Source organism: Equus przewalskii, chromosome 1, assembly GCF_037783145.1.
Source record: "Equus przewalskii isolate Varuska chromosome 1, EquPr2, whole genome shotgun sequence".
Lineage (NCBI taxonomy): Eukaryota > Metazoa > Chordata > Mammalia > Perissodactyla > Equidae > Equus > Equus przewalskii.
The window spans coordinates 184,177,374-184,715,857 of record NC_091831.1 but is presented as its reverse complement, the minus strand read 5'-3'; the positions used below and the strand labels follow the sequence as shown (position 1 = coordinate 184,715,857).

The window sequence follows — 538,484 nt, the reverse complement described above, 5'->3', positions numbered from 1 at the left end:
GTTGACTCGCCAACTCCACCTCTAACTCCCCCAGCAAGTGAGCTATAGCAGGAAACTGGGCATGTAGGGCTGGCGCAGGCTAACTGGATGGTCCCGGAAGGGAGCAGGTGCCTTCCCGACCCTGCTTGGGGACCACAGCACATCAGCCTGGAACAGACAGAATTTAGTTTCCATGAAATGCTCTGAGATGGCACCAGGATACCCTCTGTTCTGATTTGATGTTCCATGAACAGAGTTTGCTTATTTCTTCCTGGAAATCTTTTATCAAAAAGGAACATCGGAAAATTACAGAATGGATTGTTTTAAGATGAAAAGTGAGGAACTACTTTTGAGCTCCCAGTTAACAGAATTGTAGTAGTGGCAGAGGATTGGACGTGGCTTCCCACAGCCTCCTACCACCCAGGGAAAATCAGACATGAGTTATCTGCAAATCAGCAATCTGGGTGCCAAAGGTTACCAGAAGCTTTTAAATAAAAACTTAAACATATATGACACCAAGTCTAACAAAAATGAGAAGCACCATTGTTAGTGGTTGGAAAGATTATGGAAACAAACCTGTGGTTAATTTTAGACTAGTGGATTCTGGCGTTAACTCTGGAATCGAATAATTTCTTTTTAAATCCCTTCTCGCTCCCGCTCCTCACACTCTCTCTAAACCGTCAGAGAGCAGTTGGTATTATCTTTACGTCTATATGGGAAAATCTCTTTCAGAGAACAAAATCTCTAGGAATTTGTCCTGCTGCCTTCTGATGGGTTCTTCCATCTCTGGCCTTGACAAAGCTCTCGGTAGGTTCACCTGGCCATTGCTGGGAGGTGCTGACAACCTCTCCTCAAAGCTGAAAACTGGATTTTAAGATCTTTCTCTTCTGTCATTAACCTCATTGCTTTCTGGTCCTAATAGCTTCTTTTCATAGAGAGAAAAGAAAAATCTAGGGTGTAGATTCTCCGAGAGAGAGGATTAATCCAGTTCAGAGCTCTTAACACAAGTGTGGTGAGTATGCACACCCAGTGTGCAAAGTATTCATGTCTTAGGAGATGTGGTTACATCTCACCATGAACAGTTCGTGCCGTCAGTAACTAAACACGAGCCCAGGCTACACACGTCCATCAGTGCATGAAACAAAAGCCTGTTCGTCAGGAGTCTGTTTGTGGGTGTCGACACCTTGTGGCTCTTGCGTCTACCTGGTGAGGAGGTTGATGGCAACGAGGAGGCCCTCGTCTTGGCCCGACAGCTCTCCTGCATTATTGAGCATGCTAGTCCATGTTCCTTGGAGTCTTTAACACTAACATTCCCCAGATTATATACGTTACCTCGTCCAAAGCTTCTGCTCCTTTCTCTAGTCTGCACTCCACTTAATGACGAGTACAAACCATTGCCCACAGAGGAATACAAGAGTCACACAGAGCCGTTTGTCCTTGTTACCCCGTGTCTGTGTAAGTATCCTTATCCCTCCTTTCTCACCACCAGACTCTCTTTGTCCGAACCCCTCCTCCCTCTGGCCCTGACCACTGTCCGATTAATAAATTCTTGGGTTTTCCCTGTATGACCACAATGCTCCCTACTTGGTCCTCCTGCCTCCCGGCTCTCTTCTAAGCCACGCCCAACAGAAGTGCATTTCTAAGATGAAGAGTTGAGCACGTCACTGCCCTGTGTAGTTTTTCAGTGTCTCCCCCCCCCCGCCATTGTTTACAGGATACCAGGCCTTCCGCAATGTCGCCCAACTACGATCTAACTTTATTACCTAACCTATTGCAACCCCACGTCTACCCACTCCACACCCATCTTTGTGGCAGGTTCTCTGGGGCTGTGCTCTTGTCTCCTCTGCGTCTTAGCGCATGCTCTTCCTTTCGCCGGAAATGTCCTTATTCCCTTCTCCATTTTGTCCACTGGTGACCTCTACTTGTCCTTCCAGACTCTGCTTCTCTCAGAAGCCTTCCCCGACCTTGCCTGAGCCGCTGCCTCCTGCTCTGTGAGCGCATGGGGCCCTCTCGTCTCCCCTTGAGCACTAACTGCATTGTTTTGATGAGTTGTTATATGCCTGCCTCGCTCGTCACTATTTGAGCCCCTTAACAAGATTAGCACCTTGTTCTGTCCATCTCCGCTGGTCACATAGCAGGTCGCTAACAGACGTTTGTATAATGAAGAGGCTATATTGGCAGAAATTCCAAAACCGCTTTTGTATTCCTCTGGGTGCCTGTGGAGGAGGAAAAAAGGAAGTTTTTGATATGAGAAGTCAGTCATGGGATAAGAAACAATAATTCCTCTATTTTTTTGCAAAGTGTCTGCAGAAAACCATGGTGAACTCATACCAAATCTCGAGTATTTGTTCTATGGGTGACCCCAAAGAATCCTGGTTCCGCATCCGCACTGAACTGATTACAAAGAGGCACAGCTGGGCAACGAGGTAATTTAATAGATAAAAAGAAATAGAAAAAAGGAAAGAAAGCTGTTCTGTGCTTGCATTTCTGGATGAACTTTAAAGAGACTAATTTATGAGCCAGTAACACTTTTCACATTCCCTCCCACCGTCTCCAGTTTTTGCCTCTTCACAGCGGCCCCCGAGCCTCCCACAGGCCAGATCCCAACCCTTCCTCTGCTCTCTTTATAGGACAGCCGTGTGCGTGTGTGTGTGTCGCGCTCAGGCCCAGCTGGTTCTTTCCCACTCGGATCGATTTCCCTTCTCTGGCTACGTCCCCCTGCTTCCCATCCACGTCTCGGCTTTGGTTTTGCTCCATCCTTTCTTACTCTGTGGTGTCAGTGGGGAGCCATACACTGCACCAGCAGTGCCCTCCTTGAGTGCAGGCGTGGGCCAGGATGAAGAGAAGAGCAAGGTGGGGATAAAAAGGTGAATTTGTGGATTAGTAAATAGCGTCCACTCATAGAAATTCACGATACGTTTACTGGTTTGCTTAATTGTTGTGCCAAATAGTAATCAAGGAACAGTAAATGAATCATTGAGCTATTATTTTACCACAGAAAAGCCAGAATTCCAGGCATTTCTTGGATTGACCAAAGAGAACAGAAGTTTCTCTAAAGACTTTGTCAAAAAAGGGCATAATCTCGATCTGATCTGTGTGTCACAGGACCCTTCCCTCCCCAGACACCTGAGCCCACCCCCAGCTGTCAGGAGCCACAAAGTCTGAATCACGTGGGCGCAGAGAGTCAGGGGTGGGGGCAGAACTAACCTTTCTCAAAAGAGGGTGGCCGACCCTCACAAAGGAAAAACGCCTGTGGCTGTCCCATAGCCCAGTGCAAATGCTAGAAGGGCGAGGGGTTTGCAGAGTGATGGCCAACTCTTCGTCCGTCCGGAGGGCAAAGTGTGAGGGCCTTGATCTCTTTTCCCTTTGCCCTGGGCAAGGCCAACTAGGGGGTTCGCAGACTAGCGTGCAGCCCCCAGGTTCTTCTCTGATATTGCCTGAAATGTCACCAGTAGTGAACTCATTTGGGCTGTTAACTGGAATGTGTGCATGTATGTGTCATGTGCATAAAGTCCCAGGGAACTTCAGTGACGAAGGACTTCAAGAACCTTGCTTTCCTAAACCTCACGAGAAAACAAACGCCGTGTTGATGGGGAGAAAGGGGGAGGCTGAAGGTAGAGAGAGGCTGGGAGGCTGGAGGAGAGCTCGCTGGGAGCACCAGGTCCCGTGAAGACGACACTGGGCGTGGAGACGGGGAGGGAGGCGGAGCCAGAGCTGGCAGTAGGTGAGAAGAGGCCCGCACGTGGAGGCAAACAGCTGTGCCCGGGGGTGGCTGGGCCAGTAAAGTAAGAACAAGCCCAGACACTCCTGAGCAGACGCTGCCCGCCCTGAGTCTGAAGTTCTGGTCTTCCCATGAGCAGAAAATGTTCCACACCTTCCTCCAGTGGAATTCGGAGCCGGACTGTCGACTAGTGTGATGAAAGAGCTTAAACCAAATGCATTATTACCATTAAGATCAGAAACGGCAATTCTGCAGAACACAACTCAACCCCTCCAAAAAGTCTCTGAGGAACCATACAGAAGATCAGGACGACAGAAAATGGGCAGCAAGATGAAGCGGGAGTGAGCCAGAGCCCGACGGGGCGAGAACTCGGGCAGAGTGAAGCCTGGGAAAGCCGTCCCCAACAGGAACATCAGGACGGACGGACTGGAGCCTGCGAGATGCGGATCACGCGAGCAGAGCATGTTGAAGCGTCTGAAAGGAAAGCTACACAGTAGCAACTGCAGCAATTCGCAGGCAGGACTAGATTTTTCTGTGCCAACACGAAGACCGACAGGGCGATCTGTTTTGAAAGTAGACAGGCGGCAAAGGACTGGAGGAGGAAGGCAGATGTCTGCAGGCGTCTGTCCTTGTGTCTGGTGAAGAGCATTCACAGGCGCTTCTGACCTGGTCTCCCAGCTCCACTTTCCTCCTACGTTTTAAGGTTCTCACTGTGAATTTTTCTAGGTTGGAATTTCGGAAACAGAACCATGGGCATCAAGGCAGGAACGGCGCCGTTGCGCGCCAGGAGGCGAGTCCGTCCCTCAGTCTGTCACAGCCCCGAGGCCCACGGCGAGCCGGTCCCCGCTCTGGATGCTCTGCGCCCTGAGCAGGTTGTGTGCTCTCAGAACACACTCGTTAGCTTTACGTGAACCCAGACAATTAGGCCCCCGCGGAGGAAAGTTGTGAATCCTACCGCCCGCTTTGAAAATACGAGAACATACATTTTACAGAGTTCTAGGAGAATGAGCAAATAAACCGCCAACGCTGCTTAAAACATTCCCCGAAACGTCTTCGGAAATCAGAAAGTGAGAAGAGGGTATGGCAAGGAAAGAACGTGATACTGACGTTGGAAAGGAAAGACCCTGGAGTCACCAGCCAAGTGAAAAGACCAAAGCAGGAGGAAAAACCTGCTCTTGACTTCTGCGGTAATGAAGTCTCATATGCAGAAAGTTCTTACAAAGTTTTGTGAATCGATTGCTCTTCCTACAAATCTGTGAGCTTGGAAGGTGCGTTTTTAGTAATGCAAAACATTTGATATAACTTCCCATGAAATCTTACTTTCAGTTACTTTAGTAAGAAGTTATTCAACATTCTTTAAGTATTACTTGTATGGTTATGCAGGGAAATTTCATCAGAGAAGAATTTGTGGTATAAATTTGGAAATCTCGAATCATTGACTTGGCAAACACAATCAACAAATAAGATTCCTTCGCAAATTACTATTCTTGGTAGTATGGTTTTCTAACAGAAAATGGCCGGGTTGGGTGCAGCCGTCTCCTCCGCCATCACCTCGCTTGCATGGTTAGAGCTCTAACCGTCCCGTCACCGCGTTCGTCCCTGTCCACCCTCCCCCACAGCTGGAACTCTCCAGGACGCAGGGCTGTACCTCTCGTCCTTCCCACAGTGCTCAGTGCCCAGCACACAGGAGGTGTGCAATCAGTATCTGTTGCCTACAGAGCAAAGGCAGAGGCACACCAAGTGAGGTGCAGAGGTTAATTTCAGCAGGAAGATTATAAGCCAAACATCTATAGGTTTATTCACCATTAAAAACAATTGAGTCCTATATTATCTCCTTAACAAGCAAGTTTGTCATCATTTATACATTGTCATTATGTCATTATTTATACATTGTCAGATGAAAAGAGTGGGTTACTTGCTCAAGATTGGTTACTGTCATTGATGCCTTCTCAGCTCAATTTACCTAGACCACAGACAAGCCATTTGTTTGCTATTAAAATATTTATGTATATTTCATCCAAACTCCAAATTTTTGCATCTAGAAAGTAGAGTTATACTAACTGAAAATTGACAGCATAAATATGACTAAAAACCCCGCCAATATCCTATAAACACATCTGGCACTCTGATATGAGTGGAAAACGATATTATCTGCACCCTTACTTAAAGATTACATAAATCCATGGTTTTATATCTGAAGAAGGTGGCAGCAATAACCTCAAATAATAGAGTCAAGAGGGAAAAAAGTTGGACATGCCCACAGCTGAGGGGACACCACCAGCGAAAAATAAGATTTCAAGGAAGAAATTAAAATGCTCAGAATGAATGGATTAACTTAACTGTTATCAGGACAAACTCGCATTTTATTCTGGAATAATAGTTTAAGGAAATTCTTTAAAGACTCACCATTTATGACAACCATCCAAAGGGGGAAAAAAAACCCCTTTCTACTCCTCAACTTCCAGAAGACAAGAGAGTGCTTGTCTCGGCCTGCCAGGGTCTTGATGGCGCCTGGTGCACAGTGAACTCTCACTAAATCTTCGTTAAATGAATGAATGAACTTTACAAGAATAACAGAAACTCACATTCATACTTATAACATCTGTAAATGGTGAGGTTTAGGACTAGTGAGGGAGAGAGGCTGTGAGCTCTGGCAGTGATGGTGGGACCCAGGGCACCTCAGAGCCACGAAGACATCCATGCAGACTCCCGGGGGAAGGGAAGTGAGCACAGGGCATCGGCTTCATCTGTCCACTCACTCTGACTGTCAGCTTAGCTCCCCACTCCAGGGAGCCCACTTCCCAACACGAGGGACTAATTTCTCCTGCCGGGATGGGGAACGGCGTTACTTTATAACACACCCCAGGGCTGAGGGAGGAGAGACCCATCCTTCCTCCTGCTCCGGACTCAGGTGCCAACGTCCCCAGGCTGCCTCTTCTTCTCATGATCGATTGGGATGAGACACAGTGACCGTGGGCGCAGGGGCCCAGGAGAAGCACTTCTGCTTGCAGTCCGTTCCCTTCTGACCGTCCGAAGCCAGAGGCCAGCGAGCTCCTCAGCCTCGTGGCTGCCGCGGGGACAAGAAGTGTCCACAGGAGGCAGTTTTCAGGGACAAACAGAAGAGGAAAGGAGGGGGGGATGGGAGGTTGTTTTTCTCAGGGGAACCATTTTCAAATGAGACCTCTGAGAGGAGAACCGAGAGCCAAATGAACAAGAGACAACTTAATTTACTTTTAAGAGGGAGAAACATGAAAACCTGGTTTTAAAATTAAGGGGAAACAACAACATCTGAAAGGAGGACTCAGAGGAGGGCCAAGAGGGACGATGTCGTCTGCAAAGCTCAGGGGGAGAATTCTGACCTTGAGCCGTATTACTGTCTCCTGGAGAAATAACCTTGTAGTTTAAAAATGGTGGGAATATTACTGGAATTGGTCACTTAAAGGCATTTACTTTCACTTAAAATTGGGTGTAATTTATACATTCAAACACACGAGTATTTATTGGAAACTTATTAGGGGAAACGAAATACTCAGTCTTCCATCTCTTGGAGCTCGTGAGAGCCGACGATCGGAACTGAAATAGTCAACAAATAGACGCAGGGTGCGTCTGGCAGCATTAGGTCCTGAGAAGGAACAGCAGTGTAAGGGGAGCAGAGAGCACTGGGTACTGAGTGGGACGGTCCAGGAAGGCGCCGGGCGTCCCCTGGTGCCCACCTCTCCCCACCCTTCCCAGGTCACTCCCTCTTCTTTGCTCCGCTCTGTGCTCCTGGTTTCTCCGGGATGTCCCCAGTCATTCTTGGCTCCTGCCACTCACGCCCTCGTGTGTCTCCCCTCACGCTGACTCCACTGACCATACGACTGACAGAGTGCGCCGAGGCGACAGTGGTGATTTTTGAGGCCAGGTCGTGAGAGGCACAGTGACTTCTACCGTGGCCTCGTGGGGCACTCGCTCTGGGGAAGCCGGGTGCCGTGCTGTGAGGACTCAAGCAGCCCTGTGGAGATGCCCACGGGGGCAGGGCCTCAGATTTCCTGCCCACGACCAGCCACTTGAGTGAGCCCCATGGAAATGACCCTCCACCCACATGAGCCTGCGAATGACTGAGGTCTTGACAGTAATCCCACGTGAAACTTGGGGCCAGAGACATCAAGACCGACTGCCCCCAAATTCCTGACCCACAGAGACTGTGAGAGGCGACAGCTGTGTACTGTTCAAGCCGCAGCGTCGGCGGCACTGGGTTATGGAACAATAGGGAGCGTGACTAATACCCGTGCCCCTTACCTGGCACCCTGGACTCCTGTTCCAGCCGCGTCTGGCCCACGCTGGGGAAGCGAGGTCATCGTGTTTATTCCTCGGCCTTCAGCTCTGGTCCTGCTCCTCCCGCGTTGCCACAGCCCCCTCTGGGCTGCCCACGGCCTCCAGGGCTGCAGCTCTGTGTGCCCCCCCCCCCGGTATTGTTTCTTCCCTTTGCCCTTCAAGCCCAGGCTCCGCACCAGATCCTGCTGTTGGTTTCCTTAACCCTGACTCATCTCTGGAACTAGTCCCTTCATTCTCCTAAAAATCGTGTGTCTTCTCTTTCCTACCAAGACCCAGGCTGGCACAAAGTTGTCCTGTGGAGAGGACACTTGGAGACGTGAAGGAAGTGAGGGCGGGGGGCTCCCATGTGTGGGAAGAGTCCTCCAGCAAGTGCAAGACCCCGGGGAGGGAGTGCTTGGCGAGTTGAAAGAGCAGGAGGGGGCCAGCGCCACGGAGCGAAGGCACAGACAGAGTGTCAGGGTGTCAGAGGGAGCAGGCAGCGCCACACCAGGTGGAGCCCGTGGGTCACACTGTACCTGAGAGCTGTGCATGCCACGGCGGGCGGGGTGGTCTGAGCCACGCACGGCATGCTCTCCCGCATCCTGGGACGGGATGGAGGGGGCCAGAACGGACTGGGGGACCAGTCAGGAGGCTCCTTGAGAATCTGGAGATCAACGATGGCTTGGATATGGTGGGCGACAAAGGTGGAGGGAGAGATTGAATTCAGGATGCATTTTGAAACCAGACCTGTAAGGATTTGCTGCTAAACTGAATGAGAGAGAAGTAAGAGTGAGGAGGCCTCTAAAGTGAATGATGGATGCTGGAGCCGGTGCCTGAGCCCAGCACAGTGTGTGTGTGGGGGGGGGGGGGGGCAGTCTGGAGGGGAAGGAGGGCGGAAATCGAGACTTTGCTCATTTCATCTTCAAAAGAGGAAAAGAGTAACGTTCTGCTGTTTCAAAAAGAGGAAAACGAGAGGTTTTTTTCTCACTTTACAAAGGATGCACATTCACGGAGTGGCGTTCCTATCTCCTGGCTGTTGGGCTTTGCGGTTGGAAGACTTGAAATCAGGTAGGTTCTCCAGTCCAGTCATAAGTGTGATCAGTGATGGGTCATTTCTGGCTCCCCAGAGGTCAGACTGAAGAAATCCAGGAGCCGGGCTGACCCGGGGTCTGGGGCCCCTCTTGTCTATTCTAGGACATGGTCTGCCTAGAGTCGAGGATTGTAAGTGTCACGCTTGTAAAAGATAATCTCACTGGTTAACCTCACATGATTTTCTTTTTTAAGTTGAAATATGACTCCCCTCAGCCCAGAAGCAGATGTGGCCGGAAACAAGACTCAACAGACGCTTCCGTTCCTCTGGGCAGCCCCCCTGCCCCACTTCTTACCATAGAAGCAGAGCTGTGCGCCCCGCCCCCCAACACCCACTCTCCTTGCACAACGTGGGCACCTGCTTCCCTTTGCAGACCTGCAGCTCCAGAGGCAGCTGAGCAACGTGGCGGAACTTGAGCTCACAGACCTGGGGGAGACCAGGGGCCCTGTGCTGGGGAGGGGCTGCACCCGGCTGTGGTGTCAGCCAGGTTGTGCATACCTAGTCCTGCAGCCCGCTTCGGGGGCCAGGACACGGTGTCTTGATGCCAACAGGCATTCGTTGTCGCTGTTGTTGTTCTGTTCAGAAGGACCTCTGTCTGCAGCTTCTGTCGGCCTCCGGGAAGGGACAGGGCTGCTGCGGGAGGAGGATGCTCCCTCCCCCTCAGTTGCCATGGCGACTCTGAGGCCTGATTTCCTGGTTGCCATGTAAATGCAGTGGGATCCCAGCCACTCGCCACACAAAGACCTCGGTGAGAGCAGCGAGGAATCAAAAGTCCTGTTTACAAAGACGGAATTTCATCTCAAGCCTTTTACTCACATAAAAGAGAGGAAAGGAGCCACTGTCGTCAGACACGGTGCTCCTTCCGGGGGGCGGACGGAGTGCGTCTCCCCCTCGCTGGAGGGAAGACTGGGAAGAAAAGGGGAAACCCCTCGTTTGTGGGCGAGGAGCTGGCCTGGGGACGGGAAGACAGAAGACTTCTCAGGAGGCCCACCGAGAAGAACTCTGAAATATTTAACTGGGGCGGAACAATTGAGTTGGATTGAAAACCAAACCAAAAACATGGATCTCGTGGACAATTTTTAGAATTACTTTTATTTGTGTAGTTTTATAATTTTAGAATTGAGATTCCAAAGGCTCTAATATTTGCTTGATGATCAATTTTTATTTCTATCCAATAACTCTGAAGAAATGACAAAATGCAGTTATTTCTCTATTTTTTTATTGATTGGTAACACCCTGATAAAACCGCATGCCAAAAATTGACTAATCCAGATTTCTATGGTTTTTATAGCGTGGGTGTTTTCTGTGTTTAATAATATCTATAAAATCACTGGCATATAAAAAATGTAAAATCTGTATATTTTGCCTTGCTGTCTACATATATGCAAACAAAACGTCGATAACTTATCTCCTTGACTTTTCATCATATCTTAGAATCAAATGTTTTAAAATTAATCTGTTGTTTCTTTTCCAAAAAACATCTCTCTGCCTTTTGACAAAAGCTTCATATAAAGGTTTGAAGAACGTAATCAGGCAGAATTTCCATAGGTTTACTGAAAATCCCACGCAGAGAGCTACTGGTGTTTGTTGTTCATTTTCGACAGCTGAATCAGAGGTCCCTCTGACGGCCTGTCTTGTGGAAGGTTGGGCCGTGATGAGGTAAAGTGTCCCACATCCTATAGACGCTGGAGAAGTGATGCCAGAGAGAACCTGCCAGGCCTGGGGTCCCCCAGGGCACAGAGCCCGCAGCCCCCGGCCCCAGAGCTGCCATTTCTTGTCTTCTCGCTGGCGTTCAACTGGTCTCGAAAGCCAGCATGTTCCAGCCCGGTCGGTAGACGTCACACAGGGTAGAAAGCCGAGGCGGGAAATTCAGAGCTCAAATAGTTTTGCAAAATGTGAGGCTCCAGAGCACTGAACAGGCTTATTTACTGCGGGACTTCTCAGAGCTTTGGATTCAATGGCAACTCTCGTGAATCCGTGTCGCCCAGGTGGATCTGACTGCTGACCAGTGTCCTCACAGAGCGCCTCTGAGTTCTTCAGAGCACACTTTGAGGATACTGGGCCAGGTTTACCCAGGTCTAATTATAATTTAAAGACAAATGGATTTTTATTTGATTTAAAGCACAAAATTTTAAAAAGTGATGGGCTCTGTGTGATACTCTCCGTGAGCCCGTAGACAAGCAGATTCCTGAGATCCAGGAGAAAAAGGAAGAAAAACAGAGTCTACAATAAATCAGGCGTCTTTCAGGATATTTATTTTAGCCCTGAGCACATGAGCACATGTTGCCCTTTTCCAGAGTTGATTATAGCTCCTGTGTGTCTAACGGGTGAACTTCTCTAACAATAAACCACACAAGAGGCCCCAATTGTTTCAGCAAAAGTCGTGGCAAGGGGCCCAGAGGACGGACGTCGAGTGCTGGGAGTGATGTCTCGGGGGGTCGGGGGTCAGCTGGGAGTTGCTGTGGATTCTCGTGGGAAGAGGAAATCTCTCCAGCGGGGATTGGGGCTGTGACCACGCTGACTCGTTACACGATGGGCACCTCCAACCAGCTGTGAAAAACACGGCAGTGGCCAGCAACTCACCACCCCCGAAGCCGAGGAGGAAAGCGACGAAGGAAGGCTGCTCCCGCTCCACTCTCTGATCCTTCGAGAAGGAGGGAAATCCTGTCAGAGAGCAGACGCACCTCTGCCCAGCCTAGTCTCGCCTGCCCTGGGGAGCCGGACAGGGGTTTGAACCAAACAGGAGACGGTTAAGAGGGCCTGGCTGTTTTAGCAAACAGAGGGACTGAGGAGTTCCGGGTAGAACGAGATGTTAAGGGAGCTGGCCGCCCAGAGGGAAGGGAGAGCCACAGGAGCAGGTGGGAAGCAGCCGTTAGAAAGACCACGGGGCCATGTTTTCACCTCAGCAAGTTGAGTGTCTTCCATCCAGTGGGTTCAGTGGCTGGGACAGCTGTGTAAACAGCATGCGAGCACAGATGGGGGAAACGAGAGGAGGGGGCATAGGGACGAGAAGGATTTATTTTGCTGGGGTTTCCAGGAGCATCTTTAGAACAGAGGTGGCGGTTGAGATGGCGGCTGAGGGCTGAGTGGGAGCAAGGGGCTTTGCCGTGAGGCAGTGCCTGTGGGGCTTGAGCGCGGGACGGAGCAGCCGGTTCTGGGAGCCACGAACGCCTGGCAGAATGAGAGCTGGCGGCCGGGTGCAGGGGGGACACTGTGACGGGGGAGGTCGGGCCAGTTTGGGAAGTACCTTCCTCCACATTTCAATCAACATGGAAAAATGAGGAACCATCGAAGGTTTTAGCCAGAAGGTCACTGCATGACCGGGTTTGCATTTTGGAGAAACCCTCGCAGGACCTCGTGGGGAGGCTTTGAAAGGGCATCAGCGGAAGGGGAGAGCAGAGTCGATACACAAAATATTTGAGTGGTTTCCATAGAGCTAAACCGTCAAGTGTCTAGAAACGTCTGGGAGGAGGCACCAAGGGGAGAAGAACAAGAAAGAGGAATGAGAGCTACTCTCCAGAGGAAACAAGCAGAGCAATGGTTGTGCTTTTTCTGTCCACGCAACAGTTGTTTATTCGCATTAATATACAGGCGACATGTCTTCCTTCTCTGCCCTGAAGACTGCCCCTGCGAGCTACAGTAAGAACCTGAGAGAAGCACCTGAGACAGCTCAGCTGATTATGCCCTAACTGGATCGTTTGTCTCTTCTGCTTCGTAACAACATGGTGGGTCTCGTGCCGAAGGCCTCCGTCGGCTGCTTCAGCAGCACCAGAGGAAGAGGAATCTTCTTTCTGCCTTCAATTCCGGCAAATAGCTGTGCTCTGTGAAAATGGGGCCCGTGTGGGCCACCCCTCAGCAACACAGGCCAAACCACCATCTTGTCACTTTTGGACCCTGAGCAGGTCCCTGACCACTGTGGGACCCCAGGGCACGCGCTCCCGGCAGGAACAGCGAGGGGCCAGCTTCTCAGCGCTTCTGTGAGGTCCGCGGAGCCCCAGGGCAGCTGCAGAGGACCTGCCTACAGTCAGGCAGGCAGCCAGGCAGCTGACTTCAGGTTTTCAGAAGACTTATTTGAAGACATCAACTCCAGACTAAAGGATTCTAATTGTGCCTTCTGTCACGAGTCCCTCTGTCTAGACCAGATGCTATCAGGACTGTCGTCTCGTTTCTGAATGAGCTCTCCCGGTCCTGGCTCTGAAGAGGAGGGTTTCTCAAGGACCTCAGTTTCAGTGCAGTTTAGGTCAGGAGAGGGCAAATGAGCGTGACATCATGGTGTCCCTCCAGGTGAGACGAAAAAGGAGACTTTTAGACAATGGGAAATGGCAGATTGTGGGGTAAAAACTTCCGTGAGCAGAATGTTCGGAGACGTCGTGTTTCCCTTGATGAGATTTCCGGCTGCTGTGTGCAGAGTTAACTCACATGAAACATCCTTCTTAAATACGCTGTATTTCATGTATTGTCTGTGGGACACAATTTATTCTTCGTGACAGAGTGTGCATTGTCGGGGCGCCATTAGGACCACCACTCTCTCCTACAGCCCTGAAGAAAAGCGTCTCCTGGAATCGTGCCTGCCTGTGTAGGCTGGGCCGGGTCCAGTTTTCACAATAATTTCCTAATTCCTCCAGAGTGATTTTCTCCTTTGCCTCTCATTTCTTCCTATTCTTTTTCTTCCATGTGCCTTAACATTTTGCTTGTCCGTTTTGTTTCCCTTTAACAGTTCTGTTGAAATGTTACCGTGGTCTCTGAAGACAGATTACCTGGGTTCAAATTGAGACTCCCCCGCCGACCTGCTGTGTGGCCTCCCCGTGCATCAGTGTTCTCATCTGTGAAACGGGTACAACAGGATCCTCCTTGTAGGGCCACGGCCAGGATTACATGAGTTGATGCAGAACGGCGGGGGGGTGCGCTCTTCCCAGTGGAGCCTTTGCACGTGTGGCATCCAGACCAGGGACCCGTCAGCACCCCGGGGGGCTGTGAAGTGCAGGCTCCGGCTCCCTGCCAGGCTCCGGCTCGGTCAGAGAGAGGGCCTGTTGTGGCTGATTCCTGCCGTGGCACGTAAGAACCGCTGCTGAAAATCAAAGTTCTGGCTCCTACGGTGCTGTCCTCATCCTCCCTCCGTCCTCTCGAGTGTCCCCACGTCACGTCGCCTCACAACAGTGAGTCTCTGGGTTTGGGCGTTCGGTTGATTTCCCACCGTGATGGATGTCTTCAGACTTCCTGGCTTCTGACTTCCCAGACCCGCTTCGGATCGTTGTGGTCCCTCCTCAGGGTCCTTCTGTGACTCCGCTCTTGGGAAACACGTGTCAGACACACGAGGGCTCCCGTTATTCTGCTCTGCTCCGGTAGGCGGTAAGGTTTCAGGCGCTGCACGGGGTGACCGAACCTAGTTTCAGGGCTGCGAACGCTGCAAGGCGGGGAGCCTCAGGGACTGGTTACATGTTGTAATTCACGCGCTGCCACTCACTCAGGAGAGAGGCGAGGGCTCTCCCCTAGCATGAGGCGCAGGAGTCGGCTGACGGCAGTCCCTTGCAGTGGCATCGACAGTCGCACTGCTCTCCTGGATGCGTGACCCCGGGTCAAAAGGGCAGACACAGCTTTCTTCTCTCACTGCTCACCGGATCCAAAGCCTTCTTCAGCTCCATCCAGGACAAGTCCTGGGGCCCCGGAGTGAGTGATGCCCAGGCACAGCTTGAGGACCAAGGCTTCAGAGGCAGACATGGGGGAGGACTACGGAGCAGCATTTACAGAGGGCCGAGTCCCCCAGGAGACGGGGGTGGGGCGGCTGTGGGGCTGACCCGGAGTGGAGACCTGAGGCTGTGCCCACGGGGAGGGGCAGTCAAACAGCTCAAGGAGCTGCTTCTGATTCTTGGTTGAAGGTAGAGTTTGTGTGGAACTTTGCACCATGTCACCGGGCTGTGACTGATGGAAAGATGCCCACAGACACAGCACAGAACCTGAAGTTTCTCCACGACAAAATGATAAGGGATAGAGAAAGTTCTGGAGTCAAGTAAAGTAAAGACAGGTGGCACGCCGTCAGGTTCCAGGTTCTGACAATGACATGTAGCTGCTGAGGAAGCTGCCCAGGTGGACTGAGTCCACCAGACAGCAGAAACGCAGCTCGCCCGTTCTTACAGGGATTTTAATGCCTTCCTGGGTCCTCCGCGGCTCCCTGGTTGCCAGATGTAAGTAACTGATAAAAGAAAGTTAAGGTAAAATTTGTATATAGCAAAATTTACCCCTTTAAGAACAGCTATGTAAGTTTTAGCGAATGCACACGGTTGTGTAACCACCACCACGATCAAGGTGTAAGACAGCCGCATTGCTCCCCAAGTCCCCTCCTGCCCCTTTCCCACTTGACACCTCCCAACCTCTGGTCCCTGGCAGCTCCGGGTCTGTTTCATCCCAGTGGTTTTGCCTTTTCCAGAATGTCAAGTAAGTGGGATCATACAACGCATAGCCTCTTGCGTCTGGCTTCTGTCGCTCACACGATGCCCTGCAGATCTGCGTGTTGTGTGTTTAGTGGGTCCTTAGTTCCCGAGCATCTCGCTCTTCTGGTGTTGAGTGTTGTGTGGAAGTTGGTATGACAGCACGTACGTATCCAGAGTGGAACATTCAGAAAGGATACAGGAGTCCAAGGAGGGGCTAGTTGAGTGATTGAGTGAAGACTGTTTGAGGTGGGTTCTTAATTTATTTTACTTAATCAACACCTGTACCTGTGTGCTGTGCGTCAGACACTGTTCTAAGTGCTTTACAAGTAATAACTCATTTAATTCTCCGCCCTCAAGGCCAGAGCTGTTATTCTTTTATTTGACAGATGAGGAAACTGTGGTACACAGAGGGGACGTCACTCGCCAAAGGTCACACAGTAAGTGATGGAAATAGGATTTAAAGCCAGGTTGTTTGTTTGCTCTTTTCCTGCCCCAAATCATAGCTGCCTGTCAAACGCTCACCCACTGTAGTAAAGAGAAGTAAGGGAAAAGTCACAGTCTGGCCATTGAGGGAAAGTGGGCTTGCTCAGAGCCCTCAGTTGTACTAATTTGTACAGTAGGAACAAAAATAACTCCAGATCTGGAATACAGTTGTTGACTGTTCAAAATTTAAATTTAGAGCATCTGCAGAAACTGCAAATTTTCTATAAGTGGGTGAATCTGCCTTGATTTAGTAAATGATCTAATGTGGACCAGCACAAAACACTAAACAGAAAATGGCAAAGCCCCACTCAGAACAGACAGTGAAAGGAGACAGGTATGCAGTCGAGCCCATTCATAACATTAATGGAGCACCATGTGCCCACCATTGCCCCGGTATAGGGAACCACTCTGAAGCTCTTTGTATGAATTACAGTTTGATGTGTTTATATTTATGGTTAGATTTATTTAAAAGTACAGAGTTCTTTTAATAGTATTGATGAGGTTCCTAACGTAGTCTTTTTATGCAATGCTAAATTTAAAGAAACTTCCTAATATGAGTAAGCATTTGTACCTAATAGATTTGACTGGGAAATGGCATCAAGATCACAGCACTCAAAATGAACAGAATGAAACAAGTCAAAAAGGCACGATGTTCTTCAGTGTGTTACGCTCACCTGTGAAAGAAGCCCTGAGTCAGAAGCACAAATCAATACCTATTCACACCTCAGAGTAGTTAAAATCAAAGAATGACAACATCCAGTGTTGGCGAGGACGTGAAGGTGCTGGAACTCTCATTGCCTGCTGCTGGGAATATAAACTGGTACAACCCCTCTGGAAAAAAGTTTGGCATTTTTGAATACCCACTGAAACTAAACATGCCTATAACCTATAACCCAACAATCTGATTCCTGAGTATACAGCCAACAAAAATGCGTGCTTCTGCCCAGAGGAAGGCTATAAAAAATATTCTTAATAGCTTTATGCATTATTGCCAAAAACTGGAAACAACTCAAACGTCCTTCAGCAAGGGAATAAATAAGTTATGGTGTACTCACCCAAGGGAAGAGTACACAGTTTTCAGAAAGACTCCTCTACGAGCAGCAACACGGACGTGTGCCACAGACACAGTCGTGAGCACGAGAGCGCACACTGTATGATCCCATTTTATGAAGAAAAGGCAAAACTACCTCACAGTGGTCGATGTCAGAACACAGTTACCTTAAGCAAAGTAAGCTGGACAGAGAAAGACGAACACCATATGATCTCACTCACGTGTGGAAGATGAACACACAGGGATAAAGAGAACAGACTGCTGGTCACCAGAGGCGGAGGGCGAAAGGGGTAAAGAGGCACATAGGTATGGTGACTGACAAAAATTAGACTATCAGTGGTGAGCATAACGCAGACTAACCAGAAAGTGAAATAGAATAATGTACACCGGAAATTTACACAATGTTATAAGCCAATATGACCTCAAGAGAAAAAAGTAAAACCCCTGGTCACCCGGGTTAGTGGTAATGGTGGCCAAGTGGAAAGAGGCACGGCAGCGCTCTGGGCGCTAGAAATGTTCGACGTCTCAATCTGGGTCATGGTGACACACACATCCTCATGTGTAAAAAGTCATTAACCTGCATACTTAAGGCTTCTGCCCTTACCATTGCATGCTGTATCTCAATAAAAAAAAGTAAAACAGTTTTCTTTCAACAATAAATACACTGTAGCGAGAGAAGCAAGGATTGTGTGAGTCAACAGATCTGGGTAATCATGAGTTAGGTTGAATTTGAACAAATTTCTTCATCTCCTTGATTTTAGCTTCCTCATCCATGTAAATGGGATTAATAATAACCACACTTCAGGATTGTGTATATCTCATGAAATAATGAATTTTAAATTCTTCCATATAATACATGCACAAAGTACTGTTAAGAGCGATGCTGCAAACTTTGGAAATTAGTAGGTCTTTTCAGAGTGGAGCAGGGTTGTCCGGAGACCTGTTTGGGGGATTATCTGATCCTCTGGGTGGATGCTCTCATCTGACTTGCCATTTACTATCGATTAGTATATTTACAACTTTGTAAGTGTAAAAGTTGACTTGTAGAAAATTGCTAGCATGCAAATGATTCTTGTCAAAGAGCAATGCAAATTAACTTTGTCCAGAAGAGGAAAATGATTTCTAGGTTGAAAAGAGAACCCCAAGATTATACTGGTTCTGCCCCCTAGGACATGAATCGGTTTTGTATCTAAATTACAAATTTTATACAGCATCCCTGCTTGTTTGTCAGCCTCCATAGATACCTCCATCTTTCTAGTTCTTTTTGAACTATCTTGCTGGTTCCCTCATTAATGACTTGGAAAACCTTTGACATGAGCTGCTGTATAACAGAACAAGAGACTCTCTCAACTGCCCGCCTGACAACGCTGAGCAGAACACTCTGCTCACACTAAGTGTTCCGTCATTCTAGCTCCAATTCTCAGCCAAGTTTTCCTTTCTTCCAAATCTAGGCATGGGAAACAGTATAAAGTGAGGTATGTTTCTCTGATAACAGGTTTCCTAATTAATTTTTGTTCTATTTCATCAATGTTAATGAGAGATCGTTTAAAGGAATAATACTGAAAATATTTTACTGTGTTTATAAGACCAAGATTTTCATCACAGGTTGGCACTGAGTCTTTTCTTTACTGAAAAGTGGTAGCTGAAGGGCAGGAGTGGATAATCCTATAAATTTGCCTTACAATGTTTTCCTTCCGGGTGCACCTGTCTGAGAGCATGAGCAGGAACATGGACGATGGAAGCAGGAGGAGGTTAGACCGGACGTATTTAGTGGTGAGTGACCACTGGGCGCTGGTGAGGGTTGTAGGGGGAGAGGACACTGGGGAGGCAGGTGATAGATTGGGTTAACATATTTGTATGACTTTTGACAATTCTAAAAGCATTCTCATACACATTAGCTCCTTAGACTCTCAAAACAACCCATGAAGTGTGTTCTTCCATTTCGTATAAAGGAGACAGAGGGAGGAAGAAAAGCACTCGGATTAATCAGTGACAAAGCTGAGAGCAGCCCAAAGTCCCGTGCTGGCTCCATGGCACCACACGGCCGCCACGCGCCCACCTCGTGTGCCTGCAGCACTGCTCTCCCTGCACCTCGTCCTGCAGCTCCAAGCCTGGACGTTCGTGCTTCCTGTTAAGCACCTGTCAGCAAGAGATCTGACAATTGGCAAGAGTGATACTTAGAAAGTGGTAGGAAAAAGAAAAACGTGAGATTTCGGCTGATTTTCTACTTTGTTAGATGTCCACATTTACTCCCAATTCTGAAAGGAAGCATTTCACTCTGGGAGCCTCACCAGCCTGGGTCTCTCCTTTCCTGGGAAGATGGAGGGCAGGGACAGGAGAGACAACCCTGGAAGTCTGCCTTAAAATGTTCTCTTGGGGTCCGTCTACGTGTTTGCAGAGGAGCAGGGAGGCCAGGGAGGGTGGGTTAGACGTTGAGGTGCCTGCCTATCTCGGACCCCCGGCGGGTGAGGTTCTGGAGCTGTGCGCAGGGAGAGGGACCCAGAGCACAGTCTGAAAACCCATCTTATTTACCATCTTATTTTCCTGGAGCCTGGGACCTCTGAAATGTTACAGGCAGAGAGCTGGGACGTCCAGTCTGCATAGAAAAGGAATTTTCACCTTCTCAGGATGAAAGGAAAAGAGTAATGCTGAAAGAGTAAGAACCTGGATGCCTCCTCCTCCTCTCCTGTCCAAGTTTCCTGACGCTGTCTGTCTTAGCTGATTCGATCAGCTCAGTGTCCTTCCTGCTCCCGTGGTAATTACTGAATCTCAGCCTCGCTCGGCCCTCAGCCAGCCTGGGGCCCTCGATAAACATCAGCCCAGAAGCCTTCTCCCGTCCGCTCTGCTAGCTCCTCGGAGAGAATTAAACACCTGACGGGGGCCCACGCGGGATTCTACAGCTCGCCTTCCGCTGATTTGCTGCCACCGCTTCCGCGAAGACCCTGCCGACCCCTCCGGCTCTGTTCAGCACGGAATTTATCCTCTTCCGTTTACACAGCAGCTGGATGGGCATTCAGGGTCTCCTGAAACCAGGCATATAACAAAGAGTTGTAACTCAGAGCTTAAAGGAAAATGGGTCTTTTTTGACATGGCAGAAATAGATGGAAGGCTCTAAAGGGAATGGAAAAGAAAATCCATCTCCAGAGCATTCGCATCCTAACAGGGACATTCAGGCCACGTACCCAACAGCTCTGCATTCCTCACAGCCCTAGCTGTGTTCCCAGAATCCGCTTAGGCGACCCCCCTATGCTCTCCTTCTCCCCCTGCAAAGAACTCTCCCAGATCCCTGAAGTGGCTTCAGAAGCCTCGGTGTTGAGTGGCCAACACCCGCTGCCACTGGCACCCACAGGGCACACGGGCACGGAGCATGTCGCACAGGAAGGGGCTCTGTTGGACGGGCCGGCTGCTAGAGGCAGGAGCATGGGCACCCCGCCAGCCTTTCATCTGCCCCCTCCCGGCTGGTTGACAAGCTCTGTTGTCAGTCACCAGGAGAGGCCCAGCTGCCACGTGGCTCTGACCACGCAGGGCCCCTGCAGTGCTGGCCCAGGGTCTGCACACAGAGCGCCACCAGGCACGCTCCCGAGGATTTTTTATACATAGAAAAATGGGTTTTTGCATCCTTCTAGTTAAGAAGATGAGAATTCTCTGAGGTAATTGCTGCTTTCTTTTCTCCTGCCAGCTCTAAAATGCCGTCTTCCTCCTTCTCCAAAAGCCTCAGTGTGTTATTTATTCAATGCACTTTCTGAACAAAGTCAACATTCTGCGAATCTTTTGTCTGCCTGTTTTTTTGGGCTTTTCCAGTAATTGTCCAGAGAGCAGAGTGTGTTTCTAACTCAGCTGGCATTACGTGATGAGAGTCTTGAAGGCGTTCTGATGCCCGTGCTGAGTGGGTCTCAGGCCAGCCCCTGTAGGCTGTGAAAACACAGCATGTCCCATGTCACCCACACAGCCACTGACATCACTGCACAAAGAGGGACAATGGCAGGGGGACGCGGTGGCTGTGCTGACGTGACAGGAACTGCATCCATCGTCCCAGTGGACGGCACACAGGAGAGATGCCGTGATGGACTGGCTCCAGCAACAGGTGGGCGATACCCTGTGGAACGTGCATTCCTGGTAGCTTTTCTAAAAATCAATATTTCCATTCTTTACGCCCCTCAAATTCCACACAGCTCATTCTCTCTGCCTGAAATTCCACAAACAGTGATTTTCATTGCTTTGACTTAAGGCTTCCTGACGATTGGTAAGCAATTCCTGAGGAAGGTACACGTCAGGTGTTATCAGTCATCTCCACCTGCTTGGGAACAAGCTCTGGGCTTTTCCTATAGAGCGCGTGTCAAGGCGGCAAATATTACTGTATCTGTATTCACAGTCTCCCACCCCGGGCTCTGAGGACTCTTTGCTTCTTGCTAGAGGTAAGAGGCAGCAAGAACTCGAAGTTGCCTGGAGAGGTTAACATGATTGACGTCAGAAGTTCACAGACCAAGAAGAGCTGGAGGAGCGTTTTGAATGGGGGAGACCAACCACTGAAAGAGAGGTTTTCATGGGACGTTCACTCAAGAACACTCAAGAGGGGAGGCTTGGGAGGAGGTGTGGAAATTGCTGTGAAGAGGGCCGAGGCGAGTTTTCCATGGAGTCCCCCAGGACTGCATTTATTAGCTCATTCTATGTTCTTCTTCATCCAGAGCACTTTCCTCCCAATTGTATAAGCTTCAGACCTCATAAATCTGCACCTTGAGCGGGTCTAGAGCGAAGTGAGTGATGTTAAGAAAAATTTTCCAAACCTCAAAAGGCAAAATGACGTCCTTGTCACACTAGGGCCCTGTCTAATAGGACTTCCTAAGGTTCATCTAATTCAGAAGGGTGTAGGGTTGTCTGATTTACTGACTCCCAGTTACTAATTAGACCATTTTACAATTTTGTAATGATAGTCCTTAAACTTTGCAGAAAACTTTTAATGCAAATGTTTTTGCCTATTCCTACGGACAGCATTGTGTCGCTGCTAAAATCGATGTATTGAAGCCATAACCCCCAATATGATGGTATTTGGAGATGGATCATTGGGAGGTTACTGTATATAAGTGAGGTCATGAGGGTGGGCCCCTCGCGATGGGATTAGTGCCCTTATAAGAAGAGACACCAGAAAACTTTCTCTCTGCCATGTGAGGACGTGGGCAGAAGGTGGCCATCCTTGAGCCAGGAAGGGAGCTCTCGCCAGAACCTGACCTGCGGGTGCCTGATCTTTGACTCCAGCCTCTGGAACTGGGAGAAAACAAACGTCTGTTGTTTAAGCTGCCCCATGTGTGGGATTTTGTTACGGCAGCTCGAGTTGACTAAGACGCCTACAGAGAATAACTTTTTCCCTGTAGAGATGCAAATTATTTCTGAAAGTCAAAAAGAAAACCCCAAAGATAATGCTTTATTGCCCTGTGGTAAATAAATTTAGTTTTGTGTCTAACTAACAATCTTATTTCTACATTCACTTTTGCTTTCACTAGCTATATATGCATTATATTCTCTTATCATCTGTGAACTGGCTTCGTCACCATATTAATGAGTTAAAATAAAACTTTGACACACTCGCTATGCATTTGTATAAGAACTGTGTTTTTAATTTTAAAAATAATACTTTCGACAGTGAAGAAAATCTTTGGGAATTACGCCACGTGTTGTATAACGTATTCCACTGTGGTATCTCTTTGTGAGACTTCATCAAGATTTAAATTGATTTTTAGAAAAACAATCCTTCCTGATTTCAAACTACACTACAAAGCTATAGTAACCAAAACAGCATGGTATTGGCATTAAACAGACATACAGACCAATGGAACAGAATTGAGAGCCCAGAAATAAACCCATGTGTATATTGTCAACTAATATTTGATAAGGGAGCCAAGAACACTCAATGGAGAAAAGACGGTCTCTTCAATAAGTGGTGCTGGGAAAACTGGATATTCACATGCAGAAGAATGAAACTGGACCCTTATCTTACACTGGTCGCAAAAATTAACTTAAAATGGACTAAAGGCTTAACTGTAAGACACGAAACTCCTAGAAGAGAACGTAGGTGGTAAGTCCTTGACTTCAGTCTTGGTGATGATTGCTTTGGATTTGACGCCTAAAGTACAAGCAACAAAAGCAAAAATAAACAAGTGGGACTACATCAAACCAAAAAGCTCTGCTCAGCAAGGAAACCACCAACAAAGGGAAAAGGCAACCTAACAAATGGGAGAAAATATTTCCAAACTATATATATCTGATAAGCAGTTAATATCCAAAATATATAAAGAATTCATACAACTCAGTAACAACCAACCAAATGATTCAATTCAAAAATGGACAAAGAATCCGAATAGATTGTTCCAAGGAAGATATTCGAAAAGCCAAGTACATGAAAAGGTGTTCAACTTCAGTAATCACGGAGGAAATGCAAATCAAAACCACACTGAGATATCACCTCACACCTGTTAGAATGGCCATTGCCAAAAAGACGAGATAACAAATGATGACGAGGACGTGGAGAAAAGGGAACACTCATACACTGTTGGTGGAAATGTAAACGGGTGCACCCACTATGGAAAACAGCAGGGAGGTTCCTCAAAAAGTTAAAAATAGAGCTACCATATGATCCAGTAATCTCACTTCTGGGTATTCAACTGAAGGAAACAAAAACACTAACTCGAAAAGATGTCTACACCCCCATGTTCATAGCACTATTATCTACAATAACCAAGGCATGGAAATAACCTGAGTGTCCATCAACGAATGAATGGATAAAGAAAATGTGGTGTATACATACACACACACACACACACACACACACACACACACACACAAGAGTGGAATATTACTCACCCATAAACAGAAGGAAATCCTACCATTTTCGAAAACATGGGTGGATCTTGAGGGTATCACGCTAAGTAAAATAAGTCAGACAGAGAAAGACAAATACCGTGTGATCTCACTTATATGTTGAGTCTTAAAAAAAAAACCCACCAAACTCATAGAAACAAAGGACACATTTGTGGTTCCAGAGGTGGGAGTAGGGATGGGGACCTGGGTGAAAGTGGTCAAAAGGTACAAACTTCCAGTTACAAGATAAATAAGTTTGGGGGTGTGATGTCTAACATGACGGTATAGGGACAATGCTGCATGGCGTGTTGGAAAGTTGCTAAGAGAGTAGATCCTAAAAGTTCTCATCATGAGGGAAAAATTTTTTCATAACTGTGAAGTAAATGATGCTAACTAACCCTGCTGAGGTGATCATTTCACACTATATTTGTGTGTCAGACCACCATGCTGTGCCCCTTAAACTTACACGATGTCACATGTCAGTTATATCTCAGTAAAACTGGAAGAAAAAATAAGCAACCTTTTGGATGTTAGACTGTGGTTTGTTTTGAGTGTAATACTGTGTCTGGTCCTGGTCATGAGATATTCAGTTCCATTAGGGATTCTCGAGATTATCTTAAATCTGAGTTTGGGTCAATGTTTGAGGCCCCCTCCCCACAGGCCGTAAAAGGAAGAGGAAAAAGCACCAGGTAGCGTCTGACAGCTGAGAGGAAAGCGGTGTTGCTCGTGCGACATATTCGTCTCGTGACCCCTTTCACAGCAACGCGTCTCCTGAGGGCTGTGGTCTCTGACGCTGAGAGTCCAGGTTTCACGGGTCGAGGCTGCCCTTGCCGTCCTCGTCATCCGTTCATATGTACCGGGCACAGGAAATGTGCCAGCTAGTGTTCAAGCCCCAAGGATGACACCGTGATCTAAACAGGTGACAATGCTGTCCTGTCCTCACGGGGACCACGTTCTTCTGGGGACACACGCAATAAACACACAAAACATAAATTCAGTACGTCGGATGGTGATTAGGGGTTGGGAAAAATGTAAAAAGCGGAGAGAAGGGAAGCCCGAGGAGGTCGGCTGAAGCACTAGGCAGGTCGCCTCTGAGGTGTCACGTGAGGGCCGCGGGAGCAAACAGCCTTTGGAGTTGGGGACCCAGCAGGGCATCTGCAGGAAGGACTTTCCGGCAGAGGGAGCTGGGGCGCACCGGATACCTGTGAGGACAGCCAGGAGGCCCCGTGGCCCATCTGCTGTGTGCTGAGGACAAAGGAGGCAGTGGCAGGACTTGGGTCAGAGAAGGACATGAGGACAGAGGGGCCGGAGGCCTCGTCTGCGTTTTAGGAGGCAGCTTTGCTCTCAGTGAAATGGGCACCTTCAGGAGGGTTTCTAGAGCATGATTTGCCATCTAATGTTGGAAAGAATCCCTTTGGCTGCCACGCCGAGACCTGACTGGAGGAGGGACAGTGACGAAAGCAGGGAGACCAGTCAAGAAGCTGGTGCGATAACTCAGGTGAAATTTCAGCAGCTGGGACCACGTGGAGGTAACCAGAGTGGTGAGAGGCAGTTGGCTTCCAGGTCTACACTGCAGGCTGCTGATGAGTGGATGCAGGTCTGAGGGTAAAAGGAGGGCCTGGGGATGACTCTCCAGCTGTCGGCTGGAGTGACTGGAAGAGTAGACGGGGCTGCTGTGTCCTGAGCTGGGGGAACTGCGGAGGGTCCCTGTGCAGGTGCGAAGGGGGCCCCATTTGGAACCTGTCAACACTGAGATGCCCATTGTCTATCGAGTGAGACACAGGAGGCAGCTGGCGTGTGGGAGGAGTTCATGAGACAGGTGTTTCCTGAAATGTGAACCTGGGCGTCCTCAAGGCCCAGAGGGTCTTCCGAGCCGAGAGGAGAGAGAGCGCAGTAAGGGAGTGAGCACAGACTGAGAAGGGACCCAAACACTGAGCCCTGAGGAACCTACTGTTTAGAAGTCGACACAGTGAGAAAGGCCAGGAAAAGACTGAGAAGAAATGGCTGACGACGGAGGAGGGGGAGCAGGAGTGTGGGGTCCCAGAAGGGAAAGAAGAACGTGCTTCGAGAAGAAGGGAGCAACCTGCTGTGAAGCCCCACCTACGGATCAACGTGGGCGGACATGAGCACTGACCCCTGGCTGCAGCAGTGGACGCCTCTGGGGGTCTTGATGAGACTAGAACTGGGGGACGGTGGTAGTGAAATGCTGACGGGAATGAGTTCAACAAAACAGGAGCAGAGGGGCGGGGCGGGGCGGACAGACAACTCTTTGAAGGGATTTTACCCTAAAAGGGAGCAGAGGACCCGGTGAGGGGCGGAGGGTGACGTGGGGTCCTGACGGGGTCTGTCTGAGATGGTGGGAAACAGCAGCTGGGCATGCGAGTCTGTGGTGCGTGGTGAGTCAGGCTTCACTAGGACAGGGCTGCCTTGTGAGGACCCTGGCGTCAGAGAGACGGGTAACAACGAGGAGCCTCGGACTCTGAGCTAGACGAGGGGCGGGACGGACAGAGAAACGGCGGTGGATCAGCGGCTGGTACGTGTGTGAAAGAGCTGCTGGAATCAAAGGATATTTGGAGCAGGGGAGACGGGCTGGAAGGTCAGCGGATGGTGACTGAGACGGAGAAGGGGTGGTCTGTGATGAGTCCGGGATATGCCCACGGGCGGGGACAGCTGAGGCACGAGGACCAGGCCCTGGTGGAGGGAGGCGGGCGGGCGGGATGCTGCTCAGGGCCAGCAGGTATCTTGCCATCTGGCTGACGGTTTAGGGCTGGCGTCTGCTCTGGGGGATCAGCGTCGTCATCTCAGTGGTTCCATATTGTCCACATTATTCCCAAGCCCAAGCCACTGGGGCTCAGCACGGTGGCCCTTGGTCTCCCTGAGAATCGTGACAGGAGTATTTGGGGAGAGCGATGCAGGCTCAGAGCCCTCAGGGAGCAAGGGTCTGCGAGGACCACACACCCAGACCTTAGGCGGATGGAGGAGAAGCCTCGTGGGTCCCCAGCCCCGAGCCCCAGGCTGACCCTGAAGAAGGGTGAGCCGCGCAGGACCGCAGGGCGAGAACGACCCATGGAGAGGGGTTCCTGGAGGAGGAAAAAAGGTCCGAAGACAGTACAATCAGAAACAAATCTCGCCCGCTTCACAGTTTGGCCCTGGACCAGCCCCAGCCGTTGGCTGCACAGTCAGCTACACCTTGAGGCCATGAGAACGCTAACTCCCACCTGGGTGAATGTCGCTCCAGAATTCTCGGTGCAGCCGTGAGTCAGACAGAAACCATAAGCAAACCACTGAGCCCAGCAAAAAGGACCCGTTTTCTTCTGATTTGCTGTCGTCTCCTTGATTAATTCCTTCCTGCCTTTCTCCTCCTGCCTCGCTTGTCAGTCACACCAGGATCAGCAACGGCTAGTTGCTTTCAAGGCTCTTCTGACCCTGCTTCCTCCGTGATAACCACTGGGCCCTGGAACCACCTTCAGGTGCCACATCCTGCCGGGCGGAGGTCCAGGGCTCTGGAGGGGAGGGAAGCGCTGGGCGAGAGAGCTGATCGTAGACCAGGCCCGGCAGCCACCCGGCCACCTTCAGGCTGCTTCCCGGGCTGGTGGCCTCTCTGCCTGACACAAAGCAGCCTTGCAGACTGTGGCTTTCACTGCACGGTGACTCGGCTCCCCTGGGGAAGGTGCCAGGGCCGTCTGCGAGCATCAGCCACCACGGCACCAAATAACTCACGTTGAGGAAGCCAGTCGTTTCTACCAAGGCCTCTCCTGCCAACCGTCCACGGCCGCCGCTCCAAAGGCAGACGGCGCCCCCAGGCTTCTTCACCCAAACATCGGTCTTGTGATGTTCTCTCATCTTCTGCAGCTTTAAGCTCCCTCCTCTGCTCCCCACTCTGAGCCCTCTCTCCAAACCCTTTACCTTCCACCACACCCTTGGAGCCACCTTCCTGCAGAGAATAAATGCTTCGACATTTTCTTCCTGGCGATGCCCTCTGACCACCATAAATGAAAGCCTGCCTTCTTCCATGGGCGCTTCCTTGTGCTTCCCTCTCCAGTGGAGGCTGTGCTGTCCCCAGACAGGAGCCAGCGCTGGGGTCAGGAGTCACCAGCTCCCTGCTGCTGGTTCCCACCAGGTGTAAAGGCCGTCAGAGTTGATGCCACTTGACGTTACCATTTCATCTCCCATTAAAGCTGAAGATCTAGATACGTGGTCTGGGTCCTCACTTTTCTCATCAGGCCCATATCTGGACATAACTCGGGGATATTTAGACGTATGTGTGGATGACTCTCCAACATACTCGTGTTTTGTTCCTTACATGAGGGCTTTTCAAGGCTCTGTTATGGTCTGCAAAGTCTTGATGTCAGAGCATACCAGTCCCTCTCTCACCACACCTGCTCTTCAAGGGACGGCCAGGACTGAGACTCCTTTCTCTCCTAATTCAGTGGTTGTCAAGCTTTAGAAGCATCAGAATGACCTGGAGGACTGGTTAGGACACAGATTGCTGAACTCCAACCTCAGAATTTCTGATTAGGTCTTGGGTGGGCTGGAGAAGGCGATGCTGATGCTGCTGGCTTGGGGACCACACTTTGAGAAGCACCGTCCTAATGTGTGTGCCTGATGGTTCCCAACTGTCTTCCTGTTGACATTGCCTGGGGAGCTTCATAAAGTAGGGATGTTTGCATCTGCATTGCTCCCGCCTCCCCGGGGTTGTGACCTAATTCACCTGAAATGTGGCTTGGGCTTTGCAGTTTTCAAGAGACCCTCAGGTGACTCTATGCACAGGTAAGTTTGCGGTTCATGGCTGGTATCAACACCCCCTCACCTCCTTCCTCTCCCACGCCTCCTGGAAGATGAGGTTAATCATCCACACCGGGCCTCCGCCTAGGGATTCTGCGGCATCCTGTGTCAGCCTCCTCCCCGAGGAAACTGCAAACCAGCGTCAGGCCGTTTTCTCGTTGCTCCCAACACCTGCCTTCAAGTACGGCAGGAGAAAACCACCCAGCCTTCACGCTCTACGGCTCATCCCAGCTGTGCTCCTTCACTGATCTTTAAACTCATCCTGGGTTCTCTCTCATCTCCTCTCCCTCACTGGAAACTCCACGACTCCACCTCTATTAACCCTTAGATGACCTTATCTCCTGCTTCATCAAGTAAAGTTGGTTCCATCAGGCAGGACCTCTTTGGATTTTATACTCCACCCAAGTAAATTTATCTGCAGCCACACCCTTTCTTCCTTCTTGTTCCCTTCATCTCAGAGGATGGTGGGTCCTTGCTCCAGGTCAATGTCGAGGCCTCCACCGTCCCACACGAACTGCCACACTGGCTGGCACTGAGGCTGATGAGTGACGCACGCTTCCACGCCCTTCATATCCTCTCTCTGCGGCCTCTGGACCCTCTGCTTCAGCTCCACCTCTCCAGACTCTGACTCCCTCTCACCATCCAGCCTCCAATTATCAGTCTTGTCCCCACTGAGGGCTGATTCAGGAGAAGGAGGAGATTCTTCCAGATGCCATCTTTAAAGGTGTTCAAATTTGGTATTCAGAATTTGGGTTCGTTTTCTTTCTTTTCCGCTTCCTGACCTGCCACATGAAGAGGGAACTCTCCTTGCACCGTCAACGCTGCTCTTCTCTTTATCTCTAGAGCCTCACTTGTTTGCGCAGCGTGCCAGGCATTAATGAGAAAGCTGCCTCAGAAGCATAAAGCATTATATTAATGACTCTTTTGCTTCCAACATGAATTTACGGCTCAAGAAAAGGCAAGCGCGTAGCTCCTGCTGGCATGATGAAGAGACGGACCCAGCCGCCCTCTGGGAAACCAGTTGTCGGGGGATTTGAGAGTCTCCTATTCACATGGAGACAACTCCAGCAGAGGCAGGAAAAAAAAGAAGGAAAATGACGAAAACGCACACAGGAAGCCCAGGAAGGAAAGAAGTCAACCGGCAGACAGAAGAGAGTTGTTTGCGCAACTAATAGGATTAAGTAGAGCTGGTTTAGAAAGCGCCACATTGGTCTGAGGCCCAGGTGTCGGGTTGGGGCTCCACCACCAGCTGATTAGGAGCGAGTTCCTCCACTGTGGCTCGAAAAACCCAAACAGCAATTCATGGCAGAGAACCACTGTTGCTGCTATTCAGGATACAAAGCAGGTCAGGAGCGATAACAAGGAAAGCTGTGGTACTAATTTTCCTCATAACATATATTTAATATAATATTAAACATTATATAAAATCATATTATGCATATATAATGTTAAATATTACATTTGTATAAAATTTCCTATTTTGCCATAATATAAAAACAGGTGATATCAAAAGCATGATTTTAAAAGAAAAAATTGCTAAATTGGACCTTATCAAAATTAAAAACTTTTGTGCTTCAAAAGACATCAGTATCAAATGCAACACATTAAAAAGATCCTACACCATGATCAAGTGGGATTTACTCCAGGGATGCAGGGATGGTTCAACAAGTGCAAATCAATCAACATGATCCACCACATTAACAAAATGAAGAGGAAAAATCACAGAATCATCTCAATAGATGCAGAGAAAGCATTTGACAAGATACAGCATCCATTCATGATACAAACTCTGAATAAAATGGGTACAGAAGGAAAATACTTCAACATAATAAAGGCCATATATGACAAACCCACAGCTAATATCATTCTCAATGGAGAAAAACTGAAAGCTATCCCTCTAAGAACAGGAACCAGACAAGGATGCCCACCCTCACCACTTTTATTCAACACAGTATTGGAAGTCCTAGCCAGAGCAATCAGGCAAGAAAAAGAAATAAAAGGGACCCAAATTGGAAAGGAAGAAGTGAAACTGTCACTCTTTGCAGATGACATGATTTTATATAAATAAATCCACAAATATTAGAAATAATAAATGAATACAGTCAAGTCACATGATACAAAATCCACATACAAAAATCAGTTGCATTTCTATACACTAACAGTGAAGTAGCAGAAACAGAAATTAAGAATACAATCCCATTTACAATTGCAACAAAAAGAATAAGACACCTAGGAATAAATTTAACCAAAGAGGTGAAAGACCTATACATTGTAAACTATAAAACATTGATGAAAGAGACTGGAGACAACACAAAGAAATGGAAAGATACTCCATGCTCTTGGATTGGAAGAATTAACACTTAAAATGTCCATACTTCCTAAAGCATCTATAGATTCAGTTCAATCCCTATCAAAGTTCCAACAACATTCTCAGAGAAATAGAACAAAGAATCCTAAAATTTATATGGAACAACAAAAAACCCCGAATAGCAAAAGGAATCCTGAGAAAAAAGAACAAAGCTGGAGGTATCACACTCCCTAATTTCAAAATATACTACAAAGCTATAGTAACCAAAACAGCATGGTACTAGCACAAAAACAGACACACACATCAATGGAACAGAATCGAGAGCCCAGAAGTAAACCCACAAATTTACGGACAGCTAATTTTAGACAAGGGAACCAAGAGCATACAATGGAGAAGGGAGAGTCTCTTCAATAAATGGTGCTGGGAAACTGGACAGCCACATGCAAAAGAATGAAATTAGACCATTACCTTACACTATGCACAAAAATCAACTCAAAATGGATTAAAGACTTGAAGGTAAGACCTGAAACCATGAAACTTCTAGAAGAAAACATAGGCAGGACTTTCTTTGACATGGGTCTGAGCAGCATACTTTCAAGTCCCATGTCTGACCTGGCAAGGGAAACAAAAGAAAAAATGAACAAACGGGACTACATCAAACTAAAAAGCTTCTGCACAGCAAAGGAAACCATCAACAAACAAAAAGACAACCTAACAATTGGGAGAAGATATTTGCAAACCATACATCTGATAAGGGGTTAATATCCAAACTATACAAAGAACTCATACAGCTCAACAACAAAAAAAACAACAATCCAATTAGAAAATGGGCAAAAGACCTGAACAGAGATTTCTCCAACAAAGATACACAGATGGCCAACAGGCACATGAAAAGATGTTCAACATCACTAATTATTAGGGAAATGCAAATCAAAACTACAATGAGATATCACCTTACGTCTGTCAGAATGGCTGTAATTAACAAGATAGGAAACAATAAGTGTTGGAGAGGATGTGGAGAAGGGAGCCCCCACATACTGCTGGTGGGAGCGCAAACTGGTGCAGCCACTATGGAAAGCAGTATGGAGTTTCCTCAGAAAATTAAGAATAGATCTACCATAAGCTATCCCACTGCTGGGTATTTATCCAAAGAACTTGAAAACACAAATGCATAAAGATACATGCACCCCTGTGTTCATTGCAGCCTTATTCACAATAGCCAAGACTTGGGAGCAACCTAGGTGCCCATCAAGGGACGAATGGATAAAGAAAATGTGGTATTTATACACAATGGAATACTACTCAGCCATAAGAAACGATGAAATCTGGCCATTTGTGACAACATGGATGGACCTTGAGGGTATTATGCTGAGTGAAATAAGTCAGAGGGAGAAAGTCAAATACCATATGATCTCACTCATAAGTAGAAGATAAAAACAATGACAAACACATAGCAACAGAGACTGGATTGGTGGTTACCGGAGGGGAAGGGAGGAGGGCGAAAGGGGTGATTAGGCACATGTGTGTGGTGAGGGCTTGTAATTAGTCTTTGGGTGGTGAACACGGTGTAATCTACACAGAAATCGAAATGTAATGATGTACACCTGAAATGTATATGTTATAACATTTATTGGTTATAAACCAATGTTACCACAATAAAAAAAAAGACACCATTTAGAAAATGAAAAGATAAGCCACAGACTGGGAGAAAACATGTACAAATCATCTGTCTGTGAAGGACCTGTCTCCAGAGTTGTGAGATAATAGAAAACAGATATGGGTCCTGCGTCTGGTTCCTGACACAGGGCTCCTGAAACTCCGGTAATTTCCTGGGTGGTAGGAGTGTCTTTTGTCCTAATGAGATGATTCTGGGTGGGCTGCTGGGTTGGGGCTGGATAAGGGAAGACCAAGACACCCTCGGCCCACCCTCCCCATTCCTTGGGCAGGGAGAGGGGCTGGAAACAGTTAGTGATTGCTCAGGCCTCCATGAGGAAGCCTCCCTTATAGCCCAATATTGCGGGTTCCAGGAGCTTCCTGGTGGGCAAACCCATCCACACTGGAGGATGACTCACCCAAGCTCCATGGGGACGGAGCTCCTGTGTCGCGACCCTCCCAGGGCTCGCCTATCTCCCCATCCAGGTGTTCACCTGACATCCATCACAGCGTTTAATAAACTGGTGAGTGCAAGCAGGTGTTTCTCTCACTTCTGTGAGCCACTCTAGCAAATTAATCAAAGCTGAGGAGAGGGTTGTGGGAACCTCTGATTTGCAGCCAAATCAGACAGAAGTTGTGGGTAACCTGGGGACCACCTATTTGCGATTGGCATCTGAAGTGGGGTGGGAGGGCAGTCTTGTGGGACTGAGCCCATGATCTGTGGGATCTGATGCTATCTCTGGGTAGATAACATTAGAATTGAGTTAAACTGTAGGACGCCCAGCTGGTGGTGTGGAGAGTTGTTTGGTGCAGGGAAAATAATCCACACATTCCATGATCAGAGGTGTTAGAAGTGAAGTGTTCTGTGTGAGCAGAAAAAGGAACACACAGGAGATGGACTGAACTGACATCCTTCCCTACAACAAGAGGGAAAGGCTGGGTTTTCATTTTAGTGATGTATAAAGAGCTCTTACAGTTCAACAGTAAGAAGATAACCCAACGTTTTTAAATGGCCAAAGACTGAACAGACATTTCACCAAAGAAGATTAACTAATGGAAATAAGAACATGCAAAGATGCTCAGCATCGTTGGTCATTAGGGTAATGCAAATTAAAACCACAGTGGGATACCGTTCCTCACCCACTAGAATAACTATCTATAGTCAGAGAGACAGACCCACCACATGTTGGCGAGCATGTGGAGGGACTGGAGCCTTCATTGCTGGTGGGAATGTGAGACGAGACACCCACTTTGGAAAACATTTTGGCAGTTTCTTAGAAGTTGAGCATAACTTACCATATGATCCAGCAATTCCACTCCTAGGAATCTTTACGAGAGAAACGAAAACATGTCCACATGAAGATCCAGATGTGAATGTTCACAGGACATTATTCATAACAGCCCAAGGTGTAAACTTTCCAAATACCCATCAACTGTGAATAGAATAAACAAAATATGGTAAATCCATACAGTGGAATAATAGTCAACAACTAAAATGAGAGAACTACTGATTCATGCTGCAAAATGGACAAATCTCAAAAACATTGTCCCGAGTGAAGGAGGCCAGACACACCTGACTGCGTGTTGTATGTATGACTCCATTTATACAAAGTGTTTAGGAAAGGCAAGTTTATAGAATCAGAAACTGATTAGTGTTGCCTGGGGCTGGGGGTGGAAGCTGTGATTAACTGAAAATGGTCATGAGCAAACTCTCTGGGGTGGTGGAAATGCTGTAAAACTGGATTATTTTAATTATACCTCAATAAAGCCATATTTTTTTAAAAGTTAGCAATTCACACTTCTTTAAATTACCAGTGAATGAAATATCCATTTTAATTGCTAGAAATAAAACATGAGTAAAGACTTTCAAACATGGTGTAAGACATAGCCACCCTTCCCCCACCCGAGGGCCGGTCTTCTCCTGCACACCGGGAGAGAGGCTTCTGCGGGATTTGGGGTCCGTGAAGATGGTCAACCCGCGCTTGACCAGTCTGATATGAGGAACTGGCCTTAACACGCAGACTCCAAGTTCTGTTTTGCTCTCTTCTCACTTCCCCTTACAAAGGAGAGGAGAGCAGAGGCCGGGGCTATCCACAAATCGGGTCATCATTCTTGAATAAGGGAGCTAACTCATTGTTTACCAAAAGCCAGTTATTTTCGCCATCATCATATATTAACTATGGTCAAAGCTTGTCTTGTTCGTCCTTAAGGACTGTCAGACACGCCTGCAGTGTTTTCTCGTGTGGGCTTGCACTGAGGCGTGGTGGAGCAGCAGGACGTCTCCAACATGCCCTGAGCATCGTTCATGTGCGAGGCGCTTTGTCAGGCTTGTGAGCCACACAAGGACGATGCAGCCTCCACGCTCAGGGACAGAAAGCTAGGAAACTGTTATTAGTAAGCAACTGGTAAATGATAAAAAAGCATCATAAAATCGGGTTGAAAACCCCAAAATGTAAGACGAAGGAGTTGCACTATGATTTGGCTTCAGTTCCTTGCAGCTTGAATATTCTTCCATTTTTTTAGAGAAAAATATGGATAGTTTGTATATAGCCTGTGTCCTGGTAACTTAAAGATTTGTTATGTTTCTGTGACAACTACTTATTTAGTGATTTTTTTGGTCTGTTTTTTAAATTGCATGGATTACAAAATTGTTTCATTTCCAAGTCAAGATCTCATCAGTAAAGCTGAGCCAAACGTGTGTGTGTGTGTGTGCAGCTGCAAAATTTTCTCTCTCTTTCTTTTTGCTGATGCACTAAGTTCTGAAAAATGACGATGCTGCTATTATGAGAAGTCAAGTCCTTCTGTTATGATGCTGCAAAGGTCATGGTCGTATTTCCCGGCACCATGCACGGCACGCCAGCTCACCCCGGCCCACCAAACAAACAGACGTGCTTGGCAAATGGTGCTGGGAGCTGTACTTGAATTTCCAAACAAAACCCAGATCTGTTACGGGACGACAGACCACCCTCATGTACTGACACTTGACACACACCCGTGGGGGAGGGAACGGCCTCGTTTGTGATTCCTTTCCTGTTGGAAAGTCACCCCGACTTTGAGTAAATATATGAATTGCCCCAAATTAATGATGGCAGCCTAGGTTTTTGCAGATAAATTTGCATTCAGTTTACACAGCTATATAGTCTTTAAAATACTTACCAACTTGTGGAGATGAGTCATTGTTTAACATAGGGTCAGGCTTGAGGTTTGGGTATGAAATGGTGCAAATTGAAAGGACGTCTTTCCCATCCCCTCTCATTCCATCTCCTTTTGTTTATGGACCTCCAGAGAGATGCAAGCGGCAGTGTCACAACCAAGCATTGCTAAATTAACCCTTTGCACGTGTGAATGCTCTGGGGCTGAGAGGTCCCATAAGCACGTTCTCGCTTTTTCTATTTGCACCTGCACCAGCCTGACGACTTCCAGAAATGGGACTCTTCCTACTTCCAAGGCCTCATATTTGGCCCCACCCTGCCCCCGCCTCCTGGAATGCCGTACCCTTCACTCATGCTCCAAATTGCATTACAAGGTTTTACTTCATCAGAAACATCCTGACTTCCTTTTAGCAATCTTGTTTTGAAATGCCATACAATACAGAATATTGTTATTAAAAATCATGCCTACCCAACTGTTTAATTCTGGGGAGCAAAAAATCAAGTGAGACCTTTATTTCACATGAAATGCCCAAATAAACTCCAGTAGCTAGAAGCACTATACATGAGTCCATCAAAACACAAAAGTGTTAGAAAGAAAGACAGGTAAATGCTGTCTGACTTACGGACAGGAAAGCCCTGACTGAGGTTACAATCATTGGAGAAATCATAAAGGAAAATACTGAATTGACTACATAAATGGCCAAACCCATCTATAAGTAAAAGTATTAGTAAAATTAAAGAGTACACAACAAGCTAAGAAAAAAATCAATAAAAGTTAGCTTTCTGATGCTGGGAACCTATTTAAATCAATAAGAGTAGTATTTCTACAAAAAACTAATATCCTGAAGTCATAAACAACCAATCTATAAAAGAAGTCAATTTATAAACGGCCATTCAAAAATGTTGAAGGCTTCAACCTCATTAGCAAGGAAAGTAATAAAAAGTGAAGCTACAGTAAGATCTGAATTTTTTCCCCCGAGAGTTGTCAATCTGATAGACAATAACTTCCCAGTGTTGGGAGAAAGTGCAGGGAGAAAGGCCTTCTGTTTGGTGGGAGCTCAGACTGGTAAAAACCTTCTGGAAGGCATTTTGACAATATGTGTCAAATGTCTTTAAAATATTCATATGTTTTGGACCGGCCCAGTGGTGTAATGCTTAAGTTCACACACTCCGCTTCAGAGGCCTGGGGTTCGCCAGTCTGGATCCCGGACGCAGACCTACACACAGCTCATCAAGCCATGCTGTGGTAGGCGTCCCACATACAAAACAGAGGAAGATGGGCACAGATGTTAGCTCAGGGCCAGTCTTCCTCAGCAAAAAGAGGAGGATTGGCAGCAGATGTTAGCTCAGGGCTAATCTTCCTCCTCCTCAAAAAAAAAAAAAAAAAAATATATATATATATATATATACATATACATATGTTTTGACAGATTAATTCGACTACCAGGAATTTATGTTGTGAAACACACACAAATGTACATATAAGAATGGTATGTTATTTACAATAATTTCTAACAATTTGCAAGTGGCCTTTAAGTCCATCATTAGTGGAGTTTTGCATAAAACCGTACCGTGGATTGTAATGCAGTTATTAAATACTTTGGAAATCTTTCAAATGACATGGGAAACTGTTTCAGACGTCATAATGGCTAAAGGAGCCTGCAGCAGCATGAAGTGTGGTTCAGCCACGGAAAATTCGTTTTTAGAGAGTGTAATAAATCATGCAAAATATTAGTAATGGTACCTAAGAGCAGTGGGATTGTGGGTGATTGTTATTCTTTATACTTTCTGAACTTATGAAATTATCTACCATCAGTGGGCATCTGTTTGTAATAAGAAACACAAACATTTTTTCATAATGATACCATGAATATTTAACAATACGAAAAATTACAATATTCAACATTCCATGATATGACTGCCTCAAACTAAATAGATTCTGCACAGCAAAAGAAACAATCAACAAAGAGAAAAGGCAACCTATGGAACAGGCAAAAATATTTGCAAACCACGTATCTGATAAGGAGCTAATATCTAAAATATGTATAAGAAAGTCATACAGCTCAATAACAAAAAAACCAAACAATCCAATTAAAAAACAAATGGAGGAACTGAACAGACATTTCACCAGAGAAGATATATGAAGGGCCAACAGGTACATGAAAAGATGCCCAACATCACTAATCCTCAGAGAAATGCAAGTCAAAACCACGATGAGTGTCACCTCACACCTGTCACAATGGCTCTTATGAAAGATAAGAGATGACAAGTGCTGGAGAGGATGCAGAGAAAAGGGAACCCTTGTGCACTGTTGGTGGGAATGCAAACTGGTGCAGCCACTATGGAAAACAGTAGGGAGGTTCCTCAAGAAGTTAAAAATAGAACTACCATATGACCCAGCTATCCTACTTCTGGGTATACATCCAAAGGAAATGAAATTGCTATCTTGAAGAGATATCTGCAATACAATAGCCAAGACAGAAATAACCTAAGTGTCTATCAACGAATGAATGGATAAAGACAATGTGGTGTATATGTGTGTGTGTGTGTGTGTGTGTGTGTATGTGTGTGTATACACAAACAATGGTATATTATTCAGCCATAAAAAAGAAGGAAGTCCTGCCATTTGCAACAACATGGATGGACCTTGAGGGCATTATGCTGAGTGGAATAAGTCAGACAGAGAAAGACAAATACTGTATGATGTCATTTATACGCAGAATCTAAAAAAGCCGAACTCACAAAAACAGAGACTAGAATGATGGTTACCAGGGCTGGTGGTAGGGGTGAAGGATATAGGGAGACATTAGTCAGAGGGTGCAAACTTGTAGCCATAAGAAGAATAAGTTCTGGGGATCCATTATTGACAATACTGTGTTGTATACTTGAAAGTTGCTGAGAGAGATTTTAAATGTTCTAACCACACAAAAAAAGGTAACTGTGAGGTGGTAGAGGTGTTGACTAACACTATTGTGATAATCATTTCACAATATTTACGTGTATCAAATCATTACGTTGTATACCTTAAACTTACAAGATGTTATATGTCAATTACATCTCCATAAAGCTGCAAAAATATTTAACAATGTAACAAATTATGATATTCTTAGTGGAAAAGCAATGTTCAAAATTACAAGTGCAATATGATTATGCTTAGGTAAAAAGAAATCTTACTCATGGAAGTAAAGATAAGAAAACACACCCAAATGTGACTATAGTTCAGTGTGGGCGGTAGGGCTGCAGGTGGCTTTTTTCTCCTCTTTTCTGTGTGGATCGAAATGTGTTAATGAGCTTTTGTAGTATGAAAATGTTCTCGACCATCTGCCGGATAATTCACGAGCAAACACTGATTTTGTAGCCACTGTGTGCTAGGCCCTATGTACACTGGCTGCTGGAGATTCCAAAATTGTTATGGCAGAGTCTTTGCCCTGGAGGAAATCACAGCCTACTGTAGGTGATGACGAAGGAAGTGCATGATTAGAAGATCTACTCTTAAGTTCTTACAACAGAAGAAAAGGCTGGGTGTGTTGGTGCTGTTGGATCCCAGAGGCAGAGCAACGAATTCAGACTGGCTGGGAGGGGTGTATGCCACATGAGGGGCATGCATGATGAAGGTTTGAACAAAGAGTTGAGGATGTCACATATTCAGGTGGCAACATCTTAGTATGGTGACTGTCACATAAAATGTGTACACAAAAGGATTCTAGGATGACGTGCCAGCTCCTGGCTGTCAGATTGCCGGTGTTCTTTAAAAAGACGGGAATCCCACTTTAGGGCAAGAGGTTGTCTCCTGTCTCGGCCACGCTCGGTGCACCTGTGGAGGCGTCTCATAGTACGTGGAGTTTGGAGAGAGACGAGCTGGAGTTAGAGCAGAGGTTTCAGTTGTGAATTTGGATGAAGGGCCCAGGGAGGACCCAGGAGAGTGAGAACTGGAGCAGAGAGCCTGGGACAGGTGCAGAGCGCCAGAGAACCAGAGCCAGCGACCTTCCAGCCACTCTGTGTGGAGGGCAAGTGAGGCCCGGGGAGGAGAGGGGTGATGCGGAAGCAGATGGGGGCTGGCAGCGTGGTGAGGGGAGGTGGCGTTACGGTCCAGGAGTGTGTCACTAAGGTCAAGAGGAAACCCACGCGTGCCAGAGTGTGGGGTAGCGGTATGAAGACAGCAGGACATGGTCCCCACCCTCCCTGAACGTAAATGTGACGGGAGACAGGCCACCCCCGAAGGACCAGCTGAGGATCATCTGCTTCTCTCGCACGTCTTCCAAACTCAACTCATGGTCACAGAACGTAAACTGTCAGTGCCCAGCTGCCAGCAGTGGAGGCCTGGCCATCTGAAACTGGAGCTCGGATAATGTCACTGCCAAGAGGCTCTTGTCCTCTGTCACATTCAGTCACACCTCAACTGCTCCGCCGACGACCCGTCAGATGCTCTCTATTCCCAGCCGCCCGGGACACCTGCCAGGACGATACTGTCACCCAAGAGCCTCTGGCACGTTTATCTGTCTTCCCAACAGAAGAGCGGTGTCCATCTAAAGGACAGGTGACACAGATCTGCTTCCTTCAGGCATGCAGGCCGCGATTCCTGGAAGCTCGCCTGGAGCGAGAGGCAGCAGCAGCAGGCCTGCGGCACAGTGTGCAGACAGGTGGTGCGGCCCACGCCGTGGCTCCTGCAACAGCGGTCTGCACACTTCTCTAGTACTGACACCGTGTGTGGTCCCCAGGCTGTGCTTTGTCCCCCGTGTAAACTGTGGAGCCTTGTAAGATGGGTGATTACATCTGCTTTCTCGTCGCCCTGCAGACCCTGGCGCACAGAGCTTCACGCAGCTTGGTGCCTCTCCCTTTCCTCCTGCTCTGAATCCAGATGTGATGTATGGAGCTTGAGGGGCTATCTCGGGACCAAGAGGCGACGGACGCGAGGGAAAGGTCAAGAGCATCAATAAGTTTCTAACCATGACGTCACCTGGCTGCCAGATCCAGGCCAGCAGCCGGCTAAAGCAATAATTTATGTTATGAGAGAAAAATAATGTTTTGGCCTAAGCCCCTTGTAAGTTGGGTTTTCTGTTTCCTGCAACTGAATGCAATTTATGTAGCACCTGGCCGCCGCCTCCTCCCTGGAGAACCGGTGTTGCTCAGATGTCTGTCTGTCCATCCTCTCCCGAAGTGCTGCGGGTGAGGCCGATGCCGGCCCAGGCTAGGGTGGCCCGCACGGCCATCTGAGCTCAGGAGCCAAGGAGGCATAGGGGTCAGAGTCTGTCCGGGCTTCTGGGGAAGGCTCAGTGACAGAGGAGCAAGAAGAGTCTGTCTCTCTCCTTCCCAGGAGGATGCGTCCAGGTCGGGTCCCTGGAACCACTTCTCCCTGAGGATGACGCCAACGTGAAAGGCGGTGGGTGAAGACACCACGTAACCCAGATCCTCGTCGACACTGCTGCCCCTGAATCGACCAGCCCTAACGGCTGCCGGCCCCCACACCTCTGTGCTGCCACGGCATCAGCTTCTTTATTCTTTAATGCAGTTTGAGGTGTGGTTTTGTTGCTTGCCCTGAGAGAGTCTCTACAGATAATGAGATATTTAGAAAGTCCTGTTTGTGATCTCTAACTCCAGCTTTGTCTGAGAACAGGTAGATCAAGCAGCAGCCTGTGCGTTCAGCATTTTCAAATGCTGAATCTCGTGGCATTTTCTCCCTCCTGGAGGTGGAAGCTCCACGAACAGGGGACAGCTCAGCTCACACTGTGTCCCGAAGCAGACGCTGACTTTATCCTAGTCAACCTGACCTGGCCCGAAGAACGCTCTGGTTTATTAAACTTGTGTCTTAAGTAGGACAGAGAAAATGAGCCAATAACAGTAGACGGTCTTCTCTCCGTTGGGGTCTTGGGGGACATGGGCCAATGAGATACCACACCCTCACTTCTGTTGAGACCAGAGATTCTTTCATAGCGGGAGCGGGGGCTCCCCCAACCCTCTCCCAGTCCCCTCTGGGACCGTAAAGACGGGGACGCCTGCGAGTGGTCTGTGGTTGGTGCAATCAATACTAGCAATTAACACTGTCTCAGAGTCACTTCATCCCTAGTTGAGGGACGCCTGCAACCTGCTGGGTTGGCAGCCAGCACAATGCCGGGCGCACACAGGCCCCCACAACCGCGTGTTAACGGTGAGCGAGGAGGCTGGACAAGTGGCACTGTTTCTATACTCCCTGTTAATGTGACACATTGTCCTCGGCGTCTTGCTGAAGCTCATTGACGAATTAGCTGAGCTGTGCAGGTGGTCTGGGGAGACGCGGAGCAGCTGTCTGAGGTCGCTGAATCATTCCAGACACAGCCTGCAGCGCCCCCCAACCCCTGAGCCCAAACACCAAGCCCAGGACGTTTCAGAAGCTGGGGGCTGGAGGAGGCCGCTCCCCAGACACTGCTGAGGGATTCGAACACTCTGCTGGCTCCAGTCTCTGAGTCTGCGTGCTCCTCTGAGAAGAAGGCTGTGTGGTCTCCCACCGTTGTCATGACAAATCCTTCAGAAATGAACTGGAAACGTTTCCGGGATGAGCCACATCCCCCTACACTCACGGGGAGGAAATCTGAAGGGTGCACCCAGAGAAAGCTCCCAGAGGCCCACCTGCCCTGAAGGCCCTCTGAGGGCCGTGTCTTCCGAGGGCTTGGATGGTACACTTACTCTGATGTTACACCGTTTAACAAGCAGCCACCATCCAGACTCTATTCCCACTTTCAACCCTGAACATCCTCACCTTTTCTGAGAGACGTCACCTTCCGTGATGCCCAGGGCCCAGCACGGGGAGCACAGCGAAGAGCTGACGGCACATTTGTGGAATCGATGAGCAAACTGCGTGGACACGGGAGTGGGAATGGATGTAGAGGGTGCCTGCTCTGCAAGCACCTCACATCTAAGGCAGACGGTGGTTCTAGCTCACAAATCTGATGAGAAGCAGTGGAATGAGGGGGAGGATGTGAATGCCGGCGCTGGGAGGGTTTTCAGTCTTGAATACATCATCATCAATGAACACCACTATTTGTTGTTTATCTTACAGAGAGGAATTGCTGGCACGGGATTGGGGCCACATACACAACATGGCACTTTATTCTTACAATGACCTTATGTAGTAGGTATCATTGTTGTCATTCTTTTCTAAAGATGAGGAAAGTTAGGACCCAGGCTTGAGTAATATTCCTCCAGTCACACAGCTGGGGTGGTCTCTCCATGTGCCTGATCTCTTATAACCTGGTGGGGTGACCAGGGTTCCTCTAAGAACCTTATGGATCTGAAAGGGACACGAGAACAGAGAGACCTGAATCAGGGGGACCCCTCGAGGGTGTCAGAGCCACACGGATCTCTACGGGCTGTTAGCATCCAGTGCCGCGGTGGTGGCAGGTACATTGTCCACTTGCCAAAATAAGACATTTTCAACTCTTTCCCTGCAACAAATAGCTCTAATGCTTTCATCCAAGCCAACAGAAACGCTAGACCGTGTATGCAGAAATACGCCAAGGAAGAAGGCTGGGCGGTAAGTGCTCACCCTGAGCTACGACGACGGCATCACAAGAGCAGCCTCAGATCATGTTCCCAGGGTGAACGCCCGCCCGGCCCACAGCGTCGCTCTGGAGGCGCGTGTTCTGAGCTCTGTGCTGGGGTTTTCTCTTCTCGCAGAATGCCCATCAGCCCCACCACCGTCAGCCTGAATTCTGCTCTTCCCTTAATGTTAGCTCAATGCTACTCACGTGCTGGCACACAGTGGTAATTCTAACAGCGCTTTTCAAGTGCTACTTTCTGAGCCCTTACTGGACGCCAGACTCTTGATAAACTCTGTAATTGTGGCTTGATTGCCACGACAGTGCTGCGTGGGAGGAACTACTGTTAGTCTGTAGGTGAGAAAACCAAGTCACAGAGCAGCTAAGAGGCCCACGACCACCTAGCAAGGAGGAAGTAAAAGGAGAGTAATCTCTTTTTATTTATCAGTGAACCATATTTTTAAAAAACTGATTCTACTTTTGGGGCACTTAAAATAGGGTCGCTGGTGCTTTATTTACCAGGTGATTGTCCTTAAGACACCAAACTGCCAAGATTCAAGGAAACGTGTCCACTCACAGTGACGAGTCGAGTGACGCTCACGTGGATATGTCGCCTTCCGGAAACTTCTGTTTTCAAAGGATGTCTCCTTTCCACGTCGTGATTACCTGTTTCGATGCTCAGCGAAAGCACTAATTCCTCAGTGCAGCTCGAGGATGCAGCCTAACAGCTGTGGGATGGTTTTAGTTTTATCACAATGGGTGGTTGTGATGCTCCGGGAAAGATTCAAAACTTTAACATACAGTTTCCATGATAAAAAACATTAAGTCATGACTTTAAAGAATATCTAATGACATGGAAATAAGCTCATGACATAGTTGATAAAACATGGTCAATACCAAAAGCATAATATCAGCCCATAATTTAAATGTAAAATATTCACTTACAGATACTTAAAGAACCTGAAGTATGTGCAGTAAGTGTTAGAGGTTAGCTGTAGGGGGGGAGCATTACGTGGTTTTCATTTTTTTCTTTATACTTTCTTTCATTTTCCAACTTTTCTACAATGAGCACGTATTGCTTTTAAAATCAGAAAACAACAACAAAGAGCATTCTCCAGCCAAAGGAATGAAGGCTGTTTGGGGAAATGGCTAGGTCCTTGTCTGGGGCAGGAAGAGGGCAAGGTGAGCCTTGACATGTGGTTGCTCCAGTAAGTTGGAAATGCTCAGACTAACGGGATTGTGTCACAAGTTTCCAGGAAGCAGCTGGAAGGGCTCCCGCCGGCCAAATTCGGAACAATTAGAGCATCAAAAATAGTAATGAGTATAACTAATGGCAACACACTGAATAATAGCGATGAGGAAAAAGAGAGAGAAGGACAAGCAAGCAAGGAAGACACACTGGACAAGAAATGCTGACATAATGATAGGAAAGTACCCACTTCAACCCCCAGCGTAATAACTAAGGCAAGAATGATCCACAGATGCTAAAACCCTCAGGCAGAGGCTTGCTGAGGGCTGGGTAATGTCACTGCACAGACAACATGTTTGTGCAAAGAGAAAGATGCTCCTCTAACTGGGGAGAGATCCGGCAGACCCTATCTTAGCAAAGGATGGAACTGCGCAGTGAGCATGGAACCCGCACAGCGCCTGCTCCTGACAGGATGCAACGGGAAGCTCACAGGATGCCTGAAGCCTCGGCAGACGTGTTTAACCTGAGTGCCCTCGAGTCTCTAGACCCAGCTCCGTCTACATCACAGGGGATCGGGGAGCAGACACAAGGGAACGACACCGTGAACAAACCTTGTGACGAGTCCAGAACACAACGTGCTCTGTGAGACGACTGTCTCGGGTTCTTCAGGGAGTCAGTGTAAGAAAAAGGGCAGCATTACTCTTTTACAAAATTAATAAATTTTATTTTCTAGAGCAGTTTTAGGTTTACGGAAAAATTGAGCAGAAAGCACAGTATCCCCTTATACCCCCTGTCTCTCCCTGCAATTTCTCCTATTATTGACATCCTGCATTAACGTGGCATATTTGCTACAATCGATGAACCAATATTGATACAATGTTATTAACCAAAGTCCCCAGTTTACACTAGGGCTCATTATCCGGGTTGTATGCTCTCTGGGCTTTGACTAGCACATAATGACATGAATCCACCATTACAGTTTCATACAGAACGGCTTCAGTGCCCTAAGCACCCCCGTGCTCCCATTTTCTTCCCTCCTACCCCACCTCCCGCGCCCCTGGCAACCACTGATCTTTCTGCTGTTGCCACAGTTTTGCCTTTTCCAGAAGATCGCAGAGTTGGAATCACACGGTGAGCAGCCTTTTCAGCTTGGCTTCTTTCACTCAGCGATAGGCATTTCAGGTAGAATTACTCTTAAAAATGACCAAATATAGTAATATATAAACTCAGATTGAATCCTGATTTTTTATAAAAATGGATGTGAAAGACATTCTTGGGACAATTGGGGAAATTTAAATATGGACAGGATGTTAGACGACATTAATCTTTTCTCAGACGTGATCATGGTATTTTGGTTAAAAAGAAAAATGTCCTTATTCTTAGGAGACACAGATGAAGTATGTAGACACAAGGTATCACAAGGTCCGCACTTATCTTCAAGCTCTACAACAAATGTGTGCGTTTGTGGTGGGGGATCGAGAGGGAAAACATTACCACCCCGGAAACTAGCAGGATATGCAGGTCCTCAGTGTACTTTCACTTCAACTTTTGCATTTGTTCAACATTTATCCCTTAAATATTAGAGAAGTTGCCTGTCTTTGCTGGGAAGTCTCTTTGGGGCATTTCTCCGGAATCATTGACTGTGTTCCTTGATGTGACCCTGAGTCAAGACTCCTCACCTGGTAGGGGTTTGAGGCTCAGACAAGGTAGAGGAGACATGTTGACAGCAGCCCCAGGACTTCACAGGTGCTGCGTGTGGGTACCCCACAGAAATCAACAAACAGAAGTGCTGGATGCAGCTGAGATTTCCACGGACTTAAATCAAGCTCCCAAATGAAACGCCCTTCCCGCACTACTGCTAACCTGTCGGGTCTAAAAGCCATCGCACAATCCCAAGTCACAACCTCACCCTTCGCTGATTTCTTTTTCTTCACAGCTTCACCCACCCGCCATCCTGTAAACTCACTCACTTATGGTCTCTCTTCCCTTTGGACTCTAAGCTCCTTGGGGTTTCAATAACCTTAACTCCTCAACTTAGCTTTTCAGGACCACTTTTGTTATATTCACAACTCTACTACCAATATCTAGGACAGTGCCTAGTACCCAGATGGCCCTCAGTAAGTTTATCAGTGGATAGACAGTTGTTCCCAATTATTCACTATTATGAAATAATGCAGCAATGAAAATTCTTGTACATACATTCTTAGTCATTTGTGCAAGAGTTTCTCTAACGTACGTTCCTAAGAGTTGCATTGTGGGATAAAAGGGGTGCACGTCTTCAAACGGACTGGATATTGCCAAAGTGTTCTCCAGAGGGAGATAATTTTCATCCCTGTGAGATGAGACATACGAGGGTTCCCGTTTCTTTTCCCTCTTTCGTTCTCTCACTTGTGTAGTCATTCAGCAAATCTTTTTTGAGCACCTACTGCAGACCTGGTATTATCCCAGGTACTGAAGACACAGAAGCAAACAAAACACAGCCCAGCCTTCCACGGGCGGCTGTTCCAGAGAGGCCAGGGAGGAGGCAGACAGACAGGGCACAAATCACTACATATGCCAGGCGGTTGTGGGTGTTACAGAGAAAAAGAAAGTCAGACGGACAGTGACCAGGAGCACTGTCTCAGGTCTGGTGGCCTTGGCCCTGGGGGCAGAGACGCAAGCCTGCCTCAGGCCTTGAAACGTAATGGAATGTGCTTCCTGGATTTTAACGTTGCTTATGACCTGTGAGCCCCTTCTACGTTCCAATTCTCTCTATCATAATAGGAATGTCTGTAACTGTCATCCTGTTCCTGTCCCACCATTGTATTTTGGAAGCAGATAACTTTTCTAGTTTCATAGGACTGAAGACAGAGAGGAATTTTGCATCAAGATGGATCATAGTCTGGGGCCGGCCCTGTGGCCTAGTGGTTAGGTTCGCATCCTCTGCTTGGGCATCCCAGGGTTTAGCCGGTTCGGATCCTGGATGCAGACATGGCACCGCTCACCAAGCCATGCTGAGGCTGCATCCCACATGCCACAACCAGAGGCACTCACAACCAGAATATACAACTACGTACTGGGGGGCTTTGGGGAGAAGAAGAAGAAAGATTGGCAACAGATGTTAGCTCAAGTGCCAATCTTCAAAAAAAAGAAAATCACTGATGTGATTGGCCATAAAAAAAAGATGGACTCCAGTCAGAGTCTGTCCTATCCCTCCCCATGAGATGATTTAGATGAGAGATATGGGACTTTTGAGCTAATAAAATTTCATCCCAGCATTATTCACAATAGCCAAGATGTGGAAGCAATCCAAGTGCCCATCAAAAATGAATGGAAAAAGAAGACGTGGTGTATATATATATATATATATATATATATATATATATGCACAATGGAATACTATTCAGCCATAAAAAAAGACAAAATCATACCCTTTGTGACAACATGGATGGACCTTGAGAGTATTATGTTAAGTGAAATAAGCCAGAGAAATGCAAATAACATATAACTTCACTCATTTGTGGAAGATAAACAAACAAATACATAGGTAAAGAGGACAGGTTGGTGGTTACCAGAAGGCAAGGGGGTGGAGGGGAGGGCAAAAGGGCTAAAGGGGCACATGTGTACAGTGATGGATGAAAACTAGACTATTGGTGGTGAGCACGATGCAGTCTATACAGAAACTGCAATATAATAACGTACATCTGAAATTTATACAATGTTATAAGCCAATATGACCTTAATAAAATAAATTTTTTTTTAATTTAAAAAATAAATATTGAGGGGCTGGCCCAGTGGCCAAGTGGTTGAGTTTTCTAGCTCTGCTTCATTGGCCAAAGGTTTCGCTGGTTCAGATCCTGGGTGTGGACATGGCACTGCACGTCAGACCATGCTGAGGTGGCGTCCCACATGCCACAGCCAGAAGGACTCACAACCAAAAATATACAACTATGGACCGGGGGGCTTTGGGGAAAAAAAGTAGAAAGAAAAAAAAGATTGGCAACTGTTGTTAGCTCAGATGCCAGTCTTTAAAAAAAAAAAAACTTTTTAAAAAAAAGAAAAAATAAATATTGATTGTTGTAAAACATTTAGATGAGATTATGGTTTCGAATTGATGCTTCAATGTGTTGAGACTTTTGCTAATGTTGGAATGGGGTGAACGTATTTTGCCGTGGGAAGGACACGAATCTTTGGGGGCTGGAGAGAAAACTGTGGTAGGCTAAAAGATGGCCCCTCAAAAGATACCCGCATCCTAATTCTGGGAACTGGTAAATTTTACCTTATTTGAAAAATGGGTCTCTGCAGACGTAGTTAAGGTAAGGACCTTGCCATGGGAGAACACCTCGGCTTATGCGGGTGGGCGCCGTGTCCGATTATACGGATCTTTATAAGACAGGAGGGAGGAGATGAGGCACAGAAGCAGAGGGGGCAACGAAGCCCAGGGAGGGACTGGAATGACGTCTTCACGTCGGGGAACGCCGGCCATCAGAAGCTGGAGGGACAAGGAACACTTCTCCCCTAGAGCCTCAGGGTGGTGGCAGCCCAGCAGACACCTTGATTTTGGCCTAGAGATGCTGATTTAGGTTTACAGGCTCCAGATCTGCGACAGAAGTTTCCATTGATTGAAGCTGTCCAGTCTGGGGTCGTTTGTTCCGGGAGCCCCAGGAAATTAATTCAGGAGGTCAAAGAGGCCACGCTTCATGCAGCGATCCTTGAGAAGAGACCCGAGGAAGCCAGGGAGCGAGCCTCAGGCCATCGAGGAGGGTGTGCTCTGGGAGGACTGTGCTCCAAGTATTCAAGGAATAGCAACGAGGGCGGCGCAAGGACTGGAGAAAGAAAAGAGGAAGCAGGAGGAGATGAAATCAGATGGCTGAGTCAAGGGACAGGAGGTGTGCCACGCCTCGCAGACCGTGGTGGGCCCTGGAGCCTGTTGAGCAGAGAGTGACACGGTCCAACTGAGGCACAAACCCTTCCTGGGTGCTGTGTGCAGAAGAGACTATGGGGGTCCAGGGTAGAAACAGAGCGACTAGTTAGGAGGCTCTTGCTGATGTCCAGGAACGAGACGATGGGGACCTGAACGTGGACCATGAGCAATGGGAGCAGGGAGAAGCAACCAGATTAGGCACTGTTTCAGAGAAACCAAGATTTGCTGATGGCGGTACGTGGAGAGGGAGAGAGAAAGAGGAGTCGAGGAGGACTTGACCCAGTTTTTGGCCTGAGCAAACTGAAAGACTAGAGTGATCATTTCTGAAATGAACAGACGGTGAGGAGAGCATATCTGGGGTGAGGATGAAGACTTCGCTGTGGACGTGCGGAGTCTGAGACGCCATCAGACACTCAGGATGCTCACAGGCAGCTGTTTATCCGAGTGTGGGGTCAGGGGTGACTGCCAGGCTGCAGACGCAAGTCCACAAGTCGTCAACAGAGAGGAGGTATTGACACCTCAGGACGGACAGAGATCAGTAAGCAGAGGACACAGGACAGAGGAAGCGATGCCTGCAGAAGTCAACCCTGAGGCACGCCGGCATGAAGACATCATTAGGAAGAGCTGAAGAGGTGAACGTGGTTGTCACCGGGGAGCAGGAGTCAGGAGAGAGAAGTAGGACGAGGGGCTTCAGGATTTTAGTTATAAAGCTTTAAGTCCAAAATAATTTTTAAGTGTGTGCATATAATATTTCTAACAAAAAGTTAACCCCCCCAAAAGAAAACGATAAGCATTCTGTAAACAAGTGAACAAAATTTCTTGAGAATCGAGTCGAGTTGGCTGAGGCCCGAGCACTGGACGCTGGGCCTCTCAGGAGGGATCATCAGGAGTCGGGGTTTGGAGGGGGGGTCGTCAGGCGGAAGTTCACGCAGGAATGGGAGAAGAAGGGATGGAAATGGCTCGTGTTCTCGTGGTTGCAACGGGCTTTGAGGCTCACAAGTTTTAATTCCAGGCCGTCAAACTTCTCCATTTCCTTTGTGGTTTGTATTTATTTCGTGTCCTCGTTAAGAAGGCATTCCTACATTTTCTTCTAAAAGTTACTGTCTTTTCTCTTATTACTTTAAATAGAGATAAATTTGTTAAAGTGAAAATTTTATTTTAAAATAAAAGATGATGACACTTCAACTTTTTTCCCACAGTTTTATGACTTCCTCGGACAAAAGGTCAAATCATTTTTTCTCAAAGAGAGGATGTCTATTAAAGGTTCTTTTTTGGGGATGTCTCATGGGGTAATTTGAAACAGCTCTCTAGCAAGTTTAAAATATGGACGTGTGCATTGCATTTTTATGGGACGATAGTTCCCTTGAAGGAAAGAAAAGAAAGTATATTCTCGTCTTCACCGATGATCAGGAAACCTTTATTCTTAGAGCTAACGCTATATTGTAACGTCGAGTCCCAGAACCCATTGCTCCTTGAAGTGTGGTCCACGAATGAGTAGGTCAGCCTCACCTGGGAGCTTGCTAGAAATACAGACTCTCAGGCGCCCCCAAACCCACTGAATTAGAGTCTGCATCTTAACAAGGACTCGGGTGAATCCTGTGCTTGTGGAAGTTTGAGGAGCGTGGGCTCTGATGTGGGACAGAGAAGTGGGTAACAGGTAGCTCTCATAATTTCCCTCTTCTGCCTGTGGTTCTCAAACTCTCCTGCGCTTCGGAGTCACCTGGGGAGGTGTAAGCGCGCTGACGTCTGAGTCCCACTCCCAGACGTTCTGACGTGTTCGCCTGGGGTGCAGTCTGGACACTGAAGTTTTAAGGCTCCCAGGTGATTCGAACGTCCCTGTGAGGCTGAGAAGGCCGTCCCGGGAAGCCGTGGGTTAGCAATTCTTTCGGCTGCAAGTGAGAGCAGGCCCCAGCGTTCTCACACGCCGCCATGTGGTAGAGACGCTTGAGGAGGTGTAGAAATCCTGATGCCCCGCCGGCTCCCAGAGGCGCTGATGTAGTTGTCACGGGCGCGGCTGGGTGGCCGACGTGGCCAGGTGGGTTTAGGAGCTCGCTCGTGTTCACCAGCATCAGCTCCTCTCTCCCTCTGCCTTCCAATGAGTGGACTTCACAGCGCTCTTCACCCCTGCGTGGACACGCACCTAAGCTCCTGCCAGCGGAGTGCGAGGAGAAGCAGCTGTCGCTCTGCACCGGCCCCATAAAACTTCTAGGTGTGCTCCTCACACCCGCCCTCCTTCCTGGTTAGGGTGGTCGTGCCGGGAACAAGCTCGGAAGGCACCTGCTGAAGAGGTCTCTCGCCAAGAGCTCCTCCGGGAAGGTGTGAGGAAGGGCCAGCCTCCGGCCTGCAGCGCCCAGCACAGCCCATCCTGTGGCAGAGGAGCCACCATCGGAGGGTTTGTGTTACCTGGGCCCTTTGCCATTTACAACGAGTGACGCATCAGACGCCACCCCTTCTTGTCTTTGTAGTACCCTGCAAGGCACTGTCCTCGCGTGCATTTTACAGACGGGGAGCTGAGACATGGCTCAGGAACCCGCTCAGCTCATGTAACTAGAAGGAGGCCGAGAACACACTTAACACCAAGCTCTTCTTGTTTCAAAACCCAGGCTCTTAATCACACACCGTCTGTCTCCCCATGGAGTTTTGAAATTACCAGCAGTCATGGTGGGAAAAATAAAGAATTGTCAGAGTCTGTGGTTCAGGTGGGCCCGTCTGTGCTTTGAGGACCGGATGCTCGATTCTGCGTTCAGGGGCTTGTGGGTCAGGATTTCAGCCGCTTGCGTCTGGCTCGGCGCTCAGGTCTCCCGCCTGCCTCTCCTCACATGTGTCCTGCACGTGCACAGCTCTGCTCTGGCTGCTGCTACGTTAGTCTTCCCTTCCTGGAAAGCAGTCTTCTCGTGTCATCTCCCTGCTCGACGTCTTCAGGACTCACCAGTTAACGTTCAGACTCCTCAGCTTGGCACGCGGTCCGGACCTGACTTCCCGTGGTTTCTGTCACAGGCACTCTGCTCCAGCCAAAGGCGCTTATCCCATTTACTGACCCGTAAACTTTCAGGGTAGGAAGGCACCTTAAGGTCAAGCAGTTCAATAGCCACCTGTGTCAGTTGTCTCTGGCTGTGTGACAGGCCATCCTAGGACGTAGTGCCGTAAACAGTGGGGTGTCATTTCTCACCATTCTGGGGATTGATGGGGCTGTTCTCCTGTTGATCTCCCTCAGGTCACTATTATGATTCCATTTGGCTGGCCACTGGGCTGGACTGGAGTCATCAGGGCCTCTCTCAAGTGATGGGGGGCCTTGTGCTGCCTCCGGGGTGCCTCCGTGCCCTCCAGTGGACTCCCTCCACGCGATGTCTCAGTCCCCCAGGCTTTTCCTCGTGGCCTCTCTGTCCAGCAGTATAGTCTGGACTTCCTTACATCTGGCTTCCAACAGAGAAAGGCAGAAGCTACAGGGCCTCTTAAAACTTAGGCCTGTATCCTGCAAAATGTCACTTCTGCCACATTCTGTTGGTCAAACCAAGTCACAGGGCTGCCCAGATAGACGCCAACTCTTGAAGCGGGGAGTGGCAAAGACCCTGGGCCATCTTTGATTTCCTCGTGCCATCTCATTCCTTCTCCGTAACCCCCCTCAGTCTCCCACCTCCGCACCATATTCCTTCTTAGTACAACCACACACAGGGTTTGAGGAGTGGGCTCCAGAGCTGGACCTGTCCTTGTTTGAATCTCAGCTCTACCTCCTCCCTGCTCTGTGAGCCTGAGCAAGTCACCAAAACTCTCTGTGCCTCAGTTGGTCAAGCGTAGATTGGAGGGGGGTCATAGAGCTGTTGTGAGAACGCCCAGTGCTGGAGCAGCGCCTGGCTTCAGGGAGCACCTCGTAGAAGTCACCTGCTGCTACCTGGTGGTCTGTTCTCGGGAGCTGGTGCAGAATGCACAGGAGTTGGGCTGGGCCTGGGGTTTAAGGCCGGGCGTTGGGAAGGGACACACACGATCCTGCAGGAGCCAGCCTGGCACCAAATGCCTTGACTTAGCCGATTACGTGAGGAACATTCCAGGGGAGATGTCTACGTGCCTCTCTCTCAGCTCCTGACAGCGCTCTGCCCATGACAGCACCCCCATCTCTGTGCAGCTGGAACCCACATCCTACGCCCTGAAAGGTGAGCTCATAGTTGCCTGCAGTATCTCCTGCTTTAGGGTGCTTCCACTCCAGCCTCTGGAGCCCCAGGCCCCATGGCCCACACATCTCTTTCCACAGGCTCTACAGACAGAGGAGGAGCTCGTCCGCAGGATGCCGGGTCCTGGCCACCCCCGTCTCGGCCCACAGCACACTCGCACAAGCAGCCGTGGTCACAGCAGCAGCATCTGGGCAGCTCCGGCTGGCGCGAGGGAAGGCAGAGCTGGGGGCCCACGGCCCTGCGGGGGGCAAGGGGCCAGGTCAGCCCAGAACCGGGCAGTGTGCATGCTCTGGCCTCCCTCCCCGACCACTTGTCACGTTCCGCGGCTGTGAGTCTTATTTTCCAGTTCTGCTCTGTCACAAACAGGTTAATCACTGCTCTTCCTAAGAGAGAGAGGAAGAAAAAATGACTTAAATCCACCGGGAGCTGAGAGAGATCATCCTAATGCATCGGTTCACTTGTGACTCTGGGCAAGATGGCCGTTTGTCTGCCGTGTTCATCCGGAAGGTCAGTGAAAAGACTTCCTGCCATTATTTATTATTTGTTTCACGGCACAAAGAATGCAAAGTGTGGAGATGAAAGCAGCACGTGGAGCTTATGCCTAAAACTCTGAGATAAATTCATTTTGTGTCCTCTTGCCTTCAATTCAAGTAATATTTGGAGCACCAACCACGGGTGCAGCCCTGTGCGAGGCCCGGGCGCTAGGGAGGGGACCCAGGAAAGGGACCAGACGTTTATGGAGCCCACGCTCCTTTCCCGGCCCTCTGACAGCACAGGGCTCCTAGCAGGCCCTGGGAGTCCTCTCTGTCCTCAGCAGCGTGTCCCGCAGACGTGGGGACATGTGCACAGACATGAGCCAGTCACATAGTCATGTCACCCATGGTTTTTTCCACTGTATTGAAGTATGATTGACAAATAAAAACTGTATACATTTAAGGCGAACAATGCGATGTTTTGATATATGTACCCATTTTGAAATGTTTAACGCAATCAAGATAACTAACATATCCATCACCTCACAGCTACCATTTTCTTTTGCTAACAACAATTAAAACCTACTCTCAGCAAATCTCAAGTAAACCACACAGTATTGCTAACTACAGTCACCATGCTGCTCTGGAACGTATCAATCCTGCACACCTCGAACCTGGGACCCTTGACTGACATCTTCCCACGCCTCCACCCCCAGCCCCTGGAAACCACTGTTCTCCCCTCTACATCTGAGTCCGACTTCTTCAGAGTCTGCATGCGAGTGACATCACACAGTTTTTGTCTTTCTGTGTTGGCTTATTTCACTTGGCATAATGTCCCGCAGGTTCATCCACATTGCTGCAAATGAGAAGATTTCCTACTTTTTACAGGCTGAATAATATTCCAGTGTGTGTGTGCACTGAATTGTCTGTATCCATTCAGCTGCGGATGGACACGTAGATTTTCCCCAAATCTGGGCTATTGTGACTAGCACTGCAATGAATAGAGGAGAGCAGGTGTCTCTTTGAAACACTGATTTCATTTCCTTTGGATATATGCCCAGAAGTGGAACTGTGGATCACGTGGTGTGTGTATATTTAATTTTTGAGGAACCCCCATACTGTTTTCCATGGCGGCTGCACCAGCTCACATTCCCACTAACAGTGCATGTGGCCCCCTTTTCTCCACGCCTTCAGCACTTTCCTCTTGTCTTGCTGGTAACAGCCATTCTGACGGGTGTGAGATGCTGTCTCGTTGCAGTTCCCTGATGACAAGTGACGTTGAGCCCCTTTCACATACCTGCAGTCCATTTGAATGTCCTCTTTTGGGAAATGTCTGTTCAGGTCCTTTAACCATTTTTTAATCAGATTGTTTGTTCTCTCTCTTTGAGTCGTTTGAGTTCCTCACATGCACATTTTGGATATTTACCCTTACCAGACACATGGTTTGCAGACACTTTCCCCCTTTCCGTAGGCTGTCTCTTCACTCTGTTGTTTCCTTTGCTGCACAGAGATTTTTAGTTTGATGCAATCCCATTTGTCTATTTTTGCTTTTATTGCCTGTGCTTGTGGGGGTCATATAAAAAAAATCATTGCCCAGACCAATGTCAAGAAGCTTTTTCCCTATGCTTTCCCCTAGTAGTTTTACAGTTTGGGGTTTTATGTTTAAGCCTTTAATTCTTTTTGAGTGGATTTTTGTATGCGGCATGAGGTAAGGGTTCAGTTTTGTTCTTCTGCATATGGAAATCCAGTTTCCCCAGGGCCATTTACTAAAGGGACCATCCTTTCCCAATTGTGTGTTCTCAGCACCTTCTTGAAGATCAGTTGACTACATGCATGGATTTATTTCTGAGCTCTCTATTCCATTCCATTGGTCTAAATGTCTGCTTTTATGCCAGTACCAGACTGTTTTGGTCACTACAGCTTTGTAGTATATTTTGATATCAGGCAGTATGACGCCTCCAGCTTTGTTCTCCTTACTCAGGATTGCTCTGGCTTCAGATGAGATATTAACATTAAGAAATACTTTGAGGCTAAAGAAGAGTGTGGATTGTAAGTGTGCGCTCCTGTTGTCACAGAAGCCTTTCTCAAGGAGCAGCGCCCTGGATTCTGCCTTGAATCTAGAGGTTGAGGAGCATGGTCTCAGAATCCAGACTCAGGTCCTGGCTCTACCACGTCCCAGCCTTGTGAATCTGGCAGGCTGCTCGACTCTCTGTGCTTTGCTTTCTTCATCTTTACAACAGACATGACTTACATGTACTTCACAGACTGGTTGTGAAAATTAAATGAAGATAAAATGCTTGGACTAACCACATCATTAGTGCCATCCAGGTGCTAGATATTAGCATCCTTTTCTTTTATCGGCAGAGAGGAAGGAGGAGCAAGAACACTGAAGGCTGGTGGTAGAGGAGGACGTGAGCCACCTGCCCCGGGACAAGAGTCACCAGCACGGGCTGCCTCAGTCTCTCCATCCTTTGGTTTGCATGGCTCCTAGAACCAGAGTGTGTGGGACATGGAGAGAAGCAGAAGGACACAGGGTCAACTGGGGTCAATCTCTTGCATCCCGTTGACATTCTTCAGAGGTTCCAGTGGGGTTTGAATTGCTTTCCATCATTCTTGCCCTGAGAACTGCACTTTGTTGCAATGTGGCCTGGGGTGGAGCCTGGCCCAGGGGCTTCTGGTCATTTCCTCCTCTCTCCTCTGAGCCCTCGGGCTCCTTGTCTGAACCCCTTTCCCTTTAACTGCTGACACAGCCTATGCCGCGGTGTGCTCTCTTCTGCGTGCGTCCTGCACCCTGATAACCCCGTGAGGGTGGAGGTTGGGCCTTGCTTGCTTTGTATTCTGGCCACAGGGCTCCACACAGAGCAGCTGGTGATAATTACTGCTGAAATAAGGAAAACAGAATTTTCTCGGGTCAGTGAAAAGCCCACTCCTTGGAGAGGAAATTTCCAGCTTTCAACAGTGGAAGTCTTAGGGGCTTAATAATCCAGATCTCGAACATGATTTCTGTTCATCCCAGGAACCAAACAGGCACCTTTGATTTGAAGGTAAAACATGACTACTTGTTTTCCTTTCATTTCATCTCCTTTCAGACACTGGCATTGGGCAGACTGGAGAAGCCTCAGCCAGCAGTGGGCAGGGAATGAATGCCCCTTCCAGTTCCTCTTGGGGCTCAGCTTCTCATCTGAGTGCAGGGCTGTTGGGGCAACCGGCTTTCTGGTCAGGCAGCTGTGAGGGTAACTGCAGGGCAGGGATGGATATCTTATGACGAATTGCACTGTCAGCCTGTGATGCTAAGAAACCTCTTCTCTGCGCAGTATTAAAAAAACAGCTCATCACTCATATTACAGTTTAGAAAATATCACGGGAGTGGAACAGCTCAGATAAATTTTGGATTTCAGTTACCCCTTCCAAGGCTATCATTGCATAAGAAATTCTGACAATTCAAAGTAGAAGCTTAGAGAAGTAGCTTAATATCATTTAATTCACTCCTTCCCACTGACCCGGGGCAGGAGGGGCTGACACACAAAGGCGAGTTTCAGTGGGTCAGTTGAGAGAAGGATCCAGAGAAATGAGAGAGAGGAGGTGAGTCCCATCAACAAAGCAAAGCGTGGCCTGTGTGCTGGAGGCCGTCTCGAAGCTGGAGGCTACAGAGCAGGGTCATTCCTGGCTGCACACTGAGACATCAGACTTTCCCTGTTTGTTTTCACTTCCACTTTTTACTGAAATGTGACCTACACTCAACGAGTGCACTTATCTTAAGTGTAAAGGCTGACAAATTCTTACAAGGGCACCTACCTGTTCCCGCCATCAGATCAGGAGAGAACATTTCCGGCCCCCAAAGCCCCCGGAGGCGACCACTCCCCTGACTTGTATCACTGTGGACAAGCTCTGCTGCTCTTAAAATTCATATAAACAAGATTATGCAGTACGCACTCTTATGCATCTTCCTCTTTTTGATGAATAGAATGTCTGTGTGATTCCTCAACGTTGACGCATAAATCGTTTATACTTCTACATTATATACAGTGTACACATTACACACGCTGTGTGGTCTCCGTGCGTATGAAGATGTCACAGTTTCTTGGCTCTACTGTGGACAGACATTTGGGTTCTTTCCAGTGCGGGGCTACATGAATGAAGCTTCTGCCAATAGTCTTGTACGCGTCTCTTGGCGCCATATCCACCCAGTTCTCTTGGGCGTCCACCTAGGAGGGGAACCACTGGGCCACAGGAAGGCACGTTTGGCTTTAGTAGATATTTTCAGACATTTTCCCAAATGGCTCTATCAATTTATATTTCTACCAGCAATGCATGAGAGTTCCAGTTGCTCCATGTCTCCTCCAACAGTTGATGTTGTCCAGTTAAACAAATGTTGGCTTAGAAAGCTTTTAATAGACACCACTTACTTTCTGATGGTGTCAAAATGTTTTCAGCCTCTCTTGTTTTCCTCTCAGACTGGTTCCAACACCCTCCCAGGAACTCTGTCTCCTTTTCATGGGAAACAGTGAGACGGGTCAGCGATGGAGTCAGTGCTGTGCTCTGGACGGACCGTGACTTTCGGCTGCAGCAGCGACAGAACCAACGCAGCAGGTACACAGAGCATACTCAGCCAGGGACTCGGCCCCCGGCAGGCATCTGGCAACGTCCAGAGACATTTTCACTTGTCGTGACTGCAGGGGGAGGGCGGGTGCCACCAGCATCTAGAGGGTAGAGGCCAGGGACATTGCTAAATATCCTACAACACACGGGACGGCCCCCACCACACAGAATGATCTGCTCCGAGTGTCAATAGTGTTGAGGTCGAGAAACTTTGCCACAGAGCGTTAGCTCCAGTCGATGCCTTCACCTGACCTGCTCTGACTCCCTCCCTTTGTTTTTAAAATATCCTGTTACACACATAGTAAGTTTCCAACCCTTTTGTACATGCCACACATACATATCCATGCTGTGTATATATTCCTATCAATCTGACCTCTCGTGTTATACATTATCACACCAAATCCTGTATTTGGTTACGACGCTGCCCAGCATGGCAGGTAGTACCCCACGCCCCATAAGGGAGCACTGAGGGTGCTCTGATGGCTGCACTTCAGGACATAGGGTGGCTGACGTGATTCACAGACAGAAGGCCTCAGTCGAGCTTCCTGGCCAGGTGGTGGTCACTCCCTTCTCTTTTCTCCTTTCTCCCTTCCTTCTCGACCCCGAGTTCAGGTGTCTGGGAGTTAAGTCCAAGGAGTGCAGAGTCCATGATCCACTGCCTGGCATTATCAGAGGGCAGCACCAGTGGTCGGAAAAGAAACGGAAAACCCGCCCTCTCCCGGGGGACCGTGGGGGTCCGAAGGGCGTACGGCCCACAGCACAACAAGAAGAGCCCCTGCTTTGGAGCCATTTTTACATTTTCCTGTTAATAGTGCCATTTTTTCATTCCCTCCTCATTTTTTTATCATCTTTTTTTAAATAGACCTGCAGGAAAGTGCACATACCCTGTGTACACCTTGAACTTTAAACACCCGTCACACCTTTGTGACCAATGGCAAGCAGACTGAGGCCCACCGTGACCAGCAGGCAGAGAACCCCTGCACCGCTGGGCACTGACCCCACCAAGAGTCGCAGATTAGTCTGACCAACTTTTACAATTTAAATAAATGGAATCGTTCCGTATGTGCTCACGTGCGTCTGGTTCCCGCCACCCGACACCGTATCTGTGAGATTCATTCACACAGTTGTGTGTCAGTGGATCCCTCACTCCTATAGCTGCATAGCTTGCAGTGTGCGAATAGACCACACTTTCCCATCCTACTGTGGATGAACATTTGCACAGTTTCCCTCTGGGGCCGTTGCAATCAGTGCTCTTATAACCATTCTTGTGAGTGTCATTAGTGGACGTGTGACACGTGTGCATGGCTGTCGATTCCTGGAGTGGAATTCCTGGGCCATAAATACGCAGCTGTTTACTTTTAGAAGGTAACGCCAAACAGGATTCCGAAGTGGCTGTGAAAGTCACATGCTCGTCTTCAAGGCAGAGGAGTCCCATTTGCTCCGCGTTATCCCCAACACTTGGTGTTTCAGCCACACTGGTGGGTGTAGTGCGGATGCAATGTGGTTTCAGCTTGCATTTTCCTTGTGACAAAGGAAACTGAAGGTCCTTTCACATATTGGCCATTTGGAAATCACTTTCATGAAATGTCAATTCTCTGCCCTTTATTTTTAAATCTGTGGTGCATTCTTCCCTGTTCTCTGTATTCCTTTGGTGTGTAAAGACTTCCTCCTCCCCTTGCCCTGACCCCGGGGAGTCTTTCTAACTTTAGAATTTTTAGGGTAACATTCTTTCATTTTATTTCTGAGGCTATGCTAATTCACCCTTTGTTCCTTTTTTTAAAATGAGTGTTTTCTTTTATTTGAATGATCAGTTGTTAGGGCACTAAAGATATAAAATAAAGGACTCATTTCTGCAAATCTTAAAATGTAGAAGCACAAACCACCAGGGAAAGCGAGGCTGCACAGACGGTTTGCTTTGGGGGCAGGTATTTCAACTTTAAACCAAACCAGAGACAGAGAAATCTGTGATATCGAGGGGTTTCTGATAAAGCTTTGACTTGATTAGTTTAATTTGAAATGTGATTAAAATGCACATCAAGATTTTTTGGTGAAATGCATACGAGATTACAGAATGGAAGGTTACTTTCTTAGCAATCTCACATAGAATGATTTCTACATAAGCCTTTATAGGGCAGTCTGAGTCCATAAATACTGATTATAAAAAATACCTACATAGGTAAATTGAAGCCCATTTCAGTTAAAATTCCACATTCAGCTTATACTAGTTCAATTGTTATCTAATGTTTTTGCACACAATTTTCATTCCTATTTTTTAAGTCTCAGATATTTTGTATGGGGGCCAACTGAGAAAGCTAGGTCGCCATTGTTTTGATGTAAGTATCCACATTTTCTGCTCCCTGATAACACACCGTGCCTGCACCCCCACTGAGTCTATGTTCTGTGGGAATCGTATAGCTACCACGGATAAACCTCGCCAGTGGAAATTTGTTCCAAGTTTCACATGGACTTGTCTTAGAAAGTCCCTCACAGAGAGCCCAGAAATAAACCCATGCATATATGGTCAGTTATTTATGACAAAGAGCCAAGATTATACAATGGGGGAAGACTGTCAATAAAAGATGCTGGGAAAACTGGACAGCCACACGCAAAAGAATGAAACTGGACCACTATCTTACACCAGACACAAAAATTAACTCAAAATGGATTAAAGACTTGAAGGTAAAACCTGAAACCATAAAACTCTGAGAAGAAAACATAGGGAGTACACTCCTTGACGTTGGTCTTGGTGATCGATGATTTTTTGGATCTGACACCAAAAGCAAAAAATAAACAAGTGGGGTTATATCAACCTAAAGAGCTTCTGCTCAGTAAAGGAAACCATCAACAAAATGAAAAGGCAATCTACAGAATGGGAGGAAATATTTGCAAACCATATATCTGATCAGTGGTTAATATCCAAAAAATATAAAGAACTCATACAACTCAATAGCAGAAAAACCCCAACAATCCAATTTTAAAATGGGCAGAGGATCTGAATAGACATTTCTCAAAACAAAATATACAGATGGCAACAGGCATGTGAAAAGGTGCTCAACATCACTAATCATCAGGGAAACGCAAATCAAAACCACAATGAGATATCACCTCACTTCTGTTAGAAGGGCTATTATCAAAAAGACAAGAAATATTGAGTGTTGGCGAGGATGTTGAGAAAACGGAGCCCTCATACACTGCTAGTGGGAACGCAAACTGATACAGCCACTATGGAAAACACTATGGAGGTTCCTCGAAAAATAAAAAATAGAACTACCATATGATCCAGCAATTCCACTTCTGGGTATACATCCAAAGGAAATGAAATCAGTATCCTGAAGAGATATCTGCTCTTCCACGTTCACAGCAGCATTATTTACAACAGCCAAGACGGAAACAACCTAAGTGTCCATCAGTGGAGGAATGGACAAAGAAAAAGTGGTATATACAACAGAATATTATTCAGCCACAAAAAAGAAGGAAACCCTGCCATCAGCAATGCATGGATGGACCTTGAGGGCATTATGCTGAGTGAAATAGGCCAGACAGGGAAAGACAAGTACTGTGTGATCTCATTTCTATGAAGGATCTAAACAGCCAAACTCACAGACGCAGAGAACAGACTGGTGGTTGCCAGAGGCAGGGGGTGGGGGTAGGGGAAATGGGTGGAGGGGTCAGAAGGCACAAGCTTTCAGTTATAACATAAACAAGCCCTGGGATGTAACGTACAGCATAGTGACCGTAGTTAACAACACTGTATTGTATGTTTGAAAGTTGCTAAGGGACTAAATCTTAAAAGTCATCATCACAAGAAAAAATATTGTCACTGTGTGAGGTGATGGATGTTAATTAAACTTATTTTGGTGATCACTTCACAATACATACATATACTGAATCACTATGTCATACCCCTTAAACTAATACAATGTTACCTGTCAATTACATCTCAAACAAACAAACAAAAAGAAAATCCCTCAACTGAAATAAAACAGATTTTTTAATTGTTAGAATATATGTTTTACAGAACAAAAACTTTCAATTAACTAATCATTGCTTTCTTGCTTCCATTTAAATATCTTTACCTCATTATCTCTGGTTGCTTTTCAGACCGTTAGGTCACTAAAGCCTGCTTTTGAGACAGAGATTATTCCTCCCCCAAAAGTCAGGGGAAATACAAAAAAATTAAATTAGTGATTAAGGCTATAAGTTAATTAATACAATCATTTGGCTTAGTTATTTAAAGTCCAGTTTTTTTTCTTCTAGCACACTTGAAAATACGCTGTCCCCCAGCTATCAGAATTGTACTGCGATCTGTAATTGTTCACTGATGGATTTATGGCTCTCACGCACAGAGAAGAAACAGAACCTCAGTCCAGCGAGAATCATTCTGTGCCGACACAGACACACCACCACGTGCACTCACACGCCCCTGCCTACTTTTGAAAGACAGCCTCCTTAATATTAACAACAGGATTTTTGTTTCCAATTAAGCAGTTTTAATAATTCTTTTGAGACATTTTTGTCTAATGAACAATCATTTTTTAACCTTACACTCTTTGAACACTATCATTTTGTTTTTACCATTTTAACCATTTTCGAGTGCACAGTGCAGGGGCATTAAGTACATTCGTATTGTCATACCACCATCACCACCATCCATCTCCAGGACATCTTCATCTTCCTGAGCTGGAACTCTGTTCCATTGAACACTGACCCCGCTACCTCCTCCCCAGCCCCTGGCACCCCCTATCTGCCTCGTCTCAATGAGTTTGCTCGTCCAGGACCCTCATACAGAGTCCGCCCCTGCCCCTCCGTCCCTGTGCACAACGCCCCCATCACCATCAGCTCCTTCCCTCGTCCGTGCAAATCTGCCAACTGGCCCCACGTCCACGCCCGCCCCTCGGCAGTCCAATCTCCGTGGGGTTCCCGAGACCCATCTCTTAAAAATGTTCATCATACCACATCACCTCTGTTCTCATACCTCGAAGGGTTTCTCATTTTACTCCCAGAATAAAACTCAGTCTTTGCCGTGCCCTGTGGGTCATGCGAGGCCCCATGGGATCCATCTCTGGCTGCCATTCCATCTTCTCTCGGCTCTTCTCGCCCTCATACCTCTGGTGCATCCACACCGGCTTCTGGGATGCTCCCCAAACCCACCCAGAATCCTCCCCTCAAAGTCCTGGACCCTGCTCCCCCTCAGGGGGAACACTCTCCCCCGGTTTCCACACAGCTCACTCCCTCACCGAGTTCAGGGCTCTGCTCACACCTCACGACCTTATGCAGAATCTCCCCTCCCAACACGACGGCAGTTTGCACTGTATGAAATTGCCCGTCTCGTAGGTCAAAAATGGTAATTATCCATTTCAGTTGGCCCAACATACACACACATAACACTGTTGTTCTTCCCTGTCATCCTTTACATACTTATGGGTTTATTGCTTATTTATTGGCTGACTGTGTGTCCTCCCGCGAGTGTAGGTGTCCCTAGGCAGCAGCCCACACTGCTCACCTCTGGACAGGACCTTAAATAAAGAGGCATTCATGGGTCCTCCGCTGTACCCCCCTTCCCGTCCTGCCCTCTGGTGATAAAGCTCATGGACCTGCTCCCGGTGCAGCCCCGCTGCATCTCTGGGGGCCTGTCCCTTTCACTCCCTGTCAAGAACCACACTCACATCCTCAGATGTCATTTCTGAGATCCAGCCACCCCTCTGGCACTTTCTCTCTCAGACTGTCTGGTTATGGGTTAAACTGCACTTTCCTCCGACCTCTGAGAGCCGTGGATGGACCGTTAGGGCCCAGGGCAGAGCCTCTCTGGACGGTTTTCCCAGGCATTTTCACCCCCATGTGGAAGGCGCTCCCTGATGCCCAGTTCCTGTACTTCTGCTTCAGGAACCACTTCCTCCGGAAAGATTGGAATTAAATCCAGAAGAGAAGTTCCTCTCGCTTCTTCCTCCTCCTCTGCAAACTGAAATTATCAGCAAGACAAGGTCATATATCTATATATCGTATGTTCTGCTTTTAGAGAAATGAGATTTCCAGGTGAGACTCGGAGGACTGAGTTCCCAGTACTGCTATGACTCGCAAAAGTGTCAGTTCTGTGGTCTTTCTAGGGACACATCACTCAGAGCTCCGTCTTGCTGAGCTGAGGCTGTTATGCTCACTATGTTACGACAGGTGCCTCCCAGACCATTTCCTAGTGGAGGAAATCTTCAGTTACCAACAGGACTCTCCCCGAGGAAGGCACCAAACACTGTAACCCGAGTTCCTAATTATACTTGATTCAAAGCGTTTTGTGAGAGCCAGTGTTAATGAAAAAAAAATCAATGGAACTCGTTGAAAATGGTAAGGCAGACTTTATTCAGGCCCATCATGAAGACACAGGGACAAACGTGACGGGATTTTACAGGGAGAGAGAGACTGGGCTCAACTCTGAACACAGCCTGTGCAAGTGGGAACTCAGCCAAGGAGCGGGGTGGGGTCAGTGACGGGCTAAGAGGAAACATCCGGGGTGAGTTGGTTCTGGCTAAGCCGACCTGACAGGACGCTTGCTGAAGGCAGGCTGGGGTCAGACATCACTGGGGGTGGTGGAGGGTGAGGAACCCGATCAGACCTCGAGGGTGGGGTGCTGGTTAAACTGACTCAGCACGGTTCTTGCTGAAACTAGATTTTAGGGCCTGGGAGAAGGTTGAGGAGCTTGAGTAAAGTTTGGTCGAGCAAAGATTTCGCCAGGTTGCAAAAGGGGGTGAGGAATAGCACAGAGAAGGGGTCGAGAGCCCGGCTTTGAGGTCAGACACACTTGTCTTAGAATCCTATTGCTCTCATGTGTATTAGGAAAACAGAAACCAAGCCAGTAATTTTAACAGAAAAGAATTCAATAGAGGGGATTGGTTAAATGGGTATCAGAGGCCTGCAGAGGTAAAAGGGGGACAGCGGGGCACCAGAGAGAGGGTGGCTTTGGGAAGCAGCCCTGCCCCAGGGCCAGCGGAACAACGAGGACAAGTCCAGAACCTGGAAGCTCAGAGCAGGGGCCCTGCATGACCGGGACCAGGCCCCTGGGAAGCGGGTGCCAGTTGGCTGATGCTTGTGTTTCTGATGGGCTGGTTCTGGGAGTCCGGAAAATTCCTGCAGCTGGGGTGAAAACCTCTGACTGGGTGATGCTGACAGAACCAGGAGGCAGACTGGAAGAGGCCGGTGCTGCCCCCCGCATCCCGCCCCAGCATCTCCTTGGAGCACAGAGCCACAGACAAAGCAGAGACGTGGTCTGCAGAGTCCCAGCCTCCACCTGTGTAGTGGGGGGGAGCCTCCTCTCAAGGTCACTGCAAGGACAAAATGAATGGAGAGCAAGGGTTTCTCCATGAGCGCGTCGACAGGCGCTTCTGATCTGACTGTGTCTCTGACGCCCACCTTCAGCCGCACTCCAGCAGCCGGAGGGGACAAGGAGAGGCAGGCAGGAAGGTGGAAGGAGAGAAGGCCGGGCCCTGTGGACTACCCCCAGGCTCCTTGGAAGGATTTTCCTGAGTGGAACAAATTACGTGCTCCGGGCTTTTGACGACTCCTGGGGTTGTTATGATTTCTGCAAAATCAAGGGAATTAGGAAGAGCAGCTGGAGGTATGTGATCATTTTCTAAGAAGTGACAGCTCAGTGGCTTGGCAAGGGATGACAGCAGGAGGTCTTAACGAGTGAGACCCCAGATTAATCCCGCCTTGTTTCTCCCTTGACTGATTCTTGCCCTGTGTCATTGGCCGGCTCGAGCAGCTGTTCCAACTGTGTAATTAAGTTGGCTCCACGAGAGCTGAGCAGCTGGGTCAGGACCGGTCGTCCCGGTGATCGTTGGCTGCCAGGCTGAAGCTCGAGCTAACCTTCTGAGCTGCCGTGGAACTTGTGCTGCCCCGTCTTCGTGGCAGCCAGCAGCTGGAAACGTCACTGGTGCTCAGGCTTCGACCTTCGTCAACAAACTCAAGGAGGGGTTAAGCCCAGAGGCAGCCTGAGACCTCCAACCACAGCTCCAAGACCAGCCGTCACTGTGATAAACAGAGAAGACTAAATTTTGTCCAAGGAATTGAAGACGTCAGGATGGTGTCCGCCCCGCAGGCAGGAACATCCCCCCTCCACTGTGGCTCTCCCTTTGCCCTTGGGCCTCATCTCCTTCCCGGATAATGAAGACAAACTCTACGTGACCCAAAGGGGTCACTTTCTGGAGGTGTAAATTGAAATATGCTGGCTGTACAAACTTATGAAATTCGTTTTGCTGGTGGAAGAAATCTTAATTAAAGAGCTGGTTTGAAACGTGGAGAAGCAATAAGGCATTTTCATTATGTTTGCCTTGGCACCAGCCACCGAACTTCAATGATTGAATTTCTGTTTTTCTTATTTAACGGATGACATTAGATTAGTTTTCCCAAGAGGTTCATTTCCAAAAAGTTAATGAAGTCAAGCTAAGTATATGCGGTAGATTATCAGGGTTTCTCCCTAGAATCACCGATGTCCCACAGTCCTGGATCCTACTTTCTGTTTGGGGACAAGACAAGATTTATCAGAAAAGCTAGTCCTTCTTTTCATACTAACTGGCTATGTCCTCCACACTAGGAAGTCACTTAACCATCAGAATTAGCGACCACAGCACCTCGCCCGTCACCTCCAAAGGAGTAAATTTGCCACAAGATCAGGTTCTATGTGACTTTCCATAATAGAGAATTGAACAAAAGCAATAGATTTAACGTATGACAGTCAAAGCTTGAAATTTAAAAACTGACATGTAGTAGCCTAGTCTTACCAGAGAGTGGGACAGGGTTCCAAGTACTTATTGAAGGAGGTAACAGAAGTAAAACTTAATTTTGTATAAAATCTTTCTTTTTAAATGTGAGGCTATACCCACCCTCTCTTCCATCAGGCTTCTTGTGGAAAGAGCACACAATTTGGGATCCAAAGCCTTGGTTCGTTGGTCTGCCATTTCCAGTCAAGATGGAATAGCAGGACCTGGGTTTACAATTCCTGCCTGAAACAACTAAAAAACTAGAGAAAAAAATGAAACAATGGTTTTCAAAATACAGACATGAGGAAACAAAGGACGATGACTCTTGATAGATGGCAAAGAATGAGGTGAGCCTTGCAGCCCCTCCAGAGTCCACACAAACCTATGCAACACCGCAGAAGCGTTGTTTGGAGAAACTGAAAAGCTGATTCTAAAATTCGTCTGGAATTGCAAAGGACCAAGAACAGTCAAAACAACTTTGAAAAAGAAGAACGGAGCTGGAGAGCTCACTCTCCCCGGTTCAACACTTATCATCCAGCTGTAGTCACCAGACAGCACGGTGGTGGCATAAAGACGGACGCGGAGATCATGGAACAGAACAGGGATTATGGAAACAGACCTACCTGTATCTGGCCAGTCCATTCAACAAAAGTGCCAAGGGAAGCTAGTGGAGACAGGACAGTGCTGGAGCCACCAGACATCCACCTGCAAAAAAAAAAAAAGTAAATAAAAAAGAACTTCAATACACATCTCACATCATGTAAAAAATAACCAAAACGGGTCATAGACCTAAAAGCAAAACCCAAAACCATAAAACCTCTAGAATATGTAGGGGAAATCTTAGTGACCTCGGGTCAGGCAGAGACTTCTTAGCTACGGCACCAAAAACATGATCTAGAAAAGAAAAATTTGATACATTGGACTTCTTCAAAATTCAAAACTTCCACTCTTCAAAAGACGTTATTAAGAGAATGAAAGGCAATCTACAGAATGGGAAAAAAATATTTGAAAAAACACATATCATAAATATTCATATCCAAAATATGTAAAGAACGGATATTCCATTTCTGGGTGTTCACCTGAAAGAAGTGAAAGCCCAGGTCTATTAGGTGGACTCGTAACCAACGTGCACAGCAGCTTTACTGGATGTAGCCTCAAACAGAAATAATTCAAACGCCCGTCCTCGGGGGAGTGGGTGCATAAATTGCTGTATATCCACATAAAGGATTCTTCCTCAAGAACAAAAGAGAATGAACTACTGATACACACACAGCATGGATGAGCCTCGAGACCAGTGAGCTGAGTGAACAACCAGACAAAAAGAGGGCACGCTGTGTGTTCCCATGATACAGAAGTGCATAAAATGAAAGCTCCAGTGACAGAAGGCAGATCAGTGGTGGCTGGGATGGTGGTGTGGGGGGAGGAAAGGGGATGGTCGGGGGAGGGGAGGGGAGGGGAGGGGATGGTGGTGTGGGGGTGAAGGGGATGGTGGTGTGGGGGGATGGTGGTGTGGGGGGATGGTGGTATGGGGGTGAAGGGGATGGTGGTGTGGGGGGATGGTGGTGTGGGGGGATGGTGGTGTGGGGGGATGGTGGTGTGGGGGGATGGTGGTGTGGGGGTGAAGGGGATGGTGGTGTGGGGGATGGTGGTGTGGGGGGATGGTGGTGTGGGGGGATGGTGGTGTGGGGGTGAAGGGGATGGTGTGGGGGGAGGGGGGGAGGAATGGGGAAGGGGCGGAGGGTTTCCAAAGGGGCCTGAGGACCTTTAGAGGGATAAGGGACATGCTCATTATCTTGGTTTTGGTGATTGTTTCACCATTTTATTCACGTCAAAACTTACCAAATTTTACTTCAAATGCGTTCACAGTCTGTAGTAGGTCAACTATACTTCAGGAAAGTCACAGCTGTGTGATCTGGAACAGGTTTCTCGCCCTCTCTGCGCCTGTGCTCCCTCGCGGCCCACGGGGGCAGTAACAGTAAGCACCTCCCGAGCCGCTGCACACGCGAGACCCGCGGCCACAGCCCTGGAGCAGCGTCCACGGCAGGAAAGCGTGTGGTCGGCCTGTGAAGGGCCTCATCCCATTCATCCCTCCGCGCGCTCTCTGGTCGCATCTCGACTTCAGAAATGGAAGGGCAGGACTTTGGAAGCTAAGGTGGTTGAGTCTCTGAGACGCCTTTACAGACCAAGTCAGACGGGGCCCAGGGACCGCGGAGCAGCGCCCAGGCGGGGCTGAGCAGGCGGGTGCGACCTGGGCCCTGGCATCAGGGGACCCCACGCGCCCCAGCCGCCGGCCTGCGCGTGACCCCCTCACGTGGTAGGAGGTCATGACAAGGAAATAAACCCGAAGAACGAAGACTCGAAGCTCCGAGTCGGACCTCGCCAGATCCTCACTCGCGCAGCGGGTCCGACTGCGCACGGCTGCCCCTGGCTGAGCCGTCCTCGCGGGGACGCCGCCCGCAGGGGTCGCGCGGGGAAGGAAGACAGGCGCCCGGGCAGCGCTGGGCGCGGGAGGGGGCTCAGCAGGGCGGCGGTGCAGCGGGCAGCCCCCACCCCGACCCCCGACCCCGCCCCGTGAGCGGCCTTCCGCTGTCCTCTGCCGCCAGCCCGCCTGGCAGGTTCGACACCAGGCGTCTTAGCCCTCAGTCGGGGGTCCTTGCGCAGGTCGCTTTCTTAAACCACCGGGAATCAGGGTTCGTTTATTAACCAGGGAAAGCGGCAGCCGGAGAAGAAATCATACTGGTCGAGAGGTCAGGAAGAGGCCCTTAGGACCCTTCTCCGATGCTGTGCATCACCAGTTCAGTCCTGTGTCTCTGTGCGGGCGCATCCTCGACTGCTGTTCCCCCGGAAACAGACGGTGTCCGGAGCCTCAGCCTGGCCCCGGGCGGGCGGGGCAGGATGCTGTGGCCGCTGAATGGTCGTCGTGGCGGCCCGCGGCCACAGGAGGGCACACGACTCTGTCAGAGAAGAAGGGATGGAGAGGCGGGGCGTCTGAACAGGAGTGTTTCAAACCCGATGAAAACGCCTTAATTTTAAAAAGCGGCCTCCCTCGCCCTTGGAATAGTGAGACAGCCGAAGAGCACAGGAGATTCTGCTACAGACGGAGAAGGGCCCCCGGGAGCCGCCTCCAGGCTGCAGGACTCGCCTCCCGGTCCTGCCGCCTCCCCTCCCCTCGCGGCCTGGTCAGAGCTCCCAACTCCCAAACGGCTGCACGAGGGCCCTCTGCCCACCGAGGGTCTGTCGGAGCCTCCACTAGACTTTGAGAACCCTGGGCTCCCCTCCACGCCCACGGGGACGTGCGTGTTCCTCCCCCTCCCGGTGAGGACCTGCTCGGGCCTGTTTCCACGGTTCCCCAGCTCCCCACGCTGCACGTCCGCTTCCACGTTACCGCTCCTGCCCTCGTGCGCACGGCTGTGCGAGCGGGTTCTAATCTCCATGTCCTGCCGGCTACACCCGGCCTGGCCCGGGGGTCCCGCACGCACGCAGCCCTCTGCCCACAGGCAGACCTGCCGCGCTGGAGAGAGACGCAGCCGCTGGAGAGCAGCTCGGGCTACAGGCAGCGGCCAGACCGGGGGCCTCGCGGGCCGTGGGAGAGGCTGGGCTCGGCTCGGGGTGACGGAGGGGACCACGAAGAGTTTGATGGAGACGGTTCCTATTTGAAGCGGATCGCTCTACCCTGACGTGGAGGACAGATAAGGAAGGATGTCCCTGTGTCTAGGAAACCAGCTAGGACCCCATTGCGGCAGGTCAGGCGAGGGGCGATGGTGGCCTGAGCAGGACGGTAGTAAAAGGAACAGAGAGAGGTATGCAGGGCCCATCAGAAGGACCCCATCAACCAACAGAGTGTGGGGATCCAGGGCAGCTCCTAAGCTCTGGCCTACGGGAGGAAGGAAGCGGTGGCCTCAGCAGGAAGGGCTGATTAGAAGGAAGGTGAGGATGTTGGTTGGGTCTGAAGTGCTTGGAGACATCCAGGCGAGATGATCCCCAGGAGGCAGACACACAGAGGTGAAGCCTGAGGGAGGCCGAGGGGAGTGATGTTTACGTGGGAGGCAGCAGCAGGTGAGCACAGCTAAAGCCAGGAGCCGGCAGGAGGCTGTCCTGGAGCAGAGAGAAGAGGAGGAAAAGCAGTGCGTCAACGCTGATCCCTTAACGTCGACACGTAAGGCGTGAGTGGCGGAAAAGAAGCTTTTGGAAAGAGAAACCCATGAAGGAGGCAGAGCTGAAGGCCAGAGGTATAAGGAGCAGGGAAGCACGTTGTCATGGACGCTGGACGATCAGAGGCCCTCAGGGAGCAAGGATGCAGTGGCTTCAGACGCAGCAGAGGCTGGCAAGATGAAGACGGAGCACTCACCCCGATACTGGGTACCAGGGAGCTGGCAGAGGGCGAGGGGGTGGGCTGGAGAGTGAATGGAGGCTGAGAAGGTGGGGATGGAGAGGGCACAGCACCTTCCGGATGGCCCCGGGGGAAGGGGAGGAGGGGTGAGGGATGCGGTGGCCACTGACGGGGCAGGACCGTGCAGGGCTGAGCTGGATGGAGGGCAGAGCAAGCTTTGTTTCTGCTGGTTTCTTTCTTAAGTACATGCACTTTTTTGTGACTTTCTATGTTAAGTCATCTTAGGTTCACAGGAAGCTGCAAACAGCCCGAAGAGGCCCTGTGGACCCATCACCGGCTTTCCCCAGTGGCGGTGCCTCACATGACGGCAGGATACGTTGTCAAACCAGAAGTGACATGGCTTGGATAACCTGCAGACCTTACCCAAGGTTCCCAGTTTTTACACACACTCATATGCGCGTGTCAATAACTCTCTGCAACTTTATCACCTGCGTGGATGTGAGCAAGCACCACCACAATCCAGTGCAGGACTGTCCATCACCACAGAGCACTCCCTCGAGATGCCCAACCCCGCACCCACAGCTCTGCTCAGCATCCGGATCATTCTGTCGTCCTGAAAATGATCTATAAGTGGTACCACATAACATGCAACATTCGGAGCCTGGCTTTTCCTCGATTCCCAGAAGGTCCTTGAGATCCATCAACGTTGTTGCCGGTGTCGAGAGTCTCTGTCTTCTTGGTACTGAGCCGTATCCCCCTTATCCCATTATATGGACATACCACAGTCAGCTCAGCCATTCACCTCCTGGAAGGCAGTTTGGGGCTTTACAAACAAAGCCACTGTGATTGTTGTGTGGAAGTTTTTGTGACATGAGTGCCCATTTCTCGGGCATACGTGCCCAGGAGCACAATTGCTGCATCATCTGCTAAGTGTATGTTTGGTTTCACAAGAAACTACCAAACGATTTTCCAGAGGACTGTACCATTTTGCATTCCCAACGCCAATTTATGACACAGCTAGTTTTCGATACTCTCACCAGCATTTAGTATTTTCATTTTCTTTTTTTTGTTTTTCACTGAGGAAGATTCACCCTGAGCTAACATCCACTGCCAATCTTCCTCTTTGTTTCTTTTATGTGAGCCTCCACCACAGCAAAGCCACTGACAGATGAGTGCTGTAGGTCGGCACCCAGGAACCTGGCCCAGGCAGCCCAAGCAGAGTGTGCCGAACTTAACCACTAGGCCATGAGGCTGGCCCCTATTTTTTATTTCAGCTGTTCTAAGAGGATTATGGTCTAGGAAGCCTTAGTTTTGTTGTGTTTTGTCTCTTGTGGGTTTGTTTAGCAAAGGAGAGCCTCTGACGTGTTTATGGGCCGAGGGGGAGGATGGTGCAGCGGTGATGAAGGCCAGGCCAGGGAGAGGTGTGGACATGGTCCTCAGAGGCTGGAGGAGAAGGGGTGGGGGACAGCGAGCTCTGAGAGCTGGGCTGGGCGGGGCCTCATCCTCTGAGATGACAGGGAGGGTCTGGGGATGGGCAGAGCTGTCTGCAAGTGAGGCAGCTGCAGAAATGGGGTTAGAGATGGGAGGCCCTGGGGGCCTGGACCCTGGTGGGGCGGCTGGGGCTCTGGGGTCACGGGGCCTGGATTCCGCACCAGCTCCACCACCTGCGGGCTCCTTGACCTCGGGCACACGTCTGACCTCTCCAGAACTCAGGCTCCTGTTTACAAAGCCCTCCTCCCTCGTGGGATCATTGCGAGAATTCAGTCAGATTCCGGCACTCTGTGAGCGGAGCGAGGGTGGCGATCGCGCAGCAAACCCAGGAGCTCCACGTGCCGCACGAATCCGCGGTCCAGAGAGCTTGGTAAGTTTCGGCTTGTGTCTTTCCACTGCCTCCCACACGACGGAGCGACTAGAGCGAGGGCCGAGCCTCTTGGCCGGTCCTCCAGCATCCGCTCACTGCCTCGGCTCCGGGGTCTCCTGCAGCTCGCGGGACTGCGTGAAAGGGCGGCCACCGTCCACCGAAGGCAGCTGGCGCTCCGGCTCTCAGGCCGCGTCCCTCCACCACCGCCCCCCGTCTCTTTGCCACCCTTGGACGCCGACGAAGCTTTCTTTACGATGGATCACCAGACAAAGGAATGACGGCGCCTCGAGTTGGGCTCTGTCTCCCAGTTCTGGAAATGCAAAGCGGGTGACCATTCACCATTAAAGTCGAGCGATCCATTCTGCGGGGTAGAAATTCCCAAGAACCGAAAAGGAAAAGCAGAGGCCGCGCTGTTGCGGGCGAGGCTTCCTTAAATCCCCGTTTCCAGGCCCCCGAGCCCCCCGGAGGGACTGAGCCCCGGCACCTGGACCCGGTTCCCGGGGATGCTGAGCGGGCCGTCCGCACGCAGACAGCGCCGGGCGGCGGGGGCCGGCTCGCGGGTCGTCAGCGGGGTCCGGGGCCACCGGGGAGGAAGGGCGGCGCGCCGGGACCCTGAGTCTGGGTGCCAGCTTCTTACCACCCCTCTTTTAAAACAATCGACGTATTGCGCAAACACCCGCCGTCCCGCCCTTGCCCCTCCTCGCGTTCCCAGAGCCGCGGAAACGCCCCTGCGCGCCGCCTGCTGAAAGGAGCGGGAGGCAAGCCGGGCGCGGAGGCCCGCAGACTGCCCGCCCGGGGCTGAGGCCGCGCCAGTCTCTGCAAGCAGGGGCCCGACTCGTCCCCACTCGCAAAAGCCGAACGCCCCGGGTTCCCTCGCGGACCCCCTGCTGTGACCCCCGGCGCCCAGGCTGCGGCTGCGAACACCAGGGTGCGCTCCTGTGCCCCGCGCGCCCGTCGCGCGCGAGTGCGGGGGGGGGGGGGGGGTGCGTGCGTGTGCAGGGGGGTACGTGCGTGTGCAGCGGGAGGATGCGTGTGTGCACGGGCGTGCTGGGGGAGCCTATGAAAAAGCACATCCTGGCCTGGTTTATGGAGGCTGACTCTGGGGTGAAGGGATTGGGCCGAGGAATCTGCATTTTATGCAAACCCTGTGAGCGGATTTGGTGCAGGTGGAGCCGGTCCACTCTGATGACAAGGCTCTGAGCAGTGGTCCCCAAGCGGAGCCTTGGCTTTGTGCCACGCCCAGCACCAAGCAGGCAGAGGGTCAGGCCCTCGTGCCAGCCACCTCAGCTAAGACTCCTCGAGCGCCTGCTGTGCCAAGAACCCGCCTGGGTACCGAGGTGGAGGGGCAGCAGGATCTGTGGGTCGTGGCCCCCGCAGGGCGACATGCTGGTGGGGCAGGCAGGGGCCGAAGAATAGCAAGTGGTGAGTCAGGGCGTTAAGAGCTGGGGAGCTGGTGGTGCCCTCAGAGAAGGCAGTCGGGGATGTGGGGGAGACACGCTGGGAAGCCCGTTTCAGGGGGTTTAGGGGAGAACGTTCTGAGGGGGGAACGAAGAGAAGGACCAGGGCGGCCTGTTCCGGGCAGAGAGGACCCGGAGTGGTCTCCGCCAGGCCCGCCAGGGCCTCCCGCTGCAGAGCCCTCGCTCATCGAGAAGCCCAGCCTCCATCCAGCATCCAGCGGGAGACACCGGTTCCTCAGGACACGCATGTGAGCAAGAAAGACATGGTTTCCACCCTCACGAAGTTTATGACCTGGTGCAATTCTTAAGGCTTAGGCTGTGCTGACCTTCAGCTTCTAAGTTTACCGTTTCTCCGTCATGGCAACTCTGCCTTAGACTTGGGTTAGCACGGCCCTGATGGGGAGGCTCTGTGGCTACAAACGCAAGACCCAGTGGGAAGATCACCTGCAGGGCTGGGTCCAAGAGCCTGAGTGCAGCATCTGGAGCTCCCATAAGATGCATGCATCTGCTGCTCCCACGCCCATGTGGGAGAGAAGCTGCCCTTTGCTCTCCAGCACTCTCTTCCTATAGCCCAGCTCTGGTGGGAAGAAGAACGGGGTCCCCACGCAGAACTCGCACCTCCCAGAATGGCCTCAGCCCTCACAGGCCGCCGTTTGGGCGCCATCTCTCGGCGCTGAGGGACTGCCCCACTTCCCAGCCCCTGGAGGCTGCAAAGGGGAGGAAGTAACTGTCTGAACTCCTTGCCTTTCGAGGTGTCCCTGAGGATGGTGGTGGGAGTCAAAGCTCCCAGTCTGCAGGAGAGCTCTGCTCCTCCCCCGGGAGCACCTGCTTGTCCTGGGGCAGGAATTCACCACCGACAGGTGCTGTCAAACCCCAGCACAAAGCAGACGCTCACCCCAGAGAGTTCCCTCTGCATCTGAGTTGCTGATAAAGGAAGAAGAGAATCAGCTAAACAGGGAGAGCCGGCCTGGGGCCGCACGCAGCAGGGGTGGCCTGGAACCCAGGGGCTTCCCAGGTGGTGGAGGTGCCCCCTGGGCCCCGCCCCGAGGATCTGACCAGGGCCTATGCTGTGAGGCCCAGAAATAAAGCCATGTTTCACAAAAGGTCCTTCGGAGCTTCTGAGAATCATCCAGGTTTGCTAACCCCCGAACCAGGGGGCAGACTGACCAACAGTCTCCCATCAGCCTCTCCTCCCATCCTGATGTCCTCCGTCCCCACAGCTCCCTCCAGACACCAGGCCTCAGGTGCCATCTTCTCCCCACTCCTGTCGTCAGCCCCGGAGGCTGCGGCTGAAACCCGAGTCAGCCTAGCCCTGTGCTCTGCCTGGTGGTGGAGCTGTTGACTTGGGCCGTCCCTAAAAAAGCTTTGGGTTACCAGGCACCCGTCTGCGGGCTGTTCCCACGGAGTGACGGGGGCCAGATCACTTTCAGTGGCATCAACCCACCGGGTGGTACTCGGGAGGAAGTGGGGGGCCACTGCCTTCTGGGCTTTCACTACAAACCGCTCCCGGGGCTCCCAGAGCCTTTCCATCACAGCCCCACACCTCCCAGAACGGCCTGTGCGTGTCGGAAGAGCCCGCATCCTAAGCAACAGGCTCAGCACCCATGCCTCTGGTCACTCAAGACATTTCACAGCCCCCTCCTCATTTTCCTGGGCACTCCTTGCATTTTTTTTCAGTTCTGAAAAGTGTTCCTGTAAGACGTCCCCCCATTCTGTGTGTACACGAGCTGCCTGTCCCCGTGCACGTGTGCCTGTGCTCAGACGACACCGACGTCTCTGTCCTGCTGCCTGAGACCCTTCCCTCATCCTCCAGCTAGTCCCCTGCCGTGGGGGTCTTGCTCCCTCGTCTGGAAGGGCTCTTGCAGTTCCCTGTGTCTGTATCACTGTGGCATCCTCTCCGGTTTATGAGCGTAGTATTTTCTCTCTCCAAGCATATCAATAATAGGTTGTTTTTCTCCAAAGTCTTTTTACTCCCTGCATTGTCTGTTTGTTTTTTATGCAAAGAATATGGAGTGAAAACAAACAAATAAAGAGGACAGTCTGATTTCCCCCCATTGCTCTCTCTCCCCTGTTCAGAGTTTCCCACAGCGCGGTTTGTTAGATGTCCTCCTAGGTCATTTTTCGTACCCTTATGTACATTTCAACACGCTGTAATTACGAGCCTCGTCCTTCTCACACTCCACCAGGGGGCTGCTCTGCACCTTGTGTTCGCGCCTAACAACACGCACTGAAGGTCTTTTAATGACTGTACACCTAAACCACTTATTCTTCTTCTTATTTTTTTAAAGATTGGCACCTGAGCTAACAATTGTTCCCAATCTTCTTTGTTTTTCCCCACTTTTTCTCCCCAAATACCCCCAGTACACAGTTGTATATTTTTGTTGTGGGTCCTTCTAGTTGTGGCATGTGGGACGCTGCCCCAGCACGGCCCGATGAGCAATGCCATGTCCGCACTCAGGATCCCAACCAGCAAAACCCTGGGCCACCGATGCAGAGTGTGCGAACTTAACCACTCGGCCACGGGGCCGGCCCCTATTATGATTATTCATGCCGAGGAAGAGTCACCCTGAGCTAACATCCGTTTCCAACCTTCCTCTATTTTGTATGTGGGACACCAGCACAGCATGGCTGATGAGTGGTATAGGTCCGCGCCTGGGAACAGAACCCAGCCTGCCAAAGTGGAGCGCACTGAACTTAACCACTCGGCCATGGGGCTGGCCCACTTACTGCTTTTAACTACTGCAAACTACCACAAGAAGATCATGCCAGCGTTTATTTGACACCTAGGTCATATTACATGTTTCTCTTTTCAAATCAATACCGTTGAGTCTTTTTTTATACGTTTTTATTTCTGTAGGATGAATATCTAGAAATAAATTGCAGAGTTGCAAGCTAGCTTTATTCAAAAGTGTCCTACAACATGTGGTACTAATTTATACTCCTATAAAAAATTATGAAAGGATCTATTTTTTCACACTTTTACAAACACTGGATATTATCAATTGTTTTAACTTTTGCCAATTTTATTGGTCAATTTGCCAACAGGCAAAAAGTTATCAGTATATTAAAGTCTGGTTATTGGTGGGGTAGGACAGCTTGTCATGTATTTATTAACTGTTTTTTGAATTTCCTCTTCTGTGAATTGCCCCATCACATTTCCCCATATTTCTACTGTGTTGTGTTTTTCTTACTGGTTTGTAGAAGCTCTTTATAGACTATAGATGCCAATTATGTGTTTGTTATGAAAGTTGCAGGTATTTTCTCCTTGTCTCTCGCCTGTCTTTAGGGGACTTCTATTTTTTTAGTATAGAGGAGAGTTTTTAAAACATTTTTGTACTCAAATTTATCACCTTTGTTTTTTGTGACTTGTGAGTATTGTGAGTTTAAGAAAGCTTCCCCCGCCCCAAGTTTATACATCTATTTTTCTCGATTGCCCTCTCATACTTTTATAGTTGTAATTTTTTAATGTTTGGCTCTTTAACTTATTTTTGCGAATGGCACAAAGTTGAGGTCTAATTGTATTTTACAAAGAGCAGCTAATTTTTCCGGCACTAACCATTGACTAATCCGTCCCTTCCCTCTGACCTGAAATGCCGCCTGTTTCGTTTGCCGAGTCCCGTTTACACACTGGTCTGCTTCCAGACTCTAGATCGGGGATCGGCAGACGACAGCCTGAGGGCTAAGTCCCGCCTGCTTTGTAAATAAAGCTTTACTGGAACACCACCAGGCTCATTTGTCGCACGTCGTCTGTGGCCGCTTTCATGCTACAAGGGCAGGGTTGAGTGGTTGCAACAGAGACAGCCCCGTGGCCTGCAAAGGCCAAAATGTTTACTCTTTGGCCCTTTCCTGAACAAGTGTGCCAGTCCTAGCATCAGCATCCTTAGTAACAGGAACCCCACGGTGAGTTCTGCATCTGGAAAAGTCACTATGTCCTCATTGGGTCTGTATTTCAAAAAGTTCCTGGCTGTTCCTCGTAAATGTCTTTGGGTGAATTTTACCTTTAATTGATTATTGATGTGGTTGGGTTTAAATGTACCAACTTTCTATTTTTCACTTGTCATTTTGTTCTTTGTTCCTTTTTTCCTCTCCGTCTGCCTTCTTTGGGGCTTAGTCATTTTCATTATTCCATTTTCTCTCTTACGCCTCTACGTTCTGTTTATTTTTAGGGGTTGCTTCAGAGTTATTGTATACGTCTTTAAGCGTTCACGGTCCACCTCCGAGCAGCGCTGCACCCTTCCAGCCGTGCACGCTTCATTTCCCTGCCCTGGTCCTGGTCCTGCCGTGGTCACACATTTCACGTTTTACGTGTGTTATAAAGTCCATAATACATTGTTTTTCTTTTAAATGGTCAATTATTTCTTAAAGAGATTTGAAATATGAAAAAGATTGTGTTTTCTGTTTACCCACGTAGTTTCCATCTCTGTGGCTCTTCATTCTCCGTGGAGATGAAGTCTTCCGCCTGGTATTTTCTTTTAGCCCGAAAGACGTGTACGAACTTTTCTGTGTAGATCCGCTGGTGTCGAATTCTTGCAGCTTTTGTAGGCCTGACAAAGGCCTTATTTCATCTTTGTTTTTGAAAGAGACTTTTGCTGGGTATGCATCCTCTGTTGACGGCTCTTTCCTCCCGTGTTTAGGAGGCTCGCTTGTTGGGCTGTGGGGCAAGACCAGAGGAACTGTAGTCTCGGGAACACCCTTCTGAGCGCTCCGTGAGAGGCCCGTGCGTCACGGGGTTTTTCGCTCCGGCTGGTGGGGCTGTGCCAGCTCCGGAGTCGCTCGCTCCTTTCCCCTGGTTCTGCCCCCACCCTCCAGTTTGCTCCCCTGCGTGTGTGGATCGGCACTCAGCTGCAGATGGGGCCTCCTGTAGGTCTCCAAACCCCTCGCCCCGTGGCCTCCAGGATCCTCGCCTCCCCCAGCTCTCCACTCTGCCCCCTCAGCTCAGGGAGACCACCAGGTCTGTCTGGGTTCCTCTTCCCTGTGATGGCTGCAGTAAGCCGGGCAATGACAGGGCTCACGGTGTGCTTCCCTCCTTCGAGGCTTACTCTACCGCACTGCTTGTTGACTGTCTAAAAACATTTTTTATACAGAGTTTGTCCTGGTTTTTAGTTGTTTAAGGTGAGAGGTAAAATTGGCCCCTATTACTCCATCATGGTTAAAAGGTTTCATTTGGGATTTTGATGGGAATCGATGGGAAAAGTCACGTTTACATTGTGGAGTCTTTCCTTTTAGGCACGTGGTGTATTAGTTTCTTTTGGCCTTCTTTTAATTTCTCCAGTGGACTCTATGGTCTTCCCCATTCACAGTGACGTTGCATTTAAAGGCCCCGATGTAGGCCCCTTAACTGCTGTGTTCAGGGGTGGAGTCTGGAGATGACCCTGGGCCTCGCTTCGTGGAGTGGCTCCTAGGCCCGTCCCCTCCTCCGTCTCTGTAGATCCCGAGAAGAGGGCCTGGGTCTGAGCTGAGGTGTCAGCTTCGGCCCAGCCGGCTCCTCCTGGATGGCAGAGACAGGCTGGGCAGCTCTGGACGGCGCCCGGGGTGAGGAGGAGAAGCAGCCATCATGGGACCCCAAGGTAGAAGCTGGCTCAGAGCGGCTTCGTTCTGGCTTGCCTGAAGCTTGTGTCTACTTTTCTTTATAGCTGGGCATGGAGGTACCCTGAGCAGTAACACCTGCAGATTGAGATGCTGGTCTCCTGGGGGTACCATCGTCTCCAGCGGATTGTGGGGCTGCTCCTTCTACCTTATTTAAACTCCAGGCCTCTTCTTTGATGGATGGTTACCAATGCACGGAAACGAATCACCTCTAATAATATCCTAGAATCAACAGGCATTCATGGGCTAGCATTCATGGGACGTGCTCTAAAAATCAAGCCAGCGATTTAGAAGCAAACTTGGAACGGGGCTCCTTCCTGAGGTGGGACCTGTCTGTTCCTATGAAAGCCATCTCTGGGCTTAACAACAGTAATAAATTAGACCCTAACTGACGGCAGTCGACACCAGGTGGACAAGCTCCCATCCTCAGTGAAGCATTGGTTAGTTACAGCCGCGCTGTGTGTACAGACCTCCGACTCATCTCCTGAGTGCACAGCTCCATCGCCTGCAATGCTCATGGCATCTGAGCAGGACTTTTCGGAGGTCAGGCTCCTCCATTCACTCAAAACACGTCTTAAGGATCGAGGGCTGAGTGGAACTGAGCTTACTCATCTTCATCGCACCTTTGTGTGGGGATCAACGTGTGTAAAGCATCAGAGAAAATGACGAGGCAAATGAAACAGTGACAGGGAGGAGATTTTTAAATATCTTACTGTATTCACGTGACCCCACCCTCATACTGAGCCAGTCGCATGCATGCAACGCCCTGGTGTCTAGGATGTGGGTCTGTTCCTATTCTCACTTGAACACTGCTTCACTCTCTGACAGCTGTGTTGGCAAAAAGACAACAATGTCACGCTCACAAAACACAATAATCCTGGACACTCTGGAGACCCAACCCGTCCCCAGAGTGGACCAGGCTAGCTCAGGAGCAGACAACCCGGCTGGTCTGTGTTGCTGGGGCTCACCTATGGACAGGTGCACATCAGCGTCACCTGCACACCTTTTAGTAGCACCACGCCCATCCGAGACCAAGTAGGCCGGCAGCTCTGGTCTGCGCCCAGGTGCGGCTGTTTTGAGTTCTCCAGGTCATTCTGATGTGCATCCAGAGTTGAGAACCACCGTAGTGGACTGGAGTGGTTGTGGCCATCGCACCAATTTTCAAAGTGTTCATGCAGAGTAGATTTAATTCATAACTCATAACGTAGAGCAGTAATTAACTCTTCAGTCCTCCCAAGAACATTGCCAAGTAGGGCAAAATTGCCTATTCCTCCAATATTTAGCTTGGGAGGTGACAGCCTTGTGTGTGTGTGTCGGGGGCGGGGGCACAGTCCTGTTATTCTGCTTCCTGCACAGCGTCTGAATCTTTTCCTTTTTCTCCCTGCTGCCATGCCGTCTTCAGGTCCTCGTCATCCTCTAGGCTGGCTGCTCCCTCCCCGCCTTCTACCAGCCCTGCTTCCATGATTTCTCTCAAACTCCAGACACATCTCCTTCTTCTTCCAACCCCCTTCAGTGGCTCCCTGCTGTCCACAAAAAACTCAGTGTCCTCATCTGGGCACCCAAGGCCGTTCATGACTAGGCTGGAGAGTCACCACTCAAGCCAAAGGTCCCTTCATGAGCCTGGGTGTCTCAGCTTCTCCGCCTTTGCCCATAGAGCTTGTACCTCATCCATCCCACTGGAAGGCCCCATTCAAGGCTCTTCCTCGCAGTAAAACCTTCTCTGACCTTTCCCCTCCCACTTCCTGCCCCACGTCTTCCCTGCCTGTGCCAAGGCGAAACCTCTACAAGCCTTGTGTGTGTGTCTGGCAGATAGCGGGCGTTCAAAAAACACTAGTGCGTGAACAAGTTTCCTTTATCACAGCATCAACACTGTGAGTCCGTCTTCCCTATTGGAGCCTGAGCTTTCTCTAAGGGCAGTGGTAACGCTGTACGTAGCAGAGAAAGCAAAGCTTTTGGGGACAGATTTGGGTTTGAAACTCGGCTCCATCACTGACCAGCCGTGGGTCGTGGGCAAGCTGAACTTTTCCTCAGCTGGACAGTGAGGGTGCAGCTGCCGGGAGTACTGTGCAGAGCAGACACGGCGTGCGTCAGTTCAGACACACAGTCGGTGACCACGTATTTTCTTCCCTTTCCTCTAGTTTACCTGCAGTTTACCAAATGCTCTGCAAATTCACGAGTAACACTCCACCAGAAAGCGTTTTTTGGATTGTATGCTTCCAAATGACCGAATGGTTCGGTTCTATGAAAGTTGAACGTTTGTTAGATTTGAAAACCCCCCTCTCCCCAGCTGGTCATCAGGGGCTGTCATACCTGTTACCTTGCTTCACCCCAACAGTCCTCTGCATTATTACTGCTGTTTTATAGCCAGAAGCCTGGAGCACAGAGAAGGTACCGGGTTTCCCTCTGCAGGAGAGCCGGGCTCTTCAGAGCCCCGTCCGTGGACCAGCTCCGGGCTCGGTCCCCTGTGCCACACCACCCTCACGTGTGGTCTTGTGGATGCACGCTTTTAAATGCGACCACTTATTTTTTTTGAAATTAAAACCAATGCTCCAACGATGATTGTTCTAAGGGCAAAAATTAATTTTAACTTTAACAATGGAAACTATTATGTTTTACGAAGTAGGGCCCTCGCAGCCCACAGTTTGGGATGAAGAGCGCTGGCCACACTGCCCCGCAGAGCCTTGTTCCCTCACGTCCAACTTGAGAGTAACGAGGACCTGCCTTATGGAGACAGTCATGGCCGCTGACGACGTTCCTGCCCGGACGGACTGCACGTTGGACGGTGGTCCATTGGATTATAATGGAGCTGGAAGTTCCTGTTCCCTAGCGACGTCGTAGCCGTCATGACGTCGTGGCGCACGCGTTACCGTGAGTCTGTGGTGATGCTGCTGAAGTGTGAGTCGTATGGAAGTAGAGCACACACAGTTACGTACAGCACGTCACACTTGACAATGATAATAAACGACGGTGGTACTGGCTTATGGATTTACTATGTCATACTTTTATCATTATTCTAAAGGGTATTCTGTTTTTTTTAAAAAGATTGGCATCTGCACTAACATCTGCTGCCAATCTTTTTTTTTTCCTTCTTCTCCCCAAAGCCCCCTGGTCCATAGTTGTATGTTCTAGTTGTTAGCGCTCTGGTTGTTCTAAAGGGTATTCTTCCTACTTATAAAAAGTCCCCTGTAAAAACAGGACACGTGTCACACGGGCAGCAGCCTCATGCGGCGTGTGTTGACTGTCTCTTGTTTATGTCACTTCTCTTGTGACTGATTTAATCTGTGTTGTTTTGTTCATCACGGCCCCCAAGTACATCAAATCCACTGCTAACGTTGCCAGTAAGAGGCCACATCAAGTGTCTGACCTGGAAAAATGACATTAACAGCGGTTAAGGACTATGAAGGTGGAAAATCAGTGATGGTGATTGCTCACCAGTTGGACATGTCCCATTCCACCACAGCTACGATCCTGAAGGAAAAGGACAGAGTTATGGAAGCTCTTAAAGGGTCTGCTTCATTGAAGGCAGTGAGACTGACAAAAATTTGAGAAGGACCTTTACCAGACCTGGAGGAACTTCTAATGACCTGGACTGAAGCGCAGACAGTAGCGTATCCCTCTCAGCACCACGACAATCACAGAAAAAGCAAAATGGTGGCAATGCTGAAAGACAAGACTGGACCAACTACGATGCTGAATTTACCGCTAGCTCTGGGTGGTTTAAACCATCCAAGAATCATTATTCGTTACAGAATGAGAAAGTGAGTGGTGAGTCTGCGAGTGCTGATGTGAAGGCAGCTGAAGGACTTTTGGAAACTCTAGATAAGCTGATTGTAGAGGGAACTTTCTTGCCAGAGCAAATATTCAATATGGAAGAAACCTCCTTATTCTGGAAACAGATGCCTGAAGGGACTTCCATCCACAAGGAGGCCAACTCAACGCCAGGTTTCAAGGCTGTTAAGAACAGGACAACTGTCGTGCCTGGGGGCGATGTTGCAGGCTACTAAATTAAACCCATTGTGATCTGGCACAGGGAGAACCCCAGGGCCTTCAAGCATAGGCACACACTGCCAGTGTACTACAGGAGCAATAAGAAGTCATGGATGACCCAGCTCCTCTTCCAAGATGCCCTCCTGAATTGCTGGGCCAGCAAAATGGAGGAGTACTCTTTGGAGAATAATGTACCTTTCAAGATTTTGCTTATTGTTGATAATGCTCCTGGACACCTTTCTTTTGTTGATGATCTCCACCCCAATATCAAAGTCATATTTCTCCCTCTAAACACCACCTCTTTGATCCAACCAATGGATCAAGGATTATAGCAGCTTCTAAGGCCTGCTACCTGAGGAGGACCTTTGCCCAGGTTATTGCTGCAACTGAGGAAGACACTGATGTGATTCTGGAAGGATTACAACATCTGTGATTGCATCAAGAACCTTGCTTCAACCTGGGGTAACATCACCAAGGAGTGTGTGAATGGCATCTGGAGAAGACACTCAGGAAATCTGTCCATGGCGTCAGAGGATTTGCCGAGGATGAGGCAGTGGCAAAAGGAAACGAAGCTGTGGCTGAGAAGGCAGACAAATTCAACCTGGGCGTGGATGAGGATGACGCTGAGGGGCTCCTAGAGGTGGTTCCCGAGGAACTGACTCATGAGGAGTCATTGGACCTGGCACAGGAATGCTTAGCCGAAGAAGAGGCAAGAAAAAAGGAAACTACAACAAAAATAAGAAGAACCTCCAAGAAAATTCAGTGAAGCATGTAGCAGCAGCTTTTCAGACCTCACCAAGCTCCTTGAAAAGTTTGAAAACATGGACCCAACACCAAAAGGTTTTCATTAGTAGAGAGGAATGTTTGTGGTGCATTATCTACTTAAAAGCAGATCTATGATGAATAAGGAAACAAACCAAGCAAACCACCTTGGACATTTTCCGAAGAGTGACATCTCCTCAAGAGCCTCAGGCAGGCCCTTCAGGTGTTCCAGAAGAAGGCGTGTTATCATAGGAGTGGACCGCTCCATGCATGTTACTGCCCCTGAAGACCTTCCAGTTGGATAGGATGCGGAGGGGAAGACAGTGCTACTGACGATCCTGACCCTGTGCAGGCCTAGGCTAATGTGCATTTGTCTTAGTTTTTAACAGAAAAGCTTAAAAATTAAATAAAAATTTTAAAAATATAAACAAGCTTACAGAATAAGGATACAAAGAAAATATTTTTGTACATCTATACCACGTGTTTTAAGCTGTATTACAAGAGCCAAAGAGTTAAAAAAAATTTAAAAGTTTATAAAATAAAAAAGTTAGTCAGGGGCCGGCCCGGTGGCACAGTGGTTGGCTTTGCGTGCTCTGCTTTAGCAGCCCAGGGTTCTCACGTTCAGATCCCGGGCGCAGACATACACACTGCTCATCAAGCCATGCTGTGGTAGGCATCCCACACACAAAAAGTAGGGGAAGACGGGCACAGATCTTAGCTCAGGGCCAGTCTTCCTCACCAAATCAGCTGAAGTTAACTTATTGAAGAGAAATATTTTTTTATGTTTCAGTGTAGCCGAAGTGCAGTGTCTATAAAGTCCAGCGTCCAGCAATGTCCTAGGCCTTCACATTAACTCGCCACTCACTCACCGACTCACCCAGACCAAGTCCTACTTACAGTAAGTGCTTTATTCAGGTGTACCAGTGTTTACCTTTCATGCTGTGTTCTGACTGTACCTTCTCTAGGACAGATTCTCACCAGCAGGTTACAGCTGCCCACAGCACGCAGTGCAGTGACAGCCGTGCAGGTCTGCAGCCCAGGAGAGCAGGCTACACCAGAGCCTAGGCGTGGAGCCGCTGGACCACTTGGCTTGTGTCCATGCGTTCCGTGACGTCCACAGTGACGGGACCACCCAAGGCCGTGTGACTGCACAAGGACCAGGAGGAGCGGAGGCTGGCACACGGCCTCCTCCCACACGTGGAGTAGGGGCTGGCACACGGCGGGGCTCGGCTCCGCATCACCATCATCACCGGGGGGGCGGGGGGGGGGGGCACCACCCCGGACCTTCCGTGTGCTCTGTCACAGGAAAGAAAGTCAAAGGGAACACTGACTCTTTGACGCTTTCTGCCTCGTTGAGAACTCTAACAATAAAAAAGGCACTTCAAAGACAAATTAAAGTAACTTTATTTACTGCTAATCTTACCATGAAATGCCTATAAGAATAGTTACAAAATAGTGCAGTTTTTTACACACTTTGGTGCCATCCTGACACGATGATCCTTTCACAGAAAGGACTCTGACAGTTCACGCAGAGATAAAGCTCACTGGTGCAAACACAAATGAAAACGCGTGGAGGCAACATCTCCCACGTCGGGAGGCTGGCTGGCAACGCATGTTAACAAACGCAGAATAAATAACAGCTTTACACTTTTCTTTTCCTTTTTTATTTTTTTAAAACAATTTTCAAATACAAAAATGTAGATATTCAAGATGGATTTTCATATACATATATATATATATTCCTGCTGCAATCAGTGGATCAAAAAGCAAAAGTGTCCTTAGCATGTTTCATCTTTGAAAACCCACAAGACTATTCATAAACCCCATTACAAGGAGGGTGTGCAAGACCACCGACGATGCTGGCAGAGCCCGGGAGCCCGATTCCGGCTGGAGTAGAGAGAAGGAAGTGCAAGCACGACCCATTTAATTAAACAGGGTTTTCTTGATCTTTGCAGGAACCAAGAGCCAAGAAAACGCCCCACATTATGATCTGGGCTCTTTAGAGCCAAACTTCACCAGGATTTCTTTCCAGCATCCGTAAGAAATGGTGGTTATGAGTGACTCACCAGTGAAACAGTCATTAGATGATCCTGTCATCCTTTATACAGAGACAGACACGTCCGTACAGCCTGAAGCTCAAACTTTGGTTCTCTTAAAACACTTGCTAAAGCAAAATAATTCATGACTACAGAACTTTTTTGCCTTCTGAGGTGTCAAGTTAAAGTCCTCTGACCAGGCTCGAGTCCACCAGGCCCTGTGACATCCACGTGGGGACACGAGGTGCCACAGGTGGGGCGTGCTGACGATCTCCATGTGTGTAATACTGACTCCCACCGGGGGTAACACTGCAAGTCTGCTGTACCCTAAGTCTATTTCTTTGTTACCTGAAAACAATTTTGTATAAAAATATGACTGTTTCTTTAGAAAATAATATATAGTTTTTTTTAATAAAACCTGGTAGATAGAAAAAATGGTATATTAAAATATGGTAAACAAATGTAAAATACTTGGTCATTAAAACATCCCGTAGAAAGACCTTGTGCTGAGCAACGCGCTCTGCGGAGGCTCAGTTGCTCTCCCGACCTGGTTGCCCTGGACGCCTCGCAGCAGTGGCAGAAACCGTCTCAAAACTGGCCCTTTCTCAAACACTAACATCTCCCACACACTTCTGCTTCAAAATCCACGAGAGACGCCCTCTGAACCAGTGGCTTCCAACTCTGCCGCGTATGAGCTCCTTCTGGAGAACTCTGAAAGAAGAGGCGATCCCACCTGGGTCCCACCACAGGACACTGAGCTAATTCACCCAGGATGGGACCCAGACATGGCTATTTCCTTAAAAGCTCCCCAAATAATTGTTATGCAACCAGGGTTGAGAATCACAGGAAAAGACACGTGAGGAAACAGTTGTTCTTAACTCTCCATCAAGTGATTGTCTGCAGGCACCACGCATTCCATGACACATCCTCCGTATTAGACAAGAAAAGCCGTGTGGACCAGACAGCCATGGAGGCGAAAATAAAGAGCGGCAAGCTTTGCACACATACAGACACACACAGCCTAGTGGATTTATGTATGTGTTACGCATACATGTAGTTAGGGCATTGTGGTTAAGCAGAAACTACCGTTACCATAATTCGTTCTTGATTAAAAACGAACACCAAGCACAAACATTTTCTAAGACGTTTCTGTAGCTGTAACAGAAACTGGTTTTGAAACGCCACAAGATACATTAAGACATGAACACAGCTGATGGGTTCCTTGGATGAGGACTCAGCTGAGGCCTAGAGCTTTCTGGGAGAGGAGGCCGGGTGCAGCCGGCTGCGAAGGAGTCATGGCATCACAGCGTGCCGTCCCCTGCTGACTGCTGACTCACATCTCCCTCCTGGGCGATGCCTCCGTACAGCGACTCTTTGGCTTTCGAGAACCACGTGACTGTGACGGCCTTGCGAGGGCTCTCTTTGGGACAGCCCCTGTGCGCGTCAACGGTCTCCCCACAGAAAGAGGCGACTCTTCCTCCTCCTCCCTCAAAACATGACCATTTCACGAGGGAGCGATAAAAAAATTACCAGCAAACATCTAACAACATGTTTCACGTGATAAAAAACGTGACATTACAGGCAGCTGAATGAGAAAACAAGACGGCGACCGAACGCACCGCAGCTCGATGCTCTGAAGGCTGGCTGACCAGCAAAGGCACTCCCGCGACAGGCTGTGAACTTCTGGGCGCCGTCTAGACGTCCCCTGCAGTCCCTGCACCTATGCACGGTCCTTAAAGTGCAACTGTCCCAAGGCTTTTGTTTCCGTCACAAATATCGTAAAGAAAGAGGGTGTTTGGGGGAAGGAAATATGGCACAATGATGAGCAAAGCAGCCGCCCGCGGCCCCCGCGGCCCCCAGCAAAGGGCAGGCCGCCGTGTGGCTGCCGGGCCGGTGCACTTTACACAACAAACTCCGGAACGTCATCGTGAGTGAGGTCCAGAGAGAAGTACTTGCTGGCTCTTTTGACGGGCAAAGCGTCCTGGATGTGCACGCTCTGCTGAGCCAAGCAGCTGCTGCAGTAGAGGCCCTCCTGGCCCAGGCCGTGGCCGCACCCAAACGTGTAGCTCTGCGCGGTGTCCTGGCACAGGCCGGCGATGCGCAGGAAGTCCTTCTGGTAGAGTCTGATGTCATCCAGGCTCAGGCTGTGCCGGTCAGTGGAGCTCTTTGGTTTCCGGCAGACAGTCTGGAAAGTAAGGGAGGGAGCAACAACTTTAGGGGGACAGACTAAAGGGAAAGCAACGTCCCGGTAAAGAGGGAGGCTGCAAAGTCTAGAAAGGTATAAGGAGTCCCCACGCTTCAGAAAGCGGTTTCCAGCCTGAGTCTGTGGGGAAACACCGACACCGCCAGCAGCAGCGCACACTCACAGAGCCTTCCCTACGTGCAGGCCTGATCCGCACCAGCCACTCATGCTAACCCACGGACCCGCCCACAGCCCAGGAGGCCAGAGCCCCACTCGACAGACGAACAATCCACGGCACAGAGGAGAAGCATCCAGAATCCAGTGTCGGCAGCATCTCAGAAATCGAGCAGTGGCCAGATGACCGGGCTGGCGGGTAAAGACCCTGCCTGTTTCCACTAGGACGCAGCATTCACCGTGGCAACCCTCCCATGCCGAGGGCTGTTATCATTTTAGTAAGAAAGGGGAAAACAAGCCAACGATTAAGAAACACAGTCTGAAGAACTGTTTTATAAAAGCCAGAATTCCTGGGTAGAAAAACAGTGCAAAGTGTTTCTGGTGCAGAAAAGGCTGGGAGGCGAGTCCCAGAACGAGGAGGCAGCTCCTGGACCGCGGAGGCCGCGTTCTGCCGCCAGGGAGCACTCAGGACTCGCCATCCCAAGACGGGTCCAGGGCCACACAGAAACAGGGCAGCAAGTGGCTCTCGTAACCCCACGGAGGGAAGATACTGCACAGGTGACTGAGGGGGCTGGCCTTCTCTCTCACTGTCTGCCGCCAGCACAGAGGCCAGCTGTGCGAGAAGATGGCTCCCCTTAGCTGGAGGGAAACCGCCAGGAGCAGGCGTCAGAGCCTGAGCACAGACAGTTCACCAGGGTCTCAGATCTGAGAACAATGTCTCACTAGGTGTCACATCTGAGCGTGGTGTTCACTAGCATGTCATGTCTGAGCACGGACAGTTCACTAGGTATCATGTCTGAGCGCGGCGTCACGCTAGGTGTCACCTCCCAGCAGTCCCTGAAGCTGGCGACCTTCCAGGACTCACAGTGACTGCACACGTGGGACTCATGGGGCATCACCACATCCCCGCGGGATGCACATGATGTGTCTGCATCTTGAGGATGTGAGCCCGCCCCTCCGCTGTGCCCAGCACACGCGTGTACAGCAGGAGCTGCTTGAGTGCAGAGGCGGTGTGCAAACCACACAGCGTGGTCCTGATGCTCGCACTCCACACAGCGCTCTGAGAAATCACTCACTGGAATTTTATAAGATGTCAGGTTCACATTACGGCTACTTAAATGGAAGTAAGAGAAAGAAAGGACAAATGAGAAGAAAGAGAAGAGAAAAAAAGCAAGGGCAAAGAAAGCCAGAACGGAAGAGAAAGAAACAGAGGAGAGACGCACAGAGGGTGGAAACAAAAAGGACAGAGAGCCAGAGCTCAGGGGGGGACGTGAGCCGTGGGGCGCCACACGCTGCAGCCGTGGGTCAGAGCATCTACCTCGCCTCCAGCTCCTGACGGCGTCACAGAACCAGTGAGCACAGGTCACCCAACGCCCTGTTCCCCCCAGTTGCTGAGATCAAGAGCACACAGTTCACCTAGGCCAGAGGCCAGTGGCTTCCCGCCCACATGAAGTGTGCACCCAAGGACATCATTTACCCAAATAAAGGTCAACGTGGAGATAAATGGAACCAGAAAACAGAACGGAAATAAACTCAGAGGAAAACTAGAATGTGTCTATCTAGTAAGAAACATTTCCTTAGGGTTCTAAACCTTCACTTGTTTAGGTACACGTGCACGTTAGGGTCCTATTTAAAACTGTCTACAACTTCGCCTCCTGATCTTAATCCGTCAGTGCCCCCCGTACCTGAGGGAGAGAATCAGTGCTCTGGCCTCGAAGCTTGACGACTGTTTCCGAGGAGCTGGACGTGGAGGAGCCAATTTCTTTCACGATCAACCCTAAAGCAAAACAGAGAGGAAATGAAGACTGCCGACGCCCACTCCTTGCGCCCTGTCGGACGCCCGCAGGCGAGGACGGAGGGGCACAAGTTCTCGGAGCTCATCCTGGCTAACGGGGAGCCTGCAGCACAGATGTCCCGAGCGGATCCCACCAGTAAGAGACCAACATGGGAGGCCAGGGGGAAGACTCTGTTCTGATCCCCGGGATCCGTGCAGCCCATCATGCCGTGCTCACATTTTGGAAGCAGGATCCAGTGCTGACACCTCCCTACGTGACTGTGGCCAGGGAGTAAACTCCCAGAAAAAGTGTTTCAGACAGTAAACCTGCCACCAAGAACTGGAGACGGAGAAGACCACGGACACTTTCCCTCAGATGGCGGGAGATCCTTAAGGCCGAACGGTTCCTTAAGCAAAGTGCACCCCACCTTTTAAAGCAGCACCTTGAGTAAGTGCTGGCCTTTACTCGGCCTCTGCTGGTTTCCGCCCCTCAGCTCCTCAGAAAGCCTCACCGTGACTCAGGGTCTAGTACAGACTCAGTGTCACATGAAGACGCTCCCGTTTTATGTGCAGACAGTTTAAAACCTCTCGGGTGATGCTCACGTCTGGCGGGTACACACTCTGCTTTGGCAGAGGGTCCTTCTCTGGAAAGAGCCTCATCTTCTAAGAGGCATTAACTCTCGAACAAACCCCCACAGGCACGGCTGGCACCTGCTCTAGTTCCTCCTGGATTTCCTGGTAAATGTTCCTTTGGCTGCCAAGCCTGTACACAGTCTGCTCTAGAACCCAGACCCGGCCTAGAAAGGTCAGCACCAAACCCGGTGCTTGGAACACGGAACCAGCTCGAGGCAGCTCCCACAGAACAAAGACAAGCAGCGTGCGACATCGCTACTCAATCAGCTCAGTGTAGCGCTGTCCATGCACCTATAACGTGCGTGTAATTGTCAAGTTATGGTTTAAAGACACTGCAGTCTATCTGTAAGGAAAACGTGCAATATAACACAGCAAGTGGGCAAAGACGGCCAAGTTTGGTCTAAGAGCTCTGAGTGTGACGAGGCGACCGGGCGCCGGGCCTGTGGGGAGGCCCTGGAGGCCGTGTGCTGCCGGGTCAGCGACCGCAGCTCTGCAGCAACAGCTCCTCCTGCTCTCACAGACTGAGCCCAGCGTGACGGGCCCTGTGCGCGCCTGCCCGGCACGTGCGGAGGCTCGCTATCAGAGACTGCGGGTCTGGACGGCAGTGGCAGCCCAGCCCTGTGCAGCAGGGTCTGTCGCTCAAGCAAAGCTGCAAGTCACAGAGCAAGAAGCACCCAGGCCACTCGGCAGTGCTGGTTCCCAAGGCAGAGACTAACTCGACGGGCGACAGGAGCAGTTAGGAGTGATGGTTTGGAAACGAACAGATACTGCCGCTATTTTATTTAAGACAACATCTTTCATTTCATAGAAATATACATTGTTTTATATTATATAGGTTATGCGACCCTGTAAGAGGGCTGCCGTGAAGGAACTGGAAGAATGCATCAAATATGGAACTTGCGAGTCTCTTCATGTCAACCTTTTGGACCCTTTCTCCTCAGACTCCTGTGCCCAGTACGACGCAGGGGTGAGAAAACACACACAACTCTAGACCTGACGTCTGATTCCAGCCAGCAAGGGCACCGTGCTCCCCAGTCTGCAGGTTCCTCTGTGAGGAGGAGGCGGGTCCACCCAGGGCACCGTGCTCCCCAGTCTGCAGGTTTCTCTCTGTGAGGAGGTGGATCCACCCAGGGCACCGTGCTCCCCAGTCTGCAGGTTTCTATCTGTGAGGAGGAGGCGGGTCCACCCAGGGCACCGTGCTCCCCAGTCTGCAGGTTTCTATCTGTGAGGAGGAGGAGGATCCACCCAGGGCACCGTGCTCCCCAGTCTGCAGGTTTCTATGTGTGAGGAGGAGGCGGGTCGGAAGGGTCCAGATGGATCACGGGATTCTCTGACGACTGTTAAGGCAGCACAAACGGAGACAAAGCCCCTCACAGGAGTGCGTCTGAGCGCAGGGCGGAGCACAGTAAGCCTGGCCTGAGCCCTCTGCCTTCCTGGCTCCACAGGGCACTGGGTCCTGCAGTCGACCGCACAGCCTGGACAGGCTCTTCCTGTCCTGTCCCTGGTCCGCAGCCGTCGCCCCTTCTGTTTCTGAGGCACCTGCTTCTCAGGCCAGGACCACCCGCCTCCCAAGGACACGAGCTTCCCAGACGAGCTCACCCGAGTGTCCGTTCAGCTTCCGTGACATGAGCATGTCCTCCGTGATGTAGATGCACATGTCCGGGCTGACCTCCAGAGACTCTTCGTGCATCTGCTCCAGGTCCCTGGGGTCATCAACCAACATCTCTATTTCTGACACAGAAGAAGACATTTGGTGACATGAAGGGACGTGGCCACCGTAACCCACAGCCACATGCGGAAGAGGCTATGTAATTACGCACATTTACAGACTTGCTAAGGAGCCTCTACAATAGCAAACTCCAGGGGCAGTTCTCAACTAGATGCTACCTGCTCTCTTCTTCACCGGATTGCTGTGTTGTCTACGTGTCTGCTAATGACACGACTTGACTGTCAATTATTCTTTACTTGTTAAGAAAGAAGAGGGGCTAGCCCCGTGGCCCAGTGGTTAAGTTCGTGCGCTCTGCATCAGCAGCCTGGGGTTCACTGGTTCGGCTCCCAGGCGTGGACTCAGCACCGCTCATCAAGCCACAGTGAGGCGGCGTTCCACACAGGAGAACTAGAAGGACCTCCAACTAGAACATGTACAACTATGTACTGGGGGCTTTGGAGAGAAGGAAAGAAAAAGAGGAAGACTGGTAACAGATATTAGCTCAGGGCCAATCTTTGAAAAAAAAAAAATAGTCTATACTTCCTAAAGCAATCTACAGATTCAATGCAATCCCTATCAAAGTTCCAATGACATTTTTCACAGAAACAGAACAAAGAATCCTAAAATTTATATGGAACAACAAAAGACCCCAAATAGCCAAAGGATTCCTGAGAAAAAAGAACAAAGCTGGAGGTATCACACTCCCTGATTTCAAAATATACTACAAAGCTATAGTAACCAACACAGCACGGTACTGGCACAAAAACAGATACACAGAGCAATGGAACAGAATCAAGAGCCCAGAAATAAACCCACAAATTTACGGACAGCTAATTTTCGACAAGGGAGCCAAGAGCATACAATGGAGAAAGGAAAGTCTTTTCAATTAATGGTGCTGGGAAAACTGGGACAGCCACATGCAAAAGAGTCAAAGTAGACCATTATCTCACACCATGCACAAAAATCAACTCAAAATGGATTAAAGACTTGAAGGTAAGACCTGAAACCATGAAACTTCTAGAAGAAAACATAGGCAGTATGCTCTTTGACATCAGTCTTAGCAGCATATTTTCAAGTACCATGTCTGACCGGGCAAGGGAAACAAAAGAAAAAATGAACAAATGGGACTACATCAAACTAAAAAGCTTCTGCACAGCAAAGGAAACCATCAACAAACAAAAAGACAACCTAACAATTGGGAGAAGATATTCACAAACCATATACCAGATAAGGGGTTAATATCCAAAATATACAAAGAACTCATACATGTCAACAACAAAAAACCTAACAACCCAAATAAAAAATGGGCCAAAGATCTGAACAGAGATTTCTCCAAAGAAGATATACAGATGGCCAACAGGCACATGAAAAGATGTTCAACATCATTAACTATCAAGGAAATGCAAATCAAAACTACGAGATATCACCTCACTCTGGTCAGAATGGCTATAATTAACAAGACAGGAAACAACAAGTGGTGGAGAGAAGGGAACCCTTGCACACTGCTGGTTGGAGTGCAAACTGGTACAGCCACTATGGAAAGCAGTATGGAGTTTCCTCAGAAAATTAAGAATAAATCTACCATATGATCCAGCTATCCCACTGCTGAGTATTTATCTAAAGAGCTTGAAAACACCAACGCATAAAGATATGTGCACCCCTGTGTGCATGGCAGAATTATGCAGAATAGCCAAGACTTGGAAGCAACCTAGATGCCCATCAAGAGACGAATGGATAAAGAAGATGTGGTATATATACCCAGTGGAGAACTACTCAGCCATAAGAAACGATGAAATCTGGCCATTTGTGACAACATGGATGGACCTTGAGAGTATTATGCTAAGTGAAGTCAGTCAGAGGGAGAAAGTCAAATACCGTATGACCTCACTCATAAGTAGAAATAAAAACGACGATAAACAAACACATAGCAAGGGAGATTGGACTGGTGGTTACGAGAGGGGAAGGGGGGAAGGGCGGAAGGGGTGAAGGGGGAGGGGGGAGAGCGAAAGCAGTGATTAGGTGCATGTGTGTGGTGATGGATGGTAATTAGTCTTTGGGTGGTGAACATGATGTAACCTACACAGAATTCGAAATATATTACGACGTACACCAGAAATTTATATAATGTTATAAACCAATATTACTGCAATTTAAAAAGTAATTAAAAAAAGAAAAATAACAACACAGATGCACACAAATGCTGTTTGGCTGGTACAGGCTCTAGGTCTTGCTTAGCTCCCGACACAGAGTTAAGCGGCCCGGTGCAATACTCGCTAACTCTTCAATGGCCTGGGCTCCAATCGTTCCTTTTTTGCAGAAGTTCGCGACATCTCTGTCAGTATCAGCACATCCACTCGTGTCCTAACTGACGCCTATTTACCTGGGAGTCGGAGACGCAGACACGAGGTCTGCAGGACTGACTTCCTCTCTGCTCACATACACTGCTGGACTCAGAACCCACAACCGCGCCCCGTGGTGACAAAGGGCCATGACTGGAGGGGCTGCGTCCACACACAGCAGCAACTCTGCCCTGTCACTGGGGAGCCGGCAGCACAGCCCTTCTCTACACCACCCCTAGCAGCTCTCCAGACATCGAGTCTGCAGAGCCAATATCTGGAACCCACCAGGAGAGGCAAAGAGCAGGCAGCGACCGTGGGCCACGCCGGCGGCTCGGGCTGGAGCTTACCGTCGTCCTGCGAGCCCTCCTCCAGGTGGTCCTTGCCGCCACTCTCCACCCCCGAGGTGTGGGAGCTGCCGTGGCTGGTGGTCGAGCTGCAGGTCTTCAGCTTGCGGTGGACGGCACCGCTGGAGTAGCCGTCCTCAGGCCCCGCGTCCCGCGGCTTGGTGTCGGCCTCAATGCCCGAGGTGTGGGAGCTGCCGTGGCTGGCGGTGGAGTGCCGCGACAGGCGCTTGTGCCTCGCGCTGCCTGCGCTGCTGCCGCTGGCCCGGGACCGCTGCTCCAGCGGGCCCATGTCGAGCTCCAGGCTGTCGCTGATGTACGACTCCCGATACTGCTTCTTCTCTGTGTGGGGAGGACACAGCTCGTCACCCAGTGACCAGGACAGGGGCGGCTCAGCTCGCCCGAGTCCCTGGGCCCAGAGCAGGGACAGTCACCTCTGACCCCAGTGCCTGGCAGTGCCCACGGTTCTCACAGGAGCTCAGCTCAGGACGCCCGCAGGGGAGCGAGGACCTGGACACAGACCTGGGGGCCCCGTCTCAAAGCTTCGACACCAGAGAGAGCTGCTCCAAGTGTGCGGACTGTCAGTGGGCCAAAGAGAAGCGAGCAGGCAGCTGAGAACACGCACTGAGAAGCTCAGGGCTGTCGGACGCTGCCACGACAGCCGCCAAGACTCTCTATCTCCAAAAGCATCCGCCCACGGGGACGAGAAACTTCAGCCTCTGGTCCTTCCCCACACAGAAGCTCAGAAGCACGGCTACCGAAGACTGTTCAATTCACACACAGGCCAGGGGTCCTTCATTTGTTCATTCGTTCAGTTTGGCCCACTGCTAGCTTACCTCTAATTGCTAAATATCGTTTAAAGTAAAACTATTCTTCTGAGAATTTCCTTCAAAAATTTCTAAAATTTGAGTTTTCATTAATGAAGATTGCTTTTCCCCATCTAGTGTGAATGAGCGAGGCTTTATCATCTATTGAGAAAACAAGTGTGAAATCACTACTGTTTTGACGATTGACACCCATGCGTCCTGACTGGTGACACTGCTCTTTGGTTTAACACGTCAGTGCTGGTCGTTACCGCAACGTGGCAAAGTGCCTCCTACCAAACTCAGCTGACCGCCACACAGAGGCAGAGCCACAGCTGAGCTGCAGGCGGACAACCGACACAACACAGGACTTCTGTGTGTCAGGTCAGAAATGAAAACAGAAACAGTCCAGCTTCCTGGTACTAATACTGATGAGAAATAACACATTAGAACAATGTTAAAAACGAAGAGTGCGTTTGGGGACGGTTAAATTGATATTATTTCAGAAACTGCTAACTAGCAAACTAATTGGGCTCTCAGGGGCCTGTTACTGGATGCAATTGTCTTGTCTCTTGGTTAAGTGAAAAACACTTGCACTCCTGATGTCTGAATCTAGCTCTGAAGTGTGATCACCACAGGCTCCCCAGAGAGGGAACGAGAGTCAGCACAGAGACGATACGCTCTCCAGGATGCAAATGGAAAAAACGATTGAGAAGGCTGTGTGTACATTTCTGGGCTCCAGTCCATTCACGAAAATTCTAAGCAATCAGGCTGAAGCACAAGGGTGACTGTGTGCAGCCACACAGAAGGCAGACGGGACTGGACATCAGAGCCCAACACACACACGGCTGCCCACGAAAGTGATCCTCAATAGCCCCTCTTCCAGGGCCGGACCGGTCCCAACGACTCCTGTCTTGTGAAGACAAGAGGGGCGAGATGAAGATGGAAGCTGAAGGGCTTTGCAAATTCTCGTACCATTTCTGCTCACTGTTGTACCAGAAATAATAGCCATGGGCTCTTGGAAGGGTGGGAGGAAGAAAAAGTAAAACAAGCTCTGCTGTGTTGGCGTTCTAAGACAATCGGGACCCGCGGGTCTAAAAACTCAACAGCCCTCCTGCCTGTTCACAGACACCCTGGTCCTCCCGACCTCGGGACAGGCTCGGGGCGACACGGGCTATGCTGACTCCCTGGTCTCCCCCTCCAGGCCTGTTTCCCCCCTCACAGAGCCCAGGTCAGGGTGGCACAGCGTGGCGCTCCACGCAGCCGTGTCTGCTCCCTTCACGGTGCTGTTTCACCCAGATCCACCGCAAACATTTAAGAAGCTTTGCACCACTCAGTTTCAAACTGAGAGAAACATCTAAATAACCCTGAAATTTACTCTAAGAAATGCGAAACGCAACCTCTCCTCCCCAGTGAGCTGGCGTCAGCAGTGCAGGTGATGGACTCTGCGGGAGCAGCCGGACAGGCAAACCCCTCTGAGGGGCGTGTGTGACAAGACGGCAGGTCCGCCCTGCTTCTGCAGGACACGCGGGTCTAGGGGCAGCCTGTCTCAGATGCGGACCCAAGATACGAATCTGCGTCCTCATGTCCACACGAACACCCCAAATCTCGTCTGACTGAATTACCAAGACTGTCACGACGTGACTTTACAAAACACACTGAAGACAGTAAAAAGTACACAAATGTGCAAAGTAGCGTCATGGGTCGGCAGTTGGAGTGTGTGATTTGGAGCATCCGCAGGGCGCCACAGCTGAGATGAGCGCTAACCATCAGGGTGAACTGCACAGCGGGAGTGGGGTCAGAGGCCCCTCTCCTGCCCCCTCCATCCTCACCATCACCCCCCTTGTCAGGGCCGCAGACTCCGGAGCCCACACGGTCTGCTGCGTTCTGAGTCAGCAAAGCTCCCCCAGGACCGGCTGACAAAACGCCGACGTGAACATCCCCTCCGCCCTGTCTGCATTCTCCCTGGGCTGGAGGTGGCCTCTCAGCAGTCGATGGAGGCTGCAGGGGCTTCTGCGACCTGCTTCACTGTCAGTGTGACCCAAGGACCCAGGATTTCCTGGGGACAGTAGCACCCAGGTGGGCCACGCAGTGAGGAGGACAAACCCTGGCTGCACCCTCACATAGTGGCTTCACACCAGGGAATTTCAAGCCATGCGCGGGGAACCGTCAAGAGAGTCCTGGCGGGGCACTAAAGATGGGAGCCACAGGCACTGTGGACAGGGACGCTGCACTGGGCCTGGGCGTCCCCTGCCATCAGGAAAGCAAACAGGAGCCCGTGTGGACCAGGCCCGCCGCCCCTGCCCCACTCTAGGAAAGCGGCGCAGTGGCTGCACGGTAGGCCGCGGCGGCAGGGCCCACGTGCCTCCCACCCAGATGGCCCCACCTTCGCTTTCCTCCAGCTTCCGGACGTGGCGCAGCACGGGCTGCAGGTTCATGTAGAGGCGGTGGCTGTTGCTCAGGAGCTGCAGGAGGTGTCTGGAGCGCAGGGGGCAGCCCGTGTAGTAGATGAGCTTCCTGGCTGAGGGCAGGCCGTCCGGCAAGATCTCAAATTTCTTACCCTGTGGAGGGAAAGCGCGGATCGGATTTGGGAAAAAAGCTCTGATTTGCCGAGGTCCCTCCATTATGGTTCAGAAACAGGCTCCCGACTCAGAAGAAAGCCAGGAGTCAGTGCCCAAGAGCCGTCCAGACGACCAGCGTGATCGAGGGGCCACTTTCCTGACGGGAGATTGCCCACCCGGACAAGCCTCATGTTCCTCCTTTCTTTGTGTATTTTTCCAATAATTTCTGAACAATGCAACATTATGGGTTTTAATGACACTAGATGTTCACAGCATTAACTGTAATTCTTTGAGCCCTACCAAAAACGGCTGTGGCTGTCAGCGTAGAGAAACAGTCAGGAAAAATCAACTTTGCTCTGACAGAAGAAAGTGTACCATTTCCAATATTCTAAAAATAAAAGTATTTTTCCTGTTAAGAATTGTAGACCTTTCTTTATAATGACGAGTTTCAAAGAGTCAGATACTAATAGAAACATCTTTTTATCTTTGCTCAGAAGAAGTAACTTCCAGAGGGAGTGGCCGACCCCACACCGAGAGCAAGCTACCCTCTGATTACGGCTTTCCGCTTTCCCATCCCTTGGCTGCAGGCTTTTTAAAATAACTCCACTTGAAGAACCCATCTACTGCTTTCCCACCACATTTCTTCTGCAACCAGAATAACCAGGGTTATGCAGTGGGAACCAGACACACAAATTAAACTCAGCAATTTCTTTGGCTGTAAGAATCTTTGATTTTAGCTCCACTTTTTAGCGCCACAAAGATTGATGAGTGCCCAGGATTACAGCATATGCGTAAGAATATAAGAAAGCTAACTATCTTTGTCTTCGATTTTTAAAAAATATCAACTTTTGTGCCTGGGACAATATTGTTTTATAAAAAACAAAAAATAATAAAAGTCCACAAAAACAAACAACTAAGTAATTTATTTTAGTCCGTTATTTTAAACTTACCACAAACACCAACTTTCCAACATTCGTCCAGGGGAAATCGTAAAGTAATTGTTTCTCTTCATCTACGTTCTGTGGAAAGAGTTATAACGAACAGAGTCACTGAGGAAACTGACAGACACTATAAAATGGCCTAGCGTCTCTCCAGACAGCTGAGTCACAGTAATTAAAATCCAAAAGAGGTCCCCAGCTCTCCCTGGAGACGTGCAGACAGTAATTAGAAGGTGAGTGTACAATTCCGTAGCTTTTGGTTCCTCAGTGGCTGCATTAACTGGCCTTTTCCCAGCGGTCTTTCCCCTTCTGGCCTGTCCCTAAATTTAAACAGCCAGCCCCACAGCCTCCGGCGTTCCAGAGACGAGGTAAGGCGCTCTGACTTTCACAAGCGGATATTCCGCCTGCACCAAAGATAGACAGCCTTGTTTTCTCCCAGGTCTCACAGAAACATGCATCCTTGGTCCCCTACTGATGGCTGCAGGACAAACCACCCCACCTGCAAAGGTGACAGTTACTACCTATGCACGGGACAAGCTGTAGCAGAAAAGGGGAAGAGAAACTAAGACGTCTGGTCAGGCACTGTATTAAAATGCCATTTTTCTCCCCACCACAGAGGATGAAAGAGAATATTTAAAATCAATGACACAGAAAGGAAAACGTCTGATGGTAATGACCTGCTAGTGATGAGCCGGGCCCATCCTCCGCTTGCTGCTGCTCTGCGTCCGGGAGGACTAATTACTGCCAAGCATCAGACTGCACCCACGTCCATCCCGCACCTCCCGTGCCTGTGCCAGACAGACAGGAAGCGACCACCAGCCAAGGCCAGAACGGGACCAGCAAACTCAGCGCAGGACCGCACAGGCCGTATCGACGTCAGCCACAGCGGACACGTCTGACACTCACTTCCCACCCACTCACCTGGAAGATCTGGATTCCACGCATGGTCAGTCCAAGGGTCAGAGAAGCTTCAAGTTCCCTTTTATCCTGTAGGAATAAAACTGTGTGAGAAAGTGTATTTTTCTTCTACAATGGATAATTCAACACCAAAGAAAAGAAACAGAAAGAGAAACTTCAGGATTGGAGAGTTTTTGACTTAAAATAACCTTGCTCATCTTTCTGCATCCTGAGTTTTTTACGAGGTTTAAGAACATCGTGAGCATGCATTAAATCAATAACGGTAAACTCTACTTTTAAAATCTCTAAGATTTCAAAGCATTAGTGTTCTTACTATATTACATACATTTTCACATCTGACAACATTCTAAATACTTATGCTATTGCGAACTCCAGTAAACAACTATTTTTGCTGCATTTCCATCATTCTTTTTTACCTTCCATCTTACACTGAATCTTTTCTCAGACATTAGAATCTGTCAGTTATAGTCTGAGATGCACTAGAGTTTACATGTTTCAAACAATGTAAATCTGCAAGGTCTGAAGCCAAAATTAGAGGCAAGCCTGAACACTGAAGGCTCTCTCATGAGGACAGATAATAAAGCTGTAAAAGCTCTACATCAGTTACTGTGGAAAGAACATTTATTTTTACGAAGTTCAATTATCACTTGCCAATATGATACACATCCTACCAGCTAAACAATAAACTATAAAAAATAAACTATGAGCATAAAGGAAAAAGTTCCACAATTAAGAATTACTCTGAAATTTGGCCACATCTTTTAAATGCTCATCTGTAATAAGTGGGTAAAAGTATGAAGTTCAAAATGGAAGATAAAATTACTAAGTAACAAATATTTTCATTATGAGATTTTGCAATAAAAACAATAAATGAATATGGACAGATCTTTCTTACGTTTGGGACCAGTTTTCTCGTGACCATCTTTAGAAGACACCCTCACGTGGCAGAGGAATGAGGAGACAGCCCGTTTTCACTATTGGGCTGTTCTCTCCAAGGAATGTACTCTACGTCAAGACAGCAGCCTCCCTTCAGGGCTGCTCTGAGTGCACCCTGAAATGAGACTGCTCATAAAAAGGCCGGTGGTGCGCATATGAGGCGTCTGTCACTGCAAAAGGGGTGCAGACGATTTTTCCAGAATGTTTCCTGTCCTCTTTCCACCTTATTTCCATTTTACAAGCAGGTCTTAAACAAAGCAGTTTTAATGGCTGCCACTAGATTTCTCCAATAAACGAAAACTCTGCCCATGAAGCAATAATGTCGACATCCCTACTTCACCCAGTTAAATCATGAATCATCTCGTTCTAAGCAGACAGAGAACTGTATCGTGTGACCTACAGATGTAGATTACTTTAAGCAAATTGGAAAGATTAATTTTGATACAAAAGATAAATTGGGGAAACGTACTCACTAAAGAATTCCTCACAGGATTCTTTAAAACGCTAAGCTTCCCTAACAAGTAAGAAGCAATGACTCTCCCTGGAGCACTCACGAAAGTGCCAGGCCCTCCCTCCGGTTCTCTGAGCTTCATTCTCTCACAGAATCTTCCCAACCCTGTGACCTGTTTGGAATGACGCCCACACAAGACACGGCCCAGCATCAGTCACATTTGCCGAGGATCCCAGTAACTGAGCGGTGACACATGGCTTCTGACTCAGAAATGATGCCAAAGCCACACTCTTTCCAAAAGATCATTCTAAAATATAAACCAATTGCCAAAAATGTCATTTAGTTGCATTTTCTCATATAACCTGAGGTGTCACATCTGAAATCTCTTAAGGGGAAAAAAAAATAACTCAGTCCTTTCAGAATTCCGCCTAAGAGATCTTCTGGAACTCAATGTGCTTCCCAGGATGACAGGGTATTAACAGTGATCTCCTGGGGACTGAAGAGAAAAAAATACCATCCTCTGGCTCCTTGTTAAGCTTTCTGAGCCGGCCAGGAAGATCACCCAGCAACACCCACCACGTCCAGTCCAGGGCATGACGGTCAAGTTATGCAACCTTGCCACAAGGGTGCAGCAGAGACAGCAAGCAAGAGACAATGCAGTGGCAACAGCAGCTGAACAGCGTGCTGAGGTGGCACGGCTTGAACGCCTTCTCATCCAACCACTCCTTTAGTCTTCAACAATCCGCAGAGGTAGATAGGTCACCATCCCCATTTAACCATGGGGAAACTAAAGCACAGAGAGGTTAAGTAACTTGGCTAAGGTCACAGAGTAAGAGGCGGACTCCCTCCTATTTGGCAGGAGTTCTTGCCAAGCAAGTGACACTTGTGAAACAGGGAGATGCGTGGGGAGGGGAGGGGAAGAGAAGAGGAGATGGTAAACAGTGTGAGTGGTTCCCTGCAGAGCCTGGCCCAGCTCTTATTTGGGTGTGTGACCTCTGACCCAGGATGGGAAAATGAGGCTAGAGAGACACAGGGCACAAAAGAGGGTCACAAAGTTCGGAGAATGAGGGGCACGCGGGGCCTGTGTAAGCCCAGGAAGGCCCAGGTTGAATTCTGGCTCTGCCACTTCCTGGTGTTGTGGGCTCTGCTCATGTGCTCATCTGTGAAACGAAGATCACCGTTTCCATCTTACAGAGTTGCGAAAATCTTCAAAAAGATAAATATACAGTGTGGCCCATAAACACAGCACCCAACAAACCCTGGCTGCTGTGTGATGTTCTCATGATTAATAGAGGCAATGCAGGCTTCACTTTGAGGAATACTGAAAATTACCCATCAAACAAGTGTCAGATGTTACTCCCCGAGGAAGAAATGCAGGTTCGGGAAGGAGAAAGATCACTATTTCGTAATCACTGAAAGGCCAGGTCACAACCTGCAGCCACGTTATCTAATGTGAGAACCATCAAGAAGACCGGCTCCCCGGTCCCGGGCCCCTGGGGAAGGCTCGCAGACCCCAGACTGGCCCACAGGAGAAACAGCGGTGCACACGAAACTCATAAGAAGCCGGCCAGGAATGGACGGCGACTGTCGACACAAGCTGCGTCTGCTGGCGCAGGCAGGCCCCCAGCCCCGCACCTTGTACAGCCTGTAGTAATGCACGGCCACGTCGTCCAGCCGCACGGCCTCCTTGATGTACTTGAGATGGGCCTCGGAGGCCGTCAGCGCAAACTGGTCTCTGTGCATGTTGGGGATGTGCTTCAGGATGTAGTCCTTCCCCCTCCTGGAGACCACCTGTCGGAGAGAGGGGAGCGTGGGACACTGCTGGAGCGACGTGAGGACACCCTCCCCCCACAACGGCCAGAGGACCAGGACCCAGAATGGGCCATGGAAACGGGCTGGTTTCCAGACGAAAGTCTGGCTTTTGCTGTTTTCACCGTGTGTTATTAGGCTGAATCAGCTCACAGCAGAAGCTACAGAGTGAATTTAGCTGCAGCACTGTGTGCCCAAGAAGAAAAACCATGAGAAATGGGAAAAGATGCTCCCTTGGCTTTAAACTCACCAAGAGAAAAACAGGCAAACCTGCAAAATTTGGTACAGATAACTGTTTACACTTGCAAAATTACTGGCACCGTGAAACACACATCCTGTCAGCACATCCTCAGGTTCTGGAAACCACTTGATTCCTCTAACCCTTCAGCCATGGAGTGGGAGGTTCTAGACGCTCATCCCAGGAAGGCGGGGCCCTGGGAGGAGTTCCCTGCACCGTGTGCTTTTTGCCTAAGAGGCTGATAGGAACACTCTATTTGAACAGTGATGGGAAAAGAGCCCTGTCCAAAGGTTCACTGCAATTCACTGTGGCTTCGATTTTCACAGGGCTGGAGCCCGAGCTGTGAGATGCCAGCAACACCCAGCACCCAGTAGCTGCAGGCGAGAGCAAGGGGTCAATTACCTAAGAGTCTTAACTGGTTCCACAAGGACTTACAACATATAGAAAGAATTATGCGAAGTGAGCAAGAAGAGGAGTGCTTAAATTCAAAATTTTAAAAGTTAGAGAAATTTTAGTTCTAAAATGTTTTTACAGATATCGACATTTTGTTTCTTCCTATTAAATTAAATGTGATCAATTGTTGACCAATTATCAAGTTTTGCTGAGGACTCAAGTTACAGATTTTTCTTTGTAGACCCCTTTTACACAGAGAGTGTCTAAATCAGTATCTGTCAACCTTTTTCAGGTCAGAGAATACACAGAAAATATTGGTAAGGGCACTGAAGCAGAGGGTGTAGAGACCCCACAGTCGAGGGAGCTGGGATTCAGCCCAGGACTGGCTCTGATCGAAACGAGCGAGATTCAGTGAGTCCCTGACGACAGCTAGGGAAGGTCAACATGGCGGACTGTGGCCCAGCAGACAGTGACACTAAAAGCTGGACACCTTCCGCGCTTTCCCTTTGACAGTGGAGGCACTGTCCGTCAGTCGACCTCAAGGAGAAGTGCTCCAGACACAGAGAAGGTCAGGTCCACACTCGTCCTTTAGTTCACCAGGGGCAAAAGACGAACAGATCGCTTGATATTGAGATGTAATGCACTTATGTCCAGGGTCTTCTTGAGCCCAGTGGAGGGGCAGCCGGACAGTCTGCCCAGAGGGAACATGGCTGAGTTGAGCCCTGGAGGAGGAACGGGAGTTGGCCAGGTGGACAGAGAGAAGGGCCTCACTGGCTAAAGGAGCTGCAGCAAGAAAGGCCAGAAGCGCGAACAGTACAGGAGTGAGGGGACACAGGTCATGCTGGACGCTGCTGGAGCACGAGTCACACTGCATGACAGCCAGGAAGGAAGCGGAGGGCTGACAGGGACCACCACCTGCAAAGGTCCTCGGTCGTACTGGGAGCCCGGGCCTCCCTCAGCGGGTGACAGGGAGCCCCGAGGGTTTAAACCAGAGCGAATCCACTGGCCTGCGAGCTGTGGACAGAGGCTGAGGCAGGGACAAGCCTCCACAGCAGCGCGAGCGCAGACGCAAGCCGGGAGTGCAGACGGGAGAACAGGGGGCCGGGAGCAACAAACATTTGGGAGGTTAACAACACGAACACAAGAGCATTCTGTTTCTTCAGCTGGGGGTGCGTGATCAACATCAAGGGTTTACGTCAGAAGACACTCTGGCTGGAGGGGGAAGGGAGAAAGGGGACACAAGGAGATGTCCACGTGGCTCTTGAGTTTCCGGGTGCCGCGTGCCGGGCAGCGCCGCTTGTCAAGAGTGGGATGGCAGAGGCAGGGGTACCGAGAACTGAGGTGGGAAGACGGCTGGACCATCTTGAGCGTGAGGGCCTACGGCAAACAGCTGCCTCGGGGACCAGGGAGAGAAAGGGCTGTGGGCGCGGCCAGCACGCGCGGTTGTTAAAAGTCTTCGCTTGGATGAGGTCTCCCAGGATGCACGTGGTTGAATGTCAAGTGCAGCCGAGAAATTCAGGAAAACAAGCTAAAAGTGCCCACTGGATCTGGCAATTTAAAAGCCACTGTGACCTCAGGGACACACCAGGAGTGGAGGGTGGGGAAGCAAGGCAGACCAAGTGGGCTGAGGAGTCCGTGTGGGAAGCGAAGAAGCTAAAAATCAAATAGACGTCATGTTTTCCAGAAGCTTTACTGAGAAGGGAAGGTGAGCGACAGCTGCTCTTTCCCTCCTCCTCCTTCCTGAGGATGGAGAGGCGCGAGCCACACGTGTGTGCATGTTCTGACCGAAGAGAGAGAGTCAGAGCAGAGGCCTGGGGGAAGGATGGAGACCCAGGTGCACAGGGCGGCTGCAGACGGCAGGGCTGGAGGGTCGGCGCGGGAACAGGCGGGGTCTGCTGCTGACACCAGGTGGCTCCTCCAGAGCGAGGCAGTCAGAGCAGGGGGGCTGACTCGCACTGTGTTCTCAGCACGGGAAAAGCTGAGAATGAGCGCGCCTTTCAGGAGCAATGTTTTCTCCTTTCAAAGGGGAAAAATGCTGCTCGAACTAAGAGCATATAAGAGGTCAAGGCCGTGCACATGCCACGAGAAGGCTGGCAAAGTGCAAGTCCCACCATCCTGAGGAGGGACACAGTCCCTTCCCCGTTAACCACAAGCAGACGGAGAACGTCAAGAGACCGTGTGCCCCACGCTCTCAACCGCTATCGTGAAGGGTTCTGCTAGCCATAAAACATGTGGGGCCCCGTTTCTGGAAGCAACGTGAGCAGCAGCACAAGGAACCAGAAACGTGCTAGAGAAAACACTCAAGCCTCCAAAAGCAGTGCCTACCCAAGACGGGAAGTACGCCTCTGGCTCAAAGTACTTTCCGTAGTGCTTGTTCCTTTTGAAGTTCCCCAGATCGGCCTGCAGGGCGAAGGCGGCCAGCAGGAAGTAGGCCTCCTCGCGGAGCACACACTGAGAGCGAAGGACTTGTTTTCTCAGGTGCCAGTAGTAGTAGTACCTCGCTGCTCTGTCACTGGGAAAACAAAAGAAAACAGAACTCACATCTTGATGGAGCAACCCAACGGCTGCAAACAGAACGCCAGTCCCACTCCCCTCTGTGACAAGGGCTCTCTGTTTCTGCGCCCTCCTCCCTCCCCACACCCCACTCCCGACTCATGGAAGAGGGGCAGGTTCAGGGAGTCAGAACTCCAAGTCAGCTGCCCAGGCTGCAAAAATAACATTTCCTAGGGCCTACAGCATTCAATTCATTCAGAGAACGGAAAAAAGGCCTGCACCGTCCACTGCCACATGGAAGCACTGCATTGGACAGCACTGGAAGAGCAGCCCAGGGTGTGTCATTGTCTTAATCTCGCTACAGCGCTGCTGTACACATGGCAGAAATAAGCACAGACCCGAGGGGACCACCCGGCTCTCATGTTTTGCTTTTCTTTTCTGTTTTATTTTTCAGCTGAGCACATTACAATACTTTAAGGCCCTTTCAAAAAAAGTTTCTGTTTATATGCCCTTCTACAAAAAAAGTTGCTTAACTATAAATAGTCAGTTTTCTTCTCTCAGAATGAATGAACTGGAAGCTTTCCTTAAATCTTTTTTTCCCGTTACTTTATGGGTGTGTTTTTATAGGCATGTGACAATCACGACACTCCTCACGAATGGAAATACCAATAATGCGCTCATTACAATCCGCTGAGGTCAGAAACACAGTCCCCATTAAACACGCTGGGTCAGAAGTGCTGACTGGGCAACACGGTCACTTCCAAAGGGTCTCACAGGCAAACAGGCCTTTGTGATCAAAGGAAAAACAAGGAAAAAACGTGTGCGTGTGCGTGTGTGAGTGTGTATTCGATGAGCTTATCTGCTCCCTATTATTTTAGGCTGAATGTTGACCTGGGAGCCATAGCTCATTAGTCGATGGTGATAAAAACACACGGGTCTATTTCACCCGGGGCACGTCTAGGTATGAAGAGTTACAACACGGCGTCTGTGCGATCTCTCCCTTGGGAGGGAGCAGTTTCCAGAGGACTTTGTTTATAGTGCTGACCACAGTGTTTGGATAACTCATCCCTGGGGAAAAGGGCAGAATTACAGGATGAATTAAACGTTCATTAGCCCCAGGGGGTTAATTAGTGGCTCAATAATATATTTTCCTTCTTTCCAGGGCATTCCATACTTACTAGGTAAACTGAGTAAAAATTTTTACATAAACAGAATAATTTAAAAAGTTTCTCAGCCTTTTAAAAAAATTCTTTCTGGACTAATATTTTTTACTTCTCAATTTGCATGTGGCAATCCTGTAAATATTAAGAGCAAATCTCACCAATAAATCACTAGCCAGATGCACATCTCTTGGGGTTTCTCAAAGTTTAAAAATAAACAAGTAAAACACAGAGTTCACACTTCCAGTATTTTCTATCAGCCAACAAAATCCCCTCTGAAAGCTCCCCGGCCCTGAGCTGCTGAAACGACGCACTCTGAGTCTGCCCAAGCATAGCACCACTCCCGTGCCCACCGCCAGGAAGAGCCAGCCTCCCGCCCTTGCCAAACGGCGTCCATGATTCCCAGGGGACGGCCCCAGTGGGCGCAGCCTTAGTTTTACAGCTGCTGCCAAGAACAGAAGCCAGACCCCAAGGTGACAAGAAGACCAGGTGCTATCAACACCCAGGTGTTGTCACGGGGGGAGTTCTTGCTCCTGCCCCCGTCCCCACCCCAGAAACCAGGAACATCCTTCGGTCTAGTTCCCCACTCTTCACACAAGGGCTAGTTGCCTCTTGAATGAAGTGTCTTTTTGGTGACTGGTTTGTTACTGAAAATGTGAAGCACAGAAAACGGGAGCCAGCGATAGTCAACATTTTCATCGATAGTCTAACTATAATTTATTCTACAATATTTACTGAGTGCCTCTGTACCTCAGTAGCGACTGAGGATACGTGAGTTTGCAAATAGATTTTTTAAAAATCTTCGCTCTTATGGAATTTATATTTTAGTAGGTGGAAAAAACCCATAAACACGAGTACTTTATTCGGCAAATCAGGAGATGAGCGCTACGAGGAAAGAAAGGTGCGGAATCTCCTGCCCGTGTACCTGATCAACCTGCCATTTTCCACGTAGTACTGTACCCGGAAGTGGATGATCATGGGAGGCCCAAATTGGTCAATACCCTAAAACAAAGACATAAAAGATCAAGCTACTTTTAGTTTCTTCAAAAATGGGTTTCAAAAGCAACAAAATACCACTTTTTGAACACTGAAAGGTTTTTTCTACTTGTAATGAGTGGCGGCTTGCCATGGGTAGACAGCGGTCCCGTCTGCATACTGGGTTCGTGCAAAACCAGGAAGTTCTACAGCCTCGACCCAGTGCCGAGTATCACCCCCTGCGATGTCAGCGACAACACTCGGGATAGAAAAACAACACCAGTGGGAACTGCTCCTGCTCCCCCTCGCTCCGTCCCCTGTGGTGACCATTTGCTCCTCGTTACAAGCGTTCCCTTGTTCCTGACATTCCACATACCAAATGCTAAAACGCTGTTTGTTTATTTAGACAGTCATGTTCCTTACTCTGTCGCTGGCTCTGAAGCAGCCTCCAGTTTATTCCAAGAATTCTTAAATACAAATTGGAGGGTCGGATCAGATACTGAAAGTTTATTCCTGGCTTACTAGGGTGATGCTGGAAACACTGGGTAAATCCCCCGTGAAAGCAGCCCCATATAAATGGAACATGTGTTTACTAAAGAAAGCTCCAGTGTAATAAAGCAACACGGTATCATACGTAAGCACAGTAAAAGGAGATGTAAAAATTACTGATAACGTCCAGAACATCAGTTTTGACAACTAACATAGTTACAGAAGAGGAACAAATACTTTTTCCATGCCTTTCATTTCAAAGCACATCCCAAGACTACTAAAAGGTTACGCGCCAACACTACTTTAGCAGATATCTGAAATCTATTGTTACATGCTATAAGCTATTAACACTTCATTGACGTGACATTTTAGAACTTATAGTTCATTTCCTTTTCCCATTCTCTACTGGATAAAGTATTAAGATATTTTTCTAATGTATAACAGCTGAAGTAAACCTTTTAAAAAATCAAAATAATTTTGTTCACAAACGTCATCTCACCCAGGTGACATCGTGTGGGCGTACCTTGCTGGCCTCTTTCTTCCATTCTTTTGGACAATACTTATGAAGCTTTTGTGACAACTCCATGTACACATGTTCATTATCTGCACAGTAAAAAAAGAAGACAAGATGACAAAGGACAGATTTTTTAAAAGAAAAGAATATACAAATGAACAGGTTTTTTTTAAAAAAGCCCCACAATTTGTGAATGTACTCTGAATTCATACACTACCAACAAAACTCAACAGGAAACTAAAAGACAAAAGGTTCTGTGGGCTAGACATTCGATTCCTTGTGAATTATTTTGCTTTTGTCATACAGAACACATACTATTAAAAATATGTAATAATCAGGGGCCGGCCTGGTGGTGCATCAGTTAAGTGTGCACGTTCCGTTTCTGGTGGCCCGGGGTTCGCTGGTTCAGATCCTGGGTGCAGACCTATGCACCGCTTGGCAAGCCATGCTGTGGTAGGCGTCCCACATATAAAATAGAGGAAGATGGGCATGGATGTTAGCTCAGGGCCAGTCTTCCTCAGCAAAAAGAGGAGGATTGGCAGCAGATGTTAGCTCAGGGCCAATCTTCCTCAAAAAAAAAAAAAGTAATAATTAGGAAAAAAAGCCGGAGTTGGAGACTGTTTTTTCTAATTATTACTTTTTTTTTTTGAGGAAGATTGGCCCTGAGCTAACATCTGCTGCCAAACCATGCTTTTGTTTAGCTCAGAGGACTCTTCTCACAGGTGCAAAACAAGGAAACAGGGCAGAACCACTGTCCGACCTGCTACAGAAGAAGTTAGACACATTCACGATAACGGCCCATTTGCAAGGGAGCAGCCGGACCACGACAAGATGACACACCAAGACAAGACGACACAGCACAAGACGACACAGCACAAGACAACACGCCACGACCTGCACTCCTCTGACACCGATCTTGTGGGAAGAGGAGGAGAATCTTACACCAAACAAGAACGAATGACAAAACATTTCTTCAAGGGATGGTGTTCTTAAGATGCAAATAAGATGCTAAAAGCCCATGTAAAATGATCTAAACATGTGAAAACAAGCCAGTAAAACATAAAGAGACTTTCATATTTCCCAAAGAGAATCTTTTAAGAGAGAAAGATTTCACGAGGCAGGCCGTCAGCACCGCTGTCCTGTACAAGGCTTTCAGCCTCCTTACAAGCGTGTCCCCGCTCTCTGAGCGTCACTAGGGGCACGCTCCTGGAGCCCTGAAGCAAGTGCAGGCACTCTGGAAGGAAGGACACACGCAACCCACTGTCACTCTCCCTGAATTTGGGCGTTCAGCCGGGAAAGTGCCACAGAGAACAGGAAGGGCAAAGCTACTCCTCGCCTGCAAAGGGCATATTAAGTCAAGCAGTTTGAAGAAAGGGATAGGGAAGAGGTCCCAGAGGCAGAAAAGTGGATGTTACTTAAATCCACTTAACAGAGCAACTAAAACCATCTCCCACCTCTCATGCTTCCAATGGTACATGAAATGGACAAGAGCAGACAACCTTGCTGTTGAATCTGACTTGCATTCCTGTCTGAAGAAGCAACAAGGTGAACAGGGCTGAGTGTTCGCCATAAGAGCTCGGTATGTATTCTTAAATCACCACATCTCCACCGCCTGGTGGCTTGACAGAGCTTTACACTTAAGAACTGTCAGGCACACGTCAATCCCGCAAGGCAGGTGGAGCACTAATTTCCATCTGACACGAGAAAACTGAGACTGAGAGACGTCGATGGCGCATCTAAGGCCAACAGCCAGCTAGTGGCAGAACCAGATTGGAACCAGGTCATCTGATTCCCGTCCCGATGCTCCTTCGCCATGCTGCAATCTCTCTTTTAAAAAGGACATCTTAAAAGTTCTTATTCTGAGACCTAAGGAAGTGGTGAACTGGTTTTATCAGGGTGACCTGTTGAACAACAAAGATCAACTGTTGGGCTGCAGGTGTGTAAGAAGGATTAACTCTGAGTGTAGAACGAAAGTGAAGTTACTTAGAATCCACAGGACTTCTTATTCCTCCCAGCCCTTTCCTCCCTCCCTTGAGAGAGCGACTGAGGTTTGTCCTAAGACAAGGAGGGAGCTGAGCATTCATTTTATTGCTCTCATGACCACAGGAAGACACTGAGGGGCAAAGGGTTGATCTGTGGGTTCCTGATGTGCGTGTTCTCTGCCCCACGTTCTCCAGCCTGAGCTATACAGACAACTGGACACAGCTTGCATTTTGGAGAAGGGTTTTGTTTACCAGGCGATCAGGATATGCTTTCCAACCCGGCAGATCTAAGCATTTGATGCTACTAACTAGATTCTCATGATATCATAAGCCTTAAATTTAAACCAATTCTTGTGGTAGAAAATTCATATCTAAGTATAAAATACAAAAGCACTTGACAAAGAGTCTCCTTGAAAAACTGAGCAAAGATAGAAAAGGTTTTCAGCATCTAGAAGACTAAATTAGAGAAATTTAAAAATACGATTTGAAAGAGGCTCATAAGGAATGGCTACAGGCACTCCCAGGGACTCGGCCCCAGCTCAGGTCGTGGGAGAGCCCCCACAGAGCCCTGACTCTGAACCCTCCTCCACACAGAGCACCCAGAACAGACGCACCCCACTCCTCCACGTCCTACGTCCTGACTGCACGAAGGAGAAGGGTACGGAGGGAAGACAGAAAATGTGAGAAAACTAGCAGGTCCCCTTGTCATACTGTATGGTCAACAGCAAGGGAATTCAAACAAAGGAAAGGCAGTTTTATTACATCTAAAAGACATTTAATGTTAACAATTTTTAAACAAATTAAATTACAAAAATACCCAAGATAATTTCCTACTAGCTCCTGATGCTCCCTGTGTGCAAGGAAACAGAAATCAAGCCTGGTTCCTTCAAACGTAAAAGAGCAAACACACGAACTCTAGACTCCTAAAGAGGAACCTATGTTAAGTCCAAACTGTAACAAATACATGACCTAAGATTCCAAATCTTGTATGAAACACCCAACAGTTGAGTTTAAAAAAAGGAATGCTAGGCTAACAATGACGATCGATTTATGAGGAGGATGACAATCACCATTTCATAACAACAGGCCCAATTTAAGTTATAGCTATAAATGTCATTTCCTCAGGGACAGTGGGCTCAACCCATCAGAGACTTACTTTGTATAACGCTGAGTCCAAAGAGGTGACAGTCCTTTAGCCTGAGCAGGTCACACACCTGGACCAGCAACTGGTGACACAGAATTTTAACCTGTAGAGAAAAAAACCCACAACTTGAGCTAACAGTTCAACCAAGTCCACACAGTGGGCCACAAGCAGGCAATTTAATGCACCCTAAAAACACGCCTCGGAAGGACGAGCTGACACTAGCAAAGAACTGCTGGTTTACAGAGATCACTGTACGCTGTGGCTGTGTCAATAACAATTATCACGATACGAATGCTCACGACATGGTGACGAGGTGCAAGTGCCATCTTGTATAAACCTCGTAAATCTTATGATGCATGGACAAGGCCTCACTCTAAACCATGATGCACGAGGATGAATATTTCAGAAGGAACCTACAGCACGAACAGCCTACCCAGGTTATCAAGAGTAGCAATGTGGCAAGCATCTTTACAAGGACAGTTTTCCTCTGGATTTCTAAGCAAAACACTCATATACTGTTCAATGAGGGAATACCTAGCTTTTCTTTATCTTAATTAATCACTTTCATTGGCTCATATCTTTTAAGTACCTAAACTAGGTTCCTTTTCTGAGTCCTAGGATAATTCAAACATCATAAAACCAGATTAATTTGGAACTCTGGGGATAAGCTATTCTGAAAAGTCACATGTTGAATGATAAAACACTCTTCAAAAGACACAGTTTTCGCGCCTTCTCAAATGTTTAATGAAGAGTTTTGGGAGCAGTCATTCTGCTGAGTCTGCCTTGCTGAATTCAGAGTCACTAAAGCTCATCAGTCGGGAGTGACTTTAAGAGACCACACAGGTCAATTTCTTCCTTTTATAGAAGCAGAAAATAAAACCCAGAAAGCCTAAAGTCACGTAGCTAGTAGTGGCAAAGGCAGCACACACAACTTTGCTCGTCTGCATATGACAATATTTTACATGTGCACACTAACCCAAATGCAACATGACAGTTCTCCCGTCAGCTGTCTACAGTGTTGTGGCATTGCCCCTCATTTGTACTACTAACTTGAAAATTCTTTTCTCAATGAAAATGCCAATTACAGTTTATTATAAATTCTAAATTAGTTAACTGAACTAATGACTTTTTATCCTGCCCTAACATGTAGCTCAGATTTGGAAAATAAAAATACGCTGAGTCCTCGATGCCTGAGAGCCAAACAATTCAGAATGTTGACAACGACAACTGCAGTCAGAGCAATGGGTGCTCTGTCTTCCCCACCTTTACAGTTAAACAGCCCCTCGTGGGAAGCAGTGCGCCCACTGGAAGCGCAAAGGCACCAATGTGCGGCCAGAGCAGCATGACCCGCCGCTTAGGGTCCCACGAACCGGGACGCTGTCTTATTTCACACTCAGACACACAGCGGGTGCTCAGGAAACGACTGATGAACAAACGTTGCCAGGCGTCTGCGTCCCCCATGGGCCCCTCACCTCTGCTCTGCTCCACGACTGCTGACTCCTGAGCACATTGGTCTATAAATGCACCATTTAGGGACCTAGGAAGCGTGTCTGTGCACACCCACCAACACCAGTGGGAGAACCCACCTGTCAGCAAAAGGCCATCATCTTCATGCTTTAGACTTTGACCTTCGAGGTTTACATTACCATAATCCCACTTTACAAATAAGCTTCAACAGAATGATAAAAAGTATCGAATGTTACATAAAATTGAAGTCTATACTACAAATTTGAGACTTAAAATGCCATACAGTCTAGGACACCTTTAATCCTTAGTTTTGGCTGTAGTATTTAAAAATGTCACAAACAAAGCACTCAGGATAAAATGTGATAAAAAGTTAGCAGAGAAATTCCAAACCACAAACCTACTTTGTAACTTTGGGTCAAACAAAGCGGCACCTTCCTCCACACACCCCCCATAATTATTATTGTTCCGCTATTTGAATCAAGCATTTGGAGCCCACTGATAACGCCCTTTAACAGCTATCAAGCAAGCACAGTGTTCTTGCTTAAACCGTAATTAAGTAAGGCTGCCGCTCTGAAGTCTCCACCTGCTGTGAAAACAAGCCTGAGCTTTTTGTATTTGCATATTACAAGTTTTTAAGGCTATGTTTTAGCTGACTGTGAGATTTTTCAAGTTCTTTACTCTTTAGGAGCAATGGGAACTTTAAAAGTGTGATATAATATGAGGTATTAAGAATAAGAACTAAAGCATTATATAAAAATATACTCTATACGGAACTTTCTAATAAAACAGCCTTTGATCCTAAATGTCAACGGTTTGTTACTGAAGAAGAACGTTTAATATGCTCCAAAAAAACAGAATCGTCCTCTCTCATCTTAGTGAACAGGTAAACTCTTGGCCACAATTTCTATCACTCAAAGATGCTGTGACTCATATTTACCATGATTTTAATTCCCAAATCTTCCAAGTTTCCATATTAAATATTTATCTGATGATTAAAATAATTTCAAACAGCCCCTGTGAGTTCAACTCATGGAGAATTGAGAATGACCAAAACACTAAATTTACCCCACATGCAGAATGATAAAATTCTTTCAACTCTACTTGTCAGGGAACAAATTTTCTTTGTTTAAAAGATATTTAGAGATGATGAAAAAAATGAGAGCATTAATGAAAAGCTTTGCTACAGTGAAGTTATTACATTCACACTACCCCTCTACAAACATCAACTATCTTCTGAATATGCACGTAACACTTCGTAGAAACAGGCAGACCCGTGGCAGCCCTGAACTAGTTTCCTGGCAGGGAGCGGCCTCTGCCCACTTGGCCCGCCTCTGCCCATCCGCCCGCTAGGGAGGGGTCCGGCCGTGGCGGGGTGGCCACGAGCACGGGAGGAACAGGCCTACCTGGGCTGCACACCCTCCGTCTGAGCGTCATTAACAGAGCACCCTAATGCCATGAGCAGAGAGCTCCAGAAAGTAAAACAAGAGCTACCGATCACCTGCCCATGCGCTGAGCGACTCCCAGGGGCCGGCTCTGTCTCTCAATCCTCGCGACGTCTGGAGGAGGAAGATGATTTCCCCCTTACAGATGAGGAAACTGAAGAAAAACCAACCCACCCAGGGCTGCTGAGGTCACTGAGGAGGGACTCCCACGAGGTCCCTGTGACTCTCAGGCCTCCTTAATCAGGACACATGACTCCACGGCCTGACCACCCGCAGGGACTCCTCACTAACTGTGCCAAGAAGGGAGTGAGGAAGTGGAAAAGCCCTGCAGGAGGGATTAAAACAGCAACAGCAGCTTCTATCATGTGTCAGAACTGCGCTACGTGCTAACCCCGAGTCCTCACAATCATAGCACGGGCATCGTTCCCACTTTATGGTGAAGATGCTGAAGCCGAAGGAGTTCAATGAACTTTCCACAAGTCACTCAGACCTGGGATCTGAACTCAAGCCTGTGCCTTTCAGGTACACACATGTCTTTCTCCTACCATAGAGCCCCTCAACTGCTCTTCACGAAGGGAAGGCGGAAAGGGGGCTGACAGAAGCCGAGGGCCTCCTGTGTGCTGGCTCCTTGGCGGGTCACTGGGACAAGCAAGGAGGGTGAGGGAGCTGACGCATCCGTCCAAAGGCACAAAACTAGCAAGTTGTGGAGTCAAATGCGAACAATTTTATAACATTTCTCAACAATTATGATGATAATTATATTATTATTACTAACAATAACCAATGTTTTCTTTGTGTTTAACAAGGCTGGACCACCAACAGAAGGCCAAAGACACAGTCCAGTCAATGGAGTTCTGCATAGTGAAGAAACTAGATGGTGCTGGTAGACAGGGCCTTGCCTGTCTGGCTGAAGGTTTTAAAGTCTTTACAGGGGTCGGCCCTGTGGGTGAGTAGTTAAGTTCACACGCTCCACTTCGGCGGCCCAGGGTTTCACCAGTTTGGCCAACATGGCACCGTTCATCAGGCCATGCTGAGGTGGCCTCCCACGTAGCACAACCAGAAGGACCTACAACTAGAATATACAACTACATACTGGGGGGCTTTTGGGAGGAGAAGAAGAAAGAAAGAAAGAAAAGGAAGATTGGCGACAGATGATTAGCTCAGGTGCCAGTCTTTAAAAATGAATACATAAATAAAGTCTTCAAGCACCTGTTAACCAGCCCTGGCAGTCTGGTGGTGAAGAGCCAGTGCTCTCACCACGCAGCCCGGGTTCTTTCCCAGTTGGGGAACTGCACCACCTGTCTGTCGCTTGTCATACTGTGGTGGCTGCGTGTTGCTGTGATGCTGAAGCTAGGCCACCAGGATTTCAAACACCGGCAGGGTCACCCATGGTCGACAGGTTTCAATGGAGTTTCCAGATTCAGACAGACTTGGAAGAAGGACCTGGCCACCCACTTCTGACGAAACTGGCCGTGATACAGCACCAGAGGCAGAAGGTGAAAAGATGAGGCAGGATCCCCAGGAGTCCGAATCGACCCAATGGCACTAACATCAAAAACAGCCCCTGTTTCAGGGGCCCTGTCAAACACAGGTTCCTGTGACCTGCCCTCAACTTAGCACGTCGGCACCTCCAGGGCGAAGCGCAGTCATCTGAACGCTTCACAAGCTCCCCAAACAATCCTGATGCACGTTCAGGTCTGAAGACCCCCGACAGGCAGGAACAACAGGCTGGCTATCTTCCAGCCTGTTCTCCAAAACTATCTCCCCAGCTAAGATTTCAGTACAAATTAATTTCTCAGAAAGTTACAGCCTTAGTCTTAGTCTTCCTCACAAAGTCAGACTGGTCTTCCTTCCATCACGTGTGGTCACTAAGGTGTTGTGCCACATCCTGTAGGTGTGCGCACACACAAACACACGTACACATGTTCCACCAGGTAAAAGACAGAAATGGAACTGAGAGAAGGTTCTTAAGTGCTTATGCTACGTGATTATGTATAGTTTTAAAATTTAGTGGCTACCTTTTTATGTGACTGCGTAAAAGAACTCAAACAGCATATTCATGTATATAAGTAAATTAGATTTTGTTTTGTCTCTGACAGAGAGAAATACATTGCCAATTTTTACTAGGTTTTAAAAACCAAATGCTGCAAAAATAACAGACTATCACTTCACACATGCAAAGACAGCTCCAGGCACCCTGAGCAGGCACGCGGCTCACCCAGAGAAGTTTTACCCAGCAGGTAAGGCTCAGTGAAGAGACAGTTTGATGCTCAGACAATCCCCATGAGCAAAAACGAGGTTACGGTAGTAAATCAAGAAACTATGGTGATTGTGAGAATAAAACCAAAACAATTATGATGAGCAGAATTTTTTCCTATCTAAACTCTTTTTTTTATTGAGCTAACACTGCATTACAGTATTAAAGAGACTTGAGGTACACATCACGGTAATCTGCCTCTGCGTTCCCAGCCTCGTGCTCACCACCAAGAGTCTAGATTCCATCCGTCTCCGTCACAGGCGCCCTTCACCCCTTTCGCCTGGCCCCAGCCCCTTTCCCTCTGGCAACCACCAACCTGGTCTCCGTACCTATGTGTGTGTTTTTTGATTTACCTTCTACTTACGAGTGATGGAGCTATTTAATGCCCTACAATTCAGTATAACATTTAGAAATATTCTTTTATACAGCAAGTGAGTTAAAAATATACTAGCATACAGCAAAGAAAACTAACTCAGGGCATGCACTAAGGCAATTTTTTCCTTAATTTCAATAGAACACAATCAGTGAAAGAACGAACATGCAAGTTGCTAACAGGGAGGGGGGCTGCAACCCGCCAGCACCATCACACGGTCTGGTGGTCTCCACCAACCTGGGCACGCACATCTTAGGGCTCACAAGTCCACTCTCGGGTACAGACCCAGAGCGGAGGCAAACGTGCAAACACATGAAATGTCCCCAACAGTTTTAATCACAACAGCCCCAAACTTCAAACAACCCAATATCCATCAATAACAGTTGGATAAACACATTGGGCTTCTCCATACAATGGACTATGTAGGCAGCAATGAAAGAAAGAATTACTGTTCATGCAACAGCAAGGACTAATTTCACAGGCCAAATGCCGAGGGACAGATGCCAGAGACAAAAGAGAACACGCCACATCCTTTCAGCCGCAGGGAGTCCAGAAACTAGCTGTCACTCTGTGGTGACACAGGCGGGAACGTCATTACACTCTGAGTGGCGATCACTGGCCAGGAGGGGTCACAGAGGAGCTTTCTGGGGTGCTAGACATGTAGTGAATCTCTCAAGCTGGATGATGGTTACGTGGACGACACACTTGTAAAATTCACTGAGCTGCACACTCAAGACTCCCACACTTTGCTGTGTGTAAATTATAACTCCATTTTAAAAGGAAAAAAAACACAGGATCACATTCCTCATGTCCAGGTTAACTAAGAGAGCTAACTGACTTGTGACCACAAACAGCAGCTTAGTGCTCAAACACACAGCCAGTGTGTGAAGCTGGCTAGACTCAGGCTACTATTAAAATAAAAATCAAGATGCCTATCTAAAAGCTAACAGTTTTTTACCATTCTATGTGCATAGGTGACAACTCCAAAGTGTTTTACATATCAATAAAAATTATATTTCAGTAAAAAGCTTTAAAGTAGAAAGCGATTTTCTGTAACACAGTAACCAAAACTCTCTAATTTCCCCCCCAGGTGAGAGGATGTTGAAGGCAGCAGCACTGAAGCCACAGCTCAAAGTTCACACCTGTGTAGACTACCATGACACCCAATTCCACCACGTTATTAACGGTCTCACTCTTAACCAAGGCATAACCTGAATACTGTCATTGAATACCATCAATCATTTCAACACTTCTAAAGCAGGATCTACTCACGTTTATGATGATGTTCAGGGACTCGTCGTTGGGAAGGAAAATACACACGCTGCGGCGGTCCTGCATGACTCTGTTGTTGTGGAAGTTCAATTTGTTCATCGTGTTGGGGGCTCTCTGGCGGTCAGGGCTGGGCTCCCAGGCCTCGGCACTCCCCCCAGTTCCGAGCACACCAAAGCCAAACTCTGCTCCTCATCACATGGCCTGCGGGAAAAGCATCACGACGTCCCAGCACTCGGGGTCATAGCTGTAAAAACCCAAGAGGAGGCCGTGAATAAGGCAGCGGGCGCAGAGCAGAGGGAGGCAGGAGACGCAGCATAACCGCTCCTGCGGCTCGGGGACCACCCAGCTCGGAGCCATGGCTGCCCAGCTTGACGCGTGAGGACCCAGGGACGTGCGCTGTGCTGCGCCACTACTGACCACCCCAAAGCTCTCACGGCAGTCAGGAGCCAGACACAGCACGGGCGCTCGCACGGTCCAGGCAGCGCCATCATGGCCGGGCTCGCAGACAGAGGCCTGCCCGGAGGGGCCTCCAGTCCCATGGGAGACAACAAAGGTCCCGAGGGTAAAACGACAAAACACCAACAACAACAAAATTCCCAACCTCTCTCTTTGCTTCCATTACCAGCAAACTCCAACAGACGCCTTGGCTCCTCCACGGCATTCCTTCTCGCACCACTGTGGTCTGGCTTCCACCACTTGCCTTGCCCAGCCCGCTCTGCCTGGGGAAGGAGGAAGCCATGCCCTCCAGGCCCGCGGAATCGCAGGACTTGCTTTCATGGCTCTCTCCACGACGCTCGCCAGGCGGGGCCTCCCCACACTGTCTCTCCCCCTGAGTTTTCACAGTGCTGCTCTCTCTCCTGACACTGTAACCCGACAACGCAGGCTTAATTTGCCCACTTGTTACTTCACCAACCAGTTAATATGTACACAAACATGACTGCATATTAAACCACGTTTGTCTACAAAAGGCTGTGAATCTTGAATATATCTCATATCTAATCAGTTCATTAAACATATTAATTTTTTTAACTTCCCTCAGGTTTGCAATGTAGACTATTTCGTTGGCAAGTAATAAAGATTTTATTTCCAATTTTCCAATAACCACACCTTCAATATCTGTTTCATGTCTCATTGCGTTGGCAAGACATTGCAGAATAATTTTAAAACAGTGGTGGATATCTCCTACCTTTAAAGAGTGTGTCTAGGGTTCATACATTATTGCTATTATAACACTATTCAACCAACATATGTTAAGACTAGTTCCCTCTCAAACCATCAGTAATTATTTATATTGTTCCTTTCCAGCTTTATCTGTAGGATATGTAGGAATTTCCAGGAATATGGAATTGTTTCACCAGGCAGAGAGTATAATCACGCAGTTTTAATAGCAAAGCACAAATGAGGTAGAATCTTGGCCTATCTGCTTAAGGTTAAATGTCCACCTGTTGCCAGCAGGAAGACAGGGGAGAATAACGTTCTCAGATGCCACCATGAGTAAATATAAACTAATACTTCTCTTTAAAGTTTAAATAAAATGCCATCCACAAGGGAGCTACTCAAACTAAGTAAAAACAAACGGCCGTCCCACATACAGTATTTCCTCACCAGGAAGGTGACGGAAAGCCCCTCAGAATGCTGCTTTTCCTAAAGGATGACAGCCACTGCTCCCCACCAGGCTGCAGCCAGTGCGTCACCTGCAGGGTCACTGAGGCCAGGGCCGCAGCTCCCTCCAGGATGGGATGGTCGGCCCATGTGTTCCAGGACCACCAGCCAGCTGCCCGCCAAAGCCAGGCCCACCCAGTTCGACAGTCCCCGAAGCGCTGCCTGAGGTCAGGGCCGGTGCCCCAGAATCACCCGGACATCTGTGACAGCTGCAGACTCCTGAGCACAGTGACATTCCACACACGAGGAACCTCCACGGTCGGGGCCCAGAAAGCTTGATCTTTTAGAGAAGCTGCCCAGGTACTTCTGACACGCAGCCGTGATGGGAGCCCAACTTCAGTTCACACCACGGGGGTGCTGAGTGGAGGGCTGCATGTGACACCTCCACGGTATACGCTGGGAACACAACTTGAAGCACAGAACTGGGGACAAGCAATGGATGCGAAGACAGCACGTCATCATTACAACTGGAAAAATGTCCTCGCATTTTCAAAGGTAAAAATTCCTAAAACAGGTGAAATTTGTGTACTCAGAACATTTTCCTGAACAATGTTACTAGCTGATCCAGTGATAAATAAGTTGGGGAAGCTGGGTATCCTATATACAGCCTCTCTCAGAAATTCAGAACATGTTAAAGGCCCTGAGAAGGCCTTCAGGCAACTTCTTAAATCTGTTTAATAGTTCTCAAACTTACTTGGGCACAGAATACTCCCCACCTCCCAAGAACTATCTATTAAGGTCCCATAGAACAATATTCTCAGATATTCCACCTGAGAAATATAGTTCCAAAACAATCTCCTTGTCAAATGTTATATTTCATGGAAATTTTTTCCCTATGTATTTATATATTCCAACACTTAGGCCTCCTCTCTGCTATTAAAATCTTCTCAAGAAGAAATTATAAGCTATGATTAAATGCATCTTACTTAAATTCAAACCCTTATGACATTAACCCCAGTATAATCCTTCTTATTTAAATCTATACTTCAAACTGAGTTACTCCTACAATTTTCCATTTCTAACTGATAATTTAAGGGGTTTTTTCTACTGACCTACTTTCTAGAATTTAAAAAATAAACTATGGAAAAAACATGTTCTAAGGTTTGGGATGTTTCCAGAGCTTCATTAAAATAATTTCAAAATTTCATTTGAGTACAATTTTTATTTATTTTATGATTCAAACAATGCAGCAAAAAAAGACTGGAAGAGGATTTTTGAAGAAAACTTAATGAAAGCAGAGTCTTTGAGAAACAGTCCTGCTTCACGGCTGCTTTCTCTGTTCTGAGGATGGCAAACCAGACAGGCCGTGGGGGAGACGGGGATTAAGTTCGTACTCCACCCAGGACTGCATTAGAGTGGGTTCGAAGGCTCCACTGAAACAGCAGAATACCCACACCTGCTCCAGGACACAATTTAATTTTCAACAGGGCAGTCTTGGGGAAAAGAATCAGACAAAACGTACGCCAACGTGAACTGAAAGATCAGCCTCTCAGCCACCGGCCACCTATTCTGTGTCCTATGCTAGGTCCCAGCTCGACCTTGGAGGGCACAGCTCCCGCCCAGGGCAGCCTCTCCTGTCCAAGGATCTGAGGAGAGACGACCTAGGCAGAGCAGGCCGCGTGGCAGTGTCCTGTCTCCCAGGCAACAACTGAAGAGCTTCAACAGGGATCCAACCCCACCTGCCTTTTTTATTAATACCCCACTTACAAAGTACGTTAAGCTATCAGATCCCTCACTTGAATTTTAAACCCACATTATTGAAAGTCCCTTATTTCCTGATAAGCCCCCATTGGTTACAAAGTTACATTTCTTTTAAGAATCAGGAAGCTAACCACCTGTGGACAATCAATACTGATTTCCATTTTTTTATAAATTATTGAAAACAACCTTTAAAACTGGGTCACCTCGCAATAAAAGTACAGACTTCAGTTCATTACAGTGTATCACTCCTGGTTCATCAGTTGTAACAAATGTACCACAGTCGTGTAAGAGGTAACAGGGGCATAGGGGAACTCTCTGTACTGTCTTTGATACTCTAGTGTATCTAAAAGTATTCTGAAATAAAAAAAGTAAAAAAAACAAACAACTAGGTCACCAGAAATTTCCTGCCCACATAACACAGCCTTACTTTGGAGGATTCTCAATGCTGAGACTGTCACCCTAAAAAAGTGAAAGATGGTAATCTGATCAGAAGATGACTCTAAGGAGGCAAGGTTAGTAGGCATATTCAACAGTCAAAAGGTACCTTTACTACCTAACAAAAACAATGCGAAAAAGCATCCTGGAAAAGGGGACTGCAGCCAGTCCCACCTTCCAACTGAACCACCCCACATCTACGAGGCCCCAGTGACACAGAGAAGGGCAGTGCCCATTCGCTGAAAGCAGAACACAGAGGCAACAGAAGACGTGCCCCCACACCCGTGAGCTCAGTGTCCAGTCAGGGACACACCACCGCCAAGAAGCCGAAGGTGAGGACGCTGTTCCTGCTCCCAAGAGCATGCGGGCCCCAGTGGGCAAGGCACGGGGAGGCGTGACAGATGGCAGCACTGAGTCCGTGAATGCCGCGGCCAGGATCATCATGGGATAAAGAGCGTACAGTCCTTTTTTGTGTGTGAAGAAGATTCACCCTGAGCTAACATCTGTGCTAATCTCCCTGTACTTGTATGTGGGACACCTCCACGGTGTGGCTGATGAGTGGAGCAGGTCCACACCTGGGATCCGAACCCCCGAACCCCGGGCCACCAAAGCAGAGCACATGGAACTTCAGCCACGGGGCCAGCTCCAAGAGTACAGTCTTAATGCACGGTGCCCTAAAAGGAATATCAAGATGCCTTGGGTAAAATGAGCGGGGTTTCTTTTATGTTCACTCATCAAACACCTACTGTCTGCCACGTGCTGTTGTAGGTGCTGAGTGCACAGCACCGGACAAAGCAATACTCTGCTCTAATGCAGACAGACAACACATACGTAATGTAGACACTGGTATCAGCGACAAAGAAAAACTAAACCCAGAGCACGTGAGAGAGGTGATGGAGACAAGGTGGTCGTGTGGGTGCCATTTCAGACATGGTATCAGAGGAAGCACCTCTGACAAGTCAATATTGAAGCAGATGCCAGAATGAAGAGAGGGATGTCATTTCCGTCCATCCATCCGTCCGTCCATCCATCCACCCCAGGGAAGTTTTTCAAGCAGAAGGAAAGTAAACGGCAAGGCTCACGTACTGTTCAGAAAAGGTGAGGAGCAGCACTGACTAAAGCTGACGTTTACTACATACTTGCTGTGTCAGGTGCCGTTAAGGACTTACGTATAATAAAGAAAACCATCAACTCTTCGCCAAGCTTCCCATTCAGAGGTGGGATCCCTTCCCTCCCCTGGAATCGGGGCTGGCCCTGAGACTACCTCGGGCTCAGGAGGAAGTTTTACTGCTCTCCTCTACCTCATCTCCTCAGATCTCCTCGGAGCCAGGCCACTGGCTACACGTACGTACATTTTTAATCTCCAGTGGCAGGCATACAGGATATGCTGCTAAATGCTGACTGTTCGGCTTACTACACATGTCCTCGGACGGGGAAGATTCCAGAGCAGGGTTCCTTAGCCCTGGCACTATGGACATTATGGGCCTAACATCCTCTGCAGTGGGGCCGCCCTGCGCACTGCAGGGTGTTCAGCAGCGTCCCTGGCTCTGCCCACCAGACGTCAGGGGCACCTCCCCACCTCCCAGTGTGATGGCCCAAACTGTCTCCAGATGCGCCAACACCCCTGGGGAAAACCACCCACTGCTGAGAACCAGCGCTCCACAGGCTTTCTCAGAGCCACAGGCTGTTTTCCATCATCCAGCTGTTGTTAAGTAACGGCACAACTCTTACCAAACACTGGTTTTCCAACTGAAGGCTCAGCAATCGTGTTCCAAACTCAGAAACTGTGCTTGAACCTCCTCCTGAACGTCTACCAGCCTCTGGCTTCAGCACAGCTCTGAGCTGGCCCCGAGGGCCTGGCCGGTAAAGCCCAGCGTGCTCTGCTTCGGCAGCCTGGGTTCAGTTCTTGGGGTGGAACCACACCGCTCGCGAGTCAGCAGCCGTGCTGTGGCAGCAGCTCACACAGAAGAACTAGAAGCTACAACGAGGACACACAACCACGCACCGCAGCCTTGGGGAGGGAAAAAAACAGCTTTGAAGTTCAGGTTCTTGAAAGGAATTCTCAGTGCAGTGTATTACCCAACGTCTCACCTGAGCACACCTCCACCTTCACCAGGCACTCGCTCCTGGAGAACCTATATTTTCACTCTAGTACCTGGAAATACGGAACCTGGCCTGGACTCTGACACCCGACCTTCAAGTTGTCTGTGTGCTCTGTATTACAAGGATTTTCTCCCTTAAGTAGGGTCACTTTTCTCGCCCTGAAGAACAGGTAAGCTGAACACCTTCTACTTCATGGCCTGTTTTGCAGTTACCGTTTCACCTAAAAGAGAACATAGGTGGCATCTGCCAACTGTGTGGAGCCCAGCCCTCTGGAAAGAACATCGGACTCTGCTGCCGTCTCCCGTCCTCCACCCGCTGCTCTAGCAGGCGAGCGAGGGACTGCTGGAAGCTTGCGATCACTTCCCAGATGGCTGGACCTCAGCTGTCTAGAGACAACACGGACAGAACACTGGCTAAGACAGACTTAACCTCCACAGTCAGTCAAACTTGGGTCCTAATCTGGATTCTACAAACACTAGCTTCTCACCTGAGATTCTCCATCTGTAAAATCTGAAATAGTGGCCTCTCAGGATTATTGGAAAGACTGGATGAGATAACGGATAAAGTGCTGATATCACGTTGTTGAGGGGATGTTCATTAAAATAACAGCGAGTCGTGAGTGAGAAGGCACATCTACAACCAATCTACCACTGATCAAGAATCCACATCACCTAGAGATCTGGAATTGAGAGCTAGATGCAGTAACTAAGCTAAATTTTGGGAAGTCTACTTTGGGTTAGGGACGTTAAGTAAATGGGACAGTTGCATTATATTAGGTGGTGACCTCTTTGAAATCTTACGTATTAAAAAAGAGAAAGCATGTATGAATGCACAGGTTCAAATGTGTGTTGGCTGACCACGGGATGGAACGTAGAGGACATCTCTTTTCATTGGTCTGGCACCATCTTTCCACTAGGGAGTGCCCCTGTGCCAGCCCAGATGTTTCCAGTGGGCTATCAATCACAGCGTGCTGTCTACTCTGGACGGTGGAAGAAGATGTAGGGTAGGGATGTGACCCAGGGCTGGCCAAACAGGGTACCCCATTCTCCAGTCACCTTAATTGGTCTAAATGATGAACATACAACCCACGCAAACCCAGAATTCCTCCATGAAATCTGTTATACAAAAGCTGGCCTGGAGGGCTGCTTCGGCATTTGGACTGTTATTTATAAGAACGACAGGAGCCTGGAGGGGCTGCCACCATCTTTATGGGGTAAAAGCCTTGCTGAAGAAGGATGCCAACAAGAAGAAAGCAAAGCTCAGAAGTCTTGACTACGTCACTTGAAACACTGCATCTAGCTGCGTCTGAAGCCAGAAGCCACTCCTAGGAATTCCCACAGTGAGCCAATAAATTATCTTTTCTCTCAAGCTAATACTGCCCCTTTGTAACTGAGCAAGTCCTCTCTAACACAGCCCATCCAAACAAGGAGCTGACTTACCATGTGAGGCACTCACTCACTGATTCACCAAGTGTCTACTACCACTGGCTACCAACATCAATATTTACTTGAAAAAAAATGCTCTACGTTTTAAAGTTTCTCTCTCAAACAAAGGAGACTGTTCACTACGGGTGATATTCATCATTAGCAGAGAAGACCTGGAAGATGGAAGACACCTCTTAATAACTGAAAGGTTCAGGTGGTGGAGCTGCTGTCAGGACACCAGCACCCTCCAGGGGCACTACAGGGGCACGTGACCAGGGGAAGAACGCACAAGTTCACTGAAGGCCAGCAAGGCAGACAGCGCTATCAATTCCTCACAGCAATTTCCAGCAAAAAGAGAACATCTCATCTTGAATGCTAATTTGTGACTGAATAATACAATCTTATTAAAGATCACAATATGTTTTCACAGAATTGTGCTGAAATGTGCTTTTATTGTACTGTCCATTTGTAATAAATTACAGTAGCTGCAAAAAAAAAGTGCTTTTTCTGCAAAGAAAGTAACTGGAAACTATGGTTGATATATAATTTGGGCATTGGTCAGTTTATGGTATAGTTATAGAAATTTTGGTAAAAACAGCTTAGTTTGGGGCCTATTCTATAAATTTGGTAAGGGAAAATCATTAACTAATTACCAAATGTAATCTAACAGAGGCTGTGACCAGACTGTATATGACAAAAGCAGCAGTGATGTCACTTAAAATGCAGTTATTGTAATAACAGTTACTGTATGAAATGTACATATGTAAATATATGTATATTTTATCTATTTTAAATATGTAAACATATGTATTTTACATATACATGTATCTAAATACGTGCCTGTGTAGATACGTACATATACTACAATAACTATACTTGAAACGTAATCACTGAGTCCACAGAAAGCTTGAGTTTGGAGAGAGGGACAGAGCAACAGACCTTAGAGCCTGGACTCTGGAGCCAGACGGCCTGGACGGGACCCCAGCTCTGGCACTTGCCGCCTGGGTGCCCCTGGGGAGTCTCTACTTCTTTGCGTCCATTTTTCTCGTCTCAGGAACGGGACTATTGTGAAGATTATTAAATGCATTACTCATTTACTACCAAGTAACATTACTGTCTTCACATCGTGGAAAGCAAGCGGAAGAACTGCCTTTTGGTAACGGGTGGTGGTCATAATCTATCTATTCTGTCATGAATCACATCCTGAGCCCTAAAATAAATGGTACTTTTCTATTAGCAACTAACACATTATTTCATTTCTGTATTTAGCCAATGAGATTTGCAATACCTTGGGACCACGAATGAAAAAGAACCTTCCAATTAAAGCGGACTTGTACTGGTGCCAAGCAATGCTTATCATCCTTTAAAGAATAAAATTATGTGGCTAATCCTTGGCTACAGAGAAGGGAGAATATGAGAAAGACAGGCAAAGAGCCGTACACTGCAAACAAGGAGAAAAATCAGTGACATCACTGTACTCGTAAGCTGTGGCTGGCACGTAAGTCACTGCAATCAATAGAACTTTGCAGGAAGACTCATAAACATGTTCATGTCTTTTGACCCAATAATCCAACTTCTGGGGGATATATAGAAGGAAGTACTTCAACTAAAGCAAACCACACTTTTGAACAAAAGTCCTCCCTGAACCACTATCCATCAGAGTAAAAATGGGAAAAATATCTAAATAGTCGAACAACAGGAATGCATTAGTAAATTATACTATATCAAAAATAACATCAATAACAAAAAAAAAAATTTATTGAGCACATTATCCCCAAATCACAAATACCTATAGCCAAAAACTACCATTTCAATATGTTTTTATAATAGAACTAGAAGAAATTTAAAAAGCCCCTATTTAAAAAAATAAAGAAAAGAAAGAAAAAGACCCCAGGTGTTCTGCTAGTCAGCGAACGAGCAGAGCCAACCGAATTGAGCCCTCCGGCACTTTGTTAGACTGCACTATTTCCTGTCTCTCACGCCATTTCTAGATTCTGTTCCTTAGAGAGCTTATAATCTCTTTGAAGAGTCAAGATTAACACAGTGAAACAAGAGGAGATAACATGATTGTACGTTAAGTTAAATGCTGAACTGCGTGGTACCACGAGGGTCCTGGATTTGCCAAGGCTGGGAGCTGAGGGAGCACAGCACTCCAGGAGGAGCTCACGGAGAGCAGCAGGGAGAAGGAGTGGCCCAGGAGGGGGCATCACAGGTAAGGCGCCTGGGGGAGGCAGGAGAGGGGCCTGGCCCCAACAGGGTCTGCGCTGCGCCCCACGAACACACACAGAGCCCGGAGCCAGGAGAAGGCAGGCTGGGAGTGCTCCCCTGCACCTGTGGTTCTCTGACTCCCAGTCTTTGCACTTTCCCCTTCTTGGGCATCACGTTCTGCTAGGACCACACTCACTTTATCCACTTGATTACAGAGGCAAAGCAAAGGGAGAAACAACAGCAGTGCTCAGGAAAATGAAAGCACTTCATTTTACCCTTGAACTTAAAAACACACTTCTGAAAGCCCGATTCTGGTACACTCTCTAAAGAGAACAGTAATAAGCATAACTCACTCAACCAACAACTGCAATGGCTTCTGTCCTGGGTTCACGGAAGAAGTGATGGGACTCTTCACAGTTACTTCAAATATCTCAAAAAGCCTGAGAAAACTTGCGTGTTTACCCACAATAATATCAAGGGACATTAAAAGACCATTCACCTAAGGAACTTTAACATCATTTTTCAGTGCCTATTTTGATAACACATTTAGTTTTATGTGTCAGATTTAAAAAATGAAAACAAATGACTTATTTTGATAGACGATCTTTCCAAACATAAGGCCCAAAGAAAGCGAGGGAGAGGAAGATAACAAAAGTGACCCCTAAGGTCGAACAGCTGGGACAGACTTAGGTGCCCCATACACATTTAAACAATCTTAGTGAGAAAAAGAAAGTCGTCCCTCTGTCCCGGCCGTTGTTCAGTGGCTCCCCCCCTCCACCGTGGCCCTCAGCGTGTTCTCTCCCAGATCTGCAAGTCCCGTCTCATTCTTCAAATCTGCAGCCCGCAACGCAGCCAGGCCACCTCATGACACCTGCTCTGACCTTGTGCATCACCCAGCTGCCCCCTTCGGCACTACAGCACTTCCACGGGACAACACCGCCACGCTAAGGCACAGAGATCTTCCACGGGATGACACCGCCACGCTAAGGCACAGAGACCTTCCACGGGACGACACCGCCACGCTAAGGCACAGAGACCTTCCACGGGACAACACCGCCACGCTAAGGCACAGAGACCTTCCACGGGACGACACTGCCAGGCTAAGGCACAGAGATCTTCCACGGGATGACACCGCCACGCTAAGGCACAGAGACCTTCCACGGGACGACACCGCCACGCTAAGGCACAGAGACCTTCCACGGGACGACACTGCCACGCTAAGGCACAGAGACCTTCCACGGGACAACACTGCCACACTAAGGCACAGCAATCTCTCACCGTCGGTCCCTCCGTCCTCAGTGTGACATTCTCTAACTCACGCTCTGTACTGCTGCAAGGGCTCCCCAGTGGCTCCCTCAAAGGACCTGCTCTCGTATTTCTCTGCTTTGGACCACACTGTTTCCTCTGCCTGTAATATCCTCCCTTTATACTATCCTGCCCACCACCCACCTCCAAAAGAACAAAAACCAGGCAGGGGGCCGGCCCGAGGCCGAGTGGTTAAGTTTGTGCTCTGCTTCGGCAGCCTAGGTTCGCGGTTCAGATCCCAGGTGTGGACCTGCTCCACTCATGGCCACGCTGTGGTGGTGTCCCCCACAGAAAGCAAAGGAAGACTGGCACAGATGTTAGCTCAGGGCCAATCTTCCTCAAGCCAAAAGAAAGAGGAGGAGTGGGAATAGATGTCAGGTCAGGGCCAATCTTCCTCACGGAAAACAAACAAAACCAAAACAAAACACAAAGTATCTTCTTCTCCCTGGAAAAGCGAAGATGCCATCCGGGAAGCACGCCAGCAGGGGGCTGAGGGCGCTCCTCCTGCACTCTTGGCACCTGTCCTTGTTGGCGAGTCTCTCTCCCCACTAGGACCAGCATCCCCTCAAGGTCGCGACCTATCAGCATCTCTAGGTCTCTAATGCCTGGGACAGTACTGGGTCTGTAACAGGCACCCAGCACGACGTGCTGAATGATTTAGAAATTCACCAGAAATGTGAACAAATTCCCCAGCAATTAAGATTAAAATTACGTTAAGAGGCAAGCCCTCACCCCCACCGCAGCAATGGGAGTCAGTATTGGCAAGAGCTTACTGAACATTTTCTGTGTGTCAGTTACAAAGAAAAAGGCAAACATTTCTTCTTGTTTTTAAATTTAGCGGCTGAACGTAATAGGAGATACTACTCTCCAACACCGTCAACAAAATACAGTTTCGAGGAAGGTCTCCCTGTGCACCGGGTTAAACCAGCCTGTGTGCAAGCACAGAAAAGATCCTTCAGTTGGGACGCATTAAGCTGCAAGTACCAAAAATATCCAACTTAACCCCGGACTCTGCAGCCAGACTGACTGGGTTCGACTCTCAGCCAGCTACTTACTAGCTGTATGAGCCTGGACAGGTCTCTTCACCCCTCTACATCTCAGCTTCCATATCTGTAAGATGGAAATAACAACAGTATCTACTTTACAGGATGTTGCAAGTCATATGGTATACACTATCTAAGTGTTAACTATTAGTAAACTACTTGAATGATACAGAGGAGTTTATAAAAGTCAAAGTAACTTGAAGCCTAGAAGTAGACAGTGGGCTTGTGGGTGGTTTGATGTGGTGGCTTGCGATGTCACCAGCTTCTTCCTGGTGCCTTGGTCACTTCACGTTAAGGCTGCATCTCTCAGTGGCCACATGGACCAGAACCTGGAGGCAAAGATGAGCTCTGACACTCGCCCTAGCTGGGGGTCTCGGGTCCCAAGCTGCTGTGCAGTGGCAGGGGCATGACCAGCGTCAGCCCCAGGGCCCATCTCGAGAGCTGGAGCTGGGGGTGGGATTCACTTTCCCTGAAGGACATGGACATCCAAAACCTGGGTCCCTCTGGGAAGCTGGGAGAGAGGGGAGATGCAAGATAGGCAGCCCACAAGAAGAGCAGAAGCGATGGTAAAACTCATGCATTTTAAACCACAAAAACTTTATTTTTTCACAGCCATCTGTATTCAAAACTCATATCAGGTTTAGCAACCAGGGACAAAAATTCCTTTCAACCAAGATGAATTTCTAGCATGACACCGCCAACAAAAAGTGCTGTTCTCAGGGAAAATCTTCCAACTTAGAAGCATCTGCTTCTAATTTCCACAATGAAATTCTGATTCCTTCATTCAGGGGACTTCACTCAGTTCCCCCCGACACAGGAACTGAAGTGTTCTAGATAATGGTTTTGCTGTGAAATTCTCATTATCTGGTAGTAATATATGGAATCCTAACATTAACTTGACTTATTTTTCCCCTGAAAGGTTTTTTCCAAAGAGAGCACAAATGCCTTTAAGAAAGATTGAATTAAGCATTTGGGAAGTTGCTAACTTTCTTTTAACATTGCAAAAGGATTTTCCATGTCATTAAATGGTTCTTAACAACAACAACGAAATAAATGTAAAAACTAGAAAGATAAAAGTCCATTGACGATAGAATAAAATGGTACATTAAAACAATTCAGCAGTGACCACTGATGAATAACAGCTACCAGTTAACAAGTACGACTCTCAAAAACACTACTGAGCAAAAGAAGCAAGTTAGAGAAGAATATACACAGTATGCTTCCTTCCTAGGAACAGGAAGCGCAGAAACGGGCGACTCCACGGGGACTCGCCCGGGATATGCACGTGTGTGGTGGGACTGGAAGGAATGCACAGGCAGGATGAGCCCCCAAAGTTTCACGGTGGAGCTGAGGGGGGCTCAGGGGGCGGGGGTGGCTTCAGACAGGGGCAGGAGCCGCAAAAGGAGCTGGGGAAACATTCTTTTCCTTAAGCTTGGTATGGATACAGTGGTGTTATTACTGTTACTGTTTAAAGTGTACATGGATGCCGTAAACACTCTTCTTTGTGTGTATTTCACAATTTAAAAAGTAAAATAAATCAGAAAATGCTGTGAATAACCACACACTTGTGATCAAGCTTCAAAAAGACACACGAGGCAGGACGAGCAGGGAATTCTAAAGCTCGCTACTCCCAACACAAGGGGAGGCCATCGAGGACCCGTGCAAAGAACAGCGGCGACAGACTAAGAGGACCTTAGACAGTGTGTTGCCTACTACACAACTGTTCCCACGACCCTCAAACGGAAAAAAGCCTTGGAATCCTGCTGCTGTCAATGAATTATTCTAAGAGTTTTACAATTCAGCAGCATGTGTATGTGTTAACTTCTGGGTTTCCATCTCCTACTAAAGGGAAAATACTGTAACACAATACAATCAGATGAAAATGTCACCACTGCACCCGGGCTCAGAGGGGACGTGGTCCAAGCCCGTGTTCTCACAGGTGAAGGGCCCGACACTGAGCGAGCAACCTGACCTGCAGGGAGGGCTCCAGTAAACTGGGGCACCTGCGTGCTTCTCCTTCCAGGATCTTTCTTCCCTAAATTCTATCTAAAAACTCCCACGGGTGGGAAACAATTAGTTTAATCCTGTCTCCTTTCAGAAAGTTCACGTTTTATATGTTTAAATAGAAAGTTAGGGGCCAGCCCTGTGGCCGAGTGGTTAAGCTCACACGCTCCGCCTTCGGCGGCCCAGGGTTTCACTGGTTCAGATCCTGGGCACGGACATGGCACCACTCGTCAGGCTGTGCTGAGGCGGCATCCCACATGCCACAACTAGAAGGACCTGCAACTAAGATATACAACTATGTACCAGGGGAATTTGGGGAGATAAAGCAGGAAAAAAAAAAAAAGATTGGAAACAGTTGTTAGCTCAGGTGCCAGTCTTTAAAAAAAACAGAAAAAAAAAAGAAAGTTAAATGATCTCCTGAAGTAAACAGACCCCAATGCTAATAAGACCTTGCCTTCCACCCTGAGAGGGGCAGAGCCACATGTAAACAGGGTTATGAAGCCAGAAAAGACTGAGATGCCAGGAATCCTTAGACACACAAACCATGGGCCAAAATTATTTTGTTAAACAGACACACCCAAGGGAGCAGCATCTGCTGTGAGACACACCCTCACACACACGCACGCTGTGCACGTGCCAAAGGTGCCACACACAGACCCGTGTGAGCGAGGCCCCGTCCAGGCCCCTGCACACTAAGCGAAGGGCGAGAGCACAGCCCACAGGCCTCACGGCAAGGGTCCCTCTGCACATTCCTGCAAGGCCTCCGTTGCTACAAGAGCCCTCACGTAACACCCCTCTGTGGGTTTGCTATGAGCATAAGTCAGAGACAAAGATGTCAAATAACCTCATAAAGACATCTGAAAGTATCAGTGTAAAACATGAGAGAAAATGTTGTACACCTGAAGCTAACATAATATTGTACCTCAACTATGCTTCAATAAATAAAACCATCAGAGAAAAACCATTTTAAACCATTTCCATCCCCCAGTTACAAAAGCCCTTAAGAGAATTAACAAAAAATGTTTATTTTATATATGGCTTCTTTATAACAGTTTCACAAAATATTTACTATTGTTATTGTCATGTAGGGATTTATCTCCAACACATTAAGACACTTACACCAGGGGCCAACCTGGTGGTGTAGTGGTTAAGTTCACACGCTCCACTTTGGTAACCTGGCATTCACAGGTTCAGATGCCAGGTACGTACCTAGACATTGCTCACCAAGCCATGCTGTGGCAAGTGTCCCACATACAAAATAGAGGAAGATGGGTACAGATATTAGCTGAGAGCCAATCTTCCTCACCAAAAAATAAAAAATAAAACACTTATATCTAAGAAAGTCTTCACTAATCAGAGACCAACACTCCAGACTTTAAGAACACCCCTGCACACCTTGTTCCTCTGAGGCACCATCAAATCATTAGCCAATCTACTCTAAGGAGATAGGTGACTTATGCTATTCTGGAGAAACATGAATCTAAGTCTGCTAAGGGGGCTGTGGGGACATCACGGAGCAGGGTGGCCTCCCTGGGGTTTCCCCAGGGGACCCTTCAGTCAGAAGCTGGCTCTCTTCTGCCTCCATCCGGCGTTTAACTCCCTTAGCTCACTTCTGGAAGACAACGACCATGAATCTGGCAGTTCCACCAAGTGTGGGATCTCGTTTTCAAGTGGAACTTCCCAATGCAGTAACATGCTATCTGCCATACACCAATTCACAGGCCTTATGTCTGCAACGCTTCTCAACGGGGCTTTTGAAATAAGATACAAACCCAGGTTAACTCAGTTATTACCCATATATTCCAAAGAGAGTAGAAACGAAAGCCATTTCACAGGGAACCTCTGGGCTCCCCGAGGTGTGAAGTCAACAAAACTCAGTGAGTCACCGAAGAGGTCAAGTTGCCTCCATCTGACCTACCTTTCATTGGATTTTCTGGTTTTGTGATGTGCATCCCCCATACCCTGAATGAATACACTCAAAAGAGAGCATTCTTTCTCAAAGTGATCATCCTCTAATGCTTTGAGAGAGCCCTGAAGTCTGGTTTTTGAAGGGTGTGGAGGAAGGAAGTCAAAATTCCACCTCACCCTACACTAACAAGGTTAATCCTCCATGAAAAATGAAACCATAGCTCAACTTTGAAGGCTGGAGCTAAAAACCAACCAACCAACCAATCAAACCAACGCAGAAACTGCTCTCCCTCCGCTCAGCACTGCCTTTCCACGCGGCTCTCGTGGAGCTGGAAGGCACCCAGTCCTGAGGCTGACCAACAGCCTTGACCCTGGAGAAACCAGACGAGCAGCCACTCCAAGCTGAGCCAGTGCTCAGGGCAGCACCACCGCCCAACACCGGCAGAGCATCACTGCCATCCTCCGCCCTTAATCCTACCAAGAGAAGGCTGAATATGACCAACAGCTGCCTTGGAATCATACCGTCTCAGACCCCGAGGAGAAACTACTCAAGTGATCAAAAAGCACTCTCTAACGGAGCAGTGCCTGCCGTCCTCCAGGACCCGCAGATCTGGAGGAATCTGGTGTTGGTCCTCGTGCGGGCTTTCTAGGGAAGGGTGGACGGGAATTCTTTTCCAGATAATATTTGGAAAGTTTTAAGTTATCTACTGGCTTTTTATCTTCAATACAGGTCTCGATAATGGGGAGATAAAATCCTGAAATTCCCTCTAAAGAGTCTTTTAAAAACATCATCCAACTGAATTAATCTGTGTAGAATTTGGAAATTATTTGCTCTAAGAGTATAAGAAGTCATGACAGTTTATAAAAAATCTACAGCTAACATCACACTTCAGGGTTGAAAGACTGAATGGTTTCCCCTAATACGGAACAAAGCAAAGCTGTCTGCTCTCACTATTCATACTCCAAGTGGGGGGACTCGCTGTCTGATCTGCAGACCTACTATAAAGGTACAAACAGTAATCAACACAGTATAATACCGGCCTGAAGACAGACATGCAGGTCAATGGAACAGAATAAAGAGTCCAGAAATAGAGCCATACATAAAAAGACATTTGATTTTTGACAAAGATGCCAAGGTAATTCAGTGAGGGAATGAAGTTTGAACAAATGGTGTGGAACAATTAGATATCCATACAGAAAAAACTGACCTCAACCTTAATATAAATATTAACTTGAAATGAATTACAGATGCAAATGTAAAAGCTAAAACTATAAAACTTACAGAAAACTTCTAGGAGAAGATCTTAGTGATCTTGGGTTTCTAAGAGCACAGAAAACACTAAACATCGGGGAAAAAAGATGAACTGGACTTCCCTAAAATAAATAAACTGGACTTCCTTAAAATAAATAAACTGGACTTGCTTAAAATAAGAAATTCCGTTCTTTGGAAGTCACTTAAAAATGAGAATGTGATTCTCAGACTGATGAAAGTATTTTCAAAACATTTATCTGATTAAAGATTGAAATCCCAAAGACAGAAACAGCTCTTACAACTAACAGAAGACAACGCTTTTAAAAACATGGCCAAAAGATTTAAACAGTCACTTCACCGAAGAAGATATACAAATGGCAGATAAGCACTGAAATGACGCTCAACATTATCAGTCCTTAGGAAAATGCAAATAAAAACTACAGTGAGATACCACTATGCACCCACTAGAAGGATTAAAATTAACAAGACTGATAATGCCAAGTCTTGGTGAATTTGGAGCAAGCAGAACTCTCAGACACTCCTGGTGGGAACGTTACAGGGGACAGCCACTGTGGAAAGCAATCTGACAGTTTCTTATAAAGCCAGAGCTTCATTTACCATACAGCTCAGATACCTGAGTTCGTAGGTATTTGTCCAAGAGAAGTGAAAAGACACATCCACCGAAGACTACACGTGGACACTCACAGCAACTTCATTCAAAAGAGCTCCAAGCTGGAAACCACCCAGACATCCACTAGTAACAGCTGACAACTGAATACAACGCGACAATGAAAAGAAACTACTGGCAGACGAAACAAACGGCATGAACCTGAAAAGCACTGTGCTAAGCAAGAGACACAAGACTACGCCCCATGGTTTGATTTACGTGAAATTCTCGCAAAGGCAAGATAGCATATTGGTGGCGTGGGACAGCGTGAGGGCAGGACACAGGGGTCTGTGGTGTGGGAGAGGCTGTAGAAAACATCCTGGTGTGATAAACGTTCTTTGTCTTGTGTGACACCAGTTACATGACTCTGTACATTTGTAACTTTACTTTTACTGTATGTAACATATCATGAAAAAGCTGATTTTTAAAAATCTGTAGTGACTCTATGTGTTCATGAGAGTGTCCACATGTTACAGGACCCTCCACTACCTCAAAACCTGTGCCGCGTGACGCACCGTATAAACAAGTGACACAACATCAGCTAAAGTGGCAAAATCCACAGCTTCAGAAAGTTTAAACTGACCTTAGAATTAAAATGGAGGAAGTCATGGTGATTTAGAAATAGACTATAACTTTAAATGATAGTAAGTAAAAATGAAGCTTGGCCTTCCACATTTACCCAAGTTATCACCTAGCAAGAATTCTGGAGAGATGAAAGGAAATTTCTTGTTAAACAACAGTTGCACGGCAGAGTTTAAACAGGCAGTATTTCACCTGCTACGTGGTTTAGCAACAGTTGCACGGCAGAGTTTGAACAGGCAGTATTTCACCTGCTACGTGGTTTAGCAACAGTTGCACGGCAGAGTTTGAACAGGCAGTATGTCACCTGCCACGTGGTTTAGCAACAGTTGCACGGCAGAGTTTGAACAGGCAGTATTTCACCTGCCACGTGGTTTAGCAACAGTTGCACGGCAGAGTTTGAACAGGCAGTATTTCACCTGCCACGTGGTTTAGCAACAGTTGCACGGCAGAGTTTGAACAGGCAGTATGTCACCTGCCACGTGGTTTAGCAACAGTTGCACGGCAGAGTTTGAACAGGCAGTATGTCACCTGCCACGTGGTTTAGCAACAGTTGCACGGCAGAGTTTGAACAGGCAGTATGTCACCTGCCACGTGGTTTAGCAACAGTTGCACGGCAGAGTTTGAACAGGCAGTATTTCACCTGCCACGTGGTTTAGCAACAGTTGCACGGCAGAGTTTGAACAGGCAGTATTTCACCTGCCACGTGGTTTAGCAACAGTTGCACGGCAGAGTTTGAACAGGCAGTATTTCACCTGCCACATGGTTTAGCAACAGTTGCACGGCAGAGTTTGAACAGGCAGTATGTCACCTGCCACGTGGTTTAGCAACAGTTGCACGGCAGAGTTTGAACAGGCAGTATGTCACCTGCCACGTGGTTTAGCAACAGTTGCACGGCAGAGTTTGAACAGGCAGTATGTCACCTGCCACGTGGTTTAGCAACAGTTGCACGGCAGAGTTTGAACAGGCAGTATGTCACCTGCCACGTGGTTTAGCAACAGTTGCACGGCAGAGTTTGAACAGGCAGTATGTCACCTGCCACGTGGTTTAGCAACAGTTGCACGGCAGAGTTTGAACAGGCAGTATGTCACCTGCCACGTGGTTTAGCAACAGTTGCACGGCAGAGTTTGAACAGGCAGTATGTCACCTGCCACGTGGTTTAGCAACAGTTGCACGGCAGAGTTTGAACAGGCAGGATTTCACCTGCCACGTGGTTTAGCAACAGTTGCACGGCAGAGTTTGAACAGGCAGGATTTCACCTGCCACGTGGTTTAGCAACAGTTGCACGGCAGAGTTTGAACAGGCAGTATTTCACCTGCCACGTGGTTTAGCAACAGTTGCACGGCAGAGTTTGAACAGGCAGTATTTCACCTGCCACGTGGTTTAGCAACAGTTGCACGGCAGAGTTTGAACAGGCAGTATTTCACCTGCCACGTGGTTTAGCAGCTCATCTGTCCGTCTGTCTCCCCTCATCAACCAGGCGCTCCTTTCTAGAGGGTGGGTCCACGCCTGGTTCATCACTGAATTTCCAGCAAAATGCTGGCACATAAAAGACTGTTGAATTAAAGAACCAAGAGCAGATGTTCTCATGATAAACTTGGTTTGATTTGCAAAGTCCACATGGAAGTAAAACGTCCTCCAGAAAGGCCGATGGTAGACATGCTTTCATGAGACACCAGCACCACTTCACTCAAGCTCCACAGCCTTCACTCCAATGTAAAGATGCAAAGTTCTAAGGAGAAATCAAGCAACTGTTCACTGTCTCACCTATAAATGCATAATGTGCAATCATTTCAAAACCCCTTTAATTTCCCTTTACAAACCAATCCTACAAATAATATCTTTTTTCAAGTAACAGCTGCTCTGAACAAGGATTGATAGTGTGAAATTTTAGATATATGTTGCTTTCTTCAGACGAAATCCAATGATCTGGAATTTTGTGCCAAGTTAAACGCATTATCACGGGAAGTAGAATATGTTTGAAAAGATTACCCTAGAGTGACACAATTCTCTATGGCATAATCAATGCAAGCTAATTAAGGAACATAAGTTGATTCAGTATCTGGCAGAAACTAAAATTGACTTACAAAAGTCCTAACAAAAAAAGAAATCAAATGTTGCATCATAGTTTGCAAACACTCTGGAAATGTTTTATCAACATGGTGACTGACTGGCAGCAAGAAAACAGCACAGGCCTCAGAGCTGGAAGAAAAGTATCATACCATGGTTTTGTGACAAACTCTATCCGGCAGAGGTGTCTACTCACACAAGTCATCTGCCCCCTCCGCGTACAAGAGGGAGACCATTACTCTGAGGATCAAATAGTAAATAAACATTCCTTCTAAAACTACCAAATGTCATATAAATTATGATGCTGCCAGAAAATCTAGTGGAAGGAAATAAGTGGTCACGTTCCTTTAATTTTTAAGAAAAAGATAATATACAGGAATCACGGTTATTACTCTGATGAACACTATGCACCATTGCCCTACAGACACGTGTGCACACACACACACAACACCTGTGCTTGACTTTAGGGCTTCAGAGTCTCCCCTTCACGGCCTGCAGCCTAGGTGAAGCAACCCTGGCCCAGGCTAGCCCACATGCACTGTAACGACTTCTCCACTCCTCTTTCTCCCGCCGACACCTGTCAGCAGCAGCGACCTCCCAGACGGCTGTGCTTAAGCTCCTGAGGTATGTCTGCACAGGCACCGCACTGACAGAGCACTTTCAAACACAGTACTTCCTTGGAGCAGCATCTTCTAGTCTCCGACAACTCTGTAAGATCCATGACCTCACTCACATATCAGATGGAATTCACCTTCTGAATTGTGATTTGTGCTAACACCAAGCTCTAAGGTAGTCAGAATTCTTAATCCCACTGCACCACTATATTTCCATCTTCATTTAGGAGGACAAATCTCGTTAATTAACATATATATATTTAGGAAAAACTATTTTACTCTACATTTTAGCATCTCAGAGAATTGAAAGAACCCCATTTGGTATTATTCTTATGATTACATACAATTATTCTCATAATCAAACATTTTAAAATATATATATGATTTCTTAAAACTACTGTATGGACCTAATCAATGGCATCTTGATTTGTCTCTTGACGAAAATGTTCTATTTTATAGCTACATTCTATGGGTAATCTTCAAAATTCAATCTTTATTCACAGTTTTGAAAACTTAAATGAAATTTATGTTCTTCAATGCTCCATTAAATCTAACTGTATTACCGCTACAAAAGAGCTACATTTTACTCGTATGTCAGACTTGGAAGATACACAGGTATTCATAAGCACAGTTTTTAGTTTGTTTTATGGGTCAAACTGCTCCCTGGCGTGTGGAGGGTTTAAATTCATAAAGGGAATAATAAAGTAACTTTATTCATATCCTCAGGGGGAAACACACAGACACACAAATTTGAATAAAATGAACTAAGAAGGAGAATGCTCTATACATGATTTTAGTTAATTTCTTTTCTATCAGCCTTTTCATCCCAACATACAACACACCAGTGTCAGATGAAGCAGGAACAGAAAACAGGAGGGCTGAAGAAATAAGGGGAAGCCAAAACTCCTATCTTCAAAGAGGTCACGGCAACAGCAGAGAAGATGGGTGACACAGCAATATAAATTTTATTTAGAAATAATCCCAACTTTTTGGTCTTTTTCCCCCCAATGAGAAAGAAAGGTAAGACCAACATAAACTCTTTTCTAAGAAAATGTGATGTCCACAATCACTCATTCCTGGGCCACAGGGCTAAGCATATCAGCTCAAAAGGTCAGAAGCCCACGTCAAGACAACTCCTCGCAGACAACCTGATCACAACAGAGGACACCACCACTTGTCAAGCCAAGGAGAAAAAAATGCAGGATGGATGAAACGGGCATTTCCAAAGGAAAAAACCTGTGCCGTGGTCACCACAGGAAGCAGAGGAAATGCGTGCACACTCTCCCTGCATTATGCTCACGTGGCACGAGGACAAGAAACCCTGCTCTAAAGCAGCCTGGGAAGATACCCCAAACTAAGGCATTTCAAGAGGGACATCTCCTTCTTGCAAGGAGAAATCACAGATCACTTGTAACACTGCATTCCAATGTTAATTTCTAAAACCCAATCTTTACTTATGGTCTTTTGAACGTTTAAGGAACAAAGTTTTTATTTTTCATAGCCTTTTGAAAATTTAAGCAACAAAATGTATATTTTTCAATGCCAACATTAAATCTGAATACATATCACTGTTATGGGAAAAGTTTTATTTTATTTATATGTCAGACTTGGAAGATAGGCAAATGGGTTTTCCTAAACACATTTCTGTTACATTTTTACAGCTCAAGTGCCTCCCTGACTTGCTGAAGGTTGAAATCTAGATGGCGGTTCTCTTGCCTCATAAAGGTCTGAAAGAACGAAGCTGCATGCTGTGGGGCTTAAGTCAAGAGCCCTTTTCTCCTAGGAGCTGTGGCAGAGTTCAAAGGAGGGAGAGATGTAGTACCTTGTCCGTCCTCAAACAGCTTCCTGCTCCCTGGGAGGATGTAACTCGCTTCCTAACACAGACAAAGCATCACACCAGGCAGAGACATGCCAGCAGGAGCCACCACTACCACACGCCTGGTCTAGCCCAGAAGAAGGGACTCTGCTGAGTAACCACCTCCCAGACCCAAACAAACCCTCACGCATCCCAGCCCCTTGGCAGTTGAGAATATATTTCAAAATCTCAACAGAAAATAGATTATATGTGAAAATGCATTAATTTAGATCCTATATACTGATCACAAATTCCCTGAAAACTTATTGGTCAGAAACGCAAGTCTACATCAAGAATCCATAAGCCAATTAAAGAAAATTTGTTTTATAAAATTAGACAACTTCCATCAGCTTTCCCTGTGAGGTTTTACGCTATGATTGAAATTCACAAAAACTTCTCTTTCCACTTCTTAGACACCAGAAAAAGCAAGTATTTCAGGAAATTACAAATCATCAGTTCAACCTCCTTTTTGCAGATTTAAAATGAATGTGAGCTCAGTTAACGAACACTTGACGTTAAAAAATTTTATTTTAAAAAGATTTATTTGGAATTTATTTAAATTCTACATGACACAACACTTCTTAAAAACTATTCTGTGATCTGATTTTCTTAAATTCCTTTAAGATCACATTTGAAAATCTTGGGTTTATTTGAACTAAAACTTCCTTAAGTATGTTAAATTTTCCGAATCTCCTTCTATAATTACAAGTAACAGGAGTTTCTCAACAGAAATTTCAGAAATGGCACCATCGCAGCTGATCTTTGCTTCAGTGTGACACTCAACTATGCAAAACATTAACTTTACCACTATATTTAGATAGGTTTAGTTAAGTATAGAATTCTATTTTCTTTGGGGAAAAAACTCTTAAAGCATCTCTGACTGTTGTGATAAAAAATATGCAACCACACAAAATTCCACTCTGATTTTTGGCTCACGTACATCATTAACTTTACTGCTGAGGTTTTTCATGACACCATATTACTTCAGCCTAAGATCAGGCTGATAAACCATTAATATTTTTCAGTCATGGGCTTGGAAGTATAGAATAAAGGTACTGTCCATCAGTTACTCTTGAGGGAAAATATCCCTCAAGCCCTATTTAAGAAGTAGATTTTATACAAGATTTTGATATTTTCTAATTATTCTACAGCATCGTTATGGTCACAGATTACCACCCACTGGAAGCTAAATCTAAACAATAGTTAACTTAGTAAATCTAAAATTTGCTGGCACTAGCAAATTATAAGATATGGCTGTTGCCCTCGAGAAACCTCTAACAGAGGTGCGGAGCTGGAAAACGTAAATAAAAAGACAACTGCACAAAGCAGCGTGCGCGAGATTCCAACGACGTGACACCGGCAACGCGCAGCTCCACTCGGTGGAAGAGGAGGTGGCAGGACCCGGACTGAGGGTGTCCCTGTTTGAAGGGACAGCGAGAATTATTCGGCCAGACTTAGGAGCTCTGAGAGGACCCTGGAAAATAAGTGTCTACGACTCAAGGACAGCAAACGCGCCCATGACCACAGGGGCGGCAACAAGGAGTAAAGCCTGCAGGATGGAAAACACCAACGGCCACTTGGTCTCAAGGGTGGGGCAGGAGGATCTTCGAGGGGGACTATGGGGGACTGCAGAGCACACGACCCGTGTAAAAGGGGAAGCAATCTTTCTCCAAAAGATCACAGCCACACTTTCCAGTTTTTTAAAAGGTGTAAAATTCAATTTTTTTTAATGCAAAATTTCTCAATTTTCAAATGCTGGCAAATAAACGTTTCATGTGTTAAAAAACAAAATACGTCTGCAGCCAATCTTGCTGGTGGGCCACCCGTGTGCAGGTCTGGGTTGGCACGTTGAATTCCATGCTAAGAAGTCTGGACTTCATCCTGCAGTCACCGACTTCAGAGACTTAACGTTTATTTCAAGATTTGCTTAGCTTTATACCTCTGCACACTCCAGTTTACCGTGTGCAACACTTGGCACTGACAAATTATTTCACACTGGCCCTGTGTGAGGATTTCTCTGTTACAAGTCAATTATGTTCATTTAACTAACTGTACAGTGACTTACAAGTTTCAGCTGAAAAAACAGTCACAGCGATACTAATAACACAGTGTCGACGTGGCGGTCAGAGAACGCTGACGTGATGCGTATAGACCACAACCCGCTGGAAACACACTTAGAACCACTGGAGCTCCACGTCTCAAAAACACGCTCCGTAACCCACTGCAAATGAAGTCTTTGCCCTTTCCAGCATTTTCCTGTAATTAGCAACTTTCTAAAGACTATTACCATAGTTTCCTTTATTACCAAACACTTGAACACATGTAATAAAAGTTTTAATTCTATCAGTCACTGTAAGCTTTTAACTATCCAAAAACAACATTTACGCATTAAAGGCCTATGCGCTAGCATTTTAACAGGCTTAGAGAAAGAAAAGATAATTAGCATCAGGGACTTGTTGATTTGTCTTGATGACAGTGTTACAAAAAGTCAGTGCTGTAATTCAAAGGTAACTCCCAGAAGAAAAAATTCTTGGTGCATAATTATGATATAAAAACAGCACTCTGAAAATTGCTTCATCGCATGCTTTGAAATAATATTCACAATGACAGCCAGCAACAAATTATAGAAGAAACCTTAAACAAGCCACGCTTCTATTATTTGACTTGCTCTGGCTCTGGGGAACCCCTAACCCAAGCCATCCACTCTGTGAATGGAGGCTTCCAGGCCAGCGGGCACGACTACGTGTGCACAGGTCAGCTCACGTCTCCCTCGGGCCCTGCTGCATCCTTTCCACACAAAAGGATCAATGGGTTGAATTAAAGAACGTGCCTTTATTAGAAAAAACAGAAGACAACACAAAGTGACAGTGCTTCCAGGATATAGTTTTCACCCAGAGGGATTCAATAAAAAATAAAAAACTGCATTTCTATTTCAAAGGAAACAGACTACAATCTCACTCTAGAGCTGCACCAATGACAACCAGGGGAGGATCAGGGCCGCTCACCCTCAGGGCGCCCAGCATTCCCAAGTCCCACCCACCCCGTGCTCCATCCCACATACTGAAACGTACTCACATCCAATACCGAATATTTATATATAACAGAAGAAGCGGAACTAGAAATAAGAGTCATCTTTCATAAGCTTTTCATTCTCTCCTGAGCCCATTCCAGTTGGGTTTTTTCCCTGCCCCGCCACTGATACGCTCTTGTCAAGGTCACCAATGACCTCAAAGTTGCTAATCCCGCGAGCAGTGCTCAGTGTGGCCTCTCTGGCCTCTCAGCAACCCCAGCAGCTGACTCACTCTCCTCCCTGGAGGCTATCCCTGACTTCAGGGATGTGCTTCTACCTTCCCTCGGGGCTCTGGCTGCTCCTTCTCAGTCTTCTTCATGTCCTCCTTATCAGCTCAGCCTCCAAAGACGGACGCGCCTGAGGCTCAGCCCAAGTCCCTTACCACAGGCAGCAAAGTAACTCCTAGTTTCTTCTCCCCACCGTGCAGGTCCACAGAATCAACAACATCTTCCAACAACAACACTGTTACTTAGGGAACGGAGACATTTAATTAGGTCTCCTATGTCGGAAATTTGTGCATAATACCTTTGGCTTAAAATGCTTTCTTAGGAGATTTCTTCTCTCCTCTACAAACTGTCAACACTGATACAACCCAAGGCTTGGTCCATGGACTTCTCCTGTCTACACACACTCCCTAAGCGAACTCATCCAAATTCTGTTGGTGACTTGCAAACTTGTATTTCCAGCTTGGACCTCTTCCTTAAACTCGGGATTCCTGTATCCAACAACCCACTCAACTTCCCCACTTGGAAGTCGAACACAACCTGTTCAAAACAGCTCCTGGCTATCTTTCCCAAACCACTCCTCCAGCAGATCCCATCTGGTTCCGGGCAGCTCCCTCTTTCTGCAGGAAGCCTTGGGTTATCCTCACTCTGATCTCTTACTCACACGCCTCAAACACATTCAGGAAATCTTATTGGTTCGACCTACAAAATAAATCTTGGTCATTCCTCACCACCTCCTCCACTGCTACCAGCACCTCTCAACTGAGTTATTGCCAACGGCTGCCAACTCGTGTCCCTGCTTGCACTCTTGACCACCCGCTCCATCCTCCTATCTCAACACGGCAGCCAGTGATTCCACTAAACCGCCAGTCAAATCACCTTGCTGCTCCGCTCAAAACTCTCCAATGAGTCCCCATTTCACTCAAAGCAAAAGCCAAAGTCCTTACAATGATCCACCAGGCGGGCCCCATACAAAGTGCTCCCAAACCTCTTGGGCCTCCTCCGCTCCGGCTCTGTGGCTTTCTCACTGCTCCTTGACCACACCGCGCACTCTTCCATCGGAGGCCTTCGCCGGACGTCCTGCTGGAACGCTCTTCCCCGGGCCCTCTGCAAGGCCAGCTTCCTCCCTCAAGCAGTCTCAGTGAGTCCCCCCGGACCTCACTGCTTCACACGCCCCGCGTCCCTTCTCCAGCACTCCTAGCGTCCCACACTTGGCTCTGCTTCTTTTTCCAGTCACACTTATTACCTCCTAAAATACTATAAAATCTGCTTTGTTGTGATTATTGTTTGTCTCCTAAGAGGATATAAGCTCCACGAAGGCTTTCTTCTTTATTTTGTTCACTGACTTATCTCCGGGGCCTAGAACTGTGCCTGGCACACTGTAGACATAGGTTATGTTTAATGAATTTAATTAAAAATTTAAGAATTTCAACTTCAAAGTTTTCTTTTAATAGTTGAGCCTTTTACCAGATCCTGAACATTTCTGTTGCTTCTAGAAAAGGCCCTTTGTAACTGAAGAACACAAAGATCCCAGCCTGACCTCGTGGCCCAACACAAATCCAGTGGCCCAAGGGAAGCTAGGGACGTCCCACCCCTGGCCATCAGTGATTCTGCTCCGAAAAACCAGGACTCCTATGAACACTCACCTGGAAATGCCTAATACCTTTCCACACATGGATTTTGTTTCCCCACCCAGACAAGACACACTCTGCAGGACTTGCACAAAGTATTCAACACAGTCTTAGAAACTTCACAAAGACATAAACCCTGTTTTTTGATGAACTTAGGGAACATTTTAAAGCATTAAGTTTACCAAGTTCAAGATGTTAGACAACGCCTAACAGGGCCCAGGGTCATCGGGAGCGGCCCCCTTTAATGAACAGATCAGAATGATACATCATGATTATTCTGGAGCATCCTGTGCCCATTTTGCCCGGGCTTGTAATTATGCTATTTAGATGTAAATGTGCCTTTCTAATGTGCTTAAGTTTGTTTTTCTTAAACACTCCGTTTGAAACTTTCAGGCTATTAATTTCCTTTGAATGAATGGTTTAAAATCTCAAGTTTTGGGCCTCATAACAGAACATTGCAAAGGTCTGACCCACATTCTATAAACTGTGCCAATGGTGGGGGTGGGGCTGGAGGAACAAACAGCAACTCCCCCTTATACCTAATAGCAGCTGTCTCTAAAAAGACTCATGTGAAACCTATGGTACAAGAGCAAAGGCGTGGGCCACAGGTACTCTTTAAGTTTAAAAGCACTTTGCACATTAATCATCATACAGATAAGTTTTTAAATCGGTAGATTTACCTTTTGGCATCTGAAAGGAAATACTTATCTAGCAGGCAGAAGCTGGGGGACCGAGACTGCTGGAAATTAGAAAAGAATTAGGAAATATAACTCACCCAACTGGTGATCAGCAGGACAGGCCAGCTGCCGTTGGCGCAGCAACACACCGCCCACTACCTCTAACTCAGAATACCAGGTTTTCTTGCCCACTTCATGCCATCAAAAAAAGAAAATATAACAAAATCTTGTAAATTGCTTGTAAACTAAGGCTTAGGAGCTTCCAAGAAAACTATAAATCCCTCTGTATGTCGTTTCTTTTTGTGTTAAGTAACAAGAACTAACATTACTTGATTCTGTGTCAGACCAGGCCAGCTGCTTCATAGGGACTATTTCACTTAGAACTCAAACAACCCCATGGGACCGTTACTATTACTGTCCTCATTTTACAGACAGGAGAAAGAGGTTGAGAGAGTGAAGCACCTTCCTGGAGATGACGCAGAGGGGAACAGGGAGCCTGGGCCTGGCCTCCAGAGGCCTGATGGCAAAGGCCTCGTTCACTGCCACATGTCACCCCTCACTTCCGTGCCGCCTTTCACGTTTTAGTCTTTCCTGCACTATTCTGCACTATCTCCACGGGCGGCCCTCTGGGGAGCATGCTTTTCACTGTCTAAGGTCACACGCTCAGCCTTTGCTGCACAAGCAGCATCTCAGTCTTCCAAGCAGGATACAGTTACCGCCTGCTGTAAAACTCCTGCTATTTACCTGTCGTCCACCCTCCTAATGAGCCCAAGTCGAAATTCGGAGCCTTTTCTTGAACCAGGAAAAACGTCCTTTTTCTCTGTTGGGAAATTTCAAAGATACACCTACACCGACAGTTTCCTTTGTAAGCACTTCATCTGTTAGATTTCTCATGACCTCTGTTTCAGGGAAGTGCTTCCTGGGCATGGCCACAGACCACAGCGTCAGAATCTTACTGTTGTTTTAGGTAAACAGGGATGGGATGTTTCAGAGGATATTTAAGAAAAGATAATCTGAAGGGGGGTGGGAGGAGGGGAAAAGTGTGTAGAAGAGGAGGCATAATGGCAGGAAGAGGGGAAAAAAATCTTTTTTTGCAACACCTTCTTAAGAATGAACTATTCTGAAAATATTCAGAAAGCAGTCCTTTGAAATTAGGGTTCATCTAGGTCATTTACGGATCAACAAGGAGTCAGGAGGGCCCCACAACATCACCTACCTGGCACTCATGACCCAGGTCGCCCTGGAGAGCCCTGGAAGGGGCAGAGAGGAGAAGAGGGTGCGCAGGAGCCCCAGGCGCCATCTGGGGCCGAGCGGGCGGGCTCGAGGGGGACTCTGCCTGGCGGGTGCTGCACCACTCACTTCGGGCAGGGCCCAGTCTTTCTCAACAGAGCCCCAGACACCTTTGCAAGAACCGGAAAGGGCACTCCACCCTCCAGGCAGTGGATGACCGCAGAGTGGGGCTGGGTTTGACCCTCGATGGCACCAGTCTAGACAAGACTCAGCGTCAGAAGCAGCTTCTACTCCTGGCGCTGTCATCAGCCGAGACCGTGCAAGTCACTGAAGCTCACAGGGCCTCAGTCCCTCCATGTCTAAGAAACAGTGGGCTGGCTATCACCTAAGGGCCCTCCCACTTCCCAGTTCTCAACGGAAATCCGGCAACATCCACGGGCACGTCTAATGGTGTCCCTGAGGTGCTGGGACACTGTGCAGAGTGGAGCCTTCAAAGTCTTTGTGACACTATATCTCTCTCACATTTCTGAAGTAGTTTTTCTCTTTTAATCTTAAGACTATACTCTCCTTTCTACTCCAAAGTGCTCAATTTTTCTTGAGCCATCAGGTCACACCCCACATATCAGCCCCAGACTACCCAAATGTCCATCAACGGACAGATAAACTAGGTACATCCATTCACAGAAATAAAAGGAGGACATCCTGACACCGGCATCAATTTGGACACAGCACTATGTTGAGCTAAAGAAGACACACAGGGGTCGGCACAGTGGTGCAGTGGTTAAGTGCGCACATTCCGCTTCTCAGCGGCCTGGGGTTTGCCAGTTTGGATCCCAGGTGCGGACATGGCACCACTTGGCAAGCCATGCTGTGGCAGGCGTCCCACGTATAAAGTAGAGGAAGATGGGCATGGATGTTAGCTCAGGGCCAGTCTTCCTCAGCAAAAAAAAAAAAAAAAAAAAGAGGAGGATTAGCAGTAGTTAGCTCAGAGCTAATCTTCCTCAAAAAAAAAAAAAAAGAGAGAAGACACACAAAAAGAACTTAAGATTCAATTGCATTTAAATGCAGTCCAGGAACAGGTTAAAATCAACCTATGGCAATAGAGGTCAGGACCACGGCCACCCCTGGGGCAGGGCTTACGATGTCAAGAGGGGCTTCTGGGCGCTGGCAACATCTGCTTTTTGATTAGGATGCTGACTGCCCGGATATGATCACTTTGTGCTGTACATTACCGATCTGTGCATTTTTCTGGTTGTATGTAATTATTCAGTAACAAGTTCAAAGAAATAAAGTCACAGCGCCCCCACCCCCACCTGCCATCTGTGAACCTGGACAGCACAGTGCTGGTACCCGTGGGGAGAAAACTAACCACATTTCATTTCATGTGAACCAGACAAAGAACTGCTGGAAAAGCTAAGGGAGAAACTTCATTAACTTCCTAAAATCTTCCTTCAGAACTTGCTTGATGTTTATAATTTTCTCCTTCATGTGAAACTGCGGTGATAAGCTAGCACACACTACTGCTTTTTCCTCGGTCGTGATATAACAGAGAAACGCTGTTGCTCAAAGTTCTCTAATGCATGTGTACAAAGGTGAAGAAAGTAGAAAACACCTGAAATATCCCAGGAGAACCAATTTGGAACACTGAGCTTCTAAACAGAGCTCTGAGTCAGAAACATCCCAATCATCACATTAACGAGACAACCTGGCTAGTGACCAAATCCCTACCTTGTTCTGAACTCGCTGCTGGTGAGGCCACACGGGGCGGGGCAGGTGGGACGAAGCTCCCAGACCCGGCCTTCTCCTTCGGCCTGCATCTGGTTGATCTGAATTTGGTTCAGCAGCACAGCTGTCTCCTCCTGAAGTAACACAACCAGCCACAGAACAGTGACTTCTCCCCCTTCCCCGCATTCTAGAAGCCTCTCTGACCAACATGGGAGACTGCGTGCGTGCTCCACTCGAGACATACAGAGTGACCCCACACAAACCTGCATCCGAGGCAACGCCACCACTCAACCTCGGGACAGCCTGGAGCTCAGAGAGCTTGTTTTCACTCAAAACCTTCACCCGTTACTGCTGGAGGGCCTTCTGGTCCCACCCGTGGGTGGCCGACACCAGCTCTCCCAAATGCTGGGGGACTAATTAAATATTTGTGGACTCATTGGGCTTAGACAAAAATGTTTCCAGTCTTTGAACTGGAAAGTGGCCTGGGGTGGGGGACAGTCAGAAGCACCCGGTCCCTGAACATTACTGAATACCAAACGAGTGACTCAACAGGACGGCAGGCGAGGCTCCCAGGGCAAACACCCCTCAGCAGCGCGACTTCATGTGTGCAGACCTCACTTCTAATCCTTCTTTTCTCAGCTGAAAAGATCTTATTTAATTTCTACTTTTAAATAGAAAGTCCTCCCTACTTCAGCTTTGTTTTAAATACTCATCCTTCTAAGTTTTCCTTGCAATTCAATGCCTAGTATTCTACTTCTTCCTTCCTCTCACATTCTCTATTTAACTTGTTCGTACTTATTTTTAAAAGCCCCCAAAGGCTCTTCCTCAGGATAATGCGCAGCTCAAAAAGGCCCCCCAACTACCCCCATATCAAACTTTAATGACAGAGGCCAACAATATCATTTTTCCTTTTTGGGTTTTAAGAAAGATACGTTTTAACCAAAATTTTGCCACTCTTGAAATTCCATCACTAAATCTTTCCTATTCCTCCCTCCTGCCTTCAATTGTTTAACACACAATCACAATGTAATCAAACTCCTAAAATGTGTAATTATATAGCCACACAAAGACTTCCTAGAATATATATAACCTCAAGTGTGCAACACACACCCTTTATAACTCTGGCGTTAGGAGTACAGATGAGAAAACACACTGGAGTTTTCTTAGAAGTGGTGCTGGCTTTTCTTGTTGGTGGGAGAGGAGGATGGAAGACCATCACACAAGGACCGACTGTTGTATCCGAAACCACGGACTGTGTTATGACAGGATTCTAAGGAAGACTATAAACACACTTAAGACATTTTTTCTTTAAAAGAAGAAAGCTGAAATTACATAAAGCAGAGAGAAAGCTTCTATAGTTTACCCACGGAGGACACAACACTGGACCCCTCCAGTTTCCCCTCTTATGAGACAGACAGAGGCTTCATCTACCAAACCAGGGCACTTGTGTGGTTCGTATTAAGGCGTAGTAGGAAAAACCCATCTTTGTATGAATGCAGAAAACTTTCTATCCTCTGGAAGACTTAAAACAAGATTAAAATAACTTGAGAAGGCCCGTGAAATGAATTCTGAACCCAGGAAACCACCTAAGGGATCATGTGTGAACGCCATCTGGGAGCCAGGCAGCCGCATCGACAAAGGGAAAACTTGTTGAGATCATCCAAATCTAAAATTCACATACATTTTTACATCTGGACTGAATTAATCTTTTCTTGGTACTGGCTTTCATGTAATAAAATAATTGTTTGCAGCTTTTGGGGGTTTTTTTAATCCACAGCCTTAGAAATCAAAATGTGCAACATCCAAGCTGAGGACCACAAAGGATCCCTTTATCAAAAAAGCGAGTTGTGAGACAGAACTCACTGACACTAAACTCTGGACCTGACATCTCAGTCCCAAACAATTCCGCCGAAACTTTCATTTCAGGCGTCTGCCACAAAAGGCTACACCAGTCTATTATGTCATAAGTTCTGAAAGCCAAAAGCTCTATAAGCATAGTTAAAAGTGGAAATACAGTCCAGAAACCACAAAAGCTCTATACCCCCCACCCCCTATTCAGCTGGCCTAGCTGAATGCGTTTTTAAAGAACTCAGAGCTAAAAATTATCACCCAGCACAGGGAAACTTGGCTTTCAAAAGCAGTGTCTTCATCCTGGCCCGTACTGTCCTCCTGTAGAGAGAGGGACATGCTACATCCGCAGTTCAAGTTATGTCCTTGGAGCGGGCAGCTTGCTCCTGTTGTCCCCCAAAACGGAGGCGTGGGGGGACAGAGGGGCTTTCGGTCCCCTGGAGGGTTCGGAGCCCCGCAGGTGGGTGCAGTCCGGCAGCGCCAGTCTCAGGCGCTCTTCCCAGCAAGGCAGAGGGGAGCGAGTGCACGTTACCTCCGCCTGCTTTCTGGGGAAGACGTCCCGCGGATCACTCGACAGCAGGCACCCCCCGGGGACCCTGCTCATGAACAACCCCGAAGGTCCTTTTACGTGAAACGCACATCCAACGCTCTGTTTACAAACACCGAGGAGCATCCAGCGCCAGCCGCCTCCCACCGCGGAGGCTGCGTCCCCCGTCGAACCCAGCGTTCACTTCCCGCGCCCCCCGCCCCGGCCGGCCAGACCCCGCCGCCCCGGCGCCGCGGGCTCCGGACCCCTCCCCGAGGCAGCCCCGCGGGAGCAGCCCTTCTGGCGACACATGCAACACGGAAAACTTCCCCACAAAGTTCTGGTGCCGCGAAGCACCGAGCCTGCAGTCGCAGAGGAAATGACTGACATTCTTGGAAAATGAAGCCACCAGCGGCCTCTCCAACGGCGTCTCCGAAGCCCCGAGCTACAGCCTGCGGCGACGGGGAGGGCTCCGCGCAGAAGCCCGATCCGAATCGACGCTCGTGAAGCCAGTCGACACGCGCTGCGGGTCCGCAGATGGAACGCCGGAGCCCACGCGGAAAGGGGGGGCGGGCGGCCCCCGGCCGGAGCAGCCGGGGCGCGGAGGGGCCCTCGCCCGGCCCGGCCCCGCTCCGCCCGGCTCTGACAGCCGCCCGCCCGCGGAAGGCGCCCGCCGGGCCGCGTCCCGGGACGGCCCGGCCCCCCGCCAGCGCCGCCGCCGGCCCGAGGTCGCCCCGCGCAGCCGGCGCCAGGAGCCTCGCCCGGGGCGGCGGGGACCCCGGCCCGCGCCCCCGCCCGCGGCCGCCCGAGCGCCCGCCCCCGCCCCGCCTCCACCGGGGCCCGCCGAGCCCGGCGGCGTGGGGCCCGGCCGAGGAGACCCGCGCCCCGCCCGGCCGGCAGGGGGCACCGCGCGGCCGGGGCGCCGGGCCGCGTACCTCGGGGAAGCGCCGGAGCACAGGCGCGGGCTGCGCAGCGCTCAGGCCGCCGCTCCTCCGCCGCCGCGCCGCTCCTGCGCTCCTGCTCCGGCTCGGCTCCTCCGCCCGCGCCCGCGCCCGCCCCGCCCCGGCTCCACCCCTTCCCGCCCCGGCTCCGCCTCAGGCTCCGCCCCTGCCCCTGCGGCTCCGCCCCGCACCGCCCGAGGCTCCGCCCCCGCTCCGCCTCCGCACGGCCCAAGGCTCCGCCCCTTCCCCCGCCCCTGAGGCTCCGCCCACGCCTCTAAGTCCCCGCCCACCGAAGCTCCGCCCACGCCCCGTGTCGCCGCGCCCGCCCCACCCCCTGAGGCTCCGTCCCGTCCCCGCCCCTTTCCGCCCGAGGCTCCGCCCCCGCACGGCCCAAGGCTCCGCCCCTTCCCCGCCCCTGAGGCTCCGCCCACGCCTCTAAGTCCCCGCCCACCGAAGCTCCGCCCACGCCCCTGTGTCGCCGCGCCCGCCCCACCCCCTGAGGCCCCGCCCCGGCCCCGCCCCCGAGGCCCGCCCCGCCCCTTCCCGCCCCGAGGCCCCGCCCCGCCTCGGCCCCTCGGCTGCGGGCACCGCACGTGCAGCCCCTCCGGCCCCGGCCCGGGCTCACCAAGCGTCGGGCGGAGGGGTCGGCGAGTCGGGCCGGGAGGAAGCGGAAGGACCCGCGGGCGCGCAGGGAGCCGAGGCCCCGAGAACATCCTCCGCCGCGCGCTCCCCTGCCCCGCCTCGGAGACCGGCGGCCGCGGAGGATGTTCCCGGGCCCCGGGAGTCGCCGGAACGTGGAGGCTGCCCCCCGCCTGCACTTGGGGACCCCCGGCCAGCCTGCGCCCCCGGGCCTGCGCTGGGACGGGACGCCCGGCAGAGGACGGGACGCCCACGGGCCTCACCGAGGGAGCGAGGGGGTAGGGTTCTGGGCACGACGGGCGGGTGAGGAGACGAGGAAGCGGCGGAGGACCGGGAAGGGCACGGCGCACAGTCAGTGTCTGCGGACGGAAGCCAGCTGTGACACGGCCCTGCCCTCCGATCCGGACAGGACTGTGGAGCCCTGTCGGTGGAGAGGACGCCTGGCTGTGGCCGCGGAAGCTCCCCGGGGACAGCGTCTCAGTCCCAGCTTTACATTCTGCGAACAGGACGTTAGCACCGAGCGCAGGAACGCGGTGCTTGCTCTTGCACGATTGAGCATGCATGCAGAGCTTCCTCGGACCACGCAGAGCACTTTCGGAGGATGCTGCGCTTAGGATTTAAAGTCGTGGCTCCCTTATGGATAGGAGGACAAGAACTATGTTTCAGTGACCGCCTTTTTTTTTGGTTTGTTTTGTAATGACCGCCTTTTAAATTAGTTGTATTTGATTAGCAGACTAAACTTAAAAACTGGGTAACAGTAGTTGATTACAGTGTAGGCATTTAAAAGGGGGAAGATTACACTTTTTTCCTCCTTTTAATCTTCTGTATGCATTCAGAATGCAAGCATATTTAACGCTAGTTGGTAAAGTCTTAAACTGACGTCTACTGGGATAATCCAGCATTTCATCTGTAAGATAAATGAATAATATATTACTATCTTGGAAAACAGTTCCTAAATCTGATTTCATTTCAGGCTCCTTGCATAGAAATCTACCAGAGAACATATTGTTGGATTGTGAAACATTGCTGCAGTATAAAATAACTAGGTAACCCAGCGAGCAAACACTTAAGCAGCTTTGTTTATAACATGTGTTAAGATTGGGTTTATTGTCTAGAATTAGACTGTAGCAAAATTTACTATAAGGATATTTTTTGAATCATAATGATTGTATTAACAGTGTGAATACCACAATAAACATAAACTCTTACATAATACATTTTGTAAACCAAGTACTTTAAAACTCTTAAAATCAGCTTTATAAACCCCTGACACGTCATAAAATCCTGAAAGCAACACATAGTCCACTCAAGATGGAAGTGGAGTTGAGAAGGGATGGGTTGTTTCAGACATTTCTTATCATAGGAAATGTTTTCCTATACTTAGCACAGTAAAGAATGTGATTTGGGGCTGGCCCATGGCCTAGTGGTTGTGTTGGTACACTCTGCTTCAGCAGCCTAGGTTCAGTTCCTGGCACGGACCCACACCACTTGTCAGCCATGCTGTGGTGGTGTCCCACATACAAAATAGAGGAAGACTGGCACAGATGTTAGCTCAGGGACAATCTTCCTCACCAAAAAAAAAAGGAGCAGGGTCAGCCCCGTGGCCAAGTTCTCGTGCTCCGCTTCGGCAGCCCAGGGTTTGGATCCTGGGCGTGGACATGGCACTGCTCCTTAGGCCACGTTGAGGCAGTGTCCCACATGCCACAACTAGAAGGACCCACAACTAAAATGTACAACTATGTACTGGGGGGATTTGTGGAGAAAAAAAAATAGAAGATTGGCAACAGTTGTTAGCTCAGGTGCCAATCTTTAAAAAAAAAAAGTGGGGGGGGGGCCAGCTCTGATGGCTTAGTGGTTAAGTTCAGCATGCTCTGTTTCAGCAGCCCAGGTTCAGTTCCCTGGTGCCAACCTACACCACTAGTCAGCCATGCTGTGGTGGTGACCCACATGCAAAAAGAGAAAGACTGGCAATGGTTGTTAGCTCAGGGTGAATCTTCCTCAGCAAAAAAAAAAAAAGAAAGAAAGAAAGAAAGTGATTTTGTAGGTAATAAAAGTTATATTTTATGATTCTTTTTGATGTTGAGATACAGTTTTATTTTCACTGGTATGAGGAGATGTTTTCCTAAATACAGAACATTGCCCATCGGTGAAACATCATCCTAACCACCTCTTAACCCATCACTTTTTCCATGGCATGTAAATATTAACATAACTCTCTATTTTTGCTTTTGTGTTTCTTGGGAAGAAGTGACTCATTCCATGAATTTATTGAGTACTCCAATACACCAGGCAGAGGCTTAGACTCTGGGGCCTCAAAGGAGAAAGTACTCCTGAATCTCCCAGGAGCTTGAGGGAACAGCTGCAGTCTGCGCTAATGCTGGAGACTCGCCACGGCAGAGATTTCCGCAGGAGGAACAGGGGAAGGCCTGAGACCTTCAGGGAGGGCATCAGACATCCCCTGTCAACTGAGACGGGAAGGATGAACAGAAGTCAGCCTGGGCACAAGCTGGTTGAGGTTCTTAAACTTGGTGGCACATTGGAATCACCTGGGGACGTCCAAAAACTGCTGGTGCCTGTGTCCCAGCACGCAATTTAACTGGTCTGGGCTGTGGCCCGGGCTTGCGATGTTTGCAGATGCCCAGGTTATTTGAAGTGGAGACAACCGTGGGAACTGGGCGACGGTGTTCAGGCAGAGGGCGCGGAGGGAGCAGGTGCGCAGAGGTGCGCATTTACAGCACAGCAGCCATCGCTGTATTTTGTAATTGAAGAGGCCCAAGCACTGGTGGGCGATAGTCACACATTTTGGTGTGAGGAACACAATTATATAGAAAGCGAAGAGATGTGAACTGCTGTAATTCACATTCCTTTACAAGTGTTTCCAAACACTGGAATAGTATGTTGAGAATCGAGATGAGTTCAGTATATTAGAAGAAAAAAATTAGTTCCTTTTCATCTCTTATTTATAATTCAAGGTTATTTGGAACTCAGAGTATGTTTTAATGCTGAAATATAAGTTCTAGACAGAGAAGGAAGTCAGTAATTTGACATATTGGCTTTTCAAGGATACTTTCCCCAAGTTAAATACCGTTCATCATGTGGCTGAAGCTCATAATAAAGAAATTAAGCTCATTTTTCCTTTTGGTAATTACTGAAGTTCACTGAGAAAGCAAAACAAAATGCATTTTAAAGCAATCACAATAAATGTAAATTGATCCTTCTCCAAGGTCTTGAATGTGCATTTGCTAACGTATATTAATTTGAAGACAACTACGCACATGTGGACACTTAACAGAGCAGGAACGTAGCCCTGGTTTTCACTGCCTAACACTGAAAATGCCTCTTATTATTCTCGGCTGGTATATTGCTGTGTTCTGTGAAATAAAGACACCAAAGGAGACTTCAGTGCTCAAGAAAAGTCAGGCAAATTGGTTATCAGTCATAATCCAGCTGTCTCATTATTATGCACCAGGAGCCCTAACCAGGACTACAGGTAACGACCTTGCAGGGGCCGCGTGGCACAGAGGTCAGTGTTACCTGCAGTCTAACTCAGGAAGGTCTACCTTGATCCAGGTGGGAGAGACAGAGTTGAAAAAATTAACTTTTGCTCTCTTGGCCATCAAATTTTGAGAAAACATTTAAAAATAGGATGACGGCTACCCTGGGACAAAGTTTGGTTTCCATACAGCATGTTAAAGTTTACAGGGGACATATTTCTTTCCATTCTGTTGTGGTCTTATGTTTGTTTCGCCACAAACATCACATCCTAGCTCCTTGAGGCTTGAATGCTGGACGACCGCAGACCAGGTTTGCTGAGACCAGGAGGCCAGGCCCTGCCCTCTGGAAGGGGGGCGGCTCTAGGTGCTGCAGGCACTGCTGCGGGAGAATCGCCCTGCAGAGCTGCAGTGAGCTCCTGGAGAGGAAAGGCCGGGGCAGAGGCAGGGCAGGGCTGAACTGAGACCCAGAGAGGGCCTCAGTGTGAGAGGGCATTGCCGCCTGCGGGCAGGCATCCACGTAGAGAAGACCGTGGCCAGGTGGAAGAGACGACTCAAGAATAAAACTTGCTGGGGCCGGCCCAGTGGCACAGAGGTTAAGTTCGAACATTCCTCTTCTCGGCAGCCCGGGGTTCACAGGTTCGGATCCCGGGTCTGGACGTGGCACTACTTGGCAAAAAGTCATGCTGTGGCAAGCGTCCCATGTATAAAGTAGAGGAAGATGGGCATGGATGTTGGCTCAGGGCCAGGCTTCCTCAGCAAAAAGAAGAGGAGGATTGGCAGTAGTTAGCTCAGGGCTAATCTTCCTCAAAAAAAGAAAAAAGAATAAAACTTGCTGACGTACCTCACCATTTGTGTGTTTATACAACGGGCCCTAAAGGTCCCTGAGCAGTTTCAGCTGAGTCCTTGATTAGCTGAAAAGCTGAAAGCACACATTCCTGCCCCAGAGAAGGGCAGCAAGTCCCTCCACTGCCCACGCGGGAGACCAGAGCGAAGACAGGAGGAGGACTGGGCAATGGGCCTGTGCTCTGAGTTACGCCTCAGGCGCAGTCTGATCATGTCCGTCTGAGAGAGCATCCCAGGAGGAGTCCCTTTCAAACACAGGTGATAAGGTTGTGGCTGTCGTTGACATGCTCTGCAGCAGTTTATGACGCCCCATCAGTGTGCGCCTCAGACACACTGAACTGGAACGGGGAGACGCCAACACCCGCTTCCAGAACGCAGGCCTTCCCCAGAATACCAGCGGAAGTTCCTGCTGTGAAATGTCTGTTCTGTTTTCAGCTGTCACCTTGAGTAGATTGTAAGCATAACAAACGCGCCCTTAAGCTTGTTTTCAGTTGCTTAAAAAAAGATGATGACTAAAAACGCGAATTTATGTGCCAGCTCTGTAATGTCAGAGGGAGACACTGAGGGCCCAGGGTCCTCGGGGGTGGCCTCCGTGTCTGGGGTGGCTGGGGTTATAACACGGGGTCCTGATGAGCTGGTTCTATTAACGGGTTGGATAAAAGGGCAAACGCGTATGAACACTGCCTTAGGTGCCTGCTCTCCTCTCACTTGATCCTACGTGAGAAGAAAAGTGTGCACCCTCTCTTGCTGGGCTTGGCTGTGGAACCAAACATCAAAAACCTTGAGAAATTCTTCCACAGGCAAGACCTTGTCATTCTATTAGCTAAACAGGATTCTTTGGCTCTAGTAAAGAGCACAGTTTTGTGTTCGGAATCAGGGGTGGTGAGACTGCTCAGAGGCACAGGCCGCACGCTCCGCCGTCACGCCTGGGGAAGGGGTGCCGGGCACGGCTTCCTCTCTAGACCTGGCTTTGAAGGTGAGCCCTGGCGGGAGGGGCTTCTTAAAGATGCTGCCTTTTTAAGACTTTGTTATGTGTTTGTAGTTCATGTGTAGTTAAGCCAAACATTCCATGTGATTTCTTGAGCAGAAAAACAGAATCAGCAAATTAATGATTTTTCGTTCTGCCAACAGTTCTATATTGGATAATAATTTTTGTCACTTACACCCCAATTTCTTAAAGAATAATGGGATACATACCTAATCTATGATAACTTTTTGTATACATAGACTTCATATAATGTACAAATCAATATAAACTATTTTGTGATGGCATCCCCTATTTTCTCCGGCACTTTTACTATCTGAGTCCTCTGTGCGTATATCCCCTCGTGGTCAGCTGTCCCTCCTTTGGAGTCGGTGCCTCCTGTGCGCACAGTCCTGACCCCTCTGTCTGTGGCCGCAGCACCCAGGACAGCGTGTGGCCATGTTTGCTGAGTGATGCATCCCGTAAGTGATGTGTGGGGAGGGAGTGTGTGTACGTGTGGGGTGTGTGCCCGCCTGAGGGCGGGTAGAGGAAAGGAGCAGCACGGTCTAAAACATGTTAGTCCTTTCCCACGCTCACCTCCCACCACGGTGCCCTCCCGCTGGTCCCTGCAGTCAAGCCTGGTGATGTACGATTGTGCAGAGAAAGACCCACAGCCCCAGGACAGGAACTACAGCGCTGTGAGGGAGGCAGCTATCGGTGGACAAGGTAGTTCTCAGACTTCCAGTCTAGTGGCCCTCAGCTGGAGTTGATTTTGCCCCAGAAAAGCTGGCGGTGTCTGGAGACAGGTTTGGTTGTCGCAACTCCAGGTGGGGGGTTGGAAATGGCCACGCTACTGGGGTCTAGCGGGCAGAGGAGGGACACTGCCATGCATCCTGCAGCGGAGGGCAGCTCACAACGAGGAGTCGCCACCCCTGTCTGAGAACCACTGGGCTGAAGGGCCTGGCCTGGAAGAGGAGGGTCTGATCCGGGGCCTGGCTGAGCCTGCTCAGGCCTGTTGAGGCCTGCGGTGGGGAGGGTCCGTGGGGGGGCTCGGGGGAGGCACTCAGGCTCGGTGTCTCTGTCTGCCTTCCCCTCGCTCTACCTGCATCTTCTTCTCAGCCCCAGACACCTGTTTCACTCTTGATGTCTTCCTGCGTCACCTTTTCAGTATATGGTGATTTAGGGGAAAGTAGACAGGACAATCACTTTCTCTGACGAAAGCATCTTTTGCATTAGTGTAACTTCTGCCTCTGGCTGTAAAATTTCTAGTGTGGTAGAACACATCCTCTTGTCAACAGAGGTATGGCACAATTTATCTCAATCCAGATATTTTTTTTTTTCGCTTGAGGAAGATTCGCCCTGAGCTAACGTCTATGCCAATCTTCCTCTATTTTGTGGGTCGCCACCATAGCATGGCCAATGAGTAGTGTAGGTCCATGCCTGGGAATTGAATCTGGACCCCCAAAGTGGAGTGTGCCAAACTTAACTGCTAGGCCATGGGGCTGGCCCCTCAATCCAGATTAAAGGATGGTGGGGTCAGAGAGGAAACAGTTGGAAACACTAACGCTTTTCACTTAAGTCAGTGAAGAATCAACTTACTGAACTAAAATTAGTCTTAAAGAAGAAGAGTTACATTAATAAAGTGTAAACTTTATAATTTAACCAGGCCTGACTAGTTATTGGCTCTTCCAGTGAATAATAATTGTAATTACTTAAATAATTGGCTGTATTTTATTGTAAAGTAGTATAGTAGATGTATTTAATAGATTAAACAGTGTGTATTCTGAACAAATAGCTACTGCCAAACATATGGAAATAAACTTTGAAAGGATCATTAGTACTGTCAAAAATTATCTGCGTAAATCATATTGACTACATTCTCATTGACTAAAGCCTTTTCCTTGTCTCTGTACTTCCTTCCATTATTCTTCATATCACTGACATTTATAATAAAGAATAGATATGTATGTATTCAGATATATTCAAATTCTCATGAAAGCAAAACCCAAGAATACCTATAAAAAGTACATCATTAAGCACCTTTTCCACATACTGCCTGATTTCCACTTAGACTTGTTAACTGAGTTCTTTTCAGTAGTGGTTCCCAAGCCTGTGACTCTGTCAGACCAACTTAAGAACTGGTGGCAGGGCTGGGACTCTCCACGGAGCAGCACACTCTCCAGGTGGTCCCGACACCCACGAGTGCTCATGTGGGTCGTCGCTGTGTTCATGCTTATGCTGAACTGAGACCTAAACGGGGAGCCCAGGCTGGACGATTTTGAAGGGTTTGAGGCCCCAGAATGCTTTAGCTACTGTAGCTCTACCATCCTCTTCCAACGTTTAAAGGGGGGGCAGGCGGAGAGTGGGTCACGACGTGGTGAGTAATCCTTTTATCACAATAAAGACGTTGATGTCCGTGTATCCAGCTCAAACTCAGGAAGGGTCGCCTATTTTTAATTTTCTGTGATATGGGTGGATATGAATGGACAACACTGTGGTTATTAATTTGGTCAATAGGAAGCCGTTCAACTAAAGACAAAGCCCTGGAGCCCACCCATCTTAGTGAATGACACAATTGTATCCAGACCCCAGAAACTTCACATTAATCTAACAGTGTATAAAGGAATCACAGTCTTGATTGGCACTTGCATAAATGTGCTGAGGGCAGCGAGTTTATATCCGAGAAAATGGAGTACAGACTGAACAGGACACGGCAGCATCCCATTTCCACTCTTCCCTTTGGCAGCTCTGCTCCCTGAGTCTGCCTCAGAGGCTGCCCCATTCAGCCACTGCACTGCCTGCTCGGGGCGTGGGCGGTGACCTCACAGCACAGACAAGCTTGCCTGGATAGATCCTATTTTGCTCTGTGAATGACAAGTGACTTCAAAGAGTGATTTCCTGGAATGCAATGCATTGAAAACAATAATGACCATTGATTGTTTATTGGTCATTTACTCTGTTTCAGGTACTGGTGCCAAGTATTGTGAGTTTATTACCTTTTTTGATTGTGACAGCCACCCTGTGAGACGGGTACCATCGTGATTCCTGTTTTATTAATAAGGAGCCCAGAGCACAGATAACTTATCCAAGTTTAAATAGCCCATGAGTACTGGAGTTTCTAACTGTTTTTAAAAAACAAAATAGAGAAAGTCATGTGAAAATGATGGAAACCCCTAGATTTAATAAAATAAAAAAAATCTGACACTATTGTCCACCTTTTTAGCAGAGTGTCTGATTTTCAGACAGCAAGCTGCGGCGTCAGAAGACTTTGAGAAGAACCCACGGTACATGCCCACCCAACCTGGTCCACGCCCAGGTGGGAAGATGGGACAGGGAGCCTGGGCCCTGCTTCCAGCGGGCAGACCCGTTTACAAATAACTATAAAGGATCACATGGGGCCATCTGGCAGGAAGGGGTCGACAGGGCAGTAGTTGATCACAGCCTTCCTCTCCACGGGGCAGAGTCTGCCTGTGCCTTACATCCTTAGACCAGAGGAAGAACAGCCATGGCTCTCAGGAAAGTGGCCTCACCCCTCTGCCTTCCACCTGCAGCTCAGCTTCTCCCCCTCCAGTTTCCAGCTCACTTGTCTGAGCCACACACAGCATAAAGGACAGAGGTGGACAGCTGAGGTCACACGAGGGGGACTGACTAGTGTCCCCACGATCCTCTTTGCCGTTGGTCTCTGTGGGTTTGTTTATCACTGCCAGAGTCAGGCCGCAAAGTCTAGCAGGCGACAGGAGCCTCCGTGTCAGCTGTGGCTCCCAGAGGGGTGGCTGTCAGCCCAGGTCTCCAGGAGGAATTCGAACCATGTGGAACCACCCACAGCTGGAGGCTCCCTGTCTGAATGGGCGGGGCATCCAGTCGCTGTGCCACTAGCACTGAGACTTGGGCACCAAGCTATCCCATCTCACTGAGTTCACGACCCACGGAAAGAATCTGACAAACTTCTTATTTCTTAAATCAAGATTTCCCTATTACTGTTTGCAACTTTGAGAAGTCTTAAATAAATGTCTTTGAGTTTCAAGAAGAGCCAGCCATTAAAATCTTTTGGATGATTTGGGGAGAGATGAGTAAAATTGGAATCATTTTTAAAAACTGTTTCCGATGGACTTATGCACTACATTCATGAAGGCATAGAGGTCCCGACTTGTCTTGTGGATTTACTCTCTGCCTCCAGTTTTCAGGATGGCCTCCACTGTTTGTAATTCCCACCTTTAAGTAAAATCCCTTTAGATCTGTGGCTTGTTATGCTATTTAACAAGAAAAGAAATGCTTTCCTCGTCTCCGTTCCCTTTTGCTTCGTTTTGATACACAGGATCGTGTGTGCAGGTGAATGGGGATGCCGGTGGTGGTGCTGTACGTGCTGACAATGTGCCCTTCACTTCACGTCAGTTTCCCCCAGCAACTATTTCTAGCCAGTGGTATCACTTACACGTTACACTTCCAAAAAGGAAATTACAAAAGTTTGTTTCTAAAATAAAAGTTTGACATATATTTACCATCATTCACTTACATACTAAATGGGGACACATCAACTATGGAGTAAAGCCAGTTTTTAAAGGATTTTTCTTTAATGGCTATTGTTTAAAATGTTCATTCTTTCCCTTAAATAGCAGGCATATTCAAACAAATAAAATTTCTTGCCAATTATTTTAAAGAAATACAGAAACTTATTTGTTAAACGTGAACTACAATAACTATTTACTTAAAATGTTCATGAATGTGAGGGGAGAGCTGAGAAGGACCTTTCCTGCCCATAGGGGCCTGGGTTGGTTCCTCCTCCCCCCGCCCTGGGCAGGGCTCTCCTCCGCTTAGGGCACAGGACGTGCCACTCCTGGTGCAGAGTCAGGATGTGTGAACAACGCCATGAGGGCGGTCGAGGTGCCCAGTGCCGTGGGACAGTGAGCCCTTCCAGCGGCCACGTGCCCCATTTTGGCCTTTCCCCCTGGAGTTTATCTTCAGACTGGACCTTACAGATAAGAAGTGGCCCCTGGAGAGCGTTCTGCAGTTTTTGAACCACAGGCATTATCTTGTTTGCCTCACAAAACAGCACAGGGACCTCCTGAGCTGTTTTCCACACACGCCAGCATTTCCCATGGTGAGTTCTCTGCAGCCGCCCAGAACGTGCCAAGAACACACGCCATACAGAGTAACAGCCCACGGTAGGCAAATGACGAGTTGACCAAAGCGAGGCGGTGAGCGACCGAGGGTAGGACCCTGCCGGCCAGCCGCGCTCACTCTGCAGCCCTGGACGTCAAGAGTTGGGCACCCACTGAAGGAGCTCCTCATGCCGTCTGTGGGGGCCCTGCTCTCCGAGACAGAGGGTCTTCGGGAGGCCGACCGCCGCTGCACCACAGAGTGATTCCCGCGTGTCGCGCACCCTGCTAAGTGCTGCGCAAGTGTTTACTTCGTTTAATTCTTACGCCTCCCACAAGCCTGTGGAGTAGGTAGCGTTATTTCTTTTTCTAATTACTTAAAAAAGATGAGGTAACTGAGTCATGGAGAAGTCCCTTGTCTCGAGATCTATTTTTTCCAGCTTTGTTGAGATGGAATTCCCATATACCATGGTGTAAGTTTGTTTTTTTTTTTTTTTGAGGAAGATTAGCCCTGAGCTAACTGCTGCCAATCCTCCTCTTTTTGCTGAGGAAGACCGGCCCTGAGCTAACATCTGTGCCCATCTTCCTCTACTTTATATGTGGGACGCCTACCACAGCATGGCTTGCCAAGTGGTGCCATGTCCGCACCCGGGATCCAAACCGGCGAAGCCTGGGCCGCCGAAGCAGAACGTGCACACTTAACTGCTGCGCCACCGGGCCAGCCCTGTGGCATAAGTTTAAGGTGTGCAGTGTGATGGTCCGACACACGTATCTACAGGAAATGATTACCACAAGAGATTAGCCGACACATCCATCCCAGTCTAATTCCTAAAGCAGAATTCAAACCCAAACAGTCCAACTGCAGAACAGTTAAATATGCTGCCTTGTGATAAAATTTACTTAAAATATTAAAAGAAATGAGAGCGTTTTAAATTGTTTTCTAAATGTAAATATAGATATAAATGTAAATAAAAATATAAATTTTAAACAAGACCCAAGAGCTTTTACTTATATGCCAAAGATGTTGTTCGCCAGTACCTGGGCTCATGTAACCCGATGGCACTGGGTCCACGGCCAGCCCACACCAGACTCTGCCCACCCAACACTGGAGACGACGGAAGCTGGACACCCTGCCTCCGGGAGAAGAATAATCGGAAAATAGAATTTTGGCACTGAGAGGGATCTTATAGATAATTTACTCTTGCATTTCATTTTATAACTGAGAAAGTGAAGCTCAGAGAGGTAAAGCAACCTTCCCAGATTACACAGCAACCAGCAACAGAGGTGGACTCAAGCCCAGGCTTTTCATCTGTGTTCTTTCAGTTACGTGACGCTGCCTCCAAGCTCATGAGAGGGAATTTTCCACTTCCTTTTCTAGTGTTTTAAGAAATGTCAAAAGCTGATATCTGTGCCTTTAAGTAAATTTATCTAAATTTATTTTTGCCTCTATTACATACGTTGATAAATGGAAATGTGTTTGGATTTCCCAACAGTCCTTGAATCTCAGGAGTTTTAGTTTCCTACAAAGGGGCCTGCTCACCAGTTTAACTCTCGTGAGCTGAGAGCTCTGATGAAAGCCTTTCCCCGGCAGATAACTGGTTTTGAGAACCGGGTTGGGGACGGTCAGAGGTGCAGCGAGATCTCTCCCTCCCTCCCTCAGTCAGAGGCGCACCGCAGGCCAGTTACTCTCAGGCTCTGTGCTGGGCGCGGCCACACAAACGCAGCCGCGACCTTCCTCTGCTTTCGCTTTCTTTCCTGTCAGCAAAGGGTCTGAATTGTTCCTGCTGCTCTTAAGTTAGGGTGATGCCTCCCACAGTGTATTAGGAGAGCTGCCTGCGCTGTGCCGCCTGATTTCAGACGGTGACACACAAGCATTTAAAACAGTTATGTGTTCACTTCAGTACATTTTAAAAAAACCAAAACAGCTCGCAAACCCATGTTTAATGGATGGTAAGGCTTAGGACATAGCTAATTGTGCTGATGATCCACTTTATGACACAGGAACTACAGGCATGATGCTCCGGCATGTTCTGGAAACCTCTGCCATACGTTTAGAAAGTATGACGATATGGACTTTTGAAAGTACAGATGATATGGATTAATAGCATGGATTCTGCATGTATTGAATTTCTGTGTTCGTCACTGCCTTCTTTTAAAAGATATACCAGAATGTGACTTCTGAAGGTTGACAGTCATCCAGAATGTGAAATATGATAACAACTGTACTAAAATCACTCATCACGCATACACATGCCTTCTCTCTAAGGAACTTACTTTTAGAGGCACATGTTAGAAATTGATTAGGGTTATTATTATTTATATTTTCTGCTTTAAAATGTTTTATTCATAAAATATAACATTACTTTTTATTATGATTTTATGGTTACCTTCTAATTATGGCAAATAATTATTCACTTTTTCATTTTTAATTCAAAGATGTGCAACTGTGTTTGTATTACAGACAGTGGACATTGCAACTAGTCAGTGCAACAAGCCGTGTTAAAATTCCCTGTTTGACGAGGTGGCTGAGCTCTTTTTAGTTCTCAGCATCGGCAGCCTCAACCTGCATATGTGGGTAGCAGACTTCCTGCTGTATTGAAACCACCTCACACACCCACACCCCTGCTTTACAAGTGCTCAAAAGACCACGTCCCAGGCTGGGAAGGACGGGGCGAGGTGCCAGGGCTGCACCAGAGGAGGCCAGCCCCGCAGCTTTCCCAGCTGAAACCTGACGGTACGAAAAATTTAAAAAGAGGGAGCGAGAGAGAGGAGGAGGGAACCGCAGCACACTCCCAGGCCCCGCGTCCGGCTTGACTTACTAGACCCGGGGCTGATAAATCTGCATTTAAAAAAACTTTTCATCATCAAAAATTCAAATTTACAGAAAACTATTGTAAAAAAAATCCCCATATATCCCATTACTTAGGGTGAACAGTTATTAATATTTTGCCACATTTGCTTCATCTATCTTTTGAAGTATTTCAAAGCGAACCCTAAACATCATGGTTCACACTAAATGTTTGTGTGTGCATCCTCATGTAACCAGATCCTGTTATCCTACCAACAAAATTAGTAACGATTCCTTAGCCTTCAAACTTTCTGCTTATCCCCAAAATGTCTTCCTACGGTTGGTTTGCTGGAACCCAGGTCCAAACGAGTTCTGTGCACTGCATTTAGTTACTACTCGAGTTAGTTTTGCTTTTGAATGAGCGAGTTCCCCGTCTCCTGAAGCTGTCACGAGCCAGTGCCTCGGAGAGGCGGGCCCTCGGCTGTGAGGGACCTTCTAGGTCTGGGAGGTCACCGTGTGCCCCTCTCTCGGCGTGCCTCCCTGCTCTGCGGGGTCCAGTCTGGGTCCTTGATGAGATATGAGACAGAAGGGGGTGAAATGCCTGCACGTGTGAACTCTGGACAGACAGGAACTACACTCCTAAAGCAACTGAAACTTTCCTGGGCCTTCTTTCCCTAGAATGTTTCACAAAACGTTCCTGAGATGGACAGTTTTCCTTTCGAGCGGCCCGGGAACGGCCCACGCAGCAGCCCTCGTGGAGGCTCGAGCACACTGACTATGCTGGGGCTCTTTGGTGTTGCACAAATTTCCCTCAGTGTTTTCCAAACTTACTGGGTGATGAACTTGGGTTCCCCCCACAGATCACTACGAACATCTTCTGGAGCACAGTTCTGTGCTCCTATTACGACTGCTTTTATTAGGTCCACCGGTAAGCGTTTGTTCTGGCAAAGCACCTTTAACCCCGTTTGCTGGTTTTTCCTCTGATTCTTAGGTCCTGTGGTGTAAACGGGTATTTTTATTCCCATTCAAAGATAAGTGCTATTAAGTACATGAAATGAGCTGCCTAACAAGCTGCTGCCAGAGTCAGGATTTAACGTAAAGCCCTAAAATTTGAAGACTTAATTGGTAAAAATCCAAATAAGCCCCAACTAGCAGAGTTTGCGTCAGCTGTTGTTAGAGGAAGAGTCGTTTCGCAGCGTATTACTCATGGTCTCCTCTCCCCTCCCCATCCCTCTTGCCACATTTCTGACCTGAGCGTCAACGACCCCACCTGTGCTCCAAGGAATGCGCCATTCAAGGAGTCCCTGCCACTTCCGTTGGAACTAGACATCCTAAAGGCCAGTTCTCACTCCTTCTTTCATGACAACCGTACAACATTCACGGGAAAAGATGGAGTAAGAGACACACCAATATTCCTGCTGGTGGAGACGAAGGCGGCGTTCCTGTGGAACCTGTGCCTGCGTTTCTTTGGGGCTTCTTCAGGTGCCATAACTCCTGACGCCCTACCGCGTCTGTGCTGTGGCCGCCACCGCAGGGGCGCCAGGTGGTGGTGGGCGTCAGTGGACCAGTGAGGAGCCCGCTTGCCCGAGGAAGCAGAACTATCACTCAGAAACGTCTCATTCTGGACCCCCACCTTCTCGCCCTGCGTGTGACGCTGTCTGTGGATTCTCTGCGCCGTCTGCCGGTGCTCAGAATGGACCATCTCTCCTTGGCTGGGAGGAAGTCCAGATGTGTCCTCAATGAGCAGGGGGAAAGCTCTCCCCATGCCTCCCGAGCTGCAAGTTTGACTCAGGTGTGGTTTGAACGCTGCGTGTCATATGGCACCAGCGTGTTGGCTGTATAATGTAGGTGTAATTGTTGACCACTGTAAATCTCATGCATATATTTTCTCAGTTACCATTTACATTCACCTTTTTCCACTGGTTCCTTAGAATTTTCCTTTTCTGTCTACTTCTTCTCATTTGGCATAGTGAAGTAAAATTGGCTCAGAACTCGGTGAGCTGGGCTTGGATCCCAGCTTCACTTATTATCTGTGTGACCTTATGCAATTTACCTAACCTCTCTGAGCTTTCACTTCCTCACCTGTGAAATGGTGATTATAAAACTGTCTCAAGGATTATGAGAACTTCAGGAAATTCATATGAAAAACATGAAAATGCTTATCTCACATCCAGTATGTGGGCAGTTGACAAATGGTGGGTTTTTTGCTTTCTTCTCTTTTCTGCTTGCATTACTTATCACTCAATCCCATCATTTGGGGAAGAAAATCAAGAATAAATGACTTCCCTGAATTTGTTTCTTTTCTTTGAAATAACACCATGAGCTATCCCAGAGGGGTCTGCTTCAGTTTGCTGGAGCAGAGCAGGGTCTGTGCAGGAGAAGCAGCCGGCCGGTTGGCTGGAGGGAGAAGACAGCCAGCACGGAGCCTCTGCCGCCCACATCCAGCTCTAGGTGTGTTGTTATTGCTGTTTTAACCCATCCTAACTGTTTGGCCAAAACAAGAAAGAGCAGCTAAGCATTCCTTTTCTACCTGTGCAGACATCAAAGGGACTGTTTCAAGTTCATAAGTGGACTCTGGTCACTGCAGAACGCTTAGGATCCCACTGAACGGGGATAAATAAAAAGACAGACCAGAGTAAGTGTTGGCAAGGATGTGGTGAAACGGGAACACTCTTACACTGCTGGTGGGAATGTAAAATATACTTTTCACTTTGAAAAATAATTTGGCAGTTTCTTAAGAAGTTAAACCTACCATCTCACCCAGCAATTTTGCTCTTAGGGATCAACCTAAGAGCCATAAAAACATATATCCACACAGAGACATGTATGTGAATGCTCACAGAAGCATTACTTGTAACAGCAAAAGACTGGAAATAACTCAAATGTCTATCAGTTGGTGCACGGACAGTGGAACACCACTCAGCAATAAAGAGAAGCAGACAACTGATGCCATAAACAGGATGAGACTCAGACACCTAGTGCCTGAGAGACGCCAGATGCAAAACACAGGCGACGAGTCCACTTAAACGTCTAGAAAAGGTACATCTATAGAGACACAGAGCATATTGGGGGTTGCCTGGGGTTCCCTAGGAAGAGGAATTAATTGAAAACAGGCTTAAGAGATCTTTTGAGGATGTTGGAAGCATTCTCAAACTAGATCATGGTGATAATTACACAACTATAAATTATTAAAAAGTCACTAAATTGTACACTTAAAACAGATTGTATGATGTCAATTATACCTCACTAAGGTTACCGAAAGAATGCTTATTGTTACACGATTCATGAAAATGATCTCCATATCAAAAGCAGCATGCAGAGGCCGTGGAGAACGTCATAAACAGGTCGTGTTCTTGGAAACAAGCGCACATCTGTCTTTCAGCTCAAATATTCATTGCTCTGTGACTGAAGGTTAATGACCCCTGTGCTCCAGCCTTCCAGTGGGCGGGGCGTGGAGCAGCGAGCGACGAGAGGGCTGGATGATGTCAGCCACAGAGGAGAGAGGACGAGCAGACAGGGCTGCTCCTGCTCATCAGCGTCGGGAGTGGAGATGGCAGGACACCCACACGGCCGGTCCTTGGAGAACCAGGACCCGAGAGGCCCGTCCTGCCATCTCCCGTCTCAGTCAGCAGTCTCTCCACGCTGCCCTCTCCCAGAGCTTCTGCTTCTTGACTTCCTGCCTCCTCTGGATTGTGCCTCTCCATCAACTGGTCACTCAGTCGTCTGCTCACCAGGCGTCCTGTCTGGCTAGACCTTCTTCTGAAGGGTCTTAACCCCTGTATGTAACAGTTCAAACCAAGGAAAACCCTATCTTTCAATCGGTATTTTTCAGTTACTTATAAAACTTCTTTCTAGGTCTCATTCACAAACATATGCCTAAGAAGCTAAGATTACTAATTTGCAAGTTACATTGTTGAAGAAAAATGAATGTGGGTGAGACTCACAAAGAAGAGTGAGGTTTGACTAGTTGAGGACTCGATAATTCAGTAGGTCTCCTTCTCACTTGACCCAGTCCCAGTATCCAGAGTGAAATTATCAGGAAAAGGCAGGGCTGTCATCCTGCAGACATGGGTGATATGCTCCTAACACGGAGGGCGCAAGCGCACAGCACACAGAAAACAATCGGAAATCATGTGAACCAGCTAAGTATCAGATAATTGAGCGTACAGTGCCTGTTTGAAGTGAAAACCTAAATAAAATCCACTTAAAACTGAAAATGCCCTTCCGAACCCATCTGCCAGTTGAAAAATTTGGATTTTGAATTATATGGTTTTTTTCCTATAACAAAATGATAGTACTCTACAAATAATAGCTCACCATTACTGAGTTAGTGTGATGTTCCAGGCACGTTAGGGAACTGCCACCATGACCCCCTGAGACAGAGCGATAATCACCCCGTCTTACAAATGAGGAGAGTGGACCAAGAAGCGACGTTGACAGCCGCACAGCAGGGCTCCAGTCCGGTCCTTCTGACTCCACAGCCAGCACCCCAATCTCTACGCCACTTGCCTAACCAGACCTCGGGATGGTACCTTGTAGAAATGTTACCCTCACTTTCACAGATGAGGAAGCCACAAGGGGACAAGGTGAGAGACTCTCTCAAGAGCAGGCACCACATCAGTCCTTCGTGGATGCTGTCTTGAGCCACACAGGTCCACCCCCCCTTCAGTGCTTTATGTGTTGCTCACTGGGTTATAAGACTTTCTCCAACAGGACTCTCTTCTTTCATAGGGCACCCACCTGTTCAAGCTGCAGGTTCTCCAGAAGACAGCCTCAACACCTCAGACTCCGCGTATGCTGGCGATCACTGGCGTGGCTGGAAATAAAAGCACCATTCGTGTTTAGGTTACCAGGTCACTAGAGCTAACTAAGTAGTAATGTTGTTTGGTTTACATTTAATGCAAAGAGTTTGGCATCAGCTCCACTGAGGACAAGACATAGGAGGTTATGGATGGAGAACATTATCACACGGTAGATATATGCATATATTTTAAGTAACTAAAACTCGTCATTCGACTCAAGGCAAATCATTATAAATCAAATTCCCTTAAAATCTCTCCTTGGTATGTGTCAGTGTTGCTTATCTTCTTAATCCGACATCAAGCAAGAGCAGCGGGGCAGGCTGGTGAATCCTGAGAATGGAATGAGTGGTTTGCAGAGGAATATGCCTTACGACCCTTCATTCTGATGATGTGGCTGCCGCCACATTCACTGAGCAGAAACCCCAGTCCTGATGCTGACTGTGCACACACAACAAGTCGCCCGGCAAGCCTGTGACACGGCCACCTTTCCCACCTCCCTCTAGAGCTCTCTGATCACAAGTTCAAATAACCCCACTCAATAATTTTTATTTTCCCTCAGTAAGAGAAATCTCAAAACCCTTTACTCTGTTTGGCAAACAAATATAAAATAGAATCATTATTTTCCAGGTCTTGCCACATAACCAATAACAACTTCCGTTTATTGAGAGTCTGCTACACAGAAGGCACTGTACTTGGCATTTCACACTTATTATTTCTAATCCTGATAGTTGGCTACTTAGGTCTTATTCCCACTTACAGGAAAAAAAGAAAAACAAAACTGGGGCCAAGGGAGATTAGAAAATTCTGTCTGACTTAAAATCCACCTGCTTTCCGTCATGCTGTCTTGCTCGACATCAAACCTTGGAGTACCACCAGGCATTGGATGATTTTTTCGGCCACTTGAACAAACATTTATCACTTGCCCATTTAATGCCTAACATGAACCCAGGATACGACAACCTCCCAAATAAGACATGGACCTTGTTGTTCAGGAGCTCACAATTCAGTAAAGACAAAAGGAGAACAGAACTGAGTTCCAAGAAGAATGACTCTGACAGCAAGTGTGAGCAGAGTTGAGGGATGAGCTGACAGAATGGGGTGTAGGCCCCTCAGATGAAGCAGGGTGGGTGGGCTGAGAGTGGGCTCACTGTGGATGAGCAGAGACTAGAAGGAGACTGTGCCACCAAGACCTGCCTCGGGGTGAGACGTGCACGCGAGCACAGCGAGGACACCCTCCTGGCAGGTGGGGTGGCATTATTGCTGGGAGCAAAAGGTCATGAAGCCTACAGCACCTTATCCCGGGATAGCTCATCATGACGCTAAAGCAATTACATTCCAGTCAGGGTCTTGGGAGAGTTATCCAGGTTCTGCTCCCTGTCACGGGTGGAAATATGTCCACTTTTTAGCCGCCGTTAAGAAAAAAAAAAGTAAGGGGAACCCAGAAGGGTCCTGGGACACAAGCAGGCCTGGGAACCAGAATTTCTGGGTTCTGAGTTCAGTTCAGTCATTCACTGTCTGAAATGCAACAGCAGGAATGATCGAATCCCATCTAAGGCGGTTTCTGCTAAACGGGAAAAACACAACCGCCGCACCCCCCCCCCCATCCTAAGTACACAGATTGTTGGAAGTAAGAGACCGCGCATTCAAAATAGTGATTTTGGTAATGAAGCTGCCCCCAAACTGCCTGGCTCACCCCCTCATACAATGCTGGAGACAGGTGGGCAATGTCAGCATCTGTTACTGTAACAGGAGTGGTGTTAACTGCCTTCATAGTTTCTAGACACAATGTAACTTCTTATTATCATTACAATTTTCCTGCTACCTGGACAACTTGAAAATTTTCTAACATGTTTAATTACACAGTTTTTAACTTGTGCAAGGTTGGGGAGAGCAATTATTCTCCTGAGTTTTAAGAAGGCACGTTAGCCATCCAGATAAATTTTCCCAAGCTCCTTCAGCTCTGATTTGTACTTAAAAATTCATTTTACTAACTTACTGAGCATAAAACGTTGGTGCTGACGTTTAGCTGCCTCTGTGCTGCAGAGCAGAAGGTCGAGAGGGAAACGTCCCCCTGGCTCTGGGGGCTGCACCGAGGGGCTCTGTGATGTTGCGTCCCCAGGCTAAAGAGGAAGCTGGCTCATAAACGAGCAATGGGATAGATGTGTGTTCCACAGTGGATGACACACCCATACACACTCACCCTACAAACTCATCTTGCTTTGGGAAGGTAGCAACCTTAAAAGCCAGGAATGAAAGAGTCCAATTTACCCTTTTATGTATCACTCAGAGCCTCCCAGATCCTTGACATTTTCTCGTAGCTGACTCTGTGAATAAGATTGCCCATATGGTGCTCCCAATAAGGGCTACAGTTTCCAAGTTGGGAAACACCAGAATGAGTTCATAGGAAGTTCTTTGACTCTATTTCCAGAGCCACTAAACCATAGTCCCTGCCTTGTCAGTGCCTTAGAAGCCTTCTTGCTCCCATGCATTTGCTTATTTGTTTGTTTATTTCTTGACAGTCTATTATGATGATGGTGAACACAGTCCTTACACTCAGACAGCTCCTGGTCCAGCAGAGGAGACACTAAGTTTGATAACTCAGTGTGGCTGTGGCCACTGCTATGTGACCAGGAGCCAGGTGCTAATGGTGACAGGTGGCGGGCAGCAATTCTCAGGAAGGCTTCTGGGAAACCGAGACAGCTTAGAGCTTCGAAAGACGACGAGGCGTGCAGGTGGGGAAGACGGAAAGGGGCATTCTAAGTGGAGAAACAGCACGTCTAGGGGCACGGGAAAATGTGCGCGACCTTGGCAAAAACAGGAAAGGTGGCAGAGCTGGAAGAGGGCTAATGTGCAGAACTGTGGCTTTCAGAGTCACCAGCCAAGACCCCAGTTCTCAGAGCCTAATGAACTTGACGTTTGGGCCAGAGAAACTCCAGAGCCCACGTGGAAGGACGTTTCCTCGACTGGCAGTCGGAAACAGGAAGGTAGATTCGTCCAAAAGGAATAACTCCTGAGGAGGAGGTTCTGTAGTGTCATCCAGCCAGTGACAAAACAAGAGCATCTCATTTCACTTCTTTTTTTAAAGATTGGCACCTGAGCTAACATCTGTTGCCAATCTTCTTTTTCTTTTTCCTTCTTCTCCCTAAAGCACCTCAGTACATAGCCGTATATTCTAGCTGTGCATCCCTCTGGTTGTGCTATGTGGGACGCCACCTCAGCACGGCCTGATGAGCCGTGCCATGTCCACGCCCAGGATCCGAACCGGCGAAACCCTGGGCCGGCGAAACCCTGGGCCACCAAAGCACAGCCCGCCAACTTAACCACTAGGCCCCAGGCCGGCTTCCTCATTTCATTTCTTGACATACAGTAAGGAATTCCACCGAGATCATTTTTGTGTTGTTTAACGATCTCCTTTTCCTTTCTCACATTCCATACCCCTGAGGTGTTGCTTTAACACGTGTGTAAAGGTCAGCTGATTTTAAAATTTGATCTCCTATTTTTTTGAGGAGCAGGCATTATCTATTTTCACAGTACATCCAGGAAGACCGAGGATCTTATGACAAATGACAAAGCCACAAAGTGAGTCAGTGCAGAGAAAGAATCAGAGTGAAAGACTCCCCAAGGTCAGTTTGGGGTCCATCCTTAGGGCACCAGGCTGTGAATGGGAGCAAATTCCCCGGACTCAGTGGACTGTGGGTGGGGGTGGGCAGCCCCGGAAGCTGGGTCAAGGACTGACTCAGAGAGGCTGGACGCGGAACTAACTCTACGGCTGGGTCTGGGAGGCATCCAGCGAGCCACTTTCTCCTTGCATTTTCTATAACCGACTCCTGTTGCCCCTTCTGTCGCCAGGGCCCTCGCTCCAGCCGGGAGACCGCTGCCCTTCTCTAGAGCTGCCCTCCGTCCTCCTTCCAGACCCACTGCGGTGGCACAGCTGTGGGGTAGGAAAGGGCCTGGTGCGCACTCTACTCGGTGACGCTGACCGCGGCCCTCCCCTGACCTCCCACTCACCGAAGCAGGGGCCGCAGCACTGGTGTGGAGCCTGCAAGGTGAGGACAGTGATGCTCCTTAAGGAAACAAACACACACTATGTATGCAAAGCTAAGTTCAAAAATGAATAAATTTTTAGGAAAGAAATCACAACTGACTGAAGCCTCAGGGAGTCAGGACTTTTCCTAAAATATCTTCAGAGGAGTTGCCACCAATGCTTACGGGGAGCACCTTCTGACTGCATCGGCTTTCCTACACCTGCAACACTGCAGGTGCACCACCCCAGCCTCCCGGGCTGTGCAGGTGTGGGACTGGAGCTCACGCTCCACACAGACACGGCACCACTGGCGGAGGGTGACTGGCATACACGCCCTGGGTTCCCAGAGGAGATGCTCCAGTTCTGACCTCAGCATCTTCACGGCCTTTCTGCCCGAGCCGGGCCTGGGAGAATGTTTCCCGATCACACGTGGGGATAAACACACTGATCTGCTACTGTGGGTTGCAAAGGAGGTTCGTGTTTCTATCTTTCTAAAAGTCATTGTTTTGGTATTATATGAATTAAGACTTTTTAAAAAGAAGTAGCCATTGTTATGTAAGGTTTCTTTCATTTAGAGATCCAAGAATTTGTAAGTAATAGCGTCTGATCCAGTAGATTCGGTCCTCTCTGTCACGCTTTCATGAAGATCCACCGACCTTCTTGGACACCCTGCATGGGGAGCAGCAGGCCACTCAGGCCAAGCTGGAAGGGTCACTGGGTGAGGGTCCTTTGGGCGAAACATCACACCTGAATGAGCTGTTGGAGCTAAGGAACTGCTGTCCAGGCAGTGGTGTGGCCTTGGTGGGCCTGCGGTCAGTCAGCACTACTGGAGAAAGACAGGCAGGAGAGCTCCACCCCCATGAAGCTGCCGTGCACGTGAGACCAGCAAGGACCACAGGACGGCTCCGCTATGGGCCACTGGGTCCCACACACCACTCGGAGCCTCTGAGTGCACGTAGGGCACAGAGGAGGTTATGTCCCTGCCACAGTCACCTGCAGGGTCGATGTCACGTCAGAGAGCTAGGGTTTAGAAGGCGGCTTCCTCTGAGTGCTGATTTGGGCACATAAACAGCAGGTGGCTAAATGCCACTCTGTGTTTAAAGTAATTATCCCTCAGGGGCCGGCCCAGTGGTGTAGCGGTTAAGTGCGCACATTTTGCCTTGGCGGCCTGGGGTTCGCCAGTTCGGATCCCGGGTGTGGACATGGCACCACTTGGCAAGCCATGCTGTGGCAGGCGTCCCACATATAAAGTAGAGGGAGATGGGCATGGATGTTAGCTCAGGGCCAGTCTTCCTCAACAAAAAGAGGAGGATTGGCAGTGGATGTTAGCTCAGGGCTAATCTTCCTCACCAAAAAAAAAGTAATCATCCTTAGCCCTGGCATGTGGTGATGCAAGAGCCCTGTTGTAGCAAACAAGGCTGATTCTATCAGGGAACTCTGGCAAGTCAGCAGGCCAACGCTGCTTCTCCCTGAATTCACTCCTGGAAAGTCAGAACTGGAGGACAAGTGTGGGTGCACTGCCCGGCCCTCCCAGTCCGGTGCCGGCTTGCAACCAACACTATGTCTGGAGCGTGGCTTGGGGACTTGGCTCCTAGGAGCTGTGCTCTCTCACATTCAGTGGGAGCCCTTGGAAAACAGCTGAGGCCCACAGGAGTGGCAGTGGCCTCGGTCTGTACGTTGCCCGGCTTGCGAGATCCTGCTGGAGCCGGACAGCAGCTGCTCAGCAAGCCAGAGAAATCCAGCCGGAGGAAGGCTGGTGGCACGGGCAGGCTTTCTGGGAAGGGTGGTGTCCCAGCAGTGACGAGGCCATGGCTCTCTGCTGCTGCCCGGGAAGCCCTGCCTTCACGGCCCAAACAGCATCTGACTGTGCCGTCTCACTTCGTACTAAACAGAAGGATGCCGGGGCTTTTTCATCCGTTTCCACTTTGGAATCACACCTTTCTCAGGGAAAAGATCTGATAATCACCCTCTGCCCCACATCCTGGCACCCAATCCCCAACCACGTGCCAAGTCAGTGGAACTTTTCCTGTGTCTGGGGAGAATCATTTCCCTTCATCCTCACAGAACTTCCTTCATGAGTTACTGCTGGCAACTGGATCCGTGCTAATTAGCTGCCCTTGACGGATTTATTCCATCCAGCTGTAAATTTAGATGAAAAGTTCCCAGGCCAACTTAAAAGTAGGATTCGCAGATCAAGCTGAGTGGAAACCAGGTCTGGACGACCTCCTCCGAGCAGGGGAGCCGGTTCCCACGGGGTCTAACACGGCGTTCCCTGGGACGCCAGTCAAAGTCGAGGGACAGCCCTGGAAGAAATCCCACCGAGACCATTTGGTTGAGTCACTTCATTTTACGACGAGGGACCTGGGCTCTGAAAGGTGAATTGACTTGCCCATTCACACAGCTGCTCACTGGTCACCTGTGGAGGTGGAAAGGGCACGGGCGGCACTGTCGACACGGCAACTTGCTGTTCATCTTCTGGGACAGCTGGACGACGGTGGTCAGGAGAAAGGCCTTGCCCATTCGTCTCAAGTCCATCTTTCTTTTCACCTTCTAACTTCTTTTCATGGAGTAATGTTATGTCTCCAAAGAAAAACACATGGAGTCCAGCCGATGAGGTACTGCAGGTATTTCGAAAAGCACACAAAGCTGCTTGGTCATTTGGTGGGGACCACGGGCCGGCTGCTGGAAGCACAGAGCTCCTCAAACATCTGCACTGACCCGAGGCCTCGCTTCCAGGCGTGAACTGTCCGTTGGCTGTGAGCCTGTGAGCTCTGAGTCGGGAACACTCTGATCCCCATCTGTCGCTGCTGCTTTAAGGGTCAGGGACGGTGGGGACGGAGGGAGGTTCGTTCATGGGGCATTTGGCAAGGAATCTTTCTTGTCATATTTGTGACAAATGTTCCAAATGGTATTTTTTTCTCGTGCATTGGCCTCAGATTTACTGGAAGTGAAATTCAGGGTTTTCTTTTTTCTTTTCTATCTCCTCCCTCCCTCCCTCTTTCTCTCCTTTTTTCCTCTCTCTTCCCCTCCCCTTCTTCTTTGTCCTTCTTGTCCTCATTCTTCTCTTTCTCCTTCTCCTCCTCCAAACCTCAAAGCCCAGCTGTGCTGTTTAATAAACAGCCACCACAGTAAATGCCGTGGAAGGACACTGTACCAGCTGGTCACAGCTCTGACCTCCTGTGCATTTATTAAAAATAAGTGCTCCTTCATATTGCTCAGCTTTCCAATAGATACTATGAATATTCAGGCGCTAATATAAATACAAGAAGACTCTTCATTTTACAGAATCAAGACCAGGAAGCATTAGAATGGAAATTCTGTCAAGAGAAATGTTTTGTGCAGAGAGCTGTAATCTCTACGGTTAAGTCTAGATGATGCCAAAATAACAGTCAAGGGGGCACTGAACCACCAGAGGGCTGATGAGGGTTTTGCCTTGTAACCAGTTATTTGAAATTCTTAAACTCAAGGAGGCCAAGGATCATCTGGACTTCCTTAATATCACAACTTTGTATGTATCTGCATCAGACCAAACTTTGTCAGTTCTTCATAAAACACTCATTTATAATTGCGCTAATAATTATTTACCTGATGGCTATGGATTAAAATAGTTTGCGCTTCAATTAAGTGATTCTGAAAAGAAATCACAAGAAATCATCTTCCCCACCAAACCTGCTCCTCCCAGACCTCCTCATTCCCCTGGTGGCTGCACCACCTACACAGCACCTCAGACACCTGGGTCGTCCCCACACCCCTCAGCCCTCGGCCCCCACATTCAGTCTCCTACCACGTCCTGGCGATTTCACTCCCACCATTCATTCCAACTCTGCCTGTTTTGCTTCCCGTCTCACTCACGCCAGGCTTCCCCAGCCGCACTCATTTCTTTGCTGGGCTCATCAGCAGCCACCTGGTCTCGCTCTGATCTGTTCCGCTCACGGCAACCAGAGCAACCCTCTAAGGACGGAACACGAGTGGGTCGTGCTTTTCACCCACACGCCTTGACTTGGGTCTGCATCTCTTCCCACTTTTCCCTTGGCTCCCTCAACTGTAGCTGCCTTTGGCCTTCTTTTGTATGTAAGATGATCTGGCACATTCCCTCCTTCTCCTGCCCCTGACCCCCACTGATGAGTTTCTTTGCATCCTCAGATGGGTCTTAACCAAACATCAATCCTCAGAAGAGCCTTGCACCCAGACTAACATAGTCCCTATGGTTGTTCTCAAACATGACAACTGGTTTTTCTCTTTCAAAACCCTCACCACAACTGTGACTTTGCATATTTATTATATTATATAACAATAATACATTATTCCTGTATGATAAGCTCTATGAGGGAAGACACCACGTGTGTCCTGGCTTGTGAGGCATACCACACCTGTTGAAGACATACTTGTGAAAAACGGGTCATCACTGTGATCACTTGTACTGCATGTTTTATTTTAAAGTGTGTGTGTGTTCTAATTCCTTTAAATTGATGCACCTATTGACCAGATAACTTTATCTCACTTTTACAGATAGTAAAACAGGCTTAAAGAAGGAAAATAAGTTAGGAAAGGTGTTTTAAGCTCCTCAAATTCAGAACTGCCTAATATCTATAAAAATAATTCTATAAAAACAGTAATAGTAACAATGATTAAAATTATTGCTCTTACGATGGTTCAGGAGCGTTCCCATCATATTAACTCATTTAACCCCTGTGACAACCCTGTGAGGTAGGTGGTATTCACCCTGCTTTTGTTAAGGATGCGGAGGCCAGGTAGCTGCCTGAGGTCTCAAACATGCTCACACATCCTAGGAAATGTTCTACGTCCTGGGCACACATCGCGTTGGTTTTCTCACCGAACACAGCGCTGACACAAGCTCTGCCCGCTCGGGGCCCCGTGTGGAGGAAAATGGGGGCTAGGAGACTCCTGTTCCCCGTGGTCATGGCCCTCCTCCTTCTGCAGTGACCTGCCACGGCCGCCCACCTTCCCGCATGCCTTCCCTTCTTCTGGTCCCCACAGCTCCCCCCATCCAGTCGTCAAACCCTGGACAGAGCCACTTTTCCGCCAGGTTATCACACACAAGGTCAGTGTCCCACATTCCAAAGGTAGGTGAACATGTGTGTGGAGAGCAGGGAACGCGCCAGAACAGTGACTCAGTGTGTCCACCCAGAGCGGTTCAATAGCAGGTCACGGCCTCAGCGAGAGGACGCTGCCCCTCCCACCGAAAGGATGCGCCAGCACATGCACCCCCCCAACCCGGGGTTTGGGAGGAGGGGAAAGAAAGGGATGGGCAGGATGAGCTGTTGACACACGGGGCCACACACGTGTATACCGATCCCACACGGTCACTCCAGGTCATCTGCTCCAGTAATGTCTGCTCCCCTCGCGTCCCCCCCTGCTGGTTTATGTTTTTCTTTTGGCCCACACTCCTGTCGGTAAGAACTGCCACCAGCAGAAACACAGGATCACCGTGCTCCCTGCCTTCTGTCTTCCCAGCGCAGCCTGCCCCCTCCCAGGCCTCAGGCCCTGGAGCCCGTGTGCACCTGCCTCAGGGCCAGCCCACAGCCTCCCAGCTGGCGGGTGACACTGCTGCCAGGGAGGAAATCAGCCCTCGCGCTTCTGGGCTGTCACCGAGTCACCGCCACCAGACTCGCCTGGTCTCCAGGGTTGCCTCAGCTCCTCAGCTCTCCCCAGCGCCCCTGACCGCTGCCCTGGCAGCTGTTGCAAGCCTCCTCATGACCGTCCTCCACGCCTTGCTGCGGTCTGAGCCAGTGGCTCTCCACCTTGGCAACCTGCTAACATCCCCCAAGACCTTTAAAAACCCCAGTGCCCAGGCTGCGTCCCAGGCCAAGAGAGTGAGCCGCCCTGGCAGGGATCTGAGTGTCCGTATGTTCAGAGCTCCCCAGATGACTCCAGGGTACAGCCAAGGGTGAGGACCCCTGCTTTCGAGTCGATAATGTCCCCTCCTCCCTCAGAAGGTGAGGCGCTGGAGCACAAAGATCTCGAACAGCTCTCGGCTCACAGGCACATCACCCGCCGTCCTCTCTCCCGCGTGAGGGACTGAGACGTGCTGCTTTCCATTTCAGGACAAACTGTGTCCTTCACACATGGATCTTCCGAGCTATTCCGAGACCGGCTCGTGTCTCTCACCTCTCCCTCTCTCCTGGATCCTTCCCTTCAGATCACAAGCAAGGTTAAGCTTCCCCCGTCTTCAAAATGGTCTCCCTGGAGCTGTCCCCTCCGTCTCCAGCCTCACATCCACCTGCTCTCCCGTGCATCTTCGTATCCTGGTAATATTCTCTCTGCACACCGAGCTTTCTCAGCTGGACTCACTCACTCATCTCATTGTTGGGTAGCTCTGAAAGGCTCCCAGATACGCTGGCTGGATTGAGACTCTTCCACAGCAGGTAGTACATTCGGCTGACACTCTCTGTTTTGCTCTCCTCTCCAGTTGAAGCTCCTTGAGGACAGGAACCATGTCATTTTCAGCTTGGCTGACATCAGCCCCTGGCTTTTTGTAGGGGCTCAGCTACGCTAGTTGAACTGAACTGCAAAACCATTTTCCACTGAGCTCCTTGGCAGAATGATGCGGTCTAACTGGCTGTGGGTGAATTTCATTTAACTGGGCCCCCAGATTTTTTTTTTTCCTGAGGAAGATTCACCCTGAGCTAACACGCGTGTCAGTCTTCCTCTATTTTGTACGTGGGTTGCTGCCACAGCACGGGCACCAACGAGTGGGTCCATGCCCAGGAACCAAACCTGGGCCACTGAAGCTGACCGCAGTGAACTTAACCTCGAGGCCTCAGAGAAGGCCCCAGGCTCCCTGCTTTTATTCCCATGAAGAACTGCCATAGAAATTACTTGGGCAATTACTGGGACATGCTTTTGGATTTTATACTACGCCAATAATGTCATATTTACTCGATTGGGATGACTTTCTGAGCAAATCTAATACAGGATTCCTCTCTCCAGCATTTCCACCTTTTCAGGGCCCTTGCCCCAGTGACAGTGATCACTTGCCATCAGAAGAAATAAGAATGAACCATGAGGCCTGTGCTTTACGCAGCTTTAGAAATTAAATTCACTCCCGACTGGGTCTGCTTTGTTTCAGAGTCCAGCATCATTTCTTTGTGGACGCAGTGCTGACCTCACTCTGCAAAGCGGCCAGGAGAGGCTGGGCCGCTACCTGCGCTTTCCGCGGCAGCAGCTCACTAAAGCTTTTCCCTGTTTCTTTTGTTTTCCTTTAAACCCTCCTTCAGCAGCACAGCCTGCTCCTCCTCACACTCTGGATGCACAGCTCCCTCAGCAGAGCGGCCAAACCCCTCCCTGCTGACGGATCAGCCAAGTAAACCGGCAGCCCTTCCTTCTGCTGAGTTTCGTAAAATCCACTGACTGCATGTATTCATAAGCACAAGAAAACACCTGTGAGCAATTAACCACATACCCTTGATTTAGAGGCTTGGAAATACGCTGGTGGCCCCCAGACCTTTGGCACAGGTCTCTGTTTACATGCAGCCACAACCCCAGCCTCCAACAGGCCGTTACAGAAGGTCACCCTTTCCAACACAGCACAGCGCTGCCCCTAAAAGCCACCCTGCCCGGGCCTTGGACAGAAGCTGCCTCTGGGAGGGGCTGCGTTAAAGATGCGGCTCGGGAGCCTGGACGGCAGTCAGCCTCAGGCCATTTCTCCGAAATTTGTATCTAACCATAGCCAAGGAAGGGGACCCCCAAACCAGTTTTAGAAACTCACTGAGTTAAAAATCGTGTCTAAAATTACTCACATGGAAAGTGTTGCATATACCTGTTTCTGTCTGGCCTGGAAGAAATACCCACAGAGTTAATAAACCAAGTGTACACTAACAGAGTGTCCCATGAAAAGGCAAAAATCCATCTTCTAGAGTGGACAGTCTACCGTAGAATTACAAAACAAAAAGATTCCTTTAATCCTTTCTCTCATTGGCAAGAATGAATTATCGCTCTGCCGTGCACATCACTTTACGTTCTATGTGACCAGACTATTTAAAATGAAACCTCAAAACATTGCAGAAAGCCATCTTTTTCCAGAATCAGTCTCAAAAAACCATAAGACCCTAAAAACAAGAGTCTTCGAGAACCCCAGACATTCTAAGGGAGCTCTGTGCACCTGTGCACTTCTCAGGCGAGGGGGCCGAGGTGTCTGTGGCCACACCGCCGCCCACAGTAGCCACCACAGGCAGCCAAGGAGTGCCTGACGCCACGCAGCCTCAACAGAGCCGCTCAAGGCTGAGCGAGGAGAAGGACGCAAACATCTCAGCAATTGCTCTACTGATTAATGTGGGAATTATCATATTTTGTATATATAGGAGTAAATAAAATATATTATTACAATTAATCTTACCTGTTTCTTTTTACTTTTTTAAATAAGGCTACTAGGAAACCTAAAGCCACATCTGCAGCTCACGTTCTGTTTCTGTTGGATGGCACTGTGTCCACAGCTTTCGCCAGTTTATCAAAGGGCCCTCTCCTTAGAGCCCAGAGGAGCTGAGGTGTAAATGCTCATCTCCCATCCTGCAGATTCTGTCTCCCCGGGCCTCAGAGAGCCCAGCACCGGGCGGCTCTGACGCAGGCAAGGCTGTCCTTGGCCCACGCTGGAGACCCTCTGCCTTGGAGGCTTCTGACACTGCTGGTATTTCAGAGACACACTGCCCCACCTTCTCCACCGGCACAGGGATTCTGCAATCTCTCCCCTCCAGTCTTCGAGGGGCGCACATCACAGCTCCATCTGTCTGTCCTCCTGGACACTCCACCTACAGACCGAGTGTCTTGGCCCCTCTCACACAATCCCGCTCCGCCTGTGTTTTCCATTTGGGTCACGCACGCTCTGAATTCCTCCTCTCTTCCTTCCCCGGCCACGCCAGTGCACGTAAACACTCATTAAGGCCATCAGGCTATCTAATATACCCTTCTGTGTTTTTTTCTCACTGCTGCCTGGATTGTTGTCATAACCTCCCACCTCGCCTCTCTTCCACCAATTCTTCCTGCTGTCAGAGTTAATCTTAAAAGCACAAATCTGATTATATTCCTCCCTGGTCCAAAGATTATCTCATAAACTCATTGTAGCCAAAAAGGTCCTCCACCAATTGTCTGGATCCTGGTTCCATGTCCACCAAGCCCGTGCACTCCAGCTGCACGTCCGTGCCTCCAGCCTTTGCATATGGGCTCCCCGCGGCCCGAATGCTTTTTCCCCCTTCCCTTCCTGGACCCCGTACTGCCATCTCTACTGCCTTCACTTTGGGACTCCCAAAGTGCTGTGTGTGCCTCTCCATCACAGCACGTCACACTGTACCGAATTATTTGAACTTGAGCTCCTCTGAGTTACTCACTTTTTGTCCTTGCCACCTGGTACCGTGCTGAGAACTGCAGAAACTGATTCGATACCCAGACAAATTCCAAGTATCCTTGTGTCTATAGATTTTCCAAAAGTACAGTTCTCCAACCTCACAAGTTAGAGTTTGAAGGATCCTTGGAGATTTTGTCATCTACCCTCTCATTCCTTGATGAGCAAATCAAGACCTTCAGAGGTTACATGACTCAATCTTATCGAGTGCCTGCTATCTCATTTCATCTTCATGATGACCCAGGAAGCAGCCATTGCTATTAATACCCACTTTACAAAAGAGAAAAATGAGGCCTCAGTGAATTTAAACAATGTGCCCTGGCAGGATGAGACAGGAATTCAGGTCTCCTTGTACTTGGCCTAGTGATCTTCCCCTTGCCTCACATAACTACTTATAATCTGGGCCACTCCCTGAGTTATTCAAGACACAAAGATGATATTCTATAGGGGAGATACAATGTTTCAGTGGAAAGAACCACATTATGACAATGAGACTGGTTTTAGCCTCAGCTCTGTCAATTCTAGAGTTTTCTTATCTGTTAAATGAAGAGATTTACACTAGCTGTCTTATTATTAATATAAAATACTGTGGAAACAACCTAAGTGTCCATCAATGGAGGAACAGACAAAGAAAATGTATATATACATTGGATATATACAATGGAATATCATTGAGTCATAAAAAAGAAGGAAATTCTGTCATTTGCAACAACCTGGATGGACTTTGAGGACATTATGCTGAGTGAAATAAGTCAGATAAATACTGTATGATCTCACTTATAAGTGGTATCTAAAAGAGCTGAACTCATAGAAACAGAGTAGAGTGGTTGTTGCCAGTAGCTAGGGGGTGGGAGAAATGGTGAGATGTTGGTCAAAGGGTACAAATTCCTAGTTATAAGATGAATAAGTTCTGGAGATCTAATGTACATCAAGGTGACTACAGTTAACAAGACTTTTATAACTATAGTCACAGAAAAGGTAAGTATGTGAGGTAACAGAGGTGTTAACTAACTTCATTGTGGTAATTATTTTGCAAGATATTTGTGTATCAAATCATCATGTTGTATACCTTAAACTTACACAATCTTTTATGTTAATTATATTTCAATAAAGCAGGAAAAAATATGAAAGAAAGGCAGATATAAACAAACAGATAAACGAAAGTGTTTAATGAACTATATCATTTCAACTTGGAGATGTTTATGCATTTCTTTTGAAACAATTTTGTTCATTATGAAAGTAGTTGGTGTTCATACGGAATACTCAAAAACTATAAAAAACAAACAGAAGAAAAATATCACCATCAAGATCACTATTAACATTTGATATAATTCTTCCCAGTTTTTTCAATGCATTTTTTATTTGTTTGACATATTTGTGATCATAAATTTTATCTGCCATTGTTTTTTTCATTTTCCATCAGGAAATAAACATCCCTTCACTAGTACTATACAAGGTTCATAAGCATAACTTTTCATGGCTACGTAATAGCCCATCAACTACTCATACCATACAATGCTCACAGTTGTTTGGGTCCTAATAGAGTGATATTCAAAGGCATAAAACCAAGCAAGTTGGTAGAACGATAGCATCAGCCGCTCAAAGTGACCTCAGAGATCTCTAGTCTGCTGTTTCTCAAAGTGTGGTCCTCAGCACAGCAGCATCCGTATCACGTGGGAGCCTGTTAGCAACGCAGACTCTTGGGGTCTACCCCAGACCTACTGAACTCGAATCTGCATTTTCACTAGGTCCTCAGGGGATTCCTGTGCACATTAATACACGGGCAGTGACGGAGACAGAGATCCCAGCCTTGGCCGCACTTGAGAATCACTCAGGAAGAGCTTCAAAGTCCTGAAGTCCAGGTCCCACCCAAGACTAAATCAGGATCTCTAGGAGGGGCACCAGGCACCGGTCTCTTCCGTGCGCCCTGGTGATTGCAATGTGCTTGGAAGCTGTGGAGGGAGCAGCTGAGACCCCCACACCTGAGCAGAGGTGTGGGCTGCTCTCTCTCCAGGGCTTGAGTTCATTTCACAGGGTCATTCTACACATTTCTGTGGGGGAACTCTGGTAAAAAAAGACAGCGAAATAAAGCAGAACAACAGCAAGGAAAACAAAATGAGACCCCACAATGCTCCTAAGAAAATTTAAATATAAAAGTCTATGAAAATTCCCCATTTGTGTTCTCCTTCCTGCCCCTCCTGGCCGCCCCCTAGAGCTCCCCTCTCCCAAGAGAGTCCTGGCGCAATACACTCTGCAGATGACACTCGGAGACCACAGAGTGGGTTTCCAGTATCACAGAGCCAGGAAGAAACAGAAAGACTACTTGACTTCTCAATAATTTTATTTGTCCTGGCACATTTTCCTAACTTCAAGCCCCAAATCCAGTTTCTCCTACATGCCTGTATTTAAGCAAGCCAGGGGACCCTGAAACTCTGGCTCTGTCTACACAATGCCACAACCACAGGTGGCAGAAGGGTCAAGGTCATAACCATGAACTAGTTTTCCTAATTTTCTTTTCAATGAATTGACCATTTAAAACACAAACACGTGAGTTAACCTGGAGGCCTGGATCTCCTCTGCACCGACAGCTGCCCCGGCCCCTGGTGGGGGGTGGCCCTGGGACTGAGCCAGCACGTAGGTGGAGGGAGCTCTGACCACCTCTGTGGGGACACGGCAGAGCGTGCCCACAACTGCCCACCTCCCGCGGCTGAAATCTGAGGTGTTGGGGGGGGAAGCTGGCGCCAGAGGTGACATGACAGCCACGTCCACCTGGAAGGGAGGAGCTGGGACATGGTCCTCCATCTGAAAGTGACATCGTCCAGCACTCCTCCGCTGCCTAACTCCAGGAACAGAACGGGCTTCAGGTCCTTTAAGCCCCAACACCATGTGTGAGTGTGCGTTTTGAGGGTGAGAAGGCCCACAGTTTTGATCTTTTCAGAAGGGTCCATGCTAAGTGCTTAACAGCCGCAAGCAGAAGCCCTGAACCCTTTACAGTACAGGGAGGTGCAGCCCGGCCCAGACTCCCAGCCTCCTGGGCCTCCTCTCCCGTCCCCGCTGCCCGCGAGCGCTGGTTCCCGTCACAGGACTTCTCGCGTCTCGCACAGGCCTGCGCCTCCTTGATTTGATACTCGCCTCCCTCTTGGCCAGGAACGAGAGGCCCTTGCTGCCTCCTCTGCCCCTTCCTGCTGGTGAGCTACCTCCTATGCTCCCCCGCTCGGCCCCTCTCCTTCCTCCTCCCAGCTTCTTCTCCAGGGCTCCCTGCTCAGTCCGCACCCCACGTGTGTGGAGCTTGCCCTGTGCTGCTGTCACTGATCCTGTGCCAGTCTCTTCTGCTCATCGGTGAGACCTTGAAAGTGCAGACCATGCCCCTGACCACCCCAAACCATCGCCCACAACAGCAGACACTACTGCCGATGCAGAGAGGGAGGGCATGAGGCTCCCCCTCAGCTTGGCCACTGTCCTCGGATCTTGCCCACAGCTTGACCCTGAGGGGTGGCATATCCACACCAGGATCCTGCTCAGGGTGACAGAATCTGTCCTGGTCCAAAGGCACATTCCTGGCTGATTCCTACTCACCTTTTAAGAACCACTATGAAAAAAGAATAAACAGGGGCCAGCCCGGTGGCTCAGCAGTTAAGAGTGCACGTTCCGCTTCTGGCAGCCCGGGGTTCGCTGGTTCCGATCCCGGGTGCAGACACGGCACTGCTTGGCACATCATGCTGTGGTAGGCGTCCCACATATAAAGTAGAGGAAGATGGGCATGGATATTAGCTCAGGGCTAGTCTTCCTCAGCCAAAAAAAAAAAAAAAGGGAGGATTGGCAGCAGTTAGCTCAGGGCTAAACTTCCTCAAAAACAACAAAAAAAGACACTATATAAAAAAAGAAAAAAGAATAAACAGAACAAGGAAGAAGACTTGGAAATTAAAAGTGTAATTGATGACAAAACATTCAACAGGAGGCTTGGAAGAGAGAGTGAGAGGAATCTCCTGGAAAGGACAGAGGCCACAGCCAGGAGGGTACATGCCCCTCCTCGAGGCATCCAGGACAGCCTCCTCCCAGAGTGCGCATCTGTCACCCTGCGTGGTAGTAGCCAGGCAGCCGTCTCCCCACCTGGACCTGGTCTGCGCGCCTTTCTCCCCATCAGGGTCACAGGGCGGCGCACAGCGGGCACCCACACCTCGCACAGGAGAGCAAGGAGAGAAGCCTTCAGCAAGCAGGCTGAGGTCTGTGCGGAAGGCAAGGAGGTGAGCCCAGGGGCCCTCGGGAGGCCCAGGCTGGGGCAGCGCGCAGCTTCCAGCATCGCACGCGGGACAGGAGAGGGTGCCTCTGGGCAGGCAAGGGTGAGGCCCCCAGGAAGAATTTCAAGAGAAGGAGGGAAGGGGAAATCTCATGCAGCAGTTAATATTTCTTGAGGAATTACTATGTGCCAGGCACTGTGCCAAGGACCTCTCACGCGTTCTCTCACTTAAGCTTCACAGAAACCTCATCAAATAGCTACAATTTTTACTATATCCGTTTTCTAGATGAGAAGGGTGCGGCGTGCAGACACTAAGTATCCGACATAAAGTTCTAGAGCTGGTAAGTGACGGAACTGGGATTTGAGAAAAGAGTGTGACAACGCCTGTGTCGTCTCAGTCTCTGGCTAGCGTCCCTGCCCACATTCCCATGTGCTGGTCCAGCCACAGGGAGCCCAGCTCTCTGCGCATCACGGCTTGGGCCCATGGAGAACCGTGGCCCATCCCTTCCCAGAAAGTGCTGTGTGGGAGAGTAAATAGCCGGGTTTGGGGCTTCACGGTTTTCTTCTGGTTTGTGTTACTGGATTTGATGCACAGAAAACTGCCCAGAACCTCAAATAATTATAGTACGATGACTCTGCTTCCTTCACGTGGCCACAGCAGACAGGCGGGAGCCCAGAGACGGCAGGGGGAGGGAGCCACCATGGGATGGGAAAGGGCCAGCCAGGACCAGGGATTTCCAACAGAGCTGCAAGCACGGCGTGGCACCCGGAGAAATGGGGAAGGCCCTGGAGGGTCACTGCCTTGTTTCATATAAAACCCTTTAATAAAAAGGCCTTTAAGACGTATGCTTAAATGGGAAAACAGCAAGTTGTAAGACACTTCATGCAGTGGGGTACCATTTACGCCAGGAAGAAACCCCACCAGGAAGTCTGGAGTCTGGAAGACATTACACCACAGGCTACAGCATTGTCTCCCAGAGGGAGGAGACCTCGGTTCAATCTATATTCTTCACAATACTATGACAATCACGTATTATTGAGTAATGAAAAATTGTAAAATAAGTGGGCTTAAAAAAGAAAAAAATATTGAGTGAAAGAGGAACTCTGTTTCTTGTCGGTCTGGGTTAGAATTAGCGCTTCAGTGATGGCGCCAGCTCCCTTTTTGATCGTCGCGACAGCACCCCGGTGCCTCCCTCAACTTTGAACTGGGTGTGTGGTACACCTTCCATTTCACAGTGTCCAGCAAACCTCGACAGTCTCACAGTCTGTTCTGAGCCAGAAGAGACTGAGGAGGTCGTCTGGCCCAACCCTTCTGCAGACGAAGCAGCACATCGGCCTCCTCACTGCCCAGCACGGCTCAGAGACTCAGTCCTGGAGCTGTTGCAATAGGGGTAATTCATGGACCAAGCCCAGGAGAGCAAGAGTCACCTGGACATTAGCTCGAGGCCGGCGTACCACGAGGGCAGAGCTGGTGGGAGAGGGCTGGGGGCCAGGAACGTGCTCTGGAAAGGGCCCAGTGGGGTGTGCCTGTGCATGTAAGTGTGTGTGCAATGAGTGTTTATACGTATGCATGTGTGTGTCAGTATGTGCATTGTGCGATATATGTGCGTATCACTGAACGTGTGTGAGTCTGGATGTGTGTGTGAGCATGAGTGTGAGTATGTGTGTGGAATGGGAGGATCTTTCTTTCCACAAGCCAGGAGCCCAAGGAGGTATTGCAAGAGACCTGAAGACCCAGCGCCACGCTCTTAACGCCTGCGCAGGGGACTCCCAGCCCCTGGCCGTGACCCAAGGGCGAGGTAGAGGGCGGTCCTTGCCTTACCCTGGAGGGGACCGCTCTCCCTGGCCTCTAGGAACTGACCCACCTCGCTCCTGGCTGTGTCGTCAATTTTCAATTAAGACACCAACTTCTCCAGCACTCTGGAGTCAACAGCGTGGAAAGTGGGTAACTAGCAGTCGCCCTGGAGGGGCTGGAACACCTGGGTCCAGCAGTGGGAAGGACTCAAGTTCTGGACGCAGGTTCTAGCTCCTCCTGACATGCCCACTTCAACTCCCTTTCCAGATGAATAAACTATTTCGTGATTCCATCAGACTCCCTCTTCAACATGTCTCAAAATGTATAACATAACCCACATCGTGTTACCGATCCTTGCGAGGTCCACAACCACCTCCAACTATGGAGGGGCCCAGCCTCAGGGAGGGCCTTCTCCCAGATCCGGGTAGGTCTGCCGGGTGCCTTTCCTGCAGATCGGGAGTGGCGCCTCACTGGAGCACCTTTTACGATAAGATATATGTTCTCTCTCTGCATCCTCAAGAGATATCCTTAAGTAGAACATGTATCTTTTGGGGTAAGATACGAGCAATGTAGTGACACAGACTCCAAATACCTCAGCCGTGAAGACATCAAGAGAGAATGATTTGTTTCTTGTTTGATGCAGCAAAGCTCGGCCTGTGCAAACCCATCCTCAAGTTGAGATAAACAACATAATGCAAATACATGAAAAGAGACCTCGGAGAAGTAAACAGCCCAGAAGAGGTCTTGGCCGGGTGACGCGCTAGCTGAGAGGCCAGGGGGGCGGGGTGCAGGGGCGGTGAGCTTCATGAAGAGATGGCCGTGGGTGTGGTTGGTTTGTGTTCTGTCTCATCCGTCAGGATCTTGAGATCGCAGCTCCTACAGTCGACTGACATTCAAGGCTGTCAGCTCAGTGGACAACATCCCCGTGTTGACTGCAAGCGCCTAGGAAGCTGGGAATGTACGGAGACAGAGAGGGCCTGGGAGAGCGTAAAGGTGGAAAATGAAAGTCCAAGGCAGTATTTCCTGGGTAACAGGAAGGCCACGGAGGATGAGAAGGATGTGGCACACAGAGTCTCCACTTGGCACGTCCTACCCAAGGCTGGCTCCCGGGTGCCGTGGAAGACACCATGGCCACAGAGGCTTCCCCTCGCTCTTCCCATTCCCTTAAGAGCTTAGTGTCTAGTCTCTAACTCATCGTTAGATTTTTAAAGTAACTCTTGCATTCCTGGCCCAGTCATTTCCTTAAAACACGGTAATTTTAACAAGATTTTAGCAATAATCTTCCTTCCTCCTAACCCTGAATGTGCAAGCATTCCTTGGAAGGCTATTTACCTGAACTGGAAAACGGGCTGGATGCACAAGTGATCGATTGCCCGAGGCCTCTCCCCAGTCATCTCTAGCCCAGGGAGACACTGCAGCCTGCCCCGGAGCCGTGTTTTATGGATCTTGGGATGCCCGGCACTTTTCACACAACAGACACTCAAAACTGCTGAGCTGAACTATGAGCTGCTGGAGCCATTCTCCTGCAACACCCACACCATCACACACATACTTACATGCACCCGTGCCCACTTGCCCTCCCGCAGCAACCCAGCTGTCCCCACTACCGTGGGTGGTAAAGGAAGCTTCCAGACCAAATGACCAACTTATGCCCTTCTGAACTGCCCCATGTCCCTTGTCCCGTGTCCTCGTCCTCAGGGTAGCTGGCCTTCCCCTCCCTCGCTGCCCTCCTGCACTCACATACCTTCCCCTGCTCCTCACTCCGGACATTTCACTTTAGGGACTTTTTTTCACAAGAGAAATTGCTGCGGAAGGCAGGACATCCTTATAGCAAATAGTCTTCATAAAATATGCTGGAAACTGGCAGATTTCTAATGCATATGTGCCTGTCACTACTTGAGTTGTTAGTTGTTCCGAATGCAACATCTTTAACACTGGAAAAAGCCCTAAGAGGATGTTGTTCTTTCTCACTGGAGAAGTGAGGCTCAGAGAGAGTGAGCAGCTCCCTCCGAGGACAGAACGACATCCACTCGGCTTGGTTTCTGAGCCCAGTGAGAGGTGTGATGCCGAGGCCCTGGTTCCACCTCCTCCCAGGAAAACACCATTTTTCCCTTAGGGAAGGATGAAAAATGCCTAATGTATTATAATTGTGTTCCATTTTTCTATTCACTGGAGGAAAAAGTTTTTTATTATATTTTTCCCTTTTGGAAAAGTCGTATTTGTTCCTGAAAACCACTTCTGAACTACCGAGCAGCAAAAAGCAGAAAAAAATCCCTCATAACCCACCACTTAGACACAACTTTCCACATTTGGGGTGGGTCTTTGATCCCACCTCTTAGACACAAGCTGTCCACATTTGGGTGGGTCGTTGAAGATGTTTTTGATTGGAGCGTTTTTATGGATTCGTGCTGGACACAAGAGTCTGTGCAGTGGTCAGTTCCACAGCATGGGACCGTGCAGATGTGCATACTTTCACCAATGCCAAAAGTCAGGCAGGAAAGGAAGCATTACTGTTTGCTCATTATATGAATGTTAAAGGCTGTCCACCCCAAAGTATTAAAGCTAAAAATAAATAAACCAGAAAACTTCATCTAGATCAGGGGTTGGCAGACTTTGCTGGTAAAGGGGCAGGCTGTAAACATTTTAGCTTTATGGCCACACGGTCTCTGTTGCAACAGTCAACTCTGCCCTCACAGCACAAAAGCAGCCACAGATGATCATCAGTGAATGAGCACAGCTGTGTGTCAACCAAACTATTTCTAGACACTGAACTTCAAATTCTGTACAAATTTTCATGTGTCATAAAGTAGTATTCTTCTTTTGATTTTTTTAAAGCATTTAAACATATAAAAACTACCCTTAGCCTGTGAGCCACACAGAAATAGGTACAGGTGGTGTCTGCCCACCCTCCTCCCAGTCATCCATTTATCCCTCGACCACATCACAGGGCCAGACCAGGTCACAGAATCAGTGAGAATTCTCTCCAACCCTTCCTTCTCCTGGATTCACACACACACTCACACACACACACTCACACACACTCCCACACACACACACATCTGGTTGCCTCCAAGTCTCTCCTTCATAGGCTTGCCACTCTCTGCTAGAGTTTCACAGACTCAAAAGTTACTCCTATTTTCCTCAGTCAGTTCTCTTCTGGGAGCATCTGATAATCTGACCAAAGTAACTCACGTTAAGGAGTGAGGGGCAGGGAGCGTCCTCCCTCCGGGAACTTCCATTTAGAAGAGCACGCACAGATGCAGCTAAGTGATGTTGGAGATACATTTTTGAGCAGCAGGATACTCAGTTCCTCCTTCAGGAAGTTGACTCCAGGGCTGTGAGGTCAAGAGGCTAGATGGCGTGTCTACTGGGAGCTTACAGTCTAACCGGAAGGCAGGGCAAAGAGAACTGAAGCCTCAGATCAGAAGCTGTGGAGAAACTGGTGCACACGCGGCTAAGGTGATGGAGATGATGCTGACTGCCCGACAGCGTCAAGCCCAGGCATTCGGGGTGTTCGCGCCTCTGCATACCGGTGGATATTGGCCTACAGCATCCTCAGGGGCTCAGGGTTTACACAGAGTCCCTGCTTTCTGGGTATACTTGTGCTGTTGTACGCACAAACAATTCAAGAAAAAGAGTTTCTAAGCAGCAACCCAAGCCTGGAGGCTATTCTGGAGCCTTTCAGGGAATTTCTGGAGATCTGTAATGCTCCAAACAAGACGCCTTCCTGACTGTCAGCACAGAGAGTGTCAGCACCGACTCTGTGGCAGATCAGGGCAAGGAGAGCAAACAGGACAATACACTGAGAACACCTCCTGCAAAGTCTCCTTTCCTGGGGGAGGGAGGCAGGCACCCAGACTGAAGACACTGCAGAAAAGTGGGACGAAAAGGTGGCCTTTTCAATGAAAACAAGCTGGACCGGGGCCCTGAGCCAGCAGGCTCTCTCCTGCAGCCACCGTTGCTCCCATCCAACCGGCCCTACCAGAGCTCAGTTCTACCCGGAGCACAGGGAGGCTGGGGCCGGGTGTGCCAGGAGACGCCAGGGGAAGCCCGGGCTGGAGAGGCAGGTGGAGGTCAGCATCTGAGCATCAGCTGCTTTGGAAAGTAAATGGTGAAAAATACACCTTCCCTCTAGGTTCCAAAAATTGCTGTCCAGATATCCTTTTTTAAAATCACCCAATTTTCATTTCAATGACAAGTGCTAATGGATCATTAAAATAACACACATGCTACCAACTCACGCTATCGATAACTGCAGCCGCCCTTGACGTCGTCTTCCTGCGTCCGAACACGGTTCACTCCATCTGGCTCTCCGCCTCAGCAACAGCCAGGCTTTGATGGCTCAGAGAAAGCCAAACTGCCTAGCTAATTAAGATCTGTACTTCTGAAGACAATTTTCTCTCAAATTGTCAAGCAAAGTTAAATGGGTACGACTTTCTTTGAGAAAGCCAGAAATAAATTCTGGGCTTAGATGTTGCAGATAAAATTACTTCTTAAATTCTAAATTGCAGAAAAATTGTTATTTAGCTATAACTGTGGGGGTGTAGGTATGATGCCATTATTAACCTCCTTTGGAAGGGACGCGTCAGCAACCAGAAGGAGGACCCAGAGCTCAGTGGCCCCCCGCCAGCGCGTCACATCCCCACGCTGCACTCCCCCATCTGTCCCCAGTCTTTCTCACTCTGGCTCTAGACTCTGCAAGAGTCAAATGGATTTCAGAAACCCACTGCAGGGGAGTGGTCCGGATCCCTGTGGACAAGTAAATGACGCTCCATCCTCGGGGCTCTCAAGCACAGCCCTGGGCTTCGGCTAGGCTTACTCTGCGTCCACCACAGTAACCTGCCACCACAGTAATCTGCGTCTGTGTCATGGAGCTCATTCCCTCTGGCAATTCAAAGAAGAGCTTATGGCAAGGAAGGGAAAATACAACCCAAACTGTCTGCTTGTTTATACCCTTTCTGGAAAAAAGAGAGAGTGCTGTAATTTTTAAAAATTAGAACAATGTCACCCTGAACTGATAAAGTGCAGGGGTTTTCAGATCTGTGGTTCAAGTCTTCTGACAACTTAGGTGAGAACATGGGGAATGTGTGATGGTTGGAGGCCAGGCCCCTGCCGCAGGAGCCGAGAAGGAGACCTGAGTGGGGCCGCCCCGCCCCAAGGCTGCATCCCTTTGAGAGGAGTCTGGGGCCCAGGGCAGCAGCAGGAGACGAGGAGGTCTCCAGGGCGTTTCTGTCAGCGTTTAACGAGAGAACTGTACAGGGGGGTCATTGTCATTCAGAACCCAACCAAGCTGAGGAGCAAGACCAAGGGACTGAGGCAGCCCCTGCCTGCCCTCGAAGCACCGGGACAGATACAAGGCAGGAGGCTGCCACATCCTGGCGGCCTCTCAGTCCTCAGACTCCGCATGCTGCCTCCAGGGGCGTGAGCGGACAGATGAAGGTCTGGCTTCCCGGACCACTTCTGTGTCTGCGACTACGGATTATAACGCCGACTTCTGTTGGTGTTTTGGTGTTTTTTCCTTTATTTTTTTTCTCTTCTCTACAGCAAAGCTGTTTTTCTCTCATTCTCTTTTTTTAATCCTTTATTTGCCAAAGAAGACAGATAAGAAGAGCTGAAGGAAATTCAAAACAGAGTTTTCCCCTGGGAGAGAAGGGACGAGAGACAGACTCCACGTCCACACTAAGGCAGGACTGGGCGCCACTGCTGTGCTCCGAGCCACCTGTGTCTCAGGCCTCTGCTTCTCCCCACGTTCTTTCCAGAATCGTCCCCGGCTCAGGGGTGCGCAGCCCAGGGACGCTGCCTCCTCCCTCCGAGACCCCCCCACTCTCTGTGGGCCTGCACGCTGGGCCCCGGAACTGGAAGGTCTCGGAGCTCACGCAGTCTTGGAGCCTCTTCACCCGCTTCGTTAACCGTAATTCAGACCTGACGTTCACAGACTGCTTCCGGTAGACCAACGAACGGTGCAAGGTACAGGTGACGCATCTGTTTCTCACACGGCCATGCGAGGTAGGCACTATTATCACCCCCACTTCCAGATGGGAATTGGGGTGCAGGGAGGCCCGTAACCCACCGCGTGGCCCTCAGGAAGGAGTCAGAGGAGGCCCTCCTCCCCACACCTTCCACAGGACAGCCCAGTTTGCTGTACATCCCTGCCTCTGCTCAGGGCCCCCCTTGCCTGGAAAGCCGTACACGGGCTCGCCCCCAGGTCCAGACTGTCCAAGGCCACCTGACCTCATGGTCGGGGGCACGCGCTCTCTCCTCCAGGGCCTCCCCTTGCCGCCTTCACTGTGGTCACTCCTCACTCTGAGAGAACATGGAGCCTGCACGCCCCTGAGCATGTGCCAAAGTCTGCCTGGGTCCACACCACACACCTGCACCCGTGTCTCTGAAACAGGAGGGATGCACCTGCACCTGTGTCTGAAGATGGAGGAAGTGCCGTAGGAGAGGGGAGCAGTGTGTCTGTGCCTGCAGCACTGGCGCACGCCACGCACAGCCTACCGTCTACATGGTGGTGTCCATCACATGTCAGGGAAAACACTGGGAACATGCTCACTGCAGGCCACTGACCTCACAGACACACTGCGGTGGTCTCTCTGGACACACTCAATGCACATTTACGAAAAGAGAGTCTCCTTATCACCCAATGCCGTGCAGCTCTCCCGGGAACGGCTCTCCCTGGGGCCATGCAGTGTGACACCGCCCCCACTGAGCAGCGCTCCGAGGACCCGAGTCCACTCCCAGGCCCTGGATCCCAAGAGCGGGTGACCACTGCCTGCCGGCGTCCTCTTGTGGGAAAGAGCCCTTCTATCCAGCCTCTGCCCTTCCGCTGCTCTTTCCAGGTCATGGACTTTGAACCGGGCCACACAGCTCTGCTCAGGGTGACCCTCACCCACCAGCGAGCCCACGCGGCTGCCTGTTCACGGTCAAAGAGGGGTCACTGCTGAACCCGAGCCCTGGGGCTCAGGCGCAGCCCAGGCCATCACCCTCCCAAGCAAAACGGCCCTATTCTGTGCAAAGCAGTGACTGAAACAGTCATGACGGATGACACCACGTCCTCCAGCTACACGGTGGCTTACGAAGGAGCCCACACCTCCTAATTTTCACATCAGCAGCAGGAGGAACTGTCAGGCAGAGAGGCGCACACTAAAAGCTCTGACCTGACGAGTTGGCAGGAGCAGACATAGTAAGGACCGGTTTAACAGAGGTTAAACCACCTCCCGGCCCCAGACTGCACTGTTTGCAAATATGCCCTGCTGTCAGCAGAGGCGGGTTCCTGATTCTGGCCATGCATCAGATTCTCTGTGGAATTTCACACACGCACACATACATGTGCATACATGCACACGCATACACGTGCACACACAGGGCCCACAAACACATGCAGCACATGCATACATGCACACGTGCACACTCATGCATACAGCAGGCTCTCCCCCTGAAAATCTCACAGTTTAAAAAAGCTGCTGGGTTCAGTCTGACGTGCAGTCTGGGCTGAGAATTACTGTGACAGGGAGACACAACAGTCACGGCAGCTCTCAGTTCCCGGCCGGCCTTGTCTCTCACCATGGCTGCTTTTTCATCAAAAGGGCGAGAGGGCATCAGGAAGAACATTTATTCTGCCAGCAGCAAGACAGAACGTTTCATAGCTACAGAGAACAGGGCGGCTATGATTTCAATACCAGTAGAAGTAAAACATTTTTCATAAGCACAAACCAAAATATGCAAAACTCTGTAAACTCTGAAAAAGAGGAACTATAAATTCCAGGTTGTGGAACTTATATCCATTTACATTCAAATACTATTAACTATTGGCACTATTTTAGTATTAAAACAAAAGCAGAATGGTGAAGGCCCATTGTTGCCCGAGACTCTAAGGAAAGCAAGCTGTTTATTGAAGATGTTGAACACCCACAGTCTGAACGAGCAGAAGCGCAGGAGTTTCTCTTCTGCAGCAGGGCCTGACCCACAGCATCGCCCTCCCCTCACGCGACGCACAGCCTCTCCTCTCGTCTCCTTCCTCAGCAGAGGCAGCTGGACGTGCACACTGGTCCAGCCCGGGCCTCCTCTCCAAACAGTGCTCTTCCTCCTGACACTCTGCTCCAGGGGCGAAGCTTCACACTGCTGAAGATGCTTCAAACTGCTGGTGAACTGGAAGCAGGTTTTGCTTTCATCCTTTGGAACACAATCAAGATTTACCAGTCTCAGGGGCGGGCCTGTGGCCCAGTGGTTAAGTTCACGCGCTCTACTTCAGTGGCCCAGGCTTTCCCTGGTTGGGATTCTGGGCACGGACATGGCACCGCTCATCAAGCCATGCTGAGGTGGCATCCCACATAGCACAACCAGCGGGACCCACAGCTAGAATATACAGCTGTGTACTGGGGTGCTTTGGGGAGAAGAAGAAGAAACCAAAAAGAAGAAGATTGGCAACAGATGTTAGCTCAGGTGCCAATATTAGGAAACAAAGAGATTCACCGGTCCCGTGTTCCATCGTCCCACAGGACCCTATCCCCAGTCTCTGTTAAGAGGAAGTCGGAGTGTTTTATAAACTAATCCAGAGAAATGGGAGCTAAGAACAACATATATTAGTTTCCAGGGAACAAATTTGGCTTCAAGAGGACCCTCTGGCAATAAGGCCTGAGCCCAAGCTGCAGTTCTCACAGCGGGATTCCAGGCGCCCCGAGGGAGGGGCTGACGCGGCTTGGGGAAGATGTCTTGCAGAAACTCTCCAACACGTTTATCAGCCTCGCCTCATCGGCCTCTTCTGAGAACCTGGTTTACCGGTCCACGTGGACTCCGGGGATGGAACGAGGATGGGATACTGAAGCCCCAGGGAGGCCAGCTGGCTCCCTCTTCCGGTTTCCAGCATGGGGGAGGCCCCCAAGGAACGCGGATCGCCCAGAGGAACCCCTCAGCGTGTCACCCAGCTCCTTCTCTTCTACACGAGTCCGGCAGTTTCCCTCACGCACCGTCTCCAGAGGAAGGAGCGAACGTTCAAAACACTCAATTTTGCTTTTGCTTAACAGCTCTGACCAAAGTCCTCACCTGCAAACAGCAGGGACCCTTTGGCTCCATTTCCCGTTTCCAAGTGTAGCGGGAGCTGGGTGCCTGCTGCGGAAGAGGCTAACCAGGGCCTCACTTCTGCTCTCACGAGGCTCTGCAAGAGATACGAGAAACGCTCCAGGTTCATTCGGGGCCCCCGATAATTCACTCTGGTGTGCCCATTTCACACCTGTCTGCTGTCCCAAAAGTACACCTGCATATGCCAGACGATGTGGCCCTACCTTTGTTCAAAATGCGTGGGGACTCCAGTCTTGGAAGGAGGGATGGAAATTTCACAGAGCTGAAGAGGTGGGCTTCACGATCGTGCGTTAAACGTATTTCACCATTGCCGTCTTCAGTTTTGTACTTAAAATATCGAACAAGTTTTCTGGTATCCAGAAATGGGAGTCTAGATTACTCTGTTCGGGAATGTAGCCCACAGGCCCCAGCAGGGCAGAGGGACTCAGAACAACTGGAGCTGCCAGGAGAAGCAGGAGCTGCTCCGAGGGGCACATCTGTGTGCTGTCGCCTCCCGAGGCTGCGGGCAGGGACTTGAGGAAAGGCTGTTGAGCGGGGTGGGAATTTAAGGCAGCAGCCCACCGCCAGCTGGCATGACACAGCCCTACAAACAGTCATTTCCCGTGGTGACAGGTACAACTCAGTAAGCCTGCAAGGGGGGTGCTTATCAAAAAGGTGGGGGTGCAGCCAAAATTCTAGATATATTTTGAAATGAGAATTCACTTTGTGCTTTCACTTGCTCACATTCTTCAGGAAAAGGTGGGCGATCAAGTCTCAGACAGAAGACAGTCTTTCTCTGGCTGGGTTAGAGAGGGCACTGCAAAAACCTTCTCGGGGTCAGAAGGGTGTTGGGAGCTGTTCACTGGCAGCACAGACCCCTCTGCCCCGTTCTCCCCCTGGCAGGTGGAGGTGTGGGGACACAGGCCCGATATGTCCCACCAAGCTGAGGGCAGTGCAAAGAGAGGCAATTCATCAGGAAACCGAGAAAAACAAGAAGGTGGTTTAGTTAAAAACCGCAAGACGCACTGTGCACAGTACTGAGTGAAGGGTGGGACGGCACACCTGCCATCTCTGCCTGCGTCCCTCGCCCGATCTGAGCCGGATGCCCTGGAGACGGAGTCTGTGAGAAGGGTCAGGCGAGACGGCATAGATGTCGTCTTTCACTGCACTTCATATATTTTTAACAAAGGTCATATGTTAAAAAATCATCTGTGAGATATTTTGTTAATTTTTAATGAATGACATTTAAGAAATAGAAATGATGGTTTCTGTAGCAATCATAACTCTGCTTTTATAGGAATACATAGATAAAAAATTTAGCCCCATTTGTTGTAATCCAAAGAAATGAGTCAGGATTCTGAGGCTGAATTATAGTTACTATGGAAACCAAAACTGTAACCATCATGATTTAGGGGCCTCTATATTCTCAACTGTTGTGTTGTCTGAAAAGAAAAATTTAACTTCTAATTAAATGAGCAGAACATCTAAATTATTTTATAAGAAGTTTCTTAAAATGTGTTCAGATATCATCTAATGTGTTGCTTGCTGCTTTTGGAGTAATTTTCTCCAGCAACTGCTGGCCGGTTTCTGAGAGATGGGTTAGAAATATTTGTTGAGCACCTGTCACGTCTACAGAACACTGCACAGGGCTCCAGAGGAAGGCAGAGAGCACTGGAAATACACAGTTCCCATGCAAGGAGTTTCATTCTAGTTGAGATCGCTTAAAACAACCACAGACAACAACGCAAATGCCTCTATAGAACTACATGTCAGCAACAAGGCAACTTAATTATATTTCGGTGGAGGGCCCCAAGCCAAGAACAGAGAGGGCCAACAAGGTTGTCTTACATCCCAATGGAGCTGAATTTTAAACCAAATGTTTTTATAAATGACAATTTCTACTCTGATTATAAAAGTAATATGTACTAATTATAGAGCAATTTGAAAGTGTAGAAAATTTCAGAGGAGAAAATTAAAACCAGCTGTAATTCTAATACCCATGCTAACTCTTTATTTATTTTAATCAAGTCTGTTTTTTCTGTGGGGGTATAAGGACAGGCCATTGTCACTGCATGATGCAACTGTCAATGTGACCGTGCAAGATGAAGCCACGAACAGTCATTTTAATGACCAATGGGGAAAATGCAATTGTTCTGTGACTTTTAAAACTTCTTGTCAAAATATTAAAAACTCTCTTAGTTGGTTATAAATGTATAGGGAAATAGAAAACGGTAAAATTAATGTTTAGTAGTCTGTATTTTAAAATATTACAAACACTGAGAATTAAAGCGCTTTACATCTTTGTAACAAGCTTTACAGAAGTGGTTTGAATAGTGCTTGTCTGTTTTTCGTTGTATGAGCAGCCACACGGGGCGAGCATTTTCTCCAGGCCATGCAGATTGTCACACTCCCGTCCAGGTCCAGATCAGCCTCCAACACCGTTGGCTTCGCCCCTTCAACGAGGTGAAACATCTCCAACAGTCCCGCTGACATAAAGTTTGGTTCTTTTGCCAGTGTCACTTCCTCTGGACACTTACTCCCCATCGTGCAACCTCGTCCATGTCAGCTCTGCCTCCCCTCGGCTCCTCCGGCCCGGCCTCCAGAGGCCCTCAAACAGCCCATTGTGACACCCACGGTCAGCTACTTCTATACTCCCTCAACATTGATTCAAATTTCACTTCCACTGTTATCACTGTTCATTTCCTTGCTGTGTTTTCGTCATTGTTGACAAATTCCCTCTTTCAATTATCCATTTTAAAAAATGCCATGTGAGTTCATCACTGGAGACAAGGAGCCAACACAGCCACACACTTTGCTGCCGGAAGGTGAACTGAGGAGGGGTGCACGATGGCCAGTGATGGACAGACTCAGAGGAGTGATGTGAAGGCTCACCCATCAGGGCCTGCATCTGCCATTCATGCAGTGTCTGTGGACCAAGCTGCTGGCAGCAAAGTCTCACTGTATGCAATCACAATTGATAGACTCAGGTAACGGGAACTCAGACCATGCTGTTATTGAACTAACCCACGGTAACTGACATTCATGTGTGTCAAGCTGATGCAAAGTGGGGACTGCCCACGTGTATATATTTTTTAATTATTTTTTTGCAGAATGGAGGTCATGAATACACAATTCTGCACCTTGCTTTTATTTTTTCACTCAGCATTGTACCATCAGGCACTAACCAGCCTCCAGTAGCTAGTCTCCAGTAATGCCACAGGAAGATGCACGTGACTGGGAAGGCACCAGCGAGCGGTAAAAGAGAGACACTGGCGGAGCACATCCTGGTGAGAAGCAGCATTGGGAGTGGCATGGAGACGGCCAAAGTGTGTGGTTGTGTAGAGAAGAAGGAGAGGATTCCTTTGGCTAGAACATTGGATCTATGTTAGAATAAAAATGACAATAATGGGAAAAAGTCCAATTTTCCATGCTTTAAAATAATAATAGTAACAGCTAACATTTATTGAGCACTTACTACACTCTGGGTACTTTTCAGGCCTTAGCTCCCTTAATCTTCACATCTTTGTTACTGTCATCCTCCTCTTACACACGAGGACACGGGAGCTCAGAGAGGTCACAGAGTTTGCCCAGGTCACACAGCTGCTGTGGCAGAGACAGCAATGAGACCAGACCCATGTGGTCCACCCCTGACTGCCCCACAACACAGCCTGAAGCAAGCATGTCCCGTTTCCGTAGTTCTTCCACATCTACTGACGGCAGGTGCGCAGGTGTGCAGGTGGGGAGGTGCGCAGGTGTGCAGGTGGGGAGGTGCGCAGGTGTGCAGCTGTGCAGGCATGCATGTGGGCAGGTGGGCAGGCTGCACAGGCTGCCGGGGCATGTGGGGCTGAAATCTAGCCTATGCCACCAGCCAGGCCTGAACTGGAAGGCTGCACATGTCCAGAGGGGTGCCTCTTTCTAGTCAGCACAAAGGTGCAGCATGGGCTAATCTTGGTCCTGACCAACATGATCATAGGATCGATTCTCACCACAACCCTCAGAACAACAGAGTAGTTAGGATCACTCCAATTTTTTTTTTTTTTTTTTTTGAGGAAGATTAGTCCTGAGCTAACATCTGCTGCCAATCCTCCTCTTTTTGCTGAGGAAGACTGGCCCTGAGCTAACATCCCTGCCCATCTTCCTCTACTTTATACGTGGGAGGCCTGCCACAGCATGGCTTGCCAAGCAGCGCCATGTCCGCACCTGGGATCCAAACTGGAGAACCCCAGGCCGCCAAAGCGGAATGTGCGAAATTAACCGCTGCGCCACAGGGCTGGCTCCTAATTTTTTTTTTCAAGGAAGATTGTTGCTGAGCTAACATCTGCACCCATCTTCCTCTATTTCGTATGTGGGACGCCACCTCAGCATGGCTTGATGAGCAGTGAATAGGTCCATGCACGGGGTCCAAACTCACTAACTCTGGGCCGCTGAAGTGGAACGTGTGACCTTAACCACTACGCCAGCAAGCCGGCCCCAGGATTACTCCAATTTTATCCTAAAAGTAAAACCCCGAGGCTCTGTTGGGCGAGTGATGTGTGAAGGCGAGGATGAACTGGTGAGACAGAGACGCGGCCGAGGAAGCGTCATTCGAGGCAAAAGGTGACCGGGGCCCGTGGCAGGTTCATGGTCAGCTGCACGTCGTCTTCAACAGAGCAGAAGAGAGATTCCCACGGTCCATGGGGAAGAGACAGCCGTGACGCCTTCCTCCCAGCCAAGTCGTTCCTCCTGCAGAGCTCTGACCACAGCTGTGGAGATGCACCAGCGCCTGGGGGTGGATGCACCGTCGCCAGGACCTGAGCAGAGTGAGTCTGAGGCAGACCCCCCCACCTCACCGCTCCCCCGTGGCCGAGCGTACAGCCTCTAATCAGACAGTTGTAAGGGGTGTGGTCACTCTCCTGAGAGCACCCAGGCCTGGGGCTTTTCCGAGGCCTTCCGAGCCGCGCTGTCTACATCCTGGCCTGACAGAGGAGTGCTGCTGTGTAGACCAGATCCTCCAGACACAGGGTCAACCTCTCTGGGTGGATTCAGCCTTTCTTCTGGGCTTTACAAGAATCCTTGAAAGAAAAACGGCTGGAGAGAACCCACCGCTCCTGCTTCCAAGAACAGTTGGCAGCCCGGGGGCATCTAGCGGCAGAGCAAACAAGACGTCCAAGAGGCCGGCCCAGGAGCGCATTGCGGAAGAAAGGTCTCTGCTCTGATGTTCAGAAAGTTCTAGACACCACGCCTCTTCTGCAGCCTGTCGATACTCTCTAAAATTCTCCCTTATAGGCAAGAAAAGTCTTTAACTCTTACAAACCTATCGTTTTCCATATATTCAGCTAAGGTGAGAAATTCAAAATTAACAAAGGCTTTTCTATTTTCTCATTTCTTAATATCCTATGGAACGTGTTTTGAGAAATGCTGGGCCACGGCCATGGAGGAATTTGCGTATGAATGGTCAATTCTCTGTTTAAACTCCGAGCTGTTTCCTGTCTCTGAGCCGGGCTGGGGATAGTGACAGGACGGATGGTGGCGGCCTCTCTCATGGGGACGGCAGAGCCACTCTCACAGCTCCGTGGTGGTCTGTGAGTTCCGGATGCTGAGGCTGAGGCGGAACAGACGGGGCTCCGTTCTCCCTGCCTCCTCAACCCCAGCAGCTCTGCTTTCACTTGCCTTAGATACCCAGAATTCTTTGTAAAGTTTCATTAGGAAAATAAAAAAGGTTCCATTGCCAAAAAAAAAAACAGTGAAAACCAACAATAAAAACCAAAACAGAACAGGCAGTAGTAGTTTAAAACCTGTGCATGGAGCGAAAACCCGGAAGTGAGAAGCACTTCCTATGACCTTCTGCAGTCACTTAACCTCTCTGAGCCTTGGCGCTGGACTAAATGTTTGTGTCCCCCTCAAATAAAAAACACTGGAAGCCCCGCTCACCATGGGGTGGTGTTTGGAGGCGGGCCTTTGAGAGGGCATTAGGGCTAGTGAGGACGTGAGGGTGGAGCCCACGATGGAATCGGTGCCCCCAGAAGACGAAGAGATCAGGGCTTGTGCTCTCTCTGCCATGTAAGGACCCACAAGAAGGCAGCCCTCACCAGACACCGAATCTGTGGCCTCTTCATCTTGGACTTCCAGCCTCCAGGACCGTGAGAAATAAATGTTTGTGTTCCAGCCATCCAGTCTATGGTATTTTGTTACAGCAGCCAAGACTAAGACATTTGGTTTTTCAATAACAATATTATAAGGATTAAAAAAGACTTTTGGAGAAAAAACAGAAGCTTTACACTAAATTTAAGGTAGAATGGAGGCAGGCAGAGGAAGACGGGAGGGAAAGTAAAGGCATGTCAGTTTTTGGCTGCCCGTCATCCGAAGCCCCTTCTTGTGTCTGGGGACATCCCCACTGTGTGTTTGGTGGGAGGCCACTCGGGTATGCCCACTGGGGCTCTAATACTGGAATGAGTGACCTAGAGAGGCCTGGGCAGCTTAGGGCTCATTTTGGTGGTGGTGGCATCTGTTCCGTGGTGATGGTACCAGCCACAGCACGTAGTCCCCAGAGATGGCAGCACCAGAGCTGAGCGCTGCCACCTCCCGTTCACATGGCAGGAGAGCTGGGCTGCGAGCTGCCTCTGTTCCGTCTGGGTTCTGCGTCTGGTTCTCCGGCCTTCCCATAGAGCCTCCGAGCCTCTCAATTCCTTCATTTAACTCCTTACAGCTTAGATCAGTCAAAACACTCAGGTGAGAGCCGTGACAGGCAGACAGCAGCACATCCAAGTGCTCGGGGCGGGCTGCGGTGGTGGTAGCTGTGGGGGAGCAAACCTGACTGCACAGGAGGGGGAGGGCGGCCATCCCTGCCTGGGTCCCACCCGTGCAGATCCGAGAAGACATTTCAGTGGAGGGCAGCTTTTCTGCCCCCATGTCTATAATTTACGATTTTTGTTACATAATCAAGCAGAGTCCTATACAACACGTATCGTTAACTTCTCTGTGCTTAGTTGTGTTAGGATCTAACAAAAGTTCATCTTTTAAAATGTTTAAAAGCAAATCAGAAGAGAAAACATGAAATAGCAGCACAAGCTAGAAAACAGCAATGCTGGAGAACATAACAAAAAAGAGAGAAAATACGTGTGATGGACAGTCTGCTAGAACTCTAGCCCCGGCAGCCCTAGACTGGGGAGCAGGGGGTTAATGGCCCTCTTGCTGCAAACCCAGCCTTGCCTTGTTCCGTCAAATGCCAGAGGACAAGAACGGCACTGCAGCTCACACCTGCGGGGAGCACCCTCAGGGCACCCTCCTCGGGGTAGGCGTGAGTCTGGGCTCATCTGCACAGGGCCCTCAGGGATTCAGGGGCCTCACTGCCACTTCATCTGTTTTTCTAGAGACGTCACCTCACTCTACTTTTAAATTTTAGCTTCAGATGAAACCAACAGCTGGAAATTTTCATGCCTGGCTTATTTGTGTACCACAGGGAGCTATAAAAAAAGCCAAAAGCTGCTACGTGGCCAACAACATCTTTATAAAGAATGTGGAGAAATAAGGCAGGCAGCAGCCTCACCTCGGAGCATCCTCTCGGGACCCTGTGGCCGTGGCACTGAGACCCACGGGCCTTGCAGAGGTGCCTGAAATTCATGGCTGGAGGCCCTGCCAACTGGCACATCCAGCCCAAGGAGCAAGATTCAGGACCAGCTCAACACAAGATCCCTTCCCAGCGCTGCTTCAGAAGCACACCTTTGACTCCTCAGCTAGACAGACTCCAGAACAGGGCGAGCTGCTCAGGCGGAGAGCTCCTGGGTGATGCTGGCGCCTAATCACAGTTGCACGTTGTGAGATTGCACAGAGTGGAGACAGGGGTCGTTTTCCCCTGGGAACAGCCTCAGGTTGTGTGTGTGCATGTGAGGGTGACGGGTGTCTCCTGGGGAGGGACTCAGAGGCGGCGAGGAGCCCGGGGCTAGGACGACCTGTGCTAGGGAAGGTAGATGAGACAGGCAGCCACAGGGCCGGGTGCCTGGTGGGAAGGAGGGCCGTCTCTCCACATCTCTCTGCCCTAGAGAGAGACACTCTGGAACCTAATGGAGCAGAGAGGACCAAGGACCAGCAGCGGTCACAGCCCTGTCGACCGAGTGCTTGCTGCATCTGTGCACTATTCCGAGCGCTTCATGTGCACTAATTCACTCCACACATACTACTGCTGGACTGCAGCACTGACCCCAGCGTCATTTTATGGAGCGGGAACCTGAGTCACAACGAACCGGGGCAATTTGCCCAAATCACACAAGCCTACGACAAGAGTCGTAGGGCAGGGTTCATACTTCAGGCCACGCGTCCTCAGAGCTCACACCCTTTACCACCATCCCGGTCAGCCTCTGGGGCAGTGGACATGCCTGAGGCTGACTGGCAGCAGGAGAAACCACCAAACGAGACCAGGGTGAGGCAGACAATGGTCCTCCAGGTAAACCAGGTTGAACCTCCTCCCACAGTCCTGGCGAGGACGTGCCCTCACCCTGAAGACAACAGCACTGCTAGCGGGAAAACTGCAAAGGGCCTGGATCTGACCACCATGTTGCAGAAGGTGCCGTGTGGACTGAGGAGAACCAGTCCCCTCCCGCTCAGCTGGGTGTCTCCACGCCCGCTCGGCCCCTTGTCCCATCTCCCCTACTCTGCAGAGCCGTCCACAGCAGGCCCTGGCTCCTTCCCTCCCTGTTTGACTGACATCCATCAGGCTCTCACAACCTCCACCGAGCCCGGGTCTCTGGTGCTTCACCTGGACTTTACAATGAGGCCTCACAGTCACCCTGCCTCTTTCCCTTCCGAGCTGAGCCAAATGCCTCTGCCAGGGGGGTCTTTCAGAGTGGCCTGGAACGCTGGCACTGGCGTTAAACAATGACTCGGGACAGCTGCGCTCTACTTGAGCTCTGCCAGTAGGCAAGTGACACTGGGAGTCATTCCAGCCCCGGGGGTCTTCAGAGCCTGGGTTACAGCAGGACCTGGAAGCGACGCTCTCTAAGGCTCCTCCAGTGCCGTGACTGTGAAGGACTCAGTTTTTTGCTTACACACTTCCTATGGATTTCTGCTTGCCTTGTACATCTGCGGCTCAAGGCTCTATATACAATGTTCTCACACCATTTTGCGTGACAGTCGTTCCTCCTGCCATGCCACGTTCATTTCCAAGTCCCAGCTTTCCTTCCTGCTCTTCTTGCTTCCCAGAAGCCCGGGTCCACCCCCTTCACAGCCTAAATCATGGACCATCAAGATTCTGCTCAAAAGCCATATCTCCCACTGACAGCTTCCCCAAGCGACCTCAGGCTGCACCTTTTTAATTCTATGTAAAATGTATGCACATGGTAGGCAGGGGCCAAAGAGGCTGCACTCTGGAGCCTGACCACTTGGATTGAAATCCTGGCTCTGCTGTTTACTAGCTGCTCGTTAGTCGACCTCTCTGTGCCTCAGCTTCCCCATGTGTAAAATGGGATGATAATAGTGGCTACTTGGGAAGATTGCTGTGAAGATTAATACAGTGTTAATATATATAAAACACACGGAGGAGTAAATGCTGTGTATATATCAACTGTTATCATTATTAAAACTAAATTTCACACACTTCAAATAAATCTTAGAATTAAATTGTTTCATGTGTGTAGATACCATCTCCCCAAGTAAATAGCTGGGATCTTCACTATTTCCTATTGTTTTCATGTCCTGGCAAACAACTGGTTCTTAATAAATGCTACGAATGAATCCATAAGCTAGTAAATGAGTGAATAAATGAGTGAGTTACTGTTCGGCCTCAACAGGAGAGAGAAGAGGTGAAAGATCAGTTTTACATAATCTGGAGGAAAGAGCCCAAACACGCCTGAGGTCCTTCCTGTATCCACAGCAGCTTGCTTAGTGTCCAAGGGTAGACGTCCCTACTGTAACTAGTTTAGCAGGAGGATACGAGACCAGGGAAAACAAAATGAGAACAAACATCAGTCCATATCGACTTTGTGTCTAAGGGACTTTCGACTTTTAGGAAGAGTTGGTTCATGGGAGCGTCTGCTCATGACTGTTGGAATGGACGGCACATTTCTCCAGCTCTTCAGGAAGAACCATGTTGTTCATTGTGATGGACCAAAAGATAGGAAAACAACAATAATGCACAAGCAGGAGTTAAAAGCTACAGCTCCTGAGTATATTGCATACTTTTTGATTGTTTCGTTGAGGAAGACTGGCCACGAGCTGACATCCGTGCCAATCCTCCTCTATGCTGTACTTGGGATGCTGCCACAGCATGGCTTGATGATTGGTGTGTAGGTCCACATCCAGGATCCAAACCTGTGAGCCCCAGGCCACCGAAGCAGAGCACACGAACTTCAGTACGCCACCAGGCCAGCCCCTCTTACATACTTCTTTAACAAAAAAAGCTTTCCTTTACCACCAAATGCCTAACTGTAAAGCCTCGGAGTCAGTTTCAGGTCAGTCGGGCCCTGTGTCACTCTGCGTGGAAGAACCCCGAGGCAGAGTTGATGCAGCACCCCCACCCACACCAGCAATGACGGGAAACGCGGGGGACTCGGTGTGGGTGTGGAAGGAGACTCAGAGCATCCCCACCACAGTTCCCGACAGCACCTGAAGGCAGCCCAGCCCTGCAAGATGCCCGGCAACTTTAAGCCGTCTTCGTTTGGCAAACAGAGAAGTTTACGAGGCAAATGAACATAATAAAGCCCCTGCAGCTGTGGCCACCACATCTCCTTGATGTCTCGGTTTCTTTCTGAATCAATATGGCCACATTGTCCGAGTGGGGAATGAGAATTTCTGATGGATTTACTGACACTATATGATTCAACACAATAAAATGGAAATCCTCTGAAATGTATATGAGAACCATTACGTTGAGAAGTTATTACAGGAAAGGGGAGAAAGCAAAGAATATGTGTGGAGTATTGTTTCATCATCTATCTTTTTACTCCTTTCTACTGCGAGCTCTAAATACAGTCGAGAAGAAATGTGTTCACTCCGCCTCAAACCTCTTGCTAGTGGACTAAGGAGCATGTCACGAATGCTAAGCAACACAAATGTCTGGTAAAGCACCAAGCTCCCCTAAGAAGTGCTCTGGAAGGAAAACTTCTCATGATTTTGTTGCCTTTCTCGCCTCCAAGGCAAAACCAACGCCAAGGCCCAGTTGGGCAGGAAGAGGGTGGTGATGTCAAATGTCACACCCCACTGAAGATGAGATGCATATGTACTGGGTTTTCAGGCCAAGCCTGGCTTCACAAGCCACTTCCTGTCTGTACTTTGACCCCGTAGCTGATTCAGAACAGGATTTGTACAGCCCTTGGGAGAGATGTGAGGTCTGGAGCCACAGAACCGTCTCCTAACAATTCCTGAGGTGAAAACTGCAAAACAGCAAGTAATAAACACACTAACGCTGGGAACACAACTATATTCTTGAGTGCTAGTCACACGGAAGATAAGAGCAAAGAACGGCTCTGCTCATCAAGTGGGGCAATCAGTGGGTCAACATCTAAGCTTTCCTGATGGACGAGGTCTTGATCTCATCCTGGTCTCTACTGGACTATGACATGTCTTAAAAACGAAGCAAAACAATTCCCCTTCCGCGCCTGGACCCTCCTAAAGACCAACCCAACCAGAGACAAACTCGAATGGCCCATTCTCCAAACACAAGGGAGCAGGACAAGCCCTTGGAGGACAGACCTCCACTTTGACCAGTACACACAACATACTCATCGAGCCTGACGTGGGGTGCTTGGGTCGGACGAATAAATATGACATGGCTTCTGCTCTAAAGGAGCTCACAGTCTACTCAGAGAAGCCTTCACGTCTCAGAACGGAGCACGCACGGCCGGCCGGGACTTTGCATCATAGCAGAGGGCTTTTCAAAGGCTTTCACCTGCTGTAGTCTCCATGAGATAATCTGCTGCTCTCTGTCTCTGGGGATGGAATTATTTTCTCACTATGTATAGCTGTCTGATTCAAACCTCACACATTTTATGAAAGAAAAGAAGTCATTTCCAGGCTAGAATGAAATAAAGTTTCTTTTCCTCAACCGAACTTCTCTAAGCGCTGCACAGACTCCAAGTCCTGGAAACACAGCAGGATGTGAGGGAAAGACTCTAGCCAGGATCTGGAGAAAATCCACGGAGCTTTAACCTGCATTTTATCACTTCCGCACAAAATGAACCCAGGAAAGATACAGACACACAAACTTACTGATTCACAGCTTTCAAAATATTTTCTACATCTCTCTACAATGTATTTGTTTTGCTTTAAGTGTTTCAAATTGTTATTTAACCCATGAAGATATGCACTGTAAATGCTTCCAAAACATGAGAATTCCTCTAGCTGGGAAAATAGAGAATGATTACAAAATTTCCTGGAGAGCACTCACTTTATTCAGTTCTTCCTCTAGACTGTTAGCAACCCAAGGGTGAGGGACGCCTTGCTCCTCTTTGTCCCTCCGCGTCTACTGCAGGGCCTGTGACATCGTAGGTGCTCCAAAAATGTTTGTTGAATGAATGCATGAATGATGGAGGGATGAATGTCCAGGTCCTGAAGAAAGGGGCAGTAAGTAAAGAAAGATGGGGAGAGAGAAGCACTTGTACAGTCCGGGGAGTGTGGGAGCTTGCGTGGGGACAGTGGCGAGTTCTGCGGCACCGGGAGAGTTGAAGGGGAAGGGATGCTGGCGGAGGAGATGCAGAGAGACTGCAGACACCTGCCTGCCATGGTGCTGTGACAGCCAGCTTATCATTTCCACGTTTTGTTTTATCTGGTTTCTGAAGGCCACACCAGCTCACGCACCATTAATAGGTCTCCATTGGGCCCCTACATTAATTTATGGATATAAAGAAGACTGCCTTTGGGGCCACCACGTAAGGCTGAGCAGGCTGCACACTGCACAATTCCACGGAGCACCTCACATGCAGCGCCGTGCATGGCAGCCCCCTGCTCCCTTGATCTCCCTATACGTATAATGGATCCATTTACAAAGTTATAAACATGCTGAGAATGCAACACGCTGGGAGACACTGTTACCTATCTTTCCTCTTTCTCCATTACATATTCCTTGAGACCTGATGGTTCTCCCATATTCCCCAGTTGTGAGAGTTTATTATAAAATATGTGCTTTTTTTGTGATCTTCCACATTCTAACTCTCAGTGATCAGAGGACGCCTGCTTTGAACCATTCCACACTGGATGGTCCTGATGTTGGAGTGCAAGGGCTCAAATCCCGGCTCCAGCGCTCACTGCATGATTTTGTGCAGGCTACTCAGCTCCTCTGTGCCTCCGTGGTTTCAGCTGTGAAATAGGAGTAATAAGAACGCCTTAGAGGGCTGGTGTAAGGGATAATTGAAATAATCTGAGTAAAGTGCTTAGCACAGTGATCCAAATGTAGGGAGTGCTCACAGGTGTGGGCAATTAGGCTCTCAAATAATTACTACTGCTGGTACTGGACTTCCAGGTTTGGCCTGCTGGGCGGAGCTCCTCCTGAGCCCCGACAGCTGGGACTGCCCGGCCAGGGCCCAGCCCTGTCCACTGAGCAGGCAGATGTCCACACTCTTCCCAGGCTGCTCATTCCTTGAGAGTCAGCCAGCCCACCCCAGCTGTGGGTTGATGTACCACAAACATACACACACACTACATGCACGACACTTCCCTTTACTCCAGGAACGGCCGACAACGCTGTAAAGTCAAGATGTTGCTACGGCTCTCCCCGTCTCTTTTTCCAGCCAAGTCCATTCAGACATAATTGTTGGATTTGAGAGGGAAATGGGAACTATGAGACCCAGGAATGTTCGTGGGTAACAGTGACCATTCCGGCAAGTATCAGTGGCTTCCGGTAAAGGACGGCCACCAGGAAGGAGAGAGAAGACAAGCTCTGCTGGTTTAGCGGTGGCGACTGTGTGCACGGTCAGATTGTTAACGGGACGGGGAGCACGTCGGGTCCGCAGAGGGACCTGGAAATCAGGATCAGGTTAGCGGTGGGTCCAGGGTCAGGCGAACCATTAGGGAGAAGTGACCTGCAAGGGTCCAACAAAGAGCAAGGACGGGGGGTAAGAACACTGGTGTCTCATGTAGCGATTCCTGCCCACCTGACAAGCAGTGTGGAGTGCTGACTCTGTGCTGGGAGGCGTGAGATGCAGGGAATCTGTGGAGAACAAGGGTCCCCATCATCACAGAGCTTACGGTCTAATGTGGAAAAACCCAAATTCTTGTGAGAAGTCGTGCCCGAGAAGTAAGTGCAGAGCCTTATGGAGGTGAGGGGTGGTGTGTGGTCTGTGAAGTCCTCTGGAGGAAATCTGGTCCTTCCTGAGAGCAGCCATTGGGTCGGGGTGGCTGGTGTGCATCCTGGAAGTGCCGCGAGGCACACAGGTGCAGTACCACGAAGACTTCTTGGGATCAAAGGTTAAGGAATTTGTTCTTGACTTTGAGGGCACTCTGCAGTGTAACACTTAAATATTAGCCAGATCTCAAGGACTGGAATCCAGGGAGGGAAACGGGGTGGCTGTTTTCTCGAAAATGATCTTATACATATGAAGAAAACTCAACTGAGCATGTTTATCGGAAGGTCCCTCCTCCCTTGTGTCATCACGAGCAATCAGGGCTGTCCTTGCCTATAGCGGGGAATTCCCCAAAGAGAAGCGAGCATCCGCATCCTCCTGCACCTGCCCCGCCTCAGAGTAGCCTGTCTGGCCAGCCAGGTGTTCCCGTGGAGCCGTAAAGAAGAGGGAACCTGTCATTTACCAGCTTCAACCTTCAAATTCCTCAGAACGGACTTTGAGGTCCTGTGACTCCTCCCCTGACCTCATATTACTCCCCTGTATGGACCCTCCCTTCCAGCCAAATGAGTCTCAGAGCACCCCATGTACTTCGTTGCTTTGGTGCCTCTAGTTCTGTCGACTCAGTTTCCCCTTCCATAACCGGGGATAGCAATAGCTTACTCAGGGTGCTACAGGGACCGTGAGTCTAAAAGCACCTCCACAGCGGCTGGATGTGAGCAGTCACCAAACCCAATTCTAGATCCTTATCCAACGCCTCCACTGCAATATGCAAACGTTCTCTGGGCTGGGGAGACAGGAGCGGTGGAACTGGAGCAAACTGGAAAGGGCATGCCCAGCTTAGAGGCAGTGCACAGGCAAGGAAACAAACACAAAAACTAGAAAAAGAGAAACAAAGTGAACGACACACCACGCCCAGGCCCTTGCTTGGCCTAAGCCCGCCTTGGTCATCCTCTTGACTCTGCCTCTTTAGATCACAAACATCCCTCATTGTGGAATTCTCCTTCACCCACCATCTGTGCCACGTATTTTTCACTTACTTTGTATTCTTTGTGGTGTTATTAATATTTCAGTGTAAATTTTTTGATTTTCAAAATTGTTATGAGAATTGAGTCAAGCTACATATATAAAGTGTCTGGTGCTTGGCACATAAATTTCAGCTTTATTATTAATATGATGATGATGATCTTATGAGTCTCAGATTCAGACTCCAGGTCTCCCAGAGTTCCAGGAGGCTCTCTCCTGCTTGTTGACTTAGCAAAGAGCAGTAGCAGCAACAACACCGGTTGCTACTTAGGAGAGACTAACCACACGACGGAGTCTGTTCTGAGGGCCACACCCGCCTAGACTCCCTTCTGCTCATGGTGACCCCTGAGGCGGCTCAGTCAGTACCACCACTTCCATTGTGGAGGCAGGTCACTGGGCATCGAAAAGTAAGTAACCAGCCACGTTGCGTAGTTGGGAAGTGGCAGGGTCGGGATCTGAACCAGCTGGGTGGGCCCCACAGCCTGCTCTGAACATCTGCCCATCCCTGAAGGCCCGGCTCACGTGCCAGCTCCTCCTTGACTTCCTGCACGGAGTCAGGCACGTTGCTCCATCTTCTGTCCTCCCATGGCACCTTGAACACACCTCTCCTGCAGCAATAACCACAGTGAACATTCTTTGTGTGTGTTCATCTGCATGTGAGTTTCTTAAGGAAGAATCTGTGGATTCCTCATGGTTGTCTACTTGGTTTGGTGCCTATTTCATAAGCAGAACTATGTGCTGAGATGTCACTGAGCCAGTAGGACCTCAGTTAAATTTGATGTTCCTGATAAGGTGGCTGCGAGAGATGGAACGTGGCTGAAGGGGAACTTTGGTGATGAGACCACGGCGCTGAGCTGCCAGCTGACTGTACTACGGGTTTCGTACCATCGTTGCTGTTGTTCCTTTCTGGGTTGGAGTGGTGAGCTCAGATCTAAGACGACTCACTTAACCAGAGCCCCCAGGTCCTTTGTAGCTACGTGTCTTCCCACCTCACCCTTCTCAGCAGCATCAGTTCACGGCAGACGGGCCTGCCCTGTGAAAGCCACAGGAGAAACACAGGATGTGAAGAAGCCTGAGCCACTTAGCAACGATTATCAATATTTCACCAGAGGTTACACACGCAAGCAGAAGGACTGGAGGAGGCTCAGCCCCACCCAAACGTGAGCCCAGGATCCACGTTTCATTATAACAACAACTTCTGTAATGCTTTAACGTTTGTAATCCTCTCACTTGCATGATTCTGTCAAATTCTCACAACAGCTTACTGGAGTGGGCAGGAGAGGCTCCGGGAGGGGGTCCTGCCTCACATCCACGAGCAGGACGGAATGAGGACGAGGACACATTTCCATCCAACGCTGACAAAACAGGCCAGAAAAGATGGCCAGAGAACGAGACTGATACTGGGAGTTCCTGTCCCCAGAGTGCTCGGATCTGGGCATAGGAGACTATGGAGATGACGGAAAACGGAAACACCGAGGCTGCGAGGATCTAGGCGCTTGGAGACTATGGAGATGATGGAAAGCGGAAACACCGAGGCTGCGAGGATCTAAGTGCTTAGAGACTATGGAGATGATGGAAAGCGGAAACACCGAGGCTGCGAGGATCTAGGCGCTTAGAGACTACGGGGATGATGGAAAGCGGAAACACCGAGGCTGCGAGGATCTAGGCGCTTAGAGACTACGGAGATGATGGAAAGCGGAAACACCGAGGCTGCGAGGATCTAGGCGCTTAGAGACTACGGAGATGATGGAAAGCGGAAACACCGAGGCTGCGAGGATCTAAGCGCTTAGAGACTACGGAGATGATGGAAAGCGGAAACACCGAGGCTGCGAGGATCTAAGCGCTTAGAGACTACGGAGATGATGGAAAGCGGAAACACCGAGGCTGCGAGGATCTAGGCGCTTGGAGACTATGGAGATGATGGAAAACGGAAACACCGAGGCTGCGAGGATCTAGGCGCTTAGAGACTATGGAGATGATGGAAAGCGGAAACACTGAGGCTGCGAGGATCTAGGCGCTTAGAGACTATGGAGATGATGGAAAGCGGAAACACTGAGGCCCAGGCTGAGGGTCAAAGAAAAGATGGGGGACACAAGTTTAGAGGTGGAGGAGGCATTGGGTGGGGCTCACTTACGGGGAACAAAGGAGACGCTCTGTCACAGAGGAGGTCACATGTTGAATTTTATAGAATAAAACATTTTTAAAGCATTGTGTTTCAAAATAAGAGACGAGGTAAGTATGCTCGAGGCTGGAAGACACAGGAATTTTCAGGCAAACCACACCCCACTTAACATTTGCAGTTGCTTTAAGAGAACTCCTTTCAACGTGTTGTCACCTCCTCCCGGGCTCAGCGCTCCCCCTGCGGGCCTCCTCCTGGTCTTGGGCACCAGGCCTACTCTGGTTCCTGGCTCGTCTGACTCCCCTGGTCTCCAGTCTGCTGCTTGCTCCCCTGCCCACTGCTGACCATAAGGCTCAGCTCTGGCTCATGGCCACACCCACTTGCCACCAGCTGCCTGGTGCTGACGGGGGTCTCTATGCACATCTACTTTCTCAAAGAACCTGTGACCATATGGGAAATAGTCTGAATTAAGGTGGCATTTGCCTCTTTTGGGAACATCTTCTGATAGGTTCATAGGTTCATGTGCAAAAAAGATGCAGCTCTCATTCATGAGCTCTTGCTGGTTGTCACAGAGAGGGAGGGAGGGAGGAAGAGAGAAGAGGAAAGAGAACAGTTCCAGCCACCTGCAAATGAAAACACGAGGCAGAGACAAGGCAGATTCCAAGCGCGGCTGCAGGCTCTGCCGTCTGGGCAGCAGAATCCCGTTGAAATCATGAGCAAGCTCTGAGTTCCCGCCACCGTGAAGAGGGGGGAAAGCAAATCTCCCAGGGCTTCACAGAGAAAATATTTTGTGACCAGAAGGCTGAAAGTTCTGCAAAATGTTATAAGAATGGAAACAATTTGACAGGCACCCAGCAAGCCCAGGAAGGACAGTTCGCACAGGCCTCACCTGGGAGGCCAAGGGGAAATCCCCCTCCTTCCGCCGGCAGCAGCTGCACAGGAGGCGGGAGCCAGGTGGCCCCCCTGCAGCTGATGCAAGGCCAGAAGGAAAGCAGGCAGAGCCGGCTTCATGTTCACAGCCTGTCTCTTCAAAAATCATTTCAAGTCCATAGGTAATGTAGCATCGCTTATCGGCCTTAATGTTTTTCCTCTAAACTTCTACTTTAGATTGACTGTCTCTGGATCTTAAAATTAAAATTTAAGCTATATTTTAAAATTAAATAATAAGTTAAATCTTAACATTGAAGCCATTATCCGCAATAACATAGAATTAATAAAAAGGTTCCTGGTAGCCATTTAGAGTGGCTGATGGACATCATCTCTCTAGGCACAAAGGACATATTTTTATAGGCTCTATACTGTGACGAGAAAGGCCAAATTTATCTTACATAAAAGCAACAGGTTTGTATTTTATTTTAATAATACAAAATGCATGTAGATCTCAGAAAAGAGGGAGCTTTAGAGTAGTTCTTCAGGTTGTGTGAATATTTATGCTTAGTTTTTAGTGTAGCCTGTTGTATGATGGGCTACTTCAGGTCAGTAAACTCCAGGCACATCCAGAGGAGGGAACAGAAAGATGGAGGGTAGGGGGCCTCCGGCACCTTTCCGCCGAAACCACAAGGGCCGAGGCGGAGAGGCTAGAAGTCCCCAGGACCGCCAAGGACGGGGCAGGGCGAGCACAGCAGGGACCTTCCTCAAAGACTGATCAAGGCAGTTTTTGCACAAATAAAAGAAGGCATGAAGTCACATGGTGGCTAGTAATTCTTTGGGAACTGTTACCTAAAGAGATGTTTTAATTAGAAAATAAACAATAGGTTGAAGAGGAGGATGAAAGTAATAACATCTAATTCTTGCGGGATTCTGGGAACACCTCACAGAAAGCAACCTTGTCCCCTTTTCCCTCCACACGATTCCTAGCTGTCATTTTAGGGTCAGGGGACTTGGTTAGAGAGACAGCAGGCCTGTGGTTTGACCCTTAAATGGTGATTCTTTGGTTCTTTTATGAGAATGATGGTCTTGGCAAGTGGTCACCTGCCCTCCACTTTGCCTCCTGTGAGGTGAGGGGGCCACACTCCTGTATTTAAAAGCATGGGTATAAAGAAATACAAGACATGGGGGGCTGGCCCGGCGGCATAGTGGTTAATTTCACACGCTTCACTTTGGCGGCCCAGGGTTCGTGGGTTCAGATCCCAGGTGTGGACCTCCACACGGCTCATCACGCCACACTGTGGCAGTGTCCCACATACAACATAGAGGAAGATTGGCCACAGATGTGAGTTCAGGGCCAACCTTCCTCACCAAAGAAAAAGAAAAAAATACAAGACATAGGACTGTGTCCATCACCATAACTTGAATACAAAGACCAGTGTGAGGCTGGCTTGGCAGGAGCATCCTGGGAGTTCAGCATGTCAGCAGAAGTTCGCTGATACAGTTCATGCTAATGGACAGTCGGGGCTAAGGCTTCCCTGAGACCTGACTTCTCACCATACTCACTTTCTTGTGAAGTTCTTGAGGTGAGCAGCAAGTGGCCGAGGGAGGAGCTACCCTGGCTATCTGTTTTCCCTCGGGACATTCCCTCTGCTCTCTGCACGTTCCTTTCCCTCCTGTCTCCCTCCTCCTTCTCCCTCGGCTCAGTCCTAAGGGGATAAAAGGCACAGAAGGGCATTGGCCTGAACTAATTCTGAGGGGTCGTCCCCTCAGCATCACAACAGGGTCGCCTCCTTGGCCTGGAACACCTGCTTTCCTCCCCCTCGGTGACCAGTGTGGGCCCCAGCAAAGGCATGTGGCAGCACTGAGGAACCCACAGCCCCTCTCTGTGCCCCCAGTCTATCCTGTCCTCAGAACCGTTCAGGACAACTGAGTCTTCCTCAGAAATGATAAAGGAAAACGACCTCACTTGCACATCCCGCTGCTTCCATAGTAAAAGTGGGCCACGTCTCGGCAGACCCCCTTCTCTTAGATGATCATTTTTTGTTGGGAGGTGGGTTGGCTATGGAAGGATCATATAAAATTATCTAAGAACATGAAGAAAACTGGCCTTCTCTCTCTTCAAAAATTTACTATTAAATCTCGAAGGGGCCTGTGGGCCTTCGACTCCTCAAGTGTTAAGCTCAGTGGGCAGGAAGTAAAGCTCTGAAATGGGCCGCTTAGAGGCATTTGCATTCCAAATCCAGCTACACTCTTCTCAACAACCACAGGCATTTGTTTTCAGTGTCTTTACAAAGTAAACAATTCAACAAAGGACCTGGGAACTTGTGTTTCTGACCAGCAAAATAAGCACAGATTGCAGATGTTTCTCATTCTTCTGTGCCACTAACTCAAACAGAAATTTCTTGTTAATCAGACACTTATTTAATCCTAAAGTTTTGCATATCTCCTTTCCAAGCGTCTCCTTTCCTACGCTGCGTCCCTTCTCACCGGAGCCACCCATGCGGTAATCTGTCATATGTGGACCTGTGCCTTTCCAGCATATTCTCTGTGAGAAATATTTACACTTACGCTAAACGAGATTCCAAAATCATATATGGCTTTTGCCTGTTTGTATTAGCGCTTATACGGAAGGTTGGGGAAACGTCCTCTTCCGAATCTTTAACAATTGGACAGCTGCTCTGCTTTGTGATCTGGACAGAGGCCAGGGAGGCAGCCACCTTTCGAGGTCCTCAGATCCTGACCTTCCCACGCTGCCCGTGGGCCATCCAGCTGGCCTTCTGGGTTCTGCGCTGAGGGCTGGGGGCTGTGCTCTCTTAGCCCTACAGACGGCTACAGACGATGGATTTCCACACATTATCATGTATGTTATCACGTCTCTGATTCCACCTGGCCCCTTTCTGGAGGGCCAGGCCCAGGAACTAGGAGGGGAGAGAACAGGGAACTGACAGCAACAACAAATCTTGATGGAAAATACAATGTAGTCATGGTGAAATCACACAGGGGAGACGGCCGATCTCTTCTCTATTGTGCTTGTTTTTCACAGGGTGAGGTCTGATGTGACATTTTTAAATTTATGATTCTCCTAATAAAATTACCCTTAATCATGGCTAATATTTACTGAGCCAGGTGCTTCTGGATTATCTTCATTATTTCTTTCAACAATACCAACAAGTAGACTCCATTATCTCCACTTTACAAATAGGGAAACTGAGTCTTAGAGACTCTGATACCTACTTGCTCAAGAAATACACCTGCTATGGCAAATAAATGAGGTATACCTTCACAGATGACAGTACCTTAAGCAAACGCACTTTGGGGGCAGTATTTAGCAATCATTTCAGGATGACAACATCCTCATATATATTCTTTTTAGGTTTAGCAGGTAATTCATAGGTCTTCCCAGGGTCACACCAAATCCAGGATGTTTGTAGGTGAAATGGCCGCTGGGTAGCTATCTAGGCTGGCTACCAGAATTCAAGATCTTGGCTATTCCAGAGACCTCAAACATAAACACTACAAGAGAACAACAGCTCCTTTTGGACAACACTACCTTTCGCAAATGACTTCAGAGGTGACAATTCAACATTTCCAGCCCACATAACAATATTAATCTCACTTGTACCGAGAGCGTCCTGTGGATATTCAGCGTAAAAGGCAACTATTCTACAAGCTGGGCACCTTTTATAAGTGTGTCTTCTGTGACGACAGAAGCTTTCCTTCTCAAAGCTAAAAAGGGATTTAGACCAGCTAATGAGTTGACAACTTCTACTCAATACCTAGTTTTGATGGAGTCTCCTATCAGATAGCACTCAAGTTGTCATAAAGACAGTGTGTTTGTAATGAAGTATGACCCTGTGAAGCAAATTTTAGCTTGCTTGATGAGGAATGGACAGTCCTCCAGGAAGGATGAAAGGCAGTGGAGAAAAGAAAGGAAGAAGAGACATCAAACTCAGTGCATCAAACTCCGTCCGTCCAGACGAGACATTTTCTATTCCTCTGGTCCACGAAGCCCGTCTAAAGCAGTGGTTCTCACACTGTGTATGCATCAGAATCACCTGAGGGTTTGCAAAGGCACAAGAGAGGCCTGAGAATCCGCCTGTCTAACAAGTTCCCAGGCGGCGCTGACGCTGGCGCTGTGGGGACTACACTTGCAGAACCACTGCTCTAAGATCACTGGACCTTTCCCAGTTTACGTTCTAGATATTTGCCCACTGCTCACAGCACCTTTGGCTTTTCCAAACTTTTGAAACAAGGTTTACAGGTTCACATCTAGTATTTCTTACCTGATGAAATTTGGTGACTTTCCAACCAGAAGCAGCTTCAGGAGAAAAAAATGGATGTGAAGGCTGTTGAGAGAAAGATAAGAGGCAATCAGGAAAGGAAATATAAATTACTCTATCATCATAGTTAACATTAACTTTCAGACAGAGTAAACACTATTATCCCAAGGATATATGAGTTGTATTTCCCATATCACTTTCTATTAGCAACTTAAACAACTTTGCAGATGAAGATGCAACTGGATCAACACTGAGAAGTGAATAAGGAAATTTCATGATTTAGCAAAAAATTCTACTGAATAGAAGGTGACAATAATATCAGAGAAACAACTAAATATTCCAAGCAATGTAAATTCATGTTTATCTCAACCCAAATATTCTTTGCCTAAGTTAAGGAACTATTTTTAGTAACCAAAGCATTAAAAAATTTTTTGCATTCCAAAGTCTGCTTCCTAATGCGATGATGTGGTCTGTTTATTTGATGACTTATTTCTTCTGTTGGATTACCAAATAACATGGGGAAATTATGAGAACTGTAAGTAAGTATCTGAGAGGCACATAGGTGTGGAGTTTGTGAGCACAAGGAAGATGGAGACAGGACTTTTCCAGCAAAACCCCTTCTGAGTATTTTATCAGTATTTCCCAGCACAGAAGAGAATTCTGTGTCAATTCACGCCAGAGCTGGTCCCTTCACCTTGGCCTTGGGATTCCCCATCACACCCAGCTCAGTGGACTTCGGGACCCGTAGAGGGAACTGTTTCTATCCTTCTTCACTTTCAAGTGGTGCTGGCCAATTCAAATGAGACGCTAGGCCCACTCCAGACACACTCATGGGCAGCCTGGCACACAGGCCCAGCTGTCCTGACTTTGTAGCCTGCTCCCGGCAGCATGAAGTAACTTCAATGTCCAGGACACCGCAAACACTTGCTTGTGGTATCTGCCATCTCTTGGCCACCCCTCCTCCCTTCCATACAGGGACAAAGAGAGTGGCCAGTCACTTCTGGAGCTTCCACGCTGGCTCCACTTCTCCCCACAACGCACCCATTTCTGGCCTAAGGCTGATTATAGCGCATGCTTCTGCCGCTCCAGATCACTCTAAGATAGCCCGGAGAGTGGATTTGTGAATGTGGAATGTGAGCCTAGGTTACCATTCTCTCAATGCCTGAATCCCAGGAGGTTTTCTGCACACGAGAGCTGACTCAGGAAACGTCCCATTCTCAGTCAAGAGCTGTAAAGGACCACGCCACCTCCCCTGGACTGTGCATCCCACAGTATTTTCATTCTAGAAAAGACATAGTGAACTCATAGCTGTCTTGCCAGTGCTTTCTTCTTCAAAACTGATGCAGGTCAGTGCTCCCCAGCTGAGCAGGGCAGAATGCCCACAGACTTGAACTGGTCGGCTTGCCTAGGCCTAGAAATTCAGGAACTTCCAGATGCTAAACTCATTTCTAGTATAACTATGTACTTGTGTGTCAGCAAAGGCTATTCTGTTTCCTTTACTGAAAAAAATATCAACTGCAAACATTTATTGAACTTTGAGGTTGGCATAGATGAAGTAATAGATATGATTTCGCCCTGGAATTGTTTCCAGTGAAGTCTGAATATAAACCTGCACGTGTGAAGTAATTAGAAATCACAAAAGACAGGACAGAGTTAGCATGAGCTTTGCAGCACAGACGCGTGACGTCAGCACTGTGGACAGCTGTCGGAAAGCAGCGACTAAGGTGAAGATGAAAGATGCATGATTTGTATAAAAAGGTAGGTGGTCTTTCACTCTGCTTCGTCTAGGAAACAAACGCACTAGTTTACACAATTTAATACCACTCACATATCGCTCTAGGGATCTAGAAGCCGCAAAATGGCCAGCAGTGGGTCAAAGAACGCTGTACTTGACATCGCTTGCAATGGTTTTTTTTTTAAAGATTTTATTTTTTCCTTTTTCTCCCCAAAGTCCCCCGTACGTAGTTGCATATTCTTCGTTGTGGGTCCTTCTAGTTGTGGCATGTGGGACGCTGCCTCAGTGTGGCCTGATGAGCAGTGCCGTGTCCGCGCCCAGGATTCGAACGAATGAAACACTGGGCCGCCTGCAGTGGAGTGCGTGAACTTAACCACTCGGCCACGGGGCCAGCCCCCGCTTGCAATGTTTTAAAACAAATTTGAATTTGTTGCCAACATTAACAAGTGGCACGATTTTACATTAAAATCCCAGTGTGGGGGCACCAGCTGTCCAGGCTCAGCCGCCCAAGGAAGCCCTCTCGCTCCTCCCCCCGACCAGCTTTGCCCCTGTCGTCAGGACCTGGCCCCGGTGGGCATCTGAGCTGTGACCCTGCTGTGCACTGTCAGGCCCCCGCACAGGGGGCTGCGACCAATGCCCGCCCCAGCCAGTTCAATCAGGCTAGGGGCCCTGCCCTCACAGCCCCACTTCTGCAAGGTAAACAACGTACATACAGCGGGAGACTTCGTAAAACACTGCTCTCGGTCCACAGAGGAAAACGTCACGGACGACACATGCAGCAAGTTGAGCTTTGACCTGTAAGCGCACTGTGACCGTGACTCACAGTGGACATCCTCGTGGGGTTACCAGGCGATGTGTGCATACAAGGACAGGTGCCATCAACGCCTTTAGTTCACTTAATCAAGACCCATGTGAAGCCAATTTTATGCACAAAAATTTGGGTTGATATAGCAGGTAAGTTGAGGTTGCTCATTCTATTTTTCAGAAAATTTTCTGATTTTACAGAGAATTTTATTTAAACAGAATTGTTCTTATACACTTGAAATACAGTCCAGTTTGCCTGTTAAGTAGCCCTGTGTGTCCCACAAAGAAGGCTTGTCTGTCTGAGCCCCTGCTGAGGACAGGCAGCCGCTCCCCGTGTGCTGAGGAAACCAAGGAGTGTCCGAATGATCCAGCGAGCAGCCCGTGTCAGATCTGGAACCAGCGGCCGCTTGGATCGGAACCGTTGCTCGTTTGTTCATCTGGCTGCCCCAACCATATTTATTTATCTGTTCCAGTGGGCCTTGTCTCGGCAACCAGCTCTGTGAACCTGGGCTGACCCATTACCTCTCCTGGTTCTGGTTCCTCAAATGAGGGGGTCACGTTAGACTGTCTCTAAGATTCCTAAGGACAGGGTGCGCCAAGTTTTCAGACAGTGCTGGAAGAGAGGGAGCCCAGTTTGTTCTGACTGGGGATTGAGCTGCAGTCCTTGACTTCAGAAGTCTCGTCCGGCCTGATGAGTGTCACGCCAGGTACACAGCTGATAGTCAGCTCGCAGCCACAGGCAGACTGAGTCCAGTGTCCCTTCTGGCTGGCTCTGCAGTCCACTAGGGCCCCAGGGCGTCCTGGCTGTCAAACGCCTCATCACCGCAGCTCACGATCCACTAAGAAGTCGTCATGCTCCTGTTACCTCTGACCACCTCTTGCTGACTTAGGGATGCGATCTCACCCTGTCTGTTTGGGGCCAACTTGTAAGACTCCTTCACATGGAAACATTGTAGAAAACATTACATGAGATATTTGAGTTGCTCACTGTTTTAAGAAAAGGAAAGGAAATTCTGTGCTTTTTATTTTTTTTTTTCTTTTCAGGTATACCTTGTCTTAGCACAGAGGGCGATTCTATTGTAAAATAATGTTGGGGGAAGAGCATGAAAAGAGAGGACTCTTCACTGAAGGGGTGTTGGGGACAGGGGCTGCTGCTGTAAGTGCACCAGCCCGTCAGGCAGAGTGCAGCAGCCCCTGGAAGGCCCTGGGGACCTGCGGGCAGTGCTGCCCCACCTGGCCCCACAGATCTTTTTTTTTTTTTTTTTTTTTTAAAAGACTGGATGCTTATGTAGAATAAGTATATATATTCAAAACATAAATAAATCCTCCAAATTCCCACCACCCCAAGAGTTATATAGTTAACATTTTGATGTATATACTTCCGGCAAACATACACATGTATATCGTGTAGAATACGATGTGTGAACTCCCAGCAAACGTAAACGTGTGTATTGTGTAGAATACGATGTGTGTACCTCCCACAAACCTAAGCGTGCGTATCCTGTAGAATATGATGTATGCACTTCCAGCTAACATAATCGTGCATATCGTGTAGAATATGATGTATCTGTGAGATTTTCATTTGTAAAATCCAGATAATTATTTAGAATACTTTAAACTCAGAACTTACGAAAACTGTAAAATCCACATATGATTGCTTCACAGCAGCAGCTGTTATAACTTAGGAATGAGTGAATTTCAGACCTACTGGACCACAAGCAAATTCAACCAATCAGAACTCAATCATGTGTCCATCATTCGAGGATCATCCATAATTGCTTGTTCACACAGGTGACCAGAACTCAGGAGCTGAACCTTAGCAGTAACTGAGGTCAACTAAAAAGCTGATTTTTCCCTGGCTATTGTCTAAATGTAAGCTAACATTTTGCTTATTAAGAAAAGAGGTCTATTATAAAAGAGAATGACTCAGAGAAACCAGCCATGCTGCTCACAGCAATGGAAAGGGCCTCGTGCCACCTCCTCCTGAGGCCTGGCGCCTGGGAGCTGCAGCTGTCCCCAGCCTCCTATGCCGTCGTGGGCGGCAGGGCCAGGTTCTCGGGCCCTTCCTGCCACGGCCATGTCTGGTTCTCCACGACTCAAACAAAACAAGGATGACCATCCCAGCACCATCATCAAAAAACCTGTCCATTTCTGAAGACAGAAAACAAGAAGAGTTGTTTCTTTCTGAACATTTAAAAATAAACGCAGGCTGCCTTCGAGCAGGAAGCCTATGGGAGTGTACCGCACACCACACCGTCCACTCTTGAACCCGAGGGCTAACCTGGAATGTGCCAGCAGCATCGCGAAACTGAGCACAACTCAGCAGGGCTGCCCCAGTGGGGTACGGTGGTATTTGGCAAGTTTACAAGGAGCGGAACAACTTCCGGTGAAGTCATTTCAGTTTGGGGAAAACGTGTAACATGGCCATTTAATTTGCATTGTTCTGAAAGTTGTCAGACTTGTCCTGTGAGGCATTAGAGTCAAGAACTTTCATCTTCCTCGGCCCCACCTCCTGCCCATGTGCCGAGCAGAACAAAGGTAGGAGGCCCCACGGCAGTGCCAAGGAGCCAAGTCGAGGTTGGGTGTGGAATGAATGATGGCATTTGAATTATAAAAGCTTCCACGGAAGCTTTCACTCAGGACTTTTATTGACTTTACAAACAGAAATGAATCCAAGCCGGGTAGCACACGATCGGAAGTGACAAGAATAGGTCTGCCATTGTTCCTCCTATGAAAGATAATTTCCCTGCGTGTTTTATTCTCTACGGATACATACATGGGGGCGCACACACGTTTTTTCCTATATTCTTAATTTGGAAACTATCACACACATTGATAAACTTGTTTCTGTAAGAGACATGGTACCCAACTTCAGCAAATACAACCCCTTCCCGTGAGCGAGGTGGCTGTGTAACTGGCAGGTGGACTGACTGTTTAAGCGTGTGCTTCCCTTGTGCTGAGGGAGGCTGCTGCCCTGGGGCCTCAGAAAGCGACTTGACCCCTCCTTCTGAGGCTGCTGTCCTGCTCCTCGGGGGAGAGCTGTTAACTGTCTCCTCTAGACCACCCCTTATTCCAAGCTGCTGCACTGCCTAACCCTCCTCAGAGTTGGCTTTGGTCAGCTCTTTCTTGGACCCTGAGCTCCATGCTCAAAACAGAGGCCGCTGAATCTCCCTGGGCCCCTACAGGTCACTCCTTTTTACCTCCTCTCTTCTCAAAGAGCCCCATTTCTTTATAGTCTCTTTATTTAAAAACCAAAGAAAGAGATTTTGTCTAAAACAAAGTTATACAGGTTTCTTCCCAAATTCCTTATTGTAGAGAGGAAACAGGAGCTGACACAGGCTGAAATCACGGAGCTCCTCCAAGAGCAAACACAATACGAACGCATTTTCTCTCGCTCGAACAAGGAGACTATCCAGGCCTAGGAATTTAAATGTTTAAAAGTGATGACAAATATGAGTACAGCACAGAGAGAGGCTCAAGGAAATGGAGTGTAAAACCTGGGCGCGGCCGAAGGATGCTGATGGAGGCGTAAGGCCCTGCTGTGGGTGTGCGCTAATCCTCATAACGCTGTAAACCGCCAGCAGAGCTCCCGTCTCGCGTCGTACACAGCTGCATTCCCAAGAAGAGGCGTTTCACAACCAAAGTTTAACATTTGGTTATAAAACAATTGTTTTCAAGAGGCGAAGTCTGTTAGAACCTAGAAAGCTTAAAACATGCAATTCTAAGTTATTTTGTAGGAATTCTGAAAACGGAGCTGTTTTTAAACATCTCTAAGCATATAGTTATAAAACCTTCATCCCTGTGAACAAACTTGGCCTTTTCCTAGCTTGATCATTTTAAGCATTTCAGTCGTCACCGGTCTGGTCACAGACCTTCTCAGACGCCTCCTCTGTCTTCACTGTCCTTATCGTCACCGAGACACTCATTTAACCAAAGTTGTATGAACCCCTGTAGTTTTCCTTTTCCACTATGGCTCTTGTTCGTGACAGTTCTGATTTTTATCAACGACATGATTTTAAAGCACTCATAACCCTTCTCTGACGCATGGAAAGGTGGGATCTTTGACTCCTCCCCTTGCGTCTGGGCTGTAAGCAATAATTCCCTTACTGTGGAACACACGCTGGATGAGGCTGCGTCAGAAAAGGCCGTGTGGCTTCCTCCTGGCTCTCCCAGGACACTGGCTCTTGGAGGAGCTGGCCGCCATGTAAGCAGGCTGGCTATCCTGAGACCATCGTGCCGGAATGGCTGCTTGGCACTTTAGTCAGCAGCCTGCTGAGCTCAATGAGCAGCTGCGTCAACGACTAGACGTGTCAGAAGGAAGCCTCAGGGTCACGTCAGCCGCCAGGTCACCCCAGTCCTCGAGCCTGCCCACCTGAGGTCCCAAACATGTGGGCAGAGACACGCTGTCCTTGCTGCGTCCTGTCTGAGCTCCCGACCCGTGGAGTCCCAGAGGATAATAAATGGTCATTTTATGCCACTGAGTTTTTGGGTGGCTTGTTATGCAGCAATAGTAACCAGAACAACCCAAGGTCACTATAACGCAAATTGCGTTTCTTAATTAATCCTCTGTGTTTAACTCAACTCAGGCTATAAGATCTTGTGCTGGAGGAAAGCCTGCACTGACTCAAGTCGTCTCAGTAACGTCTTCCCAGCCCGTTACGATTTATATGCACTGCACAGACACTGCACTTGGGTTGGGGAGAGAGAGTAGGGAGAGGATGGCTAGGAGGTTCTTTGTAAGAGGTAAAATGGAGAAGCTTTGTCTAAGCTAACGCTTCAGGGTCTCATGCAGTCACCACGAACCATCAACCTGCACTCCTGCTTTCTCTGAACTAGTCTGGCTCCAGGATTTTCATGAAACTGGGTCTCCAGGGTGCACATACTCGGGCCAGATGACGATCTCAGGGTGCCGTGTGGCCTGAACAACGCTCCTGCCACCTTGCACTCTCTGGCTCCTGGCACCGCACGGCTGACTCCTGGACACAGATGTATTGTCCACCTGGCTGAGTCCTCGATCGAATCCCTGACTTATCTCCACTAGTCCCCACATCCAAGCAATCTCTGCTTAATACTTACATTCTGACAAGAAAGCACAATATCCATTTTTAGATGATGGACCCTGTGTACATGGGGATGGGGCAGGGTAGCAATGTGGAAGTGTGTGATGGACACGTACTTTGCAGTGGGTCTATGCTTCTCAAATTATCATTTCTCAACTCAGCTTGAAATTGAAGGAGCAGCTGGTGCCAGACTTGGGCCCCAGAAGGCTGATGAAACAGACCCAAGTGGGAATCTTTGATTTTGGCCATTTTAGAAAATGGTTTAACGTCAGGACCTTTCTACAAGATCAGATTTCCTAAGAAAGATGAATTCAATGTACTACGAATTTTTTTTCAATTGGGATAAGGCTAAAAACGAGTCTATGCTGGGGGGCCAGCCTGGTGGCATAGTGGTTAAGTTTCGTGCACTCTGCTTCATCGGCCCAGGGTTCACAGGTTTGCATCCCAGGCATGGACCTAGCACTGCTTGTCAAGCCACTCTGAGGCAGTGTCCCACATAAAGCAGAGGAAGATGGGCACAGATGTTGGCTCAGTGACAATCTTACTCAAGCAAAAAGAGGAGTGTTGGCAACAGATGTTAGCTCAGGGCCAACCTTCCTCACACACACAAAACATGAGTCTATGCAGGTTTCTTCCCTTTTCTTTTCAATGAATCATGATACTGAAAAGCTCAATTAAAATAGCCTGGAAGGATCATAGGCGTCATTCAGAAGCCTGTGACCTTCATTTTCAATGAATAAAGTTGGCACATCCGTTAACGTGGGAAGCTCCCCTCCTGGGAAGTGACTGCTCTTTAGAGCAGGACTATTTTTCTGAAGCTCATCAGGTCAACATTAGGTTGAAGTCATTAAAAAACCACTCGAACCTATTGTCAAATTCAACATAATCTTTCTTTATAAGCCTATGCTATTTGCGCATAGCGCTGTTACTTAAACACTTGACTCACAGCTTCAGCCACTTGTTCCTGCCCTCTTAGCACTGGTGGTTTACAACACATTCCAGTGCTGGGCCACAGCAGGCTCCAGCTCTAAGAAGGTCCCTTCCAGGGCCGAAGGGATCGTCAAAAGGAACTGCCTGCTTGTACTCAATTTCATAGTCTAGCCCTCAATGATTAAACATACACAGGGTTAGGATGAGAGGCCACAGGAGAAAGACCACATTGATAGCCTGAGAGATCAGTGCTGCTGTTCATATAAGGGAATCACCGTCACAGTAATTTCTTCCCGCTGTAGTCACACATGGACAGCTAGACTCATCCACATCCTCCTGACACCCTGGGAAGGTGGCTGGGGTCAATGGCTCTTGCAGAGGGACTCCACCTCAAAAGAGGCATCTAGATTCAGAGGGCAGATGTCCTAACTCAGAATTTAGCTCAATCTTCCCCCAAACTGTGACATTTCCAAGTGGGACCACAAGTTGCTAACCCATAGTCTTCTGATGGTGGGGCGAGGGGCTTAAGAACATGGTCTTCACAGAGGTCAACAATCCAAGATTAATTTCATTCAATAAACTTTGCTTTTAAAGTGTAAACATCAGATTACTTTCTCCTTAATACTAAGATAATGGATTGGGATCATTTATTAAGGAGGGACCTAGAGTAATGTTGGATTTTGGAGAAATCCATGGAGGACAGGTCAGAACAGGATATGCAAGGATGCCCTTTGGGAGGACCCTGGATGCCTGTATGGACCATGCAAAAGAGTGGATTCCTCAGAGACAACCTGCATTCAGCTGCCACATCCACCCATGAGGACTGAGAACTCTCTGCCATGTGGCTCCTGAACCGCTGACACCTGCCCACACAATTAGGCCACATGACACTGCTGACTGCCACAACCCCATGCACAGTGCAGCCTGCTGTATAAATGTACAGGACACTGCTGACTACTATGACCCCATGCACGGTGCAGCCTGCTGTATGAATGTACAGGACACTGCTGACAACTATGACCCCATGCACGGTGCAGCCTGCTGTATAAATGTACAGGACACTGCTGACTACTGTGACCCCATGCACAGTGCAGCCTGCTGTATACATGTACAGGACACTGCTGACTACTATGACCCCATGCACAGTGCAGCCTGCTGTATACATGTACAGGACACTGCTGACTACTATGACCCCATGCACAGTGCAGCCTGCCGTATAAATGTACAGGACACTGCTGACAACTATGACCCCATGCACAGTGCAGCCTGCTCTGTGAATGTATAGGACACTGCTGACTACTATGACCCCATGCACGGTGCGGCCTGCTGTATAAATGTACAGGACACCACTGACTGCCACAACCCCATGCACAGTGCAGCCTGCTCTATGAATGTATAGGACACTGCTGACTGCTATGACCCCATGCATGGTGAAGGCTGCTGTATGAATGTATAGGACACTGCTGACTACTATGACCCCATGCATGGTGTAGCCTGCTGTATAAGTATACAGGACACTGATACAAGAGATTTTAAGAGTTTCTTATCAGAGAATACCTAGACAAGTGCAGAATTAAACTCAGTTCCATGTTGGGTTATGCCTATTTCATGTAATAAGTGAGTCTGTGCTTTCTCCCACCTAGATGGGAATATAGAAGACCATGATGCAAAATGCAGATGAGCCCGTATTTATTCCCTGATAAAGGTATTGCAGATCGCTAGTGTTCTCTATAATGGGAGATGCAAAGAGATTATAAAACATAGTTGTGAGATAGAAGAACTTCAAAATATAAAGAAAAAAGACCCGCAGAAATATCACAAAGGGGAGAGTAAGGAAACATAGGAAATTACTATTACAATGTAGAGACTGCAGACAAGCCTGGAATGGCTTTATAAGTCATCTAGTTCTTTCTACCTACGAACATGCATGTGCTTAAACTCCCTTCCTTAAAACTTCCAGAAAAGGTATTTCCAACACTTTGTGTAACCCATTTACACATGCAGGCTCAGGAAGGTGGTCAAGCAGATGGCAGGGTTATATGTGCAGAAAAAAAATGGTTGCTTCTTTATTCTTGATCAGAGAAACATTAATGGAAAGAGAAAATGGTCAGAGGAGGGTACTCAAGGGACTGAAATTGGAGGATCTACAGAGAAGAAAGTTCCAGACGAAGTGGATGCACGGCACAGAGGCAGGGGAAGGCTAGTGGAGGAGATGACAGCTGGTGACGTAAACTCTGGAAAGCCTGAGAATCAATCACCAGGGAGCTTGCTTTTCTTAACAAACGCAAGCAGTTGGAACCCACCACCAAATGGTTCTGATGGACTAGGCGGGGCTGGGGCCCCGGAGTCTGCACAAGAACATGCAACCAGATGATTCTGCTGCAGCCGGTCCAAGGACCACACTGAGAGATGCTGAGAAAGAGCCCTGTGGAAGTGTTGCAGAAGAAGGCAAACATCATGACTAAACGGAAAGAGACACAGGGAATAACTAACATTTTCTCAATTGGTTTACAGGTCTGATTTCTCTTCTGAGTGAGAGTTGGTGTATTCTCGAGGATCAGAGGGAAGGTACCAACCCAAATGAAGCTCTGCTTGCTGTGCCGTGTTCACGTGCAACTTTCCCTTGTCTAGCAACTTCATTTATATAGAACACCGTTAAGCTAAGAAACGGAGCAAAAATTGCTTCAGAGTAGACAAAACCGACTTCAGCAAATCCACACACGTCTCATAAAATAACTCCCCAGCGCCTTGCTGCAAGCTTATTTATTTTAGTTTTAGAAATGTCTAAAAACTTAGCTATTGGGTTTCTTAGCTCACAGCAGTTAAAATCATAAAGTCTGGCAGGGAGAGGAGCAGTAGGGGGTCGAGCGTGGGGCAGTGACGCTGAAGGCACAGACACTGGCAGCAGAAAGTGGAGGCTGACATCCTGACGGTGACGAATACAAAAAGCAGACAGAAGCCCTCTTTTAGAGGAGAGACAAATTTTCTCAAGTGATTAATAACACCTAAGAGCTGCTGTATTACCGTATGTTATAACAATTGATATTCGCAATTGTGGTCTCTAAGTCAAAAAAATATAAAATAGTTAAATTATGTTTAGCAGATTTAGTTGAAAAAGGCATGGAATTGTGACATTTTTGTGACATATTTAAAATGGCTAAAATGTTTAGCTCTGAAGAGAGTTGGCTTTGGTTTCCACATTATATATTCAGTTATTCGTTTGTTACTTTCCTTACAGCAGGAAGGCATCGTGCCAAATGCCAGAAGGAAGTAATATGGTCCCTCAGAAAAGCAAAATGCAAGTGTCTGGGTTGAGAAGAATCTGGATGTGGATTCAGGAGCCACTTGTGCAGCGTCAGCTGAGGCTGTGTGAGCACGGTGGAGAGTGGAGAAAGAGGCAGAGTGGCCCAGGACGCAGCTGGGTGGTGACCTCACTGTCCCATGATAAATAAGGCGTCACTCTGTTACTTATAAGATGCATGTCTTTTTGCTGAGGAAGATGGGCCCTGAGCTAACATCTGTGCCAATCTTCCTCTATTTTATATGTGGGATGCCTGCCACAGCATGGCTTGATAAGTGGTGTGTAGGTCCGTGCCCGGGATCCAGGCCAGTGAACCCCTGGGCCACCGAAGTGGAGCATGTGAACTTAACTGCTGCACCACTGGGCCAGCCCAGGCAATCATTATTTTTTGAATGAATAACAGTTAGAACATAATATTTGGTTTAAATATGCTATGAACTATCTGAGTTGTATATTTATGAGGTGCATTAACTGCTATCGCTTGAAATTGTTAAATTTATCCTACTATCTAAATAGACGCAATTAGTAGAACTCTTCCTTGGAGGTTAAATGCTCTCCAACATGAATCTGAAGACCACACATTCAGCTAGAAAGTCAAGGGAATAAGCTTTTGCCAGATGACAGCCGTCTGGTGGCCCTTGGGTAAACAGATGCCTAAGTTTTCACATCACTGCCCTTTTAACCCAAAAGCCACTTGAGAAATTTTGCACTGGAGAGAAGGGTCCACATTATGTGGACTATTAGTTTTAGTGTTTCCTAGTGCAGGCCAGGGTGCTACTTTTTTTAATAAATTTTTTTAGAGTAGTTTTAGATTTACAGAAAATTGTGAAAATAGTACAGAGAGTTCCCATTTGCCTTGTGCCCAGGTTCCCCTCTTATTAACATCTTACATTAGTATGGTGTATTTATCATAATTAATGAACCAATATTGTTACGTTATTATTAACTAATGTCCACATTTTATTCATATTTCTTTAGTTTTTACCTAATGTCCTTTTTCTCTTCCAAGATCCCACCCTGGACACCACGTTACATTTAGTCCTCATGTCTCCTTGGGCTTCTCTTGGCTGTGCAGTTTCTCAGACTTTCCTTGTTTTTAATGACCTTGACAGTTATATTGTAGAATGCCCCTTTGTTGGACTTCGTCTGATGTTTTTCTCACAATTAGGCTGTGGTTACGGGTTTGGGAAGAACACCAAAGACGTGGTACCATTTTCATCACATCACATCAAGGATACACAGCGTCAACATGACATAACTATTGATGTTGATCTTGATCACTTGGTTGAGATAGTGTTGGCAAGGTTTCTCCACTGTAAAATTACCCTTTTCCCCCCTTTCCATACCGTATCTTTGGAAAGAAGTCACTATGCACAGCCCCCACTTAAGGAATAGGGCGTTAAGTTCCACCTCCTTGAAGCCAGAGTATCTACACACACTATATGGAATTTTTCAGCATAGGAAATTTCTTTCTTCTCATCTATTTATTTATTTATCCAATCATTTATTTATATCAGTATGGACTCATGCATATTTATTTTATATTTGGGGTTATAATCCAAATACCACTTTATTTAGTTTGTTGTTCTAATTGTTCCAGCTTTGGTCATTTGAAGCTCTTTCAAATGGCTCCTTTGTTCCTTTGACATACCCTAATCATTGCAAGTTTTTGTGTGGCTTTGTTTTGTTTATTTCAGCACTTCCTTACTTTTTGGCTCTACGGGATGCTCCAGGTTCATCCTGTATAATTTTACCCAAGTCCTAGAATCATCTATTTCTCCCATGACCCCTGGTTCTTTTATTAGAGAATGGTCTCAGAAACCAACATCTTACTAATAGAAACCTCAGCTCAAAATAGCTGAAATAATAAGAAAATTGGTAGCTAGTTCAGTGATCCAACAACATTATCAAAGATTCAAGATCTCCTGAACTTTCTGCCATGCTGTGGTGGCCCTTGTCCTTAGGCCAGACAGCCTCAAGACCATATGATGCTTGACACAGGTCTAGGTGTCATGTCCAGAAAAAAGAGAGTCTGCTTCTTGCCTTTGGAGTATGAAAAAGCAATTTCTAGAGGCCCCCAGCAGACATCTCCTTATGTCTCACAGATCCAAATTGGGTCATATGTCCACCTCTAGATCAATCATTGGTAAATTAAATGGGATTATCGTAATTGATTTAGACCAAATCCAGTGTATCCTTGAGTGTCCCTGAGGGGTAGATATGGAATAAAACCAGGATTCTATTAGCAGGGAAGAGAGGGAAGATGACTGTTGGGTCGGCCACCAAAAATGTGTAATAGAGCAGGTAAGGCACTACTATATTCCCTTATGGTCCAGATTAAGTGGAGTTCCCTTGAGATATAGACACACATCTGTATCCTCAGAGTCACTCTACTTCTTAGCCTGTTTTACCTGGGGTCCTTGCGAGCAGAGCCTGAGAAACGCTGCCATGAAGGTGGTTTATTTGGGGATTAATCTCAGAAGCAGAAGCAAGGAGCTAGAAGAATGAAACAGGGAAGGAGAAAAGCCAGTAAAGGGATATATTATTGATTTGGCCACTGCTGCGGCAACTGATGCTATATCCTGCTGGAACACTTTGAGGAGCCTTATGAAAAACACCTTGGCACTGCCCGTCCACGGGATAAAAAGGGGAGGCATTAATTCATTAGCTTTAGTCTCCCGTTGATTAAAGGCAGCCCATGGCTGTTAACTTAACCCCTCTCCAGGCTGGATAATTGTGAGTTCTGAGCAGGTTCCCACACCTTAGCATCAGAGAAGCCCTGGAGCAAGAGCAAGAGGTAGCCATGGGGTGAGGAGGGCACTCTCGAAGCCGGCCAAAGGCCATCTGGAACTTGTTGCTGCAGCAGTGCTTGGATGAGAGGCAGGGCTGAGAGGATGCGAAAAAGAGATGCAAGAGAAGTGTCCGATGTGCAGCATTTATCCTGATTGTAATTGCTCACCGTCTGTGGGCTATTTAATGCGAGTCTCCCCCATCAGAACGTAAGCTCCATGAGGACGGGAACTGTCTGGGTTACTCTTCTGTCCCTGTCACCGGCACAGTGCCTGGCACAGTGAAGGCATTCACTAAAGTGTAGTGAATGAATGGACAGGTGAAACAGACGTCACAAAAGGAAGAAAAAGTAATCCGATTGCCAGATCCATCATTTCAAAAAGAAAGTCTCCAATAATATAAAAATCAGCCAACCTCCCCCAGGCATGGTCCAAATCCTGTGGGACTCCCTGGCTCCAGAGGCTGGTGAGGGGTTGGTTGAGAAAGGGGCGAGGTCAGAAGGACCCAGTGCCTGGTTTGGAGGACGCCCCAGGGAGGGCGTCTCTGCTTGCCTCATCCAGGCAGGAGTCTGGGCGGTGCTGGAGGAGACGCAGGAGTTCTCACTCAGGTGTATCTGCTGTGGAGTAATCATAGCGTCTCCCGGGATATCTGGGAGGCCAGTTCCTGAGGCTCCCTCAGTCCTGCTGGGTCAGTCTAGCGCCGACTTGGCCCCGTCAAGGAGCATGGACTATGGTGCTTAGGTGGCCCCCTGATCTGACTTGAACCCCAGTAGTCTCAGAGAGCACGCCCACCCTCTCAGGACTGGGAGTGGAGGCAGAGGGACTCGATGCCCAGAGTGGCCATTCCAATCACTTGGGGGCACTTTTCTTGTGCCTCTTTTCTTCAAGTTGTGGATTTATGACCCTTTGTCCTTTGAAATTAAATTCAAAATTCCCGGGTAGTGACTGGGTCAACCTCTATTTTTCAATCAACTCTAATACATGTAGATGCTGATTAACAAAGATGACTAACTACCCATGTCCTTCACAAGACGTTTCAACCGTAAAAGAAAATGTCCTGGATTTCTTTCCCGTGTTGCTCAAGTGGCACATAACCTGCTGCTTGTGTCTTGAAGCAACCTGAGCTGAGAACCCGTCTCATTAAAGCCATGTCTCCAACCTTCAGAGTTAAGGGCATTTATAGGAAAGAGTATATTTTAATGAGCATCGTGCAAATGCTATTAAGGCTATTATCCTAAAATGACATTTCCCGTCATTTGGCTGAGATTTGTCTGTTTTTGACAAATCTGTCTCCTTTCCAAAATGCCGTATAGACTTTCAACTCCAGTAGACCTCCAAGAGAAGGCAGATCTGGGTTTTTATAACTTAGTCCCAGGGATCTTTTTAGAAATGAGAAGAGCTTATTCACAATATATCAAGACATCTCTCTGATCCACTTGCCAATTCACCAAGCCAGGTCAAAACACTGGCAGTCTCCTCTGTTTGGACCGACATTACTAGAGTAACTGCCCAGCAGAGCTGACATCTCTGGACTCCTTCCATCCACTTATGACTTCCTGCAGGAGCCATGAGAACCCAGGGCTGGTTTATGAGGATGTCAGGTTGCGCCCGTGATGATGGCTGGCAGACACAGCCAGTCTGAGGCAGTCCTACCCCTGGCACTCAAGTATCTCAGGTCTTCCAGGTAATTTGAGCAGCTCCCTAGCCTGATCCAGAGGCTTCACATGCTCGGTTGGATATTGTTTGACTTGTCTGTGTTAAGTGTTCTGATCACACACAAATAATAAAAATTAAAATAAATAGTAAAAAGGGCAGGAGGAGATTTTTGGAGGTGATGGATATGTTTATGCCATGGATTGTGGTGATGGTTTCACAGATGTATTCTTATCTCCAAACTCATCAAGTTGCATCAAGCTGTACATGAAATATGTACAGCTTTTTGTACGTCAATCATACCTTAATAAAGTGGTTTTAAAAATAAATGTGAACCAAATGAGTTGCCACTATTTTAGAACCTGGAATCCCCCATAAATATGGACTTTTTTTGCAAGATCGGAAGAGCTGGCACCACTAGGCCTGATATTGCCAGGCAAATGGGGTTCGGCAGTGGCTGCCCTTGGGGAGGAGTGGGCACTCCAGCTTGGCAGAGTGACCACAGTGGGTTTCCATCTGTGTTCAGCCCGGTCCACTTCTCACAAAATTGCGCCCTGGCCTCAGGAGGCACTGGGTTTGTGCCTGTTGGCAGGGACCCAAGTGGACTTGCCACGCTTCTAACTGTTTGCCCCATCCCTGAAAACGCTGCGCTTGCAGTCCTCAAATTTCAAAGGCAAAATAGTTTCGAGATTTACAGTGCTGAGTTCGTCCAAACAGGATACCAATTCTAAATCTGTGTGCAGTTCTGGGATGAAAAGTCCACCAACTGACGTCAGTAAAGACCCGCCTTTACTGGTGGTCACTGTAGTAATGAATGAGGCTTTTTCTTTCATGCAAACTTCTCCTGACAATTTATCAACAAATTTTCCCCACTTACAGGAAATCCAACACAGAAAACTCAACATTTACACAGAAAATACCTTAGGATATGTTCACTCATCTATTCTATGTATGTTTATTGTGGCCTAAGCAATGTTATAAACACTAATTTTTTTAAACTATGATTTACTTTCAACAGCATGAGGTATAATCAAATGAAAAAGGCAGATCATAAAATGGTAAGTACACTAAGATCGTGCACATGTGTGTGGTTTCTGATAGTTTCTATGCAACAGTTAGTGACAAATGGAGCAAATATACACTTACATTCTCAAAATGTACTAATGGGGCCAGCCCCATGGCATTGGTTAAGTTCTCACACTGCTTTGGCAGCCTGGGTTTATGGGTTTGGATCCCAGGTGTGGACCTACTCCACTCATCAGCCACGCTGTGGTGGTGACTCCCACACAAAGCAGAGGAAGACTGGCACAGATGTTAGCTCAGGGCCAATCTTCCTCAGGAGAAAAAAAAGGTATTAATATTTATTTACTTGATATGTGTTAGCATATTTTATATTACGTGAATTTATTTATATAAAATGGATTTATTTGTGTATTAGACTATACCTTCACTTATGTGAAGATTTCAAAGGCTATTTGCCAAAATGCCAAATAATGGTTCTCTGTGTATGATAGAATATGACTGGTCTCTTTTTTTTTCATTTTATCTGTAATTAAAAATTTTTTTTCTTCTATGATGAACCTATATATGGCTGTAAGTTACTTTTAAAGAAAGTTATTTATAAAAATTATATTTGCTTCAAGAATGTCCAAAGTTCTGAAGTTTGGAGATGTGCCACACCAAGAATAAAGCCTCTGGCTCCACTATTTGTCTACAGGTCAGTCACCTGTGGCAAACGGGGCAAGATTTTTACTTGGGAGTCTGCAGGGCCCAACCTAGACACAGGTGCCGGGGTTAACCGGGATGCAGCAGTGGTCACGGCAGAAACTACTGGAGGTGTCAGAAGAAAGTCTACTTGGAGGATAGACCATGATTTCAGCCCATTGCAGCGAGGCACAAATGGAAGCCATCCAAAAGGACACGAGTCCAAGGAGGCCAGCGCCGGGAAATGGGGTGTGCCAAGCAGTGTGGGTGACACCGGGAACCTGCCGACTGGGAGAGAATTCAAAGCATCCATTGTGCACACTCGGTGTGCCAAGCACTCAGGAATGCAATATTATTATGCATCCCAGAGAGGAAACCGAGCCTCAGAGAGGCAAAGGAACCTGGCATTTGGGGAACACCGCCTGCCCACCTGCCCGCCAAGCATCGTACAACACGCCTTCAGAGACTTAATGAAAACTGGCTGAGGTCACACAGTGGGAAGCAGGAGAGCTGAACCTCAAGTCCAGGCTTTCCCATCTCACTCCACGCCCTGCTGCCACCTCCACATCAGGAAGCATCATTTAGATGCCCCTCTGACTGGGCGTCAGGGAGCATCTCCTGCTGAGCTGCTCTCCACGGGGCTGGTCCTGGCAACACCTTCCAGGGCACACACTTCCCTGAGGGCGGCATCCACACACAGCACAAACGCCATTTCGTCACGTACCAGAGAAGCGAGAGCCACCCACCACTATAGGATTTTGGCTCTAATTTCCAACAGTTTATTGAATCAAGTGAAATGAACCAATAATAAAAGGTCTTGCTTCCTGCTTCCGGAAGAAATGTCCCAGTGAACAGGCGGATCTAAGGTTGAGAAAGGGAGGACGCGGCTCACCCCTCTCCAAATGAGCTCCTTCACGCGTGCGGCTTTCATGGTCGGCAACACAGCGTGAGCATGGTGACGGTGGTGGCTCAGGTTGGTGCATGTGTGCTGGACGCGGGGAGTCAGTGCTTGAGGTGCGGACCCTGTCTCTAAAGCGTGTGTGCTCTAGCTGTGGAGATGGGGCCGCACCAGAAGACAAGAACAGAGGGTACAAATGCAGAGTGCCAGATGAGCTCAGGAATGGGAGGGCTTCCCTGGAAGGCACCTTCCACACCCCAAACCTGGGTCCATGGGCTAATGGAGGCCTCAAACTGTCCAATCAATGCCCGGAAAAGACTCTACTGGCCTGACATGTAATAACACACTGTGATCATGATATTAAGCAAGACTTTGCTAAGTAATAGCAAAGACTAAATTCCACTTTGATTTGACTTTGTGCATTCACTTTTTCTTTCCACTTTTTGGGTGGAAGGGGTACCATGCCCTTCATCTGTCCATCCATCCATCCTTCCACCAGCGCATCCATCCATCCATCCACCCATCTGTCTACCTCGAGTACGTCATACACTGAGCCAGGTGCTGGGAATCCAAAGACAAGGGAGGCATGGGCCCTGCCTTCAGAGCATGCTCTGCCAAGGGACAACATGGCATCCACTTCCTTCTAGGTCTGCTTGGCCATCATACCTGGAATATGAGTGCCTCCTAGACAGAGCGATAGCTCTTTCAATGGATTAAGTATCACAAGCATGCATTACATGGGTGGTTCTCAAACATTAATGTGAATGCAAATCACCTGGGATTCTTGTTAAACTGCAGTTCCAATTCTGGTCTCCAGTGGCCAGGTTCCACATTCTAATTAGCTCCCAGCTGATGCTGATGGTGCCCGTCCTCGGACCACATTTTGAAAGGCAAAGTTTTATAGTACACCAAGATGACACTGAAGTCTGGACTTTTGAATACTAGAAAGAGTCACTCTTTAAAACTCAAGGGTAAGTACACAAACACCAAATTCACTTTTCTTTTCCTGCCTCGGGAAGACACCTTTACAGAAGTGCTTTTGGCTTTAACTGGTATCTCTCCTATCTTCTCCCTACTTCCCCTTCTAAAAATGAAGAGTTCATTCCAAATTTTTTCTATTTCACAAGGTTTCTTCAATTCTCTCTCAAAAAGGGCAATCTTGGCTCCAGAAACCCACTGAGCTTCAGAAGCCCTTCAGAATAAGGAGAGGGGACCCCGCACCACTTCCCTAAGCCCACCAGGTTGTGTTAGGAATCCTTGTGGTGCAGACCCACAGAGCCACCTGCAACCAGTTCTGATGGCCACAGGGTGCCCTGTGGGTGATGAAGACGGAATTGCTAACCTTTACGTAAAAAGGCCCAGAAAAAATGGGGACATACGCCAGCGATGTTTACACTACTTGTAGAGCTCAGCAATCACGAACATCTTGTTATTTTCTGGCAAGGCCTCTTATTAATTTTTCTGTATTTTTAGGTGTCACAGTTGCACAGTCTTCACGATCCTTTTGCAAATAATGGGAATTCCTTTCTTTCTAAGATTCAGAATCTTCGGGCATCATTCTTTCATAGAAGGAAAGAAATTGATAATGATCTCCACTGTTTGATGTTGGGCAGACATTTTATTTTTTAATAAAAGATTTCATGGCAACACCTCATTAACATTTCTGTGTATTTCAAAGTGAATATTATGTAACACCATTTAGAAATTCTGGATTGGTATGCAGCTTCTAGTTCAATTACAAAAGACCAAGATATTTTTTCAGGGCTACACAGAGTGCTAACATCCATCCAGTCTCAAAATCTTTGGAAAATATGGCCATCTTCCAAGATGCTTACAGATGCCCCTCTTTTTGGTAAAATAAATACTCTTCTTATATTTGGCATTTCCTTGGCACATCACAAGATTATTCAGCATGTCACAGTTACTGGTGAAGATAAAGGTGAGCATGACAATGATTAAAAACGAGTCACAGTAGGGTAGGACCCCACACGAGAGAAAGTTCGCAGTTAGAAAAATGGTTGGCTCAAACCCCTCCATCCTAATAAGTGCTACAGGGCTCTCAATATACATCGGCAGAAGACGCGTCTGGTTAGGGCACAGCAGGCTAGGACACGAATCATGGAAAGCCACTCCAAGCCTGTTACAGAATGTGCATATGATATAAACCAGAAAAGGCTGCATTTTAACCTCTGTGACTCATGCATTACAGCCTGTGGCTTCAAGAGAGCCTTAGGAATCAGGATGACATTGTGTTCAGGCCCAACGAACTTGTAACCAAGAGAAAAAGCAGCATCAACTTCCAGCACTGACCATGACGTACAGAGCATCAAAGTTGCCTTAGAATCACGGAACTTGTCGGTGGTGGGTCCTCTGGGGGTAAAGGGTTTTGTGCTTTTTGTTTCTGGTGTAAACACTTAAACTTCTCATAACGTTGGAGTTACAATGTACTTTCCCAGAAAGAAATTCTAAAGCAAATTGACACCCAAACGCTCTGGAGTTTCTACGTGCCAATAGGTTTGCTTCCATTACAGAACAACCAAAGTTTTTACCTCTCTCACTCTTCACGGTGTTACTGCTTCCCAAACCCCTAAGGTCAGTGTCCCGTGGGTCTCTGCATCTCAGTTAACAAGGAAGGCACCGAGAGCACACCAGGAAGATTCTCCTGTTATCTGAACTACCAGTTTGAAATCTGCCTGGCAGGCGGTGGTATAAAAGGTTTTTTTCCTAGCTTTTGCTTTTGAACACTCTTTTTACCTGGGTTTCTCAAAATCAGTTCCTTATAGAGATACAATCTCTACTTATGATTCTTTATGACCAAGAAGACATTATGTCTGCAAAGACTTCTGAAGTGCTCAGGCTGAAACCCAGCCCAAGAACGTTAAGGGAAAGTGGTGTGTTTATGTTCCACGTATGCACGCAGGTCGTCATCAATATCTGTTCAATTGGGATGAAGCCAATTTACACAGGACATCCGTCTCATCTTCTCAGTGTAACAGCACCCCAATGTTTTAAAGGGTGAATTATCTCCACCCCACTAGATACAGTCTGTTGGGGCTCTCAACTGGACTCAGCGTGTGACAGTTCAATCAGATGAACTTCAGGAGTTCTGCAGGAACTATAAGGAAAGCGACTTCTCTTTCCTGGTGGACATGATTTTGGAAAGACCTTTCCACACAGAGGTGGAGTTGGAGCTGCTGGGGCTGCCACGGGGAGGCTGGAATGGGGCTCCTACAGCAGAAGGCAGAGACCCTCCCACAACCCGCTGAGAGCCTGCAGCGAGCAGTGTTCCAAAGCAGACCTTTCCCTCGACACTCACTTCTGGGACCAAGAATTCACTTTTTGGCTTAAGATAATTTGGGTCAGGAATTCTATTATTTGTTACAGAAATCCAGAACTGTCAGATTTTTCTACCACATGTTTAAAATTGTACTTTATTTTGTCATTTGCTATATGCGTTGAAATTTCAAGGAGTTGTCTCAAGGAAGGAAAGCAGAGGGTGCATTTTGGAGTTAGATACAATCCCTGCTTCCATTTTCTCACAGCTTTCCTCCTTTCCTTTCTCTCTCATCAAACGTTCTGTCAGCGTTCAGATGCTAACAAGCACTGCAATGAACGCATCGGCCAGGTTTCCACTGCTTGTTTCCTGTGTCTGAGCAGACTCTTTGGTGTGCTGCTAGTGAAACTGTCAAAGCGGGACAAAAGAAAAGTACAGGATGTAGATGATCTATCAATCTGATAAGTAAACAATTGAGAGTTGGCTGCATTTGTTTTTAATGGCATAATAATAGTGATACTGATAATAACAATAATAATGGCTAGCATTTATTGAATGCTTTCTGTATAGGGACACTATGCAAAGTGCTTGACCTAAACTAACTCATTTTATCCTTAGACTTACCTGGGAGGCAGTGGTGTGCTGGTAAACCAGCTCTGGGGGTGGGGAGGGAATCCTGATTTACAGAGTTCACCAACTTTCGTAGTATAAATACTCCCACTATGGCTGATTTCAAGCAGCCAATGGTTTTAACGCTGGCTCAAAAGATTCTTGCATGTTTAACAATCAGCCCTCGGGAGCCCGTCTACCAGGCTCCAGCACCCCTGGAGGACCCTGAATCAGAGACACCGTGCAGCTTACCCGGATCAGGGGTGTGTAAACCCAGGTTTGTCCTGCCCCACACCCCATACACTCAACCGCTGCCCATGGGGCATGTTTCCACTGTTTATTTGACAAAAGCAAAGTATTCCAAATATCCTTTGCATTCAGATAAATTATATTTAGTGAGAGTATTTAAAGAGCACTTGAATTTTCTACATTTTATGGGTAAAGAGCAAGATTCTATATTAAATATGATTCTATATTAAATATACCAACCCTTTTTGAATAACAGTCACCAAGGTCTTCTGCTACAGAAAGTTCTGAAGACAATCTTTCTATGTCCAGTATGTCTGGGAATGTTAATGAAACCTAAAGAAATGATGAAAACAGAATGGAGCACCAATTAAGGATGACCCACCAGCACGCTTCCTCCCTAAACCCTGTCCTAATTCAAGTGTTGTCTCGTTTCTTAATCTTGCTACAAACCTTTCCAAGAGGTTTCCTGGAAATCTGTGTGTGGATTTTGAGCCCAGGAAAAATATTGAGTTAAAATCATTGTATGTGTGCATACATGTGCATGTGTGTGTGTGTGTGTACATTAATACCGAATATTCCCATACTGTGGAAAACTAAGTAAACTATAACTGATAAGATGTTACTCATGGTGATCTCCTTTCATCGCCCATGCTGGCTGGACTACAAAGTCTTTCTTGGCTCACAAGTAAAGGAGTTTGCATATACTGTTTATTATTCCAATCTAAGCCTAAAAGCCACAACAAAGTAAAACTGATAACAATTGTAAATATTAGATAACAGACGTCTTTGCACAGCAGAGCTATCAGAGTTCACTGAAGAAGAGGCATGAAAACACTTTGGAAAATTCAAGGCACTACACAAATGCGAGGAATTATTATTGAGTAAAAACTTTCAAAGGTAAGATGTTTTAGCTCAGTTTATACACATTATTTTCTAACTGTAAACTTATAACAGATAAAGCAGAAACTTCCCTACTAAGTATGTGTAACAGAGTAATAATAACTAGCATGGCTCTAGGAACTACTTATTTTGTGTATTTTTTGGGCAGTATCATTGTAGTGTTTAGGAAACTTGATCACCCCTCTACCCCCTGCCAAAGGCCTCCAGAAAAAAACTTCTCTATAGGAAATAAGATAGAATTTTCCATGTGAATATGTAAGTCCTTGAGTTTTAAAAACCTCATACCATCAAGAAATTATTGTTAACTTTATTTAGGTAGGATAATAGTATTGAGATGATGTTTTTATATAATCTTTATATATATATATATATATATATATATATATGAGTTACATAATAAAATATTTTTGGATGAAATAATATGGGGTCTGAAATTTACTTCAAATATGGGAAAGGGAGGTGGCTGGAGGGCATCGATAAAATGAGATTCCCTGTGTGTTGTTAATACTTGATTCTGTGCTGATGGTACACGGAGTCTGTTTACTAGTCAGAGTGTTTATATGTTGGAAGCTTTCTGCAAAAAAAGTTTAAGAAAACCCACCTCCCATCAACATCTGAAACACTGTTGAACATTTCTAAGAGCCAAATAAAAGGGCCTGGGGAGACTTCCTTGCAAAATATCCATTCCTACTGACTTCTGACTGGTCTAGTCCACTCTCACACTGCTGCCAGAATTATATTTCTAAAACTTACACTAGTTCATGGAATTTCCTCACTCAAAAGACCTCTTTTGAGAACCTGTCACCTAAAGGACCCAGTTAGTGATTCGTTCTTCTGTAACCCAACACACTCCAGTCTTACTCACTCACAGAAACCTCCTGTGTGTGTGACCTTGTTCTGCTCCCATGTTTTTATCTCCTGTAAAACTGTGAGATCCACATGGACAGAGAACATATCTTTTTATCTTTCTATCTTTAGTGCATGGCACATTGTCTGGCATGTGGTAGATGCCCAATAAATTTTTGGTGAATGAAATGAATGTGAAATACAGATTACGTAAAAGTAAATGATTAGAACAACGGAGCTGGAACAGGTAAGTAGTGATGACCAGAGAGCACTTAGTTGTTGCTGCTGCTCTAACTCTTCTAAATAATTTATGAAAGTTATTTATAATCAAAATTAAAGGAGAAACAATACTTATACAAAAGACACAAGTATCTTTTAATTCAAAAAAGCACAGATTAATAAAATGTGTATAATTTCTTTGCTGCTGTTAGATATACACACCTAAAAAAATCCAAGCATTAGGAGTATACCATTCTCAACAGATACATCCTGTTAATACTCTTAGCACAAAATTGTATTGCTTTAATGTATAATCATAATTATAGAAATCATAATCAGCTTGGGTGCTTCTGCACAAGCAACGAAAGAAATAGATAAATGGGACTTCATCCAAATTAAACACTTGTTCCTTAAAGAACACTATCAAGGCAATGAAAAGATAGCTCACAGAATGGGAGAAACTATTTGCAAATCATATTTCTGACAAGGGTCTAGCATAGAGAAATATAAAGAACTTCTACAAATCAACAACATGCAGGCAAAAACCTAATTACAAACTGAGCACAGGATCTGAATACACTTTTCCCCAAAGAAGGTGTATGGATGGCCAGCAAGTACATGAAAAGACGCCCAACGTCATTAGCCATTAGGGAAATGCAAATCAAAACCACAATGAAGTACCACCCACTAGGATGTTTACACCCACTAGGATGGCTATAATAAGAAAACCAAACAAAACACATGTTGATGAAGATGTGAAGAAATTAGAACATGCATATGTTGCTGCTAGGAATGTAGAATGGTGCAACCACTGTGCACAATAGTTTGGCAGTTCCTTAATAAGTTAATACAGAATCACCATGTGACCCAGTAATTCCATTTCCAGGTGTATACTCCAAAGAATTGTAAACAAGTGTTCAAACCAAAACTTGTACTCAAATGTTCACAAAGACACTATGCACAAAAGCTAAAGGAAGAAGCAACTTGAATGTCTATCAATTAATAACTGGATAAACACAAGTGGCCTATCACACAATGGGACACTATTCAGCCATAAAAGAAAAGAAGTACTGGCATGTGCTACAACATGGATGAACCTTGAAAACATTATGCTAAGTGAAAGAAGCCAGACACAAAAGGTCACATATTATATTATTTCATTTATAGGGTATGTCCAGAATAGGCAAATCCATAGAAACAGAAAGCAGATTAGTAGTTGTCCGGGGCTGGGGGAAAGGGAGGAATGTGGAGTGACTGCTTAATGGATATGGGATTTCCTTCTGGGGTGACGAAAAGGTTTTGGAGCTAGATAGTGGTGATGGTTGCACAACATTGTGAATGTACTAAATGTTACCGAATTTACACTTTAAAATGGTTAAAGTGTATATCCACATAAGTTTTACATGGCACGTATTTTACCAAAATAAAAAATGATGTTTTCCAAGTCCAACTCCTGGAGATTCTACTGTGGGGCACCAGGTACTGGGCCCAGGAGTACATGCAGCTTTAACAAGTACTCAGGTGCACTGATGCAGGTGATCTTGGAAAAATACTTTGAGAAACACTGATACCCTGTTTCTATAGGTATTTAAATTACTCCCATGATAAGAGCCTCATACCACACAATTTGGCAAGAAAATCGCCTCAGAGGCATCAACATTACCCTCAAAGTTCCGGCTTCATACAATGGAGACCTGTTAGCAACTTCAGACGATGCTTCTCCAGGCCCAATCACCCATGTGTGGACAGTCTCCCCACTCAGAACCTTCCCACGACATCTGGAGTCCAAGTACTGCTACTCGCTCAAGCTCATCTCTCCTATACCCTTGTATTGTCCTTTTATCCTCTCCCATGTTTTCAACTTTTTTCTTTCTACTGCTTCCTTCCTTGCAGCCTAAAACCAGGCACACGTTTCTACATCCTAACAAGGGGTCTCCCTGGGCCCCTGCATGTGGCCATCATCCTTGAAAAGCCAGCAAGTGTTTCTCAACTTCTCTACCTTCCACCCGATTTAATCTGCAGAGCAATCCTAGGAGACACGTTCTATCTTCATTTTATTGTGTTCTACTATGAAGAAAATAAGTCTTGGAGCAGTTAAGCGACTTGCTCAAGGTCATACAACTAGTAAACGTTAAAGACAAAAAATCAGTCTCCATCTCTAGACCCCAAGCTCTTGACCAGCTCAAAGTTATAGTAAGTTCTACCAGGATATAAGTTTGCAAATTATTAACCTCAAGTGAAGTCACCCTGATTTGGAGGTCTGCCACCATTCTGTCCCAGGGAATCTCGTCAGATAGCAACCGGAAAATTGCCCGGGAACACTGGAAACCTCTGGTCTGAGGTAGCTCGCATCCACATTACTGATGGAGACCGGAAGAGTTCCGAGGAAAGGACTCCAAACTGTGCCTCTGCTCTTTCACGAGAGCGGCTCTGAAGCAGGAAGGAGGACAAGGGACAAGAGGCTCTTGCGCATGTTTCTCTTAGCACATCAGTCAGAGAAAGCAAATGCACGTGAGTGCTGTTCTTTCTCGTTGCAATGTAATGCCCAGGACTTTAAATTTCCTTTGGCAAGGCATTTAAAAACCACAGCTAGTAAGTTTCTTTTTCACTTTTGATTCATTTTCCTTTAAATACAATTTTGTTGACAGTAAAAATGATTTGATTTATTTACTTATGGAATTTATCCATACATAATTACCTATCCTATACAGTGAAAAGTAAATATTCTAAATATGTGACCCAGTGACAAGGAGATGGAATGAAGGTATGAGCATCAGGAAAACAGAGGAAATGAGCTCAGTTTTCTGGACTGTAAAATCTAATTTGCAAAATTAGTTTGGCTTGCATCGTCTTACTGAAGATGCTCTGTCCGCTTTCTTCTGGGCCCCTACTTGGAGCCAGGCACTATTCTCTATGATGGAGACGCAAAGACACAGCAGAGGGTTCCCCACCATGATGGTCTAGTGGCTTCATTACTTAATGTTTCACTATATCTAAAGGATCCCAAAACCCCTGACACAAAACCCCATTTTAGATGTGTGAGGAACATCTAAAATACAGCTCAAAGCGAAAAATCTCGGCTCCCAACCTTCTTTCACTACATGCAAACATTCTTCTTCCGTCTGGCCTGACACCTGGAACAGGGACTTCAGGACCGGGACGGGAAGTTCGTCACACACCAGCAGAGCTGCCGGTCCTCCTCACCTTCACTTCCTCTTCCAGACGCCTCCCCTCTGTTCTCTATCACCGTTTTATGTTAATACTTCCACCTGAAGCACCAGAGTTGAACCTGGGCTTTTAAGAGAATTCCAGTTAAGAAAATAAAACCCTGTTCTAACTCTCGTCGCCAATGTCCAGGAAGCACGCAGAGCGAGCAGTGACCGGGCGGCTCCCGAGCACTCTGTCAGGAGCACCAGCACACAGGGTGTTTTCTGCTGGTCCAAGGAAATGTTCTTCTTGCTAGTCACAGAACAGCTGGTTGGGGATTTCCCTGTTTTGGTTAGAGTGAACTAATTTGGCAAGAAAAATAGATGCATCTCTTCAACTCCCCTTCCCTCTGCACCCCACCAGTCAGCTGTACCTGAGGAAAGGTGAGAAGCAAAGGAGAAGGCAGACTGTGTTATTCATCTGCAATGACTCAGATGGCTGGTCTTCCTTTCTGGGTTTCCCCCCCGTGTAAGGAGACTTAATGGGAAAAACCCCATGTCATGGGCACACTCATTGCCTCTGTTCTCCCAAGACAGCCACATTCCATTCTGGAACTTAATTCCCCAGAAGGAGGCCAGATGGGCTATCCAGACAGTATGTGCCCCACCCTCAGCTTGTTCCTCCACCCGCCCCGACCCGAAGTTCTTAATGACAACCAGACTTTTCCAGTGCTAACCATTCACTAATTCTCTCACTCAATAAGGACTTGTTAAGCATCCACAGTGTGCCAGCAATAGTGATGAGAATTGTAATAGGAAAATCGGACAGGGGTTTATAGTCCACTGGGGAGAATGACACTGCCAAGGTGTAACACAGATGAGAGCACAAGCTGAGGCAAACACTGAGGAAAACACAGTTTTATGATGGCCTGCACAAAAGGAGCAGACATGGACTGAGGTGGGGGCAGCTTGAGGAGATCAAGCTGAAGGAGAAATCAACCAGGTGGAAGAACCCAGGGGAAGGGTGAGATACAGGCAGAGGAAACAGCACGTGCTAAGGTCCTGTGACAAGAGGGAGGTTGGCATGTTAGAGAAACTGAAAGGAGATCAGAGAGGGTAGGATTCAGAGAGCAAGGGGGAGAGTGGTGCAAAGTGGAGCTAGATCTACCAAAAAAACCTATTAGAACTAATAAGTGAGTTCATCCTGGTCTTAAGATACAAGATCAACGTATAAAAGTCAGTTGTGTTTCTACACACTAGCAATGAACAATCTGAAAATGAAATTAAGAGAACAATTCCACTTACATAGCATGAAAAAGAATAAAATACTTAGAAATAAATAAGTTTAACAAAAGAAGTGTAAGACTTGTACACTGAACACTACAAAGCATTGTTGAAAGAAATTACAGAAGACCTAAGTAAGTGGAAAGGCAGCCCATGTTCACGAACTGGAAGGTTTAGTATTGAGAAGACTGCAACACTCTCCAAACGGATCTGCAGATTCAGTACAACCCCTATCAATAGCCACATGATTTCTCTGCAGAAATTGGCAAGCTTATCCTAAGACTCATATGGAAATTCAAGGAACTCAAAATAGCCGAAATAATATAAATGAAATACAAAGTTGAAAGACACATACTTTCCAATTTCAAAACTTACTACAAAGCTACAGGAATCCAGACAGTGTGGTGCTGGTATGAATACAGACAGAGACTAATGGAATAGAATTGAAAGTCCCGGAAATAAATCCTCTGACCTTTATGGTTAATTGATTTTTGACAAGGGTACAAAGACAATTAAGAGGAAAGAATAGTCTTTTGAATAAACTTTGCCATAACAACGGGATATCCACATGCAAAAGAATGAAGTTGGACCTCTACCTCACACCATATACAGGTAATGGAGTTTCTTACTTATTTGGATGAAAACTTATGACCACATAAAGACATGTACACAAATTTTCACAGCAACATTATTCATAAGAGACAAAAAATGAAAACAGCCGAAATGTCCATCACCTGATGAACGGATAAACAAAACACGGTGTGTCCACACAATGGAATGTAATTTGGCCATAAAAATGGATGAAGCACTGACACATGCTATGACATCGATGACCCTTGACAACCTTATGCTAAGTGAAAGAAGCTGTCACAAAAGACAGTCACGATTGTATAATCACACATTGTGTGACTCCGTTTACATGAGATGTCCAGAAGACGCAAATCCACAGAGGTAGAAAGTAGATTAGTGGTTGCTTCGGGCTGGGCTGGGGAGGGTTGTGACAGCTCAATAGCGCAGGGTTTCTTTTCGAGGTGTTGAAAGTGTTCTCAAGTTGACTGTCGTGCGGGTGCGCCTATCTGTGAATATACTAACAACCACTGTGCCATGTACACCCGAGGGATGATGTTATGTATGTGAATTACATCTCGATTTTTTAAGCGCAGTTAGGAAGGTGGGCAGATGCCAGACCTTCTCAGGCCATGCAGCGCAGAGGTGCTGAGCTTCCCTGCCTCCACTGAGAGACGACTGAACAGGCTCAAAGCGTCTTTCCAGCTCCCTGAGCCTTGGATAGAAAACCGTGGGGAACACGGAAACTGTGTAGCTCTTGTGTGGCAGGACCAGCTGAGTTTCCACTGCCTGTGGGTGAGAGCCCATTGCTCTCCCTTCCCAGGAGGGGGTCCTCACGTCCCCCGAGGACCAGCCTGGGTCCTCAGAGCCACATCCAGCTGTGCACCTGCTCCTGGGCTCGTGCTCTCCACAGGACAGTGCCCTGCACATGCTCTCCGCTTCTCTGGGCTCTTGCTCCCCTCCCCGGCTCATCAGTTTTTTTGTAAAACAAGCAGGAAGGCATAGCCTTTTGGGTCACACAAGTGACCTTGGTGCTCAGCTAACTGCAGGCCTTTGTCCACTGCTCCCTGCCCCACTTCCTGCTGTGGCAGTATCGATTCTTCTCCTGACAAAGCAAGTATTCACCCACTCTGGAAGGCTGAGAGCTTTAGTCCCCAGTTCCAGGGGGAGGATAGCGACACTGATGACCCCTTTAAGTAGTATGTTGTAGAAGGAAAAGCTAAATGCAGCAACTGCTGTCTGGGTAAGGGAGAGAGACAGTGACATTCAGGCAAACCTGATGGGCATTCAAAACACGAATAGCAGAAAGATGTTTTAAAAGCGACATCTCAGGCTGTCCCCAGGGAAGGAGCTCCCTGTGGCCAGGCTCTCGGTCCTTTTCCAGTAAAAATCCAGCCCTCACGCGAAACCATGGGCTCTGCCACACTGGGGCCTCTTGGGACCGGGCTCTGGGGACTGCAGGGGCGAGCAGAGCCTTCCTCTCCAGCAGTGACACGAACAGTAACAGCTGTGCACGTCGGGAAAGTGGTTTAGCACGTGGTTTGGGAAAAGATACCCACTGAGCAGCCTCTAGAGTGAACAGACACACAGCCGTCTGGACCATGTGAACAAGCCCCTGCAGGCAGACGGGAGCGGGGCGTCTCCAGCGCCCTACCCTCCTCTGACTCACCTCCTCGGCTGTGCAAGGCACTGGCAGAGGTGCCTCACTTGAGCACACCACACCGCCAGTCAACCCATGGCTGCAAACCAGGTTCCTCCCCACCCACCCGGGAGCGGAAATTCTGCTGTTCCTCCTAACACTTTCCTCCTGTTGGTCTTGCTGTGATTGACAGAGACAAAGAGAAAGCACGAGGAAAGAAGGCAGCAAGGAAAACTGACAATGACGGGAGCTGGGCCCAGGTGCAGTGACAAGACGACGAGGCGTGACCCCAGCCGGGACCCAGAGACGCTCTCTGCTCTTGGAGTGGGGGATGGATGGCACCCTGGGAAAGCAGGGACCCCGAGCCTAAGGACCTGGTCAAGCCACTTTCAGACCATGAGCTTTATTGATAGAGTTCAAGAGGATGTTCCTTTTTTAAAAGGTGGAAATAGCAGGCATGAATGACTGGGCAGAAACACCCGACGATGATTATTTCAGAGTTTCCCGTCTGGTGAATGGGTTGAAGCTCATCAGCATTTGCTGAGACTCAGCAGTAGGTCGTGCATTTTACAGAACGGAGAGCAGCCGCGGTCTGCAGGCAGACGGCGTCCACAAAATGCCAGTGTCTTACTCAGACTCTGAGCTCACAGCCTCGGGAAAAATACTGTATGCCATTCAGGACAACTCACACAAACGTCACATGGGGGCTGCTTCCATCCAGGTTTTTTCAAGGCAAGTTTTCTGTAAATCAAACCACCCTAAGAAATAAATCCGGTCAACGCTGCCGAGTCACTGCCGAAGGCCCTTGAGAAGGAGAGCTCCCTCTCCCAGAGAAAGTGGGGCTCTTCTCAAAGCACAAGGAACACCTAGGGGAGTCTTGGCCTTCTTCCCCGCATCGCGACTCCCCTGCACGGAACTCCTCCTGTCGCTGGGTTCCAGTGAGCCAGAGCTGAGAGAGCTGCACACGTGCGCCCTGAGCTTTCACAGACACAGCAACCCTCTGTGGGACACAGCGGTCTCCTGTCCTGGGGGCATTCTTCAGAGTGGCCTGACAGCATGCTGCAGCCTCCAAGGACAGGATGACGTGTGCACTGCTCACTGAGGGCCTGCTCCGAGCCAGGCAGCTCGCGGGGCATGGGCAACGAAGATGAGTACAGTGAGGCTGTGTGGCTTTAGGCCACCCTGCTGCCCTCTCACTGCTGCCGCTGTGGACGGCGAACAGTGGTGTTAGCACTGAAGCCAGTGGGTGACAGGCTCTGTCAAGTATGGATTGTGATGGTGCCGACCCTTCTATCTGAGCGGCTCACAAGCAAACGTTCCTGGAGACAAATAATTTACTTGGAGATTAAAGATGAGTGTGGAAGAAAGTCATAGAATCTGAAACTTCAATCGTGGCGTCTGTTCACTTGTTTTGAAAGCAGTCAACAGATCTTTGCTGAAAACATCCTGCGGTTCTGGGATGACTCACAGAAGCACAGGAGGCAGTTGGTCTCTGCTGTCAGGGGCTGAAAGTCGTGTCAGAAGATACACACACACACACACACACACACAATCCAACAATCCATTGCTCACGTAATCCCCAAGTGCAGGGTGCTGCAGGAAGGAACCTAGGAGTCTCAAGAATGAAGACTGCAGAGATGTTCATGGTGGGCTTCATGCAGGAGGGAGAAGGGACCCTCACTGTGCCTGGTAAAGGGGCAGGACTCCTCGGAGAGAGGAAGAGAGAAGTCACTCCAGGCAGGAGGAGGGCGATGGTCAGGCATAAGAGGTAAGAGGTGGGGCCAGGCAACTGTGAGCCCAGCAGAGCACCGTGAAGAGTGGGGGGATGCAAATGGGGGCTCCAGGCGTGGAGCAGCAGCGTCAGGCAGACTGAGGACATGGAGGACACGTCCTTATGGCTGGTGATGCCAACTGGATCACTGTGCCAGGCCTCTGCACTGTAAAGTTATAAAAATTCATAAATATCTGGAGGTAGATGCAACACTTTTAAATTTAGTCTGCATTATGAAAGTTTTCCCACTCCTGAGTTACACAGTCAACAAAGCAAGAAGTCAAACCCCAACGTGTACTGTTTGCCAGTGTCTCTGGTGTAAATACCCCCACCAGGGCTGATATTAAGCTTCCAACATGACGCCAGTGACAGTGGAGCTGGGAAGAGACACACAGGAACAGACCATTATGGAGCACACCCACCACCCAGATACAGTAGATTCGCGTAACCTCGGGAGCATAGGTAACAGTCAAACAATTAGGAAGTGAGGAGTCGAATACTGACTACCTTTGTTTGGCATATAATTTAATTGTAAGTTTATATAATTTGATTTTAATCATGGCTATCTTTACACAGCTGCCTCACAAAATTCCTGAAAACGTAACAGCTGGCTCTTGTGAGCTGCAGGAACCCACTCCAGCACGTCACCACAACGAGTGGGCCCACCAGGGCATCTTGTCGCCAAGCTGGGAGTGAGCAATTAAGTCTCTTGTCGATCTTTGTGGTCTGGCATTTGTTCCAGTCGCAGGAAATGTGTACTTTGACTAGAGGAAGAGTAAAAATGGTGGTGCGAGCTCTTCATTGAAAGATATGCCTTTGCCAAGGAAGATGTTCAAGACGTGTGTCACTCAATGTAGAGTGATCTGTGGTGAGATGTTGGGACAAGAAGACAAAATCCCAGATTTTATACCTACTACTTGCTTAGGGAGGAATTTCAGTTCGTTTTCCTCATCCATAGGGTGAGAAGATTGCTAATGGGTACATAATAAACACACAAATACAAACAATGTGGATAAAACGCCAGCCCAGTACATGGACGATAGTAGGCCCTCTCTCTCTATATGCACATATGTACACACACATGTGACACACATATATATGTACATGTATGTATGTGCATGTGCATTTGTACTTCTTAAATTAGCAAACACTTTGGTAATGCTGATTAAACAGCAGGTACTTTACATGCATTAACAACTCGTTTAACTGTCACAACAATCCTGAAGGGTAGGTAGGTGTTGTCACTATTATTGTTGTTTTCATCCTCCTTTCTTTATAGACATGTAAACTGAGGCATAGGCAAGTTGAGTAATTTGCCCAAGGCCAAGAAGCCAATAAGCCACAGAGCAGCCAGGATTCACGTCCAGCACACAATGAGTATGTGCTTGCAGACCCCGTAAAGGCTAGTTTTGTCTCCATTTAGAGGAAACACAGGACGCAGAAACACACACCACCAGGTCTCCAGGTCTACGAGCTGCGTCGCCAGCGTCTCACAAGGCGGACTCTCAGCCTTGAGCATCTCAGACCACACGGTGAGTGTGAGCATATGAAGGAGCAGTGGCGCCTGTGGACCAGGAGAGCCTTCACGATGAAGCCCCTGCCGGGAAGCCTGGAAGCCCTTTGCAGCAGTGCGGACGGGTGGGGACGGGTGGCTGACTCTGAGAAGCCCCCAGCAGCTCCACTGTCGACTGCCTGGTCTCTGCCCTGATGGGATTCAGCTCCATTCAGCTCTGATATGAAAGAATCATGGGCTATCGGAATCGTCAAATGATCTCCTTTATGTTTTCCAAGTTCGGAAAAGCAGCTATCAGGACCAGTGGTTTTTTGGAGCAGGAAGAAATCAACCATACACAAATGCCCAACAAATAAAGGAGAAAAAAAGTGAGGCCGTCGTTGCAGCAAAGTTGGGGCCTTTGATGCTATGCCTTCTGGGACCTTTTCAGTGGCTCCTGAAAAAATCTCCTAGAATGCAGGGGTTTCGTGGTACAGATGGAAAATTACAGATCTAGTTAAAATTCCTTATCTTATAGCTGAGGCTGAGACAACCGGGCCAAGACTCTGCTGGTTCCTGCTGCTCCCAGTGCTTCCGGCATCACATTGGTGTTACTGACTCTGGTGCTCTCTGGGGACCAGCTGGGGGAGACGACACTGGTGTCTGCGCTGCTAAGTCCTCACACCCCTCCACGAGGGACCCACTGGCCACAGTGGGGAGTCACCTGCCAGCACCAGCCAGAACAGGAGAACTGCTGTCTGCCCCCGAGTTTCGTTGAAAGTCCCGCCACGTTTGCTGAACAGATGCTGAGATGGAGGGGTGGTGTTTTACTGGGATGGAAGCTGTTTTAACATACGCCTCACCCATCCATCTTCCATAAACGGCTGCAGCTTTCCCGCTTTATCTGACTGGAGGGCACAGTTGTTTTTATCTTCAGGAGCGTAAAACATATAGGGCCAGTTGAATGGGCTTCTTTGAACGCACAGGGTAGCTGCTCAATACAAAGCAACTATAAGGTATTTTGTAGGGTTTCCATAGTTCATGAAACCTTTATCCAGGGGAGGGTGTTACTAGAGACCCCATGAGAATCCTCATTGCTTCTACGAGGAGCAAAGAGAAGATGCTGCTTTCCTTATAGACCTGCCTATCTGATCCATTTGTCTCATCTACCCAAATATTTACACAGGGCTCTCTCTTGATTACTAGCTCCTAGTGGTAACCTGTTTCCTGCCCCCGACTCTGGATGTTTTGGAACAAGCTGTTCTGCTATCTCAGGCCTCCATTTATTAATTCACTTAAAGGACCAGTTTGGACGTTATCACGAGGACTATGTGCGTTAACGTTTACAAACCACGGTGATGCTCTCAGATGAAAGATGTTCAGTGAATATGAAAACTCTGCTGTGGTGACTGATGCACGGTCCTTGCCAATGAGATTATTTAAATGATGGAACAGTGGCTACTATTTCAGTCACCCAGTCTCATGGAGGTTTCCACGCCCTTTTCCGACACTGAATCGTGGTAGGCGTGCCTGACCCTGCTTTAGAGACAGAGAAGCACAGCGACGCACGTGCTCTCCCCAAGGGCAGGGGTTAGACCTATGGTGGGAAAGGCGCCAGGTCCTTCTCTTCCAGCACCTCATTCTCCAGACTCATCTACCTTGTCCTTCTCGCCAGGCATTTTGTAAAACATCCTGAACTGAGGCGTTCTCCCTGGTGGAGGACTGCAGGGCCCACTAGAAATCCATTTGGCAAGCATTTACTGAGGTCCTGGAGATACAAAGGCAAGTGACAGAATCCACATTGTCAAAGCCCACGCAATTCAGAGAGAGAGGCGAGTGGCAAGCGTGTGGTGTGGGTAGCGCCGTGATAGAGCCGCGTGGAAGTGGGAAGAATGCCCCACAAAGAGTGAAGGGAGTGTGGAGACGATAGGAGGGGTGGCATTTTGTTCCTTTGTTTGTGAGTCTTAGTTTGGGTTCCCTTGGAAGCAGACGCTGAGATGAGGATTTGCAGTTTATAAAGAGGTTCATTTGGAGGCAGAGACAGCACCAGGAGGAGATGGGAAAGTGAGACGGGAAGGGAAGGCGCTGTCATTGTGGCCCTGGAGCCCTGGACGCACACCCCTCAGAGCCGACCCTGCAAGTGGCAGGAAACTGGGACATCTGTATGACTCCCGTCTGCTCCTGATTGGGGCTGCCCTAGGGGACATTAACTGCCCGGTGTTTCCTGCCTGGGGCATGGGACAAAGTGGGCTCCTGACACCTGAGGTCTTCTGAGGCGGGAGTGGCAGCAGCTGGATGGCGCGGGCACCTGTGGTGGGGCGAGGGGCCCAGCAGGGCACGTGACGGCTCACTGTGTACAGAAGGTCCCTCGGGAATGCAGCAACTGCACCCTCCAGGCTCCTTGAGTGCCTGGCTCACAGATGCTCTTTAGCTGTAGACTCGGATCTACAGAGGAGTTCTCTGGGAGCAGGGACAGCCGGGGAGGACTGGCTGAGAAGGGGGATCAGTAGGGCTTGCTGCTCACACTTGTGCACAGCACCCAGCTCACTCTTCCTGTCCTGCAGGTCTCATAACAGACGTCCCGTCCTCAGCCTCTTCCCCACCCCTCCTGCGTCCTCCCAGGACTCCGAGCTCACTCCTTTCACGGTGGTTACAACATCCACCTGCACTTTGTATTGACTCATCCTTCTTCAAAGATTCACCTTCCTGAAGGCAAAGCTGTGCCTAACAGACAGCCCCTCAGGTGACGAACGTGATCTTCTTTTAAAGGAGCAAAAATAAATCCCTTCTATTTTACACCTTTCCTCTTAGAGCAAGTGTATGGGAGAGCATGTGAATGTGAGCCATACTCCAGAAGAAATGTCAGACGGGCTGAGAGTAAGGAGGTCCAGGGTCGTGATGCAGTGAGCACAAAGGACAAGACGGAAGGAACGGAGAGCCAGCAGAAGAGTACCCCAGGGGTTCAAACCAAGCAATGAAAAGTGTAACATCGAAGGGGAAAGAAGGGTCTTGAAGAATGGATTCATGGCCCCTTCTGTTTGTACTTTTAAAAAAATCTGTATTTACCCATAACCTATCTATCTATCTATCTGTCTGTCTGTCTGTCTGTCTATCTATCTATGTATCTATGTATCTATCTGTCTATGTACCTGTCTTTCTTTCTATCTATCTACCTACCTATGTATGTATGTATGTGTGTATCTATCTATCTATCCACCTACTGGTCTATATATCTGTCTGTCTATCTACCTACCTACTTTACCTATCTATCTATCATCTATCTATCTGTCCAACCTAGATTGTGTGTTCTTTAATAGACAGATACAAGGAAGAAAAACAAGTAAAAATCTTCCTGTACGGTAACCCCTGCTGTCATGAAAATGAAAGAAACCGGCACCCAGGATCAGCAAATCCAACGGTGGAGAACAGCACAGAGTGGAAGGAGCCCACGTGCCTAGATGCCCACAGCAGACTCTCTCCCCCAAGAAACATCTATTAAAGTTTTGTATAATGCCTTCTAGAAAACAGGTATGACAGAAGGATAAATGACAATAGAGTACATTTGTTGGTTGACTACTATGTGTCTGGCACTATTTTAAGACCTTAATACATATTAAATTTTTAAATCCTTATAAGACAAAGAGCTACATTTTCGTCCCTAATACACAGAAGAAGGAGCTGAGGCACAGAAAAGTCATCCCACGTGTCCAAAGTGACATGCCTGCTGGGAGCGGGGGAAGGCAAGGGTTGAACTCAGAGTCAAGGCTCTGAACCACTACACCACGTTTGCATCGATTTGTACATTTTAGTTCATAGAATAGTAAATATTGTTGTGTGTGTGTGTGTGTGTGTACAAAAACAGGCAACCATAAAATGGCAAGAAGCAAACCTAAGCAGCTGGGCCCATCCTCGACTCCACATCCTTCTGCAGCTTCACCCCTGATCTTTTCAGCACAATATAGCCTGCAAAGCACATTTACATCACGTCTGTAATGACCATCTGCTTCCACCGTATGCATTTTACTGTGCACAATTCAGTCAGCAACATGGTTACATCACACACGTCAACTGCAGACAGTGAAGACAGGTAGCTTCAGGAAGTCTGCTTTTGCATGTGGGGGAGCCTGAACAGCAGGTGTGCACGCATTCAGTGGTCCACCTCGTAAGCAAGGTTACGGCTCTAGATGCCACCTTCGTCCACGCAGGAGTCACCAGGGGCTGGGGGAGTTTGAAAGCAAAGAATTTGGGAAGGACCTTGAAGTTGCATCACAAAGACCAGATGGCCAGTGATACAAGCTGGCCAGGCAGCCAGGTGACAAACATTCATTGAAGATCAACCATGTCAAGAGCATCGTGTTAGGTGCCAAGACGTCAGCTGTGTGGGTTTCTGCCCTGAAGAGTTAATCGCCAAGTTTGCAAGCCATAGTCACAGACAGCGATTTCCAGCTCTACTCTTTAGTGTTCCAGGTCTGGGTGAGCTCCTCCAAGGGCCCCAGGAGGCTGAGGGGACGGCTCCTGTCCAGCCCTCTCCTGCCTGTTTCATGCTATGGGAGTCAGCGCGACATCTTACGTTTACCAAGGCTTTCACTCCCCATGATGGCTTGAAAGTCATTTCCCCAAGGTATCAGGTTTGCTCCAAGAAAAAACCTTTTTTTAATTCACTTTTTGTCAATTCCACTTTTATCTTCAGGTAGTCAAATAGCTTGAACATATCATTTTATGTTTAAATGCTTATTTTATTTATTTTTCTGACTATGAATTTATACACCCCTACTGTTGAAAAATTTAAAAACACAGAGAGGTTTAAAAATTGTAGCCCAAATTCCCCGAGATAATTCCTGTTTACATAGTGTTGTATTTTCGTATGGTTTTCATCCCATGCAGATCACATCTGCAACTTACGTTTTTGTTAAGTGAGAAGCAGGTGAGAATTTGCATGCCCTCTTTGCACAGAGCCCGTGTTAACCTCCCCACATTGCTCCAGTGTGACTGCACAAGCTGCTAATGTACTGTACATAAAATCTTATATTGTGTGCTGCGTTTTCAATTTCTATTATGTTTTAACTTCACCCACAGCAGGATCTCTTTTTGGTCTGAGTCCTCCAGGCCAAATCTGCCTTGCTCTAGTTGCTGGGGAAATTTCTGGCACAGAAGGTATTCAATCCAGGGGAAGTGCTGCATGCCCCCTCCACATCCCCAGGGGTCACACTCGTGCAAAGTCGTGCAAACTTGTCACATCCATGATTTTACGATGATGCTGAGGTGCAGATACATGCTCCATCTCCAAGAGCCCTTTCTAAAACTGTAGAAAGGGAAGCAGGCATTCTCATCAATGCTCTGTTCCTGAAGCACCAGGCTGCAGGGTTTACAACAGCAGTACGACGGACAGGAACCCAAACGACAGAGCTAACTGGAAAACGGAAAGCCCATTTGCAAAGGCTACCTTTAAACTGCCCATCATTTTGATATTTTAGTCCTGTCCCTGCTCTCTGGATTTATGTCTTCACATAAAAATAGCCACATATAAAATATGCAACTAAAAATGATATTGTTTGCATGCCATTCATAAGCTAAAAATTGAGGTTAAGACCAGATTATTTCCTCACATTTAGAAATAAGACATTTTTTATAAGAATCCATTTTTGTTTTTAAGATTTTATTTTTTTCCTTTTTCTCCCCAAAGCCCCCCGGTACGTAGTTGTATATTCTTCGTTGTGGGTCCTTCTAGTTGTGGCATGTGGGACGCTGCCTCAGCGTGGTTTGATGAGCAGTGCCATGTCCGCGCCCAGGATTCGAACGAACGAAACACTGGGCCGCCTGCAGCGGAGCGCTCGAACTTAACCACTCGGCCACGGGGCCAGCCCCTATAAGAATCCATTTTTGATTTGATGAGTGGTCCTGGATAATCAGTATGAGGTGTGTTTAAGCCACTTTTGAAATTCTATTACATAACAAGTCTAAGGAACAGCTAAATTAAGAACGTCATCTTTTCACTTTATATTTCCACAGATGAGTTATTTAAATGACCTTTAATCCTGGTATATTTAAAATAACTACTGCATTTAAAAGTACTCATTCTATGCTCCACACTGTCGGTGTGTTAAAGGAACACCGCCCAGAGGAAGCCCTATGTAAACAAGCAGGCTCAAACCAGATGCAACCAAAAAGACGATTTGCTCAGAGATAAGCATTGATTGTAAATAAATATCACTTCTGCTCTTTCCAAATTTGCCTTGGTAAGTTAAAGTACAGAAACAGGACTTTAGGGGCGCAATAAGACCTGCTCATTTCACAATATGCATCGAGTGCCCACACGCCAGTCACAGTGGCAGGAGCCCAGGGTAGAAGGTGGGTGAGCCGTGGGTCTCTATCCTGGACTAGCTGGTCTCTGAGCAGAGTCTTGGTGTCTTCCATAGAATAGATACGAGACCTGGCCCCACGATGTGTTCCGTCACAGCAGGAACAGCAGCAGACAGGGCCAAGGCTGGGACCTGCGTCTACACGAGTGCACAGTGCGATCCAATGAAGGTGGCGTCCCTGGGAGGCTGAGCACCACACCACGGCCTCTCTTCTGGGAAAATTCATAATTTCAACACAGTCAACGTCTTCTCTTCTTCTTTTGGCTGAGTTAAGACCTACTTCTTGGCTAAGGTCTTTTCTTTCTTTTTTGAATTTAAGTTTCTTACCCTGCCCACTGCTATCAACAAATCAATGCTTCTCTTCCACGAGTTTAAATAAAAATGATTCCAGTCCTTGTTTTTAAGGCTATATATTCTCTATTGGAACATAAGAGACATAAATGTGTAAATGTTTCCTAAAGATTTAAGTGCACTGTGTTTCATATTCTCTGAGACATACCACAGTATGACCGTTGAAAGAATATGTAGATAACACTTCTTCCAGTGGATGTACTCCAATCTCACTCAACCTCTTTACAGTCCACTGTACTAACAACACTTACTTCACCTCAATTGTACGTAATATAAATACTTTAACACTCAGTTCTACTTTAGTACATTTATGCACGTCCTTTCAAGGTGTCAGTCTTAAAAATCAACCTTATGGAACTACAACTTACATATAAGAAAACACACTTGTACTGGGGTACAGTTTCACCAAATGTAGACATCTGTGCACCCACCCCCACAGTCAAATGTAGGACATTCCTGGGACCCCAACAAGCCCCCTCACATCCCTTTGTAATGCCATCCTCCTCACCCCCGGCCCCAGACAACCACCCATCTGCTTTCTGTTACCACAGATTAGATTCGTCTTTTTTGGTAACATAGAGTGTGCATTCCTTTGTGTCTATGTTTTTTGATCAGCATAATGTTTCTGAGATTAACCATGCTGTTGCACATATGAATAGTTCACTCCATTTAAATCCTGAATTTAATTCCACCACATGGATATAGCACACTTTGTATATTCACTTACCTCTTGAGAGACATGGGTTGCTTCTAGTTTGGGCCTATTAAGAATAAAGCTGCTGTGAACATTCATGTACAAATAGTAGTGCAGACATGTATTTTCATTTATATTGAGTAAAATACCTAAGAGTGGAATTGTCGGGTCATAGAGTACTATTTGATTAATTTTATAAGAAACTGCCAGCTCTTTTCCAGAGCGGTTGCACCATTTTACATTCCATCAGCAGTACACGAGAGCACTAGTTGCTCCACAGCTTTTCTAATTTTAGCCATTCCAGTGAGTGTATAGTGGTATTTCATTGTGGTATACAATTTGTATCTCCCTGATGACTAATGAGGTTGAATGCTTTTTCTTGTGTTTATTGGTCACTCATGTGTTTTCTTTGGTGAAGTATTTTGTTCAAACCTCTTGCCCCCCCCACTTTATTTTTGGTGAAGAAGATTGGCCCTGAGCTAACATCTGTTGCTGATCTTCCTCTTTTTGCTTGAGGAAGACTAGCCCTGAGCTAACATCTATGCCCATCTTCCTCTATTTTATGTGAGACGCTGCCACAGCATGCAGTGTGTAGGTCCGCACCTGGAATCCAAACCCATGAACCCTGAGCTGTAGAGGTGGAGCACGTGAACTTTACTATGTCACCAGGCCAGCCCCTCCTGCCCGTGTTTAAATTAGGTGTTTGTCTTTTTATTATTTAGTTATAAAAGTTCTCCATATACCTGGAGACAAATCCTTTGACAGACATCTGTGTTGCAAACATTCTTCCGATTGTGTGGTTGCCTCTTCATTTTCTCAGCGCCATCCTTCAAAGCACAGGAGTTTTTGACAACACCACTCCTCAGGACAGAGGGGGCACATGTGTTTACAAACACGACTTGTTGATGGGTGAAGTGACCATCTCTCAGATACAGACCAGGCAACTCACATGCCTGCTCCACAGTGACTGGTGACGGACCTGTGGCAGCGTCCTAGGGCTGATCAAGCACAAGTCTGTCCATGATGTCTCCCCCCAAATTTTGTGCTACCAGGAGTTTCTGCCTCAGTGACCACCTTCATTCCTTTCCTTTTTTTCCAACACCTCTCCTCCACAGAAAGCCTTCTTCACTACACAGGATGAGTCAGAAATGGGGACAAACTATTTCTTTGCAGTGTTAAGGGTCACCTGACCTCCTTGTTGCATGGGAAAAGTAATTTAAAAGCTGGGTTTGTTCCAGATTTCAGGAAGAACAGAAATCTCTGCTACACTGACTTGGAAAACCCAAGCCTCCCCTCAGCTCAGAAAGTCAGAACCCAGTGAGTCTGTCCTTTCTTCCAGGGAAACCAGTGGCCTATATTTTATGCATTGCTTCAGCAAATCTTCATTAAAACATACCATATTCCAAGCTTAGCGTTAGAAATGCAAGAAAATATCTAGAGTACAAAGTATCAAATCTTTCAGGTTATTGTTAGTGAAACTGTGAGCATCCTGAGGACAACAATCTTCTTTACCTCCTGTGCTCAGTGCGGGCACACAGGCGCTTAGGAGATGTGGCTAACGCATGAATGATCACATGCCCACGTGCACGCATGCAGTGTCAGATAGACGTGGTTAATGTATGAATGATTGCACTCCTGCATGCACATATGCAGTGTCAGATAGACGTGGTTAATGTATGAATTGCCATGGATGGTAGTCTACATGGAAGCCTACATGTCTCTTTCCCTGGATTTTTAAACAATATCCCTTTGTTGTGTCATGAGATGAGATGAATCATCCTTCGTTCAGTGTATCTTTGGTACACCCTGCATAGTATTAAAGAAAACTCAATTTCCAAATAAAGCTTTGACACAACGCTTCGTCTAACTCCACGGGGATGATCCCCTGGGAAGCTGTGACTCTGTGAACCCTCAAATTTCTCTTTCTATACAAATCCTATTTTATAAGGAGTTGACTGAAACATGCTGAGATGATTTTTTTCTCTTACACAGATGAAATTTCCTTGTTTTTTTTATGTTATACTGGTCCAGGAGGAACTCCTTAGCTTAGACACGTCTCTTTAGGAATTTTATTGCCTCGCTATGCTTGGAGGGACAATGGGGCTTGACAGTCGTAGACAGAAACTTGGGAGGAAGGATCATAGAGCTCCTCATCACCCCTATTCAGGCCTCCAAGGAGCAAAGTGAGGCAGTCCTGTCCGTGAGCTATCACGTCAGGATGCACTGGAGACCTGGCGTGCATCTGGAGAAGAGTCTTCAGTCGCAAGTACAGCCCTGACTCTGAAACAACCATGGCTTGACATTGATCTTGCGGCAGGACTACATTTCAGGCCACTGCTTTGCAGAAGACGGAAGGTGTGCTTCTGCCTCAACAACAATGGTGGTAATTGCACGCTTTGTAATTGGGTCCTAAGGAAGAAAAACTCAACTTTGTACGGGAACAGGGCTGGGTAATTGAACATTCCCACCAACAGTTGAGAGCTATGACTGAGAAAAATTAAATTAATCTCTCTTTCTCAAATAGCTATACTTCTACATTCTTATTGGCTTCTATAACAGCTCATGAAGGATAAACAGCTCTCATTATTAATGCTTCATTATGAATTTTTATATCTGTGTGACAAGTGGTGCATTCTTTGCACAGAATGAAGCACTTGGAGCCTTGATTCCAGCTGGTCTAGATTGGAAAACTCATTACTGCTCCTCGCCCCACTGCCAGCAAACTCCTCAAGGGAGAGAGACAGCCTCGGATGTGTGGAAACAGTCACAGAGCATTGGTCAACTTTCATAAATAAGCCATTGGAAAATGTAATTTAGAGGGAGGAGTACATCAATTACAGATTCTTTCCTTAATTGTCCCTGTTATTATTTACTAGTTTCAAATTTTAAGCATTTTTCATAACAAAAATAATAATTAAAGTATGCAACACAGCTCATCATGCAGTCTTTCGGAACACAACATCCTTCTGTAATGACAAAGGGGATTGCAAATGACATTACAATTCGGAGGCAAAATTACAAGATCCTTCTTGGTTAGGCAAGTGATAGCCATCTTAACCAAGCTCTAGATTGAAGTCACCATCTCTTGACTCAACGATTGGCATCAGGTTGAAACAGACAAGGAAGACACGGAATTGTTTCCAGTGGAGAAGATTAAAACACATCATAAATACATTTATCTTCCTCTGCCCAGGGACTCTCTATCCCATAATACCATTTGTATAATGGGTTACTTTTTTCCCTTTTGAATGTTAAATTTGGAACATTTTATTCTAAGTGCCATCAAAAAATAAACACACGGAGTTCTAAGCCCACAGCTTTTCAAATTTATCTGAGACTGAGACTTGGGAAGCACATGCATTTTCTCATTTTTCATACACGCCCAAGATGACAGGGTTGTGAATATAGACAAAGGAAGTTAGTATTTCGCCTCCTCTAGCCCACTCTCCACCACACACACACACACACACACACACACACACACACACACACATCTTCACTCTGCTCCTTTCTGCCGGCATCCAGAGGGGCCATTCTGTCTGTGTGCTGGCTCCAGACTGCCAGTTCCTCACTGTCTCTGACATCTACTCCCCAGCCGTGTTCCCCAGTGGGCACTCTAATCCAGCATGCCTGCACTATGTCCTCCTACTGGTCCCAGTCTAGTTGCCTGGATGGCAAAGAGCTAACTTCAAAACCAGTCCCTGCACATGGAGAATCTATTATTCAACCCAAGTGGAACAGATTCTGCTTTTAAGAGGGTGTCTTGGGATTCATAATAGCTGGGTTTAGTCCTTAGAGATTCAAGGCACAAGGCTGACCAGCGGGCAGACCTCTGGCAGGAGAAGCTTCCATGTTCTCCCACACACCACGTGGGACTTTCCCCTCTCCCAGAACAGGCCTGCACAGGGCTGGGAGGTGAAGTTAAGACGCACAGCAGCCAGTCTCTCCTGATGGTTAGGACTGGAGATCAGCACAGTGACCCCCCAGAGGGATAGAAAGTCCTTGTCCCAGCCCGCAGGCCCTTTGCGTTACAATAGTAGCTACTTTCCAGCATCCCAGCCTCCTAATGGTTAAAGCTTCTGCTTTTGTAAAGCTCTCACATTCTGTTGTATTAGCAGCTGGCTTTTCCTCAGATTCAATCTGCATTGGCTAGGCTCTAGGTAAAGGGATTCTACGCTATTTAACGGTAAAAACTCAGACTCCCTGAGGGTTTTCCTCAACAAGCTCTTCAAGCAGCCAGTGGACCGGTCTCCGTGGAAACATCAGTAGCAGCTCAGCTACTCTGTCTCCTGATGACCATCTCTCTGCACCATTGATGCCTGTTCCAAGCGGTTGGTGTCCTGACTAGAGGTGGACACTGGACACCGACTATGAGCAAGGAGACGCAAATCTGTCATCAAGGGGCAAGACGGGCGGTGGGAGGCAGGCCCAGGCGGGAGGCAGGCCCGGGGACAGTGGAGGTCCTGCCGGCCAAGACACTGTCCAGGGAGCATGGACAGATCCCACAGCCTTCCAACAAATGGGGGCACCAGCTGTTCTAGGACGGGGGCCCAACAGGCAGGCGGAGCCTAGCCATGAGGAATTGGGGCAGCAGATATGCTGCAGTTCGGGCAGTTAAGTAGTGGTGCATCAGCAGGTGGAAAAGAGCCCCTGCTGGTGGGCAAATGGACTAGGTGGAGATGAGCAAGTCCGAGTGGTAGAAGGGGCCTAAGGTACGTCCCAGAAGCAGGGACAAGGCAGAGTGAAGACCTGGGTTACGGAAATAGAGTGGGGTACAGTGCCTTGTAATTTGGGAGCAAGGGGCAGAGCTTCGTTGTCAGAACTGGACCACTGAAGGAAGGGACTGAATGACGGGGAGTGTGGGGTGTGGGCTTATTTCTACCTGGTGACAAATAAAAACGGCAAGCAATAGGATATTGGAGAATATGAGGAAGCCATTCAGTGTAAACCTAATTCGGTTCTAGGATGAGGGTGGGGACACCACCATGGTTGAACCAGAGGGTCAGGGACTCAGGGTATATGGGAAAACTCTGCTAGTGGATGACAGGAGACAAAACAGGTTAAAAGAAAACAAAGCAGTACCCTCTACCTTCTCTATCTATCTTGCATCTCATATTGTTTCCTCTCTCTTCTTGTCACCCTAGTCTTAATAACTGTTCTTATTAATATTTTATCTTAAAAACTGCCGAGAGGAATCACTTTTGAAGAATGTGCTGGGTTGGGGAGAGCTTTGAGAATTATTCCCCTCTCTCTGCCCAGCTACATTCTGCTTGGGAGGTCTGTTGTCGGTACTGGCTGCACCCAGGGTAAAACGAGCAGGGAGAGACATGTGGGGGAGGCAATCTAAGAGCCCAGAGAGGGTAACAGAGACATTGTACCACTCAGGGAGCACCATCCACGTGCCAGGCACAAGACAGGACACGAGCACACATTACCTAATCGAATCCTGGCAAGGCAAGAATCATTCTTCCCACAGACACAAAGAACGCCACGGAGCCTCAGATGGGCTGTGTTGCTTTCCTGATATCCCTCAGGTGCTTGGTGTGCCATCAGCCTCAGCTCCCCAACCTGGGAGCTGGCAAGCTTCAACGCCTCTTGCCTCCAATAGGATTGAGGAGGAGAGACAGGCCTCAGAGGGGGAGATGCCAGGCCAGATGTGAATGAATGGGAAGGCAGCGGATGAACAAAAGGGTGGCAATATAGAACTTCAGCCAGGCTGAGCCCAGGTCAAACATCAAACTATTTTAACTAACTGGCACCCAGACCTGACTCTGGGTCATCAGAGAAGCTCCCAATGACAGGTAAATCCTCCTTCATCTAAAAATGTAGATTCAGGAAGTAGCCAAGAACATTGAGTAACAGTACCAGGTTCCCTCGGGACATAAGAACTTTTGCCTGAGCCTCTGCCATCCAGACTTTATGTCGTAAACCAAAGCAGCCATTACAAGGCAGGCCGAGGCAGGGTGTTCTTGGTAGGTGTTTCATATTTGACAGAACTGGGGATTTGGGATGAGAGGAATGGCCAAAGGAATCGGTGCCTCAGAATTCTCTGATTAGTAATGATACCGGCTCAACACAAGGTTGACATAAGGGAAGCCCTATTGTAGAAAAGAGACCATGTTGTAACTTTGAATGACCTCTGATTAACTAACCCAGACATGCTCTGTAGATTTTATGGCCCCTCCCAGCTGCTATGAGTTGATAACTTTGTTCTCTGTGTTTCCTAGGAATATGATGACTCCAGGGCAGAGAGTCCATGCTGATGGCCATCATCAATGACAACTGAAAGATCAGGGTTTAGGGCGTTGCTCTGGTCTCTGAGGCATCTCCAGTAAAACAAAAGACTATCAGGAACTGAGACCAGATTCTGCCCCTACCTGGAGATCAGATGGAGGGCCAACTGAGATTAGGTCTGTTTTTCAGGGACCATTAAAATTTGGGTTGTCTATACTTCCTAACCATCTGGTCCGATACTTGACTATAAAATGTGCCTTTAGATGTTGTTCAAAACTGTTGAGCAAGATAGAAAAATGCTAATAATGCAAAATGTCAACCTGAAGCTGGGAACAAGAGAATATTTCCAAGAGAGTGCTAAATGGTTTCATTCCTCTAACCCAGACCTACGCCCTGATTCAGCAGGAAGCAGCTAGATTGGTTGTCACCCCAAATCCCTCAAGAATGAGGAATGACCAAATAATATGGGGACTGAAACTAGTAAACAGTTAGCCATTGATGATTAAGTAGCTGTAGCTAAAGGTTTTTTCTCTTTTGCAATTACCGATTACAGCTTTAGCTGTTTAACCCACCCATTGTTAACTGGGCTTTTTGGGCAATATGCTATCTGACCCCCATTAGATTCCGATAGATAACATCTCCCTGGAACCTGGGTCACCATGGTAATGGGTGTGTGAGCTGTTTTTCAGGAATTAGAACCCCTTGTCCACTCCAGGCTGGTTGAGACCACCAACCCATCAACTGGGCCCACGGAGATGTCCGATAGGCAACCTTTTGACACGGATGCCAAAAACTCCACCCTCAGATCATGCTAATGCCACCATTTTGTGAACATGGGTCCTTTAAAGAGGCATGAAGTCTGACTATGCTTGCACAGATCAATGACCTCACCTCTCCTCGCCTCCAATCACCTATCTCCACATTTCAGACCACCTTGCCTCCTATCCCATAAATACCCCTGAGTCCCTATTTTCAGGGAAGCAGATTTGAGACTCATGCTCTCGCTTCCTCAGATGGCTGCCTTGTGATTAAACTCTCTTGCTGCTGCAATCTCGTCCTCTTGGTGTTCAGCCTTTCAGGCGATGGGCAAAAATGAACCTGGGCTGGGTAACAATAATTTATGTGACATTTTCTCAAAAGAGGTGGCAGCCACCTAATGTGCCAGCTGATAGGGACGGCTCCTCTTTTCTCGGGGAATCAGAACATCCAGCCCGTTTTGGTCATTGGGACCAAACCTTCAGTCAAGTCTGTTCTCAACAAGGAGTAGGTTAGGAGAGTGTGCCAGTTCAGGGAAAGCTGGAAGCTTGCTAAAATGCAGAGTCCCAGGCCCACAGAGTCAGGAGGTTCTTCAGGTGATTCTGATACAGATGCTCCCAGGGGAACACTCTGGGAGAGCCTAGCATAGACCACGTCCCCTTACTGTGTCTGCTGGACTGAGCTGGATTGGACACACCTGGTTTTCAGAGAGTGCAAGGAGAAAGACTCCAGCTTGCCCTCGAGCAGCCCCTTCATATACACACCAATGCCCAGTGCTGGGGCAGGGGAGGCCCCCAAGGTGTGCAATGGTCATCACCACCATGATCAACCCCAGGAGACATTGTGGCAGCAGGAAAGGAGCCCCCTCAGTGCCAGCCACCATCGCCTCACTGCCAAGCACCAGTCCCTCATCTCTTCCATTCTAGTCACAGGACCAGAGCTGGGCAGGTTCCAGAATGAGGAACCAAAGAGGGGACATAAAAGCTGCTCTTTCTCCCAATTTCTCTCCTCCATGGCTACTAGAATCCACCAACTTGTGCTGCATCCTGAAGACTTTAGTTCTTTTTATGCATCTCAAAAAAAATGAAATATTATGCCAACTCTCAGGAGGTTGTGACTTCTTCCGTGGGCCAGCTTTAAGGACAAGGAACTGCTGAGGCAGAAAATTCCCCAGTGGCAGGCTTGATGGATGGTATGACATTGTCTCCCAGGGACACAGTGATTTGCAGCAGCATTTCAGCAACCCAAAATAAACCATCACTCTGCACAAGCGGGCACAGGCTCATCATAGTCTACCCGCTTCATCATATTCTGGCAGCAGAGCTTCCCAGACTCTGGGTTAACCCCTTTCACTTTGGCCCAAAAATCTGGAGCAGGAACGTGGGAAGGATCACATGATAATTGCTCTTTGGATGAGCACCTTTCATCTGAGGATCTCCAAGTGCTTTATAAATATTAATTAAATTGCCGTAACACTTTAGGATGCATAATTATCCACCACCTCCAGCTCCAGGCCAACCCTTAAAAGAAGAGGAACTCGAAGGACAGCATGGCTGAGCTTATCATGGAGGCAAACCCCAAATTCAGTGTTCTTTATTTCTAGGCTCACATTGAAGAGGACAGAAACGATGGAAGGGATAATGTGACTCCCATGCACATGTACACTGTGAAGTGCTAGCAGTGGAAGAGAAGAATAAAATGTGTATTTTGAATTCGTCGTTTAATTATAAGAACTACTATATTAATCCGAGCTTTTAACCAATCTTTTCCCTCCCAAGAAACTTCTTCCTGTGTCAATGTTTCTGTCTACAAAATGGTGGCATAATGGGGTTCCATAACCTCCCACATTACTCTACCGTGAGCACTGACGGCTTGCCAGGTGGTGTGTTCTACAGCGAGGAGAGGTACCACATTGCCCTGTAACAACAGCACGCCCTCACAGTCTGGAACAGATCACCCCAAGGCATCACCCAACCTGAGGGACTTCCATGATCAAAGCTGTTGTCCATGTTATCAGAATCTCCTTCCTCTTCACGTGAGTTCGAGCTACCAGCTTGTGTGGTACCATCTTGGCTGAGTCAGTCACAGTCCTTTTTGGAAAGCTGGTACTAAAACCACCACCAAGGTTATAAGTAAAAAACTGTAGTTTAGACCAAAAGGTGTTGGTGACTCTAAAATCTGTCTCTGCCTCCGCTCTTTTTGAGGAACATCAGTTTCTCATTTAATACATCTAACTGGAAGTAGCCACCTGGGGGTAGGCTGGAAAGTAGCGAGTCCACCTGGAGGGGCCCGGCACAGTCACGGGGGAAAAAGCAGATAAGTTAACAGTCTTTGCCAAGCAGCCTCCAGGCTCACTCTGGGCCGGGGGCCATGGAAACAGAAGATCCAGACACAGCTTCAAGTGGACCCAAGCAGAGAGGGGCACATGCACGGAAAGGTTAGAGACGATCCTGTCTCTGCAAAGGCCTACAGGGAAATGGGGAGCTAAAGAAGGCAGCAAAGACGGGGCCTTCAGGAGTTGGCCACGGATGTTACATCCTGAGGAGAGCAGATTCCTAAGTGCTGGATGAGGAGACCAATTACCTGGCATGTTGGATGGACTGGGGACACGTGACATAACATGTTTACGTCCTGAGATTTCTGATAAGGTTTACAAAAAGAATAATGTCAGCTGCTGTGGTATGTCAACAATAACTGTTTCTTCAGAGATCTCTTCTACGAGACAAGAGAGGAACATCCACGAAGGATGCCACTGGCTAGAGCAAGACTCTGTAGACATAAAACATTCTCGGATTTCTTTTAGAAATCATTAACTATACTACAGGAAAAAATAGAGAAACAAGTTCATGGAACAAAAAGATATAAGTCATGGGAATACTGGGAGTTGAGGAGAAACAGCCACACAAAGAAAGGCACAAACACTCATTGTTCAACATGGAGCAGTTCACCACGTGCTTTCTCCGCCATCTTGCTCTGAGGAACTGGATGTGTTAGGAGCAGAAGGAAAACAAGCAACCTGCCGCAGTGGGCAAGCTGGTGAACTGGGCCTGGACTAGCAGAACAGGTCTGAATCCCAGCCCACGACGCGCTAGCCATGCGCCCTGGGCCAGTGCCCTGCCTCCAGAAGCCTCAGCTCCTTCCTGGGGTTGCTGGGAGGGAGCAATGAGACCTGCACACAAAAAGCTCGGTGCAGAGCCTGGGCACTGCAGAGCACACTCAGCAAATGTCCCTGCACGTGGCAGCCTCCCGACATGGCCACGAGACCGATGAAACGCACACTGATGCACCCGACAGAAATGCTCTCTTCCAAAATGGCCCCTCTGGGCGCTGTGCCTGACTCTAGCCTTGCTTGCTGTTTACACTAAAGAATTCTGGACAGTTTCCCTGGGGAATATCCTCAGGGCTTATTTAAAATATACACACATACGTGTGCTGTTACCAGTGGTAAATCTTGGTCCTTTTAGAGTGATTTTTTCCATTTGGAATTTGTCATTTGGAGCCACATCTGATGAAGACGGAACATAATCAAGAAGGGACAAAATTAAAGTCCCAAGGTTGATTCTCTGTGTGCACCTTGTAAACCACCCCCACAGGCAATTCCACATGAGCCTTGAGGAGACTCTGGGAAGAACGGTGGACCGTGACATTAAGTGCTTGACTTCTTGAGCTCATCAATGAAGGATGTCCCTCATCTAAGCTTGACTTTTTTAGTATGATTTTTTTAACATGAAAGTCTCATTCTTTCATTGTCATACTTGGTTTCTTGACCTCTATTCACTTTTGAGACAGGGAATGCTGGGAAGGCGAGAAGAAGGAAAAGTCCAAGGCAGAAGGAGGAGGCGAGAGAAGAGAGAAAGGTCGATGGTGAAAGGTCAAGTCGAGGCAGAGAAAACCAAACCAGCCTAGAGACCTCAAAGAGAAAGCAACCTCGCAGGCAAGAGATGGTAATTATACTCTGCTTTTTGGGACATAACTCATACTGCTTTTGTGTTGTGAAATGGGAGAGTGCTTAGAGTAGGCAGCTATAAACTTTCCAGTCAAGATTACATCTTTTTTTCCTCTGCTCTGAGAAAACGTGTTTAGTGAAATGCCTTAGCCTTTGAAAAATCGAACCTTGTTTAGAACACTGTTTTATGCTTTCCTTCCTGTTTGGACCATCATTCACCCCGTTTGTGTCCTTGCTCTTGTCTCCTCGGGGCTCAGGGACAAGCAGGGGCTTGCAGAGGAGGACGTGTGGGAAAGGAAGAGAGCAGGCAGAGCTCCTCTGTGAATCAGGCGATTGGCAGAAGGTATCAAAGAGGCTTCTTCCCCTGTTCACAAGGCAGATTTTCTTCTGAAGCTGGCGGGGCTCCCAGACAATTTGCTCTGGGGACAGACTGGCTGAACTGCTGCCAGTGCCGCCTCTGGGGCCTCTGGATGGATGAGTCCGGGCGCAGCGGGCAGGGAGCACCAAGAGGCAGGGGTGGGGGAGGCCACAGCACAGCACCAGGCAAGGGGTCATGCACAAGAGGTGCAGCCGCAGGCACGAACAGCTGGGTGCTCTCCCATCCACGCATTGCCCAGGCCTTCTGGCCATGGGAACAGCCACAGGAAGGGCTGAGGGGCTGCAGAGGGAGCCACTGGCTCCAGCATCTGAGCGGGAGGAGCCTGAGTGGTCACATGGTAGGGGAAGGAGGAGCGAATGATGAGGGGGCCCCCTGGGCCAGCCAAGGGCTCAGGCCGCTTCAGGCAGCACAGAGCAGCTCGGAGGGCAGAGTAACCTGTCTCCAGCACAGTGAAAACAGTGTCTCTTGACTTCCTGCCTGGCCCAGGGGTCTGCCCAAGCTGCCCTGTCAGACTGGGGACCACCAATCCAGAGGGAAATGTCGCTGTCACATTCCCCGGATCCTGCCTTCAGCAGTGTCACCACAGCAAGGCCCAGCCCAGCCCCTTCAGCTTCCCTGGGTGGTGTTTTCAACAAACGCTTGCTCTGGAGTGCTTCTAATGGGGCGGAAATCAGCAGGCATTCTGTGAACTACGGTGTGTTGGTGGGGAGGGAGAGGGGAGAGGACGGTGGTCAGCCTGCCGGCTAAGTTTTAGCTCAGCTAGACCTGGACTCCTGATAGGGAGATCTTTTAAAATTATTTTCCTCTCACAGAATTTTGAAAAGGTCTATGGGCATGAATTATTCCGGGTCACTAGCTGATTTAGCCCCCAGTGTCTTCCAGATGCCCCAGGGGGATTCTTGGCCAGCTTGGACACTAACAGAAGAGGCATAGCACACATTTGCTTTCTGTTGCCTTAAGTGTTCAGCAGCCAGGCTGCCGGAGGCTGCTAGGAAGCTGGTAATTGGCAGTGAGGGTCAGCCTTGGGCCTGCTGCCGTCTGCTTTCTCTGTCCTTTCTCCTAATGGAACAGTCTTACTGGGTGTGGGGGGGTGTGGGGGGGTGTGTGTTTCATTATATAGCTTGTTCCTGATCATTGCAAGAAATTCAGAAAATACAGAAAAATGTAAAGAACAGCTCCAGCTGGGAATAAGCACAGCTGACATGACAGGACACACTCCCCACGATTTCTTCTGTGACGTTTTGAAGGGAGATGACAGCATGCATTTTTTTTTTCCACTTCACAATAGATCACAAATATTACCCTTCCACATTAATAAGAACAGATCCATACTATCGTTTTTTAACGACTGTTTAATAGTCCAGGAGGAAAATGGGCTGTGGTTATTTAATCTGTTGCCTGTAGTTAGGAACTTCAGATGCCACTGGGTTATTGCTGACAGAAACCAGGATCTTCGTAAAAACATCACTGGATCCTGCCAGATCATTCCCTTAAGATGAATGATTCAAAATGGAATTGCTCGGTTGAGTCCCATGATCTTTTTAAAGGCTCTGATGCATTCTGTCAAAATCTTCCGACAGCAAACCTCTACCAACATCCCGCCCTTCCAGCACTCAGCAAAACTGCCATTTTCCTCCACCCTCGACACTGGGTGCTATGCGTCTTTTTCACCTCTTCCAGTCTGATGGCTGTAACGATATCGCTCACGGCTCTTCTGATTTGGTGTTCAGTGCTTCCTCTTCTCTCTGGCACCTCGTGTCATCTCTTGGAGCTCTTTTTCCACCAGCATCCCCCTCACTCGACAGTAAGCGTTAATGGAGCCCTTCCTGTGTGGCACTGTGAAGAAGCTGAGAGTGGCAAGGAGTCAGGCAGTCGGCACGTGGAGCAGAGAAATGATGAGATAAAATGTTCAGGGCTGGTGGCTGGGACAGTGAAGTGGGGGAGAAGTCCAAGAAAACTTGGAGCAGAGAAGGTGTGAGTTTGGGCAAAAAAGAAGAAAAGATGGATTCAGTTTTTTTTTTCTTCTCCCGAAAGCCCCCCTGTACATAGTTGTATATTCTAGTTGTAGGTCCTTCTGGTTGTGCCATGTGGGACTCCGCCTCAGCATGGCTTGATGAGTGGTGCCATCTCCGCACCCAGGATCCGAACTGGTGAAAGCCTGGGCTGCCAAAGCAGAGCGCCTGAACTTAACCACTTGGCCACAGGGCTGGCCCCTGGATTCACTTTTGAACATGCTACATTTAGGATGCCTGTTGGACTGCAGATGGACAGATCCAAAAGGAAACTGTCAATATGAATTCGGAAGTCTGGAGCCACAGATTTGGGAGTCACTGGCACTCCGGATCCACATTCTGACTGCCAGGAGCCCTCCTTATCCCACCCAGGCCTGACATCCTGGATCCTGCTCTTCCTCCTCATCCCTGACCACTGAGCCCCTTTAGCCCCTTCTCTCAGAGGTGCCTGGTCTGTCATGAGAAAGAACAGATCTAAGGTAGCCAGCTCAAATAAAAATTTGAAAAATAAGCTAGTTTATAGTGCAAATGATAAGCATTTTTTTTTTAAAAAAAGCATATTTTTTAAAAACACAAAGAAATGACTCCTTATTGGTGTGGCAAATGAGGGGGAGACACGTGGGGACAAAAAGCCTACCTGAGCTCTCTCAAGCGACACTAGTCAAGCTCTATCCGCCTACCTCGGGGTAGGGGCTCTGGTCCCTGGAGATCCGAGCGAAAGGCACTGTCAGCGCTGGAGGAGGCTTCACACCTGGGTCTACCTTGAGAGAGAGCGCCCGCATCCTGAGACCTGCTCCGGGTGGGGGAAGCCAGGACCTGAGGAGGCACCAGGCGCGCCATTCGCGGGTGGCTTCTCCGCTATGAATTCAACAGCTCAACTAAAAGGACAGGTAGCTGCCGTCTAAATTTAAATAGAAACATGATAAAAACAATCTGGGTAATTTTAGCCTACTCTGTTCTCTTCAGCATCCTAACATATCTTCATCTAGAAAAACAAAAAGTGCTTCTGAGAGTCGTGCTGGGATGGAAACGTGAGTGCCAGTTCTCAGCTTCATTTTTCAGCAGCTGGCATTCCACGAAAACCTTACTCTGACCCCACTAGAAATTGCTGTTTTTTCTTTTAATCCGATCTACTTTTCTCATTGGCTCCCTTCGAACCCTCTTCCTCTGGTTCATCAAATCAGAGATGCCTACTGCTGTCCGGTAACACAGCTCTGCTGGGCCCAGAAACCAGGCGGGGACTATCAATGACACACGGGGCCTCGAAACAGTCCCATTCCATTTCGTGGCACCCCAGGAATGAGTCTGCAGTGGAGGCACCTCAATTACTAAAACAAACATGCAAAAGAACAAAATATCTATTGCAGTCTTAAGGACCTGACTAGCAAAAGATAACTTAATTAAAAACAGCATTTTGCTCCATAAGTATCACTTTAGCAGGCTGCATGGTTTCTTCTTTGCAAATATGGATATAATCAGCTACAAGTCAAAAAATTAAAGCCTTCTTCAATAAACTAGGAATCGGAGGCATACAAAGACGGCACAGAGAACACACCCCCCATCCCATGTGCTTGGCCAGGGAGCTGACAACGCAGACTGTGGGCGTGAGGTCTCCCATAGCGAGCTGGAATTACACAGGACTCGCCACAGCTATGGCTCTAGAGGTCCCCACGAGAAATGCAGCACCCCAAATGAGGAAGCAAGGCAGGAGGAACAGGGCATGAGAGCCTGAATTCCCATTTCCAATGTCCCATTCAGTACATGCGTGATTCTCAGCCCAAATGGCGAGGGTTTCTGAGCAGAGGAGGAAGAGGGAGCTCTATGGAGTGCCAACTTCCTTAATGACAAGCCGCCCTGAGAGGCGGGGAAGTTTGCTCTAAGTATTCACAGCAAACCCCCTGTGACATCAAAGATCCACACAGCCTCCTAACTAGGCCAACACTTGGGACTGCAGACGCTCGGAACAGAATCAGCCCGGAACAGCTCCCTCTACCGGTCAGTGTGGGCTTCCGGCCCAGGTGCTTAGGTGTGTGACTCAACCCACCCACGCATGCACAGCATCTTCTGCAGCCTCCATGTGTCTGTCACCTCACAAATCTCCTCCCTCTGCTAACTGATGACCATTAATTACCTGGGCCTTTCTGTGTTCACACAAACAAAAACTACCCCACACGTGCCGAGTGGCACAGCTGCCGCTTGGTTCAGAGCTGCTCCCCTACAGGGAGCACCACTTCACTGCCACCTTAGTTGCGTCTTTGCCGGTTCCCCCATCAACTGCCAAAACTCAAAACTGATAAAACTCCTTCAAGTGCAACCCCAGCAACATTGGGGTAGACTTTGAGAGACACAATTGTGATGGGAGCTGCTCCTTTTTCTCTCCCTGCAAATCTGGCACCCTCACAAAGTGTAAACCTTGATGTGGAAGCAGCAGGACCAGAGTGACTGTGTTCTGCTGGGACCTGTGAGCCCGCCACGAGGGAGTCGGGAGCCCTGACCCTGTCTTCTGAGATGCGGCACGTTCTCTGGCCAGTGTGCAGGGCCACTAGCCATTAGTTCCACAACACATCAGAATATTTTCAATTGAACAAGCTCCGTCCAGATACGAGAACTGAGTGAGACAGACCAGGAAAACGTGCCCCGCTACATATCTGGCCCGACTGGGAAAGCTGGTCGACAGAGAAAAGGCAGGGATCCAGAGGGAGAGTTTATACAGAAAACCCAAAGGACCAACACCTGAAGAGACCACACAGACTCTGGCCGCTGCCCTGCCGTCTTCTGCACCCACTTCTGTTTCCCTCCCCTTCACTGCCCCTCCTGCCTGAGAGTAGACAGGTGTGGGATGGTGGCTGCAGCCTAGCCCTCGGAGCCAGCTGCCCAGCTCAGGCCCTGGTTCCACCTCTTGTTTGCTGTGTGACCTTGGGCCGTTTACTCATCTCTCTGTGCTTCATTTCCTCATCTGTAAAATGGATTGACAGGAGGATTAAAGGAGATAATTGAAGCTTTCTGCACAATGTCTGACACATAACAAGCACTAAACCAATGTTAGTCCATTTCTTCTAAGGAGGACGCCCGACATTCTCTCAAAACCACAGAACTTTTAAGACAAAACGTGGAGAGGGCAATGGGGCCACTCGCACCTCAGCCTCGCTTCCCTCCCTTTCTCTTGTCTGTTAGTGAGCAACCCAGCAGCCACTTTTCACGTGAGAGAAAGCCGCGAGCTCAGCGTCAGGGCTGAGAGTCACGGCATCTACTGAAGGAGAACAAGGGTCTCTGGAAGAGAAGGAGCTCCCCGACACCAACGCTGCCCGGGGCCGAGCTGGGCCTCCACGTGGAACCAGCTGCAGCGGAATCGCACATCACACGTCTGCCTGGAAACCCGCACAGGTGCTCCACTCTGTTCCTTGTGAGACCGTGACTAGAGCAAGCAGGGAGGGTCTTTCCAAACCTAAAGTAAAAGCAGGTGTGGGACTGAAACCCAGGCTCTGCCTGTGGGGCTCCAGGCAGACAAAGAGCCGCAGTGAGGGGTTACAAAGCGCTCCACGTGCAGCCATCCCGTGTAATCCCTAAGGACCAGGCCTCCCAGGACCCGGGCCTATGCAGCTTCCTCCCACATGGGCTCTGGGCTTGGTCAAGTGCTTCCTTTGGCCAATGGGGTCAGCAAATGTGAGATCTACTGACGCTTGATAAGGGCCAGCACATTGGGGTTCGCACACTTCGAACCCTGCCACCACCACATGGGAAAGTCTGCCCTCCTCAAGGATGAAAGATCCCACGGAGAGAGAGGCCCAGATGCCCCAGCCCAGCCCCTAATCTATCTTCCAGCTGAAGGTAGCGTATGAGTAAGCCTCGGTCATACCAGCAATCAAAGTAGCCAGTCAACTAACAGAATCATGAGAAATAGTAAACTGCTGTTAAGTAATAAAGTTCTGGAGTTTTGTTATTCTGCAGTGAATAACTAAAACAGAAATTGGTGAGTAGGGTGCTGCCAAACAAAAACTGAAAACATGTGGCCTTGGCTTTGGGACCAGATGGTGGGCAGAGGCTGGAGGCAGCGAGGGGACTGTTTTGGAGACCAGGAAGAGGGCAACCCATGTTGATGAGACAATCAGCAAAACTGTCATCTGGAGTAATCCGTGAGGTGGAAAATAGATGTAGTAAATTTGTGGGTCTGGCTAAAGAGATTTCTAGGCAGAATGCTAAAAGCACCAATGGATATTTTAGCTTTGCTTAATAAGGTACTGGAAGAGAGAGGGATGGGTTAAAGCATGAACCAGTGAGTCTGCAAGGAGAATTTAGAGGAAATAAGGAGAGCCCAGGACTTGCTGGGTTGGAAAGTAATGTTCCTCATTTCCACTCCCTCCAGCTGGCAAAGGATTCCCAAAGTAAGAAATGGTCCCAGGGTAAAGATTAATCAAGGATGCGAGTGTAAGATGCTTTATTAAGACCTCTAAAGAATTTAGGAAGTGCTCAGTAGATCCTCTCAAGTGGACACAAAAGGGCCTCTGTTCATAAAAGCCTAATCCTAAAACAGCTCTGAGTAGTCTAGGGCTGGGCTGCCCAATATGGTAGGTAGCCACTAGCCACATGTTGCTATTGGGCACCACATAGGCGGCTAGTCCAACTGAGATGTACTACAAGTATAAAGTACACACTGGATTTCAAAAACTTGTATAAAAAATGTAAAAATATCTTAATAATTTTTATATTGATTACATGTTGAAATGATGATTGGATATATTGGGGATAAACAAAATATATTACTAAAATTATTTTCACATGTTTCTTTTTATTATCATTTAAATTGTGGCTCTCAGAATTTTTAAAAATATATATGCGGTTCACATTTGTGGCTGACATTATATTTCTATCGGACAGCACTAATATAGAGAGAGGTCTGTCCCAAAAAGAACTATGGATGTAGATTTTGTTTAATGGAGTGAACGATAACAAGATACATAGAAAACCCATACAATTTTTAAAGGAATTACATCAGTTTAAAAATGACAGGAAGTCTCTGGGCCAAATTTCTACAGGCAGGAAGCCAGCTGAGAAAGCTACTTAGATGCAAACACAGGCCACTTCTTTTCAAAAAGAAAAGACATCTCACAAGGTGGAACCAAGAATGCAGATGGTTGATTCAAGAGCAGAACCAGACCCCAATCTAGGAACCCTGTCTGCTGGCATCAGAGAACCTGACAATGTAGGTGAGACAGATCTCAGAATTGCTATGGGTCAATTACTGCTATTGCCCCCTATTACTCTGTTTCTAAATGAGGTTATCTATTGGGGTTACCCTGTCCTTGTTTCGATGTTGTACGTAGGCAGTGTTGTTTAGTTTGTCAGAAGAATTTAGAGGAAATGAACAGAGCCCAGGACTTGCTAGACTGGAGGCAAACCCCATCTATGTCTGGACCAGATGCAGGCTACAAGATCACAGACCTGGAGCTAAATGTGGTTCTTGGGCGAGACTTTAGGGTCCTGGAAGGGGTGAGTGGACTTTGCATATGGGAGAATGTAAATAATTGTGGTCAGAGGGTAGACTTGATGAGTTAAAAACGACCACACAAGATTTACAATTCCTCTCATTAAGAGGTAGAGCTTATTTTACCCATCCTGTGAATCCGGGCTGGCCTGTTTACTTGCTTTGTCCAACAGAATGTGGCAGAAGTGATGTTATGCAACTTCCAAGCCAGGACCTCGAGAGGCCTCACGGCTTCTGTTCTTGTCCACTTAGTACTCTTAGAGCACCACACTGTGCTAAAGCCCACAGTGAGAGGCCGTGTGGAGAGTCCCAGCCATCCCAGCTATGCCATCCATTCCTATTGGAGGCCCCATACATAAGAGACAGGTGTGTCATTTCATTGAAAATGACCTGTCGTCTATGAAACAAAAGTATGTCAGAAACATAAAGGAGGGTATACGTAAGTGAACACATATTGCTAAGATCAATATTTGGAAGATCTAAACTGACACAAAAAGATTTCTGTTTATTTGGATCCTAGGAGTTAAGTTTTTTCATGTGAACACCATTTTCCCAGGAAGTCAGCTGACTCTGAGATGAGTTGGAAACTATCAAGCCTTAAAAGGAGCTGATTTCCATTAACCCAAGCAGCAACCTCTGAGTCTTGGTTTTCTCATCCACCAAATCAGTGCCATGTACCTAAGTTCCAGAACTGTGAAGATTAAATGGGATGAAGCATCTGAGCATTCTGTCTACTGGGAGGGGGTTCACAATCAAGGTGACCTGGGGAGGCAGCATGGAATAAGGGAAGCAACCTGGGCTTTGAACTCTGCCCACACTGACATTCCACACCACACTGCACAGCTTAAGTTCTTCTAAACTTCAGCTCCTTCAACTGTAAAGTGGGCCTTTCCACTTTGCCAGGTTCTCTCCGGATTAAATGCTGTATCATATGTAAAGAAGCCAGCAGAGTATCCCACACATAGTAGGTGCTCAATTAATATTAGTCTTCTCATTTTTTGTTGTCTCAAACCTCCAACTCTTTCATTCTCTTCAAATAAAATGCAAAACAAAGGAAACTCTTTGAAACTGGAAATAAGCAAGTTAAGGCCACATTTCAAAGAGGTGATGCTTCACTAATCTACGGCTGAGTCACACAATAAAAGCCATTCCTAAGGAGTCTGAGGGGTGGGATCTAAATGCAAAGCTCAAGTTAAACAACGGGCCATCCAATAGTCTTGGTGAGGGGCAGATCTGAGCCCCGCCCTGGCTCCCTAGACTTGGGCACAAGATGCACATCACACAAGAGTTTGCCTGTAGGTTGAAAACAGGAAGAATTTAAAGATATGAGAGTACCCTCGGAAATGACCCTAGGACATGACTTGTGAATCATGGAGCCCAAGGATAATCAGCCTGGAGGCTTCCCAAACTCTTCCCGAGAGTCATTTCAGGCACGAGGAGTGGTAACTGATAAAACAGAAACCACTCCTAAAGGAGAACTCTTCTCGGTTCCAAGTCAGCTCTGGGGACACATCAGCTGAAAGTCAGGGAGGAAAAGGAACAGGATGGATCTCCCTGACTCCTCTTCAGGCTGGACTCTTGTCTCCAAAACACCAGCGTGGTGGAAGCAGAACACGTGCTCCTTTAGAATTAAAGTCAGCCTCAGATAGCAAAGAAAGAACAGGATGGATCTCCCTGACTCCTCTTCAGGCTGGACTCTTGTCTCCAAAACACCAGCACGGTGGAAGCAGAACGCATGCTCCTTTAGAATTAAAGTCAGCCCCAGATAGCAAAGAAAGAACAGGAGGAGGGGACCTTGTTTGTAAACAAAGACCAGGATGCCTGTCAGCTGCCAGACCTCGAAGGGAGGTACACGGGGCCTCTGGAGAAGCCCAGGCAGCAGAGCCAGCCCTGTGGTCTCCGTGGTGGTCTCTGGTGGACCTTTCCAGAGCATCGTGGAAGAGTGGGGAAGCTAAGAGGGCCAGACGGCCTCAGCCTGGCACCTCCCCATGATCTGTACCGCCTTCTCTTGGACAGCGGTCAAGCTAACCTTGACTGTCACTCTCATCACAGGCTGTGGTGAATGATTTGGAGTCAGGCACTCAGTTTTGAATCCCGAGCAGCAGGTAAACGGTTAAGCCTGTTTCTGTGTCTGTGTGATGGGGATACCCGTAGTCCCTAAAGAACGTGTGCAAAGCCTTTTGCACAGTGATTGGCACAGAGCCAGCACTCACAAACATTACGTGCTGTTATTATTGTTGTTGATTTCTTCCTCTGCTTTGTAATTTCACCCATGGTAGCATTTATCTCCAGAACCAGGAGACATGCAGAGATGAGGGACCGTCAGTGACAAACTCAGACGTTTTCCAGAGTGGGCAGTGGTGTTACTTATAGCAACCAAGGGAAGATGTGGGCAGGAGGGGCGTGTGGTAATGAGAGATGTTTATGCCTCTCTACCTTTCTCTGGGTTGCTCCATGGGCCAAGGGGCCAGCCTCTGAGGGAGGAGGGGCCAGGGCCAGCCTGCCGGGGGGGGTCAGTCCTGCTGGCTGAAGGCTGAGGCCATTCACACCTGATAGAAAAGGAAGAAGGTCCCCTGGAGACACCCAGAGAAGAGTCCTCCAAGGGGGAGGGGGTTCTGCCCACCCCCACGCCACCTCACTCTCAGGAGCGTGGAGAGAGCGGGATGGACGAGACACTGCCCCTGCCTTGGGGCCTGCGTGGCTTGCGGCCAAGCTTCCAGGCAAGGACCAGAGCCTCACTCTCACTGGGGGAACTTGGATCACAGTAGTGCTCTCCTAGTCCTTGGCCTCAGAGAACTGGATTCAAGGAAGCTTGGGAGGTACGCTTTATTTTTCAACAGGGCGTCACTTCCAACTGGAAACAGTATGTGTTTTTCTAGCAGGTTAGTACACAGCAGTTCTGGTAACTAGGCCACCCTAGGGGTCCCGTTACAGTAATTGTACTAAAACTCTGTGGTTGTCTTTTTGTTGGTGACACTAACACGAGGCAGGCAATGGTTACTGAAGAGGAAATCCAGCACGATGGATAGAGTCCAGGGCCTCACATAGTGCCCAGAACAAAGGGATGCTGATGAGTGTTTGCAGGATACCGGGGTACTGAAGTGCACTTCAAGACAACCCAGCATCCGTCTGCAACCAGGACATCAGAAGAGAGCCTCCTCTTTCTCCACACACACACACACACACATTAGGAAACTATAGACAGCCTCACTACGTGGTCATATTAAAAAGTGATGGAATCTCAACAAGAAAAAAACAAACAACCCGATCAAAAAATGGGCAGAGGATACGAAGAGACATTTTTCCAAAGAAGATATACAGATGGCCAATAGGCACATGAAATGATGTTCAATGTCACTCATTATTAGGGAAATGCAAATCAAAACTACAATGAGATATCACGTCACACTGGTCGGAATGGCCGTAATTACCAAGACAAATAACAACAAGTGTTGGAGAGGATGTGGAGAAAAGGGAACGCTCATAAACTGCGGGTGGACATGCAAACTGGTGCAGCCACCACAGAAAACAATACGGAGATTTCTCAGATAATTAAAAATAAAAATACCATATGACCCAGCTATCCCACTACTGGGTATTTATCCAAAGAACTCAAAATCAACAATTCCAAAAGCCCCATGCACCCCTATGTTCATTGCAGCATTATTCACAATAGCCAAGACGTGGAAGCAACCGAAGTGCCCTTCTACACATGAATGGATAAAGAAGATGTGGCATATATATATATATATATATATATATATATATATATATAATGGAATACTACTCAGCCATAAAAAATGACAGAATCGTCCCATTTGCAACATGGATGGACCTTGATGGTATGATGTTAAGCAAAATAAGCCAGAGAGAGAGAGAAAAATAGCGTACGATTTCTCTCATATGCGGAAGATAACAAACACATGGATAAAGAGAACAGATTCCTGGTTACCAGAGGGGAAGGGGCTTGGGGGGGTGGATGAAAGGGATAAAGAGGCACATATGTATGGTGATGGATAAAAATTAGACTACTGGGGGTAAGCATGATGAAGTGTATTCAGAAATTGATAAATAATGTACACCCGAAACAATGTTATAAACCATTATGATCTCAATAAAATTACTCAAAAAAAAGTGATGTAATGACACAACTCACAAATATTTTCTCTAAGAATTGATTCTATGGTTGCTGACTCATAAACTTAGTTTGCTTTTAAAAAGTCGACCTGAAAATTCTCAGAAAACTCCATTTTGTTGTTTCCACATTCCCTTTACTTCCCTCCATCACGCCTGCACCATATTTTACTTTTACAGAACTCAGGATCTGGTTATGACAAACTCTGTAACAGCTCAGCCCATTCACTTACTTTCTCATGTCTACTTTTACTAAATTACATCCCTTATAAAGAACCCCAAATACATATAACCCCAAAATACATGGAAGTGTCCTCCTGCGACCCAGAGGGTGAACACATAACTGATATAACGTAACTGAAACATACTCAATATCTCTCAGACTCCTAACAACTTCATTTTTAAAAACTTACGGGGCTTCTTAAAAGAAGTCAATTGATGGGCTCTTGAAAAACTTAGAATAAAACAGTGCATCAAAGGGGTCCTATCTTCTGCTCAGATCATCATCTGAGTTTTTGTGAGTGTTCTTAAGGGTGATTGTGTGTCTGGAGTACAGGACACACACATGTGCAAACACATGCACCACAAGTGAAAATCCAGAGGGCACAGGCGCTGTCTAATTCAGCAAGACACGACTTTCTTCCTGGGATGAATTGCAACAGCTGTTATACAGGGACGACCTGAGGCACCTCCACCCCAAAAAGAAATCATGGGACATGTTCTCCTATAGTAGAACTAATCCTCTCATTAGTCTGGGGTGGTTTACAGACAGAAATCATATTACTTAAATCCTTTGGTGATTCTACTGTGCCCAACACACTGACATTTAACATTAAATTTGCCTTGAACTTGCGTTTTATGAAAAAGAAAGGGTAAAAGCATCCGCGCTTTTCCTACCTGCTGCCGTAGCCACCTCTCGGAATGGGGCAGACTCCAGGGCTCAATCTTCTGCTTCCTCCCCCGGAACCAGAAACATCAAGAGAAAGTTTTCAATTGCTATGAGCAAGCACACTGTTTACTTCCAGCCAATTCCTTCTTATTCCCAAGGCTTGCTGAGTGCCAGAGTGCGGTGACTGAGAAAGGATGTCTGGGAAGAAAGGGGTGGGGTTTGGGGGAAGGAGAAGAAAGAGTTCCCAAGGCAAGAGTTAGTTCACCCAATGCCTTTCCTTCAAGGAGAGGAAAGCCTTCTTTTCCAGCTTTAATTTCTCATAGCAGATCTGCCACTGCATTACTCACAGGTAATTGCTACATTGCCCCTTCACAAACAGCAGACATACTTTTTGGGCGAGCTTCCAGATTTGTGATGCATGCCTGTACCTGTCCACGGGGAGAGCGCTGTGCCTGAGAACTGGGAGGGCAACAAGCCCACCCAAAGGGAGGACCCAGTCTAGACTCGATCAAGTTCTTGGGATAAAATATGCCACAAGGAAGATCAGAGGCCAGCGTGAGCCTCTCCTTCCACAGGGCATCCGCCTCAGTGATGGGATCACCCGGTTAGGGTTCGAACTTCTTCCAAGTAGATCAACAGCCACACTTTGTCAAGCTTTGACTTGTCTCCACAGAGAGGAAAGGAGCAGAAGGGATTACTATCGCAGAAGGAATGTGGTTTTCTTGCTCTGGACAGTCAATGTGGGAGTCAAAGAAGTCAGACGTGCAGCTGCACTTCCTTTAAGGTTAATATCATGAGACACCGTGCTTAAGAAGACATTTCAGTGACAAGCAAGTGTTATGGAGGTTCTATGTTTGACCCGTTCCTGGTTTCCAAGAGGTGAGGCAGAACAGTAGAAAGGATAGAGCAATAGGGCAGAAATTGGGAAATCTTGGCTCGGCTGGTTAACGCTGTGACCTTGGTCAAATCACTTAGCCTGGTTCCCAAATAAGTAGAACGAAAAGACCGAGCGGGAAGACGTGTACAACAACAGAAGGCCACTCTCACTGCTACGTCTATGCCACCTTGCTCCTGTGCCAGCACTTCGGGTCACCTTTGGGGAACCACTCCTTGCTCTCCGCTGTTTTGGATGGAATTGAGCCCACCTTCAGGCTTCCTCAGAAGTGGGCATGTGGCCAAGTCCAGCCAACCAACCAGAGTGACTGATGGGTTCAGAGGCAGGTTTGTGCCAACAGGAGTAGTCCCTGGGACTCTTGCTGGGAAGAGGAGTTCTCCTCTTGCTGGGGCTGCTAATCTGACAGAACAGGGCCTAGTGCTTCCAATGGCCATCCCACGGAGAGAGGGACTGCCTGAGGATGCAGGCCCTGCAGGGGAAAGCAGAGCTTAGAGATGGCAAGAGACCAGTTCCTGAGAATGCCATTTCAAGACTTGGGTTCTTGACTAAAACTAGCATTTCCCTTGGATTTCTTAAAAACGTCCTTTAGCTTCTTAAGCCTGTTTCAATTAGATTTCTGATGCTTGCACTGGAAGAGTTCCAGCTAATATGAATCCCTTCCAACTGCTCTCTACCCTTAACACCACTACTTTTTGACATTTACATCCACAGTGATCTGGGCAGCATGGGGATGCATAAGGCCAACAAATCAGTTCCTTTTGATGCACTCTTGGAACATTTTTTTTTTAAATAGCAGATAGATGTAGAAGTAAGGCAAATTCTGGTAAAAGATTTTTAAATTCTTTAATTTCTTTAAATTCTAAACTCTTCTCTCAAACTACAGCTTTTTGTTTAAAAAAATTCAAATAATGCACAAAGGTGAAATGCACGAAGTGAAAATTGCCCAAAATTTTACCTTCCAGAGAAAACCAAGGATAACATGTTAGTGGCATGCTATTCAAAATGTGATCCACAGACAAGCAGCCTTGGCTGGGAGCTGGAGAAATGCAGATTCTCAGGCCTCAGTCCAGTCTTGCATTTTAACAAGGGCCCCAAGTAATCTGTGCGCACATCAGTCTGAAAAACAGTGGCTTAACATACAATCCTCCAGAGATTTTTTTCACATAGTGGCCGGGATTTTTTTAATACATGTAACTTGTTGGCTTTTTATTTTACTGATTTTGTAAAGGAAAGGCAGACATGAATACAATGAATCAGAAACAATGTAATCAAAATTCTTTACAAAACATAAGCGATTCATTAACTGGGACTATGTGCAAGTTAGAAAGCAGTCACAAACCCCCACTAGACCCTAGGACACTATTGCAGGAGCAAACTCTCCCAGGACAGGGCACATGCAGGCAGAGGTTCTCCCACTGGAGGTCAGAACCACCCGGAGGCCAAGATGCCAGCCCCACACCCAGAGCTTCTGATTCAGTAGGTCGGGGGTGAGGTCGAAGAATCTGCATTTCTGACAAGCTCCTGGGGAATGCTGATGCTGATGGTCCCAGAAAAACATTTTACCAGTATTTTTTTAAATCAAACCAATTTATTTAAAAAATGGATTGATACAGTATATACTTAGTCAGCCCTGGTTGTCTAGTGGTTAAGATTCAGCACTGAGCGGCCCGGGTTCGTGTCCTGCTCAGGGAACCACACCACCTGTCTGTTGGTCCTCATACTGTGGTGGCTGCATGTTGCTGTGAAGCTGAAAGCTATGCCACTGGTGTTTCAAATACGAGCAGGGTCACCCACAGTGGACAGGTTTCAGTGGAGCTTCCAGACTAAACAGATTAGGAAGGAGGACCTGGCCACCCACTTCTGAAAGAATTGGCCATGAAAATCCTATGAACGGCAGTGGAGCATTATCTGTGTAGTTCTGGAAGGTGAGAGGATGGCACAGAAGGACCGGGCAGGGTTCCCTGTGCTGTCCACAGACACACCACAAACAACAAACTATGTACAGACTTTATATGCTATTCTAAACTTACTTTTTCACTTAATACTCTATCTGGGAAATCTTTCCATGCCACCCATGTAGCATTACTTCCTCCTTTTTGAGGGCTGCAGGGTCAGAGATTTGAAATTGATATGACAACAACTGTTAAATGACGAAAAAGGGAATCACTGGCATCTTCAACCTGAGCACAAGCCTCCCACCACTGGAATCGTCACCTTCGATACTCAACAGCATCCTGTGTCTGAGGCTACAGAGAAGCACAGCTCTGGACAGAGGAGGCACGTGAGGAGCACTGTGCCGGTGCCTCTGAAGACAGTATAAGACGTGGTTCCTTTGGGAGCTATTCCAGTCTTTTTCCCCCTATAGCCACAGTGCCAGCTACAGTCACAGGTATATGGTGAGAACTTTGTAGCTGCTGTGGAGTCAGTGAATGGAAGTGCCGATTCGTTGAATGCACACAGCAATTCCAAGCAGGAACCCCTGGTACAGAGCCGCTGTGCATACTGCGTACCGCTAACACTTAGTGGTCAACACCCCTCCTGAGTCTGTTCAGACTTCCAGAAATAAAGGGGTCCAGCTCACAGATATGACTGGGACTTGGAAGGGGCAGTCCAGCAACGTCAGATCTGCAACCTTGAGGCAACTCCCGAGGAGCACACTGACAGCTTCCCGGCAAGCCCTCTGCTTGACAGACGGTACCCTCTGGATCGTTAAAATGCTCTGGCCCAGACTTCCTCCCTCAGGAAAGTGAACCTATCAAGGAAGTTTTTCCCTTAGTTAGAAAAATACAGTCCCATAAATAAAAGATGAAGCTACATAAAATCTTCAGCTGAGCAATGCCCCTGCTTTTGTAGCCGCATATGTAATCGCCACGAAACAAAGGGATGGCAGTGTGCAGACGGAGACAGGGCACAAGGCCAGAACCAGGGAGCCCAGCTTGAGGCTCAGACACTGCGGAGGTGGCACTGGCTGTGTGAGACCAGGATACAGGGAGAGAGTCAGCTGGGATGTAGGAGAGAGCATGCACGGCCTTGAAGCCCAGCTGGAATGGGGGATGGAAGGAGGGTTGGAGGTAACAGGGAGCCGAGAATGAGTCCAAGGGGACACCAGGTTTATGGTTAGGGTAGAGAGCCAACACAAGGATAAAGAGTTTTGAACAGGATTAAGTGAGGGGGTGAGAATAAGGTGGGGGGACAGTAAGCAGCACTCTTCCCCAAACAAGTATGTACTGGATCCAGGGTTACCTTACCAAAAAAGCGTAAATCTCCCCACACAGTGTACAGTTTAGAGGGTCCCTGTAGTGGGGTGAATAGTGTCTCCCCAAAATTCATGTCTACTCAGAACCTCAGAATGTGACTTCACTTGGAAACAGGGTCTTGCTGATGCAGCTAAGATGAGGTCACGCTGGATTAGATTGAGCCCTAAACCCGATGAGGGGCACTCTTAGAAGAAAGAAGAGAGGACACACAGAGACACAGAGAAGAAGCCCATTGGCAGACGTCTGCAGAGACTCAAGAGATGCGGCTGCATGCAAAGGAGCACCAGGATTTCCAGAAGCCAGCAGAAGCTGGGAAGGGCAAGGAAACTCCTCCTTGGAGCCTTCCGAAAGGGCATGGCCCTGCTAACACCCTGATTTCAGATTTCCGGCCTCCGGGTCTGTGAGAGAACACGTTTCTGTTGTTTTAGGCCACTCCATTTGTGGTACTTTGCTCTGGCAGCCCTAGAAAACTAACAAAGCCCCCAAAACCCCTTTGGCTCAAATTTTCCTGGAATCGCACTATTATTCAGTTTTCTGGGTAGGTCAGATCTGGTTAAGTGGGAGGGATGCTGTATCAAGCCAGGAAAATTCACACACATTTTGATTCACTCTACTCCACAGCGAGCCCTGTGGGATTCGAGCATGGGCTAGGTCAGGCCTGCAGAAGGGGGGTGCTCTTGGAGAAACAGGCTGAGACGGGGTCTCAGAGCAGGGTAATCCTAGAGAGCAGGGGCCTTAGATGTCACTGACCTCACCAGGATCCTGGGAAACAGGCAAAGTGGGTACTATGTTGTTGTAAGTATACAACCAATCTTTTATTTCTTCTTTTTTCCTGACATCTTTTTTCCTTCATTCAATACTTTTTTTCCAGTTTTATTGAGAAATAATTGACATATCACTGTAGAAGTTTATGGTGTACAGCATGATGGTTTGATTTACATATATTGTGAAACACAGGTTCAGCTAACATCCGTCATCTCATAGATACAATAAGAAGAAAAGAAAAACATTTCTCCTTGTGATGAGAACTCTCAGGATCTACTCTCTCAACAACCTTCTCGTATGCCACGCAGCGGTGTTAGCTATAGTCACCAAGTTGTACATTACATCCTCAGTACTTATTTATCTTATAACTGGGAGTTTGCACCTTTCGACCACCTTCCTCCAATTCCCTCTCCCACACTCCCCGCCTCTGGTGACCTCAATCTGATCTCTGTTTCTGCGAGTCTGGTTTTTTGCTTGTTTTAGAGTCCACATATAAGTGAGATCATACAGTATTTGTCTGTCTCCGTCTGATTTACTTCACTTAGCATAATGCCTTCAAGCTCCCTCCATGTTGTTGCAAATGGTAGGATTTCCTTCTTTTTTATGGCTGAATAATACTCCATTGTTTATATATACCACATCTTCTTTATCCATCCATCTGTCGATGGACACTTAAGTTGTTTTCATGTCTTGGCTATTGTAAACAATGCTGCTATGAACATGGGGGTTAGTATTTTCATTTCCTTTGGATAAATACCCCTAAGTTGAACTGCTGGATCATATGGTAGTTCTATTTTTAATTTTCTGAGGACCTCTATATTGTTTTCCATGGTGGCTGAACCAGTTTACATTCCCATCAATAGTGCACAAGGAGGGTCCCCTTTTCTCCACATCCTCGCCATCCTTGTTATTTCTTGTCTTTCTGATAATGGCCATTCTAACAGGTGTGAGGTGATGCTCATTATGGTTTTCATTTGCATTTCCCTTTGATTAGTGATGCTGAGCACCTTTTCATGTACCTGTTGGCTCTTCAAATATCTTCCCTGAAGAAAAGTCTATTCAGGTCCTTTGTCCATTTTTTAATTAGGTTATTTGGTTTTTCACTATTGAGTTGTATGATTTCTTTATGTATTTTGGATACTAATCCCTCGTCAAGTATATGAGTTGCAAATATTTCTCGGTAGGTTGTCTTTTCACTTTGTTCACAGTTTCCTTTGCTGTGCAGCGGCTTTTTGGTTGGATATAGCCCACTTGTTTATTTTTGATTTTTTTCCTTGTGGTTTAGGGGTTATATCCAGAAACTCATTACCAAGACCCATGTCAAGGAGCTTTATTAAAATGGGCATTATCTCCATCTTACAGAAGAAGAAACTGAAGTTTACAGATGTTAAGTAATTGTGTGAAGGTTCCAGTCAATAAATGTTGGAGGCACATACAGAAACCAGATTTTCTTGTTCCTAGCTAGGGGCTTCCACAGGAGCACGCAGCCTCTGCCATGCTATCTCTAGGGGCTCATCTTGGACTGAGAACAAGAAGAAGAAAGACACTATCAGCTGTGGTCACAGAGGGGTTCTTCTATACAAGTGAGTTTCCCACACGACTAAAAACATTCCTGTAACTCTGACATTTCAGGTAGAGTCTTTCCTGCCTTCAAAAACAAGTTATACTAACATGATTTAATCTCTACCCACCAGTATGGACATTAATCGTTATTATTTTCTTTGTTAAATTGTCTAAAATCCTCAAAAGAAATGGGCAGAAAAGTGCAGGCACAGACTGAGGCAGTGTGTCTGGTGGCCCACATAGTCATGCCCACCACACTATCCATCAACAGGAGAATCACGTGGGTGAGGGGTCAAAGCTTCCACTTACTGAGTGCTAAGCACATGCCAGGAAATGTGCGAAGGGCCCTGATTGTGCCCTCAGGTGCTCTTCCAGCCTCCATGTGACCTGACTGTTTTGATCCCCACATTACAGATGGGGAAGCGGTGGCTTAGAGTGCTTCTGGCACTCACCCTCACTCAAGAAACGTGAGGACACCGAATTGATGACCACATACTGACATGAAATATGCACCTGTTGAATGAGAATCAAACAAATTAACAGCCATATTTAGAGCCAGGAGTCAAGCCAGAGTCTTTCTGTGAGGACTCAAGAAGAAAGCTTGTATCCTCAAGCAGCATGGAACGCCCTCAAATTTCTCAGCTCAAATGTCTGAAGAATAAGTTATGACCCTCATACTGCGTTGGTTAATCTAAGTCTCATGTCCAGTCAACTCTGCAAATAAGTCTCTTGTGAGTGAGCTGTGGTGCACAGGAGAGGCATGGAGGTGTCCCCCTTCCTCTCAGAGCTGGGGTGGCAAGAAGGCCCCCAAGACACCTGTCTCAGGCTTCGTAAAAGCCTACCGTCCACAGATGCTTGCAAGCTTGGCAAGAGTGTCAAGAAATCACGTGAGCTGCAATCACACTGTGTTCTCCTGGGACCTCCCTGGGCGTAATCAAAATCCTCAGTTCTTTCCTCTCTGAGGACAGAAGCATCAAGAGACAGGCCCATGGAGCATCTCACACAGGAAGCTGCTAATGCAGCTGTCATCACTCAGAGCGTAGCCACATCTGATTCGTAATGTCAACTAAAAACTCTACCTCTCAAAATTGCCATGCCAAGTGGCGAACACTGCATTGGGGTAGGAAGGGGAAGACTGTGTGGGTATAAGAAATTGGCATCCATCATCCGTTCCACTTTCCTTCTATTTCCAGAGCCCTAAAAACTACATCTCTTTGCAGTCAGGGTTTGGTTTGCAAACCAGTCCCCTCGATCATAGGCACATGTGGGAGATTTGGAAGATGGATGTGAGGGAAGATCTGTTTTTCCTGTGGCTTCTCTGTTGCTGTTGGCATTAGGTTTGTGGAGGCAGCAGTGTTTCTGCAGTGGTGTCCTGGGGTCCAGACTCCTGCTGTGTGACTCCTGAGTGGCTGCTCTGGTGGTGGCAGTGGGGTTTTCCTGACTGTCTCATTGCAGCCAAGGCCATGTGTTCTCAAAGTCGAGTCCAGTCAGTGAACTCCTGATGCACCCTGTTCCTGACTCAGCCCAAGGAGGCAGAGGGGGCTTCTTCCAGTGGGTCAGTTAGCAATTCGCTCTGGGAGCGGTCCTGGAGTCCCAGCCTAGCAACCCCTTTTCCAACCTTCCCAACAATCTGAGATCTTCACAAAGGTGTCTTGTCCAGGGATAGCTGCTAGCTGTTCTGCCCGGGAGAGAGATGGAGGTCGGGAGCTGCCCGGTTCACCACCTCGCTGACGCCACTCCCCACAAATTCATCAGGTAACTTGGGCGCCAAGGTTCGTCAGCTTCAGGCACCATCCTCAGGAGGCCAGGTTCCACTCTGCGACAGTTTTGAATGTGCCTGCCTCCCTCTATTAAACTTCTTTCTGCTTAAGAAACGAAGTGGATTATGTTTCCCACGATTGAAACCTGACCTAGCTTCTAACTCAAACACAAGTCCTGAGTCCTTCCAGACAGTTCCTAAACATTTTCAAACTCTCATTAAAGTAGGGCTAATGCTATTGTTTTTATTGACCTCTTACCCTAGGCCATCACTTTGGGATTGGTATTAAAAATAAAGATAGAATTTTTAAATGGAAATGTTTACTCTTTTCATATGTTGAACAAAGATTTATTGAAAGCCTCTATGTTGAAAGCACTGTGCTAGACACCCAAGTGCCAAGACAATATGGCACAGTGGACACAGCACACACTCTCCACAAGGAGCTGACTTTTGGCTCTGCCCCACCCACGTGGCCTTGGGCGAGTTTCTTCATCTCTCCAAGCCTCAGTCTTATCATGAGAATGAATAAGGATACTAAGAATAATTACCTCTAGGATTGTCCTAATAGTTACATGAAACATAGGAGAAGTGTCCAAAGCAATACATATACATAAAAGGTGCTAAGCGTTAATTCTTTTTTTCCTAAAACACATAAAAATGAAATGATATTGATTAAAATATATATATTTTGAGTAATCACCAACAGTATTTTCTTGTCATTTCCAAATCAAATTTTGTCACCTCCCTGATTAAAATCCTCCAATGGTTTCCCATGGCACTTAAGAATAAAATTTAAACTCCTTACAGGCCTACAAGGTCTTAACAAGCCTCTACAAGCTCTCCAACTGCCCTGCACGACATTTCAGCACGGGAACCATTGTTCTCTTCCTGCACCTTGCTAAGCTCATCCAACCTCAGAGACTGCACCAGCTGTTCCTCTGCCTGGAAGGGGCTTCCTCCAAGTCTTCTCGTGCCTGCCTCTTTATTCAGGTCTCCACTAAATGCCCCTCACCTCCCCCAGTCATTCTCTAACACGTCCCCCCCCGCTTTAGTTTACGTTGACAGTCGTTATCACCTGATATATTCTTGTTTATCTGTGTATTGTCCATCTCCCCTAGTTAGAACATCAGTGCCTGTGAGCAGGGACCCCCGCTGCCCTGTTCACCACTGCGTCTCCAGTGCTCAGAACAGTGTCCAGCAAACAAAAACTTGCAATAAGTGTTTACTGAATTAATGAATCCTTCAATATAAATCCCTGAATATAATGGTTTAAAGAAAAACACTTTATAAAATCAAGTCTTTATTGGTAGCAATAGTAGTATTCTAGTGTATAAGTAAACTAAAACAAATTTAGCTTTCAAAAACATTTTTTCAAACCAGAACAGGAGGAAACATCAGTAGACAGACTAAAAATCAGTCATACAAACACAGAATGTGTCTTCAGAGTTCCTTCCTCGTTGCATCTCCCTGTGTTTCAGATAGAGTGGTATTATGCCTATTTCTGTCTTCAGACAGATTCTCCCACTCCGTAAGAATTTTTGTGGCATTCCTGAAATTCTCTCTTCCCAGTGATTCTCAATGAGCAGAGACAGGGAGCAAAGACACAGCTCTGACTCCCTGGTAAAGACAGGCACAGGAACACCTACAGAGCCTTTGCCAGTCTGCCCTGCTGCCGTTGGAGCTTTGCTGTAGAAATGTGAAGTGAGGAGCCTGTCCACTGGCCCTGGAGGAGCACATGGCCTTCAGCCAGACGTGGGTATGGGCTTCTGCGGGCCCCATGACACCATGCGCAGCTGACTCCACAAAGAGGGCTGCACCCTGCCCGTGTGCCACGACAGAAGCCCCAGTCAACATTTCAGGCAGTCAGTGAACTGCTCCTGGGAACATCTGGATTTGAGTGCACAGTAGGTCAAGCCACGTAATTCTACTGGAGGCAGCATATCGCTCATGTCATGAAGAACTAATCAAATTCAGACTTCATCCTTTGCTAGACATGCTTTTCTTTTCTGTACCAAAATGATCCCCATCCCCCAGCCCCTAAAACTTCCAGCTCCTTTGAAAAATGGCAAAAGCTGAGGTTCCCATCACCATACTGCTTGCCTTCTGGGATCCCCAGGAGAAAAGGCAACAATCAAACATGATTTGAACAAACAAAATAAAACATAATACAAAAGAGGGCCAGTTCCTGGAAAGACAAAAGGGCCTGCTCTGCACGTGCCCTAGTCTCTGTTACAGATTTACTGGTGGAATGGCCACTCCAGAAGGCACTGGGAGGAGCCCACATGCCAGAAAGCACTCTGAGCCTGTCCAGTTTGCTGTTGAGTGACTGAGAGTTTTCCTGTGACAGTCCACTCTTGGCATAAACCAGCCACTTTTCAGGACCTGGGCTGTAGCTTGTCTGCGGTGTAAGAGCTATAAGGAAAGCCAAACGGAGCCACCAGAGAAAACTTCATCAAAGGAGCTCAATCTGGGATCCCCACAATATTAACTCAGGTGACGTGTCGGTGTCCTTCACACCTCTGCTTCTGAGAAAGTAGGCACCTGGGTTTCACTCTTACCTGTCAAGTGCTGTATCTACACGAACGCAACCTCCAAGCATCCTTTTAACTAGACGGTCACTGCATGAATGGTGAACCACAAGGACACTCCCTGAAAACTAAGATTTTGGCCTAACAGATACCTCTCCAAATGCATGCTCTTGACTTTTCATATTGTATATGTAGTTTCACAGGAATTACCTCTGACGACCACGCTTTCAACATACTGGTGGGAGTAAGTACAACGTTTACGTCCCTGGGGGAGAAGTGAACTGCCACCCTCACCACTCCACCGTGACCCACCACAGTGCCACCACTGCTGCTGCAGCTCCTCAAGGCGAGGGTTGGCGCTCACCAGCCACTGCTCTCAGCACCGAGCACATTACCTCACTGAAGCCTCACAGTACCCCTGTGAGGTCGATACCACTATTATTCCACCTCACCCACGAGGAAGCTAAAGCACAAAGAGGGTCAGTAACCTACTCAGGGGCACACAGCCAGACTGGTGGTGACAGGATAAGAACCTAGGAGGACACCAGACAACCGCAGTGGAGAATGTGAACATGATGCCATCTCGCCCTCCAGCACCACTCAGATATGGAGGGGACAGATGTGCAGATGGTCACCACCATCCTGGACGCCTGAATCCACGTTGACTTCCTCGGCCTCAACTGCCTACACGGAGGACAGAGACGTAAGGCATAGAAGCTGAAGGAGCACCCGGACGACACCCTTCTCTTTGCCTGCTTTCCCAGTTCATACTCACCTTCGTTCTTGCCCGGCCATGCACTTATGGTCCTCAGAGTCTCATTTTCAGCAACCTCCTCAATTATGCGCTTTCACTGTTCCATAAATACCCATGTATTTGCCAGCCTTGAATCCTGGTACTGGGCTCATGGGGTCTCAGAACACATCTGTCCCGTCTCGTTGCTCGGCTGCTTCCCAGGCTTGTCACTGCCTCCTTCACCATCCTTGCCTCCCTCTCACTCTCCGCCCACCAGCCAAGCCCTGGTTACAGCCCAGCTGGGCTGCTCCAACAGCCTTCTCTCTGGTCCCCTTGTTGTCTTTAGCGACCCACTCTTTCCAGCCATCCTGGTTCCTGCCAGCAGACTCGCCTCTGTCACGTTACTCCTTTCACTCAAGTATAGACAATTCATTGCTGATCGTACCAAAATCCAAATTCCTTTGCCTGACTTGTAAAGCCTCCATAATCTCATCCCGCCCCATCTATTCAATTTTCTTTCCCACAAAGTCCAATACATACCCAGTGAACCAGTCAGGCTGTTATCTTAAGAGTAGACTGGCGACCCACATGACTCTACAACTATTATTGTTCCCCTCTCGTGTGACCTCCCCATTATTCAGGTTGCCAGCTAGCTAAATTTTACCCACTATTCAAAGGCCCAGCTCAAATCTCAATTATTTAATTAAACTTTCTTCATTGCTGTAGCACACACTGATCACTTCTTTCTCTTACCTCCTATTACATTTACAAATTAGTAAAAATTTGAATAACAGTAATGATAGACTAACCTCTACTAAGCATTTACCATGCACAACGATGAACGGTTTTGGAGCACGCATAATCTACAAAAGGCCCTCAGTGGTTCCCAGTGAGCTTCACTGCATCCACCCTCTACATGCTCAAAACATCTTAAAGATGGAAATCTACAGGTGAGCTATCAGCAATCAGTGACAAAATTAATTAGAATTTTTGGAGGATTAAAGGACAGGGGACGTTGATAATTCTATCCTGGCCAAGAACTAGGTCTTCTGTTTTTATTAAAAATCAGGTAGCAGGGGCCGGCCCCATGGTCGAGTGGTTGAAATCTCACGTGCTCTGCATTGGCAGCCTGGGTCTGTGGGTTCGGATCCCAGGTGCAGACCTACACCACCTGTTACTCATGCTGTGACGGTGACCCACACGTAAAATAGAGGAAGATGGCATAGACCTTAGCTCAGGGCTAATCTTTCTCAAGCAAAAAAAATAAGTTTGGCAACAGCTGTTAGCTCAGGGCAAAACTTCCTCACCAAAAATCAAAATCAGGTAGCAATAAGATTTCCCCAAGTAACCAAATATTTGCACCACAATATTATGGATTTTCTCCCAATCTCTTCCAATGCTGTTTTTCTTTTAACAACTATGGTTAGTATAGACATAAATTCAGCAAAGATAAATATCATAGTAAAGATGGGGAAAGGTTATGATTTAGACTAAAGCTTTAATGTTTTTTAAAAGTCACCATTATCTCTTATACTCATATAAGGCATAATTTCCACTTTCTCATTTCCACACCCATTCTATGAAGAACATCACATGTAAAAATTCACAAGATTCCTCTTCTTTCTCACTTCAAATCAAAGCTTCAACAAAGGCCAAACCACAGAGAAAAAAATTTTATTTCAAAATTCTTACATTGGCTTAACTACAACTCATGAATTCCTGAGCGAACTTTCAGAAGCCGTAAAGAACTGACCAGATGCGAACACTTACCTCCCCACAGTCAGCTTGGTTTGAGTTTCCGCTGACTGCTGCTCCCTTTCACTGGGGCCAGCATTTTTCCTCACTTGAAAAGGAAACTAGATGAGAAGAGAGAAAACCATCTAATATGTGGTCTTTCTTCATAGTTGCTTAAAGCCTCAGCTTATCAGGACTTCCTTCATTGCCAACTGAAGCCAGAAATGTGACACATCCACTCCTATAATAATTTCAGTTTTAGAGATAAGGTGGCTTGAAAAGCATCCTCTTGGAGAAGCCAGTTTTCAAACCGAAATCACTCAGTGAAAACATTATTTCACATTAAATAACGTTTTATATTTTTCCCCCTCGTTATAGAAAAAACACCAGCTCACTGTGGAAGACTTGGAATACGCTCTTCCTTCCTCTTTCATCAATCTTTGCTAATCTAAGTTAAGGCTTTTAGACCTAAGTAAATCTTTTTTTAACAATAGGTACTAGCTTTTGCATGGAGTTTTGTAATCATATTCAAAACTATTATTTCTTTTATATTTTAATAGTCTCCAACGCTCACCGCAAGTCCTTTTATACTTTTGTGTGTGCGTCCTCATGCCAGTTCACCTGTTGATCAATGGGACTACAAATTCAAACACCTTTTTTTCAAGAAGGGACCATGTGGGGTATATTTTCTGCCTCCTGTAAATCTGAAGATGAATTCCTACAGCCTTTGCACATGAACGCCATGTTGGGTGAACATGGAATTCTTGAGACACAACCTGGTCTTCTAGAACAGTCTTTCAGCCTTCAGAATTGAGAAGTCTGAGACCAGCTTGATGTCTGTTTCACTAGTAACCTGCTCATTTCTGTCTAAATGCCTGAAAGATTCTATCTCTAACCTGGAAACTCAAACATCTTAGAGGATGTGTCTCTGTGCAGGTCTGGTAATTTTAGTTTTCTCCCAGATCTTCTCCAGCTCAGAAAAGTTTTCTTCTGATCTGTGCTTGACTGTTGCTTCCAGTGTTTGGTTCCTTTCCTTTGTTGGAAGTAAATTAATTGTTAGATTAGATCTGTGCTTTCTGCCTCCTCTGTCACGATTTCCATCTTGTTCTCTTGTTCCTTATTTTGTCACCCACTTTACTGGTCTGATCTCCGCAGAGTCTTCTCTGTATTTACTCTCTTCAGGGCAGGTTTTAAGTCAGCTCTTCTGCTTCTGGCAGATATGCCCTCATTTCTTGTTTCAGTCTTTGCAAATCTTCCTTCATCCCAGTCTGTTTTCTTCTGATGGCCCCTGACTCCCATCTCATAGTGGCTATGCCTTCTCATACCTTTTTGAGAATATCAAAAGTAAGTCTGCTAAAACCTTTTTCTCTTTCTTGAAGAAATTTATTTTCAGATATATAATCTTGCTTCAAGTTTTAAAGGAAAGCTTTCTTTCCCTTATCTTGCAGTGTTCTTTTCGTAGGTCCCTTTGGGCATTTTTTCTGTCTATTCATATGGAAGAGAGAACAGTGTGCTCAAGTGTGGCGCTTGCTGGCAGACAGTCTTGGTGAAGGGTCTGCACAGTCCCTCACTTTCCGCTGGGCACAAGCCAAGCAGGTCTGAGGGTGAACTGACACACACAGACCTCGGTCGCCCGCCAGGCTCCACCAGGTATCAGCTACCGCAGGCCTCCAAGTATTCGGCTGGGGCCGCTCCTGCTCTAATGGCTGCAATTTCTCACTAGTAGGAGAGAGACTGAGAGGCCACCTGCTGTTCTGCTCTGCCCTCCCTGCACGCATTGCCCCGGCCCTCTTCTTGCCTCTCTCCCTATTGCACAACCAGCCACTTTGGACACAACACCTCTGCTTGTCTCCATCTATCTCCTGCCCGGCTGTGGTCTGGGGGCCACAGTCTCTGAACGGACGTGGAGAGAGAGAAGCTGAGGGTTTGGGTGGAAGGCATGACTATGGAATGACTCCGGCTGGCTCAAAAGACAAGTTTTTTCCCAGTTGGACCATCTGCTTTTCTGGCCAGTGTGGCTCCCGGGTCCTGAAATAGTCGGGGCCTATGATGGGGGCAGGGTGCTTTCCAGTCTCCCTGCACCACTGGGCTTCTCTGGCTCAGCACACAGGGCAGGTCGATTATCATGTTAAGATGCTTCTCAGTCCGTCTCACTGACAATTACATTAGCAGACAGTCCCTGTGGGCCTCAGCAGATGGCCTTTCTCTATCTTAAATTTACAGTGTAGTGTTCTTCCTTTTTTCACTCTTTTGTGCAGTTTCATGGGTATTTTTGTGAAAAGTTTTGGAGAAGGCATCTCAAATATTACCTGCCTCCTCCTCTGATGACCTGGGAAGTTTGTAAATAAGAATTGTAAGTATTGCTAGCTAGAATGACACAGGTAACCTGTAACAGCACATCTATATTAGGTTTTGAACGCAACACAAGGGGAAACAGATTTTCTCACGCTACTCAGAGATTCAAAGGACAGAGAAATCATGAATTATGCTAATAGCACCATCATGGCTCATGGTCTACGCAGAGAGGCAAAGAAAGCTGCCAGACTCCAAGTGGCCACACCTTCTCAGAACATGGGGGTAAGAACATTCTCTAAGGCTGAAAGTATTGCCAATCTGGAAAGGATAAATCAGCCCAGCAAAAGTTACTCCAGAGCTCATAGTGCTTCCCAACTCTACAGCAAGGAGAATAGCTTGTTCATCCAACTGGACCAAGAAAAACAAATATTTCTCAGATCCAAGGAAGAGGCAGGGAGACCCACACACGTGCTGAAACAAGCATCACTGCTCTCTTGGCAGGACCTCCTTACAGTGGGAGTGGGGATTGTCACAGCTGATGGCTCTCTTACTAAGATCAGCTATCACCCTTTACTCTGAGCCAGTGAGCAAGCTCTCACTTTCCACATGAGCGTTTCTCTGCTTTAGGGAAAGTCTGGGCAGAAAGAATGTGGCTCTACTGTGGAATGGATAACAGAACTTAATTCTGGAGTCCAGTGTTAACATCCTCACTCTAGCCACAGTCATCTGATACAGTGAAATGACCCAGGCTGTGAAAAAAACACTCCATATGATTTTTGTTTTTGCCTATCTTTCCAATATCCAAATGCCTTCTGTGGTCCCCCATTGCCTTCACACTCAATCCCAAACTTCTGAGTATGACTTTCAATATCCTTCTCAAATTTACCCTCTACCATCCCCAAGGTGGGCTACTCTCCAGTCTGGCCCATCTTGCTGCATCCCCAGTGCTCACGCTCCGTCCATCCTCCTGCCTTTGATGCTGCCTTCTCTTGGTTGGAAGGCTCTCCCCTCTTCCTTTCCACAACCAAAAGTTCAAGCCCACCCTTCTCCGTGAAAACGTCTCCAGCCACACCAGCCCCTGATCTCTGCGGTTGGGACACACTGCCAGCTCCCTGAGGACTAACCCTCCCTGCCACTGTAGACCCTGTTGATTCTGTCACTACTATATCCTCTTCTGTGCCACCTAAGCTTAAGGAAATGTCATTCTGTTGTATCCAACTGCTTGTGTTTATGTCTAGTCTCTCAAATTTCCAAGAACAGAGGAATTTCTGAACCTCCTTCTCTATCCTCACTGTGCTAACCACAGTGTTGATGACAAATAAGCACCCAAGCATTTTCCTGAATTGAAGTGAAATTTAAATCAGTCCACACTGTCAAAAGCTGAACCTGGATGTGGTGTGCTGTGTGCCTCTTTGCAGTGAGGCAGCTGGTATTCTGGGTCTAACTGTGTGAGACTAAATGCACAGTGGTCAAGAGCATGGGCTCTGGGTGCAGAGAGACCTGGATTCAAATCTCTTCTTGGCTCCCTTTGCAAATTTAGGGCAAGTTTCTTAGATCCCCTAAGCCAGGACTGTCTCATCTGTAAAATGGGGAAGTCATAGGGTTTTGGTGGAGATCAAATGAGACCATGCAAGCAACATGTTTAGCACAGTCCCGCACACATGGTAGGTGCTGAATAAGTGTTGGCTGTGATGAGTAAGAAGAGTTCCAAGGGGCACCTTCATCTGTCACTCCCTTGAGAACTCTGGGATAGCTCTAAGACAAGCAAAATTTTATTGCATAACATCTTAAGGCTTATTCGGATAAAAAAGTAATGAAAGCATCAAAATTAGCTCTAAGACCAGGACTATCAGTCCTTAGTAGTAAGTGGGAGGCAATGATGCTCCTGCCTCAGAGGTGTGTGGCTGGGAGCAAGAGAAAGGGGCAAGCGGAGGGAGTTTTGCTCTAGGAAGGCAGAAAACTCTCTGAGATGGAGCCGAAGCCTGCGCCCTAACCTGGGGCGTCAGCCCTGAATCAGCAAGCAAGGTGCTTGGTGAGACTCCAGACGTTGTCTTCAAATGAAACGTGTACGGGTTCCAACCTGTTCAGATTTCCCAGCTGAGGTGTGTAAAACTGGAAGAACAAGACTACCTCTACGAGGGTGGAGAGCTGTGCTCACTTCCTGGCCAGACCATCGTAGGTGGTCAGAAGCTGTGGTCACTGAGAAGCAATCTGTCAGGTTCAGAGTTAGCTCGGGCGGAAGGAAAGCAGCAGCAGTGATGGCGGGCACATGGGGTCAGAGCTGGAGCCTGCAGGAGCCGGCGGGCGGCTGGGGCAAGGCCACCCTTTCCTGGGAGCCTTTTAAAATGAGATAGGCGCTAATGGAATCAAAGGAAAACTGGGAGGTGGCTGAGAGCCACGTGCAGTGTGATTCAAGGCCAAGTCCTGCCTGTCCCCAAGGGTACGCCCCAGAAAGCTGGGGTTGTAAATAATTACCGCAGAGCAGGCGCATCAGCCGAGGCAGACCTGCAGGGCCTATAATAATCATAAGTAATAATAATGGTCCCAGGCCCCACTCTTCCCAGCGCCCTCCCTGCAGCCTAGGTACCCTCATTTGGATGACTCCAAAATAATTTAACTCATTATACCTAATTTGAAAATTATCCCCAAACTGCTCAAGGGCATCCACTAATATTCCAGGGGAACCATTAGGTCTTATCACGTGTGGGGGCACATACTCTCCTCAGGAGGCCCGCAGCACATCATTCTTAACTGAATCTGCTAACAGACTTAAAGCAGAACCTGGCGATTAACTTGCTAAAGTGGGTAAACAAGATTCTTGGCGCCTCAGTGCTTGAGGTCTAAGAACACTGCGAAGACTCGCCTGGCTCAAGTCAAAGCAGAGGCCAGGCTAGGGGAAGTGCTGCTCTGAACTCTTGGCAGGACTGCTGCCGCCGTGAGTCCCGTGCAGCCGAGCGGAGGACGAGACTCAGGCTCTGTGTGCTCTCCTCCAACAAGGAGCAGCTGAGCAACGAGAAAGGGTCCCTCGAACGCCCCGACATTCTCAAGTTCATAATGGTGTAGCTGCTTAATCTGCACCATGCTGATTAGGGTCTGATTAGGATCCTAGGGCAGCCCTCTGAATCTGTAAACTGTGTCCTTCTCTCACGGGAAACATTCTTACATCATTCCTTGGGTAATTTCCACCTCCATTGTTTTTCTTTACATTTCTATTATTTGAATACTGAACCTCCTAGAGCAATTCTCTCAGGTTCTTGTTATTTATGTACAATTTTCTATCACTGTTGTTTTCTTTGTTGTTGTTTCAGTTGCTGGGAGATTTCTTCAATTTCGCCTTCCAAACATTCTTTTAACATAATATTTTTAAATTTCAATTACCATATTATTTTTCAAGAGCTCTGAATGTTTCTTTTTAAAAAGTGAAAGCAGGCCCAGCCCTGTGACCAAACGGTTAAAGTTCCATGTGCTCCACTTAGCTGCCTGGGTTTGCAGGTTCGGATCCCAGGCGCAGACCTATTCCACTCATCAGCCATGCTGTGAAGGCATCCCACATACAGAAAATAGAGGAAGATTGGCACAGATGTTAGCTCAGGGTGAACCTCCCTTAGCAAAAATAAATAAATAAATAACAATAGGAATTTTATAATGATAAAAGGAATAATTCATCAAGAAGAACTAACAATTATAAATGTGTATGCATTTGATAACAGAGCCTCTAAATGCATGAGAAAAATTGACAGCATTAAAGGGAAAAGCAGGTAGTTCCACAATTCTATCAAGAGACTTCAGCAACCGTCAGTAACCAAGTCAGAGAAAAACTGGACAAAACACTGCACAAAGATGTGAACAATGTTCAGTCACCATCCAACTGACCTTTAGGGACATGACATCCAGTGACTACAGAATACAGTGCTCTTCACATTTACATGGCACATCCACAAAGACGAACCAGATACTGGACAATAAAACAAATCAATCAAGTTTGAAGGATTGAAATATGCAGAGTGCATTTTCTGGCCACAATGGAATTAAATAAGAAATCAATAACAATATAGAATCTAGGAAGACCCCAAGTATCTGGAAATTCAGCACCCTCCTAAATAATTCATGAGCCAAAGACAAAACTACAAGGAAAACTAGGAGATGATGTGGGTGAAATGAATTCAGCTCCAACAGCTCTAAAATGCACCTATTGTAAAGTGGAAAAGTGTAGAATCAGAGAATGAGAAGGATAAGGAAAGACCTTAGTGGAATAGAAAAGAGACAGACACAACAGGAAGCTATCAAAGCCAAAGCCAGTTTCCAAAAACATCAAGGAAGCTGACAAACCCCAAGCGAGACTGACACAGAGAAAGCACAAGTCGCCACTATGAGGCACAAAGACAGGTTATCACCACAGACCCCAGAGACATTTAGGGGATTAAGAGAACAATATGAAAAACCTTATGTTAATAAACTCAACTATTTAGATCAAATGAAAAGTTACCAAAACTGATGAAAAAACAAACAGAACATCTGAATAGTCCTTTACCTATATAAAAACTGAATTTGTCATAAAAATCTTCCCAAAATAAAACTCCTGGTGCAGATGATTTTAGAAGTGAATTCAATAAAACACTCATGGAAGAAATAATACCAACTGTACACAACACAGAATATAGCAGAAGAGATAATATTGCCCAACTCATTTTATGAGGCCGAATAACCCTAATACCAAAATCTGACAAAAACATTACAGAAAAAAAAGTAAAGACCACTATAGTGAGTACAGACAAAAAATTCCTAACAAATATTAGCAAATTAAATCCTGCAATATTTAAAAAGACTACTACATCATGACCAAGTAAATTTTACCCTAGAGAAGCAAAGTTGGTTTAACATCAAAAGTCAACTATGTAATTCACCATATTCGTAGAATAAAGGAGAAAAACCATATGATCATTTCAATAGATGCAGAAAAAGCATCTGCAAAATTCAATACCCCTGCTCACAATTAAAGAAAGAAAAAGAAACTCATTGCAAACCAGGAGGTAGAGAATTTCCTCACACTGATAAAGATCATCTAAAAACCCACAGCTAACATCATACTCAGCAGTGAAAGACTGAATTGTTCCCCCCAGGGTTGAGAACAAAGCAAGAATACTCTCTTTCACCACTTCTATTCAACATTGTTCAGGAGGTCCTAGAAATAAGGCCAAACTGAAAAAGAAAAATTGTAAAAGAAATAAAACTGTCCTTACTTTTGACTGATATGATAGTGTACATAGACAATCCCAGAGAATCTACAGAATCCATAGAATGCCTATTAGAACCAATAAAACACAGGATATGATGTTGATATACAAACACTTGCATTTTTACAGACTGGTAGCCAATAATTTGAAAATAAATTTTCAAAAACTTAAATTTTCAGTAGTACCAAAAAACATAATATAGGAGTAAATCTACCAATATTTCTAAGACCTCTACACTGGAAACTACAAATCATTGTTGACGAAAATTAAAGAAGGCTGAAATAAAGAGCTATACCACATTCATAGACTGGAAGACTCAACATGGTTATGATAGTAATTATCCCCAAATTGATTTTTAGATTCAACAAAATCCTCATCAAAATCCCAGCAAGAAGGGCTGGCCTGGTGGCGCAGTGGTTAAGTGTGCATGTTCTGCTTTGGCGGCCTGGGGTCCACTGGTTCGGATCCCAGATGCGGACATGGCACCATTCATCAAGCCATGCTGTGGCAGGTGTCCCACATATAAAGTAGAGGAAGATGGGCATGGATGTTAGCTCAGGGCCAGTCTTCCTCAGTAAAAAAAAAAAAAATCCCAGCAAGCTATTCTTTTAAATTGACAAACTTGTTATAAAATTTATATGGAATTGCAAAGAACCTAGAATAACCAAAGCAATCTTTAGAAAAGAACAAAGTTGGAATATTTAGCTTACTTAATTTTAAGAATAACTATAAAGCCACAGCAATAATAAGGGTTTTATACTGGCAAAAAGATAAACACATAGATCAACAAACAGATTAGAGAATCTGGAAATAAATCTAGACATATGTGATCAGTTTATGACAAAAGTGCCAAGATGATTCAATGGGGAAAGAAAAGTCTTCAACAAATAGCACTGGATTGACTGGATAATCCATATAGAAACAAATGAATATCAATCCTCATCTCACATCATACACAAATGCTAACTCAAAATATTGGATCACAGACCTAAAAGTAAAATCTAAAAGTATAAAACTTCTAAAAAACAAAAGTAGGAGAAAACCTTTGTGATCTTGGAGGAGGAAAATGGGCTTCTTAGCACTTAAAAAGTGTAAACCACAAAAAAAAGAAATTGGTAGATTGACCTTTTCCAAAAATAAAAGTTTTTGCTTTTCAAAGACATAATTAAAATACGCAAATACAAAAAAAATATTCACAACCCACATAAAAGACTTGTGTCCAGAATAAAGAATTCTTATAAATTGACAATAAGACAAACAACCCACTTTTAAAAATGGGTGAAAGATTTGGACAAATACTTCACAAAATATGATATACAAATGCCCAGTAAGCACCTGGAAAGATGCTCAACATCACTATTCATCAAGAAAATGAAAATTACAAATACAATGAAGTTTTATAAATCCATTAGAATGACTAAAATTAAAAAGACTGACCATATCTAGTGCTGGTGAGGGTGTGGGACAATTGGAACTCTCATATACTGCTGTTGGAATGTAAAAGGGTGCAATCACTTGGAAAACAATTTAATCATTTCTCGGAAAGTTAAATATACACCTACATACAACCAGCTATTCTACTTTTAGATATTTACCAAAGAGCAGCAAAAAACATGTGTGTACACAAAGACTTATACATGTTCAGTGCAACTTCTTTTGTAATTGCCCCAAACTAGAAACAACCCAAATGTTCATCAACATGTGAATGGATAAACAAATTGTAGATATCTGCGCAATAGAATACCACTAGCCACTAAAAGGAACAAACTACAGTCAAGCACCACACAACAACATTTCGGTCAATGACAGACCATGTATATGGCGGCCGTCCCATAAGATTAGTACCACATAGCCTAGGTGTGTGGTAGGCTGTACCAACTAGGTTAGTTTAAGTACACTCTGTGATGTTTACACAACGACGAAATCGCCTAATGACGCATTTCTCACAATGTGTCCCCATCGTTAAGCAACGTGTGACTGGATTGATACAGGCAACACCATCAATGACCCTCAGTATCACCACGTTGAGTGAGAGAAGCCAGATGAAAAAGAGGCCTTGTATGACTCCATTTACTTAGAATCTAGAAAGTGCAAGTTAAGTTATAGTTTCAGTAAACAAATCATGGTTACCTGCAGACAGAGGTGCAGGGAGGAATGGAATTACAAAGTGGTATGAGGAGACTTTGGGACTGATAGAAACGCACGTTTTCTTGACTGTCAGCGTGGTTTCATGTGTGCATACAAATGTCAAAACCCATCAAATTATATTTTAAATATGTGAAGTTCATTGTTCATCAGTTATAGCTCAATAATATAGCAAAAGTAAACCAGAGACAACTATTTTGGTGGATCAAAAAATAAAAATAGGGGCTGGTCCCATGGCCTAGTGGTTAAGTTCAGTACACTCTGTTTCAGTGGCCCAGCTTAGGTTCCCAGGTGCAAACCTGCGCCAATTGTTGGCAGCCATACTGTGGCCGTGACCCACAAACAAAACAGAGGAAGATTGGTACAGATGTGAGCTCAGGGCAAGTCTTCCTCAGCAAAAATAAATAAATAAATAATAAAAATAAAAATAGTGTTTTTTCTTTTTCACCTCATGACTCCATATGCGTTAATTTTCTAAGAATGTTAATCACATTTTCTTCCTGTTTTCCATCTGTTCCCTACGTTGTCTCTTTTTCCTTCACTTTTTTTCTTTTTGTTCATTTTGGTTTCTTTTTTGATATTGAGTCATTCTCTTAATGGCTGGTGGTCGTTGGCTGAGTGGAGGCTCTATGTGTGTGGCAGGGGATGAGCTTGATCACAGGTGGAGTTCATCACTGGCTGATCTAGCAGGATCCAGCTTTCTTGTTGGAGCACTCCTGAATTTCAGTTTCTGCAGGCCCTGTCTCCTGGACTTGTCTGTTTCCCTGGAGACGTCTCCTTCAGCCTCCTGCTTTGGGCACATAAGCCTGCCTGCCAGCATTCTGGGGCCAAGTTGGGTAGGAGGTCTTACCGTTCAGCATGCAGCTCTTCCTTCCTATTTGCAGCCCCCTACCTCACTACCACCCCAGGTTCTGTCTGATGCCCCCAAGTCCTGAGCCCCTGGCACTACATCTCTTGAGCTAGGATCTCTGCCTTTGGCTGTGATAGGGAAGTGTAGGTGCACAGACAAAGGGAGGGGATAGTTTTTGCTAACCCAGTTCTTCCATTCCCAGCTCTACTCCCATCCCTACACCTCAGGAAAACCTGACTCTTCAATTCTCCGGCCCTTCTGAGGTTCTCCAGCATAAATTAGCTGGCTTTTGGCATACACTCTGCTCCCTCTGTTCCAAGTCAGGTACCACTTCTGTTTTCTGTCTTCCACAATGTGTCTTCTCCTCTGCCGTTGATTCTTCTCCTGTTCTCATTATGCTGGCTTTACATGCATTTCATTCCTTCACTGTCATTATAGTTGAGGGTTTGATTGGAGCAGAGACAAATATGAGTATAACTGTTCTTTACTGAAACATCAGGGGAAACATGATGACTGTATTTAATATTCAAGTTCAGAAGGCTGCTGTGGGCAACGGACCAACACATCTTCCATGAAGGCCTACAGTGTGTCCAGCAGGGTGCTAGGTGTTGGAAGCCCTGAAGCCCATCGTGTGCAGCAACTGCACCGGACTCCTCACTGAGACCTGTGTCAAGGCCATTTGTAAGAGTTTCTGGCATTGACAACACCACATCCTGTTTTGGTGTTTCCCGACAGCCCCCAAGACCTTTCCCATGGATTCGTTCTGGGCACTTTTATTTTATTTCATTTTTTGAAGATTGTATTTTGTTGAGGTCATAATAGTTTATAACACTGTGAAATTTCAGTTGTACATTATTATTTGTCAGTCACCATATATATGTGCCCCTATGCTCACCCCTCAACCCTTCTCCCCTCTGGTAACCACTAAACTGCTGTTCGTCTGTGTGTTAGTTTATCTTCCACATATGAACAAAATCATACACTGTTTGTCTTTCTCTGTCTCACTTATTTCACTTGACAAATACCCTCAAGGTCTATCCATGTTGCAAATGGGACAATTTTATCTTTTTTATAGCTGAGTAATATTCCATTGTGTGTGCATGTGTGTGTGTGTGTGTGTGTGTGTGTGTATACACACATATATATATATGTGGTGTGTATATATATGTTATACCACATCTTCTTTATCCAATCATCAGTCATTGGGCACTTGGGTTGCTTCCATGTCTTGTCTATTGTGAATAGTGCTGCAGTGAACATGAAGGTGCATAAGTCTCTTTGAATTGTTGATTTCAAGTTCTTTGGATAAATACCCAGCAGTGAGATAGCTGTGTTGTATGGTATTTCTATTTTTTATTTTTTGAGAACTCTCCATACCGTTTTCCATAGCGGCTGAACCAGTTTGCATTCCCACCAGCAGTATATGAGGGTTCCCTTTTCTCCATATCCTCTACAACTTTGTTATTTTTTTGTGTTGGTGATTATAGCCATTCTAACGAGTGTAAGGTGATATCTTAGTGAAGTTTTGATTTGCATTTCCCTGATGATTAGTGATGCTGAACATCTTTTCAAGTGCCTACTGGCCATCTTTATATACGTTCTTTGGAAAACTGTCTGTTCAGATCCTCTGCCATTTTTTGATGGGGTTGTTTTTTTGTTATTGAGTTGTATGAGTTCTTTATATATTTTGGAGATTAACCCCTTGTTGGATATATAATTTTCAAATTTCTCCCAGTTGGTGGGTTGTCTTTTTGTTCTGTTCCTGGCTTCCTTTGCCTTGCAGAAGCTCTTTAGTCTGATGAAGCCTGGGCATTTATTTTTGATGTGGAAACAGTATGGCCTTTAGAGGCAGAAGAAGCAAACAGTTTCAGTCAATAGGGTACTGTTAGTTAGCAAACAGCTAAAGAATGGAACTGAAAAAAATTCATGGAGAAGAGAGCAAAATATTCTAGTGACTCTGGTTGAAATTCAGTAGGAAAAGTTGCCCTTTTCATGTTTCCAATCTCCCCCAAACCAGATAGTCCTGGAAGCAGTGTGTAGCAGAAATATATATATATGGCATATATTAATTTTATTTTTAGAGCAATCTAGCAAATCTAGCAACAATCCAGTACTGTCAGTTCACATTTCATGGACAAGGAAATGAAGCCACCAAGTGATTAAGCTACTTGGCGAATGTCACATAACAAGTCGTGGCACAGATGGGATTGGAACCCTGGGCATCTGAAGGTTTAGCTTGTTTCTTCATCTGTGAGTCATCCTTTTATTTTTTTTAAAGAGACGTGACTTATGGGTCCTCACAATTACATTTCCAAAGAAGGTTATGCTGATAAACCAAATGCAGGATGGCCCAAGACCAAGCGTCTAGTGATCTATAGGCACATTGTTCTGATGAAGCAATTCAGAAAACACACATATTGACATCCAGCAGGAAGCCTCACTTCTCAGTTGCCAGGAACCAGGTAGGTGGGGTCTACCACCTGTGGTCTCAGGGAACAATCACCACACATAAGCCCAGAGGAAGGGGAAAGCCCCAGACTCAGGAAGAGCCCCCTCCTTCAGGAGCCAGTTCAAAGCAGGCACATGCAAAGTAACAAAGGAAGGAACAAGGAACACCACATCAAGGGAAGAATCCCTAAGCAGATAACTCACACCCATCTCATTCTTATCACCTACGAGGCCCCACCCATACATTAGTTCATTTGCACTCACAACAACCTGTGAGGCAGGTGTTATTGACATCATCACATTTACAGAGGAGAAGACAACCCCAGGCTCAGTGATGTCACAGGACTGTGTGGATCACACACTCAGTGAACAGCACAGCCAGGTCCATAGCCCCAGTCATCAGGATCCAAATCCTGTCTTCTTGTCCAACAGCCCTGGGAAGAAGTGTGTGACAACGGTTCCAATGCTTTGTGATCTTTCTTCTTCCTTTTTCTTTCTTTCCTTCCTTCCTTCCTTTCCTTTGACAAGAGATTTTCACATATTGAGGTATATGGGGTAACTACTTGAGTTCAAAACTGCTTCGGCTTGGACTAGAAAGCCTGTCTTATGGCCTGTCAAACATACATTGTGTACCTGCTTATCCCTTAAAGTAAGGAATCTCTCTCGAGATAAAGAATGCATACTTCCCCTCCTATGCCCTATTGGTAACAACACCCTATTGGTAATGCCCCAGATTAGTCCCTTTCCTGGCATCTTGGTCATGTTGACCTGCTGATTTGCAACTGAATGTCTCTTTGAAAATGTATCCTGGGCGTGTTTAATGTATCGTCTTTGTTCTAAAAAGATATAAGTCTGTACTGAAACTCATGCTTCTCTGGAACGCCTTCCAAGCCCTTCCCAGGTTATAATCCTCACTTTGGCTCATAATAAACTCACCCCAATTTTGATTTATAGGTTGGTTATGGATTATTTGCATCAACACTTTCTAACAGAATTTCTTCAGATGAGTTATACAAGAAGTGGAACAGCTGACGTTTACTGCATGCTTGCTATGTTCAGGAACTATGTGTTTTAGGCACCTGACAAGCATTTTCTCTTTAATGTTATTATCTCCGATATGCAGATGAGAAAACTGAGGGGCAGAAAGGGAAGTAACTCAAACCAGATCACCAGTTAGTAAAATGTAGTCTAGGATTTAAACCCAGGCAGGCGGACTTCAGTTGACGCTCCTGACTCATTGCTACCTTGCTTTCCTTTAATGCAAAATGAGCAAAAAAATACCTTCATTTTTATATTGTCCAGCAAATTGGTAGTAGGCAGAGTTTTTAGGAAAACACAGTTCTCACCTTTTGGGGATCTCACCAATATTATGGGTGAGCCCTTTCTCTGAACTGGGTGTGGTTTTCATTTTCAAAGACAGATCAGCAAAACCAAAAGACAAGCCAAGAAAAGATCGCCTTGTAGTTCTTTTTATTTTCCATCCAGCACAGGGCTAAGTTACCTTCAGATATTGTCCACACAGGTTTCAGCCCCTGACTGGCAAGATCTCTTCCTCCTGTCAAGTGTCTGGACACTGCTGGTCTCTGTTGTTAAGGTCTGAACACACAGGAAGTCTCCTCAACCCACAGCTAAACTCTATGGACACAAGCGGCAGAAGGTTTCAGAGGTGTGAAGTTTTTGACCCCTCTTACTACTTCCTCTGGGAAGAACTAACAGGCAGTGGCAGCATGGAATCATAACTCATTGAATCACAACTCTGTCGTCTCAGTGCTGGCGGGCTCAACAGTTAGGTACCTCGCCAAATCAAACAGCAGGCAACTTTAACTCCTGGACTGAGAAATTTCTCACAGAAATTCTTTAAGCAACACATGTCCCAATGGCTGCAACAGGTGTGCTTTCTTATCTTTCTGGGAAAGGTATACACAGATCTTGTGTGGCTTAACTTAAGTACACGTGTTTGTGGTCAAAATATGCTAATTCCATTAGTTTCCCATGAGAAAGGGAGAAAAATCATTCTATAGCATTGTGGATCATGAACCAATAATTTTATTGTAAAAAATAGATATATATTTCATGAATTACTAGAAAACAATGAAAAAGTAATATAGAATATACATACCCAAATTTTTAACATAAAATGACTTATAATATTTCCATAAAGGGTTTTAAATGTTTAATTCTCAATTTCTGTACTTATTACAGACCACTAATCAACACCTCCAAGACCTACACCAGTCAGAGAACCATAATTTGAGTGGCATCAGTTTACAATGTGTGCAGGAAGTATACCATTTGCTCCTACCACTAACTGTACTGATTTCTTAAAATCACTCTACTGTTCCCATGAAGGCAGTTGGACATGTGGTGGCTCAAGACCTCCCCCAGCTTTAAAACTCTGCACTGCTTTTTCTAGCAAACTTTTTAAGAATGTGTATCAAGAGCCATAAATATTCACATTCTTGACCCTGTAATTACACTTCTATGAATCTACCCTAAGAAAATCATATCACTTATGCACAGAGGTTGAACTGCCAGTTTATTGAAAATAGCCAAAGATGAGAAACAGCATAAAGTCCCCAAAAGGGGGACTCACGGATCCAAGTATGCTCCATGCAACCAAGACAGGCTTCTCCTCCCTGCCAGACCAGGTGAAGCTCGCTGTGCAGCCGCATCACACTCCACGCATGTCTCCTTTGCTGCACTCACTGTTACAATTAAACATCTATATAATTATTCAACAACTTCTAATACTGAGTCCTATTTCTACTGTTTTCTCCAACACACCCCCAACACTTGGGATACTTTCTGGCACACAGTACCTGTTCAATAAATGTTTATTGACTGAATGAACACAGTACATATGAATAAATTCTGGCGACTTGGAGAGATTCTCATGATATAATATCAAGTGAAAAAATTAGGGGGCCAGCCCCGTGGCTGAGTGGTTAAGTTCGTGAGCTCTGCTGTGGCAGCCCAGGGTCTCGCTGGTTTGGATCCTGGGCGCGGACATGGCACCGCTCACCAGGCCACATTGAGGTGGCGTCCCACATGCCACAACTAGAAGGACCTGCAACTAAGATATACAACTATGTACTGGGGAATTTGGGGGAGATAAAGCAGGAAAAAAAAAAAAAAAGATTTGCAACAGTTGTTAGCTCAGGTGCCAGTCTTTAAGAAAACAAAATTAGGATGTCAAATTGTATTAACAGAAAGACAAGAGCATCTAAGTTACTTCAGGTACTCCTAAGTACCATTTTAGGCCGTTTAGCAAGAATCTGTTAGAACAGCATCAGGAAGGCTACAGATCAGCAATAGCTGAGACTTGTAAGAACATATTAGTCAGCAGTTGCTCTTTTAAGCTACGTTTCAAACAAGGAGAAAAGCAAAGAACTTTGCTTGGGAAAGTTGGGGTAGTGGCAATAGAGGAAAGAGAGGAAGCAGAAGTCCCCAACGACTTTTCACTTCTGTGCTGTTCAGTAGAGAACCCTGTGTTCAACCTAAAGCGGGTAGAGCACATGATGCAAACAGGGAATTTCAGTTCCAGAGAAGCAGGGAGCCATGAGAGAGGGCCTCGTCACTTCAAGTGGCCTCAAGAATCCACACCCATGGACTGGATTCCAGGGCCTAAAGGAATTTCAGAGTTGCTGGCAGTCATCTTTGAGGGATTACAGGAAGCAGAAAAAATAATGGAAGACTGAGGAAGGTGAGGGATTGTCAGAGAAAGCAATGTTTGCTCTTTTTTGCTACAGAGAACCAAAGTAAAACCAATGGATTTCAGTTATAGGTAAACGGATATGAGGGGTGAAACTATTTAGCCAGCTACTAGCCCACTCCGTCCTTCCCTACAGTGTTTAGTGTACGTCAGATGATCTGTATCCTGTCAGAGATGATGGAGGAGTGCTGGAGGTGGCTGCTAATCCAGAACATCACTGCCATCCCTACCAGTTCAAGGAAGCTCTCTCATTCTCTCTGGCAGCCCACGCCACGGAATCACAGCCATGACCTCAGAACCACTGAGCTCAACCGTTTCAGTAGCACACGTCTTCATTTCCATCACTGGCCCTCTGTGCAGCTTAAAATAGCTGCAGACTTCTCATGAAAAAGACCAAGACTACATCATGGCTGATGAATCAAAATCCATACCAAGATGATGGCTGCTCTGGGAACAAGTGGACACTACACAACTCACCCTTTGTTCACCCTAACGCCATCCAACTGAAAAAACCAGGATGCAGACTTAGAACGCAGTCCAGGTACCCTTTCAATTCTTTTTTTCCACCTTGCTTATCTTCCAGTTTTCCTAATTATAAATAACCAATCATCCAATTGGTTCTGGAATTGCATTAGTAATGGTCTGGAAAGATAGTATTGTGGTATTGACTGAGTTCAGAAAGACCCAAGAAGAAGTGTCTCCCAAACTTCAAAGGACTTGACCATTTAAAACACACCAAAAAAACTCCTGGAAATAGCACGTGGTTTAAACTGAAGGCACCAGACAGCTTGAAGATAAGATAGGTAATCTCAGAACCTTCCAGAGAAGCTGTGAAAATGCTATCAGGATCATCTCCAAAAAATGCAATTTACTGTGAAAGTCTAATCGGTCATCTGGCAAACATTTCTCTGGACAGGTAAGAGATTAGAGGGTGAGAACAGACAGAAAAGGACCAAGCAAGAAAGGAGGACAGTGAATTACTGGTAGTGGTCTCTCACGTCAAACCAACACAACTCTCTTTCACTTTACAAAAATTATCAAAACTTACAACAGAGGACACAAAACAGGTCAAAGAGTGAACAGCTGAATTTTGGAAACAAAGAAATCAAGCTATTCATATAGAATGCAAGTCTGCTTTTTACCCACTTTCTCCCGCCCACATTCCAAGGCACCTTAGAAAAGTCAATAAACAAACAGTCACGTCAGAACCCCAGCATATCTCGGAGCAAGCCCAGGTCAAGCTCCCAAGATCCTCTTCTAATGCACGAGCCCAGGATTTACCAAATATTCATGACTTTGTCCATTTGTTCCATATCAATAAACACCTGTTCTATGTTACAGCACTCATGCTTTTTATAAGTCAGCCATTTTGCCCTATTGAAACCTCCCTTTTACCCACCGAGGAGGCCCTTCATCCGATTATAGCCAGGGGCTACGGTACGACCTGCCCAGTGCCTCACACTGGCCCCGCTGCAGGACCAGGGCATCGTAGGAAGCACTGGTTGTGACACTTAAGAGAGATGGATGTTCAGGAGGCCCATCTGCAGGGTGGAAGCTGGGGGACATTTCTTTGATTCTGCCACATCATTAGCGTCAAATGGAAAATAAGGTTCCCAAAGTGCTTTAACAGACGTACACAAAGCAAGGACCCGACCTCACGGGACTTGCAGCTTCTCCAATCTGCCTTGTATTAGAATGCTTTGTCAACCACAGTACCCACCCCTCTGCCATGGTCTTTTTTCCAGTCATCACACACTTGATGATTTACAGCCCTTTTATTTATTGTGCCATAAGTTTTCAATTATTATTACAGCAAAGACTCTTAAATGTGGCATCACCACTCCCACTTACAAAGGTTCCAAAGGGGTTTAGTTAGTTCACTTTGCAGGTTTGCAGGCAGTGGCTATTATAAAGTGGAGGAACATCACACATGGTCTGAGTGGACCTTCTCACTCTCAGGGCGGGGAACTGGAGAACTGCAGCCCAGAAAGGTAGAGCGACTTGCTTCAGGTTACACAGCTTGTTAGAGGCAGCGTGGGGCCTAGGAAGTCAGCTCTCCAGAGGCTTTGTCCAGACTATTTTCTTTCTACTGTATTTCCAGCATTTTGTACTGCCTCATTTGTTGTTTGACTTATGTTAATATATACATAAAGTTTATTTACAAATATTTTATAATTGAGGCATTTTGATCCCTCAGTTCGAGATATTTCCTCATCAATTGGAACCAGCAAAGCTTTCTGTACACTCTGTCCATTCTGTACAAAGCCAGTCAGGTGAGCCCCTGAGGACCAGGCCTCTGTGGATCCTGAGCTTTTCCTTTCCCATCTTTGTGCTGACCTGGCTCTGGGAGCTCGGATGCCTCTCTCCCTTTCCATCCTCCTCTTACACCAGGGTTCCCAGACCTTTGCTGATCCTGATTCCCCTAAATCCTGCAAATCTTAACGCTGAGCTTGCCAGTTCTAGAAGCAGTTCTCTGCCCAGTGTTCCCTGCTCCTGGACCCCAGCCTAAGACACCCAACCCCATTTAAAGAAGTCACATGACTCATCCAAGATCACAGAGATTGATAGAGGCAAAACTCAGAGATAAGACAGCTGGTACAGAGTCAGGCACAGGTCAGCACTCAGCGGATAAGTATACTTTTGAGAAAATTTAAGTTGTCCTGCAAATGCAAGAATTTATAAAACTTAAATATAGTAAAAATGTCAAGAAGGTTATGGGTTTTAAAAACTCAGCCCAGGATATCACCTCATGAGCAGAGCAGTCAGGTATAATTACTGAGAGATCCATAACGGTGCCGTCAAAAGCACTTCTAGTTCTAGGAACTACAACAGTATCGCTCAAACTGTGTTCTACGGAAAACTGATATTCTTGGGATGTGAAGTCGTGTGCCGTGACGAAACAGTTCCATGATCAGGCCAGTGTAGGATGCTTACTCCACATCCCCCCCTGGGGTTCGCAATGCGTGTAAGCATATCTCAAGTTCTAAGAATTCCTATAGCAAAGAAACCCCTTGAATTTGATTTAATCTTTTCTAAACTTAGTTGACCACTGCTCTCTTTTTCTAGAGAACACACATTTGTTCTGAGAACACAGTTTGGGAATTCTGAGCCAGATTTAATTAATAGGCTTATTTAAGTTCTGATTTTTTAATTCAATCACTAACTAGAATGAAGGAGCCTTCTGGCTTTACCCAGTTCACTGGATGATCTTTCTTTGACATATGCCCTGCACTGAAATGCATCCTCACTCAGTGCATTTTTTAATTTCCAGGATTTAACAAAAGGATAGGAGAGTAGTCACACCACCTCGGAAAGCCCTCCTTTGAAATCCGACAGTCACAGCTTCAGAAGACTCTGGATTTCAGGGGAAGCTATAACTGCTCAGGAAGAATTCATGTCCAAAACCACGACTTTCTGGGGAGTCCAAACATCACAGCCCTTGACAACCGAGTGCTGGAAGAGGCCCTAGAGGTTGGCCAATTGATGCCGTCATCTCAAAACCAGAAGGCAGCCCCAGGAGGGCTGGCAGTGGCCAAGACCACGAGCTATGCAGTGGTGGAGCTGGGATTAGAACCCAGATATTCTGGTGCCTCTGCCAGGTAAGTTTTTCCCGTCCTGGAATTATCTGCTTTTCTCAGAAAAGAAGAGCTCAGTCCTCTTCATCTGGGAAACCACAATGGAAAGACAAGAAGGAAATATGCCAAAATGGTGACACTGCTTGACACACAGGTGATATTTTGGTCTTAGATGTACTTTCCTGCATTGACCAAAATGTCTACAAAGGGCATACATTGCTTTTATGCCAGAAAAAAACTATCTTAAAAATGGGAAAACAATAGCAGCAGAAGATAAAGTCCATACCCTGGAAAGCACCATCTACATGGCTCCTAGTAGCCGATCAAAATGAGCAGCACTAATGAAAAGCCAGGGGAGGCACTGGGCTGTGGGCTAGACTGACCCGAAGGCAGGTGGCCACCTCCCTGCTGGCTGGCTGCCGGCACTGATCTCTGATAGGCTTCATGCTGCTGTGGCTCCCCGCACACTCTAAGGAGCAGGGCCCGGCTTCATTGCCTTGGGTAATCTCCTCTTAAAGCACGTGTCTCCAGATCAGCTTTGGGCTGCTCCTCAATGATTTCTAAGCTCAATCTAACTGAATACACTAGTTTAATTGGAAAAAAAATTTTCACCATGCCTTTCTGTACCTGTGCACTAGCCTCCCACCTAGCAAAAACTTTTCAGCCTGACTGTGACTGAAAACAATACTTTCAGAGATTTAATCCCTATTTTGGAGTCCAAGCAAGTCATAAATTGTTTGCACAATGTGCATGTGTGTATGAATGTGTCTTCATCCATTCAGGCTGCTATAACAAAAATAGCACAGACTGGGGAGCTTATAAACAACAGGAATTTATGTCTTGCAGTTCTGGAGACTGTGAAGTCCTAGATCATGGCTCCAGCAGATTCGGTGTCCAGTGAGGGCCCGCTTCCTAGACAGCTGTCTTTTTGCTGCGACCTCACATGGCACACAGGACAAGGGCGCTCTCTGGGCTCTCTTTCATAAAGGCACTAATCCCATTCATGAGGGCTCCACCCTCACAACCTAAGCACTTTCCAAAGGCCCCACCTCCTAATACCATTGCCCTGGGGATTGGGTTTCAACATAGGAATTTTGGGAGGACAGAAAGATTCAGTCCATAGTAGTGTGCATGCGTGCTATTTGAATCTGACTCAGATCCTTCAATTCTAAAGGGAATAATTGGATAATCCTCTCAATCAAAAAGCCTGCGTTCAGTCACTTCTGGAATATCTATTTACTAAAGTTCTCCAAAAACAGTCCACTGTTATCTGAAAATGCTCTGAAATCTAGACTATAACCATTCCTCTTAAAGTCATGGCTGAGGCATGTCTCCAATATGTCCGTCATTTCCTTCAATGCTTCTTCATTTTTTACTCTCTTCTTGCTGACATTAACCACAACTCTTGGTTTTATGCCTTCCCATTTCTGGGCTATCATTTCTCCTTTCCTTTAGCATCACCCTAACCTGCCCTCCCCCTCAGTCTCAGGCGGTGTGTCATGTCCAACCCTCCCCTGTTTAAGGCCAACATCTTCCTCTGTGGCTTTGAGTCCATCCCATATCATTTCCTCTTCCCACGGGCCCTGACCCATTAATTACCTCTCTTGGCCCTGTGTCTTTAATTTTCCTCTTTGATCCAGTTTTTCCCTCTCAGTTTAAAAGCTTGTCGAGTTCTCGCCCATCTTAAAGAACAGGACTCGCCCTTGACCACACATGATCTGCTGGCTATTGCTCTCCCTCATTCCCTTTTTTCTCAAGTTTCTCAAGTGGTTAGACGGTAGCCACTGTCTCTATTTTCTCAACTCACATCCACACCTCCCCAGGAGTAACCGGCTTCTACCCATCAAAACACTGAGAGGCGGCAGCTAAGATCACCAGTGGGGAGGCACAGTCTTGTCTCTTCATGATACTGAGCATGTGTCTTGCCTCTGACCTGATGACTGCTCAGGCCTTGAGATCCTCCTCACTCGGCTTCCGAGACTCCACGTCCAGTCTGTCCCCCTTCACTCCTCTAGCTATTCCTTCTCAGTCTGTTTCTCAGGTTCTTCTTTCCCTATTGGCGTTCCCAATGTTTCATTCTCCAGAGTTTCATTCTTGATCTACTTCCCTTTTCATGCTACCGTCTCTTCCTGGATGATTTAACCCACTTTTATGGTCCTAAACAACCCCTATTTAGGCTGATGGCCCCTAAACCCACTCTCTCCAAGTCAAAGTTCTCCTATTCTTGAACTATAGACTCATATTCCAAGTGCTTACTGGATATCCCCATCTGGATGTCCACTGGTACTTCAAATTCATTATGCTCAAAACCAACTCATAACCTCCTCAGCCTCCCAAACTTATAACTTCTACTATCCCCCATGTTGGCTGCAGAAGCATCATTGGAGTGACCAACCCACCATATTTGCCCTGGGCTGAGGGGGTTCCCAGTGTTTGGAACTCTCAGTCTTAACAGAGCAGTCCCAGGCAAACAGGGATGGTCACCCTAACCACCAGCAACCATCATTGGGTCTAGAATCTGGAAGTCATCTCTGACTCAGTCCCTTTCATCCCCTCCTTCAATCTCCATGTCCTCAACAGTTATCAAATTCTCACCCTGCTCTCCACCTCAACCTCATGCCCACACCATCTCTTGCTGTGTTACCACGTGGCTTCCTGGGAATTTCCCTGATGCCAGTCTTCTCCCCTTTAGATTCATGGTCCACACAGCTGCTAAAAGAATGGTTTTAAAACACAAATCTCACCATATCTCCATCTGCCTAAAGCATTCCACAGGCTCCCCACTGCCCTTGGGATAAAGCCCAAACATATTACTATGAAAAGTCCTCCTCAGTCCCTCCATCCCCAGCCTCACCTTGAGTCACTCACTGAGCTGTGTAGGGGTCTCCACAGGCCAAACAGTCTCATCCTCGGCTCTGCTGTGACCTTTTCCTGGCATATCCTTATCTCTTTACCCCATTCACCTTCACCTGGTCAACTCGCAAGATTTGATTCAGATTCGTCTCAGCTCCTCCAGCATCATTGCCTCCAGGTGGCCTTCCGTGACATGCATGCTCCACAGGTGACCTCGCTGCCCTCCTCTGCAGCCCAGGCCACGCTCCACAGTGCACTCAGGTGACCTGTTTCTGGGTCAGTCTTTCTCCCGCTCTGGGTTATGAACTTTCCAGGAGCAGACACAGGGTTCTCCTTGCCTCGGTGTGCAGAGCATCTAGGACAATGCATGGTACAAGGTAGCCCTCAACAAACTTTCATAGAGCTTATCTATTTGAGGTGCAAAGTGGCGACCAGCAGGTCAGATCCAGCCCATAGTCACGTTTATTTGGCCCACATGATGGTTTGGTTTTTTTTCAAACACCAATGTTTAAAAATTAGAAGGTACCACGTAAAAATCTAAAATTTAGGGCTCTCTTGAGAGGTCTAAATCTCTAGAAACATTAGGTTCATGTTTTTCTGTGGTACTGACCTTGTTAGAACGGGCACCTGCTCAACCTTCACAGATCACTCTGTCTACATCTCTTCCAGACCCTGGAGGGAGGTGTGACCCGGGCAGGGTCCTCATGTCTGCTCTGCTCTGTGCTCAAAGAGGTGTTTGGGGGGGTTGGTTGGGCTTCATTTGGGGGAGCTGCTGATTCTATCCAAGGCAGGTAGGTGGTTGCTTTTCCTCAAAAAGTGAAGAGATCGTCAGAGACCACCTTGGTGGTCCCAGAATGTTTATGGCGAGGAAGAAGTCCTCTCTGACCAATGACAACTTCTTTAGTTTTCTGTCTAGATTTCTAATATTGAAACCATTATGCCGTAACTCCTAGCTCAATTTTTGAAACTCAAAGAACTTTATCTCAAATTTCCTTCCACATCTTTTCCCTAGAGAGCTGTAAGAGAAGATGGAAGTGACATTTATTATCTTCAGTCTAGCACTTTCACCGCTGCTATCTCATTTACTTTTTACCTTGCTTCTGGGACACTAAGTCACAGGGTCTTGGCACGAGAGAGTCGATTTTACAAGTATATTGAATTTTCACCACAGGTGTGATTGTTTTCACACAAAACAGACAAGAATCGCCTGCACAGAGACATCTCAAGAGCTTTTTGCATCTGAACTGTCAACAGCTTTATGAATTTTAATGGTTCAGATGAAGTTTATTTTCCACCACAGGCCCAGATGCCCCCAGGAATAGCTGAAGTCCCGGGCTGAGATACGAGCAGAAGACTTCCAGGCAGAGGAAATCAGAGCTGGACCTACCGGTGCTGCCATCTGTTCTTCAGTGCTGACCTAAGAGTTGGGGGGCCCCGTGGGACTGGGGGAATCATCCAGCTGTGGGTTTATGTTTTACGTGGACTGAATTCAGTCAATGTCCCTGACTTTCAGGCTTTGACAGTCATCCTGTAATGTTTACCTCTATCAGAAACCTCAACTGTATGCTCTTTAATATGTTTTATTAATATTAATAAAGTTAATTCCACTTAATCTAATTACGTAGTTTGATGGCATTCTTTGGATCACTGTGGATACCCTCAGCATGCCTGCCAGGAGTTCAGATCAGGGGTTGCAGAACCTCCGTCTATTTCAGGCAGCCTGCTCTTGAACGTGGGCCAAACATTTCTTTGTGGCTTTAGAACTGCTCTACAGCAGCACTGACAACCTGGAGAAGATGCGGCTCGGCCTGGTAATTACATACGCTGGGCGTGGAATTCACCGTATTCTGAGACTCCTTCTTCAGTGGGCGGAATCTCAGAATCAGCAGCAGACACCACATGCCCTTGTGTAGAACTACCCTGAAGACTGATTTTCGTGATTCTCCCCAAGACCCTCCCACTGAAGGATGGCCAAATGCCAGATGCCGAATGCCACAGGGAGAGACTCACCCATCCCACCATCCCTCACCCCCCTTGCCAAAAACACTCCGGGAAAACCCTCTGAAGTTGTGCGTGTCTTTTCTGGACTGTGACCCTGCTTGTGTGTGACTGTGGCCACCAGCAGCTGGGTACAAGAACTGAGGGGCAGCCATCTGTTGCATAAAGGCAGCAGGGATCAATCTTCCTTTTAATGAGACTTAAAAGATGGCCTACAATGATCCACAGTAGCAGCAGGTCTTTCTAAGGGCCTGTGGCACACACTGTGTGCCTGCCCTTGTCCCAGTTACCAGTCTGAACAAGCCCTCTAAGACTGGCTCAACTCCTTTTTCTTGACGGTGACCTTTCTTCACATATTTCTAAGTGAGAGGCAATGTCGAGATTGTAGCTACATCAAACTGGGTGAGGTAACCCGATTCAAAAGTGGCTTCCCCAGCTTTGTAACTTAGCATTATGTCTCACTTCCTGCCCCGAGTTTATTGCATAAGCAGGATGATATTGAGGAGTTTTGTTTGAAAAAGAGAGCCTGGCTTGGCCACAGTTGGTAGGCAAGCCTGCCCCGTGCTCCTGCCAGGCTGAACCTGCCCTGTAACTACAGAAGGAGCAGTATAGCCCAACCAGTTCTGTCTGTCATTGGCGTAAGCAGTGAGCCCACAGCCTCCTTCTTTGTCAACAGAGAACCAGTTGGCACCTCAGCAGGTGTTTCTACCTCGGATTGCACCCCTAGGCCATGCAAGCCAACCATTTCAGCACATGCTGCTGATCATTGACTGCGTCCCAGACACTAAACTAAGATGAAATATATGCAGTCCCTTGTCTCAAGTAGTTTACAGATTCATTGTGTGAAATCAGACATATACACACTTAAGTGTAGATCAGTGAACTAGAATATGGAGGTCAGCATTCCAAATGCAGCCCAGAGATATAAAGCAATGGAAATATTTTTTTAAATGGTTAGAGACATATGGAGAATCAAGGAAGAATGTCTACTATACGTCTGTTTGGAAATCTAGAAGGAGACAATAGAGGGACGATGAAGGGCCAGTATTCAGAGATAATAACTGATGATTTTCCAAACATCAGGATTTCAAAAAATCCCATATAAAATAAATAAAAGGAAATCTGAAAATAATCCCATCATAATGAAACTATGAACACCAAAATGGAAAGAGAATCTCATAAGCATCTAGAGAGAAAAGACACCTTACCAAGGAATGGCAATTAGAATGAAACCAGCCTCTCCACAACAATACTGGCAGCCAGCAAAGACAGGGGGTAATACCTCCAAGTAGTACCTAACTGTCCACCTAGCACTATATGCCCTCAAAGCTGTGACGAGAACAATTATAAACAAGGTGCTCTGAGAAAGCCAAGGGAGGAACAATTAATTCTGCATGATGCAGTGTTGAGGGTGGTGGACGGAACAAGTGACGTATGACTAGATTTGGTTCCTGACAGATGAGCAGGATTCACGCAGCTGGGGAGTGGGGAAGCGGGGCAGCTAGCTATAGGCTCCTTTGTTCAAATGAGGACAAGTCCCACCTCTAAGACAACGCAGCTCCCTCCAAAGTACCCAGGGTGTAGGTTGTAGCGGGATGCCAGCCCTCCCTTGATTCTTGGGCTTGGTGCCCTTCCGCAGGGCACAATCTGCACATAGGTATTTTGTTGACCTGCAGAGAGGTGCTCCAGACAGAGCAGTCTGAGCAACAGCCGAGGTAAATGTGGAAGTTCTGGGATGTTCAGGCATAGAAAGTCTCCAGTATCTGCATCCAGTAAGCATGTCTTCTTCCTGGCATTCACACTTGTGCACTGGCCTATGTAGAACATACTCACTCCTGTGAGCAGGAGAGGGAGCAAGCCGAGAAAGATAATTAGGAGCTTGAAGGTTGATGAGGCCCTTCTAGAATACAACCTATGTGAGCTCCAAGGACATCAGGGGCCTAGCAGGAGTCGAGCCTGAGGAGGTCACCCACAGTTAAACAAGTCCTCCCTTCTCCCCATGCCCTAGAGTGGCCCGGCATTGCTCCCTAAGCTCTAGTGGGCCCTCTGTTCATTTATACTTCACTCCACATCATGGGAGATGCAAGGAGTGAGAAGCTGCAAAGGATTCCTTCCCACCCTCCTTGAAGGCCTAGATCTCTGACCCCATTTGTCTACTCACATGGGGACAGAGTATTATAAAACATCAGAGGAACCGTAACCTTTCTCACTACTTCCTCACAGCCAGTGTGGACTCTCCTGTACAACAGGGACAACCAGTGCCCAACCCCGCCTACCCAAGCTGTCCCAGGAATCACAGGCTCATGGCTCACTTTCACGTTGGCCCTTCTCTCCAAGACGCCAATTCTCATTTCCTCCCAACGTCTGTCTTCTCCTAGGCAAAGAGTCTTTTCCTTAAGGGAAAGCTCCCTAATCATCTTAATATTGTCAGGATTTGGCATAGCACCCAGACTCATCCCCACCACAGGTCTTTTCTCCCTGCACTGTAATCACCTTCTCTAGAGCCTTCACTTGAGGGTGAGGACCACAGCTTGTTGATCGCTGATGATATCCACAGGCTCTGGGGCACCAGTGGAATTGTAGTAGACACTCACCAAACTATTTCTGAAAGAACAACTTATAGCCACATTGCATGGCTTCCAGACCATCTAACTCATCTTCTTTGGATATGCTACAGACTCAGAAAAACGTAAACCCAGAAGTGAGGACAGCCAGCCCACTCCCACACCCATGTGGACACAAGAGAAGCCCCCACACTACACTCTGCAGCCCTGGCTTTCCCCTTCTTGCTCCTCCTACTCTCCCTTGGGGCAGTAGCAGCCTCTCGTCATTCTCCAAGCCTGTCCCTCCTCCTCATTCACAGGGTGAACTGTCCCAAAGATGGACATAAAAGGCATGAGCAGGGAAAACGGTCCCAGCACTCCCGTGGTCCCTTCCTCCACCATTGTCCCAAAGCAAATCTCTGCTGCTATGCATGTCCTAGTTTTCCCCAGAAAAAGTCAACTTCTCGAAAAATGTACTGTCTTCTACGACTTCCAGCACAGTGCAAGGCACAACTGACTTCTGCAAGACAGCACGGAAGTTAAGGATGGGCTCACAACCAGCCACCCGAGTTTGAACCTTAACTGCATGACTTCTCAGCTCGGTGCCAGTGGGAAGTATCAAACCTCTCGATGCTTTTGTCCCTTCGTCTCTGAGATGGTGGTAGTGACATTACCTACCACACAGGGCTGATACACGGATTAAATGAGACAATATATGGAAACACCTGGCATGTAGCCAATGCAAGAATTTTAACTATCATAACAGTCATTATTTAATAATACTTATCGAGCTAATTATGGGTAAATGCAGAGTCACAGCACTGGGCAATCTCAACACAAAGCATTTACAAAGCCCTCTCTGTGCAAGCTGCTGAAGGGACAGGGACAAACAGGACCTGAGAGACGTTTTCTGGGAAAGTGCTCTTTCCCCACCGTCTGCCTACTATACTTGATGTGTAAGGTGTCTCTAGTAAGGTGTTAGTGAGCAGGTATCAAGAAATCTTCTTTAAGCGAGTCCCTTAATCCTTCTGGGTCTTGGTTGCCTCCACTTCAAAGCCAGATGGTTGGGCTAGTCAATCTTTAAGTCTCCTTCTGGCTCTCACATTGTATATGATTTTATAATCGGGAGAATCAGCTGCTCATAAAAATTCCCCTTCTGTTTCAGCAGCTTTTCCCACTCTCCTTATCTTGGGCCAGGAGAGCCCACAGGGACTCATTTTTGAGGTCACAGAAGAGGAACAGCCTCTACCTGCAAGCACTGGCCTTGAGGACAGCAGGCAGAGGACAGGGAGTTCTCTGCAGACCTGGGAGGCTGGCAGGAGGCCGGTGGGCCTGAGGCCTCTGGGGAGCCAGCTTCAGCCCCCACACAAACCAGGCTGGCTGTGGAGATGCACAGGTCAGATCGGGAGCAGACACACTTTCAGGCAGGCCTTGAGGAGGGAACCGTTCTCCTCTCGCTGTCTCCTACAGCAGTCCAGCTTCTCCCGGCAGGAAGCAGACCTGTGCAGAGATTCACTGAGGCCTCGGTAGTCAGCTGGGGAGCCACAGACCCTCACTTTCTTCCTGGGTCCATTAAACAGATAGAAGAATAAGCAGTCGATCAAAGTCGAGCCATCTCCAGGCTCCAGAGGCATTTCAATGAGCATTATATTACCTCTGAAGTTTTCAAGCACACTGTGTTAGAAGAGAGGGAAGAAAATACTTAAAAGGACCATCCCTGAGGCGCTGCTTCATCTCAGGCTGGATGGGAACGGACCAGGATGAAACCAACGCCAACAACCGCGTTCTCAAGCATGCAGATGCCTCCACACCCAGCAGCTGCACAGGGCTGGCTGCTTAAGCAATTCAGAAAAGCACTTGGGAATCTGGAGAGCCAAATTCTAAGGGAGCTAGGGCTCAGAAACGCCCTGCAGGGACCAAGAAGGGGCTGGCTCTTATCCTTGCCTGCACCATCCCACCCGACGAAGAAAGCGCTTTGGCAGTACTTCACAAACATGGGCTCCGAGTCCAAATTCCCTTGTTCTCTCCCATCTTTCCTCAGCCCCACGGGTGCAGCCTGGTGTTTTACAAAATGACTGACCACATAATTGCTAACAATTGAACTGTGACAGATCGTCCAGGAACAACAGGAGAGGGGAAATCAAATTGAAGCATGATCCCAATTTCATATCCCAGCAACCCTTACAAACAAGTCTTGGTGTGTCAGCGCAGGGCGTGCCTCTTCCCTTCCCAGGCTCAGGCAGTCCTCAAGAGGATGCTCACGAGGGTCCAACGGCCACAAAATCACCACTAAGTCTCTTGACAGTGGGGCCAGCACTGACCAGGAAAATTATCCTGCCAGATAAAAACTCACAACTTGAAGGGGATAATGTGTTTCCCTCCCCCTCCACCTCAGACATTCACACGACCGTTTTCTCCATGAAAACAATTATTTTTGCTACTTCTCCACTAGTGAGAGATACGCCAGGCCCTAGCATTCTGGCAAGAGCTGGGAAATGCTTTCCTACTGTTTTGAAGGGGCAGACTGCTTCAAAGGGACCGGGGTAGAGAGATCTTTTGTGCGATTTCCCTTGAAAGATGGGGACAGAGTCCGCAGCACGGCAGGCTTTCAGAGAGCAGCTTGTGGCCTGAAACCCACGCAGGAAAACCAGGTACAGGTCCTGTGAGTCACTTGGACCAGGCCCAGAAGGACCGCACATGCAGTGCAGGCTGGGGGTGCAGCCTTCGCTTTCGTGAGGCACAGGGCTTTTTGTTCGTATGTATTTGGAGGCAAGAGTTGGCGTAGTTTTGGCAGCCACGAACCTTGCCATATGCTGAGGGAGTGCGGGTTGAATTCCATGCTGCCTGATCTTTTGGTGTATCACAGCTGAGTCATATCCATTCTGACACTCGGAGAATATAAATAGAAAGATTTGGGGAGAAGAACTAAATCTCTGTATTGGAATTTTTCAAGTTCTTCTTGCTAGTATGTGCTGTTTCTTTGTAGTCTTGGCTGTGATAAAACAAAGTCAGAGGAAGAAGAGACTTTGGTCAAACTTTTGAATATCTCTGACACATCACATTGGGAGATCACGGCTGAAAGAGAACAAACTGCCAGACTTCTTAGAACTGGGTAGAATGTGTGTTTCCTGGGCCAGAGCGGGGAGAAGAGCCAGAAGCTTGTGGGCAACAGGCATCAGGCTGAAGACCTATGGGGCTAGTCCCATTCTGGTGCCTTCTCAGCCTCATTAGGATGGGGAGCCAGAGGCATACAGCCATCCCTGCCCCGGGAATCCAGGCTCGGAAAGCCTGCGAGCACGAGGCCAGCACTGCTGACTTCTAGTATGCTCTCCGCAGCTTCCTGACAAAACGAGGCATTACTCTGTTGGTTTTCCTGCTGTTCTCCTGAGGTGAAACAAAGTTTCCAAGTGTTTTCTACAAAATGCCTACACTAAAGAGGCCTGGCCTGCGGTTACCCTGAAGGAGGCTGCCCCAGAGGAGGGAGAACAAACCAGCAATAGTTACAAACCATAGACATTCGGGGACCTGGGAGAGTCAACCTGTCAAATATGTCAACAAAGATTTCTTAAGCAGTCACTAGAACAGTATGAAATTAAAAAGCATACCTCCTACCCTGAGCACCTTATAATATTTGTGTGGGGTGGGCGAGGTAAGAGATACATATTTAACAATTAGAAGACAGTAAAACTCCAGGCAAGCAAAGCCAGAGGCTCTCTAGGAGTTTGCCAGAGAGAAATCAGAGATAGAAAAACTCACAAGGCCATTTAGTCCATTGTGTGCATGTGTCAAGATTAGCCTTTCTAGATGTCTAATTTAATTAGCACTATACTGGGGAATTACTAAAATTACTATTTCTTGACATATATAAACTCTTGATAGGGCTGAGAAAAAAGAGGGCTAGGAGTAGGAGGGGCATGCATGTGTGTGACAGGGGAGGTGTGGGTGTGTGCACACTCACGGCAAGGGGTGGTGCAGAGAGGGAGAAAGGGGGAGGGAGTGAGAGAGAATGAAGGAGAGAAAAGAAAGGAAAGAGGGAAGAGGGGAAAGGAGAGGAAGGAAAGATGTGGGAGGGAAAGCAAGGATGAGAGTAGAGCAAGGAGAAGACTGAGGGGAGAAAGGGATCCCCCACTGAGGTCAGCCCCCCAGAAATCACTAAGCACTTTCTACCTATACCAGAATTATTATAGTCACTGTCATGCAAAACCGCTTTTAAGATATCTAAATGTATGAAAAGCATTTAATGTGCTTCACAGAACAAGCTGAATTAAAATGATCTGTGCACCTGGACCCGTGGGACCCCTGCCGGCTGTCTGACGGCAGTAAGTCTGGAGCAGACACAAATGGAAGACAGCGAGCCTGCCTCAGGATGGGGCCCTGAGAATCTGGACCTTTCAGGTGCTCAAATGGAGAACAGAGTATGTTTCTGTCTTCATCTGAGTGGACAGAGATAGAAAAGATTCTGTCATTAAGTAGTAATAAAATTAATAGGTACATTTAATGCACTGTATATTTATGGCAATTTCCTAAAGCAATTTTCCATCATCTTATTCCCATAATTAAGATTTTTTGCATGTTTTTCTGAAATTCAATAGTTCTATGAGGAGCTCAGTGCACCTTCTTTAGCTCAATTCTATCATCAATATAGGAGAAGCAGAGCACATCAAAGCTCTGCATGCACTGGCTCAGACACTCATCTCTCCCTCCTCCTCTCCCTCTCATAGTAGTGTGACACAGAAAGTAAAATTGGATCAAGGCTTCCAGGTGGAGGTCACAGAATAGATAGTTCAGTTTAACTTCCTTCACTAAAGCCAAGTAAAATTTTAGAAGAATAAAATAGAAAAATAAAGACCTGCACCATCTTCAGTGAAACTAGGAGACAGCCACAACTCCAAGTCTCAGCCTCTGAGAAATGGATGCCAGGTAGAGTGAAACTGGGACCAACTGGAGGGAAGACGTCCTGACAGACGCAGACCTCCACAGATCTCTGCTGGGACAGGGTTCTCCAAATGGGAGTGGTCCAGTGATCCCCTGACTGAAGCGTCAGGGTCTAGGAACATGTGAGGGCCTGTTCCAGGCTGTGGAGCAGAAGGCCAGGCCAGGCTGGTACTGAGTACACAAACATCCTTGCAAGAGGCCTAGCGGGGAGGAAGCCTGGTGGCAGAAGGAGCAGACTGGATGCTGGATTTGCAGCAGTGACTCCAAGCCTGCTGGTAAGCACGGTTCTAAACCAGGATGATTTTGCCCCCAGGGGACACAAAAATGTCTCAAGATTGTTTTGGTTGTCACAACTGGGGGCAGGGGGTGTGCTATGGCATCCAATGGGTAGAAGTCAAAGTTGCTGCTACATCTAGAATGTACCTCCCTCACAAAAGGAAGACCTGGCCCCCAGTGTTAAGAGTACCAGAGTTGAGAAGCCCGGTGCTAAATCCTCAGATTAGGGGCTTCTCTGGGGCCGTACACACCCCAGCGTGCCTGGAGAAGGAGAATTTGGATCCCTGAGCACAGACCTGCCCCTGGGGGTGTGTTCATGCCTCACTGGATTAGAGGGGCAAGCCTTCTGAAATGACACATTTAAAATGAAGCTGTTGCCACCCCACCTCACTCTCCACCACCATAACGTAGTGGTTCTTCAGTAAATGACTGGCTTGCTTAGAAAAGCTCAAAGTTAAGTAATAATCGGAAGGAACTCAACAAGCCAAAAAGTTAAAGGTTATTGGTTTGGAGCATGAGGTTTAGAATCTGAAGGACATGGGTTCAAATACTTAGAAGTCTTCCCAGCAACCGTTTGAGAAAATAACCAGCTTTCAGTCCAGGGTTTAGCCTAACAAGAGGCAGTCCTCACGGGTTGGCCAAGGGAAACACTTTCAGGAAGGGCAGCCTGCATGCTGAGCTCCTGGCTGCAGGGAGGCTGGCTGAATCTGCAGCTTGAGGTTGAGCCTCCTCCTCCAGCCCTCAGACCTGAGGGGCCGTCTCCCCAGCTTCAAAGACACAAGAGCAGGGCAGGACTGAAGCAGGCTTCACTGCTGTGCTTTTCTGCCCTAGAATGCTTAGATCAACTATGTGGTTCAAAGATGGTCCCTATTACTTACATGGCCTCAAAGAACTTTCCAGTAAACCTGAGTCATCAAAATGTAGTCCAAACATGTGCGGTGGCCTGGCTGGGCCCCAGCTCAAAAGGCCTAAGAGCCAGTTCAGGTGACTCCAGGCACTGGCTTACGACAGGACAAAAAGGATTCATTTGCGTTATCACCAAAACCCAGCTCTTTCGTGTGTTGCCTAAATTGGAGACATGTTCCATGTTGATTCTTTATCATGGCTTTTGTGCTTCTACTACAAAGGTAAAAGCACCAAGTTTTAGGGTAAGAGTTAGTAAAGACAGAACCAACTTCTCACACTCAGTTCACAGTCATGACAATAATGGTTTTTTAAACATTTATTAGATGCTCACTGCATGCCGAGTGTACTGCTGGTGATCAAACCTGCGTCTGCAAGATTTTGACGTTGTGAAGCACGTCTGCCACCTGGGTCTGAATCCTGGGCCTAACACTTACCTGCTCTCTGACCTTGACCAGTTACTTAGCCTTTCTGGGCCGTGGTTTCCTCACCTGGAGAATGGGACTAACTAATACCTACTTTGTTGAGTTACTGAGCTGCTAAAGGCAACACAATAATACGGGAAGTAATATTTAGTACCGTGCTTGACACATTGTAAGCAGTCAATTTCTGTTGCTCATTGATTGTTGCCTTACTTTTTACTTTTTCTTATTGTGGTAAAATATACACATCACAAAATTTACCATTTTAACCATTTTCAAGTGCAGAGTTCAGTGGCATTAAGCACATTCGCACTGTTGTACCACCATCGCCACCATCCATCTCCAGAACTGCTTCATCTTCCTGAGCTGGAACTCTGCAACCATTAAACACTAACTCCCCATTGCCCCCACCCCCAGCACCCAGCCTTCTACTTTATGTCTCTATCAATTTGACCACTCTAGGTATTTCATACAAGTGAAATTATACAGTATTTGTCCTACTTTGTCTGATTTTTTTTTCTTTTTGCAAGTACAAGTGCATCTGTTTGGCTGTGTGGCCGATAGCCTCTCTGATACCATTCTACCTCCACAAAGCATCTTTAGCAAAAATCTTAGTTCTCCAGGACTTTTTATGTCATTGGTAACTCTTCTGTGAGAAAAACTAAAAATGCATGCAGGAAGGATTCAGGTCACTGTCACAGGAAATCTGATCCAATTGACTGGTCTAACGCTCTACTCTATTTTCAGAATAAGGATCGTAACCCACCAGCACAGCTTCACCCAACCAAACTAGACTGAAACCCCAGCCACTGAAATCCCTGGATAAACAACTATTCTTCAGTATGTCTTCTAGATAACTGAAGATTTAGATGTATAAGCATCAACATTTTTATTGTAAACATTTAAAAAGGAAATCTTCCTTAAATGAATTATATACTTCTCTGCATTTTTTATCAGAGTGTATTCAACAGTTTAAGCTTTTCTTCATGACTCAGGATCATTACCACTAATATCAATTATCACACATGCTTCAATACAATGATGGCCTTAGGAGCTACCAAAGTTTGTTGGATCTTAATCCACATGCTAAATAGCCCCAGAGCACTAGGGTTTTTTTGGTTTTATTTTGAGGAGGAAGATTAGCCCTGAGCTAACATCTGCCACCAATCCTCCTCTTTTTGCTGAGGAAGAGGGGCCCTGAGCTAACATCTACGCCCATCTCTCCCTATTTTATATGTGGGACACCACCAAAGCACGGCTTGCCAAGCAGCGCTCGGTCCACACCCGGGAACCAAACTAGCGAACCCCGGGACTCCAACTGCTACGCCCCCAGAGCACTATGTTTTTTGATCTGTTGTTTACATTAATTAATAAGATTCTTTTTCCCTTCTTAATTCCTTGTTACAACATCTCTAACTAGCTCTTCCTTCAAATTAGTGTCATTGCTAAGGGTGGATTCAAATTTTTAGGGGCCTGAAGCTCACACAATGAGCAGGGGGAACAGAGGTGTTCTTTCAGAAAAAGAACAGAAAATGACAGATACAAAATTAGATACAGTTGGACAATGGGCAAGTTCACGGAGGACACTCCCACTGCGGGTCAGCTAGCAATGATAAGCAATACACAGACGTGACTGCACAATATACAAATATATCCCAATAAACCCTAACCAACTTTACTGAGCTGCAGCTCAGAGATGCCTGCAGCCACTCCAGCACTATCTGACAGGAGGTGAAGCGTGCTCCAGGGCGAGTCAGAGGGGCAACAGGCAGGCCTAACCTTTGCAAAATTTACAAAACCTTATGACTCAGTGCATGCACTACTGGGGTCACTCACCACAGATCTGCCTGTATAGTAATCAGATACATTACTCTCTTCTCATCTACTACAAGCCACAGAACCAGAGCCAACTCTGATAGGACTACGTATGAAGGGAGAATGAGCAGGCCCAGAAGAGGACTGAGGGCATCTCCTTGGAGCAAAGCATAAGGACTTTCGTACACAGAATTTGAGACATGAACATCTAATGTCTCTGGCTTATCTCTTATTTCTAGCTGTGTTTCACCAAAGGAGGAAAAACTAGTCCATCTGTTCAGGTCTTTTTTTTGGTGAGGAAGATTGTCCCTGAGCTAACATCTGTGCCTATCTTCCTCTATTTTATGTGGGATGCCCCCACAGCATGGCTTGATGAGCAGTTCTAAGTCCATGCCCAGCATCTGAACTGGTGAACCCGAGGCCGCTGAAGCAGAGTGTGTGAACTTAACCACTACACCACTGGGCTGGCCCCTGTTTGGGTCGTTTTTAAACAGCATTCTCTGAATATGGATGATTTAAATAAGATTTAGGTTAAAGTAAACAAGACCATATGTGGTTGCTACTCTTTTCAGTTGTAACAATTCAAGACTTGGCCTCTTAAGGCTTCTAAAAAAGGCAAATAATTCTGTGTCTCCCCTTGTTCCTCTTTACCAGCTATTGCTTTTTAATTTTTATTTTGAAATAACTTTAGACAGAAAAGTTGCAAAACTAGTCCAGGATTCCCTGATATCCTCATCCCACTTCCCTAACATTAACATCTTACAAAACCATAGTACAATTATCAAAGCCAGGAAATTAACATTCATACAGTACTACTAACCAATCCATGGACCACTGGGGAAATTGATAAAATTCAAATAAGATCTGGCTCAGGGCCCAATCCAGGACGCCAGGTGGTATTTAGTTGTCACATCTCCTAAATCTCCTCTACTCTGTGAAAGTCCCTTAGTCTTTTTTTATCTGCCATCATCTTGACAGTTTTGAAGTATACTGGCCAGTTAGTTTACAAAGTGTCCTTCAATTTTGGATGTCTGATGATTTCTCATAATTGCACTTTTTTCCTGTGAGAATACCATCAAGGTTATGCTGTGCCCTTCTCAGTGTACTGCATCAAAGGCTACACAACATCTGTATGTCCTGTTACTGGTGCTGTTAACTTCGGTCACATGGCCACGGCAGTGTCTGCCAGGTTTTTCCACTATAAAGACATTGCTTTTCCCTTTGAAATCTATAGGAGAGAAATTTTGATACTATGCAAATAATCCTTCTTACTGTACTTTTGCTCATTAATTATAACACCAATGACAGTTACTGCCTGCAAGTTATTACTGTTTGCCTGACAGTGACTTTTATTTCCACCATTTCATCTACATTTATTAATTGGAATCCTACTCTAAGGAAGAATGGTCCTTTCTCACAGACTGAAAGGTTCATTCAATTATTTATATCAATTTGGACTCACAGTTACTTTATTCTATGGGGTATATCCCATTACTATCATTGTTATTGCTCAAATTATCCCAATTTTCACCATGTGGCACTCTTTCAAGTTGGCAGCTGTGTCCTTTCAACATGGCCCCATTAGTTTTCGAGTATTTCCTTACTTTCTGGCCCCACACAATGTTCCAGACTAATTGTATATTTTCCTTGGCTTAATGTTAGAGTTGACCAATCTACAAGGAACCTTGGCTCCTTTTTTTTGAAGAATGGTATTCAGGAACCAAGATACAGGAGTTAGGTGTGCTCATTGCTACTGGGATGTCATGTATAGAAAATATGAGCTAGAAAATATGTGCAAATATAATCGATATTTACTTCTTTATCCCATCTGTACATATACCAAAAATCATGGGTTTATGCTTATTCCGCTTATTCCAACACCACAGGGTTCATTCTTGCTTCCCCCTTCCTTATTTGTAACTTCTTTCTTCTAGTTGAGAAATGTGGCTCTCATTATTCACCAAGTATTTATTTGTTCGATCCTAGCAGACACATAAAGTAGTTTCAGAATCCCCTACAACAAACACATTTACCAACCAGATTACAATATTTGTGCATAGTTCTTTTCGTCTTTAGTGTCACAGTATATAGTCAAAATACTGTTTTCCAATGTTACTTAGGTTAGTTCTTCTCTTACTATTGTGTTCTACTTTGGGTTCCCTCAACATCCTGGTTGAATTTAATTAACTATTACGGGGAGGGATATATGAAGCATTCCCATGGTTCTCCGAGTCAGAGAGGTACAGGAAGATATATTCAGAGAAGTGCTGCTCACATCTCCACTACTCTTTTCCCATTCCCCATTCTTTCCTGTTTTCAACCACTCCCTGTAGGTAACCAATCTCACTCCATTCTGGTTTATTCTTTCTGTATTACTTTTGCACAAATGAGCAGATATATGGATATGCTCTGGATATCCTATTTTTTCTCACATGAAGAGTAGTATTACAGATATTCTTTGCAATTTGCTTTTTTTACTTAATATGTCCCAGAATCACTCCCTATCATTTCATAAACATTTTTATTCCTTTTTACAGTTACATAGTACTCCATGTGTTGATGAATCAGTGTATTCAATCATATTCCTATGTATGGGCATTTAGATTGTCTCCAACATTGCTCAATTATAAATGATGCTTCAACGAACATTATACACGTGTTTTCATACCATTGGCAGTGCATTTGGGGTTAGATTTCTAAAAGTGTAATTTCTGGGTCAAACAGTAGGTGCATCTGTAGTTTTTCAAGGTATTGGAAAATTTCAGTCTAGAAAATTTGTACCAGTTTGATTTTCTACCAGCAATGTATACGAATACCTATTTCCCCACAGCTTCATCAACAGAATATGTTGCCAAATTTATTAAGTTTAGCTAATCCAATAGGGAAAAAATGGTATCTCGCCATTGTTTTCATTGTATTCCTCTAATTTTGAGGAGTGTGAGCAGTTTTCATATGTTTGAAGGCCATTTTTTATATCTTTTTTTGTGAATTGTCCACTCACGCATGCAAAAGCCAGCAGCAGAAATGGCTGGGATTCTTTTAGATCTGACTTCCAGATGGGCTCTGTCCTCTGGGGTGAGCCCCTGGCATGGAGACCTTCAACTTGCCTGCTTTCTCAGCACTAGCCATACACCCAGCACACTGAGCAGACATAATCCCAGTTCTTCCCAGAGACTGACTGAATCCTTGATTCTGCAGTTTGGTTGGTGCCCAGGCTCAGTGAGGTGAGTATTCAAGGCTATGGCTATTTTTAGGTTTCCTGTGCCAATAAAACTGTTTTCGTAAATGCTTAAGAGCAAGCCGCATATTTAGTGTGGAAATCATGAAGTTAACAATTAACATGGCCCCCAAGTGTCTTTGAGTTCTAGGCTTTGGTCCCCATGTGTCATACTGGGAAAGGTCATTCAACTCATCATTTGCAAAGGTCAAAGCAGAGGAATGATCTCATGACTGACAATTTTGTGTTTCAGATCACTGTGAATTCCTCTACCTTTCTATTTGCAAAAAGAAAAGGGAATTTTCCTGAGTTTCACTTGACTTAATCATATTTAACAGCTCTTCAGGAAAAAAAATCTTATAAATTCTAAGTCTCCTCTAACTGCCAGGGATCCACACACTATCTATGTGCATGTGATCAGGCCAGAGGGGCAGGTGGATTTGATCCTGAGGCTGGACCCTCACCAAAGGAGCATCTCTGCCACTCTCCCTCTTTTCAATACTGGGTCAGTAAGAACTGGACCAATCTGAATAACAGTGCCATTGCTGTATTTTAATTCCAATATTTTCTGCTACCTCTTGTCTTCTTCAGATTCTCTAAATCAGAAGAGGTTGTGGTTGTTATTTTTTTTACTTAGCACCATCATCAAATTAAACAAGGAACTATCTCACTTTGCTGGTAGTCTCCAGCTGGAAGGGGAGTAATGCAGTACAAGCCTTATTCAGATTGCATCGCTTAACACACCCTCACAAAGTGGCTGCATTTAAAAGGCGTGCTTCCTCTCCACATAAGCAATCTCACCAGGAACTCTAGCCTGACATCCAAAAACCATTCTACCTGCTTCTGACCTCTAGTTTTTAGTTAGATGAGATTAAGGAAAATTAATCTATCCTCAGGGTCCCTTTATCTTAAACTGCTCATAAATCCATCTATAATTTGGAAAAAACTGCTAAGAGGAAAAATAACTAACAGAGTCCACCACTTACTTCAGGTGAAATTCAAGGTTTTGCTTGCATTACAGCTACACTTCTCTACACCTAAATCTATGTTTCAGTTAAGGGCATGAACTATAAACTCAAGTTCACTTTTCACTGCAGCCTTGGCTAAGAAAGAGAGGCTATGAATGCACACATTAATCATCTCAAAAACCTCCAGCGTCTGTGATGGTTTCTCTGAGTGATGTGAATGAAAATGTTCAAAGCCTTTCACTCTGTGTACCAGGTGGTATTCCTGGGGACTGTTCCACAGCCCTCTGAGGAAAGAGACAATGAGTTGGAAGCATATCAATTCGAATGTTTCATAGAAAACAACTTCAGTTAGAGCCCCTGCATACCAAAATTGCTCAATATTGAGTGAAGCAGGGAGTCTATTTTGGAAGGATTTCCAGCCTGAGTGATCATTTTGCCATTTGTAAACTTTGAAAATTTCTTATCAGGGGCAATGGCTTAACCATTAACAAGAAAAACACAGGCTCCTTCTCTAATTCTGCAGTTCCCTTGTTGAACTTAGTCAATCGCAGGTATGATGGCTCAGTGCCCCCTGAGCCATTCCAACACTCTTCTGGGTTAGGTTTTGAAAACAATAACCTCAATTGTCTCAAAAAAAAAGAGACAGCATATCTATATCCTCATGAACACACATATGAGCTGTCTTCTGCATGCACTCACGCACACATACTCTGTATAAGAATAGCAATGTTCTTACTGGCATAATAAAAGTCCCTTTCAGCTCTCCTCTCTTCAGGGGTTCCTATTTCAGAGCCACACCACAGATTCTTTGTGTCCTAAGTTCACAGAAAACACCCCAAGCATTCTTGCAAGTCCTGTGGCTTGGCTCACGCAGCTGGGAATAAAAGGCCCCTTCAATACAGACGGCAACATTGCACTCTAGCAGCTGCCACCCAAGGGTAGCAAACACCATGCCGGTCATGCTTTGTACTGCTGTTTTCTGTACCGAGGGAAGGACGAGAGAAATCTTCTTACTGGGGAGTCCTTATGGTCTGACTTCTGGGGGAAAAGAACAGTTCTTTTGATGATTCCCTGTGGCATGTACAGAGTTTGACTTTGATTTTAACCAGCAGGAATACATGAACTTCTACAGAAGTTATGTCTGATTTTTAAAAATAAAGGAATTGAAGAAATGATTCCAGTTTTCATGGAACTGAAAATTTTCAGCCTTCAAGATGCTGTAATGTATATTGTTAGCAGCAATGGGTTTGCTCCTCTGCTACTGCTAGAGGCCAGAAAAGAAGACTTTGGGAAAGGTCAGTGGGCTAAACTGGAGCTGGAGGAAGTGAGTGACTATATTTACAGTCCAAGGATGGCACATATTTCAGCTTTCCACACAAAGGATGCTTTCCTTCTACTTTCAACATGTCACTAAGGTGAGATGGATATGTTCTGAAGACTCACAGAGGGATCTGCTGCCAAATTGTAAATCCAAACTTACATGTCTTGAATTTCATTACTGTTTCTCTTACGCCACCAGAACAGCCCATGGCGTGCAGCGTCTTTTGCCTGCACAATGATGCTGAGCACGAAGTGTCTACAGAATTTTATGGGGTAAAAGAAAGGATGTTGAGCTTTGTTTTTTCCTTTCTTCTTGAATGTTGTGCATTTAAAATAGGCATGCATACTGAGGAAGGTAAGTGCCTGAAGAAATTATTAGTGATGTCAACACAAAGCTTTCCACCCCTGGGTGGATGGGCATAAATCTAAACTGAATCAGTGGGGATCAAGAGTAGACTGATGAGTTGTGTGTTTTTTGTGAAAATAATCCCCCCCCTTGATAGTTACTTTCTACACATCATTACACCGACTGTCACAAAATTCCACAAGTGAAAGGGAACTTAGAGACAATTTAGTCTAAATTACTCATTTTACAAATATCAAAAACAAGACTGAGGGCCGGCTCAGTGATGCAGTGGTTAAGTGCACAGTTCCGCTTCGACAGCCCAGGGTTCACTGGTTCGGATCCCAGATGCGGACCTATGCATGGCTTGTCAAGCCACACTGTGGCAGGTGTCCCACATATAAAGTAGAGGAAGACAGGCACAGATGTTAGCTCAGGGCCAGTCTTCCTCAGCAAAAAAAAGGAGGATGGATGGCAGATGTTAGTTCAGTGCTAATCTTCCTCAAAAAAAATAAAAATAAAAAATATATAATAAGAAGATTGGAAAAACATATACGATTTGCCCAAGGTCATGAGAGTTAGTGATATCAAAGTTAGGAAAAAAGTCAAGGTTTCTGACTCATATTCCAGTGTTTCGTCTCAAAAAGTCCATGATACTTTATTGAATGTTATGGATTATCTCCTCCAAATGCATGACACATCTTTTTTTTTGCCACATAAAAAAAGTTTACTTAGGTGGAAAATGAAGCAAATGTTGGGCAATGTGTGGATAAGGAACCGGGGGGAAAAGTCTTTGTAGCTACCCAGGTGGAACTATTTCTGAATGGCTAGGCTGCACCTCAGAATCACTTGCGGGAGAGTTCTGGTTGTGTGATGTTGTGTAACAAACTACCACAAAACTTAGTAGCTGAAAACAAGGGCCATTTAGTAATCTCACAGTTTTGAGGGACAGGAATTTGAGCAAGGCTCAACCAAGTGATGCTTCTGCTCCAAGTGGTGTCATCTGGGATTACGTGGTGGTATTCAGCTGGCAGCTGGACTAGTTTGGAGGATATAAGACGGCTTTACTCACATGCATGATGCACGGATGGGAGCAAATGGGAGTCTGGGTTCAGCTGGTCTCTCTTTCCCCATGAAGGCTCAGTAAATCTTGACACAGTCTTCCTATATGGCAGATTTCTTACATGGTAGTTCAGGGCTCAATAACCTGACAGAAACTACCAAATTGCCATTTGTTTAAAAAGCTAGGCTCATGACTGGCCCAACATTGCTTCTGCCATTCTCTATTGGTGCCAGACCCACAGGAAGGGGAAAGAGATCCCACCTCTTGGTGGGAGAAGTATCAAAGACTTTGTGGCCATCTCTAATCTACTGCAGTCCATCCTCTAACCACTAATCATTTATATTCCTCTCACACAGAAAACACACGCCCTCCCTCCCATGACCCTAAGAGCTCATCTCATCATAGCAACAGATAGGAGATCCAGGATCTCATCTTCTAAATCATGTCCAGGTACAGATAAGGCAAACAGGTGTGATTCTCTCAATCTAAAGACCTATCAGCTAAAAAGCCAAGTTGTCTACCCCATACACCCAACATATAATGATCACACTGAGATAATCGTAGCAGACACTCAAGTTCAAAAGTAGGGAGGGGGACAACAAGAGTCACAGAGAAGTAACTTGTCCATAACAATTCTGAAATACAATTGGTCACATGTCACCAACTCCTTGATTAGGGTCCTTATTTAATTGGGTCTGGGGTGGAGCCTGGGCACTGGTATCTTGTTTCGGCTCCCCAGGTGATTCTAATGTGTAGCCAGAGCTGGAAACAGTGACCTAGGGAGTTAATCTAGCACCTTTAATATGCAAAAAATGGAACCATTCAAGTATTTCCTAAAGTGCGTTCTCATTTCTGTCAGCATCTGATCTCCTTGGATCTTTTTTAAAAATGTGAATTTCTGCCCTTAGTCCAGACCTACTGAACCCAAACCCCTTCTAACAAGCCCTCCACCTTCCAAAATGATTCTTATGCCAATAAAAATTCAGATCCACTGGATTTACCTCTTTATAAAAGTCCAACTATATTTTGTGAATTTTTCAAGAATGTGGTAGTATTGCACAACCAGTGGTGTGCTGACAAATGCTTAACCACCAGCTCTTTGGGGAAGAAAAAAGCTTGATTTGTAGTGGACGCCAATTTCTATGGTGTAAATCACTCCCACAATGGCTGATTTCAAGTTCAACATGACGTCAAAAGACTTGCAAAATTCCTGAAAACACACAACCACCTCTCATGAGACAGCACAAGCTGACTCTAGTATACCACTTCTCACATCTCATATAAAGTGAAAAGTCACAGTAATAACACAGGAATAGGAGCTTTCAAGTAAGACTATCTTGGGTAAAAATTCTAATTCTGCAATTTTTGGCTGTTTGACCCTGGACAAGTTCATTTTCAGAAGTAAAACAGAGATAATAATAATACCACTTCATAGGGCTATTTCTTTTCAATCATGTTCTCCCCAAAGCACTACATACCCCCCCATCACAAAATGCTTCACACCTGCATAATTTAATTGCCTGCCTTCCTCACAAGCCTGTGAATTACATGAAGCAGAATCATTCCTTTCTCTTTTGGACTCACATCTCCAGTGATCAGCAAAGTGCCTGGTGTGGTAAAGGCTCAATGATCACATGCTGACCAAATAGAAGAACATGTGTGTCCTGCTCTCTCCTCCTGCACCCGTGGCAGACATTAATAATAAATCATGACACTTGGGCACTAGATGAGAAATCATTGAGAAATGGCACTCCAGAGATCCTCTACTAAGCACCCGGAATCAGTACTCGAGATATGTCTATTTCCCACCCTGCTATAGGTTCTGCTAATAAAATTTCCTGAGACTCAAGGGAAAAAATATATATACCAACCATGTCTCAGAAACAACCATTTTAACTTTTCTGATTAAAAATAAAATCATGTTTTATAATTTGAATAGGACTTAGATCCTAATGTCTGAGAAGGAGAGAGGAATAGGAAGATGAAGGAAAATTGGTAACTGTCCCATTCTCCATTAGGCCAGTTCCAATCTAGATCCAAGTTTCTTGTGGTCATTTTTGGTTTCAGCAAAATTTTGTCCAGTCAGCTCTAAGCTAAGATAATAGGGTGAAAGACGACATGAAGCCAGGCATCAGACCCATCTCTGACATGGCCTCTGAGCTAGGGTCCTCATGGCTAGTTCAAGGTCCAAAGAGGAAGGTAATGGAGAAGCCTTGGACCTCCCCAGTAGATGAGCCCTTTTTGAGAGAAGAGTTACAATGGTCCTGAACTACGGAATCTTATTTGTTCCACTCCCACATTTCACAGTACCTGGCATCTCTTAACCTACTTAGTGTAGCTTATCTGCCTTGGAGATTACATATCACTTGTGCATTCATTAAGCAAGTATTTATTGAACTCAAATTTTCTAGGTATTGAATAAATAAAGCGCAAAAAGTACATAGTCCTCTCTGTTGAGGAGTTTACAGTTCACCTAGGAAAACAGCATGTGTATAAACAAACACTACAAGGTAGAAAGTGATGTGTCATTAAAGAGCAAAGATAAAACTCAGAAAACTCTGAGAGAATAGGATCTAATTCTAGCTGGGGACAGGGGTGTGGGCTTGGGGATGGACAAAGTAAGGTGGAGGAGGGTACAGCTAATGGAAATACATGGGCACAGGCATGTTGGCAGGGTGTGAATGGTGCACGAGAGATGCAGCTTGACTAGACAGACAGTATGGGAAGGGAAGTGATGGAAAACAAAACTGGGAAACCTCAAATGCCAGGTTAAGGTACAAGGGAAGTACAAGACGTTTGACTATGAAAAGTAATAGTCCTGACAAATACTTCAAGAAAAGTCACCAGGCAGTAATGGGTAACAAAGACTAAGAGGGAACAGATAAAACAGGCCACTCATTAGGAGACTATGGTAATAATCCAGAAATGAGGGCCTGGTTTAGAGCAAGAGAGTTAACAGGCTTGAGATTGGATTTGGAGAGCAAAGGAGAGGAGAAAGTCAACATGACTCCAAAGTTCAGGGACTGGCTGGCAGCAAAGTCCATCCGCCCATTCACCACACGGTCCTAATGCTCCTGCTATGTGCCAGGCACTGCCCTCGGAGTATTTAGTGCTGAAAACAACAGACTTAGGTCCTGCCTTATGGAGCTTGTAATCCAACCAGGAATTCAGACCACAGACAAGGAAAAGATAAAACAAATAAGTACAAGTGATGCTAAGTGCTGTGAGGAAGTTTACAGGGTGACAGGAGAGACAACAAGAGGAGGGACCTACTCAGAGAGGGTGGTATGGGACAGACTCTCTGTACAGGTGACATTACGCTAAACCCAGAAGGATGAGGAGGAGCCATGCAGAATGTAGCTGAGCTGGGGATGCACTCTAGCAAGAAGCGATGTGACAAAGGCCCTGAGACCTGAAAGGGGCAATGCTGGAATGGAAAATAGGAATTGGAAAACGGGAGGTGGATATGGGACATGTTGTAGCTGAGGGGCCAGTGGGCACCCAGAAGAAGATACCAAGGCAGTTCTGGAAACACAGGACTTGAGCTCAGAAGAGAGGATTGCCTGCATGGAGGAGATAAGGGAAGCAATGCATTTGGCAGGATTGCCCAGGGGAGTGATCTAAGATACACAGACACATAAGACATAGAAGCTGAACCAAAAGATCCCCGGGGTGTGCAGGGTCAGCCCCGGGAGTCCTCAGCCCCACACCACCCTCTCTGAGTAGGTCCCTCCTCTTGTTGTCTCTCCTGTCACCCTGTAAACTTCCTCACAGCACTTAGCATCAGCCTGTGAACTGAGGAGCAGAATTGTGAATTGAGGTAGTGGAGGACAGAGAGCCTGACAACAGGAGTTCCTGTGGGGATTTCAAGGCTGAAGATGATCAGAGAGGGGGAAACACCAAGGTAGGGAATGAGATCAGGTAGCAACATTCAGTTCACCCCAAATCATATCCATTGCACAAGAGCATGGGCAGCCTGGTGCCAGCAAGAGCCAAGGATGGAGCCTTAGGAAACAAAAGGAGGGAGGGCCTGGGGACAGATGCTCCCCAGGCTGAAGCGGATACAGACGGCCCTGCTGGTGAAGAACACAAACCGGAATTCCCTATTTCAGCTGTTTTGTATGAAAGCTAGTGCTGCCCAAGTCAAAATGCATGATGTGTTCAGAGAAAATGCTGACCTTCTGTTCTCCCACAAGTGAGCTGAGCAGGGATAGAGAACGGAGTTGCTCTGGAGAAGTCTACAACAAAATTAATGGCTCAGAAAGGCTGAGTGTGATGACAGCTGCTTTTCCTCAGTTTTCTTTCCTGGACTTGAGACACTTTCTTTTCCCGTAAGACTTGCTGGTTGTTGCTAAAGGGCAACACAACACATGCAAACTTTTAAATTTGCGAGAATCAGAAACAGAAATTCCTCTTTGGAACACTGCTGCAGATGACGGCAAAGCCAAGATGCTGTGGGACTCCCTGAAGAGGAGATGTACCAAAACTCTGCGTCCTTAGAAGACAGCCCACTTCATGCAGTGTTTTTGGGTATCCACAGCAGCCTAACAAAAACGGCAGCCGAGGCCTTTCAGTTAAAGCCGCTGATGCACAGCCCGTAATTTCCGTAGTCCCTCTAGCTGTAGAAGCTTCTCTCTACACCAACAATGCAGGTCAAGAATCTGAACTTAAATGACTGATTTTGCCACGTTTTCTACTTTCACTTGGTAATTCTTACAGAAACCGAAAAAAACAATTTCACTAAGTGCTTCATTTATCTGTATCTACACGTGGACTTAGGAGGGTCCTCTCAGTACATAAAATATCTTTTTATTTTTTGGTGAGGAAGATTGTTGCTGAGCTAACATCCATGACAGTCTTCCTCCATTTTGCACGTGGGTCAGTCGCCACCACAGCACGGCTTGATGAGCAATGTGTAGGTCCGTGCCTGGGATCCAAACTCATGAACCCTGGGCAACCAAAGTGGAGCACCTAAACTCAACCATTACGCCACCGGGCAGCCCCAAAATATCTTAAAATTATAATACCCTATTTTAAGCTGATAACAACTTAACTTCAACAGAATTCCTAAACTTCACATTTTTACTTCTCCCTCTCACATTTTAGGTTATTATTGTTACAATTTACATATTTTTAATATTGTGTAACTAATAACACATTATTGTAGTTACAGCTACTTTTACTACATTCCTTTTTTTTTTTTACTTTTAAACTACAGTTCTAATGAATTATGCACCGCTTCCATATAAGAGAATCTAACTTGGCTGTATACTTACCATCACCAATAAGATTTACGTACCTTTTTACGTTTTTATGATGTTACTGAAAGTTTGGTCTCTGATCCCGATGCCAATCCAAGTAAAGAGAACTGAGTCTTGGGAGAAAAAGGAAAGGCTTTACTTTGCCAGGCAGAGGGAGCAAAGCAAGGGCCAGTGCCCCAAAAGTTGCTGGCTCTCTATTAAGAAATGGGTAAGGGTTTTCATTTGGGGTTTTCGGTAGGGGAGGGGGCCGTGGTCTTCTTGGTCAGCGTTTTCCCATGGGCCTGTGTCTGGGCTGCTTCCAGGGAGACAGGATTTTTCAGCTGAGTGTCCTTGGCTGTTTATCTCCATGGTAGAAGGCAGACTCTGAGGTCAGGACGCCGAGGAGTGGGCCTGGGAAGCTTTGGTCTCTTGATATTCTTTGCACATTAGTTTCTCTCTAAGAGAACTTCCAGGTCCTGGGATTAGACACAACTTTGGTGGGAGCCCAGGGTGAGGCCACGTGGGCTTGAACAATTTCTAACTTGTTTGGCCCTATAGCTCAGGGAGTCAGAGGCTAAAAAAACAAGCATTTACATATGAGCATAATCTAAGACCCAGGGACCTGGGAATGTGTGTGTTTGGTTTTAACCCACATGTGCCAGGTTCACCGTAGGGGAACTGATATCAGGGCTGATATCGACTGAGAACTGGGAACAATGTCACCCGTTGTGGCCAGGGGAAGCTCAAGGTCAGCGGGCGGCTCCCCTCGCTCCAACAGGGTCTGCCCCTTCTGGGACTCTTAGCAGCATCTCCTGTGAACAGCTGTCAGCTGTCCTCCTCCCAGGGCACAAATCAGGAAGACTCCCATCTAGCCATCCGAAAGCCACTGTGTCAGTGGCGCCCACCCCAGAGCGACATGTGCCAGGCCCATATTTCTCAGAAATCTGTCGCTGGCTCAGCTCTGTCCTCTCAGCCCGGAGGACGGGAGTGGACACCACAGGCCCAGACTTCCAAGTCTGTCAGGGGCTCAGCGCCGTCCTCTCAGCCCGGAGGACGGGAGTGGACACCACAGGCCCAGACTTCCAAGTCTGTCAGGGGCTCAGCGCCGTCCTCTCGGCCCGGAGGACAGGAGTGGACACCACAGGCCCGAACTTCCAAGTCTGTCAGGGGCTCAGGGGCCATCCTCTCAGCCCGGAGGACGGGAGTGGACACCACAGGCCCGAACTTCCAAGTGTGTCGCGGCTCAGTGCCGTCCTCTCAGCCCGGAGGACGGGAGTGGACACCACAGGCCCGAACTTCCAAGTGTGTCGCGGCTCAGCGCCGTCCTCTCAGCCCGGAGGACGGGAGTGGACACCACAGGCCCGAACTTCCAAGTCTGTCAGGGGCTCAGGGGCCATCCACTCAGCCCGGAGGACGGAGCGCGGCCGCCCTTCCTCCCACGCCTCCTCAGGCCCCCGCCTACTGGGCAAGCCGACCCCGCGCAGTTCACCAGTTCAACGACCGCCAGGCTTCTCGGCCTCTGACCGATGGGCCGTGGGATCTACTAACGGGAACTGCTGCAAGAGAAACTGAGGCACGCCGAACGCTCTTCTGTTTGTTTGAGTAAAAACGACCCCATCCGGCAGTGTCACGCGGAGACGCTGGGATCACCGGCCAACAGGGGCTGGACACAGACTTCTGCCGAGAAGAGGCGACATGAGGGAAGGAGGCGCGGGCGGCGCTGCCTCTGAGGCCGGGCTGGCTGTCGGCAGGCCGTCCTCGGTTCCCCGCGTTAACCCTGAGGCGCCCGCGGGCCATCGGCACGGCAGCCACGCTCGGAGGGCGCCCGGGAGCTGACGTAAGCACGTAACGCGGACGCGCCAGGCCGCGCTCCCTCGAAGGCCGGCAGGCCGCTGGAAGGTCGAGCGCCCCGCTCTCTAGCCCGCCCCAACTGGGGCCCGGGGGCCGGGCGCGCCTGCACACGGAGGGACAGCGGCTCTCGGACGGGACGGCGGCGCCTACTCACCGTGCCCAGCGCGCCAACCCAACGGGACCAAGTGCCCCCGCGGCGCTGGGGCCTGGCGGCGCCAGGCCGGGCCCCCGAGGCCGGCCTCGTGGAGGGGCGAGGAGCGGGGGCGCTGCCTCGGGAGCTCGCCCGGACGGCCCAGGGCCCGCCGCCCCAGGGGCTCGACTCCAGGCCCGCTGGAGGGCCTCGCCGCGGTGGACTCCGGGCGGGCTGCACCCAGGTCGGGCACAGCAGGACCTGGACCGGAAGCTGGGGCGCGAGGACGGGAGGCGGCCGCTCCGGGAAGGCCGCTATCCTGAGGCGGCCAAGTGACCGGACGTGGGCCTCGTGCAGGGGTCAGTCGGAGCCTCCCTGGCACAGCAGAGGCCTCGAGGTGTGGGCAGGCGGCGGCTCACCGGAAGCTGGGCCAGAAGCTCCCTCCACATGCCGCCGGAATCCCAGCGGCCAAAGGGTGGGGGGCATGGGAGGTGATGACTGCTGGCTCTTAAAACTTCCCCACCCCGCCCCCCCACCCCCGCGCCGGAAGTGACGCACGTTACTCTGCTCGCCCCTCATTGGCCAAGGGAAATCATGTGGCCACACCTTCCTTCAAAAGGGCAGCGCGGGCCGCCCAGCGCTCCTGGACCGGGTGGTGGTGAGGGCACCAGCGTCTGCCCACGTGCCTGCCCTGCCTGTTCAGCCTGGTGGGAATCCCCGTCCAGGAGTGCAAGCCGGTGGGAACCAACTGCCTGCTCGATTTACTTCATCCTTGAAGTGCTGCCCGATGGTAAAAGATGGTAAGTGAAAAGGTTCAGATTTAAAACGGTTATTTTTCCTTAAGATGGGTACCTGAGCTGACAACTGTCCACGAAAATAATCCATAACCAATCTGTAAATGAAAATTTGGGAGAGTTTATTCTGAGCTGAAATCTGAGGACCATGGCCCGGGGCCTTTCTTCCTGAAAGGGCACCAAGGATGTGAGGTATACAGAGTGGTTATTTACCCCCCAAACAGGATGTTTCACAAAGGATTGAAATGTCCCTCCCACAATAGTCACGAGATTGCCCTGTCGGCACAGTACTTGATGGACACAGCAGGTAGTGGGTCTGCTATCTCAGACGGCGTAGCAGGGGCAAGTCTATTGTCTCGAGCTAGTATGAGTCAGGGATAAAAAAGGACAGGGAGCACACGTGTGGTTTATGGCAGGGAGAGACTGTGAAACAGTAAAGAAAAGATAGACTTTTTAAACAATGATCCTGGAACACTTGGTTATCTGTAAGGAAAACCAATCAACTTGGCTCTCTTCCTCACAGCTTGTGTGAAAATCAATTGCAGGTGACATGAAGACTTAAGAGAGAAAGGCAACACTTTACACTCATGGGGAAAAAAATAGGAGAATACCTTTATGACCATGAGATAGGAAGACATTTTTTTAAATAAGGCCTAAAATGACAAACCATAAAGGAAAGACTTGGTAAATATCAACTACATTAAAGTTAAGTACTTCTGTATGTTGAAGGATGCCATAAAGACTGTGAAAAGATAGGCCACCAATTGGGAGAAGATACTTGCAACAAATACAACTGACAAAAGTTTAATACATATTCAGAATATATAATGAAATTCTATAAACAAAAAAAGGAAAAAGGGTCAAACTTTGAACAGACATTACAAAAGAGAAAATATATCAATAAACTTGGAAAATATCAACTTATTTAGTAGTAAGAAAAATGCAAATTAAAACTACAATAGTATTTCATGCCTACTAGAAAAGCAAAAATTAAAAATTCTGAGAATAACAAGTATCAGTGATGCTTTTAACATTTACACACCACTGGTGGAAATTTAAATTGGTGCAACCACTTCGGAAAATAATTTGGCATTTTCTAATAAATTTGAAGATTCACAAGACCTGTGATTGCACTTCTCTCCTAGGAATAAACTTGGAGGAACTCTTGCATGTATGCACCAAAGACCCATGCATGTTCATAGCAGCACTGTTTAGTGACAGCAAAAATCTGGAAATAGTCCAAATGTCCACAATCGTAGAATGAAATTTAAGTTGTGGCATATTCACTCAATACAATTTTGCATAGCAATGAAACAAGTGAACTATAAACACATGCAAGAACATGGATAAATCCCAAGACGCAACATTGATTTTTAAAAGTTGCAGAATATAGTATGAGTCCACTTATATAAAGTTCAAATATGGGTAAAACCAAACTATGTTTTCTGGAGAAATAAATATGAAAGGTAAAATCTTATGGAAAAGCAAGGTGATGATTAATGCAAAAATCAGGATGTCAGTTCTCTCTGAGAGGGAGGAGCCTGCAAAGGACGGCCAGCGAAGGATGAACCACTTTCCATAAACCAGGTGCATGGTATCGGTATTCATTTATCTCACACATGTTTTACATATTTGTATCTTTCCTTTGGAAACTGCTTTCAGATAGTATATATTCCTCAAAACAGTGAATTTCCGTTAGCATATTTCAAACTTTTATAAGCAATTGGGAGAGAGATCTAAGAGGAATTCAGAGACCCTTCCTGTCCCCTGCCTATGGGATGAGGAGTGACCACCTTGTCAGAGGCAGGTCCCTCTGATTCTCCTGGTCTCTCTCCTTTTTAAAAGCCTGGAGTTAAACACACTCCCCAACTTCCCAGCGCCACATGCTGGCATCCTTTCACGGCCTTCTCGGCCCACTTCACCTCAGCATTTTAAAACAAGTACAATTAACCTGCACAGTGTTTGCCAAACACGTGAGAAAAAGCTCTCAAGGGGCAGTGCCATCTAGTCTCAGCAGAATTTGCCCAGACCATGCCTCGCTGGCCCACCACTTTCCTGGTTACTCAAACGCCCTCGTTTTGGCCCAGTTCCTTGGCTCTTGGCGTTTGCTCAGCTCTCAATGGACGACCCGGTTGGCCCACGTGTGTCAGCTTCATCTTCAGCACCCGCTCCAAATCCATTCTCAAGCCCCCTGCTCCCATGATCTCCACCGACAAACACTCTTTGGGAGGAGCAAGTTAGCCCTCTTAGGCATCCACCCCCTCATCCCAAAAACTGTGTGGAGGGGGTCAGAGGACAGCAGATGCTTCAAATTCATCATGATGGTGACTTTACATTAGTCTGAGTCATGCACCTCTGCTGGTGGCCCCCCTTCCAGCCCCACTGGCAAGCTGAGTACTACCACTGGGAAGTTGGGAAGTTCCAAACAGTGGAAAAACTCTTCGGAGAAATTGATGACTGTTTTCCTTTTGGCCTGAGCCTGGGGTAGGATGGGCACTCCAGAGAACTTGTCCAAGGCACCACCTGATCCCATCCTTTGACTCTCTGAGTTCAAAATGTTCCTCAGGGAGGGACCTCACATTTTACAGACTGCTGCCCAAGGGCCTTGTTGCTACAACAAAAACTCTCAAACCATGGAAACTGTTTGTATCAGCCAAACCCAAAGCTCAGCTATATGCACAGCCTAAAAATCAAGTTGCCCTAATCTTGCATTTTTGGCTCATTTTGCCTGGCCACATCCTGAAACCAAATGGGTTGAATCACTAGATGAAAAATAAATTTCATCCGTGGGAACTGGTTGCTGTTGTCACAGAAAACAAAAGGAAGGTGTTTTTCTGCCATGTCTTGGAAGGAGTGAAGTCATTGTTTCAAGATAAAGAATCGGACTTAAATTCCTGCCTCATGCAGAAAAATGAAATTAGTTGCTTAATTAGACTCCCTGTTAAAAGGTCTCTTAACATTTTAAATTCTGTTTTAAAAGATCAAGTCCAGGGAAACCGTCCTGGGGAACAATTTGGAAATGTGTATTTAAAGTCTTTAAAATGTGTGTAATTTTACCCAGTAGTTGCAATTCTGGGAATAATTATGAAAGTGCCCAAAAGAATTATCTGGGTGGATTTAATGCTGCCTCACTTTCAACAGTGAGGAAAAAACCACAAACCTTTAGACGCCCAACCTATGAAGCTGGTTAAGTGAATTGCTGTATAGTAGAAGTGTTCCCTGAAATTGAAGCGGCCCCCAGGTTGGCCATAACTCCCCTTTCTTTACAAGAACTCGCGGTCTTGCACCCAGTACACTGGCGCCCACAGCAGCAGGCTCTTCTCCAGCTAACCCGCACACCTGTCCTCCACCAGGTGAGTCGTGTGCTCGCCGGGAATCGGTTGTGTTTGCTCCCAAACCAGTTGATGCTGCTGCAGATTTTATTGCAATTATGTAATTTATTTAAATAATATGTACATCAATGAAATGACAAAAGAGAGATTTTTATTTCTCCAAAAACTGGATTGAATGTTTTAGAAAGACTGGATAAAGGTGAGCTGCCAAAAAAAACAAAAAGCAAAAAAACCAACACTGTTGAATTTGGTGATAGTTGACAGCTGTAAAAAAGTAAGGGAGAAGAGCCAAAGGCTTTTCTCTAGATTGGTAAGTATGTTTTAATAAAAAATTAATGTCTTGGGGTATGTTTTAAGTTGAAATAAAAGGTTTAAGTTACTCTGATCAAGTTGGACATGAGAAATTCTACTGGGCATCCATATGGTAAATACTAGCCAGCTCTTAAAAATGAGTATGTAGAAAAATAGAGAATATGTAACATATGACCCTGATTTTGTTAAAAGTATACATTCATGCATAAGAAACCCCTAAAGGGACATATTCTGGAATGCTCTCAGAGGTTATCTTTGGGTGATCCTTGTGGGAAGCTGTGGCTTGGCTGTGGAATATCATACGGACCATAGTCAGCAGTCTACAGAGGGACAGAGGACGTGAACAAAACAGAGAAGTCTGACAATACGAGAGGTGCAGTAGACTTACCATCAGCTTTCTGCTTCCATTTTCATTCCCGGGTAACTGGTTCCAGTATTTTTCTGAGGCCTGAGAGCATTCCTGGCTGTGCTTCTCCAAGATACCCACATTATTAATTCCTCATTTTTGTTGAAGTTAGGTTTCCTAAGTTTGGTGTCTGTTACAGCAACGAAGAACTAAACTAATACAAGCAGTAATAAATAGACTCACTTTTAAAAACAAACAAGTACACACTCACCTAAAATTCAGGTTATCTTGATGCACACGTGCAAACAAACGTCTCCAAGGGTTTGTTAATTACACGGGACTCCAGCACCACTGAGGCTGTGTTATGGATAACTGGGAAGGTCCATTCCCTCGTGGGTGTGCATCTTGAATCTGATAAGAAATAAACCTGAGAAAGTGTGAGAGCCCATCTCAGGGTCTGAAGAGCCAACAAGATGTCCCAGCAACCTGAGATCTCGCCTGTAGCTCGTCAAGCCTGGACAAGGGTGCTGACAAGGCCATGGCTCCTTGGTTGCCACCAAGAGTTCACTCTCATTTCAGGGGACAGGCACGTGGCCCTGTGCCTGTGGTTGAGGCCCACTGTGCTCGACATAGTTGGACTTAACTGACCAATTGGAACTTCACAAAGACAGAACACACCAGTTGAATTCAATACTGATCTTGCATTACTCCTGCTCATGCCCCCTGAGGTTCACCTGGGAGTCTCGGGGCTGGTACCAGACCCTCGGACACAGGGCCAGTGCTCTCTTTGCTCCTGTCCCACACCAACCATCTCTATGTCTCGAAGTCCTTTCCTTCTGGACAACACAGCTAAAGTGCCACCTCCTCCAGGCAGTCTTCCTCAGCTCCCCAATCAGTAGCAATTGCTCCCTCTGCTGACCTCCACCAGCCTTTATGTGAATCCCTCTATTGTCCTCTGTATATGTCACCCTGGAATTGTGCATATGTCTCTTTTCTCTGTTAGACCATGGCATCACGAGGCACAGACTGCATTTTCTGTTTTATCTCCCTGGGCTCCATGGGCCCCCACCTGTGAGCAGTAGCGCCTTAGGAGCCTGGCTCTGCCACCTACCAGCATGTGACCTTAACCTCTCTGTGCCTGTTACTTCATCCCTAAAATGAAATGGTAATTCTACAGTGTCTCCTAAATTCTGCAAGAATTGAATTATCTCGTAGCTAACATTATACTCAACAGTGAAAAACCAAAAGCTGTTCCTCTAAGAATAGGAACCCGCTCTTGCTACTCTTATTCAACATAATAGTGGAAGATCTAGCCAGAGCAATTGGGCAAGGAAAAGAATTAAAAGACATCCAAATTGGAAAGGAAAAAGTAAAACTCTTGCTATTTGTGAATGACATTATTTTGTATATAGAAAACACTAACTGAAGAATCCACCAAAAAACTGCTAGAAATAGTCAGTGAATACAGTAAAATTGCAGGGTACAAAATCAACATACAAAAATCAGTTGCATTTCTATACACTAACAACAAACTAGCAGAAAGAGAAATCAAGAATACAATCCCATTTACTATCACAACAAAAAGAATAAAATATCTAGAAATAAATTTAACCAAGGAGGTGAAAGACCTATATACTGAAAACTATAAGACATTATTGAAAGAAACCAAAGAAGACATAAAGAAATGGAAAGATATTCTGTGCTCGTGGATCAGAAGAATAAACGTAATTAAAATGTCCATATCACCTAAAGCAATATACAGATTCAGTGCAATCCCAATCAGAATCCCAATGACATTTTCCATGGAAATAGAACAAAGAATCCTAAAATTTATATGGGATAACAAAAGACCCCAAATAGCCAAAACAATCTTGAGGAAAAAAATAGCAAAGCTGGCGATATCACAACCCCTGCTTTCAAAATATACTACAAATCTATAGTAATCAAAACAGCATGGTACTGGCACAAAAACAGACAAACAGATCAATGGAACAGAATCAAGAGCCCAGAAATAAACCCACACATCTGTGGACAGGTAATCTTTCACAAGGGGGCCAAGAAGATACAATGGAGAGAAGAAAGCCTCTTCAATAAATGGTGTTGGGGAAACTGGACAGTCACATGCAAAAGAATGAAAGTAAACCATTGTCTTATACTATACACAAAAATTAACTCAAAATGGATTAAACATTTGAATGTAAGACATGAAGCCATAAAATTCCTAGAACAAAACATAGGTAGTGCACTCTTCGGCATTGGTCTTAGCGGTATCTTTTCGAATACCATGTCTCACCAGGCAAGGGAAACAAAAGAAAAAATAAACTAATGGGACCACATCAAACTAAAAAACTTCCTCACAGCAAAGGAAACTATCAGCACAACTAAAAGACGCACCCACTGGGAGAAAATATTTACAAACCATATATCAGATAAGAGGTTAATCTCCAAAATATATAAAGAACACATACAACTCAACAACAAAAAAATGGACACCCCATCAAAAAATGGGCAGAGGACCTGAACAGACATTTTTCCAAAGAAGATACACAGATGGCTAACAGGCACATGAAAAGATGCTCAACATCGCTATCAGGGAAATGCAAATCAAAACTACAATGAGGTATCACCTCACACCTGTCAGAATGGCTATAATTAACAAGACAAGAAATAACAGGTGTTGGAGAGGATGTGGAGAGAAGGGAACCCTCACACACTGCGGGTGGAAGTGCAAACTGGTGCAGTCTCTATGGAAACGGTATGGAGATTCCTCAGAAAACTAAAAATAGAAATACCATATGATCCAGCTATTCTACTTTTGGGTATATATCCAAAAAACATGTAAAGACTATTTTGAAAAGATATATGCACCCCTATGTTCATTGCAGCATTATTCACAATAGCCAAGACTTGGAAGCAACTCAAGTGCCCATTAATGCATGAAGGTGGTACATATGTACAATGGACTACTGCTCAGCCATAAAAAAAAGACAAAGTTATGCCATTTGTGACGAGATGGATGGACCTTGAGGGTAATATGCCAAGCGAAATAAGCCAGACAAAGACAAACACCGTATGATTTCACTCATATGTAGAAGATAAACAAATGCATGGACAAAGAGAACAGATTGGTGGTTACCAGAGGGGAAAGGGATGGGGGGAGGGGGAAAGGGGAAAGGGGGACATAGGTATGGTGACTGATAAAAACTAGACTTTTGTTGGTAAATATCGTGCAGTCTATACAGAAGCTGAAATATAATAATATACACCTGAAATCTACATAATAATATAAACCAATGTTGCCCCAATAAAATAATTTTTAAAAATAAATAAATTACCTCACAGAATTGAGTTAATAAATGTAAAATACTTAGAATAGTGGTTGGCACATAGTAAGCCTTCTTTAAGTGTTAGTTATTATTGGTTACATATTTACTAGTGCTTATAAAATACAGACATCTATTTTACATGTTTCATATAAGCTGGCTTCTGCAAACAACTAAACTCTGGTTACTAATTAAAGTGGAAAAATGATAAAGAGTAACATAAGTATTCATTTATACTTTAATTCTAAAATACCACATTTTAAAATTTTACTTAAAGTGCTTATTAGATATATCACTATTATCTGAAACTGGAATAAATGTCACCACATTGCAAACCTTCATGCAATCTGCTCAGATTCCTAATGGTCTGTAATCAAGGGGTCACTGCTTATTCGACAAATCAACACGCCCTGTACATTTGAAGCATAAAAAGAAAACACAAATTCACATTTTTTCCTTTCTTACTCCCCTGTATTTTACCTTATACAATAAAACCTCTCATTTCAACTTAAATTGATTCAACAACTTCACTAATTTTGACAAGAGCTGGGCTAAAGTTTATTCTGTGAGAATCGATCAATAGTATAAATAGAAATGGAATAAACATTCTAAGAAAACAGTGCTCTGAGGTAGATGAATTCTCCGGAAGCATCCACTTAGGCATCAATAAGCTGACTGAACTTGGGGGCGCACTGTTAGACTCTCGTGATACAATTTCAGATTGTTCATCAGGATTAGTTTGAGGAGAAACAACACTTCACAGCTTAACTGCGGTAACTGCGGGTGCTCAGAAGTAATGAAGTCAAGTTCTGGAAACAATATTCTAACGACTGGACATTTTTCTAACTCAGTCTGGTATCTCAACTTTAGATTAGCGAGGGTTCACGAGGCACACATGCGCCTGTCCTGAAAGACTTCGGTGGCTCATGTCTGCTACAGAGGTGGGCGGTAGCCTTAACAGTCACTGAGCACTTACAGTTCTCAAGTCCCTGCGAGGGATGAGGGATGAACAAGTCGTCCCTCAGAGCAGAGGCCCCACAGACGACTGTGGAAATGCAGGTGCATGGATGGGTGTGACAGAGTAGGGACGCCCTGCACGAGGTCAGAGGAAGGCACAAGAAGGGGCGGCTGACTGACTCAGGGGAGGCAGAGGGGTGAGGCTTCCAAGAGCAGAGGGGGCCAGGGCTCCAGGGCATGAGGGCACAGGGGCAGTGGTGGACGCACAGGAAAAGGGCTTGCGGGGAACGCGGAGCAGTTTGCTGTGAGTGAGGGTGTGAGTGTTAGGGTGCGGACAAGACAACGTGTGGGAAACAGAACTGGAGAATGGGGCCGGGGCCAGACTGTGGAGACACTGAGAGACCGTTCTGGGGATCCCGCCTTTATTCCCGGCTTTATTCTGCGGGCACCGGGGATCCATGGACATTTCCTGAGCCAGGGGGTGAGCAGACCTAGGCTGGGGCACCCTTAGGCAGCAGTGTGCCAGATGGTTTACAGTCAGAAAAACCCGCAGACCAGCGGGGAAGGTTATGGCTCAGTGTCCCTGGCTGAGACTTTATCACCAACCTCCCCTTTACCTGCTCTTTTCAGAGAGGATTATTAGCATATCAGGGTGCAAGTTTTTGAAACTAGAAGTTATAAATTAGATTATCCTTATTTCTTTGTTTTAAAGACTGGTTATGAGAGATTTTTTAGTGTCCGTTTTACAATCTAAGAACCTCTAGTGAGATAGTTAATAACACAAAAACATATATACAGTGTGCTCAGTTTATAAATATTGACCCTGTTAATTGACATTGTGACATTAGTGTGTTTTTGACACATAGATGATGAAAGAATGTTCTTTGAAAATTTGTCTATTAATGCATATCTGTCATTCATGAGTAAGTTGCTAAGAACATTTCACCACCAAGAAAAGAACTAAAGAAAATTAGTTCTGCCTTGTCCACAGAGCATGACTTCTCCCTCAGGGCCATGTACACTGAGAGGAATGTCACCGCCAGTGTGCATGCGAGGGGACTGGGGGTGGGGGGCACGGTTAGATTGTCCTCCTCATCTCAGGATGGCCCCGATTATTAAAACATAGGTGCCAACATCTCCATATGATAAACAAGGAAACAGCCCAGAGCTTTGAAGGACTAGTTTCATGAAAGGCGCCAATCAGGTTAAAGTCGAGAGAAATCCTGGCCTTTAGAATTCTTGTCATATATCTAAGCGTGAAAACGTAGCGACTTTCTCCTGAGGACATTCCCTGTTTTTATCCTGGAAAAAAATATGGTGGGCAAATGTCTCTGAATTCCTCCCAGGACTTCTTAGTTTTAAATATATCAAATGTAACTGGTTTACAAGCAAAGCTAGTTTCAAAGTACAACACATTTATGCCCCTAACTCTTGAAGGAAGAAAAAAGGGCTACTATGTAAAATTTGTTTTTCTCAACATCATCATTGCTACTCACACACAACACCTACTTTGCAAGTATTTCAAAATTTCTGCAACCTTCACAGCTCTTGTCCCAGGCTCTGGGTCTGAACCTGCCTGGGACACGGTGGGGCCAGAGTGAGGCATCTGAGCTAAGCTGTGGACCCCAACACCTCCTTTGCCGTCTGTGCAGGGAGGAGCCACAGCCCCCTTCGAAAAGGCCTGGGGCAGTGTGCTGCGAGGGTGCTCTCTCCAGGACTCATGTGCCCCTCCCTCTGCTGGAAACCCTTTCTCCTTCCCTCATGTCCTACACCTCGAGTCTGACCACGTCTTTGGGGCTGATAATTCAGTGGGCAGCCTGCCTGGGTCTCTGTTCAGCCTCCTCTTGAGGATGAGACACCGTCTCTCAGGGCCTTCTCTGCTCTTCACTGACCACCCAAGGGCCAGATCTCTGTCCAGGCCCCCAGACCCCCGTCCAGACCCTTCTGGGAGAGAATTCACACAGTGCGCACGGAGGACAGTCCCAGCCAAGGATAAACCCTCCTGGCTCCTCACACGATGCACCTCGACTGCAGGAATACGTAACGGCCCCCAGCACAACTGTAACTAGAAATTGGACTTGCGAATCAGAGGTGGGAGCCGATGGATTCACCAGGCCCTGGGGCTGGCCACGTGGCATGTTAGTGTCCAACTGGTCACTCCGTCCAGCTGACTAACTTGGCTTACAGACTCCTTAGTGTGAAACGCCGATGACTCACCTGAAGCATCATTTTGGAAGGCTGGACCTTGTGCCTGGGGAGATTCCTGACGAGTAGAGTCACCAGCCTGTGAGCCTGAGTGCTGCCCGGGCTCTGGACATGTCTGTGCTGACACAGCAGCACTCAACGCAGACGGCGCTCCTGAGTCACCGACACGGGCAGCTGTGTCCACAGCCATCGTGCTCCCTGCAACACGCACGGCAGCCCACAGATCACAATGACAAACAGTGCGAGACCTCTCGCAGGTCGCAGGCCGTGGAACACGTGCTTAACTTCTTCAGAGAAAAAAGAATCCACTGGCAAAGAAAAAAAGAAACAAACAAATTTGCCAAACGCCTCATTTCCTGCTCTGTAACCAGATGGTGATGAATCACATAAAAATCCCTTCCACCGCCATGAACAAATATTTCATGTTATTTACAAACTAGCAGTACATTTTTGGCTTCGTAAATACACAAGAAATCTCTAGGCCATGGAATATATTTCTCAAGTACACAGAAATATATATAACATTAAAATCTTTATCTTCCCAGGTTTTCTGAATAATGTTTATTAACACCTACTGGTGACCCAACAGAGGGTACTGGTGTTAAGTACTGGCCAGATCACTCTTCTGGAGGAAGGATGTTCCATGAAGCAGGAACTAAACTTCTTCACTGTGGTTTTCCTCTCTTATTCAGAAACAACAATAAACATTTTTGCTATGTCTTTGAAAAGAGAAAACGAATGCGATTTTGAAAGGGAGAAGGAGAAAAGGAAGGAAGGGAGAGAGGAGGGAAGGACTGACGGAGTCTCTGTCAGCCCAGGTGCCCGAAAGCCATGAACAAAACCAGGAAATGCCGGGCTTCCTGCCCACATCTGCCTCTCCTTGGGGTGGGGGCAGCCCTGGGATCCCGGCTCTGAGGGCATGAGTGCCCTTGGGCACAATCTGTACAGAGCGGTTCTTGTCCTCTTTGGCCCTCTGACAAGAATGTTTGCTTACAGATCCCAAGTCATCCCAAGTGTGTTCTGAAGATCAAGAACCAATGAGCACCCCCTGCTCCTGTGCCCACTCTCTCCCTCAGGCTCTGATCTATTTCCACGGCTCCGGTCCTGCGTGAGCCCAGGCTGGTCCAGGGAGGTGCTCGGGACACACGGCACACCCCAGAGGCCCTCACTCCGCCCCCTGGGGGCGGAATGAACAGTCCCTCAGGGGCAGTGTGGCCAGGCTGCTGGGCTCACAGGCCGTCAACCCTGCGGTCAGCTGCGCATGTCCCTTTCCTGTTAGAGACAGGGCTGTGGGACCTTGGAGATGACTCCACAGCAGGAAGAAGAGTGAGACTCCGCAGGTGGAGCGACTGACGCTGGTTGCCCACGAGTTACAGAGGAGCGGGGATGAGGCACCAGGGGATGTCAGGCTTTCATCGGGCCATTTGCCATCACATGGACTGGTTTAAATCAGAGACGATAACCATTAACCCAGCTGTTCTTCAAGAGAAAATAGGGCCAGGGCTTTGGGGACTGTCGGGGATGGGGTGCGGGAAGGGAAACACCAGTCTACAGATGTCCGTGTGAGCCTTTCTGGCACGGTTGACCCCTCCCATAACCACGTGCCGTCCCACAACTCGCTGGACCTGAACAGCCAGTTCTTGAGCCAGGGCGGCCGGAGAAGGGGGCACGGGAGGCTTCTCCCTCAGGACGGGGCCTGGCCCCTACCCTTCCAATCAAGGAGCCGCTGTGCGGGCCCCCATCGCCCAGGGAAAGAACTGCATGCCTCTCTCCCCATCCCCTCGCTCGCTCCCAACCCTGGGGGCAGCGCTCAATGCCCAGTGACAGTAACGTCCACACATCCTGTCGCTCATCACGGGAAGCAACCAGAGCGCAAGTAGAGGCTCTGTGTCAGGGTTTTATGACAAACGAGGAGTTATAAACAGAACTTACGGGCCGTCCCAGAAAGAAAAGCTGGCATCTCTTTAGAAGGGGCCAGGAGTTATTTGCAAGCCCAGCAAACAGCTCTCGAGCCGACAGCAAATGACTCTGAGGACACGTCACTGGTCAGCCTTGGGATTCCCCGAGACACCTCTGGAATTTGAAAATGGCTGTTGATCACATTAGATTGTGCTGGTTATGGATTCTCCCAGAAGGGATGATCATTAGAAATATGTCAGTTGAGGTTCTGATGGACAGGTGCGGCAAGTTTGAATTGTTTTTTTTATAATCCAAATCCCTTAAAGTGATCTGAGAATTCACACGTGTAAGCTAACTGGGAGTCAGGACTGGCCAGTGTGGGAAATGAAGCTAAAACCTTATTCTTCCCACCTCCCCTTAAACAGAGTGCACACTGCAGTGGTCTGCTGCTTGAAGCACCTGCCTGAGGTTGTCCCTTTGGGCTCACGCATGTCTGCATCTAGGAGACTTCCTTCAAAATGAAAATACTCTGGGCAAAACAACATAACAGGCTGTTATGGGCTGAATTGTATCCTCCAAAATTCATATGTGGGAGTCCTAGCCCTCAGTACCTCCGAATGGGACTGTGTTTGGAGACTGGGTCTTTAAAGAGGTAATTCAGTTAACATGAGGTCATTAGCGTGGACCCTAACCCCATATGACTAGTGTCCTTAGAAGTGGAAATAAGGACGCAGACGTGCACAGAGGGACGACCACATGAACACACTGGGAGGAGACAGCGTCTGTGCGCCAAGGAGCGAGAGCTCAGAAGAAGGCAGCCCTGCCGACACCTTGATCTCAGACTTCTAGCCTCCAGAATTATGAAATAATGAATTTCTGTTATTTGAGCCGCCCGGTTCACGGTACTTTGTATGGCAGCCCTAGCAAACTAATGCACAGGCTGCTTACACCGAGCATGAATTATTGACAGTGGGAAAAGGCAAGCCCAGGGCCTTCCACAGTCCTGGGAATCAGAGACCACGGCCCAGTGAGGTCCCTTGCAGGAATGCTGGGCACGGTTCATAAGGGCATGAGCTTGGCATCAGCACCAGCTGTGGATCCCTGGGTAAACTACTGACCCTCCAAACGTCAGCGGGCTCGTCCGCAACATGGGGATGACAACGTTGTTAGGATTAAGTAAAATACACAGAAACCACTCAGTGCTAAGACATGGTGAGCGCTCCATACGCTGTAGTTATGACAGTGGTGAGGGGGCCAGGACCCGAGAGTCAAGAGCGGGATTTTAGTCCCAGCTCTGAGGCTGATTAGATAACTTTGAGAAGTCCCCCTGATCTTCATCCCCACCCAAGCAGTGAGAGGACCGGATGACACGCAGGAGAAAGGAGGGGGAGGGGCCGACGGCCGCTCCATCTTTTCTCAAGGTGGTCTTGGAGGAAGCAGCTCTTTGCTTTTCCTTTCCCCAGATGTCAGTCACAGAGCTACTTTCGGAGTCACAGAGGGGATGTAAGCATAGTTTCTACCCTCTTTTTCTCTATTCCACCAAATTCCCATCCCTGCAGGGGGCACCATGACTGGGAGGGAGAGCATGCTCCTGGGCACGTGTGGTGATCTCAGGACTCGGGGGGGGGTCCCCTCGACCCCTCCAGTGACCTTCATTTGAGTCTCCCCTCCAAACTCTCCTATATCCAGGAAACGCGCTGGTCCCAGGACAGCAGAGAGCCTGGCTGGAAGCCAGATCCCACGTCCCTCCGCAAGGACCCCAGGAGACTTACCCAGCAATGCGTTCCCTGCCAATGTCAGAGTTTAAGAGCCACAATCACAAGATGACAGCATGTGTTAGACGATAGTAGACGAGGCTTTGAGCAGAGCTGCGTCCACTCGGGCAGTCAGCACCTGCTCTGCACCTACTGGCCACCAAGATGCTGGGCTAAGTGGTGGGCTGGATGCAGGAAAATAAGACTCAGTTCTTTTCTGGGGGAAATTCATAGAATATTAGACAGTAAAAAAGTCCATCATCTTACCACACTCCTTATATCAAACAAGCCGTGGTGTGTTGCTGTCAAATGTTTATATAAACCATCATGAAAATAACTAAACCTCTTCCCCTTCCAGAGCCACCAACTGGCCATTTCTCACCCATTCACTGAGAGCATCCAGCACTTTTCCAGATCTCAGGACTTAACTTGCTGCTACTAACAGGACACTTGTCGAGTCTGGGAAGCTGGAAAGCTCCAGGTCCCCCGTGACTACTTGAACATAACTCTCTGAGCAGACCTACGAAGAAACTGAAAGATTTGTGCCATTTAGTCATCTCTGGTAAAAACAAGTACTAGGAATTCTGACTGTTATTGTCTGGCACCCAAGCTGGACCCATTCCTAGAAGTGGTAGGACTGGAAAACATCAGGATCAGGGACTCAAAGACAGATCCCTACTGAGTGGTTACTGGGCCTGGAAGTAAGTGAGGAAGAGGGGCTGTAAAGCAAGAATGTGGTTTTCTGATTATGGAGCCCATGGTCTCTTATGCATGTTCACAGGCTTGTAAGGCAGGCTTCCCATGCCCCAGTGACCAAAGGAAAAGGGGGATTGAACACAGTCAGAAAGTCCCACCCCAGTCTTTACAGCACAGGTAGAATGGAGAGTGGAAGGGGCAGATCCCCATCCTACAGCTGAAGGTTAAAGATTACAGGAGGTGATCACGGCCACCTGTTCTCTGGGCACAAAACCCAGACACCCCAGTGTATCAGAAGGAAAATAACATAAGGCTTAACACGATAGAGAAGAATGAGGAGGAGGAGGAAGAAAGGGAGGAAGGGAGGGAGGAAGGAAAAAAAGAAGGAAGGAGGGAGGGAAGGAAGGGAGGAAATAAGGAAAGAAGGAAGGGAGGAAAGAAGGGATAGAGGAAGGGAGGAAGGGAGGGAGGAAGGAACGAAAGAAGGAAGGAAGGAGGGAAGGAAGGGAGGAAATAAGGAAAGAAGGAAGAGAGGAAGGGAGGAAGGAAGGGATAGAGGAAGGGAGGAGACAGAGAGAATGGGAAAGGAACATAGAAAAGGAAGGAGGATGAGGTGTTTGTCAAGTTTTGTCAATAAACTGAAGTGCATGTAGGTGAACCTGGCTGGCTCCTAACAGAACAACTTTGAAGATTCACCATATAATAGTGATCCCAGAGCTCCCTGGTGAATGGACTTTTCCAAAAAGGATGAGTGATCAAACACTTGCACAGCCAGAGACTCCTCAAAGCTGCCTCACGAGTCTTACTTACGTATGGTAACAAGTTCTGAAGAATACGCTGACTTTAAACTCCTGACTATACAATCATTAAACGCTCACAAACGAGGACTCATGCAGTACGACTTTGAAATATATTTTTAGATTAAATAAAGGTTTTCTGAAGCTAGAAGTTTTCAAACTTCCAACTGGAAGTTTGCTTATGAGAAAACAAAAACAGCACACATCCAAAACAGTTTGTAGAATACTTATTTAAAATGATTCTTTCTGCTTTGTAGAGTTCAGAATATGTTTAGTCAATGGGAGGAAAACGCTAAGTGTCTTGAGGAAGGAACTAACAGCTCATACTAACAAGTAATGTTTGTTGAGCGTGGACCACGCACTGGGCTCTCCCCAGCAACTCAGGAGGTGGGTGCTGCTATTTTCTCCATTTTATAGATGGAGGCAACTGAGGTTTGCTGACCTTCACCAGGCTGACCTGGGTCTCAGGATCAGCAGGTGGTGTAACCAAGAACCCGGGCAGCCTGGCCCCAGCGCCCATTCTTGCACCTACTATATTGCAGGTCTCCTCACAGGTTGAAAAGCAAAACATGTGAAGCTCCAGCTGTCTGATGAGATGACCAGCAATTCCTCTGCTTTGGAGTAGAGAAAGTTTTACAGTGAACAACCTCTCTTCCACATTTTTCTTCCTCTCCAGGATTTCCACAGTGTGGCTTCTGGTCAGCTGCTCAGCAGAGGAGGAACCGGAGCCCACCTCAGCCCCTCTGGCCTGTCCTGGCCACAAAAATCCCCCCAGCCTCTTGCACACCGAGGGGTGTGCTGTGTCTGGAGAGGCGTCGTGAATCCGAGTAGTTCTGGAGAGCCGTGCCCTCCAGGAGGTGCCAGGAAACACTCCACAGGAAGTCTGGGGCTGTAGGGCCTGCTGAGGGATGCCACCCACCGAGGAAAGGGGTGCAGAGCTCCCCACCCTTAGGAACACGGTTCAGGAATTATATGTTCAGCACGAACGGGGCCCATGTGAGATCACGACCCTTCTGTCGTCTGTGTCGGTCATCGTCTTTGAAGATGGGCTCATGACCAACTTGTTCATTCTCCTGGACCAGCCATCTTTCAATCATTCGTCAACAATCTAGTATTGTGTAAGGGGTGAGAAGGTAGGTCAGACTCCACCCACCCAAGGTTATGACATCCAGGTAAAGACTTGACATGGTGGAAGGATAAACAAGCTCCATCAGAGCAGGCGCTGTGTCTGTCCACTTGACTGCCAGTGCTCCATGAACATGTGTGAGAAAGGTGGGGGGGTGGGGAGGAGGCGGGGGGGGGAGGAGGAGGCGGGGGGGGAGGAGGAGGGGGAGGAGGAGGAGGCAGGGAGGGGAGGAGGAGGAGGAGGAGGGCTGAAACCACTGCCTCCCCTGGAAAAGTGCCGTTTGATGCCCCCTGAGCCTCAGGCTCCTCCTCGTTCTCAAGATCTAAGGCTGCCTTAGGGGGAGAGGTTTATGTTGATCGAGCATCAACGTAGCACTGAGTCCATTTGCTGCCAGTTTCTCTTGATTCTGCATTAAGGTCAGGAGTGAGAGTGACCGTCCATTTCAGGTATCTGTTGCCACATGCAGACCATCTGAAACAGCGGCTTACAGCGACAGCAGCCGTTTGTTTGCCCACAGCTCTGCAATTTGGCCAGGATCCAGTGGGGACAGTCTGTCTCTGCTCCATATGCTGTCGGTTGGGGCCGCTCCACTGGGGTGGATGGGCCACTCACGAGGCTGGTGAGCCAGTGCTGGCCTTCGGCTGGGATCTCCACTTGGGCTGTGGGCCAGGGCCCCAGGCCTCCTACCCAAGCCTGTCCATGTGGCTGCTTGGGCTTTTTCACAATAGAGGAGCTGGGTTCCAAGAGCAAGGATTCCGAGAAAACAAGCCCAGTGTGAAAGCGCTTGTCAAGTTTCCACCGACAGGACACTTGCTAATGTCCCACTGGCCAAAGACAGTTCCGTGACGAGTCCAGAGTCAATGTGGGGAGGAACCACTCAAGGGTGTGAGCACCAGGAGGCGTGGTTCGTTCTTGGCCACCAGAGTAACAGTTTCCCATAGAGTAGGACCGTTCTTGTTTCCATCAGGAGAAAAAAATTGGGAATCGGTGTTATTTGCCCACTTGTATGTTTTTTATTAGCCAGAAACTTAATACCAATGTTTCCCAAGTTTTCGGCTGGCTTAAGAAAATTGTGAGGAAAAAAATATTATGGGTAAATAAAATCAGGAAAATAGAAGTTCTTATTTTAAAAAAAAAAGAAAAAACTATCCTGGAACCACAGGGAAGGGAGGCACACAGATGTGACGGGGGGATGATTATGTGACAGATGAAAATCCAGGTGTAATAGACACAAAGCACACAAATGTCACCCAGAGGGGAAACGCCACAAGTTAACAGAGGTTCACGAAGAAATAATAAAGGCCGGTCAGATACAGTCAGAAAAACAAAAGCAGGGAAGTAGTTCAATTTTGTGAGCAGGAGCATTTCAACTAGACTTACAAAAGGGTTGTTAATTTGACTGATATTTTATGTTTTTATCAATGACGAGACTGTTAAAATAATGAGATGACTAATACTCTGAAGGACTGGATTAGAATTCAAACTAACTGAACAAACAGAACGTCACGTTTTCTGAGCTGTTACCATGTAAGAACTCCACATACATTTAACTTCACAAAACACTGAAGCCACAGAGAGTTGTAGCCATTTTCTCAAGGTCACCCTGCTAGTCAGCGTGGGAGACAGGACCTGCAGCCAGGGCCGTCTGCTTACTTTGATCAACTTGTTAGATAACAGATTTCTGTAAATGGAAGCATTTGTCTCTTCATTGACTCTGTGAAACTGGAAAATATATTCCCAAAGAAAAAAAATACTAATCAAAGATACAATAGAAACATCACGAGCAAGAATTTTGAAGCTCTTCTAATCCCCAAACTGAACTGAAAAACATTTTTAATGAAATGATGATAATTCTGGAAGTGATTAACCAAATCCAATGCTGGACCTTCAAACACCAAAGTGTGAGCAAGTTTCCCTGTGGCTAGATTATGTGCGAGAGTATTTTAAAAGCAATAAGCTTTTTCTTTCTTCATTCCATGTATTCCCTTTAAATCCCCCAAAAGTTAAAATAAAAAACCAAATCTTGCTACTTTTAAAACTTCAGAACAACTTGTGCTGTAAAGTCTTTATCTCAGCTTATCTGCTTACGTCCTACGGGCCCCACCCCAATGTTTGACTAACTACGGGTTTTACTCGACTTGGGCCAGGAATCCTAACAAGATGCATTTAATTGATCCATCTGTCTGACATCCTTTGTAAGTTCTTGATGCTAATGAAAAAAATCACTCATGCTTATGTTCCTTCTTGGAACTAAAAAGTGCACGTCGAGGGATTGACCATCCCCACAGCAGTAACAGTAGCTCTGTTGGATACTGTTAAAAGCCCTGGCTTCCTAATTTGCTGTTTTTCCAGAGTTGGCATTTCTTCACTGTGAGGACGATCACTCAGTAGTGGTGCAGCCCTGGGGCATCTGAGTGGGAGGGGTGCATGCAGGACATGGACGGGTCCTCTGGCTCATTGTTCTCGGGGCTCTGTTAGAGTTAAATGTCCAGAACTTAGGCAAGTAGTGAAAAGTTTGGAAAATGTCCACAAAAAGCATTGTGAAAATTATTAAAAGGCCAAGGAAATAGGTCTTATGAGAAATCTAAAAGATCCGGGGCTACTGATTCCATAGAAGAGATGCCTGCAGTGGAATTGAAGATCTGTCTTCATGTTGGGGTCAAGCTGTTGGAGGAGTGGCAGTGGCCCCAGAAAGGGGATTGCAGCTCAGAATGAGGACAACTATAAGGGCTGGAAGGTTCTAGAACAGATTGCCAGAAAGGGGAATGACTTGAGAAACAGGCTAGAAGCATCTTTGTCCAGTGTTGCCCAGGACAGATTTATCCCTGACCATCAACAACGGAACTGGGACATTACTTATTCACAGAATCCAGTGAGATTCAGAGACGAGACCAGAATGTCCCCATGTTCTGTTTTCAGGGCTTCTTTTGGGCAACAGTGAGTATTTGCTAATGACACTGTGCTCTCAGTAGCCCACCTGGGTCCTGGAAGGAATTCAGGTTTAGGATTCAAGCAGATCAGGTTGAAACTCCATCTCTGCCATTTTATCGGTTGACGTAAATTCTCCATTCTTGGTTTTTCAGAGCTTTCTTTCCTCAGCTGCTGGGTGAGGGTCATAATGCTTGATTTAAAATGCTGTGAGGATCAAATGAGACAATGTGTGTAAGACCCTCGTCTGCAGCAGGCGTGTAGCTGCCCAATAAATCTTGGTCCCTTTCCTTCTCTGCCACTGGGCGGGACTGTGGGACTGTGGGAACGGGGAAGGTGGAGGGAGGGTTAGCTGGAGCTTGAATAGGGACTGTGTACACTTTATAGCTAAATTTCAATTTTTTGAACACTAACAATAGGTAAAAACTACCCTCAAGGTCCAGCACTCATCAGGTGATAGTCAGGAAGCTGGGGTTCCTATCGACCGCGTCCCGGGGTCTATTGCATTTCTCAAGTGCTTTCCAGTCCTGTGCTGGGCACTCAACATGCTCATTCAACAGTACGTATGTTTGTCTTAGTTTTATAAGAGAGGAGCCTGAAGGATCAGGTGCTTGCTAATTAAGACACATGGCAACCGAGCTGCGGAGCCAGAATTGGAAGCCGGGTTCTTTCTGGCTGCAACACCCGAAATGGTGAGGGAGATGGAGGATAACAGGGCTCGGGCAGACAAACCGGGTCCCTCAGGGGCAAAGCTGGAGTTAGAATGTAAAGCCACCAGGTGCACGGCAGGGGCAAAGCTGGAGTTAGAATGTAAAGCCACCAGGTGCACAGTGACCGGCGAGCCACCCCATCAGGCCCTGGCCCCTGGAACCTGTCACATTTCCAGGTGCTGCTAGAAAGGCGTTTCCAGGAGCTCAGCCTTAGCAACCTGCTCAAGCCCCTCTGTCAGCAGCGTTACAAGGAAGATGGAGGGCAGTTTACTTCCTCAGACCCAACCTCTTAAGCCTTACGTGGGTCTCTGAGGGTACTGAACACCAGCAGTCTCGAGTGTTGCCTGATCTGTGTTCCTTCCCGCTCGCGCCCGCATGCCGCTCTGCGCCCGCAGACAGCCTTCCACTCGCTCGAGGCGCACGGGGGAGCAGAGCTGTTCTGACTCGTCAGCAGTCCCGACATGGGCTCTGTGCCTCTCCTCACCCATCACTAAGTGAATGGGCTGTATTAACAGAGATATTTATAGGCAACAAATTGCACCCGAAAGCAGCAGCTACGCCCGACCTCTTCAGAAAGGGCCTGTTCATCGCGGCTCTCCGCCTGCGGTCGTGCTGCTTCCTGTGGCCCTGACCCCAAGTGCTTCCACTAGCACACGTTTCTTCTCCTTTCATGAAGAATTTTCTGGCCACAGTGATTGAGGGAAGAAAGATTAACAAAAGAATGATGCTGTTGCTGATGTTTTGTATCCTGGTTATTATGTCATATCACACTTAGAATAAAATGAAGAATTACTCCTTGGCTACAGGGCTCCTCAAGACCTGACCCCCGCCCCACACACACCACCTCCCATCCCCTTCCCCCTCGGTCAGCTGGCTTCTGCCACTGTGGCCTCCGTGTTGCTCCTGAAACACACTCAGCACATGTCCACCTCAGGACGTTTGCACTTGCTTTTCCAGATGCCCGGAAGTCTCTTCCCTTACTTGGCTTCATGGCTGATGCCCTCACTCAGTCCAGGTCTCTGCTCAGATGTTCACCAAACACAGAGAATTTCCCTGGCCATCCCGTCCAAAACAGACCTCCAGTGACTCCTGACCCCGTGACCCTGCCTTATTTTTCTTCTTAACACTCGTCTATCTGACGTTACCTTGCATATTTGTTTACTTGTGTTCAGTCTACACATACACGCAAACTCACACAGAAGCCCCGTGAGGCCGGGTTCATCCGTCTGTTCACGGCTGCAGCCCCAGCACCCAGAACAGAGCAGGCCGGTAAGGAGTGTGGGCTGCTCTGCCTTTACAGTGTGATGGGATGTCTGAAAGCTCTGTGTATCTGTATCAGCCGGCCTCGCAGGATGTGGAAAACAACAGCTCCAATTTTTTTTTTATCTTGAGGAAGATTGTCCCTGAGCTAACACCCATGCCAATCCTCCTCTACGTTGTACGTGTGTCCCCTCCACAGCATGGCTGACGAGTGGTGTAGGTCCAAACCCGGGATCCAAACCTGCAAACCCAGGCCGCCGAAGCAGAGCATGCAGAACTGTAACCACTCAGCCACAGCCCAGCCCCCAAAGCCTTCACTTCTTAAATCTAATTTATTGTTAAAAGAGTAGCCTCCGAAAAAAACGCTCCTTCCCTTGACGCAGAAGGAAAGAATCTGATGCAGGTTAGGAAAGCAAGAAAACAGAGAAGCAAGGAGGTCAAGAGACTCATTATAATGATGCAGTAATTTTATGGAAGAGCGTAGCTGGGCCCACAGCTGCTTCTGGACGCCGTTTGGATCGTAGGCGCATGCAGAAACACGTTCCAAAGGGTGCCAAATTGCAAGGCAGCAAATTTCATAACTCCTCACAAATGCCATGAAAAACACAGTTGGTGGTCCAGAAAAGAGGCATCGTGAGTGAGCATCCCACAGGAGAGGACGCACAGCCGCGGCCGCCAGAGGTCTTCACAGGCCCATGGGTGGCTGAGCACCAGGCCACCATCCTCTGGGCCCGTCTGCTCCGAAGGTGCTTATTCCCTCCAGTGGCCTTTCCCGTGGGCTCTACATGAACAAATTATCTCTTTGGCACAAACTCCCCTTTTTCTCTCCCTTTTCCAAAGAGAAATTCATACTTATCTTCGAACCCAAGCCAGTATTTCTCAAAATGCATTTTAGATGATATGCAATGTGTTTACAGATATTCCTCAAATTAAACACACACACGTATATTTCAGTAAGTTTAGGGAACTAACATCCTGTCTCCCTCCTAGGTGTGTAGCTACTGAAGACCCTGAGAAGCCACGTGACACAGGAATTGTTCATCTTGGTTGGCTCAGTGCTTCTAGAACTTATTTGATGAAAGAATATTACTTTTCTTCCTAGAAGTTTTTCAGAGACACAATTGGGGAAGCAGTTCTGTCTCTCTGTCTATACACACACGAGATAAGCAGGCACCTATAACACGCTGTTTGTATATGAGCAGAAGTACACAGAAGGACGGTTCCATATCACACGCATGCATGTACATGGCCAGCAGTGCCGTCACTCGGCCCTGGGGACAGTGAGTGGAGCCAACCGAGTGCCCGCCCAGTGCAACCTGCATCCGCTGGCCAAAGGGAGAGGCCGCGGCAGGTGCAGCGGGCAGCGTCCAGGGTTGGCTCGGCACCCCTGTTCCGGGACTGCTTCCCCTCGCTGGTGCACCGCCCAATAGTTGCAGCAGGAAATGCCGTGTCTCTGTGCTCTGGAACCCCTGCCCACATGACTACGAAGCCTGGCCAGTGAGTTTCTTCCCCAGGAGCTTTGGATCCACAATGGAAAGCCCTGAGGGTAAAGTGTAAGTGTGGTACAGAGAGAGAAGCTGAGACAGAGATGCAGGAGCGAGGCATTCCCGAGGAGCCCGTCGGAGTCTCCTCCTGAGGCCCAGCTGCATCCTCGACTTGGAGCCCATGAGCTCTCCTCCAACCACCAATAAGTCTTCTCCCTCTGTCCTGCTCCTTCGCTGGTTTTGGCTCCTACTCCTTGCAAACTGACTAATACTCCAGGGCAGGAGGAACGTACTGGATGAGTCAGAGACGGCAGGGAGCAAAGACTGGAACTCACAGCCCACTCACTCCTCACCTTCCATCTCCCAGGCTCTCTGTTTCATCCCTCTGTATTTTCAGTTGAAAGAAGGTATAGTTTTCATGGAAGGAACAGAAACTGATTCTGCAGCATGAGATGCTGAGGAATCTTGCATTTAGATTTCATCAGTCTATCAAAATTTGATTACTTTTAATAAATGCTTTCAAATTGTCCCATTTTTTCTATAAGTGCTTTGAGCTGCTCATATATTATATCACACTTTGCTTCTCAAAGTTCTCTCCTTTTAAGACCTCTTGAGCTTTTCTCGGAGGGAAGTATTTCAGGCGGCTTATTCCTTTCCAGTAGAAACATTATGTGCCCTGTTAAAGCTCGTTGCCATTGTGGTTGCTTGTCAGTTGGCAGGGGAGTATCACAAAGTAATAAACAAGGCAGCTTTATTGTAACCATTCATGTTAAATTAACTTTAAGCAAAAGAATCACTTTCCTAGAAATGAGGCCAATGCAAAAGAGCTGAACAAGCAAATAAAATTAGAGGGATACAGTTAGGGAAGGATTCAAACCTGCAGGCAATCAAAGAAATGCATGCTAAAACAGGACGTCTTCTTCTATCCACAAAGTTGTGTATACACATATACACACACAGACACACACACACACACACACACACATAGGTGTGTGTGTATCCTTTTCAGGAATAACTTGGGAGTATACGCACCAAATGCTATATAAATGAACGTGCCCTTTGATCCTCAGTTCAACTTCTGAGAATAAGAAAAAAATACTAAATATGAGAAAGTTACATCCTTAAATATGCTAAATACTATTATTTGTAACAGTAAAATATGAAACCAAGAAACTAATGTCCAGCTACAGGGGAATAAAGAGGTAAGTTATAGCATATCTCCTTGATCGGTTGTTATACAGTAACTAAAGTGATGGTTGTGGAGACTGCAGACAACTGAAAATTACCAATAATGTTATATTAAAGAGCAGGCCCGACATTGCATGTGTGGGATATTTACAACTATAAAAAAGAAATATATGAATAAAAGTCTTAAGGAAATTTTCCAAATTGCTTACAGTGAATTGAATGGCAGTGTAATTACTTTTCTGTATTTTCTACATGTGATTGTATGACTTTTCTAATTTTACATTTTCTAAATGCAGCCAGTCTAGAGAATTAAAATAGTTCACGTTTATACTCAAAGAAACCAACATTTGATATTAATTTATAGCAACTAGATTTAAACAGTCAGGAGGATCTTTTTAAAATTGTCTGTTTGAAAATAAAATTAAATCACTGAGCTATATCTGAGGGGATAAGTCTCAGGGAAAGCATTACAGTGGGGAACATTATAGCGGAGTCCAGGGTGTTTTAGAAGCTGTGCCTGGAGAAAATGTTTTTAAATGTTCACCAGAGCAGTTCCTAGGTGTGATAACGTGCTATTCAGCATGGACATGACAACTAGATTATTTCCTTTTGGCAGATTTTCTTCTGAGAGAAAGCAAACACACTACTAAGTGTTATAAATCTTAAACATCTACTCTTTTACATACTGTTACTTTTTAATCAGACATTTCATGTGCAACTCCCCCACGTATAACAAAGTCCATCAGAAGGCCACTTTGAAGGAAGTGTTCCTGTTCCTATTGCTATTTTTACGACTCTACCTTGTAATTAAAATTAACATTCTGAAGACAGACTTTGCCCCACCGCCACTGTGAAACCTTCCTCCAGGATGTCACTGCTTACCTCCCTTGCCAAATGCTGTGAATGGTTCTTGTTTTATCAACTTAAAAAGCAAATCTGCCTGATATTTTATCTCAAAATGAGTTTTTCAGGAATAGCCAAAAGAACGACAATCCAGGAGGCGCATGCTACCAGAACCATAGGCAAATCCAGAGAACACAGGACAGAGCTGCTCTTATAGAGAAAACGGGGAGAGGGCGGGGCTGTTCTAAAGGAAGCTCCATTGGAGGAGAGTAACAGATCAGGGCAGCATCGGCTTCTCATTGGCTGAGCTGCAGCGTTTCTCATTGGCTGAGCTGCGGCATTTCTCATTGGCTGAGCTACAGCATTTCTCATTAGCTGAGCTGCGGCATTTCTCATTAGCTGAGCTGCGGCATTTCTCATTGGCTGAGCTGCAGTTTCTCATTAGCTGAGCTGTGGCATTTCTCATTAGCTGAGCGGTGGCATTTCTCATTGGCTGAGCTGCAGTTTCTCATTAGCTGAGCTGTGGCGTTTCTCATTAGCTGAGCTGTGGCATTTCTCATTGGCTGAGCTGCGGCATTTCTCATTGGCTGAGCTGCAGTTTCTCATTAGCTGAGCTGCAGCATTTCTCATTAGCTGAGCTGTGGCATTTCTCACTGGCTGAGCTGCAGCGTTTCTCATTGGCTGAGCTGCAGTTTCTCATTAGCTGAGCTGTGGCATTTCTCATTGGCTGAGCTGCAGTTTCTCATTGGCTGAGCTGTAGCATTTCTCATTGGCTGAGCTGCAGCATTTCTCATTGGCTGAGCTGTGGCATTTCTCATTGGCTGAGCTGCGGCGTTTCTCATTGGCTGAGCTGCGGCATTTCTCATTGGCTGAGCTGCAGTTTCTCATTAGCTGAGCTGCAGTTTCTCATTAGCTGAGCTGCAGCATTTCTCATTAGCTGAGCTGTGGCATTTCTCACTGGCTGAGCTGCAGCGTTTCTCATTGGCTGAGCTGCAGTTTCTCATTAGCTGAGCTGTGGCATTTCTCATTGGCTGAGCTGCAGTTTCTCATTGGCTGAGCTGTAGCATTTCTCATTGGCTGAGCTGCAGCATTTCTCATTGGCTGAGCTGTGGCATTTCTCATTGGCTGAGCTGCGGCGTTTCTCATTGGCTGAGCTGCGGCATTTCTCATTGGCTGAGCTGCAGTTTCTCATTAGCTGAGCTGCAGTTTCTCATTAGCTGAGCTGCAGCATTTCTCATTAGCTGAGCTGTGGCATTTCTCACTGGCTGAGCTGCAGCGTTTCTCATTGGCTGAGCTGCAGTTTCTCATTAGCTGAGCTGTGGCATTTCTCATTGGCTGAGCTGCAGTTTCTCATTGGCTGAGCTGTGGCATTTCTCATTGGCTGAGCTGCGGCATTTCTCATTAGCTGAGCTGTGGCATTTCTCATTGGCTGAGCTGCTGCTGGGTGGGGAGAGAAATCTTCCTTCAGTAATAAAGCAGTTGCGCTTCCTGTCTGAGATGCAAGCAATGATGGGGCATGAGAGCTCCCCCTACAGGCCTTCCCGACTCCCGTGTAATTAGGTTTCTTTTCTTAATTTCCATTTTTCACCCCATTAGCACTTGGCATCATTAATGGTTTTGAGTCGTTGCCGTATTCCAGGCGCTGTTCTTAGCGCTTTTCAGCATAATCTCACTTAGTCCTCACAACAACCGTTAAGAGCAGATACTTGGCATAGCCCCAATTTCAGACGGGGAAACTGAGCACCCGAAGGTTAAGTTGCCCAGAATAACCCAGCTTGTTCAATTGCAGAATCTGAATTTGAACTCAGCCAATCCTACTGGAAAGTCCGTGCTCTTCTTCCTCAAAGTCATCGTCTCCAGGCCGCCGAGCTGCCTAGAGTGGCCTCCAGCCACCTCACTCCCTGTGGGTCCTGTGCGACTTTCTCACTGCTTCCTCCCATTGGCCCCAACTGACACATAAGTCCAGGACCCAGGCCCCTCTGCCCAGAGGTTCTTCTCCTGGACTTAAAGATCGTTTTCATGACGATGGGGCTCAGCCTGTATCTGGGAGAGTCCATATAAGATACTTGCTCCATGTTTAACGAATGGTATTATTATTATTTTATTATGTGAGAACAGTGCCGTACACTCCTGGAAGTGCTTCAATCCATTTTTTCATTTGATCCTCGAACTCTGCATGTTCAAGGTCAAGTTAATTATATTTTCCCCCAACAACTTCCGGCCTCTGTCCTTTCAGGCAGCTGTCATCCTTCTTAGCTCAAAATCTGAGTCATCTTTCACTCCTCTTTCTTCCTTAGTCTCCACATTTGATCTGCTGTGGTCCTGTAGGCCCTGCCCCAACAAACTTTTGAGCTTTCTTCCTCCCTCCATTTCTCCTGCAGCTAAAGCACCACCCTGAGATTACCGTTCTCTTTACTCTAAAACCTTCAACAGCTCCCTACTACCTACCAAATTAAGTGCAAGCTCCTGAGTCAAACGTTAAGATTTCTTCGTGTCTTCACTTTACCTGTCAGCATCAACTTAGCTCACTATGTGTGTCCTACACTTATCCACATTAGACAGCATTTATACCTCGTCTTTCAGCAAAGGGGACCACTGTAGGGTTCCAGACAGATTAAGTCACACACATTTTGTCTCATATGTGTCAGATTTCTCTTAATGGGTGACTTTAGAGTAATTTGACCCAAAAAGTCCTTATAACACCTTGCAGATATCAGCTAAGACTACTTTATCTTTTAAAAAAAAAGTAAATCACTTTTTAAAAAGAGTAAATAACTCTTCTTCATAGTCAAATTTACAAAATAATCCCCACATTTTAACACAGAGAGGGGCTCCTTCCTTCCATGTAACAGTAGAAAAGGAAAACAGAAAGTTAGAGTACTGTTGGCCCAGAGAAACTGTGAAAACCCCTTTAAATGTTCCCTCTGCCCTAATAAAAGAGCATGGTTCCCAAACAAGACCTCGGTGTGAGCCAGAAGATTGCAGCCATGACGTTGGGCTGTAAACAGGGTCGCCTGCGTGATGAGAGCCGTGTGACAGTAGGAGGCAGGGAGCAGTTCTTCCTCAGGCTTTGATTTAAGAACTTACTCATACGAATCATCTTTAAACCTAATTTTGGTAAAATTATTTAAATTCTACATTTTTAAAGAAGTAAAATGACCTTATTCTCTGAGGATGGTAAGCCTGATACTTTGGCCACACAACAGAAGCCGCAAGTGCCCAGGGGCAGCCTGTCATTGCTGCCGGCCCATCTTGACCCCTGGAGGGTGCTCCACCCTCACCCCTCACTCTGTTCTAGGGGGGTGCTTCTGCCTGCACGGTACCATCTCGGGCCCAGTCGTTCCAACTTTCTCCCCATCTCTCCCCCTGCCCAGCTGTGCTTGACGTTCTTCTGGCTGTGCATTAGTCCCTTTTCACAAGAGCCATGGAGAACAAGGACTCTGTGTCACCTGCGTCCTCGTGTAGACAGTCACTCCTTGTGGAAGAGGGCATGACGCTTTGATGAGAAGGCTTTTGACAGCAGGTGCCCTCCTGGGCCAAAGAGAAGGGCTGTGTCTGGTGAGGGGAGGGTGCACAGGATGGAGTGGGTGAATGGCCCAAGGATAAATCTTGTCCCGCTCATTGTTGGCTTGTTTCAAACCATCCTCAGCTTTGGGAAGGAAGTCCCTTTGGGAGAAGCAAAGATGTTTTGGTGCAAAGTGGCCAGGAGCCTCCCCAGGAGCACAGGCACCTGGACAGGTGGGGTGGGGGCCCCCTGTCCTGGGTGCCTCTGCACCCTGCCGTCAGCACGAGGACGCTGTCCGCAGGCCACCCCGGGAAATGAGTTAACCCGGTTCTCAGCACACATCATGAAGACCTGCTGTTCATTAGCCTGGGGCTCCAGAGAGCTACAGGACCTGGTTACAGCCTAACACCTGCCGGTGGCTCAGCAGCTTCTCTAATTTCTTGAGGAGAAAAACCCACGGTAAAGATCAGATCCTGGGAAGCCAATCTAGTGTTAATACTAGGAAGAAGGTCTTTGTTATACTCACAGCCAGTTTGGGAGAAGATTGGTGAGTGACGCTTCTGAGAAAGAGGATTGGGCCAGGAGCACCCACCACAGCACTGGGTCCTTTCATGTCCCCCATCCCAGCACTGACCCACCTACGCAGATCCCAAAATCCTAAAAGATGCTTGTCCTTCATAGTGGTTGATTCCTGGAAAGAAAAAGGAAGTACGTTCTTATCTTTTCCTAGAACAAAGTCAGCAGAAGCTCAGTACGTCCTAACGTCACAGGTGCAGAGGAGCAAGGCTCAGCATTCCTGGGGGTGCCTTAAGATGGCATCACGGGAGGATCTGCCTGGATCACCTAAATCCCGGACAACATTTCCCTTTTTGGGAGAAATTTTGCAAACTTTATAAATCCTCCCTCCTCGTTGAACTCCCACACTGATCTTTAAGAGGCTGTTTGCAAGCAGGAAATAGTGCGAAATTACCCTGCATGGTCTGCTGAACCACCTCTTCTACTTTAAACGGGCAGTCATTTTGTTTTCCAGAAGTGGAAATCTGTCTCTCACAGCGCGCACCTCTGTTGCCCGAAGCTGCACCATCCAGCACCACAGCCGTTAGCCCAGGCGTCCACTGAGCTCTTGGAGTGTGGCTGCTCTGGACTGAGCTGTGCTGTAGGTGTAACCACACGCCAGGTTCCAAAGCTCCACTAAGAAAAAGGAACATCAAGTATCTCATTATTAGTTTCTTTACATTGATTACATGTTGAACTGATAATACTTTGGATATATTGGGTTAAGTGAGATATTCCTAAAATAAATTACACTTGTTTCTACCTTTCTAATTTGGCTGCTGGATCACTTAAAATTAAACATGTGCCTTGCATTTTTATTTCTACCAGTGAGCTTGACCCTTGCTGCCTCACAATCAGTCAGAGTATCCGGTTGGGCCACAGCATCCGTATGCTTCATTTTTCTGAGAGCTCCCAGGGTGACGCTAATACACAGCCGCATGGAGGATTGCTGCTCCACATTCTGGAATTCTCTAAGACGCTAATGACTACTCATTCAGGTTAAAAGTTCAGAGCAGTTTTTTCCTTATTCTGTATAATCAACTTTGTCCTGAACGGTTTCCCTCTAAAGAAACAGTGAAATGTTTTTCGAGTCATGCAAGTTAGAACTTTATTTTTTAATGAAGTTCACATGAGTCCAATACACTGCCAGGGCTGCGAAAAAATGCACTGAACTTGGGGTTTAAGGCTGATGAGTAATGCGTAATCCTTCCCGGGGCTCCTTCTCACCCTTGGCTTCTCTTCCTGGAAGCACCTGCTTTGTTCCTACTAATAATGAGGCGCATTCCCAGGGCTCGAATGGGGATCTGGTTCAGTGCGGACGCTGATTCAGTAGCCCCGGGCCGGGCCAGTCCCGTATCTCCAACGAGTGTCTAGGTGAGGCGGCCGCTGCTGGCCGGTGGACCTCTTGGCAAGGAGCGCGGCGTCAGGGCTCCGGGAACCGGCTAAAGCGGAGCCGGTCACAGCCGCCCAGCGCGCACGAGCTGGCGGGCTCGCGGACCGTTGTCCATAACGCGCACAGAGCGACCTTGGACTGAAGTCTGTGCTGGTCTGTGCGCTGAGCCGCGGTCACACGGGCGCTCTTCTCCGTATAGGCCGAGCATCCTGAGCGGGACACTGTCTTCATCACGTCTATTGACCGAAGGTCCCTCGGCCTGCCTTCCATCCTCGGGGCTGAAGAGAAGATCTCGGGGCGGGACCAATCCCACGTCTCGCCAGCCTCCCTGCGTCCCAACCCGAGCCAAAGCCACGTCCCAGGGCCGGAACCGCCCCCTGCCCTCCGGCCTCTGCCACCCCGGGCCGCCTCGGGTCCCCAGGACTCATTGCATCGCCCTCTTTACCCCTGTGTCAGGGCCGCAAGAAGCCCCGTCAGGCTCCGCGCATCCCTGGCTCCGTCTCCGCCTTGGATCACAAGACCCCGCGCTCAGCCCTCGGGATCCACATCCTCTGCAGCAGGATCTCCATCCTCCCGCTCCTCGCGGAAGGCTCCGTGCGCCAGGGCGGAGCTGGAGGGCTGCCCCACCCCATGCCGCCCCAACGCGCTCTCCCTCCGCCCTCGGAAACCCCTCTCTCCCATGTCAGCTCCTCGCTTGTCGCCCGCTTTCTGCCCATGTTCTCAGTGCTGCCCCTGAGGGATCCTGTTAGAAAACGAGTCGATCGCTCCTCTGCTCCTGACCCAGCGGCTCTCTGCCTCGTCAACGTAAAAGCCCAAGTCCTGGAAGGTCCCACGAGACCCCACGTCATCGGCCGTTTCTCTTCACCCTCTCCCCGTTACTCGCTCTCACGTCACCAAAAACACTCGGCCTCTTTGTTGTTCTTCAGATGCAGCCCTGTGCCCCAGGGCCTTGGCACTGGCGGCCCCTCTGCCTGGAATGCTCTTGCCCGGAGCCCCACATAGTAGATCTGCGTCTTCTTCAACGACTTGCTCAGTGAGTCTCCTTAACTGTCTCATAATTTTAAACAGCATTTTGTCACATTCTAACACATCATGATGTACTTACTGTTTACTTTTCCCTGCCCGTCTCTCCCCGTTAGATGTAAACTCCGAAAGGGTAGGGATTTTTGTCTCTCCTTGTTTTCTCACTGATACAGCCCCACTCCCGGAGCAGCGCTCAATAAACGTTTGTCGGGTGAAATTCTGTCTCCATGGTCCTGAGCCCAGCGGCCTGCGCCCAGGGGGCACTTGGTAAATTTTCACTGCTCAAGTAAATTAACCCACTCGACAACCTTTATTTAAAAACGGTTGTGCTTTATTTGAGAGTGTCTAGAGCTCTCTAGCAGAAAGTCATTTTACAAGCATAGAAAAACTGGCAAAGCACGTGTAAGAGTTATTTCACGCAAATCAAGTCCCAGCAGTGCCGTCTCTCACACCCCACATTTGCTGTCAAGACGTTCAAAGCTGAGCCTTAGCCCCGAGTCCTCGATCCTGCTGCGTTCCTCCAGCCGTTTGCTGGGATCAGCGTCCAGCGTGAACACTGCCGGCCTTCGGTCGTCTCTGATGCTCCGCTTCTCCGAGCGCCTCGGGAATGAATCTGCTGACGCCCACGCCTCCCAACAGGGTGAACAGGGCGAGGAGGTGAGGCGGGGCCGTGGAGGAGGAGGTGGACGGAAAGCCGCCCTTTCTCGTTGCCTTTCATAGACCAGTCCTCGGTCGCTCAGCTCCGCCTGAGCTTCTTGACCATCTGTAAGCTCTGGAAAGCCCGGATGCCTGGGACACACCCCAGAATTACTGGGTCGGAATCTCTAGCCGTCGCCCAGTTGTGTGGGTTGTTAAAACTCCCCGTGGGCTGTTCTGTGTGCTGCCAGGTGTGAGCAACAGTGGACAAGCTCTTCACTTTATCTCATTTCATCTTCTAAACAGCCACAGAGGGTGGGTATTTTGATCTTCGTTTCCTAGACGGTGAAGCCAGGTGTCCTGAGGTCGAGAACTTGCCCAAGGTCACACAGTTATGAAGCAACAGAGCTAAAGCTCCAGCTGAAGCCTTCCTAAGCTATGCTGTGTCTGCAGGTGCAGGCCACACCCGGCCTGAAGCACCCCGAGGGGGCAGGCTGTGCGACACCCCTGCTGGAACCTACTCGTCAGTCACTCTCAGAAACCTCAGAAGTACATCAGAGTGAGCGTCTCAAGGACTGCCCACTGGGCACCATTGGGCCAGAGTCCGGCTCGCCGTCTCCAGGCCCTGGTCCATGGCTTTAGCCTCAGTCCCTGCTCCTGAGCCTTCCAGTCCATCTCTGATAAAGCTGTGGGCTGGTCCCCATGTTGCAGGCAGACCTTTCAGGGAAACTGTGTTTCCTTAAGGTTGTGAGCACCCCTGCCCTGGAGTCTGCCTCTCTTTGCTTAGCCTTCTCTGTGAGATTCTGGGCCTCTGTCTTGTAGAACCACCCACCCCAACTCCAAGCCTGGGGCTGCTCGTACCCTCCCCTAGTTTATCCACTCGTTCACCAAGCACTTATTGAGCACCCACGGAACACCAGACACTGGAAGCTCCCCAGTCACAGTACCTTGTGAAAGTCACGGCAGAGAGAGCAGTGAGTCAGCTCACGTGCATGCTCCGTTCCCGCAGCATCTTGTCGCTGTTGTGCTGGCCCCTTACTCTCCATGTGCTCAACACGTAGCATGCATGGTAAGTACTTGAAGGAAAACAGAAGGATTCACAAGCAGGGGACAGAGAAATGCCCCCATGAGAGGCTGGCCCAGAAAGGCTTTACCGCAATGAACTCGTCCACATTGTGACCACAGGATGGGAGAGGGCCAGGTGGGGAACAATGACAGGAAGGACATCAGAGGAAGAGGGGACAGGACAGACAGATCTGGGCAGGAAGGAGTTCCGATGGACAGCAGCAAGATGGTTGGCAGGCACAGGGCTACAGGCAATGTGTCGCTTCAGAAGGAAGAGCAAGTACAAAATACACATTTTGCCAAGAGATACCACATTTAGACTAAGTGACTCGTACAAAGCTGTGGATACTGAAATGGGGCAGCAGGGAGGAAAAGCAGCAGGCAGGAGGGAGGCAGAAATAAACCACAGACCACTTCAGACTCTTCATGCAAAAAGGAAGTACTTGATGGGCACTTTCTAAGGCGTGTTCCGGTGTTCTCTCATCCGTCCTTTCAACAAACGTCTGTTCCGCAGCCACACGGTCTCACCCACTGCTCTAGACACTGGGATCCAGTGGCAGACGAGGAAAGTCCCTTCTCTCCTCTCTCACCACTGAAAGGTTCTGACTCTGCCCGCCTGGGATGTTTCCATCCCTGCCTCGCCAGACAGCTCCTCCAGGGTCTTCAAACAGAATGGGGAACAAGGGCAGAAGGACAGGAGAGGCACCGTGTTCCCACCCCCACCCACGCCATCAGGGATTTTTAAGAAAGAGAGAGAGCTGCAGTGTGTGAGAAGAACCACTAGGAAAGAAAGGCATGTTTTCAGAAACAGGAAGAAATAGGATGCCGACAGGCATTGAGCGCTCACTGTGTGCCTGCAATGTTCTAAATGTTCAGTGTGTCACCTTGTTTGAACCCCAGGAGGACACGTGAGGTAGAGACCATAATGACATCCATTTTACAGGTGAGGAATCAGGACTCAAAGAGGCTGACTTGCCTAGGCCGCACAGCTGGTGAGAGGCCACGCCGGGATTCGGACCCCGGGGGCAGCTCCCAGGTCAGGCTCTCCTTCGTGCCATTGTGCTGCTGCTTGATGCAAACTGCTCTTGACTCTCAAAGCCCTTTATGGCATTCATAATATGTGAATTTTAAAATTGCTATTCTTATTTTCTTCTTCTCTTTCAACTTTTCCATCTTAAAATAAAACACAGGTTCAGAAAACCACACCAAGTGATCAGAGCTTAATGAAGAGGTGTAAGGTGAACACCTTAGCTGCCACCCTCCAGGCTGGGAAACAGGACACCACCAGCCACCCCAAGGCCCCTCACTCGGCCCCATCCTGGTCCATGTTCCTTCCTCTTCATACCCTGACTTTCAGAGTAATCGCATCCTTGTTTCTCTGTAGGCTCATCGCCTCCGTGGGCGTCTCAGACATGACAGTGTAGCATCGCCTGCCTGCAAATCTGACGTGTCTCTTAAGTCCCTTATTCTGTGGGCTCCCCCCTCCACCTTTATTTGCTTACAACTTCTCTGAGAATTTGACCGGCACGCCTCCTGGCAGGGGACTTTGCTGACTGCACACTCCTGGGCAGGTCACCGGCCCGTCTCTGTGTTTCCTGCACACGGGCAGCTTGGGTGCAGAGGCTGGGCCGGCTTGGGTTTGATCCTGGGCAGGGTTCTGGGTGCCCGTTTGCTCTCTCATCGAGCCGTGTGATGTCTGCCTTGTCTCTCTTTTTGTGGTCACAGCAGCTGCTGATGCTGGATGCTGAGATGAATTCATCCAAAGGGTGATATTCTCGTTCTGTCATTTCTTTTCCACTTACTAATCCATCCACTGGAGCACTTTTATAAAGATATGCTTTCTCCCATCCCCTATCTAGTTACTCAGTGACACCATTCATATAGGAACAGTAGAATAAATGATTCTAGCCCATCTACCAATTTTTGTGGAAATAATTGGTTCCCTATCACCCTCTGAAGCAGATCAATCATTTAAAATATCATTATGAAGTCAAGGATTTAAACTTATTGAATGGGTTCCAAATAATTGCAATTATTATCCTTTTTAAAGCTCAAATTTTCCCTCTTTGGCCAACAGAAGCCTCGTCAAGTTTCAGGGTGTTCCTGACGTGACCCTGATGGTGTTTGTAGCTTCCGCACTCTCTAGTGTGACAAAATGTTCCGACACATCTCCGACTCTCCCACCCCAAGCCTGTGAAGAGCTGTGTCGCCAGCCTCTTCTGGGGAAGTGCTATTTCCAGACCACGGTCTGGGCCCTGAGAACCTCACTGCACCAGAGTGGTCATGGTTCCAGGCCTTTTCAGGGGGCAGAGCTAGGAAATACATGTGCACACACATACAATACATACACAACACAGACACACAAACGCACAATACATACACAATACACAAATATAATGCATGCACATGCACACACACAATACACACAATGCACACACACAATACACACACACAATGCATGCACACAATACACACAATGCACGCACACGAACACACATACACAGAGCATACTTTTTGTTTGTGTGTCATAGTCAATAAAGGGTTTTTTTGGTAAAATGCTCCATTTCCTCCTCGCTGTGCTTGCCTAGGCTCCTTACAGTGTATCCACTGAGGGGCTGCTGGCACGAAGCTCGTCTCACTATTGGAGGCTTTGGGGAAAAGGAAGGAGTTCTTCAGGTTTAGGGATTCAGCTCCCGTATCAATGCTGTTGATTTTCTCTCTCATATATGAGTTCAGAAAAGTCTCTGCTTGTCCATACCATTTTACAAAGTCTATATATGTTTCCCAAATGCCAACATTTCATCAAATAATCCCCTTGGGGGGCTGTTTCAGAGGGCAGCAGAAAAGAGAAGAAGTAGTGTCCTGTGGGCTGACCCACTGCGCTCTGCTCTCGCTGTGAGCTTGCTGGTTGCAAGTTCAAAGCAAAGAGGGAGCCACACGCCATCTGCTAGGAGATGGACAGGAATGTGGCCCTGACCCCTAATCGTGCGTAAACGCTGGGCTGTGGGAGGAGAAGTACAAGGGCTCTGACCAAGGGAGGATTTCGTCTGCACTGAGAATCATGAAAATGGGACGGCATGTGCAAGAGTCGAGGACAAATGTGCAGTTTCTCTCACACATCCCAACAGAGCCGAGGAAAACACTTCTTTCACACAGGGTGTTCGTGGACACAGGCCTGCGGTTTCGAGCATTAGACGGACACCTGTGAAAGTCCTGTGCCTGTTGCAGTGCACTGTGCAAAGGAACTGTGTTACTATGAGCTGGTATTTAATTAAATCCAAAAATTCTCTTTTACAGTCATCTTGGCCAAGTCTACGTGCCTCTACGTGTCGTTTTCAAATGAAAGGCAGAGGGAGCGAGTGGGTGAGGCTGGCGACTCTGAGCGCCTGCAGGGCGGCCAGTGATGACTCTGTGACCAGCATCATCTTCATAAAAAGAAAGATCTGGAGGTTGAAACGGGGCCAGGCTCCCAGGCTTCCCGCTGACAAAAAGCACAAAGGGAAAGTCTTCCTGTGCCCACCAGTCCACACGCCTCTCACTGTTACCAGCACTCAGGTCGTGCAGAGGTGCCGTGTCTCAGGAAAGTTCTAGAAAGCCTGCTGCCCTGCAGCAGCCTGAGCAGAATGAAGGGAAGGCAGGAACACGCGTGATGGTTCAGGGAAACTGAAACAGATGAGGGGTTTTGAGGGAAGGAACGTAGGTCTCCTGTGGGCCTCTGATCTCGCGGGTTTGTGTGTGGGAATCGCGGCCACACTGGAGGACACCGGGACTCATCCTGTCAGAGACGACTCTTCTCCAGAGGGGACAGGATGATGAAGAACCTGCAGGAAGAGTGGGGAAGGCTGTAGTTGCATTTACGGATTGAGCTGGGGTAGTGTCTTCAAAGAAGCCTCGAAAGTCATTTTCTCTAGACACGCCTCTAATCGGGGCCCCCTGGCCTCTCCCCCACACTGCATCTGGCGTCTCTCTGAGCTACGTTAACAACTACTCCCCTCTGCACTTCCACGAGTTCTCGCTGAATTTGCTCTAATGCTGTTAAGAAAGACTAGGAAATGTAATTATTCCATTTGCACAATTCACTCTGCTCTACTGTGAGAGGAATAACAAATGAGATGGTTAAACTAAAACATCTGACCCACGAAACAGATCCCTTCCTTTCCTAAACGGAATGTTAGGATTGGAGACAATCAGATAAACAAATGTCGAAACGTTAAAATATGCATTTCAGAGAGAGGTCGCCTCAGCTCAGCGCTGCCTCCTGTCTCCGTCGTCAGTTCTGTTCAGTGTTCCAGGAACATCCCAATTCCTTCCTAGAAGAGAACATAAGTGTGCCACCAGGAGCATCACTGATGGAGTGAAGACCTCCCGCGTCCGGGCTCCAGTACAACGGACCCTTCGATCCCCAGAGAATGGGGTCTTCCTGCCCCTTTGGAAGAGCTGCTGCTCTCTGAGGGAGCGTCAGCGTAGATGCCTCTGGGCCACATCATGTTGTGTCTCCTCAGCCTGTGCTGACAACCCAAATGCAGCCTTTCCTCCACTCTCCACCTCTGTCCCTCGCACCTCAACTTCTGGACCCCGCTTCCTGCACCCGGGTTCCAGCCTGGCCATCATTTCCCCAGTGTCTGTGTCAGCAGCCATCAGGAGCCACTGCCTCTGTTTTTGACTCTTGGGCCCTGATCTGGGGTCTCGAAGCTCCGCGTCCATCAGCTCTCTCCCGCCTCCTCCTGCCTCTGGAGGGTGGGAGCCCTGTCTGCACAGCCCCAGCAGGACTCAGTCTGCAATTCTCGCAGAGTTAGTGCACTGGGTTGTAACACCACCATTCTTCGGAGGGTAATATTTTTTAAACTGCCTTCACAGTTACCATGCCATGGGCTCCTGGTGTGATGGACTCCTGGTGAGTGAGAGGATGCAAGGACCCAGGAGAAGAGGCACCCTCAGCTTACAGGGAGGGAACGTGCCATGGGCCCCTGGTGTGATGGACTCCTGGTGAGTGAGAGGATGCAAGGACCCACCCTTAGCGAGGTAACGTGCATAGGCTTCCTAGACCGCAGTGTGAGGAGGGATGGTTTAGCTGTAGGGAGCTCTCCTCAGTCATGACAGCAGGAGAAGGCTGTCCTCTCAAAGTTAAGGAAGAATTTAACCAGAACCATTAAGAACGTGAAGTGAGTTTGTAAAGCGGTGTTTAAATGAAATGAGCAGCGCCGGGTCTTGGTTCAAGAACGACGTGTGAGAGAAGACAGTCTGACCAACTGGTGCAAGTCAGCAAGAGGAGGGTGACCTCTGTGTGCTCACCGGAGACCTCAGCCGCCCCAGCCCATGGTCTTGTGACACAGGCCGCACTGAGGAGCTGAAGGGGTACGGCGTGCTCTCCGATGGGGCAGCTGCAGCCCCTGCACGCTGAGCCCACAGGATTTTGCTGGGACTCACTGGAGAGGGGACAGGACACAGCAAAATAGGGGTCTCTTGTGGGGGTAGGAAAAAAGGGCATGACGAATCAGACTCCGGACTAGAAGCCACAGCGACCTTGGAAAACAGAATCAGCTCCAACAGCGAAGACGCAACAGCTCCGCTCTCCAGTGGGGCGCAAAGTGCCGTCTGCTCTGCTCCTGGGGATCTTGGACGGCGGCTTTGGGCGCTGTGCTGTGGGTGCTGGGGGACGAGCAGCAGGGGAAGCCTCAAGGCCTCAGCCGGCAGGGGGAGCCTCCCAGCAAGGCCGTGTCTGCTGTGTGGGGCCCCTGCGCGCAGTCTAGTTTGCTCATCAGCAGCACGGGGCCGATGACAGCCCTTGCCTCACAGAGGTCACTGTGAGGACGGAAGGGCTCGCGCCCACGTGACAGGGACAGGAGCGTTGTGACTGCAGTGCCTATATCACCTCCTCCAGGGCTGGGTCACCTGCACGTGACATTGTGTTCACACAGGTGACACCGCCGCTCCGGTGTTTCATGGTCCCCTCCTCCAGTATAGATAGCGTCTGGTGGAAAGCAATGGGCAGAAATGCACCGAAATTGTGTAAAATGACACTGTAATACAACAGGGTCATCTCTTCGTGACTTGGCTAGGGCAGGCACAAGAACCTGCTGTTTGAGCATTAATTCATTAACTATTGATTGGTTAACTTGGTATGATATTACAACTCAGGCATGCTTGCTGTTCAAGTTCTGAACAGATTCTCAAACTGCGCAAAGTCAGGAGCCGCCACATCACCGAGCTGGAGGGGACACGCCCAAGGGCTGGGACTCGGGCGTGGAAGGAGCCCAGAAGGCAGCGTCAGCTGGCCCTCAGGGGCCAGGGTGAGGGTCGGGACCAGCATTTTCAGTGCAGGAAAGATCAAAGCCTAACTTGGGGACCAAGACAGATTGATGAAAGTCTTCCCTGCTGTCCCAGATGGCTTTTACGAAGCAGCTCGTGCGTTTGACCGTGAGGCATATTAAAGGCTCCACCCGTGTTTAGTCAGGGTTCTCCAAAGAAACAGAACCAACAGGATTTGTATATATATAGAGAGAGATTTATTTTAAGGCATTTGCTCACATGATCATGGAGGCTGGCAAGTCTAAAACCTGCAGCAAAGGCTGACAGGCTGGGGTCCTGGGAAGAACCAGTGTTGCAGAATTCTCCCTTCCCCAGAAGGGAGGCCAGTCTTTTTCCATTAAGGCCTTCAGCTGATGGGGTGAGGCCCACCCACGCCGTGCAAAGTCATCTGCTTTAGTCAAAGTCTACTGATTTGTGTTAATCTCATCTAAAAATACCTTCACAGAAACCTCTTGAACAATGTTTGACCTGATACCCGAGATCGTGGCCTAGCCAGGTTGACATATAAAATTAAGCGTCACAACCCAACCTCTGACAATTAAGAGGCAGCCCTCTGAATCCCAGACTGAGTCTCTAGAAATGGTCAGTCTCCAGAAATGATCTCAGACGAAAGAGCTGAGGAAGCTCCGTGTCTGAACTTCTGATGGGGCAGAATACCCACCAGCAATGCAGCTTCCTAAACCCTACATGCATTTCAAAGTGCTGGCTCTGTGTTTCAACTCAAGACACGGTTCTAAACAGGCTAGAAGAAGCTGGTGAAGATGTCAGCTCAGCATTGGTGACAGGGAAAATGTGTTGTTTATCAGAAACTAGTTTCTGAATAGAGGTTGTCCTTTAACATTTGCAAATGCCATGAAACTGGTCTAGTTTGGTGCTGCCTGCCCATTTCCAGCCTGCCTAGTTCCATGTGTTTAAGAAGGAATACAGGCTGACTTTGGCGTGTGGTCAGTCTGCAAATGCCCATACATAAGACCTCCAGTGAGTGGGAGTTGTCTTGGAAGAATGAAGATCATTTACTTCCAGCTTATGAGGCAGCAAAGCGCGCAGTGGAATACCTTGCATGCATTCAACAGTTGAGTCAAAATAGTTTTTAGCAAGTTCTTTCATTGCTCGGTACCTTAAGAAATAGGTAAGTTACCAACAAGAGTCTCGTCTGGGAGCTGCCAAAATATTTGATTTTTTCAATAGAGTGGAAGTCACTCTGTGGAAAATCACGGTTCTGTTCAAAATATGAAATCTTAATGCGTTAGACCATGCAGGCCTTTCATCCTCATTTCGGCAGCAGAGCTTCCAGCGCCCGAGCAGCTGCCAGTCAAAGCTCAGGGAACGTGTGTGGAGCTGTGGTCTGGCATCCTGACAGCGTGTCGAAGTTTCCTGATGAAGATACAACCTGTTTAATCTTCAGAGTAAGCCCTCTCAGACGCCTCCTGTAAGTTCTGAGATGTTGAGGCATATTCCTCTCTCAATCTCCATGATAGAAACAGAGGGCACATGCTTACAAGGAGTTGTCTCCAGCCCCCTGGTCAGGAATGCAGGAAGCGTATGCTCCAGAGCACGCTGTCTGGTCAGAGCCTGCTGGTGGAAGGAGTCAGGGAGACGGCCGCCCCTGGGCGCTGACCCGACATGCAGGAAGAGGACCTTCCTGTCCTCCAGGACCTCTCTCCCCACGTGCGTGGAGGGTGGCAGTGCAGTGACTGCCTGCAGCCACACCCGGCCTTGTCCACACACAAGAGAAAGGCCCTGGGCTCCAGGGGACAGAGCGAGGTTTCCAGTGCCTCCCACAATCCTCAATGTTCTCTACACAGTTGGAGGTGTCGTTCCTCATTTGTGGGTTGTTTTAATGGTGGCGTGTATCTTTTACCCATAAAATCTGGGGCACCTCATACGTATCCTGTATAACAGTTAAGCCCTTGGGGAAAGTCTCCTTGAGCAGTGCTTCACACAGTGTGTTCTCGGAAGCACCAAGTTCTCAGGAATCAGGGGTACTTGAGGGGAGAGGGAGGAGGGTTCTGAGATCAATTTCAGGTAAACACAATTAAACAAAGTTAACAGTTCTCTGTTGCAAGACTTCTCAGAGCCCTTAATGCGCTAATATGTGTTGCCATTTGTTTTGTGGGTGTTGTGTGTACTGTGTGTCTGTTGTATGTGTTGTGTGTGTGTGTTGTTTTACAGAACTGGTGTTTTTCAGGGTATATTCAGAGTACAAACTGGAAAATCCGATTTATTTCATCTTAACTTTTCAATTATTTTTTTGAGGAAGATTAGTCCTGAGTTAACTACTGCCAATCCTCCTCTTTTTGCTGAGGAAGACTGGCCCTGAGCTAACATCTGTGCCCATCTTCCTCTACTTTATACGTGGGACACCTGCCACAGCATGGCTTTTGCCAAGCCGTGCCGTGTCCGCACCCGGGATCCGAACCAGTGAACCCTGGGCCACTGGAAGCAGAACGTGCAAACTTCACCGCTGCACCACGGGGCTAGCCCCTCAAATTACTTCTTAAGCTTGATTTTTGCTTTCTGCATTTAAAAAAATCAATATACTCGTAGACTAGATGGAACAGTTCCTTATAACATAGGTATTTCTTGTTTATCAGAATCTTAGCTAAAAGAAAGTTCTATTAAATAAATACAATTTCCTATCAAGTCTGTTATAGACTTGAAAAATGTTCAGCTAAAAACTGAGTACAGTTGGCCTTGATACTAATAATAAAACAAAATGCAATTTTTTAGACAATACTCAAAGAGGAAGTAAAGCACCAATGAAAGAGTAGCAATCATACTTCAAATATTAGTGCTGAGCACCAGATAAATTATAAAATGAGAATATTTACATATAAATGCAGAATATCAATACATTTATTCACTTTACCATAAGTCAAATGTTGACATTGCACAATTCCTAAATGTAGCCACTCTTAAGTTAATTTCTAGGCCTTAAGTACCTAAATCATTTTAGTATTGTGTCCAGTGCCTTTCTCTTCCTTTCTTGGCACTTTTTTCTTCACCTGAACTTACAGTTTTCCTTTCGGCCAAGCTCACCCATCCAACAATACCTGAGCAGATATGGGGGCACTTAAGGGCAAGCCATGCAGCCTTGCTTACTAGCCACAGAGTCACCAATGTCTACTTAGCATCAATCAACTAACATTGTGGTTGCAAATCTGTGGTTAACAAGGTTAACCACTCATTCCTAGTACTTCAAAGGCTGCTGGCAATTGCATTAACTATAACACCAAAATTTTTTGCTTTTAGCCAAATTATATTAGTTATAATTACTGTATTAAGAACATTTCAAGCTGATCAGAAACTCTCTGTAGGTGATTAATTAGAAATATATGGGAAAATAAATTATTAATAAATTCAGTTAATGTGATGGAGAAAAATATTTAAAACCTGGGATATAGGGAGAAAAGAAATAATGAAAATGTTTTAAGCATTATGGAACTAATGGTGTCCATTTATTGAGAACTTACTCTGTCAGGTACCATGCTAAGTGACTCACACGCATTATTTCATTCAATCGTCAGCACCCTGGAATAGGTACTATTTTTACAGTTAGGTAACAGGCTCAGAGAGGGTAAGCAATTTGCCAAGCCTGCTTGGTTAGTAAGCTGAGATTTAAACCCACCGTCTTACATATTACTCTAATAAGGAGACTATATTAATTTTCTGAGGCTGAGTAACAAATTACTACCAACTTAGGGGCTTAAAACAACACCCAGTTATGATCTCGGTTTCTGTAGGCTAGGAGACAGGACACAGCTTCACTGGGTCCTCTGCTCAGAGTCACTCAGGGCTGCAATCGGGGTGTCAGCTCAGCTGCATTCCCTTCTGGAGCTTGGGGTCCTTTTCCGCATTCACACGATTTTTAGCAGAATTCAGTTCCTTGCAGTTGCGGGACTGAAGCCCCGTCGTCTTGCGGGCCCCCAGCCTTAGAGGCTCCCGCGGCTCCTTGCCATGTAGTAGCTTACTTTTTCAAGGCCGGTGGAGAATCTCTCTCCAGTCCACTACAGTGGACATTGTACAGCAATTACATAGCCGTGGGTGACTATCCCTCACCTTTGCCACATTCTGTTTGTGAAAAGCAACTCACAGGCTCCACCAGCCCTCAAGGGCAGGGGACGACACAAGGATGTGACTCCCTGGGGCTCACCTTACAGCTGGGCCTGCTGCGGTCCCAGGGTCCTGCTCCTGTTCTATTCGTCGGAGTGATGACTGGCGTCTTCTCACAGCGGTAAACACCACGTGGAACATCGAAGCATGCGGTGGCCACAGCTCACACAGCTGGCAGCCAAAGAAATCAAATGACAGGTTCAAGTAGACACTATGGGTCCCTATTCTGTAAGTCTGAGGACTTTCGTGCCTACAGTCAATCTGCAATTTCATTATTATATAATTTGAGATCCATGTTAGATGAACTCCCAGTAAATGGAGAATATTATTTAGCACACAACACTAATGGCTAATTTTGCAGAGGCCAGTTTCTTTCCTAGTGAACCTGGTTTACAATAAGTAAGGACCATTTAAGCACTGAGTTTTTCTAACTAGTAATCAAATAAATCAACACTGAGCTACCACTTTACAATTGTTGAACTGAACCCCTCAAAAAGGTTTTCGTGGCAACCTCCAGAATTGGTAAGGGTGTACTGACCCAGTTGCTCACAGGCATAACCACTGGTGAGGTTGTCAAAGGTATGCCCCTTCAGTAAAGCAACATTGTGCTGGCTTTGCTAGTCAAGTTCTTCAGGGTTACAAGGAGCATATGTGCACAAATTATTAACAAGCTTAAAGGTTTATTGCAGAGAACCATGGGGAGGTTCAGCCAAAGGGGGAGGTATCCGTCAACAGCTCACGTACTGAGGGACCATGGTTGACCGACTGCCATGTACAGCCAGCTTCACACACAGGGCCACTGGCTCACCGTTGCTCCAGACAAAACAGTCTTATGCTGAGTGATTGGCCTTCTCTTCGATCATCTCATATTTACATATTGTTTAAAGAGAGGATTTGATTGGGTCATTTAGCCTTGTATCGTACGGATGGTGCAATCTCTCCCAACCTCCCAAGGCCGACTGGTTGCCTCACTCCAAGCCCGTACGGCATTGCCTTCAGCTTCTGAATCCATCCCAGGTCGAGAAGGTGGTGGCCAGGTAATAGGAGGCTCTACTCCCTAAGAGAACACGAACTAGTTAATGATTATAACAACGGCAAAATGCCAGGAGGCCCTTTTTCTTAAAAGATGGGCGTGTATGTGAACGGTCTGTAGAAATGTCTGAAGAGCCTCTTCAGCTCATGTGATTCAAGTGAGGGACGTACAGCAAATGCCATAAAAATATTTAATCTCTTTGACTCTTTGAGAGTCTTTGACTCTTGAGAATTTACCCTAAAGAGAAAAGTCAACATGAGAGAAAGAAACACATTTGAAGACATGTTATAGTATTATTTAAAATAGCCCCAAATCAGCATCAATGTAAATGTCCGCTAATAGGGGATCAGTGAAATAAGTTAAGATTTTCTAACAGCTGTTAACTATAGTTATGAAACTATGTAAAAACTTGGAAAAAATGTAAACCAATTCCTAAATGGGAAAGAATTTATTATTCATATATATAGATTATATATACATATATTATTATATATAATGACTAACATATTCATATATATCAATATTACTTACAACTTAGTAAAAACATGGAAATAGAGAGTTGAGAACAATTACTGGATCCTCTGAAGCCGTGGAGTGTGTGGCAAGAGGAGAGGAGAGAACCAGGGACAGACTCTCGGGAAATGCGGTGAATTCAGGGATAGTCAGAGCTACGGACTGAATCGTGCCCTCTGCAAAATTCGCATGCTGATGCCCCAACCCCCAACGTGACGGTATTTGGAGATGGGGCTTTGGGAGGTGATTAGGTTTAGATGAGGTCGTGAGGGTGGGGCCCTCATAGTGGAATTAGTGCCCTTATGAGAAGAAACACCGGAGAGCCTGCTTTCTCTCTCTCTCTCTCTCTCTACCACAGGAGGACCCAGAGAGGGCGGCCATCTGCAAACCAGCAAGAGAGCTCTCACCTGAACCCAACCATACTGGCACCTGATCCTGGACTTCCAGCCTCCAGAACTGTGAGAAAATAAATTTCTGGTGTTTAAGCCACCCAGTCAATGGTACTTTGTTATGGCGGCCTGAGCTGACTGATGCTGTCAAAGAAAAAGGATCCTCACAGAGAAGAAAAGAAAAAATGTTTTGAGACTTGGAACTAAAACTCCAGCTCATGATTGAAAACAACAATGAGAGAGAGAGACTGAGAGAGAGAAAACAAATCTGCAGGAAAAAATAAAAGGTATTGCTTAGAAGAGGAGACGTCCTGCAAACCAGAGGGAGGGAAAGTGTTTCAAGATGAGTAGTCAAAAACGTCAGAGGTGATTTTGGCACAAGGATGCAGTTTTCTGTTTTGTTTTTATTTTGTTTTTGCTTTTTATCTTGGTCAAGTCAGAAGTCAGACTGCAATGCGTTGGTGTGTACCTGAGAGAGGAGGAGGTGTTCAGAGCAAGCGCAAACACCACTGTCAAGCGATTGGCTATAAAGGGAGGATTGAGACAAGGTGGCCAATGGAGGGTCAGCAGAGATCAAGAGAACATGCTTTATGACGGAAGAGATTTGGTTACATTTAGACACTTTTGAGAAGGACCCAGAGGGGGATGTTCAAAGACACCAGCAGGAGGAGCACAGTTGAAGGCCTGAGCTTCCTGAGAAGGCAGCCAGGGGGTCTGGCCCAGGTGGAAGGACCTGGCTGTGGCCAGGAGGAGGAACACTTTCACCTCACCACAGGGTGGGAGAAGAAATGCCAGTGTAGACAGAGGGAAGTTAGCAGGTGCAGTGTCGGAAAGTTGAGGAAGCCCCTGTCCAGTGGTTTCTATTTTCTCCGTGAAGTAGGAGGTGAAATTTACTTAGACACTGGGAAGAAATGGGACAAAATGTGAAGAAAGGAGAAAAGATCTGAACTGGGCTCTTTGGAGACTCAGAGAGAGCTGGCGAGAGACATGAGGAAAATTAGAGGCGGTGATGAGGGCCCAGCTGAGACGGAGGTCCATAAATCAGTGAGTAACGGCACTAATCCACGTGGGTGTGATTTTTCTCAAGCAGCCCAGATACAGGCGCAGAACAGGCAGCTCTTAGGGTCGACTCAGGTGGAAAACTCGGGAGTGTGTCACAGCAAGGGTTTGGTGTCACTGTTCGCTGAAACTTTGACACAACCCTTAGTTTACTTAGCAAACATTTGACACGTTGTCCTTTCCTTCAAATGATCACAAACTTCAAAGAAGCAACATCTGAATGAGTAGGTTTCCCTGTTAATTCAGCACAGACCAGCGCTGGGAGAAGAGGAAGTAGATTGGGTTTTATTCATCTCTGGGATTTACCCGAGGAGACGACCCAAGAAGGGGGTGAAGACTTAGTCATAAAGGCTTTCATCTCACCATTGTTTAAATTAGCAAGGAGTTGAGAAAATATTAGAAAATGGCGTTTCCATAGTCATTCATTCATTTAAAAGTATTTATTGAGTTCTTACTCTGTACCACGTCCTGTCTAGGCATGAAGGATACGTCAGTGAACTGAAATAGTTTACCTTCAGTGGATAAAGGCAGGTGGTAATCAAATAAACAAGAAAATAGATTGTATGCTGCCCCCAAAGAGGATGTGCCAAAGACCAAACTCAGAATGCGAGCTTATCAGAAAGAGGATGATCGCAGATGGGGGTAGTTACATTAAATTGAGGTCACACTGGAGTCGGGCGGGTCCTTATCCCATGTGTCTCGTGTCCTTGTGTGAAGAGGAGGGAACCCAGCCGTGAAGACTGGAGGCAGAGGTTGGGGGGACGCACCCACAAACGGTGGAATGCCAGGATTGCCGGCCATCACGAGAAGCTAGGAGAGAGAGGCCTGGGACAGACCCTCCCTCAGAACCTCAGACGGAACCAACCCTGCTGACACCTTGATTCCAGACTTCTCGCCTCCAGAACCAGGAGAGAATAAACTTATGTTCTTTCAAGCCACCCAACTGTGGTACTTTTTTTATGGCGGCCCTAGGGAACCAATACATATGCTACATAGAAAAAGCAACATGGAGAGAAATAAGAATAAGTGAGAGAGTGGAGACGGCGCCCTGGGTAGAGAGACTGCTCTTTAGAAAGACTGCCCACGGAGGGCCTCGCCGGCGAGCTGGTATTGGACAGAAACATGGAGCAAGGAGGACAAGACAGGCGCTACCTGCGGAAGAAAAGGTCAGCTCAGGAAACGCCAGCAAAGCTCCAAGGAGACAGCAAGCTGACGGCTGTGTGGCCGGCGCAGAGTGGTCAAGGGCAGAGCGGTGGGGGCAGAGGCAGCGACGGTACCTGGGGCTTTAGTGGCAGTGACGGTGGAATCCCTCTGAGGGTTCTGAGCAGAGCCGTGACATTATCTGGTGACTCTGCTGAGTGCAAACTGTCGTGGGGCCAGGAGAGGGTCAGGATGAAGACCCATTCGGTGACTACTAACGTCCAACTGAGAGACGAAGGTGGCTCAGGCCAGGGCTGGTGCAGTGAAGGGGAGATGAGCGGGGAGTTCTACCTGATGTGGACGTACTTGAAAGGCAGGACTGGCAGATATGCTCAAGGGCTGGATGCCTGACAGGAGAGAAAAGAGTGGGAGAAAGCCGCAGACAGGGCCTGAGCCGGTCAAGGATGGAGATGCCGTGTGCTGAGACGGGAACCTGGGGTGCAGGCTCTTGAGTTAGCCATAGCCGTGATAGGTGGGATATGTCCCTTGGTCATCTAAGTGGAGATGGCAGAGCGGCAGTTGTATGTGTGTCCCGCACGGAAGATGGAATTTGGGAGGTCACAGAGGAGGGTGGTATTTGAAGCCATGGTGTTTGATGACATCACCTGGTGAGTGAATGTGGCCTGAGACCTCAGGGCTGAGTTCTGGGCACCTTCCACTGTTAGAAGTCGGAGAGATGAAGAGGTTCGGCAAAAGGGATCTAGAAGATTCTAAGGAGAAGAAGCAAGAGATGCCCCGGCTGCCAGGGGAAGGAAATATTCAAGGAGGGGATGATGAAATATCATGCAGCCCCAAAAATAATGTGTTTTAATCTTATTGTTACAGAAATAGGATGACGCAATATGAAGTGAAAAAAACCAGGGCTCCAAACTATACAGCAAAATCTTAAGTTTGCTCAAAGAAGCATATTTAGGCAGAGAAAAACAGACTGAAAGGAAGTATAGCAAGCTAAACAGTTATTTCTGAATTTTTACTTCAGGACGGCATTTGTTTTCTGCCTTTATAGCAATTTCCAACTTTTCTACTATGACCTTATTTTTTATTTTTTTTTTAAGATTTTATTTTTTTCCTTTTCCTCCCCAAAGCCCCCCAGTACATAGTTGTATATTCTTCGTTGTGGGTCCTTCTAGTTGTGTCATGTGGGACGCTGCCTCAGCGTGGCTTGATGAGCAGTGCCGTGTCCGCGCCCAGGATTCGAACCAACGAAACACTGGACCGCCTGCAGCAGAGCGCGCGAACTTAACCGCTCGGCCACAGGGCCAGCCCCTATGACCTTATTTTTTAATAAATACTTAAGTAAAATTTGTAAAAATCATAATAGCAAAGACTTTTGGATTCTGTGTTTTAGAAGTGAAAATATGTAACACTTGCACAGTCTTTAAAGCAAGACACTAGACACTGTTGACACAGCATGTGGTTAAGTTTTTTTGGTTGACTTCATTTTGCTCTCTTCTCCAAAAAAGAAAGCAGGAAAGTATTAAAAGGTTTTCCTTTTTTTCACTTGCATTATAATTCTCTCTCCCCAGAAAGGAGCAGTGCAATTAAAATAGTATCTGATTATTTTTAATTCATTTAAATAATCATTTCTATAGAAATGTAGAAGCTGGGTTTATATTTTCAAATGTTGGAAGGTCAGTGAAATAAGTCAGACAGAGAAACACAAATGCTATATGAGCTCTTATGGGAAATCTAAATAAAAACTGAACTCATAGAAACAGAGAGCAAAAAAAAGAAAGAAAAAAGAAAAAGAAACAAAACAGATTGGCCCTTGCCAGAGGGGGGCGGTGGTGGGTAGGGGAGAAATGGGGAATGAGGGTCGAAAGGTACAAACTTCCAGTTATGAAATCATAAGCCCTGGGGACGTGTATACAGCACAGCGGCTATAGTTAGCAATACTGAACTGAAAACTTGAAAGTTGCTAAGAGAGCAGATCTTCAAAATTCTCATCACGAGAAAAAAAATTGTGACCATGTGAGGCGATGGATGTTGACTAGACTTAGGTGGTCATCATTTCACGATGTATACACGTGTCAAATCAATGTGTTGTACACCTTAAACTATACAACGTTATACGTTGGTTGTATCTCAATAAAACTGGAAAAAATAGAATAAAACCTAAAAGGCAAAAACGAATGTTAGGGTTTCAGTGTGACCTTGAACGGGTCACTCGGTATAGGTCAGTGTCCTGGTCTTGTTGTCTGTTAAGTGAGATTAATGGCCCTCCCCCACCACAGCGTGGCTGCTGCAAGACTATCAGACTAAATTAAATCAGACAGGGCGGAGTTGTGAGGCTGAGGAGAGACGGTGGGCTGACCTCACCAGCCCCATCTGGGCTCCGCCTCACTGCGGGCAGCCAACCCTAGCAGCAGTGATGGCCTGTTTTCAGTGCCTCTGCAGATGCTCCCTGAGGGCGCTGCTCCTGCCTGGCAGGGAAAGGGGCTGGAGGTTCCAGCCGGGCCCCGGAAGTGCTGGTTTGGTTTCTGAAGCTGGTAGTAGGACGGAGCCCTGTCTCCCTGTCGCCCTGTCAGTACCTGGTGGAGCCGCCAGCGGCCTGAGCTCTGCCAGCCTGGGGCTCTGCCTGGGCATGTGCTGGAAGCCTCTTCGAACAGCTCCAAAAAGCAACACTTTATGCCTCAAAATGCTGCAAGCAATTGAGGGCAATCTGGACTCAGCCGGCTGCCCATTTCTTCAAACAGTTTATCACGAATTCTTGCAGCAAAACACAGTGGTGGAGAGAAGAGTGGCTCACTAACACTAAGGCTCACTAAGGGACAGATGCAGCTCGAGAGGTTCCAAACAGACCCTCTTCTTCTGAAATTAATTTCCAATGACACACGCACACAGCCTCACAGACACAGCACACAGAGCCGTCTCTGCTGGGGAATCAGCATCGGGTTGCATCAGGCCCCACAGACTAGAAGCCGACAGCGTCTCACCCAGAGCAGGGAAAGAGGCAGAGAGAGACAACCCACTTCTTTCTCTGAAACAGTCAGTTCCTAAGTAGGCATCCACACTCCCGGGGGACAGAGGATGGGCTGGGGAATCCATCCTTGGCCAGGCACCCGCAGACCTGGAGGAGTCAGTTTACCACTCCGAGACCCAACTCACTTCCTGCTTGTGTAAAAAGTGGGCTGCTCCGCTCCACCCCCAGGGTGGCTGTGAGGACGAAACGCTGTAAGCACAGCTGGCTCGCCTGCCGACACTGACTGGCGCCCACCCTATGTCAGCAGAGCCCCTTGCATGTGCTTCCCAAGACCCCACGTCACCACCCTCCACGGTTCTTCACTAGACGTCAGGTTCTCTCCTCCTGCCACGTGCACCCATGACCTGGAGCAGCTCGAAACCCCCACGCTCAGTTTTGGTCTCCAGTTCAGTAAAAGTGATGATGGGGTACTGCTGCTTCCCCCACAGCTGTCCCCATCCATCCTCCTCCCATCTCAGTCAACTCCTGCCCCCGACCTCACTGCATTTTCCAGCACTTTGGAATTCTGCGTCAACCTGCAACTCCTCTTCCTAGAATCCTCCCCCAAGACTTCTGATCACATGTGGGACAAGCTTAACATTGTGCAAATCGGTTCTGTGGCCAACTTCCTGATGCACAGGCAGCAGAAGCCAAGGGCGGGACTGGGAAAGTGAAGTCAGTGTGACAGCCCCACGGTGAGTCGGAGGGTGGGAAGGCTGTGGATCCCCAGGAGAAGTCAGGCCCAGTCCCGGAGCTGCTCTCGAGTTCTATGGCTTCAGGTAACACGCTCAACACCGTGAGCTTCAGCCTCCTCACGCACAAGGTCAGGAGGTCAGCACCAAGCAGACCTGCTCCACCGGCTGCTACTCCTCTGTGCCCACGGCGAACATCTCTGATCCACCAGGACATTTTTCCCTGCAGAACCCGGACCAGACCCAGCTCTCCAGGCAGCCACCATCAAACAACTGGAGTTGGCACAGGAGACAGGATCTCTTCGCTGTCCCTGAGCCATGACCTAAAATCTCCCTAGTTGTTTGACCATCCTCTGCTTCTACGACGTGGATTGCCTCTGAGTGCAGATTTGCCGATGGATGCGCTTCACCAGGAAGGGGGGCACCCTGACTCCCTACAGATCGGCCCTACACACCTACAGTCTAATGCCCTTTCACATGCAGCTCTGGGCAGACTGTGGAACGGTCCTGCCGGGATGCCACGTGGAGGAAAACCAATGCTGACCATAACCCACAGCTGGTGGAGCTCTGCCCACCCGTGTCCATGCATGGGGATGGCCCTTTAAGGCCCGGCACTGACTTTTTGTTGGAATTTCCAAAGAACACATCCCATGAGCCTCGTTTCTCCATGGATTAGCAGACTAATTCCACAGATGCTGCTGTGCCAAGTCTCTCCTTATTTGCTAGCTCAGTGTCTGCTCTGGCCTCCCGCCCTGCCTGTGAAGCCCTGGCCCTCTCCGCTGTGGATTCCACAGCCCATGACCTCGACTCGACTCCATATCTGGCTCCAGCCACCTTGGCCTGATTTGAAGCTCCTTTCCCCTGGCAGCCAGGGCCTGGCCACCCCAGAACTGCCCTCTGTGGCCCCACCTTCCCTAGGCGTCCATCTCAAAGACAGATTCTGAATGGAGTCTCCCCAAGGCATCTGACTTCTGATCACTTTCCCCACCAGCATCAAGTGGCACCCAGCTTTGGGGACCCACAGAAACAGCAACTGTCCTGGCCCCACGGGGCCCAGGAAATAGTGTTACCTCTCTACTCGGCAGCCTTCACCAGCCTCAGTAGCTCCCTTTTCTTATCTACATTGCTCTACCCAGGTTCTAAAGCCTTTGTGAACCAGCCCCTCCTGGAACCTTCCAGCACACTCCTCCATCCAAGCCACTCTGGTCTTCTCGCTGCGCCGCCAGCCCCCAGGCCCGTCTCTACCCCTGGGCCTCCAGACATCACGTTCCCCTGGCCAGTAACTTCTGGTCCTTTCTGAGGCCCCAAATCTACCAGCTCTCCACAGCCCAGCTCACATCCCAGCTCCTCGACGGAGCTCCCCCTGCCTGTGTCAGGCCTCCGTTTTTACCGAACATTTAACTTTTACTTCAGGCCGTCTGTCAACAAATTACAAGTTACTTCCCAGGATTCACAAGTATTTCATCCTTCTCAGCCAGAGGGAAAGTCCTCTGAGGGCAAGAACCTCTCACTGGTGGCATCACAACAACCGACCAGCTCAAGACATCGTGGAGCCCTTGTCTGGGACAGAAGTGCTGGTCAGTGCGCCCAACCCACTTTTCTGACCACTGAGTAAGTCCACTCGAGGCATCAGATTCTGGCCCGTCCATGTCCACTCTGGACTGTAACAGACCCTTCTGTTCCTGAATTAGAGAAAAGCTCAGATTCAGGCAGAGCCCAGGAAAGTGTCTGCCTGTTGGGCTTCAGCGGCGGTTTCCAAACTGAAGTACAAACAGTCACCTGGACTATTTCTAGAAGAGCCGACTCCCCAGCTGCACTGACAGTTTCTGCATCGGGCGTCTGGGGCGAGGCCCGGAATGTGCATTTTAGTGACTGGTCTGGGTCATCTGGAAGGAGACGGGTCATCGCCCTGGGAAGCTGGGCCACGGAAACCTCGTTTCCCAGAGACGACCGCAGTGTGTGGGCGAGGGCGCACGCGGCAGCCACCCCCGAAACGTCCGTCCAGGTGGCCTCCTCCTGGGTCAGAGTCCAGCTCTGGAACGAATCTCAGAGACCTTCCGCCAAAAGACCATTTGGCCTGGAAGGATGGTTTTACCGGCAGTGATCGCCCCCCTGGAGGCCCCACTCGACCCGCCCGCGTGCAGGAAGCGGGTCAGGACACCAGGGCTCTCGCTGGCCCAGCTGCGGTCCTGGGCCTGCAGGCTGTGGTAACTCCTGCTATGAATCAGAGTGGAGTTACGCATAATCTGTCTCAGGCCTCCTTCAGCTCACAGTTTCCCCTGCTCGGCCTCTCAAGTACTTGTTCGCCCGATTATTTTAAAGGAATCAAGTCTGGAATACAACTCGTGCAGCACTGCACGGAATCTGGCTTCTCGTGGCTGACGTCTCAGTGAGGTCTCAGATTTACAGCCTCACACGTCAAAAATAAGGAAACAGAGAAACCGGAGTCACAGGGGCAAGTCTTGGCTCCCTGGGTCCTGCCAGCGCCCTGGCTGAGCAACACTTGTGTGTGTCCTGGCGTGTTGCATACAGAGGCCTGAGGCCAAATGCTTCTCCACAGTAACTTTTGCGGCAGTATTAACAGCCATCCTGTTTGCACACAGGAACTTTGCAAGGTAAACAACTGTTAATAGAAAGAAGTAAAGTTTTTTTAAAAAATCCCCTTGCCCCAAAGCAGATGCTAAAGCATCAGGCTCCAAAGAGAGAGAATCCTGTATAAATGATCCTCTAAGCGTAACTTAGAACCCCTACCCAAGGAAGGGCTGGAATCGATGGGAGAAATCATCTCTTGATATTTCCCCTGACTGAGGCCATGAATGCTTCCCTGAGCGTCCCAGACACAAGAGACAGCCCAGAGCACCACGGGTGTTTCCTCTGAGACCAGCAGACAGACTCTGAGATGCTCTGAAGAATGACAGAACCCACCGCATTTTCCTTCCTTCTCCAGCTTAATTCCACTGCGGGGTTTGCAATGAGCAATGTGTTTACTGAAAAATTGGTTCTGGCTTTCTGGCAGGTGTGCAGGGTTTTCACGCAGGGGCAGGCTGCAGGGCGGGAAGTGTCCCTGGAAGAATGAGGGTAAGGACACCTCATCTCAGGGCAGGGAGGGAGCAGGGCCTCCCGCTTGTGCACTGGCCCTTGTCATCTGCCCTCACACTGGACTCTCGCAGGCCCTGAGCAAGGACACTGCCTCGAGCTGCTTGGCTTGTGCTGAATTCTCTTCAACACACACAGGCCTTCGGAGAGTCATCTTTCTGACACCTGAAATCATTAAACTTTGCCAGGCCTCTTTTAAACCATGATTCTCCACAGGCACTAAAGTCCAACAAAGCATTAACTTTGATCACCAATCAACAACGATCACCAATCAACAACGGGCTACAGATTGAGCCAATAAACTGAGGAGAAGAGCACCAAAATGGAGCGGGGCGGTGGGGGGGGGGGGGAGGGGCGGTGGTGGGCAGCCTGGCAAGTTCAATGGACTCAGCACCATCAGGAACCTGGGCACAGACCTCAGGGTGGAGGGGGTGCAGCGGTCAGCAGTGAAGAGCGCTGAGTCTAGAATGAGACTTCTAGGTGCCAAAGCTATCTCCACCACCCTAACCGTCCAACTGGGGCCTGGTGGAATCCTGTCTCCACTATCCCAACCATCCCACATGGGCCTGGTGGAATCCTGTTTCTACCACCCCAACCATCTCACCTGGGCAGTTGACCTGACTGCCTGTGCTTTAGTTTCCTCCTCTGTGCGGCTGGGTAATGACAGGAAAGATTCCTGTGGGTGTTTAATGAGATTACCTACGTAACAGTACTCAACAAGTCTACAGTAAGTCCTTAGTAAATGTTCACTATTGACTCTATTTAAAGGAAATGGATGTAGGGTGTAGTCCCCGTGATGAGCGTCTTCTCAAGATGTTAAAGGGACGATGCTTCAGGGGCCGGCCCGGTGGTGCAGCAGTTAAGTTCACACATTCCGTGTTGATGGCCTGGGATTTGCCAATTTGGATCCAGGTGTAGACCCACACACTGCTTGGCAAGCCATGCTGTGGCAGGTGTCCCACATATAAAGTAGAGGAAGATGGGCACGGATGTTAGCTCAGGGCCAGTTTTCCTCAGCAAAAAGAGGTTTGGTGGCAGATGTTAGCTCAGGGCTAATCTTCCTCAAAAAAAAAAAAAAGGGATGATGCTTCAGAGGCTGGCAGCCTCCTGATGTGGTGTTGCAGGTGGCAGTGTGATTGGGTTGGGCACAGAATGCACTCTCCCCTCTGCCCCCAGCCATGCTCTGACTGTCTGAGGAAAACGTCCCATGGGGACTCAGCTTGGTCTCCACCTTGGGCAAAGCGACGAGAAAGCCTTTCTCCACTGTCGCTCAGCATTCACGTCATGAAAGAATTGAAGACCCTCATTGAACGTGACAAGTGTGCAGCAGAGTTCCTAGCTGGCAGAACTAATCTGCTGGGGGAGCAATAACTGGTTCATGATAAGTATTGACTGTCCGAAGCACATTTTATATTAACTATCTTATTTTTTTCTCACAACTACCCAATGAAGCGAGTCCCGTTATCCTCCCATTTCACAGAGGAAACTGAGGCACAGATGGTAACTGGCCAGGTCAGCAGTTCGCTAGGACTTGAACCAGTTTGCCACTCCAGCACGCATGCTACAAAGGTGTGTCTCACCTTAACCAGCCCTCTCTCCTTCGGACTCATTCAAGCTTTTTATGTCTTTTTAGTGATATTTGCTAAGAAGGCCAAAGAGATAATGAAAAATGTTAGTGAACGTTTCTCCTAGCAAAGCTGTCTCACACTTACCCACACACCGCGTTACATCTCTCTCTTGGACCAGAGGTGGAGAGCGGAGGGGAAGACGGGCACCTGTGCCCCCGATGAATGTCAGTCCCCTTGATGGGGGAGGGGAGGGAGGCCCTGGGAAGTAAAATAGGGAATAAAGGAAGGGAGGGAGGAGGGGACAGGCGGGCGAGCACAGAGGGCTGATGGGAAAGTCGGTGGTCCTCTTCTCTTTCATGGGAAACTGAGGACACTGAAGCTCAGAGACCGAGAAGGGTGAGTCCCAGATTGCGCTGCAAGTCAGCAGGAGAGGCGAGGCTCTAGCACCTGCTCTGAAGCCCACGTTCTGCTCCTGCTCCAGGCGCCCCCCTGAGCCTGAGGAGGCGGCTGCAGGCCTTGCCCTGAAGAGCCTGGACCTTGCTGAGGGGCTGGGGCTTCACTCTCTGATGGATGGAAGTCCCCACAGGCCCCCAGGGGTGTCCAGAGAGCCAACCGACCGTTTCTTTCCTTCTTTCGTGCAAACGCAGCGGCTGGATCAGCTACACCTGCAGCCCATTGTGATCAAAGCCTGGAGTATGACTTCAGACTGTAATTTAAGATAATTAAGATTTTTTAAACTAAATTACATTTTAACATTTCATAACAGAGCTGTCAAGATTCTATCAAAACACTATCAAGCAAACAGAAGAGGATAATTGTATTTTCAGACGCACGCAGTCATCCCTCTGGTTTCTCATAGAAAGACTGTTCTTCCTTCACATGTTCGTGTGCGAATGCTCTTCCTCTTCCCACCCACCCTGGAGTCGGGGACACAGAGTCTTACACAAGTGGGAAATACGCCAACGGAGCCTGAAACTCAGGGCACGAACACGTTAAACCCCTCAAACCAAAGAGAGCAATGAAACACCTGGAACCTTCTGCTAGAGGCTGGGTTTGCTTTCATCCTCTCCCACGAAGAGAGGCAGGGTGTTCTCAGGTCTTCTTTGAGACACCAGGGGACGGGCACTAACCACACTGGGTATTCCTGGGTCTCCCCATCACCCACGTCACCCCCCACCCCCGACCACTATGAAACAGCCACGTGGTTTCGGTAAAAATGACCCTTCCCCCGGCCCCAGCCATGGGTCCCCAGAGCCTAAGGCACTTGGTGTGAACTCGCCCTCTTTATGACTGGCATTGATTCAGGAACGGGCGAGGACTCAGCCCTCAGCCAATGCATGCACGGCATCGCCCAACCCCAGTGACCAGTGGGGACGGGGCACATGATGACCTCAGTTGGTCCAGTTGGGTGAAGCCCACCAGTTTTGTTGGCGGGTAGAGAGGAGAGAAGTGCTCTCCTTTGGGGCTGGTGGCATTTGCAGGCCCTCCTGCCACCAATGAGGGAGTGTGAGGACAAAGACAGCACATCGAGGAGGGCGAGGCCAGGAGCGCAGAAGAGACACAGCAGGAACCCTGAGTGACTGCGCGTGAAACTGATGCGCCAGCTGAGGAGGGTTTTCTTCTGTTTGCAGCCAAGAGCATCCTAACGGGGCCACAAGATCTAACAGTTCAGTGCCTTGTGGGACCACAGCCCTTTGAAAATCTGCTAGAAACCACAGTCCTGCTTCCCAGGAGAGAACTCACACACAAGTTCCCATGGGCTTTAGGGGCACAGGAGCAGGGACTCCAGATGAGAGTTCCCCGCAGATTGCTTAGGAGCTGCGGCTTTGGGGTGGGACAGACCTGGGTTCAAATCTCAACTCAGCCACTGACCAACTGCATCACTTTGGGCCGCCCTACGGAACTCTCCTGAACTTCATTTTATTCCTCTATACAATGAGAATACTACCAATAATACCTACTTTATAGGAATGGAAAAGTTAAATAAAGTTATGGATGTCTGGAGATTAGCATGCTGCATAGTCACACCCCAAACACTATGGCATCAAGTAATTAAGAATCGTCCTTAAGGGGCTCCAGAGAGAAAGCCATTTAGATCAGTGTTTATGCCAAATGTTAGTTAGGACATGACGGCTCTGAAAATATGAAGCAGTTGATCCGGGATTGGTCCTAAATTTTGGGACAAGCTGACCTTTGGGGCAGGATTTTGGGCATCACACAGCTTCCTGGCGTGAAAAGTGCCTAGACAGAGCTCAGGATTCTTGTAGCCAAATGAGAGAAAAAGGATTTGAACCTCCTGGGGCAGAATGGTTTTGTTAATTGTGAAGTTTTTAAAAAACAAAGTAAAAGGAGAAAATAAAAGACAATGGTTGCAGTCTCCCACAGACTTTGGGGATCCTAACAGAGCAAAAGCTAGCAATTTCCCACCCTGCTCGGCAGCAGTGACTCATCAGGCTGCCCTTCGCAGGCCAAAACCCCAAAGTTTCTTTAAAAAGGAGAGACCCTGGACCCCACAGGCAGCGGGCACCTTCCAACCTCCCTTCCAGCTGTTGCTCTCACATCCTGCCCCGCTCAGCACCTGAGGGTTCCCAGACACTCGCATTCCCACAAAATCATGAGGCTCTTCGACCGTGTCCCCTTGACTTACGACTTGGAAACGTCAGCAGGAACGGAAACTCGGGGCAGAGCCGGGAGGAACCCCGTCCAAGGACACGTTAGAGCTGACACAGCCCATCTGCTCCATCTTTCACTGGGTCCTCTGTTTCGACCTTGTTTTTTCTGTCTGACTTTTCTTTCTGCATCAAAACTTTCCTTGTTTTCACTCCATCTTTCTAAGTAGGCCAGTCACAAATCAGCACGGTTTAGAGAACTAATGCCATCCCATTATCACATTTCCTACATTTATCTCAGTATACAGACCTCAAAGCAAGGCCAGTGAAAGGGCTGGGGGAACCGAGAGGTGGGCAGAAAGACCCGACTGGGAGGCATGACATCCCATCCCGGGCTATCAACCCCATTACGTCAGTTCCTTCCTGTGAGCCTCCTCCTCAAGGCACCTCAGAGCTCTGGGGGCACAGGAGGGGGCACAAATTAACAGGAAACGGTTAAGAGCTGTCCTGACTTCCCACGTCACAGCCAGCGATGACTCAGAGACAAAGTTTGCTCCCTCCTAGAGACAGCAGAGACCAAGAAGGCAAAAGGAGAGAAATGCCACTGCGGCTGGCAGAGCTGCGGCAGGGTGGTGAAGCAGCACGCCAGCCGGCGCCTCTCGTGGCAAGGAGAGCAGCAGCCCAGCCGCCACAGCCGGCACTGAGAACAGCCAAGCCACAGAGCCGCCGACACTCGTCACCCTCTGGAGAAGCGCCCCGAGGGCCGCTGGCTCACGGAAAACGCGGTCACAGGGAGGGAGCGGCCTGGCTGCTCGCAGGAGTGGCTGCGTTGTCTGCTGCATGTCCTAAACCAAGACCCCAGTGGGGAAGCAGAGCCCAGGAGTTATCGGCACGCACTCGCAGAGCAGGGTTCAAAGGCTGTGGAGACTTTGGACACGACCCATGGGAGTTTCCGTAAACTGACGAGGACCTAATACGCACATTTCTTTATGTTGATCATAGTTCTGCGGGGCTGGTTACTGCCGCTTTTTAGAAGAAGACATTGGACTCGAGAGACCCCCACGCTGCAGCTCAGAGCACCTAACTTTCCCTGCAGAAAGGAGTATCTAAGAAACAGTGACTCCACAAGAATCAGGGATGCGCCCAGCACTGAACCGTGCCGCGGCCGAGGCCTCCGCTGAGCCGTTCCTCTTCCCAGTCTAAGCGTCCTGCAACGCGCGCTGCGGCTCTCTCATTCCTGCCCACTCTGTCCCGCCTCCTCTGGGCCTCCACTCGTAGAGCCTTCTCTGTGTCCTCAGCCACCAGTGTCTCTCTGGCTCCATCTGCCCTCTCCCCAGCCTGGACTCCCTCAGAAATTATTGAAACGGGGCTTTTGCGAAAACCTTTAGTGCTCACTGTCCAGCTGCCTCCTGCGGCTGGATTGTCAGTCATCATTTGTGACCCCTGACCTGCTCTTCCCTGTTCTAGAGCTGCCAAGGAGTGTGGGACCAGTCTCCGGAGCATACAGATTGTCTCCCACACACCCGTCTTCTCTAAGCCCTGGCGGGGTCCTCACTCCTTGAGGACAATCCTCTTTGCTAACTCTCCCTGTTGCCGACCCCGCCCCCGACAGCACCAGTCTGCTGACACAGGTCTGTTTGACTGCCTGACCTGTAAAGACAAGCTCATTTCTTGTCATTCAGAAAAGGGTGGGTTATTTCTTAGGATTCTCTCAGGTTCTTTATTCAAACTATCTCTATATTTTTTACCATAGTTTTACCTTCCCTCCTGTTTCAAAGAAAGAGGTAATCCTCTTCCTTTTTGTACAGTTATACGTGGCTCCTTATCTTCCAGCTTCTCACCTTCTCTAGCATCTTGCTCTACCCACTTTGTCCTCTCTCACTTGGAACTTGTCTCTCTGCTGTTACTACCTCCATCTTCTCTTTTGTAACCAGACCAGGTACCCCATCTCAAGAAATATTTTACGTTCCCCAGACTGTGTTTTAGTTATTCCTGGTGGGGACACTTAAACCACCTGGGCACACCGAAGTCCCACAAAGAAAAACAAACACCTGCTGATAAGGAGCTCAAAATAAAGTCTGACAATCCTTAGAGAATTGAATACACCGCCAAGAGGGAAGGCCAGCAGATGTCATTCCAAGTATCTGAAACAGACTACAAAATTAGTCTATTTCAAATGATTAAGACATTTTTTAAAAGAAATAGAAATCATAAATAAAAAGTGTTAAAAAGGACGGATCTTTTTTACTGGAACTTTTAGGAATGAAAAATACAGTGTTTAAAATTAAAAGCTCAAGGGATACAGTGGATTAAACAGAGTTGAAGAGAATATTAGATAAATGGGAGATAAATCTAAAGAAATCATGCAGAATATAGTAGAGAGAGATAAAAAGATGGGAAGTGTGAGCTTAGGTAAGAAATATGAGGGCTAGGGTGTGAAGCTCCAGAATACATCTGTAGAGAGACAGACAAGGGGGAATGGAGGTGAAGCAGCATTTGAAAAGAAATAGTTAAGGTTTTTTCAGAACTGAATGTATAATTCCTCAGAAGGAAAAATTGCCCAAATGCTAAAGAAGATAAAAATAAGTCCACCACTGGACACACAGTAGTAAAACTGCAGAATATCAAAAATGACAGAAAATCTTTCAAGCAAACACAGAAGAGACAGATTTCCTACAAAGTAATGGCAGATTGGCAGCCAACTTCCCATTGGCAACAACACAGTCCACAGGAAAATGGAACAGTGTCTTCATGCTATTGTGATAAAACCAATGCCAACCTAGAACCTTCTATCTCACTAAACCAAAATTCAAGAAAGAGAGAGCAGAATAAAAACATTTATGGACAAAGACAGGGAGAATTTACTGCTCATAGACTCTCACTGAAATACCTGCTAAAAATATGTCCCATTAGGAAGGAGGTTTATTCCAGAACAAAGGAGTAAGATGCAAGGCACATGATGAATGCAAATATCAACATATACAGTAATAAATCTAATAAACTTGACTGCAAACAAAGCTTAATAACAACATGAATAACTAACAAGAAAGTCAGAAACAAAATAGAGGAAAAAAGTAGGCGCCAACACCATGGAGACAGGAGAACTGCTCAGTTCGAAAAGGGGAAGGTCTCCATCCTGCTCCATCCTGCTTTAAGATAGTCTCAGACTGGAATCTTTAAACTCCAACTGTGTGGTGTTTATAATGGATGTGAAAAAAGATACAGCAGGTGAATAGTAACTGCAAGGAAACTAGTAGAGTCTTATTAATATCAGACAAAATAGAATACAAGACAAAGAGAATTGTTCATATTAAATGTACCAAATGAAAAGGGACTTTTTCTAGGAAGCTAGAATGAGTCTGATTCCGTTGTGCTGAACAATATGGTCTCAAATATATAAAGCAAAAGTCTACAAACTTATGAGAAAAATATGGACAGATCACAGAGGGAGATTTCACTATGCCTTCCCAGAGAGTGAGAAATCGCCCAGAACAAAAGTTGGTAAGACATAGAAGATTCGAGTACTTACAATTATCAACATTGACCTAAAGGAAATAAAGAATCCTGAATTCCCAAAACACAGCAGAAAAACATAATTTTGAAACAATGGGAACATTTATACATGACAAGAAGACATATGTCCAAATAATTTGTGAACTAACAAAGAATTCATAATAGAATGATTAGTACAACACACCAAAACTTGAGGATGTGGTTAAAGCAGCATTAAAAAGAAAAATTATAGCCTTGAATCTGTGTCTATACACAAAAAATAAGATGAGCTCAGCATTTAACTCAAGAAGTGAGAAAAAGGAAAGATATAACTCAAAGAAATCAGATGGATAGATGTAATAAAGATAAAAGGAAGAAATGAGAGAAAGGAATTATAAAACCAAGTTCTTTCTGAAATGACAAATCAATGAAAATCAGATGATTTTCTGCTAAGTCTGGTCAAGAAAAAGAGACGGAACAAATTAAACAATAATAGAGTAGAAACGAGATAATCATTTCAGCGGAAATAAAGACTGGAGAAATGACTTAAGCGAATGCTGACTTCAAATTTTGAGAACTAAATTCCAATTTTTAGACAAATTCGTCAATATTGACTTAAAAAGAAAGAGAGAAGTTTGAATTACCTATTTTTTTAATAGCAAAAGAAATTTATCCCTATAAATTCTCAGGGCCGGATGATTTTTATTAATGAGTATTACCAAAGCTTCTGTGAACATAAATGCAAATCTCACACAAGCTATACTGGAAAGTGAAATAAAAGAGAAATTCCTCAATCTCCCTTTAGGTACTGTTATAACCTTGGTACCACATGTGCAAGGAGAGTCTGAGAACTAACGGCAACAGGAAGAGGAATAGTAGTTGATCCATCGATTGTTCACAAAGCACTCGGGACTATTCTAAGAGCTTTACTGGATTGTTCCATTTAATATCTCAAAAAAAAATAATAAACTATGTGGCAGGTGTTACAGTGTTACTGCTAACTCCGTTTGGAGGTGAGGTAGCATAGAGAGTTAAGTATCTTGCCCAAGTCAGGAGTCAGGATGTGAAAGAACACGGATTCAAACCCGGAGCAGTGTCACTTCAGAACCCACGGCCTCAACCATTATGCTATATTCCCTCCCACTGCTGCGTCTGTGATCACACACGCAAATACTAAAGAATGAACAAATGAACATAGATGCGAAAAATAAATACCAGCACATCTAGTAATTTATTTCTTAAAAGCACTTAATAAAATTTGAAACCTACTCATGAGGGGTTTTTTTGCACTTTTTTTTTTATTCCTCTCCAAAGCCCCAGCACATAGTTGTATATTCTAGTGGAAAGCCCTTCCAGTTCTTTGTGAGTCGCCACCACAGCATGGCTGCTGACAGACGAGTGGTGTGGTCCAGTGCCCGAGAACCGAACCCAGGCCAGCGAAGTGGAGAGCACCGAACTTTAACCACTAGGCCATCAGGGCTGTCTCCCACCCATGATTTTAAGAATGAGAAAACACTTAGAAAATTAGGAATAGAAGGAGAACTCCTTAATTTGATAAGGTGGATCTATTAAAGGCATACATATTACAGTGAGCTTTCGATTTCCCATCAAGTCCCCATTTCTATTGCATGTTATACGAGTTCACATCTAGTAAAATAAATTGATAAAGAAAATGAAATGTATAAGGATTGAAAAGAAAAAACAAACTTCTACCCTTTTCTAGATTTTCAGGCTATATTATTATACAGAGAGAAAATCCAAGAAAATGTACCACATTGGAATTTGAAAGGATGCTTCCAAAGGATTCCTAGGTAAAAGATCAGCATAACAAAACCTGTTGAACTCTTGTTCTATTCACAACAGCAACAGAAATATATTTACTCAATAAAAATCTGTTGAGTATCTGCTATGTACCAGGCACTGAATTATGCGCTGGAATAACCTGTGCAAGACTTTCATGGAGAAAATTATTAAACTTTCCTGAAAGATGTGAAAGACCAAATAAATGGAGAGATGGATCACGGGATAGGAGGACTCAAGATCCTACTGAGGACAACTCTCCAAATTAACCTATAAGTTAAGCAAAAATGCAACCAAAACGTAGAATAATTTTGAATGGAATTTGACAGTGTGATTCTAAAATTAATATGAAAAAGCAAAGGAATAAGAATATCTAAAACAATTTTAAAGAAAAAGAACACAGCGTAGGCATTTGTCCTATAAAATATCAAAATTTATTTTCGATTATACTAATTACGACAGTGAGCTCTGGGCACTAAGGTCGATGTTGAGGCGGGGGCGTGACTCACCCAGGACGCGGTTTTATAGGCCCTACTGCCCAATGACACTGATAACACATCTACTGCCAGATTATTTTTGCCAAACCTAAAACTGAATTCTCTGCTACCCTTCGTGAAGAGCTCCAATATGAAATAGAAAAGGCATTCAGTTCTGTGTCTGGACAATGTAAAGAGCTTCTTGGCAAGAGTCTGTACAACTGAGTATGAAATAGAAGAGCCCTTCAGAATCCCACGCAGAAAAGGCAGCCCTATCGGGAACAACATGGAAGGCGAGATCTGCCCTGGCTGGGTGTGGAGGGACACTCAAGAAACGAAGGCCAATTCTGGTGACCTTCAGTGGCCTCTGTTGACAGGAGGTGTTTGCTTCAGAAAACCAGGATGAGTCGTTTGCCACAAAGCAATTTGGCGCCAGAGGGCAGGGGCATTCTTGAAAGTCCTCGGAAGGCAGAGCCAGGCTTTTCATTTTCTCCACCCCCACTCTCCTCTCGCCAAATAGTTGGAAGAGATTCCAGTGGGATGATCCTTTCCCTGGGGCTGAGAAGTAATAGTCAGCGAGCCAGATTAGGGCAAGAACTCAGTTTATTTTGGGCATGAATATTAAATGGGATTTATGACAGATGGAGTACTTGTTAATTCTTTCTATTAGTAGAGCGATTCATAACAGCAGAGAAAGGGGCATCCATCCCAAACACACAGGATGTCTTTAGTCCTTTCTCTTGGAGAAGCCAGTTCTCAGTATTTCTCAGTCTCTTGATTGCTCTCCATTACACACACACACACACCCTACACTCTCCATCCAAGGAAACCGATAGCCCTCAGCTATGAACTCACAGTTCCCACTGATCCCAGCAGGAATTGAGGGCATGGCACTGGGAGCCAGAATGTGACCCGTGTCCTTTTAATCAGTCTGACACCATTGGAATGGAATTTGAAGTTAACAGAAAGAGTTCTGTGCTCCGGCCATCCACTCATTGACTCCAGTTTCTTCACGTGACAACTGGACGTCCAGAGACCTCCTAGGCTGGCTGTTTGTTAGCAAGTCCCCACTTCTCACCCAGACCCCCAGCTTTTGTGCTGCCACATAAACAAACTTGTCAACAGCCCCTCTCCCCAGTGACTGTTCTCTTATTAGGCTTTTGAGAGCAGAGGACCCCAGCAGCCTCCGCAGCCCACTCGGCATGGACTCTGCTACAGGGCTCAGGACCAGCTGATGCAGGGAGCTGGCCCACACAGCAGGCAGCCTCCTTTCTGCTCAACAGTTCTCCTTTCAGAAACGTGAAGGCTCATCTGGGTAACGCCAGAGCCAGGGAGAGCAAGGGCAAGAAGAACGAGTGAAAAGCGCTCACTGAGGTTGTGCTGTCACGGTGCATCCCACGTCCCAACTTGAGTCACTTCTCTCCTGAGCAAAGCTGACATCACTCCATCAAGCCCAACATACTGGCTTCAGTTTGCTCAGATATCAGGGTTTCAGAGGGTCACTGAGCAACACCGGCATTTGATGTGTCGTTCATTTCTGCATCCATGTATTCAGCATTTTACTAAGCGCTATAGACCAGGCACCATGCTAGGCCCTGAGGGAGAAGAGACCCATCATCGCAATGCCATGTGATCAGCGGATAGACTGGACTTAGTTGGTGGTGCCGGGACAGGGTGCAGAGAAAACTGCCCAGGACTGCGGTCTGTAGGCTGGGTCTTGAACACAGGTGTGTCGGTACATTGGTGATGCCTGTCCTGGTTCCTTGGTGTGTCTCCCTTCATCAAAAACACTTTGACATCCCCATAAAGGTGAGTCCTCAATCGGCTTTTGAAGCATTTCATTTCACCAAGATATAGCAATGATTCCAATTAAAGGTGCTCTATTTCTCTGAAATAGACAAACTACACTGAATGATTTTTAATTGCTTAAAACCTTTTTAATTACAAAAGTAATACATGTTTTCCATAGGTACTCTGGAAAATAAACAGAAGGGTATGGGAAAAACAAAAATTATCAGGCATCAAGGAATGAGAGAAAACACTATCACTATTCTGGTATTTTGTTTTATTTTCTGTGAATAGACTTTTGTTTGGTTGTTTTGGTTTGTACGAAACTGGGATCACATATTGTACACATAATTTTATGACTTCTTTTTAACTTAGCATTCTATTCTAAGCAATTCTCACATCCTTAAATACTCTTTGAAAGTAGTATTTTTTTTTTAAAGATTTTTTATTTTTTCCTTTTTCTCCCCAAAGCCCCCCCGGTACATAGTTGTATATTCTTCGATGTGGGTCCTTCTAGTTGTGGCATGTGGGACGCTGCCTCAGCGTGGTTTGATGAGCAGTGTCATGTCCGCGCCCAGGATTCGAACCAACGAAACACTGGGCCGCCTGCAGCGGAGCGCGCGAACTTAACCGCTCGGCCACGGGGCCAGCCCCTTGAAAGTAGTATTTTTAATGGATGAAAAATATTCCATCATACGAACGGGCCACAACTATTTCTCCACTGGTGGAAATCTATGTCCATTGATCTCTGTGCTGCAGTGAACATGGATCTGTCTGTGCAGCTGTGATGATTTCCTCACGGTAAATTTCTGAAAGTACAATAACTGGAACAAGGTTCACGCATATTTTTAGGATTCTTGCTACATATTGCTGAATTTCTCTTCCGAAATACAAACACAGTACCTACTACACAGTAGATACTTAATAAATATTCATTAATCAATGAGTGAATAGATGAATTTTAAGATTCACCATAATACTCTTGCTAGAAATTGGCATATCTGAACCATAGGAAACTAAGTAACCTTTGTGGGAATAAACAAACCATTGGATTGAGGGAACTGGCAAGCCAATAGAATCTTAGTTAATTATAACAAGAGTTGTTTCTAAGGTTGAGTTACGTATCCGTCTGATGGAAAATGGTGTAGCCAAAATAAAAAATAATCAGTGTCATAGGAAGATGTGCACCATGTGTCAAAAGCTCCTAAGTCGCGGATACAGAATGATTTCATTCTTGTGGAATATATACATGTGCGTATACGTACATAATATACAATATATGTATATTATGTTGTATACAGTATGGGAAGTCCAAACACCAAGATATTAACTGTGATTAATATTATCACTGCCTGTTGGATTATGCGTGATTTTCCCTTTGTGGGGTACGTGTTCTAAATCTTGAGCGTTGAGCATGTATTACTTTTTTAATTAAGGAAAAACAAATGTTTTTAAAAGCTGAGTTACCATGGAGCTAAAGGAAATATTTTCTACAGCTAGAAATCTGAGAGACAGTAAAAATGATAAATAGGCAGTTCTTCCTCTGAGGGTGTCTTAGTCAGCTGGGCTCCCATAACAAAACACCACAGACGGAGCGGCTTGAACAACGGAATGGACTTCTCCCGGTCCTGGAGGCCGAGGTCTGAGACCAGGGTGCCTGCGTGGCTGGGGTCTGGTGAGGACTCTCCCTGGCTTGCAGACAGCCGCGCTCTGCTCGTGTGCTCACACGGCCTTTCCTCGGAGTGAGCTGTTCTCATGGAGAGAGAGCGAGCTCTCCAGTGTCCCTTCTTCTAAGGGCATTGATCCCATCATGCGGACCAACCCTATGGCCTCGTCTAACCCTGGTCACCTGCCAAAGGCCCGTCTCCAAATGCCATCACCGTGGGGGCAGTTCTGGAGGCACACACATTCAGTCCATAGCAGAGGGGACCCTCCAGAGATTAGTACTGAGGAAGGTGCGAGTTCACTTTTCTTAAAATAAAATATTTAGAAGAGTCACTTTGCTAGATGATATAATACAGAGGACAGAGTCCTGGCCCTCAAAGAGACACATTCTTGTGGGGGAAGACAGAAAATTATTACAAATCAGTTCAACAGAATTCTAACAAAAATATATGCTGGCACATATTTGAGTGGAGGCGGGACACAGAGGAAGCGCTCCGAGTCTGGGAACAATCAGGAAATGTTTCTAAAAAGAAGTGAAACTTAAGCTGCATTTTGGGGGAAAAGAGTAGCACTAGTCAAGCATGTGGACCACGGCGTGGGGGTGCTGGACACGTCGCCCCCCGCAGGTGAAGGGATGGGCGGGACAAGAGGCTGGAGGAGGGACGCCAGTGTCTAACATACTTCCTGAGCTCTGACCCTCCACAGAGGTGAGCTGAAGTGGGGTGAACCGGTGTACCGCGCCGAGAAGTTTGGACTTTATCTCAAGGACCATGCGAACCACTAAATTTTAAGCAGAGGCACGAGAAACGATGAATGATTTAGAAATGTCCCTCTGGCAACTAAGTGGAAGAGAACAGCTGAGACATCCATTTGGAGAATGGAGATGGAAAGCCAGTGTACAGCTTCTTCTAACAATTCAGGAGAAAAATGAAGGGATCCTGAACAAAGAGAGATATTTATCAGGAAAATAAATTAGGTATGTACTGTCAAACAGCCACTTGGTTATAGGAAAACTCTATAGTGAAGCCATCTGTACCTGGGTGAGGTATGACAGAACAGGTGTCTAAGGTGACCACGTGTCCTGGTTTGTCTGCGACAGTCCTGGATTTCATTGGTTGTCCCGGTACAATTACATGTTAATAGTACCCCTTTTGTCTTCAAGAGTGTCCCCACTTGGGTGTTAAATTATTGAGCACCCCATAGTTCTCTCCTCGCTCCCTGAATTTCTGGTCAGAAGGCCCTACTTTAGACAGCACTCCTCCTCGGATCCCTTTTTCTTCCTTTTTCAGACGAGTTCACCACCTTGCACCTTCTAGGCCATACTTTTGGTCACGAGAACAGTTAGCTGCCTTTTCTCTCCAGACCCCAGGATCCGCCTTTTTATAAGATTGTTTGTCTTACAGTTATCTGAATCCCCTACTTCTGGCCACATAAATTCTGCGGAGGAGACACTTCTGTTCTGGAACCCAAAGCTCTTTCCAAATCAGCTGCTTCTGCTCAAAGTCCCCATCCTCCCTCCGGCACTGGCCGAGCGCCCTGGCCTTTAAAGCCCCAGCCACTTCTCTAAGGGCTCCATTGCCCTTTGTTGCATCAGCTTTTGTACGTGAATCTTCTAAAGCAAAATGTTAAGTTCCTTCCCAACTTTGCCGCACATTACCTGGTCGTCTATGGCCAGAGTCTCCAATTCCTGTCACAGACCCCTCACGCTCTTCTCCACCAGGGTCAACCTTTACTGGATCACGTGCCCTCCACTCCTTCACTCAGACTTGCCACAACGTAAAGAGTAGTTGTTTATGCGGCAGGACCACATATAATTTTTATACCTCTTTTTATTTCTCCACTTCTTTGTGTAGTCCAAATTTTCTACAATGAGTATTTTACAATGAAATACATTTATTTATAATAAAACAATTCTACCTCATTCTCTTTACAAATTTGGACCACCGTTTCCTCTCACTTTCCAAATCCCACTAAAGCTACTTATTTTACAACCTGTAACTTCCCGTTTACAATCAGCTTTGGCTAGGATAAAGTGCTGGCCATTGTGCCAAGCTCTCTCCGGAGCTTTCTCATGAATCGTCTGAAGAATAGCTAGCAGTCCAAATGCAATGGCAGAAGAACCCTATTTCTGACAGTAAATATTTTTGACTCTATGTGAAAGTTAAAAAAATTTTTTTAAAGTTTAAGAAAATGGGTGGAGAAAGGGAAAATATCAAAGAGATAAGAGTAGGTTACAGTGGAGTGTTAATCGACATCCGAGAGCAAAGCATCATCGCGGCTGCACTCCCAAGACAGGGACTGTCAGAGGGGCAGAGGAGGCACGGAGCAAGGAGGCTGCAGAAGTGTGGCCTGGATCAGGCAGGACCAGCACCTACGCTAGAAACAAGACTATGCACGCGACACAGCAACCAACCAATGGGACTTTTCAAGCGTGTGTACTGAATCACCTTTGTGTACATTGGTTACAGCTGTAGTAACTTAACGCCCTAAAATAAATGTCTGAATATCAAACAACCGAAACCAGGCCTTTTCCGTCTATGCTCCGGGCTATTGCATGGAGACGGGAGATGGTACAAAGAGGTACGTGGGTAAGGCCCCTCCTCCCACCCCCTCAGCCAAGGGCTTTGCTTCACTGGGAGATAAAATATGTTTGAAAGCCACTGACCTAAATAAATGTGTGTGTGTGTGTGTGTGTGTGTGCACGTGTACACCAAGGGGTACGAATAACCTAACTTTTCATATGACCTAACCCTAACTAAATATGCACCACCTCGGCATATTAATCAGCAATGTTCGTTTTTGTCCTTCATCATCGGAAGCAGCAACATTCCACTGGGAGGTTAAAAATGCCTCTTTTTAATAATCTCTGATTCACGCTTCTAATCCATATATGAACTCATGTGGAAGCTTACTGGGTTCACCATAAATAAGGGGTTTTAGATTCTTCCACTAAATAAGTTCCTTGAAGACAGGGGTCACACCTGCCCACTGCCTATTATGGACTTCACAACTAGAATGCTCTATAGATATTTCCTGGTTAAAAGAAAAGACAGAACAGACTCGTAAAATACACAGCCAAAGACACTCTTTTGTAAACCCAAAAGCAGTGGGTTTGAAGAGAAGTATGTCCAGGGTTCAAGCTGCAATCCAGAAACACAGAGAGAGAATGAATTACCAGGATAATGGCTTTGCTTAACGGCAGAACTGTGATAATGAAGCCCACACACCACAGCCCAGTTTACAACACGACCATCTTAGGATGTGTAAAACCAGCACATCACAGCAGTCTGGCTTTATGTGCAGGATCGTACCAGCTCATTGCCTTCCAAAACGACTTTGGTGAAGAAATTTCTCTTCCCAACCCTATGTTTTCTTGTTATGTTAAAACACACACACACACACACCCCATCTGAACCAAAGAGGCAGGGTTCAGCCAACCTATTGTGTCCGTAATGCCTTTGTATATAATGACAAATACAAATGAGATGAGGGGTCTATCTTTGTGTGGTCGGTAGGAATTTTTTTTTAAACGGAAGCATCATGGTTGTGTTGACTGCTACGCACACTGGACCTAATATCTCACTTGAAATTTTAGGGCACAGGAGAAAATCCCACCTGAAATGATTTTCTGGGTTCAGTGAGAAGGTTAGATGGAGCATGAACTTGTTTTAAGTTCTTGAGAATTATGCAGGGAGACAGACCAAACTCACACAGGAAATGACAGGAGAGCTGGCGTTAGCTGTGTATTTCGGGAATCTGACTGATGTTGCGTGGGAAAGGTGAGCATCACTAAATTCATAGCTGTAAACTGTGCCTGATTTTATTTTATAAAGCCTTTGAAAAGCACGTGCAGTAAAGAAAGAACAGCTTGGCTGGCCGTGGAGAATTTTACTTTGATGTCAGTTTGAATAAAACAAGACCCCTTTGATGGATTTATAATGTGACAGTGTTCAGACATGGGAGGGATCAAAGGTGACAGGACGGTGGCCTGTGGGCTGTGGGCAGTGAGCGTCACCCCCACAGGGCAGCCTGTGTGGAAAGTGATTGAACAGGAGTGTGGAGAGGTCAGCTCGGTGATGCCCTGGGCATTTGTGAAGGTGAATTTCTTGATGGGTGGCATGAACCCAACCTGTAACCTTCAGTTTTTCATAATAATTTCACAAATGTGAAACACCATTCTTTGAAAAGTGCAGTCACAATAAATCTGAGAAGCACAGCCCGAGCATCCGTGGGGCGTCGACAGATGGGCAGTGCTGTCCACCATGACAGGGCCACGAAGGGTCACCACAGGAGCCGACGCCACCATCCGGCTCCACAGCGTCCCTCACAGTGAACAACACTGAGATACTCCATTCACATCACCTTCAGCAAGAGTTTTCAGACTCAACACTCATAAGGCTCCCTCATGTTCTTTTATCTCCACAAATTATTTCTCAATCTTCTTTCCCAACTTCTCACATTTCCGGTGTCCACTTTTGAGAGTAGGTTTCCATCCTAGAGTCAGTGTCGTCTTCGTCCCAATCACGGGAGTTGGTGAGAAGACATCACCTTCCTTCAACGTGAACAGTGTGAGGAAAGGACGCAAATCCAGGAAAAGTGAGGATGGAGAGAGAAGTCAGCAGTCACCTGAAGGGGATAAAAATCCACCTTTATCCCGTTAGACAACTTCAAACGCAAGCCTGGACAAGGGCAGCCGCGTTCCTATGAGTGATCAAACATGGCTGGGACACTGCAACATAAAATACAGCTAACTGTCGTTGATGAACACACAGGCTGTTCACCTTTCGCGAACCTTCTTCTGAAGTTGAAAAATGGATTTCCAATATTTACCATTCGGTTGACTTATAAAAAGTTCACAGAGATTTGGACCGAAAGCGCAGCGTCTGCTGAAAATGTTCATAGTCCTGACGTCCTTCACAAATCAAGGTGAGAGGCTGCACGAGGCAAGCACAGACTGCTGTGTGGAGTTTGATATTCCCGAACGCTGTACGTGAGGACCTGGACGGGTGAGGCTGTGGGGATGGGGGCGCAGGTTCCAGTAACAAGTGCATCTCTTCTCTGTACGGCCTTCTGGGGGATGCCCTGCTGTCCTCCTTCATTGCACGACTTACATTGTGTCCCAACTGGAGTTTCAGAGGCTCTGTAGTCACAGACGCAGCGCTGTGACAAGGAGGCCCATCTCAGACAGCTGTGTACACCTCTCGTGCACGGATGACAACTACAGAGCAGAACGTCCAAGACCACACCCACCAGTGTTGGCTTTATTTATCATGAACCCAAGATTTTTCCCAGCCCCGTACGTCTGTCACCCACAACTGCAGTGGACAGTGAACAGCACAGGTATAAGAGCAGAGATGGGATTCTGTTTGAGAGGCAAAGAGAAGTGGCAGGTACATTTCCATGGAAAATCCCAGAAGGCACGATGCAAACCAGACTAGGAGGGCGCCTGTGGCGGAGTGAGGTTGAGCAAGCCGCTTGGCCCCACTACCTTCCCCTCAGTCAGAATGTTTTAAATTGTCACTTCCCTTAAGCAGCATCAGAGTCTTCCCATGCTTCTCTCACCTCCACAGATTTCTATTCTTGGGATTGAGTATAAAGCCAGAAACTTCAAGGGACTCCTTCTCTTCTCCGTAAATCACCAAGGAGACAAAAACACAGAGCTCATTCACCACTCACTCGTCTCTTCTCAAAGGGCTCGATTTGCACGGCTTCATCAACTGAGTTATAGGGGGAAGGCTTAGGAAGGTTGGCCGACCTCGTAAGTCTCTCTACGGTTTTATTGAAGATAAACAGTGGGGGTGGGCAGGTAGCAGGTCACCAGGAAGAACGAACGCCAGGAGAAAACGACAAAGCCTCTTTGTAGAGGTCCTGGTCCTGATACACAAACACTGAACTCCAAAGAATAAACAAAGCTACAAGGTTGCAGTTTGACTCAAGAAATTTATTCCGGAATCAGAAATACAATAAGTGATTGAAAGAACAGAATACAGTTCCTACAAGGACGTGTTGAACACAAACAGCTCTTTCATTGTGCGTAATCCAAGCGAAATTTCATTATGATGGAACTATTTAACCTCCTGTACTGTTGTTCACGTCCTTAATGCTTCACCCAAGAATAACAGCAATTCAGACAATCGAGAAATTATCCACTGTGGTTTCTTAAGAAAGGTGCAGCTCTTCGTTTCTAAAATGCTCATTTATGTAATGAATGACTTTGGACTTGCAGGGAAATGTTCACCTGATCATGTGATACAATTGCAGGGCATGAGTCTAGCAGCACAAATGTGGAACAATTGCTCAAAGCATGTGAAACTCCTCTGTGAGTAAATGAAGCAGGGATTGGAAAAAAGCTGTATAAGAATCATTGCTTTGCCTAAAATTTTTCTGGGAAGATCAACACATCTATCTTAGAAATCACAGCATCTCCAAATTGGAAGAGACCTGCAATTACATTAAGGCGATCCTCTTTGGTAGGGGGGCCAGTTTGCCTGGGAGTTTTCTGATTTTAGCACTGAAAGTCCCAAGTCTTAGAAAACTCCTCAGTCTTGGGCAAACTGGGATGGTTAGTCACGGTACAATTTGGATTCATACATCCCCTTGATGACATGACCCACAAGAGACCTGACTTTCAAAGGCTTCTATTCCTGACCATGAGTCAAAATCAGTGTCCCTATAACCCAACTTTATTCTATCTTCTGAAGCAAATAAAGTTAATCCCCTCTTCTACTTGGCGGCCCTCTGATTGTCTGAAGACCTGCCCTCTCTATCCCTCACTGCCCCACTCCAGTCTCTCTCCTCTCGAGGGTAAACCAACCCAGCTCTTTCATCTGCTCCTTGGTTGTTCTTGTTCATTGGCAACCCCATGACTATCCTCTGGGCAAGCTCATCTGTCGAGGTCCCTCAAATGGTGACGCCCCAAACTGAGCTCAAGCTTCCAAACACTCCTGAGCAGAGTCCCTGAGCCCCTCCCCAGTCCTGGGCGTCGTGCTCCCATGTGGACAAACTGACATTCCATTAGCTCATTTGGCCAGCACATTCCACTATTGAGTAACAGTACGAGTTGTGTCAACAGAAAGTCTCAGAGATTTTTCACAATGCTGTTGTTCACAGCTCTGCCAAACATCACACACTGATCCCTTAGCGTGAACCCATTACCCCAGCACATAATTCTAGCATCGGATCACAATTCCACCACTCAAATCACTCGCTCCCCTCATGGGTTCATGCTGTCCACAGATGTTTTTTGCAGGTCAACATCTGCAGTCACTCAAATCATCGGCAGTATCAGGGTGAAGAGCAGGTCACTAGTCAGCACACAGCTATTTCCTGCATAAGGGCAGGTGTTCACACGGGTCCTCCAACTTGAAGTACTCTCTAGAGCTTTCCCTATTTCCAGATTTTAGAAGGGAAGTTGAAACCAGGAGAGTGCAAATACACTGTAGCAACACTTTCTTCATTTTCAACTACCAGCTGCCTTCTCCTTCGCCTTGGGCCGCATCTATCCCTCCAGGTGTTTCCACACTTCAGTCAAGTGCGAATGCTGGAGCTCCCACCAGGACCCCGGCACTGGGCAGGCTCTGCAGGCAGCAAGCTCGAAGCATGTCCCCAACTCCTCTTGCCAGGTGCACAGGAGGGTCTCTCGCCCACCCACCTGAAATCAGGCATGGCCATGTGACTTGCTTGAGCCAATGACATGCGTCACATCCTGGCAGAAGCTGTACAAGCCAACAGCGTGGTGTGTCATGTTTCCTTCCACTGCGTTTTCATCAGGGAAGCGGGCATCAGGGTGAAGCCTCCCGTTAGCCCAGACCCCTGAGAAAAACGCGCAACCAGAACCCCTGCTGGCCACACTGGACACAGGCGGAGCAGGAAATAATGCCCCCGAGACAGTGGACGTCTGGTGACTGATCGAGGACTCAGCCCACCCTCACTGTTACCCTGAGGATGCAGGAGAGAAAAAGCCCCCACTGCTGTTTACAGGAAGCTCACAGGACAGCTGAGATCAATCACATCCACGAAATAAAAGTAAGGACTATATGAGCATGGAGTGAAAGGCTAAACTGCAAAGTAGAGATAATTAGCAAATAAGACATCATGCAAAATTCAGAGGGAATCGGGAAGGGGGTGCAACAGGGGCTCAGCTCCCAGAAAACACTTCATTCCTGTTAAACAAAAGAAAACGTAAGATTATATAACTTATTAGAAAGTATTATAGGAATGCTCCTACAAATACATTGTCTGTTCTCTTTTAAAACTGTAATAAAATTGTAAGCTTACATGATGGGGCCACTTTAAGTCCATTTGATTTTAGCCTTTTCAACAACCAGCACCAACAAGGCACTTAGTTTATTTAAATAGAGGTGTTATAGGTCCTGGTCCTTCAGAAATGGACAGATTTAGCACTTTATTAGAGATAGAGGGGTCGCTCTTTACAGGAGTTTTACAGGAACCGTGGCAATTTTGGTAAAGAAGATAAAATGGAGCTGACTTAGCATCCACTTAAAATATGATTTACTCTATTTCACAGACAGAGCCATTGTTATAAGTATAAAGGTAAATACTGGCCTGAATTGAATACTCAAGGTCCAATATCAATCTGAATGATCTAACAAAAATATGGCCTTTTTTCTTTTCAAAATATATTCAGCCTCTCCTTTCTGTCCTTGCACAGACATGAAGAATTTTGATATTGACTGGCACAGTCATTCGTTCATTCAACAGAGATTTACCAGGCACCTACTCTCTGCCTGGGGCTGTGCTTGCTGCTCGTTCTTGATTCAGGAGGGGCAGTCACGGGTCTGGCCTCAGGAAGCTTGCAGTCTGGAGGGGAACAGGCAGAGTGGGGAGCAGGGGAGACTTTCCAATCAGAAGAAACACACGTGGTCCCTGCCCTGAGTGCTCCAGGAAGTCTAAGCCCCCACGTGTCAGCGTCGTGAAGGAAACGGCAAGTAGCTCGAGAAGAGGTTGGAGCCAGCTCACGGGCAGACCATGTGTGCCTTGTGGGCCCTTCTGGGGTTTTTTTTTTTTTCATTTTTGTGCCAAACGTCCTCAGAGTTTTGGACAGGGAGTATGACAGGACACAATTTCCCTTTTAAGAAAGACATTCCTACTGTGTGAAGAGTGGATTGATGAGGATCGAGAGGAACCATTGTACCAGCCCAGGCAGGCGGTGACAGTGACGGGGACTGGGCTAGCAGCACAGTCTGTATTTGGGAGTAAACCCTTCAGGAATAGGTAACGAGGTGAACTTGAAATTGGCGGATGCTTCAGGGAGAACGCCCAGGTTCTGGCAGGAACAACTCTGTGTTTTGTGCGGTGGGGAAGAGAAAAGGAGGAGGAGCCAGACGGAGGAGACACAATGAGGCTGCAGAAGGGCAGGTGGCTCCGCCCGCCGCAGCTCCGCAGAGCAGAGGGGGCGAGACACAAATGTGGGGTCATGCACTCAGCACTGGCGCTACGCTGTGGAGAGGTTCTGGGGGGTGTACAATGGCTGGGGTCTCACACAAGGGATGGGAGTGTGAGGTGCAGGACGAGGATGGGAAGGTGGGCTTGGAAAATGTGAGCAAGATCAACAAGGGTTCTTGGGAGCCAGGAGAAAATTCAGTCAGAACTCTAAAGATTTAAGAAAGTAACTAATTCTTAAATCTCTTGATCCAACCCCAGACCTACCTGAGAACGTGGAAAAGTTTACACCTGCTCTCGACACACCCCCAAATCACAGTCTGAAACAGGAGCCTTTCTCTCCTGTACCTGTGCCCACGTCACAAGTTAGCTTCATCTTCAACTTTTACTGTTTCATCTCCCGTTCAATGACTACTTTTCAAAAAAGAATGACATTTTTATCACTTCACAAGCTTCTACTCCCTAAGCAATCTTGAGCAGAGGAATGCTCTCCAAACACCAAACTGTGACAAAGTGCTCACTAGTCCACAGCAAAATGGGAAAACTGAAGCCACAGAACAAACACGTCACCATGAGGTGGCCGACCACCATCCCTGGGAAAGATGCCCCTTTATTCTGAAATAATGTCAGTCCTGCCCTGTTACTATTAAAGTGTTCTTCCTTTTACAAAATAATGGTGATAGGAGATATTTTTAACGTCCTTACTTGGCAAAATAAAGAATCAATAATCCTACGTATGACTCCCTTTTTTTTTTTTTTAAAGATTGGCACTTGAGCTAACAACTGTTGCCAGTGTTTTTTTTCTGCTTTTTTTCTCCCCAAATCCCCCCAGCATATAGTTGTGTATTTTTAGTTGTGGGTCCTTCTGGTTGTGGCATGTGGGACGCTGCCTCAACGTGGCCTGACGAGCGGTGTCATGTCGGTGCCCAGGATCCGAACCGCCAAAACCCTGGGCTACCAAAGGGGAGCGTGTGAACCACTCGGCCATGGGGCCAGCCCAGACTCCCTTTTTTCAAAACCGTACCCATCTGTGAAATCCCAAATCAGGGAAGATCAAGAGGAGAGAACAGCGTAGCGTCCTTGAGAAGCCAAGTGCCAGCTCCGTGGCTGAACAATGCCCCGCCAGACACGGCCCGGAAGTGCCCAGGAGCCACATCTGTGCCTCGGCAGACACCGCTAAACACCATGGACATCTGGAGCTGCTTCCGGACAGTCAAATCCACAAATGTTAGGGTGGGTGCACTTTATCGCCAAAGCTGAGTCACTGTGCAGAGGCACAGAAATTCCTGAGCTCCACTCTAAGAATCGTAAACAGGGCCAGGGCAGCTGGTTTCTCTCTGGAGCTCCTTGATGCGTGTGGGGATCTCAAGTCAATCAAATCAACCACAAAAAGACCGTGCTGGTAATTGGACATGTTTGAAGGCGCCTGGGGATGACTCGCTGTCAAGGAGTTACTGGTAACTTTGTGAGGTGCATTAACGCTGTGCTGAGAAAATACTCTGAATTTTTAGAAATGCATAGTGAAGTATTTGAGACTTAATTTTTGACATTTTGGGATTGTTTTAAAATGCTTTAGCAAAAATAAAGTAGACAGACCAAGTATGGCAAGCTGTGGAACCCTGTTAAACTCAGATGATGGTGACGGCACATTTCATCCTTTTTACGTTCATGGATGTTTGAAGTTTTCACAATAAGAAGTTTCCAGCAAGGAAGGGAGAAAAACTACCCTCCAACAGCCTCATCATCCTTCCTTCGCGTCGCCTCTTCTCTGTAAAAGTTTCTGTCCAGCCCCCGTGGGCGGCCGCTCCAAACACCCTCCGATGGCACTGCCCGATGACAGTCATTTTTGCTCAAATTAACTCTTACAGTGTTTAGGGTGCCTCAGTTTCTCTTTTAACAATAGGCAGGTGGGTGACGAGGAAGGCGGATTTCCAGTGACCTTTGTGAACACCCGATCGGGTTGGTCTCTGTGCCACGTGCCCTTGGCTGGTTCACGACCCACTTCAGGTGGCTCCCGTCACCACCGCTTCAGAGAGGAGGGAAGGTGGGCTCCGGGTAAACCTCTGTTTCCCCGAGGAAACCAGAAAGAGACTCATCAGCAAGTGGAGCCAGTTTGGCCGCTAAAGAAGTTCCTCTCTCAGCAGAGTCAACACACGTCCAGTATGCTGACCCCCAGGGCTGTCTCCCAACCCCGGGATGCAGCCTGGGCACTTCCAGGCCGGGGTCCTCTCCTCCAGCCCTCTGTGCCTGCCCTGGTGCAAGGCAGCCCCCAGCACCCCGCCCCGGGCCCGCTCCATTTCCCGCCTCCCAGGGAGACGAACACGGACCCCACCCTGGGCAGAGACAGAGAGACAGAACTTCTGTCATCACATCCAGAAAAGGGCAGGAGGAAGCCAGACACCAGCCAGGGGCTCCGACAGTGACGGAGCCCCGCGACACCGAGGCTCTGCAGAGAGGCAGATCCCCCGCCCTCCCAGCTCACCTGCCGTCCCGCACGGCCAAGCCCACCTCTTAAACCCCCTTTCTTCACATCTCATCCCTGCTGCAAGCAGTCAGCGGCGTCTGCGCCTCAGCCAGCATGGTGGTTCTGAGGGCAGGCTCAGAGCCAGACCACAAAGAGGCAAATCTCGGCCACTTAGATGCTGGGCGACCAGGACTGCTTCTTAACCTCTCTGTGCCTCAGTTTCCTCCTCCTCTCTAAAAATGAGGAGAACCCCAGGGCTGCTGAAGAGGAAATGAGTTAGTTCAAGCAGAGGACTTGATAACGTTGGCGTCATTACAATAGCCCCAGGCAACTCACTTGACTGTTGGTCCCCACTGCAGGCAGACCCCCATCCCCTTTGGTCCCTGCCTTTGCTGACGCTCTTCTCAAATACTCTCCCGCTGTCTCTACAAATCCTCCCCACCTGTCACAAGCCCTCCCCGAGGACTGACGGCTGCGGGCCCCAAGTCTCCTGCTGACTCCTGGAGTGTCTAAAGGTACCTCCCGCCTCCTGAACGTTTTTAGGGAACGAGTCAGTGAGTCACAGCCTCGTCAGAAAACAGGCAACCACAGGGACTACCTGCGGAGCAGCGGGCAGGGTTAAGGGAACACAGAGGGCCCCGCAGCAGGGGGCGCAGCCATCCCACAGGCCCGAGGGGACGGGGAGCAGCTGCTGGGAACCAGTGAGAGGCAGAGAAGAGGCCACCGAGCTTTGGCCTTAAAAGAGAGAAACAGCCGCTGCCGATCCCTGGGGAGGGGGTATCAACACCCCAACCTTGTCTCTGCCACACGCACAGACTCTCACAGGTGATCCCACTGGCCAGACCCACGGGAGGCCAGAGTCCAGGCAGAGGTCAGCCTCCCAGGGACGCAGCGGAGCGTGGTGACAGGAGCTGGAGGGGCGAATGGAGACGAATCAGCATGGACGGGTTTGCCCCAAGCTCACTGTCACTCAACGGGGCTGTTTGTGTCCTCCTGTGGTCTCTCACGTGTGGGCCTCTGCAGGAGTCAGCAGGCAAAATGGAAAAAGCACGGCCCTCGGAAGCAGAGGCCTGGGTTGGACTCCGAGCCGGTCACCCACCAGCGGACGACCTTAAGAAGGCAACTCAGCCCTTCCCTCCTCGCTCCTGACTGCTGGCACGATCCTCAGGCCTGAGGCTCCGCTCTCACCGCTCCATCGAGAAATGCTGAAAAACAGTGGGATGGGCACCTTGCTGGCGGAAGGAACGTTTCTGTGAATTCAGAGCCATTCTAGGCAACTTAAGGGTCTGTGTGGTCCTGGCCTTCAGCTGGCTTGTCCACTGAGGAAAGCGGGGAGAGGTCCGAGGGCTCAGGCCCTCAGAGCCTGCGCGTCCCGGTGCGGCCCTGCAGCATCGCCTTCCCTGGGCAGTGTTGGAAACGCAGACTCAGGCTCCACAGCCCCGGCCGCTGGGATCTGAATTAGCCAGACCTCCACGTGACTTGTACACACGTGAAAGTCAGAGAGTCCCTGCTTTTGAACTGGAAGGAACCCCAGAGACCCTCTAGATTCTGGCTGAACCCCTCATTTTACAGCTGAGGAACTGATGTCCAAAACGACGTAAATTGTCTGCAGACACCGGGGCAGAGGTTGGCCCTCCACTAATCCTACAGGTGTTTCTGACCCCCACATCCCCTGCCACCTCCCGCTGCATGGGCAAAGCAGCTAAATATTTCCCAGTCTCCATGGCAGCTACGAGCAGCTGCACGACAGTCTGACCAGCGGCATCTGCTGGGAGGGTTCCCTGGAAGGCCGAGTTCCTGGGAATGTGAGCCAGACATGGATGCCTCCTCCCTCTCTGTCCTTCCTGCCCGAGGAGCCATGCAGTCTGGAGCTGGCATGGGCATCATGTGACAGGAAAGCCACAAGATGAGGATCAAAGGGCCACATGCTAAGGGTTGTGGGAGGAGAGACACAGGGAACCTCGTCCTGGAGTCGAGCCGTGACTTCCTACTTTAGCCTTCTTGTGCGAAAAACCAATCACTCAACCTCTTCATGTGAGATGTCCCTTGTCGAGCTCTCTGTTACTTGCAGTCAGATCGTCCCTTGTAATGTCACACAGTGAGCAAACGGCTGAGGCGACATGAGCGCTCAGGGCCCCTGACGCTCGGCCCAAAGATGTTTCCTGTGCCTCCTTCGCTCCTTCCTGACTAAATGTTCATAACCACAGATGGACTCAAGAAGGAGAGGTGCTAATGGGAATTTGCAGTTGTGCACGGAAGAGACGAGCTATGCAAACTCTCGTGAAGTTGACAATAAGACCTTCAGAGCAGACAATTAGGTTCAATCTAGAAATTCTGCCTGCGTGTGTTTACCCGACTTTTAAAAAGGGAGGAAATGAAGCGAGGAGGGAGTGAAGAGCAGACAGATCTGGATTTCATCCGAGAATCTCCACTGATCACCTGTGGACCACGCGGTACTTGATACACAAAATTTAAGTAAGCGCCAGGCACAACTCCTGTTCAGAGGTGCCACCAGCACACGTCATGTTGATTCATCACGTCCACAGGTTCCCTTAATATGGATTCACCGAGTTATAAAAAATTCATGTTTGTCTAACCACGGGTTGCTGTTTCCAAACTTACTTTTAAAAAAATCAACAAAAATCAATGGGCGAGAATTCATTAAGTCAGAGTAATCACAACAGAAATGAAATTGACAGCAGTCCCGGGAACAAGAAAACCTTCCAGAAGCTCGACTGTCCCTTGGAGGAAACGCCGCCTCTGGTGAGCCGGGGGAGCTTCCGAGGAGGACGCCCCTCAGGTGGGGGTGGGTGAAACCCAGCAGACTGGCCTCCTGCCCTACACGGAGCAGCTTCTGGAGCCAGGGAGGCCCCGCGGGACTCCTGCCGAACCAGTCTACCACTGGAAAGCGAGTGACGTGAGTTATCAGACACTGACAGGCATAACCATTCTGTTTTTGTAAAGCTACTTTTTACAAAGCAGCTATTGATCCTGGCTGCAGCCTTGTCAGGTTGTTGTGTCCCCCATTTCACAGACGAGAAATTAGGAAAGTGAGTCAAATCACACATCAGCAAGTAGAAAGAACAAACTCCACAGCCCCCGTAGGGTCTCATCCTGCTTCTCCATCCTCACGCGCCCCGCCCCCTCCCGGCTCCTCGGCTTCGGCCACGAGACTCTTCCATGCCCATTCTCACCTCTTCCTTCGGGCCTCATGTTAAAAGCTATCTGTTTAAGAAGCCTTTCCCTCATGCCCTGCCCCAGACTAAGTATCCTTTTTACGAGCTCCCACGAGGCTGTATACTTCTTAGCACTTGGAACTGTCACTAACTAATCAATTGGTTGATGGATTAAATGAATTAGATAATGATTTGTTTACTCTCTGGTGTGGGCACCAAGGGGTGGCTCGGAGTTATGTTGGGGGAGGTGATGTCTTCGGCCCCTTGAAATCTCCATCAGCTTTTCCTCACCATCTACCCCAAATAAACAGAGGCTGTGAGAGACCAGTCGCTCTGCAATGCAGACTCACCTCGAGATAAATCTCTACGCCTCTCCCTTTCTCTCTTAAAACCAGACGGAAGCCCCTGTTCTCTCCCACGTAGACACTTCAGAGCCATTTTTTAGCGTCTTTCATCTGCCACAGTAAGAGCTCCGTGAAGCCATGGACTGCGTCTCGTTCACCCTTGAGCCGCAGCCCCTAACGCAGAGCTTAGCGCGCATAAGCAATCAAGCGCTTGTTAGAGAATGAAGGGGTGAATGAATGACTGCATGACTTAGTACTCCCAGATCAGTGCGTTTCCTCGTTCCACTCTGCCTCCTCCCAGGTAGAAGGCTCGGCACAGCCTCTTCTTCAGAGCTTCGATGCACAGCCTTGGAGGGATGAGGGCTCGGAAACGTGCAGCCCTGACAGGCAGTTCGTGGATATGGGTTTAGGAAGAGGTTTCATCCCGTACTCAGTGCCCTCCTGGGGAGTGTTCCCTCAGCTGGGGAAATGCTGAAACGCTGGAGGTGGCAAGGCTGAGCAGAAGGCTGAGGACATCGCCGCATCAGGAGCCCACCCATATCTGTGAGAAGCAGAAGCAGGCCCGGGCTCCCCCGCCAGCCGTTCTCTGAAGATCAGAGGGCGGGCACCCCGATCCAAGACAACTGACTCTGGGGGACAGAATGTTCGAGGGCTGGACAACCTTCTCTTCATCCAAGCTCTCAACATTTGGAAGAACAAAACTCTTTTATGGCCCTTTTCTCAAAATCACTTGGAGACGTTGCTTAAAAAAGTAAACAGGCAATCACAGCAATTCCAGGACTCCACCCCAAACCTACTGAATCAGAATCTCTGGGGCTGATCCAAGAAATCTGTGTTCTCAACAAGCTCTCCAACAAATTCTAATGCTTGCTCAAGTCCAAGACATTCTTCACCCGTGAGTCTCATCTTAGCCTGGGACTCTCAGAGGCTGAGCATCCATCTAAGCCGGGCAGGCCTGGGAGGAAGAGGGATCCCAAGGAACTACGTGCCCATCCAATCCGGCCCTTTCATACTTTCAAACTGAGCAGGAAAGTCACCACCAGTGACAGGTGGCCTGGATGGCAGCCCCTCAGCCCTCCCATGCTTATCCGTGTCCCTGTCAGGACACTCTGACCTGCCAGAGGGAGGGGAAAGCTAAAGGATCAGGACCTGGTTTTTGTCACTTAAAAACACAGTTCAAAGTGCCAGATTAGACCCGGAGGGCACAGTAATGCAGTGGCTTGTCTTTGTTTATTTTGAGGAAGGGCAGGGACATTGGGCAGCCAAAGCCCAAAACCATGACAGAATCACTAAGCCCATTTCCCAGGTGTCTTGTCTCTCATGAGTGGCCCCCTCATCGACGCTGGGTCCAGCCCAGCCTCGCGCCACAGCAAAATCCCCCTGGCCAGTGCCCACTGCCTGGGGCCAGCGCCAGGGCACAGCCAGTCCAAAGCGCTGACCAAAGTTCATGGATTCTTGTTCTTTAAAAAAGGGACACTTTTGAGAAATCGATGACAACCAGAATCCCTCTCCCGACACACCAAGAAGCACATAATACTCAAGATTTTTCATATAGTTTCAGGGGCACACAGCCTCCCCGGAGCCCTCCCATGGCCTCTGCCCGTGAGCCCCAGAGAGGAACTACCACAAACATGATGGAGAATTAAGAACCTGAAATGTCAAGGGTTTTTGAGCCACGTGTGAGGAAAGTCAAGGTGGGGACGGGTCAGCATGGATAGGGAACAAGTTGTAGGCGTGGTTTTTATTGATGTTCTGTTTGTTAATAGAAATTTGGCAGAAATGTAGATACATGCAATATTTAATTTTATGATGCTTTTATTAATCTAAATTAATTTTGTTACTTTAGGGATATTAATAGATTATATAGAATTTAATCCACTCATAAAATAATCATGCTTGGTAAATTTAGAGGTATAATCTTTCAGACAATTAAATATTTACTAGTTGAATTTACTTTAAATAAATAAATTAGCTTTATATTTGTTCTAGTCAATGAAACTGCTAGATGTTTTAAGAATTTAGGTTTATTTTTTGCTATTTTATGCAGAGCACCTCAAAACTGTAAACATTTTCTTTAAATAAAGAGCTACACTTTGTTCTCCATCCCTTGTCCATCTCAAGTTCCCCTGGTCTTGAGGAGGACACGTTCTCCCCCCATGCTCCTGAGGCTTGTCCCTCTCTTGCGAGTCAGTCCTCTGGGTAAGCAGTGTCAGGAGCTTACAGGATGCTCCCTCAGGGTGGCGTGAGCTATCCGCCAGCTCTGTGCTGCATCTCAGAAGAGCAAGCCCACTAGCAAAGAAGGCCTTGGCTCCATCTTCCTTTTCCCGTAAAAGGCAGTGGCTCCCTGGATGACGCAAGGCTGCATTTGTACCATCTTCCACTGATTCTAAGATACACCTTTTCTTACGGACCACTAAGACCAAATGCTGCCCACCAGACTACCCCCAACGCCTCACCACAGTCCTCCACAGCCGCAAGCCTCCCACCGCCTTGACATCTCCTCCGTCCCTCCCAGATGTGCCGGCAGTTTCTCCTGTCGCTTGGCTGGCTTGTGATGGACCCCACCATGGATCTCAGTAACAGTTTCTTCCACCTGAGGGCTGGCTCTTCCTCTCTTATGTTCCAGAAAACACTGGTTGTTGCTTTGCAAAAACCATGTGATTGTGTTCACCCCTCCAACCAAGCAGATCCGCCTCACCAGCATCAGATTGAAGTCTGCTGCTCTGTGTCTGCGCCTTTCTGCACACATGATAATTTTTCATTTTAATGCCAAGTCATAGTGTAATCTTTTTGAGGACCTTTTCAATGGCATTTCAACTCAACACCTACACTAACAACAACGCACTTAGTTGAGTTGCAGTGACGACAGTATGAGGAGCTATGACCAAGTTTCGGCAATATTAATAACTGCATCTCCACCGAGCCTAGTGGAGACCATCAACTGATCCCCAGAGACGTTGGAAGGTGGAAAATGTGCATTCTAGAACCAATGAAATATGGTCCCCACTCCCTACCGCATCCCCCCATCTTAACATCCCTAGCAGACCAGCAGTCAAAACTAAAATGAGGAGGAAAATAATTTTGACTATGAAGAGGATAATGGTAAAAAAATTGATAGTCTCTTCATTGCCTGTAATGTTCTGACTCATTTCCGTTACTCTGTCTTACAGTGAGGGACTCAAAGCTATCTTTCTTCCATGCTCACTGACGCTACGTCATGTTACTTTACTATGACCTTAACAATGGGATCTCGCTACATCTTTTTCCTCCCTCAGTTTGTCTCTTTTTTCCCCTCTAATAACCTGGAAGTGAAAGCAAGTGACCGACTCCTAGTTCACCTCTCACTGCTGGTACCAAGACACTGAGTCTGTGATAAAACTCCTTCCTGTTTTCATCATGATTCCCCATAATAACTTCATTGAGTAGTAAAGACAGGAAGAGTATGATTTTCCAGATGATAAAACTGGAAAAAGAAAGCATGGAGTGTTGGTGGGGACACCAGTAGCACATTCAGCCTCCCCAGCTCTCTGATGTCAGGGCCCCCGTGGGAGGAGCCACCCCACAAATGGAAGAAACTGTCATTGAGATCCTGGAAAGGGTCTCTCATCACAAGCCCACCTTCAGGATGGAAAGGACTTATTATGGATTCCTAGAAGCTGAAGTCTGCTTAGATATATCCACTTCAGCAAATACTCACTGAAAGACTCTGCGGGAAGCACCACCAGGCAGGAAGCTGCTGGAGACTCAAGGGTGAAAGTCGAGGTCTTGCCCCAGTGACTCATAATCTAGAGTTGTTCTCCATCGGGGCTGAGGGAAGTCGCAGGGAGGGGCACTGACCCTCTTACGAATCAGGTGACATTTATAGGCTCCAGAAAACCGTTCCAGATCCCATGCACACACACAATCCTGCAAACCACCTCCTGGGCTTTGTAGAGCTCCTGGACGTCGGAGGAGTTGCTCACGTGTGTGTCCCATGACGTCCAGCCACAAAGCTCCTGGGGACGAGCTTTCCCTCCTGGTTAGTCCTGCCCAAGTCCAGAGACACGGCCCGCCCGGGGGCTCAGGCTGTCTTAGCTAACAGCTGCTACAGACTTGCCCCAATCTCTCCCTCAGACGTCGTGTTCTGAGGCCTTCTTTCCTGTCGCATGCTCCCCGGGATGCGCAGCCAGCCGGGGCAGCGTTCAAGGAAGCCACGGCCCTCCTCACTGGACTTGCCACAGTACTTCCTGCCCACCCCTGCCCTTTACAGCCCCCAGGCGAGACGCGCCAGGGCCTCATTTTACCATGTGACCCCCCAGAAAGGAGGCCCCGCCTCAGGAGTTTGGGACCCACCTGGCAGGGAGATCCCCAGCCGGGGCTGCAGCTGCACGAGTTTCTGGCGATTGTGAGTCGGCTGGTGGTTGGGGGTTTTCCAGTCACTTACTTCTCGGGAAAAGCAACCAGATTTTTCATTTTAAGTCAGTATGTTGAAGTGTCACGAATTGCCGGGGACTGACATCTGGGATCGGAGCCCTTCCTGACTGGACCCAGAGTCTCCATATCACTTCAGGACACAGACCCTCCAGCTTCTTCCCCTATCAACTGGTGACCATGAATACAGGGCTTCTGTCATATTCCCCACTCCTCTCCCAGGAAAGGGGACAGAGGGCCCATCCTGGCTTTTCTTTCCAACCCTCAGGTCTAGAGCCACAAGGGTCTGTGGGACTCTGACCTTGGGCCATTTTCCTATAAGTCGTCCCTCTTCTGTGGGTCCCTGTGATTCAGGGGAGCCTGCAGGGGACGCTCAGACCCATCCTCATTTGGAATTCTGCCACTACCATAATAATAATAGTAATAATCCACAGTGCTTTTGGTTTAAAAGGGCTTCACCTCCATTGTGATTGTAACTTGATGCTCATGATCCCCCAAGATGGCGGATCGGTTGAGATCCCAGTAGGAATCAGGAGGCACACTCAAGGAGGCTAGTTGGAAATTGTTTAAAAGAGGGACTATTTACAGAGTGATATTCATCAGAGTACATTCAGGAAAACAGAAAACTATGCCAGTTATTTCAATAAAAAGAGTTAGTTTAGAAGAGTAGATTTTTACAAGAAGAACCTGAAGTAGTTGAATTGCTAGGGACAGAAAGCAGAGCGGCGGGTGCCGGGAGCTGGGAGGGGCAGTGTTTACGGGGACAGAGTTGCAGTTCTGCAGGATGCAGCTCTGGGGATGTTGCGTAACAGTGTGATCACACTTAACACAACGGGACCACCCTCAACAGTAGTTAAGATGGTAGATTCGCTGTTATGTGTTTTTTACCATAATGAAAAGAAAAAAGGTTGTTGATCTCAATGTGTGAGAGGCACTGAGGTAACCCAGAAAACTACTGTGAACCAGCAGCAAGGGTCCCGGGGGGAACCAGGGAAGAGCTTGGGTGTCAGAGCCAAGAATCAGGGTGCCGCCTGGCTGGTACCGCGGGCACGCGAGGACGGGCCTGGGAGCCCAGAGAAACATTGGAAGCTGCTGCAGGGGGATGGGGCAGGAGGAGCCAGAAAGGGGGCCCAGGGCCCTCCTCCTTAGCCTGTGGGCTCCCTGTCACACCTCGTGTGGCCAGAACTGAGGGTGCAATTTGCAGAGTCCCAGCCTGGCACCACAAAGCAGGGCACAGAGGGTTAGGAGCTGAGCCACATCAGCTTCATAAGGGCCCCAAAGGCCAGGGCAGGTTAAGGGATTGCTAAACCACCTGCAACAGGATAGGGGAGGCAGGTATCACCCAAGCCCACAGCAAGCGGGGAGGGAACGGTGGTACCTGAAAGTTGTCAGGGTCACAGCCGAGGCAGAGGGGCTGCCACGGGAGCTGGGGTCACCTGCCTGATCGAGGGCTAAGCGAGGAGGGAAGGGACCGGTGTGGGGGGTAACCCCAACCTCTCTCTCCTTCCACCTGCCGATCTCTGAAACTGAGCAGCACAGCCAGAAGAAACTGGAAGCCAGAGGCCAATATGTTCAACATTCGTTTAATGAAAATGGAACCTACTGCATCCATTTATCTGCATCTTCATCTCCCTCCTAAGGCAACAAGAACAACAACAACAAATTAGGACTCTCTCCAAGTTAATACAGATCAACTCATTCTTTCTAATACACTTAACAATAACACGGCATGAAGGATTTTATTTTAAGCTCAAGAAATTGGCTATGTTTTTCAAATCTGTTTAATGCCTAATATATGCCACAAAAATATTTTCACGTAAAAATACTTCCACGTAAAGAGTGGACTAAATGCTTACCACCTGCTTTGCTTGCCAATGGTTGAGAAATCACTTTGGTTTCAAGTTCCTCCTCTAAAACGGGAATGGTAATAATACACATTTCATAGGATTGTTAGGAAGGTGAAATGAGAAAACATAGGTGAAAGCACTGTAGAAAGGTTGGGTTTTATTTTCCATTTCCTTTAGTTCTCCCTGGATCTCAACGTTCTTTAAAACAGCACCATCACCATCATCCCCACCACCTTCATCATCACTATCATCACTCTTGTCACCACCACTACTGCCATCATCATCATCACCACCACCACCATCACCTTCCTCATCACATCATTCTCATCACCACCACTACCACAGGTGCACCCATCAGGTGCAAGGCCTGAGACGGGGCAGAGCAGAGCTCGTCTAGGGAAGAAAAGGGCTACGTGCTGGTGCTCAGAGGACAAAGTACAGCACGGGGCAGCACGAAGAGGCCCAGGTCGTGGGTCTCGTTCACCATGGTGAGGTTCTGATGCTTCGTCCTGGCTCGTGGGAAGCCTTTGGGAGGTCCCAATGGAGACATGCCAGAGCCTCACACGGCTCAGGCCTGCTCTGCTCTGCCTGCTGAGTGGGGCAGGGCTGCGGGACCAGTAAGGGTGCAGGCAGGGAGCCACCTGCAGCCAGGAGGCACTCACTCAAGCCCCTGCCACCTCACAGGCTCCCACTCCTGGCTCGGGCTTCGGAGAACAGAGGAAGGCTCTGACCACCTCTGACCACCTCTCTGAATTCATTTTCACATGGTTACCCTCCAGGTTGGCCAAGAGGCCCCTCCCAGAGCCTCCAGGAGATGTCCCCAGATGGGAAGCCAGGAAGGGGCCCTCTGCCCCGTGTCCCTCCAGGTATTTGAGACCTCTCTCTCTCTGGCTGCAGCCCTGAGGGAAGACCAGGGGCCCTGGCTCACCACCTCCTCCTCTGTCTCCTTCCTGTCTCCCTCCTCCGAAAGTCTATCTGGGCAGAAGTGCAGGCTTCGTGACCACAGCCCCGTCTTCTCAACTCCAGCCTCACCACTGAGCATCAGTGGTTAAGAGTATACACATTTCATACGTTAGGGCAGAAATTTATCATCTGATCTTGCAGTCCTGATCCTTGCTACATAAAAGAGAACTAAAAACACGTATAGGGGCCGGCCCCATGCCAAGTGGTCAAGTTCATGTGCTCTGTTTCAGCAGCCCCAGGTTTGCCGGTCTGGATCCTGGGCGCGGACCTATGCACCGCTCATCAAGCCATGCTGAGGCAGCATCCCACATACTAAATAGAGGAAGACGGGAACAGATGTTAGCTCAGGGCTAATCTCCCTCAAAAAAAACCCAAAAAACAAATTTATAAAACCCTTTCTTTCCCTACAAAGACTACCTGAAGCCTACTGTCTTTCTGTAGAACCGGATTTTTGAACATCAGAAGCCAAACCTTAACTCTTTCTTTCAGTTTGCATTCTTTTATCCCCTCTCTGAGCAGGTACATTCGGGGAAAAGGAGAAAAGCACATTAAATCTTTCCAAACCACTGCCATCATTCCACCTGTTAGGAAGGAACCTGCCTTAATGGTCAGGTGGGAGAGGAGGGAAGCCTGCTGTCCGGAGAGGTGCAGTAGAGAGCAGGGGGAGAGGGAATGTAGGCAGGTGGAGGAAACATTTCAGAAGTAGAACTCGTGGAACTGGCTGACGGATTAGAAGGTAGGGGGTGAAGAAAATGGGGACCCAAGAATGACTTCTTAGTGACTAACAGACAGACGGTCCATTTTACTGGAATGGGAAGATGGGAAGAAACAGGTTTGGGTGGGCAACGCCCAGGATTCTGTTTTGCACCTGGTAGATTTGAAATTCCAATCAGGCATCAAGTGATAACATCCAACAGGCCACTCAGAAGGGAGGTCTGAGATGATGACAAAAATCGGGGAGCCAGTAGCATACAGATGGTGTTCAGCGTGTGCACAGACTGCACCAGGCCTGGGGCTCCTGCAGGCCACCCACTCAGGACAGAGCAAAAGTGCTGACCGACCCCACCCACCTCGAGCCAAGCTCCCAGATGCAGTGCAACAACTCAGGCACCACAAACCCATCCCTATTTGAGCATTAGCCACAGAGGAGAGAAAAAATGTATGTGCTAGAATTAGGGCATCATTTTTGTACAGGCTTTTATCCCAGAGAAAGTAGCAAATATTTATTTGGGATCTGTCATCGTGGAGAAACTCCCTGTGCCAGTGGGAGACCAACAAGAAACTGGGCTCCAGAATAACTCCGACTATTCCATCAACAAAGGACCAGCCCAGAAGCCACCTGGACTGGGGGCTCTCTTCAAAAGGACCTACGGTTTCGTTTCTGGCCATACACTCTAACGTTTTTGTTGCAGGATAGAATAGGAAAAAAGAATGTGTAGTCCTCACTAACTTAATGGAGGAAGGGCAGAGTGGAGCCATGGGGTGAAGGGGCTAATGGTATTTACAGAGAAACAGCCCCACCTGCTGAAACAGACGTCCCTCTGGGCTCCTTCAGAGTCAGCTTCTGAAAGAGCGGGCACCTCCTGCACCAGAAGGGAAGGCAGGCTGACGACCAGAAGACAGAGGAGCCTCCGAGGGCTTCTGGAGACCTATGCAGATGTCACCTCAAGAAACCAGGGAAATGGAAAATGGTGAAGAGCATGTGATTCTTCAAAATCTACTGTTTATATAGGAAGGGTGAAAGAGAGAGGAGGGGAGGGGAGGGGCGAGGAGGGGACGGGGTGGGGGGGGTGGAGCGGAGAATGTGTCTTCAGGAATTCTTGCTACTTAACCATAACCCTCTTGCTCCCCCTGGAGGTAAGGCGCATGAATAACATGTCTGTAAAAGAAAAAGTCACTGTAAGAGAAGCCACAGTTTCATTTTTCACTACATGTTTCTCCTCCACTTTAAAATGAGTCAGTATTCAAATAAAAGGGAAAAATGAAGACAAGAAATTAAAACTCTTCTGGCTTTCTGTCACTTTCCACGTGCTCTGAAACCTGAAGCCCCAGAATGTGCGGTCTCTGTAAGCAAAGCCAGACCCGCAGACCCTTCAAAAAGGCCCATGTTGCATCAGCCCCATGTTCTACTCCTCCAGACAGCTCCCTGTTTGCTGCGAAGACGGGAGGACTCTGCAGGACGGCTCCTCCTCACATCAGTGTGAAGTCTTTCTGGAAGGACAGCATCTGGACACAGTTCCCAGATTCCAGATTTTAATGGGATCTCATTGTCACCTGGCAACTCTGTACTCGGGGCGTAGGTGCCCATGAAAGTTAACCTGCCTCACAATTCTGATGACTCTGCTCTGGCAGTAATCACAGCATCACAGATTGCCAACTGGATCCAGCGGCTGAACTCAGGAAACATTCAAGGAACCAACAAGGACCCTTGTCAGAGCCGGTGCTCAGGAGGCCGATGCTCAAGCTTTCCACACAGTGCTTCCAGAGCAGCCCGAGACTCACGGAGGAAGCTTCGTCCAGAGCAGACAGACACCGCAGTGTCTTCCCGAGGGGCAGCGTCTCAGAGCTGTGGGTTCAGTTCGGGTGACAGCGTTTCATACATACACGGCCAGAAGGTGAGTTCCTCTGGCTTTCAAGATTATTGGTGCGGTAGTTATTCTTTCAGAAGAACAAGCATGAATCTGGGCCCTCAGGCAATGAACAGACAGCATGAGACCAACCACACCATGACCAAGCACAACGAGAGCAAAGATGGATTTTTAAAGGTGACTTCATGCGATTTAGTACCTGATAAAAGTGACGTCTCAACTCCCTGGGGCAAAGATGGACTTTTCTTAAGTGGTGCCAGGACAACTGGGCAGCCACTTGGAAAAAAACGTAAAATTAGATCTGCATTTCATGTCACACAAAGGAATAAATCCATGTATCAGATAGCTAAGTGCAAAAACAAAACTATACAAGAACTAGAGGAAAATAAGAGTAAATTCCTCTTCAATCTCAGTGTAGACACGACGAGTTAAAGTACAGAGGCAACAAAAGAAAAGACCGATCATCTGCCCACATAAAACAAACAGGACGCACGGCAAAACCCCATAAACAAAGGCAAAGACAACCGGTAAACTGGGACAGTATGCGCAGCAGACACACCAACAGGTAAGGAGCTCTGGGGAACCACAGGAGAAAGGGCCACAAACCCCGTAAAAGGGGGCAAAGAAGAAACAATTCACCCCCAAAATATTAAATGGCCCTTAAATATATTTTTCAAAATGTTGTAGTTAGAGAAATGTAAATTAAAACGACACTGAGACACCATTTCTTACCTATCAGACTGGCAGACTAGAGAGCGCGAGCATTCTGCTAGCAAGGCTGCGGGAAACACCCCCACACACTGCTGGGGGGACGAAGATAGGTACAACCCTTCAGGAAGGAACTTGACAATACTTAAAAACTTATATGCGTTAAACTTTTGCCTCAGCAATCTCACTTTCAGGAATCTACTCTGAAGATAAATCTCCAAGAATACAGAATGAATATGCACAATGTTATTCATTGCAGCATTGTCTGTAATTGCAAACTATTAGAAGCTGCCTAGATGCTCACGGCCATCCACGGGGAGTGGTTGGATAAAGGAGACCTGGCTCGTAATAAACTCACCCCAATTCTGATCTATAGATTGACTATGAATTATTTGTGTCGACACATCAATGGATGGTAAATCAGTAGGCAAAGAAATACAAGAAACAGGATATTTGCGGAGTCTCAGAGTATCTCCTTACAAGATGCTTACTAATTACAAAGGGAAAATACTCACCTTACAGTGCGGAAACCTCGCATACAACATCTTAATCAAGTGACTGAAGTGAACATCACCTGAAATAAGACATAATGGCATCATGCACCCTGAAATGGGGCACTGAGAAGGCAGAACATGACTTCTGTGGTACTCTTGCAAAAAAATGCACCATCTCAGGTCCAGCCCTGTGGCTGAGTGGTTAAAATTCCACTTGCTCTGCTTCAGTGGCCCAGGGTTCACAGGTTCAGATCCTGGGCATGGACCTGCTCCACTCACTAGCCATGCTGTGGCAGTGTCCCACATACAAAATAGAGGAAGACTGGCACAGGTGTTAGCTCAGGGCCAGTCTTCCTCAAGCAAAAAGAGGAAGATTGGCAACAGATGCCAGCTCAGGGCCAATCTTCCTCACTAAAAGAAAAAAAGTTCAAGTCAGAGAGTTCACTCTTATCACCTCCATATTTAACATGCCTGATGAGGAGAACCTTTAAGTTTCTAAATCCCAGCACCATAAGACAAGTTTTCCTCAGTATGTCAAATCACGTTGCTTTCATTTATCTTTTTCAGTTTCTCAAACTACGGAATGCAGGCTTTTAGGAAATCTAACTACCACATACAGTTAGACAGTTTGTGCACTGCACAAATGTACGTGGCCAAAGGGGATGTGAGGGCCAAGGAGGGTTGGCCCCAGGAAAACACGTGAATATAAATACATATGCAGAACTGTACATGATTTCAGGGGATCCCACACCCTGTGAAGCCCAGACCCCGAGTGCAGAGCCCCCCCTCCGGCCCCACTCCTTTCCATCCACACAGGTGAGTCTACCACACTGACTGGAGTCTGTTGCTGAGACAGTCCTCCTTTAGGCATCAAACTAATTATAAACACGCCTTTTTCAAGGTAAAAGAAATTTGATCTTTACCAAGTTAATTAACTATTTTGTCTTCTGCTACAAAACATAGATTTTTATCTAAATAAGAGCTGAAGACAATAACTCTCAGATATTTTCTCTGCCATTTCTCTTCTGCCCCATGAGAATGTCATTCTCCAGCCTTTATAAATTTAATAAGGAGCTAACAGTACGGAAAGCATATCCGGAAGTAAAAGTCTCAACATTTATCACTTTGTGTCATCTCCTGTATATCATTTTAAAGTTTCACTAAAATGAACAGAATAGTATAATAGTCAGTTATAATAGCTTAACCAAGAGAAATGACACAGGAACGTACCCTTAGACACACACCTTCATCTGTCAAACCCAACTGATTTATTAAAAATGTGTGACGACAAAAGGGAGAGAGGAAAGCATGACACAATTTCAGGATGCAGCTGTACATTTAAACTCAGTTCTGTGACATTGTCACCCTATGCTTCAGTATAAAGAAGGCCCAATGTAACAGTTACACGATCTCCCACAATGAAAAGGTTTTGTTAATCTTTGATTTTCTCAAAACCCTACTAAAGAGACTTTTTTTATAAAAGCATAAACCCACAATACCAAAAAGAACAGGAGAGCACTTCTGTTTGAGACCATCTAGTGGAGGGAGTAACTTGAGAAAAACTCCAGACAGATGCCTAAAAGTTCTGGATAAAATGGGGTTTTTTTAAGTCTCTTTAAAGTCATCGCTGGGCAATTAAAGCCTAAAAATGTCCAGGCCAGAAATGAAGCAGAAACTTGAATCCAGTGAGACGGCTAAGTGCAAGAACTGCCGCTGACCACTGGAGGCTGGATTTCTGGCTCTCTGGTCTTTATACAAGCAGGGCAATGGAGAAAAAGCCTGGGACCTAGGCTGACAGGTCAGATGAGACAAGGCCCGCCAACAACTCCCTCAGAGAGAAGAGGAACAGTGAGAGAAATAGCAGAGAAATTGCCTATTTTCCCCCAGCTCTGGAAGAAGGGCCCTGCACACAGACAAAATCTTTACTACCCTTGGGTGTGAAAAACTCCAAGGTGAGAATGTAGTGTAAAACACTCAAGTGACTGGCAGAAAAAACTCAAATCCTAGAGGAAGAGACCTTAAGGCCAGGCCCCCAAGAATTTACAGATAAAGTAAATAGGAGCTTAAGATAAAAAATCCTTAGACACAGGAGGAAACCAATCAGCATACACAACGGACCCTCGACAGAACACAAACTATCACAGCAGACTCCGATGACCGGAAATAATTACAAGGAACATTCTGAAATATAAAAAGACAGCATATAAAGTATGAACAGGCAGATTTCATGAGTGTCCAGAAATTTTAAGTATATAATTGAATTTACATTGTAGGTTCTCAATAAAGAGAGGAAACAAGATTAGATGTGGTTGAAGAAAGAATTTCTATTGAAGATAGTTCTGAAGAAATTATTCAGAATGAAGGAAAGAGTAAAAAAGAGATGGAAATTAAAAAAGGGAATTCAATAGATACTGAGGAAAGAGGGAAAATGTTTAAGATACTCTAAAAAGACCATCAGAAGGTGCTAATAGATAATATAGGGATGAAGTAATATTCAAAGACATAATAGCTGAAAATTTTCCAAGACTAGTCAAAGGCACAAATTCTCAGATTCAAGAACCCTAATGGATCCTAAGAAACTTAAATAAAGAGATTCACACCTAGACACTACAGAGCAACAAAAGGCAGATCTTAAATGCGGCCAGAGGAAAAAAGACAGACTACCTTAAATAAATTAGTCTCATAATTGGCTTCCAAAATTCAGAAGACCTACTCCAGAAGGAAGTAAAATGGGCCCAAAAAGATGGCCCATGACGCAAAAACCAATGGCAAGCAAAATAAATGGAAAAATATATAGGAGAACCTAAACTAATACTGACTGCATAAGGCAGCAACAACAGTAATAATACCTAAATTGTGGGGTTAAGTATAGACAACTAAAATAAAACATAATAGCATAAGATTTGGGAGATGGACAAAAATAGTGATTAAAATTTGAATTTGTTAGGTTAAATACGCTTGTTAGAATTTTTAGGAGAACTGCAAAAAATTAAAATAGAAAGCATCATTTTCAACGGGAGAGAAAGATGGAGCTGAAAAAAAAAGTTCAAATCTGCATTAATCCAAAAGGAAAGGGAAAAATATGTACCTAAAAAGCAGGACACTTACAAAGCACAAAATAAGATGGTGGAAAGAACTCCAAACATCTCAGTGACCACAATAAATATTAAAGGACTAAACTCTTCGATACAAGAAAAGGTCCATATCCAGTCACCCGTTTTGTTAATAAAGTGTTACCGGTACATAGCTTCATTCATTCATCTACAGATGGTCCAAGGCTGGTTTTGTGCTACAACAGCAAAGTTGAGCTTTTCAACTGTGTCTCACTCTGGGTTTTCCTAATTATCATAAATCTTTCTGCCTGTTTGTACAAGAGTGATCTGGACACGCTGTTAACGCTCTGGCTCCATTTCACGGGAACCACTAGAGGCCCATGGCTTACTACAATCTTCCTCTTGACTAGCAGCAAAACCCGCCGACCTGGCCAGGGCGACGGCCACAGCAGCTAACCTACTGGAGGCTTCCGCAGACGTGGTTCAGCGTCTCCTTTAAACCTGATGGCATCTCACGCTGTACAATCTTTGCTGCTCACTGGAAATACACATTTCTTAGCAAGCGGGCTTACCCCTATGAAATCCTATTATTTTCTCTTTCACACATGTCCATTCATTGTTATAATATTTTAAACGCTGCTACTCTTCTTCTATTACATGGAGAAAGGGAAACTCATGACTATTTAAACTCTGTGCATGGATGATCTATACTCAAGTTGGTTTAGCAGAAAATCCAGGCTTAAACTTCTTTGTTGAAGTCTAAATCATCAGACTTACATAGAAAAGTATCAGGAGAGAGACACACAAGTCTCACTCCACCTCCAGAACATGACCCCTTGCAAGAGGCAAAATTCGCCTGGATGGCAGAACTTAGTGCACTCACCAGCACATGTGGGTTACTCAGAGAGAAGAGAACTGATAAATTAACTGACAGGAGATACGCTTTTGGGGTAGTCCATGATTTTAGAGTGCTTTGGATACAATAAGTATTCTTGATCTCAGAAGGAAATCCAATTAACATCAGTTAGCAGATTAAAGAACTTTTAAGCGACCTAATACTTTCTAAGGTGCTGGTTGTTATAAAGGTCGGAACTCATCCCCAAAAAGGATAATGCAACGCTAAACAAAACGCTCTGGCCGATCACTATGCGAGATAGGCATCCCGTGCTAAGACGTTAGCATCGGTGAAATCCCAAAAGACCAGATCTCTGGCACTCTCAGCATGGCATGATGTAACGTTTCCATGCAATTACTCACCACAGTAAGGACAAATTGGCCGCTGTACTGAAGCACCACGGGTGTGTACATTAGTCAGGGTTCTCCAGAGAAACAGAACCAACAGAACATACACAGATATAAATATAAGAGGAGATTTATTATACAAATTGGATTACATGCTTATGAAGGCCACCAAGTCCCAGGATCTGCTATCCACAAGCTGGAGAAACAGGACAGCCAGTAATATAATTCAGTCTGAGTCTGAAGGCCCCAAGCCAGGAACTCTGATATCTAAGGGAAGAGGAGAAAGAATTCACCTTCCTCAGCCTCTCTGTTCTATTCCAGCCCTCAGGTGATTTGACCCAAACTGGTGAGGCCGTCAGCTTTATTCAGTCTGCTGATCCAAACGCTACTGTCTTCCAGAGACACCCTCACAGACACACCCAGAAATAACGTTTTACCAGCGCTCTGGGCATCCCTCAGCCTGGTGAACCCGACACATAGAATTAACCATCACAGTAGGGAAACCCCTAAAATTGCTGGTGGTGTCTCTGATGCATGTTTCATGTTACCTGTATAACCCTGCTAAAACTGCATAGGCTGAACATGGGCAAAAGCCCCAGATTCAGGTCCTCTTTGAACATCTTCGGACGGATTTCCTACAAGCACACCTGCTATGGGTTTTAAATGCACCCTGGTCATTGTTTATTCTCAGGATCGACTGAAGTCTTTCTTGCCAGAAAGCTCTGGTTCTGCAGTAGGAAAAAGATTATCTGATTCCAGGCCCCCAACCTGAGGAATTCAAATCTCTCTCTCTCTCTCTCTCTCTTTCTCTCTCATGACAGGGGCACTGATTTTCCTCTGACTTTAATTAAAGAGCTTTGAAAAGCCCTACCACTTACTTGGAAAGTGTGTCATCCATATTGTGCCCAATTTCCAAGAAGAGTCGAAAGAATAAGCGGAATTCTGAAACTCAGTTTAGCAAAGCCCTCAGAGACTCAAAGCTCTAGGGTCTAAGATATTCCCATTGGCTTTACTGACTCGCCTGGGGTTTACCAGCTCTTGCCTCAGGAGTGAGGAACAGGCCCAGGCATCTAGGAAAACTACGACGCATGCTAGACCCCACACAGCACGAGCAAGCAGACATGACCAAGCACTGCATGAGGCCCATGCAATACACCCAGGCTCATCATTGTCAGGTGCAGCAGTCTTTCCTCAGAGGCCTCCTGAATCCAGAACATCCTAAAACCCAAAGACCGGGTCCTCTGGAAGAGACGGTTTACTCAGGAGCTAGTTGAAGCATACAGCTGAAGTGACCGTTGGGACTGCATACATGTTTCCTTTGGGAGGAGCCACCCAGCTTCGCTTGGCTCCACTTCCCTGTAACGAAATCAGGTGATTTTCTGCTTAATTGAACTAAATCGTTTCATTAGGTGACTTTTTTGATGGGAAACAACACAAAGACAGAGAGCCAGGGATCTAAAATCTATCACATATCTAGAAAAAAAAGACTCCCGTCTCCAGCAAAACAAATACTTGGGACCTTCTGCAGGAACTAGCTCTGGTACCCGAACTTTCACAGATACAGAGCCTGGAAGAGAACAAGCGAACAGATGGTGAGGATCCGGAAGCTGTCTCACTATCCAATTTTATGGGTAAAATGCTATTTCTTTCACTTTAAATCTGAATAAGTAATGGTGTTGACACTAAATTTCATCACCTGGAGCCAGACTACTCTTCATAAGTGGCCCCAAATCACTAAAAAAAACTATTTGACAACCCCGGAGGGGTATTTTGACCAAAATCAGATGCCTGGGTGGCCACCAATGACTGGGTTTGTAACACAATTAGGTCTGTATCACTAGTCTACTGGTTACGACGACCTGCAAACTGGACACGGGGTTGTTGCCTTGGTAGACAGACACCTTCCCACAGGATAGTCTGACACCATCCGGGACCCACTCTGACTCGTCAATTTCCCTCGTAGAAAAAGAGATTAGATAACTTAATTAAAGGCGAGAAATTGGGCCTTGACATGGGAACTGAGACCCTAACCACTCACAGGGAATTCTGGATTGTTTTTTCTCCTCTGGACTCTTCACTTCACTTTAAAGAAGCCAAGAAGGAGGGAGGCATCTTACATGCCACGTGTCAGACAAAAGCAGGAGAGCTAGACACAGCCACCACCGCTATCAAGTTCCACCAAGGAACCCCTCATTCGAGAGGCTCCGGAAGTTCAATCGAATAAGAGCCCATTGGATACAATATTGGTGTCCTGAGAGGGAGCACGCGGTGTTTTAGGGGAAATGGTGTGCTTATATTCCTGCAGATCTCTAGAGCATCTTTAATACCACTAAAGAGAACTGTAAAGCTAAGAAAGAAATCACAACATTAGATAATTTGGCTAATAAAGACTTAACAAATTGGAAATGAAATCTGTTCTTCTGGCTTAATTCGGGCCCTCTTGGCGCACGGCTTAGAAGAACTCTACAGACTGATCATACCCCTCTCCTGCTTATTTGTCTGTTATAAAGGGGCTCAGGCGGGTGATCGCGAGGTTGAACTGCTGCTATGCAGCTGCTGTCCATCACGATTAAACAAATGACTACCGAAAAGAACAGAAAAATGCAACACTCACGGATGTGGACACCACCACCTGGGAAACTTGGCACACGATCACGACTCCAAACAGCAGTGGCGACCTGGAGCAGAGGCGGGGAAGTCACATCCCTAGCGGTGAGACCTTCAGCTCAGGCCAAAGAAGGACAACAAGGCGTGACACTGAAACCGTGCGCCCCACACAGCTTCCTGTCAACACCAACAACTCCACCACGCGCCTGTCCTCACTCACACGGCCTTAATAGTCTAGGAAACTTGCCCAGGAAGCTAAAGTTGCAAATAACTTTACTGTTCGTTTCAAGAACTTCCTCAAAGCCATTTATGTGAACACTAGACTACTCAGCTTACTCTCCCTGCTCAGAACGACAGACAGCACCCAAGATTCACTTTAAACCCGAGTCCCGAATTCATCCAATCATGAACACACCCTCACATCAAAAACCCACCTTAAACCAGACCCCAAAAGAACTCACATAACCTGCCTTTGCTCTCCAAGATGTGCCTGAGACTGTCAGTGTAGTGACTGTCCTTACCACAGAGAGCAATACACAGCTTTGCATAATCAACAGGATTATTCCTGTGCATTTTCAGGAAGCTGGCATTCGATGACAGAGTAGGAAGCTTAATTATAAGGTGCCATACAAAAGTCGCATATAAGATTAGGGTGGCACGCTACAGAAGATGCTACACTAACATCCCCCAAAGTGTACTCTGAGGAACACTAATGCCTTGGGGTGTTTGGAGGTGTCACTTTCAGTAGGCGTCCTATATTCAGATAAGCCTGGGAAACACCAGACTGAACAAAGGCACAGTGGTCTTGTTGGTGCAGGGACTCGGTCTGCACTGTGGACATGCAGAAGGAATCACATCTACAGGCTTTCCCAAACGCATGTCACCATGGGGGTCTTCTTCACAAATGTCTGGTGGGGCTGGTGTTCTGCAGAAGATAACTTGAGAAGCACTGAACTCCACTAAGTCCACGATGCAAGATCAAGTCCTAATTCCTCCAGCAGGTCTCTCCGCCTCTCTGAGTTTGTTTCCTAATCCATAAAATAATAACACCTGCCCTAGCCACTTACTAAGGCTGTTGTTAGTCAAATGAGACAGAGCTTGTGAAAGCCCTTCGTAAACGCTAAAGCAACACACGTGAGAAAAGTGTTTCCGCAACAGCTCACCGAGAGGTAGGGTAAACCCGCAGGGGTCACGGGATGGAGTGTCACCAGTGAAACGAAATGGAAAGTACTCTAACCAAAGCTGTTCTGTGCTGCGCTGGATAACGAGCAGCACCAGAGTTCCTCCAGCGGTCTACCTCACGGTCAGCGGGACATAGAGCTGAACGAACACACGAGGCAAACACTTGTACATTGCCGTGGTGCCAAGACACTGATGGGATCCACAGGAACGTCACTTGGGCACTTCTTGTTACTACACATTTGATAAGATGTTTCAACTAGCAAAAAGAGGCCACAGAACCCCAGTGTACCCCACTGGTCTTTATGCCTCAGCAGCAAGCACCAGGTTCAGTCTGATCTCCCTAAGAACAGGTGGAAATGCTACTGAAGCAACTAAAATGCAAAGATAACCACTCACCTTGAAGATCCTATCCTTCCCAGCATAGCCACGCAGAAAAACAGGATGACTACAGGCGTAAGGGACACAGGAATACAAACTGTCTCCTGACAGATCTCCTATAAGCAAGCCCTTTCTTATCAGACTTGGGTTCTATTTAACAACATGAAGAGGCATTTAAGTTTACAGATGTAATCCACGGCATGGCTTGCAATCTCCCCACAGAGCTTCGTGAAGCAGGAAGAAATCAACTGACTGAGGAGACCTAACCCTCACTTCCTATTTGCCTCTATGAGCTGTCTAGGGAAGAAATTCCATCACGACTACATGAGAGGTTCCCAGACTTGCAAATTTTATGGTCCAGTAAAATACTCCAAATTTAGGACACTCACAAGAGATTGTCAACTCAATGTTACTAAGGTAAGGTCATTTTCAAAAATCTAGCATTTTTAATCTTAAAAACCTTAACAGTAGAAGGATATAACCTCAGAATAAAGGACAGCCTTTTAATTTAACGAAAATCTGACACTGTCCTGTTTTGTGTACTGTAATTTCTCTGTAAGCTCATATCCAAGGGCAAGAATAAGTAACATCTTTTTATGCAATTTGCATATCCTCAGATCAAAAATCAGCCTGAAGGCTGGGGCCATTTAATGACCTGAATTGACACATAAACGGTGAACATAACTAAAAATTTTTCCATGTAGTTTGTAACTGAAATTTGCCCAGTCATTCGTCTTCCCCAGCAACAAGGTGTCAAAGCACCCACTGACAGAGAGCTTAAAATCACATCAAAAGGGAACCACATTCTCAACAGGTCTCCAAGACAACACTTCAGAAATGGTTCAAGTTACAACATAGCCATAGCTGTTAAGCAGTAGAATTAATTATTCAACCGGAATCCCCTCCCCTGAACATGAGGGTTAGGAAACCTTCCACATCGAGCTGCTTGCACATGCTGAGTTAAACAATTGGCATTTCGTACACTTTTCTCATTTAATCTTGACAATAAACAAAGAATAAGCTAGTAAGAAAAGAAGAAATGTTCCAGAAGACATACCACACCTCGTCCGTTACTTCCTCCCTCTCGAGGGGGACAAAATGGCAAAATAATTCCTTCTCACCACCTTCAAACTTGCATTGCTCCCATTCTCAGCAGAAGACTTAAGTCGTTGTCAAAACTGATACTTAGCAATTTGCTCACTAGACACAAAATCCAAGTAAAAGAGGATTTAAAAAGCCAAACAAGGCTCTTTCAGGCTCAAAGCCTGATTCACCCTGAATGTTTACACTTGAACCCAACACTCTTCAGCTTCCGGGATTTCATTCCAGGTAGTTTGCAGCACAGGCCTGACTCGGCCATGAATTAAGTGTCAACCACAAGTATAAAGATTAGCTCTTTTCTTCCTGACCTTGGACTGTCACTGTGAGAAAAGTAAACCGCAGCTTGAAGAGAGAGCTCAGATGAAACAGACATGGAACTGAGCTGACCCAAATCAAGACACTACCGTGCACAAGTCCAGAGAGGGGACAGCCACACTGATATTTAGTTTCAAAGTCACTGAAAAGCCATACTCAAAATGGTTAGATAAGAAGGAAAATCGTCTCAAACAAGAAGAAGTCCACGGGTAGGGTGTGCTCTGCTTCCTCAGTGTACAGCCTTGCTTCTGAGATTCTCTTGGCTCCGCCCTCCTGTTTGTTTCATCCTCAGGCTGTGGGATGGCCACAAAACTTCAGCATCACATCCAGAAAATGGCAAACTCCAGAAGAAAGAGAACCGTGTCTTGAGTCTCATTTTTAAGAACAGAGACCTTACCAGAAGCCCCGTCTCTTCACTGGCTCAAATGGGACCACATGTTTACTGACTGCATCAATCACTGGTTTGGATTACCACGTGTCTTAATAACTAGGACTCACCCCTAGTGAATGAGGATGGAGTCAGCTCCCTGTGAAGCACATAGCTGCAGAGAAAGACGGAGAACTGAGTATCTGGGTGCTGCTGTGAAGGATGCGAGTGTCAGGGCAGAGCAGACATCAGCATTTACTACCACAGTAAAGGCAGGAGAGCCTTTTCCTTGTCCTGCTCCATCTCAGTGGACTGAGGACACAGGTTAGTGGCTAGTGACCCATTCCATTTCACAAACATGAAAATCAACGCCCAGAGGTGGTGGTCACATTCCTAGTCAAGGGCAGAGTCAAGACTTGAAGCCAGGTCTCTCGACCTCTGTCCAGAAGTCTCCCCACAACGCTGTGCTTTGTCTCAAACTAACCATGAGTTTCAGGCCTCAAGGAGCAGACAATCGGGTTTTAGAGACAACATATGAATGCAGTAACTGTCTTGTTAAAGGCAGAGATCCCCAGAAAAGACTTCATAAATTGAGGCCCAGAGATGTATTACAATTTGCTCAATGTCACTCAGTTAATCGGTATAGTACATGCAAGAGAAGAAATATTACCAGACAGCATGTGATTTAACTGCCAGAGAATGGATGCCACACCATCACTTACTTATGAAAAAAATGACTGTGGGCCATAAAGGACTCAGAGATTTGAGACGGCTCTTGAACCAACACAGGGACCACGAGGAGGTTTCACGGAACGGCAGCTGATTTGTTAAAGTCATCTCAGGAACAGTAGTTAGGTTGAGGCAAGGGAGATATAGCTAAGAACCTCTAAAATCTCCCACTAAGTATATACTTGATTCCGTGGAAGCAGACATCTAAAGTTCAGAGTTTCTGAGGAATGTCCAGGTAGCAACGTTCAATCTTCCTAAGTACCTGAGTCGAAATATTCCAGTCTAATAGTAACCTTATTTCTACAACGTGCTTTACTAAAAACCCTGACACCAGGAAACTTTTTAAAAAATCTTAATTAAGTTATCCTTCAAAGTAAAGTCTAACTTCACTTAATTTAAAACTATGACTCCCTTAATTATATTTATATTTAAAAGAAGTTTCAGATAAATGAAACCTCTATCTGGTCAACTGACTTCTTGTATTTTCATTTTCAGGATAGAACCAGGCTGAGTGGTGGTCCCTGATGAAACCAGGCTCACAAGTCACACCCCACAGCCAAAGGTGTGGGACGGAGGGAGAGCCGATTCCATTCACGGCCACAACACTGACAGGATCACCACTTGTAATTAATGAGTCAAAATACACCATCATGAAGAGAGGAAATATTTTAGATCTGTTCAAGTATATAATTTGACCTTACTACTTACATATTATCAAACTTCCAATTTAAATATGTTCTAGTTTAAATGGTTTTAAAACAAATGCAAAAGTTGCTAGATGTGCAATACCAACAAATCTAAAACCGCAACTGGACATTAAATTCAAAATTTTACTTTTAGAATTATACAATTACTCAGCAGGACCACTTATTTAAATCCCATCCCAAACCAATTATCTATTAATAAAAAACCACATCAAAAGTAATTTGTCAATCAAACCTCAATAAAGCTGGGAAAAAATCTATTCAAAGAATTCTACCTTAAAGTATTGTGTTAAATCAGAATGTCCTTGGTAACCCTAAAATGAGTGAAAATGTTCACTCAAAAAGGTCCATCTCATCCTAACATAATTAGGTCTACGAGTATGCCTTCTATGCCCTGGTCTGAACAAGCTGACCTCAGAAATCTGCTTTCAATACATCATTCACTGTAACAACCTCAATTATTTAGTGTGCCCAACATCACAGACCGTAACTACTAAATTCTGAGATTTCTGAATAGCATTAGTTGCAACATTCTGAGTGAGATTTTTAAGAATTTAAAATTTATATTCTAATTTAACAGATTGCTGAATTTTCAGCACTCGTACTGAAAAAAAGGACTAGCTTTGGAGTCAGAAGTGGACTGAACCCATCAGCCTGTGGCCTGCTGGCCTGAAGGTGTGGTGTGCAGGCTGGCACGCTGCAGGCAGGGCTCAGGAGCTGCAGGAGCACAGCGGGGCACAACACCAGCAGGGACTCGGGGACGGCGGCTGTCATTACACACGCAGGGATCGCATCCTCACGAGAACTTACCAGTCCTGTGAAGCACCTTCACCGGAGCGATCAGCGTTTACAACACGACGGTCGACAGTGGCGCTGCAGGATCCGGGGCAGAGTTCTCCAGGACGCTGACATCGCTTTATTCCCTCCTAAACCATTGGTAGCTAAGCTGCCATGCTGAGCCCCCTGACACCAATAATGGAAACCAAAGGGGTCTTTAAAGGTAAAATAACCCCACAGTGTCTATGAGACTCCAGTGTGACGGAAATTGATCATCCAGATGTCCACGGTGACAATCCTGAAGAAACGCACTGTTTTCTGAAATACCAGGTCTCTACCTGTTCAGCCTACTTTAAATTTTCTGTATAATCATATGTTCTAATTACTTAAAAACTTGAAATTTATAACATCACATATACTAGAACACTAGAACATAGAATGCTTGATTACTGAGCACTATTTTCCTGTATTGCCTCAAGGAAAAGAAAAAGATGTGAGACTCTAGCCTTGATGTCACACATCGAGGACACACACAGTGAGACACTATTCATCTGAACACTGTTAAATACAAAGCAAGCATTTCTGAACACGCAAACAGAAGCCACACTATCTTCAGCTTCAGTGAAGTGCTTAGAAAAGTTTATTTTGTGCTTAAAATATTTTTCTAAAGCATCGCAATGTTATCACACATCCAAACTCTTCAATGGTAGAACATTCAATATTCCGAAGGAGACCTTTAAAGAAGGCTGTCGTACATCATGATCATAGACAGAGCAGCACGATCTAGACAGAAGGGGACTTTACAGACACTGTCTATGACATAAGGGACAGGGACTCAGACTCAACAGTCACGGGTTTCCCCCTCCTGCAGCTAACACAGTTCTCTATCGGCCACCCCCGCCCCCCAGCTGTAAACTGCCCTGACTCTTCAAGGAGTGAAGGTGCACCCAGTGTCCTATCCTGCTGCTTCCACCTGTGACCCACACCACAGGAGGACACAGGACACACAGTGTGTCCTTCAGGAACACGAGCGGCTCCAGGCTCCAAACAGCAAGCACACTGACTGTAAACCAGTTAGGAACTCTGTACACGGGGACAAACACACACTGTCAAACGCTTCCTCCTGAGTAGAACATAACTGTATTTTATATCAAGTCAAGCTTCTGTGGATCCTCAAAATGTAAAATACCAAGGCTTTTCCACAACATCAAATAAAAAACGGGAATGTTCACTTTCATATCCAAAAGAAAAAGTTCAAGTAGAGGCTCAACAAGAATGACGTAAAATCTGAAACGAGTGGCCAACACTTTAAATCATTAGTAGACAGCTCTTCAATTTTAAGGATCCTTCAGCAAACTTTAGTTTGAAACAACAAAAAAGTACTACTTATTAAAACATGAAAAACGTTTTCAGGAAATTAGGCAATTTAGAAAATGAAAAATGTAACCTATGGTAAGAAAAATACAAATCACACAATAACAGAGGGAACAAAGGTGACAACGCCTTTACGGGACCCAGGACCCCCCAGACTCATGGAACTCTCCCGATCAGTTATGTCCTGTGTCATTCTGTGCAGAAAACCCGAACAAAGGAACACTGTTTTTATTAGTTGCATGATCTAAAAATATGAAATTTTAGACTCTATCTCTAAAGGGACCACAGAGTTGTCATTGAAATACGCATTTCTTGAGACAATGGGCCAAGTTCCCATTTACGGGAAATATGTTCTTTTTTTCACACAGTGAAACTGAGAAGAATTATATCAAATGAGAAATCTTTTTCTCTAAAGTAATCTCCTTAAATACCTCAATAATGCAATACTTGGGAAATTAATTTTTCAACTCAGACTTGAAACAGGTTATTATTAAACAAACATACACAAATCTTATTGCTTGGCACCAGATTTTTCAAAACTTAAACAACTCTTTAAACCACCATGCTGTTCTTAAATCGATTTCAAACTTTTTTACATAGCCCTACTTTATTTCTGAAGGTAGACTGTTCAATCTGCTGACAATCTAGACTGAACCCTGCAACGGACAAGCAAGCCACAGTTCACTCCACACGAAAAGAAACCACCAATCTTCCCTTTCTGTCCAAATCCTACCAAGACATTTATAAAAGTTAACTAGGATTGATCTGCGGCCAGGGCAGGCCCCACGGAGCGCTGTCTGACGGCATTCTGTGGAAAGTCTGTGTTTGTTCCTTCTTTCCTTTCAGCTTCCTCTTCTGAAACATCATCTTCATCAGCCTCTTGCTCCTCTTCCACTTTTTTCAAAGGTTGAGAAGACTCCGGTAACAATTTTTCTTAAAGATAAAGACCAGAAATGTGTTTTGCTGATGTATTACAATCACGGTAAAATCAAGACACAATTCATAGCCCCATAAATGCCATGGCATTTATCAATCAACCATATGTTGGACTTCCAAAAGGAGAAAGTTGTCTTCAAGAATAAAATGATACCATAAAAATAAAAACTGGTTTGGAAGACCCATTTTACTCACCAAACTAGTTCTAATTACCCACCTATTTATGAACTGAACTAATTAATGAACCAGAATTAATGCTGTGAATATGGATGCTCTGAGAAAATATATGGCTCTAAATGTAACTATCTTGTGTTAATTTGCTATTAAGTCTCCTAGTTACTAAGTAGACTGAAACAAACTTCACCTCTCCCTGGTCTCAGCTCCCAGGAGAACAGGAATCAGAATTTACAGCTGAAGCTTAGATTCCGACCCATGTTTTTTCCAAGTGGTTTCATAAATGTGCCTCCTCTTCCCCACGTTTAATTTTAGTAAGGTAAACAATTGAGAAAATGTACAAATCTTAGGTGTACAGCCCAGGGAACTTTTAAACACACACACACGCACACACCCTTTCTGTTTTACAGTTCCCTTAAACTCAGAACGCACTGTGGCACTGGGAAACAGCACAGAGTGGGGCCCATGAGCTTTACTCTGCTCAGTGACCTGGACTGCCCCTAATCCCAGACAGTCCCCAGTAGGGGAGAGCGGGACAAGCTGGAAGAAGCCACAAGGCAGTGGACAGTCTGTGTCTGGTCTGCCCTCGTCCCTTTCTCGGGTCCACAGCCCGTCCCTGTGCCACAGCCCACGCGGCGGGGCAAGCACCGCAGTTAGAGCAGTGGTCCTCCACTAGGGAGATTCTGCCCCAGGGACACCGGCAACGTCGCAGATATTTTTGGGTGTCACAAATGAAAGGTGCTCCTGGCAACCAGTGGGATGCTGCTGAACACCCAACAATGTACAAAAGACAGCCCGTCACAATTAAGAATCATCCAGCCTGGAAGGCCAGCAGTGTCGAGGCTGAGGAATCCCGGCCTACAGCGACTGTTCCAGCCAGTGAGCCCTTTCACAGTGGAGCGCACAGAAAGCTTCCAGAAGATGGGCAGGTGTAGGGAGAAAGTGTAGCTCTTCTTGCTCTGGGATTGTGAGCTGTGGCTTTCTATAACCATTTTATGCTAAGGACTGGGAAGAGCCAAAAATGGAGCAAACACATGGACAACCGAGCAATTCAGAAATACAACATCTTAACAACTTCTGAGCCCCAGGATCCAGTCCGCTGTGCCCTCAGACTTCCCTGCTACATGAACCAGTCAATTCCCATTTTGCTAAAAGCCAGACAGTGTTGGGTCTTTCCCTAGCAACTGAAAATCTAAGCCTAGCATGCACACTGGAAAACAAATCACCTGCCTGCTACAGAAGGGGCGATATCACTTGAAAGTGAGGATCAGTATCTACCAGTTGTGTCACAGATTACTTAAAAGACAAATTTTTAGGTTAATTGTTAGGTTTAAGGTTTTGAAGTGAGATAAATACAAAATGTACACTCACCAACTTTTAAACTGTCTTTTAAGTAATCTGTGCTTACAGTTTTTCCTACAGGTCAATGGCCTTTGGTGGGGAAAACAATTCCCTCCCCTAAACACGTCCCTTTTTAGCATCAGTGCGAGAATCTAAGAAATGAAAAGATAACCATCAGTGGCTCAACAGACAGGCACACTGTAAGGGCATCTGCAGGGACTCCACTCCAGGAGTCCCGACCTCAACAAACCCTAAGTCAAGAAAGGCAGCACAATGACAGTGCCAGGCCCAGAGCCTGACTTGGGACCTGCACTCCACTGTCACACCTGTGGCCTTGGAAAGACAGCTGGTCTCTGAGAGCCTCAGTCTCCTGAACCACAGAACAGGAAGCACGTCACTGACAGTCTACTCCAGGGAGCTGCTGAGCAAAAGACGGGAAGACAGAAAGTCCCTCACCGCAGCACAGGGGGACTTCCATCACAATGTGTAAGACAAAAAATAAATGACTGGTAGGTAATTCTATTAAGACAGAGAGCTGTGAATACTTCTAATTACACAAACTCATCTTGTAGGTCAGTACAGTGTCAACGCCAATCCTCAATCAGATACAGGAGCTGCTTTTCCAATATCCCACCACAAAAACTTAGACTTGGCTAGCATACAAAGAAAAACACTCAAATGCGTCACTGTACTAATGACTGAGTCAAGAGTGGAATATAGTCAACCTTTTTGACTCAAGTGTATTCAAATGGATCCACAAATATCATGGAATTTTCAAATAAACTGATATCGGATCAATGTTATGAAATATCTACAAGTTATATGCAATGTTAAAATTCTCCACATTATAAAAACCAAGAAAATAACTATGTTCCAAAATCCACTGGGCTGTCATTCTCACATGAAATCTATATCCCCCTCTGACATAAACCAGCACTCCATATTTAGAAACCTAAGCCGGAAGGGCAATGAAATCCCGTCCCAGAAATGAACAGGACAAACACTTACTGGAAGGGTACGGCTGTGGTCTGCGCCTCTTTGAAGGACAAAGGCAGTCTGCCACAAAGATCATACACTGCAGAAAGAAACATGAAAAATCTGAACATATATGATAAAACTAGTGCAACTATATTATCAAATTTTAAAATCTTTTTCTTCCTAGTACTCTGAAAATGAAGTACTTACAAGTCCTAAAAACAGTCCAGAAAGCAGAGTTGCTAAAGCAAAAACTGCGTATGAGCCCCAAACTGGTAATCCAAGGTCTTCAATAAAATAGTTATGCCAAGTCTAAAATCAAAAGAAAAAAGTAAACTAAAAACCTGGTCATTTAAAAAAAGTGATAGTGTCAAAAATGTTCAATAGAAATAAAATTTTAGTTCATACCCTGATCCACATGGAGAGCTGGAAGAGTGCTGACATACTTCCCATCCTAAAATAAAAGAGAGAGGACCGAAAATCAGGAGGACACACAGCTGGGAAGCAGAACGTGTGTGCATATCTGCATCTCTGTTTGCACTGTCATTCCCCAACACGACAGATTTCACTGCTGGCATTAGCCAAGATTAGTGATACATGACTGACTTCACGCCTGTAATAAGAAGACTTGTTAATAAAAATTAAATTTCTGAATTGTTGCCATTATGTGATGTCCTCATAAATAACACTTGATAATTTTTCTTCCTTTTCTCCTGTTGCTTTGACATCAACCTTTTCTCACCTTTCATCTGATGATTTCTCCAATACACTGAGTGACAGGACCCAGCTGTTTAAAGTTGGGCTCACATCAGCAACGGCAGCTCTTATTCACCCTAAAACCCTCCAGAGAATGTGGAGAGAAGGGAGCCCGAAGGAATACTAAGAATTACCCCCATTTTGCATCAAAATTAAATAAAACTTACAATAGTATTAGTTCAATAGAGTTCAATGCTGTACAAAATAACTACATTGGAAATAAATGCTAAGTCATCATATAAGTAAAGTTAATTATTTTCACAAAATTAAACCCAAGCAGTTTAGATGGACAGTTAGAAAAAGGTATCCTCCAAAAAGAAGAAGAGTTGGTGGGTTCCCAACTGTCTTCCGTCTGGCAGAAGTGTTCCACCAACTCACAAACTTATTTGCGCACGAGGCAGAGCTCTTGCACACTGGATGACCTGATCTGACGGCCCGTCACCAGGCGGTGAACCTGCCAGGCCAACACGAGGAGTGCCCCTCATTCAGTCCACCAACAAAAAAGGCACGCACTGCTGTGCTGAGGGCCCAACGGGGACTGACAAGCAACCCTTCTTCCACTGGAGAGGGTGAGCTTCATTTACAAGATTTCAAAGAACAACAATCAGCTACATTTTCAGTTCAACACAGAAAGGGACTTTAATCATGGTGCTTCTGTTGTTTAAAATGCACATGGGAACAGGGACAAGGAACTGAAACGCAAGCACTGTGGCCTCACTGCAGTCCGCACTAACTAGACTATCGGGGCACTGCCTGCCTTAGCTGGGCCGGCGCTCAGTGGGGGACTTCTGACAGCTAAACGACAAGTCAACGCAGAGGTTTTCTCAGGAAGTGAGGAGCAGGGGAGGGTGCTAAAGATAAACTTCTCTCGCAAAGTCGTGCCTAGGGCTGATCATCCCCTACTCCCAGAATCCGGAGTACTTTTCCCCCCTACGCCCTTAGAGTCCTGACTCCCCCATCCTCCAAGGGCCACTGTGTGGAGGGGACGGGAAGGGACAGCTTAGCCACAGCAGGATGAGTCACTCAGCAAAACTCACTGTCCCCAGAGGTCTCTCAAACGACCCGTGAGGCCTTGTAGCCCAGTGGCTAGCAGGAAACACGCTTGCCATCTCCAGCCCTTACTGCTCCACAGCAAGCTGATATGCGGAAACGCATCTATATATATACAGGGGCACTGTCCATGCACACCAATCCAAGCTACCAAACAGGTGGAATAATTCAATCATGCCCAGTCAAGAACTGACATCCAAAGGCAGCATGAGTAGATATGTGTTTGAGGCTTCTCATTCAAATATTAGGTTCAAACGATAGCTTCACCCATTACATTGCTCACACTCTTATGGGGATTAGTTTTTAATGATCAAATGACCATATCTACAGAGCAAAACTACTCCTGAAAAGGCTTCAACTTAATTCTGTAGAATGCCTCCTTCTTGTTTAACGAGGATCAAAGTATCTGTTTGAGTTTGAAGATAATGTCAAACTAAAAATACCATAGTAAATCTGAATATACCTTAAGAGTCCAAGAATTAAAACCAAGTTTGGAATGCTCTGCTCACATGAAATACGGTTAACTGTCCCAACTAATCGTGAAATAAAGAGAGAAACCCCTCATACTTACAGAATGGAACCGGGACCAAACCACGATGAAACGGGTCCAATATTCTTCCACTCCTTCTCACTGATGAAGTTTATGAAGTCCTTCTTAGTCCTCGGGCCCTGATAGCGCCTAAATTCACCATCTTTACAACTAAAGAGGATCAGAATTCAATATAAACCAGCACCCAAAAGCTCTGTATTTGTCCTATTTCTTTACACTCATTTTACAGTCAATCCTAATATTCGAAATGATTAGCAACGACAAGTGACAAATTACAGTAATTACCTACTCAGGATGTCTTCGCCCCAAATTTAACTAAACAATGAGGTCGTATTTTTAAACAATCATAAGCCTTAAGACTGTTACCGTTACTCTTCCAAATAATAACACTATGAAACAGTGAGAAGTTATATGTCAATTATATCTCAATAAAACTGGGGAAAAGCACAGTAAGTAGAAAACCTCAGAGAGCCACTTTCAGCCTTACGTGTAACACGCGTGTGAGAGGGACACTATGTGAAAGGTTGCAGAACGGTGTCTGGCACTTACTGATTATTAGCTACTGCTAAACTCTAGGTTAGAACTGAAGGCATTTTTCTGGCACTTTGGGCCACAACCACCTCCTCTCAGCCAGCACACTTTAATCGTGGGCTTTAATCACGGGGGAGTCCGGGGCGGTGCCTCCCCTGTACCCATGTCGGTGACTCTCTCGTAAAGTCTGCTCTGCACTCTTCCTGACGCCCACCTCCTCCTCCCCTCCCAACACCACGAGTTCTGTCCAGGGTCATAAATGCTCTCCCCGCTGCCACACCTTCACCACTTCTAAACTACCTTCAGTAACTCAGCCAGTCTAGTCCTACTTATTAACACTCCTTTCTTTATCACTTATATGCAAAACCTTTCAACAGCTCCTTACTACCTGCAGTATGGTGGGAGGATCCTTTATGCACTCAGTCGTAGACCACAAGAAGACTCCACTCAACAAAACAAAGTTTTGCGGAGAAAATGGCATCTGAGCTGTTTCTGAAGGATAGGCAGGATTTCAACAGGAGAAATGAGGGGAATGGGCATGATGAACAATGTGACCAAAAGGAAAAGGGCAGGATACTCCAGGGATGCTCAGGGGGTGCAGAGAAGTGAAAGGAAAGGGGGAGACTGACGACAGCCAGTTAAGGCAGCTGGGGCAAGACTGAGTGAGAGGGGAGGCACCGTGGAGACAGAACAGACACTCAAACAGACAAAAGGGGAGCAGGGGCGAACCAAGTACACAGACACGCTGGAAAGATACACAGACTGAAGAGAACTGCCAGCTCATCGTGTCCTCTTTAAACGAGGAGAGAAGCACCTCCTGCATCAGCCCGCGAGCCAGAGGAACATTAAGGTTCGGGGCAGGAGCAGATTGGAAATGTCCTATCCCCATTAGGAGATAGAGTTCAAAGGAAGACCCCACACCGAAGACTACAGAATCTTTTCCGTGCTGACGTACCACCCAGCCACTGCACCTTCTACCGTCCCCAAGGTGGAGCTACAGCACTTTCTTAGCAGATTTTTGAACATATCATGTCCCTATTTATTACTGTTTACGAGACTGTCCTCCAGATGAAATGCTTACTCCGCACTCTTTTGAAAATTCTACCTCCAAGCTTGGGTTTAAACCCCATATTCTCTAGGAACCACTCCAGCCCAGAGAGTGTTCCTTAACAAACTTCCTGCGGGACTTAGCACAACTCCGGGCTCTTAATCATTTACAGTGCTGAACGGTATCACCATTTCATGTGAACATCACGTTCCAAAAAAATTACAGATCTCTGAGACACATCACTCATCTCTCTAAAGACACTAAGAGCAAAATGAGCCTTCTAATACACTTATGAATATAATGCTCTTTAGACACAATCCAGGCCAGAGGCCTGCTATTTTGATTGCACTGCGACACATCCTGCTCCATTAGACACAGAGTTTTCAAATACTTACTGATAAATAGTAGGAAGAGCAGTTATGATAAATCGCCCACTCAGTCCTACAAAAGATAAAGATTTCACATAAACACGAGCAAGAACACACGCCAGATTTTATACAGGCCAATCACTCACTACTTAATAGTTGATTCTGAATTATTTAATACTAATAGGGAAAAAATACGAAATTATACCTAAAAATAGTCGAGCTTTGTAATATAAACAATGAAAAAAATCTCAATTATGTACTTAAAGCAACTTAAAAACCACGGCACATTACCTTAATAAAAAGTATGTAAAGCCTGAATATTGAAGTCATCTGTGAATATATTTATATATATGTGTACACACTTGATGGATTACACCGTCTGATAAGACCACTAGCGATGAGTGACAGAAGAGCACATATAACGTAGTCTTAGAAAGGTCTAAAATCAAATGAAAGTGCATTTGACATTCAAAAAACAAAGCCAGAGTTTAAGGTGTTGTTAAAAATGGAAAACATTATGAATCTCTCATGAGATGGGCAATTAACAATAGCAGCTAACATTATTAACCACGTGTTAACTACTAACATAACTGAGGATAATCTATCCCTCAGTTTTCTTATGCATAAAATGGGGACATTAACTATCTTACAAGGTTGTGTAAAGATTATACAATAAATACAAAACACTTGAAGCAGGACCTGTAATAGATAAGTGCTCAATAAATATTAACTATCATTGCCATCTGGGATGGGGTCAGAGTGATGAACCCAGGTTCATTACGACCAACAGGTAAGACGAGGCTGGTCTAAGACAGGAGCATCCTTGAGGGCAGGGCCTGCCACTTGTCCAGGTGGCCAAGTCAGGAGAGTACCTGACCCTACAACCACGAGAGCTTTGTAATTAAGAGCCCATGTCCTCAAATCATAGGTATTAAATCTGGAACCTAATTACAGAGATTCAGACCTCTTGTCAGGGAATGTGTCCTTGACTCTACAAAGAACCTCAGACATGCTCCTTATTCTGAAGCTTGCGATGGATGCAAATGATAGCTTGGCCAATGGCCACATGGACCACCACATTCAAGGACTTCTCAAAGGCGTCTTACATGCTAGTCTCGGGCTGGCAGTTATGTGGGGAAGAATGGGGGGGAGAGGCAATGTCTCCAAGGTGCCTGAGGGCAACACTTAAAAGGAATGAACTGCTTACACTCGCAGGGAATCTGCTCATTGCAGCCTCTGCACACTGAGCCCCCACCAGGGAGGAGGGGCTCAGCTAGCTTAACAGATGGTTATGTTTGTAAAACCTAAAGAAAAGATAGAGTCAAGACCATGTAATGTGGACAACAAGATAAATACATCAACCCAACGTGCAAAGAAACAAAGCTAACCACAGACTTACAGTACCTGGCTGCTCTGTGACGTCTACTTTTGCAACATTAACCTCGAGATCTTCTCCCCACTCAGCAAAACTTTCCCATTCTGGTTGAAGATTCTGACAAGCAGGACACCATGGAGCATAACTAAAAAATACAGTTTTGAAAAAAGTTAAGCACTCCAATGACTATATTGGGATGAGAATGTGTAATTCATAAAGAATATTTTATACTAAAAACAAGATAGCAAAGTTGTTAATTTTGTGAAGATGAAAAAGCTTTAAGTGTGGGTCTAAGACTCTGGAAATCAAGAACTATGAACTGATGATGATGCTAATCACGCAGCGTAATTCTGAGAGTAAGTTCTTAAGACATAAGGACTTTTTCACATGCAAAACGGCTCTTTAAAAACCTCTGGCTTTCTCTACTTAAAATGCAGCTACCAGAAAGCTAAATGCCAAATTTGGAGTTCACCAGTTTTAATAATTTTAGTCACAAATGCAAGGTGCTAGTATGAGAAAACCAGGAAGTGCCCAAGGCTGTGGCGAATGAGGAAACTTTAAGGAGGGATCCACTACCCAGCTCAGCTGCCACAGAGGACGGCCTGCCCAGTCACTCTGGCAGGCTAGTCTTACTTAAAAGCAGCTGAAAATCCGCATTTTTATGTAAAAATGTTACCTAACAACTTAACCTACAGACCCAAACATGAGGCAGGCCATACAAAGCTCTTTGGGCCAGCCTGTTTCTGAGTCCTCAGCTTTACAGACCCGTGGGCTGCCAAGCACATTAGCATGCCCATTACTCCTCTGGGATTCAGCATCTTTTCAAGGCCCTGATTCTTCCCTAGAGTTTTATTTTCCCACTTTATTGTATATTATCTTATGATTTGCCTCAGTTTTTTTTAATGGAGCCAGGAAGAATAAGGCCTACATCCAAACACAAGAGTACAGTTTCTGTACTTTATTATTTTTTCTTGACTTATTTTATGGAAATAACACTCCTAAAAGCAACAGGCCTTGTGGAACAAGGGTAGAACCGTGCAGAAGAGCCGAAGCCGTAATGATAAACTGTATTAAATGGAAACCTCTCTGTAACACACCGCTGTCAGGACAGGTTTAACGAGGCGAGCTGACCTGTCATAAGCGCAGACTATCACTAGACTAACTAGGTCCCTTTTTCAGGTTCCTTTTGTTTCCCAGACACTTTTTAAAGACTTAACCTCAAAATCAGTAGGCTACAAAAAAACCCCAAATGCTGTCGCTGGTTACATTCCCTCTCCCCTGCAGCTTCAACGACGTCTGAAAATTCATTCACTCAGTGGCAGATTACATGCACGCCGTATAAACATCCTCCCCTATCTTGTCTGCCAAACAAATGCCCGATGCCTTTTTTGATTTTGCGACTCGAGAGCTACTGATGCGGCCTTCCGGGTTCTCCCTTGGGGACGTCCACCTCCCTCCTTAACGGGCAACCCACCACACAGGAAACACTGCCCTGAGCCTTGTTAAAGAAGAGGGAGGGTTCTAACAACAATTACCGCAAGTCTACTCCGTTGGAGGGTCGGAGACCAAAGGAAGCCAGCAGACCCACACCAGAACACAGGAATTAAGGCCTTTAAGGACGTCTCTCCTCCATAAAATGCGGGGAATAGTACCTGTCTTACAGAACCTGCACAGAACTAAACCTGACAACGTACGTGAGGCGCTCCGCAGTGTCTGGTACACAGTTAGCACTGAATAACGGCTTCTTCAGTAGTAGCACTAAGACCGCTAGCTTCAATCAGCCGCACCCACCAGCTTTGGGACTAAAGCAAAGGAGACAGCGTTTCTGTCTCCCGCCGACGCCGAAGGGACACTGGCGCGAGTCACCGGGCGCACGATCTCCTCGCACAATGGCGATGAGCCGGCGCCGGGTTCACCCCGCACATCTCGCGGAGCGACACCGCCCAGAGGGGCGCAGGGGCAGCACCGGGCGGCGGCACGCGCGGAGCAGCGAGGCGGAGCCGAGACGAGCAGCAGAGGAAGACGACAAATGCCAGGAAGACGCACACGGCCCGGCCCGAGGGCACCCGGCATTACGCAAACACCAAAACGCCCGGTGCGCGACGAAGAACTCGGAGCGCGCGCTCCGGGGCCGACACGCCCACCCGCAGACGGCCTTCCGGGGGACAGCAGAGGACAGGACAGGAGAGCAGCGCCGCGGCGGCAGGGACGCGGACACGCGCGGGCCCTCGGCGCCCGCCACGACCGGCGGCGGCCCGCGGCGGGCTCTGCGGGGCGGGCCGGACCGGACCTAGAGCGGGACCCTCCCGCCGGCCGCCCCGGGCCCGCGACTCACAACTCTATCATCCACTCTCCTTCCAGCAGCTCCCGCCAGTTGTCGTCCGTGAGCACGCGCACGTCGCTCCGCCGGCCGGCGGTCGCCCCGCAGAGCAGCAGGAGCAGCACGGCCGCAAGCACCCCTGCACTCCTGGAGGGCGCCATGTCGCCGCCCGCCGCCGCGCCGCGCCGCGCCGCGCCGCACTTCCGCCCTCGCGGCCGGTCTGCGCATGCGCAGGACCCCGCGGCCCAGCGCACGCGCCTTGGGACTCTCCCTGCGCATGCGCGCAACGCCTCGTCCTGGAGGTGGGTTGAAGAGGGAGGAGGGAGGCGTGTCTACCCCTAATGCACATGACAGAAAAGCGGTCTCCGCTGCCCGGCTTGCGCCGCGCCGCCTGGGAGGGGAGGATTGAGAGAGGCGGGGCGAGGCCGGAGGCGGGACTGCGGAGAGCGCCTGCATGGTCTGCGCGGGACCTGGCTCCCAGAGGCTGGCACGTGTATTGGCTGGAGCCCATGGGTAGGTTCACACCAGAGCTAGTTCTAATCAAAGGCCCTTCAAGTTTTCATTTGTTTCCTTCAGAGGTCCTCTGGTAAAGCTAATGGGGGCTCACACGAGTCAGAACGTGGGTTACTTCTGGGGCGTCTGGACGGAAAGGCGCGCAGGGTCCCCTGAGGCGCCCTGGTTGTCCTCTGTCTTGTCTCAACGGTGGGTCACGGTGTACACGCGGGTAAAAAGCCACCGAGCGGTGCACGTTAGATTAGTGCACCTCAGGATGTATGTTATCCCTAAAGACGGGGATCTTTCATTTAAAAAATAAATAGTAGTCACAGAGATGCTAGATCAGAAATTCAAAGTGGAACAAGACATAGGCTCCTAACAAGGATTTGAGATCTTTTCTCAGTCATTTGTAGATACAGGTGAAATGAAAATGTGCGCTGTCTTAGGAAGTCTCAGGCAAATGAAATCGTCACCCCTGCTGTCCTCGCGCTCTCCCAGCGTCCCTGCAGTCCGCGACTGCCGCCCCCACTGAGGGCGCTTTCCAGGACACGTGACCCGCAGGTTAACAAAGCCAGAGCTTTCTTCTATGCGTTCATCTTACTTGGTGCCAGCAGCCTTCACCCTCCTCGGAACGCTTTGTGGCCCTGATTTCTGCGGCCTCCCTCGCTTGTTTTTTCTCCTTCCTCACTCGCTGCTCCTTCTGAAAATTCTTGGTGGTCCTCCTCTACTTGGCTTGCAGCCATTGGCTTGCCCAGGTTGCTGTCCTGGCCCCCTCCTCTGTATCCACACCCTCCTCCCGATAACCTCAGTCCTGGCTTTGAAAGCCAACAACATGCCTGTGGTTCCAGCCGTCAGCCTTCTGGGAACTTCGACATACATATTCAGCTCTTTGCTGGACGTCTCCTCTATCTTTAACAGGGGACTCAAACACAACATGGCCCCAAAATAAAACTGGTTCCCCCTCTGCTAGTCTTCCATCTCAGTAAAGAGCCCCAAGGTCCATAAAATTTACGTTTTGATTTCGTATTGCTCTCTCTCTTCACCCCCTCCTCATGTACTCCTTCAGCAAAGTCCCATAAACTCTACCTGCAAACATGTCCTGAATCTACCTACTGGTTTCCATCTCCACTGCCAACACCTTCATCCAGGGTTCTATCCTCTCTTGCCTCTACTACAACTGTAGATTCCTGACGCATCTCCCTGTGTCCTCTCCTGCTTCTCCCAGTAAGATCCAGCCATTTCTCCTTAGAACCCTCCAAGCACTTTAACTGCGCTTAAAGTGAGTCCAAACTCCTTCACCTCCTTACTGTGGCTTAAGAAGTCTGACGTGATCTGACCCCTGCCTGGCTGTTGCCCCCTGTGGTACTCCCTCTCTCCTCCCGACCCTGCTGTAGTCCAGGGGTCCCTGAATGTGGCAGACTCACTCTCACACCAAGAGTGGCATCAGCTGTCCTAGACAACTTGTTTCCCTGGCCCTCATGTCCCTTCTTCTTGTCACTGATCTCAAATGTTACCTTCCCTGACCACCCATCTAAGGAGGCCTCCCAGGTCATGTCCCAGGTCGTATTGTCCATCATATTAGTCCACTCTAATTCTCTGCATAATGTTAAACTGACATGCTTGTTTGTTTATTATCTGCTTTCTTTCCTCATCCAGTAAGAATGTAAGTTTCATGACAGTGGAAAACTTCTCTGTTTTGTTCACCACTGTAATCTTCAAGGTTTAGTGCCAAGCCCCTGTTAGAACCCAGAGCATAGCAAATGTTGAATACATAATTGTTGAATGAATGAAGAAAATCATAATTGTAGATCTGCCCTGCTTTCATTATAGAGTATAGGCTGCACTGGTAAAAAGGGTGTAAATATATTCTTCTATGTGGTATGGAGGTGATATCTGCCATTTATACCTCACCGGGTTGGTAAAAGGATAAAATGAGTTTATGTTCATGAATATTCTTTTTAAACTGTAAGGCATTCATGATAATTTATTAAAATTTCATTTTAAGGGAATTTTTTATATTACAAAAGAAAGGCAGTCTTATGACTAAAACGTGCAAAATACAGAAGGTTGTAAAGTGAAAAGAAATTTCCTCTAAAATCTTTTCCCATCTCCTGCTGGAATTTTCACCCCTTAGGCAACTGCTATTACATTTTCTTTTGTATGCTTCCAGAACATTTATATGCACATAAACTATTCTTTAAAAAACACACATACAAGTGAGCTCATACTGCAATTACTAATCAGTTTTTTCACAATATGTATATATCAACTTAAAAGAATTCTAATGTAGTCTCTGAAATATTTGTCTAAAAGTATAAATATCAAGAAATATATGAAAATATATGTATCATGGTGTTAATAACTTATACTAATAATTATTAACCATTAATTTAAGCTTAATTAATGTAATGTTATAAGTGAAATAATATCAAAATAATAATAAATAATATCAATATTAAGGAATGGCATTCTTTATCTTTGGTAGTATTTAATGTATTATTTATAGTGTTATTGTTTTTCTTATACTCTGAATGCTGCCTTATTCTCTGAGTCAATTATAGCTTGTATGCAGACCAGACTGTGTATACTCTTGACCAGTGAATTTTATTTAGCACACCATACTTCTCTGTATCAACCAAAATACAGTCTACCATGCATCGTGAGTGTGTTCCGAAATTGGTGCCACCCCATGGAAGATCAAAGGCAGCTTAGCGTCGTGATTAAGTGGATAGACTGGAGCAGGACTGGGTTCAAATCCTGCCTTCACCGCTTAAGTGATGTGTGATCTTTGGCAAGTTGCTTAATGTCTTAGTATCTTGGTTTCTGTGTTTGTGAGAAAGGGTAATGATTGTCCTCCCTCCTAGAGTTGTTATGAAGATTAAGTGAATTAACATTTGTGAAGTGCTTAAAACAGAGTGAGTCAGTTCAAGTCCTCCAACAAACAGGTGCTAAAATGCGGTTAGACATGCAAGGGACTTATTGGGGAAAGTCTGTGAAGGAGCAGAGGAGAGGAGAGGGCTGGAGAGCTTTAGACAGCAGTGTGGGTCTGACACCTGGGAAAGGACAGGGAAAGGAGGATTGGCCATGCAGTGCCTCAGACCGCAGCACGGTTCTAATAGAGGCTCAGCCAGATTGACAGGGAGTCCTGAGCCAGAATTGCCCAGCAGAGGAATCCCATGTCAGACGGGATGGGCTGGCACTCGTGTATCTGCCTCTCAGTAGTTGACTGGCAGCGGTGGTTGGGGGTGGGAAGGGAACATGGCCTCATCGTTCACAGTGGTGGCAGCTGGGCACCATCGATCAGCAGTCTCCCCACAGTGGGCCTTCCTGTGGGAGGTCTGAGTAGTGCATCTCCAGGACTGCCAGCCAGGGCCAGGCACATTGTGAGCAACTAGAAGTGTTTGATGAATATTGAGACCCAAGAGTAGAGGACAACGCTGTCCAATAGAAATATAATGAGAATCACATTATTATTTTTAATTTTCTTATAGCCAGATTTTTTAAAGTAAAACTTAAAGTTAGCTTTAATAGTATTTGCATAATGTAATTGAAAAACATCAATCTGATAGCCCTATATCAAACTCTAAATTTGGGGAGCAGAGAGAATATAGTTTCTTTTCAGTTACTCGGAGAACTTTTGCTAAAATTAACTTATAAGATCACAGAGAAAAGCTCAAAAAATTCTAGAAAGTAGAGGAAGTATAGCCTAGTGGTTAGCCTGTCTGGGGGTAAATCCGCTCCACCCTGGGCTAGCTGACCGTGGGCAGTTTTCCCTTGAGCCTCCCAGTTTCAAAACCTCAGCAGTTAGGACAACTGCAGGCCACAGTGCTCCAGCAACATCCTGGCGGCTCCTGAGCCGGGCTCACTGAAGGTGAACCTGCAGTTGCTGAGGAGCCCTCTGAAGAGGGAAGTGGAGGGCAGGGAGAAGCCAGGGTGGCTGCAGTCACCGTGGTGGGGGAGGGGCAGGAGGTGGGTGGCTCCAGGAAACAGCTATTTTACCAACCGTAGTGCGGGTATTTCAATATTTTAACAACTGGTGCAGGCTTACTGTCACGATGTGACTGAATAATTATCCCAGGCTAGGACTGTTCCCTTCCTCTGAGAGCTGGTTCTTCATTGTTTTGGTTTATTTCAGTAGGTTTAGGGGGAGGAGCCATGCATGATCTAGCTTCACTGTTCCATCTAACCATGAAAGTTCTGGAGGAAATAGTATGAAACCTGAGTTACTAAAACCAGGGTACGCCTCCTGACTAATCCAGCGAGTCACCAGGTCCTGTCGGTTCCAACTGCTAAACTCACCTCAAGTCTCTCCCTTCGTCCCATGTCACAGCTTTGAATATATGCCATCATCTGTTCCTGGAGTCTGCTGGCTTTCTTTAATTTTTTATAACATCATTATTGATATATAATTCACATACTATACAGTACACCCATTTAAAATGTAAAATTCAACGGTTTTTAGGATATTCACAGAGTTGTGCAACCATCATCACAATCATATTTGGAACGTATTCATCACCCCAAACAGAAACCCCACATTCGTTAGCAGTCACTCCCCACTTCCACCCACCCAGCCCTCTCCCCAGCTCTAAGCAACCGCCAGTCTACTTTCTGCCTCTATTGTTTTGTGTGCCCTGGATATTTCATACAGATGGAATACTATAATATGTGGTCCTTTGTGACTAACGTCTTTCATTTATCATAATGTGTTCAGAGTTCATGTTGTAGCATGTGTCAGTGCTTCATTTCTGTTGACTGCAGAATAACATTCCACTGTATGAATATAGCATGTTTGATTATCCATTCATCAGATGATGGACATTTGATTTGTTCTGCTCTTTGGCTACTATGAATAATGCTGCTAGGAATATTTATATATAAGACTTTGTGTGGACATAGTAGTGCCATTTCTCATGGGCACACACCTTGAAATGGAAGTGCTTATGGTACAATATCTAGGGAACTATTACCTAATCCAGAATCACCTATGTTTTCATCTAGGAGTTTTATAGTTTCAGCTCGTACGTTTAGGTCTATGATCCCTTTCGAGTTAATTTTTATGTATGGTGTAGAATAGGCAATCCAACCTCATTCTGTAGCATGTGAATATCCAGTTGTCCCAACACCATTTGTTGAAAGACTATTCTTTCACCATTCAATGGTCTTGGCACCCTTGTCAAAATTCAATTTGGCCGTAGATATGTGGGAGTTTTTCCTCTTGAGTTTTCAGTTCTGTTCCGTTGATCTACATATATCTCTTGATGCTAGTACCACACTGTTTTCATTACTGTAGTTTTGAAATCGGGAAATATGAGTCTTCCAACTATGTTCTTCTTTTTCAAGATTGTTTTAGCTATTCTGGGACCCTTGAATTTCCATATAAATTTTAAAATCAATTTGTTGATTTCTATTAAAAAGCAAGTTGAGATTTTGCAAGAGACTGCATTGAATCTGTAGATCAATTTAGGGAGTATTGCCCTTTTAACAATGTTAAGCCTTCCAGACTCTGAACATGGGATGTCTTTCCATTTATTTAGGTCTTCTTGATTTTTTTCAGCAATATTTTATAATTTTCAGATTATAAGTTTTACACTTGTTTTATTAAATTTATTCTTAAGTAGTCTTTTTGATGCTAATGTGAATGGAATTGTTTTCTTAATTGTATTTTTGGTTTGTTCATTGCTGCTATATAGGAATACAATAGAATTTGTATATTTATCTTGTATATTGCAACTTTGATTAATGTATTTATCAATTCTAATACTTTTTAGTGGATTCCTTAGGATTTTTTATATACAGGATGATGTAATCTAAAAGTAGAGATAGTTTTACTTCTTTTCCAATCTGTAAGGCTTTTGTGTAGTTTTCGTACCTAATTTCTCTGGCTAGACCTCCAGTACAATGTTTGGGTTTTTTCCTGCTTTTTCTCCCCAAATCCCCCCAGTACATAGTTACGTATTTTAGTTGTGGGTCCTTCTAGTTGTGGCATGTGGGACACCACCTCAGCATGGCTTAATGAGTGGTGCCATGTCTGCGCCCGGGATCTGAACCAGTGAAACCCTGGGCCGCCGAAGTGGGGCATGCGAACTTAACCACTCGGCCACTGGGCCAGCCCCAAGTACAATGTTGAATAGAAGTGGCGAGAGTAAATATCCTTGTCTTGTTGCTGTGTTTAGCAGGAAAGCATTCAGTCTTTCATCATTAAGTCTGAAGTGGATGTGAGTTTTTCATGGATGCCCTTGTTGAGGTTGAGGAAGTTTCCTTCTGTGCCTTGGTGGTTGTGTACTTTTTTTTTTTTTTGAGCAAGATTAGCCCTGAGCTAACTACTGCCAATCCTCCTTGTTTTGCTGAGGAAGACTGGCCCTGAGCTAACATCCGTGCCCATCTTCCTCCACTCTACATGTGGGACACCCACCACAGCATGACATTTTGCCAAGTGGTCCATGTCTGCACCCGGGATCCGAATCGGTGAACCCCGGGCCGCCGAGAAGCAGAACATGGGCACTTTTCACTGCGCCACCAGGCCGGCCCTGTGTGTACTTTTATTGTTAACAACTGTTGAATTTTGTCACATGCTTTTTCTGCGTTTATTGACATGATCTTGTGCATTCTATCCTTTGTTCTCTTGCTATGGTATATTATATTAATTGATTTTTGAATGTTAAATAAGCCCTGCATTCCTGATACAAATCCCACTTGGTTATAGTATTTAGTTCTTTTTATATATTGCAAGATTCAGTTTGCTAGTATTTTGTTGAGGATTTTTACATCTACATTCACAAGATATATTGGTCTGTAGTTTTCTTTTCTTGTGATGTCTGTTTTTTTTTGAGTTCATAATAGTTTACATCATTGTGAAATTTCATTTGTACATTATTGCTTGTCCGTCACCACATAAGTGCTCCCCTTCACCCCCGTGCCCACCCCCCAGCCCCCTTCCCCTAGTAACCACTGAACCGTTTTCTTTGTCCATGTACTTGTTTATGTTCCACATATGAGTAAATCATCTGGTGTTTGTCTTTCTCAGTCTGGCTTATTTCACTTAGCATAATTCCCTCCAGGTCCTTCCATGTTGTTGCAAATGGGATGAACTTGTCCTTTTTTATGGCTGAGTAGTATTCCGTTGCATATATATGCCACATCTTCTTTATCCAGTTGTCAGTCAATGGGCAGTTGGATTATTTCCATGTCTTGGCTATTGTGAATAGTGCTGCAATGAACATGGGGTACATGTGTTACTTTGGATTGTTGATTTCAAGTTGTTTGGGTAGATACCCAGTAGTGGGATAGCTGGGTCATATGGTAGTTCTGTTTTTAGTTTTTTGAGGAATCTCCATACTGTTTTCTATAGTTGCTGCACCAGTTTGCATTCCCACCAGCAGTGTATGAGGGTTCCCTTTTCTCCACACCCTCTCTAACGTTTGTTATTTTTAATCTTAGTGATTATAGCCATTTTAACAGGTGTAAAGTGGTATCTTAGTGTAGTTTTGATTTGCATTTTCCTGATGGTTAGTGATGTTGAATATCTTTTCATGTGTTCATTGGCCATCTGTTTATCTTCTTTGGGAAAATTTCTGCTCATATCCTCTGCCCATTTTTTGATTGGGTAGTTTGTTTTTTTTATTGTTCAGTTGTGTGAGTTCCTTATTTATTATGGAGATTAACCCCTTGTCAGATATATGATTTGCAAATATTTTCTCCCAGTTAATGGGTTGTCTCTTTGTTTTGACTCTAGTTTCTTTTGCCTTGCCTAAGCTCTTTAGTCTGATGAATTCCCACTTGTTTATTTTTTCTTTTGTTTCTGTTATCCAAGTAGACATGGTATTTGAAAAGATTCTTGTACGACTGATGTCAAAGAGTGTACTACCTATATTATCTTCCAGGAGTTTTATAGTTTCAGGACTCATCTTCAAGTCTTTGATCCGTTTTGGGTTTATTTTTGTGCATAGCATGAGATAATGGTCTGCCTTCATTCTTTTGCATGTAGCTGTCCAGTTTTCCTGCCAACATTTATTGAAGACACTATCTTTTCTCCATTGTATGTCCTTGGCACCTTTGTCAAAGATTCGCTGTCTGTAGAGGAGCAGTTTTATTTCTGGGCTTTCAGTTCTGTTCCATTGACCTGTGTGCCTGTTTTTGTACCAGTATCATACCGTTTTGATCACTATGGCTTTGTAGTACATTTTGAAGTCAGGGATTGTGATACCTCCAGCTTTGTTCTTTTTTCTCAGGATTGCCGTAGCAATTTGGGGTCTTTTGTTGCCCCACATGAATTTTAGGATTCTTTGTTGTATTTCCATGAAGGATATCATTGGGATTGCATTGAATCTGTATATTGCTTTGGGTAGTATGGACATTTTAACTGTGTTTATTCTTCCAATCCATGTGCATGGAATCTCTTTCCATCTCTTTATGTCATTATCAATTTCTTTCAGTAATGTCTTATAGTTTTCATTGTATAAATCCTTCACATCCTTGGTTAAATTTATTCCTAGGTACTTTATTCTTTAAGTTATGATTGTAAATGGAATTGTATTGTTGAGTTCTCTTTCTGTAAGTTTGTTATGGGAGTATAGAAAAGCATCTGATTTTTGTAAGTTGATTTTGTACCCTTTACTGTAGTTGTTAATTATTTCTATTAGTTTTCCAATTGATTCTTTGGGGTTTTATATATATAAGATCATGTCATCTGCAAACATCAAGAGTTTCAGTTCATCGCTTCCTATTTGGATTCCTTTTATTCCTTTCTCTTGCCTAATTGCTCTGACCAAAACCTCCAGTAGTATGTTGAATAAGAGTGATGATCCTTGTCTTGTTCCTGTTCTCAGGGGGATGGCTTTCAGTTTTTGCCCATTGAGTATGATGTTGACTGTGGATTTGTCATATATGGCTTTTATTATGTTGAGGTAATTTCCTTCTATCCCTATTTTGTTGAGTTTTTATCATAAATGGCTCTTGGATCTTGTCACATGCTTTCTCTGCATCTATTGAGATGATCATGTGGTTTTTATTCCTCAGTTTGTTGATGTGGTGTATCATGCTGATTGATTTGCAGATGTTGAACCATCCTGTGTCCCTGGTATAAATCCCACTTGATCATGATGTATGATCCTTTTCATGTATTACTGAATTTGGGTTGCTCACATTTTGTTGGGGATTTTTGCATCTATGTTCATCAGTGATATTGGCCTGCAGTTTTCCTTTTTTGTGTTGTCCTTGTCAGGCTATGGTATCAGAGTGATGTTGGCCTTGTAAAATGTGTTAGGAAGTGTTCCATCTTCCCTAATTTTTTTTGGAATAACCTGAGAAGGATAGGTATTAAATCCTCTTTGAAAGTTTGGTAGAATTCACCAGGGAAGCCGAATGGTCCTGGGTTTTTATTCTTTGGAATGCTTTTGATTCCTGTTTCAATCTCTTTCCTTGTGATTGGTCTATTCAGATTGTCTGTTTCTTCTTGATTCCCTTTGAGAGGTTGTAAGAGTCTAAGAATTTATCCATTTCCTCTAGATTATCCATTTTGCAGGCATATAGTTTTTCATAGTATTCTCTTATAATCCATTGTATTTCTGTGGTGTCTGTTGTTATTTATCCTTTTTCATTTCTAATTTTGCTTATCTGAGCTTTGTCTCTTTTTTCTTTGTAAGTCTGGCTAGGGTTTGTTCATTTTATTTATCTTCTCAAAGAACCAGCTTTTTGTTCCATTGATCCTTTCTACTTCCTTTTTTGTTTCAATAGCATTTATTTCTGTTCTGATTTTTATTCCTTCTCTCCTTCTGCTGACTTTGGGCTTTGTTTGTTCTTCTTTTTCTAATTCAGTTAGGTGTAATTTGAGATTGCTTATTTGGGATTTTTCTGGTTTGTTAGGGTGTGCCTGTGTTGCAATGAATTTCCCTCTTCATACAGCTTTTGCTGCATCCCATGTGAGTTGGTATGGCACGTTATCATTTTCATTTGTCTTGAGATATTTTTTGATTTCTCCTTTAATTTCTTCAATGATCCATTGCTTGTTCAATAGTATGTTGTTTAGTCTCCACATCTTTGTCCCTTTCTCAGCTTTTTTCTTGTAATTAATTTGTAGCTTTATAGCATTGTGATCAGAAAAGATGCTTGTTATTATTTCAATCTTCTTAAATTTATTGAGGCTTGCCTTGTTTCCTAAAATATGGTCTATCCTTGAGAATGTTTGGTGTGCACTTGAGAAGAATGTGTATTCTGCTGTTTTTGAATGGAGTTTTCTATATATGTCTATTAAGTCCAACTGGTTTAGCTTTTCTTTTAATTCCACTGTTTCCTTGTTGATTTTCTCTCTGGATGATCTGTCCATTGATGTGAGTGGAGTGTTGAGGTCCCCTACTGTTATTGCGTTATTATTAATATCTTCTTTTAGATTTGTTAATAGTTGCTTTATGAACTTTGGTGCTCCTGTGTTGGGTGCATAGGTATTTATAAGTGTTATGTCTTCTTGGTGGAGTGTCCCTGTGATCATTATATACTGCCCCTCTTTGTCTCTCTTTACCTGTTTTATCTTGAAGTCCACTTTGTCTAATATAAGTGTTGTGAAACCTGCTTTCTTTTGTTTGCCATTAGCTAGGAGTGTCATCTTCCATCCCTTCACTCTGAGCCTGTATTTGTCATTGGAGCTGAGATGTGTTTCCTGGAGGCAGCAAATTGTTGGGTCTTGTTCTTTAATCCATCTCGCCACTTTGTGTCTTTTTATTGGAGAATTCAATTCATTTACATTTAGGGTGATTATTGTTGTCTGAGGGCTTAATGCTGTCATTTTATCACTTGTTATCCAGTTTTCTTGAATTTCCTCTGTTTCTTATCCTGTGTGTTTTGGTCTACCCATTGACTCATGTAGTTTTTAGTGACGTGTTTCTTTGTTTTCTCCTTATTTATTCTTTTTGTCTCTGTTCTGCTTTTTTGTTTAGTGCTTACCCTGAGGTTTGTATTCAGAATCTCATGTATAAGACAGTCCATTTTCTGATGGCCTCTTATTTCCTTAGTCTAAACCAATTCATCCCTTTCCTCCTCCCCTCCTAAGTTTTTTTCCTCATATCTTATTCCATCTTGTGTTGTGAGTTTGTGGTTAAAATGACAAGATTATCTTTGTTTTTGGTGTTTTCCTTCCCTTTAGCTTAATGCTATACTTGAGTATTTGCTGTCCTGTTCTGATTGTGTCCACCTATTTATCTCCTTACTCTGTGTTTTCTGACCCCTTTCTCCCCTTTTTTTTTTCAGGTATAAGGGCCTTCTTGAAGATTTCTTGTAGGACGAGGTCTTGTGGCTATGAAGTCCCTTAGCTTTTGTTTGTCTGGGAAAGGTTTTATTTCTCCCTCATATCTGAAGGACATTTTTGCTGGATAGAGTATTCTTGGCTGAAAGTTCTTGTCTTTTAAAGTTTTGAATACATCATTCCATTCTCTCCTAGCTTGTAGGATTTCTGCAGAGAAATCCTCTGAAAGCCTGATAGGGGTTCCTTTGTAGGTTATTTTCTTCTGTCTTGCTGCCCTTAGCATTCTTTCTTTATCATTTATTTTTTCCACTTTTACAACTATATACCTTGCAGTAGGTCTTTTTACATTGACAAATCTAGGAGATCTGGAAGCCTCTTCCACAGAGATTTCCCTCTCTTTCCCTAGGTTTGGGAAGTTCTCTGCTACTATTTCTTTGAACACACTTTCTGCTCCCTTCTTCTCTTCTCCTTCCTGAATACCTGTAATTTCTTATGTTGCATTTCCTCATTGAGTCGGATATTTCTCAGAAACTTTCTTCATTTCTTTTTAGTCTCAGTTTTCTCTTCTCCTCTGTCTGGAGCATTTCAACATGTCTGTCTTCGATTATGCTGATTCGCTCCTCTATGGTGTCCACTCGTGCATTCAGGGAATCTGTATTTTGTCTTATCTCTTACATTGTATCTTTCATCTCTAGTATTTCTGACTGATTTTTCTTTATAGTTTCAATCTTTTTTGTGAAGTAGCTCCTGAACTCATTGAATTGTTTCTTTACATTCTCTTTTACCTCATTGAGTTTTTTGATGATAGCTATTTTGAATTCATTGTCATTTAGATTATATATTTCTGTATCGTCAGGACTGAGTTCTGGGTGCTTGTCATTTTCTCTCTGGTCTGGAGCTTCAATGTAGTGTGTGACCGAGCAAGCCCTCCCCTGCTCCTTCCCTCACACAGCCTCCTATGCTTGCAATCGCAGTCTTTAGGTGAGGGAGCGAAGTTGTCTCTTACCCCTTCCAGCTCCTCCAAGGGGGGCTCCAGCCTCTCTATCCTCGGAGATGGAGATTTCCTTTACAATGTAAATGTCTCTTAACAAAGGGTAAGTAAACTCTACTTTTCAGAGTTGCTTTCCTGTCTGCAGTTTATTAAAAGTAACCAGCCCCAAAAAGTCCTCACGCCAAAGAGACATATCTTGGGGTGGCCAATTCCAGTCCCCCACAATACTATCATATGAAGCCCTAAATTAGAGTTAACAAAGGAAGATTTGGCCATCTGAGGGGTTACTAATCACTGATATAATTACTTGGCAACTTACAGGTGAACTGTAGCTCAAGATTAGCTTAATGTACATTATTGCAGTTGTCCAAAGGCACAGGGGAAGCCAAAGCCATAGATGCCCGACTTAAATTTTGGTCCGTTGCAGAAGGAGAAAGAGAAGTGTGTTCACTCAGCATTAAAATCTCTGACACAGGTAGCAGCTCTTCCCACACAGATGGCCCTGGGCATAGACGGGATCATAAATGACACAGAACTAGCACAACAAGAAATGCTTGAACTGGACCAGGACAGAGGTGGTTATATGAGCACCACAGGTGTCACAGTTTCCCTGCCCATGAGAACTGACAGTTAATACAGAGCAACATTGCATATTAACTTGTATTTACCGATTGTATTAATTATAGTCAGTTAAGTATCAAATGTTATGTATGTATACTGATATACCACACTACCCATAAATATCTCTCTGAAATTCCATAATTATAGAAAAGGACCACTTACTTATTGTTGTGGACAAGTGTTTCTGTCTCCCCAGAGTACACATATTGAAGCCCTCACCCCCCACCCCCCCAGACAGTGGTACTAAGATGTGGGCCTTTGGGGGATACTTTGGTTTAGATAAGCTTCTGAGGATGGAACCCCCAAGATGGGATTAGTGCTCTTAGAAGAAGAGGCAGAGACCCCAGAGCTCATTTTCTCTGCCATGAGAGGGTACAGCAAGAAGGCTGTCATCTGTAAATCAGGAAGAGGGCCCTCACCAAGAACCAAACCTGCTGGCACCTTGATCTGGGACCTCCAGCCTCCGAAACTGTGAGAAATCACTATCTGTTGTGTAAGCCCCCGGTCTGTGGTATTTTGTCATGGCAACAAGTCAGTATGCTTTGGGGTTTAATATTTCCATTCTGTATAATATTTGGACCCAATAGGTCTAGGGGCATCTGTGTTTACAAAAGCCTAATGTATTAGTTGTCAAATTACCTCAAGATTGAGCACCTTAAAACAATAAACATGATCTCTCCAAGTTTCTGTGTGTCAGGAATTCAGGAGTGGCTTAATTGCTGGTGGTTCTGGCTCAGAGTCCTTCATGAGGTTGTTGAGAAGATGTTGATCATGGTAGAGTCATCTGAAGATTTAGTCAGTGCTGGAGCATCCACTTCCAAAGTGGCTCATGTGGCCAGCAAGTTGGTACTGGCTGGTGAGACTTCAACCCCTTTCCACATAGGCCTGTCCATAGGCTGCTTGAGGTCTTCATGACTGGCTTCCTCCAGAATGAGCCATCCAAAAAAGCAAGGCAGAAGCAGTGATGTCTTTCATGACCTAGCCTCAGAGGCCACTGACAGTCACTTCAGGAATATCCTATTGGTCTTAAAGGTCAGACCTATTCACTGTGGGAGAGGACTGCACAAGAACGTGGTATGAACAGGCAAGGTTACTGGGGGACATCATGGAGACTGGCATCCTCACCTAAGAGCTCCACTGGAATGGTCATGATAGGTTAGGTCTGGTGGCTAAGAACCTGGTTCTGGAGTCAGACAGACCAGCATTCCAATTCTGATTGCACTACGTACTTACTCTTCCTGATCCTGTTTCGTCATCTGTTGTATGAAAATGATAGATCCATCTCATAGGTTTGCTGTAAGCATTAAATGAGTAATGCACACAGAATAATCCTTTCTGCCAGATCATGTCATTTCCTGACTCAAAATCCTCCGGTGGCATCCGTCAGACTTAGAAATTCAGCTGGTCTACCAGGTCCTGACCTTGCTGCTGACTGACTTAACTACTGCTACTATTACTACTGCTACGACCACCACCACCACCCCCACCACCACCACCACCACTTAGCCTGGCTGCTGCTCTGCCCTTGCTCTTCTCACTGCCCTCCTCGCTCCGCTCCATCCACTGGCCTCCGTGTCCCTCAAACATGCTAATCTCTCTCCTACTTCAGAGCCTTTGCACTTGCTCTTCCCTCTGCCTGGAATGTCCTTTCTCTATGTGTTTTCGTGGGTCATTTGCCCACTTGATTCAGGTCTCTACCAAAATGTAACTCCTTAGAGACCTTCCCTGATCGGTCCATCCTTCCCTTTATCCCACATCATTTTCCTGTTTATAGCACTTATCACGACTTGATGTTATATTGCAGAGTTGTTGGCCTGTTTTGATTATGTGGCTCTCCTTCATTAGTGTGTCGGTTCCATGAGGACTGCATCTCCTTCACCACCTTCTCTTTAGTGCTTACAACTATGCCTGGCATACAGTGGGCACTCCATAAATATTTGTCTAAAAATTAAATACTACGTGCAGGTGACTCAGCACATTGCTCGACCCACAGCATTATGAGAGTTCAGTAAACCTTAGCTGACATCAACTTCATCATCATCACACCCTTCCCATTGTCCCCTGACCACCCTCATATCTCACACTTATATGGTACTTTACAGTGTTGAAATTCCTCTGTTGTTGATAGAGAATGAGCAATCATACTTTTAGAGCAAAGCTGTGACTGCTTAGCTATGGTTGGAATGCTCAGACAAGTAGTGAAACTGGCAAGTACTTGGGGAGGACTCGTCGCCTATCAGGGACTTTGTTTATTCAGGTGGCCCTGCCTGAAAACTGGTCTTTTCCCACGAAATAAGCAGGCTTTCATCAGGACAATGAGTGTCTTATAAACTGGTCATTTAAAATTAAGACTTGACTTCTCAAAGAGTCCTTAGTGGTTGAGCAGTGCCCCTGATCTTTCTAGGCCAAGCTTGGAAGCAGATGCTCATGTTTATGACTCTGCAACTTTTGGAGTTCTCCTACAAAGTTAGTGACTTCCTGCACACGCTCACTGTCCCCACTCTCCCTGGCAGATCAGACTCCGTGCAGGGCTGCTTGTCTCTCTGGTGCCTTCATGTAAATTAGGAAGGGGAAGCCTTGCCTCCTGGCACAGGAAGCTCTGCAGGGGCCTGATTTGGCAGGGACAATGGCCAGGGCTGTGGCTTTAGCAACAGAACACAGGCTGAATTTGAGCTCCACTCACTGGAGTAGGGCTGGAGGCCAAGAGCACGGGGGCAGGCAGTGGAAGTGTGTTCCTTCCACACTGCTCACAGGCTGCCCATATCTCCACTCCCATCCTGGAGATGACTGCCCTGCTCAGTCATGCTGCACAGAAGAAGTGTTTGCTGGGATGCAGGCTGGCATGGGGGGAACTGCACAGCAAAGTGCTTCAGAGTGAGGTTCTGCACTCAGACTGCTGGTCCTGAATCCTGCCTCTGCCAGTTAATAGCCTGAGACCTTAGGCAAGTTACCCAGTCTCTCTGTGCCTCACTCTTGGGTTATTGTGAGGGTTACCTGAGTTAATACATAATACATACTCAATACACATTACTTATTAATACAGGGAAACCCAGAAAAGCTGGGGGGGTGGTGTTCACATAGTGCATCCTCCGGCCATTATGAGCACCTGGATGACAGTGCGGTTCAGTCTAAGAATGCCTCACTTCAGTGCCTTCTACCCACCCTTCCTGGAGCCAGAGACCCACAGACGGAGGGAATCATTCAGCAAGCGTTTGAACTCTGACTGTGCCCAGTAGTAGATAAAATCATTTAAAGAGACAGCCTTCCCTAATTCTCAAAAAGTCAGCTGGGAGAGTGATGTCAGCAACATGGTGGAGTGAGCTGTTCTGTTTGTCTCTCCCTCTTTGAACTACAAGTAAATGGACATTCATTGATCAGCAGGGGACACCCACATAGCACGGCAGGATGATTGAGAGACCTGCGCAGCTATGCATCTGAAGGTGGATGGACTGGCCCCAGGGGGGTGGTGGAGATAGGTGAACACTCTCCAGCCTGTGAGCAGCCCTGTGCTCGTGTGCATCTGCTCTCCTGGCTTGAGTGCTGATAATACTGCTGCAGCCCCAAGGGTAGGAGCACATTTTGGCACAACTACCGGAACAGGTGACAGCAGCCCTGAGCCCCTGCATGATTGCTTTCCCATCCAGTGGGAGAGCCCACAGTGCCACCATGGTCCCAGGGAGTGACCCAGGCTCAGACCCAGTGGAGAGGCCCTGCCCACCAAGCACAACAGCCGGTGTGACCTCAGAAAAGGCGGTGGCAGATCTGTATGCCCAGGGGAATAAGTTCTTGGCTGCCGCGAACACTCATAGTACCGCCAAAGGTGGTACCGCCAAAGGTGGTACTGCCAAAGGTGGCCCCAAAAGTGGGAGTGTGTTTTGGCAGGATTGCGGGAGCAGGCGGCAGCAGCCTTGAGTCCCCACATGATCAATTTCCCGCCTGGTGGGAGAACTGCAGTGCCACTGTGGCCCCAAGGAGTGACCCAGCAGAAATCTTACAGGCTAGGAGAAAGTGGAATGATATATTCAAAATTATGAAAGACAAAACCCTTCAGCCAAGAATACACTATCCAGCAAAGCTATCCTTCAGATATGATGGAGAAATAAAAACTTTCCCAGATAAACAAAAGCTGGGGGAGTTCATCACCATAAGACTTCCCCTACAAGAAATGATCAAGAAGGCCCTCATACCTGAAAAAAAAAGTGAAAGCATTTACAAAGCCTTGAGCAAGGAGATAAACAGGCAGACAAATATCAGAAAATTGCAACTCTATCAGAACAGGTTAGCAAACACTTAATTATAACAATAAAGATAAAGAGAAGGAAAACAAGAATAAAAATAGTCACTTCATTTTAACCACAAACTCACAACACAAAACAGATTAAGTTGTGACAACAATAACTTAGACGGGGAAGAGGAGAGGACTGGAACTGGCTTAGACTAAGGAAATAGAGGCTGTCCGAAGATGGACAGTCTCATCTATGAGATCTTTTATATAAACCTCATGGTAACCACTAAACAAAAAATCAGAACAGAGACGCAAATGATAAATAAAGAGAAAACCAGGTCCAGCGCAGTGGTTAAGTGCGCATGTTCCGCTTCTCGGCAGCCCGGGGTTTGCCAGTTCAGATCCCAGGTGCAGACATGGCACTGCTTGGCAAAAGCCATGCTGTGGTAGGTGTCCCACATATAAAGTAGAGGAAGATGGGCATGGATGTTAGCTCACAGCCAGCCTTCCTCAGCAAAAAGAGGAGGATTGGCAGTAGTTAGCTCAGGGCTAATCTTCCTCAAAAAAGAAAAATAACAAATAAATGTATAAAGAGAAAACCATCATACAAAGCCACCAAATTGAATTGGCAGTCTGAAATACATGGGACGAGAAACAAGGGAAATAGAGAACAACTGGAAAACAAGTGATAAAATGGCAGCATTAAGCTGTCATATGTCAGTAATCACTCTAAATGTAAATGGATTGAATTCTCCAATCAAAAGACACAGAGTGGCAGGATGGATTAAAAAACAAAACCCAACAGGGGCTGGCCCTGTGGCAGAGTGGTTAAGTTTGCGCGCTCCGCTGCAGGCGGCCCAGTGTTTCGTTAGTTCGAATCCTGGGCGCGGACATGGCACTGCTCATCAGACCACGCTGAGGCAGCGTCCCACATGCCACAACTAGAAGAACCCACAACGAAGAATACACAACTATGTACCGGGGGGCTTTGGGGAGAAAAAGGAAAAAATAAAATCTTTAAAAAAAAAAAAAAAAACCAACAATATGCTGCCTCCAGGAAACACATCTCAGCTCCAACCACAGACAAAGGCTCAGAGTGAAGGGATGGAAGATGATACTCCAAGCTAATGGCAAACAAAACGAAGCAGGTGTTGCCATTGAGAGACACAGAGAGGCAGTAGATAATGATAAAAGGGACACTCCACCAAGAAGACATAACACTTTGGTGCACCAACACAGGAGCACCAAAGCACATAAAGTAGCTACTAACAAACCTAAAAGGAGATATTAACAATGCAATAATAGCAGGGAACTTTAAAACCCCACTTACATCAATGGATAGGTCATCCAGACAGAAAGTCGACAAGGAAATAGTGGAATTAAATGACAGTCTAGACCAGATGGACTTAATAGATATATACAGAACATTCCATCCAAAAACAGCACAATACACATTCTTCTCAAGTGCACATGGAACATTCTCAAATTTAGACCACATCTTGGGAAAGAAGGCAAGTCTAAATAAATTTAAGAAGATTGAAACCATATCAAGTATCTTTTCTGACCATAATGCTATGAAAATAGAAGTCAACTACAAGAAAAAAGCTGGGGAAGTGACAAATATGTGGAGACTAAACAAAATGCTACTGAGCAACCAGTGGATCATTGAAGAAATTAAAGGAGAAATTGGAAAATATCTTGAGACAAATGAAGATGAAAATACACCATACCAACTCATATGAGATGCAGCAAAAGCAGTCCTAAGAGGGAAATTCATAGCAATACAGGGCCACCCTAACAAACAAGAAAAATGTCAAATAAGCAATCTTAAACTACACCTAACAGAACAAGAAAAAGGAGAACAAACAAAGCCCAAAGTCAGCAGAAGGAGGGAAATAATAAAAATTAGAGCAGAAATAAATGAAATTGAGACCAAAAAAAAAAAAAAAAAAACAATAGAAAAGAGCAATGAAACTAAGAGTTGGTTTTTGGAGAAGATAAACAAAATTGACAACCCCGTAGCTAGACTCACTAAGAAAAAAGAGAGAGGCTCAAATAAATAAAATCAGAAATGAAAGAGGAGAAATTACAACAGCTACCACAGAAATACAAAGGATTATAAGAGAATGTTATGAAAAACTATATGCCAGCATATAGAAATGGATAAATTCTTAATCTCATACAACCTCCCAAAACTGAATCAAGAAGAAATAGAGAATCTGAATAGACCAATCACAAGTAAAAAGATTGAAACAGTAATCAAAAATATCCCAAAAAATGAAAGTCCAGGACCAGATGTCTTCTGTGGAGAATTCTACTAAACATTTGAAGAAGATTTAATACCTATCCTTCTCAAACTATTCCAAAAAATTGAAGAAGATGGAACACTTCCTAACTCATTCTATGAGGCCAACATCACCCTGATCCCAAAGCCAGACAAGGACAACACAGAGAAGGAAAATCACAGGCCAATATTGCAGATGAACATAGATGCAGAAATCCTCAACAAAATATTAGCAAACCAAATACAGCAATACATTAAAAGGATCATACACCATGACCAAGTGGGATTTATTCTAGGGATACAAGGATGGTTCAACATCCACAAATCAATCAATGTGATACACCACATTAACAAAATGAGGAATAAAACCCACATGATCATCTCAATAGATGCAGAGAAAGCATTTGACAAGATCCAACATCCATTTATGATAAAAAAAAAAAAAAACTCTCGGGGCTGGCTCCGTGGCCGAGTGGTTAAGTTCGGGCTCTCCACTGCGGTGGCCCAGGGTTCGGATCCTGGGCACGGACATGGCGCCGCTCGTCGGGCCACGTTGAGGCGGCGTCCCACATCCCACAACTAGAAGGACCTGCAACTAGGATATACAACTGTGTACGGGGTGGGTTGGGGAGATAAAGCAGAAAAAAAAAAAAAACTCTCAATAGAATGGGTATAGAAGGAAAGTACCTCAACATAATAAAGCCCATATGTGACAGACCCACAGCCAATATGATACTCAACAGGGAAAAACTGAAAGCCATCCCTCTGAGAACAGGAACAAGACAAGGGTGCCCACTCTCACCACTCTTATTCAACATAGTACTGGAGGTTTTGGCCAGAGCAATTAGGCAAGAAAAAGAAATAAAAGGAATCCAAATTGGCAAGAAAGAAGTGAAAATCTCACTGTTTACAGATAATATGGTTTTATATGTATAAAACCCTAAAGAATCCATCAGAAAACTGTTAGAAATAATCAACAACTACAGCATTGTTGCAGGGTACAAAATCAGCTTATAAAAATCAGTTGCATTTCTACACTCTAATAATGAACTAACAGAAAAAGAACTCAAGAACACAATCGCATTTACAATTGCAACAAAAAGAATAAACTATCTAGGAATAAATTTAACCAAGGAGGTGAAAGACCTACACAATGAAAGCTATAAGTCATTATTGAAAGAAATCGATAATGACATAAAGAAATCAAAAGATATTCCATGAACATGGATTGTAAGAATAAATATAGTTAAAATTCTACCTAAAGCATTGTACCTAAAGCAATGTATAGATTCAACACAATCTCAATCAGAATCCCAATGACATTCTTCACAGAAATAGAACAATGAATCGTAAAATTCGTATGGGGCAACAAAGACCTCGAATAGCTAAAACGATCCTGAGCAAAAAGAGCAAAGCAGGGGGCATCACAATCCCTGACTTCAAAATGTACTCCAAAGCTCTAGTAATCAAAACCGCATGGTACTGGTACAAAAACAGACACAAGGATCAATGGAACAGAATTGAAAGCTCAGAAATAAAACCACATATCAATGGATGGCTAATCTTTGACAGAGGAGCTAAGAACATAAAATGGAAAAAGGAAAATCTCTTCAATAAATGGTATTGGGAAAACTGGACAGCCATAGGCAAAAAGAATGAAAGTGGACCAATATCTTTCACCATACACAAAAATTAACTCAAAATGAATCAAAGACTTGAAGGTAAGACCTGAACCATAAAACTCCTAGAAGAAAATATAGGCAGTACATTCTTTGACATTGGTCATAGAAGAATTTTTTCAAATACCATGTCTACTTAGGCAAGGGAAATGAAAGAAAAAGTAAACAAATGGGATTTCATCAGGCTAAAGAGCTGCTACAAAGCAAAGGAAACCAGGAACAAAACAAAAAGACAGCCCACCAACTGGGAGAAAATATTTGCAAATCATATATCCAACAAGGGGTTAATCTCCAAAATATATATTAGAATTCATACAACTCAACAACAAAAAAGCAAACAACCCTATTAAAAAATGGGCTGAAGATATGAACAGACATTTTCCCAAAGACGATATACAGATGGCCCACAGGCACATGAAAAGGTGTTCAACATCACTATCAGGGAAATGAAAATCAAAACTACAATGAGATATCACCTTACACTTGTTAGAATGGCTATAACAACCAAGACAAAAAATAACAAATCTTGGAGAGGATGTGGAGAAAAGAGAACCCTCATACACTGCTGGTGGGAATACAAACTGGTACAGCCATTATGGGAAACAGTATGGAGATTTATCAAAAGGTTAAAAATAGAAATATCATATGACCCAGCTATCCCACTACTGGATATTTATCCAAAGAACATGAAATCAATGATACAAAGAGACTTATGCACCCCTATGTACATTGCAGCATTATTCACAATAGCCAAGACATGGAAGCAACCAAAGCGCCCATCGACTGATGATTGGATAAAGAAGATGTGGTATATATATATATATAAATATATATTTATATATGTATACACAATGAAATACTACTCAGCCATAAAAAAGACAAAATTGTCTCTTTTGCAAGAACATGGATGGACCTTGAGGGTATTATGTTAAGCGAAATAAGCCAGACAGAGAAAGGCAAACACTGTATGATTTCACTCGGATGTGGAAGATAACAAGCACATGGACAGAGAGAACAGATTAGTGGTTACCAGAGGGGATGGGGGTCGGGGGTGGGCATAGAGGGAAAGGGGCGCATTTATATGGTGACTGACCAACAATAATGTACAACTGAAATTTCACAATGGTATAAACTATTATGACCTCAATAATAAAAAAAACGTCAGAATAAGAGAACACTGCTGATTGTCCTAAAACGAGCGTGACCCTATCAGGAAGCCTGGCGTCGGCCTTCTGGTTACTAGATGGACTCCTGCTTCAGGGACAGAGAGTCCCTGAATTTGGGCTCCCTCACTTACTGGCTGTGTGACCTCACGTAAGTTACTTAACTTCCGTGAGCTGGTTTCCTAACAGGTAAAATGAAGGGAAAAGTTCCAAGGGTCATTGTGGGGATTGAGGCAGTGTTTACAACGAGAGGGGTCTGGTGCACAGGAGGTAAATATTCGATGGTAGCGTTGTCCTTGTCCGTGTTTCCTGTGATCACCACCTAGTTTCCATTGTCAAGCTCTGTGATGGCTCCTGGTATCCCACGGGCTGAAGTCCAGACGCTCCATAGTCTGGGCCTCTGGGAACCTGGCCCGTTCGCCTCTCTCCCCACTCCCCTCACCATGAACCTTACAAACACCCGGAGCCGCTCACAGCGTCCAGAGCTGCAATCACTCACACCTGCCTCTGCCCCCAGTGTCCCCTCTGCCTGAGTGGCCCTTCTTGCTTCCTTTGGCCAAAGAGCATTAAACATAGATATTTAGTTTAGAGAATAATCATAAAGTCCCCCCAGCTTAAGAAACAGAAAGAGAAGGCCCCTGAGCACTCCATGATTTTTAAACATCAGTATTTGTGATATTTGTATTTTAAAAACGTGAAGGATGGGGGCCAGCCCCATGGCTGAGTGGTTAAGTTCATGTGCTCCACTTCTGCAGCCCAGGGTTTGCGGGTTTGGATCCTGGATGCGGACCTACACACCACTCATCAAGTCATACTGTGGTGGCGTCCCACCCAGAAGACCTAGAATGACCTACAACTAGGATATACAACTATGTACTGGGGCTTTGGGGAGAAAAAGAAAAACAAGAGGAAGATTGGCAACAGATCTTAGCTCAGGGCCAATATTCCTCACCAAAAAACAGCATTAAAAAAGGCATGGAGGATACAATCTTTATGTGCCACCTCTGCCCTGAAGAAACCAAGGAACTTAATTGTGGCCTAAAATCTGTAAAGGCCTAGTCACTCTGCAGAGATGCTATTGGCAACAAAATATTCAAATGCAATTTGACCACTGTAGTATTGTGGAGAAAAAATAACATTTCAGTATTTTAAATTTAAGGAGTATTTTTCTGCTGTGTATTGCTTCTTTTGAAAATCTGCAGCATGGTTCCTTTGTTTAAAATAAGTATGGTGGGTTATTTTTTTATTTTCGTGTCTTTGTTTTTCTTGACTGGTTGCAAGGAGCCACTAGGTGGCAGAAAATGCTTCCTTTGATTACGATGAGAAAACATTTTAAAAATGCAGTGGGACACAGGTTCTGGAAAACATGAAGCCATCTCGCTCAGACTTCATAGGTTAGCGTGTTGCATCAGGATCCCACGGCCCCGCCCGCCATCAGCAATTCTGACCTGTTGGTTATATTGTTGTAACACACCACCACCCGTAATAATATGAAAGCCACAAACGTTTATCGAATGATTGCCGTGTACAGACACAGGACCACGGTGCCCAGACATCTTGCTGTCTAATCCTCACGGCAATCAGGGGAGGCGGACGCTGTTCATGTCCCTTGTGCAGAAGAGGAAGCTGAGTTTCAAGAGAAGAAACAATGTACCCACGACATTGCTAAGGGGTGGAGAACAGATTCAGTCCGGGTCTGTCCAGCTGGAGAGCCTGAGAGGTTCACAACCCCACGGACTCTCAGCACTGGGAGAATATTTAAAAATTTTGGTAGAATTAACCACTCTATGGTATAACTAGTTTGGGACATGTATTGAATTAAGATACTTTCTAATATTTTAGATTTCATGTTAATATCTGGAGCTTTAGCCTTAAAGACTTTATGAAATAGTTTATTTAGAATTTTACAGGTGTGTAGGCCCAACCTCTTGTCTCTTTTCCCATCTAGTGACCATTTGAACCCAATTCCTAATCATCATGTTTTAATCCATTCTCTCAAAACCTCCTTTCCATTATGCCTATACACCAGGAAAAGGCAATTTATGAATGAAAGCCAGTTTCTCCTACAGAGTTTATAGATCTTTCTCTAGCCAAAAATTTTAACTTCCCTGCAACAGTGTAATTGACAAGAGCAATATGATAATGGTGTCAGCATACACACGTAGAAAATAGTGACAATGTCGTGACGAAATTAGTTTTTGCAATCTAATTTGCTCGTCTTCGGACAACTGCACCACAGTCTAAAGCCTCAAGCTGACAGAGGGCATCCTTTATAGCAGAGGCATTTTTCTTTATTTCCTAAATAACACTTAATAACTACCTCCAAGATATAATGGGAAAAGTGAGACATTATGGAGACGGTATTGGTTAATGGTAAGCTTTGTGGCAGTGTGTGACTACTGTCTACATCTGAAATGGGGCAGTGATCATGGAGAAATTTCACAGGCCCACACGACCCTTCCGAACCTCAGAGGCTGGGTCTCCTTCCAGTTGGTCAAGTTTTACTTAGCGTATTTATCCTTGTGCTTCCTTTCTGTTTTTCTTCCTTGGAAAAAGATGGGGTAGTGGAGGTGGCATCCTGCACCTACACAAATGTTACTGAATAGACGAAAGTGTCTCCACATCTTCACATTCCTGCATGTGAAGTGGGTACCGGCTAGAAGAAGCAAGCTTGTGTCTTTGTTACTTGTTACATTATGACATATCCTCAAATCATCTAGATTGAATGATCGTATGTTGCAGTGCAGTCATATAATGCTTTACTGTGTAGAAGCGGCTTTCAAAACATCAGCTTTTTTCATCTTTAAAAGCTTTCTTTGGAATAGACAAAGGGGGAAGAAGCGAACAGGTTCCATGGCCATCAGTAGTTTATTGGATGGTGGTAGTTTGTAGGATGTTAAATGTGATACTTATTTATATTATTATTTAAACTAAATTTTAGTGTTTTTTATTTTTCATTATAAAAATCTTATAATTATAATTATAAAAATTATAATAGGCAAAATGAAAGGTCAAAAATAATCCTCCTTTATTTGGTTTCCTTTTAAATGTTCAAACTTTATGTTGGTCAGACTTAAATCTCTAGTATGGCTGTACATTTTAAATGTGCCCATAAGTTATGAATATATATAATTAAGAACTTTTCTAAAAATGAAATAAAAATAAAGAAATAAAACTTTCAGGAATCCAATTTCTTAGGAATTTGGGAGAAAAAGTTGCTATCACACTGATTATAAATTTTACTGACAAATAACTTTTTAATGTTATTTCCTTTAACTAAATAAATAAACAGAAGTACATTAGGGATTAGCATTTTAAGGCTATTTACTGTCACTTTATTGATTCATTGATTCTTCATAAGTGGTTTACCAGCTCCTTTCTTCCTTTTTTTTTTAAAGAAGTTGTGTTTACCTATAACTTCTTATGTCAAAAGAGATCTCTCTTCTAATTTTACAACTTAAAATACTGTGCATTTAGAAAGTAGTTATTCTGTATAATATTATTTTAGCGTATTTATTTCCTCTAGCTGTTGGATAACACTCTTCCATCCCTTCATGGTTTAGGAAGAGATTATTGCCTGCATTTTTATGTTTTGCATGGTTTGTATATGTATTGTTATGCAATAAAATCACAAAAAGTCAGCTGTTTTATATATTTGTCTGTACCTTTCTCCCCTTCTCTGAGTCTCTGTAATGCCTTCTGTTTTCCTACTAAAAATAGCTGTTTTTTAGTTACCTAATAATAATAAGCATGAAGAGCCATTGCTCCATTGAAAATAGTAGTGGAGTTTTAGCAAAAAGCTGGCAGCCTTGGCAAGGGCACCAGGGATAAAACGGTTCAGACTGCGTGAAACTGCTTGCCCTTCCCCGTTGTGCTAGAGTAAGTAAGGTGGCTGCTGTGACAGTCAAATCTCAGAGTGTCAATGGCTTAACACAGTAAAGTTTGTCTTTTGCTCTCATGTGAAGACTAATAAGTATGCTCTGGGCTGGAGGGCAGCCTTCCCTGTGGTCATTCAGGGAACCTGTCTCCTTCCCCCATATGGCTCCACCATCTGCTAGGACCTTAGACTTCTCTGCTGGACCCTCTGCATCTAGCTGGCAAATAGGGACCAATTAGATATGGAGGATCACATAGGATGTTTATATGACGGGCCTGGAAGTGGTCCACATGGTTCTGCCCTCTCCATTGGCCATGTGCAAGGGAGGCTGGGAAATGCCCTTTTGCCGTATGACACGGAAGTAGAGGACATGTGGCAGCCCTTGTCTAGTCCTTGGTAGAAGTCTTGGGGAAGAAGTTACTTTGCCCAACCCTTCCCGTCCTCCTAGTGCAGAAGCTGTTTAAGCCATGCAGCACCCCGCCCTGCCCCCTTGCCCTGTCTCTGAATCCTTAGGGTAGACCCTAGGAATTATGTGACTGAGAGGTCCCACCTGGTATATGGCTCTGGGAGGCTTTAGAGCAGACAGTGGTTGTGGATGGGCCTCAAAGATGGAAAATGGACATGCAGGAGCCAAGCAGGGGCTGGCATTTACCTGCCTCAGCTGAGGACACTGCCTAGGTGCCAGCGCGCCAGCTCCGCCGCTGTCTTTCCAGCCCCCTCTGCACCCGTTTCCCACCACCTTCAGCATGACCCAGCCTGCACTCTGCGCCAGGGCACTCACCATCACTGGGTCCAGTATTTGTGAGTAGAAATAAAACCAAGAACCTGAACAAGAAAATCAGTGAGGCTATAGGTTCATTAAACAAAGGTGTTAGGAAATAGTTCAGTGATATTTGAAATAGATTAAAACATTGTTTTCTTCCTTATGCTGTGAAGGACACTGGTGCCCAGCACTGAATTTGGTGATTGAGTTGTTTGGTTATTGAAAATTAGATTTAAGGACATTGATCGCCTGTTTAATCTTTGAAGCTGACTGAGTATAAATTTGATTTCATGGTTTAAATTTGAATATGTCGTAAAGGGGCCTTCGCCCATTTTATGGAGATTAAGAGAAACCGCTTCTGTTAACTTGTTTTGTTGTTACCATGGAGACCACAGGAGGCTCAGTCTTCATAAATTCATAACCCAAATGAATTAGCCTCCAAGCAATTAATGTTTTTATGCATTTATTCACTTCAAATAATTTTTGAAGTTATTTGCATTTTTGTCAAAAATGAATATGGATTTGTTTTTTACTTGCTTAAGTTTCATAAATATGCAGCCCAGATTCATAGGTTATAAATATAAAATTAATTCACTGAAATATTCACTTTATGAGTCTAAAGTTATTAATTACTTCATCACAAAATATCATAGCAAAAAAGCAATTTAATGCTATAACTTCCTTTTATGTTGTAGATCATTACAATGTGCAATTATAATGAAAAATCTTATACATAATCAATCTTAATGTTAATATTCTATTCTAAATTGTCTAATATTCTGTAGGATATATATTACTATGTTTTAAATTTTAGAATAATAATTATTATTTCAAAATACATACATAAAATGAGAATCACTAAAAGTCGGAAAGTAATTTGCTATTGTCAGTTTAATGTCGGTAATGGTTATGACCAGCAATATTTAGTTAATACTCATAACAAACTCTTTGCTTGAGTGATAAAATATTGTGTCTTTCTCACTGAGAATTATGACCCACTCAGAAATCTCTGTGAAGACTCTGGACAAAATACAGTTTTAGCCCAAATAACTGTATTTATAAAAATATATTCATCTTAGCCAGAAATGACATCTTATGCTTACATTAATTTAATAGGAAGTAAGTTCACATTGCTGTTCTCCCCAGAGAATATTCCACAGGAGTCTGTGTCTTAGCTTGAGTTCCCACACCGCCCCTGCTGGGTGCACAGGGGGAGAGAACCAGTGCTTCCTGAGGTCCCCCTCCAACCAGCCTTCACCGTCCAGGCTGGAATCACCCACCCCTCCCCAAAGCTACCCTCCCCCACAAAGATCCAGACCAGGTTTTGCTACAAGCGGTAATTAGAACGTAAACAGATGAGGATCTGCGGTCACTGAGGGCTGGTTGATGGCGGAAATTCCCCACCGGAGAAGCAGAAAGGTTTGCAGCCTGGGCTCAGCCCCTCACAAGTTATAGGACCTCAGACAGATTGCCAGACTCCTCTCTTCCTCAGTTTCCTCTTAGGGTCAAATGGGGAGAGTGGTACTCATTTCACAAGCGGTGCTGTTAGCGTTCATGTCTGTTCGCAAAAGCCAATTGTTAAATTTTCAGGAATTTTGCAAGTCATTAAATACAGCTCCTGTTAAAAATTAAATTATAATTTAGTAAATAAGTTGCATTAAGTCAAAAGTAATAAATACTCAAAACTCATCAATTCCTAACTATTTTACTACATTTAATTATTATCTGTGTTTTTGAGATTATTTTTATCTATTGTATCTGGATGGCGCAAATAGCATATAATGGTGGACTGCAAATTTCTCCCCCACCTACGTGTTCAGTGACTCAGATGGGCAGCTTGAAATTGGCCATGGTGGAGAGTATTTACAGATGGAAACTGGCAAGCACTACAAATCAGGCTCTTTTTTGAGAGCTGGTGATTAAACATTTATGAATAGTCCGGTACCTGACTGTTCATAGTGCTTTCAGGACTTGTCATTCTAAAAAATTACATTAAATATATGTTGTTGAACATGCAATATATTATATGTTAAATAGTTGTGTGTGTGTATAAAAACAAAATAGCATGGTTGGCACTGTGAGTTCTCAAATATGTCAGCCATTATTATTTCTGAGTTGCATTTATTTCATAATCTATATTCTTTCCTCCCTTTCTCCTTCAGTCTTACTTTTTCCTTCTCCTTCTTTTGCTCCCCACCCCAAGCCGGAAGCAGTGGGTGTGGGGAGACACGACCATAAATGGAAATCATTCTCGACTCTTGATTCTCTGTCCAGATTCCCTCCTTCTAGCCTCTATGACTGGACGTGGAGCCCCCACCAGATAAGAGACTAGTGTCTGATTACATGGGTCCCAGGCCCCAGCAGTGAGCCAGCAGCATGGACCCTCCACTGACCCCTGCTCTGCGGGTCCCCCAAGGGCGGCAGGGAGGGGCTGCACCGGAGTCTTCCTTCTCTCACTCTGCAGCTCTTATGACCCACTCAGCCCAGAAAGTCAGGGCTGCTGCTCTTCGACGCGCTGCCTCCGCAGAGGACCCCGAGCATCAGGGCGAGGGTTTTAGCAGTGTTCTGGAGAGGAGGCTCGGTTCCACCACCGGCGCGGCTGTGAACAGCAGCAGACGCTCTGTGAAGGATGCACATAATGACGTGCTGAGGTTCCCGTCGGTCCTCGGTCCTGGAAGCTCGCAGTCTTCGCGGCCTTCTGTCTCGGGGCCTGGTCAAGAGCTTTGCCTGCGGTGATTGTGGTCACACTGGCTCTGGTCTTCAGAATCAGATGTTCCTCCTGTTTGTCAATGTGATGACCTGCGTTGGCTCATTTTACAGTTAGAAATCCCTCTGCCCCGTGGCCTAGTTCAGTTTCATTAAGGTGCCTTTTAATGAAGAACTTCGAGATTCATTTCACCATGTCTTGGCTGCGTTCTATTTTAAATTGTAGGTTACCATTTTGCCCTAGTTCAAACTCACAGTAACACCTGAATTTTGAGTTGCATTTGAGCATATAGAAATACTGAATTGCTGTGGTGTAGCCACTATAATTACACTTTTAATAAACAGAGTCATTTATAGATTCCAAATTCAGGGCAAACTTCCCAAGGCATTCTGTGCACGGCCTTTTCACAGTCCACAGTGCTGGTCCTGTGCTCTTTATGATCAACATAGTTCAGGATCTGTAACTGGCTCTTTTATTTATGCCACTGGGGCTAACTTATCTAAATATGTAAACTTGTATCTTCAAATAATCATAGATAAAATAATGAAATTCTGAGATAAGACCTTTCTTTTAATGACCTAGTCCCTTAAAAGTTAAAAAAAAGAATCAGTTAAATACTGTCGTCTTGACTTTGCTGCCCAAATGGTCTCAGACAGGCTATGGATGGCGTTAACCCGCCATCTGAGACGGTGTGGTTTTTAGGTTAGGGGTGGCCTTCCGCAGCAGTAAGTTCACTGTCTAACGCAGGCCCTGGTGTTGTCCAGCTGCACAGCAGGCGGCTCAATGAGCAGAGGGCAGCTGCGGGGGCTGCCCTGTGGTCTCATTGCTTACAGGCCACAGCCACCCTCTCTCTCTGCTAGGGGATCAAAAACATCCCGTCCATCTTTGCCTCCCGAACAACGCCCAACAGAGATCTGAAATATGAACTATCTTCTTGCATAGTGAAGGAAAATGGAATGACTTCTACACAGAGTTGAAGAAAATTCCCTTGAGTTTCGGGAGAGGGCCTGGGTAAAGAGTCTCGTGAAGAACAGGTGTTGCCGTGTGCTGGAGTGGTGGGCCACCTGTCAGGCTGTGGAACCTGCTGGGGACAGCTGGCTGCCTGGCACCTCAGGATGTCGTTGATTAATACGTCACACGAATTGCATGAACACCAGGCTCGTAGGACATGGTGCCCGGTGTGGGATGAAGCTAAATTAAAAACAAGGATCTGTAACTGGTTTGTTCTGCCTGCTGTGGCCTAATATGAGATTTTAAGTGTATCATTTTGGGAGTAAAAGTAATAAGCCTTCCATTTACTTATCACTGAGTAAAGCTGAAAAACCTACTACTTTTTCTTTTATACCATGAAGATCCAGTGACAGTAATCTTTCAAAATGTAAAATATCTTCCTCCATAAAATACAACACAGTCAAACAATATTCTACCCCAAAGCACATCTCCCAAATATCAGATTGTCTCCTTAGTAAAAGACCCTTCCATTCTAACCCAGGATTTGTTATAGAATTACCAGAATTCAGTATTCTGTTTCATGAACGTAGCGTGTGTCCAGGGTTCCGATTTCGTCTTGGGATGCGTTTCTGTCCCTGGAAGTTTGCTCCTGTGTTGGAGGACAGCAGGTCGGAGCCATTTGCAGCCATCACATAGCTTTTTGACGTGTGCTGTGTTGTCAGAGATCCGTCTCCTGTCCTCACCTCTTTCAGACAGGCTGGCAAATTACTCGTGGCGCCCTGCATTTTGAAATACAGTTAACAGACACGGAAGGAAGCACTTTTACAACTACTGGGAAAATGTTGTAATTGGTTATGCTTTTCATTTCCAAAGGGAAAGTACTATTTAGACGTAGGAAATAGGCTGAGAAATACAAACTGAGCAGTGGGGGAAGCTGGATCCGTGAGACATGACAGCTCTTGGTGATCCGCAGAGAAACTAGAAACCTCTTCTCCAGGAAGGAAGCGAACATGAAAACAGCGTAGTTATCTGTTTCCTTTGTCGGCTCTCTCCAGTTCTCATCGGAATCATACATGGGAATTGTAATAATGTGCCAACAATCCTGGAAACCAGATGCATCATTGGTGACATTGTCGGTTCGTGCACATTGATTGCAAAGACCACCCCAAAACTCAAGTCACAGGCTGAGGCTTTCCTTCTCCCCCTAGCAAAGGGCCAGGAGCCAGGATCAGACCCTTGGGGTTCGGGCAGGTTGAGAAGGGTCATTGCCATCTACTCACATGCTTTGTGGGCCCCAGTCTGGTCAGTCTGAGTCTCAAGACAGAATCACTGGGCCTGCGGGGAGCAGCAGTTGGGGAGGAGAGAGGAAGGGAAAGGAAAGGGGGCCAGGCAGCCCGGGCCTCGCAGCCGCGTCCCTGGCGAGAGCCAGCCTGCCCTTGGAGGACGGAGGGGAGCTCCTGCAAGCCGCCCGAGGGGAGGCCCCTTCACAGTTTGCAGAACGGTTGTGGGCACGTTTCCCACTCCTCGTGTAGATTAAACCCAAACTCCCAGATGGAAGACCTGCCCCTCTCCACAAAGGGCTATAATCCACCAGCCAATCAGTGGGCTCACCTGGCAGCATCCGCCTATGGAGACAACCAGCATTCAAGATAGCAAGCATCATTCGTGAGAAGTAACATGGCAGTTTAAGGAGGTGTTCTCACTCATTTGTCAGGTAATATGATTCTACAGAAATTCTGGTTCATGCTGACGAAATGCAAAGATTATTACAATTAGATAAACTAAAAATAGTTCTAAAAATGAAACAAGTTAAAAGATGTTGCATTCATCTTACTAAGGAGAACAGCAGTCTGAGCTGTGTTCAAAGGAGGTCTCTTTTACAAAAGAAGGGGGAGATATGAAAATAGAAATCTGAGGGGCTGGCCCCGTGGCTGAGTGGTTAAGTTCGAGCTTCTCCGCTTGGGCGGCCCGGGGTTTCGCTGGTTGGGATCCAGGGCACGGATATGGCACCACTCGTCAGGCCACACTAAGACGGCGTCCCACATGCCACAGCTAGAAGGACCCACAGCTAAAATATACAACTATGTACTGGGGGGATTTGGGAAGGAAAAAAAGCAGAAAAAAGTGTTACTTTAAAAAAACAGAAATCTGAGCAGTGGCTCACAGTCAATTTTCTATCATTTGGATGGAGGATAAATTGTGCCACAACATCTATCGTTAGAAAAGAACATATCCTGCCGGAATTGGAGAATGGGTAAAAGTGATAGATGAGGTGCTTTTGAAGAAAACGTGCTTCTGGAAAACAAATGAGAGACAATCAATGAAACAGCTGTAAACAGTGGTTCTTAAGATCCGGGAACCCGACCGACGTAAATTGAAACTTGAGCATAAGACGAATAAGTGGGATGACTTTCAGGCGATACTCATCTCAGGCTTTTCGCAGTCAAATGACCATAACTAAATAACTGCTCTTTCATTTTTCCAACGTGTATAAATTGGAGCTGCCAGTGACCTAAACTTGAGGTTATTTTGTCTTTGTATGTGTTCACTATATTTTAAAAGAAACAATAAAAATCTCAAAGAAAAATCACCCCCTAACATGAGGTCTCTTGGCCACCCGGAACCTTTAAGTTTAGAAACACTGAGCCATCTGAATTGATGTTTAAGGACATGGGAATTTTTATTGATCTGGAAACTGGATTCTGAGATCAAGGCGATGCCTTTTACTATTAGTAGCTTCTGGGCTAACACAGGTGTGTCTGCCTGAGACTGCATCAGGTGTTCAGCGTAGGAAATGCTGAGCCCTTCCCTGTTTTTTGAGTTGGGCCCAGGTGGCACCTTCCCTGGGCAGAGTGGACGTGCGATTCTTCATCACTTCCCCCATCGTCTCTTGTCACAGCCTTCTCCCCTGCCACCACCAGCCCATGTGGCCACTGGCGCAGCCTATGTCGACATGATATTAAGAGCAACAAAGAGTAAGAAGGAGCCGGCTCCATCAGGGGGTGGGGACCAAGCTGCTCTTCACCACAGGATCTACCTCCACTCTTGACCTGCCATTGGCCTGGCTCCTTCTGGATGAGACTGGCTGGACCAGAGCAGCAGTGGGCTCTGGGCCTCCCAGCCTTCTGCCATGGGTGCTGGATGCTGGGGGCGTTCCTTCCACACAGGGGTGCACACTGTTCCCAGCGTGGTTTTGAGAGGACTCCACTTCTCCCCACTTCCGGTGAGAGGGGCCTGCTGAGCTCACGTACAAGTAAAACCAGGGAACACACACAGCTGGTTGACCACCAGGATGCTTGCCCTGCCCAAGAGCCCAGCATTTCTGGTTAAAAAAAAAGAGAGAACTGTGTCTACAAAATTGGCTGACCAAGACAAATGAGTATTTCTTTCTCATTATGGAAAAAAAGAGCGCCAGACTTCAAATATGGTAAATGCATGAACTGGTTCAATCAATTTTTCTTAAATGACAAAGTAAATTTATACAGATTAACTTGGTTTTTCACTGACACTTCTATTGGGAATTTTCATAAAGAAGTGAAATTTATTTTACAATTTACGTTTACAACTGCATTTTATTAAAGTTTTGAAAAGTTCCTAATACAAATGGTACCATTTTCTGTAAATACAATAAGTATAATAAAAATAATACATAATAGTTTATCTCTATACTTAAGTACAACAAAATAACAGCAGTGACAGATAGCAATTAATCAAGAGGAATGTAAGTATGGCAACCATCCTTTAATGAGATACTGTCTCAGCTATTTACATACTGCTTTCAATCCACGTGTGTGAGGGAGCAGTCTGAACTCACTTAAAGGTTTAATTTTCAAAAACAAGAATAAAGCAAACAAAAAAGGATAAAACAAAAGAAAGATTAAATAAGATTTTACATATCAAAAGTGAATGAGGTTATTTAGGAATTCCAGAGTCCCTGGTCATAGAAGCTAAAATCAGCCTTTCTACCACACTAATGTTTGGACCTGTGTGTTTCTTCTTCAAGTATATGGAGAGGAAACCCACATAAGTTTTATCTGTAGAGCCTCAAACAACTATCTGATGACAGTTATCAACAGCGTTGGTATATCTTAGAATCCAAGGTCTTTGGGAAAGAAGGAAAATTATATAATAGTTTTTTGTGCCATTTAATACCACTAAATTAGAATACTTTATTAAGGTTATGTACATGAAAGAGCTCTAACTTAGCAAATGGGAAGAAAGGGTGCCGTGTTTTATTCAGTAGATTATGCTGCTTGCTTTTTAAAACTTTTTCTTAAAATTCTGTAAGTTATGATCAATGAAAATAATACCTACACTGCTATGTGTTGACAGAGACTATAGAGCTCTATCAGCCATTTGAACTTTAGTTTTCAAAGCTTTGTTAAGCTCACTCACTCTTCAGCTCATCAGGATCATTAACGTGTGAGCCAGTAAGTTCTACATTCACCCACTTGCAATTTTTACTGGGTCTTTCTTCTGATATAATCAGCGTGGTATATATTGTTAAGGGCAATGTTCCCTCTGGAAATAACACATGAAAAACAGTCAGAAATTACCAGCCACAGGGGGGTATGGATTACGGATAGAAAGGCTTGGAGATTAACGCCTTCCATGGGGACTAAACTCCCAGGAGACACAGCCACCTCCGCCATCTTTGTTTCCTTCTGTCTCTTCCCACAGGCTCTGTTCTGCTTCCGTCAGGAGAGTCTGGCTTTGCCTCCTGAGGGATATGCATAGCTAAGAAAGGTCCAGAAAGTTTCAAGTTCATCAGAAAACTAAAAACGGTTGTGAATGTGAGCCACATACGTTGTCCTACAGCCTTGTTTTACCGAATTCTTGAAAGAAGCTATAGAAAGAAGGATTCAATGATTACTGGAAAAATTAAAGCTAGACATACGGAGAATTTCGTGGAGATGAGGTTGATTATACACTGGAACTGGATGTTGAACAAGGTCATGAGATAGCTATCTAATTAAAAAAAGTCTTTTTCAATATAACTTGTTAAAAATATGACAATCTGTTGTATGACATGGTAGCAATTTGACTATAGGCAGAAGACTGGATAATGGGTTATCAGATCAAAAATGTTTTCTACAGTGCCCGCGATAATATAAGAAATATCTTTGCTCTCTCTTTCCAAACAGCCAGTGGAGCATGCCCGTGGTCACCAGAGGCGTTCTGAGCATAAGGCATTTGCACCTTGATGCACCTGCATTGTGTAGCTCAGTTGACTGCTGAGATGACTGAAACAATGGATTTCTCAAACTGTTTTCCAAACATAAATGGTTCAAAAAGGGGGAAAAAAGTCCCCTTTTTCTCATAAGCAAGAATATTTTGCATTCCTCAGACTTAAATTGATCCCAATCTATTTTCTATTCATCTAGGCCATTCATTTGGCAAAGGATCATTTACTAATACACCATGAAGTATGGAAGGAAGGGATGAATAATGAAGTGAAGACAACTGATATCATACCCCATAATATCCATAGTAGAAATTATAAAAGTCACAGATGTAAAATCCCCTGTACGATAAATACTCCTTCTTTCTACTCTGTGTTCTAGCAGAGAGAACGTTAAAGTTGTTGAGCTGAGTTGCTACTTGAACCATGACTGGTGACATTTTTGAAAGGGAACCGCCAAATTGTTCTAGGAAGATTTTAAACGACAGGAGAACCACAGGAGAATCAGAACTAAGTTGGAGCAGAGAGAAATCCCTGTCAGGAAGAGACTGAGCTTTCATTCATCTCCTGGTTATTTCAGGCAGCAACGTCTTCACCGTGTACCGACTTAGTCATCCCGGTTGTCACTGCTCTGGCACTGAACACAACCCCTCCTCCTCTGCCCACAGTCATCCATATGTCACTTGTTCTCCTCCTGGCGTCCTTCCAATTGCCCACATTTGGCCCCATGAAAGAATTCAGGGTGCGAGCTGTTCCCGAGCAATTATCAGGTTCCAATCTGTTGCCTTCAGGTTAAGTAAATAATGAAATCAGCCACCCAGATGTTCACATCTTGATCTTCTCAACACCAATAAGGTTTACCCTGGGAGAACCGTATTAAGTTTGTCCCAGGATAGGATCTGATGTTTAAAATTGTCTTAACATAATGTGCTGTGTGCCAGCATCATCAGCTCTGGCAGCTTCTAGTCCCTTCTCTCCTCAAGCCCAGCCACTTGGTAGGTTTGTAGATTCTTAGATTCATTCACCATCTTGTTTAATCAAGACCCTTCAGAGTGTATCCTGTAATTCAACAGGAGACTTATAAACTGATGTTTCTCAAAGCATCTGTGGTGAAGGATGACTTTTTAAAATGTCCTCACCGTCACAGACCAATAGCTTTATCAAACACCATGAAAAGGAATTACTAGAAAATGATACTGGATATCAGCAAAATCAAGTTACTGTAGAAAACATCAAAGAGCTACTGTGGGTTTCTGTACTGTCACAAACCAACACGGTCCACAGCCCCATCTCCCACAGCACTGTTCTCAGACATTCTCGTTACTTTACCTCAGTCTTCCGTCCCGCGTGCACGTCGTTGTTACGCCAAGAGCGGGGCGGTGGGGGCAGACCGCTTGGACACACGCAGTGGGAAGTTGTGTCATCTGCAGAGAATTTTTAAACAATCGTAAAACTAAAACTCAGCATGCTTTTCGATATCATCATTCATCATTCAGTCATTTACAGTCCTGAACAACATCAGTGATAGGACGCTCTTCCCTGAGCAAACAGTCCTTTCCCCCCAAAAATCTTTTCCACACGGAACCTACTCTTCGCACTTTCGTCGGTTTTGTTGCTAATCCCTACAAGTTCTCTAGTTTCTCCACTCTGTTGGCAGCAGGATTTACCACTTTATTAGGAGTCTGCCCAATCCAAAAAATGAATTTCCTCAACATATCTCTGTTTTTCACAGTATTTTAACAATAACACTGTCGTAACTAGTTAATAGTTGACCTGTGAGACGAACAACACCCAGTCCTTTTCCTCCAGTTTTAGGCATAACCAATACTTCTGTATCTTAAATTTCTATTTGGGAAGTTTTAAAATTTCGTCTAAATATGCGGTGGGATTCTCTTCCCTTCTGAAATCTACTCTCTGTTGAATTAGTCTTCCAGTTGGTCTAAGTCAACATGAAAATTGCTTCTGCCTCCTGGAGTCTCAGGTTGTGTCCCGAGAAGCAGAGCCTGCAACAGGGCCTGGGCCAGGGGTTTTATTGAGGGAGTCCTCTTCAGGAAACCCCTGCAGGGGCGAGGGGGCAGGAGAGGGAAGGGGAAGGAGCTGAGCAAGGATGTGGTCTCAGGCAGTCTAGCCTTGCCTGATCCACTGGGGTGGGCGGTGGGGGGCTGCTCTGGAGTAAGATCACAAGGCAGGGTTGTCCTGCCTGCAACAGACCGTCACTGTTGTTCCCAGAGGGGAGCATATGACCCCTGGAGCCTCCCAGCCGTGGGACCTGAAGAAGGTGGGAGATGTGTGCACAGGTCTGGGACAGGTTATCTGGGTGGAGCACGCAACATTTACCACGGTCCACACCGTGCAGTGCTCAGGTCCACTGCCTTCCCGCATAAGCTCGCCCCACCTAGATACCACTTCTCCAGGATTCTGATTGGTCACAATTTCTGGAGAAGCTTGCAAGAGGAAGGATAGAGGAGGAAAGTAGATTTTTGCTGTGGCAGCTGGTCCCGAGGTTCGTCATCACCCTCCTTTACCCCCTGTTCTAGATCCGCCTCATCCTTAGCTCATACTTGCACTAGTGTAAGTGGTTTGCTTGGTGGGGTGACTCAGACCCACATCACTAAGGGGTCTGGGCTCCACCTTACTGTGCCTTCTCAGTCAGTGGTGACTGTATTTACCGTTTACAGTTAAAGTTGGGAGTGTGGGAATGACAGGATGCCTCAGTAGATCGCTTGAATGCCAGATAGATCCCTCACGCCCCCACATTGTGTCAGGCTTGCCTCCCCATAGTGATCAGGGTCAACGACGTCTGGCGCTCCTTTGTGCCTGCAGTGACCAGGTGCAGCCGTAAGTTTAGTGGGAATCTTGATGCGCCCCCTGCCGGAAACATCCTCCTGTGTGAACCAGGGCTTCTAGACTCACGCGGCCAAAGTTGTGAGGATGGGAAGCACAGAGTCCCCAGTGGGTCCCGGTAATGATGGAGCCGTGCCACTCCCACGCCTACCCATTGGCTCCCCAGCCCTTGTGGTCCACCTGGTTGGGCCATGGTACCAGGAAATGGCTTTTGATCTGCCCCTGGAAGGACAGCACCCTCCTCACAGGGTGTCTTCCTCCCATCTGGCATGTCAGCGTGCCTTCAGATGTCCTTCCTGCAGCCCTGGAGAGCTGGCAGCTCTGCGTGAGGAGGTTTGTGGCCAGACCAGTGGGTCCTGTGTTCATGTGTCCTTCACCACTGTGTTTGCCATGGGGGCTCACTCAGTGCAGGGCGTGTTTTTCAGGGTCCTGTGTCAGGAAATCAGACAATCTGGGAGCCTTTGCATAGTGGTGGTGGCTGAGGCACTGTGTGGGAAGGCGAACCCATACCCAAATCATGTGTCAATCCTGATCATTATGAATCGTTGACCTTTTCAGGGTAGAAGGATCTGACGGAATCATCTGCTGCTGGGTAGCTGGTGTCTTTCCTCAAGGGATGGCACCGCATCAGAGGGCCAGTTTGGGATTCCATTGCTGGAAGGTAAGACCTTCAGCAGCAGGCGTGGCGTGGTCTTCTCCTCAGCCTGGGCTTGGTCTCCATCTCTGCATCTTTGGCTGTTCTGTTCTTGAACCCGTTGGGTAAGCACTGGGGTGACCAATGGCAGGCTGGCTGACATCCCGACCACGTCGTCCTGTCTACTTGGTGTTCAGCGCTGCTTCTACGGTGGATGCTCTGGTGGGAATTAATGTGCAGTGTGAAGGTCTCACACGTGTTCCCACTCTAACAAGGCTGTCCACTTGCCTCTTCCACAGAACCTTTCTGTTCCCATACCTTCTCAGTGGGCTGAGCAAGGGTATATACACACGCACATTTTCATATATGTTTTTTATGTTTATTTACACATATTAAAATCCATGAGTTCATACCAATCTCTCTAATTCCAGTCCAACATCCTGGCGTTCATTCTAGATTTCTCCCTTTCCATTTTTGTAACTCCTTCTCCAACAGTGAGAAGCCTGGTTCTCATTATCCTTAATAGACTTATTTATGGGAGATTTGCAGATTCCTCTGTGTAGCCTCACATGGCCGTTGTTGCCCCCCTACTTTGTGGACACCCTCCTTACCCCACTTGGGCTCCAGTACCTGACTCAGTTTCCTCCTTGCCAATGGATGCTCCCTGGTTCTGCTGAGGCTCTGACGCCTCAGGCCAGGCTGCCCTTCTTCGTGGATGTCTTCCTCACCCTGTTCAGTCTTTGACACCACTCAGAGGGAGGTAGGGGCCCCACAGTCCCTGAGCTTGAACCTCCTGGTCCAAACTGTCTTTCTCAGAGTTCTCAGACATTGGCCCAGAGAGGAGGTAGTGTCACCTTGTTTTTATTTGCCATTTTTTCTTTAGTGCATAGCTCTCTCTAGAATCGCCCATGAGGGGGACAGAGCAAGAGGGCAGAATTTGGGAATTCCGATACCATCAACTATTATGTTCCTAAAATTAAGCTCAATAAGATGCAAAGATAAAAATGGAAAAATATGGAATTGTCATTGTTGTGTGCTAGTGTATGAGACGTATTAAATTCTCTTTATGGTAACAGACACTACACAGCACTCCTTGAGTACATATCACAATATTCAGGTTAACAAATCACACACCAGGTGATCACAAAGCCATATGTGATGGATGATAACCGCCTTTAGGAACAGCTTTTTAATTTCCATTCCACAACTTAACACCATAATTATTACACCCATCATGGTCTTATTCCACATAATCCTGGAAATACTTTGGTCTCAAAAGAAAAGGGCAAGGGAAGACTTTCCCAAATGAAGTATTTCTTGCTGTAATAATTGTGTTTTTAACATAAAGGATGAGATTATGCCGATATCTCCTTGGCTTTAGGAGCTGGACATGGAAATTGAACTACAGTTACTGCTGGGAATCTCGTCGCATAATAAAAGAAAGAGCAAATTTGAAGTGGGTTAAGACTAGGAATAAAATGCAGGCTGTCTAGTTCAATCTGAATTTCAGGTAAGCAACAAACACCTTAGCACAAATGCACCCCAGACATTATGGGGGACATACTTATACTAACAACTTATTTGTTGTTTATCCAACATTCAGATTTAATGGCGTGTCCTGTGTTTTCATCTGATAAATCTGGCAATCCTAGATAAGAAAAGAAGTCAAAAAGTTGTCATCTGTTTGTTTTTCTAAAGCCACAGAACAATCCCAACCACTTTACCCAAGAAAGAGAATGTAACCCAGATAAAAACAACTGGCTCTAACAGGGGTTTCTCCAGATGTTACCAGAATGGGCATTAAGTGATCAAAATGGAAGAAACCGACTAGGGAAGTGTCCCAACCATGGGAGAAAGAGAGGGAGAGACAAACCAAGAAGACAGAAGACAGAAGGAAATACATGGAAGAGTAAAGAGAACAAGAAAGGACAAGGACAGAAGAGAGAGAGAAACTCTCAGGAGAAGGAAGATGGAGCCACTTAGGAGAGGGGACAGCCATTGCACCAGCTCATCAGAAGCAGAGTGGAGCCTGAGCCCTCCAGAAGGGGACCACATGGCCACTCATCTCCAGCTCCAAAGCAGAGATACAGCCCATCTCATAAATCATCAAAAATCATAATCAGGTGCTTATCAGATCAAGAATCTAGTAAACCTAATTGCCCAGCCCCAAAAAAGGAGTAGCTGGCCAGGCATTTACATCTGTGCTCCGTGGTCAAGCTGTAGACTCAGAGTGGTTTCTTATTGTGAAAAATGCTTCTGTAGCATCTCCCCCATATCCACTTTCTCCAAAATGAGCCCCTCTAACTATGTAACAAACGTGTCTTCTTATTCATGGTTTAGGAAATTATTGCAATAAAATGTACCGGAATAGAGTCATAATAACATCCCAAAATATCCTACCAAGAAATCAGATTTTTTAACACCACAGACCACAGATAATATCCTAGACCTTCATTTTCCTACTCAGCAGAAGCGTTAACATCCCGTTTATGTTGTAATAGCGACAACAGGCAAGAATGCAACTCTGGCTGCAGAGTTTAAGCAAATGAGGAAAATGAAGAGTATCAGAGACTTTGGAGCACATGTGACCCAAATATTTTTCCTAACAGATGAAGAGACTACCCACTGGGTCAACATCTTACGTAAGTCGAATTTTAAGAGGCTTAGACCAGTTGGGAAATGGAGCAGCAGACTCTCTTGGGGTCTCGCCTGCGCCTCCCGCCCTCGCCAGCTCACTCCAGCTCGACTCCAGCCGCCAGCACCTCCTTTCCTTCACCCTGACGGCTGCCTTCCCTGCTCGTCTCATTTCTTCACCCTCTTATCCCAGCTCTTTTCACCTCCCACATCAGCCGCCTTCACTGGGGTCATGATCTGTTGCTGGGGAACCCGAGTTAAGACAGACAGACGTCTAGAAGTTTGCTATATCTCCAAATTTCTGGTCAACATAATAGATTATTAGAATGCATTTGGCTAATAATTGTCACTTTATTATACTTTGATAATATACTATTGTGCATAACAACAATAATTTCTCTTTCTATCACTTAATGTTTTCTAAAAACTTTTATATATTTTATGCTAATTCAGTGTTCTTTCATCCACTTATGTTTTCTCTTTTAGATGAGTTTATCATCAAGGAGAGTGAAACTTTGCTCTCGGTAGATGGCCATCACCAGACCCTGAAGATGAACAGGAAGAAAAACATAACTGCTTAAGAAACATGTGAGATGAGGCAGACATGGAAGAGGCTGAAGTCCGTGTAAAGGCTCCGTCGTCATTTAAGTTGCTCGTCACTTATACAGCAGCTCGATGGGCTGGGTTACCTGTGTCTGTGTCCTAAATCAGGCTAAAAACTCGAGAATCAGAAAGTTCTGAGGTTTCTTTGAACTCTAAAAATTTCTTCTTAAGTAGCCGCAGGAAAGTCACCTCAGCGTGTCCGGCATTTCACTTCCCAGGCCACAAAGGGTTTGAGGAAGTTAGGAAGGAAAAGACACTTTATTCAAGCCCCCTGGGGTAGACAGTTGATGTATTTTTGGCTGCCCGACTCCCTAGAACACTCTTCCTATTTTGGGAAATTCTCCATCTTTTGAGTCCTGTCCTTCCTACCACAGAAGCCAGAAACTCTTTCCTGACTCCCATCAGCCAGGCCCCCGCGTGGGATAGAGGACCCCCGTCAGACACTTGTGTGACACCTCCGTTCAGAGGCTGGTGCCACACAGGTTCACTCTGGGACAGCGACTGCACAGATTCCGGAGGCAGTGGGCCGAGGGTCAGCTGTAGGCTGCAGCTGGCTTTCTGGGGCGGCTGTGGCTGTGGCATTGCCTCCATCTGGTGACTCCACAGGACCATCCTGTGGCAGGGTTTGCAGTTGCTCAGGCTGTGTATCTGGTCCTGGAGAGTCCGTGTGCTACCAAAACCATTCGCCACATTTCCTTAATGCTTAAACCAGCCAGTTTGCAACTGACAACTAACTGACACCGTCTTTACATGCAAAGCCACGAAGGAGGGAATTTAAAAATGAATGGGATCTCGTCCTCAAGGAGTCTATGTAACACCGTGGAGAGAAGGAAAGTAAATGACCACAATAGCCAGCGGCCTCCGAGGGGCAGAAGAGTGCTGTAGGAAGAGCAGACCCTCCGAGCCGTCCTGCCGGGGCTTCCAATCCTGGCCCCACTGCTGTTAACTTCGTTTCCTTGGACTAGTTGCTTAACCTCTCTGTGCCTCAGTTTTTAATCTGTAAAATGGGGATAATAATATGATTACCTTATAGGGTTTTATGGTGGAGAGTCCTCATTGCCTCCCCACCTGCATTCTCTCCTTTCTGGGCACACGGCTGAGCAGTTCGAAATTGTATTTCACCCTCCGTTAGAAGGAACTCTGTGCAACCATGTGACTAAGGTTAACAGCAGAGTGAGAGCACAAGCCATGTGTACAGCCCTGGCTCTACTTGGTTAGGAGGAACTTCCTTATCCTGGATGAACTCTTTCTTCCCTTTCCTCCCGGCTGTTTGGAGGTGGTGTTCACAGGTGGTGAACCATGATGGGGAAGCTCAGCATTGGGGATGGCAGAGCATCCTGCTCGCCTGGGGCATGTTGACTGTAGAATGGAGTCCCGTCTACCGTCGCGGCCTTGTCATGAAAGAAACCACTGTCTGTGTTCCCCGTGGCCCAGATTAAGCAGTTGACCCATGGCTACACTCCAAGTGCCAGAAGTGGGATGTAAACCCAGGTCTGTCGGCCAGAGAACACTAGGTTGAGTTTCAAAATACAAATGTCCTTGTTATTTAAACAATCTCACATTCGTATGAAAATAACGAGGCCCTAATCAGTATTATCACCCTGAGAATTTACATCTGTTAGGTTCCCTTGAAGGTCAGGAGGGTCCTTCCACCCCGGGCTGCCGCATCCCTCACCAACACTGAAAGGGGCCGTCAGGGAACAGAAGGTGTGTGGCTCAGACTCTAGGGTGGTGACCATGGAGAAGGAGTCTGTGTCTCACTGACAAGACTGTCCAGGGGTTCCCGCCGGGGAGGGAGAAAGTGACAGCAAGAGGACTGAGGGGCCTGGCTGTCTGTCCCTCCAGGGAGATAAGGAACAAATGAGGCACAGGGAAGACCAGCGGCGACAGAGGATGAGAAGCAGCAGTCACAGCAGGGAACTGCAGACCCAGAACAAAGACCCTCCACCTTTGCCTCGATGGTAGGTACGTATTTGTTCTTTCTTCCATTTTAATAGTCAGTGAGATCCCCATGTCACCTCCTTGGGGACGTCACTTCTTTTCTAACAGCTCATGTCATTTCACTATATTCTGCCTGCGCAGGATGTAGTCATTTAATGGTTCATTTGCTCAGATTGACGATTTAATACCTGCACAGGGAGCTCCTCCAGGCCTGATTGCATATGGATCAATGGTGACTTTCGATTGACAGCTCTTCCTCATAACAATAATGGGGGACCTCGAGGATTGCGAGGGAGGGGAGGGGAGCGGAGCATCTATACACTTGACTTTTTAAGCATATAATTTTCTTTACTTCTACCAACTCATGACATTTCATTGTCCCAGTTTTTAGAGATGAGAAACCTGAAGTTTAAAGAGGTTACATAACTTATCCAAGATCACAAATTTAGCAAGTGGAGGAACTGGTGTTCAAGCTCAACACCCCTGACTCGGAAGTCTGTGCCCTCACCCTCTGCCTGTACACAGGCCCCTGAGGACGGTGCCCTTCAGACTGAACCGAGTCTCCTCTACGAAGTGGGCAGGATAAAGGTCCTTACCTGGCGTAGCTGGGCACGATGAAACAGTGCACGCACTTAGCACAGTGCCTGGCACACAGTAGGTGCTGACTGTGCTGGGAACACCCACAAATTTTCTGCATGTAACCGCGAAATGATGCAGTTTTAATGGCATTACATTTTGCACTGAAGCCAGAGGTTTGTGAGGCTGACTGATCCGTCAGCTGGCTAGCCTCCCTGAGCTGTGAGTGGACCTATGGACTCATTGTTCCATTTTGGTAGTAAGTGAAGAACTATCATAATTAAGACAAAAAAATAATGAGGCGACTGACTTCTCTTGGTTGCTCCAGAAGGTAAACAAAAGCAAACGAGAGGAAGTTACAGAAAAGCAGACTCCAACACCATTTTGAGGGAGAAGTCCAGTTGTCGGATGTTTCCTAAGGAAGTAAAGGTCACTGAATATGCCCAAGCTGACCAGGCCCACCTGACAAAGGTGACCTGCGACCTTGTCCCGCGCTGAGCGTGACACCAACTGCAGTGTTCTCATCCAGTCTCTCGGCTGAGTCTTTATGGCTGTTTTGTAGCTTAGGGAGAACTGCTCCATTTCCTTCCTGGGTAATTTCAGGACATCCCAACCTCGAAATTTATGTGAATTATGCTTGATTGAAGACTATTTTCTTCTTCAAATCCACTTTTCCCATTTGTCTCTCCCCGCACCTTTTGGGGGAAGAACCGTGTGGAGCATCTGCTCCGACTTCCTGTCCTGTCCTCCAGCTCTGAAGAACACCCCCGCTCCTGTGGGGGAGGGAGGTTGGCTCTCCTTTGAGAAATCCCCTTCTGTGTGCACTAGTCACACCCTGGGTACATTTTACGTCTTATTTTTAGGAGCAAAGTATAAAGAATCCTGGCACCGCCGGCAGTTTCCGTGGCAACCCGCCTGCCCCCTCGCTGGTCCAGCTGTGCAGAATGAGACTCCGCAGGAGGCCGGCTCACACCTGCGGGGAGAGCGCTGTGAGGGTGCGGGCGTGTGGAGCAGCCCGGAAGTGGGGTGGGGGGGTGAGAGAAACAGCCTTGACTTAGAACTGGAACTGTTATGGGTCCCGGGCGTTCACTGGCATGCCCTAGTTGCCCTGGTGTTTTCCCACAGGGCATGGTTTTAGACACAAAAATAGCATTTAGACCAATGAAAACTAGGTTTGGGTATTTATATCAGAGCAGCTTGTTGATGGTCCCCCTTCCGCCACCTCACCTCTCGGGGTCTTCCTGCCTAACCTTCCAGGCTGCACTGGATCACACTGACATGCTTTCGTGTTCATCTTAAGTAGCTCTTTCAAGCCAACTATCCTGGATCTCAGACGCTTTCACCACCCTCCCCTCTTGACATGGTGGGAAGAGCCAGCGTCTCTGGGCCAGGCCTCGGCGGGCCTGTAAAAGCTGCTCCAGGAGAGAGTGATCTGGGGGACACCAAAGGACCTCCAGTCCAAAGTGACCTCCCCCAAGGCCGTGTCATGTCCCAGACCCTCGTGATAACCACGGCTCCGTGTTAAGTCATTTGGTTCCACAGGATTCTGGGAAATTGAAAATACGCTTTTGGGAGGAATAACATTTTACAATCAAATTTATATTTTATATTCTGCTTACTTCTAAGAAAACAAGAGGCGGCTCGTAATAAAAAAGACATTAGTATAGAGACCACAGAAAGGAATAAATAAATATGGGTAGACCATGCTTACACATCGATTGAGCTCCAGGTTTCCTGAGGCCAGTCAAATGAATTTTTTATTATAACTCATTATATGATTATCACCTGTTAAAAGAAAAGACACTAGTTTGTCAGGAGAGAGACATTATTCTGATATGAAATTCTTAAAAGGAACTCTTGAACATATGAAAGAAGAATGAAGTTTTTTCAACAGTAATTTAGGAAAAGATGCAAAATCATTCTACACATGGTCATTAAGTATATTGACCTTTGATAAAATCTGAGGTTATAACCTCAAAATAAAACTCAGTGGAGCCACTGAGGTGATGCCTTAAACCCTCTAAGGCACAAATACGCTAAGTCAATCCTGGAGCAGCTCAGCTCTGGGAGTGTTTGCAGGAGAGGGCTCCGAGGGAATGCGACACGCAAGGCTGGATTTCTGTAGGAAGTGGCACTGAGGGCCACCTGTGGGGTCAGAGGAAATGTGGGGCTAAGGCTGGCCATCAGGCATAGGAAGCTGCTCATACTAAGGAAGAAAGAAGGTCACGAGGCAAAGGGAAGGGGGCGGCAGGAGAAGGTGAAGGTCAAAGGTGAATGGAACCTGCTGGGGAGTTGGCCCAAGGCGTCCCCGGAGCAGGCAGCTCTGATGACGAACTGGACAGTAGCAAAAGAGGGACAACCATCGTCTCAAATGACTTTCATTTGGTTCTGTATTTGTAAAGCACACTTGTCGTGGGTAAACTGTGACCCTGAAAGTGATAGATGAAAACTGTAGTCTCAAAATTGCACCTCTAAGAGGAACATTTGTCCCACAGCTTCTTGGTTTAACTTCCTTCCTTTCACTGGAAGTTTGAAAGTAGAGTTTTTTTGTTTGTTCCTTTGTTTGTTTCGGAAAGCCATTAGTAATCCAGAAAAAATAAGCTAAAATTCTCTAAAGCGTTTGAGGAGTGAGCTCAAGTCGCCCATCCTGCAGCGTTGTGATTTTTCCTTCGTGTATTACTCAAGCGGGATGTGTTGGCTGCCAGAAGATGTTAGAATCAGTTTTTAAAAATAGCACAAATTAAATACTGACATTAAGGAATATGGAATTGATTTTCTCAACTCGGACTAAGTTTTCCCTTTACCCCTAAGTTTTGGTAATGCTAAAATATCAGCAAAATGGATTTAGTTTAAAACAGCAGGAGACCCTTATTTTCTGTCCCCTCGCTTTTAAAGACGGCTGGTTCTAGGAGCAGAAAGGGACCTTGGTGTCTGGGGTCCACTCCCGCCTATGTATCGTAGTGGCTGTAGAACCAGAGCTGACGCCCAACGGTTGTGCACTGTTGTGCGTATTTGTCTGTGTGTGTGAGTTAGGGGAAAGTGGTGGGAGGAGAAAGAAGGGGTTTTTTTTCTTGAATATTTTTCTCTCCACTAGATGTAAATGCATCAAAGGAAGGGGACACATTTTATCCCTCTTGGCATCCTCAGTACCTAACACAATACCTTACGTACAGGTGACACTTAGGACGTATTTATTGTATGAACGGATAACAAGACCAGTTCTTCAAATTACAAGCTCCAACATCCCAGGAAAATTTGCCTCGGCACTGGATTTGGTGAGTGTTACTCTGTCACAACTTCGGAAGACTCCCAGTTCTAAGGAGACGTGAGAGGGGCGTCAGGGTACCATCTTTGCATCTCCATCCCCTCGCTGCCTGCCCCAGCAGCTGCTCAGCTCATGTCAGCCTCCCCTTATCTGACTCTATAGATATTTGGGGAACTTGTGTAGTCTTTTCTGGCAGAAGTGGTTGAGGCTGAGGAGATGACATCATAATAGGGGCTGCACAAGGAGGAAGTCCAGTCAAGTGCCCCTGAGGGAGGGCGTGATCAAGACTAGAGTGGGTGACAAGAAGGCTAGGGTGCTCCTTCAGGCAGCTCAACAACAGAACAAGCCCAGAGAATCTCAAAGACTGGAGGCTTCCTCACTACTTGGCCCTTGGGTACCCCAGAGGATGAGTGTCTCCTTTACCCTTCACTGGAATTGTGGCGTCTTCTTGGCGTTTCTCCCACTGGATCTGTAAGAAACTTAAGCATATAATTCTTATTAAAGGTAGGGACTGGTAGAGTGGGCAGAATTTGCTAATTAGGTGCTTTCCAAGCACTTGCTCCCATCGATTGAACTTGGCACGTGTTCTTTGGGAGAACTGACCTTTGTGCTTCTTCTGCCCTCCCACAGGCCCCCGCCCTGAGAATAATCCCCCAGGGCTCTCTGGGCCACTGCGGAAGCCAGGCTGGCTTGCTCCCAGTCTCTCAGCTGAAATGATGACTGAGTCTCTTAGCCAGCTTCCTAACAGCTCCCTGGATTGGCACGCAGAATTTCTTGAAAGTAAAGTTCTTCCTTCCTTTCCTGGGAGAATCTTCCCCACGCCCAGCCCCTTCTGTGTTGCTGCTCTGAAGTTCTCTTATGCATTCTCTAAATGCCCCGTATTTCCTGACAATGCCAGGCTTGACTCATTGTCTCACCTGACGAGTGTTAACACATTTAGTGGAGGACTTCAGCCCACTCGTGTTTATTTTAACCACCAATATATTTAGTCATCCTTCTGACTTTTTAAATTCTACTTTCCATGTTGTCCTATTTGCTGCTGTTTCTCCCTCCTTCCTGATGTCTACTGGATGACCAGGGTTTCTTTTTCTTTCCCTCTCTAGCAGGGACACTTTTTCTGTTATGGCCAGATGATGAATATTTTAGGCTCTGTAGGCCATATGGTCCCTGTCACAACTCCTCGATCCTGATGTTACAGCGTGGAAGCAGCCAGAGACAGCACAGAAATGAATGAACATGGCTGCGTTTCAATAAAACTGTTGACAAAACAAGCAGCAGGCCAGATCCGGCCTGTGGCCCTAATTTACCAACCCTCACTGTAGAGGATTAGAAGTTCTACATCCTTCCTTTTTAACGAACCTACCTTGCGTTAATAGAATCCACATGCAATTTATATGACAGATAATCTAAACGCGATGACTTGAACAGGGCAGTTTATTTCTCTAATTATACGTGAGCAGTCGCAGCCTCAGGACCCAGGATTCTGTCTTACTGGTCCTGGTCACTGCGGTGCTGCCCTCACTTGTGCCTCTGTCCTCACCCAGGTTTCAGCCCGTGGAGGCGGGGAGGAGTGGAGGGTGTGCCCCTTCCTTTCGGGGACAGCCTGGAAGAGGCACGTAGCACTTCTGCCCGCACCCCTTCTATCATGTTTGTCGTGGGTCACACTTGGCTTAGAGGGACTCTGGGACTTGTAGACGAACTGGCAGGCCACGTGCCTGCTGCAATCCTGTGACCGTAGAAGATGGGAGGATGGAGATCGGGGGCATCTAGCTGGCTCTGCCACAACTAAAACTTTGATTTTCTGATTTCCTTCAGGGGTTAAGTAGCGTCTATAGTCCCTCTCTGATGGCACGTATTTCTTCAGCACATTCAGAATCCACTTATGTTTCTACTGCTATCGGGTGCTCCACACCCCGAGTTAGCAGATGCGACTGCTGCTCTGATGGTCGTTGTCTAAGATCTCACCTCCAAGCTTTCTGGACAATTATTCTACGTCTTTCTCTCCTTTTCTCATGGAGAAAGAAGAGGCAGGACATGGGAAAGGCTTAAGATTTCTGCTTGGAAAGCCCCAGGTTGAATGACTGTAATTTACACAGAGTTCCATGTCTGGCGGTGGACGACGTGAAGTGGAGTGTCGGCTGAGGTGACACGAGCCCCCGCAGACGACACGTTGGTGAGTCAACTCTCCGCTGTCGTGACTGCTCTGAGAACCTCAGGCATCAGCCCCTTTGTGAATAGTTTCCATCTGCACGCATGGGTGTCTGACAGTGTGTTTACATGCACATTGGGAAGAAAAGCCAAAATTATTTGGCTTGGCGTCCAAAACTGCCTCTATTTTTGTTGTCTGCAGTGCTCTGATTCAGTGCGTTTTAATGAGTTTTTAACAATGCATGAATTTGAGTCAGAGGAGCTCAAGGAGAGGCTGGATGGCACCCACTTATTATGGGATATGAAGGGATAAGACGTCATCTGCAGTTGCCATGCCGACAGCCCCAACTTCATGCCCTCTCTCCTTCAGAACTGAATTGTTCTCATAGCAGCTGGGCGCAGGCAGCTTGACGTAATTGGGTGTCTTCCTTTAGCAGGTTTTAAATCTGGAGTCCTCCTTGAGGTAATCTCCAAGTTCTGTCTTGCCCGGCTTTTATCAGCCTTCTTTAGGATCCAGGCTTTGAAACGCTTCTTCCTGCACGGCCATGAGACATTTGTGGGTCACCGTGTGGGGATCTATCTTGACACAAGCAAAGGCAGACAAGAAATGTAACATTGTTTTCTTTAAAGACTGGAATAATCCCTTTTTCTGCACACTATTCGGCTGCTCCTTGGCTTACGGCATTGAGCCCACAATGAAACAAACTGAAATCTAAAGGCATTGGCTTATATTAATTTTTTTCTTAAGTGAAAATATAATTTAGCCTCTCTCATTTAAGTATTACTGAGTAGCCTCTAAATCAGGGACAAACCAGTATATTTTAGCTGCCTGCAGTTTCTTCCTGCTGCTGGAGGTAGACTTTGAATTTTAAATTGCCGGAACTGGAAAACTGCTATCTGGGGGCCCAGAACCAATTTCCGTGTGTTAAAGTGGAAACTGGAATCTGTTCTGTGGGCAAGCCTTGGTGAGGTTTTGCATTGCAGATAGGTGTAAAGCGAATAACTCCACATTAATTTTGGGAAAGCTCCGAACCACTGAAATAATACAAATATAGATGCCTCAGACTGAGACGTTTTTATTCAGTTTAGAAATAGGAGCCAGAGATGTCTTTATCAAGACTATGTCCTTGCAGAAAAATATCTTTTTTCTAAATATATATTGAAACTGTGTCCCAAAAGGGTAGTCTTTAGGACTGAATAACCTACCACTTGGTTAACATGTTGCTGATTAATTACGTGGTTGCCTTGAGGTGAGGGGTGGGGTCAGACCACACTGAGACTCCCCCTGTCAGTCATACTGGGGTGGGAAAAGAAAGACGGGCTTTGGAATGATGGAAGGAGGATTCTGTCTGGATGACTGAGAGAGATGGGGAACTAGGCTCTTAGGAGAAAGAACATGGGAGGTGGTATTTGTGGGACATAAGCAGATGTCTATAAATAGTCACAGATCAGGAAAAATGACCTGCGGGGCCTCTGCGAAGTTACGTGGTCCGTGGTCCCTACTTAACTCTTTTACCCCAGAATTTACTAAATATATTCAAATAAGGAACCCGTCTGTTGCATAACACTTGTTATATATGCCACAGAATACTGTTCTGAAGACTACACCATGGGCTATGGCACTAGCCAGACTTCCCCCTAGCGTGCATCGGGACCACCTGCACGGCTTGTTGGAACACAGATCGCCCCACTCCCAAAGTTTCAGAGTAAGTAGGTCCGGGGTGGGCCTGAGGATTTGCATTTCTAACAAGTTCCAGGCTGCATGCTGATACTGCCTGGTCCAGGAAGCACACTTTGAGAATGAATCACAGATTGAAATGGTCTGGTCCCTCGTTTCTCTTTCTAGAGTAACACAAATCAAATCCAGAAGTACAGTCATTGAAATAAAGGCCATGTATTAGAAGTCCACAGCTAACATCGTATTCATGGTGAAAGACTGAGAGCTTTTCCTCTAGGATCAGGAACAAGGCAAGTATGCCCTTGCTCTCCACTTCTATTCAACGTAGTAGTGGAAGCCCTAGCCAGAGCAATTAGGCAAGGAAAATAAATGAGAGCCATCCAAATAAGAAAGGAAGAAGTAAAATTGTCCCTGTTTGCTGATGACGTGATCTTATATTTAGAAAATCCTAAAGACGCCACAAGGAAACTGTTAGAATAATAAACTAATTCAGTAAAATTGCAGGATGCAAAATTCAGTCCATACACTGCCAACAAACAATCTGAAAAGGAAATTAAGAAAAAAATCCCATTTACAATAGCATCAAAAAGAATAAAATACTTAGGAATAAATTTAACCAAGGAGGTGAAAGACTTGTATACTGAAACTACAAAACATCGGTAAAAGAGGTTAAAGCAGACACAAAAGGAAAGACATCCCATGTTCATGGGTTGGAAGACTCAATATTGTTGAAATATCCGTGCCGTGGCCGGCCCTGTGGCTGAGTGGTTAAAGTTCTGCACACTCATTTTGGCACCCCAGGTTTGTGGCTTCGGATCCTGTGTGCGGACCTACTCCACTCATCAGCCATGCTGTGGAGGCATCCCACGTACAAAACAGAGGAAGATGAGCACAGATGTTAGCTCAGGGCTAATCTCCCTCAAGGAAAAAAAAGGAAGATTAGCAGCAGATGTTAGCTCAGGGCCAATCTTCCTCACAAAAAAAGAAAAAAATCCATGCTATCCAAAGTGGGCTAAAGATTCAATGCAATCTCTATCAAAATCCCATTAGCATTTTTTACAGAAAAATAAAAAACCATTCTACAATTCATATGGAACCACAAAGACCATGAATAGGCAAATCGATCTTGAGAAAGAAGAACAAAACTGGAGGCATCACACTTCCTGATTTCAAAATATATTACAAAACTACTGTAATCGAAAAAATATGGTCCTGGCATAAAGACAGACATAGAGGCCAGTGGAAGGGAATGGAGAGCCCAGAAGTAAATCCATGCATAAAATGTCAACTGCTCTTCAACAAGGATGCCAAGAACACGCAGTGGGAAAAGCACAGTTTCTTCAGCAAATGGTGCTGGAAAAACAACAGCCACAGCCAAAAGGATGAAGTTGCAGTTTTATCTTATACCATACACAAAAATTAACTCAAAATGGAATGAAGACTTAAATGTAAGACCTGAAACTGTAAGACCAGCAGAAAACATGCAGGAAAAGCTTCATGACATCGATCTTAGCAGTGATTTCACGGATATGACCCCAAAAGAACAGGCAACAAAAATAAAGTGAGACAACATCAAACTGAGGAGCTTCTGCATGAAGAAAGGACGCCATCAACATTGTGAAGATGTACCAAAACGGGGGAAGCTGTCTGCAAACCATAGATCTGATAAGGGGTTGATCTCCAAAATATGTAAGGAACTCCTACAACTCAGTAGCAAAAAAACTAATAACCCGATTAAAAAATGGCCTAAGAACTTGAATAGACATTTCTCCAAAGAAGGCATACAAATGGCCAACAGGTATAAGAAAAAATGCTCAATGTCCTTAATCATCAGGGAAATGAAAATCAAAACTAGAACGAGATATCATCTCAATTTGTCAGGATGGCTGTTGTCATAAAAACAAAAGACAAGTGTTGGCGAGGATGTGGAGAAATTTGAGCACTTGCACACTGCTGGCGGGAGTGCAAAATGGTGCAGCCACTATGGAAAACAGTATGGAGATTCCTCAAAAAATTAAAAATACAGCTACCATGTAATCCTACTTCCGGGTATTTATCCAAAAGGTGAACATAGCACATAGAGGACGTTATGCTAAGTGAAATAAGCCAGGCACAGAAGACAAATACTGCATGATTCCACTTATTTTAGGTATCTAAAATAGTCAAAATTCATAGACTTGAGAGTAGAATGGAGGTTGCCAGGGACTGAGGGGTAGGAGAGACGGGGAATTACTAATCCACGTGCAGAAGTTCAGTTCAGCAAGATGCATAAGCTCTAGAGATCTGCGGCACCCAGAGTCAACGATAATGTGTTGTGCGCTTAAAGATTTGTTAAGAGGGCAGATCTCGTGTTAAATGTTCTCACTAAAATAAAATAAAATAAAAAGAAGAAGTAGTCACTGAACTCATGCCATGAGCAGGTGTTCTGCCCAGAAGCGCAAAGGCACGCTGAGAAAGAAGATGCCAGAGACGGAGACGTGAAATAGTCACCCCACACTTAGAGCAAGGTAGGTTTTAAAATCAACAAGCACTTACGATATTATCCAAGCTTCCTGGCTATTTTGATCATTTTCCAATTCAATGGTGTTTTTGTTTCAAGTGTAAAATAATTGAAAGGAGTTTTAATTATTAAGATTAGCTACAGGGAATATCTGCATTCTTACCCCCTTAAGAGCCTCTGGGCGTGCTGGTCTGTGTCACCACAGCCGTGTGACATCCAGTCAATTAGATCGGAAGAAACCCAGTCAGTCGTCAGTTGTTAGGCAATTTGGAATGTAGAACAACACACTGTTTTGTTGATTGCTTTGGCTGAATTGATTAAATGCCTCCGAGAAATGGTGGAAACACTTCAGTTTGTGTGACAGCTTTACATTTCTGCTTTCCAGTAATTATAGTCTCTGTTGAGCCAATACTTCCAAAGGAAATACTACGAAATGTTCTGAATTGGTGTCTCATTTGCAATATGTTATTATCTTCATTATATTTACCTGAAATAGAGGATTAGCAGAAAGAAAACCAAAGCACAGCAGGATAGAGGAGCTGCCTGTCCCCCACAGAGCTCACGTGGAGAAGTTAAAGTGCGCAACAGCTACTTCTGTGTCTCTGGGCAATTGGAAGGTGAGGTGCACGGGCTGTCGCCCACACGTCCTGATACGCTTCCCTCCACGTTGCCTTGGGCATCGGCTCTCGGCACACCTGCCCAAAGTGACAAACTTCAAGAGCGTGTCAAGATCACTCCTCTGCGTTTCAAAGCCTCTGGGAACCAGCCAGCCAGCTGTCTTCTCGTAATACGTGGCTCAGTGAGTGGGGTGGCGCTGAACTCTGCTGCTCAGATACCCGGCTGAGCCGAGCGTGACTCTGGCCCTAGGAGCTGCCTCTGAACGCACCGTCGCATCTGCACCAAGGTCACAGTTCCCACAGCTGCTCCCATCAGTGACTGAGCAACTGTGGTTCCGTGCAACGTGAGCCTCCTTCAGTGGGCGAGGCGGCTCGGGGCCTGCCCACGGGCCTGGCTGAAGCTCCGCGGGCGCTGCCCTGCTGTGTTGCTACCCACCGTCCTTCCCTCTCTCCATCCACAGGGGTCAGACCTTCTTTCCATCTGAAGGTGCTTTCTGCCTCCTCCTGCTCTCACTCCTTTATCCTTCACACCCGTCACCCTCTCTTACACAGCTAACTCCATCTTGGCATCCACTTCTCAGAGGACCCAAACTCACAATGATCACAATTTTCTCTTTTGTTGCTGGGAAAAATTGGCTCTGAGCTAACATCTGTTGCCAATCTTCCTCTTTTTTTTTTCTCCCCAAAGCCCCAGTACCTAGTTATATATTCTAGTTGTAGGTCCTTCTAGTTCTTCTATGTGAGCCACCACAGCATGGCAACTGACAGACAAGTGGTGTGGTTCCACTCCCGGGAACTGAACCCAGGCTGCCAAAGCGGAGCACACTGAACTTTAAATGCTAGGCCATCAGTGCTGGCTCAACTATGATTTTTAGACCATCACACAAAACAAAATCAAAGTAATCTGTAGTTTATGAATGAATTTTAAATAATGGAAAAAACAGTTCTGGGCCTGGAGTAAAACAAAAAATTCGAAAGTTTAATAGTTCTCTTCTCAGGGTCCCAAAGTAGGTATAAAGCCAGTTGATATTTTCTATGATGTTACATCCTTTGTAGTTTGCATGTAGAAACATCCCCAGCAGCACATTGCTGTGAGAAAAAGTCTGGCTTCTGGGCCAGCCCTGGTGGCCTAGTGGTTAAGTTCTGTGGTCTCCACTTTGGGAGAACCCACACTGTTGGTCAGTGGCTGTGCTGTGGTGCTGTCCCACATGCAAAATAGAGGAAGATTTGCCACAGATGTTAGCTCAGGGCAAATCTTCCTCAGCAAAAAAAAAACTCTGGCTTCTCTTGATATGCACCCTTTCCTATTCAGAGATGATGCAGTCATTGAAAATTATCTTTCATATAAAAATGTGTAGCCTTTCTTTAACACATTTTAGATCATCTTACTTGTTTCTGCTTACAAGCTTTTCCTGTTAGAAAATCATTATGAAAGTACAGAACACTTTATTTTTAAATAAAAATCACCACCTAGTTCCAGCACCCAAAGGTACTTGATAACGTAGTTACCATTTGAGTGTGCATTTGTCTGTATTTTTTCTATACATCCATGTATGTCTACACAGTTGAGATAAAACAATATTACAAATTTAGGATCCTGCTTTTCCCCATGGTATTAGATTTCTTTATAGAATACTTTAATGGCTACACAATATTCTGTTCTATGATTATCTGGTTATTTACTTATCTATTCCCTTATTGTGGAAATTCAGGTAATTTCTAATTTTCTTGCTATTGTAAATAGCCTATAATGAGTATCTTTGTTCGTAAAAGTTTAGTCTGCATTTTGAGATTCCTTCCTTTACGTGGACCCCTAGGAGTCCTTCCTGACTTCCTGGTGAGCCCACAGCGTGGGAAGAACCCCACATCCACATGGCACATTGGAAGCACGTGGCCCAGCAGTCAGAAGATTCACTGCTCCGCCAACTCGCTGGGTGTCCTCCGCAGGTCTCTGCCTCAGAGTCCACACGTGTAAAATCCCGGAGTGGAATCAGGTAATCCCTATCACTCCATCCATGTTCAATACTCCTTAAACATTCACTTAATGGGCCTATCTCCTGCCCAGGGCCATAACTTTTGTTGTACACTTCAGTGCTGTATAGACACAAAGGAATACCACTAGTAACGGTCTAGGATGTTGCTGCCTTTATACCATAGAGAACACTCAATATTATATAGGAACGTGGTTGGTTCTGTGACTCTCCACTCTCCAGTCAGATACTTACTGCTGTCTGTGTGTTTGTCAATTAGTTTGACTTCTGAGTATTAAGAAGTATCTTATAGCCGTGTGAACCTGCTCAGGGAGCTTCTAATGTGAACCCAAGGTGAAGTGCCATTCACTTGTTGGGTGTTAAGGTCTCACATTTAAATTTTCCTTCTGTGTTCGCTGCGTTTCCATCTGGCTCAATCTTCATTAAACAGGCTGTATTAAGTGTTTCTCTGCACCTGGCCCTGTGCTAGGAGCTGAATTACAAAGACGTGGTTTTTGATGTCGAGGAATGTCTGACGGAAGCATCACAGGCCGAGGACAAAGGAGTGGTGCACAGCCATCTGAATCTCGGTGCTGCCTGGCTGAGGCCTCTCAGGAGGTCCGGAAAGGAGGACCCTGAGGGATTCTGAGTCTGGGGGGCTGGGGCCCTGCAGTACTGTGCTCCTCAGAGAGAAGATGTGTGGAGGAAATGGGATCCCAGGAGCTTTTCAAATGAAGTGGCAAACCTTGGGGTTCTCCAGAGGGAGAACGTTTCAAGATCTGGGATCCAAATCAGTAAAGATTTTTTTTCCTGACAAAGGTGGAAACAGAGCCAGATTGAACATAAGTCAACTACGGAATAAACAGGGATGATAAGAACGTAGGGAAGGCAGGTCTCAGCGGATGGCGTGCAGACAGGTAAGGGAGTCAGCGCGGTGGACTGGGGCTAAGTACACTGATGCACTGAAATACTTCCGTGAGAAAAGGAATTACTTCCAGCTGCCCTGGACCTCACTGGGGCCGCTTCTCTTGACAACTTCTCTTTATGAAATACGGAGGTCTGGCTCTTTGTTCACACGTGTTGTGGGCTTTACCTGGCTTTGCCATCAAGGACTCCCCTGAGGGGTTTGGGGAAACACTTTGTAGGAAAGATACTGCCAGGGCCGGCCCAGTGGCATGGTGGTTAAGTTCATGCTCTCTGCTTCAGAGGCCCGGGGATCGTGGGATCGGGTCCCAGGCGTGGACATATACAACACTCATCAAGCCATTCTGAGGAAGATTGGCTACAGATGTTAGCTCAGGGCCAGTCTTCCTCACACACACAAAAAAAGAGAGATACTGCCTCTCCCCACATGCGTGTGGGGTAGAGAGAGTGACAGTTACAGTTTTGAGAATGCTAATATCACCAAGAATCAGTGCTCAGCTAGCTTGTGTTTTCAGAACGAGGATATTTTATAGGCTAACTGATGCCCAGCGCCCCATGCTATGCAGATGCGTATTCAGGAACTTGAAGCTCTGACGCAAAGCGTGAGATGAAGACTCGGGTGTGCTGGTTGAATCGCAGGGGTCCCAGGGAGCAGGAGTGAGGCGTCCGAGGGAGGGAGACAGAACAGGAGAAAGAAAGGCGATTTTGGCTTTCTGAGCACCCTGCACCTGTGGCTAATATGAGGGTGACATTGTACTGCTGTGGACATCAGGGACTCGTGCCAGCACAGACCCTCAGAGGAGCAGTGGAGAGTGTGGCTCACGATGGTCTCACTGATGGACGGGGAGGCTGGGGTTCGTTCGCCACCTTCCATTCCTCATTCACTGAAGCTCGTCCCCTAAGGCATCAACCTCCCTCACTTTCAGATCACATCCATGCGGGTGGAGCAGACTTTGGAAAAAGTCCTGAGGCAAAAAGTAGAGAGATGTCCTGGCACATGCTGGAGGTGAGACATTGGCCATTTCCAGGGACCGCCTGCTGAACAGCCCCAGGGTCCCCTCCCCATGGCTGGGGGGCTGAGGGCTGTGGTCCTAGGCCCATGGAGGACACCACCACTGACTTCTCAGTGCTGCCCGTGCCCTCACTAGTGTGTGCCTTCTTGTCTCAGTGAAGGAACTGTCTCTGGCCCTTCCTGGGGACCACCGTCTTGGTTAGGCTCTCTGGTGTCTCATAACAAGTCAGTTCTCGTACATCCTCTGGGAGCCTTGCCCAGGGATCGAACAGGAGACTGATCCAGTCCTGGATCCAGCGGCCAGTTTGCAGGAAACACAGGGGACAGAGGAACATGCTGGATTACATACGCCGCGAGTGTGCAGTCAGCAAAATCCGGACTGTGGGAGACTGCCAGTCAGAGGACCCAGATGAAAGAAAGGAGAAAGGGATAATTAGGTTAGCACTTAACAACATCTGTTTTTCTTTTTTTTAAATGGTCAAGACTAAATTATAATGTCCAGGGACATTTTATCACAATTGGGTGATGAAACTATTTGCAAAGCAGCAAGTACTGTAAAAACAACGGGGACGAGCCCCATGGAACAGGCTTCTGAAGTGGAGGCAGCGTTTCAGTTTTTGGCCTGTGTTGTGATTACAAAGGTGTTCGCTTTTATAAAAATTCATCATCATACATTTGTTTTGTGTCGTTTTCTATATCTTTATTTTAATTCCAATAAAAAATGTTTTAAAAGAGAGAAAGATACTTTGGAGACACAACAACCAGATATAATATGTAGACCTTGTTTGGATCCTGACTTGAACAAACCAAGTATGAGATATTTATGAGATAATCAGGAAAATTAGAACATTGACAAGATCTTTGATGATATTTAGGAATTATTGTTTAATTTTAGATGGGATCATGTTACTGTGTGTTTTAGAAAGACACACAGGGGTATAAATGAAACAAATTGGCCAATGTTGATAATTGGTGAGCCTGGTTGCAGGGTACATGGGGGTTCGTTATATTATTCCCTCTACTTTTGTGCATATTTGAAAATTTCCATAATAAAAAATTTCTTTTATTGACCTTGTTTGGATGAGTAGGTCATAAGCAAAAGAAAGACGGCCCCGTAAATTCTGTGTATAGTTTGCACAAGCAGCTTCCTCCCTGTTCAGTTAACTGCTCTGAAAATTCTCCCTCAATGGGACAAGTGTTTGAGCAAATAAAAACTTTAGGGCCAGGTGTCATTTGTCAGATAAAATGTCCCTGAACACCCACTATCCCAATGCTTTTTTCAGGTCAGACAGGGAAAATAAAACACGTTTGACCTCCTTGCTGAAGGGCTGGAGACCGTGGAGCACAGGCTAAATTGCAGTGAGTGTCCAGTCCAGGGGGCGACGCCCAGATCGGTGCACCCTATAGGACAGAGCCTTCCATTCCACACTCTGCAGAGCTTCAGGTCCAGACCCAGAATCTGTCTCCGAAATGCCTCCCACACTTGCAGAGCAGCTGCTCGAGCTCCAGCCAGCACCCAAAGGAGAACAGAATCACACGGTGGTTTTCTAAGGCTTCGCTGCCTCTGTTTGTCATGCTGGCATCGGCACCACATGCCAACGGGTGCAGCGAAATGAGAAGAAAATGTTTCTATGACTTTGCTGCTGATTTTAAAAATAACGTATCTAATCAGCCAGCTGTGATTACATAAAAAAATTCAAATAATCATTTCCGCAGTTTATTTCATCCTAAACAGTTCTCAAATATGACTTTTCCCAAAACCGTAATACAGTATCAGACAGATGGCCCGTTTGATGGGTTCTATTTTAAACAAGCCCCCTGGGAGATTATTGTTTTTATGAAAACGTAGGAAAAATAATTTATCCCAGGTCAAGTGGACAGAACTAAAAATAAATTATGATTTTGACAATAGGAGGTACGTTTTATAAGAAAGTGTTGTCAGTTCATGGAGATACAGTGATTTGTCCCCCCTGGAACTTGAAAATAAGGGAAATAAAGATTGACTTGAGTGTTAAACCATGCAATCAGTATATGGTGATCAGAGCTGGCAACGCACATCTGCTTAGAGAGCGAGAAGCTGTCAGGGCAGCAGACGGGGGTCTGGAAGAAGGAATCTACGACTGCGCCTGAAGAACGCGTTCATCCAAAGTCGGTCACAGAAGTACGGGAAAACAGGTGTCACTAGGATAGGTGTTGGCTGTGCATGCCTAACACGGCTCAGGGGACAGGGAGCCTTACCCAATGCTCTGAGTTACCTGAGTCTCATAGCAAGACCGCCCGTCCTCAGCCAGATGGAAACTCAAGGCAGAGGTCGCAAACTGGAGTGCTGCACACCTGACCTAGCTCACAGATGGATCTGTCTGCCTCCTGTAGGCTTTCTTTTTAATATTCAAGCTAAATGGAAAAGTTTTTTTAAATGAAAATATTTTGCATAAGATTCTCCATTTATACTTTTCTTGAAAAAGCTCACATTCCCACGTGACAACAATCAGCTGGTACTAAGAGCTGTCCACAGCCCCCAGCAGGCACCGTCACTCAGCTCTCTCACCTGTCTGGCCCCTGAGTCGTCTCCGCTGGCCACCCCCAGGGAGTACCATCCACTAACCGGCCAGTCTCACTACCTGTGTTCTGGGTCCGTGCTCCTGACAGATCTTCTGGTTCCAGCCTGACTTTCCTTGTAGGTTCTACAGGGAGGAACTGGGCTGGGCATGTGATGTGAGGACTCCTGCCTATGTGACAGTTTTGTTTCATGGTACAGGAAGTATGGCATTTTGATTCTGCTTATCAGGCTCCGGTAAACCAGCTGTGAAGAGGTGTATCCACATCTCTCTGGTGTCCCAACAAAACCAAGTGTCAGTCTTCAAGCCTGAAAATCAAGACCTGCTTTCTGCTGAACTCACAGTGGCGAGCTCCCTGGTATGTGACTTGGGACTGAGCTCCCCAATGTCACCATATGGAATCTCCACAAAGAGGACATTTTCCCTTTTTCATTTTATATTTATAAGGTACTCTGTGCTCTAATTTTGTTTTATGAATCACATTTTCTTACGTTATACTTTTGCTTGTGGTCATGTGTGTGTGAAATAAAATCCGAAAATGGGAGATAAGGTGAGTAGAAGAGCATACGAAATGAAAGTTTTGGTTCGGAAATAAAATGAGCTTTGCCTTTCTGGCACTTCTTTGCAGAGGGCTGGGTGTATGTTTTTGGTTGCTTTATCCTTTGTTAGTATCATAGTTCACGGCTCTTTCCTAATCGCGGAAGAATTATTGTCTTGTCGAACTCTCAGATCTCATCTTGTCCACTTTGTTTGTGTCTTGGCCTCCGCGGTCATCCGCAAGCTCCCTTTATCTTCTAATTTAGAAAATGCCCATCTACGCATTAGACCTCAGTTGTGTCATCTTCCAAAAAGCAAGATGACTGGGAAAGAAAATCCTGCAAGCT

At 47.0% G+C, this 538,484-nt stretch overlaps 2 protein-coding genes, 3 long non-coding RNA genes and 1 other non-coding gene across 21 annotated transcripts; 2 read left to right on the top strand and 4 right to left on the bottom strand.

Moving 5' to 3' along the window:
• The first annotated feature begins 8,606 nt into the window (after nt 1-8,606).
• LOC103550004 (uncharacterized) lies at nt 8,607-17,667 on the top strand. The gene is made up of 3 exons (XR_544664.2): nt 8,607-8,742; nt 8,991-9,061; nt 13,801-17,667. It is a non-coding gene; the product is annotated as an uncharacterized lncRNA (long non-coding RNA).
• Nucleotides 17,668-64,963: 47,296 nt separating this feature from the next.
• Nucleotides 64,964-70,315, bottom strand: LOC139085001 (uncharacterized). The gene is made up of 3 exons (XR_011542954.1): nt 69,223-70,315; nt 68,007-68,088; nt 64,964-66,652 (listed from the first exon to the last, which is right to left on the bottom strand). It is a non-coding gene; the product is annotated as an uncharacterized lncRNA (long non-coding RNA).
• Nucleotides 70,316-86,752: 16,437 nt separating this feature from the next.
• Nucleotides 86,753-366,536, bottom strand: FRMD6 (FERM domain containing 6). 15 transcript variants are annotated; one of them, XM_070630335.1, is made up of 17 exons: nt 366,260-366,536; nt 360,034-360,173; nt 225,506-225,568; nt 174,435-174,510; nt 121,169-121,412; nt 114,370-114,460; nt 111,217-111,320; nt 110,179-110,255; nt 107,926-108,112; nt 104,796-104,951; nt 101,777-101,842; nt 100,868-100,936; nt 99,743-99,917; nt 96,560-96,895; nt 93,765-93,896; nt 91,444-91,535; nt 86,753-89,587 (listed from the first exon to the last, which is right to left on the bottom strand). In XM_070630335.1, the coding sequence occupies exons 5-17, from the start codon at nt 121,265-121,267 to the stop codon at nt 89,303-89,305; spliced, it is 1,869 nt and encodes a 622-aa protein (XP_070486436.1). In that variant the 5' UTR covers nt 121,268-121,412; nt 174,435-174,510; nt 225,506-225,568; nt 360,034-360,173; nt 366,260-366,536; the 3' UTR covers nt 86,753-89,302. The 15 variants fall into 15 exon arrangements, with proteins under 15 accessions (XP_070486436.1, XP_070486446.1, XP_070486431.1 ...); XM_070630345.1 differs by lacking the exons at nt 360,034-360,173; nt 366,260-366,536 and adding an exon at nt 291,617-292,277 and having other exon boundaries at nt 111,241-111,320; XM_070630330.1 differs by lacking the exons at nt 360,034-360,173; nt 366,260-366,536 and adding an exon at nt 291,617-292,201.
• A 96,805-nt stretch (nt 366,537-463,341) lies between these two features.
• TMX1 (thioredoxin related transmembrane protein 1) lies at nt 463,342-475,820 on the bottom strand. Its single transcript, XM_070630319.1, has 8 exons — nt 475,538-475,820; nt 473,232-473,347; nt 471,855-471,900; nt 469,902-470,030; nt 467,933-467,978; nt 467,735-467,836; nt 467,558-467,624; nt 463,342-465,031 (listed from the first exon to the last, which is right to left on the bottom strand). The coding sequence occupies exons 1-8, from the start codon at nt 475,681-475,683 to the stop codon at nt 464,853-464,855; spliced, it is 831 nt and encodes a 276-aa protein (XP_070486420.1). The 5' UTR covers nt 475,684-475,820; the 3' UTR covers nt 463,342-464,852.
• Nucleotides 472,983-473,112, bottom strand: LOC139078478 (small nucleolar RNA SNORA70). Its single transcript, XR_011531445.1, has one exon. It is a non-coding gene; the product is annotated as a small nucleolar RNA SNORA70 (small nucleolar RNA).
• An 11-nt stretch (nt 475,821-475,831) lies between the features above and the next one.
• Nucleotides 475,832-538,144, top strand: LOC103550008 (uncharacterized). Of its 2 annotated transcripts, XR_011542842.1 has the most exons (8): nt 475,832-476,035; nt 518,295-519,902; nt 520,257-520,376; nt 524,102-524,203; nt 526,009-526,366; nt 527,928-528,047; nt 532,954-533,130; nt 534,957-538,144. It is a non-coding gene; the product is annotated as an uncharacterized lncRNA (long non-coding RNA). The 2 variants fall into 2 exon arrangements; XR_544666.2 differs by lacking the exons at nt 475,832-476,035; nt 518,295-519,902 and having other exon boundaries at nt 520,238-520,376.
• The last annotated feature ends 340 nt before the right edge of the window (nt 538,145-538,484 follow it).

Bases quoted from the DNA above. Each gene is read 5' to 3' on its own strand.
- TMX1 (XM_070630319.1), bottom strand. From the start codon at position 475,683: ATGGCGCCCTCCAGGAGTGCAGGGGTGCTTGCGGCCGTGCTGCTCCTG. The intron at 467,979-469,901 runs GTAAGTATGAGG...CTTTTATTTTAG, and splicing joins TTTGGTCCCGGTTCCATTCT to GATGGGAAGTATGTCAGCAC. The intron at 467,625-467,734 runs GTAAGTACTTCA...TTCTTTCTGCAG, and splicing joins CTGGACTGTTTTTAGGACTT to TGTATGATCTTTGTGGCAGA.
- FRMD6 (XM_070630335.1), bottom strand. From the start codon at position 121,267: ATGAACAAATTGAACTTCCACAACAACAGAGTCATGCAGGACCGCCGC. The intron at 99,918-100,867 runs GTAAGTTTAAAA...TTCCCTCCACAG, and splicing joins TTGGAAAGTTGGTGTTTGTG to GGTAAGAAATTTGAGATCTT. The intron at 89,588-91,443 runs GTACGGGGGGCA...CTTACTTTCCAG, and splicing joins GCACTGATTCTCTCCCTCAG to ACTGTCTGCCGGAAACCAAA.